Source organism: Neocloeon triangulifer, unplaced genomic scaffold (assembly GCF_031216515.1).
Source record: "Neocloeon triangulifer isolate White Clay Creek 2 clone unplaced genomic scaffold, ASM3121651v1 ptg000001l, whole genome shotgun sequence".
Lineage (NCBI taxonomy): Eukaryota > Metazoa > Arthropoda > Insecta > Ephemeroptera > Baetidae > Neocloeon > Neocloeon triangulifer.
In genome coordinates, this window is record NW_026775544.1 from 1 (window position 1) to 477,454 (window position 477,454).

Consider the following 477,454-nt stretch of genomic DNA (forward strand, 5'->3'; position numbering starts at 1 on the left):
GGTATTATTGGAATGTTGAGATCTTAGTCAAAGTATAGCTCGTACTGCTTCAAAATCTAGAAAAAAAGCTTTAAAATAGTGTGAAAGAGCAGCCTTAACTCTTAATTTTACGGCACAATAGCTGAGTTTTTTGCTCCACTCGTATATAGCACCAAACATGGTATTATTGGAATGTTGAGATCTCAGTCAAATTATAGCTCGTAATGCTTCAAAATCTTGAAAAAAAGCTTTAAAATAGTGTGAAAGAGCAGCCTTAACTCTTAATTTTACGGCACAATAGCTGAGTTTTTGCTCCGCTCGTATATAGCACCAAACATGGTATTATTGGAATGTTGAGATCTTAGTCAAAGAATAGCTCGTACTGCTTCAAAATCTTGAAAAAAAGCTTTAAAATAGTGTGAAAGAGCAGCCTTAACTCTTAATTTTACGGCACAATTGCTGAGTTTTTTGCTCCGCTCGTATTTAGCACCAAACATGGTATTATTGGAATGTTGAGATCTCAGTCAAAGTATAGCTCATACTGCTTCAAAATCTTGAAAAAAAGCTTTAAAATAGTGTGAAAGAGCAGCCTTAACTCTTAATTTTACGGCACAATTGCTGAGTTTTTTGCATCGCTCGTATTTAGCACCAAACATGGTAATTATTGGAATGTTGAGATCTCAGTCAAAGTATAGCTCGTACTGCTTCAAAATCTTGAAAAAAAGCTTTAAAATAGTGTGAAAGAGCAGCCTTAACACTTAATTTTACGGCACAATAGCTGAGTTTTTTGCTCCGCCCGTATATAGCAACAAACATGGTATTATTGGAATGTTGATATCTCAGTCCAAGTATAGCTCGTACTGCTTCAAAATCTTGAAAAAAAGCTTTAAAATAGTGTGAAAGAGCAGCCTTAACTCTTAATTTTACGGCACAATTGCTGAGTTTTTTGCTCCGCTCGTATTTAGCACCAAACATAGTATTATTGGAATGTTGAGATCTCAGTCAAAGTAAAGCTCGTACTGCTTCAAAATCTTGAAAAAAAGCTTTAAAATAGTGTGAAAGAGCAGCCTTAACTCCTTATTTTACGGCACAATAGCTGAGTTTGTGCTCCGCTCGTATTTAGCACCAAACATGGTATTATTGGAATGTTGAGATCTCAGTCCAAGTATAGCTCGTACTGCTTCAAAATCTTGAAAAAAAGCTTTAAAATAGTGTGAAAGAGCAGCCTTAACTCTTAATTTTACGGCACAATAGCTGAGTTTGTGCTCCGCTCGTATTTAGCAACAAACATGGTATTATTGGAATGTTGATATCTCAGTCCAAGTATAGCTCGTACTGCTTCAAAATCTTGAAAAAAGCTTTAAAATAGTGTGAAAGAGCAGCCTTAACTCTTAATTTTACGGCACAATTGCTGAGTTTTTTTGCTCCGCTCGTATTAAGCACCAAACATGGTATTATTGGAATGTTGAGATCTCAGTCCAAGTAAAGCTCGTACTGCTTCAAAATCTTGAAAAAAAGCTTTAAAATAGTGTGAAAGAGCAGCCTTAACTCCTTATTTTACGGCACAATAGCTGAGTTTGTGCTCCGCTCGTATTTAGCACCAAACATGGTATTATTGGAATGTTGAGATCTCAGTCCAAGTATAGCTCGTACTGCTTCAAAATCTTGAAAAAAAGCTTTAAAATAGTGTGAAAGAGCAGCCTTAACTCTTAATTTTACGGCACAATAGCTGAGTTTGTGCTCCGCTCGTATTTAGCACCAAACATGGTATTATTGGAATGTTGAGATCTCAGTCCAAGTATAGCTCGTACTGCTTCAAAATCTTGAAAAAAAGCTTTAAAATAGTGTGAAAGAGCAGCCTTAACTCTTAATTTTACGGCACAATTGCTGAGTTTTTTGCTCCGCTCGTATTTAGCACCAAACATGGTATTATTGGAATGTTGAGATCTCAGTCCAAGTATAGCTCGTACTGCTTCAAAATCTTGAAAAAAAGCTTTAAAATAGTGTGAAAGAGCAGCCTTAACTCTTAATTTTACGGCACAATTGCTGAGTTTTTTGCATCGCTCGTATTTAGCACCAAACATGGTATTATTGAAATGTTGAGATCTCAGTCAAAGTATAGCTCGTACTGCTTCAAAATCTTGAAAAAAAGCTTTAAAATAGTGTGAAAGAGCAGCCTTAACACTTAATTTTACGGCACAATAGCTGAGTTTTTTGCTCCGCCCGTATATAGCAACAAACATGGTATTATTGGAATGTTGATATCTCAGTCCAAGTATAGCTCGTACTGCTTCAAAATCTTGAAAAAAAGCTTTAAAATAGTGTGAAAGAGCAGCCTTAACTCTTAATTTTACGGCACAATTGCTGAGTTTTTTGCTCCGCTCGTATTTAGCACCAAACATAGTATTATTGGAATGTTGAGATCTCAGTCCAAGTAAAGCTCGTACTGCTTCAAAATCTTGAAAAAAAGCTTTAAAATAGTGTGAAAGAGCAGCCTTAACTCCTTATTTTACGGCACAATAGCTGAGTTTGTGCTCCGCTCGTATTTAGCACCAAACATGGTATTATTGGAATGTTGAGATCTCAGTCAAAGTATAGCTCGTACTGCTTCAAAATCTAGAAAAAAAGCTTTAAAATAGTGTGAAAGAGCAGCCTTAACTCTTAATTTTACGGCACAATTGCTGACTTTTTTGATCCGCTCGTATTTAGAACCAAACATGGTATTATTGGAATGTTGAGATCTCAGTCAAAGTATAGCTCGTACTGCTTCAAAATCTTGAAAAAAAGCTTTAAAATAGTGTGAAAGAGCAGCCTTAACACTTAATTTTACGGCACAATAGCTGAGTTTTTTGCTCCACTCGTATATAGCACCAAACATGGTATTATTGGAATGTTGAGATCTTAGTCAAAGAATAGCTCGTACTGCTTCAAAATCTTGAAAAAAAGCTTTAAAATAGTGTGAAAGAGCAGCCTTAACTCTTAATTTTACGGCACAATAGCTGAGTTTGTGCTCCGCTCGTATTTAGCAACAAACATGGTATTATTGGAATGTTGATATCTCAGTCCAAGTATAGCTCGTACTGCTTCAAAATCTTGAAAAAAAGCTTTAAAATAGTGTGAAAGAGCAGCCTTAACTCTTAATTTTACGGCACAATTGCTGAGTTTTTTGCTCCGCTCGTATTAAGCACCAAACATGGTATTATTGGAATGTTGAGATCTCAGTCCAAGTAAAGCTCGTACTGCTTCAAAATCTTGAAAAAAAGCTTTAAAATAGTGTGAAAGAGCAGCCTTAACTCCTTATTTTACGGCACAATAGCTGAGTTTGTGCTCCGCTCGTATTTAGCACCAAACATGGTATTATTGGAATGTTGAGATCTCAGTCCAAGTATAGCTCGTACTGCTTCAAAATCTTGAAAAAAAGCTTTAAAATAGTGTGAAAGAGCAGCCTTAACTCTTAATTTTACGGCACAATAGCTGAGTTTTGTGCTCCGCTCGTATTTAGCAACAAACATGGTATTATTGGAATGTTAATATCTCAGTCCAAGTATAGCTCGTACTGCTTCAAAATCTTGAAAAAAAGCTTTAAAATAGTGTGAAAGAGCAGCCTTAACTCTTAATTTTACGGCACAATTGCTGAGTTTTTTTGCTCCGCTCGTATTTAGCACCAAACATGGTATTATTGGAATGTTGAGATCTCAGTCCAAGTATAGCTCGTACTGCTTCAAAATCTTGAAAAAAAGCTTTAAAATAGTGTGAAAGAGCAACCTAACTCTTAATTTTACAGCACAATAGCTGAGTTTGTGCTCCGCTCGTATATAGCACCAAACATGGTATTATTGGAATGTTGAGATCTCAGTCAAAGTATAGCTCGTACTGCTTCAAAATCTTGAAAAAAAGCTTTAAAATAGTATGAAAGAGCAGCCTTAACACTTAATTTTACGGCACAATAGCTGAGTTTGTGCTCCGCTCGTATTTAGCACCAAACATGGTATTATTGGAATGTTGATATCTCAGTCCAAGTATAGCTCGTACTGCTTCAAAATCTTGAAAAAAAGCTTTAAAATAGTGTGAAAGAGCAGCCTTAACTCTTAATTTTACGGCACAATTGCTGAGTTTTTTTGCATCGCTCGTATTTAGCACCAAACATGGTATTATTGGAATGTTGAGATCTCAGTCAAAGTATAGCTCGTAATGCTTCAAAATCTTGAAAAAAAGCTTTAAAATAGTGTGAAAGAGCAGCCTTAACTCTTAATTTTACGGCACAATTGCTGAGTTTTTTGCATCGCTCGTATTTAGCACCAAACATGGTATTATTGGAATGTTGAGATCTCAGTCAAAGTATAGCTCGTACTGCTTCAAAATCTTGAAAAAAAGCTTTAAAATAGTGTGAAAGAGCAGCCATAACTCTTATTTTTTACGGCACAATTGCTGAGTTTTTATCTCCGCTCGTATTTAGCACCAAACATGGTATTATTGGAATGTTGAGATCTCAGTCCAAGTATAGCTCGTACTGCTTCAAAATCTTGAAAAAAAGCTTTAAAATAGTGTGAAAGAGCAACCTAACTCTTAATTTTACGGCACAATAGCTGAGTTTGTGCTCCGCTCGTATATAGCACCAAACATGGTATTATTGGAATGTTGAGATCAGAGTCAAAGTATAGCTCGTACTGCTTCAAAATCTTGAAAAAAAGCTTTAAAATAGTGTGAAAGAGCAGCCTTAACACTTAATTTTTCGGCACAATAGCTGAGTTTGTGCTCCGCTCGTATTTAGCACCAAACATGGTATTATTGGAATGTTGATATCTCAGTCCAAGTATAGCTCGTACTGCTTCAAAATCTTGAAAAAAAGCTTTAAAATAGTGTGAAAGAGCAGCCTTAACTCTTAATTTTACGGCACAATTGCTGAGTTTTTTGCTCCGCTCGTATTTAGCACCAAACATGGTATTATTGGAATGTTGAGATCTCAGTCCAAGTATAGCTCGTACTGCTTCAAAATCTTGAAAAAAAGCTTTAAAATAGTGTGAAAGAGCAGCCTTAACTCTTAATTTTACGGCACAATTGCTGACTTTTTTGATCCGCTCGTATTTAGAACCAAACATGGTATTATTGGAATGTTGAGATCTCAGTCAAAGTATAGCTCGTACTGCTTCAAAATCTTGAAAAAAAAGCTTTAAAATAGTGTGAAAGAGCAGCCTTAACACTTAATTTTACGGCACAATAGCTGAGTTTGTGCTCCGCTCGTATTTAGCACCAAACATGGTATTATTGGAATGTTGAGATCTCAGTCAAAGTATAGCTCGAACTGCTTCAAAATCTTGAAAAAAAGCTTTAAAATAGTGTGAAAGAGCAGCCTTAACACTTAATTTTACGGCACAATAGCTGAGTTTGTGCTCCGCTCGTATTTAGCACCAAACATGGTATTATTGGAATGTTGAGATCTCAGTCCAAGTATAGCTCGTACTGCTTTCAAAATCTTGAAAAAAAGCTTTAAAATAGTGTGAAAGAGCAGCCATAACTCTTAATTTTACGGCACAATTGCTGAGTTTTTTTGCTCAGCTCGTATTTAGCACCAAACATGGTATCATTGGAATGTTGAGATCTCAGTCAAAGTATAGCTCGTACTGCTTCAAAATCTTGATAAAAAGCTTTAAAATGGTGTGAAAGAGCAGCCTTAACTCTTAATTTTACGGCACAATAGCTGAGTTTATGCTCCGCTCGTATTTAGCACCAAACATGATATTATTGGAATGTTGAGATCTCAGTCCAAGTATAGCTCGTACTGCTTCAAAATCTTGAAAAAAAGCTTTAAAATAGTGTGAAAGAGCAGCCATAACTCTTAATTTTACGGCACAATAGCTGAGTTTTTTGCTCCGCTTGTATATAGCACCAAACATGGTATTATTGGAATGTTGAGATCTCAGTCAAAGTATAGCTCGTACTGCTTCAAAATCTTGAAAAAAAGCTTTAAAATAGTGTGAAAGAGCAGCCTTAACTCTTAATTTTACGGAACAATTGCTGAGTTTTTTGCATCGCTCGTATTTAGCACCAAACATGGTATTATTGGAATGTTGAGATCTCAGTCAAAGTATAGCTCGTACTGCTTCAAAATCTTGAAAAAAAGCTTTAAAATAGTGTGAAAGAGCAGCCTTAACACTTAATTTTACGGCACAATAGCTGAGTTTTTGCTCCGCCCGTATATAGCAACAAACATGGTATTATTGGAATGTTGATATCTCAGTCCAAGTATAGCTCGTACTGCTTCAAAATCTTGAAAAAAAGCTTTAAAATAGTGTGAAAGAGCAGCCTTAACTCTTAATTTTACGGCACAATTGCTGAGTTTTTTGCTCCGCTCGTATTTAGCACCAAACATGGTATTATTGGAATGTTGAGATCTCAGTCCAAGTAAAGCTCGTACTGCTTCAAAATCTTGAAAGAAAGCTTTAAAATAGTGTGAAAGAGCAGCCTTAACTCCTTATTTTACGGCACAATAGCTGAGTTTGTGCTCCGCTCGTATTTAGCACCAAACATGGTATTATTGGAATGTTGAGATCTCAGTCCAAGTATAGCTCGTACTATTTCAAAATCTTGAAAAAAAGCTTTAAAATAGTGTGAAAGAGCAGCCTTAACTCTTAATTTTACGGCACAATAGCTGAGTATGTGCTCCGCTCGTATTTAGCAACAAACATGGTATTATTGGAATGTTGATATCTCAGTCCAAGTATAGCTCGTACTGCTTCAAAATCTTGAAAAAAAGCTTTAAAATAGTGTGAAAGAGCAGCCTTAACTCTTAATTTTACGGCACAATTGCTGAGTTTTTTGCTCCGCTCGTATTTAGCACCAAACATGGTATTATTGGAATGTTGAGATCTCAGTCCAAGTATAGCTCGTACTGCTTCAAAATCTTGAAAAAAAGCTTTAAAATAGTGTGAAAGAGCAACCTAACTCTTAATTTTACGGCACAATAGCTGAGTTTGTGCTCCGCTCGTATATAGCACCAAACATGGTATTATTGGAATGTTGAGATCTCAGTCAAAGTATAGCTCGTACTGCTTCAAAATCTTGAAAAAAAGCTTTAAAATAGTGTGAAAGAGCAGCCTTAACACTTAATTTTTCGGCACAATAGCTGAGTTTGTGCTCCGCTCGTATTTAGCACCAAACATGGTATTATTGGAATGTTGATATCTCAGTCCAAGTATAGCTCGTACTGCTTCAAAATCTTGAAAAAAAGCTTTAAAATAGTGTGAAAGAGCAGCCTTAACTCTTAATTTTACGGCACAATTGCTGAGTTTTTTGCTCCGCTCGTATTTAGCACCAAACATGGTATTATTGGAATGTTGAGATCTCAGTCCAAGTATAGCTCGTACTGCTTCAAAATCTTGAAAAAAAGCTTTAAAAATAGTGTGAAAGAGCAGCCTTAACTCTTAATTTTACGGCACAATTGCTGACTTTTTTGATCCGCTCGTATTTAGAACCAAACATGGTATTATTGGAATGTTGAGATCTCAGTCAAAGTATAGCTCGTACTGCTTCAAAATCTTGAAAAAAAGCTTTAAAATAGTGTGAAAGAGCAGCCTTAACACTTAATTTTACGGCACAATAGCTGAGTTTGTGCTCCGCTCGTATTTAGCACCAAACATGGTATTATTGGAATGTTGAGATCTCAGTCCAAGTATAGCTCGTACTGCTTCAAAATCTTGAAAAAAAGCTTTAAAATAGTGTGAAAGAGCAACCTAACTCTTAATTTTACGGCACAATAGCTGAGTTTGTGCTCCGCTCGTATATAGCACCAAACATGGTATTATTGGAATGTTGAGATCTCAGTCAAAGTATAGCTCGAACTGCTTCAAAATCTTGAAAAAAAGCTTTAAAATAGTGTGAAAGAGCAGCCTTAACACTTAATTTTACGGCACAATAGCTGAGTTTGTGCTCCGCTCGTATTTAGCACCAAACATGGTATTATTGGAATGTTGAGATCTCAGTCCAAGTATAGCTCGTACTGCTTCAAAATCTTGAAAAAAAGCTTTAAAATAGTGTGAAAGAGCAGCCATAACTCTTAATTTTACGGCACAATTGCTGAGTTTTTTGCTCCGCTCGTATTTAGCACCAAACATGGTATCATTGGAATGTTGAGATCTCAGTCAAAGTATAGCTCGTACTGCTTCAAAATCTTGAAAAAAAGCTTTAAAATAGTGTGAAAGAGCAGCCTTAACTCTTAATTTTACGGCACAATAGCTGAGATTTTCCTCCGCTTGTATATAGCACCAAACATGGTATAATTGGAATGTTGAGATCTCAGTCAAAGTATAGCTCGTACTGCTTCAAAATCTTGAAAAAAAGCTTTAAAATAGTGTGAAAGAGCAGCCTAAACTCTTAATTTTACGGCACAATTGCTGAGTTTTTTGCATCGCTCGTATTTAGCACCAAACATAGTATTATTGGAATGTTGAGATCTCAGTCAAAGTATAGCTCGTACTGCTTCAAAATCTTGAAAAAAAGCTTTAAAATAGTGTGAAAGAGCAGCCTTAACACTTAATTTTACGGCACAATAGCTGAGTTTTTGCTCCGCCCGTATATAGCAACAAACATGGTATTATTGGAATGTTGATATCTCAGTCCAAGTATAGCTCGTACTGCTTCAAAATCTTGAAAAAAAGCTTTAAAATAGTGTGAAAGAGCAGCCTTAACTCTTAATTTTACGGCACAATTGCTGAGTTTTTTGCTCCGCTCGTATTTAGCACCAAACATGGTATTATTGGAATGTTGAGATCTCAGTCCAAGTAAAGCTCGTACTGCTTCAAAATCTTGAAAAAAAGCTTTAAAATAGTGTGAAAGAGCAGCCTTAACTCCTTATTTTACGGCACAATAGCTGAGTTTGTGCTCCGCTCGTATTTAGCACCAAACATGGTATTATTGGAATGTTGAGATCTCAGTCCAAGTATAGCTCGTACTGCTTCAAAATCTTGCAAAAAAAGCTTTAAAATAGTGTGAAAGAGCAGCCTTAACTCTTAATTTTACGGCACAATAGCTGAGTTTGTGCTCCGCTCGTATTTAGCAACAAACATGGTATTATTGGAATGTTGATATCTCAGTCCAAGTATAGCTCGTTCTGCTTCAAAATCTTGAAAAAAAGCTTTAAAATAGTGTGAAAGAGCAGCCTTAACTCTTAATTTTACGGCACAATTGCTGAGTTTTATGCTCCACTCGTATTTAGCACCAAACATGATATTATTGGAATGTTGAGATCTCAGTCAAAGTATAGCTCGTACTGCTTCAAAATCTAGAAAAAAAGCTTTAAAATAGTGTGAAAGAGCAGCCTTAACACTTAATTTTACGGCACAATTGCTGACTTTTTTGATCCGCTCGTATTTAGAACCAAACATGGTATTATTGGAATGTTGAGATCTCAGTCCAAGTATAGCTCGTACTGCTTCAAAATCTTGAAAAAAAGCTTTAAAATAGTGTGAAAGAGCAGCCTTAACTCTTAATTTTACGGCACAATTGCTGAGTTTTATGCTCCACTCGTATTTAGCACCAAACATGATATTATTGGAATGTTGAGATCTCAGTCAAAGTATAGCTCGTACTGCTTCAAAATCTAGAAAAAAAGCTTTAAAATAGTGTGAAAGAGCAGCCTTAACTCTTAATTTTACGGCACAATTGCTGACTTTTTTGATCCGCTCGTATTTAGAACCAAACATGGTATTATTGGAATGTTGAGATCTCAGTCAAAGTATAGCTCGTACTGCTTCAAAATCTTGAAAAAAAGCTTTAAAATAGTGTGAAAGAGCAGCCTTAACACTTAATTTTACGGCACAATAGCTGAGTTTGTGCTCCGCTCGTATTTAGCACCAAACATGGTATTATTGGAATGTTGAGATCTCAGTCCAAGTATAGCTCGTACTGCTTCAAAATCTTGAAAAAAAGCTTTAAAATAGTGTGAAAGAGCAGCCTTAACTCTTAATTTTACGGCACAATAGCTGAGTTTTTGCTCCGCTCGTATATAGCACCAAACATGATATTATTGGAATGTTGAGATCTCAGTCAAAGTATAGCTCGTACTGCTTCAAAATCTTGAAAAAAAGCTTTAAAATAGTGTGAAAGAGCAGCCTTAACTCTTAATTTTACGGCACAATTGCTGAGTTTTTTGATCCGCTCATATTTAGAACCAAACATGGTATTATTGGAATGTTGAGATCTCAGTCAAAGTATAGCTCGTACTGCTTCAAAATCTTGAAAAAAAGCTTTAAAATAGTGTGAAAGAGCAGCCTTAACTCTTAATTTTACGGCACAATTGCTGAGTTTTTTGCTCCGCTCGTATTTAGCACCAAACATGATATTATTGGAATGTTGAGATCTCAGTCAAAGTATAGCTCGTACTGCTTCAAAATCTAGAAAAAAAGCTTTAAAATAGTGTGAAAGAGCAGCCTTAACTCTTAATTTTACGGCACAATTGCTGACTTTTTTGATCCGCTCGTATTTAGAACCAAACATGGTATTATTGGAATGTTGAGATCTCAGTCAAAGTATAGCTCGTACTGCTTCAAAATCTTGAAAAAAAGCTTTAAAATAGTGTGAAAGAGCAGCCTTAACACTTAATTTTACGGCACAATAGCTGAGTTTGTGCTCCGCTCGTATTTAGCACCAAACATGGTATTATTGGAATGTTGAGATCTCAGTCCAAGTATAGCTCGTACTGCTTCAAAATCTTGAAAAAAAGCTTTAAAATAGTGTGAAAGAGCAGCCTTAACTCTTAATTTTACGGCACAATAGCTGAGTTTTTGCTCCGCTCGTATATAGCACCAAACATGATATTATTGGAATGTTGAGATCTCAGTCAAAGTATAGCTCGTACTGCTTCAAAATCTTGAAAAAAAGCTTTAAAATAGTGTGAAAGAGCAGCCTTAACTCTTAATTTTACGGCACAATTGCTGAGTTTTTTGATCCGCTCATATTTAGAACCAAACATGGTATTATTGGAATGTTGAGATCTCAGTCAAAGTATAGCTCGTACTGCTTCAAAATCTTGAAAAAAAGCTTTAAAATAGTGTGAAAGAGCAGCCTTAACTCTTAATTTTACGGCACAATTGCTGAGTTTTTTGCTCCGCTCGTATTTAGCACCAAACATGGTATTATTGGAATGTTGAGATCTCAGTCCAAGTAAAGATCGTACTGCTTCAAAATCTTGAAAAAAAGCTTTAAAATAGTGTGAAAGAGCAGCCTTAACTCTTAATTTTACGGCACAATTGCTGAGTTTTTTGCTCCGCTCGTATTTAGCACCAAACATGGTATTATTGGAATGTTGAGATCTCAGTCCAAGTATAGCTCGTACTGCTTCAAAATCTTGAAAAAAAGCTTTAAAATAGTGTGAAAGAGCAGCCTTAACTCTTAATTTTACGGCACAATTGCTGAGTTTTTTGCTCCGCTCGTATTTAGCACCAAACATGGTATTATTGGAATGTTGAGATCTCAGTCCAAGTAAAGCTCGTACTGCTTCAAAATCTTGAAAAAAAGCTTTAAAATAGTGTGAAAGAGCAGCCTTAACTCCTTATTTTACGGCACAATAGCTGAGTTTGTGCTCCGCTCGTATTTAGCACCAAACATGGTATTATTGGAATGTTGAGATCTCAGTCAAAGTATAGCTCGTACTGCTTCAAAATCTAGAAAAAAAGCTTTAAAATAGTGTGAAAGAGCAGCCTTAACTCTTAATTTTACGGCACAATTGCTGACTTTTTTGATCCGCTCGTATTTAGAACCAAACATGGTATTATTGGAATGTTGAGATCTCAGTCAAAGTATAGCTCGTACTGCTTCAAAATCTTGAAAAAAAGCTTTAAAATAGTGTGAAAGAGCAGCCTTAACACTTAATTTTACGGCACAATAGCTGAGTTTTTGCTCCACTCGTATATAGCACCAAACATGGTATTATTGGAATGTTGAGATCTTAGTCAAAGAATAGCTCGTACTGCTTAAAAATCTTGAATAAAAGCTTTAAAATAGTGTGAAAGAGCAGCCTTAACTCTTAATTTTACGGCACAATTGCTGAGTTTTTTGCATCGCTCGTATTTAGCACCAAACATGGTATTATTGGAATGTTGAGATCTCAGTCAAAGTATAGCTCGTACTGCATCAAAATCTTGCAAAAAAAGCTTTAAAATAGTGTGAAAGAGCAGCCTTAACTCTTAATTTTACGGCACAATAGCTGAGTTTGTGCTCCGCTCGTATTTAGCAACAAACATGGTATTATTGGAATGTTGATATCTCAGTCCAAGTATAGCTCGTACTGCTTCAAAATCTTGAAAAAAAGCTTTAAAATAGTATGAAAGAGCAGCCTTAACTCTTAATTTTACGGCACAATTGCTGAGTTTTTTGCTCCGCTCGTATTTAGCACCAAACATGGTATTATTGGAATGTTGAGATCTCAGTCCAAGTATAGCTCGTACTGCTTCAAAATCTTGAAAAAAAGCTTTAAAATAGTGTGAAAGAGCAGCCTTAACTCTTAATTTTACGGCACAATTGCTGAGTTTTATGCTCCACTCGTATTTAGCACCAAACATGATATTATTGGAATGTTGAGATCTCAGTCAAAGTATAGCTCGTACTGCTTCAAAATCTAGAAAAAAAGCTTTAAAATAGTGTGAAAGAGCAGCCTTAACTCTTAATTTTACGGCACAATAGCTGACTTTTTTGATCCGCTCGTATTTAGAACCAAACATGGTATTATTGGAATGTTGAGATCTCAGTCAAAGTATAGCTCGTACTGCTTCAAAATCTTGAAAAAAAGCTTTAAAATAGTGTGAAAGAGCAGCCTTAACACTTAATTTTACGGCACAATAGCTGAGTTTTTGCTTCACTCGTATATAGCACCAAACATGGTATTATTGGAATGTTGAGATCTTAGTCAAAGAATAGCTCGTACTGCTTCAAAATCTTGAAAAAAAGCTTTAAAATAGTGTGAAAGAGCAGCCTTAACTCTTAATTTTACGGCACAATTGCTGAGTTTTTTGCATCGCTCGTATTTAGCACCAAACATGGTATTATTGGAATGTTGAGATCTCAGTCAAAGTATAGCTCGTACTGCTTCAAAATCTTGCAAAAAAAGCTTTAAAATAGTGTGAAAGAGCAGCCTTAACTCTTAATTTTACGGCACAATAGCTGAGTTTGTGCTCCGCTCGTATTTAGCAACAAACATGGTATTATTGGAATGTTGAGATCTAAGTCAAAGTATAGCTCGTACTGCCTCAAAATCTTGAAAAAAAGCTTTAAAATAGTGTGAAAGAGCAGCCTTAACACTTAATTTTACGGCACAATAGCTGTTTTTGCTCCGCTCGTATATAGCACCAAACATGGTATTATTGGAATGTTGTGATCTCAGTCAAAGTATAGCTCGAACTGCTTCAAAATCTTGAAAAAAAGCTTTAAAATAGTGTGAAAGAGCAGCCTTAACTCTTAATTTTACGGCACAATAGCTGAGTTTTTTCTCCGCTCGTATATAGCACCAAACATGGTATTATTGGAATGTTGATATCTCAGTCCAAGTATAGCTCGTACTGCTTCAAAATCTTGAAAAAAAGCTTTAAAATAGTGTGAAAGAGCAGCCTTAACTCTTAATTTTACGGCACAATAGCTGAGTTTTTGCTCCGCTCGTATATAGCACCAAACATGATATTATTGGAATGTTGAGATCTCAGTCAAAGTATAGCTCGTACTGCTTCAAAATCTTGAAAAAAAGCTTTAAAATAGTGTGAAAGAGCAGCCTTAACTCTTAATTTTACGGCACAATTGCTGAGTTTTTTGATCCGCTCATATTTAGAACCAAACATGGTATTATTGGAATGTTGAGATCTCAGTCAAAGTATAGCTCGTACTGCTTCAAAATCTTGAAAAAAAGCTTTAAAATAGTGTGAAAGAGCAGCCTTAACTCTTAATTTTACGGCACAATTGCTGAGTTTTTTGCTCCGCTCGTATTTAGCACCAAACATGGTATTATTGGAATGTTGAGATCTCAGTCCAAGTAAAGATCGTACTGCTTCAAAATCTTGAAAAAAAGCTTTAAAATAGTGTGAAAGAGCAGCCTTAACTCTTAATTTTACGGCACAATTGCTGAGTTTTTTGCTCCGCTCGTATTTAGCACCAAACATGGTATTATTGGAATGTTGAGATCTCAGTCCAAGTATAGCTCGTACTGCTTCAAAATCTTGAAAAAAAGCTTTAAAATAGTGTGAAAGAGCAGCCTTAACTCTTAATTTTACGGCACAATTGCTGAGTTTTTTGCTCCGCTCGTATTTAGCACCAAACATGGTATTATTGGAATGTTGAGATCTCAGTCCAAGTAAAGCTCGTACTGCTTCAAAATCTTGAAAAAAAGCTTTAAAATAGTGTGAAAGAGCAGCCTTAACTCCTTATTTTACGGCACAATAGCTGAGTTTGTGCTCCGCTCGTATTTAGCACCAAACATGGTATTATTGGAATGTTGAGATCTCAGTCAAAGTATAGCTCGTACTGCTTCAAAATCTAGAAAAAAAGCTTTAAAATAGTGTGAAAGAGCAGCCTTAACTCTTAATTTTACGGCACAATTGCTGACTTTTTTGATCCGCTCGTATTTAGAACCAAACATGGTATTATTGGAATGTTGAGATCTCAGTCAAAGTATAGCTCGTACTGCTTCAAAATCTTGAAAAAAAGCTTTAAAATAGTGTGAAAGAGCAGCCTTAACACTTAATTTTACGGCACAATAGCTGAGTTTTTGCTCCACTCGTATATAGCACCAAACATGGTATTATTGGAATGTTGAGATCTTAGTCAAAGAATAGCTCGTACTGCTTCAAAATCTTGAAAAAAAGCTTTAAAATAGTGTGAAAGAGCAGCCTTAACTCTTAATTTTACGGCACAATTGCTGAGTTTTTTGCATCGCTCGTATTTAGCACCAAACATGGTATTATTGGAATGTTGAGATCTCAGTCAAAGTATAGCTCGTACTGCTTCAAAATCTTGCAAAAAAAGCTTTAAAATAGTGTGAAAGAGCAGCCTTAACTCTTAATTTTACGGCACAATAGCTGAGTTTGTGCTCCGCTCGTATTTAGCAACAAACATGGTATTATTGGAATGTTGATATCTCAGTCAAAGTATAGCTCGTACTGCTTCAAAATCTTGAAAAAAAGCTTTAAAATAGTGTGAAAGAGCAGCCTTAACACTTAATTTTACGGCACAATAGCTGAGTTTGTGCTCCGCTCGTATTTAGCAACAAACATGGTATTATTGGAATGTTGAGATCTCAGTCAAAGTATAGCTCGTACTGCTTCAAAATCTTGAAAAAAAGCTTTAAAATAGTGTGAAAGAGCAACCTTAACTCTTAATTTTACGGCACAATTGCTGAGTTTTTTGCTCCGCTCGTATTTTTCAGCAAACATTGTTTAATCAAAAATTGAGAAAACACTCAAAGCATTGCTCGTAGCACTTTAATATCTAGAAAAAAAGTCTTGAAATGTAATTTAGCTGAGTTTTTTTAATCGTGTTTTCTACAAATCTGTAAAATCGACCGATGGTAGGTAATGATGTAAAATATGTTTTGATATGATTATTCTTATTTCTAAAAAATCTTAATTAGGAGTGGGATAATTAACGTTTACGTGAGTAATTTGTTAATGGCTATTTAAATAAAAGAGAAAGTTAAAAAAAACTTTTAGAGAAATAATTTTAATTTTTATGCCTGAGGCTTTCTCCGATGCAAAAATCGATCTGAGGCATTTTAGATATCGAAGAATGCCTCGGTCTTAAAAACTAAATCTCCAATCGTTTGGCAATCTTGATAAAATCCTTTAAATTGTGTTATATGTAAAATATTTACATGTTTACGCTTGGTCTTCTTTACATAAGCAATACAAATTCTGACGTCATCAAGCCTGAAGAAAATGTAGATAATTTAATTGGCTATATTTTTCTCAACAAGTTTTTTTTTTAATTTGCTTTTTTTTTTAATTAATTACATAAAACTGTTGATCTTATTGTTTTTTAGATTTTTTTTTATTCTCTTTTTACTCAACCTGTGAACATTTTTCCAAGAAAAGATATATTTTTTTGCGGTTTCTCTGTGATAACATGTCTCACTGTGACGAATTAATTCGTGTCGGTGCACCGTAGTATCATTTATTTATTCCCGGGCAAATCCATTTCTGGTTGCCGAGCAACTGCCTTGGTAAGCCCTTCTGGTCGACGAAAGCGGCGAAATAAAGCAAAGAGAGAGAAGAGATGGGAAATTGCGTTCAGGTGATGGAACAGCACGAAGAGCAAACAATCGAGGAGGCGTCTGCGGCAGTTTGAGTTCTGGCTTTGTCCTGCTTTGCCGTGGTCACCACTACGCTTTGAGCGAGCGAGCGAGTGCGACTCCATTTGGCGAAGCGATTCAAAAGAAAAGACTGGGTGAATGGAGCCGGCAGCACACGGCCCTAATGTCATTTATTGGTTGGCGCTGCCGCTGCCGAGTAACAAATAATGCGCCTCCACAATTGCCTCAGTCGCTGCTTTTCATCTTGACGTGTGATTAAATTTTCGCCAAAAGAGAGAAAGAAAGGAGCGAATCGTCGCGAGGGAGCGAAGCAAGTTGTGAGAGAGACGATCTTCCTTTATTTCATCTCCATAGATTTCATTTTTTATTGCGTGAAGGTATCTCTCAGTGATTGAACAAGGAGCGAATTTCATCTGAAAAGCGGAGAGGATTTTTATTCAAATTTGGCAGCATCATGATGATGCAGCTGCGAGGGGACAAAGTGAAAATGAACTCTCCTGGTTGATTTCCAAACTTTTAATATCATTCCAGCAGATGGTGCGAACTTTTTTTAAATTTATTATTAAAAATATTTGTAGATGCCGAAATTCCTACTGATGTAAATTGAAAATTTTGAACTTGTTTGAAATTGATAAAAAGAATCCCGTTTATATAAAGTTGGCCATTTATATAAAAAAAGATTAGATTTAGTGCTTCCAAAGCTTTCCTTCCTTTAATTTTATCACGGTCTACTCAAGTTTAAATACAAAATCTCACCACATGCGGAAAGTATGACTAAATTTGGATAACGTATCAATGCTTTAAATCAAAGTAAGATTAAATATTCAATCTGATTTGAAATCTTTATTATATTTGGTTAGGAATTGCCACAAAGTTTAATTATTTAATATTTATAAAAATTTCAATCATCCTACTTTTGCAGTACTTTTATTTTTTGAAAAGGTTTTAAAAAAGAATTGTAGACATTTCAGTTCAAAAAATTTATTCATAACGTAAATACAAAATTTCTTTTAATTTCTTTTGCTAAACAATATTGTTAAATAAAATTTCCAAATATTATATTTTAATTGAATCATCTATAATTAATTACACTACAAAATTATTCCAAACTTGCTTTGATACTTTCAAAATAATGAAAAGGCTGCGAATGACCGACCCCTGATATTTACGTGAAAACGAGCTAAAAGTCATTGTTTTGAAATAAATGTATATATTTGCTTCACTAGCGACCATAGTGTTTCTGTTTGTCTGCAAAATGAAAAATTCCATTAGCCGCGTGCGCTGGCAGGTAAAGCAAGCGCACAAAATGAGCATTCGGTGTGGCCCGGGGGCGACATCAAATTTTCAAAACGCTGCCGCAGCACCAGGCAGCGGCACACAATGCTCGGCCCGGCATTTTTGTGTTGTGTGTCGCAACCGAAAGGTGCATTGTAATGGATTTGGCCTCTCTTTTTCTCTCCGCTTACATATATTTTTTATTCCGGGAAATAAATGCGCGCGCGTGTGCGGATGACAGCCAGTAGATTGCCATCTGGAGGTCCCTTTGAGCGCGCGTGTCTCTCTTTGATACTGCGCCGTGTATCGAATTAATATCGAGGAACACACAACGGTGCACCCGATCAGCCGGCTCTTTGACTTGCTGTCCCCTTTCTAACTTCACATATGAGCCCAATTTTCATGGATACATTTTGACAATTTATTTTGCCCTCTATAGACAGCGTAGGAGATATTTTACAGTGTTGGGTTAAAAACTAATAAAAAAATTGAGCAATTGAGATTTGAACAAAATAAATAATCATAGAACTCCAATTTAAAATATAAATCAGAATTTTCTAATATACTGTATACTGAATGTATTCTCTGCATCAACGTGATGAGATATTTTACTCCAATATTATTTGTTCGCCTTTTTACTTAAGATTTAATATATATTTAAACTCAAACCTGCATAATATTTTTTTTATCTTTATGTATGTGGAAAAAGATAAAAAAAAATTTTTTTAAATATTTTTTCGCTATCATCTTGAATCACAAGTCTCTCTAACAAAGCTACATTTGATAAAAAAAAAATAATTTGAACTAATGCTGAATTAATTAATTAAAATTAATACCAGGAAGGTAATTCTAACCAAAGGTTAAGAAGATATATTTGATTAAAAAAGGGCGAGCATATATCTTTAGACCCTCGAAGAAATTTTCAAAAACATTTTTTCGGTGCTCAATGTTTATCTTTTTACCAAATCTGTAAAATGAATAAGGACACGCCGAATAATGATTTGGTGGTCTGCGGGGATGTTACAAGCCTTGCTAATGTTCATGTACTAGATTTTAGAAAAATTTACGCCTACGTATTTTGTCTAGTAATTTTATGTACTAGTGAGAAATTCCTACTTATTAAATTTTATAAAGCAATTTTGCTACAAGCACCATAAAAGGTTTGATGAAAATGTTTCAAAATGGAGCACTTTAATTCATTTATTATAAATTTATGATGCCATTTGCACCATCAAAATATTTCTTTGTCCTCCAAAAATTTATTAAAGCAAGAAAATAAGCAATTTTGATCTTATCAGTGGGGTTATTCTGACTGCACATTAATATTAATTATGCCGTCAATCTCGAATCGCCTCACCTCACCGTCCGTCATTCACAAAACACTCACGTGAACAAAACGAGAGAGTAATTTACGACACGCGAACAAGAAATTGAGTTATACGAATGTGGCAGTGATGGAGAAATGAAATGAGCAGGCAGGGCGAACCCGCATCGGCCCCCGCGATAACGCCGCCGCCAGCTGCGGATGATAACACGTGAATGAATTCACTCGCACAAACTGACTGCACCCGCTGAATAAATTCGTTCGTTCGCCACTATCTCGACGTGTATTTAAGCTTGTACACGAATGGGTTGACGCACTTATCTCGGAGCAGCTCCTTTGCCGACGGATTCGCCGAATCCCGTCCAACTTTGGGGCCATGTGTGACGCTTCACAAAGTCCTTCAAAGAAAGCGAGATAAGATTCATTGTTCGCATAAGCCCGTCTTTAAACTCACTTCAGAAGATTTGGAGAATTTTATTTAATACTTTGAAAAGCTGCAAGTTAATTTAATATCTGCTGTTCTTGTTGCAACTTGATGAGTTTTAATTCGATTCTATTTTATTTTAAAAATATAAATAAACACTACTTTAAACAACGTTAAAAACTTTTTGAAATACCTCCGTCATATAAAATAATTTCATTATTAGGTTTTCATGAAATCTACAAGATAATCTAAAGTATAGAAGAGAATTGTGTCTCAACGGCCCAGGCCGAAAAGAAATTCACTTTTTTACATTGAGTGTTTGCGTGCCCTGTGTATATGACTGGCTGTATACATTTCGAGTTTGTTGCTCAAAACGTCGCAAGAAAACATGAGAAATGTCTCGAGTTGGGAAAACTGAGTGCCGCTTGTCTCAAGTGGACATCTCAGAATGAATTATTTGTGCAGAGTGGGTCCGCCAGCCCGCCCGCCCGCGATCTCGTTGTTGCAAAGGAACGCTCCCTTAATATTTTCCACGGCAGGAAAAGTATCGAAGGGAGAAGAAACTGCTGCGAGTCGACGGTGAGGAGGAAGAGAGAGCAGCTCTCTCTCTCTCTCTCCGCAAGAACAAATCCAATAAGCCTCAATGCTACGCAACTTGAACTTTGTTTACGCTAACCTGATAACGGCGGCGTCGAAGGAAAATCGTTTTTCACCAAACTCCACACAGAGAGCGCCCAGGCCAACTTGGGCCTGCTCATATAAATCGGCGGACGGATCTCTCTCTCTCTCTCTCTCTAACACTCTCGCGCGCTCTCTCTCTAGAATCAACATTCCGAGCTGCAAAACAGATTATCTGCTCCTGCGGCGGCATTATTGAACGCATTTCTGCCCGACACACGCACTACTTTATGGCTCGCATCCGAATTTAATGAAACTTTGGCCCACCAACAGGCGAACCTTTGCCTCTTGAAACTTTCCCATTAGCTTGCATAATCGTGAGCCGCCGCTTTTCCAGATAAATAGTAAAAAGGTGCAATTAAAACAGTCCTATTTGTTCAGGAGCAATGCTTGTTTTTCAATGGTCAAGTTTAAATTAAGATTGATTGTCAATAAAAACACACAAGCACTAGAAATACACATAACTGTTTTTTAATTTTACTTTTTGAAAAATATTAGCTGAGCCCATCAGAACTTTACTTCTTATTCCTAGGTCCAGCTGAATCAATAAATAAATTAAGTGAAAAGAAAATTGCAATCGTACAAAATATAAATAATATTTTTTACAACTTTTGAGGTTGGAACTGCGACAAAGCTTTTACATTTTTTTTTTTAGCATTATTAGAAGTAGGTTTGAGAAATTATAATTGAATATACTGAAGTATATTTTAAGATATAAATACATTTGGTTTAAATATTACAATAATAAACTGAATTATTTGTTAATATCACGCCAATTTTTAAGCTCAAAGGTAACAAGTGAAATTTTATTTTGGCTTTAGAAAATTTCTCCTCAACAAGCAACAAACAATTTAAGCCCGAAATGAGAAAACGTCATTAACAAAAATGTCTCAAAGAGTGGAGGAAAAAACGAACTGCTTTTTCCTGCTCGCTTGGACTGCTTTCAAAATAAAAACTCCGCCGGCTTTCCGGCCCCACTCAAAGCCACGTCAGTTTGGTGCTCTGCGCTGCGTGAAAGAGCTCATTTCGGAGAGCATTTCTCAATTTTCGGCCGACGTTCTTTAATATTTCGTGCAACACGGCCTTTGTTTCATGCTGGCTGTAAAAAGTCAATATCGCAATAGGCTCCCTTTCTTTCGTTCCTTGCCTGTCCGCCCCGTATATCGGAGCCGTAAAATCCAACAATGGGCAGGCGGCTGTCATGCTGTCACTTATATTCCCATAGCATCGCTGCTGCAAAGCTCTAAAACTTTTCCCCGCCTGCTTTTTTGCTTCAAATATTTTATTCGGCAAAAAGCACGAGACTTGCAAATTTGTTAACGTCACATTGTTAGACGAACGCCTCAGTCGAAATGACAACTCGAATTATGAACACGAACTAATGAAGGGATTAGGTGCGTATTCCTTTCCGGTAAGAGGTTTAAAAGTTGCGCGCCGCAAAATGTGATTTATGCCAAATTCAATTTGGTTGCTGCTGTGAGAGAAAACTGTGCCGAGAAGTAAGCGGATGAGGGAATTTATTTCGGCGCGGTTGCATTTTGGGAACGTCTACACCTGCTCTTTTCTCCTCTCGCATTATCCGGCCTCATATGATTTATAATCGCAGTGGTGTAATTGCGCCAATTAAGAAGCCATCCGTGCCGAGCTTTTGAAATGGATTCACCAGCTCGGCGTCACCTACTGGGAATTATTCAGCCTCGCTATTCATCTTTTGTCCTTCTGCTTTTGAATCGCGCTGGCGAAACACAGACGGCCCTTTTGCGAACATAACTCGAAGCACCATTCTACAGATGATTGGATTGCTTTGAATTAAATGAAATTTTCATGCATAAAATGTGCTTTCGAGGTTAAAACTCTGCGAGTTAATTTTTGAAGCTCTTGATATTTCAAAAATAAACCTTGGCATCAAAATTGGTGTTATGCAATAATTTATTGATATATTTGGTCTTTGAGCACATTGGTTTGTTATCTTTATGCTTATTTTAGGAGTAATTAACTGAATGAAATATAATACATAATCAAATTATTAATTAATTTTGGAATTTGAATCCAAAATCCAAATACAACCACTGGAAGAATTTACTGATGAGAATATAAATTTTGATTCCGCTGTATTTTATGAACTAATAAAATGTTATTTAATTTAAAAAACAACAGAAATTTTTAAAATAAATTTTTTATTATGCTTTAAAAATATTTTATATTTGAATTAAGAAAAGGAGATAAAAAATCATCTTTGTGACTCATATAATAATTACCGTTTTCTTTTCAAACCGAAAGTAAAACCAAGTGTATAATTTTGAATAATATATTTTTATTTTTAGATGCAAATTGCTAAAAAAATTGTTAATAATAAATAGCCTCGTGATGTTGTGCAGGCCTTTGGTAAAATTGTGATCCGCGTTGAAAGTTTTTCCATTCATTTCTCGCTTTATTGAAGAGCAAGAAATCCCGCAACTGTCACAAAATCCACAGCTGCATGATTTATGCACCGCAATTTCAGCCGGTCGGAGGGGCGGGAATATATAAATTCATCATATTCTAACAAGATTATCTGAGATTAGAAAGTAAACTGAAAACTTTCAGCAAACTTTGCGCGGAAAGTTGGAAACAACGGAAGTGTCGATCAGAAACGCGTCAGGTGTGCGCGTGCTTATCGCGTCTCCTCGGCAGATCTTCTGACACAATTATCGAAAGTCACTTAAACGACGCTCTCAGCGTTTTTAGAGGGCGATGCGCGAATCACTCGACCGGATATTTAATTAAAAAAAAAAGGGAAGTGCTTTTGGGGAGAGGCGAAAGCTTTGGTGAAATCAGGCGAGACGCAAAAATCGGATTAATTAAAGATCGAAATGACGTCGCTTGAGCTTCGGAATGCGGGCGGGGGTGCAAATGGAAATCGAGATTTCCATCTGAATCGGGGCGGCAGTTAATTGAGTGTTAATACAATTGTTTTCCGAGGACAAAATCCCAAATTCCACGTCAAAGCGAACTCGCGTCGGAATTCCATTCTCTCAAGTAGGTTGTATGAGATCGAATAAGACAAAAAGAGACCGACGCTCTTCAAAGATCTTTTTCCAGAGTCTCTCGCTTCGCAGAAATGAGATGCGGAGCTCGCCATTTTCCTTCGCTGCTCGTAATTGCAATAATTACAGACTGCAATAATTCGCCATTTTATGGCAGCAGTACGTGCTCGGGTCGTGTTTAGCCAAGAATATCATCTCGGCGGCGGCGCACGCGGCGATAAAAAGCAGAAACAGAAGTGGCTGTGCAATTAAAATTCTGAGATGCAGAAGCACTCAAAGGACATATTTTATACACATGCAATTGAAGTTAAAGCTCGCGTGAAAAACGCCCAAATTAAAAAATGATTGCAGCTTTGCAGAGAAAAAAATCTGCAGAATATTGATGGTATAAATTTTATTCTTATATAAATTCTGTGCAAAATTAATTAAAATTGTTGTATTCAACATACAAATTAAAACCGTTTTAAATTTTTGAGAAAGTAAAACACACTTTTGTTTTTGAGATCCAAGCTCCGTTTGGGAGGAGGAAAAACAATTCCTTAAAGTGAACGTGGTGGAAAACGCCAGGTGGGGGCCGTTAATCACATTTAGCAAACCCGATCGCGAATCCCGAAACGCATCCAGGTAAGAGAAAAAGCAAACCCACCCAGCCCTGCCGTGCGTTTAGCCGGCGCTGCAGAGCAGAGAAAGCTCTCAGCGTGATGAGATCCGGCCTGGCCGTCTTGGGCTTCTTTCTTTCTACTTTATTTCGCGCCGCGCAGCACTTTGAATCGGGAGGAACAATCGGTTTGACGCGTCAAACGGCCGCGTTTGTTGTGGCGCAGCCACAAAGGAGCACCACGCAGTTTACTGGTGTAATCGATATTTCGCCTGCCATGTGTGCCCGCCCGAAACACGTCCCAGGCGCGCTCCTGCAAAGGAGCTTCCCTGATAATGGCGAGCCGAAAAATAAATATATCGCCGCGCGTTCTATTAAAACTTGCAGCAGCCGCTCGCTATCTACCAACAACAGGTCGCTGCACGCGAATCGCCCAACGGCTTTCGGGGCTTTGCTTTGACTCTGCGTGTTTTCCTTCGATCTGCCGAACGGGGAAAATGGAAAATGTGATGTTTTTATTGGTGTTTGTTGTCGCATCGTACACAATTTGTGGAAATTGGAAAACGTGCTGCGCAGGGAATAAGTAAAAATACACAGCCTAAAGTGGTGGATTTTGCGAAAATATTAGAAAATTGATGGACATGGGTATTTCAGCGCTCGCAACACACATGAAGGGCAAAAAATTCATTTGTTCTATTTTATCGAGCGGGATATATATTAATTAAATGTAATGAAATGTGATGATACTTTTAAGCAGTAAAGAACTGAAAAACATAATATTCACGAGAAAATGTTTATAGATTAAATTCAATTTTTCTGAAAAATATAAAATTGTAATTTATAATTAGTAATTGTGTGTTTAGAAATTGATGCCTACTTTTTAAACATTGTAAATATGGTACAAATAGAAGCATACATTAAATTATAAAGAAATCAGTTAAGTCTATTTTAATTTTTAAAAATTTCAATTTATCAATAGTTTTCATCAAACGTTGTGGAGTCGATATTTCTCTTTCCCATATCGCCCCACATTTCATCTCATAGAAATTGAAGGGAGGAATTTTGAAAGTGTCGGGCAAACGCGAGCCATTTCTCATCGCGGCGATGGGGCCATAATTTCAGCGGCGAGAGAAGAATTTAGCCCGCATGCCCCGTAATGCGTCTCGCTTTGTTATCCCATAACTATACAGAGGGAAATACATTCTCTTTTCGCGCACGCCGTGATTCATTTCGCGTAATGGGTAGTATGAAATATCTTTTCATTTCGCCTGCTGCGAGAGACCGAGTAAGCGAGCGCACGATAATAATAATATAACACGCGATTTGAGCGTAATATGCAGCGCATATTTATTTTTAATTTAAAGTTTGCGCCATTTTGTGCCGCACACCAGATCTACACTGAGAATAAAAACGGCGCAACAAGGAAAGCACCAGCAGCAGCGTCGTTTGGCCAACTGTGCGCTCCCGGCTGGAAAAGTAGAGTGTGGATTTTGTGCTAAATGAAGCGCCTGTTTGCTGCTCAAGATTTAATTTACAATTTGGCTTAAAAAACCAAGTATCAAAAAAGTAAAAAATGTTTTTAAAAATATATGCATATGTTTCACACATAAGTGTGTAATTCAATTATGATAAAATTTCAGAAAACAATTTTCATTTTCTATCATTGTCTGGAAACAATTCAGGACAATGATGGATGATTGGTTTTGTGCAAAAATTTCTCATTAAGGTGTCTTGCCATGAAGAATCGGTTTCGATAGAAAAGTGTTTGATTAGCAGTTAATCACAGTGATAAATCACGTCGACCGACAAAATTCTCTAATGTGCTCGCCCCATTGCAGTCGATAGTAAATTTTAATGGCGCGACGCAGAAACTCGTTTGTACGTAAGAGGTCGAGTGTAATCATAAAAGACAAATATTGGGCGAGATAAAATGAAGCGATTGGCAAACGTTGATGCTTCCGCCCGTAAATGGCCGTGAAATTGCGCGGCTGCGTTTCATTGTGCTTGGGTGCAACGCCAAGTTTATGTTATTTATTCTTGCGAGAAATTTTGTCGGCATTGGTGGGAAATGAAAACAGAAAACAGATATATTTGATAAAATCAAAGGTTATTTCAGAGTTGTGCTCACAATCAGTAGTATGTGCCTCCCCTCAATTTTATCGCTTCAAACGCAGATTGCGGAAAATAAAAAGTTAACGTCGCCAGAAAATTAATTTGTCAGCGCTTTTACGAATACTTTGTTCTAATATTTTATTTTATAAACATAGAATTTAGTCCTAAAATTTACAAAGTGGATCTCCGAAGTCCCATGTTTTAACATGCAACCTGCTGTACAAGCGCGCCGAGCAAGTTGCATACCTTTTTAACGGCGTTCTATTGTGAAGAGAAGTGTTCAATTGAAACGAAGCGAAAAGTGGGACTTTGGACTTTTGCAGCGGAGGCTGAGCGGCACATTCGGGCTTCCGGTCACGTTCGCCGAAAGACAGATTCTGATGTAAAATATTTACATTTTTTCTCGCTCGCGTGGAGAAGCAGGAAGGGCACAATGTGAATTTCGGGGGCGGCGGAAAAATTACCGCTGCTCCACCAACGGCATTAATAATAAAATGACGATAATGGCAACTGTGCGGAGCGCGCTGCATAAATCGAGTCTCGGGGCGACACTTTACTCCGACGCTCACACACGGAGGCTCTTTCTGGGCGTGTGTTTGAGTTTTCACGCTCGCCGCTGAATACGTAATAAAGACGGGTAGCATCATTATCAAAGTTTGAACAACAACAAAATTACGACGACACTGCTGGCCCCCTTTATTATCATTATTGTTATTATTTTAAGTAGAAAGTTTGTCAAGGAAGTTGGCCGTAAATAAAGTGAATTTAAATGCACACACACACTAGCTAGGTCTCGGCGGCGGCGGCTTCGGCGTTATTGTTCAGAATTCTCACTTGGGTCGCCGAAGTTTGCGTCGTAAATATTTCCATTAGCTGTGCGCGCCACTATTGCTAACTCTCGTGCCATTATGTACGCTGGGATACATACCGGACATTAAAACGTCACGGTCTAATGTGAAATATGGCTCGCGGATATTTTCAAGTAATGCAATCCATGATTTGAATATGAGAACAAGAGAAATCCGTGCTGCTGCTCGGAGATGGAATTTATTTTCTCTCCGCCTGTGCGCGTCCAGCAGGAGACAACTGGTCACGCTTCCATAGGAATACGGTGCATAATAATAATTTTAAATTTTCATAAATTAGTCTGCAAAAGTATAAATTTTTAATAAAATTACATAACAGAAGGTATTTTTATTATTATTTGCAATTTAATTCTTGCTTTTGTGATTTGAAATGTTTGGTTTACTGTTTAATTAATTAATTTTTGAAAATATTGAAAGTTTTTGTAGGAATTTAGATTTTAAAATTTATAAAAAAAAAAATAATAGCAGGTTAATAATGTGAAAATTAAAAGAAATTCAACTGATTGTAGTTCCTACAATCACAATCATTTGCACAAAAATACACAAAATTATTCTTCCACTTGGCCTATTCAGTTGCAATCAAGCTGGGCGCGCTTCAAAGGGGCCAATTTTTGCTCTCTGTCGCCTTCGCAATTCCCGCTGCAAGCCAGTCTGATTGAAATCGATTCCTCAATTGAGAGCGAGCGACACATTTCTGCCGGTGTCGCCTGCTCTCTTTCTCTCTCTGGTGTATTTGTTATTTCCGTCATAATCAAGAGACGACGGCACCTCGGCGCTAGGAAATATAGATATTGGCGCAGAAATGCATTGCGGTTCCAATCACGTAAGTATATTGCCGCTCCGGTGCCCCAGCGGTGCCAAGTAATTTGCACTTTATCATTCGGCAGTCTCGCCGCATCGCAACACTTCACGGCGCAGGCCACTTTGAATTTCATCGCTCTAATGCACGCCCTGAGGAGTTCTGGAATTATTTACGCCCATCACTCACGTGGCCGCAGCGACTCAACTTCCTCCCCATCAGCAGGGAAACGTGATATTTGTATGAGGAAATAAGATGCTCATTTTTTATTCGCTGAAAGAAATTTAAATTTAAAATTTTGAACAGAAAAAATGGCTATCATAATAAGAACATAGAAATTTTTTAACTTTTTATTAAAATTAAATTATAATTATTTACAGATACTGTTTGTTGGGACTTGAAAAAAATCAAATTGATGTTTTGAAGGTTCAAAAATAATTTAATTAAGCATATTTAAAAACATTCTGTTTTATGAATAGAAGCATTTTCAAGTTTTTTTTTTAGTGAAAATACCTTTTTGTTTCTTTTGTCAATCCAGACCAATTGAAACTTTTTATCCAGTTATGACATTATTTAGATCAGCTGTGCAGCAGTCATTGTCGAAGCATCTGCTTGCAATTATTTTTGCAGCTATTATAGATTTTGTAGTTTTTAATCACCCTCGAAACGCTAGCCAAGTCGGGCTCGAGCCAAAAATTAAGCAAGCGATTGTACTGCATTTATTGCTCGGATTACGACACGAAACAATCTTGTAATTGCATTTGCGCGCCCAGAGTTTGTTTCACTCTGCTGGCTGGCCTGGCTCCTCTCGCGCTTGCTCGCCGCTGACAAGTTTTAAATGACCTCGATATAAAAGTAACATAAAAGTACACACACACTCACTCGTCTTCCTTAATGAAAAACGGCTGTCCGCCGAGCTATATGTTCTTGAAAGAGTTTACGAGTTTTTCCGCTTTATTATTCTCATCAACTTTTCTCTCAGCCGCTTCAATTTATCAAATGCAGAGTGATGGTTATGACCTGCTGGGATATGGTCGCTCTCCGCAATTTATTTATCAAATGCTAGGTGGAATTTTTATGCTTTATAAAAAGCTCTATTATTCATTTACGTATCTAGATCTAGATTTGAGCCAAAGCAACGGAAAAGGGTGTATATAGAAAGTTGTATTCCCAATCCTTGAGAAAATTTTCTTTGTTGAAAAAACGTCTCTCGTAATTAATGGTGGCGTATTATACAAGTGCATTTTTAATTGGAGTTGCTTGGGCTTTTTAATGAGACGCAATTAGGACGTGCACTTTAGCATCTTTGTGGTGAGTGCACTTTTTAAGCCCTTTCCAGCCATTCTAATTTTTCAAGTCTGAGCGGAGTTAACTTTTTATCTCGGGCTGGCTAGCTTTTTCCTCGACCACACATCCTCTCATTTGTACAAAGCGGCTTTTCCGCTGACCGCACTCACTCAACGTCCGCCATGAAAAATGCAAATCCGAGTGACTTTTCCGGCCTGAAATTTACAGCCGGGAAACAATGGATTCGTTTCCATCGCGTTTATAATTATTCACCGGTGCAGAGATGAAATATAGCGAGACTTTACTTAATGCACTGCTGCATACATGAGCATTCAAATTAAACGCAAAATTTATGATCGAATGAGCGACCGATGCGGAGCTTGGTGCGCAATATGACTGGCATTAATCTCAGTCAGTCAGCTCAGCTCCACTTCCACGATGGTAACATACTGCACCGTTGTGTAAAACTGCTGCAACAGCGTCTAGGACAGGTACGGTACGTTCCTCAAATGCAATTAGTTTGCAACTCTAATTAGCTTTGTTCGTTTCGAATTAAATACAACACCGAGACTCCATGGGCGTAAATCTGTTTGCAATAAATGTGGTTTCACTTGACAAAGGTAGATATTATAATTTTCTTAGTCTTGTATCTACTTCAGTAATTATGTTTGAGTTAATTTTCAAAGTTTACTTGTTGGGAGAGAATAATAATGAATAGAAATTGGAGGGAAATATTAATAAAAATTCGCATTAAAAATTTTATCAACAAAAATTGCTTCAATTCTTGAATGAGAATAGAAATTAAATTTATATAAATTGGACCTTTTTCAATATTTCTGGATATTTGTGCCTTAATTCGGTTCATTTGCAACGGGATCTTGTTCTTTATAAATTAAGTGTTAAAGACCTTTGTTTAAATGGTAGGTTTGCTGTAAATATAATTTCTCATATCAATATAAACAAAACAGTTGTATGCAAGAGAAGAGTACTAGGCAAATCATTTTTACGTAAAAATAACAAATTGTTATATATGAAGTTGCGGATGCAACTACTTCTGAAGCCGTTTGTGCTGAATATATTGCAAAACAGCGCCAGAGGGAAGTAGAATTCACGCCAGGATAAAGCGAGGAACAGAGATTGCGAGTTACGAGAGGATTGAAATGCATTTCGCTAGCGCAGCAACAACTACTGCAACCAACACGCCAGTTCAAAGCGAGTATTTTACTTCCTTCCTCCTTTGCGCAGCGAGCCCCTTTTTGCTGCTACACTGCTTCACTCTGTTGCTTGGCAAAATTTATTTTCCAGCAGCTTCTTCTTGAGTTGCAAAATGAACTATGCTGCTTGCAAGCGTTGTAACAGTTATTTTACTAGCAAGTTTTGTGATCAATATAATTTTTCTTATTGTTAAACGTAGAAATAAGTTAGTAATATAAAAATTATATCATGTTTAATTTAAGAAGCTATTTTTTATATAGATATTTTTACTTACCAATTGAAACAAAAACGTTGAATTTATATTTTTATATAAATTTTTTTTTTTAAATACATAAATTTAAATTCATTTTATTAGATTGTTAAAAAAAGGTCTCATTAAATTGGATTTTCATACATTACATTTGCAGTAGTAAATTTAATTTATAAAATGTAGCACAGGTCAACCATGAAATGCAGGAAACTAAAAAGTAATTGCTTTGTCAACATGTTTGGTAATGATATTTATATAAATCTGAATGAAAATACGTAAAATAATACTTTTGATAGTCATGTGAAACTATAATTGATAAAATTAAATTGAAATTAGAAAAATAAAAATATTAAAAACAACACTGTTAAGTTAAAATATAAATGAAGAAAAAATAAAAAGTATACAATCTTCTAATGATATCTTTTGAACCCATACACTGCATTGACCCTTGAACCAAATATTATATTTCCTGTAGCAAATCAATACATCACCTAGTTGGCAAGTGTCTTTTTAAGCAAGACGGCACGTTTTAAGGCGGATTAGCTCAGACTGCGCTGCCACACAGCTGAAAGCATCCGTGCTTTTGCGAACTAAGAAGAGCGGATCAGCTCCCGCCGTCTTGGCAATAATCAAAGGTAAACAAACGCGCCACGGGCACACAATCCGAAATGTGCGGCACCACAATAAGCAGGGTGGCTCGTTTGTAATTAAAATGTGCGATTCTGGCGGCGGTGCTCATTTGGAGCCTCTTCAACCTGTTGCTCTGAGAGGTCACAGAAGGAACCGCTCCTCAAAACTCGGCCGCCTGACAAAAATGGCTTGGGAATAAAATATCGATCCGCGATCCGCCAAGGAGATTCAGAAGCGTCACCGCCACGGGCTTTCATTATTCGTTGAGATGGTGCAAAAAGTGAGTAATTTAAATTTTAGTCAATTTTATCTCTTTGTAACCCGATTATAAAGGCTTGTGAATAAGGGAGAGCCTTAATTAATAGGCAGGTTCTTACCTTACACACTTTCAAGAAGTGAGTTGAGCAATTTTGAAAATAATAAGATAAAATTTGACAGTTGTTTAAAATTAAACAACTGAAATCTGTTCCTTGCGATAAAAAAAAGGAAAATCCGGAATGCTCAACAGCGCGATAAAAAAGACTATTTGGCGCTCTCGCCAGCACACTAGTTCTTTTCATTTGCGATTTAGCCGTGGAGCCGGGTGTGTGTTCCGCGAGACATTAACTCGAGTGTAAAACTAATCTCGAGTGTGGAAGGAATTTAAATTTTCCCTTCTCTCGGGCGCGCGGACTACGAAAGAATGCCGAGCAGCAAAAAGCAGGGGGCGCAAGGGTTGGTTCATTTGGCCGGAGACAGAGAAGAGCGGCGCCTTTATTTTATCAAGGGGTTTTTAATTTTAAGTTTTAGTGCCGTCGTGCCAGCCGTAAAATTTTATCACACCGATAAGTGCTTTAATTGCCTCGTAAAATCATCATTGATAAGCCGTTAAAGGAATTAAAAAGAGAAATAATGTACTCACCAGCGTCGAGACCGAGGGCAGAGCCGGAGGTCGTCAGCACCACCAGCAAGAGGGTGGCCAACGCTTCTTTTCTGCTCATTGTGGCAGGCTTATATGTTCAGTTCCGTATTCATCCCAAATCTACAGAACAAACAAATACGAAAATCAATTTTTTAAATTGACACAAAGAGTTAATTTCGCATGAAAAATTGTTTAAAAATTTTTCAAAATGCAGAGTAAACTGGAAGGAAAAGGATGAAATAAAATAAGTGTATAGTTTAATATTAATATCAATTTTTCGTTTAAACGTTAAACGTACAGCGCTAAAAATGAAGTATTTTCCTCATTTTTTTACAAGTAAAAAAATTTTGGTTCATTTAATAAATAATTATTTTATAATGATCATTAAGCTATGATTCAAAAAATCCTAACAGTTTGTCATATTCCCACTCTGGTGAAAATGTTGATGTCTTTTTTAGTTGGTTTTAAAGCTGCATTATTTGAATCGAATGTTTAAACAAAATTTGCAATTCAGAGGAAGAAATGGTTTGCAAGAATTTTATATTCATAATTCTTTTGAACGAAAAAAAGAGTAAATTTATTCTAATTTTCCAGCTGGTGGCCTCAGGACATGAATCGAGGCAGAAAAGGGCACGAAATCTCATCACTGACAATGTCACTCGGCGAAGTCTTTGTCTGCGAGTAAAAATTTAATTCCGTCGCATTTGCAGCACAGTCAGCGCGCGCCGGCAAAAAAGTGTCAAGTGGCTCTGGCACGAGACCTGCGCTGCCTTCCTGCTGCCAATTGCGTTGACAATCCCGAGATAAAAAGTGCCCTTGTCAAGCCGCGCTCACTCCACGCCCGAGTCGTATTGATACAGAGAAATGTTTTGCGGGTTGCCTGCCTGCCTGCCGCCGGCTTGTCATGCCAATATTGAAAAGTCCCTCTATTTCTCTCGCAGCGGCACAACAAGCGGCGCCTAATTTCGGATTCAGCCGGGAAAAATGAACGCACTCGCAATTTCCATAACGCGGCTGCTCGTTATTTTTTAATGATCCATTCTGTCCGCGCCGCTTTTTTTTCAAAGAGGGAATCCAAAATAATTTCCTCTGCGCCTGAGTGACTCGCCATCCGAAAACATGTTTTCCCTTAGTGGGAGGAAATAATGGTCTTTTCTCCTGTGCTGAAGACAAAGGTCGAAAATGGAGGGTTTCCAAGCGAGGTCTGGAAATATCAAAACAGGTTTTCCTCACCACATTTCCTGGAAGCTCTCTATATTTGAGTGGTGAACATTTTTTGTAACATTTCTAGTCTTGAAATAAGTACAAATTTTAATATTTGTCGCAAGTTCCTCTTTACGGTAAAATCTGGAAAGTTAAAAGAGGAAATAGAAAAAAAAATTCTTAAATATTTTTCTGAAAAACCTCATTGTCAGGGAAGGTGTAAATAGAAAGAAGAAAGATGAAAGAAAAGTGAGGAAGAATAATCAATTTTTGGTTTTTCCATTCATATTTAACAATTTTTTTTTAATTCTCCGCCATTCCCCGTATCAAAATGGGCCATATTTGTAAATCACTGCCTTTGTAGCAGCAAAAGGGCAACGGAGTTTATAGGAAAAAAAATGTGTGTTTGGGTTCAATAAACGTCAACATTTCTCTGTGCGCGATAAAGTGACTGCTGGCCGTGGTAGCGGCACCGCAACGCAAAGCAGCATCAGTTTCACGTTGTCGCTCCCATAATAATTCTTTGTGAATAAAATTTGCTCTGCGCTTCAACTCTGCGCGCTTATCTGCGGGCATTATCATGCAAACAAAGGCATAGATTTATTCACTTTGCTCTTTGTGCAGAAAAAACGCGCACCATGCATCAAACCATACTTAATATTTATGCGGTGACACTTTCGCAATGGAAAAAAAAGATAGCGCACATACTGCTGTGTGTCGCGGAAACAAATAATAAATTTTTTTCTCGCTAAAATGAATGTTTGTTTGTTTGGGCTGGCAAGGCAGGTGAGCATTTTCCTGTTCATTATTTGCAGACTGACCGACGCACTCTTATTTCTGGCGCTTGCCTTAATCTGCTTAAAATGTTTGCCCAGCGCTGAATGTTGTTTTATCGTTCTGGTGGCTGGCCTGCCGGATTAACCACCGAAGTGACCATTTGCATTTCACTCCACTCGCCTTTGCTGCCCAGAGAGAGTGAGAGAGAGGCCGACCTCTCTCTCTCTCTGTTTAAAACAGGCCGCTGAAAGCACTTGGCCGTCACTTGTCAAAGGCTTTCTGCCGCTGTTGGTCGCTGCCGTAGAAAGAATGTCGCACCCTCGCTTGCATATTTTATTGCACACAGACCCACGACGACTTCAAACAACGGCGAATTCTTTGAAGAGAGAGACAGACCACTCACCCTCTGTGTTCTGTCTCGCAGTTTTACTTACATTTCTGCGACTGACTGTGGAGACAGAAAAATTTGCCCTCCCTGGAATTTTCTCTTTTACAACCTCAGACAATAAAATTTTCCCATTACAGGAAAGAAAGGATTTTTTAAACAATGTTTACTTTTTTAATTAATCTTGTTCATAATTACCTTGCTAGAAGTTTTTTTGCTTCAAAAGAGACAATCCGTCTTCATTGAAAGTTTGTTTAAAATCTATCATGATGTTCAGTGATGACAATTTACCATTGCTTAAATATTTAAAGGGCTCAAATATTATGAATTTAAGAATTATATATCGAAAAAAAGTTACTGCAAATAAATTGAATTAATTCATTTCAAATGAATTCACAACGATCAACTACTTTTAATTTAAATTGAGCTTATTTTCCACGTTTAATTTGAATCCAATTGCAAGTACAAGCAAGTGTAACAAATTTCAAGAGCCTTTGTTTCACTAGAGAATTTATTTCAGCGTCGCATTTAATCTAATGAAGCTCTCGGTTCAACCGCACAATAAGCACAACTGACGATAAATTGACCCGTCGGACGGAGCCAAGAAAAGAGAATATCCACCTTTGTCCCCTAAATTTGTGCTCGCGCCGCCCCTCCGGCTGGCGAAAGCACATTTGGAGCGGCGTGCGTTTTCCCTGGTCGGCCACAACGCTCGCTGGAATTGCATATAAATTTGCCGCTTAACAGTTTTTCCGCGCCCAAGGAGTCCCTGTGTGAGTGTGTTTTGTCAGCGTGCCAGCGGGTCTAGCTTCTTTTTATTCGGCCGAGGAATGCAAAATTTACGAGGCGACCTCTGTAAATAATGCCCGGCACCTATGAATAAATAAGCCGGGCCGCATTTTTAATATCAGCAGCGCCGAGAGAGCGGAATCCGCCAGTTCCTTTTCCTCGAGTCTGCGCTTTCTCGCACTAGTTAATCCAATTATTTCGCAGCCGTGGGCGCGCAACTTTTTGCAAGCGCACATTCAATTATTTTTTCATCATCTACAGACCAAGTTTTGTATTGTGATCCTATTAGCGAAACGCTTACTTTTTTCCCAGCAGTGCCTCCGATTCTGCGAGAGAAATTGCAAAATTGCTGGAACAAGAAAAGTTGTTTGCCTCAATTCATTAATTTGCTTGACTACGCTTTCTTTTGGTTGCCAGGGCAAAGTTGATCATAACAAGATGCAAGAGGCCCATTATTAAATTTTCAAGTGGATTCTTTGCAAAAAAAATTATATAATTTGTAAAAAATAAAAACAGTAATTTGCCCGTAAAATTTTGTTTTAATGATGTTTTCTGTAGTGTACTTATTAAAGTTTTTTTTTATTTAAATTTTATTATATAATGTTAATTATGTAAAAAGCTTTGAATAGTAATTTGGTAGGAATACGAATGGTATGATAACACAAAATTTAATCAAATTCCATGAAATAACTTTATATAAACGCTCAGGTACTGCTTACTCTAATATAATTTTTACAATTTAAAAATAAGTTATTTTTTGTTTCGGTTTTTTTTAAATATATGGTAACCTTGATATTGAAGCATAAAAAAATCTCTTCCGCATCACTAGATTTAGAGAAGTTTTGCATATAGCATGTGTCAAAAATAATATGCTAATTGCTTGAATTATTGAATTGAGTGAATTATTTTACCAGTGTTAATTCCGAATCTATCAAAACATAAAACTGCGTCTGCTACAACTCTAGTCTCGAATTTGGCAATGGAGGTGGTAATTAATAAAGATACATCCCTTGGCACGCTCTCTCGGCGATGCATTCTGGAAAGGTAAATTCAAGAGAGCGAGTTTATTCAATAATCATAAGGCCAAAAAGAGGTGCTCGGCGGGCGAATTTATACACACATGCACGAGTTTTCGGCAATACGTTGTTCCGGCTGCTTTCATTCATAATGCACACTAGTGGAGGCAGGGGAGCTCAAAGGCATGGGAAATGAAATTGCAGCATTTATTATTGAGCGATCGCACGCCCCGGAGCAGCGGCCCATTCCGGCCCTGAACACACACTGCACCATGTGCCGCTATAAAATGTACATATGCATGCATGTACTTCCTAAAGGCTCGAAAGACACACGCTTGCTTTTTGACTGGCGAGAAAGGAAGGTTCGGGCGAATTTCCTGCTTTTTGCGGCGACCAAAAATAGAGAGGCAAACAAACACGGCTCCTTTGACCAACGTCGGTCAAGCAGTCTTTTATTGAACGCTCCGCCGGCCAGTCAGTCAGCACAGACGCAATTTTTCCGCCACACTGAGTCCTCCGGGCGTGCATTGTTGACAATTTTTCAAGCAACGCTGATCAAGAAAGACGGAAAATTAGTTGTTTGCTTGGAGGAAGAAAATCGTTGGACTAACAGCGACGTCGCGTATACACACTTCAGAGAACAGCAATTAAATCTTGTTGTGCTTCAAACTTGCGTTGCAGACTGAAGGAGTGGGTAGTGCGTTTAAGTTGGCCTTTTAAGGTTTTTAATATTTGTCTGATGAATTTTTGTCAGCCCATATGGCGTATTAACTTGCAATTTTTTGACTGAACTGTTAGTTAACGGCTTAGGTAGTTTAGTCCAGTTTAGTCATTAAATTTTGAATTTATATGTATTAAGTGCTTGAATTTTCTATCCTGAAGTTTAGTTTCCTATCGAATCAAAGTTAACTTCAACTTATAATTTTTAAATCAAACCATGCATTGCAGATTAGTGTGAAAGCCATGATCAAAACAATTCATATAATTACTTATTTCTTCTTCTATAAACATGTAATTTTATGTACATATACATGCATGATTATGAATTGGTTGTAATTATAGAAAAATTTAATAATATATGATAAAATATTTTATGTGTTAAAATCGTTATATATAAATAAAATAAAGAATTAAAAACTCCTGCAAAATGAAGTATGAATAAAAATTTTAATTTCAAGTAATTTAATTAATTTAACATTAATTTTAACAGACCTTATAAAAGTAATGCATGTGTCAAATGCCGAGTTTTTCATCAAAATCGTCAAAATACTAAAATCAGTCAATTTAAAATTTTACTTCTTACAATAAAAAAAAATAAAAAAATAAATAATTGTTGCTAATTACATAAAAAAAGATGATTAGCTGCAGTTTTGATACGTTTGGAAGATGATAGCTCTGTGATGGCTATGTGTAAAAGCAATTTGGAAACAGAAAAAAATTGAATCGCAGCGCTATCAAATATTCAAACTCAACCTTTTGAGAGTTATCAGATTGAAATTAGTGTGTCAGAAACGTATTGTATATTTTCATATCAATTTGAATCTAAATTACACCGATTCGCTGCAGAGCGCTGGGTAATGAAGTCGCGTGTAAAGCAGACGCATAATTTTTATTTCCATGATTTGCGCAATTCAGCATCGGCAAAAAGCCGCGTTTCGAAAATGAATCGAGTTGGCAAAATTCCACGCGAGCGAGCTAAAGTGTTATTTATTCGCGTGCTGATGCGGCGGCAGGCGCGGCAGGCGAATTGAAATGCAGCATAATGCGCTGATCGCAGGCAGGCTGCGCACGGCGGAATAATTATCCATTGCTGGCGCGGTGGCGAAGTGCGTGCGGAATTCCCAGAGGTGTGCTCAGGCTGATCCATCCATCAGGCAGCGAGGCGGAGCGCTCATCAATCTCTCTTTTCCATGCACACGACCATTCTTCTGTAATCACTCGGTCCCGCCAGCTGCTTGGCATATTATTCAATCACACGAAAGAGAAACGCTCGGAATCAAATGAAAAAGGCGAAATTGCGTTTTGGTCTCGCCGAGGAAGAAAGAAACACGAAAAGGCAGCGTGTATAATTCGGTGCTCATTTTTCGTCCGCTCGAGTGGGGCCTTTCTACCCCTTTCATGGCGGAGTCGTCGCCGCACTCGGTAGCCACTTGAAGAGCTTGCAATCTGGCGCCCCATTGACTTTCAAATCAGCCTCCATGCCAGCTACTTTCCTTCCTTTGCTGTAAGCCAGAGCGACTCGCGCGCGCTTTGCGACGCTGGTCCGTATGGAAAATCGGGCCAGCCAGGGCTGCTCTGAGCCTCTCCAGAGTTGCAAACACCTGGGGTGCACCAGAGCAATATGAGGAAAAGAAGAAGAGAAAAGCCGGCGAGATCGTCTCGACGACGTCGCCGCAGCCATTGATTGAGAAACTTCGGATCGGTCGTTAGCGCCACCAAAGTCTGTTTAAAAAATTGTAACCGACAAAAAAGTGTGAGGTGAGCTTTTTAAATATAAATGCATTTCAATAAATTTACTTCTATTTCTTTATTCACATTTCTAATTTATTTTGCGAAATAATTCTTATTATTTTCTCATTGATTTTCTTAATTCTTATGTGAAACAATTTTACAATTATTTCAGCCATTACTTGAAGATTATTAAATTCACTGTGTAAGAAACTTATAAGATTGGAAATTTTTATTTAGAAAATTTAATACCCTGTTTGGTAACTTCAGTTTAAAAATTATCCCAAATTCAAATGCATTTATTGTATAAAAAAAAAACTGAAGCGATAAATTTTTGGTTAATTTAAGCATAAAGTTAGCCATTAAATATTTATTTATACAAATACATAAACTACCTCCAAGCAACACAAATGAAATTAAATGCATAGCTTGGAAGCAACGTTATGCCACTTGCACATTACTTGGCAGATTAATCACGGTGTGAAAAAAATTGTTTGCGAAAGAATGCTTATTTATGTTGGCGTGCGCAAAGTGTGTCATAAAAGTGGCGAGATTTATGGTCGCACACATTCACCGCTCTGCACTTATTCCTTCCATTACGTGCACACATACACACCCGAGGCTATATTTTAATATGAAAATGGGCGGACGGGCATAATTTTAATCTGAACACTCAGTTGCGAAACAGCAATGGAGTGTGTTTTATTGATAGGGACAAAAATGATCTCTGAAAATCTAAATTGTTGCCAGAAAATATTAATGAAAAAAAAAAGATTTAAATGAAAATAAAGTAAAAAATCCTAATTTCTACCTGCTGAAAATAATTTTGTGTACCACATTGTACTGTTACTGGCAAGTATATCATTTTTTTTATTATATCTTATATATTTTTAATATATGTACGTTTCAATAAACTTATACTATTTAATGTAAATAGCTTTTTGAGAAACAAAGTAAGAAATTTAATCTACCAAAAATCTGTTTTGTGCCTTTTCAGCAAGTTTTCTTCCAACCGGCTTTGAGGATTAGAAATGCCAGCATGATTTTATTTCAATTAATACAATCATTGTTTGCGAGTCTTAGCCCTTATCGCTCTTGACATCTTTAAAAGTGCTCTCTGCTATAAGTAATGAATGGGAATCGCGTTTTTAAAACCCTATAATGGATTAATTGAAAATAATTGAAAAGTAAACAAACTGGGCGCGCGAGTGTGCATTATCGCAGCGACGGGACGGCGGGGGAAACAATTTGCATTAGCATAATGGCGCAAAAAGCTCGTCGGCAGAATGCACTCATTTTATCTTTTGGTCGCAGAGCGAACCAAATTACGCCCGGCTGATGTGTGTAATTGGAAATTTATTTGATCTGCTGTTATGAAGAGATAATGGGGGTGCATTTCACATATGAACTGTGTGTGCTGTTTGTGCACTGCCGCCGAGAGACGTGTGTGTGTGTGTTTGTGGACCAGTGTTTAATCAGTTCAAGTGCAGCTCAACCCCCTGTTTCATGCATTATTATTATTATTGCCGCCACCGCCGCTGGCTGTGCCGAGCGAAGCTTTTCTCTCTCTCTGTGCCAGAGCAGATGTCACATCTGTATAGGCCCGAACATCATACGGCAGCGCGGTCTACTGTGTCCGACCGCCTCTCTCTATGTTACGGGCCGAATTATATGCAATGCCACTATTAACGGCCCGAACAGATCAACCCAATTATTGATATGGACGCGCCAGCCTTTTAGGTTAATTAGCCTGTTTGCTTTGTAGTGGCCCACGTCCCACTTTGGCTTTGCAGCTCATCGGATTTAGATCATACTTTATTTGCAAATTGAAAAAGTCTTAGAATTTAGAATTTGAGCATCTTTACTATCAGCACAAAAATATGTTGCAAAATTAATATTTAAACAATGATTTTTTTTGTTCCAATTAAACTAACAAATATCTATTTTACTGCATAAAATTATTATTTTTATTTCTAATCAAAAAGTGATTTAATTGTTAATGTATTTTTCTTCTTCTTTTAATAATACTATATTGTATTTAATTTGAATATATATTTGATATGTTTCAAAGTGAGCGCTGATTGTCTCTTGATATATCAATAAATAATAAATATTACTTTCCATGAAGTTGTGAAAATCAATCTATGGTAATAATCAAAATCAAAAGCTCTCCAACGCTATGTCATTCTCTATAAGTATTATGTCATTTTATAACAAGGATTATAAACTTTCATTATTGAGCTATAACTGCTAAAGGTATATAATCGATCCATACGTAATGTGTAAATACAAAATTTAAATTTATTATATCAAAATTGTTGATTTTCCTCATCAAGAAATTGATTTGTTTAATCAATTCTGGTTTGTTGGACCCAAATTGAATCTGCAAATGTTCAGTTTTTAACAGCATCCGTGAAAATAATCTCTAATAAATTCACTGCATATAGCTCAATTTCCAAGGAACCAAGTTGTATTGGACAAATATTGAAAAAAAAAATCATACAAATTTAGCAATTTTCATTACAAATATGATAATAATATTTATTGCTAACTTTCAATGTAAAAATTTATGCCATCTTTTCAATATTGAATTACTATTTTTTTCTATTTTTCCCATATTTTATCTTACGTGTTCTCTCATAGACATATTTTATAAACAACTATACTTTAAATAAAATTCCAAATTTGGCCAATTTGACTTACAACTTTATAACAGTGGATTTTTGGTTAAATTTTAATATAAGAAATTTCTCGAGTTTCACGCCGAATCACAGTTCTTTTGTTGACACCAAACTTCATTCTCGCAATGACTGACAAATTCAATAATGGATTTTCTCGGTCGCTCCCCTCCTTGTCGCACTGAACGAAAACGCCGCGAGCGCAGTCTGCGTCTTTAATGTGCATGCAAAGCGCGCACAATCGATTATTCGGCGATAATTTTTCAATGCCGCCGCGCCGTCGGCTTGGTGAATTTAATTAATAAAAGCGCAGGAAGGAAGGAAGGAGTGCGGCGCGCAATAATCAAATCCCCGCCGCCTAGGCAGCAGCAGAGAAAATTGCAGTCCTTTCTGACTGTGAGTGTGTTTTCTGATGTAATTAAAAGCACGAGCCACTCTCGGCGCATTAATGGAACGCGACTGCTCTGACTGCTCTCCGGCGTTTCATTCTCAGTCAGAATGAGACGCGCGTCGTTTGACAGGCAGCTGCGCCGCCCGCCAAACTTTGCAAATGCATTTAGCGACTTGCTGCACTTTCTTCATGCGACGGAAATTGCTTTGCCGGCGCAATGCCCTGCGCTTTGTAACTTATTTGTTAATTTGTTTAAACTTGAAAAGTTCAAGGGACTGGGGTATAAAATAGAAGCAGAACTGCCTTTGTCTTTCGTCCTTGTCTAAAAATAAACTTGAAAGGTGCACAAACTGGATAAATACTTTCTAAAATTAGATTTACCTACATACTTTTTTATATATTTCACTCCACCTAATATACTTGCTTAATATAGTTGAAAAAAATATATAAACTGGCATTTATTTAATTTTTAAAATATTATTTAATTAACTTTATTATCAGTTGTTTTTCTTTATCCTCAATTAAATAAAAACTTGAAACATTAGATCTCAATATTTTTATCATTCCTTGTTCTTAAATTTTAAAACAAAATAATTTACCAAACAACATGGGAATTTCATTTCCCCTTTCCTATGTTCTTATACGTGAATGATAGTTTCACTTTTAAATTATATTTTTTTTTTCAAAATCCAGTATCAAATTTCTTTTTTTGCTTCAAATTGAATTTAATGATATATTCAACGGGAAATCGCTGCCCAAATACATCGTTTAGAAATTCAAAATGGAAAAAAGCTGATTTACATTCAAGAGAGGAAAATCAGAGAATACAAAATTTCTTTATTTACGCAACAAATGAAACTGGATTCAAGCTTGGGATGGTTAGTCTTGTTTATTCATCAGTTCTTTTTTTACTGTTGAAAGTAGTAAATAGAACAACAATGTTTGTAACTTTTTTAGTATTGGTGCAGATGTTTCAATTAAATTTCCCTTGCATGGCAGAAGTCGGCGCATTACGAGGCAGCTTTCCGTCCGTAATTGCTCTGGGAGTTTGGACCGAAGCAATCGTAATAAATGCAAGTTGGTCTGTCCTTGTATGTGTTCAAGCGTGAGAGATCATTTCACATAATAATACGATACATCGCGTGCCCTCGGCAAACACATAAACCACAATTACAGTAGCGGCGGCGGTGGAGGAGGAGGAAAGACCTCACACAATATGCACCACTCACCCCTCGCCCCCAGAGCCACGCGACACACGATCCGCCGAAACGGCCGAGGAAAGATCTCATTACGCGCGAATTTCCGCGGCATTTTACTGCCAAATTCCTGCTTATGCTTTTTACGATCGGGGGCCCCGCGCGTACTTTCTGGGCCGCGCAAGTTTTTACGACTTGATGGACCTGTTCCCCGTCGATGCGTCACCCACAGGGCCCCGATTTTACGATGCCGCGCCTCTATTTTTTGCGCCGTTCGCTCAGCTGTTGCGTCGGTGGGTGGGTTGCTTGCCCGCCCATATTCGCCACCCCCGACCGACACTTACCCTTTGCTTAATGGACGGGGTAAGAGCGAGCGAGTCTGGCAAGAGAGAGTGCGTCTCGACGCACCCCACAGCCATTAATAAATCCGCCCCCTCTGCAGTTGTTGCGTGTACATTCATCGGAAGGGTGCTGTGAGGAAATGCCCTCGGAATTCCGAGCGTCAACTCCGTAGCGTTGAAACCGCATTATGAGAGAATGTGTTCAGGAGGTGTCGTCTTTAATTGTGCCACCGCAAGAATATGCAAATGAATGACTTCATGGTTGTTCAAAATTGTAATATACTAGAAAATTAAAAAAATAATAATAAATAAAAAAATTGTTGATACTCCTTTATTTGGGAAATAAATTTGCTAATAAGGCATTCCAATTATTCAATTAATTTCTTGTGCCTGTATATTTTTTCAAATACCATATTATGTACATAAATTTGGTACAATTAACAGAACTTGTTCTTTACATGGATTGAGGATGATCATGAATGCGATATTAACCTTCCATAACAATAATAATGTGTCAATCAATTTATAATTAATATATTTTGCTTCAAATTATAACAATCAATTGCGAATTATATTTCATACAATCAAAGCTATTGCATCACCAAAGGAATCTAAAAAAATATATATAATCATAAGAAATAAATAAAAAATAAATTTCATTTTAACTCATAAAATCATGAAATAAAAATTTATTTTGTAACAAAAAAGTGAAACTTTTTATTACTGTACACATAAAAATTTGTTAACAATCTTGATAATTATTACAATGTATGCTGCCGCGGCACGCACAACGTTTGCAAATATTTGAAAATAAAAAACGGGAGGGGGAAGCGACGTCTCTCCTGTGTTTTGTTTTTGTATGCGAATTGTGCACTTTAGGGGCAACAGGGACATGGTGCGTTTTAGAGGCAAAAAAGAGTCGACATGGCCGGCGATGAAACGCAAAACGACAAACGTGCGGTTTCAGGCTTAATTTAGTGTGACCACAGCGCGCGCTAATCAATAATCGTGTGCGCTTTCTCTCTCTCCAATTCGGACGCGAATTCTCGCTCTCTCGTGAATAATTCAGCAGCGGCCGTGTGGCTGTTTGGCGATATCCTCGAGCCGAATTATCAGGAGATCAGCCCAAATTAATTAACCGAGCCAGTTATTTTGTTTGCTGGCAGCAGCAGCAGCAAATGGAGAGGCTGGTACAACAAATTCCGAGCCGGAACTTTTTCCGATTTGCACTGCGCAAAAATTATCTCTCCCTCTGCAGCGTGCCCGTTTTTCGGCCAGAATGCTACATTTAACTTTCCTTGTTTGGCCACTACACCATCCAAAAGGGAAATGCACTGGGGAAAAGGTACAATTGAATGTTTTTATATCTGAGTGGGTGGACAATCGATAAATTTAATAAAAAAAAGGGAACTTCAAATTTATTATTCTTACTGTTTATTCTTAACAGATCAAATCCAAAAATGTTAAAAACAATTTATTTTGCGTAAGAATCCACCGATTAAAAATTATGCAACGCGCTCACTTGAGAAGTCCTGCGGCACAGTATTTCCTCCTACCGTCATTCCTTAAAGAATTCTCTCTGAAATTTCATTTTGTAAAACAAACAGGAATAATTGATAATTCATTCACAAAATTAATGAAAAGGAGAGATTAGTTAAATTTCAACTTCAGAAAAGTTTACGTAGCCGATGCAATAAAAATGAAACTACCACTTTGCAATGCAAGTCATAAGGAGCAAAAATTAATTTGCAATTTTTCCTCGGCCTTTGAAAGCAAGCACTCAAAAAATGAGGTAAAAATATAGCCACCTTCATCCCAAAGCCTTATTAGCGCACACAAAAAAATTCCATCCTGGTCACACCGTTGAAATAATCCCTACAACCTGACCGGCTAGATAAAAAATACGCTAACTCCATGAGATATTATGTTATTTTTTCCATAACTGCGCATTATTTTATTAATAAATCATGAGGGTTTTTTTGCTCTGTAAACCACAAGTTTAATATAAAATTTCGCAATTTAGTGCCGGCCTCCCGCATTGCAGGAAATGTTCGTTTTCATCAAAGTTAGCACAAAGCAATTCTGGTCTCGCTACTCTTTCACGGCGAGTGCTGATTAAGGCTCGATTTCACGAACGATGATTGCACTTTGAGCGCCGCGTGCATGCAATTCATTATCACAGACCGGCTCGGCAAACACGAACGAATTTCCGTTCCACGAGGCAATTCCGCGAGCGCCGATCCGAGCGAACTGAACGTGTGTGGATGTTTGCGTTGCAAAAGTGATGACTCGTCTCATTTGCTCAAATCTGCTCGCCCAGCTAATTAATGAAACGATTCTTGTCAATTCGCCGGAGAATTCATGTTATAGAAAATCATAGGCTAAATATTTGCATAATTAATTACATTTTCTATCAATCGATATTCATTCGGTAGCAAGTTTTTGCTTCACTGCAGTCGTTAGTGGAAATTGATTAGCTGCTGCTTTAATTATCGCAATTTGATCTCGCGTATAAAAGCCGACGGAAAGTTTCAGCGCGTGGGAGGCGAAAGCGTCTCCCACTCTTTCCATCTGTGGTTTTCGGAGGAGGAAAGTTAAATTGTCCATTTGGCTCTTTAAATGCACCACTGCAGATGAAAGGCAGGCACGTAGTCGCATATAAAACAGGAGGCGGCGAGAGAGGATGTCATTTGGAGCGGCACAAATGTATCTCTTTCAATTTACACTGCACCGGCGTGGTCACGTAGAGGCAATTACAACCCATTCATTTGAACACGATGCCCTTTAAAAGATGACCGGGCGCGCAATGAGGGGGTGCCAACGCCGCACACACACACAGCACGCTTGTCGAACTGCAAAAACTTGACTGGACATCAAAACAAACGTTTCGAATACCAATCAAATGGAAATTTGATTACACAATGAGCGGCGGAAAAAAAGCAAAAGCTGTAATTGAATTTTCGTAATTTAACAACAAAAGTCTCATGATAGAAAATGCGAAATTGAATTTCCTGGTATTAATTGGCTAAATACCCGTCGGATGTTATTTTTTGGAAAATACAACGCAACTCTAACAATAAATTCCGTTTTACAAAGGAGAATCTAATTTTAATTATAAAATGGAATTTTCCGTCATTTTAGGTATTCACAATGTTTTTTAATCTATAGTTTTTAAAAATAGAGGTTTCTGGCGATTTCCTCTTTATGGAAAACTGTTTTTAACAATAAAAAATTCTTCCATATTCCTATTTCAAAAAAGTCTCTATCATCTATTTGACAATCAAATTCATCCAATTCCCGCAATAGCGTTTATTTTTGCATTGTGATTGGCGATTGTGAATGATCAGAAAATCCTGTTATTTTTATCTACAAGATCAATTATTGTTCCAACAATAAAAATCCAATCGAGCGTGATTTCATAACCTTATGTTAATGGTCAGGGCTGCAGCATTTTCAATCTCGCGGGCGCGCACCCTTGTGTTGGTTGTAACGTATCATTTTAAACAAGCCAATTTGCAAAAGCAGAAGTTATTGTTACGACGAGAGAGAAAGAGGCGAGCATGCAGGCGGGTGGGCACACGGGCTTTCCAATTCAATTACCCGCCCGCTTCACCAGCGCCGGCAAACTTTTCCTGCATATTTTGCATGCATGGAAATTTACTTTGGCGCAATTGAATTTGCAGGGCGGTGATTCATAATCGGTGCAAGCCATAAATTATTCAGCGCAATATTGTTGTTTGCTGTTATTCCTCCGTCAAAGTAGCGTTCGCCCTGCCTGGGGTCGGAAAATGAGGAGTTATCGCCCCTTGAAGAGCTGCAGTGCGGTCGCTCGCCCACCCACCAGCACGCTCGCTCTCGTATCGAATGCAAACTTTTGCCGTCTGCGCGCCCTTTCGCCAAGTGCATATCATCTTCCTCTCTCTTTTGCTCGCTGCTTCTGCTGCTGGGGATAAAACTTTGCATGCGAAACTTTAATTTATTCTCATAACAGCCCTTTTGTGTTGGCGGGCGGGAGTGAAAAATCGTCTCGTGAATGCTTACTTTTCATTAAACGATTGTAGATTCTAACGAGAAAAACACTCGACGACGCAATTAAAATTTCTTATTATGCACAGAGTTTGCTTTTACCCACACGAAAACACAGCACTTGGTATGTGTGCACTGAAAATTTTCAAGAAGAAACTCTCTTAGCTCATTGTTTGCCCTCCATATTTGACTTGCAGGCAAAATTATCTGCGCTCTCCGTTTTTCCGACAAACGAGCACTTCTGCTGCAATACATAATGCAACGCAAACACCGTCTGCGCGCATCAGAGGTCACGACCTAGCTGGTCAGTTCACAGATTCTCTCATCCAATCTCAAAATAGGATATTCTATAAAACTATAAATTTTTTTTGTTAATGTTTTAAAAATATTTCACATACAAAAAACAAAAGTCATGCATTTAAAAAAAAATTAAATTCTTTGAAAAATCTGCTACTTATTAACTATAATTATATCTGACAATATTAGTATCTTTAATATCAGCAACTGTTGGAATCCAGTTAGTGTTTTTGCATTTAATTTTCGCATCTCTGAGAAATTTTCACTCCAAAGCCTTTTAATTAAAATGCGAGAAGGAAAACTGCTGTGAACGGGTTGTTTGTAACCTGTTTTTTATGCCTTTTGTGTTTGGCCTTTGGCCTATATTATACGGAAGCAGAAAAATTATTGTGTATTTCATGTTAAATCCTTAACGATGCTTAACGTAAGGGCTTAAACTCAATTAAAATACGCACGCGAAGCGATTTAAAAATTCTATTTTTCTTTAGCCGTAATTATAGATTTGAAATCTAGTCTATTTAAATCTATATGCTCAAGTTAACTCAGCAGATGCGTAAAAATTACTGAAGCGTAGAAAAGTAATGAAAAATGCTCCATTCATTAAAAGATCAATTAAATTTTTAAATATTTTTAAAGTAAATTAATAAATACGTTTATTGCAATGAACTCTTTGATTATTAACCACAATCAGATCAATCGAATGACACGGAATGACAAACTCAATTTTCTCCCTCTGGCTATCGGCGTGTGTATCTTTTCAAATTGCAACATCAGAGCTGAAGTTTGACCAAAGTTGTAATGCAAAGCAGACAGTCATCGCAATTGGCGACCGCCAGATCACGAAGCGCCGGCAATTAGATCAACGGAGCGGCAATCAGTCAGCAAAAGTAGCAAAGTGTCCTGGCCTGGCGTCGTTTAATGGAATTAGAGGACGAGCAGTCTTAATGGGCGCGCTGTGGTAAAGTGGGAAGAAGTTGCTCTCGAGCTTTGGCAATCACTGAAGTTTTCACCTCGTCCGTCCGTCCGTGTGTGTGTTTGGCTCTTTTTGTTCGGCGTCCGCCCTCCTCGCCGATTGATTCGCAATCCTTTATCTGGGGGCCTTCAAACAACCTGATTGGTGTGCACTCTCCAGAGATCGCCTCGAAAGTTTGCACCATTTTTATTCTCCACTCTCTCGCTCTCGCCATTCAACGCTCTCTCGCCCTTTGGAATTTCTGTCCTCGCAGCTTTTTCCTCTGATCCGATAGACTTACTTAACTTTGCCGGCAAACTTTTTCGCCCCACAGCCCATAAATAACTGCTAATGTTTGATTAAAAATATTCTTTATCATTTTAAGCCTACAATTGTTCAAAAAATAAAATCAAAATCATGCTTCATATTTTGATTTTTTTTTTATCTATAGAAAGAAAACGAAGGAGAAAGTTTTTAAATTATTTAACAAAAAGCACATTAATTGAAAAATTTCAACTTCCGATTGAAATCTTTAAAAAAACGTTTGGTAATGCAAATTTCAAATTTCATCCCTGGCTAGAAATAGAGGTGGCCCAGCTCTTATTAAACTTTTATGCGACAGTTTATGTGCAACAGGAAAATGAGGTGTGCACACACGCTTTAGAAACGTTCGTTGCAGGGGCCAGAAAGACCCTTTTCTCTCTCCTGCAAGATGTTGGCCGTAAAATAAACACGCAGAGGTGCAGAACCATTTAGGGGCAGTGCTAATGTCTTGCTTGCTATTGCCAGGATATTAAGCCTACAAATTAGCCGTGCGGATATACGCAGTCGAGCGACTTCTGCCGCTGCACCTCCATAAATTATGACTGGCCCGCCGCCGTATTAGAGGGCCTTTTATTGTACCCACGGCGGGCGAGAGACCCTGTAATATCGGACGGTTACATACATGGATGGGCACAAAGAGCAATGGCGCGAGTGGGCGCGCCAATATTGAAAAAGTTTTGCTCTGTCTTGCAGCTGTCATAATGCTGCAAAATCAATGCCCGCAAAATGGATTAGCCGCTAGGTTGTGGGCGTGCAGAATATAAATTTGATCAAGAGGTGCTCAATTTCGCCCATGAAATATTTTTATTTAGAAAAAAGCATCTGAACTAAATTGTTACACAAATATTTTTTTTTAATTTTGTCAAATTTTGATTATCGTCAGATATTTACAAATAAAGTCATTGTAATGTTGTGTTTCAGTGATTAAAAATTGACACTTTGTGCAGCAATCAAGAGTGTAAAGAACAAATTTTTACATAATGATGTTTTTTAAATGTATATTCATGTATACTAGTTCCAAACTAATAAATAATATATTTAATCAAATCAATCAATATAGTTGCCTGGCCTCGCACCGAATCCAATAATTATTCATGTCTTGAAAGTAATAATATATATTTTCAACAAAAAAACTGAAAATTTAAAAAAAAAAATGACTCTTTTCTATAATATCAGCTATTTTAGCACCTATAAAGTAAAAAAAGTTAAATTCTCTGTAAATAATATAAAAATTTTATTTTTTTCGTCAACAATTACAAAATATTTTTAATCCTTGCAAACCAACGTTTTTTTTAATATAAAAAAGTAGAAGACTCACAAATGATTTCAAAAATTATAATTTTTCCTCTCCCCCGAGCGAAAAAAGCCCGTGTTAATTTATGCAAGCTTTCATCTGTGTGTACACCGGGCAAGCAAATTTTTTTGCAGGGTCCAGTGTAGGCAGCTTTACTTCTCCCGGGGTCATTTCCGCGCGTTGATGCCCAGCAGCGCCGGAGCCGAGGGCGTCGATGCAGCTTTTTCGGGGTGGCCCGTTGAAAAGTTAATTCCAATTGTGCAAAAGTGAGAGCGCGGATCTCATAAAACGGTAAAAGTAATCCTGCTGCCACAATGCCAACTCACCGGCCAGGGCTAGTTAATCCCAGCGCAATTTCGAGAACAAATTAGCCTCGCTGACGTGGTGAAAAATGCTTTTAACCCTTGACTTGGTGCGCGCAAAAAAGTCGTGCGAATATGTGTTCATAATTCAGAGGGAGCTTTTGGGCAGCCGGGCGATTTGAGCGGGACTGATTAAATATTTACCTGCTTATCAACACACGCCTCTGCGCCCGGGAACAGAGAACAGGGGAAATGGATCAGAGTTGGAGAGAGGAGCTTTATTATTTAATACGAAGCCATTACGTCTCATCTCTCCTTCACTTGCTCTCTCTCTCCTCTTACTTATGCACACTGTCTACGTTATTTACTTATGGATTATGATGAGATGGCACTCTGGTGGAAAATGCATACTCTGTAGTGTGCGAGACACGCCGGGGCTTTCTAAATTCATAGAGCAAACAGAATAATCAGCCGAAACAAAGCACCGTTTTTCACTCACTGTGTTTGTGGGTGGCGGCAAATAATGCCTACTGGGCTATTCCGCCCTTTCTCTCTCCCGCACTCAAAATTAATAAACGCAACTCTCTCGCTACAAACTGTGCGTTTTCGCATATATATACCGTCAGTTTTGCTAATTCAACTTTTGGCCCTGTGCACTTTCGAGTTTGCTCTCGCTACACACACAATCCTCAAAGGAGAGGAACAACTCCTGCACCCGACTCCCCGCCTGCTAATTAGCGTTTGAAACCCGCAGCCTTTTTCGCCGTTCTTCTTTTGAATGCACTTTGAAGACAAAGACACAGCCAGTGAAATTTTAATTGTGTTTCTGACGAAACGACCCTGATAAAGCCACACAAATTATATAAGAGGGAAATTTTAAACACTAAGTGTATGTGCTGAAAATGTCCTTGATCTGGAAAATTTTTAAATTTTAAAATTTTTAGAAGGTGTTGGACAGAAAAATAAATCAAATCAGTTTATATGAAATTCAAATAATCAACAATGCCACAATTTAAATTCTATAATCTTTATTTTGCAAAGACAGAGCTTTGAAAAGGTAATTTTAATAACAAAAATCACTTAGCATTTTAGGTAAAATGTGATGTAAATTTTAAGGTGATTTGGGTTAATCCCAAAAGCTGCATTGTACATTTCATTTATTTGATCTCAACCATTTTGTAAACTAGAATGATTTTTATCAGTTGTCAATTAAAAATTAAGTTTTGCACAATTGAATTATTTATTTAATTTTCCTTAAATTATATCTGTGTAATCATAATGTTAATAATCAACAACTCAAATTGTTCCGAACTTTTTGTATCTGAAGTAAATCTCAATTTTCTTTTGAAAGCTGCAACATCATGCAGAATGACTCGTCAAAGTTGGCTCGGCATGCAGAAGACGTGCGGGAAAGGGTTGTTGACGCGGAAGCGTGTCGCACGCTTCGCTTAAGAACAATTTTCCAAGTAAACGATCGCCCCATTCTTGTCAAGGGGCACAAAGTGCAATTTGTACTCGTGTTTGGGCTGTTCTGCTATCTTGCAAGATGAGAGGGCGGACATATTGCATTTGCGGCGAGCATAACAAAGACAAATGCACCGGTCGGTGCCACTTGGCGTGCTCCATTACTCAAAACAGCCAGCGGCGGCCACACCGGGATGGACAAGAGAGAGGGAAAAAATAAATTCGCTGCAGCTACTTCCAGCTCCACTGCAGCAAAAAAAATAACGATCTCATCGCGGGTTTCGTTGTGTGCCGTCGAATCGCTACTTTTATGCCCAATAAAACTGCACTTTGGCCTGGCCGGACGACAGCACCACTCGTGCGACTCCAAAAGCAAAAAAGTAAACGAACGAAAACCGAGTGGCCGCATTTACGCATAAAAGAAACCTTCCACTTGGGCAAATTCTATCAAAAGATCATAAATATATTGACGTCAATCGGCCAACATAGCCAATGCTGCTGACGGATCATTACTTACATTATTGACATGTTTTAACAACGACAAAATTATTCCAGTCAAAATTTCGTTTCTATCAGAGCAGCAATTTACGATTGAATACTTGAGCTTTACAAAGGAATAAATTTTACTATAAATTGTGATTATTTTGAGTAAAAATTTTAAGAGCTCAAATTGGTGCACATGTTGTTAAAAAAATTAGCATAAATAAACAATCAAGTCTAAATACTTATCAAAATATATTATTACTCTTATTTCTTTCACCCCATGTCCCATACAAGGAACCGTGGAAGTAATCAGGTTAAGGTATGGTTAATTTAACTCGTAGGAAGCATAGAAAGTAGTCATTTATTTTCATTTTTAGTTACTTTGTATTTTTGCAATCTAAAATGATTAATATTAATTAATAATGTAAAGTTGGTTTGTGTCGGTTTGTGTCATTTCTTTGAATGTAGTGTAAATAAAATAAAACATAAAAACTAAAACATCGTAAAAAAAAAAATAACGATTAAAACATAGGAAAATTTAATGGATATTTTCTAGATATTAAAGCGGTTCGCGTAATGCTTTGGCTGTTTTCACAATTTAAAAATTTAAGGTTCCGAGTATAATAAGATCGAAGCAAAAAAAACTCAGCTTGCACCAAGTTAAATAATGTGTTGAGGCGTCTCTTTCACTTCATTTTAAAGCTATTTTTCTAGATTTAAAAGTGCTTCCTGCTTCGAGCAATGCTTTGGTTATTTTCTCAAATTTTAATTAATTGAAGGTTCCGCGATTAATAAGAGCGATGCAAAAAAATTCAGCTTGCACCAAGTTAAATAAAGTGTTGAGGCGTCTCTTTCACTTCATTTTAAAGCTATTTTTCTAGATTTTAAAGTGCTCCCTGCTTCGTGCAATGCTTTGGTTATTTTCTCAAATTTTAATTAATTGAAGGTTCCGCGATTAATAAGAGCGATGCAAAAAAATTCAGCTTGCACCAAGTTAAATAAAGTGTTGAGGCGTCTTTTTCTCTTCATTTTAAAGCTATTTTTCTAGATTTTAAAGTGCTTCGTGCTTCGTGCAATGCTTTGGTTATTTTCACAAATTTTAATTAATTGAAGGTTCCGCGATTAATATAGGAGCGAAGCAAAAAAACTCAGCTTGCACCAAGTTAAATAAAGTGTTGAGGCGTCTCTTTCACTTCATTTTAAAGCTATTTTTCTAGATTTTGAAGTGCTTCCTGCTTCGTGCAATGCTTTGGTTATTTTCTCAAATTTTAATTAATTGAAGGTTCCGCGATTAATAAGAGCGATTCAAAAAAACTCAGCTTGCACCAAGTTAAATAAAGTGTTGAGGCGTCTCTTTCACTTCATTTTAAAGCTATTTTTCTAGATTTTAAAGTGCTTCCTGCTTCGTGCAATGCTTTGATTGTTTTCTCATATTTTAATTAATTGAAGGTTCCGCGATTAATATAGGAGCGAAGCAAAAAAACTCAGCTTGCACCAAGTTAAATAAATTGTTGAGGCGTCTCTATCACTTCATTTTAAAGCTATTTTTCTAGATTTTAAAGTGCTTCGTGCATCGTGCAATGCTTTGGTTATTTTCTCAAATTTTAATTAATTGAAGGTTCCGCGATTAATAAGAGCGGTGCAAAAAAATTCAGCTTGCACCAAGTTAAATAAAGTGTTGAGGCGTCTTTTTCTCTACATTTTAAAGCTATTTTTCTAGATTTTAAAGTGCTTCGTGCTTCGTGCAATGCTTTGGTTATTTTCTCAAATTTTAATTAATTGAAGGTTCCGCGATTAATATAGGAGCGAAGCAAAAAAACTCAGCTTGCACCAAGTTAAATAAAGTGTTGAGGCGTCTCTTTCACTTCATTTTAAAGCTATTTTTCTAGATTTTAAAGTGCTTCCTGCTTCGTGCAATGCTTTGGTTATTTTCTCAAATTTTAATTAATTGAAGGTTCCGCGATTAATAAGAGCGATGCAAAAAAATTCAGCTTGCACCAAGTTAAATAAAGTGTTGAGGCGTCTCTTTCTCTTCATTTTAAAGCTATTTTTCTAGATTTTAAAGTGCTTCGTGCTTCGTGCAATGCTTTGGTTATTTTCTCAAATTTTAATTAATTGAAGGTTCCGCGATTAATATAGGAGCGAAGCAAAAAAACTCAGCTTGCACCAAGTTAAATAAAGTGTTGAGGCGTCTTTTTCTCTACATTTTAAAGCTATTTTTCTAGATTTTAAAGTGCTTCGTGCTTCGTGCAATGCTTTGGTTATTTTCTCAAATTTTAATTAATTGAAGGTTCCGCGATTAATATAGGAGCGAAGCAAAAAAACTCAGCTTGCACCAAGTTAAATAAAGTGTTGAGGCGTCTCTTTCACTTCATTTTAAAGCTATTTTTCTAGATTTTAAAGTGCTTCCTGCTTCGTGCAATGCTTTGGTTATTTTCTCAAATTTTAATTAATTGAAGGTTCCGCGATTAATAAGAGCGATGCAAAAAAATTCAGCTTGCACCAAGTTAAATAAAGTGTTGAGGCGTCTCTTTCTCTTCATTTTAAAGCTATTTTTCTAGATTTTAAAGTGCTTCGTGCATCGTGCAATGCTTTGGTTATTTTCTCAAATTTTAATTAATTGAAGGTTCCGCGATTAATAAGAGCGGTGCAAAAAAATTCAGCTTGCACCAAGTTAAATAAAGTGTTGAGGCGTCTTTTTCTCTTCATTTTAAAGCTATTTTTTTAGATTTTGAAGTGCTTCCTGCTTCGTGCAATGCTTTGGTTATTTTCTCAAATTTTAATTAATTGAAGGTTCCGCGATTAATAAGAGCGATGCAAAAAAATTCAGCTTGCACCAAGTTAAATAAAGTGTTGAGGCGTCTTTTTCTCTTCATTTTAAAGCTATTTTTTTAGATTTTGAAGTGCTTCCTGCTTCGTGCAATGCTTTGGTTATTTTCTCAAATTTTAATTAATTGAAGGTTCCGCGATTAATAAGAGCGATGCAAAAAAATTCAGCTTGCACCAAGTTAAATAAAGTGTTGAGGCGTCTCTTTCACTTCATTTTAAAGCTATTTTTCTAGATTTTAAAGTGCTTCGTGCTTCGTGCAATGCTTTGGTTATTTTCTCAAATTTTAATTAATTGAAGGTTCCGCGATTAATATAGGAGCGAAGCAAAAAAACTCAGCTTGCACCAAGTTAAATAAAGTGTTGAGGCGTCTCTTTCACTTCATTTTAAAGCTATTTTTCTAGATTTTAAAGTGCTTCGTGCTTCGTGCAATGCTTTGGTTATTTTCTCAAATTTTAATTAATTGAAGGTTCCGCGATTAATAAGAGCGATGCAAAAAAATTCAGCTTGCACCAAGTTAAATAAAGTGTTGAGGCGTCTCTTTCTCTTCATTTTAAAGCTATTTTTCTAGATTTTAAAGTGCTTCGTGCTTCGTGCAATGCTTTGGTTATTATCTCAAATTTTAATTAATTGAAGGTTCCGCGATTAATAAGAGCGATGCAAAAAAATTCAGCTTGCACCAAGTTAAATAAAGTGTTGAGGCGTCTCTTTCACTTCATTTTAAAGCTATTTTTCTAGATTTTAAAGTGCTTCCTGCTTCGTGCAATGCTTTGGTTATTTTCTCAAATTTTAATTAATTGAAGGTTCCGCGATTAATATAGGAGCGAAGCAAAAAAACTCAGCTTGCACCAAGTTAAATAAAGTGTTGAGGCGTCTCTTTCACTTCATTTTAAAGCTATTTTTCTAGATTTTAAAGTGCTTCCTGCTTCGTGCAATGCTTTGGTTATTTTCTCAAATTTTAATTAATTGAAGGTTCCGCGATTAATATAGGAGCGAAGCAAAAAAACTCAGCTTGCACCAAGTTAAATAAAGTGTTGAGGCGTCTCTTTCACTTCATTTTAAAGCTATTTTTCTAGATTTTAAAGTGCTTCGTGCAATGCTTTGGTTATTATCTCAAATTTTAATTAATTGAAGGTTCCGCGATTAATATAGGAGCGAAGCAAAAAAACTCAGCTTGCACCAAGTTAAATAAAGTGTTGAGGCGTCTCTTTCACTTCATTTTAAAGCTATTTTTCTAGATTTTAAAGTGCTCCCTGCTTCGTGCAATGCTTTGGTTATTATCTCAAATTTTAATTAATTGAAGGTTCCGCGATTAATAAGAGCGATGCAAAAAAATTCAGCTTGCACCAAGTTAAATAAAGTGTTGAGGCGTCTCTTTCTCTTCATTTTAAAGCTATTTTTCTAGATTTTAAAGTGCTTCGTGCTTCGTGCAATGCTTTGGTTATTTTCTCAAATTTTAATTAATTGAAGGTTCCGCGATTAATAAGAGCGATGCAAAAAAATTCAGCTTGCACACCCAACGAAGTTAAGAACTGCTACAGCTCTAATTTAACGTTATGGGAAATTTCATAGAGCTGTAATAGCTCTAAAATTTTTCCATAACGTTACGATAGAGCAGTCACTGCTCTAACAATTTCTCATAACGTTCTCTTGGAGCTGCGGCAGCTCTGAGCTTAGAGCTGTCACTGCTCTAAGCAAGAGCTGTGAGAAGTCTGGAGTTGGTTGGGTGCACCAAGTTAAATAAAGTATTGAGGCGTCTTTTTCTCTTCATTTTAAAGCTATTTTTTTAGATTTTGAAGTGCTTCCTGCTTCGTTTAATGCTTTGGTTACTTTCTCAAATTTTAATTAATTGAAGGTTCCGCGATTAATAAGAGCGATGCAAAAAAATTCAGCTTGCACCAAGTTAAATAAAGTGTTGAGGCGTCTTTTTCTCTTCATTTTAAAGCTATTTTTTTAGATTTTGAAGTGCTTCCTGCTTCGTGCAATGCTTTGGTTATTTTCTCAAATTTTAATTAATTGAAGGTTCCGCGATTAATAAGAGCGATGCAAAAAAATTCAGCTTACACCAAGTTAAATAAAGTGTTGAGGCATCTCTTTCACTTCATTTTAAAGCTATTTTTCTAGATTTTAAAGTGCTCCCTGCTTCGTGCAATGCTTTGGTTATTTTCTCAAATTTTAATTAATTGAAGGTTCCGCGATTAATAAGAGCGATGCAAAAAAATTCAGCTTGCACCAAGTTAAATAAAGTGTTGAGGCGTCTCTTTCTCTTCATTTTAAAGCTATTTTTCTAGATTTTAAAGTGCTTCATGCTTCGTGCAATGCTTTGGTTATTATCTCATATTTTAATTAATTGAAGGTTCCGCGATTAATATAGGAGCGAAGCAAAAAAACTCAGCTTGCACCAAGTTAATTAAGGTGTTGAGGCGTCTCTTTCACTTCATTTTAAAGCTATTTTTCTAGATTTTAAAGTGCTTCCTGCTTCGTGCAATGCTTTGGTTATTTTCTCAAATTTTAATTAATTGAAGGTTCCGCGATTAATATAGGAGCGAAGCAAAAAAACTCAGCTTGCACCAAGTTAAATAAAGTGTTGAGGCGTCTTTTTCTCTACATTTTAAAGCTATTTTTCTAGATTTTAAAGTGCTTCGTGCTTCGTGCAATGCTTTGGTTATTTTCTCAAATTTTAATTAATTGAAGGTTCCGCGATTAATATAGGAGCGAAGCAAAAAAACTCAGCTTGCACCAAGTTAAATAAAGTGTTGAGGCGTCTCTTTCACTTCATTTTAAAGCTATTTTTCTAGATTTTAAAGTGCTTCCTGCTTCGTGCAATGCTTTGGTTATTTTCTCAAATTTTAATTAATTGAAGGTTCCGCGATTAATATAGGAGCGAAGCAAAAAAATTCAGCTTGCACCAAGTTAAATAAAGTGTTGAGGCGTCTCTTTCTCTTCATTTTAAAGCTATTTTTCTAGATTTTAAAGTGCTTCGTGCATCGTGCAATGCTTTGGTTATTTTCTCAAATTTTAATTAATTGAAGGTTCCGCGATTAATAAGAGCGGTGCAAAAAAATTCAGCTTGCACCAAGTTAAATAAAGTGTTGAGGCGTCTTTTTCTCTTCATTTTAAAGCTATTTTTTTAGATTTTGAAGTGCTTCCTGCTTCGTGCAATGCTTTGGTTATTTTCTCAAATTTTAATTAATTGAAGGTTCCGCGATTAATAAGAGCGATGCAAAAAAATTCAGCTTGCACCAAGTTAAATAAAGTGTTGAGGCGTCTTTTTCTCTTCATTTTAAAGCTATTTTTTTAGATTTTGAAGTGCTTCCTGCTTCGTGCAATGCTTTGGTTATTTTCTCAAATTTTAATTAATTGAAGGTTCCGCGATTAATAAGAGCGATGCAAAAAAATTCAGCTTGCACCAAGTTAAATAAAGTGTTGAGGCGTCTCTTTCACTTCATTTTAAAGCTATTTTTCTAGATTTTAAAGTGCTTCGTGCTTCGTGCAATGCTTTGGTTATTTTCTCAAATTTTAATTAATTGAAGGTTCCGCGATTAATATAGGAGCGAAGCAAAAAAACTCAGCTTGCACCAAGTTAAATAAAGTGTTGAGGCGTCTCTTTCACTTCATTTTAAAGCTATTTTTCTAGATTTTAAAGTGCTTCGTGCTTCGTGCAATGCTTTGGTTATTTTCTCAAATTTTAATTAATTGAAGGTTCCGCGATTAATAAGAGCGATGCAAAAAAATTCAGCTTGCACCAAGTTAAATAAAGTGTTGAGGCGTCTCTTTCTCTTCATTTTAAAGCTATTTTTCTAGATTTTAAAGTGCTTCGTGCTTCGTGCAATGCTTTGGTTATTATCTCAAATTTTAATTAATTGAAGGTTCCGCGATTAATAAGAGCGATGCAAAAAAATTCAGCTTGCACCAAGTTAAATAAAGTGTTGAGGCGTCTCTTTCACTTCATTTTAAAGCTATTTTTCTAGATTTTAAAGTGCTTCCTGCTTCGTGCAATGCTTTGGTTATTTTCTCAAATTTTAATTAATTGAAGGTTCCGCGATTAATATAGGAGCGAAGCAAAAAAACTCAGCTTGCACCAAGTTAAATAAAGTGTTGAGGCGTCTCTTTCACTTCATTTTAAAGCTATTTTTCTAGATTTTAAAGTGCTTCCTGCTTCGTGCAATGCTTTGGTTATTTTCTCAAATTTTAATTAATTGAAGGTTCCGCGATTAATATAGGAGCGAAGCAAAAAAACTCAGCTTGCACCAAGTTAAATAAAGTGTTGAGGCGTCTCTTTCACTTCATTTTAAAGCTATTTTTCTAGATTTTAAAGTGCTTCGTGCAATGCTTTGGTTATTATCTCAAATTTTAATTAATTGAAGGTTCCGCGATTAATATAGGAGCGAAGCAAAAAAACTCAGCTTGCACCAAGTTAAATAAAGTGTTGAGGCGTCTCTTTCACTTCATTTTAAAGCTATTTTTCTAGATTTTAAAGTGCTCCCTGCTTCGTGCAATGCTTTGGTTATTATCTCAAATTTTAATTAATTGAAGGTTCCGCGATTAATAAGAGCGATGCAAAAAAATTCAGCTTGCACCAAGTTAAATAAAGTGTTGAGGCGTCTCTTTCTCTTCATTTTAAAGCTATTTTTCTAGATTTTAAAGTGCTTCGTGCTTCGTGCAATGCTTTGGTTATTTTCTCAAATTTTAATTAATTGAAGGTTCCGCGATTAATAAGAGCGATGCAAAAAAATTCAGCTTGCACACCCAACGAAGTTAAGAACTGCTACAGCTCTAATTTAACGTTATGGGAAATTTCATAGAGCTGTAATAGCTCTAAAATTTTTCCATAACGTTACGATAGAGCAGTCACTGCTCTAACAATTTCTCATAACGTTCTCTTGGAGCTGCGGCAGCTCTGAGCTTAGAGCTGTCACTGCTCTAAGCAAGAGCTGTGAGAAGTCTGGAGTTGGTTGGGTGCACCAAGTTAAATAAAGTATTGAGGCGTCTTTTTCTCTTCATTTTAAAGCTATTTTTTTAGATTTTGAAGTGCTTCCTGCTTCGTTTAATGCTTTGGTTACTTTCTCAAATTTTAATTAATTGAAGGTTCCGCGATTAATAAGAGCGATGCAAAAAAATTCAGCTTGCACCAAGTTAAATAAAGTGTTGAGGCGTCTTTTTCTCTTCATTTTAAAGCTATTTTTTTAGATTTTGAAGTGCTTCCTGCTTCGTGCAATGCTTTGGTTATTTTCTCAAATTTTAATTAATTGAAGGTTCCGCGATTAATAAGAGCGATGCAAAAAAATTCAGCTTGCACCAAGTTAAATAAAGTGTTGAGGCATCTCTTTCACTTCATTTTAAAGCTATTTTTCTAGATTTTAAAGTGCTCCCTGCTTCGTGCAATGCTTTGGTTATTTTCTCAAATTTTAATTAATTGAAGGTTCCGCGATTAATAAGAGCGATGCAAAAAAATTCAGCTTGCACCAAGTTAAATAAAGTGTTGAGGCGTCTCTTTCTCTTCATTTTAAAGCTATTTTTCTAGATTTTAAAGTGCTTCATGCTTCGTGCAATGCTTTGGTTATTTTCTCAAATTTTAATTAATTGAAGGTTCCGCGATTAATAAGAGCGATGCAAAAAAATTCAGCTTGCACCAAGTTAAATAAAGTGTTGAGGCGTCTTTTTCTCTTCATTTTAAAGCTATTTTTTTAGATTTTGAAGTGCTTCCTGCTTCGTGCAATGCTTTGGTTATTTTCTCAAATTTTAATTAATTGAAGGTTCCGCGATTAATAAGAGCGATGCAAAAAAATTCAGCTTGCACCAAGTTAAATAAAGTGTTGAGGCGTCTTTTTCTCTTCATTTTAAAGCTATTTTTTTAGATTTTGAAGTGCTTCCTGCTTCGTGCAATGCTTTGGTTATTTTCTCAAATTTTAATTAATTGAAGGTTCCGCGATTAATAAGAGCGATGCAAAAAAATTCAGCTTGCACCAAGTTAAATAAAGTGTTGAGGCGTCTCTTTCACTTCATTTTAAAGCTATTTTTCTAGATTTTAAAGTGCTTCGTGCTTCGTGCAATGCTTTGGTTATTTTCTCAAATTTTAATTAATTGAAGGTTCCGCGATTAATATAGGAGCGAAGCAAAAAAACTCAGCTTGCACCAAGTTAAATAAAGTGTTGAGGCGTCTCTTTCACTTCATTTTAAAGCTATTTTTCTAGATTTTAAAGTGCTTCGTGCTTCGTGCAATGCTTTGGTTATTTTCTCAAATTTTAATTAATTGAAGGTTCCGCGATTAATATAGGAGCGAAGCAAAAAAACTCAGCTTGCACCAAGTTAAATAAAGTGTTGAGGCGTCTCTTTCACTTCATTTTAAAGCTATTTTTCTAGATTTTAAAGTGCTTCCTGCTTCGTGCAATGCTTTGGTTATTTTCTCAAATTTTAATTAATTGAAGGTTCCGCGATTAATATAGGAGCGAAGCAAAAAAACTCAGCTTGCACCAAGTTAAATAAAGTGTTGAGGCGTCTCTTTCACTTCATTTTAAAGCTATTTTTCTAGATTTTAAAGTGCTTCGTGCAATGCTTTGGTTATTATCTCAAATTTTAATTAATTGAAGGTTCCGCGATTAATATAGGAGCGAAGCAAAAAAACTCAGCTTGCACCAAGTTAAATAAAGTGTTGAGGCGTCTCTTTCACTTCATTTTAAAGCTATTTTTCTAGATTTTAAAGTGCTTCCTGCTTCGTGCAATGCTTTGGTTATTTTCTCAAATTTTAATTAATTGAAGGTTCCGCGATTAATAAGAGCGATGCAAAAAAATTCAGCTTGCACCAAGTTAAATAAAGTGTTGAGGCGTCGCTTTCACTTCATTTTAAAGCTATTTTTCTAGATTTTAAAGTGCTTCCTGCTTCGTGCAATGCTTTGGTTATTTTCTCAAATTTTAATTAATTGAAGGTTCCGCGATTAATAAGAGCGATGCAAAAAAATTCAGCTTGCACCAAGTTAAATAAAGTGTTGAGGCGTCTCTTTCACTTCATTTTAAAGCTATTTTTCTAGATTTTAAAGTGCTTCCTGCTTCGTGCAATGATTTGGTTATTATCTCAAATTTTAATTAATTGAAGGTTCCGCGATTAATATAGGAGCGAAGTAAAAAAACTCAGCTTGCACCAAATTAAATAAAGTGTTGAGGCGTCTCTTTCACTTCATTTTAAAGCTATTTTTCTAGATTTTAAAGTGCTTCCTGCTTCGTGCAATGATTTGGTTATTTTCTCAAATTTTAATTAATTGAAGGTTCCGCGATTAATAAGAGCGATGCAAAAAAATTCAGCTTGCACCAAGTTAAATAAAGTGTTGAGGCGTCTCTTTCTCTTCATTTTAAAGCTATTTTTCTAGATTTTAAAGTGCTTCGTGCTTCGTGCAATGCTTTGGTTATTATCTCATATTTTAATTAATTGAAGGTTCCGCGATTAATAAGAGCGATGCAAAAATAATCAGCTTGCACCAAGTTAAATCAAGTGTTGAGGCGTCTCTTTCACTTCATTTTAAAGCTATTTTTCTAGATTTTAAAGTGCTTCGTGCAATGCTTTGGTTATTATCTCAAATTTTAATTAATTGAAGGTTCCGCGAATAATATAGGAGCGAAGTAAAAAAACTCAGCTTGCACCAAATTAAATAAAGTGTTGAGGCGTCTATTTCACTTCATTTTAAAGCTATTTTTCTAGATTTTAAAGTGCTTCCTGCTTTGTGCAATGCTTTGGTTATTATCTCAAATTTTAATTAATTGAAGGTTCCGCGATTAATATAGGAGCGAAGCAAAAAAAAAACTCAGCTTGCACCAAGTTAAATAAAGTGTTGAGGCGTCTTTTTCTCTTCATTTTAAAGCTATTTTTCTAGATTTTAAAGTGCTTCCTGCTTCGTGCAATGCTTTGGTTATTATCTCAAATTTTAATTAATTGAAGGTTCCGCGATTAATATAGGAGCGAAGTAAAAAAACTCAGCTTGCACCAAGTTAAATAAAGTGTTGAGGCGTCTCTTTCACTTCATTTTAAAGCTATTTTTCTAGATTTTAAAGTGCTTCCTGCTTTGTGCAATGCATTGGTTATTATCTCAAATTTTAATTAATTGAAGGTTCCGCGATTAATATAGGAGCGAAGCAAAAAAACTCAGCTTGCACCAAGTTAAAAAAAGTGTTGAGGCGTCTCTTTCACTTCATTTTAAAGCTATTTTTCTAGATTTTAAAGTGCTTCCTGCTTCGTGCAATGCTTTGGTTATTATCTCAAATTTTAATTAATTGAAGGTTCCGCGATTAATATAGGAGCGAAGCAAAAAAACTCAGCTTGCACCAAGTTAAATAAAGTGTTGAGGCGTCTCTTTCACTTCATTTTAAAGCTATTTTTCTAGATTTTAAAGTGCTTCCTGCTTTGTGCAATGCTTTGGTTATTATCTCAAATTTTAATTAATTGAAGGTTCCGCGATTAATATAGGAGCGAAGCAAAAAAAAAACTCAGCTTGCACCAAGTTAAATAAAGTGTTGAGGCGTCTTTTTCTCTTCATTTTAAAGCTATTTTTCTAGATTTTAAAGTGCTTCCTGCTTCGTGCAATGCTTTGGTTATTATCTCAAATTTTAATTAATTGAAGGTTCCGCGATTAATATAGGAGCGAAGTAAAAAAACTCAGCTTGCACCAAGTTAAATAAAGTGTTGAGGCGTCTCTTTCACTTCATTTTAAAGCTATTTTTCTAGATTTTAAAGTGCTTCCTGCTTTGTGCAATGCATTGGTTATTATCTCAAATTTTAATTAATTGAAGGTTCCGCGATTAATATAGGAGCGAAGCAAAAAAAAAACTCAGCTTGCACCAAGTTAAATAAAGTGTTGAGGCGTCTCTTTCTCTTCATTTTAAAGCTATTTTTCTAGATTTTAAAGTGCTTCGTGCTTCGTGCAATGCTTTGGTTATTATCTCAAATTTTAATTAATTGAAGGTTCCGCGATTAATATAGGAGCGAAGCTAAAAAACTCAGCTTGCACCAAGTTAAATAAAGTGTTGAGGCGTCTCTTTCACTTCATTTTAAAGCTATTTTTCTAGATTTTAAAGTGCTTCGTGCAATGCTTTGGTTATTATCTCAAATTTTAATTAATTTAAGGTTCCGCGATTAATATAGGAGCGAAGCAAAAAAACTCAGCTTGCACCAAGTTAAATAAAGTGTTGAGGCGTCTCTTTCACTTCATTTTAAAGCTATTTTTCTAGATTTTAAAGTGCTTCCTGCTTCGTGCAATGCTTTGGTTGTTTTCTCAAATTTTAATTAATTGAAGGTTCCGCGATTAATATAGGAGCGAAGCAAAAAAACTCAGCTTGCACCAAGTTAAAAAAAGTGTTGAGGCGTCTCTTTCACTTCATTTTAAAGCTATTTTTCTAGATTTTAAAGTGCTTCCTGCTTCGTGCAATGCTTTGGTTATTATCTCAAATTTTAATTAATTGAAGGTTCCGCGATTAATATAGGAGCGAAGCAAAAAAACTCAGCTTGCACCAAGTTAAATAAAGTGTTGAGGCGTCTCTTTCACTTCATTTTAAAGCTATTTTTCTAGATTTTAAAGTGCTTCCTGCTTCGTGCAATGCTTTGGTTATTATCTCAAATTTTAATTAATTGAAGGTTCCGCGATTAATATAGGAGCGAAGCAAAAAAACTCAGCTTGCACCAAGTTAAATAAAGTGTTGAGGCGTCTCTTTCACTTCATTTTAAAGCTATTTTTCTAGATTTTAAAGTGCTTCCTGCTTCGTGCAATGCTTTGGTTATTATCTCAAATTTTAATTAATTGAAGGTTCCGCGATTAATATAGGAGCGAAGCAAAAAAACTCAGCTTGCACCAAGTTAAATAAAGTGTTGAGGCGTCTCTTTCACTTCATTTTAAAGCTATTTTTCTAGATTTTAAAGTGCTCCCGGCTTCGTGCAATGCTTTGGTTATTTTCTCAAATTTTACATAATTGAAGGTTCCGCGATTAATAAAAGCGATGCAAAAAAATTCAGCTTGCACCAAGTTAAATAAAGTGTTGAGGCGTCTCTTTCTCTTCATTTTAAAGCTATTTTTCTAGATTTTAAAGTGCTTCGTGCAATGCTTTGGTTATTATCTCAAATTTTAATTAATTGAAGGTTCCGCGATTAATATAGGAGCGAAGCAAAAAAACTCAGCTTGCACCAAGTTAAATAAAGTGTTGAGGCGTCTCTTTCACTTCATTTTAAAGCTATTTTTCTAGATTTTAAAGTGCTCCCTGCTTCGTGCAATGCTTTGGTTATTATCTGAAATTTTAATTAATTGAAGGTTCCGCGATTAATAAGAGCGATGCAAAAAAATTCAGCTTGCACCAAGTTAAATAAAGTGTTGAGGCGTCTCTTTCTCTTCATTTTAAAGCTATTTTTCTAGATTTTAAAGTGCTTCGTGCAATGCTTTGGTTATTATCTCAAATTTTAATTAATTGAAGGTTCCGCGATTAATATAGGAGCGAAGCAAAAAAACTCAGCTTGCACCAAGTTAAATAAAGTGTTGAGGCGTCACTTTCACTTCATTTTAAAGCTATTTTTCTAGATTTTAAAGTGCTCCCTGCTTCGTGCAATGCTTTGGTTATTTTCTCAAATTTTAATTAATTGAAGGTTCCGCGATTAATAAGAGCGATGCAAAAAAATTCAGCTTGCACCAAGTTAAATAAAGTGTTGAGGCGTCTCTTTCTCTTCATTTTAAAGCTATTTTTCTAGATTTTAAAGTGCTTCGTGCTTCGTGCAATGCTTTGGTTATTATCTCAAATTTTAATTAATTGAAGGTTCCGCGATTAATATAGGAGCGAAGCAAAAAAACTCAGCTTGCACCAAGTTAAATAAAGTGTTGAGGCGTCTCATTCACTTCATTTTAAAGCTATTTTTCTAGATTTTAAAGTGCTTCCTGCTTCGTGCAATGCTTTGGTTATTTTCTCAAATTTTAATTAATTGAAGGTTCCGGGATTAATAAGAGCGATGCAAAAAAATTCAGGTTGCACCAAGTTAAATAAAGTGTTGAGGCGTCTCTTTCTCTTCATTTTAAAGCTATTTTTCTAGATTTTAAAGTGCTTCGTGCAATGCTTTGGTTATTATCTCAAATTTTAATTAATTGAAGGTTCCGCGATTAATATAGGAGCGAAGCAAAAAAACTCAGCTTGCACCAAGTTAAATAAAGTGTTGAGGCGTCTCTTTCTCTTCATTTTAAAGCTATTTTTCTAGATTTTAAAGTGCTTCGTGCTTCGTGCAATGCTTTGGTTATTATCCTAAATTTTAATTAATTGAAGGTTCCGCGATTAATATAGGAGCGAAGTAAAAAAACTCAGCTTGCACCAAGTTAAATAAAGTGTTGAGGCGTCTCTTTCACTTCATTTTAAAGCTATTTTTCTAGATTTTAAAGTGCTTCCTGCTTCGTGCAATGCTTTGGTTGTTTTCTCAAATTTTAATTAATTGAAGGTTCCGCGATTAATATAGGAGCGAAGCAAATAAACTCAGCTTGCACCAAGTTAAATAAAGTGTTGAAGCGTCTCTTTCACTTCATTTTAAAGCTATTTTTCTAGATTTTAAAGTGCTTCGTGCAATGCTTTGATTATTATCTCAAATTTTAATTAATTGAAGGTTCCGCGATTAATATAGGAGCGAAGCAAAAAAACTCAGCTTGCACCAAGTTAAATAAAGTGTTGAGGCGTCTCTTTCACTTCATTTTAAAGCTATTTTTCTAGATTTTAAAGTGCTCCCTGCTTCGTGCAATGCTTTGGTTGTTTTCTCAAATTTTAATTAATTGAAGGTTCCGCGATTAATAAGAGCGAAGCAAAAAAACTCAGCTTGCACCAAGTTAAATAAAGTGTTGAGGCGTCTCTTTCACTTCATTTTAAAGCTATTTTTCTAGATTTTAAAGTGCTTCCAGCTTCGTGCAATGCTTTGGTTGTTTTCTCATATTTTAATTAATTGAAGGTTCCGCGATTAATAAGAGCGATGCAAAAATAATCAGCTTGCACCAAGTTAAATAAAGTGTTGAGGCGTCTTTTTCTCTTCATTTTAAAGCTATTTTTCTAGATTTTAAAGTGCTTCCTGCTTCGTGCAATGCTTTGGTTATTATCTCAAATTTTAATTAATTGAAGGTTCCGCGATTAATATAGGAGCGAAGTAAAAAAACTCAGCTTGCACCAAGTTAAATAAAGTGTTGAGGCGTCTCTTTCACTTCATTTTAAAGCTATTTTTCTAGATTTTAAAGTGCTTCCTGCTTTGTGCAATGCTTTGGTTATTATCTCAAATTTTAATTAATTGAAGGTTCCGCGATTAATATAGGAGCGAAGCAAAAAAAAAACTCAGCTTGCACCAAGTTAAATAAAGTGTTGAGGCGTCTCTTTCTCTTCATTTTAAAGCTATTTTTCTAGATTTTAAAGTGCTTCGTGCTTCGTGCAATGCTTTGGTTATTATCTCAAATTTTAATTAATTGAAGGTTCCGCGATTAATATAGGAGCGAAGCAAAAAAACTCAGCTTGCACCAAGTTAAATAATGTGTTGAGGCGTCTCTTTCACTTCATTTTAAAGCTATTTTTCTAGATTTTAAAGTGCTTCGTGCAATGCTTTGGTTATTATCTCAAATTTTAATTAATTTAAGGTTCCGCGATTAATATAGGAGCGAAGCAAAAAAACTCAGCTTGCACCAAGTTAAATAAAGTGTTGAGGCGTCTCTTTCACTTCATTTTAAAGCTATTTTTCTAGATTTTAAAGTGCTCCCTGCTTCGTGCAATGCTTTGGTTGTTTTCTCAAATTTTAATTAATTGAAGGTTCCGCGATTAATAAGAGCGATGCAAAAAAATTCAGCTTGCACCAAGTTAAATAAAGTGTTGAGGCGTCTTTTTCTCTTCATTTTAAAGCTATTTTTCTAGATTTTAAAGTGCTTCGTGCTTCGTGCAATGCTTTGGTTATTTTCTCAAATTTTAATTAATTGAAGGTTCCGCGATTAATATAGGAGCGAAGCAAAAAAACTCAGCTTGCACCAAGTTAAATAAAGTGTTGAGGCGTCTCTTTCACTTCATTTTAAAGCTATTTTTCTAGATTTTAAAGTGCTCCCTGCTTCGTGCAATGCTTTGGTTGTTTTCTCAAATTTTAATTAATTGAAGGTTCCGCGATTAATAAGAGCGATGCAAAAAAATTCAGCTTGCACCAAGTTAAATAAAGTGTTGAGGCGTCTCTTTCACTTCATTTTAAAGCTATTTTTCTAGATTTTAAAGTGCTTCCTGCTTCGTGCAATGCTTTGGTTTTTTTCTCAAATTTTAATTAATTGAAGGTTCCGCGATTAATAAGAGCGATGCAAAAAAACTCAGCTTGCACCAAGTTAAATAAAGTGTTGAGGCGTCTCTTTCACTTCATTTTAAAGCTATTTTTCTAGATTTTAAAGTGCTCCCTGCTTCGTGCAATGCTTTGGTTGTTTTCTCAAATTTTAATTAATTGAAGGTTCCGCGATTAATAAGAGCGATGCAAAAAAATTCAGCTTGCACCAAGTTAAATAAAGTGTTGAGGCGTCTCTTTCACTTCATTTTAAAGCTATTTTTCTAGATTTTAAAGTGCTTCCTGCTTCGTGCAATGCTTTGGTTGTTTTCTCAAATTTTAATTAATTGAAGGTTCCGCGATTAATATAGGAGCGAAGCAAAAAAACTCAGCTTGCACCAAGTTAAATAAAGTGTTGAGGCGTCTCTTTCACTTCATTTTAAAGCTATTTTTCTAGATTTTAAAGTGCTTCGTGCTTCGTGCAATGCTTTGGTTATTATCTCAAATTTTAATTAATTGAAGTTTCCGCGATTAATATAGGAGCGAAGCAAAAAAACTCAGCTTGCACCAAGTTAAATAAAGTGTTGAGGCGTCTCTTTCACTTCATTTTAAAGCTATTTTTCTAGATTTTAAAGTGCTCCCTGCTTCGTGCAATGCTTTGGTTGTTTTCTCAAATTTTAATTAATTGAAGGTTCCGCGATTAATAAGAGCGATGCAAAAAAACTCAGCTTGCACCAAGTTAAATAAAGTGTTGAGGCGTCTCTTTCACTTCATTTTAAAGCTATTTTTCTAGATTTTAAAGTGCTTCGTGCTTCGTGCAATGCTTTGGTTATTTTTTCAAATTTTAATTAATTGAAGGTTCCGCGATTAATATAGGAGCGAAGCAAAAAAACTCAGCTTGCACCAAGTTAAATAAAGTGTTGAGGCGTCTCTTTCACTTCATTTTAAAGCTATTTTTCTAGATTTTAAAGTGCTCCCTGCTTCGTGCAATGCTTTGGTTGTTTTCTCAAATTTTAATTAATTGAAGGTTCCGCGATTAATAAGAGCGATGCAAAAAAATTCAGCTTGCACCAAGTTAAATAAAGTGGTGAGGCGTCTCTTTCACTTCATTTTAAAGCTATTTTTCTAGATTTTAAAGTGCTTCCTGCTTCGTGCAATGCTTTGGTTGTTTTCTCAAATTTTAATTAATTGAAGGTTCCGCGATTAATATAGGAGCGAAGCAAAAAAACTCAGCTTGCACCAAGTTAAATAAAGTGTTGAGGCGTTTCTTTCACTTCATTTTAAAGCTATTTTTCTAGATTTTAAAGTGCTTCGTGCTTCGTGCAATGCTTTGGTTATTATCTCAAATTTTAATTAATTGAAGGTTCCGCGATTAATATAGGAGCGAAGTAAAAAAACTCAGCTTGCACCAAGTTAAATAAAGTGTTGAGGCGTCTCTTTCTCTTCATTTTAAAGCTATTTTTCTAGATTTTAAAGTGCTTCGTGCTTCGTGCAATGCTTTGGTTATTATCTCAAATTTTAATTAATTGAAGGTTCCGCGATTAATATAGGAGCGAAGCAAAAAAACTCAGCTTGCACCAAGTTAAATAAAGTGTTGAGGCGTCTCTTTCACTTCATTTTAAAGCTATTTTTCTAGATTTTAAAGTGCTCCCTGCTTCGTGCAATGCTTTGGTTATTATCTCAAATTTTAATTAATTGAAGGTTCCGCGATTAATATAGGAGCGAAGTAAAAAAACTCAGCTTGCACCAAGTTAAATAAAGTGTTGAGGCGTCTCTTTCACTTCATTTTAAAGCTATTTTTCTAGATTTTAAAGTGCTCCCTGCTTCGTGCAATGCTTTGGTTGTTTTCTCAAATTTTAATTAATTGAAGGTTCCGCGATTAATAAGAGCGATGCAAAAAAATTCAGCTTGCACCAAGTTAAATAAAGTGTTGAGGCGTCTCTTTCACTTCATTTTAAAGCTATTTTTCTAGATTTTAAAGTGCTTCGTGCTTCGTGCAATGCTTTGGTTATTTTCTCAAATTTTAATTAATTGAAGGTTCCGTGATTAATATAGGAGCGAAGCAAAAAAACTCAGCTTGCACCAAGTTAAATAAAGTGTTGAGGCGTCTCTTTCACTTCATTTTAAAGCTATTTTTCTAGATTTTAAAGTGCTCCCTGCTTCGTGCAATGCTTTGGTTGTTTTCTCAAATTTTAATTAATTGAAGGTTCCGCGATTAATAAGAGCGATGCAAAAAAATTCAGCTTGCACCAAGTTAAATAAAGTGGTGAGGCGTCTCTTTCACTTCATTTTAAAGCTATTTTTCTAGATTTTAAAGTGCTTCCTGCTTCGTGCAATGCTTTGGTTGTTTTCTCAAATTTTAATTAATTGAAGGTTCCGCGATTAATATAGGAGCGAAGCAAAAAAACTCAGCTTGCACCAAGTTAAATAAAGTGTTGAGGCGTCTCTTTCACTTCATTTTAAAGCTATTTTTCTAGATTTTAAAGTGCTTCGTGCTTCGTGCAATGCTTTGGTTATTATCTCAAATTTTAATTAATTGAAGGTTCCGCGATTAATATAGGAGCGAAGTAAAAAAACTCAGCTTGCACCAAGTTAAATAAAGTGTTGAGGCGTCTCTTTCTCTTCATTTTAAAGCTATTTTTCTAGATTTTAAAGTGCTTCGTGCTTCGTGCAATGCTTTGGTTATTATCTCAAATTTTACATAATTGAAGGTTCCGCGATTAATAAAAGCGATGCAAAAAAATTCAGCTTGCACCAAGTTAAATAAAGTGTTGAGGCGTCTCTTTCTCTTCATTTTAAAGCTATTTTTCTAGATTTTAAAGTGCTTCGTGCAATGCTTTGGTTATTATCTCAAATTTTAATTAATTGAAGGTTCCGCGATTAATATAGGAGCGAAGCAAAAAAACTCAGCTTGCACCAAGTTAAATAAAGTGTTGAGGCGTCTCTTTCACTTCATTTTAAAGCTATTTTTCTAGATTTTAAAGTGCTCCCTGCTTCGTGCAATGCTTTGGTTATTATCTCAAATTTTAATTAATTGAAGGTTCCGCGATTAATAAGAGCGATGCAAAAAAATTCAGCTTGCACCAAGTTAAATAAAGTGTTGAGGCGTCTCTTTCTCTTCATTTTAAAGCTATTTTTCTAGATTTTAAAGTGCTTCGTGCTTCGTGCAATGCTTTGGTTATTATCTCAAATTTTAATTAATTGAAGGTTCCGCGATTAATATAGGAGCGAAGCAAAAAAACTCAGCTTGCACCAAGTTAAATAAAGTGTTGAGGCGTCACTTTCACTTCATTTTAAAGCTATTTTTCTAGATTTTAAAGTGCTCCCGGCTTCGTGCAATGCTTTGGTTATTTTCTCAAATTTTACATAATTGAAGGTTCCGCGATTAATAAGAGCGGTGCAAAAAAATTCAGCTTGCACCAAGTTAAATAAAGTGTTGAGGCGTCTCTTTCTCTTCATTTTAAAGCTATTTTTCTAGATTTTGAAGTGCTTCCTGCTTCGTGCAATGCTTTGGTTATTTTCTCAAATTTTAATTAATTGAAGGTTCCGCGATTAATAAGAGCGATGCAAAAAAATTCAGCTTGCACCTAGTTAAATAAAGTGTTGAGGCGTCTCTTTCTCTTCATTTTAAAGCTATTTTTCTAGATTTTAAAGTGCTTCGTGCTTCGTGCAATGCTTTGGTTATTATCTCAAATTTTAATTAATTGAAGGTTCCGCGATTAATATAGGAGCGAAGCAAAAAAACTCAGCTTGCACCAAGTTAAATATAGTGTTGAGGCGTCTCATTCACTTCATTTTAAAGCTATTTTTCTAGATTTTAAAGTGCTTCCTGCTTCGTGCAATGCTTTGGTTATTTTCTCAAATTTTAATTAATTGAAGGTTCCGGGATTAATAAGAGCGATGCAAAAAAATTCAGGTTGCACCAAGTTAAATAAAGTGTTGAGGCGTCTCTTTCTCTTCATTTTAAAGCTATTTTTCTAGATTTTAAAGTGCTTCGTGCTTCGTGCAATGCTTTGGTTATTATCCTAAATTTTAATTAATTGAAGGTTCCGCGATTAATATAGGAGCGAAGTAAAAAAACTCAGCTTGCACCAAGTTAAATAAAGTGTTGAGGCGTCTCTTTCACTTCATTTTAAAGCTATTTTTCTAGATTTTAAAGTGCTTCCTGCTTCGTGCAATGCTTTGGTTGTTTTCTCAAATTTTAATTAATTGAAGGTTCCGCGATTAATATAGGAGCGAAGCAAATAAACTCAGCTTGCACCAAGTTAAATAAAGTGTTGAAGCGTCTCTTTCACTTCATTTTAAAGCTATTTTTCTAGATTTTAAAGTGCTTCGTGCAATGCTTTGATTATTATCTCAAATTTTAATTAATTGAAGGTACCGCGATTAATATAGGAGCGAAGCAAAAAAACTCAGCTTGCACCAAGTTAAATAAAGTGTTGAGGCGTCTCTTTCACTTCATTTTAAAGCTATTTTTCTAGATTTTAAAGTGCTCCCTGCTTCGTGCAATGCTTTGGTTGTTTTCTCAAATTTTAATTAATTGAAGGTTCCGCGATTAATAAGAGCGAAGCAAAAAAACTCAGCTTGCACCAAGTTAAATAAAGTGTTGAGGCGTCTCTTTCACTTCATTTTAAAGCTATTTTTCTAGATTTTAAAGTGCTTCCAGCTTCGTGCAATGCTTTGGTTGTTTTCTCATATTTTAATTAATTGCAGGTTCCGCGATTAATAAGAGCGATGCAAAAATAATCAGCTTGCACCAAGTTAAATAAAGTGTTGAGGCGTCTTTTTCTCTTCATTTTAAAGCTATTTTTCTAGATTTTAAAGTGCTTCCTGCTTCGTGCAATGCTTTGGTTATTATCTCAAATTTTAATTAATTGAAGGTTCCGCGATTAATATAGGAGCGAAGTAAAAAAACTCAGCTTGCACCAAGTTAAATAAAGTGTTGAGGCGTCTCTTTCACTTCATTTTAAAGCTATTTTTCTAGATTTTAAAGTGCTTCCTGCTTTGTGCAATGCTTTGGTTATTATCTCAAATTTTAATTAATTGAAGGTTCCGCGATTAATATAGGAGCGAAGCAAAAAAAAAACTCAGCTTGCACCAAGTTAAATAAAGTGTTGAGGCGTCTCTTTCACTTCATTTTAAAGCTATTTTTCTAGATTTTAAAGTGCTTCGTGCAATGCTTTGGTTATTATCTCAAATTTTAATTAATTTAAGGTTCCGCGATTAATATAGGAGCGAAGCAAAAAAACTCAGCTTGCACCAAGTTAAATAAAGTGTTGAGGCGTCTCTTTCACTTCATTTTAAAGCTATTTTTCTAGATTTTAAAGTGCTCCCTGCTTCGTGCAATGCTTTGGTTGTTTTCTCAAATTTTAATTAATTGAAGGTTCCGCGATTAATAAGAGCGATGCAAAAAAATTCAGCTTGCACCAAGTTAAATAAAGTGTTGAGGCGTCTCTTTCACTTCATTTTAAAGCTATTTTTCTAGATTTTAAAGTGCTTCCTGCTTTGTGCAATGCTTTGGTTATTATCTCAAATTTTAATTAATTGAAGGTTCCGCGATTAATATAGGAGCGAAGCAAAAAAAAAACTCAGCTTGCACCAAGTTAAATAAAGTGTTGAGGCGTCACTTTCACTTCATTTTAAAGCTATTTTTCTAGATTTTAAAGTGCTTCGTGCAATGCTTTGGTTATTATCTCAAATTTTAATTAATTTAAGGTTCCGCGATTAATATAGGAGCGAAGCAAAAAAACTCAGCTTGCACCAAGTTAAATAAAGTGTTGAGGCGTCTCTTTCACTTCATTTTAAAGCTATTTTTCTAGATTTTAAAGTGCTCCCTGCTTCGTGCAATGCTTTGGTTGTTTTCTCAAATTTTAATTAATTGAAGGTTCCGCGATTAATAAGAGCGATGCAAAAAAATTCAGCTTGCACCAAGTTAAATAAAGTGTTGAGGCATCTCTTTCACTTCATTTTAAAGCTATTTTTCTAGATTTTAAAGTGCTTCCTGCTTCGTGCAATGCTTTGGTTTTTTTCTCAAATTTTAATTAATTGAAGGTTCCGCGATTAATAAGAGCGATGCAAAAAAACTCAGCTTGCACCAAGTTAAATAAAGTGTTGAGGCGTCTCTTTCACTTCATTTTAAAGCTATTTTTCTAGATTTTAAAGTGCTTCGTGCTTCGTGCAATGCTTTGGTTATTTTCTCAAATTTTAATTAATTGAAGGTTCCGCGATTAATATAGGAGCGAAGCAAAAAAACTCAGCTTGCACCAAGTTAAATAAAGTGTTGAGGCGTCTCTTTCACTTCATTTTAAAGCTATTTTTCTAGATTTTAAAGTGCTCCCTGCTTCGTGCAATGCTTTGGTTGTTTTCTCAAATTTTAATTAATTGAAGGTTCCGCGATTAATAAGAGCGATGCAAAAAAATTCAGCTTGCACCAAGTTAAATAAAGTGGTGAGGCGTCTCTTTCACTTCATTTTAAAGCTATTTTTCTAGATTTTAAAGTGCTTCCTGCTTCGTGCAATGCTTTGGTTGTTTTCTCAAATTTTAATTAATTGAAGGTTCCGCGATTTATATAGGAGCGAAGTAAAAAAACTCAGCTTGCACCAAGTTAAATAAAGTGTTGAGGCGTCTCTTTCTCTTCATTTTAAAGCTATTTTTCTAGATTTTAAAGTGCTTCGTGCTTCGTGCAATGCTTTGGTTATTATCTCAAATTTTAATTAATTGAAGGTTCCGCGATTAATATAGGAGCGAAGCAAAAAAACTCAGCTTGCACCAAGTTAAATAAAGTGTTGAGGCGTCTCTTTCACTTCATTTTAAAGCTATTTTTCTAGATTTTAAAGTGCTTCCTGCTTCGTGCTATGCTTTGGTTATTTTCTCAAATTTTAATTAATTGAAGGTTCCGCGATTAATAAGAGCGATGCTAAAAATTCAGGTTGCACCAAGTTAAATAAAGTGTTGAGGCGTCTCTTTCACTTCATTTTAAAGCTATTTTTCTAGATTTTAAAGTGCTCCCGGCTTCGTGCAATGCTTTGGTTATTTTCTCAAATTTTACATAATTGAAGGTTCCGCGATTAATAAAAGCGATGCAAAAAAATTCAGCTTGCACCAAGTTAAATAAAGTGTTGAGGCGTCTCTTTCTCTTCATTTTAAAGCTATTTTTCTAGATTTTAAAGTGCTTCGTGCAATGCTTTGGTTATTATCTCAAATTTTAATTAATTGAAGGTTCCGCGATTAATATAGGAGCGAAGCAAAAAAACTCAGCTTGCACCAAGTTAAATAAAGTGTTGAGGCGTCTCTTTCACTTCATTTTAAAGCTATTTTTCTAGATTTTAAAGTGCTCCCTGCTTCGTGCAATGCTTAGGTTATTTTCTCAAATTTTAATTAATTGAAGGTTCCGCGATTAATATAGGAGCGAAGCAAAAAAACTCAGCTTGCACCAAGTTAAATAAAGTGTTGAGGCGTCTCTTTCTCTTCATTTTAAAGCTATTTTTCTAGATTTTAAAGTGCTCCCGGCTTCGTGCAATGCTTTGGTTATTTTCTCAAATTTTACATAATTGAAGGTTCCGCGATTAATAAAAGCGATGCAAAAAAATTCAGCTTGCACCAAGTTAAATAAAGTGTTGAGGCGTCTCTTTCTCTTCATTTTAAAGCTATTTTTCTAGATTTTAAAGTGCTTCGTGCTTCGTGCAATGCTTTGGTTATTTTCTCAAATTTTAATTAATTGAAGGTTCCGCGATTAATATAGGAGCGAAGCAAAAAAACTCAGCTTGCAACAAGTTAAATAAAGTGTTGAGGCGTCTCTTTCACTTCATTTTAAAGCTATTTTTCTAGATTTTAAAGTGCTTCGTGCTTCGTGCAATGCTTTGGTTATTATCTCAAATTTTAATTAATTGAAGGTTCCGCGATTAATATAGGAGCGAAGCAAAAAAAAAACTCAGCTTGCACCAAGTTAAATAAAGTGTTGAGGCGTCTCTTTCTCTTCATTTTAAAGCTATTTTTCTAGATTTTAAAGTGCTTCGTGCTTCGTGCAATGCTTTGGTTATTATCTCAAATTTTAATTAATTGAAGGTTCCGCGATTAATATAGGAGCGAAGCAAAAAAACTCAGCTTGCACCAAGTTAAATAAAGTGTTGAGGCGTCTCTTTCACTTCATTTTAAAGCTATTTTTCTAGATTTTAAAGTGCTCCCTGCTTCGTGCAATGCTTTGGTTGTTTTCTCAAATTTTAATTAATTGAAGGTTCCGCGATTAATAAGAGCGATGCAAAAAAATTCAGCTTGCACCAAGTTAAATAAAGTGTTGAGGCGTCTCTTTCACTTCATTTTAAAGCTATTTTTCTAGATTTTAAAGTGCTTCCTGCTTCGTGCAATGCTTTGGTTGTTTTCTCAAATTTTAATTAATTGAAGGTTCCGCGATTAATAAGAGCGATGCAAAAAAATTCAGCTTGCACCAAGTTAAATAAAGTGTTGAGGCGTCTCTTTCACTTCATTTTAAAGCTATTTTTCTAGATTTTAAAGTGCTTCGTGCAATGCTTTGGTTATTATCTCAAATTTTAATTAATTTAAGGTTCCGCGATTAATAAGAGCGATGCAAAAAAATTCAGCTTGCACCAAGTTAAATAAAGTGTTGAGGCGTCTTTTTCTCTTCATTTTAAAGCTATTTTTCTAGATTTTAAAGTGCTTCGTGCTTCGTGCAATGCTTTGGTTATTTTCTCAAATTTTAATTAATTGAAGGTTCCGCGATTAATATAGGAGCGAAGCAAAAAAACTCAGCTTGCACCAAGTTAAATAAAGTGTTGAGGCGTCTCTTTCACTTCATTTTAAAGCTATTTTTCTAGATTTTAAAGTGCTCCCTGCTTCGTGCAATGCTTTGGTTGTTTTCTCAAATTTTAATTAATTGAAGGTTCCGCGATTAATAAGAGCGATGCAAAAAAATTCAGCTTGCACCAAGTTAAATAAAGTGTTGAGGCGTCTCTTTCACTTCATTTTAAAGCTATTTTTCTAGATTTTAAAGTGTTTCCTGCTTCGTGCAATGCTTTGGTTGTTTTCTCAAATTTTAATTAATTGAAGGTTCCGCGATTAATAAGAGCGATGCAAAAAAATTCAGCTTGCACCAAGTTAAATAAAGTGTTGAGGCGTCTCTTTCACTTCATTTTAAAGCTATTTTTCTAGATTTTAAAGTGCTCCCTGCTTCGTGCAATGCTTTGGTTGTTTTCTCAAATTTTAATTAATTGAAGGTTCCGCGATTAATATAGGAGCGAAGCAAAAAAACTCAGCTTGCACCAAGTTAAATAAAGTGTTGAGGCGTCTCTTTCACTTCATTTTAAAGCTATTTTTCTAGATTTTAAAGTGCTCCCGGCTTCGTGCAATGCTTTGGTTATTTTCTCAAATTTTACATAATTGAAGGTTCCGCGATTAATAAAAGCGATGCAAAAAAATTCAGCTTGCACCAAGTTAAATAAAGTGTTGAGGCGTCTCTTTCTCTTCATTTTAAAGCTATTTTTCTAGATTTTAAAGTGCTTCGTGCAATGCTTTGGTTATTATCTCAAATTTTAATTAATTGAAGGTTCCGCGATTAATATAGGAGCGAAGCAAAAAAACTCAGCTTGCACCAAGTTAAATAAAGTGTTGAGGCGTCTCTTTCACTCCATTTTAAAGCTATTTTTCTAGATTTTAAAGTGCTCCCTGCTTCGTGCAATGCTTTGGTTATTTTCTCAAATTTTAATTAATTGAAGGTTCCGCGATTAATATAGGAGCGAAGCAAAAAAACTCAGCTTGCACCAAGTTAAATAAAGTGTTGAGGCGTCTCTTTCTCTTCATTTTAAAGCTATTTTTCTAGATTTTAAAGTGCTCCCGGCTTCGTGCAATGCTTTGGTTATTTTCTCAAATTTTACATAATTGAAGGTTCCGCGATTAATAAAAGCGATGCAAAAAAATTCAGCTTGCACCAAGTTAAATAAAGTGTTGAGGCGTCTCTTTCTCTTCATTTTAAAGCTATTTTTCTAGATTTTAAAGTGCTTCGTGCAATGCTTTGGTTATTATCTCAAATTTTAATTAATTGAAGGTTCCGCGATTAATATAGGAGCGAAGCAAAAAAACTCAGCTTGCACCAAGTTAAATAAAGTGTTGAGGCGTCTCTTTCACTTCATTTTAAAGCTATTTTTCTAGATTTTAAAGTGCTTCGTGCTTCGTGCAATGCTTTGGTTATTATCTCAAATTTTAATTAATTGAAGGTTCCGCGATTAATATAGGAGCGAAGCAAAAAAAAAACTCAGCTTGCACCAAGTTAAATAAAGTGTTGAGGCGTCTCTTTCTCTTCATTTTAAAGCTATTTTTCTAGATTTTAAAGTGCTTCGTGCTTCGTGCAATGCTTTGGTTATTATCTCAAATTTTAATTAATTGAAGGTTCCGCGATTAATATAGGAGCGAAGCAAAAAAACTCAGCTTGCACCAAGTTAAATAAAGTGTTGAGGCGTCTCTTTCACTTCATTTTAAAGCTATTTTTCTAGATTTTAAAGTGCTTCGTGCAATGCTTTGGTTATTATCTCAAATTTTAATTAATTTAAGGTTCCGCGATTAATATAGGAGCGAAGCAAAAAAACTCAGCTTGCACCAAGTTAAATAAAGTGTTGAGGCGTCTCTTTCACTTCATTTTAAAGCTATTTTTCTAGATTTTAAAGTGCTCCCTGCTTCGTGCAATGCTTTGGTTGTTTTCTCAAATTTTAATTAATTGAAGGTTCCGCGATTAGTAAGAGCGATGCAAAAAAATTCAGCTTGCACCAAGTTAAATAAAGTGTTGAGGCGTCTTTTTCTCTTCATTTTAAAGCTATTTTTCTAGATTTTAAAGTGCTTCGTGCTTCGTGCAATGCTTTGGTTATTTTCTCAAATTTTAATTAATTGAAGGTTCCGCGATTAATATAGGAGCGAAGCAAAAAAACTCAGCTTGCACCAAGTTAAATAAAGTGTTGAGGCGTCTCTTTCACTTCATTTTAAAGCTATTTTTCTAGATTTTAAAGTGCTCCCTGCTTCGTGCAATGCTTTGGTTGTTTTCTCAAATTTTAATTAATTGAAGGTTCCGCGATTAATAAGAGCGATGCAAAAAAATTCAGCTTGCACCAAGTTAAATAAAGTGTTGAGGCGTCTCTTTCACTTCATTTTAAAGCTATTTTTCTAGATTTTAAAGTGTTTCCTGCTTCGTGCAATGCTTTGGTTGTTTTCTCAAATTTTAATTAATTGAAGGTTCCGCGATTAATAAGAGCGATGCAAAAAAATTCAGCTTGCACCAAGTTAAATAAAGTGTTGAGGCGTCTCTTTCACTTCATTTTAAAGCTATTTTTCTAGATTTTAAAGTGCTCCCTGCTTCGTGCAATGCTTTGGTTGTTTTCTCAAATTTTAATTAATTGAAGGTTCCGCGATTAATATAGGAGCGAAGCAAAAAAACTCAGCTTGCACCAAGTTAAATAAAGTGTTGAGGCGTCTCTTTCACTTCATTTTAAAGCTATTTTTCTAGATTTTAAAGTGCTTCCTGCTTCGTGCAATGCTTTGGTTATTTTCTCAAATTTTACATAATTGAAGGTTCCGCGATTAATAAAAGCGATGCAAAAAAATTCAGCTTGCACCAAGTTAAATAAAGTGTTGAGGCGTCTCTTTCTCTTCATTTTAAAGCTATTTTTCTAGATTTTAAAGTGCTTCCTGCTTCGTACAATGCTTTGGTTATTTTCTCAAATTTTAATTAATTGAAGGTTCCGCGATTAATAAGAGCGATGCAAAAAAATTCAGCTTGCACCAAGTTAAATAAAGTGTTGAGGCGTCTCTTTCTCTTCATTTTAAAGCTATTTTTCTAGATTTTAAAGTGCTTCGTGCATCGTGCAATGCTTTGGTTATTTTCTCAAATTTTAATTAATTGAAGGTTCCGCGATTAATATAGGAGCGAAGCAAAAAAACTCAGCTTGCACCAAGTTAAATAAAGTGTTGAGGCGTCTCTTTCACTTCATTTTAAAGCTATTTTTCTAGATTTTAAAGTGCTCCCTGCTTCGTGCAATGCTTTGGTTATTTTCTCAAATTTTAATTAATTGAAGGTTCCGCGATTAATAAGAGCGATGCAAAAAAATTCAGCTTGCACCAAGTTAAATAAAGTGTTGAGGCGTCTCTTTCTCTTCATTTTAAAGCTATTTTTCTAGATTTTAAAGTGCTTCGTGCAATGCTTTGGTTATTATCTCAAATTTTAATTAATTGAAGGTTCCGCGATTAATATAGGAGCGAAGCAAAAAAACTCAGCTTGCACCAAGTTAAATAAAGTGTTGAGGCGTCTCTTTCACTTCATTTTAAAGCTATTTTTCTAGATTTTAAAGTGCTCCCTGCTTCGTGCAATGCTTTGGTTATTTTCTCAAATTTTAATTAATTGAAGGTTCCGCGATTAATAAAGGAGCGAAGCAAAAAAACTCAGCTTGCACCAAGTTAAATAAAGTAGGCGTCTCTTTCTCTTCATTTTAAAGCTATTTTTCTAGATTTTAAAGTGCTCCCGGCTTCGTGCAATGCTTTGGTTATTTTCTCAAATTTTACATAATTGAAGGTTCCGCGATTAATATAGGAGCGAAGCAAAAAAAAAACTCAGCTTGCACCAAGTTAAATAAAGTGTTGAGGCGTCTCTTTCTCTTCATTTTAAAGCTATTTTTCTAGATTTTAAAGTGCTTCGTGCTTCGTGCAATGCTTTGGTTATTATCTCAAATTTTAATTAATTGAAGGTTCCGCGATTAATATAGGAGCGAAGCAAAAAAACTCAGCTTGCACCAAGTTAAATAAAGTGTTGAGGCGTCTCTTTCTCTTCATTTTAAAGCTATTTTTCTAGATTTTAAAGTGCTTCGTGCAATGCTTTGGTTATTATCTCAAATTTTAATTAATTGAAGGTTCCGCGATTAATATAGGAGCGAAGCAAAAAAACTCAGCTTGCACCAAGTTAAATAAAGTGTTGAGGCGTCTCTTTCACTTCATTTTAAAGCTATTTTTCTAGATTTTAAAGTGCTCCCTGCTTCGTGCAATGCTTTGGTTATTTTCTCAAATTTTAATTAATTGAAGGTTCCGCGATTAATATAGGAGCGAAGCAAAAAAACTCAGCTTGCACCAAGTTAAATAAAGTGTTGAGGCGTCTCTTTCTCTTCATTTTAAAGCTATTTTTCTAGATTTTAAAGTGCTCCCGGCTTCGTGCAATGCTTTGGTTATTTTCTCAAATTTTACATAATTGAAGGTTCCGCGATTAATATAGGAGCGAAGCAAAAAAAAAACTCAGCTTGCACCAAGTTAAATAAAGTGTTGAGGCGTCTCTTTCTCTTCATTTTAAAGCTATTTTTCTAGATTTTAAAGTGCTTCGTGCTTCGTGCAATGCTTTGGTTATTATCTCAAATTTTAATTAATTGAAGGTTCCGCGATTAATATAGGAGCGAAGCAAAAAAACTCAGCTTGCACCAAGTTAAATAAAGTGTTGAGGCGTCTCTTTCTCTTCATTTTAAAGCTATTTTTCTAGATTTTAAAGTGCTTCGTGCAATGCTTTGGTTATTATCTCAAATTTTAATTAATTGAAGGTTCCGCGATTAATATAGGAGCGAAGCAAAAAAACTCAGCTTGCACCAAGTTAAATAAAGTGTTGAGGCGTCTCTTTCACTTCATTTTAAAGCTATTTTTCTAGATTTTAAAGTGCTTCGTGCTTCGTGCAATGCTTTGGTTATTATCTCAAATTTTAATTAATTGAAGGTTCCGCGATTAATATAGGAGCGAAGCAAAAAAAAAACTCAGCTTGCACCAAGTTAAATAAAGTGTTGAGGCGTCTCTTTCTCTTCATTTTAAAGCTATTTTTCTAGATTTTAAAGTGCTTCGTGCTTCGTGCAATGCTTTGGTTATTATCTCAAATTTTAATTAATTGAAGGTTCCGCGATTAATATAGGAGCGAAGCAAAAAAACTCAGCTTGCACCAAGTTAAATAAAGTGTTGAGGCGTCTCTTTCACTTCATTTTAAAGCTATTTTTCTAGATTTTAAAGTGCTTCGTGCAATGCTTTGGTTATTATCTCAAATTTTAATTAATTGAAGGTTCCGCGATTAATATAGGAGCGAAGCAAAAAAACTCAGCTTGCACCAAGTTAAATAAAGTGTTGAGGCGTCTCTTTCACTTCATTTTAAAGCTATTTTTCTAGATTTTAAAGTGCTCCCTGCTTCGTGCAATGCTTTGGTTGTTTTCTCAAATTTTAATTAATTGAAGGTTCCGCGATTAATAAGAGCGATGCAAAAAAATTCAGCTTGCACCAAGTTAAATAAAGTGTTGAGGCGTCTCTTTCACTTCATTTTAAAGCTATTTTTCTAGATTTTAAAGTGCTTCCTGCTTCGTGCAATGCTTTGGTTTTTTTCTCAAATTTTAATTAATTGAAGGTTCCGCGATTAATAAGAGCGATGCAAAAAAACTCAGCTTGCACCAAGTTAAATAAAGTGTTGAGGCGTCTCTTTCACTTCATTTTAAAGCTATTTTTCTAGATTTTAAAGTGCTTCGTGCTTCGTGCAATGCTTTGGTTATTTTCTCAAATTTTAATTAATTGAAGGTTCCGCGATTAATATAGGAGCGAAGCAAAAAAATTCAGCTTGCACCAAGTTAAATAAAGTGGTGAGGCGTCTCTTTCACTTCATTTTAAAGCTATTTTTCTAGATTTTAAAGTGCTTCCTGCTTCGTGCAATGCTTTGGTTTTTTTCTCAAATTTTAATTAATTGAAGGTTCCGCGATTAATATAGGAGCGAAGCAAAAAAACTCAGCTTGCACCAAGTTAAATAAAGTGTTGAGGCGTCTCTTTCACTTCATTTTAAAGCTATTTTTCTAGATTTTAAATTGCTCCCGGCTTCGTGCAATGCTTTGGTTATTTTCTCAAATTTTACATAATTGAAGGTTCCGCGATTAATAAAAGCGATGCAAAAAAATTCAGCTTGCACCAAGTTAAATAAAGTGTTGAGGCGTCTCTTTCTCTTCATTTTAAAGCTATTTTTCTAGATTTTAAAGTGCTTCCTGCTTCGTGCAATGCTTTGGTTGTTTTCTCAAATTTTAATTAATTGAAGGTTCCGCGATTAATATAGGAGCGAAGCAAAAAAACTCAGCTTGCACCAAGTTAAATAAAGTGTTGAGGCGTCTCTTTCACTTCATTTTAAAGCTATTTTTCTAGATTTTAAAGTGCTCCCTGCTTCGTGCAATGCTTTGGTTGTTTTCTCAAATTTTAATTAATTGAAGGTTCCGCGATTAATAAGAGCGATGCAAAAAAATTCAGCTTGCACCAAGTTAAATAAAGTGTTGAGGCGTCTTTTTCTCTTCATTTTAAAGCTATTTTTCTAGATTTTAAAGTGCTTCGTGCTTCGTGCAATGCTTTGGTTATTTTCTCAAATTTTAATTAATTGAAGGTTCCGCGATTAATATAGGAGCGAAGCAAAAAAAGTCAGCTTGCACCAAGTTAAATAAAGTGTTGAGGCTTCTCTTTCACTTCATTTTAAAGCTATTTTTCTAGATTTTAAAGTGCTTCGTGCAATGCTTTGGTTATTATCTCAAATTTTAATTAATTGAAGGTTCCGCGATTAATATAGGAGCGAAGCAAAAAAACTCAGCTTGCACCAAGTTAAATAAAGTGTTGAGGCGTCTCTTTCACTTCATTTTAAAGCTATTTTTCTAGATTTTAAAGTGCTTCGTGCTTCGTGCAATGCTTTGGTTATTATCTCAAATTTTAATTAATTGAAGGTTCCGCGATTAATATAGGAGCGAAGCAAAAAAAAAACTCAGCTTGCACCAAGTTAAATAAAGTGTTGAGGCGTCTCTTTCTCTTCATTTTAAAGCTATTTTTCTAGATTTTAAAGTGCTTCGTGCTTCGTGCAATGCTTTGGTTATTATCTCAAATTTTAATTAATTGAAGGTTCCGCGATTAATATAGGAGCGAAGCAAAAAAACTCAGCTTGCACCAAGTTAAATAAAGTGTTGAGGCGTCTCTTTCACTTCATTTTAAAGCTATTTTTCTAGATTTTAAAGTGCTTCGTGCAATGCTTTGGTTATTTTCTCAAATTTTAATTAATTGAAGGTTCCGCGATTAATATAGGAGCGAAGCAAAAAAAGTCAGCTTGCACCAAGTTAAATAAAGTGTTGAGGCTTCTCTTTCACTTCATTTTAAAGCTATTTTTCTAGATTTTAAAGTGCTCCCTGCTTCGTGCAATGCTTTGGTTGTTTTCTCAAATTTTAATTAATTGAAGGTTCCGCGATTAATAAGAGCGATGCAAAAAAATTCAGCTTGCACCAAGTTAAATAAAGTGTTGAGGCGTCTCTTTCACTTCATTTTAAAGCTATTTTTCTAGATTTTAAAGTGCTTCCTGCTTCGTGCAATGCTTTGGTTTTTTTCTCAAATTTTAATTAATTGAAGGTTCCGCGATTAATAAGAGCGATGCAAAAAAACTCAGCTTGCACCAAGTTAAATAAAGTGTTGAGGCGTCTCTTTCACTTCATTTTAAAGCTATTTTTCTAGATTTTAAAGTGCTTCGTGCTTCGTGCAATGCTTTGGTTATTTTCTCAAATTTTAATTAATTGAAGGTTCCGCGATTAATATAGGAGCGAAGCAAAAAAACTCAGCTTGCACCAAGTTAAATAAAGTGTTGAGGCGTCTCTTTCACTTCATTTTAAAGCTATTTTTCTAGATTTTAAAGTGCTCCCTGCTTCGTGCAATGCTTTGGTTGTTTTCTCAAATTTTAATTAATTGAAGGTTCCGCGATTAATAAGAGCGATGCAAAAAAATTCAGCTTGCACCAAGTTAAATAAAGTGGTGAGGCGTCTCTTTCACTTCATTTTAAAGCTATTTTTCTAGATTTTAAAGTGCTTCCTGCTTCGTGCAATGCTTTGGTTGTTTTCTCAAATTTTAATTAATTGAAGGTTCCGCGATTAATATAGGAGCGAAGCAAAAAAACTCAGCTTGCACCAAGTTAAATAAAGTGTTGAGGCGTCTCTTTCACTTCATTTTAAAGCTATTTTTCTAGATTTTAAAGTGCTTCGTGCTTCGTGCAATGCTTTGGTTATTATCTCAAATTTTAATTAATTGAAGGTTCCGCGATTAATATAGGAGCGAAGTAAAAAAACTCAGCTTGCACCAAGTTAAATAAAGTGTTGAGGCGTCTCTTTCTCTTCATTTTAAAGCTATTTTTCTAGATTTTAAAGTGCTTCGTGCTTCGTGCAATGCTTTGGTTATTATCCCAAATTTTAATTAATTGAAGGTTCCGCGATTAATATAGGAGCGAAGCAAAAAAACTCAGCTTGCACCAAGTTAAATAAAGTGTTGAGGCGTCTCTTTCACTTCATTTTAAAGCTATTTTTCTAGATTTTAAAGTGCTTCCTGCTTCGTGCAATGCTTTGGTTATTTTCTCAAATTTTAATTAATTGAAGGTTCCGCGATTAATAAGAGCGATGCAAAAAAACTTAGCTTGCACCAAGTTAAATAAAGTGTTGAGGCGTCTCTTTCACTTCATTTTAAAGCTATTTTTCTAGATTTTAAAGTGCTTCGTGCAATGCTTTGGTTATTATCTCAAATTTTAATTAATTGAAGGTTCCGCGATTAATATAGGAGCGAAGTAAAAAAACTCAGCTCTCACCAAGTTAAATAAAGTGTTGAGGCGTCTCTTTCACTTCATTTTAAAGCTATTTTTCTAGATTTTAAAGTGCTTCCTGCTTCGTGCAATGCTTTGGTTGTTTTCTCAAATTTTAATTAATTGAAGGTTCCGCGATTAATAAGAGCGATGCAAAAAAACTCAGCTTGCACCAAGTTAAATAAAGTGTTGAGGCGTCTCTTTCTCTTCATTTTAAAGCTATTTTTCTAGATTTTAAAGTGCTTCGTGCTTCGTGCAATGCTTTGGTTATTTTCTCAAATTTTAATTAATTGAAGGTTCCGCGATTAATATAGGAGCGAAGCAAAAAAACTCAGCTTGCACCAAGTTAAATAAAGTGTTGAGGCGTCTCTTTCACTTCATTTTAAAGCTATTTTTCTAGATTTTAAAGTGCTCCCTGCTTCGTGCAATGCTTTGGTTGTTTTCTCAAATTTTAATTAATTGAAGGTTCCGCGATTAATATAGGAGCGAAGCAAAAAAACTCAGCTTGCACCAAGTTAAATAAAGTGTTGAGGCGTCTCTTTCACTTCATTTTAAAGCTATTTTTCTAGATTTTAAAGTGCTCCCGGCTTCGTGCAATGCTTTGGTTATTTTCTCAAATTTTACATAATTGAAGGTTCCGCGATTAATAAAAGCGATGCAAAAAAATTCAGCTTGCACCAAGTTAAATAAAGTGTTGAGGCGTCTCTTTCTCTTCATTTTAAAGCTATTTTTCTAGATTTTAAAGTGCTTCGTGCAATGCTTTGGTTATTATCTCAAATTTTAATTAATTGAAGGTTCCGCGATTAATATAGGAGCGAAGCAAAAAAACTCAGCTTGCACCAAGTTAAATAAAGTGTTGAGGCGTCTCTTTCACTTCATTTTAAAGCTATTTTTCTAGATTTTAAAGTGCTCCCTGCTTCGTGCAATGCTTTGGTTATTTTCTCAAATTTTAATTAATTGAAGGTTCCGCGATTAATATAGGAGCGAAGCAAAAAAACTCAGCTTGCACCAAGTTAAATAAAGTGTTGAGGCGTCACTTTCACTTCATTTTAAAGCTATTTTTCTAGATTTTAAAGTGCTCCCTGCTTCGTGCAATGCTTTGGTTATTTTCTCAAATTTTAATTAATTGAAGGTTCCGCGATTAATAAAGGAGCGAAGCAAATAAACTCAGCTTGCACCAAGTTAAATAAAGTGTTGAGGCGTCTCTTTCACTTCATTTTAAAGCTATTTTTCTAGATTTTAAAGTGCTCCCTGCTTCGTGCAATGCTTTGGTTATTTTCTCAAATTTTAATTAATTGAAGGTTCCGCGATTAATATAGGAGCGAAGCAAAAAAACTCAGCTTGCACCAAGTTAAATAAAGTGTTGAGGCGTCTCTTTCACTTCATTTTAAAGCTATTTTTCTAGATTTTAAAGTGCTCCCTGCTTCGTGCAATGCTTTGGTTGTTTTCTCAAATTTTAATTAATTGAAGGTTCCGCGATTAATAAGAGCGATGCAAAAAAATTCAGCTTGCACCAAGTTAAATAAAGTGGTGAGGCGTCTCTTTCACTTCATTTTAAAGCTATTTTTCTAGATTTTAAAGTGCTTCCTGCTTCGTGCAATGCTTTGGTTGTTTTCTCAAATTTTAATTAATTGAAGGTTCCGCGATTAATATAGGAGCGAAGCAAAAAAACTCAGCTTGCACCAAGTTAAATAAAGTGTTGAGGCGTCTCTTTCACTTCATTTTAAAGCTATTTTACTAGATTTTAAAGTGCTTCGTGCTTCGTGCAATGCTTTGGTTATTATCTCAAATTTTAATTAATTGAAGGTTCCGCGATTAATATAGGAGCGAAGTAAAAAAACTCAGCTTGCACCAAGTTAAATAAAGTGTTGAGGCGTCTCTTTCTCTTCATTTTAAAGCTATTTTTCTAGATTTTAAAGTGCTTCATGCTTCGTGCAATGCTTTGGTTATTATCTCAAATTTTAATTAATTGAAGGTTCCGCGATTAATATAGGAGCGAAGCAAAAAAACTCAGCTTGCACCAAGTTAAATAAAGTGTTGAGGCGTCTCTTTCACTTCATTTTAAAGCTATTTTTCTAGATTTTAAAGTGCTTCCTGCTTCGTGCAATGCTTTGGTTATTTTCTCAAATTTTAATTAATTGAAGGTTCCGCGATTAATAAGAGCGATGCTAAAAATTCAGGTTGCACCAAGTTAAATAAAGTGTTGAGGCGTCTCTTTCACTTCATTTTAAAGCTATTTTTCTAGATTTTAAAGTGCTTCCTGCTTCGTGCAATGCTTTGGTTGTTTTCTCAAATTTTAATTAATTGAAGGTTCCGCGATTAATATAGGAGCGAAGTAAAAAAACTCAGCTTGCACCAAGTTAAATAAAGTGTTGAGGCGTCTCTTTCTCTTCATTTTAAAGCTATTTTTCTAGATTTTAAAGTGCTTCGTGCTTCGTGCAATGCTTTGGTTATTATCTCAAATTTTAATTAATTGAAGGTTCCGCGATTAATATAGGAGCGAAGCAAAAAAACTCAGCTTGCACCAAGTTAAATAAAGTGTTGAGGCGTCTCTTTCACTTCATTTTAAAGCTATTTTTCTAGATTTTAAAGTGCTTCCTGCTTCGTGCAATGCTTTGGTTATTTTCTCAAATTTTAATTAATTGAAGGTTCCGCGATTAATAAGAGCGATGCTAAAAATTCAGGTTGCACCAAGTTAAATAAAGTGTTGAGGCGTCTCTTTCACTTCATTTTAAAGCTATTTTTCTAGATTTTAAAGTGCTTCGTGCAATGCTTTGGTTATTATCTCAAATTTTAATTAATTGAAGGTTCCGCGATTAATATAGGAGCGAAGCAAAAAAACTCAGCTCTCACCAAGTTAAATAAAGTGTTGAGGCGTCTCTTTCACTTCATTTTAAAGCTATTTTTCTAGATTTTAAAGTGCTTCCTGCTTCGTGCAATGCTTTGGTTGTTTTCTCAAATTTTAATTAATTGAAGGTTCCGCGATTAATAAGAGCGATGCAAAAAAACTCAGCTTGCACCAAGTTAAATAAAGTGTTGAGGCGTCTCTTTCACTTCATTTTAAAGCTATTTTTCTAGATTTTAAAGTGCTTCGTGCTTCGTGCAATGCTTTGGTTATTATCTCAAATTTTAATTAATTGAAGGTTCCGCGATTAATATAGGAGCGAAGTAAAGAAACTCAGCTTGCACCAAGTTAAATAAAGTGTTGAGGCGTCTCTTTCTCTTCATTTTAAAGCTATTTTTCTAGATTTTAAAGTGCTTCGTGCTTCGTGCAATGCTTTGGTTATTATCTCAAATTTTAATTAATTGAAGGTTCCGCGATTAATATAGGAGCGAAGCAAAAAAACTCAGCTTGCACCAAGTTAAATAAAGTGTTGAGGCGTCTCTTTCACTTCATTTTAAAGCTATTTTTCTAGATTTTAAAGTGCTTCCTGCTTCGTGCAATGCTTTGGTTATTTTCTCAAATTTTAATTAATTGAAGGTTCCGCGATTAATAAGAGCGATGCTAAAAATTCAGGTTGCACCAAGTTAAATAAAGTGTTGAGGCGTCTCTTTCACTTCATTTTAAAGCTATTTTTCTAGATTTTAAAGTGCTTCGTGCAATGCTTTGGTTATTATCTCAAATTTTAATTAATTGAAGGTTCCGCGATTAATATAGGAGCGAAGCAAAAAAACTCAGCTCTCACCAAGTTAAATAAAGTGTTGAGGCGTCTCTTTCACTTCATTTTAAAGCTATTTTTCTAGATTTTAAAGTGCTTCCTGCTTCGTGCAATGCTTTGGTTGTTTTCTCAAATTTTAATTAATTGAAGGTTCCGCGATTAATAAGAGCGATGCAAAAAAACTCAGCTTGCACCAAGTTAAATAAAGTGTTGAGGCGTCTCTTTCACTTCATTTTAAAGCTATTTTTCTAGATTTTAAAGTGCTTCGTGCTTCGTGCAATGCTTTGGTTGTTTTCTCAAATTTTAATTAATTGAAGGTTCCGCGATTAATATAGGAGCGAAGCAAAAAAACTCAGCTTGCACCAAGTTAAATAAAGTGTTGAGGCGTCTCTTTCACTTCATTTTAAAGCTATTTTTCTAGATTTTAAAGTGCTCCCGGCTTCGTGCAATGCTTTGGTTATTTTCTCAAATTTTAATTAATTGAAGGTTCCGCGATTAATATAGGAGCGAAGCAAATAAACTCAGCTTGCACCAAGTTAAATAAAGTGTTGAGGCGTCTCTTTCACTTCATTTTAAAGCTATTTTTCTAGATTTTAAAGTGCTTCGTGCAATGCTTTGATTATTATCTCAAATTTTAATTAATTGAAGGTTCCGCGATTAATATAGGAGCGAAGCAAAAAAACTCAGCTTGCACCAAGTTAAATAAAGTGTTGAGGCGTCTCTTTCACTTCATTTTAAAGCTATTTTTCTAGATTTTAAAGTGCTCCCTGCTTCGTGCAATGCTTTGGTTGTTTTCTCAAATTTTAATTAATTGAAGGTTCCGCGATTAATAAGAGCGAAGCAAAAAAACTCAGCTTGCACCAAGTTAAATAAAGTGTTGAGGCGTCTCTTTCACTTCATTTTAAAGCTATTTTTCTAGATTTTAAAGTGCTTCCAGCTTCGTGCAATGCTTTGGTTGTTTTCTCATATTTTAATTAATTGAAGGTTCCGCGATTAATAAGAGCGATGCAAAAATAATCAGCTTGCACCAAGTTAAATAAAGTGTTGAGGCGTCTTTTTCTCTTCATTTTAAAGCTATTTTTCTAGATTTTAAAGTGCTTCCTGCTTCGTGCAATGCTTTGGTTATTATCTCAAATTTTAATTAATTGAAGGTTCCGCGATTAATATAGGAGCGAAGTAAAAAAACTCAGCTTGCACCAAGTTAAATAAAGTGTTGAGGCGTCTCTTTCACTTCATTTTAAAGCTATTTTTCTAGATTTTAAAGTGCTTCCTGCTTTGTGCAATGCTTTGGTTATTATCTCAAATTTTAATTAATTGAAGGTTCCGCGATTAATATAGGAGCGAAGCAAAAAAAAAACTCAGCTTGCACCAAGTTAAATAAAGTGTTGAGGCGTCTCTTTCTCTTCATTTTAAAGCTATTTTTCTAGATTTTAAAGTGCTTCGTGCTTCGTGCAATGCTTTGGTTATTATCTCAAATTTTAATTAATTGAAGGTTCCGCGATTAATATAGGAGCGAAGTAAAAAAACTCAGCTTGCACCAAGTTAAATAAAGTGTTGAGGCGTCTCTTTCACTTCATTTTAAAGCTATTTTTCTAGATTTTAAAGTGCTTCGTGCTTCGTGCAATGCTTTGGTTATTTTCTCAAATTTTAATTAATTGAAGGTTCCGCGATTAATATAGGAGCGAAGCAAAAAAACTCAGCTTGCACCAAGTTAAATAAAGTGTTGAGGCGTCTCTTTCACTTCATTTTAAAGCTATTTTTCTAGATTTTAAAGTGCTCCCTGCTTCGTGCAATGCTTTGGTTATTATCTCAAATTTTAATTAATTGAAGGTTCCGCGATTAATATAGGAGCGAAGCAAAAAAACTCAGCTTGCACCAAGTTAAATAAAGTGTTGAGGCGTCTCTTTAACTTCATTTTAAAGCTATTTTTTCTAGATTTTAAAGTGCTCCCTGCTTCGTGCAATGCTTTGGTTGTTTTCTCAAATTTTAATTAATTGAAGGTTCCGCGATTAATAAGAGCGATGCAAAAAAATTCAGCTTGCACCAAGTTAAATAAAGTGTTGAGGCGTCTCTTTCACTTCATTTTAAAGCTATTTTTCTAGATTTTAAAGTGCTTCCTGCTTCGTGCAATGCTTTGGTTGTTTTCTCAAATTTTAATTAATTGAAGGTTCCGCGATTAATATAGGAGCGAAGCAAAAAAACTCAGCTTGCACCAAGTTAAATAAAGTGTTGAGGCGTCACTTTCACTTCATTTTAAAGCTATTTTTCTAGATTTTAAAGTGCTCCCTGCTTCGTGCAATGCTTTGGTTGTTTTCTCAAATTTTAATTAATTGAAGGTTCCGCGATTAATAAGAGCGATGCAAAAAAATTCAGCTTGCACCAAGTTAAATAAAGTGTTGAGGCGTCTTTTTCTCTTCATTTTAAAGCTATTTTTCTAGATTTTAAAGTGCTTCGTGCTTCGTGCAATGCTTTGGTTATTTTCTCAAATTTTAATTAATTGAAGGTTCCGCGATTAATATAGGAGCGAAGCAAAAAAACTCAGCTTGCAACAAGTTAAATAAAGTGTTGAGGCGTCTCTTTCACTTCATTTTAAAGCTATTTTTCTAGATTTTAAAGTGCTCCCTGCTTCGTGCAATGCTTTGGTTGTTTTCTCAAATTTTAATTAATTGAAGGTTCCGCGATTAATAAGAGCGATGCAAAAAAATTCAGCTTGCACCAAGTTAAATAAAGTGTTGAGGCGTCTCTTTCACTTCATTTTAAAGCTATTTTTCTAGATTTTAAAGTGCTTCGTGCTTCGTGCAATGCTTTGGTTATTTTCTCAAATTTTAATTAATTGAAGGTTCCGCGATTAATATAGGAGCGAAGCAAAAAAACTCAGCTTGCACCAAGTTAAATAAAGTGTTGAGGCGTCTCTTTCACTTCATTTTAAAGCTATTTTTCTAGATTTTAAAGTGCTCCCTGCTTCGTGCAATGCTTTGGTTGTTTTCTCAAATTTTAATTAATTGAAGGTTCCGCGATTAATAAGAGCGATGCAAAAAAATTCAGCTTGCACCAAGTTAAATAAAGTGGTGAGGCGTCTCTTTCACTTCATTTTAAAGCTATTTTTCTAGATTTTAAAGTGCTTCCTGCTTCGTGCAATGCTTTGGTTGTTTTCTCAAATTTTAATTAATTGAAGGTTCCGCGATTAATATAGGAGCGAAGCAAAAAAACTCAGCTTGCACCAAGTTAAATAAAGTGTTGAGGCGTCTCTTTCACTTCATTTTAAAGCTATTTTTCTATATTTTAAAGTGCTTCGTGCTTCGTGCAATGCTTTGGTTATTATCTCAAATTTTAATTAATTGAAGGTTCCGCGATTAATATAGGAGCGAAGTAAAAAAACTCAGCTTGCACCAAGTTAAATAAAGTGTTGAGGCGTCTCTTTCACTTCATTTTAAAGCTATTTTTCTAGATTTTAAAGTGCTTCCTGCTTTGTGCAATGCTTTGGTTATTATCTCAAATTTTAATTAATTGAAGGTTCCGCGATTAATATAGGAGCGAAGCAAAAAAAAACTCAGCTTGCACCAAGTTAAATAAAGTGTTGAGGCGTCTCTTTCTCTTCATTTTAAAGCTATTTTTCTAGATTTTAAAGTGCTTCGTGCTTCGTGCAATGCTTTGGTTATTATCTCAAATTTTAATTAATTGAAGGTTCCGCGATTAATATAGGAGCGAAACAAAAAAACTCAGCTTGCACCAAGTTAAATAAAGTGTTGAGGCGTCTCTTTCACTTCATTTTAAAGCTATTTTTCTAGATTTTAAAGTGCTCCCTGCTTCGTGCAATGCTTTGGTTATTATCTCAAATTTTAATTAATTGAAGGTTCCGCGATTAATATAGGAGCGAAGTAAAAAAACTCAGCTTGCACCAAGTTAAATAAAGTGTTGAGGCGTCTCTTTCACTTCATTTTAAAGCTATTTTTCTAGATTTTAAAGTGCTTCCTGCTTTGTGCAATGCTTTGGTTATTATCTCAAATTTTAATTAATTGAAGGTTCCGCGATTAATATAGGAGCGAAGCAAAAAAAAACTCAGCTTGCACCAAGTTAAATAAAGTGTTGAGGCGTCTCTTTCTCTTCATTTTAAAGCTATTTTTCTAGATTTTAAAGTGCTTCGTGCTTCGTGCAATGCTTTGGTTATTATCTCAAATTTTAATTAATTGAAGGTTCCGCGATTAATATAGGAGCGAAACAAAAAAACTCAGCTTGCACCAAGTTAAATAAAGTGTTGAGGCGTCTCTTTCACTTCATTTTAAAGCTATTTTTCTAGATTTTAAAGTGCTCCCTGCTTCGTGCAATGCTTTGGTTATTATCTCAAATTTTAATTAATTGAAGGTTCCGCGATTAATAAGAGCGATGCAAAAAAATTCAGCTTGCACCAAGTTAAATAAAGTGTTGAGGCGTCTCTTTCACTTCATTTTAAAGCTATTTTTCTAGATTTTAAAGTGCTTCCTGCTTCGTGCAATGCTTTGGTTATTTTCTCAAATTTTAATTAATTGAAGGTTCCGCGATTAATAAGTGCGATGCAAAAAAATTCAGCTTGCACCAAGTTAAATAAAGTGTTGAGGCGTCTTTTTCTCTTCATTTTAAAGCTATTTTTCTAGATTTTAAAGTGCTTCGTGCTTCGTGCAATGCTTTGGTTATTTTCTCAAATTTTAATTAATTGAAGGTTCCGCGATTAATATAGGAGCGAAGCAAAAAAACTCAGCTTGCACCAAGTTAAATAAAGTGTTGAGGCGTCTCTTTCACTTCATTTTAAAGCTATTTTTCTAGATTTTAAAGTGCTCCCTGCTTCGTGCAATGCTTTGGTTGTTTTCTCAAATTTTAATTAATTGAAGGTTCCGCGATTAATAAGAGCGATGCAAAAAAATTCAGCTTGCACCAAGTTAAATAAAGTGTTGAGGCGTCTCTTTCACTTCATTTTAAAGCTATTTTTCTAGATTTTAAAGTGCTCCCTGCTTCGTGCAATGCTTTGGTTATTATCTCAAATTTTAATTAATTGAAGGTTCCGCGATTAATAAGAGCGATGCAAAAAAATTCAGGTTGCACCAAGTTAAATAAAGTGTTGAGGCGTCTCTTTCACTTCATTTTAAAGCTATTTTTCTAGATTTTAAAGTGCTTCCTGCTTCGTGCAATGCTTTGGTTGTTTTCTCAAATTTTAATTAATTGAAGGTTCCGCGATTAATAAGAGCGATGCAAAAAAATTCAGCTTGCACCAAGTTAAATAAAGTGTTGAGGCGTCTCTTTCACTTCATTTTAAAGCTATTTTTCTAGATTTTAAAGTGCTCCCTGCTTCGTGCAATGCTTTGGTTATTATCTCAAATTTTAATTAATTGAAGGTTCCGCGATTAATAAGAGCGATGCAAAAAAATTCAGGTTGCACCAAGTTAAATAAAGTGTTGAGGCGTCTCTTTCACTTCATTTTAAAGCTATTTTTCTAGATTTTAAAGTGCTTCCTGCTTCGTGCAATGCTTTGGTTATTTTCTCAAATTTTAATTAATTGAAGGTTCCGCGATTAATAAGTGCGATGCAAAAAAATTCAGCTTGCACCAAGTTAAATAAAGTGTTGAGGCGTCTTTTTCTCTTCATTTTAAAGCTATTTTTCTAGATTTTAAAGTGCTTCGTGCTTCGTGCAATGCTTTGGTTATTTTCTCAAATTTTAATTAATTGAAGGTTCCGCGATTAATATAGGAGCGAAGCAAAAAAACTCAGCTTGCACCAAGTTAAATAAAGTGTTGAGGCGTCTCTTTCACTTCATTTTAAAGCTATTTTTCTAAATTTTAAAGTGCTCCCTGCTTCGTGCAATGCTTTGGTTGTTTTCTCAAATTTTAATTAATTGAAGGTTCCGCGATTAATAAGAGCGATGCAAAAAAATTCAGCTTGCACCAAGTTAAATAAAGTGTTGAGGCGTCTCTTTCACTTCATTTTAAAGCTATTTTTCTAGATTTTAAAGTGCTTCCTGCTTCGTGCAATGCTTTGGTTGTTTTCTCAAATTTTAATTAATTGAAGGTTCCGCGATTAATAAGAGCGATGCAAAAAAACTCAGCTTGCACCAAGTTAAATAAAGTGTTGAGGCGTCTCTTTCACTTCATTTTAAAGCTATTTTTCTAGATTTTAAAGTGCTTCGTGCTTCGTGCAATGCTTTGGTTATTTTCTCAAATTTTAATTAATTGAAGGTTCCGCGATTAATATAGGAGCGAAGCAAAAAAACTCAGCTTGCAACAAGTTAAATAAAGTGTTGAGGCGTCTCTTTCACTTCATTTTAAAGCTATTTTTCTAGATTTTAAAGTGCTCCCTGCTTCGTGCAATGCTTTGGTTGTTTTCTCAAATTTTAATTAATTGAAGGTTCCGCGATTAATAAGAGCGATGCAAAAAAATTCAGCTTGCACCAAGTTAAATAAAGTGGTGAGGCGTCTCTTTCACTTCATTTTAAAGCTATTTTTCTAGATTTTAAAGTGCTTCCTGCTTCGTGCAATGCTTTGGTTGTTTTCTCAAATTTTAATTAATTGAAGGTTCCGCGATTAATATAGGAGCGAAGCAAAAAAACTCAGCTTGCACCAAGTTAAATAAAGTGTTGAGGCGTCTCTTTCACTTCATTTTAAAGCTATTTTTCTAGATTTTAAAGTGCTTCGTGCTTCGTGCAATGCTTTGGTTATTATCTCAAATTTTAATTAATTGAAGGTTCCGCGATTAATATAGGAGCGAAGTAAAAAAACTCAGCTTGCACCAAGTTAAATAAAGTGTTGAGGCGTCTCTTTCACTTCATTTTAAAGCTATTTTTCTAGATTTTAAAGTGCTTCCTGCTTTGTGCAATGCTTTGGTTATTATCTCAAATTTTAATTAATTGAAGGTTCCGCGATTAATATAGGAGCGAAGCAAAAAAAAACTCAGCTTGCACACAGTTAAATAAAGTGTTGAGGCGTCTCTTTCTCTTCATTTTAAAGCTATTTTTCTAGATTTTAAAGTGCTTCGTGCTTCGTGCAATGCTTTGGTTATTATCTCAAATTTTAATTAATTGAAGGTTCCGCGATTAATATAGGAGCGAAGCAAAAAAAAACTCAGCTTGCACCAAGTTAAATAAAGTGTTGAGGCGTCTCTTTCTCTTCATTTTAAAGCTATTTTTCTAGATTTTAAAGTGCTTCGTGCTTCGTGCAATGCTTTGGTTATTATCTCAAATTTTAATTAATTGAAGGTTCCGCGATTAATATAGGAGCGAAGCAAAAAAACTCAGCTTGCACCAAGTTAAATAAAGTGTTGAGGCGTCTCTTTCACTTCATTTTAAAGCTATTTTTCTAGATTTTAAAGTGCTTCCTGCTTCGTGCAATGCTTTGGTTATTTTCTCAAATTTTAATTAATTGAAGGTTCCGCGATTAATAAGAGCGATGCAAAAAAATTCAGGTTGCACCAAGTTAAATAAAGTGTTGAGGCGTCTCTTTCACTTCATTTTTAAGCTATTTTTCTAGATTTTAAAGTGCTTCGTGCAATGCTTTGGTTATTATCTCAAATTTTAATTAATTGAAGGTTCCGCGATTAATATAGGAGCGAAGCAAAAAAACTCAGCTCTCACCAAGTTAAATTAAGTGTTGAGGCGTCTCTTTCACTTCATTTTAAAGCTATTTTTCTAGATTTTAAAGTGCTTCCTGCTTCGTGCAATGCTTTGGTTGTTTTCTCAAATTTTAATTAATTGAAGGTTCCGCGATTAATAAGAGCGATGCAAAAAAACTCAGCTTGCACCAAGTTAAATAAAGTGTTGAGGCGTCTCTTTCACTTCATTTTAAAGCTATTTTTCTAGATTTTAAAGTGCTTCTTGCTTCGTGCAATGCTTTGGTTATTATCTCAAATTTTAATTAATTGAAGGTTCCGCGATTAATATAGGAGCGAAGCAAAAAAACTCAGCTTGCACCAAGTTAAATAAAGTGTTGAGGCGTCTCTTTCACTTCATTTTAAAGCTATTTTTCTAGATTTTAAAGTGCTCCCTGCTTCGTGCAATGCTTTGGTTGTTTTCTCAAATTTTAATTAATTGAAGGTTCCGCGATTAATAAGAGCGAAGCAAAAAAACTCAGCTTGCACCAAGTTAAATAAAGTGTTGAGGCGTCTCTTTCACTTCATTTTAAAGCTATTTTTCTAGATTTTAAAGTGCTTCCTGCTTCGTGCAATGCTTTGGTTGTTTTCTCATATTTTAATTAATTGAAGGTTCCGCGATTAATATAGGAGCGAAGCAAAAAAACTCAGCTTGCACCAAGTTAAATAAAGTGTTGAGGCGTCTCTTTCACTTCATTTTAAAGCTATTTTTCTAGATTTTAAAGTGCTTCGTGCAATGCTTTGGTTATTATCTCAAATTTTAATTAATTTAAGGTTCCGCGATTAATATAGGAGCGAAGCAAAAAAACTCAGCTTGCACCAAGTTAAATAAAGTGTTGAGGCGTCTCTTTCACTTCATTTTAAAGCTATTTTTCTAGATTTTAAAGTGCTCCCTGCTTCGTGCAATGCTTTGGTTGTTTTCTCAAATTTTAATTAATTGAAGGTTCCGCGATTAATAAGAGCGAAGCAAAAAAACTCAGCTTGCACCAAGTTAAATAAAGTGTTGAGGCGTCTCTTTCACTTCATTTTAAAGCTATTTTTCTAGATTTTAAAGTGCTTCCTGCTTCGTGCAATGCTTTGGTTATTTTCTCAAATTTTAATTAATTGAAGGTTCCGCGATTAATATAGGAGCGAAGCAAAAAAACTCAGCTTGCACCAAGTTAAATAAAGTGTTGAGGCGTCTCTTTCACTTCATTTTAAAGCTATTTTTCTAGATTTTAAAGTGCTCCCTGCTTCGTGCAATGCTTTGGTTGTTTTCTCAAATTTTAATTAATTGAAGGTTCCGCGATTAATAAGAGCGATGCAAAAAAATTCAGCTTGCACCAAGTTAAATAAAGTGTTGAGGCGTCTCTTTCACTTCATTTTAAAGCTATTTTTCTAGATTTTAAAGTGCTTCCTGCTTCGTGCAATGCTTTGGTTGTTTTCTCAAATTTTAATTAATTGAAGGTTCCGCGATTAATATAGGAGCGAAGCAAAAAAACTCAGCTTGCACCAAGTTAAATAAAGTGTTGAGGCGTCACTTTCACTTCATTTTAAAGCTATTTTTCTAGATTTTAAAGTGCTTCGTTCTTCGTGCAATGCTTTGGTTATTATCTCAAATTTTAATTAATTGAAGGTTCCGCGATTAATAAGAGCGATGCAAAAAAATTCAGCTTGCACCAAGTTAAATAAAGTGTTGAGGCGTCTTTTTCTCTTCATTTTAAAGCTATTTTTTTAGATTTTGAAGTGCTTCCTGCTTCGTGCAATGCTTTGGTTATTTTCTCAAATTTTAATTAATTGAAGGTTCCGCGATTAATAAGAGCGATGCAAAAAAATTCAGCTTGCACCAAGTTAAATAAAGTGTTGAGGCGTCTCTTTCACTTCATTTTAAAGCTATTTTTCTAGATTTTAAAGTGCTTCCTGCTTCGTGCAATGCTTTGGTTGTTTTCTCAAATTTTAATTAATTGAAGGTTCCGCGATTAATATAGGAGCGAAGCAAAAAAACTCAGCTTGCACCAAGTTAAATAAAGTGTTGAGGCGTCACTTTCACTTCATTTTAAAGCTATTTTTCTAGATTTTAAAGTGCTTCGTGCTTCGTGCAATGCTTTGGTTATTTTCTCAAATTTTAATTAATTGAAGGTTCCGCGATTAATATAGGAGCGAAGCAAAAAAACTCAGCTTGCACCAAGTTAAATAAAGTGTTGAGGCGTCTCTTTCACTTCATTTTAAAGCTATTTTTCTAGATTTTAAAGTGCTTCCTGCTTCGTGCAATGCTTTGGTTATTTTCTCAAATTTTAATTAATTGAAGGTTCCGCGATTAATAAGAGCGATGCAAAAAAATTCAGCTTGCACCAAGTTAAATAAAGTGTTGAGGCGTCTCTTTCTCTTCATTTTAAAGCTATTTTTCTAGATTTTAAAGTGCTTCGTGCTTCGTGCAATGCTTTGGTTATTTTCACAAATTTTAATTAATTGAAGGTTCCGCGATTAATAAGAGCGATGCAAAAAAATTCAGCTTGCACCAAGTTAAATAAAGTGTTGAGGCGTCACTTTCACTTCATTTTAAAGCTATTTTTCTAGATTTTAAAGTGCTCCCTGCTTCGTGCAATGCTTTGGTTATTTTCTCAAATTTTAATTAATTGAAGGTTCCGCGATTAATAAGAGCGATGCAAAAAAATTCAGCTTGCACCAAGTTAAATAAAGTGTTGAGGCGTCTCTTTCACTTCATTTTAAAGCTATTTTTCTAGATTTTAAAGTGCTTCCTGCTTCGTGCAATGCTTTGGTTATTTTCTCAAATTTTAATTAATTGAAGGTTCCGCGATTAATAAGAGCGATGCAAAAAAATTCAGCTTGCACCAAGTTGAATAAAGTGTTGAGGCGTCTCTTTCACTTCATTTTAAAGCTTTTTTTCTAGATTTTAAAGAGCTTCGCGCACTGCTTTGGCTGTTTGCTCAATTTTAAAAATTAAAGGTTCTGTGGAAATTAAGTGCGAAGCAAACAAACTCAGTAATTGTGCCGTAAAATTAATTGTTGAACCAGCTTTTTTATTTGATTTTAAAGGTTAATTTTTATTATAAAATTAAATATAATGCTAAACAAAATATTTACTTATTTAATTAAAAAAAATGCTTTATATTTGTAAAATGTACCATTGATTTAAACCAATCAGCAGCAATTTCTTCAATGAAGATTAAAAATTTTGTTAATTACTTTATATATTTTCATTAAACTTTAATAAATTCTATTTTCAGTCCCTTCTAAATAGCTGTTAATAAAAAATTTAATGATTTTACTCACTAAAATTACCTTTTCAAAAACGAATTTCAAAATTCCAAACTTTTCCATCACTTTTAAATGACTTATTCGCCTTCCCCATACTGAAAAAAGCGGTTGTTGCGAATCGAGAAGGGAGCGTCTCGGGGCTCGAGAGGGGCATAAGCAAAGTTTTGCCAGCAGCAGGCACAAGGGTCAACCGGCGCAGGCATTGTGTTGAGAGGGGCCAATTTCTCTCTGCCACGCCACGTTTGGCGGTCTCTCTCTCAAAAGAAGCGGCCAGACACTTCACGAATTACCAGCCAACCCCGCACGCCATTTAACAACCCGCATTTCGCCTCGAAACCTGCAGCAACGACGGCCTGTCCGTTTTTGCCACCGGACCTCTGACGGGGACAAAAACGCGCGCCGGCTTTTATATACCATGGCGAAATTAAACAACACCACGAACGGCAACAACCATATCCTTTGTAGACAAAAGCAAACAGAAATTTGCAAAAGGAATTTGAGGGGAAAAAATTGCACTCACCAGAACATCTCCCAGCTCCTCCGACGAGGCGAAAAAAATGGTCGATTTGCCTGAAACAAAAATTTTAATCAAATTACAAATCTGCACGGAAAATTCGTTTTTTCACAAAAAATGAATTATTTATTCTCTGCCCCCCTCCGAAGAAAGTAAGACCCTACTTGGATTGACTGCTGCAGTCGAGTAAGGCAATATTTTGGCGGCATTCCCGAAGGAGTTCACCTTGCATAAAGCAAGAATTTTGTGACTGTATGGAAAGCATGGAGTGCGAGATAGCGCGGGTAAAATGCAGTTTGTGAGGGGAGTTGAAATATTTCGAAGGGTGAAAGCAAACGGTGGCGCAGTTTTATCAATGCAGTCATTCGGCTGAGCTGCTTTTTCATTCCTCCAGCTATACACATTTGTTTCACAGAATATAACCGCAGAGTGGGTGCAGGCAACTCGCTCAATGCGGCGATTTGCTGCTGAAAAGCAAATGAGCCGCAGCTAATATACAGAAAAAACGATTCATTTTTTCCAACTATAGGGACCAACTTCCTTATCTTGAGATTTAGGAATATTTTTCCGGTAAAACTTAAGCTACGTTTATTGCTTTTAGATTAAATCTAAGTTTTTATTCCTTTCTGTCCATCCTTTTATTACATGGATGGCTTTCTGCAAAATTTGCAATCAACATTTTTTATATCTTAATTATTTTTTATGGTTACAGTCTGTAATTTTTATTCAATAAATCTAAATCAAAATGTTTAAATTTACAAAAAATAATTAATTTTAATCAGCTAATCAAAAAATTTGATGGAAGTCTTTATGATAACCAGGAGCAAGTGCGTTGAAACGTGTTCTGTTTTAAGTCAGAGAGCTACTTTGTTATTCGAAACAGATTTCATATTCCAAAATAGCACCATCTGGAGTGCGCACTTCGTGTCCCTTTTCTCATCCCAAGCGTTTCCTTTTCTCCCTCTTACACATTTTTCCTCCACCACTTTGCATGAAGACGTAAAAATTCCTTTTGATTTTCTCAAGGATGACAAATGAAGTCGCATTTTTCCGACTCCGCGGTGGTTGGTCTCGCAAGCGAAAAAGTTTTTCCACTTCAACCTCTCTGATAAAAAAAAAAAGAAATTTAATTTCTGTCCACTTCTAGGAAAAGATGCTTCTTTTTTCCTTCTTGAAAACGACGCTGTTCATTTAATGATACGCTTTTTATTCATGCAAGAAACTATGATATCCTTGCAGCTGTGATAGGAGATTCCAATTAGAATATCATTAAGGCTTTATTGTGCGCGGCTGCCTGATCAAAGTGCAGAGGAGTCTGATTTATCAAAGAGCAGCCGTACAACAACACACAGCGGCAATAATAATTGGAAATGAATGGCAAGCATTGCGCGGCGCACAAAGTCTGGGCCTCCATTGAAATGCTAACCAGGCATCAAAGGGTGACGTCCTCAATTGCTTCTAGATTTAAAGTCAGACATCCTCGTTACGTGATAATGACATTCGCAAACACGACTCGCCGAAATCAATCATTTCACACGGCGAGATAGAGAGAGAGAGTCCAATACGAGCGCCGGAAATTGCGAATTGCGCGACGGAAATTGGTCAAGATTGACTTTTGTGAGCGGATCGATCGCGCCAGTCGCCCGGCAAATTTTTTCATCTCCACTCTCCGCTAATCAAAATGCTTCATCTGATTATAGGGCGAAATTAGATCAGCGCCTGTTATTAGTCAGTCGCGTGCGTTCATTATGAACACGCCTAATTAAATTTGACTGCATATTGTCAGTTCAGATTTTTTTTCTGACTTTTATTCGCAAAAATAAATTGATGCACCTGATGCTACGTAGGGATGGCTGGCTAATCAATAAGGCACGCCATTGTTAGAAAGATGAAAGGTGCCTTTTAATATCATGAAGAACGGATGGATCGACGCTAGTGATGAAGAGCGAGCGAACGTCAAAAGTTTTGTGCGGATTATGACATGACGTTTGATTGAGAGAGAAAAGCCTCCCCTTTCGGCCAACTTTTTTTAAACTCGTCTTCCTTGAAAGGCTCTTTTCCATTTATTCATCTTCTTTTCCGCGCTGTAAGTGATCTTTTTAACCCTTACTATTTGCAATTTCCCTTAATGGATTCCGTCAAAGAGGATACAAATAAAATTTTCTCCTCATCGAGCTCGTTCATATTTTTAAAATCGATATTCTTTTCTATAGAAAGTTGCAAACATCTCACAGGAACAGACTTTGTAGCCGCAGAAAATCCAACTCCAAGTAATGAAATTGTTCAGAAAAATTTTGCTCAATGAATTTAATAATTAAATAAAAATAAAATGTAACTTGGGTTTTACAGCAGAAATAAATTGGGAATTATAAGAACCAATTTAATTAAAAATTCTAATTTATTTTTAGTTTTATTAGGTTTCATTAGGAATTTTTTCTTCTCATCGCTGATAATGAAGTAATCAATTAAGTAAAATAGAGAAAAACCAAGTTATACGTTGTCAGTTTCAATATTAAAATCTCTCAAATAAACAGAGACAAAAGACTGAATCAAAAGGTTGCATCCAGTTACACTGTATTGAAATCAAAATATTCAAATCATAGTAGCGTAAATTACATTTTTGCCTGGGCGTGTGTAAAACCAAGCGCTCTCATATTCAGGAAGAGAAACGTAAATCATTTCACACGTTCTCATCAATGCCGAGTTCCGGCGGCTTTTCAGCCAAAACCCCGCATAATATTTCGCAATATCGTGTGCCCTACTTGACGATCTTGAGAGGCTGACGAGGGTGTACTTTACTGTACTCTGGTGAGGCGGCACCCTGTCTCTCACCACGGACCCGATTCATCATCCGCCGCACCACCATAACGAGTTTTATTTGGCGTCCAAAGGCATTAATGCAAGCGAGCCGTCCGGCCGGCCGGCCGGGCGCCTATTAATTTTCAGTTCACCGACTTCCCATAAAGTGGGGCGCACACTTTGATGTGGATTTTGCGCGAGTGCGATCTAATACACACGCCCCGCACAGAAGAAGAGGAGCCAAATCTAAGTACATACATGTGCGCTCTCCATCTACCGCATTATAATATGCAAAGTTTTAAGCGTTTTCAATAACACAAACTGCTGGCTGAAAGTGAGGAGCACCAGATTTCAATGTTAAAGCTCCAAGGCAAAGGGAAAACCGCGGCTGAAAACTTACTTTCCATTGTGGTTTTCAGAATTTCCACGGCACGAAAACTGTGGGTAAAAGATTAAATCGAAAATATTAGAAGAAGCCTAAAAAAATGTCTGGAAATTGTTGGCCGAATTATCAATAAGGAAATTACGAAAATGATCAATTTATCGGGATTGCCAAACTTTCTTTTTCAGCTTTGTCGGCGCCGTGGTGTACCCTTCAGAATCACAGTCGTGGCTCTCTTTGCCTCTGTGCCTCGCCATCAAAAACAAACTTGAGGCTAATTTTTGCGCAGCAGGCAAGTCGGAATATGTGTGTGCGCGCCGAGCGTGCTGTGGTTGAAAACTTGCGCTCTAAACCGTGTGTTTCATCTCTCAATATTGAACTCGTTTAACTTCTTCTTCGCCTTGTGACGACGCCAAAGCCGCTTTATTCAAAGAGCTCGCGCCGCTGATACGCCGAATTTCCAGCTACTCAGCATAAGCAGCGGCAGCTCGCCTTCTTCCCTCTCTGTGCCCCTTTTCCTGCTCTTGCTTCATCTGGGCCTCGCGCATTTTTCCGCCTTCTAGGAACGCAGGCAGCCGCTTTGAAGACGCCAATGTATTCTAATTGGCCCGCCAGAGTGGCTTGAATGCAAGTCAATTAGAAAATTTGTAGCTGAATGAATTTTTCATCACAAGCAAAAAATGTCAGTCTTTGGCTGTGGCACCCCGTCGTGTGCAGCAAGTTCAATTTGAAATTGATTTCCATAGCCTTCATGCCTAATGATTATTTCTCTTATAGAATTGGAAACTAATTTGAAATTAATGTGGCAATCATTCTAAAATAAAAAGGAAATTATTTGAGGACTACATTTTGCAAATTTAAACAAGAAAACTTTTTCTTGCGGAAAAAAATTAATTATATATATATTTTTAATTCACTCCAAAATTAATTCTAACAGTAAATAATTTGAAATTTTGCCATTCTGCCTTGATATTAATAATGAAAATAGTTTGTCACCCAAAATGAAATTTAGGCCTTTTAATAACTTTTTATGAATTACTTTTTCCCAAAATAATAATGAAAATTTGATAATTTTTTCCCTACTGTAGAATTATTGCCGATGGTCGGAATTAATTATATATTTTTTTTAAATAATTTATTTTCTGTCTTTTAAATTAGAGTTTAAACATCACGTCACTCAATAAAGGCGAAATCAAATAAAATTTCATGTTGTTTGCAAGTGATTGCACATTATAATATGTATCATAAATGATGCCTAGGCACGAGACGAAATTGAGGGAGTGGCGCGGAAACGTGCTTATTAGATGAGAAGCTGCAGGCATCCAAAGGGAAAAATCGTCGAGATTTACAACGTGCAAGATGGAGAGGGATTGGCTGAGTGAGTGTGATTGCTAAATACGCACGACGTGAGTGAGCGAGAGAGAGGCTCCCTTCAAAAGAAGCCGGCTGAATAATGCGCTCTCTTTGCGCCGGCTGCGAAAATATATGCAAACACGCTTGCTTTTTGAGAGAGCGAGAGCGAGCAGCAGCGAAAGGCAGGCGTGATAAATTTTGCATTTGTCGAGGCATATGCATCATAGCCGGCTGTTTATTCACTAAGGTGACGCCCGAGGAATGTAAATTTTTTATCAGGCAAATATGCTGCCGGCGCAAAAAGCAGCAGCGGCTCCGGCAGCAAACTTTTAACTCGTTTTTCTTCTCCGGCTACACTTCAATGGAGTGCGCTGCGCCGCTCTCTTTTCAAAATAATGTTGACATTTTGGTTTTCAACCGGGCCAGCGGCAGCAGCGAGGCCGCTTTTTATTCGCAAAGTAGCCTGCTCTCTCCGTATATTATCGCCAGAGGGGAAATTTATATAGGGTGCCACCGTTGAATTCGCAAACATCGCTGGCAAAAAGTTGTGCAAACGCTTTTCTAATTCAAACACTGGCGGAAAATTGTTTTTATTTATGACTAACTAATCGGGTGGTTTTCCCTTGGAAATATGACTCGAAAGAAAAATGAATAATTTATCCTGAAACTTTTTCACTGCATTACTCTTAATAAATTTAAACTTTTTGTTTGCTCTTGAATTTAATATGGAAATGCTTAAATTAAGGCACTCGCCAAATCATTTTCCAAGGCAAATTAAGTTCATATTCTAAACTTAATTCATCTCTAAAAGGTTTATGGTGAATGCGAGCTTTTTAGCATAATAAGAACGGAAAAAAATACATTTCCATACAAGCATTATGTGAAAATATTCAATTTCCCAACTCGCAATCTCATACACGAAAACGCGTTCCCGCCTCTCTATAGCACCACCACCAACAACAACACACAAAAAATCGCGCCCCTCAACATAACAACCAGATTTTATCCCTGCACGCAGCAGAATTCAATATCCACTTAGGAAAACGTTTCCCTTACGCAGCATTTTTAAGCAGTTTGACGTGATTTACAACATTTTTGCCTCTGCGAAATAAAATCTCGAGCCACTTGAACATTTAATTTGGAGGTGCCACATCCAAATAATGAACAATGACCATACGCAGGAAACACCATTTTCCCATTTCAAGCCAAAGCGACGCTTCAATCAAACAAGATGAATGGGCCGGTCCTGAGCGGCGCGTTTTCACATTATTTTCCAGCGCGAAATATTTCCAGCGTCAAGGGCGGAAGAACTTAACGGATGCTGCTGAGTCATTTTCCTGGAGCTTTTTTTAAGCAATGACTGGACATTCACGGGAAATATTTATCATGGCTGTTGAGGAAGAGGGGAAAATTTGCTATTATTTGTGTGGAGTAGACTTTTATTTAACACACCATAAATTGACTTTAAAATTAATCAAAGAATTATGTTCAATTGAGTTGATTATGCTGTCAATACAATATTAAATCATGAATCTGTTTCTAAAAATACTGTATATTATGTCCTTCAATAATATATATATATTTTTTTTTTTATCAATTAAACGTTGTATTTTTCAACATCTAAATAAAAATAATTACATAAACTTTCTTTATTGATTAAAAAAATTGCGTAAATTAAAGAAAAAATATCTGAGATCAAGATTATTAGTTCCTACTTTGTATTTTGATTATGAGTAAAAATAATTTTTTGTAAAAAAATATAGTTTTTATTTCACAATCAATTGACACGTGCAAAAATGAAAGAGTAATGGAAATATCAAGAGAATAATGTTTCACACCATTAACATGGCTAGAGTTCTCAAACATGGTGTGCAATCCATCTTCACACCTACGCAAAGTAAGCAAGCATGCTACTCTCACACGAGCAATTGTAGAAACGAACATACATACGTTGTGTTTGTGTTGTTACTGTAATGGAGTTTGCAGTTGTAATGCATGGCAGGTCGAGAACAAAGTATGAGCTCCGGCAGCTCTCGTGCAAAAACACATATCCACATCACCCGTCAGCGCAAATACGGGGCCTCACCATCAGCTCAACGTCTTTGTATGGTGTGTCCCCTTTTCACTCGGCGCGGCGCCGTGTAGCGCACAAAGAAACACATGGAAAATTATCCAGCAAACTTGTTCAAATATTCAATTATAGAGACGGAGAGCGGGAAAAGAATTTTAATTTGTTTGCCCAGACTGTAAATTGGATTTCCAAATATTTTTCATATTTGACTTGCACATCTGCATGATGAGGAGCAAATAAAAATAGCATGGTACATTTTCTGTAATGAAATTGCGCTGCACATTCATAATGCATAACTGCACAGTTGGCACTTTGAACTCGCCGAATTCCGGATTTGTTTTGACATATTTTCCATGCTTTCAAAGGTAGCGGAGTGACGGAATTTATGCAGGGGGAAATTCAGATGTCAGAGTGTGAACTCGAAAGCGCTCTTTGTGAAATCGAACACCCTTTCTTTCATCGTGCGCGCAGGTACTCTGTGCAACTTGACTCGACTTGCATTAACAAAACATACGTATATACGCGTGGCTACAAAAGCATTAGAGCGCCGCTTTTAACCATATTTGATGTCGCTCTCTAGCACACGTGTACATTTTTTCCCTTAACTTTCGCAGCAGTCTCTGCTGCCAGAGCGAAATTAAGTTTGATAATAACAAAGTTGAATTCTCCCGAGAGATCTTACTTGACTCTCTCTTGAAGATGATGTAGCACACTCGAGTTGCAAACATCACTGGTAAGCTGCTGCTCTTTCTTTCTTTCTTTCCGAAGGATCTGCACGCCAAGATGGATGGCGTATTTGCCGTCAGTGCAACGTGAATGATGGCACTAATTCACTGCACAACTCAGCTGCCTGCTAATACTTTATTTCTGCTTTTCCAGGAAACACAACTCTTTTGTTTCTCGTTGCTTATGAAAAGGTTTAGCTGATTTTCTGTAAATCTCCGTTTCCATCTTAGCAGTTAATCTGTTATTTTAAAGATTAGGATTGCACCCATTCAGTGAACGTAATGTTTTTTCTATCATACCTATGACCTTCTAAAGAAATTCTAGCATGTATGCAACCTGCGAAGCAATAAATCAGTAAATTTGTACAAACAAAAATTTTAATTCAAGATTAAGAAAATCAACTTGTTGAATAATATAAAAGGGGATTGAAATATAGAAGGTTAAAATTTTTTTAACTTTTTAAATATAAATTCCTTTTGATTTTAACGAATAATCAGCAAATTTATTGTAAAATAAATCGAGAATAAAATCGTGATAAAAATTTAAATTTTCTGATGTGAAATCAGACATCTGCGATAAAAAAACTTCTCATAACGGTTTCATTTCTTATTTCCTTCAAGCAAAATTAACTCAAACATCAAATTTGGGATTCATAATTTAAATTTGTTGAGACACAAATAATGTTGGTGAACTTTGCTCCAATTCGAATTGTAGCTTTTTTGCCTGCAACAAGTCTCTCGCATTCCAAAATTTTAATTGCTATTTGATTAAATTACACTCTCCTGTCTTGTTTTGCGCGTTTGTTGTCTGCTTTTGTTCTCGGCGGCAACTCTCGACTCCCAACTTTTGCGTTTAGAGCTGAGAATGAGCAAAGGCGAGAGAGACAGAGCACTTTGCATATGTGCGTAATGATAAAACACGCAGTGCCAAGTTATAATTTTATTTGTTTTGCGGCAGTTTGCGCCCAGAGGAGATGCAAAAAGTTTGAGCATTAAGAAAGGGGGCGGTGTAAACGCCTCGAGTTGTGTTATTTCTGAGTGTGTTTGCCCGCCGCCGAGTCTTTTCATCAGGAATAACAAGCCGGCTCACTCTCTCTCACACGCACATACACATTAATTAATTCCACGCCCCCTCTCGTCATGTCGGCATTAATTATTTTAGCATTTTGCGCAAGCGGGAGAAACGACGAAGCGACTTTACTTTTGTCAATGTTCGAGGCGCTGAAAACTGATACACTCTCTCGCACTCGACGTTCGCATACGCAGCGAGTAATTAATTCACGGTAGCATCTCCGCAGCTTTTGAGACACAACAAAAGCCCGTGTGCTCCTGAAGTCAGCCGGCTGCGAGAAATTGTGACAACCCGAAAGCCCACTTGACGGAATCAACTTTGTGAGTGCAAAAGCTTCACAACTTTGTTTCTGAAACCGCATCGACATTCGAGATATTTATCACTCTGGGCTCATTTTATCGCGAGAAACAATTTTACAAATGTGGAAGAACAAAAATTGCAATAAAAAATCGATGAGTATTTTGTTTTTATTAATTTTGTTAAAAATCTAGCTTGTGTATCTTGTTATTATAATATATTGTTATTTAATGCCTCTAGTTTTTGACAAATTTTTATTCATTCAATATTTTGAATCCGATCTACATCCCATCCCAAATTTGTGTAACTATTCAAATAATTTATGAGAATTGATATTGATTGTTAAATACATAATTAAGGAACGCATTCCTGGCGAATGAAGTAATATGGTTGAATTTATTTTATATGGAAGAAAATAGCGCGCTGCTTGAAAATATTTCATATTAAATTAATAGATATGTAAATAAAACTATTTCATTTCAGTAGAAATACCATATAACGTCGTGCGCTTTAATATTAAATTGTTTATTATAATTAATATTAAAAAGTAAAAAAATTAGTTTTAATAAATTTATATTAGATATAAAGTAAAATTTTTATTATAATTAACAGTAAAAATGTTATTAAAATATATTAAACATTTTTTACAAATAAGTTTGCTTTTTTTCTAAAATTTCCTTGCTAGAGTCACAGACAGACCTCCTCGAGCGCAGCTGGCGGCGCATTTCAACTCTTTTTCTTTTGCCAACAGTTAGGACTGAATTATTTGCCTGGGCAGGAGCGTTGCGAGTTTCTCCATTATTTTTCTATATTATCAAAAAGAATGGCGGCGCGGGCAAAAACCGTGTCCCTCCAGTGGGAAAGGAAAGAGAGTGAAGAGGGAACTTTTCCAGCCAGCTTTTATGGCCGCCGGAGTCATTATTCACGCGGCTGGATTCACACATTGGTTATAAATCTATATTCCTCCTCGCAAAATCCCGTCCTCAAGAATCCTTTAATCTTGAGACATTTTTCCTGGCGCGGTCGATTTTGCCGTCGCTTTTGCCACTCGCATTCAATTCTATTTTCCTCTTTTTCTGCGGAGCGTACAACCAGTATTAATGTTTGTCGCTGCCATCATAAAATTCTATCAGAGACATTTTTTTCTGTCGCCGGCTCGCACCGAAAAAGGTTTCAAATTTCTATTTACGACGCACAAAGCGCTGAATAGAATCAGATATGATGAGGTGCACTTTGGTTAGGAAACAGATTCTCGTCTTTTCTCCAATAACTTTCTACAACATCGGCAGCCAGTCAACGCCGTGCATTGAAAGGCCCGTAGCGTACGTTTGCAGAAATTTACTCACATCAGTGCAAACGACCAGGGTTTGTGTTGTAAAAAGCGAGCGGCGAGAAAAGGTGCGGTGTGCTCTCTCTACTTATTTGAATGTGGCAGTCGAGTAGAAAAGGCAGCCGAGAATAAAGAAGGAAACTCTTTCAGACTCCCTGGACGTGACAATGCTACTTTGTTGCGCGCCGCCAAAAGCACAACTCGTTGTTGAAAAGGCAAAGTGCACAATCTTTATAAAGTTAGAGAGCAAACGACGTTAGCATATTTCGCAGAAAACGAGAGTTTCGGTCGAGCCTGAAAGGCTTTTCTCAACTCCTTTGAAGATTAGCAACATAATACGGTATATTTTGCGGTAACCAAAAGTTGACGAGAGGAAGTTTTATGTATGATATTTTAATCGACTCAATTCTGAATTAAATTTCAATTGGCTTATAAAAGCGGGGAAATTAGGTCAACATCAGTCAACAAGTAATCTCAGTTTAATCATACTTGAGGCAAAGCGTCTATGAAGTAACTTTCAATTTACATTGATTAATTAAGTGAGTAAAGATGGCGTATATATTCATCTAGAGTCGCTTATTTAGCTGCGAAGCCATCACATTAGGCAAATTCTTATCAAACAGGCGCGTGTTTGCGTGGCTAATTGCATTATTCTACGCTCTAAACAACGCTTGAGCAAGTTTAATTGATGGTATGCATGAACATGCCGCACGCATTTACATATTATAAACGGAGCTCAGTCCCTTGTTTAAACGAAACGAACGAGCGAGCGAGCATGACTGACTGAACGTGCGAAAGCAAGCACACAACACGCGAGGATTGGAGGTTTTCATTTGAATGACCACGACTAGTGCTACAGAAAAGCTACGACTTGTGCTAAATAATTAACACAAAATTCATTACTCTCAAAATGAATTTCATATGTGCGTTGGGAAACATTAAATAGGAATGTAAAAATGTGTGAAATTTATATATATAAAAAAAAAACTAAACTAATCAAGATGCCCATACCAGATAGTTCTGAGCCGACTTAGATTAAAATTATTTGAAAGTTTAATTTGACCTAAAAACAACTATATCAAGGTGTGAAAAGTTTTTGCTAATTTAAAAAAAGTATTGATTTGATACATTCCATTTACTGCGTTTGTGCTGGGTTCAGTACATATTGCACAGTATTTATGATTGCACTAACTTCAAAATATAACATATATTTTCACCTAAAGCAAAACTGCAAAACGTAAGAGAGTTTGAACTTGTACCTCCTTCATATCCCAAACACTAAACAATGCAGCGAGAGCGTGGTTTTGATGCTCCGTTTATGCAATCTGGAGCGAGCGTGTATAAACAAAGAACGGTTCAGTCTGTTCCGGAAAAGCTCAAAAGCCGACCGTGTCTGGGGTTTTACGCGATCTTGTCGACTTACAGGCCCACAACACACAATGCTATGCTGGATAAGAACGAAATAGAAACGAGAGAGAGAAAGAGAGGAAAAGGCCCTGATGCTGAGAGAGAGAGAGAGTAGAAAATGAGCACTGGTCCATAAAGTTGGCTCCTCTCTGTGGCAAAGCGAAATAGATCGAACTTTGAAGGATTCCAATCGTCGAGTAAATCTGACCGGTCATTTCCGGCACATCAAAGGCTCGCCTTTTTTAATCTGGAAATGGCGCCCAGATGGTCATTTCGCTGATTAAGCTCTCCATTTAATTACCGCGCCGCGCGCACTTTTCTGTTGGTTTTGAATTATCTCTCACTCTGGTCCTGTGTTTTCACAACGAGGTTCGTCCCCGGCCGGCGCCACTTGATTCAATTTCCCATCGCCCAGAAGAGATTTTGCTTGGTCGCAATTTAATTAAAAGCCTCGTGTTATTTTTTTCTCGCAATTTTCGGCGCGCACCGAAAAGCTCCTCCTGCAGCTGCTTCTGGCGACTTTTCTGTCTGTTTGCGCACAAGCGTATTTAATTAAATTGAACGCACAAGTTTTTGCATTCGGAGCCGCAGGTGCGAATATCTCTTTCTTCTTGCAGATTCTTTCATTAAAATAGGACTCGAAGCTATGGCGAATTACACTGCGAACTTCAATTTACGCAAATTGCCAAAAACAGCTAGCAGCGGGATTAGCTCTATGGAGACTTAAAATGCTGTCAAGCAAAATAGTCCCCCATTTGGAAAAGTTTTAACCAGCAGCTGGAGTGTACCAACAAAAAACATTTGCATAATTCAACTTATACGCACTCCCTGATGATCGCGAAATCTCTCTGCAATATACATTAAAAAGAATGAATTTGCGAGAGTCCCTTAAAAGTTCTTCCCTCGAAATCCCAAAGCCAAACACACTTGAGCGGGGTTATTAGCTATATCGGACCGGCAGGAGAATAAGTTCGCCCACGCACACTTTGGCCCGTCTCGCAGCATCTCTTACTTTTTATAGAACTTCCCCTAAAATGCAGCCCTCTCGATTCGAATGGCCTCTCCTCTTCGTCTGCTCGCTGCCATATAAAAATGCAGCTACAAAATGATGGGCTATTTTACAAGATCGTCAGGTCATTACCCGGCAACGAGCACGTATTTCCTCCCGTGGGCACTCGAGAGCGATCTGCCTGCCATTCCTATAGCTCTTTTCTAAGAACGGCTTTTTGAGCACCGAGCCCCGGCGGCCTAAGTAGCTGCTCATAGAGAAGCCGCTCTATACGGGGGGGAAGAGAGAGGGATTTTGAATGCACCTGAAATCATGTGTGCATCTCTGCTGGGATTTGAGGAGCTAGGAAAAGTGATGCGTATGCAGTATTGCATATTTATGCAAAGAGTCTTTCAAACTTGGTAATGTGAGCGAAAAGTCTCTGAAGAGTCTCAGATTTTGATATTTAAATACCTCGCATAATTATGTTATCATTAACAAAGGATTCTTTACATCAACACTAATAAAATGGAAATTCATATGAGAAAGTCGATATTGTTCATGTCATTAGAAAATTGCCATTCGCGTTTTATTATTACATTTATATATAAATAATACTTTATAATCGTTTATAAAAAGAAGTTTAAAACAATAAATTATTAATTGAAATTCAGCAAAATAAATTTAAATAACAATAAATATTTTTAAAGAAATATTAAATGTAGAATTATTTTAAATTTTGATTCATTATTTTTAATAAATAGAGATAAATTTTTTTCTTAAATTTACGAGAACCGACAAAACTATCTATTTTATTACATTACATTATTATTAGCCAGAGAACAAAAAATATTAATATTACTTCTGACTTTGGATAACTAACTTTTAATTATACTTATGGTGATATAGTTCTTAATACGCAACCTATTATTAATTTATTCCACTAGTCTGCACCCGAAAGGGTTTAAGCTAGACTCGGTTGGCTCCTCTCTTTCCCCTTTTTATATGAATAATACACAAGTGGAGATCTTGGTGCGCAAGCACTCCTCGCTGTTGTTTATTTCAAAAAGTTACGGCTGCAGTGGTGCGCGCGGTTTTGGTGTGAAATGCTCGCCCCAGCAGAAGGAAAGAAAATTCACAGGGCGCATAAAATATACAAGGTCCGGCGAGAGCCAGCCGGCGGCCCCTAAATTGGACTTGCAAGCAGGTATTTTCCTTATTCATGCGGTTTGCTAACCTCCGGGGAGAACATAAGTAAATAAAATAGCAAGGGAGGAGAGCGGCGGCGCAACTACGTGCGCACCAGCCACCGCAGGCACAGTCGCTGCTAAAATACAACCCTTGAGCGGCCCTTTATCCGGCGCGGTGTGCGAGAAGATAGAATTGAATGGCTATAATTATTGAATGAGATCGCCTGCGAGCGAGAGGAGGAAAAAATAGCGTAAGTGAACGCAGTCTGGGCTCATATGCTGCCATTATCAATATTCAATTTGGCGCAGTCGTCCAAGGAGAAGAAGAGCTTCAGCAAACTACTTGCAGTTAGTTTAGATTTGTGGTCGCTTTTATCTTGGCGTAAAAGGTACTGCAGTCATCTCTTCTTAAAAAAGTTTGAAATCCTTAATAAGATTTTAATTTTTTTTTTATTAGATTGAAATAATGAATTATCAAAGCGCTTAAAGATTGTTTTATATTATAGGAAACTAAGCAAGATCCTCGCTGTAGATCTCTTAAAAAATTGAAGCACAATTTAACTCTATGTATATAAAAAAATAAATAAACAAATTCTTTCTATAACAATAAATAATTCAAAGGCAAATAATAGTTAAAAATGGTAAACTCTGAAAAATTAATAAGTATTATTTTAATATTTGTATTTGAATATTATTTAAGATGTAACAAAAAGTGTTTTTTTTTTTCATTAAATATTATTATTTTATAATTTTGTGTTTGCTAACAACAGTAAATAGATTCAAATTTATAGCAATTTTTTTGCAATAAATTTGCATATTTCATGTGAAAAATCGCTGTTGATTTTCAGCGAGAGGGCAATAACAGCTTCTAATCATGTAGCAATAAGAGTTATTTAATATCTTTCGTTTAGCAACAGTGCTGCAAATGGTATGTAGGAAGCGTTAATTTATCTTCTTTATAACATTTTATTGGAAATGAAGATCTAATTTCTAGAAGATCTATTAGTATAGAGGCCATAAAGCTTTAACATCAAATCAAATCTGTTGGCTTGCCAGTTGAAGAGGCAGATTGAAAAACTTTGCGCAATTCCGTAAGCAAACACCGCGCCAAAGAAAGGCGTTGTAATGAATAATTGATTGGAATCAATAATAAAGCAATTTATCCCGCAGCGTCTCTCGGAGCTGGAAAAAGGTGGGCGAGTTTCTTCTCATGAGAGAGAGTAGAGGAGCGTTTTATTGGAATCCTTGTCAGTTTCGGGCACTGCTGGAAATAAATTCACGTCATTGCTCCACTCTTGTTCGGTGAGACGGGAAAATCAATTTGAATTTGTTGAATATTTTATCTGCAAATTGGATGGTATTACCTGGCGCTTTAATCAGAACGAATTCAACCGTCTAAAGAGGCAACTTGAGAAGAAAGATTGAGAGGCAAAAGAAACGCTTTTGATGCTGCTAGAAATTGGTCTTCCTTATCACAATCGGAAGCCAAGTTAAAAAAATTCCTTAATAAAAAAGAAGATCTGCTCAAGTGACGATAAATTATAGGGTTACAATTTGATTGGACGTATCCGCGTGTTTATTGCAGATAAGAAAGAAAGGGGTGGCCGGAATTAAATTTAGAGTTTGCGTGACAGCAGAATTTGAATGCAGATTCGATTGGTGGATATGAAATTATGTATTTTCAAACGTCGCATCAATTACACATGAACCGGTAATAAAATGTCCTTTGCAAGCTTCAGTTCTCACGGCCAACAATGATAGCATGCCCTCTTTGTACCACTACATACTGAGCAGCTTGAAATAATTTGTATGCGCAAGAGAGCGATTGTCATCCCCAGCACAATGCAGACGCTGAATGGGCTGCCGGCGATGAAATCCGATAGTCTGTCACGTGTACAGTTTTAACTGTGGGAGGCTGCGGAAATAAAAAGTGCGTGCTGATTGACAGCTCCGAGTGAAATGTTAGGTACGCAATCTCCGAAAGTGACAGCTACAATTTTTTATACTCTCTCGCTGAAGAGTGCGCCTGGCGCCAAGGGGACGCTGGAAATTAAGGAACAAAAGGGAGAGAGAGTAAAAATAATATTTCCTCTTTTGCGCGAAAAGCGGAAAAGGAAAATTGAAATGAAGGACCCCTGACGCACCACCTGCCTCCTCACCCCCGCCACGCGCGCAACAATGGCTTCCAATCATAGAGCGCTTTGCTAATTAAATAAATCTTGGAGCATCACAGTTGAAATGTCAGTCCGAATTTCACACTCGATGGATTTTCAACAAACAAATTAAACGCAGACAGGCGAGTTTAATACGGCACTCTTTCGCTCTGAAATGACGCTTGCCTGTTGTGCAGGATAGGGCCATTGTTTGAGCGCTAGCCGTGGTATTATTGCGTTTGCGAGTTTAATGCCGACGCGGCTGCATTTTGACGTGTGTTTCTTCTGCATGAATGCAGCGCGATAAACAAACTTTTGACTCGGCAACACATGTCGACGGATTTACATTTTGCGTGTGTGCGAGTGTGCCAGCAGCAGAGCCACCAAATTGGATTAGGGCGATATCGCGCGCAAAACAGCCTTTATGGGCCTGTTGAATGCACATTTCCTAGCTGCAGCAGCGCGGTTCTTTCGATAAGCCCGCATACACCCTGTACTGGCGGAAACAGCCTTATTTAACTCACAAGCTACACCTATTGCATGACTCTTTCCATCTTATATTTCATTTCACGTGGTGTATATTTCAATGAACGAGGCGGTTGCCAACGGAAATAATAATAGCCTATAATTTCAACAATCCTTCTAGCAGAAAATAAATTTTTTTTTAAATGTATTATCTTGCTCTAACTTAATAAATAATCAATTAATAACTACATTTAATGCTATCAAACAATCTAATTTAAAACGTTTTGTAAGCGCGTCAGCTTGCAAAGTTGGCTGTTTTAAAAAGTAATCAGAAGCAATAATGGCTAATTGGCTCAGTATAGTGCATAAGCGTTCGTGCAATCGCATCTCATCTCAACAACGACAAGGCAGAAGCGCAAAACAAAAGCCTCATTAGGCAGACACTACAGTTTTGCTGTTCCAATTGGTGTTCACACAAGTACGCTGCGAATCGGCACGCGGAGTTGTTATTGGCAAAGTTGTAATTATAATCAGGCCAGACGATGTCGAGGAGGAAGGAATGTGTAATTGAAGCAGCGCGCACCGGGTGATTGCAAAACTTTGTGTGCAGCGCGCAGCGACGGATTAAATAATTGCTGATGCGGTGGCGATTAATTGCAGGCAAATTGAAAAACGGCGCGCCGATGGAAATGATCAAAGCAATCGGCAAAATGAAAGCAAGCCAAACAAGCATTTTGCAATTCGAGAGAAATTGAGCTGCCCCGGGCATTTCCCTTGAAATGATTCAATTTTCAAACGGCAGACTGGAAAAAAGGAAGAAAAAATCGACGAAGAGAAAAGAAGCAGAAATTTGGCCCGCGGCGGTAGTGCGAATTCGTCCTCGGTACGTCTCCGTAGCCAACTTTTCCCCAAAGAGGAAGATAATTGACATAATGATGCAACGAGCCTCTTGGTCTCTCTCTTGTGCTCTTTCTCCCCAGCTGCAATGAATATAAAAAGTAGTGCTACATATACAGCAGGAGCGCAGGCCACGGCAAGAGCGTTCCTTTGTGCGGTAATAAAGAGATGTCTCTTCTCTTTATACCCGCCAACTGACAGATGAAAAGATAGACACAGGCCCTATTATGTCAATACCAGGCGCACTCTCACAAAAAGAGAGAGAGACAGACAGATATCCCCGCGTAATATAAATTCAGAGCTTCCCTCGATATAAAATGCAGCCTAACCTACCTGGTCGGCGGAGCATTTTATTTATTTTTTTCTCTTGTTCCGTCCCGTTTTCATCAGACCGACGGCCGCTCCTTTTGTGCGCCAATAAAACGCCTCATGTACTTGAGCAAACAAATTCTCCTCTCTTATTATATGAGAAAGAATAAGGTCGTACCCAGTACGCTTTCATTATGAGATAGGTCAGTGATTTTCATATATATACGATTGTATTCGGCTCTAGAGCGTAAGTAGGAAATCGTCTCACAATCTTCCATGACCAGATTATGTTGGGTATATCATTGCAATAATAACAGATAATTTCAATCATTCTCGCATGTGTTGTGATTATTGGCTCTCTTATTGGTTTCTCGAAGCGCCTTTTATTAACAATGCATGTCAAAAGTCTCGTTCGAATTAAAAGTGGGAGGCTGAGAAATAAGATCTCAATCAAGGTTTATAAATTCTCTCCCTTTCCGTGGTTTTTTGATCATAAACAAATTGGAAATGCACGGAGTACAATTTTAATGAGCTGCTGCTCCATATCAAAAGCCGCATCAGCCCCATTAAACTCGAGTCCTTATAGCGTTCAGAATTCGTTTTTTTTTTTGTGCGCGCTCAGCCCGTATTTTATTTACCTTTATGGAAAAGTAGAGATATTTATTGGATGGCTGGGTCTGAATGAATAAAATATTATTGGATTGGCAAAGCGCGCCGAGAGGTACAGACCGAAGATGTAAAGAGGACGACTGCGTACAGAGCTGAATGTGTGCGTGCGTTTTTTTCCACTGCTAGAGAGAGTGAAGCAGCGGACTGACAGATATTGGAATAATTTCATGCCTGCTTTGGCATATTGCTAGGGCGCAGCAAATCACAGGCCGAAAGTGGAGCCGCTCAACTTTTCAAAGGGTGACGTGTTTTTAATAAAAAGTGGCGCCGCACACAAGAATTTTTAATAAGCGGATCAAAATTGCTAGCTTGTTCGACAAAACTTTTTTAACAAAGTTTTTAGCTTTCCGGGTAATTTGCAATGCTCCCTGGTTTTACCGTGTATGGGGGGTGTGGTGAGCCCCGTAGATTATCCCTTGATAGGTAAATAGCAAGAAATGTGTTTGCGCCGGGATAATTTATTTACGCGTCTAGCCGTTTCTCGAGACCACCGAGTCTGCCGAAGTTTGCAAGTTATAATTGGAGTTGATTCTCTCGACGCCTTCAACCTCTCGCAAATTGAATTATTCAGTGCGGAACGCAAAAGGTATGTTTCCTCTTCTGAGCTGCAGCGAGACGCTTAATTAATGCAGCAATCATCAATTACAAGCAAAAATCAGATAAAAAAAAATGGAAGAAAACGCACCGCCGGCAGCTCGTAAATTAGTCCGGCAATTAGAGTGAGAGAGAAAGAGAGGGCCGCAGAGATGAATAATAAGATATCAACACGTTTTGTAGGGCGGAGATTTTTATTGCGCCTCATTAATTATTTCCCTATCTGGGCCCAGCAGCGGAACTCGGGAGAAATTTTTTAATCGGGCGACACAATAAAAATACATGAAGGTGACCACAGAGAGCAGAAAAGCCGTAATTTTAATCATTCATCTATAAAAAGCACATTGTTTTATTGCCTTTCAATGAAACAAGCCAGATTTATTTTTATTCTTCAGTGTAAAAATAAATTATAGCCAGGGAAAAAAATTAATAGTTGCAAATCACATTATACTAAAGAAAATTTTTTAATTATATTTTACTTATCTCAAAAGGGTAAAAATTTGAGTTATTTTAATTCAAGAAAATAATTTAAACTAAAAACATGAATTTTCGTAGAAACAGCAATAAAAGTTAAGGGCTAGAACAGTTTTTTTTAACGTAGTTTTATTAAAAAAAAAAAAATGAATTGCAAAACATTAATATAAGTTTCATTGTTGTTTTTTCATGCTTTTAAATTGAACGTTTCTGCCAAAGACGAAGTAATTATTATTATTATTATTTATTTATAATAAAACATTTAATTTTTGATCCCAGAAACATTTATAAAGTAACATCATTGAATAACAAATTGACGGTTAAAATTATGGTCCTCTTTTGGTAAATCAACGGACGGATGCGAGCGGCAGCAACCTCACTCTGCTGATCAAAAAGCAAACTTGGCGTGTGCGAGGCAGCTCTAGCTCGCATTTTGCGATTTGCGACGGCCATTCAAAAAGTTTTCGCCGCTGATAAAACTCCCCTTTCCGCCTCTCTGTCTGTTTAAATCCGTCGTGTTGAATTTTCCCATGTGCCCGAAGCGCTGGTTGGAGAGTTTTCGGATCAAAAACGATTGACCAGCAGCAAAACACTCGTTCCGACTCACCTATGTGCACGTTTGCTGACGAGAGCCTCTCCAAACACCCTTTCATGTGACACTGGCAACGCGGCCACTGTTCAAAATTCAATTATCCCGCCCACTTTAATTAAGCGTCGGGGTGTCACCCTCGCAAAAGATCAAAATGATTTCCGCCAGATCAGAGCGAAGGGTGCCTTTTGCAATTTTATCACCACCTCCTCAACCTCGCACCAACCAGGGGTTCTAAAACTTTGGCCGCTTATCAAAAGTTTATATTTGTGTGTTGATTTTAAAATTTATTCTAGGTCAGAGCAAACTTTTAATTAATTTTATTACTTTTGTTTACATTTTTGCACAAAAAAAGGTGGACCGTCGGGAATTGACGAAATGAAAATTTGATGAGGAGTTCTGCAAAAGTTAAAATATGACATATTTCCCAACGTAAAGCTTATCCATTGTTAAATATATATATATTTTTATAAAAACTTGGCGCTACACAGAGAGCTATGCAAAAAATGTTGATGCAAACAAAACCCTTTTCACGTTTCATTTGTTACGAGGGCTGTTTTAATGGGCTCGGTACCTTTTTTAGCACGGGCAAATTAGTTTTGCAATGAGCCGGCTGCTGCCGGTGTGTAATATTTTATGAGCATGCATGCCGTCGGACAGAGAGAGCCCGGACAGGAGCCAATAAAGCATCAGGAAAAAACGCTGGCGTGCATTATTAAAATAGAGTCTGTGCTGTTTGGATCGGAAAAATGAAAATATCCCGCAATATACAAATGACATGCTGTGCCGTAATATCACTCTCCGTCCCGCCGCCCGCCCGCACAACACAATATTGAAATTGATTCCTCTGGTCGCAAATATTGATAAAAGAGAAGCGAGATGAAAAAGTCGCTCGGCCTTTGAATGCAAATAAAATTTAGAGCTTTCCTCAGAAGCTATTGCACCAAACGATATAGAGTTCCCAGCAACACATTTTGTTTCTCTTTTGTTGCTCTCGAGACAAACTAGTTTGTTTCAGAAGCGCTCTCGTCTTTCAAAAGCAAACAAGCAACGAATGTTAGTTTTTGATTGAGGATTGGATTTCTGCTCATCTAATGGGATCATTTTCGCCCTCGCAGAAGCTCGCGTGGCATAGAGATTGCTCACACGGGCGTTACTTGATACACTTTAGTTGCTCAAGCTCGCAAATTGGCTCAATCCGCGGCTCCCGTGCGGAACACACAGACACAGCCATTCACACGCAATGCAAATCCGTCCGTCGGCGCCAAATAATCCAATCACCGCCGCCCCTTTTGCTCCTCGTCCGAGTGTGAAAGGGGCTTTATTTTTCATTTAGCCGCCCTTCTACGTCAGGGGGGCACCTTTCTATTTGTATGTATACTAAAATACACTAGCCTGGCGCGATTTAATTAATACCGGAGACGTCCCGCGGTTTTCTTTTCACGTCGCTATCCCTCTGTTTCTCTTCTGAGACGAGATCGAAGGGAGTCGCACAGATCCGAAAAGCTTATGTACGGTTTAGATTCAAGTTATACAAAGATGTGCGAGTATGTAGATATTTATATTTTCTAATAAAATTTTTTATCAGACTGTCCATGCTGTTATTTTTATGGCATACCATGAGGTCCATGGGAATCCATTAGCCAAAAATGAGAGACAGAGTATAGAAACATGACAGGATGATTATGATTCAAGCTTTAGTGACTAAATGTGATATGTAGATAATTGACAAAAAGCACATATCTCTATGGGTTCGTACTCAAGGACGACCTGTGTAAGGTTTCATTTAATAACATAATATTGGATTTTAATTATTCCAACATTTACCAAATAATGCACTTACATCATTTAATTGATCGTACAAAAGTAAATTATTTTATTTTTAATGCAATTAATTGGTGAAAACAATAATAATTAAGTAAATCTTTTTTATAAACGTAATTTTTCTAGCATTACAAAGTTTATAATTTTAAATTAACGTTAATATAATCATTATATTCATCGCAATCCTAAAATGCGGGTAAAACGCATAATAAAAAAGTATCATTTGCGCCTCTCTTCTCATCGCCATATTTGATATGATTTTGAGACGTCATTCCCTTGCCGGGAGTGCGACAATAGCTATCAAAAAGTAATCTCTCAGTTTCTTTGGCGCTTTTCAACGTCGGCGGCTCTCCTTTCTGAACTCTGCACGTCGCAAAAAGCAGCGGGATCCTTCTTATTTTGTATATGTGCGTTTTATATCCGTGGTTGCGCGCGGCGTGTTATTATTTATTATCAAAAACACAACCCTTCGAGAAATATTAAAATGCAAACCACCACAAGGTGAGGGGAACGAGGAGCAGCTGTAATAAAAATAAATGCGCTCTCACTACAAACGGGATTTGCATTAAACAGACACGCACACTGGCCTGGTATCTTTGTGCGCTCTGTGCATAATGGGCGAGTATTATTGCAGCACGTACCGTTTTATGAAGAATTCATGCAAAATGATGACACTTCTCAGTGACAGCCAGCATTGCCTTGCACGCGGATGTGCATCAAAACAAAACCAACCTGCAAACAACGGGAAACTCTCAATGTACAAAACGTGGAGCGAAAAATTTGCGGAAACAACACAAGAGACGCGACGAGTAGGGAAATGCATAGAATACATTACCGGACTCATATCCTGTACAATATGGTTCTGCATTTTTTCGTTTGTGTCTTAATTCCATCATTTTAATATTCGTTTTACTTTGAATTATTTCTCAATTCCTTTCCTTGCGTATATTATATTATTGTATTAAAAGAGAATAACAAAACAAAATTACACTTTTGAAACTGATGAGAATGACGAGCAATAATTTATTAAATTTAATATTTAAACCTTAATTAAAATGTTTATAATTGATTGATATAACTTAGCTCTACATCGTGATGATTCATAATCTAAAACAGAGGCAGCTTTGCCGTTTATCAAAAGGAGAAAGCAATATGGAGAGCACATCTTGCCACAGCATAGATATATGCCGAAGTTTTGAAAACACGACGGCCGCTTGTCATCCATCATATCGTGAGCGAGTTTTTCTCGACCGCAGCAACTAACTGCAGAAACTTTATTCCATCACCCCATACAAATACGCAACAACACAAAAACAAGGCGAGCGCGGCGCTGTTGTGAAGCCACAAACTGCTGGCGGGATGATAAAAATATCGATTTGGATGCAGCGCCCGTATACCTTTTTTTTACCGCCGCTCGACTGCACCGTCTTTTTTATTTTATTGTTATTAGATTTTTTAATATTCGTTCCTTGGCTCGCAGAGCAAAGTTTTTTGCCCCCGTAACATCTTCTGCTCTTGTCCGCTGCGCCGGCCGGCTCGGCGGCGGAAAACACGAAATGTGAATCAATGGCCGGCCGGCTGCCCCTGCACCATATGTCACCTGCACGACTCGCATAAATCCAAGCCCGAGCTGCTGCGCGCCTCTCGTGTGCTACTCTTATTTAAGTGCGTGCCAGCGGCTTCTCGCGACTTCTCGTTTTCTTGCTCTCTCGACTACTCGCGCGCGGCGAGAGCATAAAAATCCACCCCCGTGTCAGCGGCTACACAAGTTTTATACACAAGACAGGTGAGAAAAGGAATCAGCTGGACTGCAAACATTTCCCTCGTTTTGGCGTACCTTTCATTGACGAAACTTCAATTGGTTCTATGGACTTAAATTGTGAGCTTTGCCTGCTCTGCCTATTATAACAAAAAACTCTGGTGGATTTTTTTTATCTAAAATTATTTTAAATAAATTTAAATAAATAATCAAAACTTAATCCTACAATGAGAGTGAAGAGGAAATTTTTTTTTACTTTCTGCAAATTAAAATTAGATATTGGTGAACAGTCGTTTTAAAAAGATTAAATTATTTATCTTTTATTTTCATCTTTTTATTTTGTTTCCGCATCATCAGTTAATATAATGCGACGAGGCGGACGAGGTAAAGGGTTATCTTCTTCCTGGGCCGTTTACAGACTGAAATAGAGACAAGACCGGCTTGCTTGCCTCAAGATGAACGCGTCCCAACGTGGTTTCGAGCATGCATGGATTTATTTAATAACATGGATTTATTTATAAATAAATCCATGGTTTTGGGAGGGAAAATATAAATACATTCGCAGCTGATTCGATCTCACGTGTGTTTGCTTTTTGAAATACGCGCGCTTGCTCTCTATTGGCCCGCTCACACGAGTTCCGTCCACTACGAGCCTCGCGCACGAGAAGACGACGAGAGAGCGACATAAAGTTAAACGATCTCTAACTTTATGTCAGCCCAACATAAAGTTAGAACTGGACGAGGAGCGCGCATAAGATTTTTCTCGCGACCAATGAGAGACGCGCATTTCTCGTCAAGTGACATAAGAGCATAAGAAATGAGCCGCTGGCACGCACTTTATGTTTTTTATTAAAAATTCTTGCCCGTAAAGAAACGCGCGCGTCTCAGCTTCTTTTGGGCTTTGTGTTGCAGAGGAAAAAGGTGCCCTTTTCCACATACCTTGGCAATTTCCTAGCCGCGGCGCAGCAGCTTATTCAGAGAATTAATTCCACGCAGTCCCTTGGAGCTATAAAATTGTTGCAATTCGTGACCAAATGGAGCATTAAATAAAGACCGGCCATGCAGGGAGCGGAACTACAAGTATTTTCATTTTCGTTTTCCTTTAATTATTTTCTAGCGTGGGAGTTAAATACCCTGGAAATTTTGTTTGGTTTTATTCAAAAATATAAATAATTGTAATTTATAGCTAAAAACGTATTTAAAACATTATATGAAATATAATTTAAAAACATAATGTTGTATTTTAATTATTTTTCATAATTTTGCATTATTTAGTTGCAAATTGTGTTTATTGATCTATCACAAAGGCAATTGCTGCCCATAACGGGATACATCATTTATACATTCAAAATTATACAAGTTAATATAATTGAGAATTATTTACTTTATTTATGCGTTTTAAATTAGATAAAGTGTATAAAACCGCCTTTTAAAATTACTTAAACTCGATTGAATTTTTAAATTTTACTGCCATTTTAACAGTAAATGACAGAATACAGCTTCAATGTAATAAAGAAATAAACATAAGAAGTCTTAGTTGCATCAGGGATGTTTGGATTTTCATGGATAAATTTAGTTCAATTGTGCGGAAATAATACCATCCTAATAAGAAGATTGAGTGTCATGCAGAAAAAACCTTTAACATAAGCTAAAGGGATAAATGAATTTACAAATTTAAGTGTCTGCTGCTAGAAGGTATGAATATTTCATGCGCACTTCTAACTCAAGATCATTTATCGGCTCCCGCTCCCTGAGGGTAACAATTTTTACGATTGTCCAGCTGCTGGTGTCGAGACACGACATTCACTCTCTCTTCTCTCCAAATATAGGTAATCAGAAATATGGCCAATAAAATGAGCTCGCGAAAAAAGGACTTGTTCGCTACACCCTCAATGGATGCCGAGTCGTAAAACCAGAAGCCCATTTTATTAGCCCGTCCAAATAATAATTCCGAAATATTTATTGAGAGGGTCTCTGCAGCGGCCGACTGCTCGAAATTTGTATTGATTGTTTGACAAGCGCGGTCGCGTCGCCAAAAGGGCTTTCGCTCACACTTGAGCAGCCAGCTCATCATGCATAATGCATTTCGCGTGCATCACACAGAGAAGTGCTCGAGATTTGCATCTCTCCAATTGTGGCCATATTCCGCATACATTATTACTTCAAGCGCCCACTCCTGGCTTTTGCAATTATTGCGACACAATCACGCCCCGCTGCTCACACAATGGACCACTCTTGCTGCCGGCACACTGCACTCTTCGGCTTTCATATGTGACACAGTCAAAAGCTGTCGCTCACTTAGGCTTAATAATTGTTCAAGAACTCAAGGCTTTTTGAATTGCATATATTATTTCTTCTTCATCAAAATGTATATTTGTGTAGTTGTTGCTTGAATTTTTTGTTATAAAAAACATATCCGTCTAATTCAAGAGTTGAAATTTTAATCGTTATATAATGTATTAAAAAAACAAAACATAATTTCTTATTTGTAGCTCTTCAGTTCATTAAAAGTATATATAATTATAATATTTTGGTATTATTTTTCACATTAGAGTAACAGTGAATACTAATGGCCAATCAGCAACTTTTAATAAAAGCCCTTATCAAAAGCATATTGTGTTTCGCCGTGTTTCGTTGAACAATTAGAGCGTATTTGTTCGAGAGAGCGGTTCTCATTTTCAGAAATGAGCTGTGGAGCAGCATCGTTTTAATGATCAAGACACTCGGCAACAAAATGGATCTATTTCCTTGAGGGTAGCAGCGAAAAGTGGCGGCGGAGCCAGTTTGCGGATATTTTCCACGCGTGGTCAAGCAACTCGTAACAAGGCAACACATACACGACATAGATCACACACACAGGGCGCGCCTGCCTCTCTCGGCAATCTGCGCCGCAATCTCCGTCCAGTCTCCTATAGCTAGCAGAGCGTTATTTTTCAATCCGAACTGATTTCCGCCGCGCCAAATCATTTTTCCCTCCTGCTAGGGCTTTTTTTATCTCACTTTTTTCATTTGTATTGATTGGATTGAGGACATGCTCTCCAGAGCTCAGCAAAAATGCTTCCGTTTTCAACGCCGTATACACACAATATATTTTTTGTTTTGTTTTATCTTGCTCGAGTTGTTTTAACTTTCAACAAAGGAATAATCTTTTATAAAACTGAGGTTCATTTTGATAATAAAAAAATTGTAATAATTTTAAAAATTTACTAAATTGAGAAGAAAAAAAATAGAACATTATTGTACGATGGTGATTTTATCTTTTCTATATCATAAACGTGAACATGCAAAGTACCCATCCCTTACTGAAAAAGCGGGAGAGTGGGGTGCCGAACACACACTCCTTGCACCCTGTCAGAGATTTTCTTTTCCGAGCCGACACCGGCAATGGAGCGCGAATCTGTGTTTACTCAAGAAGAGAGTCTCTGGATTGGATTTATTCCGCAAAAGTGGCTCTCCCATATGTACGCAGTGAGAATCTTCCTCTTTTCCTTTCTCCATCTCTTGCATTTGTTTCAGATTCGCCATTGAATATTTCAGCAGTGGCGAACCCAGCGAAACGAGAGGTGTGTGTATCTTCTTTCACGGCTGCTTTCACCCGCCGCTCCCGGCAGCATGCCGAGCAGCGACTTTGAAACCAGAGTCAGACACTGCTGGGGCTCTTGTGCAACCATCCTCCCTCTCACATACACACCTGCACCCCTGAGCAGGGGTGAAAGAGCTGCTACGTGTCCAGCAGCCCTCATCGGCCGAGGGGACGGAGCAGGAAAACACGTGAAAAATGCTGCAAGTGGAAAAATTCTTACTGCCGACAGGGGCACATATGAGTCGAGGGCGGGGATTCGCTAGATTAATTTTGCGCAGCCCAAGAACAATGCAGGAATGCGCTCTGTGCATGTTTGCAAACACTTTCAACTTTTTCAATCGAATTTTTATTTTCTTGGTGCATTAAACTTAAGATATTTGCTGGTTTGGTATTTAATTTCAATTGCTATATAAAATTTTTATACAAGTGAAAAAAAATCAATTGTTTGTTGTTCATGATAAAATTATTAATTTTCAAAGGTGGCAAAAGAATTTTGATTCACCCAATTCCTAAAGTACGATCGGAAGAATTAAATCTAAATTTCACCTCCTAACACTTATCACTTATTTAAAACGACTCAATTTAGCAATTTTATATAAAAACTATTTGCTTAAATGGGGTAAGTGCCTGGATTTGATGCTAGCTCTGAACAACCCTTTCAGCAAAACGTGCGTCACCCGATGCCATTTGGCAAAGGAGCATTCATTCATCATGTTCAATCACTCTTAATGCCTCGCACTCGAGCAAGAGGCTGCGAGCTGGCGGCGTTGGAAGTTGAAAAGCGTGAATAATTAGACAAGAGCGGCGGCGTGATTTGCGCTTAATAAGTGTCACACATTCTGTCTTCGGATCCATCCGAGTGAGCTCAAGGTGTCTCATTAGACTGCCACTTACACGGGGGCGGCTTGCGAAAGCGGTGTCTAGGGTGGGCGGAGTGGCAGCTTGCTCGCTGCGTCTCATTGTTGCGGCGGCGTCGTAACAATCAAGCTGTTGCAGATGCGTGTGTGTAATGCGAGTAACAAATGGCGCGCCCTAATGCATTTACCGCATATACAAAAGCCATTCGTCATCTTGAACGGATATTTTTTCTCCAAAACTAATTCATCTTTTAAGGGGCACCCTCTCTGACAATCAGTTCCACTGACAAGAGTGAAGGTTATTTGATATACGCAACTTTTTTTGGAATAAATTTCGTTTATTTTTCTGATAGCGGTTGCCTTCTTGGTAACGGTTTTATGATAAATGATTCTGTGAAAATTTTTCATACGCAAATTTGAAATTTATTTAAATAAAAATTTAAAACATGTTTCATTTATTGGTAAATTAAAATTTAAATAAAATAAAAGTTCTAAAAAAATTTAAATCCAAATTTTGCATTGCCAATGAGTTGTATTGTAACAAGTTTATTGAAGTGGCCTAATTTTAAATTTCAGGTTTCACGAAGTTTATCTTGATATAAAATTCAATAAAAGACTTTATCAATGCACCAGCATTTACGTGCATTTTTTTTAAAATTACAAGCTAAAAGGAAACGCAAATGGTCTCTACTTTAATAAAATTTATGGCTCTTTTTGTCCGACGCGGTATAGCTGCAGCGATTTTTCCCCAGCAGAGAATGAATGGAGCTCATTTTCCGCTGAATTTTGCCCACAACTGTTGCATAATTCATGCAGGACGAATATTATTTATTTCACGCCTCGCGCCTATACATAGTACAAAACGAAATGATAACGCAATAATCGATTGGTCACGAAATCGCTTCTTCTTTGTCGTCAACGTCGCCGCACTGATCCCGTCATAAATAATATATGAAAATACGAAAAAGGACGCGGCGCATCAAATGAGGCACGCGAGATCATTTCCCTGCTCATTACGCTGCTCCTTTCTTGTGGGGCGGCAGACCTACCCTCGCGGTTGCACCATTTCACGCGCCGGGGAATTCATTTTTAATGCCAGTGAAAAATCGCTCTTTTCACTCTGCTGTCATTGGAATATGCAAATTCACACGCGCACCGCGCGCCAGGCTGAATGCGAGAGCTTTTTTCAATTGTTGTTATTTATTTGAAATGATATTAATGAAAACGTCGGGGAGGAATGATTAATGCCGCGAGCGGTTCGAACCGCAAACAAAACTCTTCTCATTCAAAGTGATTCTCCTCGAAAAGTTATTTTGTAAAGGCGAAAATTCTTTTTCAATATTTTCCAAGCTTTTATCCAACACAATGGAAATCAGCACTCTTTCTGCTTGGCTGGAGAGAAGAGGAAGAAGTAAAAAAGCAAAAAATAGAATCTTTCTACGCAGTTCAAAATACCATGCCCTCTGTGTATAATCGCATTGGAAACGCTTCATTTGCTTCTAAACAAAAACCTACGCAAAAGGATTTAAGCATTTAATCTGAGGATAAAAGTTAAAAGTAGTTTTCTACATACAACTATGCTTAATGAGACAAAAAAAAATTGCCAAGATCACATTTTTTTATATATAATTCAATACATGCTGAGCATTTGAAATAAACCAAAACTGTGGGGTGGTACATAATGAGCACAAACTGAGGATCAGTATGGATCAGTCGGTAACGCATTTTGCTGCAACGGAAAACGGGCCTGCTCTGCGGTCTGGCGGCGTAATTAAATTGTGATCAATCAGCCTTTTGTGCGGCCGGGCGCTGAAGCTGTGTGTATAATATCACTGGCGTCTAATGGTGTTGCCCCGGTCGTTGTTGTGAACACTGCGTTTAGAAATTTATATCTCTTTTCTGGGGTTTGTTGGCTCACGTACGTGTTACGACCAGTGGCAAGCAACACAACTCGATTTTTGCGATACTTTGTCACACACACACAGCGAGAGACTCATGGTTTCCCATCAATCTCCTCTTTGTTGGAGGAAATCATATTTGCCTTTGATCGTCTGAAAAGTTCTGTTGTGTGCGGTTGATTCAACGGCCGGTCAAAAGCTATTGTTGTGAAAAAAAAATGGCTCAAATAACTAAATAATTCAATTTTATATTTTTTGTAAATTTAAAATTGGTCATATTAAAGGCTGATTATGATCAACCTTGTTTTAAATAATGCAAAAATTAATAAATAAATGCATCGTGGGATTCAGATCAAGCAATATGCAGATTTCATTAATTTAATTACCTTAAAAGCATTAACAAGCAGCAGTAAATTATATCCAAAGTCATTTGAGCAAGCAATGCAATTTTAGATAACCCGCGTCGAAACTTCAAATTCCGCAAACACCGCAGAAAGTTTTCCCAAAATAAAGCGATTGCTGGCGAACCGACGCAGTTTTTTTAATAAAAAGTGTTGTTTCAGCAAAGAGCGCGCGGGCCGGCTTAATTTATTTTCTGGTGTACAAAATTGCAGAATCCATTCTAGACCGGCCGGCCGGCCTGGTCGGGGAGAGTTTGGAGGGCGCGGCGTGGAAAGTGCAAGCGAAATTACAAAACGAGAGAGAGGCCCCAACGTAAAACAGCGGACCTCCCGCAGAGCAGCTCAAAATCCACAGAGGGTGCAAATGAAACGAGCGCGAAAAGTCGCCGCCGAGTTGTGAATTGCAGCTCAAGAAGTTGAATCGCTCGCTCTCGTTTTAGGCAATTAAGAAGTTGGTCGAGTTGTTGCTCTGGCGAGGAGAAAATGCAAATTGAGTTAAATCAAAGAGTTCATCGCAGTCAGGCGGGCCATTAGGGGGCGCCTTTAATTGGCGCAACTTGGCTCCAAAGAGAGCACCAAACGCCGGATTAAGCCTCTTCAATTATGAGAGAGCGAGCGCGAGCGGCAGACGTTAAGTATTTTTCGACGAGTTGGCGACACGCTAAAAGGAGCAATTTTGATCTGCGAGCCGCATCCCTTTTCCAGTTGCAAACTTTTTGCTCGCAAATACTTGAAATTCGCGCTGAACTGGTTCGTGAAAAGTTGCCTAATTATGAAAATGGCTACCGAAAACCCTTATTATATAATGAAGGCTGGATATTTTGACTTCTGCTGAATTCCGCTTGCGTAACATCAAATTATATTTTAGAAAACTTAGCTATCCATTTAATAATTATGGCTAGCCAGTGAGAATATCTCAATTGAATGTACCTCTTTTTTTTTTTTTTTTTGTAGTAGAAGTTCACGATCGAGGGTTGATTCATGGTGGATTGAATTTAAATTCGGCTTTTCCTCGATGGGTTTTTGTGAGTTTTTATTGTTTAAGAAAAACAATATCCTGCTCTACATGTTTCGGCTGCGGGCTGCAGCCATAATTCATGAGCTTTCTCGGCGGTGGTCGAGAGAAGACTCGACCACCGCCGAGAAAGCTCATGAATTATGGCTGCAGCCCGCAGCCGAAACATGTAGAGCAGGATATTGTTTTTCTTAAACAATAAAAACTCACAAAAACCCATCGAGGAAAAGCCGAATTTAAATTCAATCCACCATGAATGTACCTCGTTTCATTATTGACGACTACAATTATTTTACAAAAAAGAATTATGTTCTCACTTAATTGGTTTGGCGATTGTCATGTAATATAAATTAATTAATTTATTATATTAATTAATGTGTAGTATTTTTCTTTCTTCTCTTTTCCACTTTTTTCCAGATATTTTACATAAAAAAAATGGTCCTGCATGGATTATTGAACAGTTCCAACTATTGTACAAATTGTAAGAAAGCCGCATTATCTCCACGCATTTGAAATTTTTGAAGAAATATTGACACTAAGTGTAAAAATGCAGTCCACACCTAAATTTTGAGTCGATAAAATAAAATTTGGTATACAGACGATTTTCTCCTACAAACAGGAGTGAAGACGAAAAAACAAAGTCGCAACCAGTCGCAATCTGTCAAATTTGGCTACTGCTTTAAAAAAATCTCTTTTCTTCCAATGGCATCAAAGATACTTCTAGATTGCATAAATCAAAATTACAAATTACTAGAGAAATTAATGTATTTGTCTTGCTGTAAGATATTAATTAAAACGCAGGCTTCCAACGATAGTGCAATAAGGACGCTTGTTGTGTATTTTTCGGTTTAAATTTTAATCAGTTTTAGGCTGAAAACGAATACTTTGCACGGGAATAAATAAAAATAGAAACATTTGATATTGGCGAGAATGAAAAAACCGGGTTAAAATTGAAACTAACCTGCCTCTTTCGCTGTGAAGTGCAAACAAAGCTCAAACTGGACTCGACCGATGCGAGATGCCAGGCTGGACCGGATTTTCTCTTGTTTTTCGGCCGAAAAAGCCTCATTTCAACCGAATTTCGGACAGAAACGCGACGCACGTTGATGCACGACATTACTTGGCACATTGTCAACAAGCACTGACTCCGCCCACCTGCCTATCTCCGAGTCGCAGCACAAAAGGGCGCGATTGCTTACAATTAGTGCACTGTTTTTGCTGCAGGCCGCGCTTGTCAATTCTAAAATTATTGTAGCAGCACATGAGTTGAGCGTCCCGAAAAAAATAATCTTGGTTTTTTTTAATAGCACAAAATGAGATTTAATTCTGAATGCAATGGTACATTTTAGACTCAAAACTTTTACTGTTAATATAAAATAATTAATGATTTGAAAATATATTTATTTTCTGTATTTGAAGGTTTTTTTATAAATGATCCTGTGAAATAACTTTTAGGCAATGATTTGCGCAATTGTCGTTTTGTTTGTAAAAAATTTATTGCCACTGAAAAAAGGCTAAAAAAAACAAATCATATTTTAGAACAGATTTTTTTTGGAATTTTTTGCATAGCCAGTCGATTCAGAGTGCCAAAAATTAGTTATGAATCAAATTTTAGATGAAAAAAAATCAGAGGTTTAATATTATTTATTGCTTTGCTAAATATTTTAAAGATTCTCGGAGAATAGTATTTCTGTTCGGAGAGAATAACTTTTTAATTAGCTTGGAATTTCCTCTCAAAACCTTGCCATTTAATGAAAATAGCATGCTAGAACAATCGGCTGTGCTTAAAAAATTCTCAAAAATTTATTCTGCTAAACAATAGGTAATACAAATTTTTATTAGAATGACAAAAAGAATTATGGCAAATTATACTATTATGTCTATTATGCAAAAAAAGTTAATTTAATTCCTTCAAATTATCTTATTTGAGTGTGTTTAAAAAAAAATAATTCTATTTTTGAAAAGCACCTTTTTTTACTCACAACTACTTTTCAAAGAAAAAATTTTTAAATAATCGGATCGGTTAAAATATTAATAAATAGGTCAAAATACATACTTTGTCAGAGTAAGTTCAGTTTTAATTTTGTTGTGTGGCTTCAGTGAGATCAGAAAATAAAATATTTATTTAATGCGCTAACAATAAAATGTACAAGTAATTATAAAACAGAATTCAACCACAATCGCAAAATTCCTTTCAGGAATAAAAAATTGTTGTATGTATCGCTCATTGGTATATTTGGTCATAATCTTCGCATGCCAATTACTTGGTTTCAATGTTGCGCGCACACCGCAAAGATTACAAAGTGCATTCGCGCCGATGCATTAGCAATTTCTGTGCGCAATAAAACATAATTAACATTTGAGTTCTGTGAGCGGCGCCGATGCAATTCATTACATTCAAATGCCACGGTTCAACTTGCCACTGTGAACTGCGAGTGTGCTGCAACTTAATTACTTATTAATGCAGATAGCGCAATTACAGCACAAATTTGAAAAGGCCACTATTTTAGTCTGGTACGTGGGCACGCGATATTATGGCTTTTAACCTCTCGTCTACAAAATTAATCAGTCTATATTGCAAAATATTAAATTTGCATAGAATCTCAGCGAGAATTTAATAATTTGTCTCCTGAGATAACTGCAAATAACATTAAAATTAAAATAACTTTGATACTAAATGCAAAAAGCTGTGCAATGGCCAAGCAACAACCTGTTTTGTTAACTTTTTTTTGCAATGGTCACGGCAACATTGATGCATTATTAACAAAATCCAGATCAGAACCAAAGTATTATGGTGAATTATGTAATTATAAAAACTATTATAATTAAATTTTGTTAGCAAATAAAATTAAATTTGTTTATACACTGTATATAAAACTTTTTCTTCTTTAAATTTTCTTCACTTTTTTTTAATTGTTGGTGTTGAAGCGGTGAATAATTAACCCCCTATGTATTTTTTACCAGAGCCTTAATATCCCCAGGCGTTTTCCGCAAATTTGCACAGGGAAAGTTACACGGAAAGATGAGGTATTAAATTTAATATAGGACCGTGTATATCAAAGGCTAATTATAATATGTTGCAAATTCCTCTTACCTTTTCAGGCGCAAGGACGATTTAACGCCGGGTTGCACTGCACTAAACTGTCTGTCCACTTGCAGGTGCAAAACCAAATACAGATGAAGCGGCAGAGGCGGCAACGAGGGCGGCACTGAGCAATCTCGCCGAGTTGCAAGAGGGGCTGCTGTCGTGACAAAGCGGCACCGAACACTGAGCCGTGCCAGGAGCATCGCCGCGCCGCACACCCCTGCCTGGACCACCGCCGCTCCGAGTGCCATCTTTTGTACAGGCCACGCACCGCGGTAGGTCAGAGGTCATCGGGTCAACGGGCGGGCCTTTAGCAGGTAGAGCGAGCCCAAATTTTCAGAACGAACTGAACGTAGAGAGCTCCAGGTGGAAGCAGCATATTATTTGCAAGCAATTTTCCTTGTCGTGCGAACACTCGTTACATAATTTATTTCGATTTATTTTGAGGAACAAATAAAGCGCCTGCTAATGTTATCGAATTGAATTCAAAACGCTGGGAGGCTGTGAAACTTTGCGTATTACTTGTTACTTGTTACGCAACTCAAAAGTGGTAATTGCCTCACGCATTAACAAAAGAAAGAGATTTTTTTCTCTGAAAGTATATATAAAATTGAAGCAAAATTTTACTCCAAGTGCATTTGCCTAAAAGCATACTCTTCAGTATAATGATTATTTTACTGAAGAGATCTCTTATTTTCATCTATAAAAAGTGTTTTAGGGTGCAAGTAAGGAATAAAAGGTGCGTAGAAGTTGGGAAATAAAAATAAGCTCTTATCCAGCAGCTTGAAGTTTTCAGGAGATTCATTACATCTCGCGCCGCTCGCGCGCACTGCGCGATAACGCTAATCATAAAAACATTGAAAGTGAAAAAGGAATGCCTTTTAGTTGGACTATGTAGTGACGTCTGGTTGAGTGGGCATGCAGTCGTACATTTGATAAACAAAATAATTTTTTTTAATCTATTCTGTAGGTATTAATAACCTGAGGATTTTTTTTATTATTATTATTATTACAAGATCGAATAATAATAAAAAAAAATTATTTTGCTCAACTTCTTTAATAGGAATTCTGCACTCGCAGAAAATAGCAATTCGTTTTCAAAAGCTAGTCTTTTCTGTTTGCATCAATTATTCAACTTCTTTTTTATCGTCTCTCGCCTGTGTTCCTCTCCCGCATTGCGAGTGCCATAAAAACGAAAAAGTTATTGGAGGAGAATTGGGAAGAGTTATAGGTCGTTTTACCCCTCGCACTGGCCCGCTTTCATAGAATTAGTGATGCGCTCATCAATTTTAAATGAACCGTTTTGGGATTTTGCAAGTTTTTTGAGGTGAGCCTTGCGAGTTCTGCAGCAGAGAACAAAAAGAGGAGGGAAATGAGAAGTGAGAAAAAAATTGCTAATAAATAAATTTGAATTTATTAAAGATTGAAAATTTAGAAGACAAAATTATTGTTAAATATACTCAGGATCACCCCAGAAATTCTGAATATTGCAATTTACAACATATTCGTAAAATCCAGAGTTTTTTTACTCTGCACATTTTTGTATGGGCTTAGGCAAACTCATCTGCCTGTTCACTGTTGATATCAATATAAGTATTATAAGTAGTAGTATAAGTAATATATGTTGACAATAAATCCACTTATACAAGAGGGAGGTCAAATCTCTAATTCTGGTGCTTTGGCACAAATTCATTTAAACACCCATAAAACAAGTTGGGCTTTTAAAAGTGAAGCTATTTTCCGTTATTTTCCCGGTTTGATTATTTCAAACCAAATAACTAAACATGGAAACTATAGACACGATTAAATATTAATTTTATTTTCATTATACAGCGAAAAAATTAATCAGTTAAACAGGGTGCTCTGTAGACTCTTTTCATATCAAAAACGAAAGTTGCATGCTGGCAGCCAACTCTCCTCTCGCTGCAGGGAAAACCATAACCAATAACCAAATGATGATGCCTCTCTCTCGGTCTCTCATATTATATGGTTATCTCACAGTCGGCGCTTTTTGAAAGACAAAAGGAAAATTTAAATGAAATAATTGCGTGTGTTTAAAAAGCAATGTTTGAATGACCCTCCCGACCAACGAGCCCTCCATCGAGGCTGACGCAGAACAAAGGGAGGCCTCTGCTTTTGCTGATGCGCAGTGCGGCGTTCAATTTAAAATTCACTCTTTGCAAAGGCGCATATCAAAAGGCTTTTCGAGAGCCTGAAATAATTATGATTCCTGTCTCTCGCGACCTAACGGGCGCAGCGCTTGGCCACTTGAGAATTCAGCATTTTAATGAAATATAGCTCAAACGCCATAAAACAAGAAACACGATATGTTTATATGCATGCAATCATTTTATAAGAGTGCAGAATTTTTGCAATCAAATTAGTTTTTAGAATTATCAAACAACAGCCAACGCTTTTGAGTACCCAGAGAGCACTAATTAAAAATAAAGGCAAAAAATGGTTGAGAATTCAAATTAGGCACTCGCAAAAAAACTATTAGCTGGAAAACTTTTGGCTCCTAATATTTACACAAACCAAACAAATGGGATACTTTGCATCGCTAATTGCCAATTTTGGCAGTGTCAAATGCAAATAGTATCCAAGCGGATTTGCATAAAATGGTCGTTGAGTTTCGAGTGTACACTTTTTCCCCACCTCTGATCATTAAAATTATTATTAGCCCTCTCGCACCCCTTTGGTATATAGGAAGCGAGAGTGCAGGGTGAATTAGACGTGAGCTCGTGTGTGTTTTAGTTAAAATATCTGTGCCGTGGGAGCTGTTTGCATTATGCGTCCAAACACTGAATTTGGTCTCGTGCTTTGTTAGTGATGCGCTTATATTCCACCGTGGCTGCAGCATTCTGCTATATGTTAATTAAGGTTCTGCTGGCACTATTGGCGCGGGTGAAAAAGTACTTTCGGCTAAAAATCAGCATTCCCTTGTCTATTTTAGCTGTCAAAACGACTTGACTTATGATCATACTGTTTCAATGAGCAAGCCTTGAGTAAACTCGCGCTAGCATTTAATCTCCGAGCACTTCTGCTGCGTTTGTTTGCGTTTATTCTCACACTAAACTTGCAAGTTTTTTGTTGCATATATATAAATGCAAACCAAAAGAGGCCGGTCGTCGGGATTATAGTACAAGCTAGGCTATGTCTAAGCTAACAAAGACAAGTTTAAAATAAATAGTGATAAAGTGCTGATGACATGAACAGGTCAGTAATGATGGCAAAAAATATTAATGCCAACAATTATTAATTTCAGTCCCCTGTTTATTTTGTATGTTATTCTATCTTTTTGCACGTTTTGATGTATGTTTTTTTTTCTTATGTATTTTTCTCTTTCTTTGTAACCAATGTAATTTATAATTTGTATTTATGGATGATGTATTTGGGCAGGGAATGCCCGGTGATACATAAATATACACAATGCGTAACTATAAAGATCTGTTCAAGTCTTATCCAACAATTCAGAAATAAACAGTCAACTAAACAGTTACTAAGTGATTATTGGCTAAAATGTTGGTTATCTCTATTTTTTTTTTTTTTTTTTTAAGAAAATAATCAATGTCACTTAATAATAATAATAATAATAATAATGCTATGCAGTATAAATAAAATAATTTATTTTTAACTGAAATCGTACTTCTTAAAATAAATCGATCAAAATGTAACATTTAAATACAGTATATTATTTGCTCTGCTAGAATGAGACTCACAGATCTAGAAAACATTTTGAAGCATTGAAAGCTGTGGTATGTATTTTCATACATTACGAGGGGGTGGCAAAGTTGAATCATACCGCTGCACATTTGCCGGCAAAGCGAAAAGAGACTGGACGTTACAAAGGGGACTATATAGGCAATTTATTGTTCTCTCATATATTATATGACTGCAATTACGCCCTCTCACTCTTCGAGTTGCATTCAAACATAGAAACAGTGGGAGTTGAGGGGTGAGTTCCTGCATATGGAATTAATTCAGCCAATATATCGAGGGAATTTCCATAACCGCACTTGATGCAGGGAGAATAATGCGGTTGATATAATGCTATAAATGCAGAACCGAAGAAAAGAGCCAAAATGAGCAATATTGGCTAAAGCGTGTAATCGTTTCCACACATATTATGCAGGGCGGCTCTCTGCAGTGGATTTTGATACTTGACTGCCATTTATAGATTTGTGGTGACATGAAGCATATTTTGGATACAGAGGATAGATACGCATGACAAAAATGCCAACTGCTTCAACTATTTCTGTCTATTCTTTAATTTTAATTTTAAAATAAATCTACTCATCAATTTAACTCCGTGCTCCTGCAACTATATAAAATAGTAAACACATAACATACGCCAGGAAAAAGATGGTAATTAGAAGTTTATGAGTGGCGTAGTGGTGCGAGTGTTAGACTTACTACCATAAGGTACACACTACACATTTCAAAGCTTTTGACATTGTTAGCGCGTCAAAAAGTGCTCTGTATTGTCACTCACATTCAGGAGGTGTCGCAAGGCGCCGAACTTGCCTGCTAGAGGTTTGTGCCGTTTCTTCCAGTTGTTGGAATTCCTGCACCAAATTGGGGCATTTCATAAATTCAAGCGGCACCTGCCTAATTTGGTAGGCTTTCCAGCCGATAAACACCGAATGGAGCTTGGCAGGATCATAGCCTATCCAGATGAATTAAAAAAAAAAAAAAAAAAAAAAAAAAAAATTAAATAAAATTTGTTTATCATATATTATGTTACTTGTATGTTAAGAGTGATCTCTAAAACAAAGCTTCAATAGTTAAATACATCAAAAATATGAATAAGAAAAGAAACCTTATTTATTATTTTTTATTTTTACTGTTTGAAGAAGTTGACACTCGAGGAGATGAAATGAAGAAGTCGGGCTTGTCCTCGTTGTCGACAAGCCCGACCTCGACTTTCATTTCTATTATTATTATTATCATTATTTGAGAAAATGAGACATTTTTATTTTTTATAAGGTACTTAATATAAATTAAATTGAAATTTTTAATAATTAATTGTTCAAAAATTTTTATGAAAAAATAATAATTTTCTTTATTAATTCATAATTATAATATACTATATTCTTCTTATTAGCTACTAAATGGATACAAAACAAATTTGAATGCGATATTTTCTCCATATCAACAAACATTTATGTAAATTTTAATATTTGCTATTAATTCTATACATACTTCAAATGAATTTGATGATGTTTTGCTTTGATGAAATAAGATCAATAAGAATAATTTTATAATTAAATTAATTTTGTATATTAAACGCTTTTGCATACGCAACTTGGGTGCAAAGTGCACCCTGCTCAACACGAGAAGAATAATTTTATAATTTTATCATATTTATATTTTGACACAAATTAAATACCTTTTTTTGTAATGAGCTGTCCATTACATCAGAGATAATAATAGCGTAAGCTGCGATATTAATGGCTATATACAGATAATTATGCGTCTATTAATAGCTGGTGGGTCCTTTAAATCTTATCACATCTTGCAAGCTCCAGAATGCTTTTCAAAAGTGCTATATGATACACATAAAACACTCCTGAATACGGACACTAGTGCCTAACATTATTTAATCAGTGTGAAGTGAAATGTGTGCTATACATCTTGCTTTGTAAAATCAAAGTATAATCAAATAATGTTATATACCGGGCCATTATAATTGTTACAAAAATCTGAAACATGATGCATCATGCATCAAAGGCTTTAATTATAAGTATTTTCAGCTTTTTCTGTAATTTTCGGTAATTTATACATATAGTTTTTTTTTTGCTGTGTATTCATGACTGTATATAGAATGGAGAATATTGAATATAAATAAATAAATAAAATGGAAGCAATTTATTACTGTGACTATTATGGCATTTTTTTGCTAGATTTAATTAACTATTAGTTACTAATATACTACTTTTTAAACACGAGCGGGGAAATTGTTAGATAAATTGCAAAAAATGATATCATAAATTAATACATAAATAACTTAATTATCATTGATTAATAATTTATAATTATTGTGTTTAATTTGTTTTATTTTTCAAGCATATTTAAAATTATTAAAATCAAGTTTTGTTCACGTCTTAAAAATTTCACGATCTTTTTAGCACCGCACGTTGCTTATTTATTTGGTGCCGCGATAACAGCACCGAGTCATGTCTTTCAGAGCCATTCTAAGATTTAAACTTTTAATATTCTTGGCGCCATTTAATCTGCGTGAGTGGATTTTTCGTACTGTATACTTGCGCGAATGGTCTAAAATATGCTTAAGTCCAAATAATTTATTATTTTCTGCTTCTTATAAAATAATTTCGTTAAATTAAAAGTTTCTGCAAAATATAATTGCGTGACAAGGAGTGAAATCAAAACAAGCACAGAGGGAGTATGAGAACTACTTCCTGGCGCGGAGCAAGTACGAGGGCCTGCGTGTTATGCGCCGGCCACAAAAAGAAAAGCAAAACTCAACTCTTAAAAATGGACGTAACCCAGCAATGATTAGAAAATGGGAGAATTCGCCGATTTTCGTGATCCTCACACAAGTGCAATAGCTCGAATGGATCGTGAAAATTCAACTCAGGTCTCATCATCCTCGGCAGGTAAGAAAATAAGCTGCCATCCGTCGCATTCCGTCAAAATGCGAGTCTCAAACCGACATTCGTAACCACCGTTTGGTGCTTTGTTGCAGAGCTGCACTTTTTGATCGCAAAATTTTTGTGCGACGGTCCCTGCAGTGACATTGGCGAGGTATTTTTCTTTTATTTTGGTTCTATGCAGAAAAATTGTGGAAAGCTACCTGGAAAAAATAACAATTTTGTTTGCCTTGCAGGCTCTGAAAAGCGAGTTGGAGAGAAAGAAGGTGAGTGTTCAATTTATGGCAATAATTTGTAGTCTCCGTTCTCCTCGTGTTCTCCACGTGCTGTTCGTTGTCAAAATAAGTCCTTGACTCTTGCAGTTCCTAACTTTTCGCTTACGTTTTCATAACACGGTGACCTGAAAGTCCGTTTTAATTTGTTTATTGCAGATTCTACCACGAAGACTTGACTGGGAAGGAAATGAACACCAGCAATCTTTTGAAGAACTTGTAAGTCAAAATCGACCAAATTCGGCCCGAAAAATCGGCCCGAAAAATTAAATTAAAAAAAAATCAAATTTGTATCACATCTGTCAAAATAGCAAGAGAATTTGATTTTTCCTGAAAAACGGCCCAAAATTATTTTAATTAGGGCCCATTTGGGCCTTGGCCTGAGAAAAATGAAAAACTTATCTCCCACCCTTGCCAACAGTATCCCTAGTTGGCCTTGGATACATCTATCGTTGTGACTACGTCACACATAGCCAATCGCTGGCTCGGGTTCTTGTTCCCAGCCGTTGCATGAGACGCTATTTGCTGGCGTAGCTATCACAAAACACGCGCACTCTGCTCATTATTCTTTAAAAGTTTATCAAAGAGTAGGACTCATAATTAAAAATAAACGTTTTTGCTACATCATTTATTTTGTAATTCAAAATTTGAAGAAAAAAAATCAGTTATATTTTGTAAATCTAACCATTCAATATTAAATTTCTACCCTTATTAATTCACAGGCAGCCAAATATACGCACTTGGGTCATGGCCACTTGCTCAACGTTTGCCAGCGCTTAGGACCACTTTTATCCAGCAAACCCAAAGATTTAGTCAAAGATGATGGTCTCATTCGCGGGCGAGGAAAGGATTCTCTCCTCCAGCCCATCAACACAAACTCCGAGCGCCGATCTCGTCTCTACCTCTACTCCCATTCATTCCAGAAGCCTAGCCCAGATACACACAATGCTGTCAATCTATTGTTGGGCAGGGAAAACTGCTCACAGATGCTCAAATCAAACATCCAGCGAAAAGAGCTTTACTCAAGACTGCAACTTAACTGCCGAACACTTGGCCACCTCTCAGCCGTCTATTGCGTTCTCTTTGACCGCATTGGAAAATACATCATCACTGGAGCTGATGACCTATTGGTCAAAATCTGGGACGTACATTCAGGGCGGCTGATGGCAACCCTCAGAGGCGCGTCCATGGAAATCACAGACATAGACATCAACCAAGAAAACACCCTGTTGGCCGCAGGGAGTCTAGACAAAATTGTTCGAGTATGGTGCTTACAAACCACAGCCCCAGTTGCTGTCTTGTCTGCCCATTCGGGGACAATCACCTCAGTCAGATGGTGTCCATATCCAGATACGGGCACTTTCAGGTGAACTTAAGTTAAAAAAATAATTAATACCTCAGTTAATGTAATTAAATATTCTGTTTTCTATTTGTAGACATACAAACCACTATTAGGCACCTGATAAAATTTTTCATTACATTTTAGGTACTTAGTTTCAACTAGTGCTGATGGTTCAGTGGCCTTTTGGACTTACGCTTATGACAGACTTGGGAAAAATGTAAAGTTCAATCCGAAGCCAATACAATATCACGAGAGAATGCGTCCCGGTCAAGCTCAAATTATCTGTGCCTCATTCAGTCATGGTGGGGTGTTTCTAGCTGCTGCAAGTGCCGACCACCATGTCCGAGTTTACCATATGGTTGGAGAAGAAGGTAAATTTCTGCTCAATAATTTGCTATCAGTTGACAAAAAGATGTAATTCATACATCCTTAATCCAGGTCCGACGAGGATATTTGAGAAAGAAGTGCACACTGATCGAGTAGATAGTATCCAATGGGCATCGTCTGGTTTGCGCTTTGTTTCTGGATCCAAGGATGGAACAGCTCTTGTGTGGTGGTACGAAGCTAGAGATTGGCACTACCGAGTTCTTGACATGCAGAAACGCCTCATGGAGCCTTCTGAAGAGGAAGCCAAGTTAAAACTGAAAGTTTCTATGGTTGCCTGGGCTATGAATGACCAGTACGTGGTGACTGCTGTGAATGACCACGTACTGCGAGTGTGGAACTCCCACAATGGACAACTTGTTCACTGCCTCAAGGGACACAAAGAAGAATTTTTTGTTCTGGAACGCCATCCCGTTTGCCAAAATATCATGCTAAGTGCTGGCCATGACGGCCAAATCATGATTTGGGACATTCCTAAAGGCACTCTATTGAAATCTTTCCAAAATACCATTGAAGGCCAAGGCTTTGGTGCTATTTATGATGCAAAGTGGTCTCCAGATGGCTCCATGGCTGCAGCCACAGACTCGCATGGTCACATGCTGATTTTTAGCCTTAGCCAAAATGAAAATTACAAAAAGCTACCTAAAGACATGTTTTTTCACACTGACTACCGTCCTTTGATTAGAGATACTAATCATTGGGTGCTGGATGAGCAAACTCAAATGGCTCCTCACCTAATGCCTCCCCCTTTCTTGGTTGACCTGGATGGAAATCCTTACCAACCTGTGTTACAGCGACTTGTCCCTGGAAGAGGCAAACAAAAAGATGAACAATTGATTCCTAACTTGGTTGTTAATGCAGATGGAGATCAGGAAGTGCAAGACCAACAAGCAGCTCGGTCGAACATCGATGAAATGATTGAAGAATTAGCGGCCAGACATCACGGCGGCCCTTCAAACAATGACCATGCATATGCAAGATCTCCACCTCAACAGCCAAACAGAATATCTGGAAATGCGGGTGTGAGGAGAAGTGGTGAAAATGAGGGTGTGCGACAGTCCAGCAGTAATTGGCAGCACGGCAACGGGTGCTCTGTGTGGCTTAAAAACGATCTGGTGAAACTCCCCAACCAACATGAAGAGAAAGCTATTTTCAAAAGAAGCAGTGCCTTAGGAGATATGGAAATTGAAGAGTTTGAGAGAGAAAGAAGGAAGCAACCATTAAAAGAGAAAACAATTTCACCCCAGCTGCCTAAAAGTAACAAGTCGCCAAGAAAACAGCCCAACAACTTGCGAAACAGAGTCCTAGAAAATGGGGCAAATTCAAACAACCACTCGTACAGGTATTAATATTAAAAAATAAATTTAAATATGTAAAAGAAGAGAAGATATTTACACTTAACTTTTTCCAGAACAAGAACCTCTAGACTGGGAGATGATTTTGTGGACCCTTCTAATATCTCGGCTACCTCTAGCAGCAGTTCTGATGACTCATCTTCAGACAGCTCGTCAGAAAGTTTGAATAAATCCTCAGACAGCAGTGATTACTCTGATTGGGTGGCTGAGAAGAGCTCTGACCGTCAGGCCACACTCCAGCCACCCAAAAGAAGCCGGAGACGTGCTGTGGTATTAAGAAGGAGTTCACAAGAAAATGAGGACGATGACACTGATGAGGAGGAACAGCATTCCGAAACAGCAGAATCCCCTGAGCCTGGTCCAAGCCAATCGAAAAGAGACTCCAGATTGCGTCAAGCTCCTAAAAAGACCATTCGCCACGAGGACACCTCTCCTCCCCGGACAGTGCGAAATCCTGCCACTGCAAAGTTGTTGGCAAGCAATATAAAGGAAGTGCCTGAACAGTTCAAACCCTCCGATTGGCTGGCTGAAGTCATGCCTCGAAAGGCCCCTTACTATCCTCAAATTGGTGACGAAGTGGTTTACTTTCGGCAGGGCCACCAACAGTATCTAAATGCTGTCAGAAACAAGAAATTCTATGACCCTGGAGTCAAATGCGAACCTTGGTTGAAGAAGGAGCTCCGAGAGGTGGAGTATGTGAAAGTTGTAGGAATCAAGTATGAAATCAAACCTCCACGTCTGTGCTGCTTAAGACTGGCCATCATGGATGCTGAAACTGGTGCATTTACGTCATATTTCAACATTAAATACCACGACATCCCTGATGTCATTGATTTCTTGGTCCTACGCCAGTATTATGATGCAGCCATGGAAAATAACTGGAAGGTTGGTGAGACGTTCCGCAGTTTGATTGATGACTCTTGGTGGATTGGAACAATTGAAGCGCAAAACCCTGCAGATCTCGACTTTCCCGATTCTCCTTTTCAGTGCTTCCAGGTATGCCTAAACAGATTAGTCCGTTGATTCTTCCCTATATAGCCCGCCCATATCTAATTTATTTTTACCCAAGGTCCGCTGGGACAACGGAGAGTTTGAACGAATGAGTCCATGGGACTTGGAAGTCATTGATCCCAACAGACTTCCAATGGAAAAAGGTGGATCTATAGATGTACTTCCAGAGGAAATTCAGGCTTCGTTGTTCAAGTCGGTTGATCCTTTGTCCTGGCCTCCTAGTGGAGATAGAGATATTGAATGCCAAAGACTTTTGGAAGGCATCGACCGCATCATGGATCTCTCCGTAGCAGAACCATTCTGTGCTCCTGTGGACTTGAGTCTTTATCCCTCCTATGCACTTGTTATTGCATACCCTGTTGACTTAACCACAGTAAAAACAAGACTTGAGAACCGTTTTTACCGGAGCATTCAAGCTCTTCAGTTTGACGTTCGTTACATCGCCAGCAATGCAGAAACTTTCAATCAGAGAAAAAGTCAGATTGTCAAGCAAGCTAATGTAGTGACAGAACTGTGCCTTACTCTAATTAAACAAGACACTGAAATTGATGTAAGTTCTAATATTTATAAAGATGAAAGAAAACTTTTCATTATTTGATTTGTGTAGATTGTTGCCGAGTATCACAAGGTGGTAGAAAACTACAAATCCGAGAGCTCTGAGGGTGAGGAAGAGGACCAGCAAAATGTGGATGATAGAAATAAAAGGTCGTTCAGGAAAAGCTCAAGGAAAAGAACTCCGCAAAAAGCTGAAGCTGACCCTGATGAATGGAAAGAGAAGTAATTTATCTTTTTCCTAAATTGCTCAATTGCTGTTACTCAACTGTATTTGTAGGTGCTCCGACTTACTGCATAACGTTATGAATAATAAAGATGCAGGTCCTTTCAAAGAGCCGGTAGACTTGACTGAATTCAGTGACTATTTGCAAGTGGTCACAACGCCAATGGACCTTTCAACTGTAAGAGAGCAAATGGAAGCTGGAGAGTACAATGATCCGGCTGAGTTTGGAAAGGATATGAGGATGATATTTACCAACTCTAAAAATTACAACACTAACAGAAAATCAATGGTAATTGTTTTTTAAGTACTTTATTTAGCAAAATTTTATTCATTTGAATTTCATTCATTAGGTTTACTCTATGACTGTGCGTCTGTCCAACTTTTTTGAAAGTGGTTTTCATCCTATACTCAATGAATGGAGGGCACAGCAGAGAAAATCTGTCAGAACGGCTAATGGCTTATCCAAAAGACCAACTAGATCTGCAGTTGCTAAAAATAGTGCTGTCAAGAAGTCAGGTTCTACCTCATCAAATAGTTCCATGGCCAATACTAGAGCAGCCAGATCTGCACACCTGAATGGAGGTGAAATTTACATAAAATTTTATTAATGAAATTAATTAAACTCTGTAAAATATAACTAGTGACAAGACGGCTAAAAATCTCGAGTGACTCTGAGGGAAGTGTGGCCAGCAAAGTGAGCAGAAACAAAATGCCTGTAGTGTCTCCTGACCCTTCCAGTAGCACATCTTTAAGAAGTAAATTTTTATTTCCAAAAGTGATCACTCGCTAACTGTCTAATTTTCTTAGGCCTGGCATCCTCAAAATTGATTAACGGGTCCTCAAAGCGTGCTGGTCCATCAAAAACAAAAGTTGCCCAAATCAAAAGTTCTTCGAGTGACGACGAAGATGAAGTTGATGTTGGAGGCAGTTCGCCTGGGGAAAGCCAACCAGAGTCTGCAAATGTGGCCCCTGATGATGTAAATGAAGAGGAATCTGCAGACGAAGATGTCTCTGAGGAAGAAATTGATTCTGATGATCATTCGGATGATGAAGATTATGGCACCAAAATGAGATCAAAGAGACCTGCAAGAGCTGCTACTAAAAGGAAAGTTCCGAAAACAGAGAGTGATGATTCAGGTAGCACCATCGAACCACAAAAGAGACCAAAACGAAGTGTACCAATCAAAAAGCCTTCAAGTGGTAGAAATCGCCGTCAACTCAAGGTTGTTTCATATCAAGAATTCAGTGAAGAGGAGGTCCAAGTTAGGAAGTCATCTCGCACCAAGAATAGAATTTGCATCCCCTCTGACAGTGGTGGAGAGGAAGAAGAAGACGATGAAAATGAGCAGCCTGCTGTCAGTGTCAGCAGCCGAGGAAGGATCAGGAAACTAACAGAAAAAGGGCGAAGTGTTTTTGACTGACACTAGCTGAACTTCCAAATTATGTAATTCTAGTAAATCATTCCTGCTCAGCGCAGATTGTATTAGTTTGTAATATTTTTGATAAGGTAGCGTGGAGATGAGAGTTTGGAAAATGTCCTCAAATAGAGATACGACTCACTGCCACTATGTGATCGCCCCTTATTCAAATGAGTTTTTAATTTAAAAAATGAATCTGATAAGATTGTTGTAAAAAGTTATTCTGTTAATGCGATATGATACGCTCCAAGAGTTGACTGGACTCTCAAATCATTTCTGGTATTTATTTTCCTGAATTTGGTACTGCCTTGCCAGATAAAATCTCAAGTTAATTCCCAACATCAAATAAAAGCAAGACTGAGCCAACATAATTAACATTTTCTTACATGTTTCTGATCTCTGAAACATAGCAGTCAGTATTGCTTCATTTTTGCAGTGCATCGTACAAAAATAAATCAATGCGTACATTTCTATATTAACTGTTTCATTTACCTTTGACCCATTACAATTAGAACTAAAATGGGCTGAAAACAAAATGTATTCATATTCACAAAACTTGACAAAATCAGCAAGCCTGATGCTAGATAAACTTCGACAAAGATTGAAATCAAATTAACTCATAAACTTTTGTTCCTTTCTTAATTGACAGGAAATTAGTCAAGCTAGACATAAAAACTGTTTAGAGATAATAAATAAAATCATGGAGTTGCTAAATAAACTTAAATTTGCGTTTATTTTACAGGCAAACATGTTTCCAGAAAAAGCTGCTGAAGCTGAATCCAACCTTGCATAAGTGCGTGCCTGTTCAATTATATTGAGCTGCAGAGTGGCAGGTACGCAAAATAATATCTACTGTCTCCACAAATAGAGAGAATTGTTTTATATTCTGCCCCATTTGTTAGGTTTGACGTTGCAGACCGGCAGTTTCACTCAATTCCGTAAACGTGGAAACTTCTCATGGACAATCCCAACGATGTGAAAGAGTTGACCCCAGAGTTCTACTTCCCAGAATTTCTCGAAAACCAAAACAAGAAATTCTATAAAATAATGGTGGAGTTATTTTTAAAAAATTATTAATAATAATTTAAGGTTTGACCTGGGCCTACTGCTATAGGTACTAAAGATAGGGTAACAGACATACTTTTAGTTGTTCTTCCAGCGTGTGCTGAGAATGCAGAGGATTTTATTGAAAAGCACAGAAAAGCTTTGGTAAAATATTAAACAATGAGTTTTTATGTAAATGAAAAGAGATCGAGCTTTTCCTCATTGAATTTTTTTTATTAAAAACAATTAAACGTAAGTAAAAATTTTCTTTCTCATGAAACCGTAAACAAAACGGTAGAGCCATAATTTTTTTCAACGAAGGTAAGGCCCGATCTCTTCATGAATGCATCTCAAAAGTAATATAATTGTGTTACTTCATCTCCTTGAGTGTCAATTTTTCAAACAAAAGAAATTTTATTATTCTTAGATAGATATTATAGGGAATATGAATTATGTTTCGCACACATTCACACGAGTGGATCGATCTCATATGTTTGGCTGGATTCAAGGCAGCGCGGCCAGCCGCCCGTCTTGAAGCTCTCAACGTGTCTTTGATTGTAACTCGATGTTGATGATAGAGAGTGGAATTTATCAACCTGTAGTTTTAGTTGTTGATCGATGTTCAAATTGGATGATGCATAATCATATAATTATATTTTAAAGTGTATATTGAGAATTTTTACCTGTTGCAGAGATGAAAATAACAGATGAAAAATAAATGTAAATGTATCAGGGGGACTAAAGTATTTTTTTTTTTTTTTTAATAACATTATGTCTCAAAGCTAAAAGCAGTTCTACGTTTCCCCACAGGAGAGACTCGTCATCTCTCAGTCCTCTTTAACGCTACTGCTCGTATTGCTCGTAACAATACTGACAATGGTGAACGCGTTGCTCAAGTGCAAAAGTATATAGGTAACGTTAACGTGCTAATAAGCATTTCTGTAGAGATAATAATTGCATAACCTAATTTCATTGTTAAGTAATATGAGTTTTTTTTAATACATTAACCGTACGGTACATGTAATATATACATCGGAGGTTTATTTACTGTTTCTTCTGCAACATGGTCACCAACAATAGAATCGAACAGCCAATAATCGCCGTAAGTCTGAGAATCCTCTGCAATTCACGGCAACAATTCACTTTTTACAAGAATTGAATTATAAGATTCAAAACGATTTAATTTTTTGAACGAACTCAACGGCAGGCAGAATTCAAACCAGAGACCGCGATGGAAAATTTCGCTGATGGAGCTGTCGCCCGCCCCGGACGTCAGCAAGGTCGAGGGCGAGGCCAACCGCGACCGGTTGAGGTCGAGAAAACCAAAACCAAGCGCGTGGAGACTGTTGAAGTGAAAAGAACTCCAACCGGATTGAAAATCAAGAAGACTGCCACACTGGAAAAGACGCGGTCCTCCACATAAACGCCATGTTACGTTCGAGACCCTGGAAGTCAAGAGGGCTGAAAAAACCAAAACCAAGCGCGTGGAGACTGTTGAAATGAAAAGAACTCCAACCGGATTGAAAATCACGAAGACTGCCACACTGGAAAAGACGCGGTCCTCCACACCACATAAACGCCATGTTACGTTCGAGACCCTGGAAGTCAAGAGGACTGACGACGGTCTCAAGATGAAGAAGACCTCAATCGTCGAGAAGACGCGCTTCTCCCGATGAACGCCATGTTACGTTCGAGACCCTGGAAGTAAAGAGGACTGAAAAAACCAAAACCAAGCGCGTGGAGACTGTTGAAGTGAAAAGAACTCCAACCGGATTGAAAATCACGAAGACTGCCATACTGGAAAAGAGTCGCTCCTCCACATGAACGCCATGTTACGTTGTTTGTTTTACATTTACATTGGTTGATAAAAATCGCACATTAATTTTAAAAAAATCACGAGTACATTTTAATTATTTTTACTTTTCACTCTACGAAATTCAACGACCGTTGGGATAATTTGCATTTGAAGTTTCGATTTGACAAACCATCGTTGTCAGCACAGACCACAGAGACTGATTCTGAAGGGGCACAGAGAGGCCACGGCCTCCGGTTGGAGCTGGATACTTGGCTGGATATTGGTGGCCGCCGTGGCCGGCATTGCTCTATTGCTCTATTGTTGACTTGTCCAGCTGGACGGCCGGTGCTGCCCTCCTTAGGTGCTGTTTCTCAACTTGCATCTTTCGTCTGTGTGCACTGGGTGGAGAGGGCAGCACGGCCATGGAACCCAAATAGTAAATCAAGTAATAAATTTAATACATATTCGCACTTCTTGCCTTCTTGGGTCATGGCCACTTGCTCAACGTTAGCCAGCGCTTAGGACCACTTTTATCCAGCAAACCCAAAGATTTAGTCAAAGATGATGGTCTCATTCGCGGGCGAGGAAAGGATTCTCTCCTCCAGCCCATCAACACAAACTCCGAGCGCCGATCTCGTCTCTACCTCTACTCCCATTCATTCCAGAAGCCTAGCCCAGATACACACAATGCTGTCAATCTATTGTTGGGCAGGGAAAACTGCTCACAGATGCTCAAATCAAACATCCAGCGAAAAGAGCTTTACTCAAGACTGCAACTTAACTGCCGAACACTTGGCCACCTCTCATAGCCATGGTCACAACGCCAATGGAAGCTGGAGAGTACAATGATCCCGCTGCATGAGTTTGGAAAAGATATGAGGATGATATTTACTAACTCTAAAAATTACAACACTAACAGAAAAACAATGGTAATTGTTTTTTAAGATATTTAGCAAAATTTTATTCATTTGAATTTCATTCACAGGTCTACTCTATGTCTGTGCGTCTGTCCAACTTTTTTGAAAGTGGTTTTGTCATCCTATACTCAATGAATGGAGGGCACAGCAGAGAAAATCTGTCAGAACGGCTAATGGCTTGTCCAAAAGACCAACTAGATCTGCAGTTGTTAAAAATAGTGCTGTCAAGAAGTCAGGTTCTACCTCATCAAATAGTTCCATGGCCAATACTAGAGCAGCCAGATCTGCACACCTGAATGGAGGTGAAATTTACATAAAATTTTATTAATGAAATTAATTAAACTCTGTAAAATATAACTAGTGACAAGACGGCTAAAAATCTCGAGTGACTCTGAGGGAAGTGTGGCCAGCAAAGTGAGCAGAAACAAAATGCCTGTAGTGTCTCCTGACCCTTCCAGTAGCACATCTTTAAGAAGTAAATTTTTATTTCCAAAAGTGATCACTCGCTAACTGTCTAATTTTCTTAGGCCTGGCATCCTCAAAATTGATTAACGGGTCCTCAAAGCGTGCTGGTCCATCAAAAACAAAAGTTGCCCAAATCAAAAGTTCTTCGAGTGACGACGAAGATGAAGTTGATGTTGGAGGCAGTTCGCCTGGGGAAAGCCAACCAGAGTCTGCAAATGTGGCCCCTGATGATGTAAATGAAGAGGAATCTGCAGACGAAGATGTCTCTGAGGAAGAAATTGATTCTGATGATCATTCGGATGATGAAGATTATGGCACCAAAATGAGATCAAAGAGACCTGCAAGAGCTGCTACTAAAAGGAAAGTTCCGAAAACAGAGAGTGATGATTCAGGTAGCACCATCGAACCACAAAAGAGACCAAAACGAAGTGTACCAATCAAAAAGCCTTCAAGTGGTAGAAATCGCCGTCAACTCAAGGCTGTTTCATATCAAGAATTCAGTGAAGAGGAGGTCCAAGTTAGGAAGTCATCTCGCACCAAGAATAGAATTTGCATCCCCTCTGACAGTGGTGGAGAGGAAGAAGAAGACGATGAAAATGAGCAGCCTGCTGTCAGTGTCAGCAGCCGAGGAAGGATCAGGAAACTAACAGAAAAAGGGCGAAGTGTTTTTGACTGACACTAGCTGAACTTCCAAATTATGTTAATTCTAGTAAATCATTCCTGCTCAGCGCAGATTGTATTAGTTTGTAATATTTTTGATAAGGTAGCGTGGAGATGAGAGTTTGGAAAATTTCCTCAAATAGAGATACGACTCACTGCCACTATGTGATCGCCCCTTATTCAAATGAGTTTTTAATTTAAAAAATGAATCTGATAAGATTGTTGTAAAAAGTTATTCTGTTAATGCGATATGATGCGCTCCAAGAGTTGACTGGACTCTCAAATCATTTCTGGTATTTATTTTCCTGAATTTGGTACTGCCTTGCCAGATAAAATCTCAAGTTAATTCCCAACATCAAATAAAAGCAAGACTGAGCCAACATAATTAACATTTTCTTACATGTTTCTGATCTCTGAAACATAGCAGTCAGTATTGCTTCATTTTTGCAGTGCATCGTACAAAAATAAATCAATGCGTACATTTCTATATTAACTGTTTCATTTACCTTTGACCCATTACAATTAGAACTAAAATGGGCTGAAAACAAAATGTATTCATATTCACAAAACTTGACAATATCAGCAAGCTTGATGCTAGATAAACTTCGACAAAGATTGAAATCAAATCAACTCATAAACTTTAGTTCCTTTCTTAATTGACAGGAAATGAGTCAAGCTAGACATAAAAACTGTTTAGAGATAATAAATAAAATCATGGGGTTGCTAAATAAACTTAAATCTGTGTTTATTTTACAGGCAAACGTGTTTCCAGAAAACGCTGCTGGAGCTGAATCCAACCTTGCATAAGGTGCATGCATGTTCAATTGAGAAACTCTTATCACTTGTGCAAGAATGGCTTTTGACGTCCTCTTCATTGAATGAAGCAAATTTGCAAATCTTGCACCTCACAAGGTCTGCTTTTAACTGGAATTCTTTTATTTGGCACTTCCTGTTATGGCCCAAGAGCTGTCGCCAATCTCTAAACATTTTGTTGCACAAAGGGCAAAGCAATCCATCTTCGTCTACCTGGGTGCCCTGGTTTGGTGATCCAAATTTCAATGGTTTTGGTGAAGTTTTGATAAGTAAAGCAGGAGGCATTACAGTTGTGGAAAAATGATCTTCGGTAAAATCTTTGTGCTCTAACTCATCATCATGCTCTGGTTTGAAATTAAGAGGATCAAATAAAGGGTCACATTCCATCTCAGTTTCATCAGGCAAGATACAATCCGCAGGTTCAGAAGCATTTTCAAATTCTAAGTTTTCTTCTTTGACATTATCTGGTTTTGATTGGTCCGGAGTGGAAATGTCAATGTTAATACAGCTAACTTCTTCTAATTCACATTCAGTTTGAGTGCTGGTTTCAACCGTGCATTGATAGGCATCTGCAATGATAAATTATTAGATAAAATAAAGATAAATTTATGAAGCGATCATATAATTACTCCATACAGCCCATTCTGCTTCCGACCAGTACTCAAGTGAGGGTTTCCCAAACTGCTTGATCCAGTTCTTGAAGTGATGAACACAGTTCCAGCAAATGCCAAAAGGGAACTCTGAACCGTCCGTTTTTTCAACAGGAACCACCTAAAAAAGACAATTTTGTGTATCAAGCGCCAAATTACGCCGAATAATTTCTTGCCAACCTCATAACCAACAAATTCCCTGATCCAGGCTTTTGCCTTTTTGATGTTGAAATCTCTTAAGCGAAGGCCACCTGCTTCAAACAAGTCAGCAGAACAAATCCTACAACTTTTAGGCATTTCTTTCTTCCTTTTCTTCTTAGGGGGCACTTCCTGTATTTCAGCAGCGTCAAAATTTTCTTCATCTGGGGCTGGTGGCTCTTCACATGCATCAATTATTGTCCTACTCCCTGTTAAGAGATTCTCTCCGCTTTTACTGCTTTCCTTGACCTTTGCTGTTTTCTTTGTTGACTTCTCAACCTTCCTCTTTTGCTTATGTTTACTGATGCTCTCTCTTCCTTCCTCGTTATTTTTCTTCTTGTTCTCAATGGTTTTTAATCTAAAAGATCAATTTATTTTAGTACCTGGCATACAAAAACAAACTTGAAATGGCATACTTATCAATGATAAATTCCAAATCCTGCCTATTGCACCAAAGATTGCCTTCCTCATGTTGGTAGATCAAGTTACGTTGCAAAAGGTTGATGAGCCAGTAATCTGTTCCAACAAATTCCGGCATTTGTAGAGCATCAGCTATGATAGAAGCCTGAGAACGTAAAGTATTCTTGCTCACATCAATTCCCTTTTCTTTGCAAGTTACAAAGTACTTCAAGAGTTCTACTTCAATGGGGTAGTTATTGGACTTTCTAAACGAGTTGTATATTGGATCATCGGAAGCTGCCAATTCAATATTGTCTCTTGCCAGTAGCGCCCTGCTGATCAAAACTGGACTGAGAAAATTTTTTATGTCGTCTCCAGCAGTTTTTATTGTTCCGTTGTCAACAAATTCCAAAATCTTCAAAAGTAGAAGAAACATTTCAATTGACTTCCTATCACACTTGGTTGCTTCACTTGCCATCTTGCCCAATTCTCTCAGTCTCTTCACATGTTCGTATTTGCTAATGATCCGAAGAACTTGCTCGCGAGTTCTAAATTTATATGGCTGAAATTGGTATGGATTGAATCTTTTTGTCCGAACTTCCTTCTTTGTATTATTGACTGGATTTTTAGTGGCTGCAGGTTGAGTAACTAGAACAACTTTCAGCTTTCCATTAGATTCTCCTCCACTTCCATTGCTCTTGTTTTGCACAAGCTTGGCTAGAATATCTTCTTTGCAAGAACTAGCCAAAGTGGTTCCAGGAGCACCGAGATGAGAAGCAGCAGAAGTTAAAGTGCCACTTTTGACGACTCGAACCACTTTAACATTTCCTCCAGTTACTTGCTCACCTCTGATCTTCACTTGCTTCCCAGCAAGATTAGCCAGATTAGGAGCACCTTGAATGGTTTTTAAAAATGTCACCATCTGTGCAGACAGTGGCTGACCTTCAATGCCACTTAGTAGCACAAGTTTGGCTGGAGGATTTGCCAAAAGAGGAGCAGTTTGAGGGTCACTTTTTGATGTTAAGATTGGGATGGGTCTTTTTAAAGAGCTAGGTAGTGATCCTGTCGGTAATACAATCAATGACGTCTGTTTCATTCCGTCTACATTTCCAGCAACAGGCTGAGGACCAACAGGTGGTGGAGGTGCCGCTTGAATGAGAGCACATGGCTGCTTTTTAGATTGTTCTGCCAAATCTGGCAAAGCTTTGGCAATGGCATGACTGGAATATTCTTCAGGTGCTGCTGAAAAGAACTTGTAAATAAAAATCAAAGGTTGGAATATAATTATTTTTAACTCACTGAACTCACGAAGAATTTGGATGTCATCGTCGTCTTCCATTATAATAGCACAATAATAATGCAGAATCTGTGGCTGTATAAGTGTCTATACTGCAGATCTGTTTAAAAATGAAGTTTCCTAGAATTAAAAAGTTGTATTGATATATATCAGATATTATAGAAAAGGGAGAAATGACTGGCTATAGCCCTTTTCTATAAAATAATTATGAAATGCATATATGCATTTCATAATTATTAAAATTTTAAATATTATATTTTATGGTAAATTAAAATTACACATGAATTTCTAAAACACTAAAACAATAAGTTTAAAATCAATGAATTTGAGTACCTAAATATAAGTAATGCAAATATATTTATGTATTTTAAAATCTTCTAAAATTATTTAAAAAAAATACATATATATCTGATATATCTTATGTTTGCTGCGTCCTCTAAACTTATCAAATAATGCAAAAAAAATGTTACTGAATGTAACATGAAGAGGAAGTTTCCGACCTCTCTAATCCACAACATTATTCTTTCACCAGTTTCCCTTCAAAAAAATGAGCAAAAAACAAATTGTAAATGGAAATGGACAGGTCACAGGTCAGAGCTTTTGTGTACTGTACCAGGTCATGTCTCACTCAGCATGTTTACATCTCACGAAGGTCACGAACCCACTCTGTTGAGTCTGTTGAACGGCCGCAGCGAGGCGCTGCCGTCGCTCCACTTGACAAAGGTGAGGGCGCCGCCCACTCTCACGTAAAAATGTAGGTGTGTAAATATAGGTGTTACGACGTCCAAATAAGTAGAATTTATTTCAGACAATTCTTATCGACGAGAGGACGAACTTGCCGAAATTCGGCCGCACCACTTCCGGCTTATTACGGTCGGCGTGAAGAATGACGTGAATTGCGTCGGCGACCGTTCGGCGTTTCTCGCGGAATCACTCGGCGTAAAAACTTGTTTTGACGTTTTATCATTTACCATTTTCCGTGTCAGACGTGAACAGAAATTTTGAGGATTATCGTGTGATTCAGCCAAGGATGCCGATTGAATCGATGACGTCCTTGGTGGAGTCTGCCATCAAGCAAAAAGTGCCTTAGTTTTGGAAGAGAACAATAATTTTGGCAAAATGTTTGCCAAAAAGATCAGCATTGACATCAAGAAGTCCACCCTGAAAATTCAGGACTATAAGAGAGACAGTGCTACCAGACTTAAGCACGTCAAAATTGTTATTGGTACTGCCTATAGTTTATTTTTTAATCGAGAATTTTATTAATTGACTTCAAATTTTAGACAACGTGGAAACGGCAGTGGCCAAATCGTTTTTTGAAGCGAACTTCAGTCACATCTATAGTATCCTGTACGAGAGTTTTCTAGCTGCTGAAACGAACTTGAAACAGAAAAGTGAGCACTGATTTCACGTAAGGATGTTTTAAAGTGTCTTTTTTCGCAGTTCAAAAAACGCACAAGGAGGAGCTAGACTTGGTGCTGTCTGTTTTGGAAAAAATTCTGATTTTGCTGCCAGAGTTACTCTCAAAACGGTGGCAATGCTACAGCCTGACAAGGATAATGCTAAAGCTGCTGCACCACGACAACACCTGGAGAGTAAGGAAAGAAGGAATAAGGTTGGTAACTTTTGTAGGTAAAAAACAACTTTTTATTCATCCGACCTTAATTTGTTTTTTAGACTCTTCCTCCTATGGTACCAAGCTATAGGAGAAAATTCTCCAGACATCCTGCACGCAATTTTTGCCACCCTAGTGCCAGGATTCCCTACACCAAAACTTGGAGATAGGTTTTCTGCCTTGTGTAATGACACACCATACACTATGTTTTTAGATGGAATCGAAGGTAAAAAATTTTTTTTTAGTTTTTCATTTTAAATTATTTTTGTGCAATTTAGAACAAGCAAGTGCAGCAAAAATCCAACCTGTTTTGATGTCCCAGAGCATTGAAAAGCATTTGGATGAGAGAATGCAATCGGTTTTGGACACACTTTTGGAACTGATGGTTTCGCAGGTACAGTCTGAAATGAATTTGTCCATGATTATAAATTTCACAAAAAACCCTACCTTATTTACTTTTGTTCCAATTTAAATTTTTTTAATATTTTTGATAATTAACAAATAGGTAAATTAATTTTAGGTGACCAGAATAGAATGGCGTGATCGATACTCCCATCAACACCAATGCTTTTCTTTTCTTTTGGAGATGTTCAAGAAGTTCTACCTGCCACACATTTTTCCCAATTTTTTGTACTCCACAAGCCTATACAAAGTCAACTTAGGTAATTTTGAGTGAATCATTTATTTTTACATTCCAATAAAATATTTTTGTAGATTTCCCTGAAACACGGAAACAGAAGTCCACATTAATAGACACTCCCAACGGCAAGAAGCAAGATCCGTTTGTCGCCTGTCGGGTTAATGTGATCAAGTGGGTCTCACACTTTGCTCAGGCAAGCAAGAAGGACAGTCTGACTGGCAACACGCTTTACGCCACAAGCGACGACGGAATGCCAGATTTCAGACGGGCCAGTGTCATGAGCCAAGGACCAGATTCCTCGCTCCAAGAGCACAGAGGAAGCGATGCTGATAGTTTTTACGGGGACGGGTATAATTATTTACAATGCTTTAGATTCCATAGAAAATTTCATTTTTGATTTAGGGACGGTGGAAGTAATTCAATCGCCCTCTTTTTATGCCGAGAGGTGCTCTATGGCTCTAGGGAAAATGTCAACTTTGTGCACGAAGTGTATCGACAAGCATTCCTACTGAACTTCACCCATTCATCAGCAGTCAGAAAAGCGTTGGCCATCTACAAAGATTGGATCCAAATGACTGCACCGGACATTCCACCATTCATCCTAGAACCAGTCGAACCAGGGAGAGGTCGACTTCCTTCTTGCGAGTCAAGCAGCATGGAGGTTGAATTTGATGATATCCAGTTTGGAATAAATAAATGATTACAAAATTTATAGGTTGATGGAGGCCGCGATTCAAGAATGGACTCACATTCCAGTTTGCCTGAAGATGTACTTGTACAAGCGGGACTTCAGGTCAGTATTTTTTTCTCATTTAAAATTTAAAAAATTATAACAGGTTCTTGCAGAACGTTCTTTTGATTTTTATGACAAACGCTGCAAACCTATTTTTACTGGAGGTTGGGCAAGACTACCCATCTCTGCTGGAGGAACAAGTTGATGCATGCAAAAGAGTGCTGAACATTTACAGATACATGGTGATGAGGACCAAGATGGAAACAAAAACATGGTAATTAATCCATAAATGAACATGTCGTTTAAAAAAAAAACTATTACGCTATCAGGGATTAAATCGGAAAAATAGCCCTGAAAGCGCTCAGTAGCTATTTTTTAAATAATAATTTGATGTTGAATTTTAAACAGGGAGCAATTGCTGTTGACTCTTTTGAAAATTACCTCCCAAGTCATCACAAAAATACCTCCAAAGCGTAAAGACGACACTCTTGGAGGAAAACTGGCTCAAGCATTGTTTCAAGTAATTTCAATTATAATTATTTATTTACTTTGTTCTCAACTTTCCATTTTGCAGACACTTATAGTGACATGGATTAAAGCAAACTTGAATGTGGTCGTGAGTAACGAGCTGTGGGATCACTTCTATCAAGTCTTATCATCTCTCACTCAGTGGGAAGAGTTGATCAGAGAGTGGGCCGTAAATTTAATCTAATAGAAAAAAAAACATTTTCATTGATTCATTACATTCTGTAGAAAACTTTGGACACTTTGACCCGAGTAATGGCTCGCCAAGTTTACAAACTCGACCTGGATGATTTGCCACTTGACAGAATGAAGGATCAAAAAGTAAAACGACGGCCACATGTAACGATCCCACAACAACCTAACTCGAATATGCAGGATTTGGGTCGACTCTCAGCAAGGAGCCCAAAACACGCTTTTGCTGATAATACTTCATTACCAAGTATTTATTCAATTAGCAAATTTTAAATAAGTGCTTAACTTTTAAACGTAGGTTCCTCCGTTTGTGGAGCAGATGGCAATGAATTTGCTAAAGTCAAGGTGTCAGGTGTTTGCCAGTTGTTGAGGAAGAACCGTGGGCTGAGGCGAAGCTTCAGTGACAGCTACCTTGTAGCTAACAAGATATGCTCTGCCCAACTAGTAAAAGAAAGCATATTTAGATTTCCTGGTAATGTGCAATTTTTGTCCCAAAATTTCATGAACCTCAACATTGATTATTCCAGAGCAAGAGATTGAGCACATCAAAAGGTCAAGTTGTACTAAAAGATCATACTCGCTTGACTCCATCTCGCTGCCAAAGGATAACAGTTTGGTTTACCCCGGATCGGAAACGCCAACTCGCACCCCTTCTCCTTCACCATCCAGTGGGGTTGGTGCGAGTTTGGTCAAAGACTCAATCATGCAAATGGACAACATCTCGGCTGACGGAAACAGCTATGACCCAAGTTCCAACTCGGAACACCGATCTGTGATGGCGGGTGGAAACCTGAGGGGGTGGTGTCCGGAAGTGGTGGTTGTTTTGTGGCGTCGCATGCTTGGTGCTTTGGGCGATGTCAACCGACTTGTCCACCCCAACCTGCATGTACAAGTTTTTGAGTACTTAATAGAACTTAGTAAGACTCTTCTCAAGGTAAGCAATTTTTACTCTTGTGCCAAAAACTCCATACCACATTTTTGCCTTCATTTCAGATAAATGCAAATCACAACCTAGTGCTCGAACCTAACTCGCCGTCACCGTCCTCTGAGCTCACCCCACCCTTTCTAGTGATCATTCCCTGGTGTTTTAAGGTGGATAAATTGTCTTGAAACTTAAATTTTTGCCTAATGATTTCTTTTACAGGCCCTTGTCCTTCCAAATGACTATAACCGAGGCAAGGTTTGTGCTTATGAACTGCTCTGTGACCTGATCTTGTCCTGCCAAGACATCAACTTACCCAAAGACAATGTCATTGAATTTTATCGAGTTCTGCATTTGGGACTGACAGGGACCCACCAAGTATGTCATGTACTTTTGAAAATGTGATGATAATCTTTACTTCTTGTTGAATCTTTCTTTTGCAAGATTTTGGCACGTGATTGCATGCCTGTTCCTGTCACTCAAGGTGATGGTAGCAAGATCAGCCTTTCAGATGTAATATTTTTTGTTTTTTGCTTTCTTTGTTCATCATTTTTATTATGTTGCGCCTGATATTGCAATGTTTGTCGAGACTAATTGTGGTGTTTACCTTGATCAGCCGGTAATCAATGCCCTCGTCAGGCATTGTGGAACTCGGTTCTTTTCGTTGATGCTGCCTGGACACACATTGCTGATGCTGGACTTCATTCAGGCCTCTAATACTGTCATTGGATCAAATGACATACGTGGCGTGAGTTTTTCACAAAGTTAATTTTGCCTTTTTTTCAACTTTGCATTCAGGTGCCACGCACTGAAGCCATGTCGATAATTGGTGCCTTATTGAGCCTAAGTTCCATTGTGGAGAATGCAGTTCTGAATCCGAACAGTACCGAATACTCACTAATCACTTCGTCTGATACAAAAGTATGTTCTTACAAAAGTTATATGAAAACAAAATTTTTATTATTTTAAATTTAGGATTACATATTTAGTTTACTGCTGAGGTTTGGAAAAATGGAGCAATCAGGAAGAGCCCGTTGCATTGCTTTGTCATGCATCGGTATATTTTTGTGCGAAGAATTACGACAGGGAAATTCCCACCCAAAGATGCGAGATGCAATCAGTATATTATTAATGTCACTCAGGGTAATATTTTACTTAATAGATGCATGGATTCATTTAACATTCATGAAAATTTTCAACAGTGTAACCACAAAACTATTGTTAAAGTAGCCATAGAAAACCTCCTGCTCCTGGCAGACAACACTGATGCTTTGCTTAAAGTGCATCCTGATGTTTCGCTCCTTATCGTAGAGGTATTAAGAAATAATTAATGTCATAAGGGTTTTAATTGACCAAAAATATATTTCAGACTATTGTGCATACAATTCACAGTCTTCTCACAACACCCATGTTTGAGGATGAAGGGCGTCTTCTGGTTAGTCTAATTTTCTGTGTCGGCGAGTGGTGCATGAGACTACCCATTTACCTGCTCATGAAGTCTTTTGCTGGCAGTTGTTTGCTGCTCAACGTGTTTAGGGTACATTATTTGCCTGTGCTGTAGAAATTTTTTAATATGCTCTTGATTTTAGGTTTTAAATAGCATATTAGCAAAGAACCAAACACATGTTTCACTCCCTCCCTTGGACTCGGACTTTGATCCAAACATCAAGTTTGACGACCTTAAAGAAAGACCATGGCAAGGTGGTAGAGGCTCGTTGCTGCCGAGCAACAATCAAAACAACTTCAACGAAAATGCTATCAACAGCTTGAAACTTGCAGCAAAAGCCGTAATAACACATTATAATTATATTTTAAATGAAAAATAATGTTTGCTTCAAAGGTATTGACGCACCTTCTGCGCCACTTGGACCACTTTCCGATGGCTGCTAGGGCGGCACGACTTTCGTCCCTAGCTGAGGAAAATGATGACGTACCTGGCTTGAACACCAGCAAGCTCAACACTCAGGTCTTTTCAGAGCCCAACGTTCAACTGTTTGCCGTCAATAATAAAATCATCATGTCGATGATTGAGTTGCCAGCGCCGGAGCCAACAATTGGTGGTGTGACTTTTGGTCTTTGTGCCGCTCCGTTCCAAGTGAGACTCATTCTTCGTGATCGCGGCTGGAAAACATGTTGGGACGCATCACTCCTGTATTGCAACGAGGAGGACAAAGCTCAGTGCACAACTCCTGCACCAAGTAATATTATTTGGATTGATCCTTAATTTTTTAGCCAAAATTTAAATTCTCTATTGATTTGATCTGAATTAAGACTAAAAGTTAATGCAAATATCAATCATTTGCAGACTTTTCCAAAGACCTAGAGTACATAAATTCAATCAGCTCATTCATTGTGGAACAAAACGCTGCCTCGATGCATAAGTTAATCCGGCGAAAACCACCAAACATCCTTCCGAACTTTGAAAATGCAGAAGATGACATGGATAGTCTTGATGATGTGAGCTCTATTTAAATTATTAGTACTTTTACTAATGGAATTTACTTTAGCTTCTGCAATACATTGGTCACACCAGCTCAGAATGCTTGAAAGCCCTTGACACACCAAGAAATGTGGCAGCGCAATTTGCCCCTCCACTCAATCCGAGGGTCGAAGTCGAAGCTATCGCGTCCATCGTTAGTCAGAAGAAAAATGAAAAAGAGTTTATTGGTTGCAACAGGGAACAAGAGCACCAGTAGTAAGACAGATTCATAAATTTAAATTGAGAATACAATTGATCAATTTTTCACATAGTTTAATGGCCTCAAAATGCCACCCAGACACTCCGGGAACTCCAACCTTGTCATTCCTACTGTGCAAATTATTGTTTTCCCACTTCGGATACACTGGCTGGGAACGCAGATCTCACATCAATTTGCTTCGCAAAGATGAGAAGTTTATCAGAGAAATCAGAAACCTGGATGCGAAGGCATGGAAATTTATCTTTTTTTCTGTGGAAATAAAATTTTATGTATAAACTTCTACAGATTTGCAGAGAGACGCACAAAATTGCAGTATTTTACGTTGCGGACGGGCAGGAGGACAAAAATTCAATTTTGTCAAACACCTCTGGAAGCGCTGCATATGAAGAGTTTGTTGCTGGATTGGCTTGGGAGGTAAAAACTCGCTTTTATTTTAATATTCAAAAATTAATTGTTTCCAAAATAAGGTCGAACTGGAAAGCCACACTGGATTTATGGGTGGGTTGCAGAAAAACAAGAGCACTGGTGACACAGCGCCTTTCTATGCGACTTCATTCGTTGAAGTTATGTTCCACGGCGCCACCAGAATGCCTTCCTCCAGCCAGGAAAGTTTGCTTCAAAAGGTAGTTTTAAACAAAGTGTTGTTAATAAATAATCTAATTGAATTGCATAAAAGACACGCCACCTTGGCAATGACGAAGTCCACATTGTTTGGTCTGAGAATTCCTCTGACTATTGGCGCGGCATCATTCCAACCGAGTTTTGTGATATCCTGATGGTCATCTATCCCCTTCCCAACCGCTTGTACCGTGTGCAAGTAAATCGCAAGAAAGATGTTCCCTACTTTGGGCCACTCTTCAACGAATCTATTGTGGGCCATCAGGCTTTGCCAATGCTCGTCAGGGCAACCGCCATTGCAGCGTCAAGAGCAAAAAGGAGCATGCTCCCCATGTACCAAACTTAGTAGGAATATTTTATTTTATTGAATTATCCTGCAATCAAAATAATATTTTGTAGTTATGAGGAAAGAACAAAAGCTTTGTTGACAATTGCCGACCACTACAAAATCCCATCAACTTTTGAGGAATTCGCTTCATCAGTGTATGCACCTGTGTACCTTGTTAAATCAACAGGTAATTTAACATAAAAAATTTAGTTTTTAATTATTAGACATTAAAATTAAACTCATTTACTGTTTAAAAAAATAATACATACATTAGCCAGAGATTCTTTATTTTTATGATATATTATTTATTTATTTATTATTTTTTCCACGTTTAGCCTCCATGTTCTCCAACAATGAGACAAGCCATGCAGGGGAAAGCGCTGCTCATCACATTATTGGATCAGTAATGCGCTCAAACAGCACTTTATCTGCCAACTCGCTGTCCGGCAGCACCACATCCACAGTGACGTTGGACACTGTCACACTTATGAGTGACCACCACTCTTACGGAGCTGAAGATGAATTGCATGATATTGCCCTCAGTGAAAGTTCTGGCCCACCAACCATGTCCTTCAGCAAGGACCTGGACTAGTTAGGCGATACTTAATTTTTGAATAACTTATAAATTCCTTCTTCCAACTGTCCACCGTGTATTTATCAGTTTAATTATTATGCTTCTTTGTTTTGCTTTAATGAAATGATTTATTCATTGGTTACTTAGTTATCAAAACACCACTGTTAATGCTATTTTTTAAACAATAAATTTATTTTTAAATTTAATACAACAACCAACTGATCGCGTTTACTTTTTTTTAAGACCAGTGTTGATTGCGCGAAGGAGGGTGTACGCTTGGTTGGACAACTCGTCCTCGTCAATTGTCCAAAATGCAGCTCCGCCCAGTTGCTTCGAAACAATGTACTCCGTCTAATTAAGGGAAAGAGGACGTTCGGTCAAGCAAAATAACAAGGTTGAGCCGAGCACAACATTCAGAGCTATTATCTAATCAAGAACGATAATTTTGCCAAACGACGAATAAGTAGTAGCGCGCGACTACGATATTCAATTTGATTGTCTTTTTCTTGAAACGACTTCTTACTGATTTTCTGATTGGAAAAAGTTCTAATCATTAAGGCAATTGAACTGAATTGAGATGCACAGTAAATTGCAAATGCATTCCAACTTCACCTTGAACGCGATGGAAGTCTCGTCCTCAATAGAAAGCCATTGATTTCCTTTGTAAGCATAGGGCGCTTGGCTCAGCGTGTCCCTGCGGACCGTCCATGCAGCGGCGTTGGCAGCAAACTATTGCAAAAGAAGAGCAAAATTTTGTCATTAGCGTCTTGTGGGCAAAAAAATAAGCAGGTTGAAAACAGTGTAACCTTGCTTGTCAGGGAGTTTGCTCTCTACTCCTATATAATACGGACCTCATTATAGCTGAGAGTACCAGGTGCTTGAGTCCAAGGGCCTCCGTCTCCGGCTCCAATCGCATCAGCGCCGATGCCATTTTCCGGCTCGGAAACGAGGGTAAATGTGTGTCCGTAACCTGGGATGCCCACAATCAGCTTTCCAGGCGCGAGGCCACCTTGCAGGAATGCGTTGACGGACGCATTCTGCGATTTTAACAATTATTACCAAAGTTAATATTGGGGACTGGGCTCGGGTAATTTACGGTTTTCGCTGGTGAATGTGTAGAGCTATGAAATAAATGAGTCTGGGCACAAATGTGAAGAAAAGTTTCAGCACTTTTGTAAGAGTAAATATAATAAAATTTATACATGTTTTTCAAAATAAAGTTACAGAAGGCAACATGATTATTAAAAAAGCAAAATATAGAAAATAAAATCGATACGGGGGGGAAGCATTTGAAAATAATTGACCTGTGTATTTGGATTCGGATGTGAATTTAACTTTTCTACAATTTTATCGTCTCATATATCTGAAAAACGGTCTAATCTGGGTATTATCTTAACGGCCAGGCCATTACGTCGATTGCAAAGCCCAAAGTTCATTTAATGCCGACAAAATCGATTGGCAAAATGTGTTATATATTCAAGGAGACGACGTTCGTTGCTTTGCCAAAGGTTTTGTGACCACCGGCAGGATATCGAAAAGTCGACTTCCTTTCGCTTTCCACGGCCCTACTTAGGGAGAGAGTTCTCATTAATGCTGCATGCTTATCTTTCTGGTCTTTTGTCCGGAACCAAAATGTATACTCGGCGTGAAAGTGGGTTTTGCTTAAAAAATTAATTCCGAAATCAAAAGTAGACTTACCACGCAAAGGGGATTATCGTTGGCCAGGTAAAGGGGCGAGTTGAGGCCCGTTTGCGGGTTCCACGGGCCGTCGTAGTCGTAGCCGAGCAGCACGAAGTAATCCAGGCTCCTGTCCAATAAATAATGCGCCAACGTTTTTGATGGATTCGAAAAATTCACTTCATCTCGTTCGACGCAACGAACGGACGAATCAATATGTGTATACCAAAACGAACTCACTCACTTTTCCATCTCCTTGATGTCGTAAGCGCGGTCGATGGTTTCTGCCAGGGAGCCGACAGTTGCAATCAGCTCGAAACCTTCAGGAGCGAGGGCACTCTTCAGTTCGCTGAGCAGCAGAGGGAAGTTGGTCTGACGAGATGTTGCATTTATTGGAAATGAGATATAATACCAAAGGGATCGATTCAGGCAGACACCCGACGATTGGAAAATATAACATAATTTTAATCCCAAATCAACAGCAGAGAGTGGTGGAATAAAAATAACTTTTTTTTAAATGTAGCCATTATAATTTGAATGTGTTTTGACGAAAAACACTTTCATCCCTGAGGGCTGGAATGCCTCGCAAGTGGCAACACAACAGGGAGCGAGGTGCTAAACGTAGAGAGGGTAGGCAACATGCTGCGCGTAGCTGTTATGGGGTTGCATAATCTCTGTTAAATCAAGTCGGAGACCAACTTTCCGAGCGAGTTTAATCCGCGATTATGACGATAGGCGCCAAAAGAGGTGCAAAAATCAGCACTTTCGGCAATCTGCCGGAAAAAAAATGACACGAATTTCCAAAAAAAAAAAAAAAAAATACGCTTAAATCCGTGTGGTGCGGCTCACCACCAAAACGCCATTGGCATCCATAAAGGCTACTTATCGCTAAAAGCAAAAAACCATTATCTGCGTAATTTATTATTCTAATGGGATTAACTAGAGAATAGTAGGTGCCCCCTTTGAAAAGGGGAATATTATTGTTGCAGTGGGAGCAAATAAAAAAAAAATGAAAAGTTCCACTCTCTTGAAATCATAAAACCCAACTTTGAGGTTAAAAAGGATTCATTCAAATTTTAAAATTAAAGATTAATGCCTTTAAAATCTTAATATATATTTGAATTTCTTTAAAAAAATATATATATTTTTTTTAAATTTTTTCTGGTTTAAAATTTTCTGTAGCTGCAATCTTTTAATAGGTCTGAATAGAGGAAAGAATCTTCTTCAAATTATAAGTAAAAAATTATTTATAAAGACGTGCTTAAATCTTCACGCAAGAAATTAGTATGAGAATACGAATTATGATACTTGATTTTGTGGAAGTGGTGCGGGACCCTTTAAACAAGCTCTCCAGATTAAATAAAGCATTTATATACCTTATCGTTGGCGGTGATGGGGTAGAGCCAGTCGATCTCAACGCCCTCGAATCCGTACTTTTTCAAGTAGGCGACCACGTTGGTGGCCAGATTGGCGCGGCGAGTTGCATTGGCTGCAATCTGGTTAAGCAGCTTATACTTTTAAACGGGCAATTTGCATAATCATCTGGGTATTACGTACCGCTGCGTAATGAGCCGCCGAGTTCGCCCATCCACCTAGGGCGAGCATTGGCTTAAACGCGGGGTTGATCGTCTTGAGCGCGACGAATTTCGCGTATCCTCCTGCCAACGAGAAAGAGCAATTAAGGAAAACGGTGGCGCGGCGCCGATCACTCTCGCATTTAAACTACTTTTCAGGCGAATTATTGATTGCTGGAAAAGCGGCAGCGTGGGTGACAGCGGGCAAAAAGCTTTTCCGCCCGCCCGTACTTACAAAACCGAGAAACTTTGCCATTCGTTCATTCCAATATATACGATCTCTCAACTCGTCACGATCGGCAGTTTGTTTCTTTTCGCCGGAAAGTGGTATGTATCCTGCTTCCCTCCCCCGGCCCTATCAACATTTCCTTAAGGACGGGCATTCCCGATGAGAGGGCGCACAGGAAAATTTGCAGTGATTTATTAACTGCGTGAATGCTTGCACTTTTTCTCTATACACACGCACACTATTCATACTTTCTCTTGCCAGAGAGAAACTTTTGGGGAAGTTAGTCAAAAAGTTGGCAGCAACTTTTCCGCCAACTTTTCCACGCAAGATAGATTTATGGAAAGGTTAATGATTATTAAAGCAATATTGATGAGAGAGTTAATAATTATTATATGAAAAAGTTTGGGCTCAGGTCGTAATTTTCGCAATCAAGAAGAGATGCGCCTAGCTGTCGATCGCAATCTTAGTTGAGGCCGATAATATCGAGCGTGTTATATAACCGCAGAACATACAAGAACTATAGTTAAATTCCTTGACGACGCCGTCTCTTATCTGGGCAAAAAGCTGTCGTCATTTCTCAGTTAAATTTGCAAGCAAAGAGCAGGAATTTCCGTATTCTTGCAAGAGATATTAGCAGAGAGGATAATAATTATAAAGTAATATAATATTCTAATGTTATTTGTAGCTAATAATTAATTAATTCGTGTTATATAACTAACAATGCACTGAAATCTCCAAATCTGTCAACGAGTTAAATAGATTAATTTAAATTTTGAGTTTTCAAAAAACTTTCATAAAACAATACTTAGTGAAGAAACAAAAAAACAAGTAAAGGGCAATATGAACAGATATCAAAAAATCAAATCATAATTCAAAAGGGTCTGCTATGTTGAAATTCCTTAAATTGAAATGCAAATATACATTTCCCTTCAATGCAAGTTCTGATAATTGTAAATTCCGAGGCTAAGCTAAGGCCGGTACGCCCCGGGGATCCGCAAATTGAAAGCAAAAAGCAAACACGACACATTGTCGTTGAGCGGCCAAAAATGAAATATCCCTGAGCGCGTGTGTCCTCCGCTTTACATAATTCCCGAACGGCAAATTAATTCGAAATCGAGAGAGAGAGAGATACATGGGGTGGGAGGAGGGGGGCAGAAAGCAAAGGACAAAAGCGGCAAGGGCATTGTAGCGTACCTAATCCTCCGCCCTCCTCCAAATCCGCCCACGGGTCGAGGCTTCCAACTTGGTCAGAGGAGTCAAGGCCGGCGAACACATACACTCCGTGGGTGCACAGACTCGGCTCAATGTTGGCTATCTCGAAATTGCCACCGCCGGGCCTATACACGGACCAGCTTGCGAGCTGACATATTACGGCACTCTCACCTGCGAAACGTCAGAAATACAGACAGACTGCGTATCATATTTCATCTTTAATGGAACCGAAAGGAAGATTGTGTACCTGGGCAGGCGAGCAGCACCATGCAGATTGCAAGCAAAATCGGTGTTTTCATTTTGGCCGGTTGGAGAATAATGGACGGCCTCTCTCGCTTCCAACTGATTTCACACTTCTCACCACCAGATTTCTCTCCTTTGACTTTTTATATTTATCGCGATCACTTTACTCGAGACGAGAGGCCTCTTATCGCGCTGATTTTCGTTCACGCGATTAGATTGCATCTACAGCAGCATAACACACAAAGAATGGGCCTTGACGCCATGCAATGTGCGTGGGTTTAAGTTTGATTGCATTATTAAACACATGACTGGCTACCGTCAATCAGTTTCGCGCGAACAAAATGAAACGCAAATTTTCCAAGAAAAAATTATCATTGTGCGCAGTGGAATCGGAGATCAGAGCTCTTGATGCGGTCTCTTGCATTTTTATTAAAAATTATTATGTTTGTATTTTATGTAACAATAAAGGATTCCTTGCCATTAATATTTGGAGTAAGCGTTCAACAAAAACAAACAATTTATTAATCATTTTTCATTTTAGTTTTATTGCAAGACGCTGAATGGAGAATTCGCCACTATATATTATAAGAAGTAATAAAAGATTCCTTCTCTTTAATATTTAGTATATGGACGCAAGAAATCCTGAATTTTAAAATACCAGAAGAACAAGAGATTGCATTTCTCAATGATCTAGCAGGAGAGCGATGAGAGTTATTATTTACATATTCAAATAGAAATACGACTCTCATGTAAATTTAAATTTAGTTGCAAAAAATTTAATAAGATTTTGATTTCAAACTTAATTACTTCACTGTGTATTATTTAGTTAAAAATTCATAATTTTAGCCTATACGCCCATATTTACTGCAATAATATGCCAAGTTGCTCTGGAGAAATATTTTTAGTATGTCCATTTTACGTAAAAACAGATACATTGCTATTTAGTGATGTTTTGCATATTTTTTTCATAAATATGTAAGTACCTCAGCAGTAAATTTCAATTAAAATACTCAGTTTTATTATATAATATATTTGTGTGTAATGTATAAATTTAAAAAGAAAAAATAGCTTATTGAGTTTACGTGAGAAAAACATGGAAAATAAAGTTTTAGTGCTGAATTTTTTAATGAAAGCTCAATCAATTTTGAAAGGCAGTGGTGGACAACTTTTGGACGCGATTAATTCACATTACGAGAGCTCAATATTTGCGTTCAGCATCGATTGTTTTGGGCACCGGCGGAAAACAGTGGTGGTCATTGCGTCCGTCCTGGCCGGAGATGATCGATACGAAAGCCATTCTGATGATAACCGAGTGAGCGGGCGCGTGCCCGACTTGACAATTGCGGCAAAAAGCGGCAAACTTCATAACGACGATGAAATTAGCATTGGAGAGAGATAGAAAGGAAGAAAGAGCCAGAGGAAGAAAGAAAGAGCGGCGCATTTACCAAACAAAAACTAGCTTCAGAGCCGATCCATATCTTGCTCTCCGCCAATCTCGCGGGGCTAATGTAAAAAAGAGTTGACTTTTGTTGGCAATGATGGGGCTGCTCTGGCTTATTTCATTATTCGCCTGCTGCGAAACATGCCTAGGCCACACCCTCGCAACTCCTGTCGATATCAATCAGCATTATCGGCCGCTCCGATGCACTTTGACCGACCGATTCTAATCACCGGAATCGAATTTAAATTAAAACTTTTGCCCGTGTATATAAATGCATGTATACGGAGAAGCAGAAAATCGTGTACATGCCCCGGGCAGAGTGAGAGAGAGGAAAGGTTGGAGCAGAGCTCGCTTGGCCAGCGGCGAACGTAATGAATCATAATTTGGGCTCGACTTAGCGCCCGCCGCCAACGCACCGAAACAACATATTTTTCCTAATTCCGCCGGCGGCGAATCGATATAGGCTGCACGACGAGAAGGGCGCGCAGAGAGCGGGCGTGCATGGTGCGGACGTGCGGAGGAAAAACTAAAATTTCCACGTCATATTTTGACTGGCAAAGGACGGCGGACGAATTCTGCACCAGCTACAACAACAATGAAGTATTTAGGACGAAAAGAGGCTTGCGCTGCATAAAATATTCATATTTTGTTGGCCGCGCGCGCGTCGTGTGCTGCCGGCCGAGCGAGCACTCCTCGCTCTCTCTCTCTCGCTCGGTATACAACTGGTCGGATATAAATGTCAGGCAAATTGCATAAGTTTCATTATGGCAGGCGCTCGCTAGCTCGGTGTACTACCTAAACGGCCGGCGTGTGTGTGTGTGTGTGTTCGTTCGTTCGTATATAAAGTCGGGGCCCGCCGGCCGGTTCGTTATACTGCTCGGCAGTTGCGTGCCTACATATCTTTTGAATTTTAAATTTTTACGTATTCATAGGCTCGAGTGTGCGCGCGGCAAATAAATAGCTGCCCGGCCACACCAAAAAAAGCAACCACGAAACTCTCCATCAACCATTGGAAAATAAAACTCCTTTATTATAACGGTATTATAATAACAAAATATACACGATTATCTTCCGGTCTCCACTGTTTGTCCGAAAATTCCTTTGTTTTATACTGATTCACAAAGGAAAATAAAGTTCTTATATAATTTTAAATGAAAATAGAAAAAAATCATTAAATGGTTTAATTATTGATAAATTAATAATTATTTATTAGTAAACTAAAAAGTTAAAAAATATCCTCAAGATTTTCTACTTTTATTTTATCTTCTTGTCAAGCAGGGTTGCGAAACATGGCCAAAACTGAATGGAATTAGTTTTTCGATTGATAGATATAATTTTTTTTAATTATTATAGACTTATTTAATTATTTTAAGATATAATCACAAATTAAGAAACTAACATTATCCCACAAAATCTTAATTTCTTTTGATTCACAATATATTATGTAGTCTTTGGCCACATTTATTTTGGACAAAAGATGGTTTACCTTTTTTCATTATTTACTTTATTTATTCTACCACCTCTTTTTCTTCATGTATATTGTTTTTTTTTTCATAATTGTTACTACAAGCGCGACGGGGTCGTTTGCATAATGTATAAAAAGAGCTGCATGTTTGGATTAATAGGTCGGCTTATCTGGCAAGAGGCATCTTTTCAGAATGAGTTACGACAAAATAAAAAGGAGCTGGAACAAGATAACTGGGTGGTGATACGGACGGGGGACGACGGTAGCCGCGCCGCACCGCACCCTTACTTGCTGTTCTTTCATTCACTCTCTTCGTTAGTTAATTATTATTGGGAGTGCGCGCGCGGAAAGAAAGCCAAGTGTCCCATAAATAAACTCTTTTATCCCTGCGAACAGAGAAATTCAATTATGGAAAACACAACTAACGGGTAGCGAGAGCAGCGTGTGTGTGTAATTATTCTGCATGCGCGCGGGGGGAGTCGAGCTAAAACTGGCGAGTGCCGCATGCAAAAGTCTAAGCTGGCGAAACCGAAAGGGGGCGTTGCGGGCCAGCGAGTGTGTGTAGTACAAAAAGGCGCAGCTTTCCCAGAAAAATGCCACGCACAGCTCTTTTATTATGCAAATAGTTGTTTGCTGTGAAAGTGCGAATATATTACACTTGTTTGCTTGTTCGATGAAAACGACGCCTGCAAATCTGGCAAATACGCGCATGTTTAATTCACGGAAATGCGCACGCGTTTATGGTAATTTTACATAAATCTATCTATTGTGCGAGGATTAAATCACGATGTGTCCATCAGCGGAACCGGACTGAAATATTTGGTTACAAATAGAATAATTCATTTTGGTGTAAATGGTTATCACAGAAGCAATTTCCGTCCAATAAAATTTTCATCGCTCCAGAAGTTTCTGATAAGTGCAAAATTATGGTGAGTTGTGATTTTGCGGACACAACTTTGCTGGCTTCCAAGGTTTTTTTTTAGATGGTTTCTTAAATTTTGTATATTGTTTTTTTTTTAGTAATTTTGGATTAATATGCGACTTTTCTTGATTTGGGCCAATATTTAGTTATGGTACACCAATATAACTATTTTGATCCAACTAAAATTATGGATTATTTTATTGTAAATATTGATCATTCTCTTCACAAATCAATTCACGACAATTAAAGAAGAGATGCAGAGTAAATATATTTGAATTTAATTGGTAAAGCTAAAATTTTTCTATCCTCTTTTATTACTTTTTACTTGCAGAATTTAAAATTACGTCGTTTACATCACACTGTAGAAAGCAATATAATTTAATTACCTTTTAAAATAATATTTTGCGCCAAAAGATAATTAATTTGCCTGATTTAGAACTCCTAGAAGTTTGCTTGAACCCGAAGGTAATTTTATTTACGTCTTTTAAAAATTAATCATGAGAAATAAACTTAGCATTTCTGATCGAAAAATCTTCAAATAATACAGTTGTTGTGTGTCATTTTTATTCACAGTTCAATTGCGCTACAAATTGAAAATTGATTAGCGACATCCGCCGCCGCCAAACGAGTGGGAAAGCGCAACGCGAGTTGAATGGGAATGACACGGCTGTAATGCTAAAGCGCGAGCGACTAAAAAATTCATTCCACTGACGTCTGTTTAAACAATAGAGATTCTCATCTTCTGATAAATTTTCTAATTTAAAGGCAGCAGCGGTCCGGGGGAAACTAACTCTTATCTCTCTTGTACGTTAATCAAATTAATGACAGCCATAAAATGAAGACCATAAAACTAGGAAGGGTCTAGCCAGTGTGTCCGAGAGCAATATCGATTTTTTCCGCTCGCCACGCCGTGTCCACCACAACACTCACACATACAAATTATTCTAATGAGGCGCGACCCTTCGGAAAACATTTCATTTTCCGATGGGGAAATAACATTTGTTTTTACAATGTAAATTCGGCTACTCGTGAATAATTTAAAATTTGTTCTAATGAATTTTAAACAAAAATGCAAATGCACAGGAAAAAAAAGAGATGCATGTGTCGTTTTTCATGAAGCGGCGGCTTTCAGTTTCAATTTCAAACTGTGCGGTCGTCGTGCGGGTTGCATCCCCCGAAATCATCGCACCCTCTATAGTTTTGTTCGCGGTGGGCGCGCTGCAAGTTTCGGCCCGGCCTCGCCCACGAGAGTGCGGTTTTGTAATTCAAATTTTGTAATTTCCAGCTGCCAAACGCATTTCGGCCGCAGTTCTGGAGCGTTTAGAACAAACCGTCATACACGCTTGGCTGCTCGGTGTGTACTGTGCGCGCTTGTATTAATAAAAGCAGGGAAATGGGCTGATAATACCGACTTGTAGATTATTAAGCCATGAGGCGAGAGTCAATCCCGGGATTAGTCGCCGGCTTACAAAACTGTGCTGCCGGAGCTGCGCGCCGAGTAAATTCATTATTCCACTTTTCATTACTCTCACCACGCCTTAAATCGCCTCATTATTCTTTTATTCGCCGCCGACGCGCGCAAATAGCAAAGAGCTTTTCACTACCGCTATAGCAGCAGTTTAATGGCCGACAGGCCAAATTAAGTAGCCGCTCTCATTTTTTATTTTTTCAAAGCAGCACGAATATTTTTCACATACGTTCCTCCATTATTTGAACAGAATAATAATAATACTGAGCTCTTTTATTCACTCTGATACATAATCACCTCGAGACAGAGTTGGCTCAACTCAGGGATTAAGCGTGAAAAGTCGATTTTCTACGCTCGTCCCTCTTTTATACTGCAGCGGATTACGCGAGCCAAATCTTTTGACTCTCGACCTCTGTGATTGGCGTTTTGCCGTAGGTTAATTGCGCAGTGGCTTCCAAGAAACTGTTGATTGAAACTCTGACGCTTGAGAAATCGGCTCAAAAGCGATTTTCCGCCTCCTTGGAAACAGGTAGGCTATTTTAAAGCTTTCCATAATTTTGTTACTATCTATGCCACGCACAGAGAGAATAAAGAGGAAAAGTTCATGGAAAATTCGATTACATGAAATTATACAAGAGAAGAAGAATGAATTACATGTAGGCAGCGTGACATCAAAATATACAGTATAATTGACTTTCTTCATTATTCATGCTTGACTAAATTTTCTTTCCATATTTCCGATTCATTTTGTTTCTTGAAACAAGTAATAAACAAACAAAAAACAATAAATATCCAACTTATCCTTAACTTGCAAAGAAAATTAAATAAAAAGCTGATTCTGTATTTTTCAAGGCATTTCAGAGGGCCCTTAAAATCAAATTATTTTATGGTTTTAACGCATTAAATTCTATTTTGTTATTTAGGAAATGCCGTAAGAAATTTCTTTATTTACCTTTTCAGGACCCGTAGTCGAAATTTGATATTTTATAGTTGAAATAATTTCTTGAATTTATCAGAATTTATTTTTAAGATTCGTTTGAAAATTTCAGTTTAACATGAGAACCAAATTTATACCAAAAGCATAACATAACTAGCTGTTAATAAAAAATAATTCAATTGCAGCTCTTCCAGATGGTTGTTGCGGTCAATCAGAACTTTTCAGAAAACATTCTCTCATTTATATCCAACCTGTTATTTTAGGTCAAATTTATTATTTTCATAGTTGTTAAGTTAAATTTTCCCAACGAATGGTCATCTTAAACAAATGTTTTAAGTTATTTAATTTCCATCCATAACATATTAATTTTGAGTCCAGTAAAGAAAATTCTGAGGACGTTGACTAGTGAACAAAATAGAAATATACGGAAAAATATTTTATTTTTAAGAGGTTTTTCCGTGGATTTACTGAAACTGTGCGAGAAACACTTGGCTTTGGAATACAAATCAAAATTTTGACTTTAGGTTTGTATTCCATTCTTTTAAGTCAAGTGTTTCTCGCACAGTTTCAACAAATCCACGTAAAAACCACTTAAAAATTAAACCCTGCTTTACACTTTACAACACAAACAAAACACTACTCTACACTATAATTATAACAGAAAACACACACGCACACTAACAATTATCTGAAGTATATTTTATTTGCCTATATTTTTCTTTGGAAGTTTATAATTTTTTTTTTTTTTTAAATTTCCGTTGATGTGAAATAATTTATTTAAAAAAAATGCTACAAAATGCTTAATAACTTGGCTCCTAAAAACAACAATGACAACAAAAGCCTCCATCTCGCCGAATTTGAGCCGACGCATGACTAAGAGGACTTCGCCGACTGGCCGAGGACCCCAAACGGACCTGGGACCATCGCCGTCGTGCCCTCAAGGTAGGATAAAATCGCGAATATATATATTTTTTTAAACAAGCGCCAGGCCCATTTATTTGGCTCGTCGGTCGCTGGCACACGTGGCCCCTCTCGCGCTTCTGCCTGCCGAGGTGGGCCACATGGCGAAAGTTCAACGCCGATTTTTCATTTGCCGAATGAGCCGATACGAGTGCAGAATTTTCGGTCACTCAGCAAATGTGTTGCTCGGACTGCTTATTAAACTGCGCTAAAACCATTAAAAATTGAAACTGACAGCGACGCTTACATAATTTTCAATGAAGACGCGAAGTCTGATCAAGCGATGGACGAAGTTTTCACAGCGCAGAAAAAAGTTGAACACTATTTCAGGCCACTTTTTGCTCAGTTCAGCCTTCTCTGTTTTTTCCATTGAAGTTTTTTTTTAATATGTTCGCACTATTTTCAAAATTCAATTGATTTAACTGCCAGAAGAATACTAAGTTTCAGCCCAGACTTTGTTCATTTGTAAACATAATCACTTGACTTGGCTTGTAAATAGTAAAATAATTTTCTCGTCTCAATTATTAATTAATTACTTAATACTTAATACTTAATACTTAATAATTATTAATTAATAATAATGCTTATTAACTAATTCAAGCATTGTCAGTGAAATATAGTCAAATATTGATTATTTTCGATGAAAAAGAAACGAAATAATGAGAAGGATTTAGGAAAAAATGTGATGATTTAATTTACCTCACAAAATTATTAAATTTTTACAAGCGCATTATCTATTGCTGCAAACTCATTTTCATTGGGGCCAAACAAAAGCAATAAAAATTATTGGTCATTAAAACGACAAACCCTAGTCGGAAAGTAATCACTCTAAAAACAGGGAAAAGCCAACTGAAAATGTACCCAAATCCGGTCGCATTTATTTGCGAAAAGGACGCCCAATGAGAATTTATCTTTCACAAATCTGCACGTGTAAATTTGGCGTAAGTGGGCGAAAGTGGCGTGCAGAAATTGAATATCGATTTGGCTAACACGCGCGGCGTGCGAACGTTGCTTTCGCATGATATATTTTTAAGTGGGTTAGCGAGATGGGGAGCTGGAATGCGGCGGCCCCGTCGTTTCTGCCGGGTGTCATCAACTGTTTGAAGAATAATGTATTTATTATTCTCTGTCATCGTGTTCTCCATCTCTCTCGCTCGCTCTCTCTCTCTCTCTCTCGCAGTGTTGGCCTTTTATACATTCAAATAACTCGTGCTTCGCTTTGTAATACGATGAGCGAGCATTAAAAAAAGACTCATCGCCGTCGCACATAAATTTGCTTTCTCGTAAAGTAGATGGCGAAGAGAATTTATTGATTCCGGCGCCGCAACGCTATTCACTATTTGATATGCAAACGAACCGGATATATAATATGAAAACTGATGGTGCTATATAAACCTTCTAAAAAACAGAAATTAGATTTAATATCAAAATGCGGCATCATTTCGCTCCGTAAAAGCTCAAAGGGGAGAGAGAAATAGGTCTTGGGAAAAAGGGGCAGTTTTGAATTAGAAAGGAGAGTTTTTTTTTATGAAAATGGTGTTTCAATTATCTATCCATGAAATATTTTTTTCATGCTTTATTTTTATTAAAATTTAAGTTTAACTGCCTAAAAAGATCAAATTCTATTTCAATTTTTGAAGTGGTTCATAAATTTTTTTGGTGTTAATTTTTATGATAGCAAAAAGTTATTCGTATTTTTAATTTCATATAAATTATTTTCAAAAAATAATTCATATTAAAACATAGAAATTTATAAATTAATTAATGGTTATTATAATTTAATTTCTGTATAATTGTTAAATTCAATACAGAATTTTAATTTTTGACGTAGGTTGCATGAATACCATGATAATTACTTTGATAAAAATTTATATCATTTTAAATTGTATTTTTAAATTATAAAAATTTAAACAAGAAGTGTTATTAAATCAAGGAATTAGGACATTTGGCTAGAAATAAATAAAATTAAATTACTTTTAAAAAATTTATTAATTTCTTTTGCAACTGGATTTCAAAAAGGCTTCAATTTGCCAACAATCAATTCAAACATCACATGCATTGATGGAAAATTCTTCCTCTGATGGAATTTGAACGGTACTAAAACGATGTAAAATGAATCGGTTGAAAAGATCCTAATTATTTAAAGTGCGGTTGAATGTGTCTTCCAAGAGAAAACTTTCTCCTAATGAGAATGGAAAGGACAGGTGGGTGGTCTTTTAGCGGCTTTGATCGAATTCCGCCACTCTTATACATATTTCATTGGGCGTGAGTCGCGGATTGAATCAGGCGCCGTTTAAACGGCGCCCATTATGCAGAAGGAAGGGAAGGAAAAATCGGCGGCGCGGCACCCTCAGCTTATTTTCTTTTTTTATATTATTTTTAACTCGGAGCTTCCTCAGACACAAAGCAACTCAAGGAGCGAGCGAGCGAGCGAAAGCCTCCCCGCCGCCTGTTTGCTGTGATTAATTATTCAGGCCCTCAAGCAAAGATGAAAACCTGCGCCCTCTCCACCTCCCAGGCGGCCCATCCACCCCCTACCCCTCCGCAATCAATTAATAATCCGTGAGAAGGCGTATCGGAATAATCCCTCACTTCGGAAGTAATACCACCGAGAGGAAGGATTAGGCGCGCGCCAAATGCAATGCAGAATCCCGTGGTCCGCGTTCCATTTCTTTCGCTTCTCTCCGGAAGGAAACTTTTATACGCTGAATATAATTATGATAAAGAGAGAACGAGCGCGCAAAAGGCATTTCCGCCCCTGCCAAGTGAGTGCCGGGTCTCATTTTATGCTTGTAAATTTTTGGCTACCTCGCCTCTCCGTCCCTCGAGACGCCAGCCAGCAGCAGGACCTGCATGGATAATTCTTACTTACGACCCAGAGATGAAACCCTCCCCTGGTTTTCACCCCGGCCGCGAGTGCATCGGCATCAATTCCTTTTTGCACGCGACACGTGATGAAATGATCGAACCGCGCTCTCGCTCTCTCTCTATATTATTATTTTTTAGAGGCCTCTTCTTTATTTAATTTCGCCTCATGCATTTTTAAGCTGCTGGCCTGCTTTCAATTCTGTGTAAGTTTTGCGCAATCTCCGTGAAATGACGCTAGGGTGATATTTGAGCTGGATTGAATTTGAAACGGAGATTGCAGAGTGACAAAGAGGGTTGGATTTTGGTGCGAATTCGATTATATTCCAAGGGGGAGCTGCACTCAAAATGGAGCGGAAAAAGTTGATAATAAGTTGGAAAATGTGCTGTCCAACCAGATCAAAATCTTTCCTTAACATAATCATAATATTAATAAGTGCGAAGCAATAATGAAATCATAAAATTATCACTATTTTGGTTCAAATTAAAGCGCAGTTAGACAATTGGAATAATAAAAAAATATATAAATAATTTACTGAGGAATTGTATATCTATATTTCTTTTTAGGTTTTTACTTCTCTGTTTTATTAGCGGATTCTATTCAAAATTGTGTTTTTGATCCCAAATAAGTATCATGCAATTCTGTTTTGGCAGTGATTTTAAGAAGTTGCAAATAATGATTATTGCTCACTTGCTCACTATCTTTTTTCTTATTGCTAGAGAAAAGGTGAGCACTCGAGAAGACGTTCATCAGATGAGTAGGGCAACAATATTTTAATATTTTTCAACAAGGTAAAAAGCCCAATTTTTCATCTTTCTCATGTTCGATCTAATCAGGGCCGCACATCTGGTCAATTGTAGTAGAGCCATCATTATGTAAATTGTTTCTCTTCCATTTTTCTGCCAGTCCTCATTTCATTGTAAGGGAAAAAAATTAATGTAAATTTACTAAAAATTATATTCTCTTTTCTAAATATAATTTCCTAGCTAAAAATATACTTTCTCTTTGTTGCGTAAAAATTGTTCCTTCATTGTCATTTTTGGGGGGCCAAATTACGCATTCTATAGAAAGTGTCGCGCTTTCATATTAATACAAAGAGATTCTCGCAGACCACCGACTGCGCTCGAATGTATACTCACTGCAGTAGTAGCGAGTCGCGTGGGCCACTTAAATTTGCAGGCATGTGATCTAATTTAGGCGAAGGGGTGTGTTAATTTCGACCACATGACGTCATCTGGTCCTTAACATTGTTGGCCGTATTACGAGGGCTAACAACAATGACCCTCGGCGCCCTCAAGCTTTGATATCTCGCCGTGCTCTCCTGACCCTCTCGTGTTAATCTGCATCCTTTCTTGGGCGGAAACTTGGGAGAGAAGGATTAGTCCGCGAAATCGCTCCTTTTACTACCGGCAGACCGAATTTTCAAGTGCGTTCGCTGAGAGAGAAAGAGAGATTGATTCCCGGTAATGGGTTGATTAAAAAGTTTGGCCATTACGACTCTCTGAAAAATGCAGCGGAGCGTTTTTTTTCTTTGAATCATCCACTTCCCGACATAATGCGGAGAGAGAGCGTATTTTGTGTTGAACGGGTCCAAGATTCTTTGCAAGAGAAAAAAGGAAATGGGGCTCGCAATTATTTGCAACGGCGGGTGTGTCTCCTGATGGAGTGAATGCACTTGCAAGGAATGACGGGGCTGCATTGTTCAGCTTACTCGGCTGCAGTAATTTACATTTATCTCTGTTTTTTTTCTCAGATGGAATTGTTTAAAAAGAAAGCCATCAATAATTATTAAAAAATATTAAGAAGGAAAATTTAATTCTCAATCAAAATGAAAATTAAAGAATTGCGTTAATTATTAGTTTAAAATTTTTTCAATATTGAATAGAAATGAAATAGATTTTTCTGATTTTTTTATTTTTAAAATTGGTTGTTAATATTTTTTTTATTTGCAATGCATCACTTTATGGTGCATCTTGGCACCAGTCGTTTTGTTGCTTTTTATTGGTGCGCGAAAGTAAGTTGAGCGGCATGCGGGGCATTTGCAAAAAAAGGAGGAAAAACAATAAAATGCAAGGAATGTTTTGCAAGCTACATCATTATTTTGCCGTAGCAGCGGCGGCTCGGGTAGTAATGGCTCTCTAGGAATTCCTTTGCATTAATGGCAAACGCTTGCTTGCTCTTGGCCGGGCTCTCTCTCGTCGGCGGCGGCCTGCAGAAGCATGTGGCGAGTGTAATAGGACGAGAGTTATTCATGTTATTGTTCCAGCAGCTAACGCGGCGAGCAGAGAGAAGAAGAAGAAGAGAAGCCGCCGAATAAGGAAAGAAAAGACGTGTGCAAATTGCTCCGGCGCGTGATAAAAAGATTAAAAAAGGCGTGCTGACATCTTATTTTTCACGGGGCAGCCTCTCGCTCTCATCCAGTTAAAATTTCAGCTCTATTACACGAGTTGGCCCCTTTTATATTTCATGGGCCACTGGGGGATTTCGAAACATTTCTCGCTGTATATAATGTACTAGTGCTCTGGACGGGGGTTGCTAGCTTGCCGGTGGTGGTGGTGGCTGCTGCCGCTGCTGCTCGCTGGTTATGATGCTTTACTGTATCAATATCGCGCGCGGCGCATACGGAAAGTCAGGGGAGGGAGGGTGGAGGATTTTGAGGGTCGGAGGCGGCGGCGGCAGCAGCAGCGGCGGCGGCGCGCGGGAGGGGGGTTGCTTTTCAGACTGCGCGGCGCTGCTGCTGGCGAGGCGCACCGCCGCCGACCGTATCACATTGGTGAATGCTTTGCCGAGTGGAAGTGAGTGCGGCAGTGTGTACGCGATAAAAATTACTTTTAATTGTGCACTTGCCATTGTTGGACCCGAGCAGCTCCACCTGCACCACGTCGCAGCACCGCGGGTGAGTAAAGAAGCCAGAATTGTCCAATTTCCTTGTCCGAGCGTTGAAAAATTTGGCGTCCAAAGCGTCTCACTGCATCGGCCTGTGCCGAATAAACAAGCTCCAAGCCGCAGAGTGCGGTGGTGCAGTGGATTGCACGGTGTAATGAATGATGATCGATATATACCTGTGCAAACAAATATCGAGAGTTGGCCGGGGGAGCTGATTGTGCTATAAATAAACCTGGTGGAAAACAGCTCGGAGATTATTCAGCGAGAAACTGGCGGAATAATTGACAAATCCCGCGCGCCAAGTCGAGCACGTATTTTAATTTCCCGACTAATGCGTTCGCCCTTTTTTTTTATATATCAGGACCGATTTGCAGACAGACGTGTATGTGTTTTAGTGTTTGGTTGACCCTTTTCTTGTTGTGCAGCTCGCTACTAACAGCGGCAAAAAGCCACCTTAATGCTCGTGCTTGTGCAATTTATTATCCTATAAATGGCCACCATAAATTGCAGATACGCCAATGGTCTGCGCCCTGCTTGATACACGCCCGCAGGCACACACCGTTAGGAAGACCTTTCTTTGTGTATACGTGTGCGTGGCCCGCGGCGGTCGGAATGCTACTTATTGTTTTTCATATCTGCCTCGACCGGGAGGGACGCTAACAAACACCTCTGCCGGCAACGACAACAGTTTGACCCTGCTTTTTGCAACTTTGAGCAATTGCACGGCTGCAATTCCAGGCATCCAGCCAGCTGGATACATAATTTAACACTTGAATTGAAATTTGGAGCCCGGCCAAGAGGGTGCATATGGCCAATCTGGCGTGATACTTAATTGCTCGGCACGCCACTTTGGATGCAAATTGAAAGCAAAAATGGCATTCCGGTGCAGCGGCAGCATACGTGTGTGCGGCTTTTAATGATTTCCAGTGCTGCAACCGAGCCAGATTGGTTTTTCATCATCGCTGGCACGTGATTTTAGCTCAACAAGCTTCTCTACTTAAGCCGGGCTGCGTTTAAAAGCCACTGCAGCTGCCGGAATGAACGCAAAAAATATTGCAAACTGCCGGGGCGTGTGCGAGTTTCTTTCTGCGAGGCACGAACTGAAATAACTTTCTGAAAAGTTGCCGCTGCATTACTGAAACTTGGCAAATTGCGTAAAAGTACAGCGCAGTCCCGGCATTGTGGTTCGCTCCGGAATATGAATTACTAGCAACTTTGCGCGCGAGGAATTAGCACGCCGGTGCTTGTGAAACATTCATACGGCAAATGCGAAAATGTGTTGAACTGCTTAATGTTCTCTGCGATTTTAATTAGTTTATTCATTTGCGACTACATTACGCGATGCAGCAGCGCAGATAGCTGGAAAGGAAGAAGTACAAAGTTTTTACCATTCGCTGCAGAGTTGATTAAGCAAGACCATCTGCTAAGCTAACAAAAAGAACTAAGTGGATCGCGCTCGGGTATAAATTTTCATGGACCTGTTAACGCGCCAGAGAGGGTAATCGATATTTTTACACGAGTGGCAAAAACTAATCTAACTTTATTTTGCATAAACAAGAGAGAGAGAGAGAGAGAAAGAGAGCCGTTTGTGTGTGAGAGAGAAAAAGGAGATATCAGGTCAATATTGACTCGAGCTAACAAGATGAAACCTGCTTTCGCTATTCCGGCCGCGATTCGCAATCTCGCACGCTAAATTTATTTGCCGTTCGGTGAAATGTATCAATTCTGCAGCCTGGAGCCTTTCCTTTGTCAATGAACCGCGCAATAATAATAAATAATATAAAAAAGAGCAGTGACAGTTTTGCATTAATATTACGTGGAGCATTGTGTGTGTCTGATGCAGCATTGAAAGCACGGATCTGGATCAATCGTTCAAAAGTTTCGCGCTGATGGGTCTGTCATACGGCAACCCTTTAATTTTTTATACCCAGACGCCGGCGGGCTTTTTTCTATTCCATGGTAGCGAGTGCTAATTCGGCCATTCAGCCACTGGGGGCGCTGCGGCGAGATAGGGCGCGCTGCAGCAGAGCACTCGCCCCTTCACTTCAAGCTTGCGATCTTACTAATTAGGTGTTTAGAGACAATTCTAACTGCTAATTGTAATTCTTATCAGTCGGATTTTTAAAAGATTTGCTTGTTATTCAAATATGTATAATTTATTGTTCCATTTTTCTGCGTTTTAGTGAGAGATGAGTTAAAATTTAGTTATTTTTTAATGGATTATACAGATAAAGAATAAAACTATTTATTTTAATTGACATAATTGATAGGGAAACTTTGTGGAAGCTCATCGAATATTTACCTCTCGTAATCAAAAACTGAATACTTCATATTTTTCCTTAAAAAATTCACATTTTTTTTTTTAATCTTTTAACCCAAAATTCTGGAAATTTTTTAGCAATCATTGCCATCTTTGCAATCATAGCTTTCATTGCAATCATTGCAAGCAATTGCAATCATTGCGATCATTGCGATCATTGCAATCATTGCGATCATTGCAATCATTGCGATCATTGCAATCATAGCTTTCATTGCAATCATAGCATACCCATCATTGAAATTATAGCGATCATAGCAATCATTGCCATCATAGCAATTATTGCCATCATAGGATTCATAGCAATCATTGCCATCTTTGCAATCATTGCGATCATTGCAATCTTTGCGATCATTGCAATCATTGCGATCATTGCATTCATTGCGATCATTGCAATCATTGCAATCATAGCTACCCATCATTGAAATTATAGCGATCATAGCAATCATTGCCATCATAGCAATTATTTCCATCATAGGATTCATGGCAATCATTGCCATCTTTGCAATCATTGCAATCTTTTCGATCATTGCAATCATTGCGATCATTGCGAATCATTGCAATCTTTGCAATCATAGCATACCCATCATTGAAATTATAGCGATCATAGCAATCATTGCCATCATAGCAATTATATCCATCATAGGACTCATGGCAATCATTGCCATCTTTGCAATCATTGCAATCTTTGCGATCATTGCAATCTTTTCGATCATTGCAATCTTTGCGATCATTGCAATCATTGCGATCATTGCAATCTTTGCAATCTTTGCAATCATAGCATACCCATCATTGAAATTCTAGCGATCATAGCAATCATTGCCATCATAGCAATTATTGCCATCATAGGATTCATGGCGATCATTGCAATCTTTGCGATCATTGCAATCATTGCGATCATTGCGATCAAGGAATGATTGCCCTATCTCGCCGCAGCGCCCCCAGTGGCTGAATGGCCGAATTAGCACTCGCTACCATGGAATAGAAAAAAGCCGCCGGCGGCGCGCGCGGCCGCCACGGTGTTTCGTTCAAAATGACAATGGAAAGAGAGAAAGCGTGTTGCAAAATATTCTCTCACACACAACGGCTGGGGACAACTCATGCGAAACGCTCAGCCCTCTCTCAACCTGTGTCGCCGTGAAAATTTTCAAGCACGATTGTGCCCTGATTTTATTTTTGGCTTTTTTCGAGCGTGGACAGGAATTTATCCGGCGTGGCAATGATTTGAAGCGCATCAATTTTTCCGCATACTTGCGTCAGGCAAGGCCTTTGCAACGCCGCTCGAAATACCCCTTGGCACTTCCGCGGACGCAATATGCTAAGTGGGCTCATCATTATTTTATTGCCTTTGTTTCGACTTCATGAGCACACACACATGTACGGGCGCCACTGTGTGTTGCCGAGGCCGACTGAAATGTGGGCCAGGTGCGGGAATCTATTGATTGATGCACAGCAATTTGGAAACGCGCTACCCTCGCGCGGACGTTTTGATTCACAGCTTGACATGCAGCGAGCCAATTTGGGCGTCAAAATCATTTCCCTTGTTAATGCACCCCGAGGAATTTTGAGGGATGCGTCCAGTTAATTTGACAGGGGTTGTTATTTGGTTTCTACATTGTGTAAAAAATAGTTGTGAAAACATGGGCTCTTTCGTGTTAGATAAAATAGTTTTCATAAAAAAACGGTCCTATACCAGTTTGCAAAGATTTTTTTCTATCAAGAAAGAAAAAAGATTGGGAATTACAATCTTAATTATTTATAGGAATTAAATTGAAATCAAGAGCTAGAAATAAAATTCATATTTATTGCAACACAATTAATCTTGGTCATAGATCTCAATATTTTTTTTTATAGAAAATGCAAATAATTCACAAAAATTAACACTCTGGATAACTACATTAAATAATTTTTATATGCAGGAAGATTAATTAGACAAAAACAATAAAAATAATCTTCTTATTAATCGTGCTGAATGCTAAAACCAAAATTTAGAGTGTAGACCTGACTTTTTACTCAGTTGAAGGTTTTTTGGCACTTTTTGAGCCGCTCTAGTCCTTCATAACCTTTGAAATTATTAATTTAAAAAAAATTATTTTAAATTAATACTTTTTTTCTACGATTTTCATAAACTCTCTACTTCGTTTGTTGCACAAAGCTCACATGACACTGAATTATTAATTACTTAAATTCTTTGAATGCTGGAAAAGTTGAATCCACGTTTTGACATCATCAAATGTCGAAGTGGAACTTAGAATTGCACGTACAGAGTCTCATTCTGTTCCATTCTTAATCCGTCATGCTTCTTCTTTCCAAACCACATTGGTCTTTTACTCTCTTTCTCGCGTGGGTGGTGCCGTCGTTCACTTCCTCTGCGATTTCTAGCCGCACAATGGCTGGCTAGATGGTATCGGGCCCGTCTTTCAGCGGGCCTCGGCTCCACTTGTTATACACATATATCATCCCGGGCGGTTTTGTGTGTAGGTATGTATATGTGTGTGTGTGTGGCTGTGTTTGCGCGAGGGGCAGTACATAAATATAAAAATATTGATTTCCAATGAGTGCCGTACGTTGATTAGGCTTTTGACAATAAGTGCTCTCGACAAATGTACAGCGTGCTTATTAAATTATTATTGCCATCCGTCCGCCCAGCCATCGAGTGAGAGAATGGGACGCTACTCGCTCGCATATCGACTCCATTGTGTTGCAGATATTGCCCTCCTTGCGCTCTGATTGCAGCCGACTACATACAACACGCCTCCCCGTCATCAATTCGCAATTAATTAGCGATTACCCAGCAGCAGTTGGAGCGAACGCAATCGAATCGGGAAAAACACGCTTGAAACATGCGAATTGCGAATGTATATCAATCAGTGTAATTTATCAGATTCTTTTCAGCAGGCGCAGTCTCTCGCTTGCTCCCTCCATCTCGTTTTTTGAAGCTCTTGGCTGAACGCACACGTGAAAGCTCAAGTGAATGAATTAATTAATCAGGCTCTATTGAGTCGCTTTTCATTCCCTTTTTAAACAATAATGCGATTTGGCCTCTTTGTGCCTCCTTTGAGCGCGCCCAACCGCCCCCGGCTGCCAGGTCGGTTGGTGTCGCCCTACCGCAGCACACATGCCTCCAAATTGAATAGCATTTAGAGGGAGAAAGACCCAGCCAGTCTGCTTTCTTCTCCCTCTCTACTTCTTCTTCTTCATCTTCGCCGCTCTCTCGGATTTGGTCCCAGCTTCCTTCCTGCACAGCCACATCTCGCCCAGATGAATTAGCAATTTTGTGTGCCCATTTGTTTTGCTCGCTCTCAATCAGCCGGCCAAGCCTTTTTCCTCACAAGCCAAAAGCGCTCAGTAATTTGTGTTCGGCCGAATTATATCTGATTGCCAGCCACATTAATCCAACGAGTAATTGCCGTCCGCTGGTCCGATCAGGAAAAAACAAAACAATTCTTGGTTTAATGCACGTTGAATTTTTAAACAGATGCTATCTCTGCTTTGTTATGACGAGCGCGAGCTGAGCGCACCGGAATGAGTATTTTTCTCATCACGCGCTGCTTGCATTAGTTAGCGATTCAAAATCAGCATTGTTCTGCACTTCCGATAGACCTCGTTTCGCTGGGTGCTTTTGTAATGAGCAAGCGTCGGAAGAAACACGTCTAACATCGTTGTCCTAGATGCAGTTGATTTTTAAATTGCGTTTCTTTTTTATCCTTCTTAAAATGTGGACTAGAATTTCTTTATATGAAATTCAATAAGGTTAAAAAAAATGTTTTCCACACTCATATATCAAAAGGTAAAATTTGATTCACAGCATTAAAATAATATTTCATGTACAATTTTAACTAAATCATTTCTCAAGGGGAGCCCTTTGGTTTTTCCAAATTCCCATTTTTATCTTTGTTCTCATTTCATATATTTTCTTAATGTCTGAAAACAAAAAATGCTTTAAAATCTTTAAATTGATACGATCAATTCCAAAATTAGTTTTATTTTTTGCTAATTGTAAGGTTGATTTAAGATTCAAATTCAAATTGAAATTTTCAAAACCAAGCGCTGCATTCGTTTTAATTACAATTTAAAATTTTATGCCCAGTTGCCACTGTGAGTGAATTAAAATCCAGATATGAAAAGTTTTAATTTAAAAATTATAATAGCTTTTTGTACTTTTACTTTGAAAAAATTTTTAAATTTTATTTGCTTTCAATGTATTTCTGTTTTTAATGTAAAATATAAAAAATATGTTAATATTTTCAGATTGAAAACAAAATTGGAAAATCTTGCATTTAACTATCAAAATATTTAACGAAATTTTTGGAACCTCTAATTTTTTGTATTAATCATGCAAGGTAGAAATTTATATTTTGAGGTGAAAAGAGGTAAAACGTTCTCATTAATATTTTTACTGCCGGCTTGAATATAATAAATCTTAGAATCAACTCGCGTGTGAGCCAGTTGGACACTTGCGCCTAATCATTAATAAAAACGCTCTCGGAAAGTTTTTGATCGCGCGCACAATGAGTTGTTAAAGAGGGCGTAAAAAGCGCTCTTTGGCCCACGTATACATTAGTTATTCTGGTGGAGGTACGTTATGTATTTTTCCTCACTAAGTGGTTTATTCGAAATAAATTCCGTGAAAAGTGGCAGCAGCAGCGGCAGGAGCAGCTACTAGTAGCACTCGACATGACTTCAATAGGCCGACGCACACACACCGGCGTGTACATTCGATTGCTGCAGCCTGTTTGACATGAGTGCTTAGCGCGTTGCATAACTTTGACTCTCTCTCACGAGCCTTTTAATCTGTGTAAATAAACGAGAAGCACACACCACATACACTCTGCTTACACTCGAAGGCACTTTTTCCTGGGAAAATTCGCCTTGTTTGAAATGTCTTCCGCCTCGCCTCGTTCGGAATTCAAAAGAGAGCTGGGAAAAGTTAAGTTTTTCCCCTTTTTGTGCTCTCGCAAGCGTAGGATGTTGCCCTGTTGTGACACGCGCGCGTTTTGCTACCGGCCTATAATTACGTGCAGCTTTTTGCCCGCAGAACAAGGTAAACCTCAATTTTGAGCGCTCCACTTTTTGCCGCCGGTTCCTCACATATTCCTCGTTCCAACCAAACCTCCATCCAGCAGCTCGTTAAAATAAATAATTACACCCCAAAAACTGAAAATTGGAAACTTTCAGTTGCTGAAAATGTGAAAAGTAACATAATATCAAAATTATTTTTCTGATTTCACTAATCATGTGAGAACAATATGAGCAAAAGAAGTACAAATTTCTAAAATTTGATCTGAAATTATTATGAAAAATTGATGGGAAACTTTTAATTCTGAATACGATGGCACGCATAGATTAACACTCGCTAGAGCAGCTATCCGCAAGCGCAGTACAATTAAAAATATTGCATCGTGTTTGGGGAGCAATTCGCGGTTTGCCACAAGGTTAACAGAAACGCCTTTTTTAATCCATTAAGCTACATATTATTCCTATTATTCAATCAATCCTAAAAAATTAAAAATAAATAAAAGAAAATATTTTTCCTTAAAATTGAGCCTGTGATTATAGGGAAGAAGTTTATTTCTCTCCTATTGGAGTTCATAATTACTATTCAGACTTGATGCGGGAAAATACACAAATTGAATTTAACAAAAAATGAACTTCACAGTCAGTGTTAGGCACTAAAAATATGACAAAAATTGTCATGATTCTTTTTTTAGATCTGTTTGAAACACAAAAATGTGATAAAATTATTGCGTAATCCTCAGTTTATTTATTCTCTTTGATTGGACCTCTTCACATACATTCATCATTTTGAGTGTTGCTGATTTTTCATGTGCAAATCGTCTAAATAAAATCCATCATATACTTCAAATTGAAATCCAGCTTCACAGAGAATTGAAATTTATGACCGATCACACGAATTAATTTCCCGCATGCAAACCTGGAGATAATTTTTTTTCCGTCGGTGAAAGCAGCGGACAATCGTTTTTAAACCGTGAAAATTAGCGGCAGGGTTCGGCAGCCAATTTTTCACCAGCACACATATAATTTGCTGCGTGCTTTTTTTCCGCTAGCAGCTCCGGTGGGTGCACACAGCAGTGGGTTATTGTGCTGCTCAAACAAGATAAACTCGCTACAAATCATTTCGGAGCAAACCCACATGCGCCCGCTTGCTCTGCAGCCGGCGGCGCGCGTGTGTTTCTCAATAATCTCCCCGGGCTTAATCCACACGGAGAGAGCATTTGGAAAAACAGACCGGCATTATAATTGTTATTCTCCATTGGATCGTAGTTGCGAACTTTTTATTTTATCGCCGCGGCGGCGGCGGCACTCGGTGTGGAGTAATAATGTAATTGTTGTCGGGTCGACCATGTTGAGTATGCAAATGATAAAGAGGGGCCATAAGTTTCGCTGCGCCAGATAAGCGACCCGGACTCGTGAGCGCGCACATGTACGGACAAACATACACACACCACGCGGGTTTCTCCGAGGTGAAAAATTGTTTGAGTAATGGTTGTGTAGAAGTTGTAGCGATAAATCAAGTTTGAGACAAAATTGCCGCTCATACATATGCAGGGCTACACCATCAGATAGCAAGCAATATGTTGTGCCGTCTGCCGCGCCCGGTGATATAAACAAGGAGATTTTTCCGACGTTCATGCGAGTTTTATTATATTAGCGAGAATATTTACGATGTAAATATCAGGGGAGGCGGAAGAAGAAGAAGAAGTCTCAGCGCGCTATAAAATTTATTTATGCATACGTTTTGATTTCCAATTCATGGCGTTGTGTACGGCGATAACGTTTAGAGGAGTGCGAGCGAAACGCACGCGGAAGAAGAAAATATATTCTCCATAACACGGGCCGGAAGAGGAGAATAAATAAATCTCCCTAATTCTCGTTGGATTGGCTTGGTAATTTATCATATGCCTTCGCACTGCACTGCACGGACGGGTAGGAAAAAAAATATATATAAATAAAAGACGAAGCAGCGCCTGGTCTGGAAAAAACAGGCGGCGCTCTTTTCTCCGCCCCCTGCGCGTGAGTTATTGTTTTATCCAGAGCGAAATAATTTGCAAATAAATTGGATTGGAATAAGTCGGGTGCAATAATAATTTTGAAAGGAAGGGAAACAAACGTGAAAAAACGCCGGCACTCCATTCTTGGTACGTGCGCGGTCGTGGCGTGGTATGCAGCAGGGTCCTCTCGCCAGCCTCCTCTTTCGCTCGCTCTCTGTGCCGAGGTCCAATTTACTGCATATTGAATAATGCATGGGTGGATTTTCCATCTTTTCTCAGCCATGTTCGCTGTAATAACCATTTTTATGTGAAAACATTTTTCCATACTCGAAGGGTGCCGCATGCAGCATTCAGCAACTTTACTTTTTGCCGTGTACACGCAGCCAATAATGACGCGATCACGCCTTAGAAGAGCTAACACGCGTGTAATGACCCTTGATGCCCTCACAGCAGCCGTCGAGAGCCTGCGTAACTTGTTCTCAGCAAATTTGCCCGATGAAAATTGCCAAACTTTTGTGTTGCTGCCTCTTCCGCCTTGTTTTGTCGGTATAACTGAAATTGATTTCGCTGCTTATTGCTCGGCCAACTTTTTTTGATCAGCCAAAGTCCCCTGGATTTCCTTTTGTTGAGTATTTCAGATTTTTATTTTATATAAAATGTGAAGAAAAAAAACAATAGTCATCTTTTCAATGAGTATTTTTATATGCCTCTTAACAGAGCCTCGTTTGCAAGAGGTAGCAGGAAATAATTGCAAGATTAATTACTTGAATGTCGACTGCATATTTAATATCTGCTGAAAAAGCACTTCAAAGTCTTTAACAACAGGCGCTGTACTTTCATAGATCAATATTTGAACGCGAAGCTGCTGCGTTGGCAAAATAGAAATACGCAGCACAGCAGGCATAAGATTATTCTATCTAGTCATGCTGGATATTAGAATTGAATTCGAAAACTCTGCAAATGGTTCTACATTGGTTTAAAAATAATTTACAAGATATAAATATAAAAAACAAGCTGCTCAGAAATTTTGTGCTTCTCCTGCACAATCACATTTTAAATTTATTGAATTTACTTGAAAAAAAAAAATGTTTAAAAATGAAGATTTTATTGTAAAATTCTGAGCCATTATGAATTATAACGATTAAAAAAGATGATATTTGCGACAATAGATATCTGAAACTTTATTTCCTCAATATATGTATCGGTGAATTTCCAAAGGCAATGAAAATCTATTTTTAGCCAAGAGCTGCAATCTGCGTACCAAAGGTTCGATCGTTTCGCAGCAGACAGATTTGGAACCACTCAGCGACTGGTAACAGAATATTGCGGGTCTTTGTGTGGCTTTGCAGCTCCTGGAAGAAGAAGAAGCGGCGGCGGCGGTCGCCGCCGCGAAACTGCTTAATATTCATAATGGAAAATTGTTTCCCTGCTCCGATATCGGTTGCAGCTGCCGGCCCATTTACAGGTGTCCAATTATGACACGCCGCCATTTTAAACAATTCATTTGTAAGCCCTTTTAATAAAATTATATGTGCACCGCAAAAGTTTGGCTCGTTCGATTTGATTAGTAAACTGGCGATTGGCTCGTTTTTAGGCTGCTGCAGATTAAAGTAATATCAAGCTTCAAAATTTGTTTGTAATTGTAAGTAGAGCTATTACATTTACTCTCAATTATTTATTAGAACTAAAATAAAGTATTTTTGTTATTATATTAGTTCATATTCAGCTCTCATTGAGGTTTTTCTCAAAATAGTCAATATTTCTTTATAACAACTTATCTACTCTAAGAGTTCACTTACAAATAGCGTTAAAACTGTAAATTCAGTTGGATTAAAATATTTAGGTTGAGTGTAAGTGGAAAGCTGGATGCTTAAAATAATTAACAATACAATTTAGCAGAAACTTAAATTGTGCTACAAAAGTTTTGAAGCATACAATTTTTATATATTAGGCAAATTCTTCTAGACAGTTTTCCATAAAACATATAAAGTCACCGGCGGTAAATATGAATCGAATTTTACATTGTTATTTTTTTTTTTTTTTTACTTCAGATTAGATAATTTGAAAATTATGAAAGTCTTTGAGCAGCATAGAATGGTCTTATTTTTTTCATGATTATTATGCAAGTTTACTGATTAATCTAGCCGGAAATATCATTATTAGAGAATTTACGACACGTCAGAGAGAGACACACGAACCTGGTGTCCCTCGGGATTGCGTTAAAAGTGACGCAGGAGCAGCGAGGGGCCGAACGGTGTGGCGTATATATTAAGGAGGGAAGGTGGCGCCGCCCGCACATTCGCACACCCTCTAATGTTGACAATATGGGGTGGAAAAAGTTCGCTGATGCCTCTTTCTTGCCGCTTTTATTACGCAAAGCCCCGAATAATAATAATTTAACCTGACTTTTGTTGTTTTTTGTTGCAGGCAACAAGTACATCGTAAAGCTTCTTAAGTGTCTGCGCCATAACAGCTTGGCACACACAAGAGAGCGCCCGCCCGCCCGCCACCGCAGCGACTCGACAGTACCATTATGAGTGAGTGAAAAGTCGTGTGCGAGCATTGATCCATGAATTAGTAACTTCAAACACACGCGACACACACACACACACACGCCCGAGCAGAAAAGCAGGTTTTCGTCGGTGCGCTGCCAACGAGAGCTCGCTCTGCACAGCCAGGACAATAGGTGACATCGAGTGAATTTCAATAATCTGCGCGCCGAGCGATGACGACGCTGGCGCGGCTCGTTTTGATGACTGCAGCGGCCACCCTGCTCGCGTACGGCGGCCTGGCGCAAGCTCAAGGTAAGCAACCAATAATACCTCCATCCGCTGCGCCGCGTCACCTCGAATTAACCCGCACCCTCTATTTATTGAATTGCGAGAAAGGAATGCTCCGAATATACACATTCCATCATGGCTGGCAACGTGCCAAAATCGAAACGAGGTAATTTCAAAGTTGAACAAGTCAAGTATCGGAATATTTTTTCATAGAGTTGAATTTAAAATCGCGTTCAAATGCACTGACTTTGCAAGTGTTTCTTTTCTTTTTGTTTCTTTTCAAACTTGCAAATTTTATTTATTCCTCTTTAAAATTCTAGTATTTGCCGGTGAAAAAGATGTGGTTAAAAAAATTGATACATTTTTTTCAGAACTTGAGCTTCTGTTGATATTTCAAAAACTTAATGCTGTTTTTTTTTTGCTGGAAATTTTATAGCATACAGCATAAGAAATAAAAATAAAAATTTGATAAAATAATTCTGAAAACAATTAAGTGTGACTATTTTCAAGTCATTCGCAATCGGCGGACAAACTCATTTAATCTTTTGGAAAATAATTTTTTTTTTAATGAACTGAAAATAAATTCATTTAACTGAAAAAGTCATCTGACACTTCTTTTTTAATTATAATAATCAAAACATGACTGGCTTCGTTATGACAAAGCTGGTAGGATTTTTAATCTCTCAAGCAAAAAGTGGCAAAACTTAACTGTGCGTCAAAGATTTCCTATCACGCCAACAGACACCAACCAGCCAAATGATTTGAATAATCTTTTGAAATTTAAAACTGTTATTTATTGAGATTGCAAGTATTTTAAACGTTCCATCAAGTTCTCTTTTGGCCACTCTGGTACCAATGCTTTTAGCGCATGCCATAAACGGGAGTGCTCCGGACACAGTGGGGTCCCCAATCTTCCGACTCGATTCCGGCAGCACCTCCTGAGAGTGGAGTAGGATGTCGGCCGCTGAATAATATTCTGCGCCGGTGAGGTAAAACATGACGAATGACTTCTGATACACGAGCTCGCAAACGAGATTACAATTCGGTCGTGGCGGCGTCAGCAGCAACACGTTGGAGATAACGGCGCCGCAGCCACCGCGCCGCCACCGCCAGCAGCAGCACCGCGTTTCCCCCGAAATGAAATATTATTGCTGTGTGTGTGTGTGCATGGGTACTGTGTTTCTTTTTGTTCGCTGCTCTCTCCAGTTTCCAGCACTCCACTCGTGTGCTGCGATATTAAAAAAGAGATTCACAGCAGTAATAGCCGCGCGGGCGCCGCTTTAACTCAATTGTTCCCGTATTATTAAACGGCTCTGCGCCTTCTGCACCAAAAGAAAAAAAAGAAAGCTATGCAATCTGCTAACGAGGCAACGTATTGACCGTCTTCACCCAGCAAACTCAAGTTTAATGTGCGTTTATATGGAATAATGAAATTTAATTTCAATTATTTCTTTGCTCCGTCATATTCAAATGCACCAAAAATTGCCGGAATCCCATAAATTTGTGCTGTTATTTATTTTTATTTTTAGTGCTATAATAGACTCGCCCATTTATAATTTTTGTTATTCAAAACAAAATATTTGTTTGTATCTGCATAAATATTGTGTTGCGGCTAAAACTGAAAATTCAGATTTAACGGAAAAATAAGTTATTCTGTAAACCATTATGTCATATTTTCACCATTTTATACAGTTTGAAATGAGCAAAAAAAATTGGCATTTTGTCGTTGGTAAAATATTTTTATAATTATCCATAAACAAAACGGCGCAAAGCCTGTTTTCCACTTCATGAATGTGTCTCCTTTTATATACAGATTGTAAAAATGCGGTATTTCATTTACCCATTCACACATTTTTTGTAGTTTCACGAGTTGCATTGTTATAAGTATCACATTTCAGTGTGCCGTGTTGCGTACTTTGCTTCTTTTTTCTTCTCTCACCCCTCCCCGAGCTCTTCCCGGAGCTCTTCTCCGAGCATAATTAGCACTCTGGCTAGTAATTGCAAATTAATTAAGACTGCCGGCTCGGTTTTTGTTTTTGCCATCATTAAAAGACAATAACTGAATTTTAACGCTGCGGGGAGGAGCGATGAGCAAAAAACCGCTGAGTCGTCGCATTTATTAAGCACAAGAGAGGAAGTAAAACTCTCGCACTAGCGCAATTAGTCGACTCTCTGCCTCCGCCTCTTTTCTTTCTGCTTTCTTTTGCCGGCAAAGCTCTCACTTTTTAGCCGGGCTCGACGCTAATTGAAATGGGAAAATTTCCGGACAGTTGATTCGGCGATGAAGGGCAAGAAGTCGGGCCCGGCCAAATTGATATGGAATTGAAACGGCGTCTTTCCCACGCGCGGCCCTGCTCTGGCTCGGTGCGGATTTTCACCTCAATTTAGCAGAATGTGTATATAAAAGCTAGGGTTGCCAACCGTGCAGCGCTCGGCGATTTATTTCAATTTTTGCACCGACATTGAGGATGGGGGATTTGCAAGCGTCGGCGCACATTCTCGCGAATTACGCGCATTTTTCATCCCGCAATCCGTGCAAGTCGCGGTTAATCCGCCCGGCCGCGCGCCCTCCCTCGCTGGCTCTGCCGCGGCTAAGCCTCGCTAGGGCAAAAAGGTTGACACAATGCACAGCATTAGATTATAATGCGCGCGAATAAAAGGCCCCGATGCGCCCTCGGCACATCTGACAATATCTCTCTTATCTTGGAACGTGCACTCCGGCCTCTATTCTGACTGACAAACATTGCGCCAAGAACGTTTTTGAATCCGCTTTCTTATAAAACTTGAGTCAAATATTTCACCTCTGGAAAATAATAATTAAGCTCTTTATTGATCAAACTTTTGTGTAGAATAAAAAAAGTTTTCCTTACTTCTTTTTTCTTTCATTTGAAAATATATAAAGCTCAAATTTAATCCCTGGATATATATGAATTTTTTAAATAATTTTAATTAGAAATCATTGTAGCATTATTCTAGGTTTTTTTAAATTTTACTCATTTAACTCGGAAACGGAAATTTCACAAACATTAGATATATTTCACACTATTTTATTGATTTCTTAATTTAATAAAAAAAAGACACACATTAAAGACTGCCTTCATTTAAAATTATGCGGTTTTTTGTTATTTAGTAAATAAAGAATAAAGATTTATAACAAAAAAGCTATAAAGATTATAATAATGACTGATTTTAACGCCTAAATTGTGTACTTTTTAAATTTTATGCAGGCGAACCAGTAAAATTTTCATATGCGGACGGTATTTTCACTTAATTTCCATTTTGCGTTAATGTATGCCAGGATTAACCTCGCGCTAGAGGGTACAAGTTTTGACCGTTCGGGGAAGACCCTTGGGTAGCAGCCGAAGAAGTAACACATCCAGAGTTTCATCAAAATCGGCGTGTCACGCTTCAGCAACGTTCCTTGTCAGACCCTCTCTCTCGACAGTGAGAGATAAATGTTATTAAATCAAAGCCGAGAACCGAAAGCTGCAGTTGGCCTTTGCTTTTTTTCCTGCTCCTTTGGTACATAAAAAAGGCAAAAAGTCGGCGCGCGCGGGTTGAACTGCAGATTGGCCCTCCAGGAATTGACAAGTGGCCATTCTTGGCCCGGCGCGCCACTCGAGGCCCATCGAGCGCCGCTATTAATAATGATTTTGTTACCGCGCGGCGCGCATTTAACGCAATTCAAGAGCGCCGGTGTGTTTCATCTAATTCGCGCTGCCAAAAGCGGCCGCGTGATTTATCGCGATGGAATGGAGTTCGAGCTAAGACCTCTCCGGAACGGGCATAAATCAAACCAGCTTTCAGCTTTTCTATTACCTCTTATTTAATCGTAAAAGAGAGCCATATTTCACGGCGGTGCCGAGCCGAGAGACTTCGCGGCGCCAAGGTGCTGGGTAGGTGCGCCGCACTCTCGGCAGACCCTGCTAGGGTTGCGAAAAGTGGTAAATTACTGAAAATATTATTGTTTGCCTAAAAATAACAAATCTTGAATTTACAATTTTTCATGACAACAAACTTTTTAAATGAAAAAAAATACATTTTCTCCAAATTAAATCACTGTAATCTTTATTTATATAATTAAAATCATTATTATCTCTAAAAATCACCATAGACGGGCAAAATATAAAAATTCGCCTTTCAAAAAGTTACCCAAAGACAAATTTAAATATGAGGTTCATTTTGATAAAAATAATATTAAAAAAATAAGACCGCAAACTAGGATTCCCTAAAATAAAAAAAGAGACGAGATTTGAAGAAAAATTTAAGTGCCTAAAATTGGCTATGCAATGACAATTTATAAGTTTAAATTAACTCAACAGTCAAAATACATTTTGATTGTAATTTAGCTCCTTCATTTATTTACAACATATTATAAACAGGATTATTCTGTACAAAATTATCTGCAACAAATTATTAAAAAACATTTAACTTGAATTGGAGTGCACTAGGAAATTCTCATGCATAAAAAAGGTTTGTTGGTATTACAATTGGATTGAAGTTTGAAAACCATTTAAATTTCCAAAAGCCACTTGAAACTGACTAATTAATTTATTTTGCAGAAATATATAAAATGGTCTCATATGTCAGTCCCAAAATATTACATAATTAATGTTCCACCTGAAACCATCTAAATATTCATTGAAAATAAAAGTAATCGCCAGTTTCGCAAAATAATGAAATATTTTTTTTCCGAATCGCAGTCCACGCTATGTTGGTAATACAATTGCCGTTAGCGAGAAAGAGGTGCGTGCATTTTTGTTTTTTAGACCAACGTTAATTTTTAATGTGGCAATGAGCGGCGTGCGTCGGTCGGTGGGTCGAGTCGTTCGGCGAATTTTTGCCCGCCGCGTTTTCTCTCTGCCGCCGCGCGCTCCATTGTATACACCAATGCTCTTATCGATCCGCTAACTTAAGGCCTGCCTGGCTGCCAGTTGTGCCATTCCAGGGTTATATCAGCTCACTCTCTCTCTCTCTCTCCCATATATACACACACACTTGCCTGTTCGCCCGCTCAGCCCGCGTGTGTGTGCATGCACAAGGTCCTGTTCGTTCCGTTCAGCGCGCGGTGCGTATGTTGTACAATCTCCACACATGCAATTTTATTTGCTCTCTCGCGTTCTGTGTACCGGCAGTAAATTAAAATATTACACACGGTCAGTGTGCGCCGCCCAGTCTATTCCGTTCGCTCGTGAATGCAAACAAATAATAATATGTGTCGAATCAAGCATGCAAGCTGACTGCTGGAAAAGGAAAACAAACAGACGCTCGAAATGCAATGGGTTTTGAACAGGCTCGTTGATGCAAGGCCACTTTGTCAATTTTCAATTGTTATTTGCACATTTTACACTCAAAATAATCATTTATGTTTTCAACCTTTAAATTTTCAATGGAAAATGCTTGTAAAACGTACAATAATACAATCAATATTTCTGTATTTTTTTAATTTAATTTTATAAAATATTAATAGTTTAATATTTTTGTCTTTTTTAATTTTTTTTTCAAATATTTAAACTTTTTAATATAATTTAAATTAGTTAAGATCTTACTCTTTTATTTAATAATCAAAAGTTAACAATTGTGATATTAAAAGCATTTTTTAACGCCTTTTTAATTGGCATTCATACCGAAGGATTAATGAGGTCATTGTTTTTTACACTGCCAGATTATTTTGCACTTTTAAAAGTAATTTTGTATTAAATTTAGCTCCTTCAATTTTAAGACCTAGGACTAGTTATGATACTGCAAAAGGATGTTGCCAAAGCTAGTTAATATAAACATTAAAAAAAAATTACAAAAGTTACAGATAGAATTTCGGAAAGGTGGCTTAAAAGATCACTAAAAGATGCAGATGCATCTAAGTTTATGTAAACCTGTTAGGCCTAGAATGGAGTGTTTTTTTTTTCGCCGGTGAAATTGATTGCCTCCGTGGCTGCAACACACAGACTCGCGCTCTTCTTTCCTTTTATAGGCTCAATTTAATTTGCATTTAGACTCTGCTTTTTCTCCGCTGCTCCTCTTTTGCGCCGTGCATAGAATTTTACGCTAACTTCTTCTTTATTCCGGTAAAAAGTTTTGTTTGATCAGATTATTCGGCGCGGCGCGCAGAGAGCAGTAAAGAGTCTATTTTTACGGCGTAATATAGCGACCCTTTAAGGCAGGTGGCAGAGCGATTTTATCCGCTCGCGCGCGTAACGGAGCGTCAAGACGCTCATTTTTATTATTTAGTTTAAGAAAAAGAGTCCAAAGATGGCAACTCCGGCGGCACGCTCTCGGCACCAATGGCGTAACTCCAATTTAAAAGCCTAAAAGCCGGAGGGGTTTGGTCTATGTGTTTATAGCGCCTTCAGCATGAAAAATTGCAAAAACGCAGATGGATTTAGACACCCACCGACAAAATGAGAACATGCTCCATGATACGTATCTACCCGACATTACGACGAGAGAAGTATATCCTGCAGATTCCCACGAGAGAAAGAGCGAACTACTTTTTTTCCTCGGTAACACGGCGCGCCAGTGGAAAGAGCGAGAGAAGAGAAGAGACGCTTTTCTTCTGCCGACGCGCATAGAGAGGAATTCTAAAAAGCAAAATACAGTCGTTTTATGCAGCGGTGGCCCACTCGCGCATTATTTCATCCTTGATGTGTAATATTTCACGAGACAAACGCGCATGAGAGCGAACCTTCTTTTGCTCAACTCGGCTGCGTCTCTCTTTCTCTCTCGGAATAAATCAATATAAACGCGTTTAATAAAAGAAGCAAAAGCCGCGCTGAGGTGGAGGCGAAGAGTCAAGCACCGTGCTAATTTAAGGGCAAATAAAACGTTATTGACTGCACCGCCTCCTCCGCTCTCTTCCTTTACCTCTTCTTCTTCTTCTTCTTCTCCTCCTCGGGAAATTAGTCGTGTGCTCCTCTTGGGAACCTGAGCGAGTTATTGGAACGCAAACATCGCTCAACTTTAACCCCACAGCCCTTTGAGAGTGCTGCATGCACTCACTGCATCACTTATCCGCGCGCGCGTTCGTCGCCCTTGTTTTTCCTTCCACGGTTATTATTGGGCCCAACCTCGCCTCTCTCTAATGTAAAATCCATACGTGGATTTGCATATTGTTCCGCGAGCCCCGTAATTATATATCTCGTGATCGATTCCCGCTCGAGAATTACACACGGCCAATGGAGCAGCGGCACGACCGACTGCGGGGCTTTTTCCTTCGCTAGCGCACACACACACACAGGGTTACCACATAAAGTTTTCGTTTTTATTGTTTGAACCCCAGACATATTTTTAGGGCAGAAAAGTTTCGCCGTTAGAACAGTGAGTTTGTGCATGCCAGAGCGCTTTGTTCCCTTTGCCAGCCCCTATCATGTTCGTACTATTCTGAAACTGTTAATGCAAATAGAAGAGAGAGTGAGCGAGCGAGTGAGCCAAAGGGAATATATATTTATGTCGTGTTTGACTTGAGATTTTATTTTCTTGACCTTTTTACTAGGGGACACTTGCGAGAGGATTTACAATAAGATTCGGGGCCTCCGCCAGCAGAGAATTATGTCTTTTACGGCCTGGCACAATGTTTCACCCGGGCGGTGTTCTACAAGGGTTGTTCCCGCTGCGCCACCCCGTGCGACAGACAGCGTACGCAAAATATTGCCTGCGAGTGCACAGCGATGCCTCAATCGCGCGAATTTATTTACTCCGGCTCGTTCGTTATGATTAAAATTGACAAGCACCGCGTGTTGTGCACGCCGGGATTCATATTTTATGGTGCCTGCTCATAATCCGTGTAATAAAACCAATCACGGTGTGGCGGCGGCGCAAAATTAATCTGGATGAGAGCTGAACGCGATACCCGGCTGCTGCTCGTCGTGTTGTGCTCATGTTGCCGCCGCCACCGATTCCACATAACATACGAATCGGGGCCTGCTGCAGTAGGGGCCATCTTTTGATTTTGCAAATATTTTATGCATAGAGTACAAAGAATGGAAAACTTTTAATTTTCATAAACAAAAGGCCTCTTTTTGCAAGCAGAACATTGTAAGGTTTATTGAAAAATCTACTTTTGAAAACAATGTAAAAAAAATTAATTTTTGCAAAGGATTGCCTAATTATTTCTATTTGTTTTAGACTCGCAGTCAATTTAAAAAACAAAAATTTTAAACATCTCAACACATTAATGCAGAAAAATATCTCAACACATTGATGTGGAGAAATATCTCAATATCATAATTGCCAGTGACTTATAATAATTTGGCTCATTTATTTTATTTATGTACTTATTTTTTCTCCATTCGATACAGTCATGTGTCATGAATACACAGCAAAAAAAAATATACGGTCTAAAAAGTACAGAAAAAGCATAATTCAATTAATGAGTTTGAAATTTAAAAGCGAAAAGTTAATTTATATATATTGGATAATTTTATAGCACTTTTAATGATCAAGATTTATTGTTTCCCGGCATCAAACTGGGCAAAAAATTATTCTAGACATTGCTATTATTTCAATTCTTAACCAAATATATATAATATTTTTCTGTTTCTAAATCTCAAAGTCATTAATTGAATTATGAGTTTCATTGTAAATAAATAGTCAGGATTTATCTTGATTTGTATTATGTGCATTAAAATTCATGAGCACCAAATTCATATTCATGTTGAGCACGACACTGTGCGACCTTGGCAGTTTCCGGCCCGCTCAGGAGGTGGCCTTTGGTTTGGGGTCGTATTGTGTATATTGGTGTGGTCGCGCGCGCGTTCCGTATAGCGTGCATCACATGCAGTAATTACAAATTTCGTGCGCCCTTTTAAGAGTTGCCACTCGGGCTGTGCCACCACCAACACCGAGCTGCGCTGCTGGTTGCGAATTCTATTAAATTCAGGCATAAACCAAGTTAATGGCCGCGCCGTCGGCGATGACTGCGGGGGCAAAGAGCGTTTGTGCTCATTGCGAAGCGGGCCAGCTTTCAATTATTCAGAGGTGGATTTAATTGGAAATTTGAGATTTGCTCTGTGTCGACCGACTTTTAACTGCCGCAGATTTAATTCGCATGTGTGTTTGCACGCGTTGTGGGTTCAAAGCGCGTTCACCACTCTTAAAACAAAATAATAAATAAGCAGCTTATAAGCGCTTTATGCTGCCGCTTTGCAATCCAATTTTCGGCCCGCATTGATTTTGTTTTGTTTTGGCCACCACCGCTGATGGCCCATCCGTCCGTCCGCTCGTTTATTTAATTATGTGCCGTGCAAATTACTGCGGTTGAAATAAAAATAATATACCGGCACAAATACATTCACTCTCTCACCAGGGAACATCGCCTATCATATTTGGTTGCAATATTTCACAACTGGTCAAATGCGCGAATATTTTGACACACGTCTAGTGATTCATCATTCCAATTTACTAATTTGCAATCCCCACCTCTGCAATTATATCCTTTAAAAGTTTTATAAAAGAAAATATAAATAAAAACAAACTAATATTATTTCTATATTAGATAATTTTAAAGTTTATTTTACTTTAAAAAAGAATTTTCAATTAAATTTAACAAATATTTATTTGCAATTAAGAGAATCATATTGTTTATGTTCTGCTAATTAGTATTTTTATAATATTTTACCATAAATTTCCATATGAATTTCTGCAATTTGAATTGAATAATATACCTGACTGTATATTAACCACGGAAGCCAAAATCCACATAAATAAACAACAATAATGTCTGGTCTTTATCTATACACATTAATTTTTGATGTCCAAAATTAAATCTGAAAATTTTCATTAATTTCTATTCTTTTCACTCTTTTATTTAATGTTGAACTAATACTGATTTTACAATACTGAATGGGATAAAAAAATTATTTTAACGAGAAAAAAGCCTGTTTTCGTTCACTAGAAAGATAATTTGATTCAAAATTTTAAGGTTGGCGAGGTTCCCTTGTCAGTGTCGATAAAATGAGAGGCACTCTATCGCAGTTCTCGCTGTGAATAAAGCCGGATAATGCGGCGGGTGCGCGCGCGATTTCGTTTCTTTTTTACCCATTGTTGCGTCATTAGCAGCTCGCTCGGCCATTAGTTTGCAGAGGCTAGTTGTCGGCCGCGCGCTGTTGATGGGGGTGTCATGCAATATTTAGATTTGCATTAATGCACCCTTAGCAAGCAGGCGATTCTTCCTCGTTTCTCTTTCACACGCCACGCGGGTGTTTTGCAATTATATGCACCATATAAATATCAGAAACATCAAAAGTAAGACATCACAAAAGGAGGCGCAACCGTGAAGAGCAGAAAGCGCTTCACATTCACACAGGAGGGCTGGACATCAAAAGACCACACCGCACGCCGTTCCAAGCATATTAACCAGGCAAAAACATAAAGTGTTTCAAATTAACATGACGCGTTTCCTCAGTTATACAGCGAATTAAAAAGATATAACGTCAAGCAAATGTCTTTTAAAGCCACATAGTCTTGTATTGCATAAATTTCCACTCCGGTGATATCAAATTTTCAGTTTTTTAAAAAACGAAGCAGCTGCCGAGATTATTTATAATTTTTTCAAAGTTGTCGAATGTTCTTATCACTTATCACAAATTTTGCCACTGGTGCAGAGGGTGGGAAACTGTTCCACTGGACAGGTTTTCAGCGCGTCCTGAAGGCTATTCCAAGGCCCGACGTCCCTGTAGGAATAATAATCCTTGGCAAACTCGCTCCGGACTGTGGAAGGTTTCAGTTTTTTGGGCCCTGAAGGTCATCTGATTGGAGGGGCAGGCGCTTGGTGATGCTCCTCATGGGGTCAAAGTCGGCTAATACACCTCTTGAAGAAAAACGAGGCTGGTGTACCAGAAGTGCATATATGTCAAAGGGCATCACCACAAATTAAATGAAAGAGCAGCCTTAGCACTTAATTTTACGCAACGCAAGCTGCGTTTCTTGCTTCGCTCTTATTTTGCGCCGATCCTTGTTTTAAGGAATTATATTTATCTTTTATAAACTATTTTTAGTATTTTTTGCTTATTTTATTTACTTTATGAAATAAAAAAACTGTTTAAAATACAATTTTTAATCCCGTTTTCAATACAAACTTAATTCAATGGGAATGCACTATACAGTCAAAAATCGTTTCTCAAGAATCATTAGGTGAGAAGCGATAATCGTTCCGCCATAATCATTGCGCGAGAATCATTTCTCTGATATTGGGACCTACGCAAAAACTTTTACATTATCCTATTGAAACACTATTATGCATTAGTTTCAACTAATAAAAACTATTTATAACTTGAATTCTAAACCTGCAAAGAGCTGTCAGACGACTTTCTGTCTTATTTACACCGGCAACTCACATGTGAAAAGAGGTGCACGTGAGTGTCATAAGCATTCCCACGAGGGTGCTGCCGCTCGCGTCACGGAGCCGAGAAAATTTTACAACTGGCAAACACGTTCTGATGGAATTCGCCTCGTAAATGGAAGAAAATTATTGGCCGTGTGTGTGTGTGTGTATGATAATTTTGCATTTGAATTATTCATCCTGGGCTTTTCTGGACGTTGTATTAAAGCTAGCGGAACATAAAACACACGGACGAAAGGAAAACCTTGAAATTTAATTACTTTTCTAAATTACGGCGGCGCACCGGCGTGTTTTTATCTGAATTATTACCCGCGGGTGATTTGCATATTATGACGTTACACATAAAAATACACGAATCCCCATCAGGTAGTAAATCACTTGACCCGCTTTTTCTCAGTTTCGTTTTGTACTACGAAAATAAAGCAAAAACAGTGTAAATTCCAGAAGGCTAAAAACTCGAGCGCGAAAAAGGGCCACTCGGCACGCGCTCCTTGCGAGATGTGACTGCAAGTTATCGGAGCGCACGAGAGGAATTAAAAACCGCAAAATAAAAGTGTTTATGGTGTGCAATAATGTGCGGTGGTCTGAAAAACCGACCGACCGCCCTCGCCACGCATTCCTTTCGCCGCATGAAAGCGCGAAAATTGCCCTTTTCTTTGTTGATTCCGGGTGCGGAATTTTCCGCTTTTTTTTTTTTTCGTAACAGGTGAAAAATTTATGACATTGTTTGTTGCAGGCCCCGTTGTTCAGGTGCAGGCCGTGGCCGGGGGCACTGCCCTGCTGCCCTGCGACATCCTGCCGCCGCTGGCCAACGACACCGTGCTGCTCGTCATCTGGTACAAGAACGAGATGACGCCCATTTACAGGTCGGTTACTCTTTTGTCCCTTTGTCTCCAAAGAGAGAGAGACGCGCTGACACTTTTTTAATAGCGTTTTTGCTGAAAGCCTTGCACGTGAGCATTTTTTGCGGATATGAAATTTTCCATTTCCCGCGCCAGTATCCTTGCACAGAACACACCCCTTGCTGCTGCGCAATTTTCCACAATGCATTATTGAGAACTTCAAGCGATGGAGATTTCTTTGTTAGTCCGATTAATTTTTATTCCCTCCAGTATGAATTCAGAGCCGGTTTGTTTGAGGTTCAACAGCAAAAAAAGAGCCGTAAGATTAATCAGTGAAAATTAAAAGAAACTGTAGAATGTCGATGCAATAGGAAAAGCAAAATATTATTTATCCATCTTAAACTGTTGAAAATTCAGCAAGGATTCATTCTAACTAATGCAACCAAATATTTGTGAAATAATATCTAAAAGTAAATCTCTTGAAAATATAATAATAAATTAATCTCTTATATTTAATCTGGAAGGCTTTATAAATTGTTTAAATAAATCAACAAAGTTTTTCAGTCCCGTTTTAACTTCCTGTTTACTTAATTGGCTTCTTATTTAAATTTAAATAAAATTGAAAAAGTGGGTAAAAAAAATGATAAAGTAATTTTTTTGTTTTACAACCAAGTATTGTAGATAACATGTTAGCAAAATTACAATTCCTGGTGATTTGGCGCAAAATGAAGTCTGGCGTGAATCTTTATTTTTCCCAGTTAAATAAAGACAAATTAATCCTCTAAAAAAACCCACGTCAATGATAATTATCCATTTTGAATGCATATCTAGATTTCTTGTCAAGTCCAATTTTTTATTTACTCTGAAAGAACGCCCGACAAAATTATTTAGCAAAAGTCAATTTATTGACAAGTTCAAACCAAATTAAAAAAATTAAAATTCAGCTAAATTTTGTTCAATCATGCTCGCGAGCAGCTCATGCTCAGATACTCTGATTTGAAGAGGCAATTTTTTTCATGGTGCAAGTAAACTTATTATATGGGATTGGGTTTGTTGCTCGGAGCGAGACGAATAAAAATATGGCTTGTGTCGCACAATTTGGGCACACGCGCTGCGTCCGCAGACACAAAAATGAGGACGAGTTTCTTTTTAGCCGCAAAACAGTCTGCGCGATTTTGCAAGGTCTGACGTAAATAAAAGAAAAATATTTCCGAAACCTCCGCAAACATGGTGCCGACGAGGTTCGATATTTTCTCATTAAAGGGCGTTCGTAAATAGAGCTGGAAATGTCAAACTGAACAGAGGTGGGCGTTTCTTTGGCCGAATTTTCCACGCGGCCGAATTTCGTCATCAGATTCGCGGCGGGCGCAAGTTCATCAAAAAGTGTCATTGTGTCTCTGCTCGGTGGCAAGATAACGCGCTTCAAAACTAACTTGGCTAATACCCATTCGCTGAAGCAGAAAATTGCATTACAGCCTGTGTGTGTTTCACTCTCTCCACATTCCGAGAGCGTGTTATGTTCTGTTGTCCCCAAGAAGCAACCTGCGGTCACTTTATACAGATTTTAACCGGCCGTTTGATCAACGTGAGCTTCAAAGGAGCTCGCATCGGCTCTGGGGATTTTCAATAATTTTTTTAACTATCAAAGATGTGCTAGAAAATCCTGCTTAACTGAAAATTGGTCAAGGGTTTGACCTTCAATGTCCAAATTTTTGAATCCATAATTTCTGCAATGTGGCTTAAATTGTGACTATTATTTTTAATTGTTCTAAGGGGTAAATATGTATGTTAAATATGTACCGCTGGAAATTTATTAAAGAAAATCAATAACTGCAGATTTTGAAAAACAGAACTTTAATAAAAATAATATAATATTAATAATCATAATAATGATAATAATAATATATAATTATATAATATAATATAATATAATGATAATTATAATAATTAATAATAAAACATATTTTTGGCCACAGTTTCTGTTCATTATGAATCATTAGCGAAGTTATGCCTTTCTTTAAATTTATGTATTCACTATCATATGTATTTGAAACATGGACTTGAATTTCAAGAATTCCAAGAAATTTCATTCTGCTCGTCAATATCATGATTATTTTGAAAATTGTTTTTGATGTTTATTATTATGAGCTGCAAATAGTCTTTCAAAATTAGATATTAGTTTGATTATTTGAGTCCCTGTGTATCATGTTTTGCAACCTGCTTTTTCTCTTCTTGACAACAACAGCAAGAGAACGCGTGTACATTTGAGTGCTCTCTGGAGCCACACTGATGTAAAATATGTGTTGTGACCCACAGCTATGACACGCGGGGCGCCCAGCCGGAACGACCGTCCCACTGGAAGGAAAAAGGCGTCTTGGCCGAGCGCGGATTTTTCCGCGCCAAAACCGAGCCGGCCACGCTCAGTCTAGACAGCCTGGACGAACGCGACGAGGGCGATTATCGGTGCAGGGTGGACTTCAGGAAATCGCCGACCAGAAACACCAAAGTCCGCCTCTCGGTGGCCGGTGAGTAATTTATGTCTTTTTAATGCTCGGTGCAGCGTGCGACCCCGTCCAGCCCTGCCGCGCGGGCACACCAACCACACAGATGCAATCACGCGCGCGCGGTGCTCGATCTCTGCTGGGAAAACGGGCACAATGCGCGCGGCGAGTGCTAACAATGGGCTAGTTTGGCGAACCGAACAATGCAGGTGATGAGGGGCCACAATGAAATGTTTGCCGCAGCCGCCGCACCGCGCCCTCCAGAGATAAGAATAAAGAATGGATGAGGTCTATCGAGACAAAAATTGCCACTAGAGATCGTCAACGTGGCCGCCAATTTGGCTTTATCGGTGTCAATCGGTGTCAGCTTCTGAATTAAGCTTTTATACAAGCTTTGTTGGATTTAAGTCATTGCTCAAATTATTACAATTTAGTGGCTTTTTTTGCTAATATCTAGAATTTCTCCGAATGTCTTAAAGAATTAATGCAAATTTAATATTTTGCCAAGTAAAAATTTATCTTCAAGTCACCTTCAGAAATAAAGAAAATTACAATTATTATCCAATTAAGCATTAAAAGCAATGTAACATTTTCCCAATATATTATTTTTGGATAATTCTTTCTTTTTAATAAATATGACAATAAATACATATTTATTATATTAATTATGATTTCTACTTCAATATGCCAACTTCTTCACCCAAATTTTTTTTCAAACCTCAATTTCTCTTAATAAAAAAATTATCATATTATTATTGTTTCACACTGCAATTAACAATATCCAACAGTTATTATATTAATTTTACAATCAAACGTCTGCGTGAACGCTGATGCTGTTTTTTTACAAAAATTTGTTACTGAAGTAAAATTATTTAGTGTTCCAACGTATATTTTCATAGTTTTCTTTAATCTCGCCATAAAGTTGAGAAATTATCGAGAAACTTTCAAAAGTTTGCGTCCAGATAAAATCTTCTTTTGGCGCCCCCTGCAAAACTGGCCGACCTTATTATTATCAGAGAGGCTGCTGGAGTGCGGCGGAAAGCAGCAGAAGAGAGATACAATATCAAATAATTAGAGTGCTGCGGTTGTTCCTACCTCACGATTTAATCACAATGGGGGATGAAGTTTTCATTGTTGAACAAGACACAATGGCGGCGCGGCGTGTATTTAGCAAGGGTCGACGGTTTGCTGCCGGTAATGCGCTTTGAATACAGATGTTAATTCTGCCGGACGAGGGTCACTGCCTGCGAGATATTTGCTCTTTACTCGGCGTACGCGCGACGACAAACTTACTCATCAATAATTAATAACTTTGCAGTTCAGCCCCAAAAACCCAACATTGTCGACGAGCGAGGAAAGGAAGTGCAGAATGTCGCCGGGCCGTACGAGGAGGGCGCCGAGCTGAAACTAACTTGCATCGTCTCTGGTGGTGAGTAGTCGCATGTTTAATTGATTCCGACACGGAATCTTGTTTTCCATAATTGAGTATGTAGAGAGAGGACGAGCAAGGTGCGCGCCCTTTCATCCTCTCCCCGCTGCACGGGTCGCTGCAATTCATCTGAAATTCAATTATTTTCAAGCGGAATTTCCGCAGTTTGTGCGGAAATTTGCAGTAATAGTTGAAGCATATAATTAAAACTTTACGGAAACGAAATTTGCTTCAATGAAATTTGCACAAATTTAAAATGGTTTTAGTGGCAGGGAAATCATAATAATAATAATCATAATAGGGCAATAAATACCGGATTTTTGGTTCTTTTTTAAAATTATTTCTAGCTTTTAAAATTTTTTCACAATATTTATGTAAAATAAAATTACTCCATCTAAATTTGGTTCAAGTACTTATTATAAAATTAATTATTTATGTTAAAAATTTTGAGGTTTTCCTAATATCCAAGAATTTATCAAATATTAAAATGCAAATCTAAATTTTTGTTTTTATTTGCACTGACCGGCGATTTCTTTTCGAACAACGGCCCTTTATCTTTACCCGAGCGGCAGACCGCCCGTTTTAGTATTCAAAATCTCCCTTCGGCTGCATTACGACTGATATTTTATTCCATAAATGTACGCGGTGGTCGAGGGTGAATTCATGAAAAGAATGGTCGGCGGCGGTCGGAGTATTAGATGGCCAAATTTATTGATTTTGCAATCAAACCTCTTGTGCCGCCACCGCCACCGCGCGCGCGAATACATATTTTTTGCCCTTTGTCTTTCTCTCTGCGGCTCTAGGTATTCAAATCCAGTGTCTCTTCTTTTCGCAGCCATTGCGGCACCTTGCCCCTTTTGCTTTTTTTCCTTCTTCTTCTTCTGTGCGATCGTTCATTTTATTAAAAGAGAGACCGGCTGTGTGTTTTCGCAGGCAAACCCACGCCAAGCATAAGATGGTGGCGAGACGATCATCTCGTCGACTCGGTCGACGTCCAGAGCTCGTTCCCCAACGTGAAACAAAATCAGCTTTACGTGCGGAGGCTGGAAAGGGCGGATCTGCATGCAACGTACACCTGCAAAGCCTCCAATAACAACATCAGTCAGCCCGTCTTCGCCAAAGTTTCCCTTGAAATGCACTGTAAGTATATATCTCGAGCTCTCCCTTTCTATCTCTGCAGCCCTGTTTTGCTCTCTTTCACTCGCTATCCATTCTGGAGCTGTTGCGCGCACCCAACCTGAACTGCGCGCGGCCTAAATCCTAAGGAACTTCCTCTCCGAACCAATTAATTTCGAGTGCAATCTCACTCCGCGCGACGCAAACTTTCGAGACCGACTGCTGCTGGTGCTGTTGGGAAAATTTACGCGTACCGAGCTGAAGGGTCCCATCGATAATGAAATGTAAATTATTGCGCGTGTAATTAACTAAGATACGACGTGGGAACTTGTGAAGGGTGTTATTGGGTTTCCACGAGCCCTGCCATGTTTCGGGTATTGCGTTCTTGTGGTTTTGTAAGGTGCTTAATTTGGTTCTGTGGGGGCTTGTCTCGGTGAACCAAATTTTTTGGTCGCAGGACGGAGATTAAATACTTGACGTCAATTGTAAAGCTCCGGCCAGAGCTATTTAGTTGTCCCCTGTAATTTTTGGAAAGGCCTTTAAGATAAGTTCACCAGAAAAAAAAGATTTTTTTTAATTTACTGCCCTTTCATGGATTTTTTTTTTTTATATTTAAGAAGTGCGTTTTGCGCGTGAAATTTTTGTCCTGAACAGAAATATGTTTAGAAGGTATTATTATGTAATAATTATAACCTCAGTTGCAAAACTTTTTCCGCTCAACTCTGCCGTTCTTCGAACAACATCATTGATCCGCTCTTCAAATTTCAAGAAAAAATGTGCTCTACTCCTAACAATAAGTTATTTATTTGAAAATGTATCAAGACTTCAAACCACAGCTTGAATTAATTTTTTTAAATTCATAAAACATTTATAATCAAATTAAAAAATTATTTAAAGGGAGCAAAAAAGATAAATAAATTAACTCGGCTTGTTGTTTTTTTTTTCATTCTGATCACACATAGAAACTGCCTCACTCCACTCCTCTCTGAGCAATCTGACATAACCGCCTTATGGATTAAAAATATTTTTATTTTCTGATTCTAATATTATAATTTGCTATATATTTTTAGAATTCCTTTATTCTAATGTTGCAAAAGAAGGCGGGATTTTTTTTTACTTTTTGCTTTTTATGCCTTAATCAGTTGGTGGGTTGAAAGGTCAACAAATTTAGCCAGATTGCGATCGTTTTCTTGTCAATGCAGCAAACCTATCTGAAATGAGGGGACGTGCAGGACGCGTTTTTCCATTCAATAACAGACTGCCACGAAAAGTTTCAAAGGATTATCGGGCTCAGCAGTTCAACCACTGGAAAAGTCACTTCAGGATATTAACGCTCTCCGGAGAAGCATTTGGAATGACCGGACACAACACAATTCTCGGCCGGTCGGGGGCGAAAAATAAGCCTTTGCGCGCGCGATGAGGAATGCAAGAGCAAGACGGCCGGGCGGTATCTTTTGGAGGAATCCGGCCGTCGGCGAAGGGAAAACAATGCGAGCTGGAGCAGAAATTGATTACAGCCCCTCGGAGGAGAGCAGCAGCCGGAGCAAAAGGGCTTCACAAACAGATTTTCCATTTCCTTGGCAGTTTCGTTAGGCTCGTCTTGTATCATTCTGGCGAAACGAGCTGCTTCGAATTCACGTACACTCTGCAGTATATATGCAAAAACAATATTGGTGCTGCTCGTACCGTTTCGCACGGGGCGGCCCCAAAAATAACGTCTCTCGTTTTTGATGAGAGAGAGAGAGCAAGTGGTGTTTACATTGCGGAACATTATTTGAATAAAATTTAATCCAAACACCCGTGAGCAGGTTGCGAGTATAAAACGCTTTGCATCTTCTCTGTGTTTCAGTTAAACCCATTAGTGCCAGCATTCTGAGCAGCAGTCAGCCGCTCTCCGCCGAGAGGAAGTACGAGTTGGTGTGCGAGGCCGTCGGCTCGAGGCCCCCTGCCAAGATTTCCTGGTGGAAGGACAACAAAAAACTGGAAAATTACACGGAAAAGGTATGCGCCCTGGAATTCGCTCTCCCTGCTTTTTGCACTTTCAAGAGAGAGGCAGTAGGGGTGGATTATTATGTTTGTGCCTCGCTAATAACGGCATAAGCACCGTCGAGAGAGCAGCTTCTTCCTCGGCAGTGCTTGTTTAGTATGCAGAGAGAGAATGTCGAGTGTCACATGTTATTTATGTGTATTTTGCAGCTTTATTAAATTCCGCCATCCACCGTGGACGGCAGCCAGCCTAACCAAATTAAGCAGTATTAGGACTAATTTGCTCGGCACTCTGCACTCTCCGACCGGGCCTGTGTGTCAATTTGATGGGTTCTGATGCGCGTTCCATTTGGGACGAAATTGCGTGCCCGAGGGCACTCTACACCGCCTGAATCCGATATTTGAGAGATGCGACCTGACAGGGCGCATGTGTGAAACACAGTCGCACAATTATTTTTTAGAGGGGGCACACATCCCATTTGCGAGCGAGCAGCTTATCTCATCTTCTCTCTCTCTCTCTCGACGAAAACTTGTTTCCTGCTCGTCGATGTTATGATTCAAGGGGGTGTTCGCCCCGACCGACGACATCGACCGGCCAGCAAAGAGAGAGAGAGAGGGTGAAAAGGTCGCTGCTTCTTAAAGCCAGCACGGGAAATAAGCCCTGATATTAAAACGGTCTCCTTCGTTAAAAGATGACACCTCTCCTTTTTCTCTAGATTTCATCTCTGATATTTTATCAAACCGCGCGCCAGATAAAAAAAGCAATTTATTCTAACAAGTGCCGCTATTTCTCCTCTCGCGATTATTCGTATATGGTGGAGACGAAATGGATTTCGCAGGCCCGCGAGAAGAGACGCGCGCTTCCCTCTTTTTCCATCCGCCGTCATAATATTTCAAGTTCGGCGGCCCCTTTTGATCTGCGCGAAAGAAACCCATCTCGAGCAGGAGCGAGCTCCGATTAATATTCCCTCGCAATCTTTATTAACTTTGTACAAGTTGCTTTTGCCCCACTCAATATTCAGTGCTCTATAGACCACTTGTAAGCCTTTTTATGCTACTTGCAAAGCCGAAAGTGGCGAATATTTTCATTTTAAAGCCGCTCTTCCGTCGGATACGCGGAATATTGCAAAAGTGTGCTGCTGCTCGTTTTGTGTCTGTCCGTATTTGCATTAACCCGCCGCGGTACAAAGTAGCGCAATAACGCTTCGCAAACGATCGTTTGCCCCTGTGCAGCCGACAAAAGGCAATAAAATCACAAACATATTCCGAATGCTTTCATTAAAGTCCAAATTGTCATGCCATCATGCAATAAAAGTTCCGACTTATTTCTTAGCTCTCTGCTTTTATTCGGAAAAGTTTGTGTACATACATGTGTGTGCATTTATATATTTTTTTTTCAACCGACACGGCAACCCGCAGAGCAAGAAGGAAAGTGCATGCGTGGACAAAATAAACGTGTAAATTCATGAGTGAAAAGCTGCGGTCCGCTCTCCACTGATTTATTGCTAATGATAAAATGAGTAAATGGGGCGGTGTGCTGCCGCCTGTGCACAATATTATACCGCGCCGCACAAACGCCGATAATACCCCGCGTGGCGTTCGTTCATGCGCCCCCCTGCCTCTCTCTCTCTCTTTCTCTGCTCTGCGGCGAGCAGAAATACATTCTTGCGGATGTGTTGGTGTTATTATTATTGGTCTTGTACAGCTGGAAATTTTCATTAGGTGTCTGCGGACGGCAACATGACAACCTCCACCCTGGAGTTCACCCCAACCATGATCGATCACGAGAAAACTATTACGTGTCGCGCTGATAATCCCCGCGTCCAGGCTGGGGTCGAAGAAGACACTTGGAAATTAAACGTTTTTTGTAAGTTGCCAACTTTCTGCTTTTCCTTGTATAGCTCTTTCGTTCAATCCGTCCCTTCCCAACTAACACCAACAACCGGTGTCGCTGTCAAACACACAAAGTCGATCGCCACACTACCACCAGCTGCTATATTGAGAAGACATTGAAGGGAGAAAAGCTTTGGAAAATATCCAATATGGGTGCCAAAGTTTTACTAAAGCTAGGCGATCTATTCGAAAAAAATCTAAATTCCATAAAACAGGATTTTGATAAATTTTTGGTAAGGAATCCAATATTTTTTTTTAGTTTCATAGTTAAACCGCGGTTAAAAACACTTTATTATTTATTTCTTGGAATTGGTAAATTAAGATCTTTCAGGTTTTTTTTTTTAATTATGAAGTTTGGGCTAATTTGAAAGTGTCCAAACAAAACTGTCCAATTATGTTAATCTGTGTGGAGATGGAGATGACACGCCAATGAATCCTCAGTGCATATTTTATGGGTTGATTGAAAAAAAATTCTTTGAAATATTTAGATTTGATGTATTCATTTTTCCAAATATATTCCAAGAAAACGATAGGAAGTTGTTCGAGATTGTTTCGCAATATCGGACTTTCCAAGCACATCTCCCTCCAACATCCATAGAGCAGCTGCTGGGCAAACGCAGAGACGAATGAGAAGGAAAAAAACAACTTTTGTCATTTTCGCGAGAAACATAAATTCCTCTGCAGTGGCGGCGGCGAACAATACACATAAAAGCATCAACAGAAGCGGCGGGCGGGCGGGCTCTGGGGCGAGAAGGCGCATTCTTTCGATATAAACTTGGCCTGCCCGAGGAATTTTGTTCGCCGCCGCTCTGTGATTTTGCTCTCCCCCAGTGCAGTTCTTCGCACCCAACCATGCGAAAAGTTGGAGACCCGATTGACTCCTCTCTTCTCTTTAAATCCGCGTTGCAGATGTGCCCGTCGTCAAACTGGCGCTGGGATCGAGTCTCAACCCGGAGGACATCGAGGAGGGCGACGACGTCTACTTCGAGTGCAAAGTCAACGCCAACCCGATTGCCTACAAGGTGGTGTGGAAGCACAACGTACGTATATATACACATTTAACCCCTTCTTTCTTGCGCTAATTCCACTGTGTGTGTGTGTCTCTCTCTCTGTTTGTGTTTTATACGCGCGAAAAAGCAAGGGTAGGTGTCGCGCGTCGGCGTGTTGGGCGGGCTGCCTGCCTGCGCCGTCGAGGAAAGGGTGGAAAAATAAAGACCTGCCGGTTGGGGCGCTTGCTTTCGTAATTATAAGTGCACCACTCACTCCGTTGTGTTGTATCTCCCGGGGGTAAACAAGATATGAAAAGAATACTTTATAGCCCGGTAGATGAGAGGATGAGTCCTCCACCCGTCCGCCCCTCCCGCCGCCCTCCTCCGCAGACTCTCTTTCATTCAACAACCTTGCTCAGTTATATATCAAGGACCAGGGCCGATTGAGGGCCTCTCTCTCTCTCTCTCCCCGGGAAAGAGAGAGTCTGCTGATTGGATCTCGCAGGCGTATTGTGTATACAGTGTCAAATGAATTGCTCTATTCACTCCTTCTCTCCCTCGGATCTCCCCTGTGAGCTTCTCGAATTACCCGCGCGTTAGCACCGGAATTGACTGGGGAGTTGCGCGCATTACCACTCTCTGCTAGGGAATTTTTAATTACTCTGAAAGCATTATACTTTTTTAACACCCTATCCGTGCAGTGCAAAATATCGTTCGCTCGCTCGCCCACCCACCCATCCACCCACGTCCGTCCGCGTGTCCTCTAGAGGAATAAAAATGCGCCAGTGTGGATGGATGAATAACTGCATTGTTCGTTCGCGGCCTCGATTCTTTTTTTTCGCCGCTGTGATGAAATCGTCCGGCCGGCCTGCTTTCGCCACCGACTTTTTTTTAGTTTTTATTATATTTTGCTAGCGACTTTTTTGTTTTACTGCAAAATTTTAATGCCTATATAAACATACTCTCTCTCTCGGGCGGCATTTGTATTCAGTTTGTCTGCGTGCAAGTTCTTTTGTGTGGGATTTGACCAAGTTTTTCCATTTGTATGCAAACTAAAGAGCGGAATGGAAAAATAAAACACACACATACACAAAAACTGGCAGCCTAGAGAGTGCCCGAATTGCAAAGAGAGGACAACAAAAAAGTGTAATTACATGAGTGCGCTTGCATGCAAACAAGCACACGCTAAATTATTTCTTCGCCAAAGTTGCGGTCTGCAAATTGAATTCAAAGTTTATGCCACCATGAAAACTCAAACGGAGCTAGACTGTACAGTCAAGAAATTTTCATGTCATTTATAACTGTGTTATTATTTATTATTTCAATATATTACAAACTACCGCAATCCATAATTTAATCGTCATTATTTTTTTAACTGCTTACAAAATTAATGTAATGCTCAGAAAAATTTGTTACAGTTAAAAGTAATCTTGTCAAAATTTTCAATTATTAAATTATTTACTGAGAGGAATATTAATAGTTTCAACTCAAAAATCACAAAGCTAAATAAAAGGAGAGCTACATTATCTATCGTGGCAGAAATCACTTACTCCGAACCAGCAAGTCCAATTAACTTGACAAACGGCAAGAGTGCTCAAGCTCAATCTAAACTCGTTCCACGATTTCTCTCTAACTCCGGCGCCGTTATTATGGCATAAATTACACGCGTATTAATTCAAGTTACAAATCAGCCCACTTGGCGCGCGACGAGAAACTTTCCTAGCAAGAGAGAGAGAGAGAGAGAGAGAGAGAGCAACATCGGCTGTTAATTTTCGCGTTCTCGCAACGATAATATTTTGCCTTGCTCGCAGTGCAAATTTATACCGCGTGCTTCTTTTTGCCTCCGTCGAAGCGTCGACGACTTAAGACTCATGCATATGGAAAAGTGGAGAAGCAAAATGCGATTTACACTTGGCTCGTTCTCCTTCATTCTCTGCATGCACATGCCCTTTACACATTTATAAACTACCATCAGCGGCGGCGGCGGCGGCAACGGCGCTATTTTTCTACTCTACGGGATGGAATGATTGTTCTGCCAACAGCCAATTTGCATGTGGAATGCGTGTTGCGAGTGCCGCGCCGCTCAACTGCCGCGTTTTATTCACCAGCATCACTCCCGTAGATATATTTTATCCCTAAGCACACTCAATTGCATTTTTTCAATTCAGTAAACAGTTTAAGCGTGCGATAAATAATCAATAAAAAGGCACCAGCGTCTCTCTCTCTTTCTATATCTTTTTTTTCGTTGCCTCTTTGTAAGTAATAGCGTTTGCTCCTTTCGACAGCTGCTCGCGTTGAATAGCTTTTCCGAGCGAATTTTTTCTGCACATTATTCAGCGAATTTCTGCTGCTCTCTCATATTAAAAAATCTCGGCTCCCGGCTGCTCCTCCCTGCCTGGCATCGTTTACTATTAAATTATGCACGCCTGGATAACTAATTGCCTCGGGTGTAGTTTAAAATAAGCTCGCCTCCTACTCGTTCTCTTCAACGAGCTATGTGCGCAATGCTAATGGAATGCTCCCTAATCAGCCGGAAATTTTGCTATTGATTCGATTCAATGTTCAATGAAACAAGCGCAACAAACACGTAAGAGGAAACTTTGGTGTAAAATGGCTGAAATCTGGAGCAGTTAAAAGTTTTATTTTTTGCTTTAATGATGTTGTTGCTTGAATGAGATTATGTTGATTGTGTGAGCGAGTCGTGTGTGCTTTTTTAAATTTTGGCTGAATTAATTTAAGATATTTTTGTATTTTGTGGAACAGACCGGGCGTTTGCAAAAGTGAACTTCCTTAAGAATAAAATCTGAAATTCCTTATACTTATTATGAATGTTTGCAAAAATAGGATTATGAAGTTATTTTGATGTTATTTATTTTTTTATTTTCAAAATTATATAATTTTTAAGGACATTCGTTTATTGCGAATAATTTCAGCAGATGCAAAGATACTCCCTTATTTTTCTTCCGAGTATAAACATACCTACCTTTTTTGATTATTTGTTAAAAGTAAAAAACTTATATCTTTTAGCTGAGGTAGAATAGTGGGTAAGGCTAAAAATAGAACGGTAAATTCCCCTTACAGAATTGGAGCCCAGCTTAATGCATGTCATGTTGAATCATCCATTCTGTTTTGTTTTTATATATTTTCCTTCCATTCCGCACTATATATTTCAATGATACCGAGCTCAAATTTGTTCCATTTTGGATATTTATCATTGTCTGACGGGCTGTTTGGACGCAATGGTCGCAATTTCATTTGTGCTCTTTGGTTATAATAAATAGAAAAAAGCACAACCGGAGCGCGCGCGTTCAAGCGAGCGGTCACGAAAGCCCTGCGGTCGCTGCGCACATGCCATTTCGCCATTACGCCAGATATTTCTCCACTTAAGTGCAATTGATCTGTCTCGGCGAATGTCAAATCTCGGCGTATCACAGGCCGGACACGGAGGCGAAACTGTCAGATTTGATTTACAACGCAAGCAGACAGAAGATCCGGGGCAAATTAAAAGCGCGGATCTGCAACGAATTCTTGTCAGCGAAAAATTTCGTTTGTTTTGAGTAAATTAGCAGCTCGTAATTAAATTCCCGGCGAATGAAAGCGCGAGGGGAAATGATAAAAGAAGGGTGGCGGGGGGTAGCGAAACGCCGGTGGAATGAATGATGAAAAGTGGGCTTGCGCGCGTCTTAACTTTTTGTTTTCCGGCGGCTACGCTCGGGCGCTTTGCTGCAGCTGCCAGCAGCACAATATAAGCGAGAGCGGAAAAGCGACTGAAAAGATTTGCAACGTCAGGCAACGCGCAGGTTATGCTTTGCTTATTGAGCCGTCGTTCTGCACTACACATCAAACTCGTCAAAATCGACATTCAATAAACCTGTGCTTCGAGCCGAGCGGCTGCTTTGCCATAACTCACAATCTAAAAGGTCCATAAAACTCTAACTTGTGTAATAACTAATTTTGTTCCACTATCAGCTGCCAAGATATAAACTTTAAAAAGTTGAGATGAACTTTTACAGGCTCTATATAAGGATGGATTAGAGATTTCGTAATAATGCATGTTTTGCCAAGACTACTTAATTTTGATGAAAAAGTTTCAATCGAGATGGATTCGTGATTGAAATTCGGCTATTCGAGGAGCCTTTGTTGTGTCTTCTGCTTGTGTTTAATTAAAGAAAAGACAATATTCTGCTTTATATATATGCATGAGCATTATCGCTAGAATTTTTCAAGAGAAAAGCAAGCTTATGATTCTTATGAATAATTATTCGTAAAAATATTTGTTTGAAACTTTTTGTAGTCAAAAGAGTTTCTTTTTATCGAAATTTTTATTTTAAAATTTGTATTCATTTTATTTTTTATAAAAAAATTAAAATATATATATTTAAAATTAATATATTATATTATAATTAAATTATGAATTTGCAAGTACATGCTCTCGGAGTACCATTTCTCAAAGTACCAAAGCTTTAAAATTTGAGACTATGTTTTTTGGGGTTGGCAGCTCTGAAATTCAGTATGCAAAATTCTGACGAAAATCGATAGTTATTTTGTATTTAGTCACTAAAATAATAGGATTCAATTTTAAATCGAAGAGAGCTGAAAAACGAAACTCCATCTATATTTTTTTAGAGGAGCCTATATATTGAAATTAAAATGCTATATTGCTATTGCAACCAAGTCATAATATATTTGTATAAAAAATCTGGTTCTTTTTAAATTTCATAATCCGCTCAATAACATAAACAGATTTTGGTGCAAGGAAATCAACAACTCTATAGAGAATCCGCAGGTAGAAATAATTGTTATGCAGAAGTGGTTTTTAGCGCCGTGAATATTTATTAGTTCCGATTTCCCGTGTGTGAGTGTGTCTCGGCATGGAACCCACGCATACTTATGGTGAATTGATGATGGTTCATTTTCGTTTGAGAGCAGCTCGGCGTGCGGCGCCGAGAATACATTTCTCATCTTTCTTTACTCTCATCTACGCATTAAGCTCGCTGCCGTGTATCTCTTCTTCCATTGTGCTCCGGCGGCTCCGGAGCAGGCAAAGAATATTGAATTTTCCTTTCATATATCACGGCAGGCGGGCGGGCGGGCGGGCAGTAGGCGAGCCCGGGCACACACACACACACACTTTGGCTACGTTTTGCCAAACTCGGCTGTCTATATCAACCTCGCCCCTTCATACAGCTCATTAATCTCTTTAATATTCGTGCTGCGTCCGTGTAACAAGCCGCCCTCCCCCCCCCCCCACCCGCCCACCCCATTAGGTCTCGAGAGTTGAAAGATTTCGACGACGACGGCCAGAGAAAGCAAAGGGACCTGTTCTAATATATATTTGCACTCCCTGCGCGCACCTTTTCTAATAGCATGCATGGCCCGCTCTTGATTGCATACATTCATATAAAGGCTTGTCGTCGCGAGTGCTTACTCGGCCGTAATACAGTGTGCGCCCCTTTTCAATATCAGAGCCGGCGGCACCCCCGCCGCCAAGGGCTCAGCCCGGCGAATCCACTTAATCTTTCTCTGGTGTTATTGTCTCCCCTGTCATATTAATTATAAGTTATTGTCGTGCATTATTTCATCCGCCCCGTGAATAACATGCAAGTGAATTTGTTTTTATTTTGCCTCGTAAATTAATTAAAAAAGACACAAGCCTCTGTTATGTGCTGCGGTTGTTCGATTAATCATTCCATTTGTTTACACCGCGCTTGATGGATCGCCGCGATTGCGCGTCGTGTGAGGGTGTGTGTGTGTGCAAAGAAAATAACGTCGTCTCTCGCTCTCTCTTCCGCCACCGTGTCGCGCTCGCGAAATTTAATAACAATGGCGAGGGAAGAAGACGGTGACGGTATTAAGTCATAAAATTTGTGTTCGCGTCTCTTCCCTGACGCGCGTAAGGAAGCCGCGAATACAAATTCAATGAAAAACTGTTTGTGAAAACTTCAAATTTAGAAGACGTAGTGGCGCAGACAGAGATCGATGGGCCGCACATACAGTTTCTTTTTTGCGCTCGACTTACTCGAAAATAAGTGGATGCGAGGGAGCGGAGGAAATTTGTTTTGTCTGCTGCCGCTGCCTGCTGCTCAAGTGCAATATTAGCAGTCGTTTCGTTCGCTGTCTCATTTTCTAATTAATATATACACGGCTGCATCGTACCGGGGCAGAGAAACAAACGAGCGCGAATAATTAATACACAGCGAGAGACCGTCTGCAGCGGGGGCCCGGATCGATTTCTGAGAACCAACACATTAAAAGTTTGTATCTCGCATAAGAATGACGTCTCTTCATTAATATATTCCAAATTTTTACCCTGCTTGAATTAATGACTTATTCAATTCTGAGAAAAGCGATAAAACTTGGCTCTCACAATCTTCTACAAGCTTTTATTGGTACAGATTAACAATGTATTTTTATTTTTGGGGAATTTTGAAGTAACAATGCATTCAATCGTGGGTTTTCATTCTAAATCTTAAATTTTAAATTCAAGTTTTGGACCCATTAGACCTGAAACCAAATTTTCAAATTCTTTCAACAGAATTAAAATAATATTTTGTAACAACAGTGCAGAAACTACGCTAGATGCTGGTAATAGTGATGGAAAGTTACAGCTAATGGTGAGCCTATTAATTATATCAAGGGATTGTTCAATTTCTACGGTGCCTTGAACGAATTTAAATGAAAGCATCCCTCTAAGAGGCAACAATTGCGTTTTTTAGATAGATAAATTAACACATTTTGCAATTAAAGTATAAGATACATTTTTTACTAAACTTTCAATTTTGTAGCACTTGCGGGAATTAATTATTATTTTTTATGAATTTCTTGATGTAACGACAACTTCAAAAACCTCTATGGTAATTTTTTTATCTTTAATTAAATACTACAAGTGGCGAGTTGATTATTCATACAAAATCACGTTGTTTTTATTAACACAATAAAAAGCTGACAAATTAAAAAAATATTAATTATTGTATAAATGAGTTACTACTATTTAAATTTAGTCAGCGATTTACTATTGTAACTTATTTCGTCTTTCAAGATATTTATGAGATCATTATTTTTTTTATTTCCGCTTCTCCGAAGTCTAGCCTTGCAAACATTAATTCCAGCGCATTGCAAGTGGATTATTATACAGATATATATTTTTTAACGTAAAAACGAACGCTATGTTACGCTGTGACAATATTTTTTATTCCGCATCTTTAGAAAAATTAACCTTCTGTTATGTTTCGCGTTTAAAATTTGCTTCTCCCGTATTTGCATGAAATTTGAACCTGGCCCCCGCATTGAAGGCATCCCCGTGATCCTTTGACGGAATTGCGCGCGCGAGCAGTGATTAATATCCAGCGTGGCTCTTTTGCCGGCAAGAAAATGCAAATGATGCTCTGCCGTCGAGGTCATAATGTCGAGCCGTGCATTAATTAGCTGAGTACGAACGTACGCAATTACCGACTAGCGGGCGGGCTGACGGCCGGACGAAAACTTGTTAGCGCCCCGGTCGTGCCGAGAGCTGCGGATTATAGGACGTAATAAACCGGCGGGCGAGTTTATTTCTCAATTAGACGAACCACGGCGAATATATGTGCATGCGCATATGTATATCGCGCGCTGCGTCTAATGAAGTCCATCAAAGCGAACGTGCACATAATTTGTTTGCACAACATCAAGAGCTAGCAAAGAACGCGCGTTCTGCGGTTGTCAAGTGTACAAAGGGGGTACAACAAAATTGAGTGAGAGAGAGAGAGAGAGAGAGAGAGAGAGGGAGAGAGACCAGGGCGAGCGGATCGAAATAAGCCTAGAGAACTCGGGCACATGTTCATCGCAGCAGCGGTTCACGGGCGCGGTTATTGTAATAATGGCAATTGCCATTCACTCGCTCCGGCCAACCTCGGTCCCCTCTTGCTTTGTGTGCGGATGTACGGCCACTGCTACACTCACTTGCTTCCAACGCCAAACTTTGGCCTTGCAGTCGCCGGAAAAGGGCCCAAATCCGCTTTGAAAAACCACCAACGGCCAGCTTTTGATAAAACCAAATAAAAGTTCGATGGAAATTGAATTTTAAAGTGCGTTAGTTCACCTACAAACCTGGCTGGACAAAACGGGCTCCTCGCTCCTTGTTGAAATTTATTGTTTTTCATTCCTCAAAGTGCACTACTATTCTTTTTTTATTACAAAAAATCTTTAATTTATAATGCAAAATATTAGTATTTATATTATATGAATCAGATTTTATATTTATTTTTTCTAATAATATTTTTTCATAAATTTCTACTTTTTCTGTAATATTCAATTATTTTTACTGTGTTTTGTTCTAAATCTTGTTAGAAAATTCAAAAGAGATTTTTTTACAGATCATTGCGTTTTAGTTTGATTTATTAATGTTTAATTTGTATGTTGGTTGATTGAATAATTTTCCACTTAGATTGCAACATTCTGCAAACATTGACTAATCATGTGACTTCCAATTAGAATTATTGAATATTTCAAGACCCTTGAAATAAAATTAATTTAAAACTCTCATTCTGTAAAATAAAAATAAAATGCAGAATTTCAAGACACTTCTTATGAGAGTTTTAAAATATATAAAGTAACAAAATTTAAAAAAAATATATATAATAATAATAAATTTTGCCTGTACATATACCATAATATTGCTGTGGTTTATTTTCAACGATAAGGTGGCGGCCGTGACCAAGAGCTGCTAAAATGTTTTTGCGTTTCTTATATAGCCCGGCCGGTCATAAAGTGCCGCCGCCGCCGAGTTGTTTTGTTTGTTTGCCCTTGCCCCTGCTTTTCCGTCTGTGTCGGTCTGTTTGGACTGTTTGCGAGCGAGCGTGGGCCAAATTAAACTAAGTTTTTCCTTCGTGTGTTGCCAAACAGGGTCAAGTGGTGGTTCACAACCAAAAGAGCGGCGTTATAATGAGCAACGGAGATCTGGCTCTGCAGGGGGTGAAGAAGCAGCAGGCAGGAAATTACACATGCACGGCGAGCAACATCGAGGGCGACGGCGAGAGCAACGTTGTCGAGCTGCGCGTCATGTGTGAGTATAGAATAGACCCATATTTATTCGCATGTGCTGTATTTAACTTTGCCGAGAGCGGAAGGGGAACCACGCCAGACCTGATCTCCATTTAAACTGATATTAATTAGTCCAAGGCCCATTAAGTGATATAGAGGGCTAATCCCTCTGATCGCGCGCAATTACCCTTTGGCTTTTCCGTCGCCACAGGCAAAATTTTAAACGGAGATGCTTTTTTCCCCCGACTTTTACTCCAGATAGAAAAGTATGTTTAATTTGGCAAGATTTTTAATTTCAAATTATAGTGGATATAAGTTTAGCGTTTTTTTTTTAATTCCTTCCCTATTTTATTTAATATATTTTCATATTTTTTCAACCTATTTTGAGAGAGTAAAAAGAACAGAATAGTGGTAGTGGAATTTGAAATTTTATTGTCTATTGATAATATTATTCTGTACTCTACTTATAATAAAAGTTAAATGTAGGGGAACAAAATAAGCAAAAAGAATACTAGCAGAGATTTATTAAATCACCTTTCTATTTAAAAAGAAAATTAAATTTTCACGTCCCCTTAATTGCACAATCCTTATGATTTTCTATGCTACTATCAAATTTTGCAAGATAAATACCTGTTCAGGGAAAGGGTGTTGCTCGCCCTTGAAAAGTGGTTTATTTTATTTTTTTACTTCAATAGAAATATAAAGGATTTTTTTTTTCAATAAATCAGTTGATTGGTAATTTTTTTGTCCCAGGCAGCAAACAAAATATCAGTTTGTTTTAATTTGTCAATGCCTTAATTATAGCATGTGAAATTCTACCCCAAAAACATCATGCTATTTAACATTGTGGTGTGTGGGCGGCAATATATGGAATTAAATTCATTCTTTATTGACTCAAGAGGCTCAAAACATGGCATCTCTGTTTACAAGTTTCAATCTTTTGCACTCGAGTCGCCAAGTTACACAAACACTACATCAAGAACAAAGTTAAATATTTATTATTAGAAGAGCATTTTGCAGAAAGATGCGAATTGTAAAAAATGTTGGGCACAAGGAGATTTTCATTAAGAGGAACAAGCTGATGAAGTTTGTATTTATACAAAAAAATAAATTTAGTCTCCTTTAAAAGTTAAATAGATTTTATAAAAGACAGTTTTTTTTGCAATTTATGAGATCTTCTTTGTTTTTCTCTTTGATTTTTTTGTTTTATGTTACCATCCTCAAACGAAATTAATATTATAATACCAAAATTTTGTAAATGTTTGCTCCTGAGTGAGTTTATTTGAGCGAGTTATATACTTAATTTGGATGGTAATTAAAATTTTTACCTTCTTTTTTGCAACTTTGTGAGGATAAAAAGCATGAGCTTGGCGTTGTTCCCCGGCCGGGCTCGGGGCGCGGTAGAAGTTCAATTATTCGTTTATTAGTCGGTAAATCATTTTGGGGCCGGTTAATTAAAAGTGTTCGTTGCGCATCCACAGACAAGCCGATCTGCAAGCCTGAGCAGAAGCGCGTGTACGGCGTGGCACGCAACGAGCAGGCGAGCGTGGTGTGCGAGGTGCTGGCGTACCCGCCCGCCGAGAATTTCAAGTGGAGCTTCAACAACACGGCCGAAATATTCGACGTAGCCAAGCCCAAGTTCCAGACCGAGGACTCGCGATCAACGCTCACTTATAAGCCAATTAGCGAGATGGATTACGGCACGGTTTTGTGTTCGGCTTCTAATACCGCCGGCCTGCAGCAGGAACCGTGCGTTTTCCACATCATAGCCGCAGGTACGTGTACATTACATACAACGTTCCTCTGCAAATATCAACATTCACGCATGCATGCGTTTCGTACACTGTGATATTATATTTATGTTGCCACCCCAAAGCGTTCCCACAGGGCTCAATAGCAAATTTGCTCCAAACTGCTTCGAAACAATCATCCCAAGGAAAAACTTTTTCTTTTCTTCTCTCACTACTAAATAAAAGCTTTCAGCAAGTTAGTTTGTTGCATTTAAAGAGTCTAATTTTTTATAAGAACAGAGAGATTTTATAAAATTATTTATTTATAAAAATTTACTATTTTTTTATAATTTGGCAGCAATTTTTACAATGCTCTTTGACAAGAAAACCAAAGAAAATTAAATAATTTTAAACGAATATTTATAAAAACTGAAATAATTACGACACAATTCAGCACACTGGCCAAGCAAGGAGTTTTCGGTGACGCTTCTGAGTAGTCGGCGTGAAGAAAAAAAACCATAGATTGTCTTAATAGGTTTGATTTTGAATAAATGAATAGTATATTATTATCATGTTACAAAAGTCACAACTTGTGTACAAATGTATACATTTTGAATTCCGTGCTAGGGCCACAACATGTGTACACACATGTTTGAATGAAGTAGAGTGGCAGAGGGGCGTGCTCGGTCTCTCAACACGCATTTCTGTGACTTGGCAACTTTTAACAAGTGATTTTCGGTGACACAACTGGGTGCTTTTGAAAAGCGCGCGGCGGCCTTTTAAATTGCGCTCGGGGCATGCGATCTTGTCAGCGCCGCCGACGAGATTCTCTTTCTGTCTCTCCGCCAGCCAGCCAGCCATCTCTTTGCAGTTTTTTTCTCTGCTTTCAAATAGAGAGCGAGGGAGCCCCCCTTTAGTGGAAATAATGAGATAAGTTGACTCGCGAGCGCACTCCGCCTTTGCTCGCCTGATGCTTTTTGTAGCCAATATTTCTGCAGACTCGGCGAGCCGGTTTATTTATGCTGCTTTTTTCCAAGTTTATTTCCCCCTCTTGTTGCTCTCTGCCGCTGAAAACGAAACAAAAACGCGAATTGACGAATTGGACGGCTTCATTTGCGTCACATCTGAATTTTTTCGCCGCTTCGCCGGAGCAACAGCCAGTCTTGTCACATTAAATTATTGGTCGATTCTCACTCGGTTCGGCTGGCAATCAGAAATGTAGGTCGGGCGCCGTGACTCTCTTTTTTGTCAAATGATTGTTGATGAAATTTATAGAGAGAACGAGCGCGACCGGCGGCGGGCCTGTCAGAAACGTCGCTTTTTTGTTTGTGCGCGCGCGAGAGAGTGGCGGTGGCACAGAGAGTGAAAAGTCAGCGCTTTTCACCAAACACACACACACAGGGAATTTTGAATCACGTGTACGAAAATGCCGGATACAAATTGCCCCGTCAATGCAATAAATCGTCCTCGCAATTGCGAATATAACGGCCGGCGTTTTGTAAACGAACACGTTTCCTGTCTTTCTGCCTCTCGGCGGCAATGTTTCAAAAAGGAGGAACCATCTGCTATTTTCCGTTAGGCCTTTCATCATTCAAATGAGTGCAAAACTTTTCACGTCCTATTCGTAACAGGTGGAATTTTTGCCATTTCAAAACATTTATTTCATCCTCAATTTTTTTCCCGAATCCCACAGGAAAAAACGAAAATTTATATATTTGTGGTTTTATTTATTGGAATTCTTGGTCCATCAGATCGATCAGAGACCGTGTCAGTTTTCAAACTCCAACCGTCTCGCGAGAATTTCATATACATATTATGAGCATACCTTGCACGCTCTCCGCCTGTTTGAGAAAGGGAGCCAGAGTGAATCAATGTAGTTATGCAACAACTCGGCACAGATGTCGTGCGGCTTGCATAACTTGTCTCGTTCTATTAGCTCCGCAGCAGGTGCGAGTGTCAGCGTGTTCTACGAGCTGTCCGATCATATCAGCCTTTGTCCTCTCGTGTCAATGATACCGCACACATCCTAGAAGAGGCGGATGAAATTTCCCGGAGAGTTCTAAAAGCGGAGAGGATAATTTTACTACAGAGGAGATGAAACGAGAACAGAATATTCGCGCAAAGGGAACAAAAGAAAGAAGGTCAGAAAGAGAGACGAGTTTTACATTTCAGTACCAAAAGGCTTTTCCTAGAAAGATTACGGAATAAAAATACAACATTCCTAGTAAGATGATTTTTTATTTATATTTTGTATATTGAAAATAACCCATCAGAGTACAATTCTTTAATATTTAAAATGATACAAGTGAAATTTCATTACAATACCATGAGAAATGTGAAAACCGGGTGCTTTCCATCAGCGACTACGTCCGTATGGGAAAAGACAAAACATGATTTTATAAAAAATGTTCTTAAAATTAATAAATTGTTAATAATATTAGTTCAAAGCTTTAAATTTTTTATTTATATTTTTTAATAATATTTAACAAAAAAAATCCTCTCAATTTTGCGTTCAATTGAAGCTTTAAAACTTTGGCTCATATTTGTTTAAAACTAATTTAATGCCTTCATATCCGATTTTCAAATTCAACACTCTATATTTCGACCAATCATCTAAAATAATTATTAATTAATATCTATTAAGCCTCCGAAATATCCCAATGCGCTCATTTTCAATTAAAATGCCCAATATTATGGTCTCTCCCCTTTGTCCATCCACCGATCGAGCACCAATTTCGCAAACCTAATTTTGCGCCGGACAACGAGCTGTGTTTTAATTCGCCGCGGCAGCCCCGTAAACAAATTAGCGTGAGCGATTTTGTAATTTCGGCTCCGAACACCGCCCCCACTTTCTGGTTTTTGACGTGCAGATTAATCGCAAACACAACTTTCAAATATAATATCATCAAAAGCCTTTTGTGAATCGATCGGACAAAATCAGATTAACGTCAGTGATACATATTTTTGTGTGCATAACGTGCGGGTAATTGATTTTCGCTCATCGCTCCTGGGCAGTGTGTGTAATTTTGTCGGCGCGAGAGACTGTCAAATGCAGGTTTGAATCAGTCCGAGCATGAAAATCCATCAAAGGCCAGAGCGAGGAGGAGGAAACGGAGGGATAAAAAAAGCGGCGGCGGCGGACGACTCATTTTCCCGCAGAGATTAGTTTCACCGTCTCTGTGTGCAGTAATGGCTCTGCTCGCTATTCTCTCCGCGGCAACTATTCTGAAATTACATCCGAGAGCGCCGAGATATGAGTTTGGCAAGCGCAACGGTGATTAAAATTCGCGCAGACAAAGAGATCCGGCAAAGTGGCTTTGTTGTTCGATTTACCGTCCAACAAACCGTGTCGCGATGCAGTAAAACATAAGCTAATTACGTGCACCGCCTTTTGTCTTCAAAGTTTAAATGTCTTGGAATGCATCCAAAGATTTTACGTCACAAAAACTTGCAAAAATTTTCATAACCCAAAAAAATTTGTAAATTATATAATCATTAAAATAAACCATTTCAGGCATTTCACAGGTTTTAAGCCATTTGAAACTGGAAAAAATGAGCTTATTTAAATTTCCATTAAATAATTTGAAGTAATCATAAAGTCTAGTACAAAACTGGAAATCTATATTGAATAAATTTAGTTATGATTATTTATTATTTTGTACTAATTAAAATTTTTTATAGTTACGTGTAATAATTACTTTTTTTAATTTTTAATCATTTATTGTCATTAATAATTGTTTTTAAGTAATTTGGATTATTTCTAATTTGTTTTTGCTAAATAATCAATTATACTCTACTTAAAAAAATGCTAAATTCCATAATTACTTTTTAATGCTTTTTAATATGTTTATATTTTACAAAGATCTCAAAATTTATATTCTTAGTTTCGATGAAAAACTTGTGTTCACATTTACATATTATGGTTCATCATTATCAAAGAAATATAGTCATTAAATTCATTCATACATTTTATCATGTGACAAACTTAATTACAAGGAAACTGAGAATTTTAAAATTTTTTGTTGTTGTAACAAATCTTAAAATTAACTTTTCTATCTGAACTTGTAACTGAGCAGGTCACTAATTATGTACATACATGTAAAATTTATTTTCCTTATGGTACGCCAGTTAGTGCTGAATAAGCGGAATAACGAGCGAAACTTTGCAGGCTCTGCAAGTGGTCTTTCACACAGGTTAATTTAATGCGCATACAAAAGCTATTATTAGAATAAATTAAGGCAGACAACAACGTGGCATGCAATATCGGACCCGCGGGCGCCGCCGCCGGCCCACATCGCAGATGCCACAAGATAGCGCAGATGCGTTGCGTAATTACCAAATGTCAGGGAATTTTAATTTTTAATGCGCCTTCAATGCGGCGAGAGAGAGCCCGATTAATTTGCTTGCCAAATTTAATAGACTTTTCGCAATTCCACGCAGCGCCGTTTCGAATTTATAATCACGCGCCCCAGCTAATTTATTCCATTTTACGGCTCTCGACCGAGTGAGTTCACCATCATGGCCGCCGTGGAAGAAATTTAATTATGAAAAATAATAATCTCAGCTTAATTAATTTCATCTCTGTAGTCGCGGATACACGTGGTTTACACGAAAATGAAATGAGTTATCCATTTTTACTAAATGATTCACCCATTTCAAGTTTTTGACCATCAATTTTTAATATTTTTCACAGCGAAAAGAGCCTAAATTATTTATAAAAAATTCCCACCCATTCTGCATTTTCAGTGCTTATTAATATCTGAAATTCCCATTGCAATGGTTCCATTAAAAAACGTCCAGGGCCACAGGAAAAAAGAAAGATTCATGGCACGCTTCTAACGCTTTCACAGCCCGCGGTGAGGAAAATGAAAATCTCGATAATTTCCACGGCCGCCAATTAGTCCGAATCACGCAACTCCATAATATTCCGTAGCTCTGTTATATTTTTCCCGTTTTTCCGGCTCGAAAGCCCGTGGGAAATGGGGCGGGAATTAATTGAGCGTTGCACTGCGGAGGCGAACAATAAGCCGTGCAATAATAAGCCATAAATCACTCATCGCGCGCCGCGACCGCCCAACAGCAGCACCGATGAAAGGCAGTCGCATGCCAAGTCGGTCTGGGGAGCACTCGAGAGTCAGCTGGGGAAAGAAAAGTTTATCATCAATATTGAATGCACTTCTCCAAGCACAATGGCTCGAATAACCCCGTTTCTGTTGGCTAGGCTAGACGAGAAAAGCTTATAAATATAAATAAAGCTTACACTGACAATTGGTAGAACAAAATTTTATCAGTCAGGTTAATTTTCAAAATCGGAATCGTTCCATTAGATACATCCTTCTTTTGTAAGTTCCTTTTTGATTTCCTTGATCAAATCAAGAATTAACAAATATTAGATTAGGTAAGATTATCATTTCATTCATTTGAATACAAAATTTAAAGTTATCAACAAGCCCAAAAATGCTTCCATATGATTTAGTTTCAGAATCAATACAATAGCTTAATTAAATTTGAAACCTCGGATTTTGTCGTGTCCAACTAAAACGAAATGTGAGGAAAATATAAAATAAATGAAATAAATATTTCCAAAGAAATTTCTGGCAAAATCACAGTACTTACTAAACTCACTGGTTTCATTTTTTTTTTAAATCCACTTCATTAAATCAATTTAAAAAGAAATGAATCTAATCATAGAATAATTGATATTAAAATTGTGCGATTGTTTTACTCTTCACGCATTCTTTTATTGAGATTAAAACTGGTTGAATATTTTTTCTCCCATCATACCATGAGAGGTTTTTGATCGGGCATATTATTTAAGTTCCTCTTTTTAATGGCGATTTCCTTTGGCGCAGTTTTCGGTGCGTGACTGCGTGTGTTTGTCGTTGGGTGCAGTCGATATAATTAAGTTTCGCCCGCAGGCCACCCGGACACGCCATACAACTGCAGCGTCGTCAACCAAACGAGCGACTCGGTGGAGGTCGAGTGTCTCGAGGGCTTCGACGGCGGCCAGCAGCAGTTCTTCCTCGTCGAGATCTACGACCAGGCCTCTGGCAAACTGGTGCGGAACGTCACCAGTCCCTACCCGGTGTTCAACGTGCACGAGCTCGAACCGGGCCGCGCCCTCAAAATGGTCATCTACGCGGCCAACAACAAGGGCAAGAGCGAAACCACCACCATTGAGGGATTCACGCTCAAGGCCGCCGAAAAGCAAACAGGTTGGTCAACTTAATTTTTCAACTCGGCCTTTTCTGAAAAACAATTTTTTTATTTTAAATCTATAACTTTAATGTATAGAAAAATTAAAATCAAGGGGATGATTTTATAAATAAATTGTGTTTGACAATTTTTTTTAAACAATTTCAAAGCGCGGAACTATTTAATGAGCTTCCCCATTCTTGTGTTCAAAAATTAGATAGTTAATAGTATCATTTTGGAAAAAGTTGGCCTTCTTCTTCTTTTGTTGGTGAACAAGAAACACAAATTAATTAAAACAAATATTATTTGGCGGTTATTTTTGTTCTGCTCTATAAATGCAGGATTTTTTTTAATAATATCTTTCAATTAGAGACTAATTAATAAACAGTTATGTTTTCCTCATTTATTTCTCGCAATCAATTAATTTCCTGTCTGATTTTTTCCGTTTGATTTTAAGACCTGAAGAGGCGAAACTGCGGCAATCAGTTTTGCAGTGAGCAGTCGGAAAATCCCGTTGCCAAGCGACCCCTCTTGACTAATTGCAAGAAGCAACTACACGCGTTCGCCTTTTCCTCTTTTCTCTTTCTCCGATTTTTTGCTTTCACGAGAAAAAGGCGTATATTTTTAACAGTGGCGAGCGCTTCGTCCACGTTTCACCAATTATTACTAATTGGCCCGTAAGTCAGCTTATCTCGTTAAAGTGCCTGGCAACAACAATGGATGATGATTAATTTGAAAATTGAGCAAGAGCGCGCCTCATTAATTTCACCGGGAGCGAAAAAGTGCCAAGCAAACTAGTGAAATGTGCAGTGCTCTTTTGTTTTCCGACAACTGCGAGCACAATAGAGCACTAAAATTTAAAGACGTGAACGTGCCCTCGTAAAAACATCACCCACGCCCGAGAAGCGCAGTCGCTCGGCGCAAATGAGCTCCAGTTTTTTGCTCCTTTTATGATTAATTGATTTCCTTTCACACGCCGGCATAATTATGATGTAAAGATAAAATCAATAATAGCACAACAACAAAGAAAACAAAATAACCCTATTCATTTGCAACTCTTGGGCTTAATAGTAGATTTCGCATTGTAAAAAAAATATGAACAAAATTTTGTTTGACATAATATCTTCCAAAATGATGTTTTAATGAAATAAATAATAATTGTTGTTTATTACAATATCAGGTCATTTCTAAATTTAAATTGGAAATCATTATTCTATTGCAAAATTTGGTTATTTTTTAACGGTTTAATATTGTATATTTGTGTGTATTGCCAAAACCATTCTGATTTCTCTAAATCCGCAAGGAATGTCGACAGCGTTCGAGTTTGCTTCGATTCTCGGGGTTCTGATCAGCGTGTTGATTTCGCTGTTCCTGGCCGCCGTGGTGGTGGTGGCGGCGCTGAGTCTGCGGTCACAGAACGCCATGGGCCACTCGCTGGTGGATCACCCGATCAAAGAAAAGTCAAACATCAACCTGCACGTGGAGGACCTTTACGAGAAGGACGACAAAAACCCTGATGTGATACCCTGCCCAAAAGGTTTGTAAAATTTTTTTTTATTCTCAGGGACCTCTTGTGCAACAAAATTTTGTCGATTCAATGCAAAATTTCTCTCAAATCTCCGCACAGAAAATATCTATGTAAAAAATACACATTCTCTGGCATTGGTAACGTAATCTTTGAACGATAAAATTTAAATTAATTATTAATTTATTTCTCCTCAACTGTAATAATAAAAATTTCACCAAATGAGATTTATTTTTAAAAGAATTGTATAGAGTTCAAAATCAAATGCAACTTTTTATGCCTTATTTGAATTTATTCATAAGCAATTTTAATTTATTATTATTATTATTAATTTTTTTTTAATATTTTATAATATAATTATCTAGCCCTAATCAAATTGGAATAAAATACATGCTAAACTATGCTAAAAATTGCAATTTTATCCAATCTTTCCAATTAGGACTGTTTAGAATATAAAATATGTTTCAAATTTGTATTTATTTGCCAACAGACTCCGACTACCAATTGGTGGCGTCATTCCTGCCCATCAGCAACACGTCACCAGACTCGAATATTTACTGCGCCGACGAGGCGGCGCTCAACGGCGATCTCTACAAGCGCTGCAACATCAACGGAAATTTCACATCCACACTTCTCAAGGTAATTAAACGCGCTATCATCTCCCTCGACAATAGTCGTAATTTTTTTACGACCCACTCTCGCGCACACCTTGAAATTTTAATTGAATACACGGCGAGAGAGAAAACATTTTGGCGCGTGCGATTGATTTAATTTTTTTTAATCCACTTTAGCTTTTTCAGCAGAAAGCTCAGCGGGGTGTTTTTATTTGTTTGTTTATTGCGCACAGCATTGTTTATTAGTTTCCACGGGGACTTCAAAGCGTCAATTTGGAGGATTAACACGTTTTGCGCCGCGTGAGTGGAAATTTTCCGCGCGTCCTTAATGGAAATTGCAAGTTGTGTTTGGCAGTTTTCAAATTGCTCGCTCGTCATTTCTCGCTGCGGGAAGGCTTCAAGCTTCAAGAGGGAGCGCAAATTGAATTCAAAAAAGCAGGGCTTGTCGTTTCCGCAATTCAAAAGGGAGAGGGAACTATGATTTGATTCCCTTTATGGCTCCCGTCAGGTAATTTTAATATTTATTGTTAATTTGACATCATAAGTTTTATGCAATTTTACTTGTTGTTTAAATTAATTCTAAACAATCTAAAGAAGTTCATTCAAAAATTAAAATGAATTTATAAATATTATTAAATTTAAATTTTTTTTCATTAAATCATAATAATTTATGGTGATTTAAATTTAAATTCGGCTTTTCCTTGGTTTCTTACAGTGAAAAAAAAATGTAAATAAAATCATTTCCAAGCCGTGCCATTCTTTGTTTTTGATTGCCCTGCAAAACGTCACTTTTGCCGGAAATTTTCGTGGGCGTGCGAGCAAACTTTTATTTATTTCTCCATTTCTTCTTGGGTGTTTGTTTTTCCCCTTTCTTTTTCAAACTGCACGGAAATTCTGCTGCTGCCGAAAATAAACTTTTGCCAAAGTGGAAGAGTGCGTGTGCTTTGGCGGTGCCCGCGCGCCAAGTTTCACCGAGGAAGAGAGAAAGATAAAAAGTGGCAAAACGCCCGCCGGCTATTTCCGTCCAACAAAAGCACCTTGCGCGCGCGCTTCTGCAAAGATGAGTAATAATTGTTTCCAGATCAACGCAAACACCGGCGGGCGCATCCAGATAAAGAGCAATTAGCCGGCACGCGTGTGGATTATTCAAGCATTTAATCGCACCTTCCTCTGTGATTTAATTTTGCGCTACCCTTTGATCCCCATACCTGTCAATTACTGTATTGCTCCATTCAATACATTTTGAGCTATTAAAACAACAAAAAAAGAACGATTTGCTTTTATAATTTACGGTTGCATAATTTTCGGAAATTTTTTGCGGTAGCTCCTTTTATAAATTTTCAAAACGAAAGTTTACAGTTATTTATAAAAATATATATTAATTGATTGCGAATCACCTTTTTTCATTTTTCTTATTTGTAATGTAAGTTGTAAAAATTATGTTTTTATTGCTTTTGTAAATATATAGATGTGTTTTATTCCAAAATCTTTGGACTGACAATGAGGTTACTTTTAAAAAAAATTAGCCTTCATAAATCATTAATATTCCTATTCTCTAAACTCAAACCATTGCAGAATTTTTTTTTTACATTAAATATTTAATTTAACTTTTTTATTTTATTTTTGACAAATTTTTCTAACTCTCAGATTTAGATTAAACCAAAAGTTTCTCTGTTTGAAAAGCTTTTCAAGTGTATTAATTTATCTGTTCCTATTGAAAGAAAGTAAAACATTTTGAAGTCATAAAATATTTAGCAACATTCGATGAAGGTAAAATTTTTTTGTTAAATTGGTTTTATTATTATTTGTAATGAATAAATAAAAACATTTTTTCCCAATATCTTGTTACTGAACATCTTGAATGAAAAAAAAAAAAAATTGAAGGTTAATTTTATCTATTATTTTAAATTGTTAACAAGCAAACTTTATGTGATTACAGAACGAGAACGTGGCGTACGCGGAGTTGTTCCGACTTAACGGGGCCAACAGCACCTTCAAAGGCGTCGAGTGTGGAAGAACAGACACTGCAGCAGCGGGCGTCGACCAAATCAATTTCCCGCAGCCCCAGGACGGTGGGCAGCAGTCGCCGATGGGCATCCTCGAGATGCCGCCGTCGCGCGAGATCGTCACCGTGAAAACGCTGAACCAGCAGGAGAGCTGCGTCTAAACTGTGGTACATACAATGAGAGCGAGTGGGACGCTTTAAAGTGCAGTGCATGCACCAGAAAGAAAGAAAGAAAGAAAAGGATTTTAAGAGAAAAATGAATGTGTTTGATCGACATGTTTATATCAACTCGCTGGCTATTTTTCTTATTGGATACCTAAATATAAGTTAAAGGCATAAGAATTAAGAAGAAAAAAACACTCAACCCACATGAACTCGCACACACACGCGTTCATGACTTTTTTAATCTAATCAAACCTCCTCAGTCTTTGTTCACCTTTCTAAACCTACCTCATTGTGGCAAAAAAAGTTAATTATATAATAAGCGGCACTTTTCGGATTTTAGTTTTTGTCCAGTCTCTCGGAAAGTGGTGTTGTTGTTGTTTTTTTGCGGTGGAAAAGGCGTAACTGATTGTTTGAATATTATTTTTTTTTTTCAAAGAATTACAACGCACGCCATTGCTTGGTACGAACGTCAACGCCGTTTCGCTTTTCCTTCACTTTTTATCGGTCTCAATTTTCAAGTTAACGTACATATCTCGACATGTGTTAAAAGGGAGAAAGAGCGAATTATGAGAACAGTTTCACGCACCCTCCATTATAAAGCAAAAACTCGTATCAAACTCATAATCTTACTAATTTCCTTGTTTCAAATCTTAATTTCATAAAGGGATAAATTTTTTAAAATTGATAATATCTTTGGGCAAATAAAATATCACTGTCAGCATTGATTATTTTCGTCTGGATTTGGACAAAACAAATCACAGCTAAAATCTCTTACTCAAAGAAATAATAAAAAGCTAATTTTTAATATCAATTAAGCAAAAATAAAGACTGAAATATTGCACAGAGTTTTCATTAAACTGGAGTGTGTTGTGCACATGACGAGGGCGTTGTGATTCATGGCGAAAAGTTGTTTACATATTTAATGATATGTATAGAGTGGGTGGAAAATGGAAAAATAACTTGCTAGCTGCGCGCGGTTTGTGTAAAAATTTATGCTGCTTTTATTTACGTGCGCGCTCCCGAGAAATATCGATTTTGCGCAGCGCGGGAAGTCAATGGAGAGGTGATGTGGTTTTTTATTTTCCGCCGCCGCCGCGCCACCCGTCCGAGAGACACGGAAAAGCAGGAGGAAAATAATGTACTTGTAATGAAAAAGATGTGATACTCCTTCTTTTCTCTCGATAGATGTACGCCCTCATTATCAGTGTGTGTGTCGCGAGCGCGTTATTCCGTACACACACACACACACAACAGGGCTCTCTACTCTGCTCATCAAAACTGCAAGACACATACATACTGTATAGAACAAAAGCGAGAGCGAGTTTGTGTTTCTCTCTCTCTTGGCCGGATTATTATTATCCACTCCCGCTCTAATCCATTATGCATTCCAATGGTCATTGTAAAGAAACTACTACTGTTGCATATCTGCCTGAATATCATTTTGTAAGTGTTTTTGCATGTCATGTTATTACATTCAAATATTACCATAATATATATATTATAAAGATAAACGAAAAAAAAAGAAAAAACACTATCTCTACCATTTACCAGGTGTATATTAATTACTCTGTCAATGTGCTGTGGCTACGAGAGAAAAAAGTTTGACAAGGCCGGCAGGAAAATCCTTCTTCGCAACATTTCAATTCTGGGCCAACTCTCTATCTCGTTAATTCATAATTTTAATCAAAAGAGAGTGTTTCTTTTTTAAAAATGAAAAACTATATGCAAATGTGACGGAGGAACTAGCAGAAGAGGATAATTTTTTATGTGACGATGAGGAGAATTATTATTACGCTGCTGCTCTTTCACTCTCTCAAGACAGCTGGCAGTAAAACAAACACTCTCTTTCCTTCACTCTCTCTCTCTCTCTCTCTCTCTCTCTCTCTCCTCGCGCACGAGAGAGTCAGTTGGCTTGCTATATTGTTGTACAGCGAAAATGTTTATTATGATCTAGTGTTCCCCTCCATCCCACTCGGTTGAATTTTTTGCCCTCGCGAATAACTACGCATCATATCACGGCTCTTGTCTCGTTCGACGAAACAATGGGCGGCTCCTTTGGACTACATAAAGTTTGCTCACGAACGCCTGCCTATAAATTTCAATAATACCTGATGGTATTTTGTGATCAGTGAAACAATAGAGCTGTATAAATTAATGGAAATTGTTTTTTTTTTCAAATTTTATTATGAAATAACACATTTTATAAAATACGAAGATTCTTTTATTTGGAACTAAAACAAGCTGAATAATTTTTAGAAAAATGGCAGCCAATTTTCTCTTTTTTTTTTATTAAGAAAATAATTATGAGAAATACGAGCTGGAAAATTCTGTTATAAAATATTCTCCAAACCCAATCAATTTCTGCTTTTTTCGCACATCCTTTGAATTTTTTATTAATAATTTCCGTCGTTTTCATCCACATTACGAGCCATTTAATTTTGCAGCACCTTGTGTTTTCATATTAGATATCGACCCGAGTATAATGGCGCTGGCGTCGCGATGCACAGGTCTATTGTTTCACACAAATAGTGTCGCCTGACAACTCTATGCATATCATAAAACTCGCGGCGCTCTTTCTTTTCTTCTTTTTTCCTCTCGCCGCGTTTCCTTTGAATAACAGAGCGAACATTTCCTCCGCAAATTGCATATTTAAATTACAACTTTTATACTCGGGGAAAGATTATTCCTGTGGAAGCAGCAGAAAGAGAGAGAGAGATAGAAAGCGCAGCCCGAGCAGATTTCGTGATTTGATTACACAAAGATTTTCCAGCGGCAGCTGCGTTATTAAAGGGGAGCGGGTTTTAATTTCTGAAGAGCAGAGTCTGCGCGCGCGTTCTTTTCTCTGCAGGCGCCCAAGAAGCTTTAACAGGAAATTATCAAAGGAGCCGCGCCTACGCATGTGTTCCGCAATTTCGTTCCAGCTGTTGCGTCACGGAATAATACACTAGCTGTTCCGTGCGAATTCTAACTAAGCAGCGCAATAATAATAATTATGTACATGAATGTAGACGTGTTTAAAGGTTAAGTTGTTTGAACGTCTCAGCATTCCGCCGTCGCTTAATTCCTCTAGCAAAGAGAGCACTCGGTTTCAGTTGCTCTTGAATCAACTCTAGCCACTTGACGCCAATTAGGAGAACAATTAGAGCATTATCCTCGAATAACAAACACACACAATCCGTTTCTATTCGCGAGGCTAGCGAGATGAGATTAATTAAAAAATAAAATATCTTGCAAGGGAACATTGAAAACATTTCAAAATTGTTGTAAATAATTTCATTAAATCATTAAAAAGCTATATTTTTATTTTTAAATTATCGTTAATGTTTCAAAATATTTCTTTATTTTATGTATAAATAAATTAAATAAGAAGAATAAATAATCATAACCGTCCTTTACCATAAATGGTTGGGCTTCTTTTGATTATTAATTATATTCTGTTGAATGAGAAGAATTTAATAAATAATATTTAATTTATTATTTTAATAATTCACATTCCATTCAGGAAAGTTCTACATAAAGTTTTTTTTAGTTTCAAACCTCCAGAGATATTATTATGCTAAATAAGATTGCTTCTTTTGAAGGTTAGTTTTTAATATAAATATTTCTATTATTTCTAGATCAAACTTTTCAATGCTCCCTTGTATGTTTAAAGAATTAGTAAGCAATTTATAGGAGAGTTCCGATGATGACAACGAGTGACGTTGTCAGCGCAGTTATTAAAAACAAAGTAACAAAAGGAAAAAAACACTCGAAATGCTCAAATATTGTAACTCGGTTTTACGAGATTTTACCGCCCAAAAGTGACTGACGTGTAAATTGTAAATGTATGTTTAAACCGCATAATTTATCCCCCTGCTATTCATTCGTGCTGGATTTAAGAAAATTGAGAGATATAAAAATGGATAAAAAAAAAATCAAAATCTACAGCTAATTACTTGTTGATGCTCCTTCGTTGGTCGTTAAAGTGTCTCGTCGTTCCATTATACGGCAATCTGGGCGCGTGTTTACGTACATTGGCTTTTATTGCCGGGCATTAAGACACGCGAAATTTATCGTCCCAAATGCGCATTCAATACTATGTGTTTTGTCTGCCGGTCTGTGTTACTTTTATTATTTTCCAATATTCTCTTTCCCGGCTAAAAAAAAGGGAAAGAAAAACCAAACTCATTCAGCCAAGTTGAATCTGAATTTAATTCCGACGACTCGAGACAATCGATAAACATAACATGGGAAAAGAGTCGTCTTCTGTATGATTTGATCGGCTTTTTCTTCCGATAAGCGAATAGAAAAAATGCCCTCTATTTCGAAAAAGCAGGAGAATAAAATAATAATAAAGAAACGAATCGAATAACGATGCTAGTGGAGCGAAATGAATAGCAAGGGTTGTGATCACGTGCAAATAAAATGAACAAAAAGAGCAAAAACTATAATAGCTGCTAAGTAAAAAAGTAATAATTTGAGAGGACAACGTGTAAAAAGACGACAAACGACGAAACAATAAGAAAATTTAAAACAAAGCTATATCGTACCGAGATCAAGAGTTGTTATAAATAATAATGAAAATGAGAGCCAGCTCACAAGAAACAAATTGTACTATCTATATATATATATATATAAAAATGGAAAATTTAATATCAACCGCTGAATTGATGACTTTGTGTTTGATCTCTCTTCTTGCATTTATGATTATTATACAACTGTTATTACACAGAATACCTTGTGTACATATGGAAAATGTAATAAACATCAGTAGAGTTCTAAAACTAGTGCGCGTCGACTTGTAATTCTCCGCCTTTCAACCCACACCACCGGAGCAAACTTGCTCTCTCTCTATCTGCGAGATGAAAGCCCGACGATCTCTCTCTCTCTCAGAGAGCAGCTGCACAGAGAAGCACAACTTTTGCACCCTCTCTCCACATTTTATCCAGCAGGTAATCATTTTAATGTAACAAATGCACCTTCTTCTTTTTGCCAGCTGGAATTTAATTCGGCACTTTATTCCCAGCACGCGTCCTCGTTTTTTTCCTCTCCCTCTCTCACGTCCGAGTTCATACACTAAAGAGCAAGTTTTATTGCGATATTGATTGCGTGTTTATATATGGGGACGTTTTTATTATGTGCCGAATGAATATTTTAACAACCGTGCTGCGCCACACACGGCACACGGCGGCGGAGCAAACGACCCCTTCGCCTGCTTTTCTCCTCCCAAGACGCTATATTTTAACGGAATTTATTACCGTTGAACAGTTTAATTGGGTGTAATTTAGTCTTTGAGCTTTGCATTCTAATTTGATCCTCGAGCTCATTGTGCGGTAGTTTAGTTCGGTCACGTATTTTCTTTGATTGCATGCCCCGGCAGCCCTACTTCGAGAGAGCAGGGCAAACGGGGACTGCCTTTCCTGCTCGCCTGCAATAAAACAAGAGAGAAACTTCGAGTCGAAAGTTTTCCAGCTGGGAATTCTGCAAATTTGTTTATTACCTCTGCTCGCGCGCTGCCTGTCTTTTCAACTTCGTTCGCAACTTGATTGGAAATTGATATTTCCCAAATGATTGCAAGGCAAATCGTTTAAATGCGCCGCAAGTTATAACTCTTTCATTATTTAAAGAGGAAATTAATACATTAATTTTGCTGCTATGTAAGATTTGGATATTTGAGAATATTGGGAGGAATAATTTCACCGGCATGATGATGAACTGCTGCTCTTGACGCAACGCGTCATTGCCACTTTTTAAATTAGGCAACCTGCGTGACAGCCGCGATGAAACAGTTGCAGAATTTGCCTGCTTTTAGCAGGATCTGAAATAAATTTATATTGCTTTTTTTATACATTTTTCTTTCAAATAATTTTCAGATTTTTTTTCATAGAAATTAATGAAAAGTTGTTTTAAACAAAGTTTTGCGTTAAACGAGCTAACAAAATGATGAATTAAAAATTGTATAAGTCAGCAAGCATTAAAATTGTACTTGTATTATGATGGATACCAGAAATACCGTTTTTTTTTTTAAAGAAAAATTTCAACCTTCCACCAAAGAGGAAGCCTGTTTTCTTCACTCTATGAAAGTCTCCTTGATAACCAACTTCTTCTCTAAAAGTTTTATATAATTCAGATGATAACTAATCAAACAATTAAATTCAGCAAAATAAGTCGCGCTGACAATACTTGATCATTTTTTCTTGTTTAGAGAGAAATAATATTATTGTATTCAATTTTAAAAAAAACTTTAATTTTATCGTTATAATTGTTTATTCTTCACAAATAAGAAAAATTAGAGAAAGAAAAAAACAACGGTAATACCTCTTGGCAGACAAGTTGCTAAAACGCTCAAGAGAGGTCTGCAAGCAAAATTATTACCAATGTTTACATCAAATGTGAAAATAAAACTACCGGTACAAATTTAAAATTCATTGAATTTATCAGTAGACTAAATATCAGGGCATCATGGGGTCCATAAACTAACTGGGTCGAGAGTTAAACAAAGCATCTTGATTGGTGTTGTCGACGAATCTGGAACATTTTCGCTGGCAACAAAAGCGCTGCTTCGAACTGGCTGTCGAGGGCGCGCGCTACAAACCGCCAAGATAAATAAAAGCGGCGTCTGTTTATTTTATTAGCGGAGATGAACCACCGTTCCCGCAAAACACACATCTCGAAAACACAAGCCGTTTTCTTTTTATCGCTTACACAAGGAGTAGAAAAATGCAACCACAAAACAAAAAACGAGATAACTTGTTGATCCGCGTTTGAATTTTTTTTCTCTCCACCGCGGCAGGGTTAGTTGAACGCCGCAACTAACGACAACACTCGGCGGCAGAGAAAACAATCGGCAGAAAAAAGGGTGAAATGAAATGCAGGCAGCGCTCGGATCAGTTTCCGTGCTTGATTGCGGCAGCAGAGCGCGCAGGGCCACGGCGCGGCTGCGTGGTATTTTGATTCGGTTTGGTGCCGCCCGCCGAGCCCCACAATAGGGCAGCAGCACGCAGAGTATTGGAAGCAGCGCGAAAGTCGGCCTCGCTGTTTACCAGCGCACTCTGCGCCCTGCCGTATTAAATTTTCTTCGTTCGCCAAGACCTATCGCGCAACAGCACTCGGCCCAGCACAGTTTGTTCTTCGCCGCCCGCGCTCTCCGAACCACAGACCGTCGATGTGCAGACCACTGCCGACAGACACCCACCAACCAATCTAGAGGTCAGTCATATTACTTTTATTTTGTTGGAAACAAAAACAGCTGTCAAGAGTGAAATTTAATGACTGAAAATCCTAAAAAAAACTAAATTTGATATTTTAAATTATTTACTTATAAAATATTGTAATTGTAAAAACAATTATCTGAAACCATGAATATAATTATTGCATTTGAATCATCATCTATAATTATTATAAATTTTAATTTAATTTTATTTTGTGAAAACCGTTGAACATAATGTTAAATTTTAACGTAGAAAATTAAATTTGTCTCTTTTGTTGTTGAAAGAGTTTATCTTGAAATAACAGCTGGATTTTTTTTGTGTGTAATTAACGCGCACGTCAGTGCATAATTAGCCGCCTCTCTGCGTCTGCCGCAACTTTTGTGTAAATATGGCAAATATTTGCACTTCTTGACCGACGTGCAGCACAATATTGACTGTGCGGGCGTGGGCGTCGCAGGCCTAACAGACGCGCCGCCGCTTCCTCTCTGCGATAAGAATATTGTGAGTCATTTTACTAGTCGATGGCAGTTTATCACCGAGCGTACCACGCTGTATAAATATTACGCTCGGGCCTTGCAATTTATCCTGCCCGCGCGAATATTAGTTTCCTGCTGCGAAGGCGGAGCGAATTTCCTTTTTGAGATTTTGATTTATTATTTACGGCGGACATGCACGCACCGGAATTCCGAATCGTCGGCGTGCCAAAAGTTGTAAGAGAGGGCAAGAGTGAATTATGGTAGGGTGGGACCAGCTGGCGATAGATGACAGATTAGATAGCCTGCAATTATACTTAATTTTAATTGTTATTATTTTTATTGAACAAAAAAAAACATTCTTTAAACACATTATATAATCTTTTAACTATAAATAGGGAAAAAATTAAATTTTTATAAAGCTGTTGAGACCACCAATTTTAAAATAAACTTTTCTACATAAAATTTAAAAGTGCAAAATTTGTGCGCCAGACACAATAACGAAGTGTTTCAAAATTAATGAGAATCAACAAGTGCTTGGAAAAAAAATGAATCACGTCTCCTTGCTTCTTTACGAGGAAAATAAAGACTTCCGTAATTTCACTAAACGCATTGCTAGATTTTTCAATTAATTTATTACAATGAATGAAATCAATTAATCAGAATTGTTAATGAATTCGGTTTATTGCTTTTTATATTGAAACGTTTTTATATATTTTTCAATATTTTATTTAGTTGCATAAACAAATTTTAATGATTTAGAATTAAATAATTTCTGCAACATTAAAAATTAATTTAAATTGATCAAATTTACCTTATCTTCAAATGGAAAGCAAAATACTTTAAATAATTATTTCCATACTCAAACTAGTAAAAATAATTATTAAATTTATATTCGCTTTATTTTTGGGTTAAGAAATATTACCTTTGGTTTTAAATCCAATCCAATAATTAAATTGATAACCTGAAATTTATTTTTTTATGTCCAATTGAAATAATTTTTGTTTTTAATATTACAATTATTATCAATCGTAAACTTGAAGTTATTGCTTTAGTCATCATTGTTGAAACGCGTGCAAAACAAACATTTATTCAGTCGAATCAACTCTCGTAAACTCCATTCAGCTCAGGGAGAAACCGTGCGTGAGGTTGCCAATATTATGATTTCGTCTCCGTGTCCTCTCACACACGACGGAGCAATTTTCAGCTTTTCGCACTGATTGCTGAAAATTTGCTCCATTCCACCGGGGAGCGATTTTCATTTAAGCGGATTGTTTTTCTCGCCGACTTGCCAACAAGCTGTTTTATCATCACGTTTCAAAAAAAGAGAAGAGGCGTCGATCGGCAGCGCAATTCAATTATCCGCCGCGCCAAGAAAAGGGAAAAAGAGAGTTGCGAAAATTAATGCAAACACTTGAAACGTTTTAATGTGATTAAGTGCTCGGCAGACCTCGCAGCGGGGGAGGGGGGTGGGGGGAGGTGCAGCAGCGGCGCAAGGTGCGTTTTGGTCCAGGCTGGGGCAGGGGCGGCGCAGCTGGGCTCGGCACATCCAGGCAGGCAGGACACGGAGCGAGTCGAGTGGTATAAAGAGTAGCTCTGACAGCCGCGCCTGCAAGGCTCAATCGATACAAGAAATGCGGCGGGGAAGTGCCGGTGCACTTCTTCTTCGGCCTCAATCGCCTCCTTCCCTTTGCGCTAATTATTTATCATTTTTTTCCGCCCGTACTTTCCCTCCCTGGGGGTTTGCGCCAGGATTGATTGCGGTCGCCCGGCCTATTTTTTGCCCCGCTCTCTCTAATTCCTGCTCCTCAGCGACCTAATCAATGTTTCATTCCTTGCTATTTTTTCCCCCAAGAGAGAAAAGGAGAGGCTTGACGCAATCCATTATCAGATACATGGGTGATTAGTAGAAAAGTAAGAAAAAAATCTGACCGGGCTGTTGGACTCTGTTGCTCTGCGGAACAAAAAAATCTTTGTCTTCTGCAATCCAATTCATCTTTAAGAGATATCTTCAATTGGATTTTAAATCTAATGTAGTTTAAATATTTTCAGACGCTCATATCTTTAAGATGAGAAAGTCTTGAAAAAAAATTTATTATCATTTTAATATTTTTTTTTTTTTTTTGCATTGCAGTCATATAGTTTGTTATTTTTATACCCTCAATTGCGATTGATCAAATATAAAGAAATGAAATGTTTAAATGTTAAGTCAATAAATATATTTTACTAAAATTTGACCTTAAAGTCTGTATATAAATAATGGGGGACTTCACTAAAGATATCCTTTAATGATGTGGTAATTCCAGATGATATTACACCAATTGTTATATGACATTAGTTAATGGTTTGACCAAGATAATTAAAATTTTAAATATTTTTTAAATATTTCGGTAACAATAATTTTATTTTATAAACAAATTATTTGAATATTAAAAATTAAAATTAAATTTATGCTAGCAAATTTAATAAATCTTTACCAAAATTTAAAATAAAACAACAGACGCAGTTTTAAAATTTCATGGGTCATAAAATTTAATATTTTTTATCATTTTTCTTTTGGTTGTCTAGAATTTGCAAGAATAAACAAGGACAAAATTAACTCATGTTCTGCGCAATGAAGAATAATGTGTGTATTTCCTTCAGCACTCCTCAGGAGTCCTCCCGGGATAACCATTGTTTAAAGCAATTTATACCTGTAAGAATTAGACCCCTGGAGGATTTTACCGAACAGAAATATTCTCCCTATAATATAATAATAGTGAGAGCAATTTATTTATAATTAAATAACTAATGAGAAGCAGTCATGGCACTCTCGCCTTTTGATAACCAGATTATACGTGTGTGCGCGACTCTTGCACCTGTAAGAGGCGCGCACGCCACAATCTCCCACCTTGCCCGAGGAACTCTTACTCACTCTGATTGGAATCAGCAGCCGAGCGGAATGCAAGAAAATTCCACTCTCGAGACAGACAAGCTGTCTGTGATGCCCTTGCAAGTTCATTGGACTGGCAGGTGCAAACGCGTTTCCCTCGCCACTCCAGCTGCCGCGGATTAAAACTTTTTTAACCCCTCTGCTCGGTTTTTTTTCACGTGGGTGAATTTTATATATACGCATGTATCAAAAATAATGAGATGTTACCGAGAAAGGTCAAAGTGTCGTCGAGTGACGTCATAAGCGAAGTTGCGAATTTAAATCATTTTCTTTTCGAGCAACTTGACGAGGGTTTAACTTTTGCGCTTAAATATTTTTTTATTTATTAAATTTTTTCTCTGAACAAGCCAAAATAATTTATAGACAAAAGGACAGGCTTGATTTGTATCTGAGTTGTGGTTTTGCATTGATACAGTTCAGAGTAAAAACTATATTATCAAATCATTGACAAATTTAGAAATATATGTCATTCGAAATTCTCATTCATACATCATTGGTATAGTTCTGAAAATAATTCAAAACAAAAACTCTCATTACAGATGAAAACTCACTAATATCACAATACTTATATTTATTAGTTAAAAATTCTCGCTATCATAACAACAGGATTGTGATTTAATCAATCTTTATGTAATTAATGGCTTCTAAAATAATTTTATTTTCCTTTCTTTAAATTATTTGGCAAACTCAAAATTTAAAAACAGTTAAAAAATAATAACCAATATTCAAAGAAGTGCACATTGTACCACACGAACTGGAATATTCTCATTCCAGAAACAACAATTTCCAAATAATTAAATGCTTTTGTGCGAGAACTTTCGAGCCCAAAAGTTGCAGCCTTGAAACTCAAAACGAGCAAAGGCACTCTGCGCGACACAACGCATTAGGTGCAAAAGTAGGAAATGGCGGCAATTTTGCGATCACCAGGGGGGCACCTCGTCCGTTAGTTAACGTCGGAGCCCTGCGGGACCCGAAATATGAAAGGGCGTCGATATCTCATTATTAAGCTCGCGAGGCAGTTTATCTGTTTGTTCCTGCGCGAGACGCGACGAGCCCTTCCCTAATCAAATTACCAGCGGCGCTCACAAACACAATCAGCAATAAATTGGGCCGAATTTACGATCGTCCGCCGAGATTTTGAACTTTCACCTTTGGAACACTCTGTGCGCGCGCGATAATTAGCGCAGGTGGTTAGCCCGGCCGCCACTTTTATAAAACGCCGCCGCCGCTTTTGCCAGCCCATTTCCGGCGCGCGAATTCTATCCAATTCGGACAAAGTGCGACGCAATAAAAGCGTCGCGAAGCTTTCAAATTTAATTTCGGCGCCGGCACGAGAAGCCGTAATGTGCTTTTAAAGTGAGTGCGAAAAGCACCAGGTTGGTAACAGGCAAAAGACCAAAAGAGGAACTTTTTGCCCTCAATTTTGGCACACACGTGCCAGGCAAATTATTTTTTAAAAGGCTGCAACCAAAGAGAAAAGTGGAATTTAAGCCCAGGAAAATGCCTTTTGTACGATGGAAAATGTTCTCAATTACCTGAGGCTATTGTCGATTTTGTCTTTTAAGAGGATTAACAAGAAACACGTAACTACAAAAATTAAATCATTTTGAATTTTAAAACAATTGTGCGTTTACTGCACCAGCCGGGCCTCTGTTAATTAATAATAATTATTAAATTGTTGTAAAATTTTTTATAATAATAAATCATTACAATTATTATTTAATTATTGAAAATCATATCCAATTGGACTGTTCCAATTAAGATCACCTCCCCCAATCAATATGTCTTTATCTAGCTCATTCTTGTATTAGTTAGCGAACAGCGCGTTTGCTCATGAAATAGGTTGGTACTTAAATTTTTTAGTATTAAGATGTTAATTTTTTATATTAAAATGTGGTATTTTTCAATTTTGCTGATTTTTTGTATTTTTCTTGCTCATGAAGACCGTGACCGAAACTGGTAGAGCCGTTTGTTTTTGAATAAAAACAATTTTTCTGCAACGAGGACAAGCCCGATCTCTTCATTTCCATGTTCCAAATTAGTCATTTAAACTCTTTTTTTAAATTCATTTAGAGGTTTCATTTTAAATTGATAGAGCATTAAACCGTCTTATTATTGCTTATCTTTGTGACATTTTTCTTTCCATTTCCATTGTTATCGTTCACCAAAATATATTTTGTAAGACCAAACTTTTTCATCACCAAAATTCCAGCGTTCTTAATTTTTCATTTCACAAGGATTTCACAAGGCCAAAACCTGTCACAATGATTCATCCGCCAATTTATAAACTGCAGCAGCGGGTGCTGACGTTTCAACCCCCATTAATACCGGAAAGTCACACGCAAGACTGACACACCCTTTGTTGCTTCCTGACAGGCTGATAAAAGCGGCCCGATCCCTGAAGTGATTTAGACGGAAAGACCCACGTCGATTTGCATTGAAAGGGCTGGTGCGGGCGCAGGTGGCTGTAACTTGATGTCTTGATATTATTAACAGGTTAAGTGACAAAGGAGCAGCGCGCGAGTTCAGTGAGCCGAAATTAGCTTCTTACACGACTCGACGGCACCATAAAGCCTCGACTGCTCCGACGTAATTTGCCCAAAGTTGGCCCCTCCGCGCCGACGACGAGACTTTGGAATTTCTTTCCAAATTGACTCGCGCCAGCAAACGAGAGCCAATTTTATTTATCGCCTGCCGCAAGTGTTTCAATTTGCAACTTTTAACCTGATACACGCAAACTTTGGATGTTACCCCGGCGAGAACCTATTCCACCCCCTGTCTTCCCTTACACGGGGGTCGATTTTCACTCATTTATTTCCACGGGCGTCATTTTGCACAGCGCCGCCGTAGTTTTCCTCCCGCTCTCTTTTGCCACTGATGAGACTGTCGTTTGATCGATGGACGCCGAATTCCGATGAAAAAAAGCGCCGTTGTGTATTCTGAGCAAGACCTAAAAATGAAAGTTTTTCATGGACGGGACAAGAATAACATGGGTGAACATAAATAAGTTTGTGAGAGGCACTAGCAAAGAAAAAAGTTGGCGTCTTAACTGGTGCGGTCGCTTTTCTTTTTACGACAAAAGTAGAGTCATAACGTTTTTCAGCTTGGCTGCAAATGGAAATTAATTTTTAATTTCGACGTTCTTTTATTTTAAAAAGATCCAAAGTCTTTTAACTTCAGGAAACTAAATTTAAATTTATTACAAAGCTCTGTCTAATGTTTTCTTTTCTCACTGACAGTAAATAATTTCAATTCATACGATTTAGCTCAAAAATTGATTCTCATTATTGTTTGTTTAGTAATGAAATATAGAAACAATTATAAGCGAACACAAAGCCTTCAGTAAAAGCGGTCCAAAATAAACAGAGGTTGGGTACATCATAACCACCAATATTAAGCCTATAAACAACCACTGAGGTTACGCTTTAGAATCGGGAAATTTAATTAATCCATATATCATTCCGAAGCTCATTAGCGGTTTTGTTTCCACTGCCAGGCAAAATCCAGCTAAACCATTAATTAAACACCAAGAGCGAAATTACAAAATTGGTGGGTTTTTTTCTGTATAAATAAAAGTCAGACGATTTGAGTTTCCGTCTCTATGAATTTTGAAACGTTTCATTTACATCAAAGGGAATTTTTTCACATTAAATTCCCATCCGCATCATTCAAAAAGGCCTCAGTCGTAAATAAAAAAAATCGGCATCCATTGAGACGCCGCTCTACAAAGAGCTGAAGCGCATTAAAAAGATTCTATTAGCCCTGGTGGACGCGCTTTTATTAGCGTTTTTACGGCTTATTATGATTCTGATTAAATTGTGTCGCGTCCAATCGTAAATATTCACTCCAACCTGTTGCACGAAACGACCAAATTGATAAACGAAACGGCAGGCAGGGGAATGAAATTTTGGGAAATGCGTCGAGAGGAGCCATCAAAGGGCCCAAAACTTATCACTCTGGCTAACGATGCCTTTGAAATCTGCTGCGGATCTACTCGCGCAAAGGGTCAATGTGCATTAGCGCAAAAAGAACGTTCTTTTGGCCAGGGAAGGAAGGAAGGGCAAAACGGAAGCGCCGCTAAAAGGGTCGGTGCACGTGAGAGAGAGGCGAACGCACGCGTTGCCATAAATATTTGAAATTTCATCCAACGGAAAACGGAGAAGCTAAGGTGTGGCTGGCGTGTATTTACAATTCCGCCTCGACTCACTCAATTGCCGAAGGAAGAAGCAGCGCCCGAAGCTGGCGGCTCGGTAAAGGAGCAGAGGCGACCGATAAAACAAACACAAACAGGCAAGCGGGCCCCATTGTGTCGAAACACACACCTACGTGTGCGGCAGGCACTACCCGCACAAGCAGCCCCGAAATTGAACAACAGCTGAAGTTACAACTGACACACGCTCGCTGCGCTGCGCCCCGAGAAATCAATAAATTGCCATCTCGCGATGTGCTTTCAGGTGGAATAAAGCAAACAATAGGCGGCTCCTGCTTTTGCTGCGCGAATAATATACGTGTATACATACATAAATCCGCCCCCGTCCGTTTTTGTTTGTTTGCGGCAGAGTTTTTTCCCCGTTTCCAGCTGCGATAAGCCGCAGTCGATAAGTCGTCGCGCGAAATAACAGACGCGGCTGAAATTCGGCCCTAATGCGCGCCTGTGGAGCTTCCACTTTCAGGGCAGAATCACATTTTCCTCCAAAAATATTCGCTCCCTTTACAAATGCACCCGCTGCGCGTGTGGCACACCATCAACCGCAATATAGAAAACAGAACTAGAAAAAAATGCTTTACATTCCTGAGCAGAATAAAAATTGGATTATAATTTATCCCACAATCAGCAGTAAATATTGAATGGTTGCTGAAATTCAAAGGACCTTATAATATTTTTATTTATTCCAATATTTTTCGCACTGTGTTAAAGATTATTACAACAATCCTTGAATAAAGGTAATTACTTAGGTGCTTATCCAATTATGAGTTTAGAATTTTCATAATATCAAAAATAAGGAGAGGCTGTTGCAAAAACCGGATCGATTTATTTAAATGGTATATTTTCTATCTACATTATTCATGGTTTGCAGATGCCAGTTCCAAGGAGAAATAGCAAGAAATATTTAAGCTATTGGGAGGATTAAAATTTTAAAATTTTTCTTGTTTCTTATATTTTATTTGTCCTTTTTTTTAGATAATTTTAAATCTAAATTTTCCGTCTAAAATTGATAAAATTTTCACCAAATCACGTTAAAATCACCCTAATTAAGATAGAAAAATAAAATCAATAGGCGAGTCCACATAAAATTATATAAGTATTATGATCTAATGAAAAAAGTTGAGTTTTAATTTCAGTGTAGATGTCATAAGCTCCTCTTAACTGCAAATTTAGCTTTTCTAGTATTTACTATACAAAATTAAATAAAGAAATAGTAGAATAATGAAAAAAATAAAATTCAAGATTTTCACCACGAATCCATCTTTCAATAATGCCTCGGTTTGGCCAGCGTGTTTGATTCAAGTCATTTAATACGCCCGAACAATAAAATTTAATAAAGATATAGTGGAATATCGAATAAAATAAAATTTATGATTTTCACCTTGAATCCATCTTTCAATAATGCCTCGGTTTGGCCAGCGTGTTTGATTCAAGTCATTTGATACGCCGGAACAATAAAATTTAATAAAGATATAGTGGAATAGTGAAAAAAATAAAATTCATGAATTTCACCTTGAATCCATCTTTCAATAATGCCTCGGTTTGGCCAGCGTGTTTGATTCAAGTCATTTGATACGCCCGAACAATAAAATTTAATAAAGATAATGTGGAATAGTGAAAAAAATAAAATTCATGAATTTCACCTTGAATCCATCTTTCAATATTGCCTCGGTTTGGCCAGCGTGTTTGATTCAAGTCATTTGATACGCCGGAACAATAAAATTTAATAAAGATATAGTGGAATATCGAAAAAAATAAAATTTATGATTTTCACCACGAATCCATCTTTCAATATTGCCTCGGTTTGGCCAGCGTGTTTGATTCAAGTCATTTGATACGCCGGAACAATAAAATTTAATAAAGATATAGTGGAATAGTGAAAAAAATAAAATTCATGAATTTCACCTTGAATCCATCTTTCAATAATGCCTCGGTTTGGCCAGCGTGTTTGATTCAAGTCATTTGATACGCCGGAACAATAAAATTTAATAAAGATATAGTGGAATAGTGAAAAAAATAAAATTCATGAATTTCACCTTGAATCCATCTTTCAATAATGCCTCGGTTTGGCCAGCGTGTTTGATTCAAGTCATTTGATACGCCCGAACAATAAAATTTAATAAAGATAATGTGGAATAGTGAAAAAAATAAAATTCATGAATTTCACCTTGAATCCATCTTTCAATAATGCCTCGGTTTGGCCAGCGTGTTTGATTCAAGTCATTTGATACGCCGGAACAATAAAATTTAATAAAGATATAGTGGAATAGTGAAAAAAATAAAATTCATGAATTTCACCTTGAATCCATCTTTCAATAATGCCTCGGTTTGGCCAGCGTGTTTGATTCAAGTCATTTGATACGCCGGAACAATAAAATTTAATAAAGATATAGTGGAATAGTGAAAAAAATAAAATTCATGAATTTCACCTAGAATCCATCTTTCAATAATGCCTCGGTTTGGCCAGCGTGTTTGATTCAAGTCATTTGATACGCCGGAACAATAAAATTTAATAAAGATATAGTGGAATAGTGAAAAAAATAAAATTCATGAATTTCACATTGAATCCATCTTTCAATATTGCCTCGGTTTGGCCAGCGTGTTTGATTCAAGTCATTTGATACGCCGGAACAATAAAATTTAATAAAGACATAGTGGAATAGTGAAAAAAATAAAATTCATGAATTTCACCTAGAATCCATCTTTCAATAATGCCTCGGTTTGGCCAGCGTGTTTGATTCAAGTCATTTGATACGCCGGAACAATAAAATTTAATAAAGATATAGTGGAATAGTGAAAAAAATAAAATTCATGAATTTCACCTTGAATCCATCTTTCAATAATGCCTCGGTTTGGCCAGCGTGTTTGATTCAAGTCATTTGATACGCCGGAACAATAAAATTTAATAAAGATATAGTGGAATAGTGAAAAAAATAAAATTCATGAATTTCACCTTGAATCCATCTTTCAATAATGCCTCGGTTTGGCCAGCGTGTTTGATTCAAGTCATTTGATACGCCGGAACAATAAAATTTAATAAAGATATAGTGGAATAGTGAAAAAAATAAAATTCATGAATTTCACCTTGAATCCATCTTTCAATAATGCCTCGGTTTGGCCAGCGTGTTTGATTCAAGTCATTTGATACGCCGGAACAATAAAATTTAATAAAGATATAGTGGAATAGTGAAAAAAATAAAATTCATGAATTTCACCTTGAATCCATCTTTCAATAATGCCTCGGTTTGGCCAGCGTGTTTGATTCAAGTCATTTGATACGCCGGAACAATAAAATTTAATAAAGATGTAGTGGAATAGTGAAAAAAATAAAATTCATGAATTTCACCTTGAATCCATCTTTCAATATTGCCTCGGTTTGGCCAGCGTGTTTGATTCAAGTCATTTGATACGCCGGAACAATAAAACTTAATAAAGACATAGTGGAATAGTGAAAAAAATAAAATTCATGAATTTCACCTTGAATCCATCTTTCAATAATGCCTCGGTTTGGCCAGCGTGTTTGATTCAAGTCATTTGATACGCCGGAACAATAAAATTTAATAAAGATATAGTGGAATAGTGAAAAAAATAAAATTCATGAATTTCACCTTGAATCCATCTTTCAATAATGCCTCGGTTTGGCCAGCGTGTTTGATTCAAGTCATTTGATACGCCGGAACAATAAAATTTAATAAAGATATAGTGGAATAGTGAAAAAAATAAAATTCATGAATTTCACCTTGAATCCATCTTTCAATAATGCCTCGGTTTGGCCAGCGTGTTTGATTCAAGTCATTTGATACGCCCGAACAATAAAATTTAATAAAGATAATGTGGAATAGTGAAAAAAATAAAATTCATGAATTTCACCTTGAATCCATCTTTCAATAATGCCTCGGTTTGGCCAGCGTGTTTGATTCAAGTCATTTGATACGCCGGAACAATAAAATTTAATAAAGATATAGTGGAATATCGAAAAAAATAAAATTTATGATTTTCACCACGAATCCATCTTTCAATATTGCCTCGGTTTGGCCAGCGTGTTTGATTCAAGTCATTTGATACGCCGGAACAATAAAATTTAATAAAGATATAGTGGAATAGTGAAAAAAATAAAATTCATGAATTTCACCTTGAATCCATCTTTCAATAATGCCTCGGTTTGGCCAGCGTGTTTGATTCAAGTCATTTGATACGCCGGTACAATAAAATTTAATAAAGATATAGTGGAATAGTGAAAAAAATAAAATTCATGAATTTCACCTTGAATCCATCTTTCAATAATGCCTCGGTTTGGCCAGCGTGTTTGATTCAAGTCATTTGATACGCCGGAACAATAAAATTTAATAAAGATAATGTGGAATAGTGAAAAAAATAAAATTCATGAATTTCACCTTGAATCCATCTTTCAATAATGCCTCGGTTTGGCCAGCGTGTTTGATTCAAGTCATTTGATACGCCGGAACAATAAAATTTAATAAAGATATAGTGGAATAGTGAAAAAAATAAAATTCATGAATTTCACCTTGAATCCATCTTTCAATAATGCCTCGGTTTGGCCAGCGTGTTTGATTCAAGTCATTTGATACGCCCGAACAATAAAATTTAATAAAGATAATGTGGAATAGTGAAAAAAATAAAATTCATGAATTTCACCTTGAATCCATCTTTCAATAATGCCTCGGTTTGGCCAGCGTGTTTGATTCAAGTCATTTGATACGCCGGAACAATAAAATTTAATAAAGATATAGTGGAATAGTGAAAAAAATAAAATTCATGAATTTCACCTTGAATCCATCTTTCAATAATGCCTCGGTTTGGCCAGCGTGTTTGATTCAAGTCATTTGATACGCCGGAACAATAAAATTTAATAAAGATATAGTGGAATAGTGAAAAAAATAAAATTCATGAATTTCACCTAGAATCCATCTTTCAATAATGCCTCGGTTTGGCCAGCGTGTTTGATTCAAGTCATTTGATACGCCGGAACAATAAAATTTAATAAAGATATAGTGGAATAGTGAAAAAAATAAAATTCATGAATTTCACATTGAATCCATCTTTCAATATTGCCTCGGTTTGGCCAGCGTGTTTGATTCAAGTCATTTGATACGCCGGAACAATAAAATTTAATAAAGACATAGTGGAATAGTGAAAAAAATAAAATTCATGAATTTCACCTAGAATCCATCTTTCAATAATGCCTCGGTTTGGCCAGCGTGTTTGATTCAAGTCATTTGATACGCCGGAACAATAAAATTTAATAAAGATATAGTGGAATAGTGAAAAAAATAAAATTCATGAATTTCACCTTGAATCCATCTTTCAATAATGCCTCGGTTTGGCCAGCGTGTTTGATTCAAGTCATTTGATACGCCGGAACAATAAAATTTAATAAAGATATAGTGGAATAGTGAAAAAAATAAAATTCATGAATTTCACCTTGAATCCATCTTTCAATAATGCCTCGGTTTGGCCAGCGTGTTTGATTCAAGTCATTTGATACGCCGGAACAATAAAATTTAATAAAGATATAGTGGAATAGTGAAAAAAATAAAATTCATGAATTTCACCTTGAATCCATCTTTCAATAATGCCTCGGTTTGGCCAGCGTGTTTGATTCAAGTCATTTGATACGCCGGAACAATAAAATTTAATAAAGATATAGTGGAATAGTGAAAAAAATAAAATTCATGAATTTCACCTTGAATCCATCTTTCAATAATGCCTCGGTTTGGCCAGCGTGTTTGATTCAAGTCATTTGATACGCCGGAACAATAAAATTTAATAAAGATGTAGTGGAATAGTGAAAAAAATAAAATTCATGAATTTCACCTTGAATCCATCTTTCAATATTGCCTCGGTTTGGCCAGCGTGTTTGATTCAAGTCATTTGATACGCCGGAACAATAAAACTTAATAAAGACATAGTGGAATAGTGAAAAAAATAAAATTCATGAATTTCACCTTGAATCCATCTTTCAATAATGCCTCGGTTTGGCCAGCGTGTTTGATTCAAGTCATTTGATACGCCGGAACAATAAAATTTAATAAAGATATAGTGGAATAGTGAAAAAAATAAAATTCATGAATTTCACCTTGAATCCATCTTTCAATAATGCCTCGGTTTGGCCAGCGTGTTTGATTCAAGTCATTTGATACGCCGGAACAATAAAATTTAATAAAGATATAGTGGAATAGTGAAAAAAATAAAATTCATGAATTTCACCTTGAATCCATCTTTCAATAATGCCTCGGTTTGGCCAGCGTGTTTGATTCAAGTCATTTGATACGCCCGAACAATAAAATTTAATAAAGATAATGTGGAATAGTGAAAAAAATAAAATTCATGAATTTCACCTTGAATCCATCTTTCAATAATGCCTCGGTTTGGCCAGCGTGTTTGATTCAAGTCATTTGATACGCCGGAACAATAAAATTTAATAAAGATATAGTGGAATATCGAAAAAAATAAAATTTATGATTTTCACCACGAATCCATCTTTCAATATTGCCTCGGTTTGGCCAGCGTGTTTGATTCAAGTCATTTGATACGCCGGAACAATAAAATTTAATAAAGATATAGTGGAATAGTGAAAAAAATAAAATTCATGAATTTCACCTTGAATCCATCTTTCAATAATGCCTCGGTTTGGCCAGCGTGTTTGATTCAAGTCATTTGATACGCCGGTACAATAAAATTTAATAAAGATATAGTGGAATAGTGAAAAAAATAAAATTCATGAATTTCACCTTGAATCCATCTTTCAATAATGCCTCGGTTTGGCCAGCGTGTTTGATTCAAGTCATTTGATACGCCCGAACAATAAAATTTAATAAAGATAATGTGGAATAGTGAAAAAAATAAAATTCATGAATTTCACCTTGAATCCATCTTTCAATAATGCCTCGGTTTGGCCAGCGTGTTTGATTCAAGTCATTTGATACGCCGGAACAATAAAATTTAATAAAGATATAGTGGAATAGTGAAAAAAATAAAATTCATGAATTTCACCTTGAATCCATCTTTCAATAATGCCTCGGTTTGGCCAGCGTGTTTGATTCAAGTCATTTGATACGCCCGAACAATAAAATTTAATAAAGATAATGTGGAATAGTGAAAAAAATAAAATTCATGAATTTCACCTTGAATCCATCTTTCAATAATGCCTCGGTTTGGCCAGCGTGTTTGATTCAAGTCATTTGATACGCCGGAACAATAAAATTTAATAAAGATATAGTGGAATATCGAAAAAAATAAAATTTATGATTTTCACCACGAATCCATCTTTCAATATTGCCTCGGTTTGGCCAGCGTGTTTGATTCAAGTCATTTGATACGCCGGAACAATAAAATTTAATAAAGATGTAGTGGAATAGTGAAAAAAATAAAATTCATGAATTTCACCTTGAATCCATCTTTCAATAATGCCTCGGTTTGGCCAGCGTGTTTGATTCAAGTCATTTGATACGCCCGAACAATAAAATTTAATAAAGATAATGTGGAATAGTGAAAAAAATAAAATTCATGAATTTCACCTTGAATCCATCTTTCAATAATGCCTCGGTTTGGCCAGCGTGTTTGATTCAAGTCATTTGATACGCCGGAACAATAAAATTTAATAAAGATATAGTGGAATATCGAAAAAAATAAAATTTATGATTTTCACCACGAATCCATCTTTCAATATTGCCTCGGTTTGGCCAGCGTGTTTGATTCAAGTCATTTGATACGCCGGAACAATAAAATTTAATAAAGATATAGTGGAATAGTGAAAAAAATAAAATTCATGAATTTCACCTTGAATCCATCTTTCAATAATGCCTCGGTTTGGCCAGCGTGTTTGATTCAAGTCATTTGATACGCCGGTACAATAAAATTTAATAAAGATATAGTGGAATAGTGAAAAAAATAAAATTCATGAATTTCACCTTGAATCCATCTTTCAATAATGCCTCGGTTTGGCCAGCGTGTTTGATTCAAGTCATTTGATACGCCCGAACAATAAAATTTAATAAAGATAATGTGGAATAGTGAAAAAAATAAAATTCATGAATTTCACCTTGAATCCATCTTTCAATAATGCCTCGGTTTGGCCAGCGTGTTTGATTCAAGTCATTTGATACGCCGGAACAATAAAATTTAATAAAGATATAGTGGAATAGTGAAAAAAATAAAATTCATGAATTTCACCTAGAATCCATCTTTCAATAATGCCTCGGTTTGGCCAGCGTGTTTGATTCAAGTCATTTGATACGCCGGAACAATAAAATTTAATAAAGATATAGTGGAATAGTGAAAAAAATAAAATTCATGAATTTCACCTAGAATCCATCTTTCAATAATGCCTCGGTTTGGCCAGCGTGTTTGATTCAAGTCATTTGATACGCCGGAACAATAAAATTTAATAAAGATATAGTGGAATAGTGAAAAAAATAAAATTCATGAATTTCACCTTGAATCCATCTTTCAATAATGCCTCGGTTTGGCCAGCGTGTTTGATTCAAGTCATTTGATACGCCGGAACAATAAAATTTAATAAAGATATAGTGGAATAGTGAAAAAAATAAAATTCATGAATTTCACCTTGAATCCATCTTTCAATAATGCCTCGGTTTGGCCAGCGTGTTTGATTCAAGTCATTTGATACGCCGGAACAATAAAATTTAATAAAGATACAGTGGAATAGTGAAAAAAATAAAATTCATGAATTTCACCTTGAATCCATCTTTCAATAATGCCTCGGTTTGGCCAGCGTGTTTGATTCAAGTCATTTGATACGCCGGAACAATAAAATTTAATAAAGATACAGTGGAATAGTGAAAAAAATAAAATTCATGATTTTCACCACGAATCCATTCTTTAATAATGCCTCGGTTTGGCCAGCGTGTTTGATTCAAGTCATTTGATACGCCCGAACAATAAAATTTAATAAAGATATAGTGGAATAGTGAAAAAAATAAAATTCATGAATTTCATCTTGAATCCATCTTTCAATAATGCCTCGGTTTGGCCAGCGTGTTTGATTCAAGTCATTTGATACGCCGGAACAATAAAATTTAATAAAGATATAGTGGAATAGTGAAAAAAATAAAATTCATGAATTTCACCTTGAATCCATCTTTCAATATTGCCTCGGTTTGGCCAGCGTGTTTGATTCAAGTCATTTGATACGCCGGAACAATAAAATTTAATAAAGATATAGTAGAATATCGAAAAAAATAAAATTCATGATTTTCACCACGAATCCATTCTTTAATAATGCCTCGGTTTGGCCAGCGTGTTTGATTCAAGTCATTTGATACGCCCGAACAATAAAATTTAATAAAGATATAGTGGAATAGTGAAAAAAATAAAATTCATGAATTTCACCTTGAATCCATCTTTCAATAATGCCTCGGTTTGGCCAGCGTGTTTGATTCAAGTCATTTGATACGCCAGAACAATAAAATTTAATAAAGATATGGTGGAATAGTGAAAAAAATAAAATTCATGAATTTCACCTTGAATCCATCTTTCAATATTGCCTCGGTTTGGCCAGCGTGTTTGATTCAAGTCATTTGATACGCCGGAACAATAAAATTTAATAAAGATGTAGTGGAATAGTGAAAAAAATAAAATTCATGAATTTCACCTTGAATCCATCTTTCAATAATGCCTCGGTTTGGCCAGCGTGTTTGATTCAAGTCATTTGATACGCCCGAACAATAAAATTTAATAAAGATAATGTGGAATAGTGAAAAAAATAAAATTCATGAATTTCACCTTGAATCCATCTTTCAATAATGCCTCGGTTTGGCCAGCGTGTTTGATTCAAGTCATTTGATACGCCGGAACAATAAAATTTAATAAAGATATAGTGGAATAGTGAAAAAAATAAAATTCATGAATTTCACCTAGAATCCATCTTTCAATAATGCCTCGGTTTGGCCAGCGTGTTTGATTCAAGTCATTTGATACGCCGGAACAATAAAATTTAATAAAGATATAGTGGAATAGTGAAAAAAATAAAATTCATGAATTTCACCTTGAATCCATCTTTCAATAATGCCTCGGTTTGGCCAGCGTGTTTGATTCAAGTCATTTGATACGCCGGAACAATAAAATTTAATAAAGATATAGTGGAATAGTGAAAAAAATAAAATTCATGAATTTCACCTTGAATCCATCTTTCAATAATGCCTCGGTTTGGCCAGCGTGTTTGATTCAAGTCATTTGATACGCCGGAACAATAAAATTTAATAAAGATATAGTGGAATAGTGAAAAAAATAAAATTCATGAATTTCACCTTGAATCCATCTTTCAATAATGCCTCGGTTTGGCCAGCGTGTTTGATTCAAGTCATTTGATACGCCGGAACAATAAAATTTAATAAAGATATAGTGGAATAGTGAAAAAAATAAAATTCATGAATTTCACCTTGAATCCATCTTTCAATAATGCCTCGGTTTGGCCAGCGTGTTTGATTCAAGTCATTTGATACGCCGGAACAATAAAATTTAATAAAGATGTAGTGGAATAGTGAAAAAAATAAAATTCATGAATTTCACCTTGAATCCATCTTTCAATAATGCCTCGGTTTGGCCAGCGTGTTTGATTCAAGTCATTTGATACGCCCGAACAATAAAATTTAATAAAGATAATGTGGAATAGTGAAAAAAATAAAATTCATGAATTTCACCTTGAATCCATCTTTCAATAATGCCTCGGTTTGGCCAGCGTGTTTGATTCAAGTCATTTGATACGCCGGAACAATAAAATTTAATAAAGATATAGTGGAATAGTGAAAAAAATAAAATTCATGAATTTCACCTTGAATCCATCTTTCAATAATGCCTCGGTTTGGCCAGCGTGTTTGATTCAAGTCATTTGATACGCCGGAACAATAAAATTTAATAAAGATATAGTGGAATAGTGAAAAAAATAAAATTCATGAATTTCACCTAGAATCCATCTTTCAATAATGCCTCGGTTTGGCCAGCGTGTTTGATTCAAGTCATTTGATACGCCGGAACAATAAAATTTAATAAAGATATAGTGGAATAGTGAAAAAAATAAAATTCATGAATTTCACCTAGAATCCATCTTTCAATAATGCCTCGGTTTGGCCAGCGTGTTTGATTCAAGTCATTTGATACGCCGGAACAATAAAATTTAATAAAGATATAGTGGAATAGTGAAAAAAATAAAATTCATGAATTTCACCTTGAATCCATCTTTCAATAATGCCTCGGTTTGGCCAGCGTGTTTGATTCAAGTCATTTGATACGCCGGAACAATAAAATTTAATAAAGATATAGTGGAATAGTGAAAAAAATAAAATTCATGAATTTCACCTTGAATCCATCTTTCAATAATGCCTCGGTTTGGCCAGCGTGTTTGATTCAAGTCATTTGATACGCCGGAACAATAAAATTTAATAAAGATACAGTGGAATAGTGAAAAAAATAAAATTCATGAATTTCACCTTGAATCCATCTTTCAATAATGCCTCGGTTTGGCCAGCGTGTTTGATTCAAGTCATTTGATACGCCGGAACAATAAAATTTAATAAAGATACAGTGGAATAGTGAAAAAAATAAAATTCATGAATTTCACCTTGAATCCATCTTTCAATAATGCCTCGGTTTGGCCAGCGTGTTTGATTCAAGTCATTTGATACGCCCGAACAATAAAATTTAATAAAGATAATGTGGAATAGTGAAAAAAATAAAATTCATGAATTTCACCTTGAATCCATCTTTCAATAATGCCTCGGTTTGGCCAGCGTGTTTGATTCAAGTCATTTGATACGCCGGAACAATAAAATTTAATAAAGATATAGTGGAATATCGAAAAAAATAAAATTTATGATTTTCACCACGAATCCATCTTTCAATATTGCCTCGGTTTGGCCAGCGTGTTTGATTCAAGTCATTTGATACGCCGGAACAATAAAATTTAATAAAGATATAGTGGAATAGTGAAAAAAATAAAATTCATGAATTTCACCTTGAATCCATCTTTCAATAATGCCTCGGTTTGGCCAGCGTGTTTGATTCAAGTCATTTGATACGCCGGTACAATAAAATTTAATAAAGATATAGTGGAATAGTGAAAAAAATAAAATTCATGAATTTCACCTTGAATCCATCTTTCAATAATGCCTCGGTTTGGCCAGCGTGTTTGATTCAAGTCATTTGATACGCCCGAACAATAAAATTTAATAAAGATAATGTGGAATAGTGAAAAAAATAAAATTCATGAATTTCACCTTGAATCCATCTTTCAATAATGCCTCGGTTTGGCCAGCGTGTTTGATTCAAGTCATTTGATACGCCGGAACAATAAAATTTAATAAAGATATAGTGGAATAGTGAAAAAAATAAAATTCATGAATTTCACCTAGAATCCATCTTTCAATAATGCCTCGGTTTGGCCAGCGTGTTTGATTCAAGTCATTTGATACGCCGGAACAATAAAATTTAATAAAGATATAGTGGAATAGTGAAAAAAATAAAATTCATGAATTTCACCTAGAATCCATCTTTCAATAATGCCTCGGTTTGGCCAGCGTGTTTGATTCAAGTCATTTGATACGCCGGAACAATAAAATTTAATAAAGATATAGTGGAATAGTGAAAAAAATAAAATTCATGAATTTCACCTTGAATCCATCTTTCAATAATGCCTCGGTTTGGCCAGCGTGATTGATTGAAGTCATTTGATACGCCCGAACAATAAAATTTAATAAAGATAATGTGGAATAGTGAAAAAAATAAAATTCATGAATTTCACCTTGAATCCATCTTTCAATAATGCCTCGGTTTGGCCAGCGTGATTGATTCAAGTCATTTGATGCGCCGGAACAATAAAATTTAATAAAGACATAGTGGAATAGTGAAAAAAATAAAATTCATGAATTTCACCTTGAATCCATCTTTCAATAATGCCTCGGTTTGGCCAGCGTGTTTGATTCAAGTCATTTGATACGCCGGAACAATAAAATTTAATAAAGATACAGTGGAATAGTGAAAAAAATAAAATTCATGAATTTCACCTTGAATCCATCTTTCAATAATGCCTCGGTTTGGCCAGCGTGTTTGATTCAAGTCATTTGATACGCCGGAACAATAAAATTTAATAAAGATATAGTGGAATAGTGAAAAAAATAAAATTCATGATTTTCACCATAAATCCATCTTTCAATAATGCCTCGGTTTGGCCAGCGTGTTTGATTCAAGTCATTTGATACGCCGGAACAATAAAATTTAATAAAGATATAGTGGAATAGTGAAAAAAATAAAATTCATGAATTTCACCTTGAATCCATCTTTCAATAATGCCTCGGTTTGGCCAGCGTGATTGATTGAAGTCATTTGATACGCCCGAACAATAAAATTTAATAAAGATAATGTGGAATAGTGAAAAAAATAAAATTCATGAATTTCACCTTGAATCCATCTTTCAATAATGCCTCGGTTTGGCCAGCGTGATTGATTCAAGTCATTTGATACGCCCGTACAATAAAATTTAATAAAGATAATGTGGAATAGTGAAAAAAATAAAATTCATGAATTTCACCTTGAATCCATCTTTCAATAATGCCTCGGTTTGGCCAGCGTGATTGATTCAAGTCATTTGATGCGCCGGAACAATAAAATTTAATAAAGATATAGTGGAATAGTGAACAAAATAAAATTCATGAATTTCACCTTGAATCCATCTTTCAATAATGCCTCGGTTTGGCAAGCGTGATTGATTCAAGTCATTTGATACGCCGGAACAATAAAATTTAATAAAGATATAGTGGAATAGTGAAAAAAATAAAATTCATGAATTTCACCTTGAATCCATCTTTCAATAATGCCTCGGTTTGGCCAGCGTGTTTGATTCAAGTCATTTGATACGCCGGAACAATAAAATTTAATAAAGATATAGTGGAATAGTGAAAAAAATAAAATTCATGATTTTCACCATAAATCCATCTTTCAATAATGCCTCGGTTTGGCCAGCGTGTTTGATTCAAGTCATTTGATACGCCCGAACAATAAAATTTAATAAAGATATAGTGGAATAGTGAAAAAAATAAAATTCATGAATTTCACCTTGAATCCATCTTTCAATAATGCCTCGGTTTGGCCAGCGTGTTTGATTCAAGTCATTTGATGCGCCGGAACAATAAAATTTAATAAAGATATAGTGGAATAGTGAAAAAAATAAAATTCATGATTTTCACCATAAATCCATCTTTCAATAATGCCTCGGTTTGGCCAGCGCGTTTGATTCAAGTCATTTAATTCGCCTGAACAATAAAATTTAATAAAGAAATAGTGGAATAATGAAAATAATGAAATTCATTGTCCTCGCCCTCCGCACGGCCTTCCCCACGTCCTCGACCTCGCTGCGCCTCCACCCCTCGCTCGCGGCTTCTGCAAAAATTAATCTTTTGCCCACCCCCGAGTTGCCGGTTAGTGGGGCGCCCACAACTCCGGCCGCGTGCAACACCTTTCAATTAATTTGCCGTGCGTGTCGCGCCTCCTATAATCATGCGTCGCGCGTACTATAAGCATGCGTCGTGCCTCTTATGATGGTGAAAAGCGCCCTCCGGAGGTCGTCTTGCCCCATTCTGAACGCATCCCAAGGATCCCTATTCTTCCTAGCAGTCCCCTACATTAAGATTGTAGGAAAATATTTGCGTCGCGCGTGCTTTACATGTTGCCGAGGTATTGATGGAATAATCGGTTTTCTTAACAATTTTACTGCCACCAGTATTGAACGCGCGACGTGATATTTTTTGATTGGTTTGATAATTATTTGAATAATATAATTATGCATAAGTTTATTTAATTATAATAATGTAACAGTTTTGTCTAATTCACATAATGACCTTGCTGCAAATTATCAATAACAACCACAATTTTAGCACTCGCAGGCAGATAAATTTTCCTAGCTCCTGCGCTGAATGTTGCAAATGGAAACGGGTTTCCCCCTGTTGCTTTCAACAGTCCCGCACCGAATAACCCCTTATCACATGCTATGCACGGTGGTGAAAAGGCTGCTCCGCGGTATCTCTCTCGCTGTAAAATGCACGTGCGGCCAAATCATGCGCAATGAAGTTGGAAATGTACGCGCGAGAGCACCACTGGCGCCGCTTTTTATTTGTAGGTCAGCCCGTTTTCTCTCTGCAGCCCGCCAGGCTGGACGAGCGCAATATTAACAATGCAAATATTGAAAGTCGCCGCGGCGAATTAGAGCGGCAGCCAGATAAGGCTCTCTCTCTCTCTCACACACACACAAAGCCAACCAACTCACTCGCCTGAAATAATTAATTTTGCTTTCCCTCAACTTCCCCTCCCCCTCAATCTCTCTCTTGCCATTTTCCATTTTGGTTTGCCATTCGTCGGTCAATATGCTTAGTCTAAAAAATCAATTCCAAAGATAAGTTTGCACAATCGATTTTATTCGCACTAATCTGCTTCGCTTGCGTGCGTGCTTCAGTGCTTCAAAAAATTAAATTTTGTTCAAATATTGGCATGAGAAAAATGCATTGGAATTTTACAGAAGAGTAATTTTGTTAGTGTCAAGTCTTTTTTATCCTTTTTTTTTAAAGGATAAAAGTTTTATTTCAATGAATATCAATCAAAAGTATTTTGTTTTTCCAAATTTTGACAAAAGCAAGAAACAAAAACTTATAATCAGCTAAGTCCAACACTCAAATAAGTGACACAACTGCAAACTGCAGTAAATATTAGGTTTAAAACCATATAATTATTACACATATTAAAAGTAATAACTGAACTATCTAAAGCGTTAAAATGAAGAAGAGCTGGAAATAATTTCATCAAAAATTTCAATGAGTTGCTATTTTTAAAAATTTATAAGCTCGTGTATTATAAATATTTTTGTTGACCCAGGATAATTATAATAGTAGGTAAGGTTTCTGGCTTCAAAATTTAATTAGACTTTAATTTTAAAAGCTCACGTCTAACGAAATATCCCACTGACCCAGGTTGTAAGATAGGCAGCAAGGACTACTGCTTAAAGTTTTTAATTAGCATACACGGGCTAAGGAGGTTTGCTGAATTTTAGTTCAAATTACACTCCGGCGACCAAAAATACAGTGATTAGAGCGGGGTTGAAACGAGCTTGTGACTCTATATTGCGAATATTTGAAAACAGTTTTCTCAGTAGATATAGAGCCTATCACAAAAATGAATTAAATGAGGTTGCACTAAAAAAATAAAATTGAATCAGCGCAAAAGCTGCATTAATTTGTTAATATTTTGTTTTCCATTGAATATTATGTAAGTAAACAGATTGATTATAAGACTTTTAAAAATGTTGGGACACAATTCGTGATATGCAGGCAAGTTACTTTTGAACTAATGAATTAAGAATTAATGACGTCTCTTGCTCCGAGAAAACTTTCAGCCTGGAAACGTTTATGAATATTTAATCAACATGAACGACCATAATGGTATAATAATTTATAATGTGTGCATGAGCCAGTGCTGAAAACTCTCCCTTGTGTAAAATTTAATTTCCGATCGCTCTGCCACATATTTGAATATTGCGAACAACCACCGAGTCGGAAGCTGCGAGTAACAACAATATTAGATTGAATTTCCGATTCACCGAGTTAAAAAATTGGACGCGCTCGGTTCTGCCGCGTGACAAACGAAATAACTTGTCGCTCACTCGGCTGCATATTTAATTGGGTGCTCAACATTTCGCACACGTGCAAACTCATTTGGCATGCAGCGAGAGAGCGACGTTGAATGTAACATTGGATCATAATGTATGTATGTGTGTATTTTTGCAGGACGCGCGAAAAATGGGTTGGCCGAAGAGCGGTGGCGGCAGTGGAGGGCGGCAACGACGGCGGCAGCTTTTTAATCACGACGGCATGTAGCGAAAGAAACATGGAGCTGGCTCAAAAAATCCTCAACGGCCAACACAAAGAGGCGCCGCCGTGGCCCGTGCCCTTAATTTTGAAAGCGTTTGTCGCGTCCACCGGAGCAGGTAGCAAAATTTTATTTAAAAGTTGCTGCAGCAGGTCGATGCCACAGCTTCTCTTGATTACTTTTTTCCCACTTAATTATACGACGCCAAAAACCCCAATTTTGCGGCACGCTGTTTTATGCAAATGACGAATTTGCGGCCACCCTTCCACCAGCCCCATTAAACTTTTCACACTATTATTTCAGCATGCTTTTGTTTTGATTTTTTAAATTAAAAAAATTATGTGAATTATATTCTAGTTTCATTCTAAAAGACTTTTTGAAAGAGAATATATGAATTTAATCGATAAAAAATTTCAAAAGAATTAATCTTTTTAAACAAAATGGGTAATTTTTTTAAAGAAAATTTGTTATTTGAATTTTTTTTTGTATTTAATCAAAACTTCATCACCTACATTGCAGTGAAATTAATTAAGCGCAATAATTTGACTAATTATAGTTGAAATCCTGCGTCTTTCATAAGATTTTGCAACTTTTGATAAAAATTTAAATATATTTATTTAATAAAATAATTTTTTTTATTTTTAATCTAGTCTTCATTACAAATGTGAATACTAAAGATTTTATCGGAGTAATAAATTTATTCATTTAGTTTTTGTTTGTAATGCAAACTATTTATTATTTTTTCACATCATTATTATTATTTGCAATAATTTAAATTTTGAAAGCTATGCCAATTAATCTACAGCAAATCATCTCAATTTTAAAAACATAAATCAATAATTGTCGCTTAATCTAATCAAATTAAAAATGTTCAGACTTCGAGGAGGAGCGGCGCTCCCTGCTGGAACAGGTGGGGCCCGAAGTGCAGAGCGAGTTTGACTCGGTGGGGCTGGAGGTGCAGCTGGTGGACACCTACTACTGCAACTCGGAGGCGGCCCCCGACCCATGGTCCTGCGACCAGTTCCTCGACGAGATCTCAAGATGCAGCCGAGTTTCGCGCGGCTGCTTCTTCCTGGTGAGTTCTAAACGCGATTAGAGGATTTAATTAATTGAGGGGGCGACGCAGGTGCTGGTGGGGGAGACGCTGGGTGAGCAGCACGTGCCGACGAGACTCGCGCCTGATGAGCTGCGGGCGATTCGCGCCGCGTGCGATGACGACGAAGGCCTCCTCGCCGCCTCCTACGTCGAGGAGCAGCCGACGGGCGGCCACTTTGTTTTGCAACAACCGCCCCGCAGGTGGGTAGATATGCACGTTATGCAAATTGATTTTGTGTTCACCCCTCAAGGGGAGACGGAGGAACAACAATGACAGGATTTTGTTCCTCATAAAGCCAATTTTGAGTAAAACTGTGAATATAGGACTCACATTTTAATATATTTTTGATATTTTGATTTTGTTTCAACTTTATTTCCTTTTGGTTTGTTTTGTTTAAAAACTATTTTGTTTGTTTTAATTTCTTTTAAATTACTTTATCTACTTTCATCTTTTTTTTACTTTTTTATCTTTGCCAATCTTTACTTCACTTAACTTAAATATTTTATTGCATTTTGTAATATTCCATGAAATTTGCCTTTATTTAACTTAAAATTAATATTATGGCATTTTTTAATTAGTTTTTAATTTATTTCAATTTTTTTTCATTTTCTATTAAAATATTATTTATTTTAATATTAAATTTTCTTTCGTTTGGTACATTTTGTTTAGATTTATTTTGGTTTATATTTTTTTAATCTAGATTTCCTAATTCTCCAGGAATACCTAAATAATCTAGAATACAACTGAAAAACGCATTTTTCTGTTTAGAGTGTTTGGACACACGCATCAAATTTTTGTAATTTATGGACTTTTTTTACCATCTCCCACTAAAAATATAAGTTGTTGTAGTTGTATTTTAGCGTTTTTAGTTTTTATAAGCCATAAAATCCAACTTTTGAAAATAACAATGAAAACTTTAACAAACCTTTAGTATTTTATATTTTGAACATTTTTGTGTGATCATTTTGAGTAATTTTTGTGAGCCTAGATGTAACTAACCGCGACACGTTTGTTCTTGCCGGCAGACAAGAGGTGCTGGAGTGGATAGAACGAGATTTGCCAAAGCTGAGGCAATTATTTAAAAAAGCGGCGCAGCGGCTGGCCGGGAACAAGGGTCCTGGGAGATTGCCAGACCTGATAACGCGAAGCGTCGTCGAAGCGCAGCTGCAGCACGCCTTGGGTAAGTCAACAAAAATAGCCTTGGGAAATTTGCGCCTGTGAGAGGAAAGAGAACACGGGAGAGGGTTGTTTGCCTAATTTATTAAAAGCTGTCAGATCAGCGCGAATTGGGCGATCGAACACCCTCCTCCGGGTGCTGCTTTTTTGCAAGCAGCAGCCAACCGAGGATTCTGCACGCGCCGCCGTGTTTGCCTTTATTGGTCTGTTCTGGTGTTTCGGGGCTTCGAGGCTCATTTCCAACGCAAGGAAGATGATCTGAATTATTATTACTGCACGTTTATTTTATTTATTATGATTTATCACAATTATAACCGTCTTCAATCACTTGGTCATAAGGAATAGCAGAATATGAATTAAATGGATAATTTAATTTGTTAACAGGAGGTTAAAATTAAAAAAAAATAATAATCATAAAATTATTTAATTTATTATTATTATATTGTTGTTGTTTACTTGTCCACATTGTTACAAATACATTATTTACATTCAATTGTTGAATTAACTTTGTTAAAAAAAGGAATTTTTTGACAAAATGTCACCACCACTATCCGCCACTATCAAGAATTTTTCTAAAACTTCCAAAATCAATATTAAGATTAAGTAAATTTAAAAACTAACTATATGCACGCTAAATTTTTTCATAAGTTATAATCTTGATAAGCTATTAATTTTACAAAAAAATTTATTTACAGTGATCATAATTTTTTATTTAAGAAATAAATTACAAGACTATGTAATAAATTTATTAATTTTTTTTTGTCAAGAAGAAATGATTATATTAATTTAAAATTAATGCCAGTAACTTATAACTTTTTCATCACTAGAGAAACTTTTAATAGGAAAAGTTCCATCTCGATATATATTTATCGCAAGAGGCGAAATCAATTTTAGGCTTCACTTATCGTCAATGAGACTTGTCTGCGTTCCTCTCTTCCTCTCCAAATCCAATTTTCGCTCATTTTTTTTCCAGCGGAGTCGCAGAATGGTGCAAACATCATCGCCGTATTGAGAAAGTGGGACAATCTGAGAGAAAGCAGTTCTGAGCGCTGCGAACTATTCAAGCACTTCAATACTGCCACTTGTGATCGATTAAATGTTATTCGGAAATTTATAGAAGCCAATTTGCCGGCTGAAAATGTCTTCAAAATAAGGTGAGTTTCTTCTCGCCGGCAAATAATCACCTCGATAAAAAAGTGCGTGGTAATCGGAATGGAAAATTTCGCAAGAGCAGGGAGCCGATTTGAATGCCAATGGCAATAAGCGAGAAAAACCGACGGGAGCTTTTATTCGGCCAATTTTGTGAATAGATTTTCCGGCGGATAATGAGGGCTATTCACCTCTTCTATTCAATTCGATCAATTCCACTCCGACCTGTTCAGCATCGCTGCTTGAATTTCCTTTCTGCTCCTAATCAGCTAAACCACCTGCCGATCAAATCAAAATTTTTATATTATTAAAATTCTTTTAATTATTGAAAGATGACAAAAAATGAACTTTCTCTATAATCCATGATCAGAAATACATTGTTTTCAATAAAATATCTCAGAACAAAATTAAATTATAATTTATTTGTTTTTAAAATTAAAAACCAAATGTATATTTTCTACTACAAATTCGTCTTCTTTTCTGTTCAAATTTTAAATTTCTCCATTTCCTTTGCTTTGCTGATATTTTTGTAAGCCAAATCTTGGAGTGAAAAACATAGCACGCAAAATTCAGTTTGTTGCTTAAGCTTTGCGAATGACCGTCGTAAAACGCGATGCTAAGAGTGGGTTTAAAATTATTATTATGCCGGGCAAACATGGTGTAAAACACGACGGACACGCGTGCAAACGTAGCGGCATGCATGAAAGCCTGCACATTCCGCCCTCTGGCTTTTATTGTGCGCACTCAACCAGTTGCATACGCAGCCGGGACAAACAAACTAACCAACAAACTAACGCGATAAGCAGCCATACAACGTACGGGGCTCTGAAAATGTGTCAAGCAGCAGCCCCATTGTTTCGGCCTTGTTGTGCGTGGTATTCCATTACCGAGCCACTTCACTCAACAGCGCCTGACGCTGCCAAAGTATGCAACCGGTCGATCGGCGGCGCAAGGCGTATTGCCTAACTCAGCAAGTTGTGTTCGCAGTGCTCCTTGGTGTTCGCGCGGTGCCGATCCGGACGACGAGGCGTTCGAGAAGTATCTCAACCTGTTTCGAGACACCCTCACTGCCCGGCTTCAAGAGCTCGTCTCCGGCGACCTCGACAATCAACCAGACCCTCTCAATGGACGCTCCAAGGCCACACAGGTAGACAATGATAATTGCTTTGTTCTTTTCTGACAATGATATTGGTTTCAGAATAATTAACTTACAAAAAATAGCTTATCACTGCACAATTATTAAACTGAATCAAATAAACTGCAATGAAAATGACATCAATTTTTTTCAAAATAATTTTGCTCTGTAGATATGGGCAGATGACTTGTATGTATTTTAATGAGTTGTTTTTAACTAAGTTTCATACGCTGAATCCAATAAAATTAGTCTCAATATCGGAAAAATTCAACCGTTTTATAACTAAAAAATTAAAAAAAAAAGTTTTTTTAATTTTTTTTCTAATAGTGGAGGGTTGTTTCCGGTTGTATCTATTTTTTATTTTAATTTCAGGCGCTTTGGATTGTTTGTTCGTATTTTTCTGTTTATTTTGGTTACATTTTAAAATTATATTTCCCTGCATTCATTAGAATTATTTTTTTTTATTTCCATAATAAGTTAAATAAAATTGCTTTTTCTTTGACAGTTAATTTATTATTGCTTAAACTTTAAAATGTGAAAATAAGTTTTTCGTTTTTGTAAATTTGTGCTAATTTTTAAATGATATCGTTTTAATTCATTTGTTGAAAAAAATTTATTAAAAAAAAGGTAATTGTTTTTCACGCAAATTTTACCAAATTTATTTCTTCTAAAAATAAAATGAACATAATTTTTCTACCGGAAACACTTATTTTTGTCTTTTTTTACTGTGTCCTATTTGACTTTGGCCAAGTGTAATAAGAAAGTGTGAAATTGTTGTGCCATCAGGACGTGCTGCACGAAGCGTCGTGCCACTTGTCCATCTGGCGGCAACACCTGGCGCAGATCGAGCACGCGACGGAACTGCGGCAATCGCCCCTTCTGGCGCAGATCAAGGGCCACTTGGAGGCCGCGGTGCGCGAGCGGCACGGGCCGTTGCTGGTGCACGGCTCGCTGGGCAGCGGCAAGAGCTGCGTTCTCAGTTCCGTGACTCAAGAGGCCTCCAAGTGGCTGCACGGCCGCCCCTTGACGCGAATTGTCCGTTTCTCAGGCGCCACCCCGCGCTCGGCCTACGGACTCGAGCTCCTGCGCAACGTTTGCCAGCACTTGAGTCTCATTTTGGGTGAGTTACAGCCACTTTTTGGCATTTTACAGCGTGAAGTGGTAGCCAGTTGCTGAAATAAAGAAGGACAATTAACAAACAGCACCAAACAACTCCAACAAGCAGCGTTAACATAAAAATTTATTGAATTTTAAATTTAATTAAAAATATGTCTAACAAGAGTTAAAAAAAACTTTCCGTTCCTTACTTAAAGTAGTAAAAAATTAAAACAAATTTTTTTAATGGATGTTAATCCGGTTCTTTTAATGTATTTATTTTTTCTAGATTAAAATAGCACAACATCTTATAGCAATCAATGCAGCAGCAATCAATTTAAATTGAAAAAACAACTGAAAAAAAATGAGAAGAATTACTTCAATTTATTACTATTCATTCTTAAATAGAATATGTTTTAACTTTTATTTAAATAATTTTTTTCAATTGAAATTTTATTCTAAGTAAATAGACATTTAATTCATGCTGAAATGTATGATATGCAGGTGTTGACACAATTCCAAAGGACTGCAGTTTTGACCCTCTGTATGTAAACAACTGGTTCGGCACCCTTGTCAGACGGGCTGGCGAGGCATGGCAGGACGGCGGGTCAACGGTGCTTTTTGTGATCGATGACCTGCACCGCCTGCAACCCCTCGATTCGGACATCGTGGCGCCGCTTTCGTGGCTGCCGGTGTCGCTGCCACCGGGAATAATCGTTTTGGCTGCCACTTCGACACACCCGGAGCACCTCAAGTTCACGCCTCTGCAGAAGGAGCGACTTCGGGCCGCCGACTGCTACCTCAGCCTCGCCAACGACAAGGCACCACCACCACTAGCAGTTGCTCTTAATGGTGCGTAATCAATTTGATATTTAATACAGTTTTTGCAAAATAATAGTTTACAAAGGGCTCGTTTTTTTTATAATTTTTCTCAAAATTTGGAAAATTTTTTGCTTATTTGAAAAATTAAACATCTTAAATAGATGTTTCATAATTTTATTTACTTCATATTATTTCGGTTTAAAATTATTTAGTTGCAAATTGAATTAATTAGTATTATGCCAACTTTTGTTGTAAATTTATTGATTGATGTTATCCATATCAATTTTCGCAAATACATTTTTATAGCATGAGGAGAATGTGTGTTTATTTGGTTTTTATTGCTCACTTTTTCTCGGTTGCAAACAGAAAGAGAGCAGAGCAGTGGTTATTGCCGTCATATATCAAACAGCGACGCTTCTCGCAGTCGCAGTAACGAGATACATTGGCAATATGTCTTCCTTTGCGCACAGAAAGGCGAAATTTTAATCATATTAACTGCGACGAGGCACTGCTGTGTATCATCCTAAAGAATATCACCAGCGCGCAAAACTCTCTTTCTCTCGCAACCAAGATTTACGACCTGCTTTTTTTTCACGCAGCTCGTCTTTTTGCACCCAACATTACGGCTACATAATATAATAAATAAATAAAATCGCAATTTTCTCTGGTCTTGCTGCTTATGCAGGCGGCGAGCACATAGAAAAGGCCGTGTGCCAAGTGTTCGATGATGCTGAGAGCGTCCTTGGTCGCGCAATCATCGAGCGATTTTCTTCGCTGCTCGCCTGTGCCGAATTCGGGTTAACTGAGATGGAGCTATTGGAATTGATGCTGCCTGCCAGTCACGCGAACGGAACGCCGGCTCTGATGGAGGAGGGCCACTGCAATTTCGCCAGCCTCTGCGCCCTCAGATCAATTCTTGGTATGTCTTGCTGCTCCCTGCCCAGAAAACCAGACGCAAAACGCTTCCGAACATTTAGATCATAATACATTTCAAACCCTCACCAAAGCAAATACTCACAGCAGAATAAATAAAAAGATGAAAATGCTCTTTCATATGAAATTCCTGGAAAATTTTAAATTTTATGTTGAAACAATAATTATTTTAGGTTAAGTTAAAAAAAAAAATAAGGGTTTTCCAATAAAATCTTTTTGTATTTATTTATTTATTCTCCGTTCAAATACAGTGAAATACACAACATCTTACATCAAGTCAATACACAAAAATTAAAAGCCACTTTTTTACAAATTTTTTATTTTATTCTTATTAATAATTATATTTATTTTTATCACAAATTTGTTATTCTTATTTATTTTCTTACTTTAAATAACTGTCACAAAATTATCATAAAATACAATTTTGATAACTATAGTTATCAACATTGAATTATTAAATTTTTTATTATTTTGTTTAGACAAACATTTGCTCTACTAGTTTCTTTAAAATTGAAAAAGAAAATGCCTTAATTTTGTAACTTTAATAAATTGTAATATGCAATAATTAATTTCACTTTAAACTACCAGAAAGATCTTATTAAAAATTTTATATAACTTATATAGCTGACATTGTATCAGTAATTTATTTTATTGCTCTTAATTACTTTCGTAATCTTCTTCATCTTTTTTTTTTTTTTTTTTTTTTTTTACAAAAAAAATTTGAAACACCCCGCATTAAAAAAGAGCCTCAACGTACTCTTTCTCATAAATGAATAATCTGCACCCACAGCTTATCTCCAAATGGGGAAAAAAACTTTTTTAACTCACAATATACGCTTTGTCGGGCAGAGAGCTGCTGAAGCGGCAAAAAATCGACTCCTGCACAAAGCGAAGTTGTTAAGATTTGGAGAGCGCAGCTGGATTACTTGGTGCCGCTCAGCCAAAAAGCTTTTAGCCCGAGCGTTTTTATTAAAAAGCGAAACATTCTAGGGCCGCTGCTGCGCGAAATCTATTTGAGCGGCAAACTGCTGCTCCGCTGGCGGCACGTCTCCATGGCAGAAGTGGCGCGCTCCAGATACATATCATCCACCGAAAAGGCCAAAAGCACCCACATGGAGTTGGCCAATCTGTTCTTCAGCGAGTTTCAGCAGGAGGAGAGCCAAAAGTCGCAATCCGAGGGAGGCGACAAGGCGGCCCCGGAAACCATGCTCGGCGAGGACGTCACCTACAGCGTCAGACACGTCGAAGAGGCCTGGCTGCACCTCCTCAAAGCAGGTGCGAAATCATGCCGAAATAAAGAAAACTATTTCTAGTCGCAAAATAATTTTACCAAATCATATTCAAACGAAAATTAAAACTCAAATTTTCGAAAAAGAAATTAATTGTATATTTACTTTGTAAAAGCCTTAAATTCGAAATTTGATTTCTATTTTATATTCGCTAACAGGTGACCCGGAGCGGCTGAAGAAGCTGACTGTGTGCAACTTTGACTTTCTGCTGGCGGCCGTTCAAACGGTGTCTGTCAGCTTTTTGAGGTGCGTGCTGGAGCATGTGAGGTGCTATCTGCTGGACTCGCACCTTGAGCTCGTCTACTATACCATCCGAAAATCTTGTGATACTATTACCAGAGATCCGCTCCAACTGGCTGCACAAATCATAAGCTGGCTTGCAAACGGTAAGTTTACATTTCTTGTTAAAACGTTTTCTTCTAAAATAAATAAATAAAATAAAGTATATGTATGTTTTTCACGTTACATTTTTCCGTTTTGCACTGATTAATTAATAATATAATAATTTTAAATTGCCCTAAAATTGAACATTTTTGTTATTAAGGACATTTATTGCTAAATTTAAAAACAAATGTCAGAGATAAAATGAATAATAAGGCCCAACAGGCGCAAGTTTGTTTTTCACTTAATATGCATTGTGCAAATAATAAATTTAATAATTTTTATAAATAAAATTATAAAATTTCATTTTAATTTTTTAATTTTATTTATTTGCAAGACAATGTTTTTTTTAAATTATTATTAATCTGTAATAAATTAATTCCAATGAAGTCGAATACACAATTCATCAAGTCAAGGGTAAAAATGAATAACTAGGCACAACAGGTGCAAACCTCTTGACAAGAGGCCCCACCTCGCTTTCACCAAAAATTATTCCGTTTTGTAAAACAGCCCGCGGGCATATTATCGAGACCAAAACTCGCGGTACATGCAAGCCATTTTCCAATAAATCACGCTTGTACGAAAGTAATTAGCGGGGGTTTGAATTAATTAACGAACCGCGCGTGATCAGGCGTTGTTAACCACCGCGAACAAAGCCCTCCTCATCTCTCAATTGTCAGCAGATTCTCTGCTCTTTCTCTCTGCATTCATTAAAATTTCTCTCTGCTTTAATTAACTGCAATTTACGAGATTGAACCCCCAGCGAAACTAGGCCGGTGTCAATTAGTGCATGCATAATTAACGAATGTGTGACCGGAATTCGGCAGAGCGGCACGGCACGCTGATAAAATCGCTGGTGACCTCGGCGATGGCCTGGTGCGACGGATACAGCGAGCCGCTGCTGGTGCCCCTGACCGGCTGGCTGCAGGCGCCGCTGCCCTCGCAAATTAAAAGTAAGCCCCCTGTTAAAAATTTGCGGTCCCACGACACACGTTCTGCCCGCAGGCGTCACCGTGCCCGCCGGCGTCAAACTGGCGCAGCCCTCGGCCACAGGACAACACGTGGTTTTGGTCGGGCCTGGCTCGAGCGAGGCCCAGCTGTGGCACGTCATGTCCGGAACGATGGTCTACTCGTTCGCCGGCCACACCGGGCCCATCCACTGCGTCACCGTCACGGCCCAGGAGCTGCTAACGGGCGGCGAGGACCTTTCCGTCATCATCTGGGACTTAAAAACGAAAATGCAGAGACTCAAAATGACGTAAGTATGATAATTTAATTTTTTATTCACTCACTCATTTAAATTGAAAATAATTATTATTTATTGTTGTTTATTTGTCCAAATTGTTACATCACATTGATTACATACAAATTGTTGAAAACCATTTATGTGGAAAAAAAAGAAATTGTTGGACAAAACGGAAAAGATTTTTTGTTACAAAACTTTTAAAAACTTATTAAAAATAAATAATTTTAATCAACAGGGGTCTAATTCTGTAAGATAGAATCGTTCCATTTCCATTTCTATTTCATTTTCCATTTGCTTACCCATTCTATTTCGTCGCCTTTTTTGATAACGACTTCTATTTCGCTGCCATTCCATTTCCATTTCTATTTCGTTGTCAATTTTTTTAGTTGTGCCATTTATTTATTTATTATTTAATTTAATTATTGCCTATGCTTACAGTGATTTTCAATATATTCAAGTCCATAAAATTTATAAAATTATATGAATTATTTTATTTTGAAAGAAAATGTATAACATAACATTTATTTTAGAGTTTGCGTTATTCTTAAAAAATAAAGACGCGCCCCCCTTAAGCGCGAATCTTTTTACGGCTCATAATTAGAGGGGATCAAGGGGATTTTTTTTTAAATCAATTGAAATCAATTTCTTAAAAATAGGTAGAATTTAAATGCGATTTTAATGTTTTATTTAGCAAATGAGCAACAATGTATTTTATATTATTTAATTAATCGCGTGCGCTGTTTGGCAGATCGATTGGACTGTTTATAATATAATGTTATACCTAATTGCTCAAAATATTTTCCACTGATTGTGAGTTTTTCAATTCATGCAGAACAACTAATCTCACTTTTTTTAATAAAATCTTAATTATAATTACATATAGATTTATTGGTCTACTAACAAAAGCGTACCCCTTTCATAGAAAGATTTTTTCTGCATCGTTTATTTGGTGCGCTTAAGTAATTGTACACCCGCGCTCTGCGCCCATCTCACATACATACATTCTTTATAATTTTTTATTGCAAAATTTTGTTTTGCGTAATAAAAATTTTTTCAAAAGTAGCTATTTTTAACATAAAAGTTTTAAAATATGAATGCAATAAACATGATTATTATTATTATTTTTATTATTATTTATTCTTCTCGGCCTGTACAAAAATTTTTAAATTGGAGAAATAAAGAGAAGACAGGGTTTACAACTTAGCAGATGTCTGCAAAAACGCCCGACATCAAAAGAGACACGGCCGCCGCGGTAAACCCATTATGATTTATTTAATACAGAACAACTAAAAAAATTAAATGTCTGTGTGTACTAATGGGTGGAATTTTTTTCACTCAAATTAATTTGCTTTTTTGAATTTTCATTTTATAAATTTTCTTTCAAAAAAGTCTTTCATAAGACGAATTTATTAATTTGTTTTAAATTAATCACATGTGTTTCCCAGGACATGATGTTGACTCGAGAGTCTTTTGATCGGTGAATTAAATTTATTACTCTGCGAGCAGCGCGTTTGCTCATGAAATAGGGTCGCAGACCATGACCGAAACTGGTAGAGCCATTTCTTTTAGAAAAAAAATAATTTTTTACAACGATGACAAGCCGGAATTCTTCATTTCCCGATCATCTCCTTGAGTGTAAATTTTCAATTTCTTCAATTAAATTTATTTGTTTAGTTTTTCTCAATATTTATTAATGTATCAAATATTAAAATAACAATATATTTAATAAATTTGAATAAGATCAATTAGTAAGAACATATAAAATTGAATTATAAAAAAAACCATTAACAGAAGGGGTCACCTTTTTTGACATGTGAGCGAGAGCGCGAGCGCAAAACCGGCTGCTTGCTTGAACCTTAAAAATGTATTTTTTTTTTTTAAATCTTAAGTTTGTTAAAATTTTGCAATCGGTTTTCTTCCCTTTATCTGAATAAGTATTTTTGTAATGCTAAAATAGTCCTAATATTTGTCTCCACTTGAATAATTAAAGTTGAGAAATAAGGTATATTTATTTATATTATAAACAGTCAAATTGATCTGCAAAACAGTGCACGCGATTAATAAAATAATATAAAATATAGCTCATTTGCTTAATAAAACATTAAAATCGCATTTGAATTCTACCAATTTTTAAGAAATTGATTTAAATTGATTTCATTAAAGAAAAAAATCCCCTTGATCCCCTCTAATTATGAGCCGTACCACAATTTGCTCCCACAATGTGGTACCACAACTTGCACCCACACTGTGGTACCACAATTTGCGCCCACACTGTGGTACCACAAATTGCTCCCACACTGTGGTACCACAATTTGCGCCCACACTGTGGTACCACAATTTGCGCCCACACTGTGGTACCACAATTTGCGCCCACACTGTGGTACCACAATTTGCGCCCACACTGTGGTACCAAAATTTGCTCCCACACTGTGGTACCAAAATTTGCTCCCACACTGTGGTACCACAATTTGCTCCCACACTGTGGTATCACAATTTGCTCCCACACTGTGGTACCACAATTTGCGCCCACACTGTGGTACCACAATTTGCTCCCACACTGTGGTACCACAATTTGCGCCCACACTGTGGTACCACAATTTGCCCCCCACAGTGGTACCACAATTTGCTCCCACACTGTGGTACCACAATTTGCCCCCCACAGTGGTACCACAATTTGCTCCCACACTGTGGTACCACAATTTCCGCCCACACTGTAATACAACAATTTGCGCCCACACTGTGGTACCACAATTTCCGCCCACACTGTGGTACCACAATTTGCTCCCACACTGTGGTACCACAATTTCCGCCCACACTGTGGTACCACAATTTGCCCCCCACAGTGGTACCACAATTTCCGCCCACACTGTGGTACCACAATTTGCTCCCACACTGCGGTACCATAATTTGCGCCCACACTGTGGTACCACAATTTGCTCCCACACTGTGGTACCACAATTTCCGCCCACACTGTGGTACCACAATTTCTGCCAACACTGTGGTACCACAATTGGCGCCCACACTGTGGTACCACAATTTGCTCCCACACTGTGGTACCACAATTTGCTCCCACACTGTGGTACCACAATTTGCCCCCCACAGTGGTACCACAATTTCCGCCCACACTGTGGTACCACATTTTGCTCCCACACTGTGGTACCACAATTTGCTCCCACATTGTGGTACCACAATTTCCGCCCACACTGTGGTACCACAATTTCTGCCCACACTGTGGTACCACAATTTGCTCCCACACTGTGGTACCACATTTTCCGCCCACACTGTGGTACCACAATTTGCTCCCGCACTGTGGTACCACAATTTCCACCCACACTGTGGTACCACAATTTCCGCCCACACTGTGGTACCACAATTTGCTCCCACACTGTGGTACCACAATTTCCGCCCACACTGTGGTACCACAATTTCCGCCCACACTGTGGTACCACAATTTCCGCCCACACTGTGGTACCACAATTTCCGCCCACACTGTGGTACCACAATTTCCGCCCACACTGTGGTACCACAATTTGCGCCCACACTGTGGTACCACAATTTGCGCCCACACTGTGGTACCACAATTTGCGCCCACACTGTGGTACCACAATTTGCGCCCACACTGTGGTACCACAATTTGCTCCCACACTGTGGTACCACAATTTGCGCCCACACTGTGGTACCACAATTTGCGCCCACACTGTGGTACCACAATTTGCTCCCACACTGTGGTACCACAATTTGCGCCCACACTGTGGTACCACAATTTCCGCCCACACTGTGGTACCACAATTTGCTCCCACACTGTGGTACCACAATTTCCGCCCACACTGTGGTACCACAATTCGCGCTCACACTGTGGTACCACAATTTGCGCCCACACTGTGGTACCACAATTCCCGCCCACACTGTGGTACCACAATTCCCGCCCACACTGTGGTACCACAATTCGCGCCCACACTGTGGTACCACAATTTGCGCTCACACTGTGGTACCACAATTTGCTCGCACACTGTGGTACCACAATTTGCTCGCACACTGTGGTACCACAATTTGCTCCCACACTGTGGTACTTTTGACTCAACGCCTTATTGAAATAATTTTTTATACATTTTATTGACTTGAGTATATTAAAAATCATTTGAAAATTACTGTAAGCGCATAATATTTGCAATAATTAAATTAAATAGATATAAATATATATAAATATAAATATGGCTCAATTATTAAAATTGACAACGAAATAGAAATGGATATGGAATGGCAGCGAAATAGAAGTCGTTAACGAAAAAGGCGACGAAATGGAATGGTTAAGCAAATGGAAAATGAAATAGAAATGGAAATGGGTAAGCAAATGGAAAATGAAATAGAAATGGAAATGGGACGATTCTATCTTACAGAATTAGACCCCTGGTCTAAAAATAATATAATTTATTTGAAGATATTTGATATTTTAAAATATAAATTTTATTATTATATTTTTATATTATTATTAAGTTAATTATGATTATAATTTTAAACAATTTGAAATTGTATATGAATAATTAACGGACAAATTATTGAATATAAATTTAAAATTTATTTTCTATTTAAATTATAAAGAGCTCAAATCAGTATTATTTAAAAAATTAATAAATTTTCATCTAGTGGTTTGATTGAGGCTTAATTATGTTTGATGCTAAATGAATAAATAGGCTATAAATTACGACCATTGAGTCAAAGAAACATTGTGTCATTTCTCAAGGGAGCACATTGCGCCAGTCTTGAGCGTTGCGGCGACCGCAACCCTAGTGGCGAGCAGCGGAGAGGACAGCACGGTAATCGTGGCGCAAATTACCACCGGAGAGGTCAAAGGGAGGATCGATCACCACCGAGGGCCGGTCACTAGCTTAGCCATTACAAGCTCAGGGGACGTTCTCATATCAGGTAAAGGGAAATTCAATTTGCCAAGTCAATATATATTGCTCCCTTAAGCGTCCGCATAATATAATGGAATAAAGACGGAGGAACCCTTTTGGTTTTAAGTAGTCGCGATTGCTTTTTGTTCTGTACTCCTCAATTTAATTCATTTTTTTGGGAATTTCAGTAATCTGTGATGTGCCAGATTAACTTCAAAGTAGTATTTCAATGACAATAAATGTTTATAATGTCCTACTTTTTACACAAAAATAAAACTGATCATTAATGGGAAAAAGTCTAGAAAATCGTGAATAAAATTATTTTTAATGATCAATTAAAAAAACCTTGCAACAATAAAAATGAATGATTTCCGTATCCTTTGCCAGCTTTATGCATTTCAAATAATGGTATATAGAAGACGATCCAATTCAGAGTTAATGGTCGTTCCGAGATTTGAAAACAGACTCCTTTCTTTTTCTTTATTCGAGTTGAGAATCGAGGCTGGATCGCAATTCAAAGAAAGGAGTCTCCCGAGTGAGATTTCGCCGCGCAAGAGACGTATTGATTCCGACCAAGCCCCATCAAATGACTAGTTTTTGTTCGTTTTGCTTTGCCGCAGGCTCGACAGATTCAACAATTTGTTTATGGTCCCTGGACGACCTGACGCTGTTGAACAGCGTGTCGTTGGCGTCGCCCGTCAAGATGATCTCGGTGTCGCCCGACAGCGTGTTCCTGCTGGCCGCGTGCGACAACAACCAACTTTATTTGCACGCGCTCGCAACAGGCTCCGAGGTGCACTGCCTGCGAGGCCACAAGGCCGACGTAAGTGCAGCAGCTCTGATTACCCTTGCTCTAATTAATACAGGGGCAAACTTACAGGTCCAGTCCATTAGCGTGGCGCGCGACAACTGCCGCGCCATCGTCGGTGGCAGTGACGGAAGGGTCTACACGTTTGACATGAAGAGCGGCCGCCTCATCAGAATTCTGGCCGGACACGGCTCGGCTGTCACGTCACTTTGTACCTCAAAGGACGACAATTTTCTCATTAGTGCTGGTGAGCTTATCTTTCTTGTTTTTATTTTGCTCCGTTACAAATGCAAAGGGCCTGACATTGTACAAACCATCAAGATAAGTGTTGTTTTAAATTGCAAAATTGTGGTTTCACATTGGATTTAACTCAAATTGCCAAAAAAATGACCTATCTTGATTTTCACATGATATGTTGTTGGGCTAGGTGAGAAAATACCCTCCGTAAAATTTTACATGCAAATTTTGAGTACTTTTCCGGGAAATCAGATTTCCAAAAAAATGCGAAAAATAACAGAAAATATTGAATTTCTTTGCTTCTGCTTTGAAATTAAGTATGTAAGTAAGTCATTTATGTTTTTTTTTTTTTTTTTTTTCATAATTTACAAATTCATACCCGATTTTTTCCTTATTTATTTTGCTCCAACTTGGAGCCGTGCGCGAACTGCTATTTTGGTCTGCCTCTCTTGCCACGTTCGCAGCAAGTATAAATTCGGATCGATTTCCGTATCACGCCACAACGGTGGGTCTATTTGTCAACAGGCGGAAACAAAATCACATTTTGGAGCTTCCGGCCCGAAGACGAGTGTCACACGGAAGGCGCCGTCAGCCCAAAAGCAAAAAAGCAGCAACACTCGGCCGCGATCACGTGCGCCGCGATCTCGCGGGACGGCGTCCTGGCCGTCACCGGCTCCCAGGACTGCAGCGTCAACGTGTGGCAATTGCACTCGCACGATTTGCAGTGCACCCTCCTGGGACACTCGGCGCCCATCACGTGCGTCGCCTTTTCGCCCAACGGACTTTTCGCCGTTTCGGGCGCAGAGGACCACACGGCGCGCGTCTGGGGACTCACGCTCAGCGTCGTTGTTTGCTGTTTTGTGGTAAGAAGTTAAAAAATAATTCATAAATTAAATTAAAGTTGAAAAACAAATAACTAATGTCTTTATTAGTTTTTAATAATAATAAAAATTAAACAAATTAATATTTGTTTTTCTATAATTTAATTTAATTTTTTTAAATTGTTCTAGTGATTGGATATAAAAATTTCTTAAAAAAAAATGGCATAGTTTACTAATACAAAATCTTTTGAATTTTTATTGAAATAATAATAATTTTTATTGCTTTATTCTTAAAAACTTTCAATTTTTGACAGGGCCATCAAGGAACAATATCTGACATGGCAGTCACAAGTGACAGCAGACGAGTGGTTTCCAGTGACCGCCACGGCCTGATGTACGTTTGGCTTGCCGACTCTGGACAAGTGATGCAGAAATTCTCTATTTTGGGACAATGGCTTTCCGTGTCGAACTCGATGAAAAACGTCGTTTTCAGCAGCCCCGGCGAGAATTGGTAATAAATCAATGTCCCAGCCTGAATGCATTCAAATTTATTTCCGCAGCCTTCGCATTTGGACGATGGGGCGGGACGATGAGCGGTTCACAGTATCCCACAGCGAGGAGATCACCTGCTTCGCCCTCACAAACGACTCGCAACACGTCATCACTGGGTCCAAGGACATGTCGCTCAAGGTGTGGCAACTGGCCGGAGGAAAACTGGCGCAGGTTCTGGTCGGACACACCGACCACGTCACTTGCATCGCGGCCAACAAGGATTTGGTCGTGTCAGGCTCGCGGGACGCGAATCTGATAGTCTGGGACATCAAAACCGGCTCTGACCTGCACACGCTCACCTCTCACCTCAGCTACGTCACCTGCGTTCAGATTTCCGCCGATGGAACGCTGGCCGTATCAGGTATCATATTAAAAAAAAGAAATATAATTAAAAAATAATGAATAAAATAATCTATTTTTTACAATATTTAACAATGATTAAAAAAATTATAATTTATGTTATTTTTTTTTAACAATTATTACATTTTAGAGATTTACAATAAAACTTTGAAATTACAAAAACTTAGAGAAATATCTTACATCAAATTTATTCATTATATCTCTTTACCTCATTAAATACCTTATTTTTTTTTTAAATTTTCATATAAAATTAAATATCTTTTGTTCAAAATTGACGCAACCGTTTGACACTGCGGTGAAATTTCGAAAGCCTTTTATTATCCGCACAAAGGCTTTATTTCGCGACATATTCACGTTGTTCGCTTTTTAACCCGCAGCCGCGCGCGCGTCTCCCTGCGGTTCTTTCTTTCTTTAAAGCCGGCTCAAAAAGCACAATAACGTGCACTGCACAGTGTGGATCACGGCCTTTGTCCTTGCGATTTCCCTCGGCATAATCCCGGGCGTAAATTTTGCAGGCTCGGAGGACCGCAGTCTGGTGGTTTGGGACCTGATGCTGGGGCGGGCTCGCTGCACATTGTCGCTCAACTTGCCTGTGGTCGCGCTGCACATGAGTTGCGATGCGGCGCGGATCATGGTCCAGCTGCTCGACTGCTCTCGTCTGCCCATTGTCTGTCTGCACAACACGCCGGCAGCGTTCGTCCCGCCCGTCAACTACGCCCCGGTCAAAGAGCCCGAAGGTAAATTGATACTTTTGTTTTATTCAATTTGTTGATTTAAAAAAAAATAAATAATAATTTAAAAAAAAAATAAATATTTTATAAGTTAAAAATTGTGTTATATTCATTATAAATTTTTAATGTGCAAGTAGACAACACTGTCTAGTTTCATATCCTAGAATCAAAACTATCGCTTACAATTATTTTAATTAATCATTAATTGCTTTTGTTAGACTTGAGGTCGTCGGGCGGCGCGGTGCCCAAGAGGCCGATGCGGAGGCTGCTGAAAAAAGAGGTGTCGCTGGACACGTACACGTGGCAGAAGAAGTACGGTCATCTGACTTCAAAGGCCATGTTTGCGGCCATTGACGAGCGCCTCAAGAGGAGGTTCAGCGTATCAGCCAGCATGGAGGAAATACCGCAAGTGAGATGTTTACCCACACCGCACGTTGTCTGCCTTAATCTTCTTTGTTCATCCCCTTTGTCTGGCGGCTTCAAAGCCTTTTATTATCATGCAAAGAGGCCTTTGGAGAAATGACCAATTTGAGCGGAAAATTCCTCTCTCCGTCATGCTCGGCCGGCAAATATTTACGCTGGGAAAATTTCCAGCTGTAAATTAATATTTATAAAGGCGCCTTTTGTGTCACACCCGGCTCATTTTCAAGATAAAAAAGAGCGGCAAAATCCCTTTGAAATCTTAATTAAATTTGTTGGAGAGCGTTAATCTCAAATTGAGGTTTCCTTTATCCTCTTTCCACATTTTTTTGTTTACTTTTAATCAGCGTGTAATTTTTTAAAGCACACATACATACTTAAAAAAACTTATATAAATTGAAGGCTCCTAGCATTCTGAATCTCTGATTTTTTTTTACATATAAAGAAAATTAATTTTGACTGCATCTATCCCTATTTCTCAGACCGTTGGGCCCGAGCAAGCCGCCTTGGCACAATCACAACACTTTGAAGACCTGGAAGCTCTGTGGAATAAAAAATCTCCACCGCGCAGACGACAGATGGTGAAGCAGAATTCATTGATCAGCCGAAGAGAGTCCTCAGATGGAGGCATGTCCGACGAGAAAGAGTAAATTCCGTTAGACTAGAGATTAAAATAAACAGAGGCACCCTTACCGTATCAAAGTTTAATCAGAACAGCCTAATGGAGAACAATGGCTCAGCTAGCGTTAGAGTTAAAACACATAGCTGTACTTTAAACACAGAAAAAAATAATAAGTGTGTCTTCCCTTGATTTAGTCGCATGAAAAGTTTCTGGTGTACGCGTGTTGTACTGTTGGAGCGACCTGTTGTGACAAAAAATTAATATCCAGCATAAACATCTTGATTAATTTATAATTTTTTAAACAAGTTATGAAAGCAGTATCAAGGCTAAAATTGAAGCTATAGTCTGTGATTTACTTGAAAAGAATTAACATGCACAACTTTCGCACTTCTCTTGCCAAAGCACGAACTTTTCTACTCAAAATATGAACCAGCGCGCTGACAAATTCTTAAGAGGGAAATACTTGTAGGGACCGCTCCACTTGGTTCTTCTACTCACTCACTCACTCACACACTGCAACTGTAACAATCATTTTGTACTTGACCGTCCTTCCTGTTTGTTGTTCCTCGATGTCTTTGTATACTGCGCCGGAAACGAATTGTTGAGAAAATTAATCATCCTATAAAAGCACGCATGCAAAATAACGCTTCTACCCTCACTCTTTCTTCCATATTGCTGTAGAGGTAGAAAGTTGTTGTTGTTGGATGTGCAACTAAATGTTGAAGCTATGTAATGAAATATATCTCTTTGATGCAAATTTTGAAACATCCCGTCGCGACGTCCTTTGAAAAGTGAAACGGCCGGCGGATGTTTATGCATTGTTAAAAAAGGAAAAGCCTGCTATTCTAAGGAACAAAATAATGGAGAAGGAAAATCACGCGCTATTTTTGTTTCCCATTGTTGTGAGAAATTTCAAACAAGACTGCCAAAACCATTCCTCTCTTTTCTTATATATCGGCGACGATGTTAGAGGTTAAGAGAATAAAAAGTAACAAAACGACCTTCGGGGTGAGTCAAGAAAATAAATGTAATAACGAAAACATCTCCCTGCAGGGAAAGAAGGAGATGAAAGAAATAGAAAATTCTTATACAAACATAATATTATAATAGCATAATATTATATAATATATTTATGTGACATCCCCGTGGGTCAAAAAATACATAGATGTGCGTAACTTGAATGTTAAACGATTAAAGTTATTTACAAACGCAATAAATGTGTTCCTTGCAAACCTGACCCACCCGTTTTTCATTTCACTTTTCTCCCTTTCTATTTTACTACTATTTTTTGTGTGCTTCTAATTAGATTTGGTATCTCGAACTCTTGGAGATCAATGTCAGAAAAGAACAGTAAGTAGCGAAATAAATTGGATTCAACAGCAGATTAACATGGCAGCTTATTGCGAAATGAGGCAGCACACTCTTTACGAGCCGAAGTCGTAGAAAGCCTAGTGTATAGATTTGGCGTGGGAAAGCAATCTGGAGCAATTGTCACACAACACACGTCTTGAGATTAAGTGACACTTACGCGTGCACCGAACAAATGTGTGTCGGAAAAAGTCGTACAGTTTGCGCCCTACATTAGGAAAAGTTCAAGCGATTCCAAAAGAATATACAAAATTAAACAAAATTTGCTCTGAAATAAACAATTTATTATTATTTTTTCCTTCTTCAAAAGAGCCTTTAAAGTATTTAAGCCAATAAATATGATATGAAGTAAAATAGTAAATTTATTTATTAACTTTTTGTTTTGTTTAATTCTTTTATTTTTAAATTAGCTTCTTGAGCTACTCGTACGCTGTAGAAAACAGCACGAGGTTTTATTTTCAACACTATTTTTAACGTGTAAGCAAAAGCGTGTATGGATTAACAACTCCTGAGCAGAATAGAAATCAATTAATCATCAATTGCTACGCTAAAATTGACACGATTCAGATTGGGATCACGCAGTGTCTCGGTCCATTTCTTGCTTTTTATTTTTATAGAAAGGAACATATTTCTGCTCATTCAACGTGACCAGCACAGAGGCCTCTGCGATGAAATATCATTAAAGGCGCTAAGAAGCCTCTCAATATTATCTCAAATAGAGTGTCGCCGCGGAGTAAATCTGCAGTGTCTTTTTCACCTACGTCCGAGCAGGGTCTCCGGTTCCAATCTTTGGATGAGAGAAAATTTTTAAATCGAGAGAAAGGGGTTTACTTTGAAAAAATCCACAATGGCTGGCAAGATTGAGCTGAAATTTGTGAAAATTTTCAATTCTTTTTTTTAAATACTTAGGGACGACCGAGTCTCAAGAAAACCTGGTTGAGAAAGGTGACCACCGGCAGTCAGTATGGTCACTGAATTTGCCACAGGACATTATTTTGTCCAACGTGGAGAAGCAGTTTCTATTATGCGTGGAAAGAGGAGATTGCGCCTCTGTTCGCAAGTAAGTTAATTTTTCGGAACTTTTTCTAATATATCGTCACAGTTATACAATGTCAAAAAATACTTTCATTTTTGATGATAAACTTTGTGATAGATCAATAAATACAATTTGCAATTAAACGGATCGAAAGGGAATAAAAATAAAAGTATTTACCAATTAAATATTTATTTATTATTTTGATGTCATTTTTATATTAGTTAAAACTATTTATAATTTTAAAATGTTCATATATTTTTTTTTTACAAAATTTACCTAAAAGCTTATTATTATCAAAACGAATTTGAATTTTTTATTTTCTTCGATGTTATTAAGGTCTTGCAAAAACTTTTTTTTAAAAATCCTATCATTTAAAGTAGCTAGAAAAACAGCATTAGAGATTAGAAATAAAAAAAATGAATAATACTTGATGGAAATTAATACTACATAATTAAGTATTTTTCAGCCAGATTTAAAAATTTGCGCTTTTATTAATTTGGATTAAATAAATTAAGTACTAATTTATTTTGTAATTGATTTAACTCTGCAGAATGATAGAAGAAAACGAGAGCAACAACGACTTTGACGTAAATTGCATGGACCCTTTGAATCGCTCAGCTTTAGTCTCGGCAATCGAGAACGAAAACATCGACCTTATCCACATTCTGCTGGAGAAGGGCATCAAAGTCAAGGTAAAAAAGCAAACAAAGAAAAGGCAGTGACAAAGAAAAACACACGCAGGACGCCCTGTTGCACGCGATTAAAGAAGAGTACGTGGAGGCGGTGGAGGTTCTTTTGCAGTGGGAGGAGGAGCACCACAAGCCTGGAGACCTTTACGTAAATTAATTTGATTGCTTGGCTCGCTTGCGTCGAATAAAAGAGGGCATTTCAGAGCTGGGAGGCGATGGACCGGTCGCAGTCCACGTTCACCCCAGACATCACGCCGCTCATGCTGGCGGCGCACTACAACAATTACGAGATCATCAAAATTCTGCTGGACCGCGGGGCGACGCTGCCCACGCCCCACGACGTGAGGTACAATTAGTCATGTCGGCGCGGTGAAAAAGCGGTGCAATTAATTTTTGCGACAGATGCGGATGCGACGACTGCGTGATTTCGAGCGAGCAGGACTCGCTGAGGCACTCGCAGGCGCGCATTAACGCGTACAAAGCCCTAACGAGCCCCTCGTTGATTGCCCTGTCGTCGAGGGACCCATTGTTGACCGCGTTCGAGCTGTCCAACGAGCTCGCCCGTCTCAGGAAGATGGAAAACGAATTCAGGGAGGAATACAATGTAGGCAGGATTTAAAATCCGTCCGCAGTGCCGAGGGCATAAATCATTCCGCGCGCTCTGACTGATTGCGGGCGAGTGGCTTCATAACTGAAATTTATGTGATATGCAACCGGCGCGCCTCGGCCGTCGCGCTAGTTGCATAGTCGTGTTACCCGCTTCATTTTTCACGCTTTGTTCTCTCGGCACCGCACGCTTTGAATGCATGAATTTTAAAATTTCTTTTTGTGTGCGCCTCCACGCGGTGGAGGAAGGCGGAAAATGCTGTCGAGATAATGTGATAGCAGCGCAGTTTATCAAAAAACAGTCTCGCAGATTTTGAATAATTTAAAATAATATTTTAATATTTTTTATAAATTTTTTTTTCTCAAAATTTAACTAGTAAAATATTAATTTATATTACTTTTTTATTCAGGAAATGCGACAAAATGTCCAAGCCTTTGCAGCTGCTCTGCTGGACCACAGCAGAACGTCTCGTGAACTGGATATTATTTTAAATCACAATCCTGAGGGTGAAGCGTGGGAACCTGGTGAAAGACGCTCTCTGGAGCGGCTAAAACTTGCAATCAAATACAGTCAAAAAAGCGTAAGAATTCAATTTTTTAAGGGAAATTTAACTTATATTTTATCTACTTTAAATATCAAGGATTAAATTAAGAGATGTGCTAATTTAATTTTGTTATGTTATTTTAACAAATTTCTAGTTCGTAGCACACCCGAACGTCCAGCAGTTGCTGGGTGCTATTTGGTACGATGGGCTGCCTGGTTTTCGACGAAAGGGCATGGTCAGGCAGTTGATTGAAGTGGCCCAGCTTGGTGCCATGTTTCCCGTTTACTGTTCGATTTACATGATGTCGCCAAACTCGGAAAAGGGTCAATTCTTGACGAAGCCTTTTGTGAAATTCATCTGCCACTCATCCTCCTACGCCTTCTTCCTCAGTGAGTTCAGACAAAGACACTTTTTCAATAAAAGAGACACGCAAACAATGGCGGCAAATAACTTGGTCCATTTGATCTCGGCAGCGCTGCTTTGTGCCGCTTCCCAGAGGATCGAGTTTCTGCTATTGGAGTGGTTCGGCAATGATTGGATGCAATCAATCCTCGCCGAGTGGAAGCGAAAGGAGCGCGGCTCCCTGCCTGGCTTAGTGGAGAGCGGATGCATGCTCTACGTCATGGGTAAATAGATCAGAGCGAGTATCGCTCGGCGGCGACACATTTGTTTTAACTTAACCTATCTCCGCGTGATTGCCCCACAGGAAATGTTTTCGCCGAGGTGCGTTCGTTATGGTGTGATGGGCTGCTTGATTACATCTCCGATTTGTGGAACTTTGTCGATCTCTTCAGCAATACATTTTACCTGACGTGGATGGGACTCAGATTCACTGCCGTTTTTGTCACTTGGGTGAGGCAGAATTATTATCATGCAAATATTTTTTATAAATTTTATATGATGTTAAGAAATTTAAATGAGAAAATCTAAAAAAGACATCGCAAAATATTAAAAATTCTTATTTTGCGTGAAAATATTCCCTTTTCAGCAATAAATAAATCTCAAACATCAAAATTTTAAAGCGGTTTAAAATTAATTAACATTACTTGCAAATTTAATCAGCAAACATCTCTTAAGTCAATTTAATCATTGCACCATTCCAACGTTTTAATGCAAATGAAAACGGCCATTTAGAGAGAATACTGGGACGGTTGGGATCCGTGGTACCCACGCGAAGAATGGCACCCTTTCGACCCGATGCTATTATCCGAGGGAATGTTCTCCGCTGCCATGATATTCAGGTAAACACCATTAAGCGATAGAATCATTAACTTTAATGAAACGAGTGCACGGCACGCCACTGTGTAGCTTCCTCAAGCTGGTGCACATATTCAGCGTGAACCCTCATTTGGGCCCGCTGCAAATCTCGCTTGGCAGAATGGTTATAGACATCATTAAGTTCTTCTTCATTTACATGCTCGTTCTGTTCGCCTTTGGATGCGGTAATAACAAATAATGATTTCATTAAAATTCCGAGACTGATTGACGTAAATAAAGGAATGAATCAACTGCTGTGGTATTACTCCGACCTCGATAAGCAGAAGTGCTACGCAAGGGATCCAGAAGTGTCCGACTGGGAAAATGAGGATAAGGCGTGCAGCACGTGGAGAAGATTTGCAAAGTTTTAAAAATAAAAGTTAAGTTTGCAAAAAATATAATTTTAAATTTCAGTATGTTCGAAACGTCTCAAACGCTTTTCTGGGCTGGTTTTGGATTGGTCGACTTGGTTGCCTTTGAACTAACGGGAATGAAAAGTTTCACACGTTTCTGGTCCCTTCTGATGTTCGGTTCTTACTCTGTGATAAATATCATTGTGCTGCTTAACATGCTCATTGCCATGATGTCCAACTCTTTCCAAATTATCTCTGTAAGAATTTGAAGTTAAAATTCTAGAAATGGTGTAAAAGTTGAAATCAGGAACGATCCGACGTGGAATGGAAATTCGCCAGAAGCAGACTTTGGATGAGCTATTTTGAGGACGGAGACATTCTGCCGTCGCCTTTCAATATGATGCCTAGTTTAGGAATGCTGAAAGATATTTTTGGCATTGGGGCGAAAATCAAGTCAAAATCAATCAAGGTATCTTAGATTTTCTTTAAATATTGAATCGATTAAAAATTTTGATTGTAGAAAAAATCGCAAGAAAAGGCGCAAGAGCGTCATGACATCGTGGTTCAGTTGCTGGTAAAACGTTACGTTGTGGCCGAGCAACAAAAGACATCTGACTTTGGAATCACCGAAGACGACGTGATGGAAATCAGACAGGACATCTCTACATTACGGTACGAGCTGGTCGATATTTTGCGCACCAACGGCATGAACACACCAAATCTGGACCCTAATGACAGCTCCAGTAAGTTTTTGCCTGACTCGCTTTGAATGAATCAAGTTGATATGTCTGCGTAATTAGTTGCTGGCAAGAAGGGAAAACAAAAGGAGAGGCGTTTGCTGAAAGATTTCCAGATAGGGTTCGTGGAGGGAGTGATTAATGAGGCGCTCACCGTGGAGAAGGCCCCGAAAGACATATTCGGCAAAATCGCCAAGGCCATTGGCAAACGTGGCGGAACTCAAAAGAGCACCTCATCCAGCAAGAAAGACAAGGACTGGAACAGCAAAGTGCGCCAAAGCATGATGAGGAGGAACCCAATCGGCAGCACTGCTGAACTTAAAGACCGTTTCAACTCTAAGCAGAGTTTGCGTCGATACATCTTGGAGCATGGAAGTGAAACCATGCACCAGATGGACGTCGGCAGATTGGCCGAGCTGAATCCTATACTGGAAACCGTGTCACCGGCCACCAGAGTGGCTTACGCGAAGTTCAAGATGCGCAAGATTAAATTCGAAGAGGTGGGATAAAAATTTAGTAAAATATGAAATTTAAATACATTTTCCTTCTCAGCAATTGAAGTTGCCAGAGGTGGGAGAAGTGGATGAAAAGGAGACGAAAAATACTGAAGCCCCGAAACCTGCCATGTCTTTGAAAAAGGCAGCAGCCTCATCGATAAAAGTTAATAAAAAATAAAAATAAAATAAAAATTAAACAAATTAATTTCAGAAGGAGCCAGCAGAGAAGCAAAGCGCGGCAGCCCCAACTATGGTGGCTACTGAAGCGAAAATTGAGACCCCGGCAAAGCCAGAGTCTCCGAAATCTGTAAAAGACAAACCAGCGCCGCCGCCACCTGCAGAAACACCCAAGGTTCCGGAACCAAAGGAGGCTCCCAAACCACCAGCACCAAAACCTGCTGAACCAAAGCCCGCAGAGCCAAAGCCGGAGCCAAAACCAATCCCATCTGGCAAATCAAAAGTTTCAGGCAAAGTCCTTGATGGATGGCTTTAAGGTGATTCTTCTACGGGGTTTTGGCCAAAACTAGAAATGCTGCAATGGATTTCAAATGATTCAGATTATAAAAGTTGAACTATTGTGTGTTAATGTTTCAAGTATAAAAATGATTTAGTTTCGCCCCATCGCTTCTTTACAAGGGGCCAAAGTAATGTCCGAAGGTCGAAAACGGGTAAAAATCCACGTTTTTCTACCTTCTTATGCTCGTAACTTTCCATTTTGCAAAGTGAACTATAATTTTCTAGATAGCTTTCGATTCGCAAGATGTTAAAGTATCCAAAAAAAGCAAAAAAAATATAACTCTTCTGTCATTTTATCGCCCTCAAAGAAATAGCATTTATAAATGGGCCATTAAAATTAAAAAAATTTGATTTCTCAGGAGGTGATAAAATGACAGAAGAGTTATAATTTTTTTGATTTTTTTGGATACTTTAACATCTTGCGAATCGAAAGCTATCTAGAAAATTATAGTTCACTTTGCAAAATGGAAAGTTACGAGCATAAGAAGGTAGAAAAACATGGATTTTTACCCGTTTTCGACCTTCGGACATTACTTTGGCCCCTTGTAAAGAAGCGATGGGGCGAAAATAAATCATTTTTATACGTGATACATTAACACGCAATAGTTCAACTTTTATAATCTGAATCATTTGAAATCCAGTGCAGCATTTCTAGTTTTGGCCAAAACCCCGTAGAAGAATCACCTTAATTTTAGAATTTTTTTTAACTTTTCGTTTTGTTGAATTTGATATTTTACTTCACAACTAAGCAACACCACGATTCCGTCTGCCTTACTTAAATAATATTTATGCAATTAAATAAAGGCCGTGATAAGAAAGTAAATAATGGTTTTGCAGTTTGAGCACAAAGCATTGAGTTATATTCATGACTATCATCACACAACATCCAAACACTAAAATATTTTAGTCTTAGCGAAAGGGTACATCGAATCAGAATTGATATGGTCTTGCTTTTCAAGTCCCGTTTCATGAGACATTTCACAAACACAGAGATTTTTGCATGGCAGTTTTTTTGCAACTAGAATCACAGAAGCGCGATAACCACAACAAAAAGCTGCTAAGCTGCACACCCTTCCTATAGTTTACGTGTTAGTAGGGTGCACCCACCCTTGTCACCCGGCGGCCAGTTTCGAATGAAGAAGTTTTTCACTCGAGGAGAGGCGCCAGCTGACCACAGTGTCACGCGTGGCCTTGAACAGGGTGTAGTAGTTTGTGAACAGCATCAATGTGAGGGACAAGGCGCGCCACCACTCGGAGCCCATGTGGGCCAGCAATCCCAGTTGAATGAACACCAGCAGCCCTTGCAGTAAAAGCAGGGTGCCATAGAGGAGGCCCGGGTTGTGGAAAACGGCCTGATCATTTTAGCTTGAGACTTTGAAATTCGAACTTAAAGGTACTCACATAAAACCGGAGGTGGGCGAGATTGGCTGGCTCGGCACACACAGTCTGCACACCCTCTGCTCTGTAAATTTCTCTCGAGTACTTCACCAATGATCCACTCGGCCAAACTGTTCCTTCGTGCCATCTGATAAAAAAAATTTAAAATAAATTATTTGAGTTATTGATATTGATTCTAATTAAGCATACATGTGCGTTGGCAAATGAGATCTGCAACCCTCCAACTTTGACCACTTTCCTAGGTGAAGAGCAGATCGATGCAACACATCCACATACCTAATACAGTTAGAATTGATTTTCAAAAAGAAATAATAATACTAAGTTTTAAAATTCAAAATTTTTGACAAATAAAACATTTTTAACATAGAAAAATAAATTCAAAATTTTAAGAAAACAGAAAACCTACTGCACAGGGAAGGTTTGTGCTGCAGCCATGGTAAAGCACCCAAGCCATACAAAGAGCAGGTGCTGTGTAGCCCAAACGAGATCGTAAGCCAACGAGCTCTGCAAATAATATTTTCAATTGAAATATCAGCCGAAAAGTAAAATACTAGTACCTGAGCAAAGCAACAAGGTATGAAAGCAGCATAATATGCGCTGAGAACAGAGTTGAAGAGGATATGTCTCATTCGAGCATTGAAATCGCCTTTCAGAGCATCTGCTTCAGCCCTGACTGTGGGTGCCGTAGATGGACACGAGTGAAAAGCCTCACCTAAAATTGGACTGTCATTAATGGAATTCAGAATAATTATATCATTTTGAAAGAATTGATATTATGCAAATATTTTTGTTTGTCTGACTTGAAATATAAATAGTAATAACTCAAAATAAAATCGATTTCTTGCCTTTTAGTTGGTCAGGCCCGTGATCCGTACTGCACAGGAACGGTCCAATGCGGAATCCAAACAATATTAAATAAACTGAGGCCCTAAATTTCAGCAATCATTAATAACCGTGAAATATATTAATATAATTTCACTTACGGATATCCTAAGTAGAGAATATTTACAACTTGACTTCCGTCCAGGATGAAAATTGCACAAATCAACAACACCACAGAGAGAATACCGAGAAGAGTCCATCTAAATAAAGTTAAATCAACAAATTTAATTTTTTATTCTTATATAAATAAATTAAAAATGGTACCTCAGGGCTTTATCAGCAACCTGCTGCAGAGATGTTGGTAATAAGGTCAGTACTATGATCTTTTTGAAGAGGCAGTAAACAAACTGCCGACTGAGCATGGCCCCGATAAATGCCACCAAGTATGGGTCAACCAGATAAAAATTCTGTGAATGTAACGGTCGTCAAGTAAATAACCTTTCATAAAGAGTTAATTTCATCCTCGATTATTATAGTACCATTGCATATTTTGAATTTGACATGGGAAGCCACCAAACTGAGCGGTAGAGGTGCAGAAACTGAAGTCCGCAGGACACAGAGGAAAACATGAACATCAGACATTCGTGGAATAATTCACCATCAACTGCAATGTCCGGCATGGGGATGTGCCTTTGAGATGGGCCCATGCCATCGAGGGCAGCAAGTCTGCAGAAATATGAAAAAATTAGTAAAATTATTAAATTAATTAATTTATAATGCCTGGACTTTTCATCACACGGAAGACTTGGAGGTCGGACAGGATGACTCCGATTGGCCAAATGTTTTCTTCCACCAGCCATTTTTTTCCAACTTCTTTTAAAGCAAATGAATGCTCTGCAATGAGAATAAAAAGTGAGATGTCGTTCAATAAATTATAATATAAACAACTCATATTATTTTTATTGAAGCAGAGGAGGAATGTGGTTGTTATTATTACTTACGAAAAATTTTCAAAATCAGTTCCTTGTCTCATCCACCTCAGATGGACTGGCGGTGCTCATTTCCAAAGAAAAAATGTGTGTAAGAGAAAGCCGAATGGTCTGAGGAATTTTAATAAATTTTAACACATGAGGGTTGAAAAATCAACAAGCGCTCACCAGTGCATGTATGTAATCGATTAGGCCGGGGACGAATTTGCGCAAGGCCTTTTGGTTTTCCTTTTATTTTGCGTCGGCCTGCACGATCCGCGATCACCTGTGTTTCCTTCCACGGCTCGCCAAGGAGATACCACTCGTGCGGGCACCATTCTGCAGTGACCACCATAACCGTATTGAATTCAACACAGAACTTCATGTTTTTTATGATCCGATGTGTTCAAAAGTAATTAAAACTAGAAAATATTTTAAAATAAAATGATGCTAAAATTAATTTAGTGGAGATGTTTGCAATTCTGCCAAAAATCTAATCTTAGCAACTCATGTTATGTTGGCCAATCTGACTAAACACTGCAGTAGTTGCCGCATCCCAACAACTCCTTTATTGGCCTGTAGAAAACACTGCAGTGTTTGATTTTTAGTATTTTTTTGTGAACGTTTTTCCATAATTTATCATGTCCTGGCAGGTAATATGATTGTCTTACCGTGCAGAATCGCTTCATTAGTGAATCGAGCTTGTTCGGCCGTAAAAGGGGGCGAAATCGGCCCGCGAATTTGCTTATCTCGGATCAACTTGTTTCGTCCATGGGAGAACGCGCATGTGTGGCATACATTCGCTAGCTGTCAATGCCGCAAATGCGCTCCTTCTCGCATTAATTATTCGGCACATAAATATTGCTAACGTGTGCAATCGGAAATCGGGCTTCGGGTCGCGAGGCGCGTCGACCCGGGTGCTTTGCATGCCACCCGCGAAAATGCCAACCCGCGCCAGCCGCTCGCCCGCCCCGTCTCTCTCGCCGACATTTCATTTGCATGATAATGTTGTCTCGGTTTGCCCCTCGACCCGTTCGTTGGGCTGATTGCTTTCACCTCGGAGGGTTGCCCGCAAAGTGGCTTTTTTAACTTGTTGATCGGCGAAACTACCTCAAACGGGCCGAGCGCAATTTTTTTCCTCGAGGAAATCTCCCCTCGATAAAGACGCTCCTGCATTCATGGCAGCTGGACAGCTGCCGCGAAACCCTTTTCCCATCGCTCTTGCACACGTAGCGGCACTAATTATTTCAAGAGAAATTGCAAAACCTTTCCTTAATTACGTTGAGTATACTTCTCTGCATCTTCCGCATTATTAAATTAATGTATTTTTTTTTTTAATTGAAATTAATTTTTTTCATCCAGCATATTTTTTAAATTTAATAACTTTTTACTTGGATTTATTTATGTGATGCGGATTGAGCAATGCAATTATTTCTTTTTCTCTGAAATCCTTATCTTGCCCCTGTCGTTATTATCTGCTCCGTTTTCAGAGTAAGCAAACTTACTGATAATTTCTTTTGTTTTAGAGCCCCAGCATGGACGAAAGCAATCCACGTACATTGTAAGTTGCACAACTGAATTTGAGTCCAATTGACAAAAAAATTTATTACTTAATTCATATTCAGTGAAAAAAATATATTGTAAAAACTAAAATTTTATGATTCTGCCCAAAATTAAACAAAATTAAAGCTGGTATATTTTATATTTTAGACTATATTGCTGTGTTTATCTATGTTTAATGTAATATCTAGATTATGGTTATTTTATTTTAATAGTTTAAGCCCCCATATAATATTTAAAAGAAAAAAATTAAAGCTCTTAATTTATTAGTATTTTTTATTTATTCCTCTCACAAGGGACAATTTTTTTGCTGAAACCTCACTTTTGAATTTTTCTTGGATATAATTATGTTTGTTGGTGTAAACTGAGCTAAAACTTGTGGTTTTCTTGACAGGTACGTGGGTAACCTTGATGCCAGCGTGTCTGAGGATCTCATTTGTGCTCTCTTCTCCCAGATCGGGTCCGTCAAAGGCTGCAAGATCATCAGAGAGGTAAAGTGTAATGTTAACACTTGTTTGGCTTTAGAAAGGTAATCTAATACTTGGCGCAAAGAGAGATGCTCTCATTAACTAGCTGATTTTGCTAAGAAAAAATATCAGCATTGCACAATTCAAAAGAATTAATCTCACAAACTTAAAAAAGTTTAAGGATGAAATTGGAATATTTTGACAAGTAAATGCAGAGCAAACCAGCAAAATTAGCAAGCTATCAAATCGATCGGAGTTTAATGCCAGGCATTATTAGTTCGAAAAAACTGACAATCTTCTTCTGCTTCCCAGCCGATATGACAAAAATAATGGAGCAAACCGAAAATAAATAAAAGCCGTGGAGGCGAGGCGTTTTCTTGGAAGACTGAAGCTAAACAACAGGTGTGTATCACTTTTCTCCTTGTATTTGCATGGACAAAATCTTTCAATGGAAACCAACAATAACAAAAACAGCAAAATACCAGCTAATTTTTTAATATTTGAGGAGGGCCCTGAGATAGTCTGTGTTCCACAGTTCGTTTCTTTGTTTAGAATGCAGATTCGTTTGTAATAATTTTTTTTAATATTCTCCCTTATTCAAAAAAGGTTAATAATTACATATATTCTTGTTGTATCCCACAGATCTGAAGATCATTTTGTAAGCCGGGGAGGCAGCCTTTGAATAAATGAATGCAGCAATAACTGATTAAAATTTTTTATTCCTTTAAAATGAAAGTTAAAGTACAAAGTTATTGCTGCATTAATCAGTGTACTCCCGATCATTAATTCCAAGAAAGGTACAAAATTTTCACTTCTATTGTTGGTCCAATTTCGTGTGAGGCTAAAAAGTAAAGCTCGGATTGGATGCCGGACAAAGCTGAATGGTAAATTCCTGTTTTTTTCTTATTCACACTACTTTATTTGTCATGGCAGTCTAATAAGGTTCAGCTGGTAAGCCAATTTTGCTTATTTTTTTATATTTCTTATTTTTTTCGTCCCATACGTAAAATATGATTTTGAACTCTCACTTTGTTAGAATTACAAGGAGAAAAGTGTACATATCTGCGTCGGCTAGAATTGGCCAGCGTTTGATCAAAGAACCTGGCCCCTTCTAGCTGGCTGTGCTTTATATTCATCTTCCTTTTCAATGTCTAGGTCATTCAGTCTCGGTTTTGCTCAGGCAAAGGAGACAAGCAAAAAAGCACCCTTGATCGTATTATATAGCAAACGCACAAGTGTTTTTCTCACTAATCTTGTTTCATTTTGCTCCTGTCAAGTTTGGTTTTTTCGATAAGCGGAGTTTTTCGCCTTTGTTTGCAGCTTGAGCTGAAATTTGAATTACTTCTACTGGGTGGCTCTGAAGGTCACCTTTTCTCACTAATACATCTCTGTCTTTTTCTTTACTCTTGATCGAATCCCGAGTACAAGCGAACTCGAGGTCTGAAATAACCGAATTAAAAAAAAACCCAAAGATTATAAAAAAAATTGTAAGTACAATTTTTGATATTATCTCTGCATAAGAAATAACACACCAACGCCTATTGGTACTTTTTTACATTTAAAAAAATATATTATATAATTTGAAAATGGTTCAGACTAACACACGAGTCACACGGTAGGTGAACTTTCATTTCCTTCTAATTTTGGTGTGCAATGTATTACACTTGGTGCAGAAAAGTCGAGTGAATTAATTTAGCTGTATTTATAATAATGCTCGTTGTCAAACACACTTTTTCTGAACTTCTTTTGTGATGAGCGCTGTGTGCAAATAAATAAAGAAGACGACAAAGTTTGAACCCTGCTGTTGTCAAGAGCAGACATCCCATTCGCTCCAGCAGGAAGTCAAATATCAAGCAGTTGTTTTAATTTGAAACGCGCTGTTTTTCTTTGAAGGAATATAATCGTCGAAATTACAAGGGCCTCGGAGCATTTCTCTCCATCTCACTCGCTTTGCTCGGCAATATTGTTTTTAGTGCCGCCGCCGCCGCTCCTCAGCACTCAACGGGTCCTGGCAATTTGAAATTAAATTCCTCTTCCCCTACCTTAAAGACTAATACCCCACGGGCCTTCTTCAGACACAATGGCCCGGCCATTGCTACGCGCATTTGCACCAATGCAATTTCATTAGCATTCTAATTCGCCCCGACGATGAATCCAACTCCCAGCTCGGAAATTTGTCGGATTGGCAAAAATTGAGATTTTCTCAGCTCTCTCGCTCCCTAGGTTTCTATGCTGAAAATTTTTTTCAGACTATTTTATTCTTTTAAAGTTGAAGATATTTTAAATATTTATTGATATTCGTAATTAAGTTGTAAAAATTATTTTTCAATTTATAATACCCAAAGAGGTCTTATTTTATTTTGAAATTATTAAAAGAGTTAAACAAAATTGTCGAGTTTTTATCAATTTTTGCAATAGGAAAAAAACTAAGAAAGCAAACTAGTGTTTTAATAAACAGAAGAGTGGCTTTTTAATCAAATAGAAAATTGTAAAACAGGCTCGTTAGTTCAATTTGCAGCATTTAGAGCGAAAGTCGGAACATTCAATTAACCACCCAGTGACATAAATGTTTGATCTAAATTTCCAAACAAACCAGCATATCAAGGAGACGCTGCGGTCCACACGTGATCAGACCGCGACTCAAAACGAGAGTTTCTCCTCAAATCGCGGCGACGGCGTCACCTGCTGCTCGCAGCAAAGCCGGTGCGCCCTTTTACTCGACTAATTTCCTTTTTTGATGACCGGCGGCTAGGAAATCGAGCCGGCCCGTATCATCTACATATATTTCGGTTGTCCAGCAGGATGTTCAACAGCTCGGCACACGATTATTTACACGGCCAGCACACAATGGAGCAAGTGTGGTTGATTCGATAAATCAATACAGGCCACATATATATCGTGTGCGGTTTTTGTTAAATGGTAATTTGCAAATTGATACACTGCAGGAACGAGCGAGGTGGTGCCGCAGCAAACAAGTGTTGCGCCAAATTTCATTCCGGCCCGAATTCCCCGTGGCCTCTCTTGTTAATTAATTGCTTTCTAATTATGCGCCGGCCGGTCAGATAAAAATGTGAATTACTTGCGAGCGCCCTTTTTCTTTCTCCTTATGACAGGAAGAAACTTTTGAGTGGAAAGCAAACCTACCTGCTTGGAAAAAAATGAAATCTGCCTTCGGGGAATCACTTGACGAGCAGCAGCAGGTACATTACTCGGCGAGCTAGGTGAAGGTGAAATCCAGAGATATCCTTTCGGATCGAGGTCATATTGTCTCATCTTCCTCTTCATGATTATTAAATTTAATAGCGGACACGGAATGCTGGCCGAGCACACACGTGCATGAGTCCGCTTTTCTCTCTTTCGTTCTCGTTGTTTACGCGCCGATGGAATTTGTTTATTGATGTCATTAAACGGGCGTGTGGACAAAAATACCAACTTTTTTTCATTGCGCTGGGGCAAACACGCAATTACATGTCGAATAGCCACCCGCTCGGTTTTGTTTAGCATTTCATGTTTGCGTTTGTTTTCCTTGGAAAATATCCCAGTGCTGATGAATGAATAAATAAATGATAACATTTAAATTCGCGTTGAGTCTCGCTTTTTTTTTTAATTAAACAATGACGCTCGCTTTATTTGCCCCTCTTTCTCTCACGGTGGGGGAATAAATGTCAAAAGACCTGTGGTCCTTTTTTGTTTGCTTAGTTGTGCAATTTAATCGCACAGCGACGCAGCATAACAATGTTTTCATGATCTTTAAAATTACGTTTGTACGCCCGCAAGCAAAGTTCAATGTACCGCTTGATTGACAGAGTTTTGTAATGCGTTTTGTGTCCAAGCAGAAGATGAAAAAAATATGCGGAGGTCACAATTTGTTCAACGCAGAACGGCTTTTGCTCTTTTGATATCAAGATAACAAAAAAAATCCCAATGATTATTTTTAATTTCACTTGATTTAAATTAGATCACAATCGTCCCAAGACAAATGACAAAATAATTTGTTACTTCTTTTGCTAGATTCTTTGAAATAGGTGCGAATTAAATTCAACTCATGGCGCTTAGGATGTTATTTTTCTTTTATTATACTTCAAACTCTGGGAAAGCGCTGCGTCTTTACGTATTAATGAACTTCAATGTCAATGGCATCAGTGAAAAGGGAACAACTTTCCTTGTTGCAATGGTGCGCGCATAAATTGGTCTTGCGGATGCGTTTGAGTAGAGTAACCGCAGGATTATAAATATCATGATGAGATTGTCACATACCTTTCCCACGATACATTCCAGTTCCAAATGCCTCATGCAATTAATTCCTACAACAATCAAATTTCACTAGACTAGATATAGAAGTGCAAAATATATATATTATATTTTTTTCTTCTAAATTCAATAATTTTGTTTAGTATTAAAACAATTCTTGATTATTTGAAGTTTTTTTAGTATTAAAATTAGTCTTGAAATATATGCCATTTGAAGCAAACAATAATTTTTGAAGAATAAGTGCGAAAAAAATTAAATTTAATTGTCTCAAATTCTTATCAACTTAATTCTAGTTTCCTATTTAGCGCTATTTATAGACGTATTTATTATTATTATTATTGTTTATTCTTCACAAATCCAGTCATGGAAAAGAAAATTACAAAATGTGAAGAAATGCAACACCTATAAGCTAATTATCACTTCTACAGAAACAAATAAAAATGTATTTAATGCTCAAAAAATATTATTAGCGTTTTGTGTAAGCTTTTTAACGTTTGTAAAACAAAACAAAAAATTAGAAAAAACGATTTAATAAATGAAATATTATGATCAACCAACCTAATCAATTATTGAGATAATTTGAATGTCCAAAAAAGGGAATAATTTAATTAAATGGGATAAGTTTGTATTTCGCGTCCCTTTAATTTTTTTTAGAAATTGCAAATTTGGAACGCTATCTAGATAAGGCACCATAGGTAATTGGTGTGATTGTGGTCTGAGCGAGGGGGAGCTATTTTCGCATGGCGCCAATTTCGCCCACCGCCTCTCTCAAAAAGTTTGTGGCCAGAGAAAGGCGATAATATCACGCCTTTTTCGTCTCTCTCGCTTGGGCAGACACCGCGTGCACACCGGCAATATTTTACGATCAATCGTGGCGTTTAATCTCAATGCAATAATTATCATTATTACTTTTCCCTGACCCTGAAAGATTTTATTGTGCCGTGTGTGCTGGTAACAGGTAGGAAGGAAGGAGGCGCACAGGTGAAAGCAGCCGGAGAGGTGCGGCGGCGAACGATGATGATGATGCTGCTGCTGCTGCCTCTCACAAATTCTTTTTATGTTAGGCCACCTTTTTCATGGCTTACTTTTTTCATTTGCTGCCGCCGTTGCTGTTCGTTAAAAGAATGGAAGGCTAAGACAGACACACGGGCGCATAACTCAATTTACTTTTTCGCTCCTCGGCTTCTGCTGCATGCCGCGCGGCTTTTAGGGATGCGGTAATGAAGACTTTTCTCGTATTTCATCTTTTAAAAAATTCATTTACCATAAAAAGAGCCAAGCAAGAAAAAATGAGCGCCGCCGGTACCGCAAAAAAAGCAAAAGCTTTTCCTTCTCTTGGCACGTGTGGATATGAAACAAACAAACAAACTGCGCGGTAATAAGTTTCCTGCATGAGGTTCTTTTTTACGCCTCGTATAAAATCTCGACTCCAAATGTATTCAAACTGAGGGAAAAGAAACACAACGAATCACTTGTGGAGCTGCAATTTATTGGTCCGTGTTTGTTCCACACTAAGTAATAATAAGCGCTGGATTATTTTGAGAGAGAGAGAAAGATCGCAATCGGCTTTTGCTACGTACAAAGTGTGCAAAGCACAAACAGTGTGTGCTCGTTCAATCACTGATGCTATCTCCTCGCAGAAGATTTCTTTTCATCCTCCGCAGGGGTTTGGGAAAGAAATCCCCGATTATCGCCGTACAAGTTCCATAAGACTTATTTTCTCACACACAAATATTTGCGGAATCCATCACGCTCGGATTATTTGCCTGCCGCTTTCCACCGAATGATAATCGGCCGCGCAGAAGTAGCATGTCTAATTATGGCGAGCGGTGCTCATCTCCGGCCGGGCTGACTCTCGGATGCGATAAATATTTCATTAGGCATCCCTAATGTGGACCACGGAACGATTTCATCATCGCCTACCTGCTGCCTGCCGGAGACGCGCGCTCATAATAAACGTGAGGTGTCTTAGTGACCTCCTTCCGGACGGCCCTCCTCGATGATTGCTAGCCGTGAGACATTCATAGTCAACAATAAATTGGACAGGCCTGCCCAGATACATATCTCGTTCGCATACTCGAGACTCCTTTTTTCTACCACAGGGCCTGAACATTGTGTAAACTGTTTTCCTCGGACCAAGTTTTCTTTATAAATATAATTGGTCGCAGTGAAAACTGCTGGACTGACACGCGCGCAAAACAATCTCTTTAGTCATAAACTAATAAAACATACACAGCATCTTGTACCACGAATTCCAAACAGTTTAATAGAGGAGATGGAGGCTGTTTTTATTTTATGCTCTATCAAAATATAGTTGTACACTTGGGCGCTCGAGTTGCGTTTATTGTTTGCAGTGCTTCTACCAAAACGAATTAATTGGATTACGGTTGAAGGATTCGCACGGTCCGCAAATAGCTTTATAATCGAGAAACCAAGCCAACTCCGTGAAATTAATAAATAAATAAAATTTATTGTTTTTTCTGTGAATTCAATTGAAGTGCAAAATAAAAAAAAAAATAAAAAATAATGTAAAAACTGCTATCATCAATTTACAGCTAAATTAATCTTCTATGATTCTAAAGACTTTATTTTATAACCACTAAAATTTCTTCAATTAAATTTTACTTAATTCATAAATGGCCTAATTTAAGTTTCTAAAAATTCATTTATTATCCATATCAAATTTTAACTAAGTTTTATCTTTCCTAAATTTCATTTCTTCTCGTTGAATATATCAGTTTGAAATTATGAATATTGCTAATAAATATATATTAACAAGGAACAAATTTTAAGTTCTTCAGTGAAATGAGCGTTAGTCATAATAATAAAATATATACCCATCAATACCCATCTTTCGAATGAGCGCAATGTTCCATATCATTAAAGCAATAAAATTTATGTAAGGAAGCGTGAAGTATTTCATAAAATCAGGCCATAAATTAATATTTTGTTTGCAACATGAAATGAAAGGCAACACACATAACTTCCCTTTTAATGATTTTGATCGTCTGCAAATCGTGAGCAAACATTGCGAGAGTAATCAAATTTTCGCCGCGTTTATGGACGTGTGATTCACGGCCGTATCAAATTTTATTTTGGGCAATCTAGCGAAATGAGCCAATATTTCTTTCTTCCGTTCATCTCTCGTCGTGATTTACGCATCCCAACAAAAATGACTCAATAACCGAAGCATCGTTCAAATTGGAATAAAGGATTAGAAAGCAGCAGTGCGTTTTTATTTTGTCGGGCTGCAGATAAAGCGCGAGACCGTTTTGTTGTTGTTGGTTCGCTGGCTGCGTTACCTGCGATGATCTCGTTTAATTTTCGCTATTTCATAACAGCGTCTGCCGTCCCTGCAGCCCAGGCCAGATGCGCGCACGGTACACATTTTTGCCAACGACGTGCACGACTTTTCCCACGCCGCGCGGCAAATTACTTTTTATTGCAAGCAATTTTACTTTTAAGCCTCTCGGTAAAGTTTCATCGCGCGCCGCTTGTCTCTCGTGATTTTTTCCATCCGCACACGCCGGGCGACGCAGTCTGCAGGGCTCCCGGAATAATGAAGTCTCAACTTTTTGCGCATACGTGTAGCAAGAAACTTTTAATTTCACAAAACATGTCTCGGACTTTTCGCGTATACACGTAGTACCTTTTAACTCCACGCCCGAAATTATGAAAAACTACCGGCGCTCGTCTCTCTCTCGTCCAAGGCTTATGCATTTAGAAATCTAGGTAACCACACATAAATATTTAAATTACGCCGGCCGGCAACAAAGAGCCCTCACTAAATTTGTTTTAAAAATTTATTGCCCGACATAAACTGCATGAGCAACGAGCGAGTGTGAAGATGAATTAGTACGGAGAGAGTTAATAATCCTTTCGGAGAGAGGCTATAAAAATTTGACACTCGCCTGAAAATAACAGGGTCAATGTCGACAGTAATTTGAACAACATTAAACGTTTTCCAAGTGATCACACCCGGCTGAAGAGCCGAAATTACAGAATAAACACACCGGCGGCGGCGAGAAGAGAGAGAGATAGATAAAAGTTCGGTGCTGCCGCGCGGCTGCGAAGTCATTAGCCGTAACAATGAACTTTTGAAAAAGTCCACAATTTCATCAACAGCATCAGCAGCCCTAGTTTGTGGGAACAAAAATGAAAGAGGCAAGAGTGCTGCAACGAGAATTGCTCCGCTCGTGCGCATACAATGAATCGCAATAATGGCAGAAGGAGATAGCAATTAGGGTAATGACGTGCAGTCTGCAAAATTTGCAAATCTCCGTCGTGTTCGGCAAATGTGGACTGCATGCATGCATGAGATGGAGTAAAGTGGAGTTGGAATTGTCAATGAGGTTTCTCTTATCACTTCAGTTTGCTCACTTCAATAGGCTGTTGAACTAAAAAAAAGAGAGTATATTATAAATTTACATGTGTTAAGAGTGAATGAATTGTGTAACGCAAAAAGCAAAACCCTTTGCGATTGAATACAAAATGAAGTTAGCAAAATTTAATTCAAAGTAGAGCAAATTTATTTATTTAATTAATCACTAATCTAAAAAAAAAAAATTATTTTTTACGAGTAAAAAGAAAACAGTGTTATTTATATTATTAATAAATTGATTGCTATATTAATTGATTGTTTTTACTTCAACAATAAAAAAAAAACACACAAAATCCAACGAGGAAAAGTTGAATTTTAAATTCAAATCACCATGCTTTATTAATATTTACCAGCAACTTTAATATTGCATAATTGATGTAAAACCATTTTTTTTTTAATTACAAGTAAAATAAACGTAATAAACAATAATAATAACGCGATTGCCAACTTTTTTTTCTTTAATCAAAAGCAAATTACATCAATTTAGGGACAAATTGATGTAATGGAAAAATAAAAGAGAAAAAATTTGACTAGCAATCAATCAGTACATTAAAAAATAAACCGATTAGCCGATACATTACACGTCATAAAATTTGTTTAACATGTATTTAAATCAATACGATTTGATTAACTCGTTCAAATATTTCAAATAAAACCTTGCTGATGTTGCATAACTTTTTATCTACAGAATCAACCGTTTGTTTTTATTTGAAGTAAAGCGGAAATGTCTGAAAAATTGGAGCAAACTTCCGCTGCGCAAAAATTACCGATTGTGAGAGACGAGACACACAAAGTATAAATTGAGCAAGTGCAAAAATAATGGTATGCAGTCATCGTGTCCGAAAAAATCTGCATTCAATCAATTCTCGCCCGTCAGCACAGCGGCTCCGTTCTCACTCTCTTGCAACAGCAATCCTGAAAACTCATTTCAATTTCTGTTGTCGGCTCGTCGTCTCTCTCTCTCTCTCTCGGCTCGAATGTTATTTTTCGTGATGGGAACAGACAGCGCGCGAGTGAGTCGGGCCGGGGAATTGTGCATCAGGAAGGTCCCCTGTGAGCTTTTATCGAGAGTCTTATGGAAATACGACGACCGGCTCCGGCAGCGAAACGTGATTTTTTGCTGCAGAAAACCTGTTTCCCGATGCCAAAGCATGCAGATTCGCACAAGTATGCCACGCCGATTTCACACACGCTTGTTGTGCATCTTCCGACCCTCACACGCATTCCTCACCGAGAAAGCATTTGCATTTATTTCCTTTTCTATAATCGTCTCTAAAATCGGCTCTTTCCTGTTGGCGAAAAACGGAGCATGGATTATAACCAAAGTGCTTTTGTTTTTTGGCAGTACTGCACGTCCTTTGTTTATTGTATACATTTGAATCTATGTTCGCTCGGCAAAATCGTCCATTATTCCGCTCGCTTTTCCTCGACGACCGCAGAATCAGCGAGCCGTGTGATAATAATTACGACCCATCCGTTTTTTCGAGCGAGCCTCATTAAAAACTAGGCATAGTCGTTTCGAAGATGCAGAAATGCGTATAATAATTGAAGATTTTCTCTCGCCCTCTACGCATGCCAATTTTCTGTTTTCACGCGCTCCTAATTACCTTCAGAGTGCATCATTTAATTTCATTCGGGTCGACTTTGATGTGTTCTTTTCACCGAAACAAATAGACTATGCCCTGCTGGTCGGGAAATGTATTTCAAATATTTCAATTATAATTTTTACGAGAAGAGCAGCAAAAGTGGCACACACTGCCGGAATCGTGTGCTTTTCAAAATTTGCGTCAGTGAGTCAATAAAAAAGTACCTTATTGAATTCGAGTCGTAAATTATCTTTTGCAAGCGGAGAGGAATGCCGCAACTTTTATATTAAAATTCGGTCGCGGTGCTCTGTGCGTTTCGCAACTCTGACCCCAAATAAAATCGCGTTGAAATTGTGCAAAAAAGTCAAGCAGGAAAGCTATAAAACGGCAAATAAAACGATGGCGAAGGTAATTTGCCATGCATGATTGTATCTTCCTTTGTCGTGTCGCCTCGGCTTTGTTCATCGGCTGCAAACAAACGGCGAACGTGACCAAAGAAAGTTCCGATAAGCGCTGGGATAATCGCCGGCTCATTTGAATATAATATGTCACAGAGCAACAAGAGTAGAGATTTAGAGAAAGTGCAAATATCCGCCTTTAAAAAATAAAAAAAAATTATAATCAGTAATGATCTCTTGCGGTGTAATTAGATGATTTTATCCAGACAGAGAGCGATTAGAATTCGGATGCACTTTCTTCCTCTTCGGCGGCGCTACATGTGCTAATTGCGGAGAGGAGGCGTCGTTTGCCATGCAAATTTGTGAAACTTGGTCAAATTGGTCCCTTCCCCGGCACTCTCTTGTCCCTTTGCCACTTGTCTCTCTCTTGTATGCAAATGGGAATTGTCAACATGTCATCTGCATATTAAATATTGTTTCTGAATAAAATTCGACGGACCGCATGTAGGCCACGTAGAGGAGCGCGCGCGCTCTCAGCCAGGGGTCACGAGAAGAGAAACACACCTGATGTCACCGATTTGAGCTAGGTGTTAAGTGGCCATATTGGAGATATGTGGTACACCCGGCGCATTCTTCTCGGCGTATGGGCGAGAAGAATGACTCAAGGGCATTTTCTTCTCGGCAAAGACCGTCGTCCACGTTGATTGGACCGCGTTTCTCCTCCGCCGGATTGTATGCGAATATCAATAATGGAGCAGAGCCATTTTCGCCGCACAAAGTGTATTGGCCCCTTCCGATTGATTTTCTTTCAAAAGTGACCGAAAATTACTTTCAGAATCATTTTATCGATACTATTCTTCTTCACACTTCCCCATTGAATAATTTACAACCAAAAAAAGTTAAAAAAAATAATTTGCAAATACGTCATTTGTTAAAAAAAAAATTAAATTTTTGCGGTGCCACTCAAATTATAGAAATGTTTAAGTAGCTTTTATTATTATTCTTTATGTGTACACATTGTTACAAAATACACCGTTTACACTCGCAATTGTTGAAAACAAATTGCTTATAAATTATAAAAATATTTAAAAAAAAAACTGAATCCACAATGATGTGATTTAATTTGTAATAAATTTTATAACAATTAATATGGTTTGAAGAAGTTGACAGTCAAGGAGATGATCATGGAAATGAAGATATCGGGCTTTTTCAATTAATATGGTTCTGTGCTTGACTAAGGAATTTTTACTTTCAATTAAATAATATTTCAAATTATTATTATTGTTTATTTGTCCACATTCAATTTTTAAATTATTATTCTTATTTATTTGTCCACATTGTTACGATTAATTGTTTACATTCAATTGTTTAAAACAATTTTTTAAGACAAAACGGCATCATCAGTAGCAAAATTTTGCTAAAACCTCCGAGATTAAATAAAATTCATTAAATTTATTTTCTCGCAAGTGGACAAAATCTCAATCCATTAAATTATGAAATCATATTATCATTAGTTTTCAATGTTTTCTGCAAATAATAAAGTATTAAATTTTTATATTTTTTTTTTAAACGCACAAAATTTATGAACTTAAATTATAGTCTATAATTTGGCTAATACCTCTCCAAATTTAGTTACACAACTAATCACCAAAATTATCTTGATTTCGCTGTAAATGCAAATCGCACTTGAGAAAGTTTATTGCACATTATTATGGTCATCGAAGTCAATTGCTGTTTCGTAAAAGTACTTGCAAAATTATTTTACCACTTATTTCCACGTAATTGCAGAGTCGCAGAAGTGATGTGCCAATTTGGTATAATAAAAATGTACGCATTGATTATTGAGTTTACGGAGGAAAGAATAAAGTTTGTCGGGAATATAAATTTACTGCAACACGATTTGATGTTAATTTAATTATCAACAAACTCCAATAAAATAGTTTAACCAACTGTGGATGCAGAAGTTGCTGATTAATAGTTTCACTACAAGCAAATTGATCTAATTCCACTTTCGCAAATTGCTCTGAAAGTGCATTTGGCTCGCGATATATAGTGCTGATAACTCGCATTCGCACAATTCCCCGTGCAGGCAATTAAAGGAGTGTGACTGAATTGATTAGAAGAGCGCAGTAGTGCACCAACTTTATCTGCCAGCGTCTCTCTCATTGCGATGAAAGTGTTTGTGGAGCGCAGCACATTGCGTCGCCGTTTCGCCGTCTGGTGAAAAGGGAAAAACTCGCACCTGCCTGCGATTCAGCGGCACTCGAAATAAATGTTGATTCAGTCAGAGGAATCGATCTTCTCGCTAGCACAGAGAGGAAGAGTGTGATATAGAAAAGTTTTAGAAAGTTAATTACCTCTCGGACAAAGAGCGGCCTGAAGAAGCAGCAGGCACATTAATCACTTGTCAAAATATTCCAAATATTTGAAATGCTCCGCCGCGAGCGGAGCAAAATCTCTTTCTCTGCGCCGCAGGTTTTAGATTTTTAGTGCTTAAAAAAACAGAGCGAGGCAATTAAACTTTCCTCGAAAGCAAAAGTTTTTGCTCCCCGCTTCTTTAAATTAATAAAAGAAAAAATGCTCTTTGGCCTCTCTTTTCTAATCTGCCGGACTTGCATAATATTTAATTCCAACCCTCTTTGTGTGTTGCAGGTAAGCCTGAAAGCCCCCGTTCTCCCCTGAGCGTCGGAGGAGCGGGTCGTGTTGTTGCGGGTATTAATCCAATTTGGCGCGGCATGTGCATCATCATGCTCGATGTGCTAATGCCCCCGTACACTCTGCGGGCGCGATGAAGGATGCGGAATTCATAAATCCGGCGCTTAACTCTCTAGCGTTGTCTTTATTCGCGCCGTCACATTAATATTGTCCCACTCGGTGGATTCTTTGGGGCGCGGCCGCCTGCTCATAAATAGTAATAACTGCAGTAATTTATTACTGCATGAACTACTCGGACGGGAGGCAGGCGCGCTCCAGCTAACTAATTTGCTTCCCATTCTCACAGTTCATGTAATCTGCTAAAAGGAGAGCGCACCGGAGAAGAACGCCGTCTGCGATGGCTTTATTTCAATTAGCAGCTCCGACTGCAAATGTAGATCGGAGAACATCATTACCTTAATTCCGACTTGCATGCAGCCGCAGCCAATTTATTGTAAAGAGCGGTGCGTGCGGCGCCGGCCGAACACACACACACATCCACCGACCATTAGGGAGAAATCCAAGGATAACCAACACTTTCCCTAGAAGCGCGGAAAATCCATTTGTCAGTTTTTGTTCTTGAAATTGAAAAGCGTCAGTTTCTTTTCAAAGCACCTTTCATCGCCGGGCGGTTGGTTTTTTTGAAAGGAGACGCATTATCATGAAAAGACTGCACAAACATTTTCACTTTTAATGTTAAAATGTGAAAGAATCGCACATAGTTTTAGATAAGGACCTCGTGTAAATTTCTTGGGACCATTTCCACGCGTTTACAAACAATTCATCTGCTTTCGTACCTCAACAACTCTAAGTAATGAAAGTGTTGAAAAATTCAGTTTAAGTAAATTGCATTTAAATTTTAAGTATAAACGCACGCAAAGCTTTTCTGAGAACAAAATCAAGTTTTTTTTTTAAATTTTTTCTAATCTAACAATAAGTAAGTATAGTAAGTATAGTTTTTTTTTCAATATTTTTGCATTAATAATAAATTAAATTTTAAATTTTGTCCTCATATTATTAGATCAATATTTTTATTGTTTGATTAAAAATGGGCTATTCTTCAATTTCTTAATTCTGCTGATTTGGGTGTAAAAAAATCGTTCTATAATAAATTATGATATTGCGGCTAAGTAAACTACTACTAAAGTTCATGAACTGGAACTAATTTGATAAGTTTATTGCTGAAATGAAATATTAAATAATTTTAGAAAATTATATTTCCATCTTAAATTGAAATTGAGTTCACGTTAAAAATAGTTTGTCTTTTCACATTCAGATTATTCATAATATTTAATATTAAATTTTGTTGCAAAAATATGCTTGCTATGTTCTATGTTCACGTAAGGTAATTTTGCTTGATTTTAAAAAGGAATGCGTGAAGAAAATTCAAGAAAATTCCATATTTAAATTTCTTTAACATTATCTTCTGTATTATCTTAAACTTATTGATTGCAAAAAGAAATAATTTCAAAGAAAAAGTAAAAATTTATTTATAAAAGCATTTTTTCCCAAAAAAATATAAACAAATTAGTGTTTCTACATTTTTATTTATTTTTATCTCCAGCGATTAAAATTATGTCAAGAATATTAGCGAAAAATTATCCTTGAATTCCTCTCTGATGATATCATCTTATAAAATCGATGAAATTTATTCTCTTGTTGAAGAATTTAGAGAAAGCTTATAATGCAAACTACGATCTGATGCATTCACAGCATCGCATGAACTGGAAAAAGGGGAAAAGAAATTTCTGAAATTGAACACCCCGTGCAAAAGCAAAATCGAATATCGGCGTAAATCAATGCTGCGTTGAAAGAAAGGTTGTGCTTTCATTCTTGCTATCCTAGGTTCTTTCTCTGCCGAGCGTTGGCTCTTGCGCCAAGATTATTTACAAGGAGCATCATCGCTGGCGAGGATGTGGACTACTTTCGATAAAAATCCTCCTCTCATTGTTGCCGGCGCCCCCCTCTTTCTCCATAAGCAACGCAGCGCGGTGGACCCAGGTGGGCAGGACTTGGAGTGGCCTGGTATAAAACATAAGTTAGAATCAAAATGAAGGGTTTTTAATCATAGCTCGGAGGAGAGTAGTGGTGTGTGTCTTTAATCGCTCAGAGGATACGTCTCTCTTTAGTTGCACTTTTCATTCAGTCCAATGAAGAGATAGGCAGTGAGTGCAGGCTAATCCAGTGTCGTTGAATCGCCTTTAATTGGAATTACCTGACCAGCACAATGAAGCAGGTAAGAATCACGTTTTTATAAATTATCCTTTTTTCATTGATCATTCAACTCGTCAGAGCTTATTACGAGACTAGACTGAAAGTACTTTTCTTGATTACTTTATTGAGCATCACGCAGGATTATAAAATTTTCTACAACAATTACCAAATGGATAGGACCAGATAAAAACTCGTTTATATTTTTAATTTATTATTATTTTTTTAAAGCCAACTTTGAGCTTATTTGATTTCATTCCAATTATGAGTGGAAAGCATTTTTCCTTTCAGTCGCGCTGCCAATAATTTCCATTCGAGCTGTATGGAATTGTTAATCTGCATCATGTTTCCGACCGCGGGGTTAATTCTGTGCATCACAAACGGCCTTAGCATTGACACTCGCGTCATAGACGATAATATCGCTGCGGCGCTAAACGTGATTTCTCTCGGTGCTCGTTTATGATTGAAGCGAGTAATTTGAGTTCAATTAATTCGCGTGTATTTTGAATTAAGCTTTAATGGAATATGTCGTCACTCATCGCAGTTATTAATAGTTAATATCCACGCCTTTTCGGTCCAAAAACCAAAGTTTAAATTATGTCAACACGCTTCGTGCACTTGCATGAATTAATTTTAAATTGAAATAACACCACTGAACAGCAAATCTGAAATCTTCTCACGTGCAAGTATTTTTAATTTTGTTCGTCAATATTTAGCTTGCCCTAATTAGAATTATTATTTTATTACCGCCAAACAGAAATGAGACGTAACAGGAACACAACCAAACACTAAAATTGTAACATTTAACAACATAATTATGAGCACGATTATTATTACGTCTCATAAATACATTTCCCGCTCACTTGGAAGAATAAAAATAAAAGCAGCAGTTCCTCTAAAAACAATTATACGGCCGCGCGCCTGGTGATGCTGTCGTTGTTTCTCTTTCGCATTCGGTGTTTAGATGTCTGGGTGACAAGGACCGTTATTATTGTGAGAGTCCAATCTTACACACATTGACCTGCTTATTATATTCCTGCTGGCACTTCTCGCTACACCGATGCGCGCCTTTTATAGCGCTCGGCCGAATAATAATAATCATGTACTCGGATGAATATCTCTCGCGATACCTTAAGCGCTCAGAATGTGCATTATTTAATTGTTTTACAAACTTCCGGCTCGTTCCGCGTGGCCCAGACTGGTGTGGTCCGACGAAACGATGAGCCACAATGATAGGCGTGCCAAGTAGACTGTAAGGCAAATATTAAATTTAACACGTAAATCATCAAGTGGCGCATTGTGAAAAATTTATGCACAGCTAAGCGGTGCCACACTTTTGTTCGCAATGAAAATGGACTGCCTCTCGACGCGGATGAGTAAACTTTCGGAATCTGACGCCCGGCAAGCAACACAATTTAACTGCTGGCCTGGAATTAAATGCCTGGTGGGTCGTTATTGTGGCTTTGCCGGCGCGCTCAATGAAAGTGTATTTTATTGTATGTTAATAAAATCTGGATAAAATTAAATAAGCCCCAGTAATAATGGATTAGAGCAGGTTATTTCATTTCTAATTCATGATATGCAGTGCCATAGTGAAAGTATGGGAGTTTATTTATCCGAGAGAGGGAAAAATTGTTAGTGTACTTTATGAATAATGCTCTCCCGCGCGCGGATTCAATTGTACTTGGTCGTGTGAAATATGCACGAGCGTCTTAAAACGAGTTTTTTTATCGTCTTTTTTAGAAAGAGAGAAAGAAGAAGCTGCGGCGCGCGGCTGTTCACATTGCCGCTGGCCGTAAATATTCATAAGTCTGCATCTTAGAAGGTCAATGCTGAGGCCCCTCTGTGCTACTGACCTCTTCAAAAAGATGTGGTTTTCTCTACACCTATTTCTCCATTAGCTCCGTGTTTACTGCTGCTTTCAACAGATGCGAGCGTTTCGTTCTCGTTCATTAATTGATCGTTCATTAAGAACTTTTCTCGTTTTTTTGCCAACTTGGCGGGGCGATAAGAAATATAATAAATTTAAATTTTTAGTAAAATAAATAGTACTATTTATTCAACGCAATCAGTTTCACGTCTGATGGAGATATTTTTGAGTTAGTCACATGCACATTTCTTACCGCCTTTCATTTAAGTATTTATTTAAATTTTTAGAATTAGCTTTTCACACGATCTTTTATTTAAATTAAAATGGTTGCGTGAAGAGAAATATTAAATAAACAGCGCAACGGATTTAAAAGAAAGTAAAATATTTTCCTGTTCATTCTCAATAAAAAGAATAAAGCACGAGTCGCAATTAGCCATTGGCAGTAACCGTGCCAGCAATGCGAAGTAAATCGTGACCGGTTTATTTTTCCCTTCACACAAGTGGTGTTGAATCGCATGACTTTCAGTCTCGTCTGCTCTGCCGAGTTGTTATTTAGAAAAAAAAATCTAGTCTGAAAGTGAACTAAAGTGTTTTATTTCTCCACAGGTTTTCGTGCTGGTTTTCTTTGGAGCGCTTGCACTCGCATCAGCTGATAGCGAACACATCAATGAGGATGAAAAAGTAGACAAAGACTTGGAGCTGAATGACCTCGTAGCTGAAGCCGGTGGTCACGGACCCCCTGTTTACGGTCCACCGCCGAAGTTTGGCCCACCCCCTCGCCAGTCCTATGGCCCACCTTCAAGACCGCAAAAGTCGCATGGGCCACCCAGGCAAAGTTACGGACCACCAAGGAGGCCACCAAAGCCCTCATATGGGCCACCGCCGAATTTCCACAGCCCACCGGAACAAAATAATTTTGGGTCGCACAATCACGTGCACGGAGCCGCTGGAGACTGCCCTCCGCTTACTCCATCAAACGGCCCGCCCCAGCAAGATTTCAGCAGCGGCCCGCAGCAAGTGCCCGAGGCAAACATAATCACGGCCAGCAATTTCCACAACCACTTGCCAGCAGCTCCTCAGTTCAGACCGCCAAGGCCCAATTACGGCCCTCCTCCGCCAAGCAATTCGTATGGTCCGCCACCCTCTGGTCCGAGTAACTCATATGGAGCTCCTCCACCTCCTAGGCCGCCAAGCAACTCGTACGGCCCACCGCCCTCCGGCCCGAGCTCATCGTACGGAGCTCCTCCACCCCCTAGCAATTCTTATGGCCCACCACCTTCGGGTCCCAGCAACTCGTATGGTCCACCACCACAATCTGCTCCTAGCACTTCTTATGGAGTTCCTCGAGCCCCACCTAGCAAAAATTACGGCCCCCCTCCCTCAGCTCCCAGCTCATCATATGGAGCACCACCTGCTCCTCAAAGCTCGGCTCACGGCCCACCGCCATCAGCTCCCAGCTCAAATTACGGAGCTCCTCCTGCACCTCCAAGCAACTCATACGGCCCTCCACCAAGTGCTCCTAGTAATGACTTTGGTCCTCCTCCCTCGGCACCGGCTCAATCATATGGACCTCCTCCATCTGCACCCAGCAATTCGTACGGACCTCCCCCATCTGCACCTAGCAATTCCTACGGCCCTCCACCCTCGGCACCTAGCAATTCCTACGGCCCTCCACCATCGGCACCAAGCAACTCTTATGGTCCTCCACCCTCGGCACCAAGCAACTCTTATGGTCCTCCACCATCGGCTCCAGCCCCCATAACTTCATATGGACCACCACCTCTTCCCCCTAGCTCTTCATACGGAGCACCTCCATCTGCACCAAGCACTTCATATGGCCCTCCCCCGTCAGCACCAAGCTCTTCTTATGGTCCACCACCCTCTGCGCCAAGCTCTTCTTACGGAGCTCCTATTGTTTCTGATGTTAGAACTCCTAAAGAGCACCGAAAACCTGGACCTCTGGATCCGGAACCTCTGTCAGGACCTCCCCCTGGCGTCGACAGTCCACCAACGAAGCCAAGGATTATGTATGATGGATGGAAGCCCATGCCTGGTCTCGTTTCTCACCTCCATGGCGCCAAGGCTGTTGCTGGAATTGGTGGTTCTGTTGAAGGACCCCCGCAAGATTCGTACGGGCCACCACCCCCCTCAATCAGTACCTCTTATGGTCCACCCAGCAAAGGAAATTCCGCTCCTCCTTCCAATCTTTATGGCCCACCACCAAAACAGATTATAACCTCCTATGGACCCCCACCCAAGCACCATCATCCTAGACCGCACCACAAGCGCCCTTCCTCTTCGTACGGTCCTCCTCCTCGCCAACCTCCTCGTGATTCATACGGTCCACCGCCAAAGAATACCTATGGCCCGCCACCTAAGGACTCTTACGGCCCACCTCCCCCTCCTAAAGAATCTTACGGACCCCCTAGAGACTCTTACGGCCCTCCTCCCCCTCCCAAGGAATCTTACGGACCTCCCAGAGACTCTTATGGACCACCTCCACCTCCAGGACCTCCCCAAAACTCTTACGGGCCTCCTCAAGTAGCTTACACTGTTGCTGGACAGGACACAGGACTTGACATTAATCCTCCCAAAGTTCCCGTGCAGTTCCGTCCTCCAGTGCCTGATGGACTTTTAGAGAGCATCGCTGTTTCCGCACAGGCTAACCAGGAAGGTCACTCCGTCCAAAAGCAACCAGGCAACACCTACCTGCCCCCGGCAGTGCCTGACCCAGGCAACAATTTGTTCGCCGTTCCCCCTGCCTTTGGCGATGCTGCCCATGTTGGACAGGTCACTTCCTACACTGTACAAAATTTCGGTTTGACCGGCCCTGGGGCTCCTGGTGCCCCTGCCATCACTATCGGAAATTTTGCTGAGCCGCTTTTGTCGTACGGTGTTCCCCAGGACACTCAAAACTTCGGTCCCAGCGGACAATTCGCTGAACCCCCGGGCAACTTCCAAGCGCAATTTGAGCAGCAACAACAACAGCATCACGTGCAAGACCACCAGCGTGATATTAATGTGCCATCCAACCACGCCCCCTCACACAAAGAGATCCCCATCAAAGGAGAGCACGGAACGTACACCCTGCAGGTGCAAGCCTCTGGCGGCTCACCGCACAACCCCGAAATCCCTCACGAGCAGATCCTCTCTCAAGACTTATTGAAAGACGTTCTCGCAGCCATTGAGCAAAGGGGCCAGGGTGGCAGCAACGGCCATAACATCGAGGTTTCGCCTATACACGATATTAACAGTTTGTCCGACTTGCGATTTGCTGCCTCTGAGCATCATGACCTGAATGTCGCTGCGACAGATCAGAGAGAAATTATCGCCCAACTTACTCACGTGCAACACCCCAGCACCCAAGCTACCACTACTACTCCAGCAACGAGCTCCACGACGGCTGCAGAAGTCAGCACATCGACCTCAGTCGTCACTTCCTCTTCGTAGTGTTTGCTAGATTGAGCGCTTGCCATTTTTTTGTGCATGTGCAATTGTATTTTTGTTTTCGACATCATGAATATTATTTATTGATTATCAATCCATTGCGATCAATGTTGAAAATAACTTACAATTGAATGAGTCAATGTGGAATAAAGAATGTGTTATTTTATAAATAAAGCAATTAAATGGGATTTTAGGGACATTACTCCTATTTCATGAAATAGGTATGCACTGTGTTTAGGGCTTGCTGTGTCTTGTTTCTCGTGGATTGTATGGAAAAGAAATTTTGACAAGTTTATTTTGTACGTGTTTTGTTGCAGTGAAATTGCTCAAGATAGAAATGTATTTTTGTCCGAAAATTATTGGAAAAGCGTTGCTTCACTAATAATAAATAAATCCAACTGAATAGAAGTAGAAACCGCAGGTCGTAAGTTTTATTAAAATGCAGTTCATATCAGTTTATATTTCAATAAACTTATATTGCCATCCAAATAACAATAAAGACTATATTTATATAAACATTCGCATATTTGTGTTTTTTCGTCCACAGCCCATGCGTCAGCGTGCGAACAAAAAATTCGCGTGTGCAAATTCCAAAGCAATAAAACTTGGTGGCCTAATGCACGCCTATAAATTTTAATTATTCCAGCGCGCTCCGTAAATAAATCAGAGCCACATCGATATTTGCATGAGGCGCCGATCGATTTGGCGTAATGGCGTTGATAAGTCAGAGCCCGTTTATAAATTGCTCCATAATCACAATATTGATCTCTCCTTCGGCGCGAGTTGGTAAATCTGCACTGCAATAGAGCGTTATGGCCGCAGCTCAAATTTTATTATCATCTAGTCGTCCGTCAGCGGCATACATAATCTGCATGAAAGTGCACTCGCTCTCCCCCCGCGGCACGGCCATATGTCAAATATCGCCTGCAAATGACTCGCTCGCGCGCCCACACCGTCGCTCTTGGCTTGCACTCGAAAATTATTAGCTTTAATGCCCCAATATAAATGAAAAATAGGCGCCGCGTGCATCAACACCAGTTTATTTCGGCACCCTCTCTCGTTCAACTTTCGATCTCTCTCTCTCTCTCCAAAGTTTTGATGGAAGGGGTGCCTCTTGCATAAAGATATTATTTGACTTTCGGTCCACCCGGCCGCTGCGGATTAAAATGGGGGACCGACGAACCAACCACCTGTGCGGCAGGTCGCCCCGACCGAAGACTGCTTAATAATTCTGCGGGAAAGTGGCGTCGAATCAATAAACACGGAGAGAGCGAGAACATGACACGCCAGCGTGGGGCTTGGTTGGTTGGTCGGTGTTGCCGAAAAATATGCATACGACGGAGTTTAACGACTCGGTTCCTGCAGCCAGCAAACGGCAGCTTTGTTGTTAAATTCCTGTAATTCTATACAGTTGATCCACGCGAGGCAAGGAGGGTTTGCGCGCTGCTCTTTGATGTATCATATTCATCCACTTCAGCACCGTGGCATCTCGTGCCTGCCTCGCCTTTGCTCCTCTCTCGTGCCAAATAATAGACGCAGAATTTTATCTTTGCGCAGCAAAGTGTTGGTAAATGTGCCTCCCGACCGTCCCTCGCACCCAGTTTTCCACTCTCTATCTTTTGCAGACCAAAAAATATAAAAGCACTCGCTCCGCCTCAGCCACCCTTGAATGTCAACGCGCCCTTTTTCAAAAATCAATTTCGCCGTGCTCATTATTCGGCTAAATGGTCAATGACGCTTTTAATTTACCACCGTTGCGCGACGCCGACCAGCGCAACCGATTTTTCACTTTTTTAATGCTCAAGAGTTAAATTAAAATCGTAAATGTTTGATTGGTAAGATTTTTTTGGAACGTGTAATTATAATATTGAAGAAGAAAGTTGTGTTCATTGATGCTTTTTGATTTGTAGAGGTGAGGCGGTACTGAATATAAAAATTCAAGTGAATTATCTTCGCGGATGTGCTAATTATTGTTCCCTCAGCTTACTTTAGGTGTGCCGGCGAAAGTTGATTCGCAGAGATTTTTCTATAAACCAACCGGTACTAACTAGCACCGTTGATAATTTAGACATTATGAGAAATTTTATATTTATTGCTTATTTTTATCAAACTAAAATTTACAGAATGCATCTTTGACTTTCAAAAGATTTTTTTTTCATTCTTCATTTAGGTTTTTTTTCCTTCGACCTTTTCCCTTTCTTGCAAAAATATTTTGTTATAGAGATATTTGTGACAGGACTTTTAAAGAATAAAACACTAGTAATTTGATTTAATTCAAATATCTATGAAAAAGAAAAATCTTACAAATTTACACTAATGGTTAACATAAATTTTAAATATTAGTTATAATTTAAGGAATAAAAATATAATAATAATTGTCCTGTATCAAATTCATATTAAAAGTTGCATTTTAGACTTTCAAATGATTTTTTTCATTCTTTAATAATGTTTTTGTCAACTGAGCTATTCCCTCTCTTGCAAAAAATCGCAAAAAATACTTCATTTTTCCACCCAGTGTTAATAGAGATATTTTTTACTGGATTTGTGAAGAATAAATCAATGGTAATTTGGTTTAAATAAAAATTAAAATATCTGTCTATAGGAAAAATGTTTTGAATATATAACATTTACACATAAAATTGAATTTAAATATTAATATAATTTGAGGAATGAAACTAAAATTGTTTAAGAAATCCAGAGCGCATTCTAAAGAAAGCCCCTCCCTTGCGGTGGAATTAGTTGAAACAAGGGTAGAATGCAAGATTTGCGCCAGTCCAGTAAGCAGATATGTGTTTGTGAGTCTGAAATAAGCACAGCCGCGCCAAGCAATTTCGCCTCGTCCGCAGGCCTCCGCAAAAAAGCACCCCGAGCCCCTGTTGAAAAGAAAATGCTGTTATTGTCATGCGTTGTTTTGTTTTATTTGCAGCCTGGAAATGATCCTTACGCCTTCGTCGAGTTTGCTGACCACAATGCTGCGGCTGCTGCTCTCGCCGCCATGAACAAACGCAATTTTCTTGATAAGGTGAGTGCCTTTTTATGTTTATTATTATTATCGTCGTCATCGCGCCAACTTGCCCCGGCGCGCATATGCAACCGCAACTTTTCGACACGCTCGCAGTTAAGCATGCGTATTCCAAATTAGATCTGGGCGATATCGTTGCGACGTGTTAACATGGGAAATGTGTCATTTCGGGGTTTACCTTTGCTCGGAGCGACAAACAAAGTCCTCCCGATTTAATCCCGGCCGGCCGAATGAATTATGAACGACGACGACGAGCAGCAAATCTCGGCAAATAAGACCAAATCCCCCAGACTGCGAGCGGAGAGCGCTCTCGAAATACGCAAATTAATTATTCACACGTGCCCGCGCGCTTCAACAACAAAGTAGCGCGCCCGAGATAACCCATCGTTTTTTGCTTCACCATTAATTACTTCATTTGCAAACGCGCAAAAATCATTAATTCGCCGAATCACCTTCACCCCCTTCTCCCCCGCACAGCAGACACTTGATTAATTTTTTTCGCTCCCTCCCAGTCCGGGCAGCAATTAATTATGTAGCTTTAATTAATGGGCGTTTATGCGTTTCAACGAGGACTTTGCATGCAAATACTTCTTCGATGGAAATAAATCTTCCGATATGAATTTGAAAAAATTTAACACGCGAGTAATAAAAATCGACTTGTCATTTGTTTAAATTTACTAAAATGGCAAAATAATATGTGCTATTTTTATTTATTTCAATGAATTATATTTTCTATTTTACTACTTCATGGAATTAAACATATTTTTTATTAGAATTTTCAATTTTTTTTCTAGCATTGATAAATTTTGAGTATCTCATTACGCTGGCGCTGATCATCAAAGCGTTTAAGACTCAATTAATATGGATCATAAATTAAGATGTGATTCCGCTCTTTTGATGAGCCGGCTGATGAAACAGAAGTGGAGCAGCGAGCGTGTGATTAAAATTTATTACGATGCAGTTTCGCCACTCTTTTATTACTTTGTAATTGCAATTTTCGCCCTTTGATATGGAAATTTCCATCTGCAGTCACACTTTTTTGCTGCCGCGGTGCAAAAAACGGTCTGCTCTTTGACTGCCAATTTTATATATTTATACAACCGGCTCAATTTTGTTTTGCCAATTTTTTTCAATCGGCACCGGGTGCAGCCGCTCTCTTTGGCGTTAATTCCGAAATGGATGCTTGTGTATATTTATCATTTGCGCGCGAGCAAACGGCGGTTTGGAAACGCACCTGGAATTTATTCGCGCCGTTCAGCGGCAAACAGCGGTTGGCTAATGCGTTTAACGCGATAATTGAAACCAATTTAATATCACCTCTCGCGGCAGGCGCGTAAATCATGATCCGTCGGCACGTCACTTTTCTTATTTATGAATTTATTTTGTCGGCGAGCGGAGGAAACGTGCAGCCAATCCTGCAGCAACGGAAACGAAAGAAAGGCGTGAAATATGGATGGGCGCGCTCACAAGTTGATATTTAATTTGATCAAGTGTCGGACGCACGTCCGAAGTGAGCGCTCGCGTACATAGATAAATTTGCAAACCGATGCCTTAGCAGCCGCTGCAGCTACTAATTTCCCTGGAGTATCTGTAGCTAGCCTTGTGTTCCGCGCTTTATTTACTTCTTCGGTGTTTTTGTTTCCGTGAGAACTGCTGGCGGTGCTGCTGCTGCTTTATGAAGCAGAATAGAACACACACTGGTGTGTAGAGAGAGAAGCGTCGGAAGCGGCAAAGTAGCTCTACACGTACACAGAGAAATAACATAATCTTGTATGAATGCAGCGAGGCAGCTCAAATTCTCTTGTGCTCTGGCTGCTGATTAAAGTAGATTTAAGTCCTGCGCCGAAAATGAGGAGCAAATTGCATTAGAATTTTTAGAACGCCCCTTTTCTTCTCTGCCTCTTCACTTCTTCTTCGTCTTGTTGCTCCGAAACGCAGGTGCAAAGTTTCGGCGGTCGCAAGTTTCGTGTGCAAATTACTTAGTAAGGAAAGTTTTCAAAATCTCTTAAACAGGTCGTTTTGCAGGTTTGTCTCCTGTTGGCTTGTGCGTTTTATGACACAATCTGTTCTTCAGGATTTCATTAATTTTTTTTGGAATCCATCAGAATTATGGCTCATTTTTTTATATTCTTCTAGAATGAAAATGATTATGAAATATTAAAATAATAATTGTAATAAAAATATTAATTAATACACAAAATTCACCAAAATTAATATTGGACGGAGCTCAGATTTGATATGATAAATTCAAATAAGTGGAGGATAATTATTTTCTAAATCAAAATAAAAGAAAGCTGAAGAATTCATTTCTTAATAATGATTTTTTGAATTGCTAAAAACTAATGATAGATTTAAAATATTCTGTAATTTTTCTTTTTTCAATGTTTTCCACAGCTGTAAAAATATGTACGTTATTTTATTTGATAAATTGGAAATTATCTCGTGGCTCCAAGTTGGAAGCTTTCACCGGCAAGAATTTTAAATAGTAACAAACACAATTTTAATAAATATTAATTATTACACAAGTAACCCAAGTTAAATCAAAATAAATACTAGATGGAGGTCAGATTTGATATTATAAATTTAAATATGCGGAGGAAAATTATTTTCTAAATAAAAATAAAAGAAGGCTGAAGAATGATTTTTTGAATAGCCAAAATCAAGTAATACATTTAAAATATTCTATATATTATTTTCATTTTTCAATGTTTTTCCAAAGCCGTAAAAATATACACATTATTTTCCTTCACAAATTGGAAATTATCTTCGAGTTGGAAGCTTTCACCGGCAAGAAAAATGGACGATTCTCGATCGGCCACCTTTGCTTCCGAAAACACTCTATTTCTATTTCAAACACAGAGAAAAACAAACAATGGGGGAGCGAGAAAGGTTGATGGCTGTGGCCGCAGAAATTCATGTTTCCCAAATTGAAAAGCTCGCCTTCGATTTGCAGCAATCAGCCGGCCATCAATGGGAACGCGAGCAAATCACGGAAAAATGCGTTATTCATGGCGCGAAATTCATCCACGTGCAGCCAGGAGGAAAATTCCCCCTCGCGAAATAAAAGCGGAGAGCGAGCGAACTGGAATTTAAGGGCGCTGCTGCTGCGCTCGGCGGTCCGCCCTGCCCGCGCACGGCCGCCTTATTTAAACCTCATTTTCGGCGGGCAGCATAAATTTGCAAACAACAGCGTGTCGGACTTCTTTGTTGGCGGATGTAGCTTTTTACGGGCCGCTTCGGCTTATAAATGAATTAATATGCACTTGTACGGCAGAGCGAGCTGGCGGCCGGGCGGGCGGGTAATAAAATTGGTGTACATTATGCAGTGGAGGCTTAAGGGGTGCGCGCGCGCTGTACATCTATTCTCTCCGCCCCAAGAGCCAAGTGAGTGGCTTCGAGTTTCGCCTTTGCCTCATCTCACTGACTGAATATACCCTTAAACACTACACAACAGCCCGCCTCTTGCTCTCTCTCCCTCTGTGGCCGCCGCTTTTTGCACCGGGAGTCGTGGTTCGGCGCGCGTAATGTTGGCACCTGCGAGCGAGGGCCGCTGCTAGCCGCGAATGAAGGTGCAACAATCGACCAAGCAACAATCGCCGCCGCCACGACGACGTGTGATACGTGCCACATATCCGCAACAATATTCAGCCGCTAATCTGTGTCCCATTGTGCCCTGGTGCCGCCAGCAGACCTGCCTCAATGTTGTTTGTCCCGTTCAGTACGTATGTGCCAACGCTGACGGTGGCCCCTGCCTCCGGGGTCAGCAGCCAGGCGGCCACCCCCGTCGCCAACTCGGCCCCCTCGGCCTCGGTCACGCCGCTCTCCAACTCCACCTCGGCTAACACGCCCAACTCCTTACAAATCTCCTCCAAGGTAAATTGCATCTGGAATTTATTGTTATCAAAACTCCTTGTTTTTTAATTGCAAATAATTTTTACTAAACCTTTTTTGTCTTCATTTTAGTTGGATACATTTTATTGTGAAACTGCAATTTAAAATTGAGTACGATCAAAATCGTTACAATTTTTTATGAAAAATAAAGTAAAATTATAAATTTCAATATTATTAGCTTCAGCCATACGAATAATAAAATTAAACATTTAATTATTTGAATCCTATACAAATTAAATTATAATTTGTGGATTTATTCAATATATATTAAATATTATATTTAAATTTTGAATTACAAAAATGACCATAATATTTTTTTTTAATTCTTTTACGAATTGGTTCTTAAAATTCTTCTGCAAAAAAGTTGCATCTGAGTTGCATATAATTTACTGATAATTATTATTTTACATTTTTTCAGGAATTTGAATTTATGTAGGATCAAAATAAGTGCTAGCTTTTCTAATGGTAAGCAAATTTTGCGATATAAATTTGAAAGTTCCTAGACACGTGAACTTTTTACGCCACATTTCTGTCAAGATTGATGGTTTTGTCAGATTTCTGTTACTGTGCGAAGCGAACAGCCCTTCAGAGGTTTCACCTTATTTCGGAATTTCCTCGTTCCCATGCGCCATTTCGAGTCCGAGTTTGTGTCTACACAACGCGAAACGCGATCAAACAGCAGTCCATTTTTTATGATCGCGAATAATTCCCATGTCACTTTGGAGGCCGCCGCGTTATTTCGACCTCTCGCCAGCTGCAGTGACACGGAATTGATTTTTCGCAACGGCCGCGCGCGTTTTGTTTCTCTTTTCGGCGGTCAATGTTCGTCGCCGCCCCCGTACGAAACGTTTTAAGCCTAGTTTTATGCGGAAAACCGAGCGACGCATTAGCCGACGGACGCGTTTTAATAATTCAGCGATTTTCTTATTAAATCCCCATCGCAGCGGCTGGCGTTGTTTTTAATATTTTCTCGGAAAGCGGCTCTTTCGTGTTTATTCCGTGCATATATCCAAAGTGCCGCCCACCCGGCCTCCGCAGTGGGCCATAAAATTTTACGTCCGCCCGCTTTGTCGAGCACGAAATTCTTCATGAAATTTTGAGAAATTCGTCTAGAAAATTAGGATTTGGTTGAGACACCCTGTGGGTTTGCCGATGAAAATTTACACAGCCGGCGACATCAATAATTCTGCCAATTACGCAGGCAATAAAATTTTTATTAAGACGCAGGGCGAACAGCAAAACGCTCTTTGAGAATTCAATTTTATTATATGCTCCGCTTACAACCTGCTCCGCCATTAAGTTAAAAGCCGGGGAGGCGGAATTTCTCAACTCGCACGATAAACACACACACACACTCTCGAATCACTCACTCTCTCCCTCGCAAACCGCGGCGGTTCGTTTTTAATTAGGATTTGGCGCACATGAATTTTTGATATCCTAATTAAAGCGGCCGCGAAATTGGAATCGAGCAAAGTTATGCAGCCGGCGTGATTGAAGCGTCCGCCCGGTTGCATACCCGGCCGTGCCAGGGGGTCTCGCACGAATTTATCCGGCAAACAACGAGTGAAAGAATGGAAAGGAGGGAAAAATAATTGAATAAAACGGCAATAATTCCCGAATGTTGGCCGCGCTCCAGCGTATTTTGCCGTTATTTCTTGCGGCCGCGTGCATGCGATTATCATTTACATATTCATAAATCGGCCAACTTTGCTGGCGTCGGCTTCCGCTCTGTCATTCGCACTCTTCATTAGCCGCCTATGAAATGTGAGCCAACGAGTGAAGTGAAATACGTTTTCAAATCGCGACGGATTTTTATTTGGATATTTATCAAACTGAAAAATAAATAGAGCTTTTGGTATTAATAATTAGAAGTTTATTTATAAATAAATCATCAGAAAAAGCTGCAGTACTAAGACTTTTTAATTTGTTAAAGGAAATAAAATTTATTGGAATATTATATTAAAATTATTTCCTACAAATATTTCTTTTAAATGACTTATCGTGGTAATTTTGAATTATGGATCAAATTTCTAGTTATGCATTTTGTACAATCCAAGAGCGTACGTTGTCAGCGGTGAAACGGAACACCTTCCATATTGTTATTGCTCGCTCTTTGTCGTCGGATTATGAGAAGTTATTGCGCTGTCATCGCACGTTCTGCTAATTACGATTTATTGTGCTGCAGCACACGTATCCTCAGCCGTGCATTAGCCACTCAAGCAGCAGATGCAGCAGCGTTAATTGAAACCGGAGCCGGTGGCGCGCATTCAAAAGCAGCCGATGCAGATTCGGGCTGATGAACTGGAAATTAAAACGCCGCTTTCGCGACTCGGCGAATCTACTCAAAGGGGAAAAGAAAGTAATGCCGTGGAAATTGCCGAGCAAAGAGGCAAATCCGTTCTGCTTTTTTGCATCGCAAATGACTTCTCCAAACGCGAGGTATACACAAAGTAAAGTGTTTTAAATGCCGTCTCGGAAAAATATACACCCGTAAGCAGCTCTCTCGGATGTATAATAAAAAGACATGCATCACCCCGGCCCCTTTCTTTCCCGCCGCTTTTTGCCTGTGTTTGCGTGTCTCATGCTCCCAATAAATAAAACGCCGTTGCAGCTCGCCACCTATTCCGTGATTTATTCGCATTTCGCGGGAGCAAAAATTATATATCTCCCGAGCTCACTAATTTTATTCGCCTCCAGAAAGCACAACAAATCTCCAGATAGATGTTCTCGGCGCGGTGCTTATCGCGGAATAAATCTTGTGTGCTCTACAAATAATGCCGCTTTCCTTGGATTTCACCACTCTCAACGTGATTGTACCTTCGGGGTTATTTTCAGCGCCTTCGAACAGCGAAAGAAAATGAATCTTTATTAGATTATCTTTGAATTTAATTAGCTGACAGGGATGGGATTTAAGTTTGCACTACAAAACCCCAGAGAAAATTTGCTTTATAAATTGAAAACCAAGAAAGACATTAATTTCTTGGAAGAAATAATTAGGCTTTTATCAGATGGATAATTATTTCTCTAGAAATTAAAATAATTCGTTAGCTTGAAACTCTTAAAAGGACATAAAGCAATTTAAGAAAGCTACAAAGCGTCAGTTGACTAATTTAAATAAACAAGGGTCGTGTCCGCCTCCTTTTCGTGCCGCCCGCGACGCATTGCGTGCACGCCAACCTGGCTAACGTTTCAACCTCTAGTTTTTGTTTGTTGTTTCATTCCGACGGCGACCAAAGATGACAAAGTCGACGCGAATTCGGGCCTTTTTGCAAGATGGTGGCTGCGGTGCCCTGTTAGTTTGATTCATTGGTGCGTGGAGTCTTAAGTCTGTTGTTTTAGTCAAGCTTAAAATGTTGTCGCCCCTTAAGCCCCAATTTGTAATGCTCAATGACTTGTTCGCTAAGTATTAAGGCGAGGGCGGTGTGATTAAAACTGCCGACGACACACGCGCGCGCAGCAGAGAGAAATCAATTCGTCGGCAATCAAATTAGAATATCAACAGTCAATACGCGAAGCGCGACTCGCCGAGAATTAAAACGCTTCAACTTGATTTAGCCCTGGCTTGATTTTCCCTCCTTTGTTTGAGCAGCGCCTTTTGTCTCTCGGCTGCTTTTATTGCCGTCCTTGATGGCAATCATTACTACTACAAGAAAGAACTCGGAGAGAGAGAGAAAGAAAAGGCGAGATTGCTCCCGTGCTATTTCAATTTCTTACGTTTTTCCATATTTGTACGTGGCCGGCATGCTAATGGACGTTGAGCGCCGCGCTTGCCCCAAGGTATGGTTAATTAAACATTTAAACTCTGTACAAAGTACTCAAACATGACAAGGGAGCGGCTGCGGAGAGGGGGCGGCTGGATTACTCCTCCTTGCAGCTGAGTGGAATATCAAATTCAGTGCAGCCTCTCGCCAGCGAGACAACAAGCAGCAGCACCCTGATGCTCGCTTGTCACCCCCGAACACGCCGCTTAAATGTTACATTAGCAAAAGTGCACCTTCACCTTTTTTTTCTCGCTCCTAAAATATTCAAAAGGCAACAAAGCCTCTCTTTATGGCTGCCATATTTCCTATTTATCTGTCAGCGTAATAACGGCTTTACGGCCGCGGATGAACTTTCAATTTGGGAGTCAAATATTATATTCTAATGTATTCATAATAAAACGCCAAGTGGTTCTTCTTTTTCTTCCTTGGCGTTGGCGGAGTCTCTCTTTTCTCGCCGCTTCCCCTTTCAATTCCCTCTTTCGCCCCCTGTCAATATCTAAATGAAACCTTTTCCATCGTCTGTCTGTGTTTTTCTTACGCCGGCAAACGAGATGATTTCTTTTCGCCCCGAACAATAAAATTGACAGTGTTTTTTCGGTGCTGCTGCTGCCAAGCGTGAGCGTTGAGAAAAAGGAAGGGGTTCGCAGCATGCTCGGAATTTTTAGCGCTCCGTGTCAACGTTGTAAATTATCGTGATTATTGCACACAGCTCTTTCTGCCACGGCGGGTATTGAGCGGACCTTTCTTTTTTCGCTCGTTCCGTCTTTTCTCGCTCTTTTTATTATTATTTTGGAGAGGTAAACAAAGAAAGGAGCAAGCAACATCTTTGAAGTACTTTTCCCTCTCTCGCTCTCGCCGCTCCTCCTCTTTTTCACAAAGAAGCACTGCAGCAGTCAAGCGCGTCGCCTCACTTGATTCAATTTTAAAACGCATCAAGCGAAAAGAGAGGAAAATCAGGAAAGCTGCTGCACGCATTCTTACGTGAACTTCCATTTCGCAAAAATAGCAGAGGCGCCGAATGAGAGACGCTCTGCGAGATATGGGCCGCGAAGTTTATTACCAAGTTGGAATTTTCTTTCCTGAAAGTGCCTTCCACTCGAGTGAAGAGCGCCGTTTGACACTTTTTGAATCTTCATCCACTTCAATTCGTTTATTTCATCATATTCATGTTTAAAAAGTTGAAAGGAGAGATTTTATATACATCTGCTTGCATGATGGCATCATATTGTTTGCTGCAAAACAAAGAGCAAATTTAATAAACTTGCTTGAAAGCAAGACTAGTTTTTCCTCGATGGTTAAATATGAGTAGATAAATAGCTGAAAACTGATATTATTTTAAAAGTTAAAAAAAATTATTTTTCTTCTGATCGCAATAATTTCTGGTCTTTGAAAAACGTTCTGTGAGAATCCTTTGAGCCGTGGGTAAACTGGTAATCAGATCTGTGACCTGGACCCTATTTCCCTTGAACTCATTCTGCAGCAGACTTTCTAGACCTCTGGTACTTGGAAGGAGCTGACTAGACTACTCAAATATCTCGAGTGCTGGCCCACATTCAGGAGGCCCTGGAGTTTGAATTCGATCACTTTCCTCAGCACCAGCCGCCGCCATATGATCGAAATAAGCAGAATCGCTCTCGCGCTTTACTTTCCTCGCGATTTATTCACGCTCCTTGTGTTTGACAACTGTCACTCATACATATATTTTGCATCAATCCCAGCAGCAGCAGAGAAATATGAACGCTCTTGAACTGCCAGCCAGCCAGCGGCAGCCAGATTGCTCGGCACAAAGCCGACTAGCGATATATGCAAGAATATGACATGCAGTTGTATCTTTTATTAAATGCTGTACAGTGGCTCCAGTTGCGAGACAGATCGATATGCTGGCGGAACACTACACAAGTGAGAGAGAGAGGGAGAGAGAGACTGCAGAAAAAACTATGCAAATTATCTATCCCCGGCTAAAGCTCGTTTTTTGGCGCGCTCGCTATGAATTCATAATTACAAGCAGAGGCTGCAGCATCAGTTAGATTGTTTTCCTGCTCATTCGCATCAACGGCAGTTGCTTTACTTTTGACAATATAATCGCGAGCTCCCTATAATCAATCATGCCTCCCGCCCGCCCGCCCGCCTTCGAAGGCAACAAAGGAGCTGCCAAAAAATAATTAAATCTGCTGCAAATTGCTGTTAATCATAATATCGCTAAGTGATAGATTAATGGGTGCCAGACGCATCGTGCCTGCGCTGCACCCTTTTTCTGCAACTTGGCGAGAGCAGCTTTTTGTCCAGCCGTTGCGGTAACGGCGGCACAAGGAACACCGAAGAGGATTCAGATAATGTCCCCCGACTAAAAATAAATTTCCAACCCACAATACCGCACTCGCACACAACAAAGAGCTCCCCGTCCTTTCTCTCTCTCTCACACAGTGAATAAATATCCCGTCGTTGTTTTGTTTATGGCAAGTCCACGCCGCTCTCGCCGGCAGCGCCATTGTTGCGGGATGTATGGCCGACGCTGCTGTATATTCAAATTAGTTTTTCGTGTTTTCGGGTATCAAAACATAACTCAATCCATACGTCGTGTCGAGTTATTCAAAACCGAAACGGCCGCCCGCCCCTCGTAATTATCCCGGGGCCGTCTATTTCTTCCAGTTTTGATTTCGGGGACAAAACATATTGCACAGAACTTTGTCAGTCACATTCTCGCCCCCTTTTCCAGAGCAACTCTAATTAATTTTCCTCATGGGTAGAGAAATTTTAATTGAAGAAAAATTTAATAAGAAAAAAAACAAGATGTTATTTTATATGATGGCAGTAAATAACTTTCAACTGCCTGTTAAAATAATGTTTTTACCCTATAACTTCAAAATTGAAACTGGGATTTTTATTTTTTGTAAAATCTGCATCGAGTTTTTACCTTCAAAGAAATATATTGTCTCATTCCAGCAGGACTTTTCAGGACTTTTGAAGAATTGGTTCAGGCAGGGTTTTTTAATTATTCATTTTATGTATAAATTTTATAGGGTAAATTTTAAAAGTTCAAATTTCAGAAAATCTACGAAAAAATTTTATTTGATTTTCTCTGCAGCAAACCCTGCTCATCAGCTCTGTTATGTTGGCCAAAAAAAAAAGATGTCTACCTCCCAGAGTCATAAGGCCCCATGTCTCTGACGGCTGCTGTGTACCAACATAATTTCGGGACGAGCAGGGTTTGCTCTGCAGCTTCCTCTTTAACTGCCCAAAAGTCTTAGTTCTAAGATTTTTTTTCAGCTTAGAAGTGCCAAAGAAGTTTTCTAATTAATATTCCGCCCCCGCAAAAAGACCAAGGGAATTAATCTAAATTATTTGTCAACGCCGTATATACGCAGTGGTGGGTAATTTAATTTGTTTTTATAGGCCGCGGATTCTCTGGCTGCTTTTTCGATATGAAATTCCCCACACACCAATCAGTACTCATTTTTCTCTCGCCATATCCCTATTTTTCCGTCCGCCCGCGCGCAAACACACCAGCCCTTAATGTGCGCACACACACGCTCGGCAGCAGCCGCGCGCGCGGATATCAAAATAGTATGCTTCAATGACTGTGTTATATGATGATTTGTGCGCACGATATGAATTTTATTTACATATCATTAGTTTTTTTATTAAAGGTTTCCAATTTCCCTTGTGAAAACCGCGTCCGCTCGTCCGCTCTGTATCATGGAAAATTGATTATAAAACACGTGAGGGCGAAAAAGTAAAAAACTCACTTATTGGCCAAATCGAAATTAAAAATTCCACTCGTTTTTCCGCTCCTCTGCTCTCCACGGGGTGACACTTAATTTTTGTAGGATTTCCTTTTTTTAAATTTTGGAGAAAATGGATGTGTCACGCCGAGGCATCAAATCCGGAGAGAAAGTCGGTGCCAAGTTTTCTTCCAAAACATAAACATGAGAAGTGGCTGCTGCAGCAACTAACCCGGCAATAAATTTCCCTCGGCTCTGCCTTTTTCCTCCCAAAATAATTATTGCTCGGGCGTTCCCTTTGAGCGGAAAAGAAAGAATGGCGGAAAAAGAAAAAGCGTCGATAGAAAAATGGAAGGAATAAACCGGCAAATCCTCTTTACTTTCCTCAAATATTTAAATGACATTGGCTTAAGACAGACAGACAGACAGGCAGCGTTTTTTACACTCGACGGGGTAACAAAGGAGAGAAAACGCTGCTCCTCGGAGAGGGAAAGAAAAGCTGCAGAAAAATTAACAGCAATTCCGTGCGTACCCTTGCTTGCTCGAGCCGTGTTTGTTCCCTCCGCTAGGGCGTTGATGAGCCCCTTTCCCACCCACACTCGCGGCGTTTCGTCTTCTCGGCGGCGCGACTTGCTCGCTTCACAGATTTAATCAGCTCCCCTTGCCTAATAATAATACATTTCATCTCTCGAGTGGAGCTAATGCTGCGTCGTTTCATTCAATCTAGCCAACCTACAATGCGCATTAACGCCGACGAGCGAGAAAGCGAGGCACGACCGTGGAATTCCTCCGTTATTTAGCGCGCGCGCTCTGCAAATTCTTAATTTTTCCGAGCAATGGAGCCGGCAAACAAAGAACGGTAATGAAATCAGAAGGTGAGCGCTGCAAATCATTTGGGATGGGTTCGAAATTCCAATTATGCATTAATGACTTGGAAGTTCCATCCAAACGGGAGAACAATTTATTCTAAAAACTTCAACATTTCCAGTCATATTTTTAATTTTTTAAATTAATGTTCTCACTTTTCATTTTTGAATTGAATTAATTTTCGCAATTTTGTTGCTAACAAAAATAATATAAATAATCAGCAGAGTTTGTCAAAAGCAGCTTTAAAGTACATGAATAAGGTAAATCATTGTTAGATCTTGGTTAAAAAAAAAGAGATCGGACTTTTACTCGTCGCAGGAATTGTTTTTTATGTAAAAACAAATGGCTCTATGATTTCATTCTGCGACCCTATTTCATGAGCACACAAAAAAAAAATACAAAACAAATCAGTAAAATTGAAAGAAAAAAAATTAACATAAAAGTTAATCTTAAAACCAACAAATTCAGGATGAATGTTAAAATGTGTGGTGTTAAATTTTGCTATTTTTATTTTTCTTGCTCACAAAATAGCGTCGCAGACCGGGACCGAAACTGGTTTGTTTTTGAATAAGAAACAATATCTGCAACGATGAAAAATCCGATATCTTCATTTCCATGATATAACAAGAGACTTTGGAATTTAAAATTGAAGTATTATGTAACAAGTTAATAGTTAAATAAATTAGATCCATAATTTTAACCATAAAAAAGCTGATTATGTTCCATCGCGTCTCATAATTGAGATTGGGTATATTTTTCAGAAGAAATATCGTGAATTGCAAAGGAAATCACAAATCATTGGGCTTGGGATGGAATATTCTCTAAATTATTTTTAATGAAAAATAGATTTTTGGCTAAAGTTATTTTGGATTCCAGTTTCAATTCCGAAGGGAATAATTTTAATCTGACTTCTTGGTACGAAGACAAAAAGGGATAATTAAGAAAAGAGGCGCACTGCGAAATTCGCTCCTCTCTCTTCTCTTTCTCGGAGCGCCAAGGTAATAAAACTCGACTCCAGGCGCGCGGCTCAATCGATACACGTGGCAGTTAATTAAAATTCACGCGCGCAACAGAAAATGCAGCGCTGAAAAGGGGCCATTCCGAGCTACATATAAATTTCGGCGGGGAAAAAATGAGCGCCACACACACACGGTGGGCTCTTATAAATGACTGGCGCTGCGTTTGTAATCCACAATTTGCATGTTCAAACAGTGTCGGCGGGGCGGGGAGGAGTTGGAGCGAGTCCCATATCTCTGTTTACCTAGCTTGATTCATTTTCTGGTGCGCCCCATTCTTCCCCAAGCACCGCAGCCTGCTCCGTGCCACTCTGGGCATTATATTCATTGCTTGTAGCCGACACAAAAGATTGCGCGTCTAATGCAATTCTGCAATATGAATTAATAAATTCCGACCCTGTCAGCCGCGCCGGTTTTGCAAGTCATGAACTTCGACTACAAGTTAACTCGGAGCAAAACTCTCTCTCTCTCTCTCGGTCGCACCCGCGCCCGCCAGAAATTACCATGGGGTGTTGGTGTGTGGACTAACGTGGCGAAATTTACTGTGACTGAATCCAATGTGCAAAGCAAATCTTTGCTCGGCACGAAACATTCGTATGGATGTGTGGGGCATTTATTTATACAGAAGTGCCGCGCTGCATGGAAATTACAACAGCGGCGTCTAATGCTCTCCTTGTGCATTGTTTGACTTGAAAGTGCTCAGAATAAACAGCCTTTGAACTAACAATACGGAATATATAAATTTATTAGTTCGTAAGAAGCAGCGGCGTTTCCGCTTGCAAAAGAAACTCATTAATTCGACATGGCGACCAACTTCAATAGAGTATGTAATCCGTGGAAAATTAGAGCAAGAGAAAACGGGTTAATCGTAAAGTTTCGAATGGAAATGAGAAACTTGGTGTGCCAAGAAAATAAGACTAAAACATTGAAACTGATAAAAAAAAATACATCACTAAGTTAATTTTGAAATGCTAGTAAACAATCAGTGCATTTGGGTCACAAAGTTTAATGAACTTTGCAAAATTAATATTTTAATCAAAGCTCTGGCGATTACAATAGAAGACCGCAACGCACACAAACGTCAACCAACTCACATATTGTATGCAATAACTGGCTCGGCTATTTAGATTCCGCAACCGAGCGGTGCTTGCAATAAACAAACGCATTTTTGATCACGCTCCGTTGGCTCATTTTTCCATCGCTCCGTATCAAATTTTCATTTGGTGTTTGATCCAACGGAGCTTCATTCAAAATTTAGTCTCCCGTGGCGCCATTAGCCTTTTTTCTCGCTTGGCCCTTTAATCAGCACATTTGCATAACATGCCACTGCACTTTTGCATTCGCAAACACAAAAACAAATCGCCTGCAACTTTTTTTCCGAATTGGGTTACTCTGTTCGTTAGTCTGGCTGCATCGACACCACTTTTGCAAATGCACACATCCGCCCGCTATTAATATTCAATGAACACAAGGGCGGCGAGAGAGCGAACGGCCAGCGGGCCTGCCAGATTTGCAGCTGAATTTTGCATTCCATTATCCACCGCGACTGCCGGGTCCAGCTACCCACCCTCTCTCTCGTGCAAGCACCAAATATTTTCCACATTTCAATATTTGATGAGAATCTGACGCTCGACTCGCGGCCGCCGGAGCACCCCCGCAATAATAAAAACACGGTGTTATTTGCACAGAGAGAGCGGACGGACGGACACACAATGGCCAGGTGAGTCGGCGTGATTTGCAAACTCGACCCGCCCCCGCACCTGCTGCCCGCCAAGACTGACAAAAATGGCTGACACTCGGTTTTTTTTGGTGATCTCGCCGATTTGAATAATTCCATTTAATTAAACTCCGATCTGTATGCCGAGTTGAAATTGAGAGTTGAAGCATCCGACATTGTAATTCCCAGCTTAATTAGCAAACCGCCACGAAGGCTTGGAATTCCTCAAGAGGACAGAACAATTTGAGAAATTTGACGCTGAGCAAATAGAATACGCTGAATTTATGAGCAGGTTGATTAATTGACATCTGATTCAACTCAATGGAACTGTACATATTTGATCTAGGTTCGAGGAATTTTGTGCGAATTGGGAACATCCTTTCTATAACCAAACTCCTTGCATTCCTTATTTGTGAGAAGTATGGAATTACGTAATGCTCAGATTACTTGATATGTTTGACATCAAAATGCTACATATGAAATTTGATGCCAGGCTGCATTTCATTATTATCTGTCGCCAAGAGCACTCCAACATGGTTCAGTTAATTAAATTATTGCTGTATATTTGCCCAAATTGTTACATCACATTCAATTGTTGGAAACAATTTATTTAAAAAAAGGAATTGTAGGATAAAACAGCACCACCACTAGCAAGAATTTTGCTATAACTAATGAGTTGACTTGGTTTTTTTTATCACTTATGATCACTTATAACAAATTCTGCCATTTAAAAATCAATCTTGATTTTGTACTCTAAATATTTTTTTTTCAATTCCTGGAGAAATAAATTCATATATTTTTGTCATCATCTTTTCAAAAGCTGTGTGGAAATTTCAATATCTTGTTGTGTTTCATTGGTTCTTGATTTGAAACTGCGTTATATCATTTTGCATGGAGTGAAAAGTTTCCAAGTTAAATTTGCAGTATGCAATCTGCAGCACTTTGCTTGAGGGAAAAAGCACATTTTTTGTAAAAGCCGCATGCTGGTGAATAATGTACCGAGCGGCGGAAATTCGATAATCATTAGCCTCCGCCGGGTAATTTGATTGGCCCATTCATAATTCAGCGATCCCCTCCGGTCCCCCGTCGGTTGCGAAAAGTTCCACCGGCAAGAGAGGCATGTGTGTGTGTGTGTGTGTGTGTGTGTGTGTGTGTGTGTGTGTGTGTGTGTGTCCTGCCTGCACCGCATTATCGAGCGGCTGAATGGAATTCCTCGGAGCGGAATGCAAGATGCACGGCGGCGTCTCTCTCTCTCACGAATTGACGGCTAGATAAATGCCTGGTTCGCGACAAGGTGCGGGGGGCGCTCGTTAGGCGAATAGTTATCTGTATCAAGCAGTTTGCGGCGGCAAAGGGAGAGGAGAGGAGATAACCTGTTGTTGATTTCTCGAGTCAATAAATAAGTTCATAACTGCCTTCCTAAGGAACCATAAATTCCCGCCGCCTTAATTAAGTTAACAAATTCGCTCTCCGGCGTGAATGGAGAGGGAGGAAGGCGGCATTGTTTAATTGCGCGCCTCTCTATATTGCTCTCTCGTCAGAACACACATAGCCGCGTACGCTCGTATAACTAAGTATAAATGGTTTATTGCGTTCGGCAGCAAAGTTGTAAAGCGAATCACGTGATGAAGTAAGCTGCACGATCTTTTTTTTCGGTGATATTTTTTTTTCTTTATGGAGGCGTCAATTGTGTACGTAAAAATTTAACACCAGAGAATGTGGTGCTGCACCGTGTATTTAGTTTTGCGCCTCTTTATGCTGGCGCGCGCGAGAGAGAGTGCCGCATAGTGTGCTTGTATCGATTTTGCCAGCGCTCCGAAATGAATACAGGAAGAGGGGAGAAATATTCAAGCAGAACGACTAAATTGTACAACAAAACCGAGAAGCGGCGCCCTCGAATTATCGCAGCTCACACATATTAAGGAAAAGAGAAGGAAAAATTAATCCGATCGGCTGCGAGGAAGCGTGGGCGGATCGAATTAGAAATTCCGTCGACGGCATAAATTAGCGGGGCTTTTTTATTCCGAAAGGGCTGTTTGCATATATTTGTTTAAGCGCGGAGGCTGCGAGCACTCGCAATTAGATTTTTGCGGACAAAAGAGGAATAAATAAGTTATATCTGCGTGTGTGTGCAGAGAGGGAAAATGTACGGCAGAGAGGAAAACGAACGGCTTGGCGCTGAAGCGGGATTAAAACTATAAAACTTTATTTTAATGTCTCTTTCGCCGCTCTGCGTTTTTTCCTCCCCGGCAGCCAAAGCCACGCGCAATAAATTAAAGTGCCACATTATAGAAGTGTCGTTAAAAATGGGCTCGAGCAGAAACATCTTTCCCCTCGTTGTAATAGATAACTCGTTAGCGCCGGCCTAATAAAATATTCCCATTCAGCAAACTGCACGCTGAACCGTCGCCAACATGCTCTAGTCTTTTTTTTTATTTTTTGCGCCCCGCGAAACAATTTCCAATTTCGACTCCTGTATGTGGATGTTCTGTTTTTTGATCCGCTCTCTCTGGCTCTGTCTGTGCCGAGTATCAATTACGGCCAGCTTTGTTCTCCTTTGTTCGGGCGGCGCGCTGCGAGCGAGTGACAAATTGATCTTGACTGAAATGATTTATTAAATTTTGAAAGCGTCTTTAGAGCACCTCTCATCAATCTGTTATTTTTTCCGTCGCCGGCGAAAGATAAAGCAAGGCGCCTTGTGTTATTTGAGAGGGGAAATCGCCGACCTGAAAAATATTTGATTATGATCCCGGCGGTATAAATCAGTGTTTGACACGAAAAGCTTGAGCGGAAAGTTGCGGGAAGAATTGAAAAGAGCTGGCTGGGGTGAGGTATTCAAATGAGCTCGCAAGAAATGGCATATTTCTGTTGCTCGTTCTATTGAAACTCAAGGAACAGTTGTGGCTGCAGAGCTTTCAAATTGAAATAAAAACGAAGAATGAAATCATGAGAAACTTTATAGCTGCTGCTAAAGTTGCGTTAAGAGACTGGCTGCGGTTTTTATTCCATAAAGTTTTTTTTTTTATTTGACAAAGTTACGAATGTTTTTTTTTTTTTGCCAGAGATTATTATTATGTTTATTTTAATTAACATTATTAACTACTTGTTGAAATCTTTGATCAAATTTCTAAAAATATAAAGTTATTTTCAATGTTAATTTAAATATAAAAATTGTTGTTATTTTTATTAACAACAAGAAATTAATGATGTTAATTAAAATTAACATCAATCTACTTGTTAAAATCTGTTATCAAATTTCTAAAAACAGCAAGTGATTTTGAATATTTAATTAATTTAATTTAAAAATAGTCTGTTATTTTTTTATTAACAGGCTTTAAAAATGTTTTATTTTTTTGCCAGAGATTAATGTTAATTTCAATTAACATTATTAACTACTTCTTGAAATCTTCGATCAAATTTCTGAAAATAGAAAGTAATTTTCAATATTTAATTAAATATAAAATTTGCTTGTTATTTCCATTAGCAGGCTTTTTTAACTGTTTAAACTTGGTATCGGAAGATAAAATGTATCAATTTCGAACTATCTTTTTCTGTTGATTAGGATGAAAACAAAGATTAAAAATTAATTTAGTTTCGCTGTATCGTCTTATTAAAGAAAATGGGCCTGCAGCAATATCCACAACGTTGTCCTCGATTTTTCTTTCTTCTCTGGCAATTGCGGAAAGAAAAGCGCCATTTGGAAGCACAGCTGAATCTCATATTATCGTGGAAGAAAAAGCGCCAGTTGAGAAGTGAATTCCCGTAACAGTTTCCATCCCGCAGCAGCAGCGCCGAGTTCGAAAATTCATTACAATCCCGTCCGTATAATGGAAGCGCGCGCGAGCGAGCGGGAGCGACTGTTGTCGCATGTACAGAGTGACATTACGTCTGCAAAGATATGCATCAAGAGTTTAACGTGCAGCCAAGTGTAAAATAGAATTGAAGCAACTGAAAAGATATCTCTTCTGTTTGAGGTCCGCCTTTTGAGAAGAGCGCAGATCCGCTCTCGCTCCCCCAGCATTTATGCAGCCGGCAATCTTTTGAGCGTGCCATCCTATTATTTGCGAATAAAGCCGCCGAATCTATTTCCCAGAGCGACCCATCCGGCCAGAGATAGTCTCTCTCACTTTTTACTGCTTCCGTCCACGTGCCGCTGAGGTGCGAAACGCCTTGTTTGTCTCTGGCCTGGCGGATTAATTAATTCGTGTCATGTTTACCAAAAGGTTGCTTACCGAATTACCTAGAAGTGCGAGATGGAATTGAACCGAGACGCATTTCTTCATCTTTCGCCGGCCCGCCGACGGAAAAAGAGAAGAAGTCTTTCTTTCTCTATAGATGGATAATGATGATTGCTTCAGACAGATTGGGGCGAGGGGAAAAGAGTCGGTCGGTGTTGACATTGGGGCCAGCAGAAAATAGTTAGGAGAGTGATTGAAGAGTTAACACAGCAGTAGTGAGAATTGAAACTTCTTCTTCGTCCGTCCGTCCGTCGGATGGTCGGCGCAGGAGATGGAAGATAAGATAGGGCTGCGAATTCGTGTCTGCAAACGTGTGCGCCAAGCGAGCAGCAGCATCAGCAATAATAACACGCGCTCGCTCGCTCTCTTTCTCTCTCTCTTTGTTTGATAACGCGCACGGCGGCGCCGAAAACGACTTTCTTTCTTTCTCTTTCTCGCCTTTTATTATTTATTAATTTTCTCCCCTAGAGTATAAAAGTGGTAGGTAGTGTCTCGTAAAAACGGCCGTTTAAATTGCCGGCGTTGCCACCAGAGACGCGTTGTTGACACAAAGTGGCTGCTGCGCCGCTCGTCGCGGGCGTTTCCTAATTTGCCTGTCAAAAATGAGCGCAATTTCGCTCCAATCCGCCTAACAGAACGGAATGAAATTTCCAATTAGCTGCTCCGGTGGCTGCATGTTATTAAAAATAAAATTACTGTCGGCGAAAAAATTTGAAATGTTTTTATATTCCGAGTAAAAAAGAAACGCTTTGAGTATCAGCTTGTGAAATTTATTTGGCGGACGCGAAGACATAATATCAAGAAGGCGCCATTTTCGGGGGACCAAAAAAACTTCCAATGTAGGCTATTTTCAACTACTATTGCACAATTTTTTTACATTTGTGTTTCATTTCTCGGCCCTTTGTGTGCGCGCGTTGAAAGAAAAAAGGCAGCCGGCGAAACGAACACACACATTCGCAGCGAGTTGCATATCCATCATCTTTTATTATCCACGCCCGTTGCCGACACGCTGTTGTTGTTGTTGCCGCCCGTGCGCGCCTACTAAATATTAATAATAAAACAATCCGGCGAAATGGCGGGAGCATAAATTTTTCATTCCCTTTGTAACTACAAAAGATCATTTTTGCCGGAAAAAAAGAGTGAGAGGAGAAAGGAGCAGCATCTGCGCGCGAATAAATATATAGAGAGAGAGCGAACGCCACCGTCGCCGCCGCCGCGTTTCCCTTTTTCCACAGCGCCATACATATGCAGCAGTTACGCTACAGTGGCGCTCAACTGGATGTTTTCATGCAGAAGAGTTTCGGATACTTTCCGAATTTTTTTTTTTTTTGCATTTGAATATTTATTAATTTCCCCACCGCACAGAGCGGCCGCCGCTACTTTGAAAATTCATGACCCAGCCGCGGCTTCGACGTGCACCTCGAGGGGACTTTATTATTTTTATGAAGTCTCACAAGAAAGCAGCGACGCCATCCATCGCCCCGAATATAATTCCCCATCCGTTTCCCACCAACTCGATAATTTACATAAAAACAATTTGGGGCTCGCGCTCGCCTTCGTAACAAAGTGGCTGCCAAATAAATTCGCCTCATTCCGAATTTATTTATATGCACGCACAACAGGCGACAAAACTCCAGACCGAGAGCGGTCGCCCTTTTTTTCGGCCGGGCCCGAATTAATGAAACTGTGAATAATTAATCGGACCCGGCGCTGCGGAAAAGTGCAATTTGCGTTGTTTATGTTTTGATTAAATGGCCCTCGTTCTGTGGCCGTCTCGGCTCGCGTGCGTTTGTTCGCCAAATTGCCAAATTTCGTCGTGTTTCCCTCTCTCGCCAGCAGTTATAAGTTATTAATAAACGCCAACATTTAGCACACGTTCAAACACATACACACGAGCGAAATTCGTTCGCATCGCGAGACATCAAAGTGGGCGAACGTTTTGCGGTTTACTCTTTGAACTATTAAAAGAGAGAGATGGAGAGAGAGAGGGACTTTTCCGTCGCTCCCCAGAGAGCGCCGAGTGCCTTGTTGAAAAGTAAATATAATCGTCATCATCATCAGCGGCAGCACCAGAGAACGTTTGCAAAAAGTTAATTATTTAAGAGAGAGCAAGATATAGAGAGAGGGAGCCAAGCAGACGCTCTGGTTCGTTCCAACGTCGGCTGGCAGTCGACAAGACATTGATTGTTCCGAGGGCGAGTGTGTGTGCCATGTGATACAAGAGTTTGCGGTGTCGGGATCGACGCGGGCCGGGCGATGGGGGAAAATATATTCTTTTTCTGAGGGAAATTTCATCTCCTCACTGGTTATGAAAATTGATTTTCGCTAGGATTTTTTCACGCTCATAAACTGGCTGCAAAAAGTGTCATAAGCTTTACATAGTTTCATGCGTGTGGCTTGTCGGTTCAAAAAGACAATTTCACGCTTAATTTAATACTTGTAGCAAAAAAAAAAAAAACTAACACCCTGAAATTGTGCAGGTCAAACCAGTATACGTTTTCAAGTTAACTAAATTTATTTTTATTTCCAAAATTAAGAGGACAGATAAATTTTTTTGAAAATTTAATTTATTTGAATATTGTTTTTAAAAAATTGCGCCTACTATATGATCTGGTTTAATTTCGTCTTCAATAAAATCAGTTTTGAACTGAATATATTTTTTAACAATTTACGTGGGAATGTGCTAGATTATGAAATTTTTTATTATTAATTTGGAAGATTTATATATTTTAAAAAAAAATTATTACCATTTTGCTTCTGAATCGTTCAGAAAAAAAAATGATTTCCCCTCGCAATTATGGTGAGCGACGAAAACAAAAGTAATCCCGATTCGCGACGCGGGGCCTGTAACGACCGAAAACGAGGGAATTTAAGTGCCGATTGCGACGCGAATCGCATAACCGTAGTTGCGTCGGCGGCGACAATTGTGTATGGAAATCGTGTGTGTTCCGTTGGCTGGGTGCCTGGCTGCGGAATTAACTGCGAACAAAGGCGGCCTTTAAGGGCGAACAATGATCATTATTAAAACTACCTCGCTTCTAATATTCATGGGAGGCAAGAGAGTGACCATGCCCAAGTTGGTTCTTAAATGTGCGGCGATCAAAGCAAGCTGTGACATCCATTTTTACGGCCGCCAATTCATATGTACATTATGCAGGCAGGATGAGACGATTTTACTTGGCACCCCTCGCGCGCGCAGGACGGCCCGTCGTAATAGCGCTTGTCAAAGGCAGCACCCGTTGCGGTCGCTATTGGATCCGAACGAACATGCCCAGCACTCTTGCAAGCCGGCTCGATTTTTCTGCTGACCTCTGGTTAAAAATGAAGAGATAAAACCGAGGAGGCTGCAGCTGAAATTAAAATATATATCCCCCGCCCCACGCACGACATTCTTGGTCGGAATTTCGCTGGTAATGAAGCGGCTGCGGATTTTACGAGCAAGGGCGTTCGACGCTGAAATCCACCTTTTATTGTATGCAACACCCTCCAGAATAATTTGTGGCCATTGAAGGAGGTGGAAATGAAAATAAATGTGGCTCGCGCAGGGGGAACTAGATGAGTGAAGAGGAGAATTGTAAAAATAATCCTCTTGGCCCGCGCAAGGGGCGCCCTTTCCCAGTTAGTTAGAGGGCATTAAGTGCAGCCCCGGAAAGGTTAATCTGTCGCTTTTTAATATAAAACGCAATTTGTTCGTTTCAAATTTTTCTCTGGCAGGCGTTGAATGAAGTATTTGCTCTTTTTAATTACACTCGTGTTTTGTTTTCGTGTTGGCGGCGCCGCTAAACTCATTTTGATTTCATGCGAAAACTTGCTTGGGGAGAGAGTAAGGGCGAGCGAAATCTGCAGCGGCGTTTCGCTGCCAGCTCCAGAGGAAAAGATGATAATAAAAAATAAGTTTTAAGTACTCTCGAGGAATACACTCGCCGCTTTTTCTCTCTTTCTCTCTCGGCGGGGGCTGCAATCTTAAAATGCCGTCGCCGCGCGTGCAAAAGGCAACTCGTGTGGCTGCGAATAAGGAAAAGCGAGAGGGTTTACGTGGCGCGTAAGTAAAGATATGCAAATTCCATTCATTATTACAGCTGCGACCGAAACTGCGACGCCGCCTCGCGGAGGGAACAAAACTTTTGGATTATCCCTTAATTTTAAATGTGCACGGCGAAGCAGACAAAGAAAGAGAAGTAATACATAAATTATACACGCAGCAAAACTTGCATAATTACGCACACCCTATTGCAAAAGGCAACAAATTTCGCCGTGGGGCCCCACCCACGCAAAAACAGAGGACAAAAAGAGTTGGAAAGGAGGCTCTGCGAATAAACTCAAAACTTATCATATAAAGACCAAAACTTCTAGAAAGTTCAGCAATTTTAAATCAATTACAGATAATTTTTTCAATGAATTGGTTCTGAATTTTATAAAAGTAAAATTCCCGTTGAATTCAAATGTAATAAATAGTTTTTCTTTTTAGTTGCAAATTTGGGTGCAATGGCTGCCCATGACGGGATGCATCATTTATACATTCAAAATGATACAAATTTATTATAATTGAGAGAAAAGTTGAGAATTTTACAAAGTTTTAAAATTACAAAATAGAAACAAAAAAAACAATAATCAAGTTGCTACAAAATTTTTCCTGGGTACTGGAATCTTGCATTTAGATGACTGCCTGATACTTCCGACCGCCGCTTTTTTTTTCTTTTTGCAGTTACTTCTGGCAAAAAACTGCAGCTCAAAAACCCACGCAAAAACAGAGGACAAAGAGATATAGAAAGGAAGGTTGGCGAATTCCTAAAATAGTATTTAATTTTATGAAATTTATAAAAATTAGGTACAATTATTTTCAAATTAAACTATTTTGGTTTTATGTATTTATTACAATTGCAAAATAATGATTTAAAAAGTCCATAAAAGTTAAATTAAAAGACAAAAACATTAAGAAAGTTTATAATAAATTTAAATCAATTACAGAATTGTTTTTCAATAAATTGGTTTTGAAATTTTCCCTCATGATAAAAGTAAAATTCCCGTGGAATTTGAATGTAGAATAATGTTTTTTTTTTTAGAATCGTGGATTCGCTCAATATGTTAATTTTGCTGGATTTAATGTCCCGCTGTGACACGAGTTCAATCTGCAGTGCGAGTGAATCGATATTTCGGAAAAGCATCTGCTATCAGTCGCGTGCAGAAGTATAGAGCACCGATCTGGTCGTGTTTACCGCAGCCGATGGCGCGGCGTTTGTTTGCCCAAGCCCGACAGGGGCCACGCCGCGATAATTGAGAAATATCGATGAGTCATAAAGCAGCTCATGAAGCCTACTGCCAAGGTAAACACGGCCAGAGACAACAGCTTAACAAAAGCAACAAAACCCGCCAACTGAAAGCCCTCGAGAGTTTCTTCCTTCGGTGCGCGCACCGAGACTACTTTGAAGTGTCGATATGGACCGACGAGCGAGTCGTCAGCCAGAAATAACAATTAGCTCTCGCGAAATTGCTTCATCCCGAGCGAGACTTATGGCGGATTTATAGTCGGGAGGGCTGCTAATTATTCGCTGGTAGGGGAACCGCCGGCAGTGCGTTAATACGCGTCAATTAAAGACGTGTGTGACACTATCAAGTGCGCACTTTCCCCTCTTTAAACGGCTCTAGACTCTCGGCTCTGCTAAAGCCGTAAAGATGCTGACAAATTGGCTCGAACGACGTACCAAGGTGCATCTTGGCGTTGCCAGGTGCCAACAATAACCTCTGAATCGGGTAATAAGTAGCAAGCTGTGACCTGGACGAATCGGAAACAAACAAGTTAGATGGAAAATAAAAATTTCATGCTCAACTTTGCAAGTTTTTAGTTAATTGAATTAAAAAGGTTAGGCAACTCGCTCTACAGCCGTGCAAAGCGTGATGCATAATCAACAATTTCCAAGGCGCCCTGCGGCAAAGTGGAAATGCATTATTTCCATTTCTAATTCAACTTATTTCAGCAGCAATTATTTTATCCTAAATAATGCACCCCAGCGCCGCGCTCATTGAATTCTAATGAGCCAATTTAAGCGCGATGTGCAGCAACTTTGATTATGCCGTGAGCCGCCGCTGCAGAGCCAGTGAGGTTTTGATCCTGCCACCGTAATTTGCTCCGGTCTGCATTCGGTTTAAACTACATTTAATGCGCCTAATGAAATTTTGATCGGCTCCGAAGCACGCTGATAAATTCGGCGCAGGGACCGGCCCGGGGGATTCCGCTCGGACGTAAAAGTCTAAAAAGGGCCGCAATATGCAAACGCTTGCTGGCAGGCCCAAATTAAAGCCCACGCGGGCCCATTAGTATTTTATGTACGTCCATCCGGCGCTCGTTAAATCGCAAAATTTATTATGCGGAGGCACTCGTAAAAATTTTACTCCGATTGTTGCCAGGGACGAAAACAATTGACGAGGGGCTGCAGCGATGAACTTTAAACAAGGAGTGTGCTTATGTAACGCGGATGGGGTTTTTGATTTTCCGAGTGAGCAGTTCTGAGTTATACGGCTGCCGTCGGTAAATAGAATGACCATCATCATTACTCCCCGGCCTGAATTTATACTGTATACACACGCTGCTGGCCTGCCGGCCGGCCGGTCTTCTAGCCGGCCCCGTCCGTCTTTTTCTAACTCACTGCACTGATTTCTTCTTCCACGAGCGGCAATTTTGCGGCGGCGGCCGCTCGCGGGGAACGAATGTGCCTCGCCAGTGAATTATTGGTACACTCCTTGTAATGGTCGTAGAAGCATATTGCTGTTCCTTTCGCCCACTCTTCCCTCCCGCTTCGGTAATTGATGATTTATTTATTACTTCTCTCTGCATTATTTCTTCCCCTTCTGTCCGAATATTATAAATAGCCCTGCTGGCGGCGTCTTGCCGCGCGTTCGGCCGAGCGTATGCTTATCGCGGACCCGTCACTCCGATTGTGATTGATCGTCCGGGCGCGAGACGCCAACAATTGGAAATGAATACTCGATTACATCATTTTTACCGCCACTTGCTCGCGTCGATGGTCGTCAAGACGGACGAGCTGCCGACACATTTGCCGGCGGTGATGAGATGAAAAATTGCCTTTGGCTTTAGGGCAGCGACTGGAGAGGATTTTTCAGTTCGCATAACCAAATGAATTTTTTTAAATAAAAGTTAAAAAATTCATTCTATGATGCAAGGAAAGCCTAATTAAAATTAAAAATATTACTAGTTCGCCTAAAATTTTTTGTCATTTTAATTAAAAATTAATTAAATTCACAAGAAAATTTAAGATTTTTTAACTTTCTATTAATTAATTTTTTGACTTGTGTGGATACATTTTTTTTTTCATTCAATAATATAATTGACATTGATGTTGACAATGATTGTTTGCATAAAAAAATATAATTAAATAAATTCAGGGGAAAAACTTTTAAATAGCGTATCAAGTAATTTTTAAATAAAATATTTGGTCAAAAATGTGAAATCAGGGCTTCTTTTGGAATCCAGAAAGAAAAAATTATTCCTTCCTAAAACATTTTTGGTATAAAAATCCAACGTAAAGAAAATTTTTGCATGGTAATTCCTGCAAGCACGGCTGTAATTCCATTATCCTCGCGCGCAAAGTTTTTAATAAAAGATCAAATAACCTGGAGCAGATCAAATAATTCCGATCCCTTTGTACTCGTCTCTCTTTCGCGCCGCGTCCGATTTCAACATTTAAACTGTCGGGGATCCGCGTGTGTTTCCAAAGCGCACCTTAATGCGTCGATGATTCGTGCGATGCAAAAAGAGGCCGTTTGCCCCCGCCGGAATCATGCGGGCTGTTTAAACTTGTAATTAGACATGAAAGGGAGCGGTAATGATTGACCGTGCAGACCTTGCTACTTGTTATCTCGCGAGCATTGTGCCAGTGTGCGTTATTAAAAAGAGCCGAGTGCGGCGGCCGAGCCTGAGCAGAACCAACCCTTTTGTGCTGCTGCGGCCACATGCCATATTGATCAGCAAAGAAACGCCAATCACGTGTGCGCGTTTTAATTGGCAAATCCCTGCGGCGGTGGCGGCCGAGCCCCTGCAGGAATTCGCAGGTCTTTTTGTCGCCGATGATGACATAAATCGCCTGCCCGCTTTCCTCGCTCGCTCGCTCGTTGCCGGCGGTGTTTACGCATTACAAAGACCTATCGGGGGTGCGTGCATCTCTCGATTTGCGTGTTGCGCCGGCCAATAAATAAAACGCGTGCACTTTGCGGCGCTTTGCGGCGCCGGCACACAAAAGCTGAAATAAGGGATCATTTCTTTATGCCCTCTGACGACACAGCATAAATCAGCCCGGCGATAGTAAAACTTTTCTAAGCCCGTCTGGCCAGTGCAGATAACACCCCGCGAAGAAAGCGGCGGCCCAATGTTGCTGCTGGTTGGTGTCGACGGCGCTTGCCGCTGTATATATCACCGAGCGGGAGCGCCGGCCCCCCGCCTTTATACACTTTAGCGCGAGCTCTACAAAATACATCTTTTGGCTCTGCCCACCGCTGCTTTTAAGACGGGCTGCCACAATCGCCCCGAAAGCCAACACGTTAACAAATTCTCGAAATTAAAAATAAAACATTGTTTAAAATAAAATTTCAGTTTACAATTTTTGTTGTTTTTGGGAAAGTAACAGTCACAAGAAGAAAAGTATATTTGTTGAAAGAACTTGACGCTCGAGGAGTTGATCATTGAAATGAAGGAGTCGGGCTTGTCCTCGTTGTAAATAATTGTTTTTATTCATTAACTAAACGGCTCCGTTTTGCTTTTGCATAAAAACAATTTTTTACAACGAGGACAAGACCGACTTCTTCATTTCCAAGAAAAGTATAATTAATAATAATTGAAATTATTTAGTGAAGCTTCATTCATAAATTTGTCTGAAATTTTTAAGGAAAAACTTTCCAGGACGTTAATTCATTAAATTCATAATTTTTATTGTTGTTCATTGGTCAACATTGCAACAAACCATTGTTTACATACAATTCTTGAATACAATTTATTTGAAAAAAAAAAAAAATGATGGTGAATTGAAGTCAGCTTTTCCTCTATGGGTTTTTGTGAGTTGTTTATTGTTTAAGAAAAGCAATATCCTGCTCTACATGTATTAGCTATGAAATCATTTGACAAGAATTAGTACAAAAGTCAATCTTTTAAAAAAAAAATATTTTCCTTTCAAAGTAACAATTTTTCGTGAAAAATTATATTAAGTTACACTTTTTCACAAAATAATTTTAAACACAAAACAAAATTTAACATTGAAATCAAATTTTGTTTAATAAATTAAATTTTATGATCATATTTGTAATAATTTTGGTCAGAATATTGTAATTATAAGAATATTTAAAAATTATTTAAAAAATAAATGTTAAAAAAAGTGTTTTAAATTCAATGTCAAATTCTATTTTGAAAATTGTTTTGTGAAAAAATATCTTAAGATAATTTTTCACGGAAAATTGTTTCTTGGAAAAAAAAATATTTAAAAAAAAGGATTGATTTTTGTACTAATTCTTGTCAAAATGATTTCTTAGCTCATGAACTGGTTGCAGATGAAAAATTTAGAGCAGGATATTGTTTTTCTTATAAAGAATAAAGAACTCTCAAAAACCCATCGAGGAAAAGCCGACTTTAAATTCAAATCACCATGAATCAATCCTAGACCGTGAAATTCTACACTGAAAAAAAAGAGTTGTAGGACAAAACGGCACCACCAGCACTAGCAAGATTTTCTCTAAAACATCCTAGTTTAAAAGACAACCATGCACCGCAGTTTTCAATTTAAAAAGTGAGAAAAATTGTAAGTAGATACTTCGTTGCTTAATTAAATGCAAAAAAAAATGATAAAATAAAATCTGATACTCTCTAAAATACATAAAACCTTTAGGAATAGAAAGAAATGTACGTTATTAAAATATTTTTAAGGATCCAACTTCTTGAGAGGCAATTTCGAATTCTAGCAATGTTCTACGTTTGCATTTGAATTACTCGTCGCTGGTTTTTTTTCCTCTTGAGTTTACATTTTTCATGTGAGACGAAAGTGCGACTCTGTGAGCCTCAGCCGATTTCCACTCGGGACAAATCCGGGCGCCCTTTTAAGACTGCGCTTCTAGCTGGTACATACATGTAAGATTAAAGCCGTATAGTAGTAGCTTCTTCTGTGCCATTACGTTATATACGTATATGAGCAGGAGAGCTGCTGCGAGAACACACGACGGAGATATGTCAGAAATGCCTGTAACGGCATACCCCATGATACGTGAGGCTGAAACTCCTTTCGGAATAAAAACACACGAGAGCGGCTTAGCAATGCGTGAGTGTGGCTTGCATGTGTGCGAGCGACACAAACAGAGGACAAAGGGACGCCGGCAAAAGCAGGAGGGTGCACTTTTGTGTCGATTTTGGACGACGACCTGCCAGCCAGCCAGCCAGCCACTTTCTGTTCTGGATGAGAGCGAGAGATCTGAGGGGCGTAAATTTAATTCGCCACCACGGCGCGAATTCAAATGGCAATACGGCGGTGGTTATTACAAAAAGTGTTTTACTGCCTGCGTGTGCCGGCTGCTGCTTTCTTCGACCTTCTCCTCCTCTCTCGTCTTCTGTGGTGGCGGCGGCGGCGGTATAAAAAGCGACAAGATAGCTGCAAACTCAATTTCGCCAAGCCCCTGCGAAGAATGACTCCCCAGTTGACTATTTTTCTTTTATGTATGTTTTTTAAGTATATTCAGTAGGTAGGCAGCGAACCAACCAACACGTCTGTAATGCTACACCTTCTGTTTCTGCCGCGCGCACGCAATATAAGCAATTTTTCCCGCTCCGCCAAATCCATGAGTCCCCGAGGCGCTTATTTTTTCTTTTTAATTTACTATTATAATTGTCAAGAGTGCGCGGCGTTCCTAATTCGCCCGGCAAACTTTGGCCGCAAAGGTAGCCACGCAGAATGAGATGATTCCTGCCTGCATCGTGTACATTTCGAATAAAGGCCTGGCCACCGGGGGGATGCGGTGCGGTCGAATTGCTTTTTTGCTCCCGCTAACTCACTCGCACCGGCCGACGCACGCACCGATCCCCCGAGCTTATTACCTCCAGCTATTAATTAATGGAAATTCTGTTGTGCATTCCTTTCGCTATACATAACTGCGGCCAGATAGTGCAAAAAAAAACACAAGACCTGTAATATTTCCAAGCATTTTAGTTGTAAAGTGTCTCAGGCAATTACTGATAAAATAGGTTATACATAATGATAATGATAATTTCAAAAATTATAATTTTAAATAATATAGAAAATAGACAAAATTATTTAAAAGAAATCATTATTATTATTCTTATAAAAAACTACTAAACTTAAATTGAGAAAAAAGTAGTTTCAAATGAAAGGATTTAGGTGCAACTGGAAATCACCTTTTGACTGACACTTTTTATGAATTGGAGATTGAAGGAAAACAGAACAGTTTTTTGTGATGAACAAAACATTTTATAAAATGCAAAATATCCATTCTTTAAAAACTTATCAACACAAATTACAAAAGGAAAAGAAAAATCATCAAGTAAAATTATTTCGTTTGCAGGTGTGCAGCAGCAATTATTGTTCACTCTGAATTTAATTTTCAAAAGCTCCATACTGTCAGGAGCGATATCGTTTCTTTGTAACCAGAGCTTCGCCAGCAGTCTATTGGTTGTCTCGTTCGCGATTCCGCCGCCGCCACCTGTCTCTCAGCCCTTTGTGATGAATAATAGCGGAAAGTTTTATTAATTGAATGGGTAATGTGATCTCGTCGTCGGCGAGAGAAGCACGTCTTATTTTTCATTAATGAGAAAATAATAATTTATGTACCGCTCGCGCTCTTTCTCCTTCTCGGGGCGAGCACCCCGGCACACTCGCTTCCTACATTAAAGAGCCGACGGTTACGGAAAAGTTTCTCTCTCTAAGCCTTTGTTTCTCGCGAGTATAACGAGCTGTTGTTATAAAGGCTACGGCATGCACAAAGTCTTTAGCATACGAATGAACCTTTTAGAAGGGAAAAAACAGAAGAGATAATAAGCCGACATAAAATATAATATGAAAAAAAAAGATGAAAGTTATCGCGCAAAATCTTCCCCCATTTTCTACCGCAGGAAAAAAGTTTCTCAAAAACGCATTTGTGCCGCACATTTCTACCTGAACCGCTTTTGGATGGGGAGGGCCAGCTAGGTCGAGATCACGCATGCAAGAAATTGGCGCGGCCCTCTCTCTAATTGCAGCAGCAGCACCAGTGTTGACACAACTGCGCAATCTGCCCTTCCGCCCGACCCGTCTCGAGCACATTAAAAATTAACCGACAATTATGCTGTTAAATGAGAATTCCTCGTCGAACGGCCGAAATTGAACTCGACACGCAGAATGGGCGAGATGTATTTTAATTACGGACCGTTCCACCCGGAGCCAAGAAACCGCAGTCGAATTCCCCTCCGGACTGATGCGTGCCTTTACACGATAATTAAAAACAAAATGACACGAAAGAGCGAGGGAGAAACTTTGTTCTTACCCTCCGTCTTCGCGGTCGCTTCCCCAAAGCAAGAGAGGAAGAAAGAAGAAAGTTTGCTGTTATATAAAAATGGCTTTTCATCTCCTGGGCGCGCGCGGAGAAATCGGGAGATAATTTTAATACACGGGGCCGAGTCGTAAAAACAATGGGGTGTATGAATAATAACACGAAACTGATGCCGCCGCGCTTGTAGGTCATAAAAGAGGCGGCCGAAGAGCCAAGTTTGGCACAACACGGCTTAATAAGACGGTAATGAAAGTAACGAGGAATAAAAAGTTTCCTCTCTTTTATGAAACTTTGGTGCAGGTGTGCGTGCTCGTCGCTTGTAATTTAATCAAAAATTAGACGATAAAGTCATCAGTTAACAGACAGCCAGCCGAATTATTATTATTGCCTTCCGCTAACTCTCTGGTCGCACCGGCGGTTGCATCAATCAAAATGTCAGCGTCCCACGGGAGCGGCTCGGCGCGGCATTAGGCCCGATTTTGTTTCGTTTTATTTTGGCGGCACCGAGCGACAGGCAAGTAAGAATTCGCGAAATCCGCCCGGATTTAAAGAGATTAGGCCTGCCGAGAAACAAAAAGAGAAATATTATTAAAAAAAAAGACGGACGTTTTGTTGAAACAAGAAAGAAACAGCGGCCAGCGGTGGATGAATGAACAAAAAATAAAAAAGAGGAGCTTGCAGATTATATACGAGTATTATTTTTGTGAAAAGAACGAGGGCATATTTCTTTCTTTCTCTTTCTTTATATTTATATTTTGAAAAGGAAGGATGCTGTTGCCGTTTCATTTTTCCGCTCGGCGATGCATCACGGGGCGCAGTGATACGCCTGTTTGATTTAAGCACATGAATCAATCCCGTTTGTTTGGTCTCGTCAAATACATTCGAGATCTTCTCTTTTTATGTACAAACGACTGCGAGAGAGAAAGCATAGGCGCCGATGTTATGTACCAAGTGCGCTATTTATTTTTTACCCAGAGACGTGCATACAAAAGAATCGATTTTTCCTCTCTGGCGCGCGTTGCTCGCAGCACTTTCATTCTGGATGACTGCCGCACTCGCCAGCCTTTCGTAATAAATTATCATAGCCTGGTAGTTTTTAATTTTTTCTCTCTCCTCCCCTCGCCGCGAGAGCTGAGCCCATTGTTTTCAGCCACAAAGCATTAGCGAACGGTTTTATCTGTGCGAACGCTGTCGGGCTTTACGCTGCTAATAGTTGTTAATTATGTCCATTCATTATGTAAAAACAACAACAAAAAGCCGCCGCCGCCCACCAGCAGCCTCTGCAATGGTAATGCTGAAATAATACTTGGAGAGAGCAGGCTTTTCGCTCCGTCATAAATATTGCCGAGGAGAATTAATTAATCACCATGCGCCCTCCGCACCATTGCCGCCGCGAGCGATTCAGGCGCGAAATTATTTTTTATCATTTTTAATTTCCTCTGTCATATGAATCTTTCTTCTGCTCGCGCTGCTACTGATGCTCTCTCGTCTCCCCAGTTTCTTTTGTAAGATGAGAAAGTAGCAAGTGTTGAGAGCAAATTGAAAAAATGGCTATAATTTACAAGGGGCTTTTTCTCATTTCGCCGCCGCGTCCGGCCTTTCCACCCGCCTACCGTAAGCGTCTTAAAAAATTTTCCTCGCAATTTAATTACTTTTTTACGGCTTTTGATCTCCGCTCAAGATATTTACGATTGCGACAGAAAACAATCAACACAGTTCCTCAACAAAAAAATAAGCTTTGATAAGTCAATTTATTTTCCCTGAACTTTAAAATCAATCTAAGGATTTTTCAATTTATTTGTTGTACTGGTTAAAGAAGTTTTCAAATTAAAAATTAATAATAACTATAAATTGATTATAATACACTTTTAATTATTTTTTAGATACATTTTTTTTTGAATAATTTTTTTGACATTTTATATTTAACGAATTTATTTAATTTAGTTTCTTAATTAATATTTGCTTAACAGGCAAAAAATCTTAAAATAATTACCTGAATCAATTGTTTTAAAAATTGAAACTAAATTATAATTTAGAAAGGATTTTTATGTAATAAAACTGTTTCCTTTTGTAAGATAAATTAGAATTAAAAAAAAAAAATATGAATTATTTCAAAATCAAATATCAATTATGAAAGAAAATAAAAATGTGTAAACAGGAAAAAGTTTTTTTTTAAGAGGATTTTACGTGGATTTACTGAAACTGTGCGAGAAAAACTTGGCTTTCAAGAATGGAATACAAACCAAAATTCAGAAATTTTTAAACCGTCGAACAATTAAAAAAATGTTTCCTATTTTTGCCATTTCTTTTCAATATCTTTTATATATTATTTTGATCAGAAAACTTCCTTATGTTGCTAAGTCTTGGCCTCCATTTCCTTCAAAAATAACCCTTTCTGCCAAACATAAAAGACGCTCAAGAAAGTTTCCATGTACTTACTTCTCCTCTTTCTCCTTGTGGAGAGCAAAATATTGCTCCTTTTTTGGGCCTTCTCGAGACGAGTGCCATCCATATAGGCGCTCGCACTTAAGTCAAAACGTTTTGTCGGTAATAGAAAGTTATTTGCATGCCGGCAGATAAAATATATGTCCCCCCGTTTTTAAGTGAATTGACAAGCAAGCAGCCGGGGCGGCGATCGCTGGCTGCACACATTCGGAGGGAATTCTTATTGCGCAGGAGATAAGCATTAGCTTTTTTGCCTCTGCGTCCGTCCGAGAGGGATGGATATGCAAGCGCAATTTCTCTTGATGGAGGCTCCTTTTACATTTGTGCACACTCTCCGGCTGGCTGTTTTTGTTATCAATAATATTATTCCTCTCTCTCTCTCGCTCAAATCTGGTTCTATTTTCGCCTCCCTCGCTTTTATTTCTTCCTTTGGTACATCAGAGAGCGAATTTAATGCTTTCCAGCGCCGAGTGCAGGAAAAGCGCGGCGTATAAAAAATGCAAAAAGGCACTCGTCAATGAATAATATCGCGAATTACGCTTTTGCAGCGGCGCCGTATCATCGCCGCCATCAAAAGTGACTGAACAGTTGCTGTCCACTCGAATTTACATGTGTTCGCGCGTTTGAAACTCGACTCGCGCCCACGCCAGTCGGCCGGGCCGGTACATTATTTGTTGACAAAGTGCTCTCAGCCACTTGTTTAGCGCCGCTGCTCCGATCTCTCACTCAAGAGCTGTCCGTGATTTTTGTTTGACGGCGGAAATTGGCTGCCCTGACCCATGCAAATCGTGCCTTGCTCCGTAGCGACGGAGCAAACTTTATATTCGCTAAAAAAGGAAAATAAATAAAAGCTCGGTCCAGATTCACGGGTTTCTATAATAAAACTTTAAGGAGAGGTTTTTGCAAAAAAAAAACGGCCTTTTTAATCTTAGAGGTAATTTTTCCCTTCTTTAGCATTGGTTTATAATGTCAGTTCCAAGAAGACATAGTAAGAAAAATTTAATTTATTTGGAGAACTGAATTTTTAGATTTTAACATTGTTTCTTATGGTAATTTTGTAAAATAATTGTATTTTCTTAAAATAGGGCCTGACGAAAATTGATAAAATTTCACCAAACCACGTTCACGCATCACCCCAATTAAGATGGAAAAATAAAATCAATAATCAGTCACATTGATCTTATGAGAAAAGATTGAGGAAGTTTTTTTAATTTACAGTGTAGATATCATTTGTTAAAATGAAAAATTTTAAGTCAGAAAATTGAAGAAGCCACATTTCAGTTGAAACAAGGAGAAAATTAATTCGAATGCGCTCCGTATAAGCACCACGATTCAGGGAGTTGTGGAAGTTCTCTCGTCAGTAGCAAATCGAAATCGTCGCCGAGAAGGTGAGATCGGCCCCGTAAAACAATCATTAAAAGTTTTCGCCCGGCGAGTTGGACTTGTTAAATCGCAGTGCAGCAGCCGGGGAGACACGGCTGTCGAATCAAACCGTCGTCGTCCTTTACTGCTGCGAACAGAATCTCTAAGCCGCCGGACGCCTGCTTAATTGCCTCGCATTTTTGACATTTTATCTCGCAGCTGCTAATTGATCTGGCCTTTATTTCTGCGACGGCCCTCTTTGTTGCCCCTAACGAGCGCTGGTCGCTTTGCTGGGGAAGTGTGACATGAAGTTTTGGAATGTTTATTGTAATTAACGTCGCGCATCTGACTCGTAGAAGCGAGAGAGAAAAAAAAGAAGAAGGTTTGGTTGTGTTTTTTCTTGTTAAAAAGAAAGTTTTTCTCAACTTCTTTGTTCTTTAATTCTGAAGAAAGTTTCTTCCTCCCTTTGAGGAGTAAGATAGATTGCACAGAATTCTTAGCTTAAGCTAAATCTTTGTTTTTAATATTGTCAAAAAATAAATTGTTTCCATTCCAAATTTTTCAAAAAAAAATTATAATAATTGGGAAAATAAATTAAGATTTTCCAACTAAATACTTAATTTCATCTGGCACCAAATTGAAATCAAATTAAATTTCTCATTCCACGTGCGATTCTCTCCCTTCATGTGACACTTCCCTCGCTCCTTTGTCTCCAGCCGCCGATGAAGGTGAGGAAAATAATTAGCCGCGTACGTTTCTCGGAGGCGGACGCGTGCCGTGTAATGGGGCCTGACGCAACAGTCAATTAAATCGCGGTCCCGCCGGCCGGAATGTGCTTTCGGCTTTTTGCGCCGCTTTGTCTTTGCACCGCCTATTATATGCAAATCGATCTGCACAACGAAATGAATTTCCCATCGTGCACGACGGGGCGGTCGGACCGGAGAGCGCCTGGGGTGCAGCAGACCCTCGGCCGGGCAGGTCACCCCCTCTGCCGGCGTGACCCGTTACTAGTGCGCACGCACGTGCCTTTGGATAAAATCGGCCTCGCGTGTTTTCAGCAGAGAAAAGCGATGCAGGCAAAACAAGCGCGAGCGACAACAATTTCCCAGCGCAGCCCCCATCTGCCGGCGCCATAAAACGCCGTGCGCCGCAACTCGAATTTCTATTTCCCGCAGCCGCTGCTCTCTCTGAATATACACGGGATTTGTCAGTTTAATACTCCACGAACGCAAATCTTGCAGATACCAGCACAATTTGCTCAGCCCGCCGCCGCCGCCGCCGCGTATTTATTTATTTACTTTTTGCTGAATTTTATCCATATTTTTTTTATCCGCCGCTGCACGACTCCCCCGTCGAATCGCAGCCAGCCGGAGCCTTATCTCGCGATTTATGACAAATGAGTTCGGAAATGGAACGCTGCTCAAGGACCTTTTTGCGACCTTTTCTGTGACGTTTCGAAAAATATAGTACTACTCACTCCCTGCTCGCAGTGTATTAAAAATGGAAAAGGAGCCGCCGCGCTGATGCTCTGCTCCTCAGCGACGTGGAAAAAAATCCAATGGACTTCCTTGATCTCGCCCCGTATAATTCCATCCTTTGCATTCCCAGCTAGTTCTGATGCAATGAACTGGAAGCAAACTTCAATTAATTTGGTGCTGGTATTCCCTTGAATTTTCAAAGAAAAATATTTAATGGTTTAATAAAATTTATCTTCTTACCTTCAACAAAGAGAAAATGTGGAGAAATAGTGATTGATACATTTAAATATATTTATTTTAAATCAAGTTAAATTTGTTTCTATGAAAACCTTCACATATACCATTCAGAACGGTTCAAACTTTTGCACAATAGATTTGTTGCAGCCCCTCTGTCGCTTCACAAACTTGGACTGTGACTATCATGCATTTTTTTTTTTAAATTATACTCCATGCTCTCGATTCTCTTAATTTGAATTTGCGAGTCCCTGATGATGGCATGTGCAAATCGACCTGCTGGAAGACCGAGGATCAAAAACGATCTCGCGAATTCCCACACCGAATGCGGGGGATGGTTTTTTCCGTGCCTGCGTATATTTGAATTAATCTTTTTTTTATACGTACACATTTCCCACTCTCTTTTATTTTGAATGCGGCGCCACACATTAATCATTTTCTGCTCCTTTGATGAATTTCGCGTCGCCGTTTGAAGTTGATAGCTAGCGCGGCTGTTTTCCTTTTAATTAGGGAGTTTGTCAACGCCGCTGGTAAACATGTATATATTCATACTGTGTGTGTGTGTCTCTCTCTCTCACTCTGGCACACAAACACCGAGCCAACCCACTCAAACACATTACACAAATAATACTGCATAATTGCGAATTGGTACCAATTTCGGTAATGTATCATCATTCGTTTATTTGTTTGACAAGCAAATGAGCATTTACATTAATTATGAGGCCTCGTCGCGTGTGCGTTTGTCAGCCGAAATAGGCAAACAGCGCGTTTTATTTCACGACTTAATCACGCTCCGTCGACCTCCATTAGCGCCAACACGAAACTGCAGCAGCAACAGCCCAGCGATGATTAGCCATCTTTCGCAAAGCCTTGCTTATTCCTGCAACGGATGTAGGCAATAAGTTTGCCCCTCTGCTGCGCAGGTTGCATAAGCAGCCCCCCGCCCCACCCCCCGCCCGCGCGATACTGCAGCAACGATTGTCGGTGGCGCAGAAGCTCTCTGTTGCTACACACACTGCATGCACTGCATTGCCACACGATTGTGTAATTAGGACCGTGTGCGACGCCATTAGCGTGCGAGCGAGTGCGGGGGTGAATTTAAATTAAAGGACGCCGAAAGCACAAATGGATAGTTTTAAATAAATGCTGTGTGTGTGTGTGCCTTTGTGTCCGGGTGGATGTTTTTAAATGCGGGGGAATACCGGACCTGGCTGAACAATCCAATTTTCTCTGGATGTTTTTGGAATTAAAAATGTAAATGACCTGAAATTTTAATAAAAATTTGAGGCGAAAAAAACCCTTCTGCAGGGCTCTTACGAAAAGCTTTATTTAGTTGATTATACTGGAGTATGGCTTATATTATTTTTTATGATTATTTCGGTTGTTAAAGTAAAATTCTTGCCAGCAGTGTTGCCGATTTGTGGAACAATTCCTTTTTACTATTAAATTGTTTTCAACAATTGAATGTAAACAATGTATTTGAAACAATGTGGACAAATAAACAACAATAATTATAATAATCAATACATTGATGAGTAAACAAAATTTTTTTAAACACAGTCTGATAAAATTTAAATTTTTAATTAACCATATAATAATTTAAAAAAATTAAAATGTATAATTTCATTTCATTTTAATAATTCTATTTTTACTTTTAGATTAATCATAAAGATGGTGATTCAGTAAAATTTTTAATCTACTTATCAGCCCGTGATTAAAAAATTTGATATTTTCTCAAAATTTTATCAATCTCTTACAATTAGAGGAGAAGTTGTTAAAAAGTAAAAATAAGTTATTTCGAGTTTTACAGGCATAAATAAACGTGAACGCCACGTGATTATTGGAACTGACGTCCCTATCACATTCCATTTTCAATATCCACGCAGACATATTTGAATTCCATCTGTAAAAGGCCATCGAAATTCGCCTGCAAAGTGGCACTTGAAACGAAGCCGGCCATCAAAAGCATCACTCTTTCTTTCCCTCTCGACTGGCGCGAATAAATCGATGCGCCTGGCGTAAAAGTAACTTGTTGCCCACACCTTTGGCTCGCCACTCGATCGGTGGGTGGGTGGGTGGGTCGGTGAGGCAGGCGTACACAACTAACACGCCAGCCACACATTGAATCAATTTCCTTCCTTTTCTAATTCAATAAGCGTCCTTTGAATAAACTCTCCTCGGCGGTTTCTTCGCGCTGATTGGATTGCGATTCGCGGAGCTTGTCATTAATCTGCTCCGCTGAACGGCACTTTTGGCACAGCGTAATTTTTCTCCCAATTAGCGAGGGCACAAGGGGATCTTGCAAGTACGCCGAGTGGGTAACAAAGGCCCCCCCTCCCTTCTTTAACATAAATTTGCATCGAATAACATGCTTTTCATAATCGTGTTTATCATAATGGCTGATTCTGCTCACTGGATTAAAGATGCAGAAATGTTCAGACCTTGTTAGTCTTAACAACAGTGATCGGCTTGGGAAAAATAGGTTATTTTTATGGCATCTTATAAGCTGGCTTTTCAGCTGAAATGGGTTGGAAATAAATAATTTTAGGCAGAAAAAGCCAAATAGGTGAATATTTTTTGCATCGAAATTATGAGTTTGAAGGTGATTTTTTTCAAAGAAGCTTTATTTGGAAAAATAGGCGATTTCGGGTGAAATTTTTAAAGAAAAAGTAGTTATTAAAAGGTGAAAAAGTTTGTATTTTCTCAAATAGGTTAAATGTACAGTGAAATATTGTGTTTTTTGCCACACTTGTGATTTTAAATTGTTCTAAATTGTCAGAATTTTTATGGCAAATGATATATTTTATCATTTTAGAAATACATTTTCCAACAAATAAGTGAAAAAAGTGTTAAAACTTTTCCACCATCCTTGAACAGTGTTGAAGAAAAAAGTGGATATGGACTAGTAGGCGTGAAAAGAGTCAAGATTTGGGAATTTTTACGCAAATTCAGAATTACTATTTTTTGGAAATGAAAAAAATCAGGCTTGAGATGTAAAAATTGTTTTTATTACAACGAGGACAAGCCCGATTTCTTCATTTCCATGATCTTCTTCTCGAGTGTCAACTTCTTCAAACAAATGCAATTTTTTTCTTACAAATTCTGCAGTTAGGAGAAAACGAAGCTGGTTAGTGTTTTTCTAAGCAAACTTCCTTGTAGATTCTGCCAAGGGCTATCATCCCTTTTATACATTCTGCGCTTAAGTTATGCAGATCATTATGCACAACCCTGTACCCGCTGCTTTATCATAATTCTGGCGAGAGCCAAGTTTTTATTTTAAAATCGGCTGCACTCTGGGGAGCTCAAATCAATGAGGTGCGACGACGTGGTGGTGGCGACAGGGAATTTACTTTCGGCGTGACGCACCGATGTTAGAAGTAAGTTGTCTCGGGCTGAAATCCGGTGAAGGGAGTTAGTTAAAAAGCGGCAGAATTTTCGATCCGCCGCCGCTCCTCATATTACTGTCAAGCTCTAAAAGCACAAATCAATTCCAGGCCCGCGCGTATTACGACGAGGGTTTTACGGCGGAGAGAGAGCGAGCGAGTAAGTCCGGGTCGGTCGGCGGCTGCAGCCTCACTGCAAATATTATGAAATATTCGCGCGCCAAGATTAAAAAAAGCGCCCTTTGCTCGGCGGAATCCTGGGCCTTATGAGGCTGGGCGTGGCCGCGGTGCACCAATTGGGCTCAAAGGCGGGCCATTAACACGTTAGCATGGCACTAATTCTTCATGAAAAATTTATACCGGCGCCGCGCGCGCGTGTTGTTTTTATTTTTCACACTCGCGTCGTGCCGCAAATACGTACCGGAGAGAGAGAGAGAGAGAACGTTGCTTTATCTACCGTTCATGCATTTAATTACTAATAACGTAGGTGATTAAACACAGGAGCTGTTGCAAATAGATTTTCAGCAGCGGCTCATTTCGCGCGCTGCCTGAATAAAAGCCAATGTAGCTTATGCTCAGGATTTATCTCTCTGGCGCGGCAACGGCAATTTCGCGCCATTTGCGCCGCGCCTCGTTCTGTTGCACACCAGAGAGGCCCCAAAACGCAGCGCTCATTCGTAACCAAGCTGCGTTGTCTCGGAAAATAAATAATGGCACGCGATTTAAAATGTATGAAAGGAACAACAGGTTCCTTTTGGCCGTAATAAGCATAAACAAAGCGGCAACCTTTTCCTTTTGCGCTGTATGTGTATTCCAACTTTCTCTGCTTGCGGAGAAGTAAAAGGAGGAAATTGATTGTTCAGTCATTCGTGCGTTGCCAAAGTTTTGTGCACGACAGTGTAAGCAAAGCAATCCGAAATGTTTTTCAACAGCAAAAGGTCAAACATAACGACTGCGATGTTTAAACGCAAAAGTTGGGATTGGTTTTCAGCTCCTTAGCCTCAAGGATTGGAATCAAATACGTTGTACCAGCAACTTCTTTGGCAACTACGAGAATAACAAATTAAAAAAATATATATATACAAAATCAAAATCAGAACTTTGAAAATCAACGAATTTTTTATGTTTTTTACATCATCTATTTATTCTACCTTCAAAGTACTTCAAGCAATTTTTATTTGAAAATGAAGTTAAAATCATCTTGTACCATTAATAAGATCAAAAATTTGTTAAAAAAAACACAATTAAAATTTAGAAAGAGAAAAATACAAAAACTTTCGGGAAAAAAAACAATTTCCTAAATTTACACATTTCAGTGAAAATCATAAATTGGAATATTTTACAAAAATTTTTGCGGATTGTCAAATGATCGTTGTCCTCGTTGAAAAAATTACATTTTTTATTTTTTTTTTCATGCTAACAATAAGAACTTCTTGACTCAAATGTTTTAATCTACTTGCAAAATTAAATTCCGCCCTAGTTTTAACTTTTTTATTTTGCATCCAGCAGCAACCATCTTGCCACTGCGGAGTAAAAAGGAACATCCCGAGTTTAGAATATGCCGGCATGCAATATAATTTCAAATTACTCTTGGCGCTGTTCTTTCAAAGCACTTGATGCAGAAAGGTTAAAATTGCGCTCGGCAGGCACTCGGCTGCCACTCGTGGGGTTAGCGGTGCAAAGCCCGTTCAAGAAAGAATCTTAATTCATGGTAAAACTTGGCCATCTGCGCTCACCCCTTCCGCGGCTCACTCATTTAAGATGCAACGAATAATTACATTGCAGATAAAACTGCATCCCTACTCGCCAGCTTTTGACTCGGGCGGAATTGAAAAGAAATTTCACTCCACACACATCAAACGAGAAAGACTGCATAAATTATTCCGGCGGATGAACCGCTCGAGCGACGCCGTGTTCCGAGCCCGGCGTCTACTTTCTCAACTCTTGTAAATTAAGGGCAGCCCAAGAAGAAGCGGCGGCGGCGGCAGTGAGCGGCAAAGTCAAATTTCAAGCTAAATGACCACAGGGTTGGAACAATAAGGACGGGCAAGCGGCCCCGAGGCTAATGGAGCTGCCGCTTCTGCTGCTCTTTCTGATAATGTCTGCTGACTAGCGGCTCTCGGCGCTACTTTGAAGTTGATTATCTCATTAATAAAATTACCATACAACTATGGAGGAGCCCCTTGTTATATAACAAACAAAACCCCGAGTAAAACTTTCCGGAGAACATCGCCTATCTGCAGTTGTCAAATTCAGTCGGACGCAAATAATTTTAATTATATTGGGTTGGGCAAAAATATAAAAAACTGCAAAAACTCTACAAATTTTGTTAGCGGATGAAATTGCAGGAGGCAATAATACTGAAAGACGTCTGTATAAATTTAAGCTTTCAATTGAATTGGAATGAAATTTAAATATTTAAAAACTGAATTAACACTAATATAGTTTCATGTCATGTGCTCAAATTTTATTGATGCTAAAATTAAAATTAACAAATGACTGCAATTGTTATTAATATTGTCTTTTCGTCCACATTGTTGCAAATTCAATTGTTATAAACAAATTATTTAAAAAAAAAATATTTTTTTTAACAAAACGGCACCACGATAGCAAGAATTTTGCTAAAACTTCCAAGATCAAAAAGACCTTAGTGAGCCTCAATTGTTGTGTTATATTTAAAATTAGTTGCAAATCATGTTTATAAATGTATAAAATTTTTTAATCCTAGTTAATTTTTCATCAGATAAAATTATAAAGGCAAAGTTCCCTTTGTTGAAGATGGCCAGCAAATCATAATGGGTGGAGCGCTTCTTTTGTAAAAAAATTTTTGGAACAAGTGCGCGATGCCTGAGAGCGGCAGTGGCCTTTTAAAAGAAACAAATTACAAGCCCGTTAAAAAGCAGCTCGCCGGCGGCTACGCAGACATTTTGTTATTCCAAGGCAGCTCGGTCGTATATGCGAAATCAAAACATCGGGTGTGTGCATTTCGGAGAAAGTAGAGGCAGCCTAATTAGAAAGCATGTTCGTGTTTTTTGGTAAAAGCAGTTTTACGGGATGTTCGCTGCTGCCTGACATGCCTCTTTATTATATTTAATGTAAGGGAAGAATAATAATAACACACACTCTGCTGTCGGCCCTGCCGAGCCCATAAAATAACAGATTGAATAAAAAATAATATACAATGGCGCCTTGTATGAGGAAAATAGAGAGCAAAATTACCTTGTCTCAGTTTGAAGCTAATTTGCAGAAAATTACAATTTTTAATCAAATGCGGCAAATTATTTCGCACGTGAGAGAGAAAGAAAGCCCAAAGGGGGTTGAGCGTGAAAATGAAAAGGGCGGCGACGCACACGCAGAACTCGGCAGCAGTTGCGGAATAAAAAAAAACTGCCGAGCTGCAGGGAATGGATGGTATTTTACATTTTAGGTCGAGAGAAGCCTCATTATAGGTAAAAGCAGAATTTTTAACAACCAACCAGCCTGCGGTGTGCAGCGGCTTTTTCCTTAAAAATACAAAGAAAATTACCTAGAGAAGTTAAAATATTCAACGGTTTTGTCTAAACTTGTTTTCATTCTGTAATAAATTATATAACAGAGGTCTTTTGGTTCCAATCAGTTAATTTAGAATTTTGAACATTGTACTGAACATGTGCTTTCATCAAAGGAGAGTAAAATTCCTGGTGATTTGAATTTAAAGTCGGCTTTTGCACAATGGGTTTTGTGAGTTGTTTATTATTTAAGAAAAAAACAATATCCTTGTTCTTAAACAATAAACAGCCCACAAAACCCTGCAAGGAAAAGCGGACTTTAAATTCAAATAATCATGAATCAACCCTTGATCGTGAAATTCTACTATTAAAAAAAAGAAAAGAAAACTATCGAGAGAATTCCATAAAATTAGTTTAATAAATTTTAACAGGCCTAGAATATTAATTTATTTGTCTGAAGAACATTTTCTTGCAATTATTTTCTTCCAAAATTAATTTATTTATTGGTACTCAACGCTAATTGAAATTGAAATTGGGGGCTTTATCATTTTCAAGTATTGCAGTTTCTTCCCTTCTGGAAACCAAACAGGGCACATCAGATTCCTCGAGGCGGCCGTTTTCAATTTGCGATCGAGTCATCAAAAGTTTTTCCCGCGCGCTTCAATTACACAAATTGAGTTTCCGCGAACTAACTCGGCTGTTTGGAAATTGGAAAACTCGGCGCACAACATATTAATTAATTAATTCAAAAAATAATTGTTGCTTGTTGGTCGCGCACACCTCGAGCGCTGCAGATGTGGCAAAATTTGATTAATATAAACTGAAGGAGGGTCCCTTTATTGTCTTTACACAAACAAAGCCGAAATTGATGCAGTGGCAAGCATCAAATGGAAATAATTGCGTCGGCGGCGGCGAGAAGGGCCTAAAAAGTGTATCACGGCAATCATTTACCGACTTCCCCCTATCTTTTCTGCTTAATAATTCATAATCAGCAGCGGAGCGAGCGAGCAGTGAATGGTGGCGGTGGCGGAGGAGCCTCTTTGCTTATCTCTCCCGCTCGAAACCCTAAGTCAAGTACACAAAAGACACCAGCCAAGTTGATGTGTTTGTATCTTTGAGCCCCGCAATGAGAGCAGCCGAGCGCGCCCTGCATATATATCTCGCTCGCTCGCTCGCTCGCTCTCTCTTGCTCGCTCCACGCTTCCCCTTTTGTGGCACTTTGCACACATAACAGCTCCATGTGAATGCTGGCTGAGTACCTTGTGAAGTAAAGTTGACCCGAGCACTTTTGAATGGCACTATTAAATGAGAGAGTTAAACAGATGGAAAATAGCCGGCCGAGAGCAAATTAACATCGTAAAATTTTTCCATCATTTCCGCAGGCAGAAAAAACGCATTAACCTCGGTGCTTAAATCACAAACTTAATCAGCAGGCACGCCATGAAAAAGGTTTAAAAATCCTGCTTCGGTCGCGTGGGTGCTTTAAATTATCCAAACTTTTTTTCCGTTGCAAATGGAGAATAATTAGTTAAAGATTATCTTTCAAAAATTTACAGTTTCCCTCTGGTGAGTTTAAATTTGGGGAAAGTTTGTATATATATTTTTTTAACTAAATTAAAGAAATTAGGTCCAGGTTAAAATGAGATACACTCGTTAATGACCACTTTGCAAATGAATCGAAATTTGTAAACATCAATAGCCTGCAAGGTTTCAATTTTGAGGGAACAAAGCATTCATCGAAACTTGGCTGAATTCCCGAACAGCAGATATACTCAAACGGGCGGAGGAAATCTAATTTGCGCCGACAAAACGCAAGTCCAATTATCCCATCCGACCTCCAGCTCCGTCTGCCTCCCTTTTTTTTTTTTAATTTTTCGTGTGTCGGTTGACAAACTTTTCCGCGCATCGAATATCAATTGGCACGTGAGCGTGCGTGCGCGATTAAGAATTCCGAGCGCGCGCCTCCATCAGCACGGCGCAAGGCAAAGGCCGGCGAATTTTATTTCTGACAAATATCCGCGTTTAAATTTTCATGCTGATTGTCGAGAAGGAGAGAGTCTCGTTCTTTCGCGAGTGCTTTGTGTGTGTGTGTGGGCCCGAAAAGAGAGAAAGCACATCCCACTTTTTATTTACTCAACCTCATTTCACCATTAGCAATTAGGAGGAAGGAGAGCGAGCGAGGCGGGAGTTCATCCCCTTCTTGATAAAAAGCGAGCGGCCTTTGTTGCAACAAATTTATTCATCCCGGCAGATAAAGGAGTTTGCAAACCACCTCTGAATGCCGGCTTAATTGCAATTCAGTTTCTCTCTCACTCGTCGGCTCTCTCCTCACGCGAGCCCCCCTTCGCTTCACCCTTTGGAAAGAAAAAAAAGAGGCCAGGTTGCAACTCAAATCTGCGATCTCGTGATTACGACGATTGCCGCCGCTTTTACGACGGTGGAATTCGTGAAATTCTGGCCGATTCTTCGTCCCTCTCGCGCAGAAAGTATTTTTGCACCGCTCGTAAAACTAATTGCGCCCGGCTCGGGACTGCAGCAGCGTGCGGAACTGCCGGCTCGTGTCTGTCCTTCAAGGATGCGGCAATAACGCTGCAGGAATCCTTGTTTTATTGACCGTTTTATACACATTATTTTTTGCAACCTCCGGACCGCTTGCAATTCTTAATTCATTCCGCAACCCTCACAATGCTCCTCAGCTATTTCTATTTCATCTTGAGAGAGAGAGCACATTTTTAAATCTCTTTTATGGCCTTGCAATTTTTTTTAACTGCTGCCAGAGGTCGTTGGCTCGGTCGGCATTTCATGAATATTTCTTCTGGAATTGCATTCTTTGCCGAGTGACATGAATGCCAATCTGAAAAATAGTTAAAAATTACTTAAAATTAAAATCAAATAAATTTGTACCTACCACCAATAAAATTTATAATTTCATTTCTTCTCGCTATTTTTGTGTGCTCGGAGTTTGAATGTGGCCCATTTGTATCGTCCTGGTCCCATTGTACTCTGGCAGTGCCAACTATCCATTTTTGTCAACAAAAGGTGCAATTCAAAGCAATCACGGAAGCTCCTTTCTGAGGAAAAGTCAGACGGCCGTGCGACTTCTTGCGCAACTATTTGGCCGACGCGGTGTTAAAACTAATTGCGAGCGCCGAGAAGTTGGATCCATCCATTCTGCAGTCTGTTGAATGAGTCTCTCTAGCAGATAGCACTTTGTATTGTGCATGGAGATAGACACACACACACTTATACCTACAAAGTATATATGTAGTCAGTCTGCTCTCCGCCCTGCTCTCGCCCGCCCGCCCGCTCTGGAACAGCCGACACAAAGGGAGTGTTGCGCATGTTGTGTTATAGATTTAGGACCCGCAATGTACACTGCAGAACAACCGCCACTATCAAATTCCGGCTAGAGAAGAAGCTGCTCGCTCTTCTCTTGTGTTTGCTCAAAAATTCGGTTATTATGCATTCCGACTTATTTATTCGCACACGCTCCGAAATCAAACGAAAACACGGTGGCGAATGCACCCCTGCTCGCCCTCCACCCCTCACACACACACACACGGCCGTATTACGTGCATTTCCATACCCCATGCATTTTTAACAATATCCAGGCAAGCGACGTGCAGGAGGCCTGCAGCGAGCGAGGGTTTGTTGCTCCCTTTCTTCTCTTTTATCGGCGCAAGAGAAAGAACCGAGACGTGTGTGTGTGTGTGTGTGTGTGCGGCTAGGAAAGAAGAAAATCCTAAAAATCACCTATAAATTATGACCCCGTAAAAAGCAGGCACACCGCGCGCCGCGACTTTTGCTCATTCCGCAGGCTTACGCCGAGTGTGCAAACGGAATAAATATTGCAAGGTGTGTGGCCGGGGGAGTGCAGTGGGAAATTGGATGCGTTTGGAATTATGCATAATATTTTTATCTCCCCGCCCAAGTGGACAATCCAAAGCTTTTAAGATGAGAAACGCGCTGCATAATTTAATCCTTGCATCGGAAGAATGGCTGACGTTGACGCTGATTTGATTGCCGCGAGAGCTGTGCGCAGTGAGATTTTTCCACATTTGTTTGTTCCGCTGTCTACTTTCATTTGAATACAAATCACAAACGCAGAGCAGTTCCTCTTTGCGCACTGCGTTTCTATACAACCGAGAGATGTGAATAAATCCTTGCTCTGAAATTTCAATCAATTCTTTTTTAAGAAAAGCTCACTTTTTAGTGGTATTTTCTTCGTTCGTAGACAAATCAAAATTCAAGATCTATCTACACGCCTAGAAATTATCAGGTTGAAATTACAATTTTAATTTTTTTTTTTTTAGAATTCTTGTTTAGCTGCTTTACTTTTACAAATAATTAAAATAAGTCAGAATAAATTACTATTACTTATATGTAAATATGCTACTTAAAACATGAAATGTAAGTGCACATGGAATTCTCTCCCGTCATTAAATCAACAATTGAAAATTGATATTTTAAAAGTAATTGAAATCAAATAATAATTCCTCCAAAATTTAGTACCAAACATCACTTTATTGCTCAACCTGGGTATTTTTACAGCTGTTGTTCTCCATAGCTAATTTTTTTCATTTTTCTTCGCTATAGTTGTTGTTCCTACAAAAAAATTCATTATTTTTGTTAAGTTTCTACTAAATTCAAAATCCTCACGCTTACAAATTATTATTACTGTTGTTCATTTTTCCACATTGTATAACTCTCATTCAGTCTCAAATTCAAAATTTCCTTATTTTGATATGCATTATTAAAAAGTAAAATTTAAGATCTTTTGCTAGCAAAGGGAAAAAATCTTTTGTATTTAAATGAATAATTTAAAAATTGAATCAATTTTAAATTATTCATTATATTAATATTTTTTTTTAAATAATTGAATCCGAATCTGAATTTCTCTGGAATTTAGTATCAAAAAACACTCTATTGCTCGACCCGGTTTTTTCTCTCACTGTTGTGCATCGTGCATTTCAATTTAAATAAATCGATGCATTCAAAGCTAGGCGGCAACATATTGCCTCCGCTACCTGAGGCGCTCAGCGCCGCTCCAATGACTTGTGTGTGCACTTTGCTCGCCTTTTGCATGTAATATTGAAATTCCGCCGTCTGCATGTCTTCTCGGATAAAATTACCTCGCGAGAGAGCGTGTCGCTTGTACATATTAAACATAAATTACTGTGCAGCTCTCATTTTTCAACTTCAGGATGGCGGATTACGTTAAGGCGGCGGATGCAGCGCGCCGTGCACCTGAGTCGAGCCGGTTGCATACTGCGCAAAGTTGTCTCTGCCACAATGGCTTTGCTTTGAGCAAAAAGAAGAAGCGGATTTTCCACCACAAAGGGGAATAATTGAATCCGGCGAACCCGCTGCGCAAATAAAATGTGTCGAAAGCAGTCCAATGCCTGCCATTATCGGAAATTCTGAGGTTAAAATTCAAGTGGCGATTGGAAAATCTGTCAATGAGAGCCGAATGCTGTTTTGTATTGGATTTAAATCAACCGCGGACAAAGCCTTTCCTGGCCATTGATTTGTAAAAATTCGTTTCCATCCGCAAAAGCGGTCAGCAAAAATCAAACCAATATTTCCCGATACAATTTGTTCCAGCTTATTTTAGGTCCCGGAATAATTAGAAAAATTATTTGTCTAAGAATGTAAAAAAAATGAGGTAAAAGGGTTGCTGAATTTCTCTTTGACCAGCGGCAAGAGCAACCAAAGTATTCCACCCACCATTTAAGAGCCGGTTGGATGTATTTTTCTTTTCGTCGCGTCTGGTAGAGGACATTAAATTAAATTACATAAAAATGCAAATAGCACTCTAGCCGGGCAACTCGAGTCCGTCCATCAGACGGTCGGTTGGACGGACGGAGCGGCGTGAAACAAAAGGGCGCTGCAGCATTAAAAAGTGGCACTCGAGCAGATCCACTTTACAAATTTTGACACAAAAGGCAGCGGCGAGCGAGCGAGCGACCGGGCCTGAATGGTGCATGTGTGTGGTCAATGGGGGTTGAATTTAACGGTGGCTACGGCGGCGGCGGCGGCAGCCGGGCCTCCTCCATTATTTACACTCATTAGCTTCTCCGGTGCGCTTTGTGTTTTTGAATTACACTACACACGCGGACGCAATTCGGGAAAAACACGACGCGCTAACATCATTTTGTCTGTTTCAGGAAATGAAAGTAAATTGGGCCACATCGCCTGGAAACCAGCCTAAACAAGACACTAGTAGTGAGTACCCTTTGCCTTTATTCTTTTTCTCCTCTTTGTTCTTTGCACATTTTCTCTTCAGCTGAATTTTTAGCCGCGCGTGTTTTTACTTTCCATTTGTCCGCTATACGCGGGCTTATTAACGCCAAGCCGGTTTTGTTCTTTCTTGAAACGGCTGAACATACACTTTAATTCTTTCACATCAGGGAAATTTTTTAAGCAAAATTTTACATTGCGGCCTTGGTAAAATTAACAAACTTCCATGGTTTTTTCATTTTTATTATATATTACTTTCAAAATCAAATTATAAATGTTAATTTTATTTTGTAGTTACTTTTATGTTGTTTTTATAAGGATTTTTAGAATAGTAGAAACACTAAATCTTGTGTAAAAATTACAAATCAATTTTTTGATTGGGATTTTTTTTATTAAATACCAATTTTGGGAAAAATCAGGATTTGTTTACAGCAGCTGAATTTTTTTGAAGTGGATCCTTTCTTAAAAAAATGATTGGGTTCTTTGCCAGCGTGTAAGATGAAGTTCAAAGTTGCGATTTTGAGTGAAGTGGATTGCCTAGGCAGATTTACAACGGCCTCATTTAACCGCCTCTCTTCTGCAAAATGAGCACAATCCATCAAAAAAGCGGACGGGACACTTTCCCAGAATCAACTCCCTGCGTATAAATCTGCGCATTTTTCTAGTTTAGGAGGCGCACTTTGCAATGCCGGCGTTGCGGGTGCGGATTAAGTGGCGCGCGGAGTTATTCCGCTCGAAGAGACGTCGCAATCACAAAGGATTTGGCCAAAGATGCGTCCGCCGCCACATTTGTTGTCTTTCGTTATCAAAATCCGCGCAGCCGCAAATTTAAATTCATGGGCCGTGCAGAAGTAATTCATACTGCAGTCGTGTTGTTTATACACATTCGGAGGCGAGATTTGCATTTGATTATTATTGTTTCGAGGGCCGGCCGCTCTGCGCAGAGAGAGAGAGAGAGGCTTATCGAATCGAAACGGCAGCGCAGGCCGCTATTAAAGCAAATAGCGTAAATCAGCGATCATAAAGGCGGAGCGGGCGACAGGCGTGCTGAATAATGCCGCCGACGACAATAAATAAAGCAGCGGCAAATAATAAAAGATACATTGCATGCAAAGAAGTAATATTTATGCCCGCGCACAGCCAGCGAAAAAGAGAGCGATGGTCTCTCCAACACTCGTGCTGTATCTTGTGTTTGCTCTCGACGCCGCTTTTTATTTATGCTCGCAAACATAATGTGCCAGCCAAGCTAAAATTTCAAAGATAATTCCGAATGGGAAAAAGCCGGCCGGGGAGGGCGAGCGAGCGGGGGCTGCTTTGACATCAGCTGCAGAGTCGGCTTTGTTCTTGTCGTTACTCAAGGCGGTACACGGCCCTTAATTAAATAAATAACTATACAAGTATAATATGTCACAGAGAAAGAGAGAAAGAGCAGCGGAGAAAAAGGCGACGACAATAACAGGACTCTCCGCCCTTAATTCTGCTGCACCCTGAAACAAAGCGCACGGGGCTGAATATAAATTTTCATATGTTTGTAAACCTAGTCCGTATTATTTATTTGTGTATATACAGTTTTAATTATTGCGACTCCAGCGGCGTTGGCTCTCGAGTCGAGAGGGTGCACACAAAAACTCCTCCGCCGCCGCCGCCGCTCCTTGGGCTATTATCGCTCGACAGCAATAAATTTGGCGCGAAATTAATGTTTGCCGCTCTCTCTCTCGGAACGAAAGTGGACGGATCATTTGCAAATGCTTCCAATCTCGGCATTTGTTTTGCAACGAGAGCGGCAAAACAAGAGGATGTTAAGAGTTTAGCAATCCGGACGGGAGACTTGTGGAAAATTTAGTGGAGGATTATTGGAATGAGCACAAACTTTCCTCTTGGCCCGTCTTAAGCGTTGGGAAAGCGGAAAACATTGGGCACTTTTTTAAATTTTCAATAAAAAGTTTCAAGGACCAGTTGAATACTTCTATTGTTCTTTTTGTAGCTTGGAATTTCTTTCAGTTATTTGTTAGTTACTTTCATGTAAATTTAAAAAACTTATATAATTTGACTATCAAAATTTAAAATAAATTAACATTGAAAATGTTTTCTTTCATATTTAAAATCAAAATAAGTGCCTTGAACATTGGTATTACATCAAATTGAGCGCGAGTTTGATTACATAACAAGGCGCACTGCCTTTGACCAAGCGCAATTTCCGTTGCCGAGCGAGCAAAGTAATTGGCAAATTGACTGTCAGCAATTTGCAAAAGCTCGGCAAACTCGCGTCAGACATGAATTTTTTAAAACTCCAACAAGTTGCTCAATTTGCCTTTTTCATTTTTTTTTTTTTTTTTTTTTTTGCCAGTGGAAAAAGTGACGTCTTCAGTTGCCGTCGGATTTTCAGCCATTAAAAGTTTCTTGTCTCTCCAAAATCTGGAGATGAAAAAATGAAACAAACACAATCTCGTCAACGCCGATGAAGGAGAAAAAAGAAAGTCTCGGGGCTGATGAATAATAAGCACGTGTGGCCGGCTGCAGAATCGAGTCTTCAGCAGGGTTTTCTCATCGGTCTCCGGGGGAAAATCCAGTCTGTTTGGAATTTTTCTTCGCCAACTAAAAGTTGCATGGCGAGGAAGGAAGTGAAGTTTGCTCGTCCGCTGAGGAATCTGCAAATAAAGTTGTATCGTATTTTGTTTCTCGTGAAAAATTAACGCGCTCGGAAATTTTTGCTCAGAGTTTCTGCTACGCTCGGATTCACTGATTTATGCAATTACCAGGGGATCGGCGATATTATTATATGAAGAGAGGAGTCTGTGAATTTATAAATGCATGCAAGAAACAGCACAAGAGGAGCGGTAATTAATGCAAAAGGTAGCCGAGCTAGCGCGCGAGCGATGAGAAGTTTTTTGAGCGAATGCAAAATCCTCCCGCTGACGCCAACCCAGCGGAACGTATTTAAGCAGCCCGAAATCCGAAAGTAAGTTTTTGCGCCAAAAGGCTTTAAGGAGCGGAAGCGGTGCAAGCACGCTTCCTACGGAGAATTAATTTTGACTCTGATTGAAAAAACTGCAGCTAAATTATGCATTGTAATGAGCAATGGAAGATAAATCAAGGGATATTTCCTTTTTTAAGAAAAAATAATATTAAATTTTGAAGGAATTGTGGAGAAAGTGTAGAAAAATTAAATTTATGAGATAAAATGATCTCAAATTTGTATCAAATATTTAGATAAATATAATGTTTCCTTCTCAATTGTGGTTTTTATTTCAAATTTGTTGTTGAAGTTTGGAAAAATACACAACTATATTAAAATATAGTATTAATTTTAATTCAATAAAATTATGCCAAAATTTTACTCTTGATTTGCCAATTAAAATTATGTAAACCCCTTTTGATAATAGTCCAAGGCTTAATAACTTTGATCAAACTTACTTGAGGGCCTTGAATCGCCCTCAAGTTTTAACCAAAATTTTCGTCCGTACTGTGAATAATTTAGTTGCCGATTTTGGCATCGGCATTACAACCTGGCGCAATCCTCGGGGCTATTTAAGCCGCTTCCTCCCATTACGGCGGCAGAAGAGAGGTGCACTTTGACTAACCATGCATGAAAATATTCTCTCGTCTCCCATCATCTTTCCCCTTTTGTGTATCAATGGGTGGAGGCCTTTGTTACGGAAACTGCTATACCGACGCGGCGGTAACAAGCCGCGCGCAGTCAAGAGGCCGCGTTATTGTTTATGTGCGCGTGTGTCATTGTCGCGACCGCCCCATTCTTTCTCTCCTTAATTCTTTCGTTTTTCGCCACATGCACGCACCGACTGACGTAATGAATGTGTCATGCATTATCGCGTGCTCGCGCCTCATAAAATTCAAAAATGAAAATGAAAATCCGTCGGCGGCGGCCACGCGCTAAATGGCCTCTTTACTTTCAAGCCCTCGCTGCTTTTTTTTTCGCCTTTCGCTGTTTCGGGCGATTGCTATTTTTAATCTCTTCACCACCTCTGGCCCGGCAGTCGGTATATTACTCTGGCGAAACCCACTCGAGTGCGGAGCTGCAAAGATTCAAGGTGTGAGTGTGTTGAGTTAGTCGAGCTGGAGTTATAATCGAATTATTCCTGCTGAGCGTCACACACATTAATGTGGAAATGTGTCCATCATGGATTTTACGTTGCATTCAATTTAAACGAGCTAGCAAATGGCGAGAAATCCAGAAAGAAACATTTTAAATGATTGCATAATTAAATTCAGGATTTTTGCATTCATAAAATTTTTGTCGTTGCAGAATAGCAATTTTGTCTACTGACTAACATTTAAAAATGTCTCAAATAAATAGCCCCATTGTGTAAATGAAGGGGTTTGTTCTACACTTGGAGTTAAATTTGTTCCTATACCCGAATAAAATATTGAGGGGGGCATTGTCGCAAAAATTGCGTTAGAAAGTGAATTTTGTGGCATTGACAAAAATATTCAAAATTTTCTGTTGCTTTTTCGGAAAATCTGATTTCCTGGAAAAGTACTCCAAAATTTCAAGTGAAATTTTAAGGGAAAGCAGTCTCTCTTTGAACAAGAAATAACTTTAGTGAAAATGAGAATGATTTATTTTTCTGTGCCAGTGAGAGTTAAAACAATCATATAAACACCCATGAGTAATCTCTTCACTCTTAACTACTTTCGTAAAAATTTTGACTTCAGCCTTTTGTGGGCTTTGTTTAGGATAGAAATAAAGATTTTCACTTTTTCTAATATAGATGCTGCCAATGGAAGCTAAAATTTATTAACTAACAAAAAGCTATCGTGAAAAGTCCTTTTTGTATTTCCGCCGAAAACGTAATCCTCAGGATTTTTTACGTCTAGAGATTAAAACGTAACAATTATCCTTATAGAAAGGTGCTTAAAACTTCTTTGGCTTTCCGCTTGGATTTAGGCGAATTTCCTAAATCCTTCCGTGCCGGTTTTTCAGCCAGACTTGATTGAAACAACGCTGGACGGCGCCGACCGCCAAATTTTACAAGCGTTCTGTGTGCACGTGTGGGACGCAATGATTTTTGAATAATTTATCGCTCTTTGTTGTGATTAATTATTCAATATACATATTGTTCGGCCGGCGTGTGTTTGCTCTGTGTGTGCTGCACGGCCGGTCGCTCGCTGTTTAAATGTAATTTTTACAAAGTTAAGCACTCGCTCGTTGCAAACGTGCAGAGAGAGAGAGAGAGCGAATTGCTAATCTCCTGTTAAAACACACTCGCATGGTGCAGGGGGCTTTTTTAATCTTTGCTCGTGGGCTTTCGTGCTCTGGCTGTTTGTGAATAATGTAGCGACTGCTGAACACACGCCCTCGCTCGCACCCATACACACACACATTTATCCGCGGCGTGTCAGACTCTTGGTTTGCGCTCAAAGAAAACCGCCGCTTTTCTCTGCGCGCGTTCATTTGCCAACGACGTCGCTGCGCTGAATCCACAAAAGCTTTTATATATAATTTCAGTCGGCGGTCGGTCAGCTTATTTCAGCACAGGCCGAAATTCGCCGTGTTTCTTCCAAAGCTTCTTTTTCGCCTCTTTTTTTATATTTTTACTTTCGGGTGCTGCAGCGACGACGACGTCTGTCTTCCTTCGCAGTTCAAACGTGACGCTTGACTCCTCTTTCTCGCGTATGCCCCTGGGAGGAAGTCGAGTTGCCGCCGCCGACTGAGTGCTGCTGCTGCTGCTGCCGCTTAAAATCTCAAAAATCCTGATTTCATTTCCCAAGACGCGTGCCTCTTTTACCTATACACACCGGTGGAAGGAAGAGCTGGCGTGTGTCATCCGCCCGGCTTGACGCACAAGCCCAAGTCGAGCGAAAAGAAAAAGCAACCCTCGGTGTGTGGGTAGGGCCGGCCGGTCGGTCGGTCTGTCGGTCGGTCGGACTGCTTGAGGTTTAGCGGTCGGCCGGAGGCTGGAATTGGACGGGCCGTAACTCTTGATAACCGCAATTTAGGGGATTAATCTAATTTGCAGTAAAATGGCATACGCGTGAATGGGAGCGGACGGATGTTGATGGAAATTAAGTTTGCTCCGTCTTTTGTTCCGTTCCGCCGGCTTGCTTTCAATTAAAGTTAAACATTTTCAATTCCACTTGGCTGTGAGCGGAAAAATGTTTGGAGAAGAAGCAGCAGAATTGCCGCTGGTTGTCGGCAAATGCATTTCCCTCCAAGTGTCTCGAGTGAAGTGATGCGTTGCTCTCTCTCTCTTTCCGCCTCTTCTTCCTTAAATAAGCAAGACGAGAAAGTATATAGAAGCTGCTCATAAAGGTGTATCTTGGGGTATGTGAGCTGCTTTTAATCTCGCGCGCGCTCCCTTGATAGCTGCCTGCATGAAATATTTATAAACCCATTATTATAAGCTAGCATAGAAATACACGCGTATTTTCCGCAAGCGCACAAAATCTCGACTTAAAAGTGCGCAAAAATGTACGTTCGGAAAGAAAGAGCCCTCGCTTGCTCGCTCTCCACTTAATATAATGGAGAGAGCGAGAGCTGAAAAGGCGGCAGCTCGAAAAAGTTGCTGGCCGGGTGTTATTTAATGCAAGGTAATGCGCCGGCATTAAAAACTGCGCGACTGAGATCTGCCTCATCAAATATTTACCCGCGATGAAGTATAGTGAGTGAGTGTTAAAATTGTATATAAAAGAGAGAGTGGAGGGCCCGAATCTGTCGCCCTCGAGTGTTTTACAACGTCTGCACTGCAGTAGAAATTTCCATAATCACACTCGCGCACACACACCGGCCGGCTAAATAGTAGTTTCTGCCCGGCAATTAAGCCTCCCTTCATATTGTAATTAATTGGAGTATAATTTCGACCGACCCGCTTATTACACAGAGGGAGGTGCAGAGGGCGTATTTTCTGAATCTTGACACCAAAAACATTCAAAGGGATGCTTCTAATATTAGTTTTATCTTAAAATAATTAAATCTTCCCATCGCTTTTTAAACAAATAATATTTTCCATCAAGACCAACTACAAATAAAAAAAATCTTAAATTACAAAAAAGCTGGTAACTAGAAATACCAAAATACTGGCATTTTGTTAATTAAATTTCTAGAATTTGTCTCATTACAACATTGGCATATTGTTTTGGGCCAATAGTTGGGAATAGTTTAACGTTTTTATCTATTATTATTATTAATTAAATCCCAATAGCTAATATTTTCTTCTCAACCTGCCACTTTTCAGGGATTGATAAGATACAAAAATGAAGTGTGAATTACTTAGTAATTAATGATTGTAATATAAATTAGTGCTAGTTCACAATTTAAACTTATACCTTTGATTATTTTTTGCAATGATTTTTTGAAATTATGTTATGTAATTTAAATTCTATTTTTATTAAATGATAATTATTTTTTTATATTTTTATTTATTTTATAATTAACGCTAGGAAGTTCTGATTTAGATATTATATATAAATTATGGAGTATGTTTACTTTCAATTATAGGTTAAACGAAATTGATGATACAAATTCACAAGAATATTTTGAACTGGAAACACGAACACTTGATAATGAAATTTTCTACAAAAATTAAAAGTAGATTAAAATCAGTAAACCCAAATTTTTTCAAATTAGCAGGAAATGGAGCGTAACAAGCGCTCATATCAAAAACCCAAAGCATCCGGTTGTGCAAACAAATGAATCAAAATCAGCGTCTCGTTAGGAAATAAAGCGCAAAAATCAAAAACGCAAAAAAAATTTGGTGTCCAATTCCCCTGGCCCTTGTGCACTCTCCCTCTCTCTAGCACTTTTATAGTTTTCGGCGCTGCCGTGCGGCCCCCTTTTGTTTTTGATGCGTGGATCGAACCTCCCCTGAGCATTGGGCCGATTTGCTGAAATTTGATGCCTGTGTACTCACCAGGCGCGCTTGCTTTGTTAACCCCTGTTGAACGCACGCAGATTACCCTCATTTTTCAATACACCGCTCTCGCCGATCAGCGGCACACCCCCGCTCGGAAATAATTATGCGTGCGTCCAACCCCTGATACTCCTCACCCGCAGGCGAACAGGTGCTGATAACACACAAAGCAAACTATTCTAATTCGCTGGTGCGCCAGTTCGGAAAAAAAGCGAGTCCAAAGTTGCACGGCATGACGTGTGTGTGTGTATTAGAGGTAATAACTTTCACCCTCGGCCGCTCTTTCGACGCTCGGCCCAGCTGCCCGCACGTTTGCTGGCAAAAAAATCTGCATTGAAAAAAAAAATGAAAAATTAAAGCGTCACTTTATTTAGGGCAAGCGAGTTAAGCAAATGAGAGATTCCTTGAATCACATTGTCCAACTATAGTACATTTGAGAATAAAAAACCACTTTAATGAAAAGTGATAATAAATTTGCTAATTTTACAATTTCTGGTATAGCAAATTCTGACAAATAAAAAAAAAATCTGTTAAAAACATTCAATAATTATGATGATTAAATTTCTAATCAATAATGGCGACTCATTTAATTGCATGACGTGAAAATTTCTGCAAAACTTTCAACTCGGTTGGTTGAACATTTCAGCCCTTTCGGACGAACTGGCAACCCCTGTGTTTTGTTTTGTGGCGCTTGCGTGCGTGTTGTGTGTGCCGCGCACACATCGGAATATTAATAATGAAAATTTAATTAAGTATTGCACCTCTTTTTAACACACGACTTGCCTCGCAAACTGTCGGAATAACAGCCAGCTCGTTCTCCCTCCCTGGCTCTCTCACCCGGACCGTCCGCAGCAATATTCATTAGCGAGTCCTTTTTATGTTTAATTTTGCGAAGTTGCCGCGCTCTCGGAATTGTATTAATATTATAAAAATGGCCGCTGTTTGTTGCCTGCGCCCGAAAGAGAGAGAGAGAGAGCAAGCTTACCTTTGAAATCAAATCCGTATGGCTCAAATGAAATGGGAGTCGGAAAGTTTCACAACAAAGGGCTTTCCTTAGGCTAAATATAATATGAAATAAAAACAACTTTTCATGTGCCGGGCAAGCTCTCTCTCTCTCTCTCTGTTCCTGCTGGTGCTGCTGCAACATGATGTACTCTCACCGGTGATATTAGTTATATTCCATTCACTGGTCAAAGGGCGCGCTCACTCAAGCGGCGCACGTTAATTCGGCCGAATTCAAAAATCCAGAGGCGAATCTTGCTTGCTTTTTCATCTCTGCGCTATCCAATTTCGCAAAATGCGCTCCCCTTTGCCCGCCGCCGCCGCACGTCCTTGGGTGATAAGAGCTCGGCGGCATCCACCGCCTCTTCCTCTCTGTTGACATTTTTCATCGATCTCGCTTTCATTTCCTCCCGTGTGTCTGTTTTTTTTCTCCATCTTTTTAATGCTGTCGGCTCTCTGTCTATTTTCTTAAGCGGCATTGTTGCAAGTAAGAAGCAAAGCTGGCCGGATTTGATCGTGCGGTGCTGTCAGCCGAAACTTGGCAATCGGATAATTCGCAGATTGATTATTGGTCGCCGCTTTTTGCAGCGACGTGCGGTCGCTCGACCCTTTAATCACTGCAGCCAGCCATCAGGCCGCCGCCGCCGCCGCACACAGAGGGTGGCTGCACTTCGGCGTATTATCGCTTTACATACTTGAAAAAATATAGTCATGTGTGCATGCAAAATTAAAAATTCCCCGCACACGAGAGCCGAGATTTTTAATGAAACTTGGCTCGCTATCTTTCTCGTCCGTCCCCCTCGTTGAGAGAGCGCGCATTGGAACTCATTTGATGTTTGCTGCCGGCGGGCTTTAGGGAAATTAAAAAGGGACAAACGGTGGCTCTCATATTATTTTGGTTTTTAATGATGAACAAACAAAAATAAGGTAAACAGAAACATTTAAATGTTATATTTCCAGTTTCTAATTTGGAAGCTCTTTTGGTTTGGATGATGTTTTGAATAATAAATTACAAAACAATAAAAACCAATAAATTAAATTGCAATCTATTCACTTGAGAATATTTTGTGGTAATTTCACTATCCTAGCTAGAACCAAATAGAAATTTAAAAAAAAAGTTCATCTTTCACTTGACAAGTATAAGATGTAATTTAAAACAAAAAATGCTTAATGAGGAATAATGAAGGGATTTAGTGATCCAGTTAAATATTTTTCATTATGAAATTTAACTTTCTAAAAGTTTAAAAAAATAAAATACTATTTGATTTTCATTAAAAAATTAGATGAAAGCTTACTCACTTATTTTCTGCAGCTAATGGGGTCTTTTTGATCTCGGAAGTTTTAGTAAAATTCTAGCTAGTGGTGTTGCCGTTTTGTCAAACAATTCCTTTTTTTTTCAAATAAATTATTTCAACAATTGAATATAAACAATTTAAAGGAAAAATGTGGAGAATAATAATAATAATAATAATTAACAATAGTATTCACCATGAATTAAACAAATTTTATTGATTGTAATTTGAGTAAAATAAATTATTTCAGTTTAAATTTTGATAAAAGTTAAAAATTCCATCATGGGCGCCTCCACTTTATTTGCAATGCTTAATTAAAATACGATTGCAAAGCGCCACGAAATTTGATAAACTTAAGAGTTCTGAGTGCCAAAAGTCAAAGTTTGATGGGACGAGAAGACCCGAAAGCTCGTATATGCCATAAAGTGTAATTCTAATTACAGCAATTAGAATTTCTCTAATGAATAGCAAAGTACGCCTCGAAGGATCGATGCGCCGAGGCCACATATGTACATTTACCAAGTCGCATCTCATCATCAAGTGCCGAGTTAGTTATACACGTATGCGCGAGCATCACATACAGAGATACAAATAAATATGCCGTGTGTGTGTGCGGTGGTGGTGGATGGATGGAGCGGAGGCGGCTCTTGCTCGCTCTCACATGCGCCGAGGACATGCAGCGGCGGAGGGCAAATGAAATGGCAAATAACTTTACTCGAGGATACGAACTAACAAAATGAAATGTTTCGCAACACAAACATTTACAAAACCCTAACAACAATACCCTGAGGCGTTCGAATGCTATTATTTAATATAATAATGTTTATACCGAGCATCCTTTTGTTATTTTTCAATTTATCCACGGGGCGTGTGCGGGCGCACAAAAACTTGAATAAATATTTGCCCGTACACATGCACGCGCCGACCTGTTTCGCTCTTCCTCGTGCTCCACGGAATTTACAATTTAATTGGGCGCCGCTTTTTCCACCCAAATCAAGAGGAAAAACTGTTGCGCGCCACGAATTTGCAACACGCTCGGCTGGTCCTCGGACCGACTGAGCAAACAATAAGTAGTGCCATTATTATTCCGTGTCCTGGGATTTCTCCTTATTTGTCAACCGCACCGCTCCGAGTTATATTTGCATTGGCGTATCAAAATTGACTGAATATTTACCAAAGTTGGCGCCGCGCACACAACTTGCAATCACGCCGGGCCGAGCAAACAAAGAGCTCCGAGCTCGCAGCTTTCCGCGAGATTTCCATTCATTATTTATTAATGACGCCTCCGCACAGCGGAAGGAGGAGAGAGAGGGAGAGAGAACGGCCAGCAACGGCGCCTCCATCATCATTACGAGAGAGAGAAAACTCCAGTGAAGAAGAAGAAGAAGCCCAATTTCATGAAGTGAAGAAAAAGAGGGGAAATGCGGACGAAAGCAGCACATGGGAAATTCGAGCGCTAATTGAAGATTTATTAATAAAAAAAAAAGAGAAAAAGAAGAGTGGTACGGGTGTTTTGCAGCAGGGGTCGGTTCGGTCGGTAAGCAGGGCTGCCGGGATAAGGCCGCCGCCGCCGCACATTAATACGTACACCCCCTTATCTGCAATAAGGGCATGCGCGGCCTACATGTGCTGAGCTGAAGGGTGGCTCACAACAGCAGCAACTAGTCAGTCTGCTCGGAGATCGGCTGTTGTGCACGAGCTGTAGAGTAGACGCTGCTTAGGATCGGGAGAGAGTGGCTGGCTTTTGCAGCTCCGACTCCAGCTGCTCCCTCCGTGGCGGCCGCGCGCGCGTGTGTCTTTAATTTTTCTCAGCCCCGAAGCGCGAATGTCGCTTCTTTGTTGTTGAAGTTGCGTTCGGGTGGTGCGGAGAGCGAGCGAGCGAGTCCAATTCAGTCGCGGCAGTCGTGTTGATCAACCAACACGGCTCCCTTCGTCTGCAAAGTGTATCACCAAGTGAGCCCAGCCGCAGCAGCCAGTTTGCCCGCCAACCTCATCCAACCGCCGTTCCAGCACTTCTTCCAGCAGCAGCAACAACAACCACCGCCGGCCCCGCGCTCCAACGGCCACAGGATGCTCGCCACCATGTCCACCCTGATGCTGCCGACCATGACGGCCACCCTGACGGCGGCCAACAACGGCCCGCCGGTGGCCGTGGCCGCGCCGCCCGCACTCGCCGCCCAGCAGCCACCCAAACAGGCCCTCCAGCAGGCCGACAAACTCATCATGGCCGCCGTCAACCACAATTCCTCAATGGCCAACAAAACTGGTATATAAAATTTTAAATTCAAAATTGAAAATTAATTCAAAATCAAAGAGCCGATCAGAATTGCTTTTTGTGAAATACTGTGAAAAAAATTTATTGTTACCCAGAAATAAACACTTTCCTGATATTCTAATTCTAAAAGAAATATTTAAATGTTTACTTTTTTATTGACATTTTTATTTGGACTCTATCCCATTTATTTACTTCAGTTCTGTCGCTATCAATACAAAAGTGAATTAAAATTCTGAATTAAATGGGAAAACAGAGAATTAATTTAAATTTGTTTAAAAAAGTACACATCAATTTAAATTGTATTAAATATGAAATTAAATCAATTTTATTTGTTAAATTCATCTATCCATTTCATATATATTCAAAAAATAAACAATACCCTTTTTGAGAACAATTGAAAATATTGAAAATATCAATTTTGAATATCAATCAATTTTAAAATTGAATTATTGAAGTAATTTGCAGATTTTGGATGAATTTTCAAAATTAATTACATTTCAAATCAACATCACAATTGAAATAAAAATTTTAATATTTGAAATTCCCTCTCCGGTCCTTGGTGCGCATGTCTGCCGCATTCTGTTTTCGGCCAAAATTAAAAGTATTTCTGCCACCGAGGGAAAAAACGCTGCTTAATTTGCCGCAGCAGCACACGGCCGGCCATAAAGAGCTCCGGCTAGGGAAACTTTTTGCACGCGCGCGCGTGTGTTGTATTTTTTCGCGCAGCGGCAGCTGGGGGAAAAAGTAGCGCTTACTTTATTAGGTATTAATTAATGGCCCACCGCTGGCCTGCCAGAGTAAATGAAAGGGAAATTCGTGCAGTCGAAGGAAAAAATTAGACACATATCGGGGGTTGGTGGTTAATTAGAGCAAACATCGCGGCGAGGCGACCCGCACCAGCCAACGAAAACATACACGTCGCTATCCCCAAAGTTGATTTCGGGTGTATTATTCTTGGAGTTTTGCGCCCGTTGTTTTTCTTTCGTACTAGTGGCGATGACCATCCCATCGCTCCAAGGGATGGAACCAGTAACTTGCAAGCTGGGGGGATTCGAAATTGGACTCGAGTGTTTTCTTATTGTATCTTTAAGAAAACAGAAGGAGGGGCTTATATCGTTGAAAAAGGTGTATTAATCTTTGAATCTGAACTTTTTAAATTTCTTTCCTATCAAATTAATGCTTTTGTAGCTTTTATTAAATTTAATATTTTTATTTGTAAAATTATTTACATATTTAATTCATTGAATTATTATTCATATTCTTAGAAAATTGATGTAGAATTAAATTTTCTTGAAGAGAAAACATTTATTTCACAAAATTTGTGATAAAATAATAACAGTCAAAGCAAATTCCCGTGACACATTTATCGTCAGGGATCCTTTGTCCTATGGCAGCAGTTTAAGGCTTGACAATTTCGCGTTCAGCGAATTTTATTGGCAAATTTTCGCAGGCCGCCCATGCTTTCTCTAGCGGGACGTAAAAATTCGCAGTTGGTACTCGATCCGGCAACTCCGCCGCCACTGGCATTTACATTTGAAATAAAATTTTTATTATAAAAGGAAAGCTATAATCTATCCAGTTTTTATGTACACAGGACGTCGGCATAAAACGAATGCAGGTGAGCCGCGCGGCAGCCCGCCTGACGCTGCAGCTGCTCCTCCTTCGGCTCGCTCTTCTTTCACAGCAACTGCTGCACACTTTTATTTCTTGTTTATATTGTGTGTGCTCGGAGCTCGCATCAGAGACCTTGAGAACCAACCACTCGGCTATTATTATTGCCATTATTTTTCACCGGGAAATTGGCAGACAGACCGGATTTGCATATTGGCGCAGCGGCTGCATCTATCTCTTCGCTCACGGTCCATATTATTTCCGCGTGTAATTATCACCGAGCGGCGCGTTAATTCGGCCTCCGCTTAATTGGCAAAGGAACGATCGAAACGGGCTTTAATTAAATATGCACGCGCCCCGTCCAGATGCTGTGCGATAATATTATTCCACCAACTTGATGCGGACTACTTTATTATTATTACACACACATTCGTGTTGTTTAGTAGTGCATATAGAAGCACACACCGTCCCACTTTATTTATGGCGGGATCTGTACACGTACCCCACCAGCCTGCGCGCTACATTATAATGCTCTCTCTCTCTCTTTCTCTCTCAGATGTTCCAGACTTAAAAGGGGATGGTTTGTTGCTAAATTATAAATTATTGTCCGGCTGAATATCTTTGTGGCCGTTGCGTGTGTGTGTGTGTGTTTTCATATGCAAAAATAAAAGGGGTGAAAATGTAACGGGGCTGCAGCTCGCCACGATTTGGCCGGGATTCGCTCACTCTGCCTGGCTCTTTTTGGCAAAGTTTCGCGCACAATTATTATGCCTGTCAACACGAAAGCGTGTAATGAGGATTCAATGTTTCGCCACAATAATAATGCGCCGACGGAAAAATCTGCACGCGCTTTTTCCACTCGAGCCGCGAGCGAGGCCAAGAGTTTTGAATTACGTCGCGTCGAATTGGCAAATGCACCCGGCTGCGATTTATGTGTGTGGCCTTTTTTGTGACGCGCAAATGCCGTGGACCGAGGCATAATTCATCCCTGGGCTGGCGGATAATTTAGTTGCTCGTTGTAAAGAATTGCTTTGCTTCGAGAGCAGTTTTTAAAAAAAGAAGAAGAACAGGCGGTCTTTATTCCATTGCTGTGATGGAAGGGTTTTTGTTGCTGGATACAAATCTACGTGCAGATTATGCTAATTTAAAAAACTGAATCCACTTTTATTTCAAAATGACGAGCATTCAGAAAAATTCGATTTCGCCTTCAGTTTGCATTTGCAATCAAAGAAACGGATTTTATGATTTCTTTTCAAAAGTTATGCAAGCTCAATAATAAAAAATTTAATGAAAAATCATTTAAATTCTTCTGATGAACATGCAATTGTTTTTAAAATAGACTTGAAGTTTGATATGAATTCAGAAACAGCAAGAAAACCAAATGCTTGAATAAAAAATAAAAAAAATGCTTGGTTAAAATGTCAAAATCTTCAACTTCTAATTTGAAATCTCAATTTTTGAATGCTTTATAAAAATTTCAGCCATCAAAACATTAATTTTTCATTTTAAACTTCAAAATCAGTACAAACGGCAACACCCTAAATTTAATATAATCTTGAGCTTTAGATGTGGAAGAAATAATTTTTTAATCATTTTAATCTGGCTTTAAAAAAAATCTAATTATGAGTTCAAATTTGAACATTTTAATTTGTTTTCTAAGCATTTTTACTCGCTCAGTTTCTGACTCCACGTTGAATTTCTTTTGGAAAACTGGGATACAAACAACACGCAAACGCTAAAAAATATATATAAAAAAAACAAACACTAAAAAAATGAACTAGACTTTAAAAAAAAAAAAATCATTTCGGATATGTATTTGCCGAGGGAACTTGCAACGTTTTTGTATTCATACATTAATTTAATTTATTTTCCATTTATATGGAAGAAAAGTAGGGCGCAATATTAAAAACTTCGCTCTCGCACACATAGTTTTTATCCCATTTCGTGGAATCTGTTTATGAAGTCACGGGCAAGATTTAATATAAACTCCATTTGCAGCAGCACGCTGAGCCTCGCAAATGCATCTCGCAGGGAAACCGTCGAACGTAAAAAGGTTCGCTATAAGTGCAATCAAATGCAGAAAGCAATTTTTCCCGTCCCCGGTGGGCTTTTGTGTAAAACGAATGCGCCAATGTGCTTAATGCTCGAATCGTTCTCGCGCACACAATGTATAAATTTCAGGACGCAGCGATGCAGAAGTTGCAAAGTGCAATGATAAATCGCTGCAGCCACACGCGAGAGAGGTGATTTAAAAGTTCAGCCAAGCCAGAGGTCGGCGCAGCTGCTTGTAAAGCGATCATTGATTAATTAAGAGCAAAGTGGCGCAGAAGAAGTGAAGGAAATAACAAAACAAAAATCGCAACAATGCAGCGAAAAAGTCGTGATTTAATTAGGGCCTTTGTACACAATCACGTGCGGCGAGAGAGGGTTAAACGCTGAAGCGCGGGGTTGATTATTTGATTCACCGCTCCCAGGGATCAATTCCAATCAATGGCTGTAATTAAAATTGCGCCCTGTTTATTAATTAGTGCATGGCCTGCGGAAAGAGAATCTCGGCAAAAACATGCAAAACGGCTCTTAATTAATGAAGTGAACGCACAGAGAGAAATGGAAACAACGGCATATTTGTTTTCATCCATCGAGGGTTGCAATCGCAGGATACATAAATATGTAATTAGCGAGGCTAATCAGTCGGTCCGAAAGGAAAGCTAATGAAGTTTTCCATCAAGTGGTTCGAGGTGGAAAAAAATTTCCCCTCGTTTTAATTAGGTGCGAAGGAAATAGAAAAATGCCCCATTAAGCTGCATCGAGGCGCGCATAATAGCGGCGAGTGAGTGAAAGAGTGGGTAAGGTTCCAACAAGCCGTCTGTTACGCGCCTCTTGCCGCCGCCGCCGCCGCCGCGCACAAAAGCAACAAATGGAAAATGATGATGTATAGCAAGAGCGGAGCGAGCGAGCGCGCGTGGCGAGAGAGCGAGCGAGGTGGAGAGGAAAGAATTTTTACCTGATGCATTTTATATTCGCGCACGCCACACCAGAAACCAACTTTTAAAGCCGCCACTTTTACGACACTTTTATTTCATTCTCGCCGTTTTTAATGCGCACCGCTCTATTTAGGATTTGTGTGAATGCTCTTCGCCCAATTCTTTTCGTATCACCGCGAAAAGAGGGCTTTGAATGGGAGATGAGACTTGTTGGTAAAAACAAAAATCGTTATTTTAAAATGGAATGGAAAAAAGTTGTATAAACTACAACCAGCAATTCTTTTTAGAGGATTTAAACATTTCAGGATTTCTGATTTAGAACATTCAGTATTTTAATGGTGATTTTAGTAAATTGTCAAAAATAATTTAATTCCAGGTAAAAATTATTAAATTATTATTTTGACGAGTTTTGTTGTGATGTATTCTATCCTAAACAGACTATTTAAAAGAAAAATTGTAATCCATACTTCATATTTTTTAATGGATTGCATAGTTTCGCACCTGAAATAAAACCAATTTCACTAAAAACTCTATTAAATTTTTATAATGATAATTTACAATTATTTCTATAATCTTGCTGTCGACAGCAAATAATTTAATCCGAGTTTTTTCAGTTTATCAGTTTAATTTTTTCCTTTCGTTCTCAATTTAAAAAAGTACTTCTTACTGGCATAGTCAAATTAAGTCTTTACAACAATAAGAGTAATTTATTTGCAATTATCGGAAACAACATTGTAAATTTTTTAACCGCAATTGTTTTAAATATTTTATTGTCAATAAGTTCTTAATGTGGTGAATTAAATTTATGAAATTTTCAAATTTCCTTTTCCAGCTCTAAATCACTCTAAATAAATAATGATTCCAAAGTTTTTGATCGGTAATTGAAAGAAAATCACTTAAGATGTGAAAAAATAAAGCTTATTTTTTGTTAATTGATGTGGTTATAAACAACAATAAAAAAATAAAGAGATAATTTTGAAGTTTTTTTCAGCTTTTTGGCCTTTTTTGCAATTGACAAAGATTTAAATTGAACATTGCTGTAAAAGTTAGGATGAAATCATGCAGTTTAGCTTATTAAATTAAGTCTATACTTATTTTCAGTTATGAATATTACAATCTCCATGCAGCCCGATCATTTGCAACAATATAAATAAATAACACAAGTTGACATTTTAACAATTACCAAAATATTATAAGATAAAACTTGACTGTTTAATTATCGCTAAAAACTAGGTGACTCGAAAAAGCGAATCCTCAAAGGATTAAATATAAAATATAATATTTATTTTCCAACGTATTTTAAAGTATGAAATATTTGAATTATTTTAAAATTTACATTATTCTCCATCAATTTTTATTAACAAAATGCCGTTTCTAATTATTGTATCATATCAGCTTATAAATTCTTCACCTTTCTTCTTTCTTCTAAAATCTTGTACATTTTTGTCAAATGAACTTATCTAAAAAATGATTTGTGTGTTTCAGAACATTACCACATATTCGTTGGAGACTTGAGTCCAGAAATTGAAACCCAAACACTTAGAGAAGCTTTTGCACCTTTTGGAGAAATATCGTAAGTAAACATCCCTAATTACTGAGCTCCCCCCTATGTACGTACTTTGGCCGTGCCTCTAAATGTTCCTGTGGCCGTTTGAAGTTGAAAAAGCGGCAGCGGAGAGGGAAATCGCGACATTTTCCGCTCGTTAACTCGACCGAAACTTTTCCTCTTGGCTGCCGGTGATTTGGTAATTAAATACATTTTTGCTCGCGCGCGCGCGCGCTTCTTTTGAGTGAAGTTTGTTTGCATATAATTAATAAGCATGCAATGAGGCATATTTCTGGCGCGACGTGTCGCTAATTAAAAGTTGCCGGCGGCGCTGTTGATTTTCCTGCAGAATTAATTCGCTGGGCCGCGCGCACCTGTGCGTGCCCTTTGGCGCGGTGATGGGAAAAGCGGCGGCCAAAAGCAGCCGTTGCTGCTCTATTGATACTGCCGTGATTTATGGCTGCCGCCGCTTTTGCTCTAATTTCCCTTGACAATTACACAAAAGAAAACTTAAGTTTTCATTAGCACGCTCACTCTCTCACTCTAGGAAGAGAAGTCTCTTGATTATTTCGCCTCCACTCCATCTTGGCCCTTTTCCCACTCGTCTTGTGCTGACACTTGTCCATTTGTTTGTTGCAGAGACTGCCGTGTAGTCAGAGATCCTCAAACTTTAAAATCAAAAGGATATGGCTTTGTTTCCTTTGTTAAAAAAGCGGTGAGTACCAACATTTTTTCATGCTAACATACATTTTCTCTTTTTGCGCTCCATTTGAACAGATTTTTCCTTCTCTTGTTTCAAAAAAATTCTGAGAACTCGGTTTCTGCTGGGTTGAAAAAGAACGACCAACGTTCTATTTCAAGTTTTTCTCTTTCGACAAGGAGAAAAATCAACAATGTTTTGTCTGAGACTTATTAATATGACTTACAACAACTTCAACGGGTTGTTATAAATGTTCCTTGCCTGGTTATTTTTCTGTTTCTGAGAAATTTTATTGGTTCAATTTAGACCCTAACAGAAGAATGACTAACTTAATTACAATGCAAAAAATAGCGTAAATTTTTAATGAAGAAGAATAATTAATATTATAATTTGTGAGTATACTTGGCCTGAGAAGTCATTAAAATTTTTTCCTTGTTCAATGGTAGCATCTGGAGTATGAAATTAATAATAAAGGTTACAAAATAAAATTCTCAGATAATAATTAAATGATAACACAGGTCTCTAGTGAGAATTTTAAGTTATGCTTATTATAGTTAAGTCGGTTGAATTTTTGATATTGAGCATTTTTTTTCAACATCTATAATTTAAAAAGAAGAATATTACGTAACATTGAAGTACAATAAATAATGATAAATAGGATAACTAAAAAGTAAACATTGCTGGTACAATAATGATTAGAAGTTAATAATTACATAATAAGTAAAAATCTTTGAAAGAGGTTTTTAGTGGTTTTACTGAAACTGTGCGAGAAAACCTTGGCTTTAAAGAATGGAATATAAACCAAAATTTTGACTAAATTAGTACTTGTGACTAATCGCCTTGACGTGGAATTACGTTCCGAGACGCGAGATATTTGAGACAAAACAGGTGTAAAAAAGTTAGAAAATCAAATATCTCGCTTCTCGGAACGTAATTCCACGTCAATGTGATTAGTCACAAGTACTAATTTAATTATTTCTCGTTTTGAGTGGTTTCTTTGGGTTTTAAGTTCTTAAAATTATGATCTTTAATTGAGATGTTAATTTTTAAAATCTCTCAAAAATTAATATTTTAGAGTCAAAAAAGATCAAAAATTCCATTAAAATCTGGAAAATTGGGGTAAATAGAGCAACATACTAATTAGAACAGAAAAACACACGAACAACTATTTGAAGGTTGTTAATTTGTTAGTGTGAGTATGTATTTTTTTAGTAAATTTTAGCGGAATTAATAAAAAGTTTGCATTTTATAATTTTCTTTGCCTCTTTAGCTTCTTATTTTAAATTTTGTCTGGAATTTCGATGTTAATCAAATTATCGAATGCAGAATTTGAAATGAAAAAGACATATATTCTTCAGATATCCATGTACGGCGTAACATAACGTCAAAACTTGAATTTGTTTGTGAGAAAGTTCTTCAGGACGAAGAAAAGAGATTTCATTATCATCGTACTATTGTAAAACTATTACGGTGTTTAATAAATTCTTTATTCAATCAGATTAAATAATGGAAAAAGCCAAATAAGAGTAAAGATTCTTCTTACTAAATTGCGAAAAATATAACCAAAGATTTACATTTGAAGAATTTAGTGAATTTTCCCTAAAAGGCGCCTTTGACCGTCTGGATATATTCGTATGATAAAAAACGTTTTCCCTTTCAAAGACAGAAAGAGGGTCGGAATCCATTTCTGGAATTTATTTCTCCGCCTTCGCCCGTCGCAGTGCAGAAAAAGCGACCGACAAATCTCTGTTTGCGGATCGATATTGATAGTTTTTCGATTCAAAGCAAAGTCCAATTAAATCGGAGGGGACGACGCGGAAGAAACGGTCTATCGGAAGAAATGGCCCGTGTGTGTAAGTAATGCGTGGCGACTTCAAACAGCTGCGTTTGATCTTTGGCTCGGTGTCTGTGTGACACAAAGTACTGCAGTCTCGGTCGGTCGGTGGGTCGGTCGCTTTTGACTTTTGGCCACAGCGATTCCTGACCCTGCTTTCTCCCTGCTCAGGCCTCCTTTAATCGATACAATACCAGCCAAGCCACCCCATACGCGGACGACTCGGTGGAAAATGCGGAACAAAATTCCTTTCTGCGCCACCAACAGGGCTGGTTGTTAATTCAGCACGCAACAATGTGTGTCCGAAAACGAAACGGCCGGCCCGGGAAATAAATAAAGCGCGAGATAACTTCATCTAATATGCGCGCGCGGGCGGTTTTTTTTCTCTCTACGTATTATTCTATTAAAGAGCTAAACAGTTTTTTATTGGTGTCATGCGTCACCCCCGGCCAGTCCGGCAGCTTTTTTATTTAGAATACAGAGATGCCACTGATATGCACCCCTGAACGGAATATTAATTCGCGCGCAGGCCGGCCTCGCCGGGAATGAGAAAAGTGGTGCGGCGCTGCTTTGCCTTTCCGGCTGATGCCTGTTATTAGATTAGCACTTTTATGTTGCCAAGTGAAATTTCCCCGTTTTTACGACACGAGATCAAAACTTCTTGTTACGGCTCGCCCGCCTCTCTTTTTCTTCTTCCTCTTTTCGGCCAAATTAAGATATGGGCCTGCATCTTTCTTTTGTCTCGGCGCAAAATCTTCAATTTGCGATTCCGCCGCCATCTAGATTCCCTGCTTTTTACGGCGGTGCCCAAAACGAGCCCCGGTCGCAGCCATGATTTTTAGTGGCGCGGCCAGATACGATCGAGATTTGTGCCCAAGATGGACTCTCGGCATGCAACGATATTGTGTGTATTAAATGTGCGCTCGAAACAAGCTAATTGCTCTTTTTAATTCTGCAATTGAAATTAAACGGGACGTTTAAATGGTTGAGCTTTGATCCCATCTCACGTCAATTAAAATTTTAACCCTTTTTATTCTTCATTAATTGCATAAAAATAAAAATCAGTAAATTCTCTTTTGTTACCAATTTTGATCCGATATATTTTGATCAAAACAGAATTTCAGAGCACTAAAATTTCCAAGTAAATCTAATTTCAAAACTTGTCTTTTACGAGAAGAAAGTACCCTAAGTTGCAACAAATTGAAACCCAACCCCCGAATCGACTCCTAATTGAATTTCAAGCATCCCCCAAATTGCCGCAGGCCCGAGTGTATATCGGCGCAGCTGACTCTTGATCGACGAGGCAAAAAGTTTCTTCCCCGGTCTCTCACTCTAAAAAAATGAGCGCACAAAAAATCCTAGACTCCCACTTTCACCCTCTTAGTTCGATACACTATTCCGAACGAAATTTATCTCATAGCCAATAATCTGCTCGCCTCTCTCGTCTCTTTGCTCTGATGCGAAACTTTTTGCCCCTGTTCAAAATATATCTATATAAACTTGTCCGCAGCCAACGCCGGCAACAAGATGAAATCTTATTTTTCCCCGCTGCTTTGCCGCAACACACAAAAGCGAGCCGTGCTGTTGTCGACAAAGTAAGTAGCGCACTTTCTCGGGGCGAGGCACGCCATGTTTGGCAAAAGTTGCCGCCTGTTGGGTCACGTCTCAATTATTTAAGCCGCGCATTTAGCTCCCCTAATCATTAATTATGTGCAGAGAGCTCTGCTGAAGAAAATCCTCGGCGAGCAACAAAACGCGAGAAAACTCTTCCCTCGCACTCTCTCCCACACGTGCTATTTTATTTGATATAAAAATGCATCGATCGCTGTGCAATTCCCAGCCGACGTTTTTGCCACTGCGGTGAAATTAGGAAAAGAAGGGCCCGGCGACTTTTTAACCCGCGCAAGATTCATTGCCGTGAAGTCAGAAATTAACTTTCGCGCGGCAGCCAGGGAAATTCTCCTAGAGAGGAGGGACAAACGGGAGCCGCTGTTTTTCTTTTTCGAAATTTCGAGCAGACGTACGCGCCTTTGGGAATGAGGATTTATGGCTTTTCCCACACTTAAGGAAGTAGTGCTGGCCGAGAAAAGCTGCGCGGTTTCACGAAGAGATGACTCGGCAGCCGCCCAGCATCATTCCTTGTTCTTCCTCCATTTTTTCATCTTTTTTTTTTATAAATACGTCTGAAATTTATTGCACTTGCCTTTATGAAAGCTAGTAAAGAACTAATTTGACATTATTTCTTCCGAAAATTCGTTTAGACCTTCAGTAAAATACAATGTTAGAAATTATTTTACTGCTTACGGTCCTTTTTTGGGGATTAGTTCGACAGGGGTGCTACCGTTTTCTTCACTTTTTGTATTATTTACTTCATTTGGAAGTACAGATAAACAATAACATTATAAAATTTTAACTTTCAAGTAAAATAATATCAAAAATTAATTATTAGTGTTATTTCCAATTTCCCTCATAAATTTTTTTACAAATTTAATTAGATCAGTGTGCAAATTTTAGTGGCATTTGTTAGTTTTTTTTAGATATCTGCAGCCAAAGTTGAAATAAAAATGGTTTTTTCGCCCTATTTAAGATCGTAAAATTTTAATTACCTCCAATTTTGCTGAATTATGAACAATTTTTTGCGAAATTCTAAATTTATGTAGAGTACCAATCAAATTAGAGCAATTGCTAAGGTCAGAGTCAGGGATGAGGTCCACCCCCTCCCCCGGGGGTGGGGTTTAGGGTAAATCTAAAATTGGAAAATATTTGGGAATTGGATGTCGTTTCCTCCATGAACTTGAATCTGAAGTTAATTTATGCTTAATTTTGTAGCTTTAATTTAACAAATTATAATCGCAGTTAAATTTTCATTCAATTGCAATTATAACTAAATCAAATAATTATAAACAAAAAAATACCTTGAAATAAAAATTGTCAAAATTCGTTTGATCAAAAAAATTTTTTGTTATAAAATTTGAAGCAATTTAAGCTCTAGAAAAATCGATCGTCTGCAAAAAGCCCAGGGGGCTGAGCTTCTCATAAGCAAACCAAACAAATTGCGTTATTTGCGGAGCGCAAGGAAAAATCTGTTCAAAATTGCCAGCGCGCTTTTCTCTTGCTCGCCCAAAGTCTATAAAGTGTGCGGCACCCTCCTCTGTTCAGAGGGTGTTTACTCACACCGGTCTCCCCTGCTTGAAAGTGATTATCTTGTGTGTGTGCCTTCTTGATTCCCTGCCTTCGTCGCCTGTGACCAACAAGTATACCAATTCAAGTTTGTTTCTTCCGCAGGAGGCCGAAAGCGCGATCACTGCGATGAATGGCCAGTGGCTGGGCAGCAGATCCATTAGAACCAACTGGGCCACGCGCAAACCACCAGCCCCCAAGATCGAAGGTCAGTTTGACTGTAAGAACTCAACACTTTCTTTATTTATTTTTCGTATTTTTGCCTCTTTTCCCACACGTCTCGATGTTTTATTCTCTCTCTCTCTCTGTCCATTAGGAAATATTTTTCCGGAATGCCTCCTTTTGTATATCTAAATCTCTCACCCCGTTTCTCTCCTCTTTGATATAATATTTATAGATAGCTAGCAAAAAATAATCCATTCTGAACGAGAGAGCAGTTCACGGAAATATTTCACTTCCTCTGCAGTATTTCGCTGCTGTCACTGTGTTGCATGTTTGTTTCAACTTCTTCTTCTCTCTCTCCAACTCCTCCTACTCCTCCGCAGAAGCAGCTATATGTATAGATTTACATTCGTTCACACTCGGTTGAACCGGGGCGCTGCTTTTCTTTTTTATTTCTTCCTTTCCGCCGAGTTAAAATAAAGAATGAGAGAGGAGAACGTGTCATCCTCTGTGGGCCGCAAGTACGAACGAAAGGGTTGACCGCAAAATTTGTTTCTTTCCTCCTCGGCGCTCTTTTCTCTCTCTTTCTTCCTTCTTTCTCTGCTCCCATATCTTTCTCTCTTTCTTGGCTCGGCTTTGCTTGCCGGCCAAGTCGCGGGATCGATTGTTTGTTTTGTGTGAAAGACGCCGCAAACACGCGTCACTCACTCACTCACCACCCGGCCGGCTCTTGGTTGATGCAAAACTCCCGATTGCGCGCGCGATTTTCAGCTGACGACGACGGCAGCTTGCTTTTATGCGCGGAAAGCGATTCCACTCATGACTGCAGAGATGAGTGCGAATTTCGCAAACATTTGCAGCTTCGACACTCTCCACCGATATATTGAGGCAAAACGCCACCAATTTTGAGCGAAATTTGAATTATTTGAAATTATAGTAATCAATTTTTTTAAGGACTGTTGTTTGTTTTCCTTCAACAAATATGATAATTATTATGTTAAATAATTTACATCTGAATCAACAATTTGCATATTGAAATTATTTATTTAATTAAATGATTAAAATCCTATTATATTAATTGTGAATATGTAAAAAAATATTTGTTGTTGTTCCACTCTTTTTTTTTTGTATTGTTTCGTAAAAATGTCCTTAAAACAATTTCTGTTAGCTTCGCTGTTTTTCCAAACTCTTCTTTGGAAACAATTTATTGCAACAAAAAAGTAATCCCGACGAAACAAAACGCAGTCCCTTTTTTCCAATTCGGGGACACAAACAGAAATTCTCTGCATTTGGAAACTCATTTCCATTTTAATTCACGATATTAGTGCAAAGTCGTGCGAAAAGCATTCCCAGCTGGTGCGGCGGCGGCGGCGGGTGCGCCCCAACGCGGCTGCAAAGGGGCGGATTTGCATGGGCACAACACAAAAGAGAGCGCGCGCCGCAACGCACTCACTCATCCATCGCGTAACTGTTATTATGAACAAACGAACGCTTTTGCGGGTGCCGCTGAATTGAATTTCCCATCTCCGCCGGGCGACGGCAACGGCAACGGCGGCGGGTGTTGATTGAGCGGGCCAAATTCTGTTATTCCAGACGACACCACTGCGACAGGAACCACCCTTGCCGTGGCCCCAGAAAGAAAACGGGAAATTTTCAAAACCACATTGCTGATTGTTGTTTTAAATTGTATAATAACGTCCTTTCTAAAAAAAATTATCTATAATTTTGAATATATTTTTGGCCTGAATAAATTTCCCACTTATTTTTGTGGCTTTTTTGTTATTCAAAACTTTTAAGGCCTAATTTTGTATGGCAAAAATCTAAACGACATATTATGCTCAATAATAATGTAAATTAACTAACCCATTAAAGAACAAGAATTGTGTTACAATTCGGTTCGGTTAATTATGGATGGGCGAAAAATAGATTGGGCCTGAATGAGGCTCTTATTCCAGAGTAAATAATGCATGGGTCTTAAGTAGATTTTGGGGGTCGCGGGCGGGATCTTGGTGGGAATGATTGAAGGTGCATGATGCCGGAGCAGTCGTTCAATCTCCAAGTGAAAGTGGTTCGATTAAATTTGCCGGTTTTCTGCGCCCGAAAGGCTTTCTCGATCCATCGGCTCGAGAGCGGCGGCGCTGCACAAAGCTTTGCGTCAATTTTCCGACCGAGCAATTCCGACCTTTGACAATTTCCCGCGCGCCACGCTCTGGATATATGACATGAATTTCCTAGAAGAGCTTACTTTCGGATTGAATAATGACTACTAATAACTTCGGAAACGGCCCTTTTGAGCGCGCGCCCAAATTCCGTGACTCGAGGCGTCAATGAAATTGCATTTTCAAGATAAGAGGGAAAATTATTTGGCAATTCTTAAAGCTTGCCAAGTTTGATTTCGATTTTTTTTCAAATGGGACCACTGATATTAAAAAATCCTTTTCATTTGAAAGAAAGACTTAATTGGATGTTAAATTAATTAACTGCACAATTGGTGATATTTCTTTTTTTTAGTGCGTGAATTGAAATTTGAATTGAATTTCAGAAGAAAGTTAAAATTTAAAAAATTATGGAAATCAAATTTTTGTTTCTAGAAAATACGATCCATTAAACGCATTGTAAGAAATATTTTAAGAATAAAAATTGTAAAATACAAAAATTATAACAGGATTTTTTTTTCAGTCTCCACTCAAATAGTTGAGTGTTTTTCCAAAAATGACATGTGTTTAATCAAATTTCAAAAGAATAATAAAAGCTATATTTTCATGATGAAATTAAAAAACTTTGATGATTTAATTTAATTATCTATTCAAGCATCTTTGTTTCCTCAATTTAGTAAATAATTTAATATCAGTTTTTCTTATTTCTGCAATGTTTTTTTTTGCAGTTTGATAATATTATTCACTCAAATTTCGGCTTGTTCTCGGTTCCTAGATTGGTGCAGGACAAATTTAATGAAATTCCGAGGGAAGGAAGGTTCGTTTAGAGCTTTTGGCCAGACCAAATTAAATTTTGAGCGGGTGGCGGTGCCGGAAGTGTGATTATTTGGTTGCGAAACGAGCCGACTGCGGAACCATTTGACGCGTTGCCGCCGATTCATCTGGCCTTTGTCGGAACGAAAGCTTTGAACGTGTTCCGGCGCCGCTTCACTAGTTGCTCCCTCTTCGATCTATTCGCACCTTGCTGCATTACTACACACAGGTGCAGATGTAATCTGGCGGCGGCACCGGCAGAATTATTCCGGCCCTCGCTCGCAGGGTTGTTGTTCGCGCTCCTTGCTCCGACAATGGGCCCCAATCGTGCAGTGCAGATGCCAAAAATCGATCACAATCAGCACTTTCTTCTTGCGACGGCCGCAGAATTAGCCATAAACACGCGGCGTCTCCGAATTGCCAAACAGCGCCTGCGATTTATCGGTGCGAATTTTTGCCAAGCCGCGCTTTTTCCTCATTCTTTAATAACTCGCGGCGCATTGATTTTTGCCTCCTTGCACGCACGCAGCTCCCGAAATATCATATTTGTGCGTGAGAGCCTCCGCCGACGGAAAACAATCTGGGAAATGCGTTCTCATTTCCAAATGAGACACAGACTCCCTTGCTGAATATTTCGAATTCCGATTCCGCGGGACGCGCCGATGCGTGTGACGCCGTTTCGCTTTCAGATTATATGAATGCCGGCGCGCCGCGATTTCGTCCCCTTTGACATCAAAGTTGGTTCCTGCTGCTTTTCAACTTCGGCATCAATTTTATGCATACACAAATATTCCGATTCTTTTGAAGTTTTTCTGCAAATACCGATACAAACTTCTTGGAATCGTCATCGATCCAGAAATGTTGAAAATGATGAATGAAGTAATATTTTGATCAAAAGTAAATACAAAGGGAATTTTAAATAATTACAATAATCCCAATTTTACTTAAATTATTTATTTCTAATTCTTCTAATAATTTAATAAAAAACTATATATTTTAATATTTTAAATACTCACAAGAATGATGGCTGCTTGCCTTTTATTTTCAAATATTGCAATCTTTTAGCTGATGATTTTTTTTTACTTTTTTAATTATTACTATTTTTTGTCTGTATTTACATTATGTAATGAAGATAGAAGTAACCCTGCCATTATTTAATCCAGGCCTGTTGTTTTGATTATTGAAATTTATATTTTCTGCAATTTTGTGCAACACTCATTTAAACAGGAATCGGTGTGCGTATGCAACTTGAATAATTTCATTATCGATTACGTTTAAACATTTATTCAAAAATTAGCTTCTTGAGCTTATGATACGTAAAGTTAAGCAAACCAATTATCACTATAAATCTTAGAAAATTGCAATTCTGCGTGCTTGATTTACCATTAATTTGCCTTTAATACTAGCCTAATTTAAGCATTATTAGGTAAAAATAATTTGATATTCGCAAACACAAATGTAAATTATATTATTTCCGCGTCTTTCCGCTCATTTTTCAAATTTTTAATTATTCACATTTATTCTTCGCGGTTGTAACAATTTTTAAATTGGAAAATGAGAAGGCAACTGTTGTAAAATTAATAGAATTAAATTAAAATCTTGGTAGCAACGAATTTTTTAGATACTCATTAGTGAAAAATAGGCTTTTTGCTGCTCAATGCCGTCAGGAAGTTGCCTATGTGCCAGGTATCTCATGAATTCAAGTTTTCCTTGTTTGAACTTGCTTCAAGTACGTCTAGCGCAGAAATAACTCTGGACTCTGTACTCAAGTCCATTGATTTGCAAGAAACAAAGGCGAACATTTCATATCGGAGAGCGAGTTGCAGTTCATTTATTCCGGTCGTCATCCATTTTGCGTCGCCGCTGGCTTTGTCAGGCCAAGAAGCTGAAAGAAGGCCAAATTGCATTAGCAGCTGATCTCTTTGAATTTAATATCCGTCGGCAGCAGCGGAATAAATTGACTCGATTATTTCCCGCTTCCATTTTTGCCTCCGCAGTAAAAATAGATTTTCGCATTCGAGAGAAAAAAGAAACTAAATTTCGCAAATGAGAGAATGATTAAGCGGGGATTTTGCATCAACCGCGAGCCGTTCGTCGGTGGTGGTCCGCCGGCTTTGGTCTGCCTGCGCGCAGTTTGACGATGGCCTCCCTCAAAGCGTGACAATTACTTGCAGCAAACAGTAAACCGCTGACGTTTGACGAAGTTTACAATCAGAGCAGTCCAACTAACTGCACCGTCTACTGCGGCGGCATCACCAACGGCCTCAGCGAGGAGATCATGCAGAAGACCTTCGCCGCCTTCGGCCAGATCCAGGAAATTAGGGTTTTTAAGGACAAGGGATACGCGTTCGTCAGGTATGTGAATTGTTCACTTTTTTTCCATTCCATTCGTGTTTGTGCTAAAAACCCTTTTCCCCATCAGCCCAAAACTGCACACAATTTATTTATTTGAAATCGCTAAATTGAAAGATATTTTTATCATTTTACTCTTGCATGATGTTTCATTTTAGAAATTGAATTTTTTCCAATTTTCTTCCTCGTCAATTTTATTCAAATCAATTTCTTTGACAATAATAATTTCGATTTTCATAATTCCATCCAAATTCCAAAATCCTAGGGAAGGCATTGAAATAAAGACATTTTAAATTCAAAGGTTTTAGTCACGCAAGAGTAAAACAAGTTCACCTTAAAAAAGTGACAGGGCGTCCCTCCGTCATTCGTTTCAAAATTTAATTAGAAACTTTTCGTCCCGCGGGCCTTCCCCTGGAATTTTCCCTGAAAAAATTTTTAACATTTCTGGACCCCGAGTTAATAAATCGCACTCGCCTCGGCGGCTACATCATTTTTTACTCAACGTGCGCAGGTTCTCGACCAAGGAATCTGCCACTCACGCCATCGTAGCCGTGCACAACACCGACATTAATGGACAGCCTGTCAAATGCTCGTGGGGCAAGGAGTCCGGCGATCCCAACAACACGCAAGCTGCCGGACAAGTAAGTGGCCCTCGTTGTTGTCGTTTGTCCCCCGCCTTTTTACTTCCGCCCTCCTCTTTTTTTTTCATTTTGGAAAATTCCTCTTTTGCCAGCCTCGGAGGGAATAAATTCGTAATCGTGACAAAGCCAGGGAGGGAAGGAGTGACGCACCCCATTTGGCAGTGAAATTAGTTGGGGTTCGTGCAGTTGCATCTCAAAACGGAGCAGCGTTTTCATGATGCATCGCCCTCTTCCGGGCTTTTATTTGTTTGTCCAAACTGACTTTTTGGCTCGCGTTCAGTTTTCTCTCAACCGTCCGCAGATTTTAATTGTAACGAAATTCATAAATTTAATGCATCTTAATTGATTGAAGTTCAATTTGAAGGCTCTGAAAATTAAAATTGATGCAACGTGAAAAAAAATTGAATTTTAATTATTTCCTCACTGCCAGATTTTTCGATAAAAGATAAGTTTTTTTCTAATTTTTAATTGAAATTAATTTTAAAATAAATAAATCAGGGATGCTGGCTCAGACCTAATCTTTGTAGTTAAGTAATTTTTTTATTAAATCTCATTTATTTTGCCAAATGTTTTTTTTTACGCTTACAGATTCTCAAAAAATTAAAATAATTACACTGCCCTTTTTAGTTTCCCACTTTTTTTTTCAAATAAAAACGATTCTTGCTGAGATTTGGTCCCGAGATTGAAAGTGAATTGATGGCATAAATTTGTGCGTTTGTTGGCGCAGCCTCTGACCGGCGGGGCGCAGTACCCTTACGCGTACGGCCAGCAGATGGGCTACTGGTACCCGCAGGGCTACCCGGCGACCGCGGCGCAGATCCAGGGCCAGTTCCTGCAGGGCATGCAGGGCTACACGGCGTACGGCACCCAGTTTGGCTACCAGCAGGCCGCGGCAGCACAGTACATGGGGTAGGTGTTTTACAGCATTGTGCTGACACTAATGCGCATGCCGGCTTGCAGTGTGCTTGTGTATAACTAACTTTGGGAACCCCACACTCATCAGCTTCAAACCGTCTCTTCCGCATCAAATTTCACACAATTATATAAAAAAAAATCAATTTGAAATTGCATAAAATTTAAAACCGCGTTCGGAAGGAAAAAATCGCCGTTTTGGCACCAAATCGAGCGGCGACAGGAAAAAAAATCGTTCTCCGGAGAGTAGGGGTGGGTGAGCGCGCGCACCATTCACGAGTCGATCGGGGGGCGCTGCTCGCGTTTTGACGCAGTGCTTTGCCATTTTTTACTCTCGCCTACTACTGCAGTAGCGGCGGCGGCGGCGCTGCTCGCTCACTTTGGTGAGAGTGCGAATGGAAATGAGAAAAGAACCAACCCCGTCGTCTTCTGCTTTTTCTTTTTACTCATCCATATTATTTTTATTTTTTTTTCACATTCGGGTCAAAGCGGCGGCGCAACTCAACAGTTGTTAGTTAGTTAAGTTGCACCGCTCGCGGCCGGTCACTTCAAAGCAGCGTTTTGCATCACTTTTTTTCCATTCGCTCGGCCGTCCCGCTCCTCATTAGCCGCTTTCATGTGCAGGTTAATTTTTAATCCGCGGTCGCGCTTAAATCGTAATTAACTACTTTGGAAATTAGTGGTGCGAGAGGTGAATTTATTTATTTTATCTCTTGGAAGCGAAACAAGTCGAGCGCGAAATTAGCTCGGGTGTATATCTGCTTCTGATTGGCCTGCCGATTTGAGTAGTTTTTAAATTAACCAGTGAATGGGCACACGTCAGCTTGATCCTCACAAAAAAAAAAAAAAAAAAAAAAAAAAAAAAAAACAGTTGCCCCTGTACTTTGACTAGTGGGGAAAAATACGCGAAATTCCTTTGTCCCTTGAGAATGAACGGGGTTGGTCGATCAAGCCAAACAATTTTTTTTTTTTTTAATAAATAATACTTATTACTTTTTCTACGTTTTTACCACCCTCAAATTTCAAATTTAGAGATCTAGGATTTAGTTTGATAAAACCTATAAAATATTAGTTTTTCCTTTGCGAATATCAGTTTTAATTATTTTGAGATTAAAATTTGTTTATTGTGGAAATAAAATACAATATCATTGATTTGATTTGACTGTCAAACAAATTCTGGGACTGCAAAATAAGAGGAGATTATTGAAAAAAAGAAATGTAATTGTTTTGCAAAAGCTTATCAAAATTCTAAACACAACTTGAATCTACAATCTTAAAAATGCACATCAAAAGTCCAATTGATTCTCCCTTTTTTTGTATTGATTAAAAATTTTCCTTATTACCTTATCTTCTTTTTTAATCCAAGAATTTCTGTGACTCTAAAGATTTATTTGAATCGTAGTTTATTTATCGTTGTTATTAGTATTTTTATTGAAATTAAGTGCGATATAAAAAACGAGGAAAACGGTGGGGTTTGATGCAGGGTGGGGGAAAAGCTGAAGAGTTTTGCTTGCAATGTGCAATGAGGATTGACTAACCAAGCGCAGATCTTCCCCTGCCAGGGTAGGCATGCAACTGCCAGCAGCTACAGGGTGGCAGGGTATGCCAGGGCAGCCCCAGATGCCAGCAGCTGCCGCAGCCGCCCAGCAGATGGCGGCCGCAGCCCAGGGTGCGGCGGCTATTCAGCAGCCGACAGGCATGATGACTTACCCTGCCATGCAGCAGTTCCAGGTACGGCGACCCTTTCAAAAAGCAAAAAAAAAAACACCCTCCCCAGGCCCGCCCCGCAGGAATGCATGCGTTTTCGTTTTTCATTTTTTGATTTGACAGCTCAGCAGTTTTTTACGTTTTTCTCGCTTCCGTTATTTTATCTCTCTTCCTCTTACTGGTATGCTTTGTTTTTTTCCATACTCATACTTTTCAACATTATATATTTGTGTTTGCAATTTTATTTTTATACCACAATCGATATCATATATACTCGAGAGGATCAAAAAGAGCCTCTGAGATTTTTTTTTTAAAGCGCACTTTACTTTTGTCATAAGATATAATCGTCAGGCTTTACCACTTTTTCATCTCTTTCTCTCTTTTTCTCTTTTTGATTTTTTTGAATATAATCCAACTCTCTCTCTCTCTCGCGTGCGTTGCGAATTAATCCGAAATGACGGAATTAAAAGAAAATAATAAAAAAAATCGGATCTGGCGCGCAATCGAGTAATCCGGCGAATGTGCTCTGTGTGTTGCAGCTCGCAGAAGAAGACTGGCTAGCTCCGAGTCTCCTGGTCTAAATCCGCCGGCCGCTCTTGTGTCACTCGACTCGGCGGACATCAGCAAAAGCGCCTATACACATTCTCTACTCTTCAGTTTCGGCTACCATTGGTCTAATCCCTGTGAAATTCTTGTCAATTGCAACGGTTGAAACTCACCGACTCACTCCGACGGACACGAAAATCCTTTGAAAAAATCCAACTCACACATTCACTGCTCCGATCAATTAGAAAACCAATCAGAAAGAATTCAGTAGAGAGCTGCATTTTATCGGAAATAAATTATAAATAGATTTAATATACTTACCGGAAAAAACCGACCCCCCGTAGGCTAACGTTCTAGCGAATCCAACTGCCCACTGGCTTCCGAAAAAGCTGCATTGCCAAAACAAATGAAAATCTTTCTCATTTTCCTTTTGAATTCCTTCGTTGTTCTTGATTTTCGCGGAGAGTAAAACGATGACACACACACACAACACACACTCACACACTAACTTTGATTATTATCTATTCCATGTACAAATATATAAAAATATGACGATGGTTATTGATTAACACTTAGATGAGGGTACATATTATTATCAAATTATCAAGCAAAGATGATGCGTAGCGTGTTAAACAGACAAACAAAAAACATGTATTGCCCCGGAATGCAGTGACTTGCAACACTTTCTTGCCCCCCACTTGGTTTATTTTGTTCTTTCCGAAAAATATTCGAAAAGGTGCGACCTCATGTGATTGCATTGTTTGGAGGTTCAAGATTTTCAGATGTGCGTACGTTAAGTATTATACTTATTCTTGCCTTTTTCGCTTGCAATAGAAACAAAAAAAAAGAAAACTTCAAGAGCCGAACTCGCTGGCTCACGTTGAGAGAGACGCAGACGTTTGTGTGTATTCATTTGCGTCCGGTTGTTGAAACAAAAATGACCAAACCTCAGAAATTTAACCAAATTGATTTGAGCTTTGGTGAAAGTGGATCGTAGTAGCGGCGTATTTAGTAAAGCATTAAAAAGAAGAAATTTAAGCAAAATGGCCTATCAAACGAAAAGTACTATAAACTAACACTAAACTGAGAATAGCAATATCGCGCCCCTAGACCCCCTCGCCCCCCCCCCCCCTCGGAGAAACTAACAAACAAAGAAACAAACTTCTTATACTGATACACACACACATACTCACACACACACACGACACACATACACATATATCATTATGGAAATAATAATAATAAAAAAAGTGAATGCATTAAACACACACAAAGCATTGTTGCAAGTCGCCCCATTTTACGGTAGCGCGGTGAGATAGAAATAAAAAGGGAGCCGATTAAAATTAGCAGTTGTTTTTAGACGAGCAGAAGTGATCGCGTCTTTCGGAAAGAAAGAGGTAAATTTGCGAAGATGGCAGAAAGAATGAGCATGAAAATTTACACAAACAAACAAAATACACTCACACACAGACATAAACATTGGTGATTACACTAAAATATTAATTGAAAAAGGAACCATAGCGATTAAGGTGTATTATAATTAAAAGCAAGCAACACACACACACACACCCATGTAAAAATATAAGCTTAAGTAAGGAAAACTTTAGGCTAGAATTAGAAAGTAAAGAGATCGAGGATGAAAAATATATTCCACCATAAGAGCTAATAGAAAAAAAAACAATGTTATCAAGGAGGAGGAGGAGAAATTCAGACGAGAGAGTTATTGTTGTTTGGTTTTTTTACCGGTTATGTATTGTAATAATCAATCATATGTATTTACACTCACAAACACTTACACAAGACAAACATTAGGATGCTCAATTGATGATTGTGTTAAATAACTTTGTCTCAAGAACGGTGTTTTCCAGCACGACTTCCTTACTTTGCCTTCCTTGTTGTTGTTGAAAAAATTTCCCCTGGATTGCGTTCGACGAATATAATAATGAGAAGCAAAAAAAATGAGATTTTAACTAGCTAAGCCAGCGCCCTCTCGACTGTTCAGTCCGTCAATGGATGTGTCTAAATCAAAGAACGAGCAATTTGTTTTCCAGAGTCAATTTGTACGGTGCGTGAAAGTGAAAACATCCGGCGCGAAAATGAGTAATAATAATTTTTAATCAAGAGCGATCTTTCGTCTTCTCGAGACGGATTTTAAACTGATGAAATTGCTGAACAAAAGAAGAAAAACCCAATACCACACGCAGACACACATACACACAAGCATACCTAAATTGTCAATTGCGACAATGTAATAAGAAGAAAAAGAAAAAAAACGAGCATGTAGCGTTAGTAGAAACAAACTTAGGCGGTAAGAATAAAAATTGAAGAGAGACGCAAAACAAAAATATTCATTAAAAGTAAGGAACGTGACTAAAGATAAGATATGAATAAACAACAACTGACACACACAAATCACACATACACACACACATAAAATTCACACTGCTCTAGAGCCAAACGCAGTAAATAAGAAGTAAAATCTTATTATATGTAATCGTGACCACACTGACACTACTACTGGCCAAACGCGGGAAAATAGCATTTTATTTTTCAAGGAATGAAATCCCGATCGTTCGGATGAAAGTGAATGAACCTGAACGCGGCCTGTTGTTTCTGAAGAAATAATAATAATCCTCTCCTCCGCGCAATATATATTCATTCTTGTGTTGACTAGGAGCTATCTAGACTACCTATGATGGTGGAGAAACGCCAATCATCATATTTTGCACATCGAAAAAAAATCTAATAAATGCGGTGAGAGGAGGTATGTAAAAAATAATTTTATTACGATGATGAAACAGTGCTGTTGAATAATTAAACGATTAAACTGTTAGTACGGAAAAACTGCGATGAGGTTTTGTTTCCTTTTTTACTTTTCTCTGTATAAAAAGTTATTGGTTAAATTAATTGATTAGAGATTTGAAAGAGAACGCGTAAATGTGGAGACTGAGGCAGAAGAAGAAAATTCATTCAAATTATTACTTAATTGTTTTGAAAAGAAAGAAAGAAACTTACGAATAGGAAACCACTGTGGCTCATATCAATCCAAGCAAAGAGCGTTTTGTTCGGTCTCTGTCCGTCGTCGCCATCTCTCCATCTTTGATTTTTGTTGTGGACTTGAAAAAAGATTATTCTAAAGGTGATAAAAATAAAAACAGAGCACACCTCCTATTAATTATACTACGTCAAGTTTTACCGAATTTGGTTCAGCTGCATCAAGACGAGTTTTGTGATCTTTGCCAGAAGAAGAAGTTTAGCAATTTCTGAATGAGGAACGAAAGATGCTGGATCGCGAGTGCCGGAGTTTTGAAATTTCTGGAGCGACGCCGCCACCGCCAGTTCGAAATCGGCCCCAATTGAAATTGCGTCGGAATTTTTCCTCGCAACTCGGGAGCAATTTTTTAAAAATTTCGAACGGCCTAGCCGCTCACCGACTGGTCCTCTCAGCTAGCAATTGCTTCACAGAATCCATTTGCAAACCAACGCACAATTTTCAAATTAGTTGCGGGCGGACGAGTCATATTTTTGGAGCGACAATTAATTAATTAATTTTGGAAGCCATATTTTTCCAACGTGTTTTTGGATACGACGAGCAAGCGAATCAAACCCTTAAGCTAAACATCGTAGCCGAATAGAAATTTAACATGAAAAAATAATAACGTCAGGCTTCTCGCTCGTCCGCAAATGAAATAAAATTCTGAAACTATCAAAAATTCCAACGCACTCATTTTTTCCAGTAAGAAAAATAATAATTTGGCCGGCGGATTTCGAACTTTGCGGTGGCCCTCGTTGCTCTCCACAAGAAGTGATGTATTTGTAATAAGGGATAAAATAAAAATTATTGATAAAGTGAAAATATTATGCGAACGAGGTATATAATAAATATGTTAATGCGCTACACTTTAAGGGAAAATGTTGACACTCCGAAATGAGAATTGGATGAAATCATTTTGTTTATCTGGGAAATCTAGCTCTTTTTTTCTTGTTTCTCGAAAGTTTTTCCTGCGCCACAGTACGAAAACCTGCTCCTGTTTTTTGTTGGTTGCCAGCGAGCGAGAGAATAATCGGGCGAGAAAGAGGCGGAAATTTTGCGATGATTAAAAAAACTACCAAAATGTTGGCTGTTTTTACCGAAAAAAGAAGAAATGTATCAACTCTAAACTCACACACTGAATGTTTGCACTGAAAATAAATCGCGCGAAACGACGCGGGCGTTTCGAAATAGGTACGAATATGTTAAAAAATAATTAAAATCGCCACTTTTGACATTCCGAGATTCAGTTGTAATATATTTGAAAATTGGTTGTGCAAAAGCAAGAAAAATGTTCTGCCTATTTTTGAGCGCCTGCACTTGTCGCGGACGAAACGAATTTTAAAATCCTTGATGGCAAACGCACCTCGTTGTGACCTGTTATACGCTGTATTTGTTGCAAAGTGATGTTGACTGTTGATTTTCCGAGACGGCGACTCCGCGAGAACGAGAATGCAAAAAGCAGTCAATACAAAAGAAAAAAGAGAAGAAATACGCATGTTGCATAAGATGAAGAAGAGAAACGGCTCAAAGGATGTAAATAGTAAAAAGAAAAAATACAAAGTAGCAAACAAAACTTAAATTTTCTGTGTGTTTCCAAAAGATGAAAACGACGTCTCAATTCTCCTTGTTTTTATCAGTGTTTTTGAAGATGTTTGTCTTTTGAAATGCAAAAATCATCCATCTCTCTCTCTCGTGCACAGACATAAGTGTGAAACAAAGCTATATTTAATAAAGAGAGTTACGTAAAATATCCCAGCACCGCAAGACACAAAGAATTCGTTGCCCCCGTGAACAATTGATAATCGAAATTGGACATTCACGCATTTTCATTCACAGACACAGAAACAAACAAACGACACGCGCCCCCCACAAACACACACTTTGATTGAACAATCAGAACCAATTGCGTAATTTTAATTGTCGCTCTTCAGTTGAATTTGTAAAACAAAACAAAAATGTTTCGGGTAAATGGAGTAAAAAAGTTGTATCATGAGAAGAACAAGGAAAAAATATATAATTATTGACATATACAAATGCGATGATTCGACAGAGGGCTAAAAATGAAGGTGAAACCCCTTAAGTTGTAAGACGATCCAGAAAATGATCTATGTCATTACGGTATAACAAAAACGCAAAAAAAAAATATGAGAAGAAACAATGCAAAAGAAGATAATGTGTAAGATAAAAAATAAGATTTTATACTTTTCAATGATGAGAGAACAGTGAAAATGTTTATTAACAAGATAAGCGAACCTAGCTAGTAAGGGAAAAGTTATGAAATAAGACACACAAACTGAAAATGAAATAAAAAATCTTAAAAAAATAAACACATCAAACAACTTTTATTTGCTCAAACCTGCAAATTTTATATGAATTTTAGAACTTCAGTGGAATATCCTAAATATTGGTTAATAATAAAATTAAAAAAAATCATATAATTTAAATAAAATAAAAATAAAAAAAGATTGAGGAAAAACATTCCAAATGACGTTTATAAAAAAAACGTGTTCAAACAATTCTATCTATTATGTTTTATTAATTATTTGTAGCTTCAACTCCTTCCGTGAACATTTAATTTTCATAATCAACAAATTAATGGAGCTTGGTTGTGTGGAACTGGAAGCTTGAATAGGATTGAACGCAATCTGCATTACGCCGGATCAACGCAGGTTGCCTACCTTCTTCACAATGTTTTGAACAACAGAACAGCGTAGATCGTCGTTTGGAAATCTTCTGTGGCCTCTCACTTTTTCAACTTTCGACTTTAAAAGTTTTAAACTAAAAATTGATCATCTTCAATCTGTGACAAACCCTGATAAAACGTTTCTGCTGGTTAACATCTGAAATGGCAAATCTAGAGATAGGCAGAGAATTTTTTGTAATTGAAGTATTGAAGTCATGCTAAAAGGAGAAAGAAAACGTGTTTTACCATATTTCACCACCTGAATAACGAACAAAAATACAATTACTTTTTTTAAGCCAACAATGCATTTGCCTTAAACGTTAATGTATAGAAAATTACTAAAAAATAATCATCAAGCAGAGATTTTAAACTAAAATAATTTTTGTAATTTAATTGCTTTCTTTACATTGTGCCGATGCTGAGAAATATCTCAACATTGAGCCAATGTACAGAAATATCTTTACATTGGGAAAATTAAATTTATTAATGATATATTAATCAAATTTTGTAAAATAAACACAGTTGTTTTTAAATAAAAATTAAATCACAAGAAGGATTGAGATGTGTTAGTACAAATTTAAAAAAGCTTTAATGCATTAAATTGATTTTTAATCTCTCATAGCATCATTGATTCATGGGAAAGTTTGAAATAATTATCATTATAACAAAATTAGGAAATATTAAAATTATTTACATCAGCTCAGTGTAAACTTATTTCATTGCATCGGCTGAGGTATACGTATTTATTTTTGCATACTCTCTTTTTGGTTAAATTTACTAAATTTACCTTCTGATACAATCAATAAAGACACTTTGCAACTAAATAAAAAATAGAAAGTTGCGATAAGGTTTGCGAAATTTAAGTGTGGTTTCCAGGAGCGATACATTTACTTTTACGTAATAATTGTGCTTGTAAAGTTACAATTATTGGACGGAGGGGTGTGTCCGTGAGGGAAAGCAGCTCAACCGAGTGCGTGCGTCGCTGTCGGTCAGCAGATCAAAATTTCACGAGCAAATCCGCGCGTGCTAATGCGTCGTGTATTTTGCACTACACTTGATATGTGTCTTTGGGCGAGGCGCGCGGGTTTGTTTTGGCGCGTGCAGTGCACTTTGCATCACGGCCGGGCGTCGAATTAGCGCTAATAATTTAGTTGCTGAAGGGTTAAGCCTCGGCCGGGCCGAAATTGTAATTTGCGCGCAAATCTCTCTGAATTACGTGCACACACGGCAACTCTCTTTGGCTGCAGGCGATGCACGGCACAAACACACACATGCGGGGCGGGCGGGAGGGCGGGCAAGGGAGCGCCCACCGACCGACCGACCGACCAGCTAATTATTGTTTTATTATTCAGAAATGACAGCCCTTTGAACATTCGCCGGGCAGGTGAAATAACAAAGCTGCAAGCGGGATTTGTTGCTGCCCTGCAATAATATGCGCCCAACAATAGTGGCGCGCGAGTACCCTTTGCTAATTTTTCAAATTGAAAACCATGACAGCGATGAAATACTTTTTATAGCATTTATATTCACGAAAAGCACAAAACACATTCAAAAATTAAGAATTTTATTTTTTGCTACAATTTAAAATAAAAATCTGCCAAGTAAAATAAAAAATCTTGTCCCGCATGAAAGTTGCAAACTGGTGGACTATAATGCAATTTGTATTTAATTGAATCAATTGGCAATAACAATCAATTTAATTTACTGCAATCCTAAAAGTCTACATTGTACATAGCAAACCCTCAAGCTCTGGTAAAAATGGTGCTCCAATCATAATTGAACACCAGTATTTTAGAAAAGCTCGTATTTTTCAGTAAATCATATTTGGTTTGATATTAAAAAGATGATTTTTAAAGTTTTGGTGTTCCAGCCAAGAGTTTATTTAGTTAAATAAACTAATACAATTACATACATTTTACAGAAAATTCTAATCATGTATAAGAATAACTATAAAAAAAAATAGATTTTTATTCATCACTTCCATTCAAAATTCTTTGCTTGCATTTTTCAATTGTTTGAAAAATATATTTGAATATTAGAGGAGAAAATTTACCTCCGCCGAGGAACGCAAAAAACACGTTTTCTTTGTTCCAAAAATAAAAAAAACCAAATTAAAAAATTTATTCAAGTTTTTTTATTCAATTTTTAAATTTAATAAGAAATTATTTTGTTCAAAAGATTTAGTGTTTTTAATAACTAATAACAAAACGATTAACATAGAACTATTTGTCAACATCAGCCGAATGTAGAACTATTTTTCAACAAAAGTTGAATGTTGAACTATATTTATTTGCATTTTACTTAGTCCACTAGCGTTAAAATGCATTTCAAATTGATGAAATCGGCACAATATCTATTAAATTTTTTTGTTTCAATTAATAAGTCTGTTTTTATTCATTTCTAGGCTGTGGCACGCCCCTGGAATATGGCATGCAAGTGGCATCGCAGCGGTGACAAACAAACAAACAAACAAACAGAGAGTAGCACATTAGCGGGGCATCGTTTTGTAGTTAGCCAGGCCAGGCCACACATACGTCCAGCACAAACCGTACAGAGGAATGGGGCATCTTTATTTCAGCACGTCCAATTTAATATAATTTTGTGCGCGCACGAATATCACACAATATGGGGCTCTCTTTGGGCGGACTAGCGAGTACACTTTTGCACTTCATTTGGTAATGCACGTCGGCTAAATTGTATTTGGCAGCCGCGTGGAAATTCATTTCTGCGCCTCGCTGCCCTATTCAAACGCGTACGTATGTGTAATTGTGTTTATTCCGCAGCTCTTCCACTCTCGGGCGCACGCTTTGTTCGTCACGCGTGTTGTTGAAACTTTTCGATTCAAATGATGCAGCGGTTTGATGAAAAAGCTATTGATTAGCTTAAGATTTTCAATTTACTTTCTCTATGATATATTTTCATATAATATCACATCTAGAAAGCTGGGAGGTGGGCAGAATTGAAAAAAAAAAATTAACACAAAAAAATAAAAAATTAATTTTTGGGTAGTTGTGGTATAGATTAACGTTTTTCTTTTGGGTTACATAGCGAGATAAATCGAGTTGCGAAAGCAAGCAGATATAATATTATTGAGGGATGCTGGACTGAAATTTTCTTATCAAAGTTTAACAGATGATAATAAATTTTTTTTCATATGCAATTTTTAAAATAATTTACCTAAAGGTAGTTCTTATTGATTGAATTCTACTGCTTTGCCGGACGTTGCCGTGTTTACCATATATTTTAGCAAAAGAGCTGTTTAATATTTCAGCACACTGAGCGATGCTGCTTTCACGGGGAAATACATTGCGGGGCGCAGCACACTGGCGTGCTCAGCAAAAGAAAATCGCGTTTGCAACTGGGCCGGCAAATGACTCGGGAGGACGTCGGCAAATAAATAGAGCATCAAAGCGAAAGATGGCCGGTCGGCTGCCGCCGCTCGAGCTCATCATCAAAAATTCTCTCAAAAGTACAAGAGCAAAGTTGCAGGAGTCGGCCGGTCGGTGGCTGCTTTTGCTGCACGCAGATTGCATTAAACCTACATGGAGAGCTCTGAAATAATTGAATAAATCGCAGAGCGGAGAGGAAAGCATCAAGCCTCGGCTGAAATCTGTCTTGAAAGCAGAGTGGAGAGGAGCGCGGAATTAAATTAATTGCCGACTTGTGTCGCGTGGATTTTCTTTGCATTAAGAAATCCGACTGCTGAATTTGCATTTTGGTGACAAATGTATAATGTAATTAAAAGTACCTGTTTGTTAATATTTTTATGCAACACTTAGCATAATTACCTTTATTTATTTTTTCTACTTTCACATTCACAGTTTTAATTTTAATAAATCACATTTGGTTATTTCCTTAAAAAACTGCTTAAGACATTTTATCACTACTGAAATCAAAGAAATTCAAACGAAATTTTGGTATTTATTAATATTTTCTATATTATCTTGTATAATTATTGTAGCAGGTGTATAGAAAAATGAGAAATAATATTTCTGCATATCTAGAACAAGAAATAACAAATATTTCGGCAACATAAAATTTATTTGGTATATACATACTTTTTTTAATTTAATTTGGTGGCTCTAAATGCATTTTAATGAACAGTTAGTATTTTTAAATCGATGGCAGTCTGTTTTTTTTTTAACTTCACTCTTTATTCGATCATTTCCTGATATGCCTTTTGTAAACGATTCGAGACTTAATTTTCTTCTAAGCACAAGGATTACTGGCGCCGACGAAACCGAGGCAGGTTGCAGGCATTTTGACCCTGAATAACCGACCCTTATCCTTGCACACGCACAATTTGTACTGCTGCGTGGAGCCCTCGTTGATGACCAGCGGCATGTTCTGCACGTCCAGGGTCACGCCGTGACCTCCGACCAGGTGGATGGACCCGTTCAGGCTGCGCAGCAAAAGGTCCTGGTCAGCGCTCCAAACGATTTCCTTCCCCTCGATTTTCGTTCCCTAAATTTTTCAATTAATATTTAAATTTTTTTATAATTTTTATGATAAGGTTGCTGACCTCATTTCCGCGGAGTTTGACGTAGGTTTCAGAACCAACTGTGAGACCTGCGTCGACCGGACTAGAAATTCTGGAGACGCGGGCAACCTGAACGTCCAGTTTTTTTACACCCTTCGGAAGCTCAAAGTTTGGGTAGGCCGAAGAAAATACAAGTCGGCCTTCGTGATCTTTCACCTAAAATAATTTAATGAATCAAATTGAAATTAATGCATTTAAAACTAAAGAAATCCTTATTTAATTTTGTCATTATTTTCCTTATTATTATTTAATTATTTAAATTATATTTGAAACGAATTTCACCTCAAATGTGGAAACGTTGGTGATTTCAGCAAGTCCGTCTGGTCTGACCACGATTTTTGACGTTGTCCATGTTTTCGCGCCTTTGTGTTTGAGAATATTGACGACCGCCTCAGCTCCGTCCGCCGTGATGGACAATGGGCTGTCCCTAAACCCCTCCAAGTGGCCGTCCCGCTTTGTGATGTTGCACAGGTCGGTTTCTCCGTAAAACTTGATCAGATTCTCGGCCGGCACAAATTCCAAGCTCTATCAACAAAGAGGAAATAATAATAATAATGCTCATTTTTTTTTAAAGACAAAAACAAATGGAATAATAACAATGAAAAATATTTGTTAATTTTTATAAAATTTTTATAATGAATAAATTTTAAATCACTTTGATACCTGCATCCCGTGTCCCAGTCTAAGAACGCTAAGAATGGTGAAAGTGAGGATCATGTTGACCAGGGCCAGGATTAACAGGATGAGTACCAAAATCCAGAAGACGAAGGCTTTGTTCTCCTTCGGTTGCGTTTGTTGCAGCGTGTACGGGGACACAAAGTCGGCCCTGTGAGCAAAATAAAGTGTGGTTTACTCGCAAACATAATCAAACGTCTTAAGAAGTAATGAAGTTCATAAAAAAGTTCCTTTTTTACAAGAAATTATACCAGCATGTTTGAAAGATAATTATAATTATTTATATTATTCTCAACTGCGCAGTTTTAAATATTTATTTAATAAAAGTATTTAAAGAAATCCTGCTCAAAAAACCTGATTATAAAATTTTATTTAGCCAGAATAATTTATCAAAATTTTTTAGTGGGTTTTATAAAATATTATTATTAAACAAAAATTTTCATCTTCAACAATTAAAATTATGAAAAAAATATTATTAAAAAATAAATCACTAACAGTTCAACACTGGTAATGAGCTGGGGTTATACAAATAAACACTCCGTGAATAGGTAAATTTGCATCCGAGGGAGGACAACGTTTGCTTTGCATCAACATTAATTTGGTTTCCAAAACACGCCGCGGGTCCTGGCACCGTCGGCAACCGGCCCAACACACGCGTCAAGCGTGTCGCCTACATAGACTATGAAAAAAAAATTGAATGCGAACCTGAAACTGCCATTGTGGGTCTTGACCAGCAGGTCCTTCTTGAGCAGGGTGCTGCGGCCGCTGGAGGGCAGCACGTCGAACGGGATGGGCGACTCTCGCGGCTCCAGCATCACCAATTCTCGGTCGAAATTTCGGGCAGAATTTCGGCCTTGCAGCGAACGTTTATTTTGGTTCGGCCAGAGGGGTGCAGTCGGTAAATTTAGACTGGCGGGCGCGGGCGCAAGTGTATCGACCCGGCGGGGAAAAGACGCAGGCGCCCTGCCCCCGTCCGTGCGTCCGACCGGCCCCATTAGCAGCATCCGAGGATAAATATATGCGCTCGAGAGAGAGAGAAAGAGAGCGAGAGCCGCGGGCAGTGTTCCCTCCGCTTTGCCTCAAAGGGCGCGTCTAATAAATTCTTGAATGGGACCCTCGTTCCCCAGCCCTCCGACAAAAAGGCCACAAACAGCCCCTAACTCTTCCCTACACGCACTGCCTCTTCCCTGCGTGGCTCTTTTCAAAATTCAACAGAAATTAGCAGCGCAATTTCCTCTTCAGCAAACCATCTCCGCCGTGATGAAAAAAAAATTACTTTGGTCCGACCTCCTATGGTATAATAATATTTCATAATTTTCATAATATGAGAATTAAGCCAATTTTAATCTAAAAAGTAATATGACGAAAATTTAAACGAATTTATTTTTAATGCATTGTAAAAAATGATAACTTTGTTCAACATTATTTTTAGATAAACAGCACCTTCAAAAAAATTTTATCCATCTAGTTTCCATCACGTTCATAAGTATTAATACATTCTAATTGTAAGTGATAAATAATTATGCCTGATTTTATATAAAAAGGATAAACTAAAGTTTAAATTTTTAGTATATTTGGTGATTCATCACATACAATTAAATCAAATTTAAAAATTTTCAATAAGGTCCTCGATATTTGAATCCTAACAATTGGAGTCAAGAGTCTCTCACAATAACAACATTTTATAATTAAATAATGAGCATAAATCTTGAAGTTAAATCCTTAATTACTGCATAACTGTCTTAATTGGTATAAATATCATGAATTATATAAAATCTGCTGGCAGAAATGCTATTGAAATTCCGGCCTTCATCTTAACTTTTAACTGTTATATAAGTCACGTTATTAGCTCAAAAACATTGAAAACTGGTGTTTCCATATAAATCGGCCAAAAACTCCTTAATTTTTAAAACTAAATTTATGCAATATCCTCCTTAATCATGAAACTAAATTATTGCAAGATTCAATAGACAAACATAAAAATTATTTTGATATTAGTGTCTCCATATCTCAAGCGTGTGCTATTTGATGGCTAAATTTTGATGTTCAGTATTATGAATAATGAAACAAACTGTCTGACATTTTCACCTCATTTTTTTACACTTTTGTGAAATACAGAAAGACTTCCACTAGATTGTGAAAAAATGGTCATAAATCTAGTTAGCTGATTTTAATTTGGTAAATTAAAGTCATGAAATATTATGTAATATTATCAGCGGTTTTCAAATTAAATATGTCTTTATAAACAACTTGTTTCGCAGTGCACACGGTTCATGTTGTAAATAATTCTGTTATTTGAAAAAATTTTAATTGTTCTAATATGTGGTAAACGCTTTTATGCGACTCTCTTTAATCAAGATAACAGCAATTAAGATACAGAAATTAGTACCTTTTTACAAGAGATTTCACGAGAAGAAATACTGACTTATGATTTTACAACTTCAATTACACCTGATATAAAATCAGGTGCCAACCACTTTAGGAGATAACCTCAAAGATTAAGTAGTGTCTTTACACTTCCGACTCCAAAACAATTTAATAAAATAAAAATTCTGGAGAACAAGATCTAGGTTTAACCTATTTTCAGTAATAATAATTAATGAAATATTGGTAAACAAGCATTTGACCTGTGGCACAGTTTTCAGTCTTTTATGCGGAAGCGCTAAATAGATAAGAAAGTTTTCCTGCTAGTTTTCTCGAGAACTGCACCAAGTCGTGACGGTAGTGCGTACTATTACGATATGTACGCAAATCCCTTTATCTATTTATAATCTGGACGACAAGCTGGCTCTCGGCAGACGAGAAATAACTTAACTTTCCTCAAAACATAGACAAAAGATAAAAAAATTATATTATTTTGCTTTTGTAGAAGAATTTCACGATCAAGAGGGTTGATTCATTGTGTTCTATTTCATCAATCTGGAAAAAGCCTAATTAGGGAAGGGAAAAATAGGTACACCTATTGACGGAAATGAACTAAATGTACTTGTATAAGTAAAAACATAATATCATTTTTTATGTATAAACTAAACTGACGATTTAGTATCACCTAAAGTCACATAATTGCAAAAAAAAAAACACCTATTTCGCACTATTTCACCTATTGGAATAAAAAAACCTTCTTGCTTGCAAAATTTCCCCTCTAATCAACTATTTTTCAAAAAGAAACATAATATTAAAAAATATTCACCAATTATACTTTTTTCACCCTATATGACCTCTTTGCAACCTATTTCAGCTGGAAAAACCTATGTAAGCGCTTTTATTGCCCGTAATAATTATATATTACCTATTTTCCCAAGCCTAAGCGTAGTTTAAATTCTATGAATTTAAGTTCGGCTTTACCCCGACGGGTTTTTTTAGTCTAGCTCTCTCAAGAAACCGCAGTGCTTGTGTTTGTTCCTGTGCAGTTCATTTCCTGTTGTTGGCCACTGACCCGCCAAAGTAAAGATCGATCTCGGTTTGAGCATTTACAGAAAAAAAAATTTAAATTAAGAAAAAAAATTACCCCAGTTTAAAAATTCCGGTTAAAGTCGGAAAGGAAAATTAAATAAGTGATGTCACAAAATGTGAGAAATTCCGTTCGCGTCACGCGCCCCGTGAACTTTGTTGCGAAACGCGTGCAAACAAGGGAGGCAATTGCGGCCGCGCAATAATTATTATTCCGCAACAATTATGATTCCAATTGCCCCGGAGCGGAGGCTCGTCTTATCAAACGCTGGGCGGCCCCTTTGTACTCGCGGGCCGATCACTGCAACACAAATTTCGGCCGAGATTTCGATTTTCGCGACTCGTTTTTCGCTCCACGCCAAATTGGCCTCGGCCGTAAAATTTTATTTGGGTCGTAAAAGAAGCTGCGGCTGGTCGCGACCAAAATTTGCACGCTCGCGTGGTGCTGCGTCACTTTTTGATAAGCGTTTGTATAAATGGGTGGCGCATGCAGACCCAAGACACACTCCCGCAACTTCCCAGACATGGCATCCACCTGTGCTTTGCTCATCCTCGCGGCTTCCGCTGCCCTCGTCAACGGCCACGGCTACACCACCGACCCGCCCAACAGGTCGTCCATGTGGCGCTACGGCTACAGCACACCCACCAACTACGAAGACAACCAACTGTGGTGCGGAGGATATAATGTAAGACCCTTAATTACCAATACAGCTTAATAAATATTTATACGCAAAAATTAAGAAGAAAAGAGATATGAAAATCTTGCAGTTTTTTTTTTAGAATAATTTTTTCACATTCTTGCTTAATTTTGTTTTAGTTGAAAAATGAAAGTTTTTCTGTAGGTTTTGTGATTCGTTTATTGTTTTATAAGTAAATTTGTTCTTTTCTAACAATGAAACGAACCTGAAAACAAAATTAAATTAACAATTTTAAATTAGTTTAGTCTCTCTTTTAATCTTATTTCATTTATTTCATCGGAATAAATTACTTTTATTTATGAGAAAATCTAGGAAAAATATCTTAATTTCCTTGGTTTAAATGGAAAAATTAAAAAAATTAGATGACATGATTTAATCTGTTTTAAAAGTACCGAGATTTCCAATTAAAAGATGACATGTGCTCATTTTAACTTTAATTCATTTTTGGTGCCTTGGTTATCTTACTCAGTTTTGGATTCCACGTTAGTTTTCTGTCAGACAATAACAAAAATATCATTATTTTTTTTCAAGACCCAACACAACGTTTATGGTGGAAAGTGTGGTCCTTGCGGAGATACTTTTGGAGATGCTCGTCCACGTGCCAATGAGAACACTGGCAAGTTTGGTCGCGGTATCGTCACCAGAACTTACACGCAAGGGTCTGTCATTTCTGCCACCTTCAAGATCACGGCCAATCACAAGGGATGGGTCCAGTTCTCTCTATGCAGGTGAGTTTTTAAGTTAAAACAATTAAAAGATTAATTTTAAATAGAAAATTTAAGATTCAAATCGGAAGTTCTTGCACTTCAAAATTTCAAATTTTTATTTGGCATCATTCAATTTGCTGTAACGTCCGATTTTTTTAAGTTCATTTTCATTTTTACTGAAGAAATAAAATTAGTGCGAAATGAACATAAAAAAAAATTATTTGAATTTTCTTTGTCTGCAGATTGAACTCGCCCACCGCTCTTGAGACCGAAGAGTGCTTCACCCCCCTCAAGTTGGCCGGATCGACCAGCACCAGGTACTACCTGCCCAACTCGAACGTGGGCGACACCACCTTGAAACTGCAGCTGCCCGCCGGATTCACGTGTCCGCGGTGCGTCCTGCAGTGGCACTACAACACCGGAAACTCGTGGGGCGTGTGTCCGGACGGCACCGGCGCCCTCGGCTGCGGCCCCCAGGAGAACTTCCGCACCTGCTCCGACATCGCCATCAACTAACTCGCCCGACCCGCCACATTTGCACAAAACCTCTTGAATCTGCGCTTATTTTTACTCTAATTTTAGAACTCGTAGTATAGATCTTGTACCTCAAGCAAAATGAATGTGCCAAAAATCATACTGAGAATGTTATAGAATGTAGAATAGATTTATTTAAAAAATTTAGTTTGTAACTTAAATTATTTTGCGAGTTGATTGTGAAACCAAAAAGTAGATTTAATAAAGTTGTAGATATATAGAGCACGAAAAATTCAACTGAAATTTTATTTTTAAAAAATCCTTTATCTTTGTCAAAAGTAATAAATAAATTAACCTTGTACATGTATGTAAATATATAATATTGAGTTAAATAATCTTTCACACGCTAACTAAAAATTAATAGCAAAAAAAAAAGATGGAAATGAAGCGATCGGGCTTTTCCTCGTTGCAGAAAAATTGTTTTTATTCAAAAACAAATGGCTCAACAAATGGAGCCATTTGTTTTTGAATAAAAACAATTTTTCTGCAACGAGGAAAAGCCCGATCGCTTTTCATTTCCATGATCATCTCCTCGAGTGTCAACTTCTTCAAACAAAAAAAAAGATGCTCATATATTATGTTAGTTGAATATTTGTAGCAAAAAGGAAATTACTTCAGTTTTGACTAAGACAAGTAGCTCAGAGCAGCTCAGAGTTTCTATATCAATGAAGAAAGAAGATAACACTTTCCTAAAAAGAAAAATTATATTTATCCAAGTCGGTACAAGTAATAGGCATACAGCAAAGATTAGTTTAGTTTTTTTTACAATTTCCCATCACCTTGGAGATAAGATTATTTTTAGTATTTTTTGTCTAATAATGAATGAAAATTCTGAGGAAGATGAGCGACAAACAATTTTGACTCTTTGCCAATTTGTATAAAGGGACTGAGATTGACAGATTAAAAAGCAAGGAAATATTGATGAGAGATAAAAAACCCATTATGGAAATTTTTCATTTCCATATCAAAGAATGCGGCAGAAATTTGCACGTGACAAATGTGAAGTGCGTCAATTATCGCGGTTGCGATAAGGGCGCTTATAAATGAGAGAGTGGACGGTGCTTTCGCCAGTCAAAAATGGAATTACGCGCAATGCCCACCTTCTTGACACTGCTGCTTGTGGCCTCGGTGGCCTACGTCGCCGGCCACGGATTTGCCAAAAATCCTCCCAGCCGCTCTTCCATGTGGCGATATGGTTACGCCACGCCAGTTAATTATGACGACAACCAACTTTTTTGTGGTGGATTTCAGGTAAGTTAAAAAACAAAATTTTTATTTTATATTTCAAAATCATTGCTAGACCATTTTGAATTTTGATTTTTTTATAACTCTCTATTTTAAGAAAAGAAAATAATTTTTGACTTCAGGTTCAATATAACACCTATGGAGGAAAGTGCGGACCCTGCGGGGACTCTTATGGAGACCCTCAACCCCGCGACAACGAAAATGGTGGCAAATACGGCCGAGGCATCATCACGAGGAACTACACCCAAGGCCAGGAAATGTTGGCCACTTTCGAGATCACGGCCAACCACAGAGGATGGATCCAGTTCTCTCTGTGCAAGTGAGTTGTATTTTTAATCTTTCAAAATTGCGAAAGAGTTCTATTTCAAAAGTCTATCTTGCTTTGGCTTTTTGAGTTGACAATAAGCTGTCAACTTGAAGTGTTTCTCGATCAATCAAATCATTGCGAAAAATCAACCAGAACAAATAATAAATGGATTTTCAGATTCATTTAATGAATGAATTAAATTTGGCAGAAGCTGTTTCTTTTTTGTTTTTGAAAAATCCCCTCATTTATAAAATATTTTTCATAGGTTGAACACAACCAATCAGTTGGAAAACGACGCTTGCTTTGTGCCCCTGAAATTGTCCGGCTCTACCGAAACCAAGTATTATCTGCCCAATTCGGACGTGGGCCAAACGACCGTGCGACTGCAGCTTCCCCCAAATGTCATCTGCCAAAGGTGCGTCCTGCAGTGGCACTACCACACGGGCAACACGTGGGGAACCTGCGAGGACGGCAGTGGCGCCGTCGGGTGTGGCAATCAGGAAACCTTCCGCACCTGCTCTGACATCGCCATTCTTCACTAGCCTCAAATCATCGATCCTGGAAAAGATCTTGAGGCGAGGATCGACAGATGCTCACCGCGAAAATATTTTTACATTTCCCGGAGTTCTGTTGGAGGCCGCAGAAATAAAATCGTGGGCTCTCTCAAGCTATTTCATCTTTTTTGCCATTATTCTCCATGAAACTATTTCGCTGCCATAGGATTACAGAATTGTAAATACAAGTTTTGTATTTTTCGCCCTTAATAAGTTATTAATCTACATTTTGCTGATGCAAAATTTGTGTATGAAAATTATGTTAAGTTATGCTTTCAAATAAAATGTAATATTTAATGTGCTAAAAATATTTATTTTGTTTTATTTTAACAGGGATTTCTTTAAAAAAGTTTTGAAATTGATCTAATTCAACATTTTTGGATACAATAATAATAATTATAATAATAAATTGGCAAAGTTCTACAAGAAAACTTATTATTGTGCATTTTTGTGTATGAAGTCAATTATTATTATTTTACCAATTTTTATAGTTTTAAATTAGTTTCAAGTTTTAAGTTATATTATTTAATAATTAATCACCAGCATTCTCAACATTTGATATTATATAATTCCTAAAAGCTCACAAATATTGAAAGTTGTTCATAAGGTGCGTGTATTAATGAAGATTCCTTTTTTTAAAATAATGGTTTATTTTATTTCTACATAGAAAAATAAACTATGAAAATTCCAGTTCAAAAAAAACTGGTATGTGTTTATTAATTTTTCAGTAATCAAGTAATGTGTCTCTTTAAACTGTCTTAAAATGCGGTTTCCTTCAAAGTTTGACTTTTGCGGAATTTAAAGAATCGGACTGCAGGGATTTGTCTGAAATAATTAAAGCCAAAACCTGTGCTCTCAAATCCTGTTGACCAATTTTACATTGTGTGCAACAAAGTTGAGCCCATAGACAAGCAAAAGCAATTTGGCGAGGCGAACTGTCAGCGTGTGCAACGCCGAGTTTCCTTTTGTGGTTGAGCGGTTTTGGCGTGTGCGGCTGATTTGGGGTTGGTGCGCTCAACCTTCATTTAAATAACACGCGTGCTCTCCCATAATAAAGCACTCAACTCTCAAAAATTGATCACATCAAAAGCACTCTTTGATTACAAAAATCGCTTATAAGTATTAATTAATTATTTGCTAAGCACAATCTCCACTCCAGTAATTAATTTCACAATTTTTTTTGTCAAGAACAGGTGACGCAGTCGTTAAAAAACAGACAGCTCACTAGGATTCATCATAATTTTAGGCTGATATTTTAAATTTTAAAATAATAGTGATTGTTCTTTTTTCTCGTTAAAGGGTGTGTGTCACTATTTTGATAGGCGTTTTAGTTAACCTCTGCTAGTTGTGATATCCTTACTGCTCATTTTTAAAATTTAGCAATTATTAAAGTAGAATAAAAAAATAAAAAAGGTGACAGTCACTTGAGATTATCCTCTCCAGCTTCTTACATAACATGGTTTGACAGGGAGCCCAGGGAGGTCATCTCAATTAGTGATTATCCAGAATGAATAATCGAAAAATATACACATTTAAATTGATTTCTAAAGTTCGCTGGAAAAAGAAATCTTTTGAAGCTCAAAAGTTCATTTGATGCAGTTAAGCAATAATTATGTTATAATTAAAGCTTAAAAAATTTGATTTTTTTTTTGAGAATATTAGTTTTATTTAACGATTGAAATTCGAATTAAATAATTTTTTCTTTTACGTGGATTTACTGAAACTTTAAAGCACTTGGCTTTAAAGAATGGAATAAAATCCGCATACAAACCTTTTGAAAATTAACCCCTGAAACTGCTTTACACTTTACAACACAAACAAAACTCTACACTAATTAGAACAGAAAAAAACACACACACTGTTACAATTATCTGAGAATTAAATTTTTATTTAAAAAAAATGTATTACCGTGTGTAAAAAGAATTTAAAAAAACTTCAAGTTTTCCCATTATTATTATTATTATTATTATTAAAAAAATTCCTTTTTTTTCAAATTTGAACAGAGTTTTGTACAATGGCTAAGACCTCTTGTTTTACATATTTAATTATAAATAGAGCCCACAATGTAAGTAAAATTATCAACATTTAACTGTCACTCATCTTGTATTTGATCTTTTGATGTCACTAGCACAGATTTAGGGTTCCATTAATCATTTCTGACAACCGGTTGAAAATTGATCAAAGGTTCAACGTGATTAGAGCGGATTAGTGAAGTCTAAAATGTCATCAGGCGCATATTAAAAATTTAAAAGAGAACAGAGAATTAACATTTAAAATCAAATGCGCAGTTTAATGAAAATCGACGCCAAAACAAAAAGTACGTCAGCAATTTTATCACGCTCTTAAGTGATCAATTAAAAAAAATGAACATTCAAAACAATAAAAAAGTCAACCAGGAAAACCAAGAGCAAAATCTTTAAAACTTTTGTGCGCCGATTGCGTCAATGCATGTTTCTCGCCAATGAAATGTCAGAGTCGTGGATTTCCTTATCACAGGTCCGTATAAAATAGCAAACAGACACTCTGATTCCAATAGTTGATTCGCAGATAAAGAGACGAGATAAGCTGGGATGCGATTTTGTTATGCAAACGATCGCCGTGCCGGTGACGAGGAGCACGCACTGCGCTCTCTGCTCACATGTCAATATTGCACCTCCCGTGGGCATTTTATGTGAGAGTGAGTCACTAGCATGGCAACAGATATCGCCTGGAAATCAATTGTTGACAATATCGGGGGAAGGACATTTCAGAGTTTTGCTTATCTCTGTGCAAATCGCTTTGGTTTTTTTCGGCTGCTGGAATTTTAATTGAATTCCGGGTGCGAAGATGAGAGGCAAAAGTGCAAAAGCATGTTATACATTTTATCTCCCTCACGATTATTTTGTTCTGTTGATTTAATTGAAAAATTGCCTCATTTTGAGATAAAGACAAAATTATCTTCAAAACCATTGAAATCATTATTAATTAACTGCTTGATGGAATAATAACGAGTTTTGCACCCAGAGAAATAAAGGAAACCACAGAGCGTGCTTGATGCGAATAAAACGAAATAATTCATTATGAACAAAATAAAATCTGTAAACTGCCACCGCCGTGGCGTGCTCAACGAAAATTAATCCAATTCATTCGCTGCGCGTCAACGTATTGCATAATAAAATTAGCGAGCGAGCGCGCCGAGATTTGCATAAATCCGCTCTGCAAATTATAGTAGAGGAAAATAACACTGATTGTGAATAATGCTGTACAAAAATTCGGTGATTCTTTTAGATTTGTTAGTTGATCCATGAAAATATTCGCCGCAGGCAGGAATATCCCAGCAAAATATCAGTTTAAATTTCTTAATAACCAAATTATTTTGATCAATTAAAAATTTAGATTAAAATATTGTTTTTTTATGAATGTACCTTCTGATTTCTATTTCCCATAAAATTATTTTTCAAAAAAAAATTGTTACAAAAATTACAAAATAATTTATTTAGTAAAATTTTATAAAACTTGTTTTCAAATAATAGAGTTAAAAATTAAGGTATATTTAATATGAAATTAAAATTAAACACTAAATAAAGTAATTTATAACATTTTGACGTTTATTGTAAATCCAGAACCATTCTTCTCACATAATAGCCGTGAATTTTTTAAGGAAAATTGATTGACGCCTTGTCTGCTGCGGTGTCACTCTCGCCGATTGAATAAAATTAAAAATCGGCGGCGAGCACAATGGAACAATGCACCGATTTTGTGTGAGAGTTGCTCTGCCTATAGAGTCAACATTGCTGCATCTCTCACCGCAATTATTCCTATTCAGTTTTTTTTTGCCTACTCTTCTTTTTCATGCGCCAGTTAATCAGGAGGAGAGGGACTGCTTAATCACCTCGTCGGCGCGCATTCGACGAAAACCAACTTTCTATTTGCCGTAGTAATTTCATTCACTGCATATTATGTCATCTCGCGTCGGTATAGTAATATTTACACGGGGAAAACCGCGCTGTGTTTGTTTTTGCTCGCGAAAGGAAGTTTCCTTGTAATTTCCAAAACTCAAATATCAGAACTCACCGCCGGGCAAAATTAACGAGGCAATTTATTGAGCAATAGTAAAATTTCTATATATTTGTTTAGTAATCAAAAATGATATCGCTAATATTGCCTTGGTTTTTCATCAAATTTAGTTACAAATCATGTTTATTAATTTTACCAAATTTACTTCAATAGCTTATATGTTTTTTGCTGACATAAAAGTTAAACAAATGTGGGAGCGTTGCCTGTGTTAAAATTACTTTTGAAGCGCGCGGTGCATTATTGTGTTGGCGAATAAATTAACCTTGCATGCTGCTCGTGAGTTCAATTCTCATGCATGTGCGATAATTTGCACTGTGAAATTTCTTGTGAGAATTCATTCTTATTTCATTTCAGCCATTCATTTTATACATAAATTATATAATTTGACTTAAACCAGAGTCATAACTGAATAATTGATAGTTTTCGCAAATGTTTTAGCAAAACACTGCGGGCTAATTTCCCTGCTCTTCTCAAACAAAACCCGTGTGTTGGCGTGTTTTGCGCAGACATCACTTGCAAAATTAATTATTCACGCCGTCCATTTGCAGTTTACCCATTCCAAATCCAAATCCGGGATTTTCCTAGAAAGCAAAACACTGCAGATTAGAGCTGCTTTTTAAACCTGTCCGTTAATGGATGGGTAGATCACAATCCCCATCAGCAACATTCATGTAAATACACGTCCGTCATACAACAAACGAGGTTTAATTTTTTGCAAAAAATAAAAAATAATAATAAATAAATAAAAACACTGTGCCGATAAATCGTTTTGAAAAGAGCATATATATATTTCCCTCTGCCCTGCGATATTTGCAAAAACAAACACGTACAGGACAGAAAAAAACCGCAATCGCTGATTTACAGCTGCTCGCAAAGGATGCACCGGTTTTCTGCAGCACATTTGTTTTACATTTCGCAGGCCATAAATATCCACGTGGATAAACGGACAATTTATATATTTAAATAAAATTGGATATCGGAAGGACGTGCCGCATTGACATGCAGACAAAAGTGACTGCAGTGGTGGCTGCGGCCGGGCAATAAATTACCGCGTAAAATAATGATGATGCGAGTTGGCAGCATCTCGCGAGTATTGTCGAGCGCGAAAAAATAAACATCCTGCATTTGCATTGAGGTCGCGGTGCGTGGACTGCATGGGCACGGTTGAGTGACGCACGCGGGAGTCCCCTCGCGACCTCCGCGAAAAACGCCTCCGCTCTCGACGCAAGAGTGGGTTCAAAAGATTGCAAGAGGTGCAAAAAAATGACGACGTCTCGAACGAGACTTGTTTGGCGTTCGTCATTCATAAGTGAGCAGAAAAGTAATTACTCTGCACTGCTGACCCACTTCCGACCTATGGGTAGCCCAATGACGTTTGAAAAATAAACCAGGTTTTACTCTGACGATTTAAATATGGAATTGATAAAAAAAGGTTTTTTTATGGTGTGGAAATTAAATATAATAAATTTAGCTGAAGGAAAAGGCACAAAATCGATATAATTGAGGATTTTTAAAATTATTTTGCAACAAAAAAATAATTTTGTTCTGCCAACTACCAAGTCATATTTCATGAGGTCTGCATTCCTCCCTGATTAAGTATATTAGTTATGTTCATCATTATTTATTATTACATTTTTTATAAAATTAAAATGAGTTTATCCTACAAAAAGTTCTACCAGTTGTGACTTATAAACATTGAGAAAGGAACGTGCCGCGTTTGGCATTCACCTGGAAAGAGCCATTTGTGATCTCAGACGGGCTTCCCGCTGCGACTGAATCACGATTCGTATTGGAAGAACGGCGATTATGCAATTGACAGGTGGATCGGGCGCGCTTCGTTTTTCTTATCTGCAATGTTACTATACGTACTCCTTTGTGTACCAAGGGTCATACCTTGCAGCCATCGCTGATGCAATAAAAGCAGAAATAGAACGCAAATCAAGTGCATATCCTTTTGTAAAAATAATTCAAGTCAACTCTTGTCCAAATTCAGAATCAAACTAAAATCATGGTTTCTGATTTAAAGGAGTTGACTATAAAAAAATATACAACAAATTTTTAAAGCTTTATTTCCTCATAACTCTCATGTCATTACCAAAAATGAATAATAATATCACTAAGAAAATTATATGTTTTTTTAACTATTGACAAGTAGACAAATAAAACTTAATAAAATAAAATTAAATTGTTTTTAAAATAAAAATGGAAATTAAATTTGTACATAATATTAGAGTGTTTAATGGACTAAAATTTTTGAAGCGGTTTAGTGCAATACTTTGCTTTTTCTATGTTTTTCTAAAAAATTATTCATATTATTTTTATATGGTCCAGGCTAATTTTGTTTAATTTGTCAAAGCTTTTCTTTCTACTTTCAATCAATTGTAGATTTTTTTACCTAAATTTTTTACATTCTCAATAATGCAGATTTAAATAATATTTATTTAAATAAAAACCTTTTTTAATAAACATTAAATGCATTCCTCCGCTTCCCCCACAAAGAAAGGTACATAAAACAAAGCGGCCGACACCGAAATTAAAATTCTTAACCCTTCAGGGTCAGTCATGAAATTCGTTTTTTTTTCTCCCAGCCACCCGATAATATGGTGCGGTTGCCGAGACAAAAACACGCACCTGCAGCCACTATTGTGTGATAAGCCCCTTTATTCTTTTTTTTTGTGCGCCGGCAGGTAAAAGGTTCGGGCGCAACCAGTGCTGCCCCCTTCTCCACCGTCAGGTGAGACCTGAGCGCGAGGCAGCGTCGCTGGCCGCACGAAAAATCAGTGCCTGGCGAGAGCGTGATGTGGAAGCAACTAGTGTTGGCGGCCGCGCTGACGGCTGCCCTGGCCGCGGCGGCGGCCCCGAAGGCGGCCACGGCCCCCCTCGCCTGCCCCAAGCAGTGTCAGTGCGCCGATGAGCGGCCACAGGAGTGTCCCCAACAGCGGTCACTCGTGGCCAGGCCAGACTGTTTCCAGTGTTGTGTCGTGTGCGCCCGAGTGGCCGGCGAGGAATGCGGCGGCAGCCCGGAGGCCGTGTGCGACGCCCACCTCCACTGCGTGGACAACAAGTGCAAAGGTGAGCTCACGACCAAAATAATATAAAAGAAACTTTAGATCTAATTATGAAGTGTTAGTTTCGTCATGATAATTTGAAGATAAAATTTAATTGAACAAAAATCCAACAATTTAATCTATTTTGTTAATAGTGTTGGAAGCAGTGTTAAAGCAACACTTTCACTTAATTTAATTATTATATTGTAAAAAGAACATTATAAAGTTATATACAATTTAATATTTTAAATTAAAAAAATAAGTAAATGTCAAATAATTAATATTTCACTAATATTGTAGTAGAATTTCACGATCGAGGATTGTTTCATGGTGAATTGAATTTAAAGTTGTCTTTTCATCGAAGGGTCTTGTGAGTGGTTTATTGATTAGAAAGCAGGATATATTGTTTATCTTAAACAATAAATAACTCACAAAACTCATCGAGGAAAAGTTGACTTTAAATTCAATTCACAAAATTTAACTATTAAGTAAAAAAGCATATTATGAAACTAAATAAACTGCAGCATTAAATTTATGTAAAACTATTTACCAAAAATTTTTATTGCCTTTAAGTAAAAAAGGAAATAGAAAAATTACACTTTCATCAATTGTTCATTAATAAAAACATGAAAAATCTAATTAAAATAATGGTAACTAACAATAAGCATAATGTATTTGGATTGGTAAATTTTCCTGTTAAATACATGGAATAAGTCGAATAAGTTATTTGATCTTGTGAATCACACTGGAATTTCCCACTATAGACCTTGGTATAGAAGGAATCAAATTGTGTGAGTGTCGCAGAGACGAATTACCCTCGCGATTCTGAGAACTGTACTTTATCATTGTTACCTTCTCGATGGAGGAAAAGTCAAGTGCACTTACAAATAAATAACACTCTTGGAAAGAACATGTTCACAATGAACAGACATTTCGTGCACGGCTCCCTAATAATAATCAAAGCTCGTCTAAACACACGAATGAGAACGGTACTATTTACTTATTTAGGTTCTAAAAGGGAAGTGTGAGATTAAAATTTAGTTGTAAATTAAATTTAGAGAAATTTATTACTTTAAATTCAGACTTGATTTGATTGAATTTAACTTGATTTTATTGAAAATGGGTTTGAGTGCCGGTGCGCAAATTTAGGTTAGCAGCAGAATGAGCTTTCTAAAGCCACGGCGGTAAAAGGAGGCACAGAGCAATGCTTAAACATGCTCTTGCCGAGCACAACGAAGACGATGATGATGATGACGATTGGCGGATTAAAGCAAAGAAAGACTCTCGCGGCTTATTGCGCTTTCTCGTTTGAGTAATTGCCAATAAAATTGCGGAAAGCTGGTTTTTTACAAAGCCGTTCAAATATTTAAAAATATAAATTTTATAAATCTATTTTCTGAGGTCAACTCAAATTGATTTAATTGATATTTTAGTCTCTCTTATCTTTGCCAGGGAGTCTCAAAAAGTCTTCCAAGCAGCAAAAGTCGCATGCGCGCCTTCCAAAGCATCGCGTACGCCTGGAGAGATTTCAATTAAGTGGCTAAATTTGGCGGAAAATTTCGTCTACAATCTGCAATTCCGCGTTATGTTTGTGATTATTTCAGCTTGAACAAAGTCACTCCTAACCTACATTATTAAATTAATCAAAAAGAATGTGTTCCAAATGTAAAAAAGTGTCAAATAATATCGTTTTTCTTTTTTTTTTATGATTTTGCTTTTGAGCTTGTTGTACATAATTATAATCGGTTAATTGAATTAAAATCTACACTGCTTTTCACAAAACCTCACATTCATATTTCGAGTGAATGCACACGGCGCTTTGTGCTGCAAGAGAGATTTTTGCCACGTTTTACACGAAACATGCAGGAAACAGCGCAGATTAGAAAACAATCAGAGGTCAGTTGGAAGATAGCAATTGGTGTACCGACGAATGTAATTTCACTTTTGGTACTCGCCGCACGTCGATTGAAAATTTCTCTTGCGAATGCACTTTCGGCGGTCGGAACAAAAACATTTACAAGAACGTGAGCGCCAAATTATTCTCTAGCAGCACATTCTTTGTAAGATATTATTTACTTCAATAATAGGCATCAAAATAAAAGTAGATCCCAGTAGATCCTAGAGTAAAAAAATATATATTTTCTTCATTGCCAAATAAAATAACACGGCAAAAGTGCAAGATAAATATTTCTATTTAATAAATACTTACTGTGCGTACTGATATTATTTTTTTTTTAAAGGTAAATGGAAATTCTTATGTTATTTAGTTTCCTTTCTACTCTCTATGTATTCCTTTCCCGACCGGCCGGTGTTGGAACGCAAAAGAAAATAATAACCAAAGGCAGGGCCCCATGACTGCGAAAAACATGCGGTTGTAGTTGGATCGTAAGAGAGAGAGGAACCGGTTTTTGCTCTGTTGGTAATCAAAAAAGAGTCACAAAGAGAGCAAAGACTGGTCAGATGGACACACACGTATTGGAACAAATTAAGTCATGCGGATATTTTTTAAGCATACGTTCTGTTTTCACCTTTGCCGTTGAAATTTCCATCGAAATTCCACACTCATTCAAGAAACGAGGGAGCACTAAATAAAATTACTAAGTGTCATTGGCTTTAACAGGGGAGTGTTAATGCGAAAAACGCGGATTACGCGTCCGCGACTCAACGCGCTGCGCCAAATTAGCGTGGGTGATGGAGTGCTGTTATTATAATGTAGTACAGAGAGAGAGAGAAAAAGAACGCTGCAGTTCAAGTGACTCACTCTCGTAAATATGCTGGCGGAAATTCGAGCACAGATTTAAAAAATAAAATAAAAATGAATGCCAGCAGCTTTTTGGTGAAAGTTGTTTTCGTTCCTGCTGAAAAATGCCAAAAGAATTCAGGAGGTTTTTGGTTAAATTTAGTTTCTAAATGCATTTAGCCACTTTTTACTTATTTTCCAATTTAGAATATCTGTATTGACCGAGAAGAATAAAAAATAATAATATTAATAATTTTCTTTTTTCCAAAAAATTGTTTTTTTTTTTATTTTCAGTCATGAAGGGCTATAATCAAATTCTGTGGGAATTTCTTTTTTAAATTTTACATGCGCTACAAAAAAAGTAATTTTGTAATAAAGAGGACAAAATCTCAACATGTTATTTTTCGTTCTAAAACGTATCAAGAGTAGATCATCAGCAGAAAATGAGCTTCTCGATGATCTGCACAAATCGTGCTTACTCAACACTTCCTTGCGCGTCAGGTTTGGTGGAAAAGCATGTGCTGCAGACAAAAAGGTGTCTTTTATGCAGCGTGCAAATGCCATTTATTATATTTATATTTTCTCGCGTGTGCGTGTCATTTGGCGCAATGAAAAAAGTATCGGGCTCAAAGCAAACACACATCCTCCTGCTGCAAATGTGAAACTCGGCGCGGCAGAAAAATTTCACCCGTACAAAACGTTGTGTAAAAGGTGAATCGAGACGAGGATTAAGGAACATAATGAGAAAGAAAAGAAAAGATCCTCTCTCTTCGCGACGCTCACTCCATTCGCTCACCGAGAATCAAACTAGTACTGTGTGTCTGGAAATCCAGGTCACACGTTGAAGTAAGTAGCGCCCCTGATCGCGCTTTTGACGCGACTCATGCAGCACATAAGTTATTCAGAAATGAGAATTTAAATTTTTGTAATATACTGAACTGTCTGACCTTAACGTGCTTGCAACAAAAAATTTGTAATTTTTTTTCCCAATTACAATTTTTTTTATGCACAATGCAATTGAATTAGAAAATTTAAATTTCAATATTTTTAAATAAAAAAATCATAATTAAATACTGGCCACGACAATCATTATTTAACATTATTTTTTTTAATATTATTAATTACATATCATGCCATATCCGTTGCCAAAATATAAAAAAATAATTATATCTTCCGAAATATATTTCTTGATAATAATAGAACCATCCTGTATTTTTTATGGAACTATAAATTAGTTGTGATTCAAGAAATTTCGAAAGTCTAAATATGCAGGAATATATTATTATTTACATAAAAAGTATTCCTCACTCAATTATTTCCGCCTAGGGAGCGTTAATAGGCTGTTAAATTTCGTTCCACAGCAGGATTCCTGCAATTAATTCGATATTTTCAATTCATTATTCTCATTTTCACTCAGCCCTGAGAGTAAATTACACTTTTGGCAGTGATGCACATTCACTTGCTAATTTCGGAGCTCTGCGCGTGATGCTATTTATTTTCAATTTATATTTACGACGGCGGCGAAGCGTTATTATTTTAAAACAGACGCTTGGCCGTTTTATTATTTTTGCGCGCAGAATAATTTGCTCCCAAGCTTATGATGTTATTTTTTTGTACGGAAACGTGGCGGAAAATTGGTCCGCGTTGAAAAAGAGGGCAATTTCCTGCTCCAGATTAAAATTGAGGTGGACAAAAGCTGCGTGGGTGACGAATATATAATGCTTTTTGATAAAAATTGTGGACTATAATGAAGATGTGCTCGAAGTTAAGTTAAAATTTCACTTTTTTGTAATAAGAGAAATCATTATAGAAAATTGAAAAAATTATTAAATTAAATTGTCATTATTAAATTTCGAGCAGTATATCAAATTTATGGAACAAAATTGCTTTTTACGCTATATTTATCTTAAAATCTTGCTAACTTAATTTTCCTGGCCAACAATTTCCAACAATTTTTCAGATTTTTTATCTTAATTGAAGCTTTTTGTGAGCCTTTTTAATTCAAGCACGTGTGCATTTCAAATGTACCGTATGCTCGAATTAATTGAACTTTTGAGACAATGCGAGTCCGAATCGGATCACCCAGATTTTATAATTTAAAGACGCCGGCAAAACAAAAGACCGGCTCATTCCAGGAACTTTTCAGTCAGTGTCAGTGCGACAATTGCCATTGAGCGGCCCCATCAAAGTCGCGGTTACTCGCGCTTCAATTGAATATCCAGTTTCATTCACTCGCTGGCCTTATTATTATAGAGTGGCTAACGGGACAGGCCGGCTCGAAATATCGTGCGTTGTTATTTTGGCGGATTCGTCCGGGAATTAAAGAGAAGCGATAAGAAGAGGGCGCGGGCATGTCTTTAATGCATTTCGCGTGTTGGCCGGACGGTGTGCGTTGTGACCCCCGCGAATTCAGAGTTCATTTGAGAGAAAGGGAGGCTCTTCTTATTTTGCCTCGCCGCGCGAGTCACGAGTTGCCGCGTCGTGCATTGTTTCTTTCCTATCCTAACTCGCTTTGCTTTGTGTTGCGAGTAGTTTTTCCTCTACCTGCAGATGATGGCGTGTTCGATTTTAGCGCTTTTTGTTTCCCCGTTTCAGTTGCATCACGGCGGAAATATTCCGTGCTCTGATGATATCACGCCGGACTATAATGTACCTCTTCGGGGCATGGAGAGGAATTTTTTGCTCGGCACAACACAAATTATGCACCTTGACGTGCAATTTCTATACTGCACCCACTTTATGGCTTTGATAAAAATGCGGGGCATATTTAAATTTCTCTGATGGAAATGAGAGTGAATTTTTTTCCAGATTCATATTTTATTTTTTACCATACCTTTCTTACTTAAAAATATACAACATGTTATTTTGATAATTTCTACCAATTTGCATTTCATAAAGAATTTGTTTTCAATTAAAAATTTACTTTGGAAATAATAAATTTTACTGTCATTTTTTTTAAAATGAAATTTTCAAAAGGAACTACATGCTGAAATTCTCTCGGGAAAATTTTGGTAATTAAAAAGCAATAAAATTTCTAATGTTTACTATAATTTCACACCTCCACTGACCTTGATGCCTTTCCCCATTTTCCCACGGCAGCCAAATTAAGAATTTATATTTTTCAAGAGGCTCTTAAATCTTTTCGCATTATACTGTGTTCACCTTAACACACTTTTTATCAAATTTTTAATACCTTTAATATCCTTCGATTGACAAAAAAGGATTTGTTTTATCAGAAGAAAAACTTAAAATTATTTACAATGATCATAATTAATTGGCAATAAAGCGATCGATTAAGGGCAATTATTGCCGCTGAGCTGCTGATAATGATTAAAAGCAATTGACCGCCGATCGTGATTATGTCACTTGTTTTAGATTGAAAAATAATCATAATCAAATGCGAGTAATAAAGCTCATCACAAGGCTGATGAATTAGCGACGAAGGAACTTTTAGCAAAAATAGCACAAGGTCGTTTCTAATATTGAGAGCACAAACATCTGATTAATAAATGCTTCTAGAAAATAGGAAATTTTAAATGTTCGTTTTTTGTAATTACTCGAGTTTTATAAATAAACGAATATTTCAAATAATTTTACGAGAGGCGAAAAGTTTATGTAAAGTTGACAAATAATCATAAAACAAACCGAGACCTTTTCAAACTCGTAAAATCCTCTATGAAGTATGCGACCACACACATCGCAACAAACCACTTGAACCTCTGTGATTGCGCGATGGTGCTTCTCATTTTGCTTGTCGGTTTTTCTTATCGACCACCGCGCGTCTCCTGATTGATTCTATCTTGACATGCAGATGACAAAGTGTGAGAACACTAGTTTTCTGCACGCTTAAACTTTTTCAAGTGACTCTTCTATTTTTTTCTTGTTTACTTTGTTACTCTTGCGTCTTTCAACTATATCAAATGCTTAGAGAGTTTTTTAATTTCGCTCTTGACCAATGTCTGATAATCGTTTTGTACTTGAATTTTCATTGAAAGGAGATAATTTCAGCATGTTAAAAAACGGCTAATTTCTATCGATAAGAAGTGTGTACACAATTGTAACAGGTACGCCCGTAAATCAAACGATGACGCCGCCGTGATCTTGGCCGTGCCTGTATAATGAGTAATAATTATTTTCACCGAAAGTGGGCAGGTTACCCCTCAAGGTCTAAAAATAATAATTTCTAAAGAGTGGGATATTTTTGAAGAACAGAAAGAGAAATTAAATACCTTTTATTGATTACGGGTTGAAGAAAAATTGTATAAATTTCAATTTGAAAAAAAAAAATCTGTAAAACTCCAACTTTGTAACTTTTCATTCCTTTTTTACTAATATTTTATAAATAATTATTTAATTTAAAAATATCTCAATAATTATACAAAAATTAATTAACCACACCATTTTTCTCAATACGATGTGTTACATATAAAGCCATTCAAAGAAAATACTTCATATAACAACTCTCACGGAAGAGTGTTTCGAGCAGACTGAAATATTATTTGCCTGTGTGATGTGGTTGCTGGCTCGCAAAGCTGCAACCAAACCCAGCATCGCATGTTTTGTCGTCATTTTTCGCTCGCAACAATTATATATATTCTTTTAACTCTGCGGTAGAGCAATTAAAAAGGAAGCTCTAATTTTGCAAGCACACATGCATCGCTGCACGTGAACAAAAGCTGCAAAGAACACACGTATAAATATTCAGAGGTGATTAGAATTGGAATTTATCAGTGCGAAGAGGAGGAGGAGCCGCGATAAGCCGGCCCGAGAATTAGAAGCGAAGGCTCAGGGGAAAAAACGCGACTAGAAAAAGAGCCAAGTAATAGCCGGGCCGGTTGGGGCCATCTACGAATTTGGCGCTGAGCTGCGTAGGTAAAAAACTCGGACGCCCTTGAAATCGAATTGACGCGAAACTCGCGGTTCGCCGTTTAATAGGCGCCCTACGGAACAAATTGTTCAATTCTCTCGCGTTATTAAGACAAAGTGGGACGCCTTTGTGCACTTTTCATATCAACCCGAAAACGCGTTATTGAAAAATGTGAATTTTTTCTACATTCGCTCTCGCAGTGAGTTGGAAGAGAGATTCTATAATAATGCCTCTTACGTCATCGCAACCTTGAACCTGCCGCTGGCTCGCTCGAAAATCATCCTCGCCGACTTTATTTATTTTTTGTTCGCGCGTGGTTTCGATGCAAATCATTAATAATTATCCTCGTTGGGTATTTTTTCTCTCTTGTGGTCTAAACGATTCATTGTGCTTGGTCTTTTATTGCCCAGTTGGGAACCGGCATCATGTAATTTTTCGACCGCTCATAAAAAGAGCCAAATGCAACAAAAGTAGAAATCCAATGGAAGACGGACAAAATTTCTCATTCAAAAAACCCTTCTCATTTTAATTAATTGTCAGCAACGACTCGTAAATTATCCAAAGAGTGGCTCATTTCCATTTACAAGCTTTACAACTCATTCGAATTGAGATAAGAAAGGTTTTCAACGCCGACGGGATGCAGCCTGAAAGGTGCAGTCACGTGACCTAGCGCTGAACAGAGAAAGTATCCTTGGTGCTCGCTGGTTAGTCAGTTGCGGACGTTGAACTCCCTAGCTATAACTTTTGTCCCTATCATCATCTCCTCTTTCCGACTCTCCTGCTCCTACCAACAGAGAAAAAGCACTTTGGGAAATAAAAAGAGGCGGATAATTGCAATTGCGACGCCAATTATAAAGAGTGTTGCGATTTAATTACGCTGCCTTGTACGAGATTTTATCCCGCGCGAATTCAGTTTCTCAGCTCTTGCGCAAATGGCCCTTAGTTAGTGCATCTCTCGTGGGAGTAATTTGCCTTTGTTTTAGTAGATAAGTGTATGGAAATATAATCGTATGATTGCACATTTTTGTGTGTAGGTGAGAAAAGGTCAGGCGTTGCAAAGGTCGCTGGCAAATAACCAGTGTACATTACTTGCTTATAGAAACTAAAATTGAATTCGCAAGCAAGGTGACAAATTTGGCAGCACTTTCTCCTTAAACTTTTTGTTTCTACCTCATTTGTATTCCGCGTACGTGGGACGCAAATCGATTACGCACCTTTTATAATTATTGTCGGCGCGCTGTCATTTGAATAAATAATTTAAAAGAAAAGCGGTGAAAGAAAATGCGCATGAGTAAACTGTGTCAACTCGTATAGAATTAAAATACATTATCATTTTGTTTTCACTCTCTAAAATTATAATTTATTTTATGACGCAACAAGATTTAAAACTGTCAAGGTAAACGTGACGTTATTTTTGGTTTCAGAGTTGCCAAGACTGTTGTGGCCGTCGTCGGAGCCAATTGAGATTCTGCACGTCGCTCCGATCAACAGCGATGGCGTCGAAATTTTCATTAGAATTCCTGATGGAGCGGCCGAGGTGGCCAAGTCGATTGAAATTCAACAGTATGCGGTGCCCACAAGTCCTCGGAATCGCGTCAAAATCACGCGAAAATCGCCCGCCTGGGACGAACGCACTTTCGTCGTCCAGGTCGAAGGTCTTAAATGGAAAGAATTGTACCTGACGGTTGTTGCCGGCGAGTTCAGGTCGCCAGGCTTCAAAGTGAACCTTAACGAGAAGCTCCCCACCATGAGAAAACTGCTTTTTGCCGAACCTGACGAAGAGGAAACAAATAAACGTAGATTTAACTTTTTTAGAGAATTTTGAGAGAGAGTGTTAAAAAAAATTATTTAATTTTTTTCAGCTGAGGCCACTCCGTGTATGTACGAAGGCAAGGCTTTCAATCCAGGCGAGGCTTACCTGAGCACCAACTGCAGCGAAAGATGCGAATGTGACGGAAAGGGAATCTTCAAGTGCGAGCCAACAAATGACGAAACTTCCTCTGCCTGCTCCAAAGTTACTGATATTGGAGGTAAAAATCATATAATTCTTAATTTTGACAAATAATTTCAATTAAAAAAATAATAATAAAACTACCCATAAAAATGCATAATATTTAAAGCGAAACAATAAATTTCAAAATTATACAATTGTATTTTATCAGCAAAAAAAATTATAATTTATTAAAGATTCAATTTTAGTAACTTAAAAGACCAAATAAGGAAATATAGGGGATTTTAATGCTGGGTTTTCTAAAGATTTGTCATTCCGCAGCTGAAATGCTTTCCGTTGTTGATTCAACCAATGACACCCTAACCGTGCGGTGGCGCGGTCACCAAGGAATGATTCTGCAGTACAGAGAAGAGGGCACAAATGACCCATGGCAGCGAACGGATCGTTTGACCCCCGACGGCACCCAAGAACCGGCCACGATTGTCATCTCAAACCTCAACTCTGTGACCACTTACGAAGTTCGCACCCTTTTGCCTGGTCAGGAGGAAGGGCGATCGGCCAGGGGTGAAGACTTGCCCACCAAAGGCACCACCAAGCCCTTGAATGAGCACCAAGAATCCGGTTTCTGTGTTGTTCTAGGTAATATTTTCAATTGCTGATTTTTTATAATAATTACAAAATAATTTAATTAGGCAAAAAAATCCCAAGTGGAGAGGAAATTCCAAGCGGCAGCGGCACCTGCAGCGAGCAAAAGTGCATTTGCCAGCCGGGGCAGCCACCGATGTGCCGTCAGAGGTGCAGCGTGCCCTTCTTCAGACGCGGCGCCTTCAGCCAGGACGACCTGTGCACCGAGAAACCTTCCCCGGAAGACGCGTGTTGCGTCATTCTGCAGTGCACTGACCAAGACGCGGAGGGCACAGGCACCGATCCTTGCGATCAGTGCTCCGAAAACACCGATTGCCACAAGGCGGCCGTTCAGACCGACGAGGCTCTGTGCATGTGCAAGGAGGGCTTCGTTGGCGACCCCTACGACAAAAAGAGCGGCTGCAAGCCCACGGCGCCGCTGCTCGCCACTAAAGAGCTCAAAAAGTGCTTCTACAAGAACAATTCTTATTCGATGGGCCAACTTTTCTACGACGGCTGCAAACAGAAGTGCACCTGCAACAACCAGGCTGAAATTCAGTGCGAGGTAATTTCAAAATTTTCATTTTAAAAAAATAAATAACTAATTTATTTATTTTCTTAGCCTCGTTGTCCGAAAATTTCTGAAAAAATGTCCGAGGGTTGCCAGATGGTGACCAACCCTGAAGACGTCTGCTGCAAAATGATTAAATGTGATGATAAATCAGAAAAATTAACCACAGGAGTTACATATACTGGTAAATTTAATTTTTTTATTGCAACTTTAAAAAACTAATTTAATTTTACCCTCAGAGCAAGGTACGCCGGTGAAAGGCTGTGTGTACAAAGAAAAGTTGTACAAGAAAGGTCAGACCTTTGTTGACGGATGTGAGAAGAATTGCACTTGCAGCCAAAACGGAGACGTTATTTGCAAGGCGAGGTGCAGTCCGCTTGAGCCCAATCCATCTGACAAGTGCGTCACAGTGCCCGACCCGAGTGACATTTGCTGCACCAAAATTTTGTGCGACGTGGGCGAAGAGAGCAACGAGAGCCGAAATCCTCGTGAGTTTATTATATTTATTTTAGAAAATTTCAAGCTTTTTTTCTAATTGTCTAATATAAATTTCAAGCATCGAGTATAGAAGCAGAGGATGCGGAAGTGAAGGGAATTGACATTGATGGGGTCAAGGCTTTCAACAGCTCCTCGGCCAGGCTAATCGCCCACTTGCCAGGCAACATGACGTGGCAGCAAGGTGATTAGACAATTTTTTTTTGTGCCACTGCTTTAAAAAAACTAATGACGTTCATTTCTTAAACAGGTATTCCGGAGCTTGCTGTTTTTTACACCAAAGATCCCAACGGGCATTGGAGCAAGGCGCCAGTCATTAGCACCAACCCAGGTGTCAAATCTGACTTGGAAATTTACGCCAGCGGACTGCCGTCTGGAAAGATTTACTTGAGAGTTGAAAATGGAGCACTGAAGAGCAAGGACTTTTCTATCACTCTCCCTGATTCACCCACAGGTATAAATTTATTAAAATTTATATTTAACTGGCGCGTTAATTTTTACTTTGACATTTAGGTTCCACTCCCGGCAAAGAGTGCGATCATAACGGCAAAATCTACAAATTGAATGAGGAATTCCACAACGGGTGTGAAGAGTACTGCGCCTGCACAAAAACTGGCATCCAGTGCGCCACCATTGAATGCCCGACTGACTTTGCTCTTGATGTTTTGGACCCTTATTGTCTTGATTGGGAAAAGGAGCCTGGATTTGTTGCTGTACCACCACGGTGCTGCCCTGATATGATTTGCAAAAGCAACGGAACTTGTCACTATAAGGTATTTCAAAATTTTATGAAAATTAATTATTGTTAATAAAAATAAATGAATGAATAAAAATAGGGTGAATCGTTTGACAACTATGCGGAGATTCCAACCAAAATCACCGGCTGCGAGCAGCGATGCTACTGTGAGTTTGGAAACGTGACCTGCAGCCCCGCTTGTCCTCCAGTGCCAGCGACCCCTCCACTCACCATTGGCTGTGACCCTAGCGAGGCCAGACTGAGCCACTTGCCAGGAGAGGACTGCTGTCTTTACTGGCTGTGCCCGCAACCGCAGGGCGCCGGCCAGAAACCACCCCTAGGTATGAAAAAATCATGACTCACATCTCAAATCGCACCCCTTCGCATTATCACAAGTCCTTATTTTCGCGCTGGCACTCACTATCGCTCTCTTCCGACTCCTTCTTGAGCACCACTTGGAATCTGATTTCAGGTGATGCAAAAGGACACGATGAAAATGACACGACAAAACAGACTGAAACGGCCAATTTCATGCCCACCCCTGTCCCAGACGAACCCTCCACAAAGACCAAAGACAATAAAAACAGCAAATCAAAAACACCCCTGGTCCTCAACCCTGACCTGCAGACAAAGAAACCCACTTCTTCCTTGGAGCCAATCGACCCATCAGTGCCGCCGACGCCGTTCACCCCTCCAAAAACCAAAACCACTGAACCGTTTTTGGGCCCCTACGCCCCTGACTACAAGGAGTCGCCGTTTTCATTCCACGGAGAACCGGTCGAGCATGGCTACATCAATCGTCCGCCGGCTGGAGGCGGCAAAGCCCCTGTGCAAAAGCAGCAACCCCACATCGACCCTCACTTTTTGGAAGATCTGCTCAAGGGCAACTGGAACCAGGGGCAGCAACCTCCTCCCCTCAGAGGCCACCCTGATGAAAACAGACAAACGGTCGTTGGTCAGATTCCACCCCATCTGCTGCAAACCGTGAACCGAAACCCGCAAGGCGCACCCCTGCCGGTGGACAGTGCCGGAAGACCGATTTTGTCTCCGATCGCAGCTCACATCGAGCAGCACTTCCAAAACCACCCTGGCCGACCTCAGGGCCATCCAGGGCACCCTGGGCACTTGAACGAGGCGCCACCGAACGATTACGACGAGCACTATATTCTGCAAAACGGGCAACTGATTCCCTTCAATCCGGCCCAGTTCCAACCTCAGGACCCGCAAGGCGCCCGGAGGCCGCCGCAGAACTTCGGTGGACACGTCCTGGTCTCAAGAAACGACACGCAGTTCACTGACCCTGACGCTCTCTCCTCTAATTCGCACGAAAAGACACCTGACAAAGGTTTGACCACAGTTCTGTCGCTTTTTCCTATTCTGCCATAAACACATTCGACCATTTCATTTTAAAATCGACAATTAAATAATTTTGTAAAATAATTATTTTGTAATTATATTTTCAGCAAACGCTCCATCAAATTTGCCATTCCCCTCAGTCAACACTAGTAAGTACTTAAAAAAATTAGTTTTAATCATTCATTATAAACCCATTATTTTTATTCACTTTTTAATTTGGAAATGAAGGGCGATTAGGACTAGCAGGTAATCTGCCAAAAGTCGTTTTTCAACTTTTATTTTTAAATAAATATAAAAAATTTGGTACAATTTTATTTCTAACCTGAATACAGAAATATATAAATATTTGTATAGCAAGCCTATTTAATGAGACGGAAAAATATAGAAATGATTCAATTTTATTTGAAACTTCCAATCGAGCGAGTAATTTTGTTACTTAAGATGCGGATATTTTCTAAATATTTCCAAATTTCAGATGAGATTACCCTTTTGCCACCAATGCCGTTGGGGCCCCGCGCGGTTCGACTTATCTTCCAAGTGCCCAGAGTGTACATTGGTCTGAACGGCAAGGTGGAAGTTCGATACACTGACGGCTCACGGTGATAATAAAAATATAAATTTTGATTAAATAACCTAACTTGTGTTTAGGGACATAAACGACCCGTCCAAGTGGGAAAGGGCGATGACGGAGACGGACGAGTTGATCGACGGCGTGCAGATGGCCCATGAAGTTTCCGGCCTGAAGCCAAACACCGAGTACCACTTCCAAATTGCGATCCACGTGCGCGAGTTGGGCTCGATGGTGAGCCACGTGGCGATCGTGCGAACGCCGCACGACGTGGCCTCCGCGGGTCCCCAGGTGATTCCAGTCGACGCCGGCCTGGCCGTGTCACAGGTCAACGCGACCTGGATCAAGGTGTCATGGCGTAAGTTCTCTGAAGACGAGCTGCAGTTCATCGACGGCGTGCAAATTCGCTACAGGGAGCGCGGCTCGCAATTGTTCCAATCGACGCCGCTCATTCACAGGCTGGTTGACTCGTACCTGCTTGAGGACCTCAACCCGGGCACCGAGTATGAGATCAACATCATCTTCGTGCCCTTCTTGGGTCAGGACACCGAACTGCAGGCCATGAGATCAGTTCAAGCTACCACAGGACCTCCCCAGGGTGAGTTACTTACATTTAACTGTTGATTTTTTTTTTTTTTTTTTTTTTTTTTTTTTTTTTTTTTTTTTTTTAGGGTCAGGCCAAGACAAAGTCTTGTCGGCCTGTGCCCTGATGCAACAAAATTTTAAATTATTCGATTTTACTTGAATAATAATTTTTTTATTGATTCCAAGGGAATCTTCTAAAGAAATAAATATTTTAAGGGTGTAATTTAAAAAAAATTAGTTTAATAAAAAAATATATTTTTTATATATACCTCTGATTATGATTTGTTTTAAAATTTGTTTTAAATTCTCACTGTCAGTACTTTTACCAAATTTAACTCTAATTATCATCATTTATTCTTCTCGTTCAAGAACTACAGTTTAAAACACTGATTTTTGCATGCAAATATCTGAGCAAACAAGTTGAAAAGTGCAACCTTATCAAGAAAAAATGATAACAAATATAATTAATGTACTTTTTTCTTTAACTTATTTGACTCGACTGTGCAAGCCGACTTTTATTGCCTCTAAAACCAACTATAATGCACGAGCCTCCATAATTTCTCCATTTTGAACAAAATCTTGACAAAAATGTTTCAGCTGACCCATACGGCTTTGACCTCGCGGTGCACGTGGCCATGGTGAAGGCGAACAGCGTCGAGTTGAGCTGGACAGGGGTGCCGAATCCCGAGGACAAATATGTCAACATATTCCGGGCCATCTACCAGAGCGACGTCGAGGCCAACAAGCACGAGCTGAGCTCCACTTTCAAGCTGGCCAAGCGCGACAGCGTCTCCAACCGCACCCGCACCGTCATCCAGGCGCTCAAGCCCAACACCAGGTGCGTGAATTTGTGATAAAAGTCTCGGGAATTGTGCTAATTAGCGGCTAATTCAGGTACCGCATTTGGCTGGAGGCGTACTTGACAAACGGCAAAGTGAAGAGGAGCGACGTCAGAACTTTCACCACCAAGCCTGGTCTGCTGCCGTCGGCGGGCGCCTCCGAAAGAGGTGCGTTCGTTTTTATAAAAAACTTTTCCCAAGAAATGTGACTTTTCTTTTTCAGTCGCCGAAGAACCCCGCGGCGATTATTACGGCGCACTCGTGGGCGTCTCGGTGTTTGCCGCGCTGGCGGTCGTCGCGCTCGTCATCCTCATGATGATCATGGTGCGCCGCCAACACTCAGTCACTGCCAACATCACCTCCAGGGGCAAGTCGGAGGCAGCCTTTGACAACCCTTCCTTCAAGGCAAGCAAAATAAAAACTAGATTTTTTTGCATTTAAAAAAAAATATAGTAGAATTATTTAATTTTTAGATTAATTTTTCAAATAATTTCATCATATTTATACAATTTTTTTTAGAATTCAGATGAGCCTGCTGTAGTCACGAATGGTTCTTCCAAAAGAACGGCGCAAGAGGATGCCTAATTAGAAAAGTACTGCCACCAATTGATGAAACCTTGCTCATGCTGGAGACGAAATTTCATCGACCCAAAAGTGAATTTTGAGAACAATTTAACATTTGTTAATTAAGGATTGTGATGAAGGAACAAATGAGTCGCTCTATAAGATTTTTCATTCATTTTTTCTCGTTTGGATATATATTTTGTGATTGCTGTTTGACTGGTGTTGATTGTTTTTTTTTTTTTGACAAAAAGCAGAGCTATTTTTTTAGATTTCATTACTCCCGAAATATTGCTGCAGGTATATATACCCATTTAAGACTGCATTTTTACACATTCGTCCATTTTCACGCCATGTGCATTTTTTTCAATCGTCCATCACCTTGACTGACAAGCGAACCACCCGACCCGGTACTTTAATTGTTTTCAGGCAACCCTCATATTTTTCTGATGTTCTTAATTTGTAAGTTGTTTTTAAAACCGTGCGTACAAGACGTCGCTGACTGTCGGTTGAATTTTTTTCTTAATGCTAAAGTGAGAGTGGATGAGAATTTAATTTATTAGATTTAATCGAACGATTTTGGTGACTAGAAAGAGCGGATTCAATAATTAATTTGAGTTAATTTATAAGTTAGTTGGAACTCATCAATACTTATTTAGGCGGGTATTATATACAGAAGTCACGCATTTCGAACACAGGCGACACCTGAAACTTGGTCAAGTAGTTAATTTGTCAATGATTATTTCTGCTGTTTGTGCCATCAAGAGCCTTGATTTAAAAAAAAATGGAAACCCAAACTCATATATACAGATGTTTGTAAATAATATCGTAATTAGGAGATTTATACAACAATAATACATTATTTGAGCTATAAAATAAACATAGAAATGTGTTTAATATAATAATTTTGTATGAGATTCGTACCACTGCTATTGAAATAAATTAAAATTATAATTGCAAAAGCTGGTCGTGTTTCATTTGCATGACGTTCCAGTAAAGGTTAAAGCGTAATTATTATGCTAATGAGAGCGATGGCGGCTCGCGGTTTAGAGTTATTGCCCCTCCACAATATAAAGTTTGTCTGCTGAGAAGTCTGTGGGAAATCCACGGGTATTACAATTTGTTTCATAAAAAACTATTTTAGTTAAAATTTTGTGACATTAAAAATTTAAAAAAAAAAAATTGTTTCAATAATTACTAATTTATATTTTCTGATAGCCCACTTTCTAAATAAATTAAAATTTACCAAAATTACTTACAATAAATCTCTAATGAAATGCTGTTATTAAAAAAAATCCCTTAGAACTTCTATACCATTCACAGGGAAACAAACAAGATGATATAATATTGATAAAGCGTCAATAAACTCTAACTTGTCCTTGAAAAAACTTGTCCTTGCCAAGAGACAGTGACCGAGGAGAAAGACTTACAGACCTTGCTCTTGTCAGCATAATGTCGGATAAACATGTCGCCAAACAAACAGACTAGCGTGTGCGGCGGCCTCATTAAAAATTGGTGAGGCTCGCGATCGAAGTTGGTCATTACGCGGCGGCGATTCATGAATTCGCTGCTTCGCGGAGAGGATCGATGGCCGCGCTAATCTATCTATCGTTGTGACCTGCGTGCTTGACACACAGCGCGAGGAGCCGCAGCCGCGTGGTCGTCTGCTGACCAGCAGTCAACGCAGTCACGCTGGCCCGCATGGACAAATGGTTTGGTGATCGGCGCTTTTGGCTCTTTGGGGGGCAGGCACCGCTCCTCTCGCTCAGGTAAATCCAACATTCAACCCTCTAATTAGCCCCGAGAGGGTGGGCGGGCAGCTTTGGCATGCACACACGTTCCCTCTAGCTCGGCACGAGATCGCACTTGTTAGCTTTCTGCCGAGCACGATGGAAGAAGTCTTGCTTTTTGCCGAATGAGTTCTTGATGTGGGAGCAGGGTTGCCCTTTCATATGATGATCTCGACCTCATCGACCTCGTATAGAAGAAGGTGGGTGCATTTTAAAGTTCAGTTTTATCCAACATTGTCTCTCATTTGCACGGCTAGTGAAAAATAAAAATGATTGCAAAAAAATCAAATTTCACACTACAAAAGTTTTATTTTATTTGATTGCTAAATATTAAAACGGGGATTTTAGAGTGCGACCTCAATTTTTATTAAGAATTTTTCATGAAAATTTAATTAAGTGATTAGAGAAGTAAATATCAAATTCAACAATTCTTTTATTTCCTTTCACTTAAATTATTTTGAAATTTTACTGAAATCGCTACAAAAAAAAGATTAGCAATCTCTAGATCGCTGATTTAAACAATTATTGGCTTTATCTTTAATCAATTTTTAGGCATTTTAATTTAAACATATATTTTTCGTTTCATAAAAATTATCTTGCCATCTGTCTTTTTACTTGTGTTTAAATCTCACTGCACTGCTCGCGTTTAAAGTCAAAGCCCCAAAAGACCAAACGCGTTTCTTGCGGAGCCATAAATTTCTCGGTGCGGCTGCCTATCCTAAATTATCCCACGTTCGCCGCCGAGATAAATGAACTGAGCTGGAAAACGGTGGGCGAGAATTTCCCACAAACGTTCTCAGAAAATAGGGTTGTCGGGGGTGGTTTATTAAATAGAAACGAATGACCCATTAAGAAAGGCAGCGACGGGGGAATAAAGGGGATGAAAGTGGCACGCGCGTCTGATTATAATTACAAATTATAAAATATTGCGCTCCGCAAATTCTTCTCTTCCCTGCTCGAATTAAAAGCTGCGAGAGGGGTGCGTGGTGAAGAATTATTGAACTCGGCCAAGGGGTGGATTTTTTTTCCATCTTCGCAGCATGTCTGGCAGGAGTAATTAGAAAAGAAGAAGAATGGGCCGCGCACGCAAAGGGTGTGTTAGTGGCCAAGGAAAGAAAAGCCGTATTGTGACCTCTTGAGATGGGTGGCGTGAGATAAGCGTGGCGATAATTCTGGAGCACCCCCGACGTGCTTTCGTTATAACTCGCGGGTTTTAATAATGGCCGGCTGTCACCTCGGCCAAAGTGTGTCAATCTCCGGCGCCCCCACTTGACCCCCGGGCGACGAACACCCACCTCAAAGGTCACTTGACAGAGATCGAACGATGGAGGGCCACTTTACGTGAATTGAACTGACCACTGAAGCGAAAAGTTTGTTTATTTTTCCCAATTTATTATTTTGCGCAGCGCACAAAAAGAGCGCGTGTTTACTTGCATGGCACATTTTTAATCAGACTTGAAAAATGTATACTTATTTTTGGTGACCTTCGTCCCGATCTTTGCGGCCATAAAACACGATTTTGAGTAGGTGAAAGCACGGAGTTTTTGAATGGTTCTGGCACTCAATTAGATTGGCCTCGTTTATCTTCTCTTGCATGCTACTGAGAATAATTTGGAAAGTATACAGTAAATAATTTCTCTGTCAAATATATGCATACAATTAGTGGTTAAAATTGTGATATTCTTTATTGGCAAAATTCAATTGACGTGAACAATAATTGATCATCTGATGATTTGATCTACCATATAATTGAATTTAACCATGTTTTTTAAATTTATTTATCAAATTAATACACACACACAAAAATTGTGTAAAATTACAAATAAATTATTTTTAATTCTAGCTCTAATGGATATACACATAAAAAAACAATATATATATATTTCATTTAGAGATAAGATTTTGAAATTTCATCTTGGGCCCATTATTTCGCTTAATTAGGTGGCTCTTTCCTGACAGAGCACCTTTCCAAAAAAAACTCATTTTTTTCTCTGACCCCAACAGCACACAATTCATGCACACAACGTTCGTGTTTGTTGATTTCATTTTTATCTGGGCGAAAAATCTAGAAATATAATAATGACAGTTACGGGCACAAAAATCATTGCGGTGGTAATTTTGTCAAGTCGATAAAAGGCAACACCAAGAGCCGCCGGGCTGTTTATTTAGTCAGTTTACAGTGTGCGTCGGGCTCTGCAGGGTTTCTCCGCCGCTTGACCGAGCAAACTGTCCGTCGCAGCCCTGTTGCTTTTCGCGCGCTGGCGATTTTGGCAAAGAATGGGTGACGCGGGCGACCAACAGCAAAAACTGCCGCAGTGAGTACTTTGTTTAATGCGGCCCAGACATGCCAACACGCTAGGTGGTATTTGTTCAGTCACGTTTCTTATCACCTATCTCTAGGAAGAGGAGAAACGCCTTTGCCAAAATCGCCGCTTGCTGACAAAATGAGGTGTTTGCCCTTAAAAAAAGGAAAATTAATGTAACGATTGTGTGCCGCAGGGGTGGAATTAGGGTCAGCGTTCTTAGATTTTGTGAATGATTAAATTTCAATCTTGGTGTAACGAACGTTATCTTGACATCACAAAAGTGGATTTTAGCACGTAAAATTCTAAAATAAAAGTGAAACTCTTAAATAAGTCACATTTTTCAGACTAATTTTTTAAAATTAAAAAGAATCTATTTTTGCCACAACTGACAATGAATAAAACGCAACCTGCTTGACATCTGTGCTGGCCAAATTGCCTAAATCAAAGTTTTACTCCGACAATAATCCAATAAAATTGCGACCAAACCAGGACCAAACATAATTTCCTTGTGAAAATTCCAATTAGGAATTAGGAAATTGCCAAACTTTGAAGCGATTTTTTTAATTATGACCATCTCTATTATTTTTATGACTGTCAAATTTTTATCTGCTTAATAAGATTTGTGTTTATGTTCAAACAGGCCCCGAGCTCCATCGAGAACGATGGACCGGTACGAGAAGCTTGGGCGATTAGGAGAAGGTTCGTACGGCGTGGTCTTCAAATGCCGAAACCGTGACACCGGACAAATCGTGGCCATCAAGAAGTTCGTCGAGTCGGAGGAGGACCCAACCATCAGGAAAATCGCCCTCCGAGAAATCCGAATGCTCAAAGTGAGTGCATTTGCATTTTATTCATGAAGGTCGTCGCTTTTTACTATATATCTGATAGAATGCACGACTTTTCCTCTTTTATTGCCCAACGCGAGAGAAGCTAAATAAAAAACACGGTTCGTCTCTTCTTCTTAGATTATATGCAAATAAGAAATTAATGCAAGCATCGGGCCAACAGAAATCGCGTGTCTGCAGATAATTTGAGCCGCGATTAAATAATAAAGTGCCCCTTTTGTACCTAGACTATCAAATTTCTCTTTGGTGCGTTCGTCCCTGTCCTAGGGTGAACTTTCATCTGTTGACAATCCTTTTGGGTGCCGATTAATTTTCCCTCGGTTGACACACCCCATGCATTTTCCTTCACATGATCAGTCTATTTCGGGCTCGAATCAATGAGGCACATAATGAGCGAGAAAAATTCGTCCTACCTTAACAAAGCAGCCAGGGAACAAAGGATACAATGCCTGTGACCTCCCCGATAGTTTAAACTGTGACGTCAGAACGACGGCCGTCTCACATTTTCATAGACAGAGTTCACACGGCGTTGGGTGTTTATTTGGACGCGGCGCTTTATTGCAGAAAACCGTTTTGGAATAATAATCAATGTGAAATTTTGTTTTTCTTGCAAGCAGAAGAGCTTTGGTTGAAGAAGTCGGTTAAAAGATTGAAGAATAGTTCAATTCGTAACAAATAAAACACTACATGGAGAAATTTTAAAATTTAATTCCATATAAAACATTCTCACAGCTCAATTTTTCCTTCTTGAATAAACTATGGAGAAAATGATGAATGGTTAATAAATAATTAATAAATAAAAATCTAATTGAATATTCAACAAAGAAATATCAGGAACCATTTCCAGGCAGTGCCGTGTCGCCAGCCTTTTAGATAATCGTCTGGCCAGTCAGCAACATCAGAGTTTCGATCACTCACAATGACCTGTGAGCGCGGTAATAATTCATAAAGCCATCGATTTTCCAACTTCACCTTCAATCCTAATTTTCACCGCGTGTCCTGTCGTCCTGACAACGACTCTATTTACCAAAACACCTACATATATTAATGCGCTTGCACGCAAAAAAAATGTAATAATGCATGTTGACTTTTGTACGTAATCCAGCTACATGCGTCACGCGCCGCTCTATTTAAACGAGACGGTTGTAAATTTACATTTCGTGTTCTTCTTGGGCGATGCTCTTTTTTCAGCAAAATTACGCGCAATTAGCGAGAATGAATCAAAGCATCCGCGTGTTATCCTTCCCAAGCTTAGTTGGGCACCGCCAAGAATTTTAATCACGGTCGGGGGGCGATGCCACTTGCTGATTATTAAGTCTATAATTCTTCTGTAGCCATAAAGCAAAACGGAATAAGAATTCCCAATCTAGAACATGGATGAAATTTTGAACTAAAACTATTATTCTCAACAGTTTTGACATATGAATATTAAATATTTAAGTAAGGGTATGGTTGCTTTCAAAATCAAAAAATTTATTCAATATAAAAATTAATCTAATAATTAAATTATTTAGTTCAATTATAATATTAATATTAAATTTACAAATAATATTTTTGTTTAACAAATAAATTTAATTCAAACAAAATTAACACAATTTTTTTAACGCTTTAGTTGTTAACTAAACAAAATTTGTATCAAATTAATGGCTTTTTAATACTTACTTGATTTGAAATTAATAAGGCTCACTTAAATTTTCTCCGTATATTTTACTGTTCTATTTTCCTGTTGATGAAAAACATGGCCATCATCGATCGCCATCAAACTATCTATGCAAATGTGGTCGGAAAGCACCACCTTTCGCTGGTCTCGTGTCGTAAGCAGCGCTATTAATTTCAATCTAAAGGCAATAAACGACACCAGACCCATACACCCACCCTTACTTTAGCCCCGATAGCATCTCTCAATCTCGCTAAAAGCACGTTGCTATGGCATTAAATTTTAAAACCACGGTGCACTCAGACCTGCTCCTTGAACTCTATCAAAGCAAACCCGCGGAAGGCCAAAGAAGAACACAAAAATGGGATTCAAAGTGTCTGTCAAATACGGATTATTCAACCCTGCTCCACTTGGAACACGGAAGTTGAATGGAAAATGAAGGAGTTTACAACACGTGCGTGACCATCTTTTGCTTCTCATTATTGAACTTTCATTGATGGTCAACGGGTTAGAGACCTTGAATTATAAACATACAAAATCCAAATTAAATTAAATTTTATTTTATATAATTAAAACTTACAGTTTCGATTCTCATAATTAGTATTGCTAATTGATTCATTTTTTTTTTAAATTTTCTTTCATGGATGATTTGGGAAATGATTCAATCATGCCATTTGAATAATTATTCGGTAATAATTTTTAAGAAATGAAATTTGTCTATGACGGCCTAATGCAAAATCATTAAACGGTGAACAAGAGGACCTTGACTCCGTTTTGGTAGGCATCGGCAGGAACTGCTCGTGATCGATGATGCAACCGGCGGATCAGAACGCCTCTCCTAGCTCTCCACACATTCAAATATGGGCCCACGAACCCATTTGCAATTAAAAGCGAGCGGTCACGCTCGATAAAACGCGTCGAGGCGTGTGTGCATTAATTGGCCCTTTGTTTGCAGACGCTGAAACACCCGAACCTGGTGAACCTGATCGAAGTTTTTCGGAGGAAGCGGCGTCTCCACCTGGTCTTCGAGTTCTGCGAGCACACGGTGCTGCACGAGTTGGAACGCCACCCCCGCGGCTGCTCCAGCTCCCTCACCAGACACGTCATCTGGCAGTGTCTGCACGCCATCTCGTACATGCACAGGCACAGCTGCATCCACAGGGACGTCAAGCCCGAGAACATTCTGCTCACCAGAGCGGGCGTCGTCAAGATTTGCGACTTTGGATTCGCCAGAACCATCAGTAAGGATTTTGTTAAAACTGGCAATAATATTATGGAAAAAGTAAAAAATTTAATAAAAAGTAAAATAATAAATAATAATTAATTGCGAATAAAAATAACAATTAGTCAAAATTATGATTTCAATGAAATTGATTTTTCACTTAAAAGGCACACAATCAACAAAATGAAGAACAATATAATATTATTTTTTTTTTAATGGCTTGATTATATCTAAAAACCTTTCAAATAATACTTTCTAAATAATATTTGTTTAGGCCCAGGTGAAAATTACACAGATTATGTTGCGACTAGATGGTACCGAGCACCAGAACTTCTAGTTGGAGACACCGCTTATGGGCCTCCAGTGGACGTGTGGGCGATAGGTGAGAATTTTTTCTAGCTCTGGAGCGTCTCTTTTATCTAAACTGTTTGCCTTGCTACGAACTTGTCAGGCTGCGTGTTTGCCGAGATGATGCGAGGCGAGGCTTTGTGGCCGGGCAAGTCGGACGTGGACCAACTCTATTTGATAAGAAAGAGCGTCGGTGGGTGGATTTCGTTCTCTTTTTACGATGCCCAGCATTTTTCTTATTTGTGTACAAAATTGCAGGCGACTTGCTGCCGAGGCACATGCAAATCTTCAAGAAGAACGAATTCTTCGTCGGCGTCTCGTTGCCCGAGCCCGAGGTGATGGACCCGTTGGAGGAGAAACTGGCCAAATTTGCGACGCCCGAGGGCGTCGACTTTGCAATGGTAATAAATTTTGAAGCGAGTATAATTTTATATAGAGACTGACGGGTTAATTTCTGCCGCAGAAATGTCTGGATAAAGACCCTAGCCAGCGGTGGACGTGCGAGCAACTGATGCAACACGAGTACTTTGATAATTTTTCGTTCAAATCGCCGGAAACTGAATTTAGTGAATATGAGCGAGTGCGAAAATCAAGGGATCGATCGCGGGTAAGTCATATTAAATGGCTAAGATGTTGTTGCAGCTCCAGTTCATTGATAAAAGTGGGTTTTATTTCTATAAAATGTAGCTAAAATTTTGGTTTCAAATTTGAAAGAAAATATTAAAAAATTTAATTCAATTGAAATATTTTTATTTTTTAATAACTATTTTAATAACTATGCTGTAAATTTTCATCCCACAGACTTCAAATCAAAGCAGCACTCTTTTGCCTCAACTGACAGGCTCGTCGGAAAAGCAGACGATCGTCGGACAGGTGCGCTCAAAAGATTCAAGTAACAACAACCAGCAGCAAAACTTTTCTCATCTTCCCACAATCTGACGCGCCGCGCTCTTGAGCTGTGAATGCTGTTATTTGGGAGACGATCAAGTGAAAGCGCTGACATAATTCTTACTTGTATTAACATCTTTCGCGCTCCCATCACTATGAAGCCAGTGTTGCAACCGGCCGGTCATCGTCTCTCTGTATTTTGAAAAGAAAACAAATTGTAAATATTTTCTTTGTCTCTCGCTGTGCTGAATAATTTATGAGTGTTTATACAATAAGCGTCCAAAAGGGCGAAAGTGATCTCAATAATTTGTTAAGCGTTTTTCCACGCAAATTTATCTAATTTGTTGGATAATATAATTACAAATATGCATTCACCTTCTGCTTGTTCAAATTATATACACGACCGAGATTTGTGTAATAAACATTTATGACTGAGCCTTTTTAAGAAACTGGTTTTTTATTAGATTTGCACCTAATGGGCTGTAGCAATAATGCTGTAAAATAGTAATTTGAATAATGAATTCAGCTCACAAGCTCACGATTTTCAATGAAAAAAATGCCAACAAATGTTTGTTTAATAAGTTTTATACAATAAATGAATTGCTTAAAAATTTTCTGTCCAATAAAAATATTTAAATAACACAGGGAATTCTTAAAAAGGAATCTAAAATTTTTGGAATAAAATAATATGTGAATCTTTTTATTCTTCAAATTCAATGCCAAAATATTTATTTTAATAATCTTTGTTCATTTTGGTTCATCTGATTTGAACTGTTTTCACTCAATAAAGGCGAGTGAATAAAAGAGCGACGCGCACGCTCTGGCGCTGTGAAGCCTTGGCTGCGGGTTTTTCTTGGCAACGCAGAATTCATAGAATGAGACGCATAAATAAATCAATCACGCCGGCCGGCCGGTGGCATCACAATGTGCGAAAAGTCGGCAGAGCCAAAGGTCAACAACACGCGCGTTTCGAACAATAAAAAACGCATCTTGTCGTCACACGTTAGGAAAACTTGGGCTCGCCAAAAATAAGAAAGAGAAACGCGCGAGCGTCTTTCTTTCACTCACTTGTAAAACAGATGTGCTGAGCAAATCCGACCATTTATGGACAAGCCGGTAAAATTTCACATGGAGAGAGATTTGATCTCTCTCAAGGCAATATATGTAATTTGGCAGGGCACTTTTGTTTCATTTCGGGTCGGCGGACGACGGAGAGGTTAAAGGCACACTTTTAACATGGGTGCAGATCGAACGGCCACCTGGTGAACGGCAGGTCCCTTTGCGTGCCAAACAAACACTCGATTTTCGAGATCCTTATCCAATATTGTGCACATGCACTCGCGGGGAGCAACAGTTCCGCTATGCCGTGTTTTCCGCCGAAATCGGACACTTGACTGAAATATGGTCAGCTTTAAAAACACTTCCGGTGTTCGATTGATATATTTTTTTTTATATTATTATTGTTTACACTAGTAAATAATTTATTAAGATACATTTTTATTATTTCAAAAGGCAAATGTTACATAATTTATTAGTAAACTTCAAAGAAACTTAAGTTAGGACATTATGCTACTAAAATCAAAGTAATTTATTCTGTAAATCATTGGAAATTAAAATAATTCTTAATTATTTGTGTATTTATACATTGTTAATAAAAAAAATTCTGCCTAATTTTTATAAAAATGGTCAGCAGGTTTACATATATAAGGAATAAAAAAAATCATTTTAATAATAAATAATAATGTAAACATGATAATTCAATACGGAAAAATTGTAATTTAATAATTTTACTTCTAATTGTTTTTTATTCTATTACCATATTAAATTTCATAGAAAATTAAAAAAAAAATGGAACTTGCGATGGTAAGCAGCAAATTTTGTAGGATTCAGAGCAACCTAAAAAGCAGCAGACCCTTCATTGTTCTCTGTGATTTTATCCGTTTAAACGAAGTCAGGGTTGCTTTTTCAGAAGAAAAAACTCGCGAGCCGCCGAGAAATTATTCGAACGCGCGGCATTGCATGCAAAAGGGGAGCGTTATATTTTTCTCTTTTCTTTGGTCTAAAATTAGGCCGTATTAGCGCATTGGAGGTGAGTATAATTAGACCCAGTAGTGGCGCGGTGGCCGCGTCCTCGAGTGGATTTTTACATACAGAGTCTGTCGAATGCTTTTCATATGCATAGGGGCGCGCTTAAACAAAGTACTCTTGTTATCATACGAATCCGACCCACGCACGCCTTTTACTTTTCTTATTGTTGCGGCAGGACGCATAAATTTTATCTCACGTCAAGCACGTGGCCGCGCACATCATGGATTCGAGTGGAAGGAAGAGACCCCTTCAAATGCAGCGTCGGTCGCCTCCCCTGCGATTGTTTTCCGATTTCTTATCAAATATTTACACACCCGCAGCCGCAACTCGTTAACAAAACGCTAGACTAAGTGCCTTTCTCACGCACGGGCTGCTCCTGTGAAAAAGCACAGAGAATTCCGAGGGAATTTTTTAAATGATTTTCACTCTAGATTTCCTAGCTACTGCTTCCAGCTTTTTTCAATTTGCAAGGAACCTGAAATTACTGCCGTTGTATTAATTTTGAAGCTGCAGAAATTCTCCACATCGCGCTGCGTAATAAAGGGAATTGGCAACGAATTTATCTCTGGAACCTTCTAAACTCGGCCATAAGAGCGTCGAGAAGAAAAAAATGAATGCCAAAATTGACTGTGTTTGGTGTTAAAAGCTAGTAAAATGGATCTAAACCACCAAAATTGAGTGATATTTATTATTCATCAATTCAAAACTTAAAAGCACTTTAAAGATTAAATTAAGTTCTTTCACTAACAACGGCCTAAATTGTATTAATTAAATTATTCATAAACAATAATGCATATATAAATTGATTAATATTTTAATTATCAAGTATAATGTATAAACCAGTCTAAGAAAATAAAATTTCTGGCAACTATTCTTTTAAATTATTCTGAATTTGATTTTAATTATTGACCAATTGCAAATCAACAGGAGCAGAGATCTGCATGCATGATTGCAATTGATGGCGTAACAATTTATTAGCAAATTTTGCACGAAATTGTGGCAAAATTTTACAATAATAATCCTATAAAAAAATTAAGTTTACTGATAATGAAATAAATAATGCAATGTTTGAAGAACTTAAATAAAAATTGGCAATCAAAATAGACGCAATTAACGTGCCAGTTTCAGAGCCCCCAACAACAAGTAGTGTAGCGTTGCACATGCAAAACTGGCACTTTGTGGCGCAGAAGCAGAAAGGGTGGCAGCTGCGATGGATACGATCTCGCTCACCCCGTCGCTAAGTCATCATGGTGAAAATAAATAGTAAAAAAATGTGACCGAAGCGAAATTAAATGAAAGTAATTCGCATTTTGAAAAGTCGGGGGTGGCGAGAACGAGGCTCGATAGGCACACATCCTGCCTGGCCGTGGTAGTGGAGGAGTGTATGTATAATTGGCGCTAATGGAGAGCGGCGCGGCGGCTCCGAGCCGAGGCAGCAGCGAGCGCCTCGGCAGTACGCACGCACCAACGGCGGCCGCGCATGCCTCTGCTCCGAGTGCGTATATTTTGACTATATCGACCCGCGCGCGAGTGGCAGGCACCAACAGCTGCTGAAAGGACGACCCATTCTCGCGCTTTCTACCAGAGAAAGATTCGCACACAAACACACACGATGGCCGAGGCCAACGTGCAAAACATCCCCCCCGCGAGCAACGGCCAAGAGGCCAAGGAGGCGGCCACCCGGCGGCCGCAGGTGGCGCGAAACGGCGCCGTCAACCGGAGGTCGTCGACGGGCAAGACGTCGCCCGCCACCTCGCCCCTCAAGCCGACGGCAGGAGCCCGTTCGGCCAGCCTCACCCCCGACCCGCACAACGAACGCAAAAAGCTGCCGATGAACAAGGTGCAGGTGGGCCAGGCGGCGTCGCCCAACCTCAAGGTGGTGCGCTCCAAAATCGGCTCTCTGCAGAACGCTGACCACAAGCCAGGCGGCGGCCAGGTCAAGATCGAGAGCCGCAAGGTGGACTTCAGCAAGACGGGCTCGCGGATCACGGCCAAGAACGACACGTACCAGCCGGGCGGCGGCGAGAAAAAGATCCAGAGCACCAAACTCGAGTGGACCGCCAAGAGCAAGATCGGCTCGCTGGAGAACGCGACGCACAAGCCTGGCGGCGGCGCCAAGAAAATCGAGACTCAGCAGCTGAGTTTCAAGGAGCAGGCCAAGTCCAAGGTGGGCTCCAAGGACAACCTGAAGCACCAGGCCGGCGGCGGCAACGTCAAGATCGAGACCAAGAAGCTCGACTTCAAGGTGACCAGCAAGGTGGGCTCGCTGGCCAACGTGACGCACAAGCCCGGTGGCGGCGACGTCAAGATCTTCGACGACAAGGAGTACATCAAGCAGATGAAGCAAGAGGGCTCCGAGGGCAAGTCGTCGGGCAACCAGAGCCCCCTGCTGCACTCGTCCACCTCCGACCTGGAGCACGAGGGACTCCAGCAGGCGCCCAACCGCAGCTAAACGACTTTCAAAGTGCGCCTCAGAACTTCTTGTTGCTTTCAATCTCTCAGAGTCTCGTAAAATTACTTTCGCACGCCGTTTTGATTTAGTTCATTAACGTCGAATTCCGCTAATTGAGTGCGTCCAGCGAGAAAAAAGGGCAAGATGATTTCGTCGTCGTTTCATTTTGCTGCTTTGCGGACACAATTTATTTGCAACGTAGTTAAGTGGGCAAGGAAGATTAATCTTACTTTAAGGCCAGGACTGATATGGATTTGATGTTTGAAAAGGTAACGTTGGAAATTTTTCACTTTAATTGAAATTTTTTGATGAACAGATTTTCTTATATAATCAACAATTTCAAAAAAGAAAAAAATTCATATTATTTTCAAAAGGAAAATTGATCATTATCTCCCGCATATTATAATTAAATTTTAAATGAAATCTAAATATATTTAATTAATAAACATTTATGTTTATAATTAATTTAATATGAGTACAAAATATACAAAAATCCAACGTTTCCTCAAGAGTATCAAGTTGATTGTAAAGTATAACTTTGTATTCTGTATCGATCAGGTTGTGAATATGGATGAGAAAAAGTGCTAAATCACCGCGAGTGGAGACTGAAAGAAAGCTGGTCGGTGAAAATGGTCGACGAATTTGGAGTTTTTGTACGCACGCTGATCGTTTTGCTATATTTAGAGGTCTAAATAGCTACAGCTTTTTCACGCCGTTTTACCCTCGCGACTACATTAATAGCAGAGCTATCCACAAAAAAGAATACTCTACGGCATTGTTTCTTGTCCCTTCTGCCGCGCACTAATTTTCAAAGCACCCTTTTCTTATTCTTGATTCTCTACTTCCACACTCGCGACAGAGTGAAAAATCCCCCCACAAGATCGGACTGTGCACAGGGGAAATTGTTTTCTTCCTAATCTTGTTACCGTCTTAAAGGAACGAGAGGCAGAAACAAAACACTAATCCCACGCATTACTATGTCTGTGTATGACGGCAAAAAAAAATCCTGCTAACTGTTGACCTATTCGTGTATTGATATTATATAATCATACATCGTCTATATTCTATTACCTTTTGCTGACTAAAAGGAAAATAATAAGTATGTTGAGGAGGAAATCACACCCACACATGATGATAAAATAAAAGAGAACTAAGACATTAACTATCCTACATTGATAAGTTAAAAAAAGTCAGCGGAACACCTGTATCGAGTTGTGTTTTTTAAGTGATAACAAACATGCCAGGCAAGAATCGGCAGAAATTTGGTAAAACGCAAATGCGTGTGTTCGTGGCGACTTTGCCCGCGGCAAATAACACAGAAAGAAAATCGATCCAGCATTTAATCGACAAGAACCATGTATAGAAATAAATCAATCACAAGATCGCAAAAAAAAAAACAAGCTACAATGAATCGTAAGTCGTTCTTCTGACAGAAAAAAATGTACAGAACCTGAGCATGTGAGATTTTATCTTGAAAAAATACTGTGTACATGGATTCGACCGAATTAATTTAATAAATTTCAATGAAACCAAAGAAGTTTGTTTCCTTTTGAGTTGATCTACCTTTATTTATAAGTAACTAAAAAAAAAATTATCAGTTCCCGGGTCAAGATTTTTTCTTGCAAATTTATCAATGACTTCCCCCCAGACTTCAGTTTTGGTTATTATGTATGGCCTATTGGTTAAACTACCAAAGTTTCACTGCACTTCTCTTTCACTGCACATACGAGTCACTAAAATTTGTCTGCCCACTCAACTCTCAACTAATCATCGTCGCTTGAAGTTGTTAACGTTGCTTTACTGGCGTTCTGTGGAATCAAAACAGAAACAGCGCATTAAAATCCAATATTATTTTGTGCTTGAATGTTAGAAAGGGGGTTGTCGCTGTCTATCAGGGTTGTTGAGAGTGTGCGTTTGAATCGTGCAAACACCAGGGTCATGCGATCTTTGAAATTTTGAAATTTGTTATCGTTTCCACCTAGGAATGTGTAAAAAAAGATACCGATTAGAACTATCACGGGTTTTGATCAAGCGCGCAGCATGCAAACTTTCCCTCCTACTGGACACTATGACGGGAGGTATAATGTAAACAAACGTTCCACTCTAGCGGAAATTGAGTTGTTTTTGTCAGTCTACCCTTCACTATTTGTAATATATGCAAAATAAATATATCTAACGGAAAACGGAATCCATCAGGATATTCAAGTAATATTAAAAAAATATATATAATAATTTTAGATTTTCCTCTTTTGTGATATTCTTATTAACAAGTTAAAAAATCTCCTACCTTTGGTGGAATGGTGAAAGGGAAGACCTTGCCCTGTGCTTCTAAGGCAGTCTTCAACCTCAGCAAAGCAGTGCTGTTGATGTACTCAAGCCCAATGTCTTTCTGCGAAGCTGTAATAGAAGCCACCGCATCTTCATACTTTTCGGTGTTTACTGAAACATAATATTTATTACTTTTGGCTCAATTACAAAAGGTTCTAACATTACCTAGAACGTCGATTAGACAGCTCAAAACATTACCCTTGGCACCTGCAGACACATACTCGGAGGGTAACAATAGTCCGAGCAGGTTGGAGCACAGGATGGGGTCATTATTTCTTCTAGATTGCTGGCAGATGTGTTGGAACATGAGCCTCTTTGTTTTTGAAAGGTACTTGTCCCAGATTTGGCCGGCTTCATCATACCTCCCAGAGGCAAAGTAGTGCATCCAGAGGACATTGAATGCTGCTGGGTGTCCTTTCTCGGCAAAGGATTCTGCAATGCCACTCACTGAAATAAAATAAGTTCAGTAAAAAACTTAAAAAATCCTATAATATCAAATACATTTATCAGTCAGCTCAGGGTGCCTTGTCAGTATGCCAAGCGCTGAGCCTCTGGGGAATTTTTCAGCCAATTTCGTAACATCATCATCGGACTTGGCATTATTCAAGTTGGCAGACATCATGTCGAGGTACTCGTTAGCCTTTCCAGCAAACAAGTACGCATTACCAAGTCTATTGTCGTAGGAAACCTGCCTCTTTTGTTCCTGTAAAATAATTGTGTAGATTTAAAACAATTTGATAATCCCTTCCAGAGTACTGACATCGTCTAAGAAATCTCCAAGCTCAACAATTCCATCAATGTCTCCAACAGCAGCTACTTTGTTGAGGAGGTATCTGAACACCCGAGTCATTGGGAACATTTTGTTATGGAGCATTTCCTTGGTAATTTTGTAAGCTTCTCCAACTCTGTCTTTGTTGACCAAATTCTCGATCAGCAAAGAATAATCCCGCAATACTAAAAGTTTGCCCTTTTCTTGAATACTGAAAAATCTCATTAATAAAATATAATAATGACTACAATTTTTGCAGTTCTTACCGATTTTTTAATTCCAGCGCTTTATCAACATCACTTCTTCTCAGAGCTTGCCTAAGCTCCATGGTTTCCATGTCTGAGGTAGCAACTCTTTCCCTTTGCTGAACTGGCGCATCTTTCCTAGGCATAGCAGACTGTCTAGGTGCAATTGGTTTGGATTCAGCTTGAATAGGCTTGACCACCTCAGGCATTGAAAATGGAATTTCCATGTTGTGCTTTTTTAGTTGGCTGCCAAGAACACTCAAAAACTCTTCTGAAGGGGTGAAATCCTCCTCTTGAGCTTGAGTCCACAGATCCAAAGCTTTATCTGTCTCGTCATTTTTGCCTACATAAATTACATTTTAAAAAATTTAAAAATACTACGTTCAACTATTTTACAATAGAGCTTCAGCAAATTCAAGAAAATGTTGGATCGGTCAACATGGTGAAGGTCTTTAGTAGCCTCCAAGAGACCTTCGAGAGGTGAAGACTTTCCATCTTCACAGAACCGCTCACAAGCAGAATTCATGCGGAAAGTTCGAGCTCTCAAACCTGGAGTCTGAAGATTTTGAAAAAAAAAATATGATATAGCGGGAATGAATATTTGTCTTAGAATTAATACACACCTCCAAGATTCTTCTTGCCTGCCTTATGCGGCCGCACTCTACAAAGGCAAACACCAAGTCATACAAGGAATTGACCTCCCCATGCACCTGAGTGCTAAGGTCAGTTAATTTCTGCAGACTAGCAGCATCTTCGCTTGAAATCAGCCTACGGGTCAATTCCGACTTCCAAGGTGTGGCTCTGTGTTGCTCACAGCACCACTTGAACTGTTCCATGGCACCAGGTAGGTCGTCTCTATTAATATAGATAGTTGGTATTAAATGTAACTAAATAAACCAATTTAGATTTTACTTGAGAAGTTTGACTTTCACCAAGCATCCCAATAGAACATTGTTTATGGGCACTGCTTTACTGGCTATCAAGATGTCCATTGCAGATTTGAGTTTTTCCTCTTCTTTTTGTTCTGCCAAGTAGTTAAGCAGTTCAAAGGAAGCATTTGAGACATAGAACATCTCTCTGCTTTTGTCCTCTGTAGTATGCTCGCAAGTTGACTTTAATGTGTTGAGTCCATCTAATTAATAAAATTTAAAAAAAAGTTTGATAATATTTATTAGTACATGCCTTCGAATTTGCCCGCCTTCATTTGTACTAAAGCCAGTCTCACCAGCTTTCCATTATCAAGGGTCATATCTGGGTCTCTCTCTTGAATGATTTTCTTCACCTCCAAAGCTTCCTCTAGTTTGTTATGGCTAGCATACAAATCCATCAGCAATGCAAGGGTTCCGACCGAGTGCACAAAGTTTTCATCATCCAAGCTCTAAATTAAAATTATTCTTAATTATTCACTATTTACTTTCCATAAGTAAATACCTTTTTAATTTCTTCGGCCTTTTCCAAGTTTTTAGTTCTGCAATATCTAATAAGCAGATTTTTTCTAATCAATCTGGTGGGTTGGCCCCTTGCTTGCAAACTTGTATAGAGAGTCTCTAATCCTGCTATGCTCTGCAACATTTTGTTTTAAAATACATTGTTTTGAGTTTCTATATTCAGTACCATATTTGCAGATAACTCCAAGTTTGATCCTTGAACTGCTTGGGGCTCCAAGTTACCAGAAGTGAGTGTTCCGAGCAATTCCGAAATTTCAGGAGTAAGTTCAGAGCCCAGCATATCCTGCAGTTTCTCGGCAGAGGCTACACTGATGCTCAGTCCGCAATCAACAAGACCCTGGTCAATATACTTTGTAAATACACATATCACTGATTCTTTGCATGTTACCTTCAAAATGCTGTGCAAAACCTCTCCCCTGGACTCACTGATGTTTATCAAGCACTCAATGACATAATCGCCGACTACTACTTCACTTTTCGCTGATGATTTTTCAGTTTCACCTTCGTCGGTAGAATTTCTAGATACGACGGCATGTTGAATAAAAGTGACCAGTTGGTCTGTATTTTTCTTCTGTCCAAAAGCTTTACCAAGAGGACGCTTAATTAGCTCATGGGGGTAGTTGGCACTAACCTTTGAAACTGGAATCGAAAAAAAATTACTTCTAGAATTTACTTATTCACTATAGTGTGCCTACCTATTTCAGTGGCACCGGCTAAATTTTCATTTTCCAAGAGGCTCACAACGACGGAAACTGCAGCAGATCCTATGGAGACACCGCATGACCTCAGCAGGTTTATCTTGTCCAAAGGACTTCCGCGCAATGCGTCTATGACATATTCTCGGATTGTTTCGCCCTTTATAGGCACTCCCAGCTTCTGCATCTCTACCAAAACCTGACAGAGCCCCTCAACACTCTTTTTCTTCTGCTGGTTAACCAGAAGCGGCCAAAAGAAGTGTTGGCGAAGAGGCGTCCCTTGCTCTTTCATCTTATGCATCAAGGCATATGCAACTTGTTCTTTGCCAGCAACCAATGCCATTTCCAAGGCAAGGAGGCACGCTTTTGTATTGGCACCAGAGTTTTGCAACTCTTCACAAATGGAGATGACTTTTTCAACAGGCTAAATAATTTACATTATATCAGTTAGCAAATTTTACGTCATTTTGAAACATACTCGGTTAGCTTTAACAAGCTGCTTCACAAAAAAGCTTCCCACTGGGATAGCCTCCGGTCCATCTTGACCCTGCCTGATGCTGGCTGGCATCATGCTGAGAAGTTTCTTGCCCACATCTTCTTGTCCAATATTCACGAGCCTCAAGATGATGTTTACGCATTCTTGACCAAAACCAGGTCTTTTCTTCAAGAGACCCATAATCTAAATGAAATAAAATATTTATAACCTATATTAAAAAATCATTCAATAAGCTTGCCTCATCGACATGCTGGACATGACCAGCTTCCGACAGAGAAAATATGACATCGAAAAAGTCCCGGTCCAGAAATTCTATATTTTGGGATTCAGCCTCTGTCAAAACAGCTCTGATGGCTTCGATATCTCCTTGCTTAGCATGACCACAAAGCAGTGCTGTGTAGGTTTCAGGTCCAGGTTCAAGGCCGGCTTGTTTCATTACTGAAAGAATTCCTCGAGCACTCTCCATATCACTGAAATTAAGTCCAGGGCACAATAAATATGAAAAATACGAAGCTTCAGATTATTTTTTAAATTTTAATACCTATTTTGTGAATGTCCAGTAATGAGTGCATTGAAGACGGCTTCATTGATGGGCATTTGCTTTTCCCTCATGACCTGCAAAATTTTTGTCGCCCCATCCATGTCGCCTTTCTGACAGTGCTGAGCAACCAAGCGCTGGTAAGTAACCCTGTTCGGCTCAACACCTTTCTTTTCGAGCTGCGACAAGAATTCTGAGGGCTCAAATTTGTGTCCATTTTCCAAGTACACGCGAAGTAGGGCGTTATAGTGGCTGATATCCATTGGGACTCCTAAATTAGAAGAAATTTTGTTCATTCCATCCAACATGTTTAAACAATTTTAAAATTACCCAAGGACTCTAGTGTGTTCCAGATTTCCTGAACCAGTTTAGTTCTGACTTCAGGATGCTCCTCAGGAACCAAATTACCGCAGCACCTTATAACCATCAATGACTGAGAACTGGTGGCTGATCCTGAGGTACAATAAAAAAAGAAAATTAAAATTGCCCTTCTTTTGTGCTTTGTTATGTAACTTGTTTGTTTGATTTCTTCCAATATTTCATCGATTTCTCTCTTAGAAACTCTTCCGGCTCTTCTTGCTTCCTGGTCGATTCTTTTTAAGCTTTTGTCGAGGTTGCTGTCTTGCCTGAGACTTATGTTCTGCTGAGTCGCGAGAGCCCTATGATTAAAACAAAAAATTGCGTCAGACACAAATCAATAATATTGCAAAGCAGGATTCAACAAGAATATTTCAAATAAATTTGAATTCAGTTAATGTACCTTATTGCAAGCCCTCTGTACAAATTAGGGTTGTGGTTCACCCCTACGTCCAAGGTGTCCGGCCTCCCTCCGTTGCCGAAAGAAATGTTCCTCGTGATGCCGGCAAGGAACCGCACAAATTTGCACGAACGAAGCAGCGAGGACATTTTTCTGGGTCTTGCTTGCTCACAACTCGATCAAAAAATATGCTTTCAGTCGCACTTTACCGAGGGCTCCACTGAAAATGTGAAAATCCTGGAAAATTATTCTCTCACAAAAGCAAGTGCATGGTGATCGCAGCGGCCATGTGTGTTTCGAGACTCGAGACCGTCCAAAAACTCAAAAAAAAATCACACTTCTACCAACATAATAGTTTTTATAAAATAAATAATAAAATTGATAGTTATGACTTTGAAAAAAAAAATCGGTCAATAAAGTTTTATAATCTTAATTCTTTTAATAATGAAGAATAAATGTTTCGTTTTAGAATAAGAAACTATTAGTTAAAAAATGGAATGTATTTATTTTCAAGTTTTAGTGTTGGCATCTCTGAAACCATCAAGGAGGCTTGCCAAGGAGGAACACAAATTTGAGCCCCTCCCTTCTCGCTTGTCCAGCGACCTCGAATGCTCAATATCGAAGAAGCCTCGTGAAATTTACTCGTGCACATCTTGTGAACTCTTTCTTCCTGGACCTTTTTGTCAACAAGACTTTTTGTCTTTGTCATCTCTATAAGCTCTAAACCGCTTTTGAGACAAACGTAATTACTTATTCTTGCAAGGGTCATTTTGCCGCATTGTTTTTATTTTCTTTTAACTGATTCGCATTACCAAAAATAATACATCCATATTATTTTGGTTTTCACTAAGCCGGAGCATTCATTCAGCCTTGATAGACTTTTGGCTAACACATTTTAGCTGTCATAGTATGGCGTGACAACTGACAATATGTAAATATTAGAGAGAGATTCGAGAATTTTTATTTACTAATTCCTTCTCATATATTTTTTCGTACTTAAATGAACATAATGTCGCTTTGAATTTAACTTGTAATGTGTAATTTGCTTGCGCATCTATGATATGTATGATCACAATTTTTTGCTTGTTTAAAGTAGCAGCAGATTTTCAAATTCCACATAATTATCTTGGCTTCCAGGACGATGTCAGTAGCTGTTACTGAAGTTAAAGAACCTGAACAGGTTCATGAGCCCATCGGAGAGAGGGATGAAGCTGTCGGCGCTGTCCCTGCTGAGTCTGCAAGCAAGAAAAAGAAGAAGAAGAAAAACAAAGGAAACGCAGCTAACGCAAATGGTTGAAAGTTCCTTTTGTACTCACTGAAATTTGGAAAAATTACTTATAATTTGTAGGTGAAGCAAATACTCGTTCTGAAAAGGACGAACCGCCCGTTGAAGAAGAAAAGGAAGAAGAGGACAAAGGGGATGAAGCTGAAGGTTGTTGTTGCAGTCAGACGCATTTAGTAAACTTTTTAACAATTACCTCAACCTTAGGTGAGGAGGGAAAGAAAAAACGCAGGAAGCGCAACAAGAACAAGGGCAAAAGCACTTCCGGAGGTCAAACTGACCCACCGTCCATTCCCATAGTGGAATTGTTCCCAGAGGGAAACTATCCCAAGGGGCAGGAGATGGAATATGGTGTGGTCGAGGATGGCCGGAATGCACTTAATAGACTGACACTTGAGGAGAAAAAGGAAGTTAGCACCAAGGAGGAGGTGCATGAACAAATGTACCAAGAGGCTCGACTTGCTGCTGAAGCTCATCGTCAGGTACACAATCTTTTTCAATTAATGTTGTGATCAAAATATAGTACATAATATTTAAAATAATAATAAATTCTCCTTCCAATAATTTCAATCCATTGCGGAGCATTAATTTATAAAGTAAAAGTAGAAAGGTTGTTTCAAATGTTCAAATCAACTTATGAAATTAGAATCATGTTATTATTTTGTTTCAATAAAATCAATTGAAATTTTCCAGACTCGACAGTATATTCAGCGTTGGATTAAACCGGGAATGACTATGACCCAAATTTGCGAAGAGCTGGAGAACACTGCTCGTAAGCTAATTGCCGAAAACGGGTTGAAGGCAGGACTTGCTTTCCCCACTGGCTGTTCACTTAACTTCTGCGCTGCTCACTACACTCCAAATGCTGGTGACACCACCGTTCTGCAGTATGACGATGTCTGCAAGATTGATTTTGGAACTCATATCAATGGTTTGTCGTTAAATATTTGATTTGGAAATTTTTTAATTTTTATTCATTTCAGGCAGGATCATTGATTGCGCTTTCACTCAAACCTTCAATCCAAAGTACGACAAGCTCATTGAGGCTGTGAGAGATGCCACGAACACTGGCATTAAGGTTTGTTAAATTATGTAATATTTGTAAGGGCGGGCAAAAAAAAACTGATTGTGAGTCACTAATCGAACGAAATAAGGTATTTGGGAAAAATTATATATAAAATTCATTTTGATAACAGGAAGCTGGTATTGATGTGCAATTGTGCCATATCGGAGCTGCAATCCAGGAGGTCATGGAGTCTTACGAAGTGGAGCTCGATGGCAAAACTTACCAAGTGAAGTCAATAAGAAACCTAAATGGCCATTCCATTGCTCCCTATCGTAATTCTAATTTTTTAAATTTTCTAACGGAATTTTAAAAGTTTTAATCCAGGAATCCATGCTGGCAAAACGGTGCCCATAGTCAAGGGCGGAGAGGCTGTTCGAATGGAGGAGAACGAATTCTACGCCATCGAGACTTTCGGGTCTACTGGCCGTGGCGCTGTCCATGATGACATGGACACTTCTCATTACATGATGCGTTTTGACCAAGGATTCATTCCACTACGGTGAATATTGAATATTTAACAATTCCATGACAAAAAAAAAATAATATGTTGATGAAGTTCAAATGATAAATTTTAATGTTTCCACATATCTTGTGTGATTTCAGACTGGCTTCGTCTAAGTCCCTGCTGAATGTAATCAAAAAGAACTTTAGCACACTGGCCTTCTGTAAGAGGTGGCTGGATCGTCTGGGCCAAAGCAAGTATCAGATGGCCCTGAAGGACCTGTGTGACAAGGAGATCGTTGACGCTTATCCTCCACTGTGCGACATCAAGGGATCGTACACAGCCCAGTTCGAGCACACCATTGTTCTGCGCCCCACCTGCAAGGAGGTCATCAGCAGGGGCACAGACTACTAATTCCGGGACTGATTTGAAAGTTCAATTTCCTCACAAGTTTTGTAAAAGCAATCGAAACATAAATAAGAACCCTCATTTTTTAAAAGCAGTAGAAATTATTCTAAATTGATCTTGAATTGAATTGTCCAACCAAACTAAGTTGTTGAACTATGGAGTATTATGAGTTTTCTAAGATTAAATTGTATGCTTTCTTGTTCTTTGCATCGTGGCTCCACCTGGCGGCCTATTATGTGTTAATCTCGCCTGATTAGAAACCACTTTGCTGTTTCCCTCTTTTTTTTTTTGTTACATCACAACAGATATAAATTCCAGACTTGTTTTTCTAAAGCATTTCTTCTTGTTGGCCTACAGAGTGGTCTTTACGAGTTCATCGAGGTGATTTTGCTGGCTGCTAAACAGTTGCCCTTATTTGTTTCTCTGTATCTTACTAGGAAGCCAATAAAGCTTGGTTGTCAAATCGTAAAAAAAATAATCCTTAAGGGCAATGTTTAATTTGATCTTACAACTAAGAAGAGAATCAAGCAATTCAGTCGCATACAATAAAATTAGCTTCGTAATTATGTAGAACATATTCAAGAACAAACACAAGATGATGAAGACAAATTTCATCAAAGGATTTTTCTAAATCCTTTTTAATTATTTCTTTATGCCACGGTGCGTGTGAGCAGCGTGGCCATGAATTTTGCTTCACAATAAAATAATTGGTCATAGAGTTTTATAACTCACCTGCTCAAATTACAAGTGATTGTGCATTCCCATGGCAAAGGTGCTGATGGCGGTCAAAATGAGACGCGCTGATTTAGGATTTATTCCAACGTTAGTGCTAAACCAGCAATACCTCTTCCCTTTTTTTTATTTCAATTGAATGAAAAGAACATTTAAAAATAATTCTAAAATTTTCTGATATAGTTCTTGAATATTAAAAAAATTAATAATGCAGTTTTTTACATTTTACTTTTGTAAAGAAAAAACACGCGTAGCCACAAATATGTAAATTGATAGTCTGTTCCGGTCAATTCTTGTGACCAAAAGCATGCTCTTGAAAATGTTCAATCTGACAACCGAGGTTTTGAACAGAGATATTTCGGGGACAACTGGTTTTGGTTCTGGCGCGCATACATTCAACAAAACGACCTTCAAGAAATCTAAGCGTTTGTAGGTTTCGGCGAACAGTTCAGGAACTTATGATTATTTATTGAACGAGAGGCTATTAAAAAAGAGATAATAAAATATGTTCAACTTTAATGCTCCAACGTTCAGAAATTAATGTAGATAAAAAAATATCCCTGAAATTCAATTAAAATAATTACAAAA

The 477,454-nt window shown here is 38.2% G+C and overlaps 19 protein-coding genes and 1 long non-coding RNA gene across 44 annotated transcripts; 14 read left to right on the forward strand and 6 right to left on the reverse strand.

The window, feature by feature from the left end:
• Window positions 1–31,640: 31,640 nt before the first annotated feature.
• Window positions 31,641–135,130, reverse strand: LOC132198069 (uncharacterized). The gene is made up of 3 exons (XR_009441956.1): window positions 134,973–135,130; window positions 100,784–100,833; window positions 31,641–31,766 (listed from the first exon to the last, which is right to left on the reverse strand). It is a non-coding gene; the product is annotated as an uncharacterized LOC132198069 (long non-coding RNA).
• A 6,287-nt stretch (window positions 135,131–141,417) lies between these two features.
• On the forward strand, window positions 141,418–149,938 carry LOC132197666 (bromodomain and WD repeat-containing protein 3). The gene is made up of 15 exons (XM_059621095.1): window positions 141,418–141,580; window positions 141,670–141,728; window positions 141,811–141,840; window positions 142,006–142,065; window positions 142,569–143,212; window positions 143,333–143,559; window positions 143,627–144,914; window positions 144,984–145,923; window positions 145,997–146,488; window positions 146,546–146,715; window positions 146,771–147,005; window positions 147,067–147,298; window positions 147,358–147,471; window positions 147,524–148,967; window positions 149,037–149,938. The coding sequence occupies exons 1-14, from the start codon at window positions 141,487–141,489 to the stop codon at window positions 148,135–148,137; spliced, it is 5,199 nt and encodes a 1,732-aa protein (XP_059477078.1). The 5' UTR covers window positions 141,418–141,486; the 3' UTR covers window positions 148,138–148,967; window positions 149,037–149,938.
• A 1,472-nt stretch (window positions 149,939–151,410) lies between these two features.
• Window positions 151,411–153,502, forward strand: LOC132197727 (uncharacterized). Its single transcript, XM_059621222.1, has 4 exons — window positions 151,411–151,902; window positions 151,959–152,192; window positions 152,252–152,365; window positions 152,418–153,502. Exons 2-4 carry the CDS (start codon window positions 152,150–152,152, stop codon window positions 153,029–153,031), a joined length of 771 nt encoding a protein of 256 aa, XP_059477205.1. The 5' UTR covers window positions 151,411–151,902; window positions 151,959–152,149; the 3' UTR covers window positions 153,032–153,502.
• A 233-nt stretch (window positions 153,503–153,735) lies between these two features.
• Window positions 153,736–157,082, reverse strand: LOC132197672 (uncharacterized). Of its 11 annotated transcripts, none has more exons than XM_059621117.1 (6): window positions 156,986–157,082; window positions 156,375–156,472; window positions 155,093–156,317; window positions 154,659–155,034; window positions 154,458–154,599; window positions 153,736–154,397 (listed from the first exon to the last, which is right to left on the reverse strand). In XM_059621117.1, the coding sequence occupies exons 2-6, from the start codon at window positions 156,412–156,414 to the stop codon at window positions 153,766–153,768; spliced, it is 2,415 nt and encodes an 804-aa protein (XP_059477100.1). In that variant the 5' UTR covers window positions 156,415–156,472; window positions 156,986–157,082; the 3' UTR covers window positions 153,736–153,765. The 11 variants fall into 11 exon arrangements, with proteins under 11 accessions (XP_059477100.1, XP_059477161.1, XP_059477127.1 ...); XM_059621178.1 differs by having other exon boundaries at window positions 155,093–156,327; XM_059621144.1 differs by having other exon boundaries at window positions 155,093–156,314; window positions 156,986–157,081.
• On the forward strand, window positions 157,070–165,436 carry LOC132197652 (ral GTPase-activating protein subunit alpha-1). 3 transcript variants are annotated; one of them, XM_059621071.1, is made up of 34 exons: window positions 157,070–157,126; window positions 157,181–157,597; window positions 157,656–157,766; window positions 157,816–157,987; window positions 158,050–158,213; window positions 158,266–158,381; window positions 158,508–158,649; window positions 158,702–158,975; window positions 159,030–159,288; window positions 159,343–159,420; window positions 159,474–159,634; window positions 159,769–159,880; window positions 159,935–160,057; window positions 160,114–160,324; window positions 160,376–160,549; window positions 160,605–161,011; window positions 161,071–161,169; window positions 161,222–161,377; window positions 161,444–161,512; window positions 161,616–161,747; window positions 161,798–161,920; window positions 161,975–162,142; window positions 162,202–162,312; window positions 162,369–162,536; window positions 162,589–162,786; window positions 162,840–163,197; window positions 163,305–163,456; window positions 163,507–163,694; window positions 163,751–163,925; window positions 163,984–164,112; window positions 164,166–164,321; window positions 164,375–164,661; window positions 164,716–164,831; window positions 164,980–165,436. In XM_059621071.1, exons 2-34 carry the CDS (start codon window positions 157,492–157,494, stop codon window positions 165,234–165,236), a joined length of 5,652 nt encoding a protein of 1,883 aa, XP_059477054.1. In that variant the 5' UTR covers window positions 157,070–157,126; window positions 157,181–157,491; the 3' UTR covers window positions 165,237–165,436. The 3 variants fall into 3 exon arrangements, with proteins under 3 accessions (XP_059477054.1, XP_059477045.1, XP_059477062.1); XM_059621062.1 differs by lacking the exon at window positions 157,070–157,126 and having other exon boundaries at window positions 157,140–157,597; XM_059621079.1 differs by lacking the exons at window positions 157,070–157,126; window positions 161,444–161,512 and having other exon boundaries at window positions 157,140–157,597.
• LOC132197717 (probable chitinase 2) lies at window positions 165,390–170,317 on the reverse strand. Its single transcript, XM_059621209.1, has 9 exons — window positions 170,158–170,317; window positions 169,893–170,081; window positions 168,453–168,553; window positions 168,272–168,391; window positions 167,140–167,267; window positions 166,917–167,025; window positions 166,070–166,255; window positions 165,831–165,947; window positions 165,390–165,569 (listed from the first exon to the last, which is right to left on the reverse strand). The coding sequence occupies exons 1-9, from the start codon at window positions 170,207–170,209 to the stop codon at window positions 165,447–165,449; spliced, it is 1,125 nt and encodes a 374-aa protein (XP_059477192.1). The 5' UTR covers window positions 170,210–170,317; the 3' UTR covers window positions 165,390–165,446.
• A 12,674-nt stretch (window positions 170,318–182,991) lies between these two features.
• On the forward strand, window positions 182,992–243,285 carry LOC132198604 (synaptogenesis protein syg-2-like). Its single transcript, XM_059622722.1, has 15 exons — window positions 182,992–183,108; window positions 194,856–195,232; window positions 207,280–207,409; window positions 209,702–209,910; window positions 211,205–211,315; window positions 212,249–212,455; window positions 214,281–214,432; window positions 216,140–216,284; window positions 217,220–217,350; window positions 226,180–226,339; window positions 227,799–228,092; window positions 233,966–234,262; window positions 235,546–235,779; window positions 236,258–236,406; window positions 238,321–243,285. The coding sequence occupies exons 2-15, from the start codon at window positions 195,154–195,156 to the stop codon at window positions 238,546–238,548; spliced, it is 2,526 nt and encodes an 841-aa protein (XP_059478705.1). The 5' UTR covers window positions 182,992–183,108; window positions 194,856–195,153; the 3' UTR covers window positions 238,549–243,285.
• Window positions 243,286–245,554: 2,269 nt separating this feature from the next.
• Window positions 245,555–291,239, forward strand: LOC132196983 (protein qui-1). The gene is made up of 23 exons (XM_059619981.1): window positions 245,555–245,739; window positions 270,159–270,358; window positions 271,116–271,315; window positions 271,367–271,536; window positions 272,362–272,516; window positions 273,486–273,666; window positions 274,649–274,808; window positions 275,583–275,916; window positions 276,396–276,743; window positions 277,399–277,632; window positions 278,637–278,921; window positions 279,094–279,321; window positions 280,144–280,269; window positions 280,322–280,574; window positions 285,304–285,485; window positions 286,078–286,280; window positions 286,338–286,512; window positions 287,028–287,365; window positions 287,638–287,834; window positions 287,884–288,236; window positions 288,751–288,972; window positions 289,185–289,375; window positions 289,869–291,239. Exons 2-23 carry the CDS (start codon window positions 270,259–270,261, stop codon window positions 290,034–290,036), a joined length of 4,803 nt encoding a protein of 1,600 aa, XP_059475964.1. The 5' UTR covers window positions 245,555–245,739; window positions 270,159–270,258; the 3' UTR covers window positions 290,037–291,239.
• Window positions 291,240–292,128: 889 nt separating this feature from the next.
• Window positions 292,129–298,425, forward strand: LOC132199040 (transient receptor potential protein-like). Its single transcript, XM_059623422.1, has 19 exons — window positions 292,129–292,230; window positions 292,286–292,436; window positions 292,963–293,104; window positions 293,154–293,249; window positions 293,305–293,447; window positions 293,504–293,705; window positions 294,118–294,288; window positions 294,407–294,641; window positions 294,726–294,878; window positions 294,959–295,104; window positions 295,387–295,493; window positions 295,561–295,694; window positions 295,750–295,873; window positions 295,924–296,119; window positions 296,170–296,331; window positions 296,383–296,605; window positions 296,663–297,099; window positions 297,152–297,259; window positions 297,308–298,425. The coding sequence occupies exons 1-19, from the start codon at window positions 292,224–292,226 to the stop codon at window positions 297,587–297,589; spliced, it is 3,219 nt and encodes a 1,072-aa protein (XP_059479405.1). The 5' UTR covers window positions 292,129–292,223; the 3' UTR covers window positions 297,590–298,425.
• On the reverse strand, window positions 298,203–301,594 carry LOC132199049 (transmembrane protein 39A). Of its 2 annotated transcripts, none has more exons than XM_059623443.1 (13): window positions 301,472–301,594; window positions 300,990–301,139; window positions 300,834–300,932; window positions 300,619–300,726; window positions 300,372–300,558; window positions 300,157–300,299; window positions 299,994–300,092; window positions 299,856–299,938; window positions 299,568–299,722; window positions 299,417–299,514; window positions 299,200–299,286; window positions 299,014–299,137; window positions 298,203–298,964 (listed from the first exon to the last, which is right to left on the reverse strand). In XM_059623443.1, exons 3-13 carry the CDS (start codon window positions 300,863–300,865, stop codon window positions 298,725–298,727), a joined length of 1,356 nt encoding a protein of 451 aa, XP_059479426.1. In that variant the 5' UTR covers window positions 300,866–300,932; window positions 300,990–301,139; window positions 301,472–301,594; the 3' UTR covers window positions 298,203–298,724. The 2 variants fall into 2 exon arrangements, with proteins under 2 accessions (XP_059479426.1, XP_059479417.1); XM_059623434.1 differs by having other exon boundaries at window positions 298,205–298,964; window positions 300,613–300,726; window positions 301,472–301,593.
• LOC132199062 (nucleolysin TIAR-like) lies at window positions 301,340–413,485 on the forward strand. Of its 6 annotated transcripts, none has more exons than XM_059623453.1 (13): window positions 301,340–301,453; window positions 302,327–302,361; window positions 302,755–302,851; window positions 326,592–326,687; window positions 376,988–377,045; window positions 395,578–395,665; window positions 396,278–396,353; window positions 401,458–401,572; window positions 406,658–406,838; window positions 407,347–407,476; window positions 408,198–408,385; window positions 409,936–410,119; window positions 410,635–413,485. In XM_059623453.1, the coding sequence occupies exons 1-13, from the start codon at window positions 301,442–301,444 to the stop codon at window positions 410,674–410,676; spliced, it is 1,302 nt and encodes a 433-aa protein (XP_059479436.1). In that variant the 5' UTR covers window positions 301,340–301,441; the 3' UTR covers window positions 410,677–413,485. The 6 variants fall into 6 exon arrangements, with proteins under 6 accessions (XP_059479436.1, XP_059479444.1, XP_059479455.1 ...); XM_059623461.1 differs by having other exon boundaries at window positions 408,204–408,385; XM_059623472.1 differs by having other exon boundaries at window positions 401,458–401,560.
• Window positions 318,168–324,185, forward strand: LOC132197237 (uncharacterized). Its single transcript, XM_059620389.1, has 2 exons — window positions 318,168–318,373; window positions 320,825–324,185. The coding sequence occupies exons 1-2, from the start codon at window positions 318,365–318,367 to the stop codon at window positions 323,666–323,668; spliced, it is 2,853 nt and encodes a 950-aa protein (XP_059476372.1). The 5' UTR covers window positions 318,168–318,364; the 3' UTR covers window positions 323,669–324,185.
• A 6,872-nt stretch (window positions 413,486–420,357) lies between the features above and the next one.
• Window positions 420,358–422,495, reverse strand: LOC132197095 (beta-sarcoglycan). Its single transcript, XM_059620162.1, has 5 exons — window positions 422,279–422,495; window positions 421,562–421,724; window positions 421,181–421,423; window positions 420,881–421,054; window positions 420,358–420,822 (listed from the first exon to the last, which is right to left on the reverse strand). The coding sequence occupies exons 1-5, from the start codon at window positions 422,386–422,388 to the stop codon at window positions 420,568–420,570; spliced, it is 945 nt and encodes a 314-aa protein (XP_059476145.1). The 5' UTR covers window positions 422,389–422,495; the 3' UTR covers window positions 420,358–420,567.
• Window positions 422,496–422,693: 198 nt separating this feature from the next.
• Window positions 422,694–427,193, forward strand: LOC132197102 (uncharacterized). 2 transcript variants are annotated; one of them, XM_059620176.1, is made up of 4 exons: window positions 422,694–422,868; window positions 425,546–425,709; window positions 426,253–426,449; window positions 426,671–427,193. In XM_059620176.1, the coding sequence occupies exons 2-4, from the start codon at window positions 425,548–425,550 to the stop codon at window positions 426,942–426,944; spliced, it is 633 nt and encodes a 210-aa protein (XP_059476159.1). In that variant the 5' UTR covers window positions 422,694–422,868; window positions 425,546–425,547; the 3' UTR covers window positions 426,945–427,193. The 2 variants fall into 2 exon arrangements, with proteins under 2 accessions (XP_059476159.1, XP_059476167.1); XM_059620184.1 differs by lacking the exon at window positions 422,694–422,868 and having other exon boundaries at window positions 425,521–425,709.
• An 821-nt stretch (window positions 427,194–428,014) lies between these two features.
• LOC132193939 (uncharacterized) lies at window positions 428,015–429,372 on the forward strand. The gene is made up of 3 exons (XM_059614917.1): window positions 428,015–428,213; window positions 428,330–428,526; window positions 428,780–429,372. Exons 1-3 carry the CDS (start codon window positions 428,040–428,042, stop codon window positions 429,054–429,056), a joined length of 648 nt encoding a protein of 215 aa, XP_059470900.1. The 5' UTR covers window positions 428,015–428,039; the 3' UTR covers window positions 429,057–429,372.
• Window positions 429,373–435,915: 6,543 nt separating this feature from the next.
• On the forward strand, window positions 435,916–452,306 carry LOC132192596 (putative epidermal cell surface receptor). 2 transcript variants are annotated; one of them, XM_059612633.1, is made up of 19 exons: window positions 435,916–436,196; window positions 445,203–445,574; window positions 445,641–445,808; window positions 446,051–446,368; window positions 446,422–446,918; window positions 446,976–447,108; window positions 447,164–447,412; window positions 447,481–447,603; window positions 447,670–447,873; window positions 447,933–448,192; window positions 448,256–448,496; window positions 448,628–449,500; window positions 449,619–449,660; window positions 449,987–450,110; window positions 450,160–450,677; window positions 451,262–451,502; window positions 451,559–451,671; window positions 451,727–451,908; window positions 452,023–452,306. In XM_059612633.1, exons 1-19 carry the CDS (start codon window positions 435,923–435,925, stop codon window positions 452,086–452,088), a joined length of 4,998 nt encoding a protein of 1,665 aa, XP_059468616.1. In that variant the 5' UTR covers window positions 435,916–435,922; the 3' UTR covers window positions 452,089–452,306. The 2 variants fall into 2 exon arrangements, with proteins under 2 accessions (XP_059468616.1, XP_059468624.1); XM_059612641.1 differs by lacking the exon at window positions 448,628–449,500.
• Window positions 452,307–453,706: 1,400 nt separating this feature from the next.
• LOC132200193 (cyclin-dependent kinase-like 1) lies at window positions 453,707–461,638 on the forward strand. Of its 3 annotated transcripts, none has more exons than XM_059625461.1 (8): window positions 453,707–453,833; window positions 456,801–456,990; window positions 459,618–459,903; window positions 460,159–460,266; window positions 460,336–460,425; window positions 460,491–460,633; window positions 460,696–460,839; window positions 461,034–461,638. In XM_059625461.1, the coding sequence occupies exons 1-8, from the start codon at window positions 453,766–453,768 to the stop codon at window positions 461,169–461,171; spliced, it is 1,167 nt and encodes a 388-aa protein (XP_059481444.1). In that variant the 5' UTR covers window positions 453,707–453,765; the 3' UTR covers window positions 461,172–461,638. The 3 variants fall into 3 exon arrangements, with proteins under 3 accessions (XP_059481444.1, XP_059481452.1, XP_059481462.1); XM_059625469.1 differs by lacking the exon at window positions 453,707–453,833 and adding an exon at window positions 453,927–454,054; XM_059625479.1 differs by lacking the exon at window positions 453,707–453,833 and adding an exon at window positions 456,040–456,169.
• Window positions 460,991–473,246, reverse strand: LOC132200165 (leucine-rich PPR motif-containing protein, mitochondrial). 3 transcript variants are annotated; one of them, XM_059625436.1, is made up of 21 exons: window positions 472,940–473,246; window positions 472,693–472,838; window positions 472,510–472,632; window positions 472,183–472,450; window positions 471,880–472,111; window positions 471,624–471,824; window positions 471,146–471,569; window positions 470,839–471,089; window positions 470,617–470,787; window positions 470,434–470,565; window positions 470,185–470,380; window positions 469,915–470,134; window positions 469,626–469,857; window positions 469,399–469,558; window positions 469,024–469,345; window positions 468,749–468,968; window positions 468,490–468,691; window positions 468,154–468,435; window positions 467,948–468,099; window positions 461,245–461,312; window positions 460,991–461,188 (listed from the first exon to the last, which is right to left on the reverse strand). In XM_059625436.1, exons 1-20 carry the CDS (start codon window positions 473,083–473,085, stop codon window positions 461,274–461,276), a joined length of 4,119 nt encoding a protein of 1,372 aa, XP_059481419.1. In that variant the 5' UTR covers window positions 473,086–473,246; the 3' UTR covers window positions 460,991–461,188; window positions 461,245–461,273. The 3 variants fall into 3 exon arrangements, with proteins under 3 accessions (XP_059481419.1, XP_059481411.1, XP_059481402.1); XM_059625428.1 differs by having other exon boundaries at window positions 460,991–461,312; XM_059625419.1 differs by lacking the exons at window positions 460,991–461,188; window positions 461,245–461,312 and adding an exon at window positions 467,182–467,468.
• LOC132200210 (microtubule-associated protein tau-like) lies at window positions 464,602–467,060 on the forward strand. The gene has a single exon (XM_059625491.1). It carries the CDS (start codon window positions 464,821–464,823, stop codon window positions 465,658–465,660), a length of 840 nt encoding a protein of 279 aa, XP_059481474.1. The 5' UTR covers window positions 464,602–464,820; the 3' UTR covers window positions 465,661–467,060.
• Window positions 473,247–473,517: 271 nt separating the features above from the next.
• LOC132200184 (methionine aminopeptidase 2) lies at window positions 473,518–476,612 on the forward strand. The gene is made up of 9 exons (XM_059625449.1): window positions 473,518–473,678; window positions 474,074–474,228; window positions 474,285–474,368; window positions 474,426–474,700; window positions 474,912–475,149; window positions 475,202–475,296; window positions 475,415–475,556; window positions 475,609–475,783; window positions 475,888–476,612. The coding sequence occupies exons 2-9, from the start codon at window positions 474,078–474,080 to the stop codon at window positions 476,138–476,140; spliced, it is 1,413 nt and encodes a 470-aa protein (XP_059481432.1). The 5' UTR covers window positions 473,518–473,678; window positions 474,074–474,077; the 3' UTR covers window positions 476,141–476,612.
• The last annotated feature ends 842 nt before the right edge of the window (window positions 476,613–477,454 follow it).

Coding starts and splice junctions, on each gene's coding strand:
- LOC132200210 (XM_059625491.1), top strand. CDS start 464,821: ATGGCCGAGGCCAACGTGCAAAACATCCCCCCCGCGAGCAACGGCCAA.
- LOC132199040 (XM_059623422.1), top strand. Junction 295,494..295,560: donor TCCGCTGCCATGATATTCAG/GTAAACACCATT, acceptor GCCACTGTGTAG/CTTCCTCAAGCTGGTGCACA. Junction 295,874..295,923: donor ACGTGGAGAAGATTTGCAAA/GTTTTAAAAATA, acceptor TTTAAATTTCAG/TATGTTCGAAACGTCTCAAA.
- LOC132199062 (XM_059623453.1), top strand. Junction 302,362..302,754: donor GAAAGCAATCCACGTACATT/GTAAGTTGCACA, acceptor TTTTCTTGACAG/GTACGTGGGTAACCTTGATG. Junction 406,839..407,346: donor AAGGGATACGCGTTCGTCAG/GTATGTGAATTG, acceptor CAACGTGCGCAG/GTTCTCGACCAAGGAATCTG.
- LOC132197666 (XM_059621095.1), top strand. CDS start 141,487: ATGGGAGAATTCGCCGATTTTCGTGATCCTCACACAAGTGCAATAGCT. Junction 141,729..141,810: donor CCTGCAGTGACATTGGCGAG/GTATTTTTCTTT, acceptor TTTGCCTTGCAG/GCTCTGAAAAGCGAGTTGGA. Junction 142,066..142,568: donor AGCAATCTTTTGAAGAACTT/GTAAGTCAAAAT, acceptor ATTAATTCACAG/GCAGCCAAATATACGCACTT.
- LOC132197652 (XM_059621071.1), top strand. CDS start 157,492: ATGTTTGCCAAAAAGATCAGCATTGACATCAAGAAGTCCACCCTGAAA. Junction 157,598..157,655: donor GCACGTCAAAATTGTTATTG/GTACTGCCTATA, acceptor TTCAAATTTTAG/ACAACGTGGAAACGGCAGTG. Junction 162,787..162,839: donor TGAAACTTGCAGCAAAAGCC/GTAATAACACAT, acceptor TTTGCTTCAAAG/GTATTGACGCACCTTCTGCG.
- LOC132197717 (XM_059621209.1), bottom strand. CDS start 170,209: ATGAAAACACCGATTTTGCTTGCAATCTGCATGGTGCTGCTCGCCTGC. Junction 170,082..170,157: donor GGTGCTGCTCGCCTGCCCAG/GTACACAATCTT, acceptor GACGTTTCGCAG/GTGAGAGTGCCGTAATATGT. Junction 168,554..169,892: donor GGAGGAGGGCGGAGGATTAG/GTACGCTACAAT, acceptor TCTCGTTGGCAG/GAGGATACGCGAAATTCGTC.
- LOC132192596 (XM_059612633.1), top strand. CDS start 435,923: ATGTGGAAGCAACTAGTGTTGGCGGCCGCGCTGACGGCTGCCCTGGCC. Junction 445,575..445,640: donor CGAAGAGGAAACAAATAAAC/GTAGATTTAACT, acceptor AATTTTTTTCAG/CTGAGGCCACTCCGTGTATG. Junction 448,497..448,627: donor CGGCCAGAAACCACCCCTAG/GTATGAAAAAAT, acceptor ATCTGATTTCAG/GTGATGCAAAAGGACACGAT.
- LOC132197672 (XM_059621117.1), bottom strand. CDS start 156,414: ATGGAAGACGACGATGACATCCAAATTCTTCGTGAGTTCA. Junction 155,035..155,092: donor TTGGAATTTATCATTGATAA/GTATGCCATTTC, acceptor TTGATCTTTTAG/ATTAAAAACCATTGAGAACA. Junction 154,398..154,457: donor AGCAGAATGGGCTGTATGGA/GTAATTATATGA, acceptor TTATCATTGCAG/ATGCCTATCAATGCACGGTT.
- LOC132199049 (XM_059623434.1), bottom strand. CDS start 300,865: ATGAGACAAGGAACTGATTTTGAAAATTTTTC. Junction 300,559..300,612: donor CCGTGTGATGAAAAGTCCAG/GCATTATAAATT, acceptor ATATTTCTGCAG/ACTTGCTGCCCTCGATGGCA. Junction 300,300..300,371: donor CAAATTCAAAATATGCAATG/GTACTATAATAA, acceptor TTACATTCACAG/AATTTTTATCTGGTTGACCC.
- LOC132193939 (XM_059614917.1), top strand. CDS start 428,040: ATGGAATTACGCGCAATGCCCACCTTCTTGACACTGCTGCTTGTGGCC. Junction 428,214..428,329: donor TTTTTTGTGGTGGATTTCAG/GTAAGTTAAAAA, acceptor TTTTGACTTCAG/GTTCAATATAACACCTATGG. Junction 428,527..428,779: donor ATCCAGTTCTCTCTGTGCAA/GTGAGTTGTATT, acceptor TATTTTTCATAG/GTTGAACACAACCAATCAGT.
- LOC132200184 (XM_059625449.1), top strand. CDS start 474,078: ATGTCAGTAGCTGTTACTGAAGTTAAAGAACCTGAACAGGTTCATGAG. Junction 475,150..475,201: donor TTTTGGAACTCATATCAATG/GTTTGTCGTTAA, acceptor TATTCATTTCAG/GCAGGATCATTGATTGCGCT. Junction 475,784..475,887: donor CAAGGATTCATTCCACTACG/GTGAATATTGAA, acceptor GTGTGATTTCAG/ACTGGCTTCGTCTAAGTCCC.
- LOC132200165 (XM_059625419.1), bottom strand. CDS start 473,085: ATGTCCTCGCTGCTTCGTTCGTGCAAATTTGTGCGGTTCCTTGCCGGC. Junction 471,090..471,145: donor AGCCGGTGCCACTGAAATAG/GTAGGCACACTA, acceptor TTTCGATTCCAG/TTTCAAAGGTTAGTGCCAAC. Junction 468,436..468,489: donor CCCTGAGCTGACTGATAAAT/GTATTTGATATT, acceptor ATTTTATTTCAG/TGAGTGGCATTGCAGAATCC.
- LOC132196983 (XM_059619981.1), top strand. CDS start 270,259: ATGGAGCTGGCTCAAAAAATCCTCAACGGCCAACACAAAGAGGCGCCG. Junction 275,917..276,395: donor GCACTTGAGTCTCATTTTGG/GTGAGTTACAGC, acceptor TATGATATGCAG/GTGTTGACACAATTCCAAAG. Junction 286,281..286,337: donor TGCGAGGCCACAAGGCCGAC/GTAAGTGCAGCA, acceptor GCAAACTTACAG/GTCCAGTCCATTAGCGTGGC.
- LOC132200193 (XM_059625461.1), top strand. CDS start 453,766: ATGGACAAATGGTTTGGTGATCGGCGCTTTTGGCTCTTTGGGGGGCAG. Junction 453,834..456,800: donor GCACCGCTCCTCTCGCTCAG/GTAAATCCAACA, acceptor ATGTTCAAACAG/GCCCCGAGCTCCATCGAGAA. Junction 460,267..460,335: donor AGTGGACGTGTGGGCGATAG/GTGAGAATTTTT, acceptor CGAACTTGTCAG/GCTGCGTGTTTGCCGAGATG.
- LOC132197727 (XM_059621222.1), top strand. CDS start 152,150: ATGGCCAATACTAGAGCAGCCAGATCTGCACACCTGAATGGAG. Junction 152,193..152,251: donor ATCTGCACACCTGAATGGAG/GTGAAATTTACA, acceptor AAATATAACTAG/TGACAAGACGGCTAAAAATC. Junction 152,366..152,417: donor CAGTAGCACATCTTTAAGAA/GTAAATTTTTAT, acceptor TAATTTTCTTAG/GCCTGGCATCCTCAAAATTG.
- LOC132198604 (XM_059622722.1), top strand. CDS start 195,154: ATGACGACGCTGGCGCGGCTCGTTTTGATGACTGCAGCGGCCACCCTG. Junction 211,316..212,248: donor AACTTGCATCGTCTCTGGTG/GTGAGTAGTCGC, acceptor GTGTTTTCGCAG/GCAAACCCACGCCAAGCATA. Junction 228,093..233,965: donor TTTCCACATCATAGCCGCAG/GTACGTGTACAT, acceptor TTTCGCCCGCAG/GCCACCCGGACACGCCATAC.
- LOC132197095 (XM_059620162.1), bottom strand. CDS start 422,388: ATGCTGGAGCCGCGAGAGTCGCCCATCCCGTTCGACGTGCTGCCCTCC. Junction 421,725..422,278: donor ACCCACAATGGCAGTTTCAG/GTTCGCATTCAA, acceptor TTTTGCTCACAG/GGCCGACTTTGTGTCCCCGT. Junction 421,424..421,561: donor GACTGGGACACGGGATGCAG/GTATCAAAGTGA, acceptor CTTTGTTGATAG/AGCTTGGAATTTGTGCCGGC.
- LOC132197102 (XM_059620176.1), top strand. CDS start 425,548: ATGGCATCCACCTGTGCTTTGCTCATCCTCGCGGCTTCCGCTGCCCTC. Junction 425,710..426,252: donor TGTGGTGCGGAGGATATAAT/GTAAGACCCTTA, acceptor TTTTTTTTCAAG/ACCCAACACAACGTTTATGG. Junction 426,450..426,670: donor GTCCAGTTCTCTCTATGCAG/GTGAGTTTTTAA, acceptor CTTTGTCTGCAG/ATTGAACTCGCCCACCGCTC.